Genomic DNA, 576716 nt, shown 5'->3' on the forward strand with positions numbered 1-576716 from the left:
TGCCTGTCTGAGTGGACTGATCCATTGTGGAGGCCTGTCCGAGTGGACTGATCCATTGTGAAGGTCGTGGGGATGGCACAGTCCATCACTCTAAGACATTGTATATGGTTAGAACAATGGTGCAAAACTAATAAAAAATAATATTATTTCATATAAATGCACTTTCTCCCTCGTTGGATAGCAGTCGCTGTCCACGGTTCTGAAACAGTCTTCAGTGCGACGTTGAACAGGCGCCTTTCCCTAGACCATGTTGCATGTGCATAATAGGGCATCCAATGGTGGAAAACCAACGTTTTGGAAATACATAACGCCATCTAACCAAAATATCATAGAACGTTATCTATATGCAGCTATCTTAGCCAGCCAGCTAACGTTAGCTATTTAGCCAACTAGCTATGGTCTATATCAAATCATGTTATCTATATGCAGTTATCTTAGCCAGCCAGCTAACATTAGCAATTTAGCCAACTAGCTATGGTCTATATCAAATCATGTTATCTATATGCAGTTATCTTAGCCAGCCAGCTAACGTTAGCTATTTAGCCAACTAGCTATGGTCTATATCAAATCATGTTATCTATATGCAGTTATCTTAGCCAGCCAGCTAACGTTAGCTATTTAGCCAACTAGTTATGTTATCTATATGCAGTTATCTTAGCCAGCCAGCTAACTTTAGCTATTTAGCCAACTAGCTATGTTATCTATATGCAGTTATCTTAGCCAGCCAGCTAACGTTAGCTATTTAGCCAACTAGCTATGGTCTATATCAAATCATGTTATCTATATGCAGTTATCTTAGCCAGCCAGCTAACGTTAGCTATTTAGCCAACTAGCTATGGTCTATATCAAATCATGTTATCTATATGCAGTTATCTTAGCCAGCCAGCTAACGTTAGCTATTTAGCCAACTAGCTATGGTCTATATCAAATCATGTTATCTATATGCAGTTATCTTAGCCAGCCAGCTAACGTTAGCTATTTAGCCAACTAGCTATGGTCTATATCAAATCATGTTATCTATATGCAGTTATCTTAGCCAGCCAGCTAACGTTAGCTATTTAGCCAACTAGCTATGGTCTACGAGCTGGAGCCCAACTTCCGGAGACCCAGTTAGAACCCAACTAACAAAACCCAACTGAAACATAACTGCAGATCAAAAGAGCAGAGACATACAGAATGATGGCAGGGGAAAATCCCCAACATCCAAAATAGATAGATTCCAGGGCCCGTATCCTTAAAGATTCTGAGAATCCTCTCAGAGAGCTCCTAACTTAACCTAAAAATTCCTTGCCAGGAGTTTTAGCTTAGAAGTGATTCCAGAACATTTTCAGTGAACTCTGAGCCAGGAATGGATGAAAAATCCTATCTTAGTGAGGAGGTGTGGTTGACCCCGTTGCTAGGTATGAGTCATCATTTCAAAAGCCGTGATTGGTTGATCCTACAAGTTTGATGAAAATGAACTTTTGGTGATAATGAGCAAAGGATGTACCCTCAAATCAATAAACATAATTATACACTCTAATCTTATGCAGACTATAATTGTAAATAATATTTCACATTCAAGAAAATATCTGGAAAATGAATAGTAAGCTGTAGGGGTTATAGCCTAACATTAGAATCTAAAATATGTGAAAACTTAAGCTCATTACACCCTGTTCAAATAATGATTTGTGTCTCATTTGCTCATATTAATATCCTAGCTGGCATATTTTGTACTTTCACTTCCGGAGGAGTACTACCGCCTTAAAATTGAACACCTAAAAAATAAACCATTTAGAGATTGTGTTCTGTGTCTTGCATTTAACTGTTGCAGGTGATGTGCAGTAAAACTGTGGTAGTTCTTAATACCATCACAAGTTCTCAAATGACATGGGGCTACAGCTTGCCTGAAATGTAAATTTGTGAAGTTTGCCCTGTAAGGCAGTCCACTCTGGGCTAGGTTCCCCTGTGGAATGTGAATATCTTCTTCACCACCATCCTCATCGTTGTCTCCATCCTCATCCTCATCGCCATCCTCCAGAGGTTCTGCAATCTGTCTAACCTTGCAAATATTGTGTAATATTGCACAGGCTATGATGAGTTTGCTGACTTTTTCAGGCCTCAGCCGCACCTCTCCGTGGAGAACATGAAAGCGCCTCTTAAGCTGGCCTATGCCACGCTCCACCACCGCTCTTGTTGTCTTGTGGGCCCTACAATAGAATACAGACCTTTAATTATTTGATGGAAATATTGCACTACTTGGATGCTCTAACATATTGCTTGCATTTCATTTCCATGATTTTTGTATTGTTTGGCTTACCTGTTATAGTTTAGTTGGGGCCCTTGGCGTGGCTGGAGGTAAGGTGTAAGGAGCCATGGTTTGCATGGGTAGCCACTGTCCCCTAACAAGTGGCAATTAGCTGGCACATAGCGTCTCTCAAAAAGCTGTCTGATGCCACTCTCGGAGAGCATTCTCGCATCATGTGTGGAGCCTGGCCATTTAGCCACAATGTCCAAAATCTTCCAGGCCGCATTGAACACTATTTGCACATTGATGCTGTGGAAATTCTTCCTGTTAACAAAGACAGCCTCGTCCTCTGATGGCGCAATTATTCTCACGTGTTCCATCAATTACACCCACAACGCCAGGGAATCCTGCAATGTCCATAAATGCCCTTTTATGTGTGTGTAAAGTGCGGGCATCCAGCGGGAATGAAACAAATTGTGTCACAATATTAGGTTGTGACAAAGCTGTCAGTGTTTGGGTGATGACTCTGCTGACGGAGGATTGGGACAGACCCAAGTCATCACTGCTGCATTGTTGCATTTTCCCTGTTGCCAAATACCTCAGGGTTGTGATTACTTTCTTCTCCGGTGTAATAGCGTTGTGGCGTCGAGTTGGTGAAGTAATTGCATCTCTAAGGAGATCCACCACAAACATGATTCCTGCACGATCCAATCTGTAGCGTCTCAATAATTCCCTGTCATCCAGTGTTTGCAGGACATCTCTCCTGCCTCCTCTGTTGGCCATTTTGTGCAGCTGCTTAGGGTAACTCCTAAGCCACTAAAAGTCCTCTTCCCTGCTCTTAGCAGATCTCGCCTTAGGAGCCCTTTTAAGCGCTAGGACTCTTGAGGAATAGCTTTTATATTAACTGGGATTTTCGTGTCACTTTTAGGGGAAATTCTAAGAAAACGTCATGCCTCTGAGAATTTTCTTAGAATTTGGCCGCTAGGAGCCACTTTTTGCACAAAAATTCTTTAGAGATACGGGCCCAGATGTCAGTCAGCTAGCGCGCTAGCAGTAAAGCCAAAAGTGGGAAAAAGTTACAAAAACTCCCGTAGTCTACTTCCCAGAGAACATGCTGAGAAGTAGTGATGAGGGGGAAACGAAGCTTCCTGTAGCATCGACGCTTTCCAGCCAAATGGGTCAAAAATAGGTTCATTATTCAAGGCTTTGAGCAACACAGAATTTAGAACAGCCAGATTTTTATAGACGACATCCCACACGCCCTACTGACTGTGCAGCGTAGCCTTTATGTCTTCTACTAAACCACTGGCCGTGTTGGAGAGCATCAAATCCATGCTGCATTGTGGGTAAATGTTGACTGATTTATAAATAATATAATGAGTAGTTATTTATGATGCAAGGTGATTTGTAGATCAGTCAATCGGCAGTCGCCTGCATTTTGTCGGCTGCATTGTCGAACAAGCCTATTACTAAACCAATCAGGTGGTTGTTTGACGAAATGAAGCTTCAGACGTCATTGATCACGTGCTGCTGATAAAGTGATACAGCAATCGGCACACTGCTTTGAAGTATACTGCTTAGGGATTTCAACGCATTCCTTGTAGCTCCGGTATCAAACCTAACATCCCTACTGAAAAGTTAACAAAACAAAAAGGAACAAGCAGGTCTGATTTTCTATTTTCTTTTGAGCCCACCGCAAGAAGGTACCAGAGCCGAACCGTGTTAACGGGTTCCCACTAGATAACACAACCACACAGTGCATGAAAAACATGAGGCGTGGCTAACGTTAGCCAGCTTGAGCTAGCTTCCGAGCTAGCATACAAACTCGGTAGCACAGAGTAGATCCCCCATATGACGTTGAGAAATAGTGCATTGTGGGTAGTTTAGAAGATATCCCGAAATAAGTTAATAAATATGTAATAACGTAAAAACATAACTGTTTGTACTTAATAGGTAACCAGACCGTGACTACAACTAAGTTCCTAAGTCTTTAACCACACTGTGTTGTTACATTGGTGAGTAAAAACTCATGCTTCCTACCCTTTAACCTTTTGTCTGAAAATTAAATCTACATTTCCCTCAACTTCGTTACCCACTCCAGTCAGCAGATGGCGATGTGGGACTTTAAGGCTATGCTGCTAGTGTGACGTATAATCTAGTGGACTGGACGCTTCTTTCAACAGCAACAACAGTTAGTCAGACACTTCTGTAGCTTGCTACATTTACATTTTTACATTTTAGTCATTTAGCAGACGCTCTTATCCAGAGCGACTTACAGGAGCAATTGGGGTTAAGTGCCTTGCTCAAGGGCACATTAACGTCATTTAGCAGACGCTCTTAGCCAGAGCGACTCACAAATTGGTGCGTTTACCCTATAGCCAGTGGGATAACCACTTTACAATTTGGGGGGGGTTAGAAGGATTACTTTATCCTATCCCAGGTATTCCTTAAAGAGGTGGGTTTTCAAATGTCTCCGGAAGGTGGTGAGTGACTCCGCTGTGGGGTGGGGGGGGGGGTAGAAGGATTACTTTATCCTATCCCAGGTATTCCTTAAAGAGGTGGGGTTTCAAATGTCTCCGGAAGGTGGTGAGTGACTCCGCTGTGGGGTGGGGGGGGGGGGTAGAAGGATTACTTTATCCTATCCCAGGTATTCCTTAAAGAGGTGGGGTTTCAGATGTCTCCGGAAGGTGGTGAGCGACTCCGCTGTGTGTGTGGGGGGGGGTGGGGGGGGGGTAGAAGGATTACTTTATCCTATCCCAGGTATTCCTTAAAGAGGTGGGGTTTCAAATGTCTCCGGAAGGGGGTGAGCGACTCTGCTGTGTGTGTGTGTGTGGGGGGGGTGGGGTAGAAGGATTGCTTTATCCTATCCCAGGTATTCCTTAAAGAGGTGGGGTTTCAGATGTCTCCGGAAGGTGGTGAGTGACTCCGCTGTCCTGGCGTTGTGAGGGAGCTTGTTCCACCATTGGGGTGCCAGAGCAGCGAACAGTTTTGCCTGGGCTGAGCGGGAACTATGCTTCCGCAGAGGAAGGGGAGCCAGCAGGCCAGAGGTGGATGAACGCAATGCCCTCGTTTGGGTGTAGGGACTGATCAGAGCCTGAAGGTACAGAGGTGCCGTTCCCCTCACTGCTCCATAGGCAAGCACCATGGTCTTGTAGCGGATGCGAGCTTCAACTGGAAGCCAGTGGAGTGTGCGGAGGAGGGGGGTGACGTGAGAGAACTTGGGAAGGTTGAACACCAGACGGGCTGCGGCATTCTGGATGAGTTGTAGGGGTTTAATGGCACAGGCAGGGAGGCCAGCCAACAGCGAGTTGCAATAGTCCAGACGGGAGATGACAAGTGCCTGGATTAGGACCTGTGCCGCTTCCTGTGTAAGGCAGGGTCGTACTCTCCGAATGTTGTAGAGCATGAACCTGCAGGATCGGGTCACCGCCTTGATGTTGGCGGAGAACGACAGGGTGTTGTCCAGGGTCACGCCTAGGCTCTTCGCACTCTGGGAGGAGGACACAGCGGAGTTGTCAACCGTGATGGCGAGATCATGGAACGGGCAGTCCTTCCCCGGGAAGACAAAATAGCTAGACAAAATAGACAAAATAGCCCAACCAATAAAGCTCTTTAGACGCTTTCGTGTATATTAGCCACTGTGTTTTCAACCCACTTCTGTCGTGTAGTTAGTTATCCCATTTAATTTCATATTTACGGTGTTGTTGTTATTGGTCAGCTAGCTGGCTGGTTAAGTTAGCACTAGCCTAGCTAGCTAACATCCCCGACCATGAGCTCACTAAGCTACTCTCCTCCTGCTAAAGAAGAGGAGGTCTGCTGGACGGAGAAAGAAGCTCTAGTGAAAGAGGAGGAGGAAGAGGAGGATGTTACAATGCAAAAACAAGTAGAGGGTGATGCTGTTACCGTGAAAGAAGAAGAGAAAGACGTTACAGTGAAAGAAGAGGAAGACGCGTTCAGAGTGAAAGAGGAGGAGGATGTTACAGTGAAAGAAGAGAAAGACGCGTTCAGAGTGAAAGAGGAGGAGGAGGAGATGACTGTCACATCGAAAAAGGAGGAGGAAGAAGAGGAGGAAACTGGATATCTGGTTCCGGTTTCCCAAAGGCATCTTAAGGCATCCAATGATTCTAATGATGAACTTAGCAGTAAGATGGTTTTGAGAAACCGGGCCCTGATTAACACTAGTAAGTACTGTCTTAAAAACAGAGGCACAACCTCTGCAGTTGTTGAACTGATGTGTGGTGTTAAAGGGGGAATCTGCAGTTGCTACATCCATATTTGGACTTTTATATTATTTATATATATCCATTGATTCTTGAAGAATATAACACATGCCTCATGAGGTTAGTTCAATTGTCGTACCCCATCAGATCCCAAATAAGCTTTTTCTACTCCAATGTTTAGAAACAATGTAAATGTAAACCAACACTGTATCGCCTCAACATGGTTAAAACTATAATATTGATATCATGGATGGTCAGTCCTTGCATCCATAGGTCTGTGTATGATTTTGAGAGTAGTTACATTTCTCTAGTCCCATCCTCATCTTATTACCAAAACAGTGGTGGAATGACAGCTTTGTTATTGTTTGAACTGCAGATTGGTTGATTGATTGATGTGTGGCTTTTTTAAAAGGGGAAACCCAGCAATAAAATGGCTGCCTTGAGACTTTGTTTGGTAAACAGCTGAGGGATCGGGGCTGGAGAAATGTAACCACTCTCAAATTCATAGGGAAAGCTATTGTAGCAACCTTAACCCAAAACCTAGCGACCTCATCAAGAAGTTCAGACATCTTGGTATAACAGTTATAAGGTGTTGGCTTGACAGTCTCTGGACCCAGGTTTGAGTCCAGCTCAGGGCTACCCCTGGAATTCACTACACTATGAATACAAGGACTGGCCGTCCATAAGGTCAAAATCATAGTTTTACCCTGGTTTTGAAGATATACAGTGTTTGTTTACAACCAGTGGCGTTATAAAAGCTTATGTTTTGGTTTTTGATGGGGAAATACATTTGAGGCATTTATAAGTTATATTCTTCAAGAATCAATGGCTATACAGTATATGGGTCTTTCTATAACTGCCAGTGAGGATTTCCTTGCATTTATGGCAGTGTAGTTCCATTAAGGGTCAGTCAACTTTGGTAAAACATACTATGGTGAGTCGTGACTTTGGTTGAAGCATCTAAAATCACACCTGACAAGGCCAAGGCCAATGAAATCCACGCCTCGCTGGAAGCCCCGCCTTCCACAGGTGATGAGCGTTAGGCTCGGATTAATTCCTTCAATTATTCCGCTCTTTACCTCGTTGTGAACAGGAACGATTCATGCTACAGGTGTAGACCTTACTTACAAGCTACCTGCCCGAATACATAGTGCCAACTGTAAAGTTTGGTGGAGGAGGAATAATGGTCTCGGGCTGTTTTCATGGTTCATGCTCCTTAGTTCCTCCTTAGTTTACAGTGGGTCTATGTTGTTGTTAGGTGAAGTTATGGGTCCTACAGTAGGTCTATGTTGTTAGGTGAAGTTATGGGTCCTACAGTAGGTCTATGTTGTTAAGTGAAGTTATGGGTCCTACAGTAGGTCTATGTTGTTAGGTGAAGTTATGGGTCCTACAGTAGGTCTATGTTGTTAGGTGAAGTTATGGGTCCTACAGTAGGTCTATGTTGTTAGTTGAAGTTATGGGTCCTACAGTAGGTCTATGTTGTTAAGTGAAGTTATGGGTCCTACAGTAGGTCTATGTTGTTAGGTGAAGTTATGGGTCCTACAGTAGGTCTATGTTGTTAGTTGAAGTTATGGGTCCTACAGTAGGTCTATGTTGTTAGGTGAAGTTATGGGTCCTACATTAGGTATATGTTGTTAGGTTAAGTTATGGGTCCTACACTAGGTCTATGTTGTTAGGTGAAGTTATGGGTCCTACAGTCGGTCTATGTTGTTGTTTGGTGAAGTTATAGGTCCTACAGTGGGTCTATGTTGTTAGGTGAAGTTATGGGTCCTACAGTAGGTCTATGTTGTTGTTAGGTGAAGTTATGGGTCCTACAGTAGGTCTTTGTTATTGTTAGGTGAGGTTATGGGTCCTACAGTAGATCTATGTTGTTAGGTGAAGTTATGGGTCCTACAGTAGGTCTGTGTTATTGTTAGGTGAAGTAATGGGTCCTACAGTAGGTCTATGTTGTTAGGTGAAGTTATGGGTCCTACAGTAGGTCTATGTTGTTGTTAGGTGAAGTAATGGGTCCTACAGTAGGTCTGTGTTGTTAGGTGAAGTTATGGGTCCTACAGTAGGTCTATGTTGTTAGGTAAAGTTATGGGTCCTACAGTAGGTCTATATTGTTAGGTGAAGTTATGGGTCCTACAGTAGGTCTATGTTGTTGGGTGAAGTTATGGGTCCTACAGTAGGTCTGTGTTGTTGTTAGGTGAAGTTATGGGTCCTACAGTAGGTCTATGTTGTTAGGTAAAGTTATGGGTCCTACAGTAGGTCTATGTTGTTAGGTGAAGTTATGGGTCCTACAGTAGGTCTATGTTGTTGTTAGGTGAAGTTATGGGTCCTACAGTAGGTCTATGTTGTTAGGTGAAGTTATAGGTCCTACAGTAGGTCTATGTTGTTAGGTGAAGTTATGGGTCCTACAGTTGGTCTATGTTGTTAGGTGAAGTTATGGGTCCTACAGTAGGTCTATGTTGTTAGGTGAAGTTATGGGTCCTACAGTAGGTCTGTGTTATTGTTAGGTGAAGTTATGGGTCCTACAGCAGGTCTATGTTGTTAGGTGAAGTTATGGGTCCTACAGTAGGTCTATGTTGTTAGGTGTTGTTAGGTGAAGTTATGGGTCCTACAGTAGGTCTATGTTGTTAGGTGAAGTTATGGGTCCTACAGTAGGTCTATGTTGTTGTTAGGTGAAGTTATGGGTCCTACAGTAGGTCTATGTTATTGTTAGGTGAAGTTATGGGTCCTACAGTAGGTCTGTATTATTGTTAGGTGAAGTTATGGGTCCTACAGTAGGTCTATGTTGTTAGGTGAAGTTATGGGTCCTACAGTAGGTGTATGTTGTTAGGTAAAGTTATGGGTCCTACAGTAGGTCTATGTTATTGTTAGGTGAAGTTATGGGTCCTACAGTAGGTCTATGTTGTTAGGTGAAGTTATGGGTCCTACAGTAGGTCTATGTTGTTAGGTGTTGTTAGGTGAAGTTATGGGTCCTACAGTAGGTATATGTTGTTAGGTGAAGTTATGGGTCCTACAGTACTGGATAGGCCACTCCAGGACCTTGAGATGCTTCTTACGGAGCCACTCCTTAGTTGCCCTGGCTGTGTGTTTCGGGTCGTTGTCATGCTGGAAGACCCAGCCACGACCCATCTTCAATGCTCTTACTGAGGGAAGGAGGTTGTTGGCCAAGATCTCGCGATACATGGCCCAATCCATCCTCCCCTCAATACGGTGCAGTCGTCCTGTCCCCTTTTCAGAAAAGCATCTCCAAAGAATGATGTTTCCACCTCCATGCTTCACAGTTGGGATGGTGTTCTTGGGGTTGTACTCATCCTTCTTCTTCCTCCAAACACGGTGACCAAAAAGCTATATTTTTGTCTCATCAGACCACATGACCTTCTCCCATTCCTCCTCTGGATCATCCAGATGGTCATTGGCAAACTTCAGACGGGCCTGGACATGCGCTGGCTTGAGCAGGGGGACCTTGCGTGCGCTGCAGGATTTTAATTCATGACGGCGTAGTGTGTTACTAATGGCTTTGAGACTGTGGTCCCAGCTCTCTTCAGGTCATTGACCAGGTCCTGTCGTGTAGTTCTGGGCTGATCTCTCACCTTCCTCATGATCATTGATGCCCCACGAGGTGAGATCTTGCATGGAGCCCCAGACCGAGGGTGATTGACCGTCATCTTGAACTTCTTCCATTTTCTAATAATTGTGCCAACAGTTGTTGCCTTCTCACCAAGCTGCTTGCCTATTGTCCTGTAGCCCATCCCAGCCTTGTGCAGGTCTACAATTGTATCCCTGATGTCCTTACACAGCTCTCTGGTCTTGGCCATTGTGGAGAGGTTGGATTTTGTTTGATTGAGTGTGTGGCCAGGTGTCTTTTATACAGGTAACGAGTTCAAACAGGTGCAGTTAATACAGGTAATGAGTGGAGAACAGGAGGGCCTCTTAAAGAAAAACTAACAGGTCTGTGAGAGCCGGAATTCTTACTGGTTGGTAGGTGATCAAATACTTATGGCATGCAATAAAATGCAAATTAATTACTTAAAAATCATACAATGTGATTTTTGTTTTAGATTCCGTCTCACAGTTGAAGTGTACCTATGATAAAAATGACAGACCTCTACATGCTTTGTAAGTAGGAAAACCTGCAAAATCGGCAGTGTATCAAATACTTGTTCTCCCCACTGTATATATATATATATTTTACATTTACATTTGAGTCATTTAGCAGACGCTCTTATCCAGAGCAACTTACAGTTAGTGTACACTATGTACACTACCAGTCAAAAGTTTGGACACACCTACTCATTCAAGGGTTTTTCTTTATTTTTTACTATTTTCTACATTGTAGAATAATAGTGAAGACATCAAAACTATGAAATAACACATATGGAATCATGTAGTAACAAAAAAAGTGTTAAACAAAGAGATTCTGTAAAGTAGCCACCCTTTGCCTTGATGGCAGCTTTGCACTCTTGGCATTCTCTCAACCAGCACCTGGAATGCATTTCAATTAACAGGTGTGCCTTAAGTTAATTTGTGGAATTTATTTCCTTCTTAATGCATTTGAGCCAATCAGTTGTGTTGTGACAAGGTAGGGTTGGTATACAGAAGATAGCCCTATTTGGTGAAAGACCAAGTCCATATTATGGCAAGAACAGCTCAAATAAGCAAAGAGAAACGACAGTCCATCATTACTTTAAGACATGAAGGTCAGACAATACGGAACATTTCAAGAACTTTGAATGTTTCTTCAAGTGCAGTCGCAAAAACCATCAAGTGCTATGATGAAACTGGCTCTCATGAGGACCGCCACAGGAATGGAAGACCCAGAGTTAGCTCTGCTGCAGAGGATAAGTTCATTAGAGTTACCAGCCTCAGAAATTGCAGCCCAAATAAAGACTTCACAGATTTCAAGTCACAGACGTATCTCAACATCAACTGTTCAGAGGGGACTGGGTAAATCAGGCCTTCATGGTTGAATTGCTACAAAGAAACCACTACTGAAGGACACCAATAAGAAGAAGAGATCTGCTAGGGCCAAGAAACACAAGCAATGGACATTAGACCGGTGGAAATTGAGATATTTGGTTCCAACCGCCGTGTCTTTATGCGACGCGATGTGGGTGAACGGATGATCTCTGCGTGTGTAGTTCCCACCGTGAAGCATGGAGGAGGAGGTGTGGTGATGTGGGGGTGCTTTGATGGTGACACTGTCTGTGATTCATTTAGAATTCAAGGCACACTTAACCAGCATGGCTACCACAGTATTCTGCAGTGATACGCCATCCCATCTGGTTTGGGCTTAGTGGGACTATCATTTTGCTTTTCAACAGGACAATGACCCAACACACCTCCAGGCTGTGTAAGGGCTATTTTACCAAGAAGGAGAGTGATGGAGTGCTGCATCAGATGACCTGGCCTCCACAATCCCCCGACCTCAACCCAATTGAGATGGTTTGGGATGAGTTGAACCGCAGAGTGAAAGAAAAGCAGCCAACAAGTGCTCAGTATATGTGGGAACTCCTTCAAGACTGTTGGAAAAGCATTCCAGATGAAGCTGCTTGAGAGAATGCCAAGAGTGCAAAGTTGTCTTCAAGGCAAACGGTGGCTACTTTGAAGAATCTAAAATCTAAAATATTTTGATTAGTTTAACACTATTTTGGTTACTACATGATTCCATATGTGTTATTTCATAGTTTTCATGTCTTCACTATTGTTCTACAATGTAGAAAATAGTAAAAATAAAGAACAACCCTTGAATGAGTAGTTGTGTCCAAACTTTTGACTGGTACTGTATGTTATTGTTAGATTAAGTTATGGGCCAATTTGGCATACACTTAGTGTGCAAAGGTAGCCAAAGAGCATTTTACTGAATTAGTGGTGAATTAGTGAATAGCGACACAGAGCTTAATGTGAGTTTCCTTGAGTAGCACTCCCGATCTTGCTCTGATAATGTGTGGTAATATTCAGAATACATTGTGAAATCTTCGCTCACCATTGTTCCTCCATGCAGATATACTACATCCATAACTAGAGGTTATTAGCATGGAGGAGTTCAGATATACTACATCCATAACTAGAGGTTATTAGCATGGAGGAGTTCAGATATACTACATCCATAACTAGAGGTTATTAGCATGGAGGAGTTCAGATATACTACATCCATAACTAGAGGTTATTAGCATGGAGGAGTTCAGATATACTACATCCATAACTAGAGGTTATTAGCATGGAGGAGTTCAGATATACTACATCCATGACTAGAGGTTATTAGCATGGAGGAGTTCAGATATACTACATCCATAACTAGAGGTTATTAGCATGGAGGAGTTCAGATATACTACATCCATAACTAGAGGTTATTAGCATGGAGGAGTTCAGATATACTACATCCATAACTAGAGGTTATTAGCATGGAGGAGTTCAGATATACTACATCCATGACTAGAGGTTATTAGCATGGAGGAGTTCAGATATACTACATCCATAACTAGAGGTTATTAGCATGGAGGAGTTCAGATATACTACATCCATAACTAGAGGTTATTAGCATGGAGGAGTTCAGATATACTACATCCATAACTAGAGGTTATTAGCATGGAGGAGTTCAGATATACTACATCCATAACTAGAGGTTATTAGCATGGAGGAGTTCAGATATACTACATCCATAACTAGAGGTTATTAGCATGGAGGAGTTCAGATATACTACATCCATAAATAGAGGTTATTAGCATGGAGGAGTTTCTGCAGCCAAATTGTGTTGCATAGCAACAAACAGCAAACACAGAAAGGGTCCTATATTGGAGAGTAAAAGTCGTCTGGCACTCTGCTTAGGATTTCAACAACTTTAAACTTTAACTTATTTCTAGCCTACAGTCATCGATGTTACTACTAATGTGAAAACAAGACAAAATATGACTATTGTTGCTCACTTGACTGTATAAAAGACAATTGTCAAATAATTTAAGGCATCAATTGTTGTACAATTTAATGGGTACGCTCTGGGTATCACCTTTTACCTCAAATAAACAGTGTATTTCTGCTGTTGTGGTTCTTTAACCATCTGTCTGACTGTCGTTCACACAGGAGAGAGACATGGCTATCGTGGATCCTCTGGGGAGCCTCAACAACATGATGCTGACGAGGCAGAAAGGTCTCTCTCCAGATCAGAACACCTTAAGAAAAACCATCTGATACCCACTGGGAAGAAATCTCACTGCTGCTCTGACTGTGGGAAACGTTGCAAGTGTTCATCAGAACTTAAAATACACCAGCGAGTACACACAGGAGAGAAATCTTATAGCTGTGATCAATGTGGGAGGAGTTTTACTCGGTCAAGCTCCCTGATATTGCACCAGAGAACACACACAGGAGAGAAACCTTACAACTGCTCTGACTGCGGAAAGACTTTTGTTAGTTTAAGAGATTTAAAATCACACCAGAGAACACACACAGGAGAGAAATCACCATATAGCTGTACTCAATGTGGGAAGAGTTTTACTCGGTCAAGCTCCCTGATAGTGCACCAGAGAACACACACAGGAGAGAAACTTTATAGCTGTGATCAATGTGGGAAGAGTTTTACTCAGTCAAGCTCCCTGATAGTGCACCAGAGAACACACACAGGAGAAAAATCGTACAGCTGTACTCAATGTGGGAAGAGTTTTGTTAGATCTAGCCATCTGACGAGACACCAGAGAACACACACAGGAGAGAAACCTTACAGCTGTACTCAATGTGGGAAGAGTTTTGTTAGATCTAGCCATCTGACGAGACACCAGAGAACACACACAGGAGAGAAACTCTATAGCAGGAGATAAATAATAAAGCTGTGATCATGTGACAAGAGATACTTTGATAAAAGATCTCTGATCAAACATCAGAAAATACATACATGAGTTGTTTCATGATATCAATGAAATGTCACAATGTAGAATGTTTTAACATTGTAGGAGTACTTTAATTAATAATGTCACAATGTAGAACCCTAAACATTTCCCCCTGTTCAATTTATTTCAGCGTGATATGGATATTAGCCTTTGGGAAAAATCCAGGCTCTGAATTGAAAGAGTATTTATGTGATTTAACAAAAAGTTTTAAAAAAAAGTTGTGTTACACGTTAATCAAAATGTAGCTAGCTGTTTTCTACAAATTGTCCTCTGACCAGAGATGTACACATTATTCCCAGATTCCATGTGGTGTTTGAGCTATTCGTTTTAACAGGACGTGCAACCTCATCTCCCCCCTCTTGCGCAATTGATTTCAACATGATATCGATGAAATAAGTGTTGCGTTCCTTTGTTTAGCGACCCATGTAAATACATCACTCCAAAATGTAGCTGACTGTCTTCTGCAGGTTGTCCTCTAACCAGTGAGGTAAAAGATATCTCCCATTTCCATGTGTTTTTTTAGTTGTGTTAGTTTCAACAGCAGGTACAACCTGATCTCCCCCATAATCGATATCAGTGACTTATTGTTGGTGCTTGTGCAGTTTATAAGGTGCTTGTTTTAATATGATTATTGTGGCACATTTGTGTAGATAGTACAGCTTAGGTTTCGGTTTTCAATATATCACAAACTGTTTTTGCATATTGGTTATTGATTTGGACATGTTAAAACTGTGTTTTGACATTGAGGTTTCCCACGTAGCAAAATGTCATTGAAAAGTCATTGAAAAGAAGACTATGCCTGATGTCCAATATAAACTCAGCAAAAAAAGAAAACATCCATTTTTCAGGACCCTGTCTTTCAAAGATAATTTGTAAAAATCCAAAATCAATAACCCATGCCATCAAGTTTCCCATGCTTGTTCAATGAACCATAAATAATTAATGAACATGCACCTGTGGAACGGTCGTTAAGACTTACAGATGGTAGGCAATTAAGGTCACAGTTATGAAAACTTAGGACACAAAAGAGGCCTTTCTATTGACTCTGGAAAACACCAAAAGAAATATGCCCAGGGTCCCTGCTCATCTGCGTAAACGTGCCTTATGCATGCTGCAAGGAGGCATCCTCCCTCATGTGGTACCCTTCCTGCAGGCTCATCCTGACATGACAATGCCACCAGCCATACTGCTCATTCTGTGCGTGATTTCCTGCAAGACAGGAATGTCAGTGTTCTGTCATGGCCAGTGAAGAACCCGGATCTCAATCCCATTGAGCACGTCTGGGACCTGTTGGATCGGAGGGTGAGGGCTAGGGCAATTCCCCCCAGAAATGTCTGGGAACTTGTATGTGCCTTGGTGGAAGAGTGGGGTAACATCTCACAGCAAGAACTGGCAATTCTGGTGCAGTCCATGAGGAGGAGATGCACTGCAGTACTTAATGCAGCTGGTGGCCACACCAGATACTGACTGTTACTTTTGATTTTGACCACCCCCCCCCAGGGACACATTATTTGTGTGTGGAACTTGTTCAGTTTATGTCTCAGTTGTTGAATCTTGTTATGTTCATACAAACATTCTTTGTCATTTATCTTCGTTTCATTGTGTAGTTTCTTCTTCTTTTTATTCAGTTTAGTCACTTGATTTCTCAGTTTGCAGTACGTTTGCCAATCGGTTGTGCAGCCAGACCTATTTGCCATCTCTTTGCCTCATCCCTCTCAAACATACAATTGTTCAATTCCTCATCAATCCACAGGGATTGAACCGTTTTTACAGTAATTTTCTTATTGAGTGCATGCTTATTAGTAACTGGGGTAAGCAATTTCATAAATGTGTCAAGTGCAGCGTCTGGTTGCTCGTCATTACACACCAGGGACCAACAAATATTCTTCACATCAACAACAGGAATCACTACAAAACGTATTGTATGACCTCTTATACACTATATTAGGCCCAGTCTTTTGAACTTTGGTTTTCATAGATATGGCTACTATATTGTGATCACTACATCCGATAGAGTTGGATACTGCTTTAAAACATATTTTCTGCAGCATTAGTAAAGATCTGATCAATAAATGTTGATTATTTAATTCCTGTACTGTTTGCAACTACCCTGGTAGGTTGATTTGATAACCTGAACCAGGTTGCAGGCACTAGTTACAGTTTGAAGCTTTCTCTTGAGTGGGCAGCCTGATGAAAGCCAGTCAATATTTAAATCACCCAGTAAGTATACATCTCTATTGATATCACATACATTATCAAGCATTTCACATATGTTATCCAGATATTGACTGTTAGCACTTGGTGGTCTATAGCAGCTTCCCACCAGAATGAGCTTTAGGTGAGGCAGATTAACCTATTTTTAACACTTTTCTGGGATGCTTGATAATTGTCTTTGCTTTACTGGGAAGCTTAGCAGAGGTAGACATGCTCATGTTATTTATGTTAGTGCAGGGTGATCTGAACACAGTGGACTTCCTACTAGGGCACACCACCTCAGTGCTAACAGTGTAACTCTGGTTCATGGGCATATGATTACTGCATACAATAGCTGTAGGATCATCAGAGGTATTCAGGGCAGTAAGAGGGACATACATTAGGTTATTTACATTGTGTCTTCCAACGCCCCTAAGATAATGTACATTTGCTGAAGCATTGTGACAACTCAGCAACACAATGGTAGGGATTAAATGAGCTGGACTTGGGTCATTGATAAGTAATTGTCTCAACGCAGCCTCATAATTGTCAGTAGAACCGATGTGGATGTGGTGGAGGAGTCAGGCGCAGGACACAGAGGCTTCGTCCAACAGACTTTACTAGTCAAAAGTGCTACATTACAATACACGGCCTCGAAAACAAACAGAGGCGAGTGAATACGTAAACCATGCGTAAACACTAAACAAACAAACAGAGCGTCAAAACGCAGCTCCGAAAATACAGGCAGACAACAACACACAATCTAACCAATACCAAACAGGGAACTTATAGGACACGTAATCAGAACACAAACAGACACAGGTGTACAAGACAGACCAAAGCAATCACACCACGAAGCATTCAACGGTGGCAGCTAGTACTCCGTGGACGGCGAACGCCGAAGCCTTCCCGAACCAGGAGGAGGAGCAGTCTCGGCCGAAACCGTGACAATAATGCTGTGAAAGGATCCAGGAACCCAAATGATTTGGGTGGATCCTATCCTCCTTATAATACGAGCTTTGTTTCCAGAAGGTATCAAAATTGTCAATAAATGTTACACCCACAGAGCTTCAATAATCTCGTAGCCAGTGGGCTGAAAGTCTGCTGAACCGTTCAATGGCACGATTTAGGAAGGGCAGAGGGACAGATATTATGGGATGTTTGGAAAGGGCAGAGGGACAGATATTATGGGATGTTTGGGAAGGGCAGAGGGACAGATATTATGGGATGTTTGGAAAGGGCAGAGGGACAGATATTATGGGATGTTTGGGAAGGGCAGAGGGACAGATATTATGGGATATTTGGAAAGGGCAGAGGGACATATATTATGGGATGTTTGGGAAGGGCAGAGGGACAGATATTATGGGATATTTGGAAAGGGCAGAGGGACATATATTATGGGATGTTTGGGTTTGGGAAGGGCAGAGGGACAGATATTATGGGATATTTGGAAAGGGCAGAGGGACATATATTATGGGATGTTTGGGAAGGGCAGAGGGACAGATATTATGGGATGTTTGGGAAGGGCAGAGGGACAGATATTATGGGATGTTTGGAAAGGGCAGAGGGACAGATATTATGGGATGTTAGTTAGTGTCATGTAGGGACCCAATCAGTTCCTTAAAATGACTATCAGCCAAACAATGTTTTCATTTTTATTTATTTATTTTCTCAGTCAGCTACCCAGGAAAGGGCTTTCCAACTTTTGTTATTGACCAAATACTTATTTTCCACCATCATTTGCAAATAAATTCATTAAAAATCCTACAATGTGATTTTCTGGATTTTTTCTCCTCAATTTGTCTGTCATAGTTGACGTGTACCTATGATGAAAATTACAGGCCTCTCTCATCTTTTTAAGTGGGAGAACTTGCACAATTGGTGGCTGACTAAATACTTTTTTCCCCCACTGTATATAGAAAGAAGTGTGTGTGTCATGTCTGCTAGAATGGAGGTTTAGAAACGACAGCAGGATATTAACCAGTACATATGGCATAGCCTACACATATAGTATACCTTGCAGTACAATCTACTCTAAAAACAGTTGTACAATGTGCTGTGCAATAAGATACCCAGAGTTTGATTTCTAAACCAGATGAGTTCTCAAATAGCAGCTGACCAATACCATGGTGGGCATCATGTTGGATGCATTGGAATATAAGGTATGGAAACTGATAAAGAGCCTGTAGGATTATAGACAAAACTGTTGGGAAATTAATGTTTGACTTTCAAATACTAAATGTTTAGTGAATGGGAGTATATTTACGTGGTTTACATGATTAACTGTCCTACTAACCTTCTAGAAGTTGACGGTGCCAAAATCTTACCAATGCATTCATTATTCTACTAACTATGACTGAGTGTGAGACATGTTTTCCAGAATGTACGTTTCATGCATATACATACGAACACCATCACAAATAGTGTTTCACCATTTATTGAGTACGGAGAGAAACAGCAAAGGTGTCTCAGGCAGTATGTGAAGTATCTAAATACAGTGAAACCTACCAATCAATGTGTTTCAAGTGCCATGGAGGGCACAATCTTACAATGTTGAAAAGAGACATTTACCCTCTATGCCAAAGTCTGGGCATCTGATGGAGGCTGTAGAACTGTCAAACACATGCTTCAGTATTCCCCCTTCTCTCTAGGAGCATTTGTGTGCCCAGTCCCCAAAGTTGTATGGAAAAGATGCCACCCTGGTCACCAATGTAGCTGACCGATGTAGAGAGACAAGTGCCTTAGCAGAATGCAATCTAAAGCTTGTGTGGTCCAGAGATGAGAACATTACCATCTATGATAAAAACCTGGGCTACTGACGGGGACAATATAATTCTCCCCACTGCATGTCGTTACACATGTCAGTTACACTAGCTGATAGCTCAGCACTGGGAATAAACACTACTTTAGTTTTTTTCTGTTAGTTAAACAGCAGTTACCTTGCCAGCTACATCAATCGACTAAAGAGTAGCCAGTTTCTGCTCTGCTTGCTTTTACAACTCGGAAAAAGCGTGGAACACACTGACAGCAGCTCCCTCTGTTCAACTCTCCCTGCTGGTCCAGCCAGCCTTCCAGAAGCACTGTTGTGCCGCTTGTTGTATCACATTGCAATGACAAAACTGCAATTTCAGATGTGGGAGGGACATGACCCCCTGCAAATAGCACTTTTCAGTACTGCTCAAATAAATCATGCCTTTCCGAGAGCAACATTTCCTTTTCAACTGGAAGCAATGTGCCCAATAAGTCCTTGATGACAACAAAATCATAAACAACAGAGTAGGTTAATAAGTCCTTAGTTTATGAGTTATGCTCAGGTAAAACTATTTGGCTAATCTATACTTCCATAATTCCAAATCCTATTCTTGAAGACTGGAAATCCGACAGACAGTTTTTTCTGTAGGCCTAAAGATATAACCTAATCATATTATTATCTGTAGTAGAAAGCAATGGGTTAGAAGAAGCCTACATAACAAACTCATAAAGTTAAATGCAACATCCATTTATGGCCAGCTACAGTTGAAGTCAAAAGTTGACATACAGGTTGGAGTCATTAAAACCATTCCACAAATTTCTTGTTAACAAACTATAGTTTTGGCAAGTCGGTTAGGACATCTACTTTGCGCATGACACAAGTCATTTTTCCAACAATTGTTTACAGACAGATTATTTCACTTATAATTCACTGTATCACAATTCCAGTGGGTCAGAAGTTTACATACACTAAGTTGACTGTGCCTTTAAACAGCTTGGCAAATTCCAGAAAATGATGTCATGGCTTTAGAAGCTTCTGATAGGCTAATTGACATAATTTGAGTCAATTGGAGGTGTACCTGTGGATGTATTTCAAGGCCTACCTTCAAACTCAGTGCCTCTTTGCTTGACATCATGGGAAAATCTAAAGAAATCAGCCAAGACCTCAGAAAAAAAATTGTAGACCTCCACAAGTCTGGTTCATTCTTGGAGCAATTTCCAAATGCCTGAAGGTACCACGTTCATCTGTACAAACAATAGTACGCAAGTATAAACACCATGGGACCACGCAGCCGTCATACCGCTCAGGAAGGAGACACGTTCTGTCTCCTAGAGATGAATGTACTTTTGTTCGAAAAGTGCAAATCAATCCCAGAACAACAGCAAAGGACCTTGTGAAGATGCTGGAGGAAACATGTACAAAAGTATCTATGTACACAGTAAAACGCATCTTGAGGAAGGAAAATTATGTGTATATATTGAAGCAACATCTCAAGACATCAGTCAGGAAGTTAAAGCTTGGTCGCAAATGGGTCTTCCAAATGGACAATGACCCCAAACATACTTCCAAAGTTGTGGCAAAATGGCTTAAGGACAACAAAGTCAAGATATTGGAATGGCCATCACAAAGCCCTGACCTCAATCCTATAGGACATTTGTGGGCAGAACTGAAAAAGCGTGTGTGAGCAAGGAGGCCTACAAACCTGACTCAGTTACACCAGCTCTGTCAGGAGGAATTGGCCAAAATTCACCCAACTTATTGTGGGAAGCTTGTGGAAGGCTACCCGAAACGTTTCACCCAAATTAAACAATTTAAAAGCAAAGCTACCAAATACTAATTCAGTGTATGTAAACTTCTGACCCACTGGGAATGTGATGAAAGAAATAAAAGCTGAAATAAATCATTTTCTCTACTATTATTCTGACATTTCACATTCTTAAAATAACGTGGTGATCCTAACTGACCTAAGACAGGGAATTTTTTACTAGGATTAAATGTCAGGAATTGTGAAAAACTGAGTTTAAATGTATTTGGCTAAGGTGTATGTAAACTTCCGACTTCAACTGTATGTAAACTCTAACATTGATTTATCCTGATGTTCAATTGGTCATATTATTTTTTGTCTTCTTCTAATGCCTCTTAAGCAGGTTGACAAGCAGGGTTATTTCAGGTTAGCAGTGTGGTTAAGGTTAGGGTTAGGCATTAGGGTTAGCAGTGTGGTTAAGGTTAGGGTTAGGCATTAGGGTTAGCAGTGTGGTTAAGGTTAGGGTTAGGCATTAGGGTTAGCAGTGTGGTTAAGGTTAGGGTTATTTAAGGTTAGGGTTATTTCAGGTTAGCAGTGTGGTTAAGGTTAGGGTTAGGCATTAGGGTTAGCAGTGTGGTTAAGGTTAGGGTTATTTAAGGTAAGGGTTAGGCATTAGGGTTAGCAGTGTGGTTAAGGTTAGGGTTATTTAAGGTAAGAGTTAGGCATTAGGGTTAGCAGTGTGGTTAAGGTTAGGGTTATTTAAGGTTAGGGTTAGGCATTAGGGTTAGCAGTGTGGTTAAGGTTAGGGTTAGGCATTAGGGTTAGCAGTGTGGTTAAGGTTAGGGTTATTTAAGGTTAGGGTTAGGCATTAGGGTTAGCAGTGTGGTTAAGGTTAGGGTTAGGCATTAGGGTTAGCAGTGTGGTTAAGGTTAGGGTTATTTAAGGTTAGGGTTAGGCATTAGGGTTAGCAGTGTGGTTAAGGTTAGGGTTAGGCATTAGGGTTAGCAGTGTGGTTAAGGTTAGGGTTATTTAAGGTTAGGGTTAGGCATTAGGGTTAGCGGTGTGGTTAAGGTTAGGGTTAGGTATTAGGGTTAGCGGTGTGGTTAAGGTTAGGGTTAGATATTAGGGTTAGCGGTGTGGTTAAGGTTAGGGTTAGGCATTAGGGTTAGCAGTGTGGTTAAGGTTAGGGTTATTTAAGGTAAGAGTTAGGCATTAGGGTTAGCAGTGTGGTTAAGGTTAGGGTTAGGCATTAGGGTTAGCAGTGTGGTTAAGGTTAGGGTTATTTAAGGTTAGGGTTAGGCATTAGGGTTAGCAGTGTGGTTAAGGTTAGGGTTAGGCATTAGGGTTAGCAGTGTGGTTAAGGTTAGGGTTATTTAAGGTTAGGGTTAGGCATTAGGGTTAGCAGTGTGGTTAAGGTTAGGGTTAGGCATTAGGGTTAGCAGTGTGGTTAAGGTTAGGGTTATTTAAGGTTAGGGTTAGGCATTAGGGTTAGCGGTGTGGTTAAGGTTAGGGTTAGGTATTAGGGTTAGCGGTGTGGTTAAGGTTAGGGTTAGATATTAGGGTTAGCGTGTGGTTAAGGTTAGGGTTAGGTATTAGGGTTAGCAGTGTGGTTAAGGTTAGGGTTATTTAAGGTTAGGGTTAGGTATTAGGGTTAGCAGTGTGGTTAAGGTTAGGGTTAGGTATTAGGGTTAGCGGTGTGGTTAAGGTTAGGGTTAGGTATTAGGGTTAGCAGTGTGGTTAAGGTTAGATTTAAAGTCAGATTTTATGACTGTGGTACTAACCTGTGCTCTTAAGGGGAAAGTAATCTAAAAGCAATCAGATTACGTTACTGAGTTAGGGTAATCCAACATGTATGTTACTGATGACAATGTTGAACAGGTAACTAGTAACTAATGGATTACATTTACAAAGTATCCCTATCCAACCCTTGATCCAGTATATACAGTGGAAAGTATACCTATCCAACCCTGGATACAGTATATACAGTGGAAAGTATCCCTATCCAACCCTGGATACAGTATATACAGTGGAAAGTATCCCTATCCAACCCTGGATCCAGTATATACAGTGGAAAGTATACCTATCCAACCCTGGATACAGTATATACAGTGCATTTGGAAAGTATACCTATCCAACCCTGGATACAGTATATACAGTGGAAAGTATCCCTATCCAACCCTGGATACAGTATATACAGTGGAAAGTATACCTATCCAACCCTGGATACAGTATATACAGTGGAAAGTATACCTATCCAACCCTGGATACAGTATATACAGTGGAAAGTATCCCTATCCAACCCTTGATCCAGTATATACAGTGGAAAGTATCCCTATCCAACCCTTGATCCAGTATATACAGTGGAAAGTATCCCTATCCAACCCTTGATCCAGTATATACAGTGGAAAGTATCCCTATCCAACCCTTGATCCAGTATATACAGTGGAAAGTATCCCTATCCAACCCTTGATCCAGTATATACAGTGGAAAATATACCTATCCAACCCTGGATACAGTATATACAGTGGAAAGTATCCCTATCCAACCCTGGATACAGTATATACAGTGGAAAGTATACCTATCCAACCCTGGATCCAGTATATACAGTGGAAAGTATACCTATCCAACCCTGGATACAGTATATACAGTGGAAAGTATACCTATCCAACCCTGGATACAGTATATACAGTGGAAAGTATACCTATCCAACCCTGGATACAGTATATACAGTGGAAAGTATCCCTATCCAACCCTGGATCCAGTATATACAGTGGAAAGTATACCTATCCAACCCTGGATACAGTATATACAGTGGAAAGTATACCTATCCAACCATGGATACAGTATATACAGTGGAAAGTATCCCTATCCAACCCTGGATCCAGTATATACAGTGGAAAGTATACCTATCCAACCCTGGATACAGTATATACAGTGGAAAGTATACCTATCCAACCCTGGATCCAGTATATACAGTGGAAAGTATACCTATCCAACCCTGGATACAGTATATACAGTGGAAAGTATACCTATCCAACCCTGGATACAGTATATACAGTGGAAAGTATACCTATCCAACCCTGGATACAGTATATACAGTGGAAAGTATACCTATCCAACCCTGGATCCAGTATATACTGTGGAAAGTATACCTATCCAACCCTGGATACAGTATATACAGTGGAAAGTATCCCTATCCAACCCTGGATCCAGTATATACAGTGGAAAGTATACCTATCCAACCCTGGATACAGTATACAGTGGAAAGTATCCCTATCCAACCCTGGATACAGTATATACAGTGGAAAGTATCCCTATCCAACCCTGGATACAGTATATACAGTGGAAAGTATCCCTATCCAACCCTGGATCCAGTATATACAGTGGAAAGTATCCCTATCCAACCCTGGATACAGTATATACAGTGGAAAGTATCCCTATCCAACCCTGGATACAGTATATACAGTGGAAAGTATACCTATCCAACCCTTGATCCAGTATATACAGTGGAAAGTATACCTATCCAACCCTGGATCCAGTATATACAGTGGAAAGTATCCCTATCCAACCCTGGATACAGTATATACAGTGGAAAGTATACCTATCCAACCCTTGATCCAGTATATACAGTGGAAAGTATACCTATCCAACCCTTGATCCAGTATATACAGTGGAAAGTATACCTATCCAACCCTGGATACAGTATATACAGTGGAAAGTATCCCTATCCAACCCTGGATACAGTATATACAGTGGAAAGTATACCTATTCAACCCTTGATCCAGTATATACAGTGGAAAGTATACCTATCCAACCCTTGATCCAGTATATACAGTGGAAAGTATACCTATCCAACCCTGGATACAGTATATACAGTGGAAAGTATCCCTATCCAACCCTGGATACAGTATATACAGTGGAAAGTATACCTATCCAACCCTGGATACAGTATATACAGTGGAAAGTATCCCTATCCAACCCTGGATACAGTATATACAGTGGAAAGTATCCCTATCCAACCCTGGATACAGTATATACAGTGGAAAGTATACCTATCCAACCCTGGATACAGTATATACAGTGCATTTGGAAAGTATCCCTATCCAACCCTGGATACAGTATATACAGTGGAAAGTATACCTATCCAACCCTGGATACAGTATATACAGTGGAAAGTATACCTATCCAACCCTGGATACAGTATATACAGTGGATAGTATCCCTATCCAACCCTTGATCCAGTATATACAGTGGAAAGTATACCTATCCAACCCTGGATCCAGTATATACAGTGGAAAGTATCCCTATCCAACCCTTGATCCAGTATATACAGTGGAAAGTATACCTATCCAACCCTGGATACAGTATATACAGTGGAAAGTATACCTATCCAACCCTGGATACAGTATATACAGTGGAAAGTATACCTATCCAACCCTGGATACAGTATATCCAGTGGAAAGTATACCTATCCAACCCTGGATACAGTATATACAGTGGAAAGTATCCCTATCCAACCCTGGATACAGTATATACAGTGGAAAGTATACCTATCCAACCCTGGATACAGTATATACAGTGGAAAGTATACCTATCCAACCCTGGATACAGTATATACAGTGGAAAGTATACCTATCCAACCCTGGATACAGTATATACAGTGGAAAGTATCCCTATCCAACCCTGGATACAGTATATACAGTGGAAAGTATACCTATCCAACCCTGGATACAGTATATACAGTGGAAAGTATACCTATCCAACCCTGGATACAGTATATACAGTGGAAAGTATACCTATCCAACCCTGGATACAGTATATACAGTGGAAAGTATACCTATCCAACCCTGGATCCAGTATATACAGTGGAAAGTATACCTATCCAACCCTGGATCCAGTATATACAGTGGAAAGTATACCTATCCAACCCTGGATCCAGTATATACAGTGGAAAGTATACCTATCCAACCATGGATACAGTATATACAGTGCATTTGGAAAGTATTCAGACCCCATGACTGTTACGTTACAGCCTTATTCTAAAATTGATTGAATTGTTTATTTCCTCATCAATCTACACACAATACCCCATAATGAGACAGCAAAATGCGTTTAATCATTTTAGCAAATGTATAAAAGTTAAAAAAATGGAAAGATTACATTTACATAAGTATTCAGACCCTTTACTCAGTACTTTGTTCAAGCACCTTTGGCAGCGATTACAGCCTTGAGTCTTCTTGGGTATGACGCTACAAGCTTGGCACACCTGTATTTGGGGAGTTTCTCCCATTCTTCTCTGCATATCCTCTCAAGCTCTGTCAGGTTGGATGGGGAGCGTCGCTGCACAGCTATTTTCAGCTCTCTCCAGAGATGTTAGATCGGGTTCAAGTCCGGGCTTGGGACTTGTCCCGAGGCCACTCCTGCGTTGTGTGCTTAGTGTCATTGTCCTATTGGCAGGTTTTCATCAAGGATGATTGGACGACCGGCATAGTCTTCTTTTAAAAAACATTTTGTTAGGTGGGATAGCACAATGTCAAAACAGTTTTAATGTGTCCAAATCAATAACCAATATGAAAAAACAGTTTGTGATCTATTGAAAACATAAACATAACATGTACTATCGACACAAACACAATAGTAATCATAATACTTGTGTTGTTTTGACAAGTGGAAATAAATCACTGATATCGATTAGGGGGGAAATCAGGTTGTATGTGATGTTGAAACTAACACAACAAAAAAAACACATGGAAATGGGAGATAACTTTTACCTCACTGGTTAGAGGACAACCTGCAGAAGACAGTCAGCTATATTTTGGAGTGATTCATACATTGTGACATTATTCATTAAAATACTCCTTCTACTTAAATGTTAAAATCATTCTGAATCGTGACATTAATTAAAATAGTCCTACTATAATGTTAAAAACATTCTACACTGTGACATTATTTTATTGATATCATGAAACAACTCATGTATGTATTTTCTGATGTTTAATCAGAGAATGTGAATGGGAGTATTTCTTTCCACATTGATCACAGCTGTAAGGTTTCTCTCCTGTGTGTGTTCTCTGGTGTATAGTCAGAGAGCTAGATCTAACAAAACTCTTCACACATTGATCACAGCTGTAAGGTTTCTCTCCTGTGTGTGTTCTCTGGTGACTAGTCAGATGGCTAGATGTAACAAAACTCTTCCCACATTGATCACAGCTATAAGGTTTCTCTCCTGTGTGTGTTCTCTGGTGTATTATCATCATGTTTGAATAAGCATAACTCTTCCCACATTGATCACAGCTATAAGGTTTCTCTCCTGTGTGTGTTCTCTTGTGTATAGTCAGAGCTCCAGATTCAACAAAACTCTTCCCACAATGATCACAGCTATAAGGTTTCTCTCCTGTGTGTGTTCTCTGGTGTCTTGTCAGGATGGTTGACTGAGAAAAACTCTTCCCACATTGATCACAGCTGTAAGGTTTCTCTCCTGTGTGAGTTCTCTGGTGTGTTATCAGGATGTTTGACTGAGAAAAACTCATCCCACATTGATCACAGCTGTAAGGTTTCTCTCCTGTGTGTGTTCTCTTGTGTATAGTCAGAGCTCCAGATTCAACAAAACTCTTCCCACATTGATCACAGCTGTAAGGTTTCTCTCCTGTGTGAGTTCTCTGGTGTGTTATCAGGATGTTTGACTGAGAAAAACTCATCCCACATTCATCACAGCTGTAAGGTTTCTCTCCAGTGTGTATTCTCTGATGTACCCTCAGGTTGCTTGAGTGTGGAAAACTCTTCCCACATTGATCACAGCTATAAGATTTCTCTCCTGTGTGTGTTCTCTTATGTCTGTTAAGTACTGCTTTTAAGGTGAATCTCTTCCCACAGTCAGAGCAATGGTGAGATTTCTCCCCTGTGGGTTTCCGCTGGTGTTTCTTGAGGTGTTCTGATCTGGAGAGACTCTTCTCTGCCTCGTCAGCTTCATGATGTTGTTGAGGTTCCCCAGAGGATCCACAATAGTCACGTCTCTCTCCTGTGTGAACAACAAAGTCAGACAGATGGTTAAAGACCCACAACAGCAGAAATCCACTGTTTATTTTAGCTAAAAGGTGATGTCCATGATAATGAAACGCTTTTACAAACTTTTTTGACAATTGTCTTAATAAGACAGTCAAGTGAACAACAACAGCCATATTTAGTCTTAATTTTCCACAGTAGTATAGTGGATGATTGTAGGCTAGAAATACATTATTAAAGTTGCTGAAACCCTAAGCAGTGTTGCCAGATGACTTTTTACCTATTTGTTTGTATAGCTACAGTGCTGCTCTTTGTTCACGCCCATTTAGCATCGTTCTCTCCAGCCGTAGACCAACCCCATCTCTTAAATAATTAAAGAATTCACATTGGAACATGGGAATGTGGCCGTGTGCTAAAGCAGTGAGGTAGTAGTGCTGAAATAACAAAGAAAAGATTTCAACAAAATACTTTATTAACTTCAAGTACTAAAGGGAGTAGATTACAATTAGGGAAAACCTAAAACACTTAAAGACAAAAACAATATCTAGGCCTATACAGTGGGGAAAAAAAGTATTTAGTCAGCCACCAATTGTGCAAGTTCTCCCACTTAAAAAGATGAGAGAGGCCTGTAATTTTCATCATAGGTACACGTCAACTATGACAGACAAATTGAGAAAAGAAAATCCAGAAAATCTCATTGTAGGATTGTTAATGAATTTATTTGCAAATTATGGTGCAAAATAAGTATTTGGTCACCTACAAACAAGCAAGATTTCTGGCTCTCACAGACCTGTAACTTCTTCTTTAAGAGGCTCCTCTGTCCTCCACTCGTTACCTGTGTTAATGGCACCTGTTTGAACTTGTTATCAGTATAAAAGACACCTGTCCACAACCTCAAACAGTCACACTCCAAAAATCCACAATGGCCAAGACCAAAGAGCTGTCAAAGGACACCAAAAACAAAATTGTAAACCTGCACCAGGCTGGGAAGACTGAATCTGCAATAGGTAAGCAGCTTGGTTTGAAGAAATCAACTGTGGGAGCAATTATTAGGAAATGGAAGACATACAAGACCACTGATAATCTCCCTCGATCTGGGGCTCCACGCAAGATCTCACCCTGTGGGGTCAAAATGATCACAAGAACGGTGAGCAAAAATCCCAGAACCACACGGGGGGACCTAGTGAATGACCTGCGACAGCCCCAAAACATCACTGCTCTAGAGGAGATCTGCATGGAGGAATGGGCCAAAATACCAGCAACAGTGTGTGAAAACCTTGTGAAGACTTACAGAAAACGTTTGACCTGTGTCATTGCCAACAAAGGGTATATAACAAAGTATTGAGAAACTTTTGTTATTTACCAAATACTTATTTTCCACCATAATTTGCCAATAAATTCATAAAAAATCCTACAATGTGATTTTCTGGATTTTTTTTCCTCATTTTGTCTGTCATAGTTGACGTGTACCTATGATGAAAATTACAGGCCTCTCTCATCTTTTTAAGTGGGAGAACTTGCACAATTGGTGGCTGACTAAATACTTTTTTTCCCCACTGTATCATCAGGTCCTTTGAGGAACTTTGGTTGAACAAATTAAAATCTAGCCTGAGAGCATATTTCTGTCCTGACCTTAGTAGGGACTGTAAACAATGGCTTGTTGCTATAGGGACTTAGAAGATTTCTGTAAACAATGGCTTGTTGCTATAGGGACTTAGAAGACTTCTGTAAACAATGGCTTGTTGCTATAGGTACTTAGAAGACTTCTGTAAACAATGGCTTGTTGCTATAGGGACTTAGAAGACTTCTGTAAACAATGGCAAGCTATAACAGTAGCTATTTCCCTCATTAAAATGCAAATCAATTCATAACATTTTTGACATGGATTTTTCTGTTGTTATTCTGTCTCTCACTGTTCAAATAAACCTACCATTTAAATTATAGACTGATCATTTCTTTGTCAGTGGGCAAACGTACAAAATCAGTAGGGGATCAAACACTTTTTTCCCCTCACTGTAACTAGTGTATTTAAACACCAATAAACCCATCTGTTTAAAAATGAATTTAGTATATGTCAATCTAGCAAACTAGGCAATTAAAAGCAACTTTCTAAACAATGTTTTGGTTAGTTTCTAGCTTGTTAGCTAGCTAGCTAACGTTAAGTTAGCTGGCTAGCCAGTTCAAATAATAACCATATCATATAGCTGACGTCGTCTTTACTTTAGCTAATTTGTATTAATTATTACATGAAAATAAACTCACAACAAGATCATTATTTACAAGTTAATGGTGAGCTAATTACAGAAAATAGCTTACGGTTGGAATGTGACTAAATAAAAGCAGGGCATTCTACATTCGTTATATCCTAACCTAACCCTAACGTTATATCCTAACCTAACCTAACGTTATATCCTAACCTAACCTAACCTAACGTTATATCCTAACCTAACCCTAACGTTATATCCTAACCTAACCTAACCTTATATTCTAACCTAACCTAACGTTATATCCTAACCTAACCCTAACGTTATATCCTAACCTAACCCTAACGTTATATCCTAACCTAACCCTAACGTTATATCCTAACCTAACCCTAACGTTATATCCTAACCTAACCCTAACGTTATATCATTTTACATTTACATTTTAGTCATTTAGCAGACGCTCTTATCCAGAGCGACTTACAGGAGCAATTAGGGTTAAGTGCCTTGCTTAAGGGCACAGCGACAGATTTTTCACCTAGTCGGCTCGGGGATTAGAACCAGCGACCTTCGGTTACTGGCACAACGCTCTTACCCACTAATCTACCTGCCATATCATAACCTAACGTTATATCCTAACCTAAACGTTATAACCTAACCTAACATTATATCCTAACCTAACCCTAACGTTATATCCTAACCTAACCTAACCCTAACGTTATATCTTAACCTAACCTAACCCTAACGTTATATCCTAACCTAACCTAACCCTAACGTTATATCCTAACCTAACCCAAACGTTATATCCTAACCTAACGTTATATCCTAACCTAACCTAAACGTTATAACCTAACCTATCATTATATCCTAACCTAACCCTAACGTTATATCCTAACCTAACCTAACGTTATAACCTAACCTAACATTATATCCTAACCTAACCCTAACGTTATATCCTAACCTAACCTAACGTTATATCCTAACCTAACGTTATATCCTAACCTAACGTTATATCCTAACCTAACCTAAACGTTATAACCTAACCTAACATTATATCCTAACCTAACCCTAACGTTATATCCTAACCTAACCTAACGTTATAACCTAACCTAACATTATATCCTAACCTAACCCTAACGTTATATCCTAACCTAACCTAACGTTATAACCTAACCTAACGTTATATCCTAACCTAACGTTATATCCTAACCTAACGTTATATCCGAATTTGACTTTGGTGCAGGTAACGTTCTTCACATTACCGTCGCTGGTAAACACACACTATATCAAATAAAATCAAAGTGTATTTGTCACATGCACAGGATACAGAAGGTGTAAACGGGTACAGTGAAATGGTTACTTGCATAGTGGAGTCTTTTGTTTAGACATGTAGCTAGCTAGCTAAACAATTAACCATAATCCCAACTCATTACGTTACTACCCTGCATGAATCTGCAGGTAGCTAAAAGCTAACCAACTAGGTTCAATGTTAGCTAGCTAGCTAAACAATTAACCATAATCCCAACTCATTACGTTACTACCCTGCATGAATCTGCAGGTAGCTAAAAGCTAACCAACTAGGTTCAATGTTAGCTAGCTAGCTACCATTAGGCTATTTTGCAGGTTTTCCTACTTACAAAGCATGTAGAGGTCTGTACATTTTATCATAGGTACACTTCAACTGTGAGAGACAGAATCTAAAACAAAAATCCAGAAAATCACATTGTATGATTTTAAAGTAATTCATTTGCATTTTATTGCATGACATAAGTATTTGATCACCTACCAACCAGTAAAATTCCGGCTCTCACAGACCTGTTAGTTTTTCTTTATGAAGCCCTCCTGTTCTCCACTCATTACCCTGTGTGAGAATTTGGAATTAGCCCTGAGCTGGACTCAAACCTGGGTCCAGAGACTGTCAAGCCAACACCTTCTAACTGTTATACCAAGATGTCTGAACTGTTGATGAGGTCGCTAGGTTTTGGTTTAAGGTTGCTTCAATAGCTTTCTCTATGAATTTGAGAGTGGTTACATTTCTCCAGCCCCCATCCCTCAGCTGTTTACCAAACCAAGTCTCTGTGCAGCCATTTTGCTGCTGTTTAAATCCTAGGTTGTCCCTTTAAAAAATCCACACATCAATCAAACAATCTGCAGTTCAAACAATAACAAAGCTGTCATTCCACCACTGTTTTGGTAATAAGATGAGGATGGGGCTGGAGAAATGTAACTACTCTCAAAATCATAGACAGACCTATGGATGCAAGGACTGACCATCCATGATATCACCATTATAGTTTTAACCATGTTGAGGCTATACAGTGTTGGTTTACATTTACATTGTTTCTAAACATTGGAGTAAAAAAAGCTTATTTTGGGATCTGATGGGGTACGACAGTTGAACTAAGCTCATGAGGCATGTGTTATATTCTTCAAGAATATAAATAATTTAAAAGTCCAAATATGGATGTAGCAACTGCAGATTTCACCTTTAACACCACACATCAGTTCAACAACTGCAGAGTTTGTGCCTCTGTTTTTAAGACAGTACTTACTAGTGTTAATCAGGGCTCGGTTTCTCAAAACCATCTTACTGCTAAGTTCATCATTAGAACCATTGGATGCCTTAAGATGCCTTTGGGAAACCGGAACCAGATATCCAGTTTCCTCCTCTTCTTCCTCCTCCTTTTTCGATGTGACAGTCATCTCCCCCTCCTCCTCTTTCACTCCAAAAACGGGAGCCACCTCTTCTTTCACTGTAACATCCTCTTCCTCTTTCACTCTGAACGCGTCTTCCTCTTCTTTCACTGTAACATCCTCCTCCTCTTTCACTCTGAACGCGTCTTCCTCTTCTTTCACTGTAACATCCTCCTCCTCTTTCACTCTGAACGCGTCTTCCTCTTCTTTCACTGTAACGTCTTCCTCTTCTTCTTTCACGGTAACAGCTTCACCCTCTACTTGTTTTTGTATTGTAACATCCTCCTCTTCCTCCTCCTCTTTCACTAGAGCTTCTTTCTCCGTCCAGCAGACCTCCTCTTCTTTAGCAGGAGGAGAGTAGCTTAGTGAGCTCATGGTCGGGGATGTTAGCTAGCTAGGCTAGTGCTAACTTAACCAGCCAGCTAGCTGACCAATAACAACAACACCGTAAATATGAAATTAAATGGGATAACTAACTAGACGACAGAAGTGGGTTTAAAACACAGTGGCTAATATACACGAAAGCGTCTAAAGAGCTTTATTGGTTGGGCTATTTTGTCTAGCAAGCTACCGAGGTGTTTGACTAACTGTTGCTGCTGTTGAAAGAAGCGTCCCGTCCACTAGATTATACGTATTCTTCTTCTATGGTATAACGGCGTTCGCAACAATTAAATGTGCATTCCGCCACCTACTGTGCGGGTGGATAATAGAGATGCCAAAAAGGGAAAACATTTGGGTAACAATAAAAATATCATCCAAACTACCCCAAAATAAATTAACTAAACTAAATCAACCTGATTTTCTGTTAAAAAAAACTCATTCTAATCAGGTCCCAACACAGGCTCAGAAGCCTCCTGTGACGGCGGGACATTTCCTAGCGACAAATGTCCTTGTAGTGCTTCTGCCGTGAAGTCTTGGAGCCCCAAAAAAACGTATCGGATGCAGATAATGATATTCAGCTTCTTTGACACTTGTGCTGTACAATTAATCACTGTGGCTATAAATGCCACAAAATCCATCTTCTTCCAATCCATGCAATCTGGTTTCCCGAGCTGGTCGTGGGTGCCACGAAGCCGATTCTAGATTTAACTTTGGATTGGAGATGCTTAATGTGTGTCTGGAAGGAGAGTTTACGGACTAACCAGACACCTAGGTATTTGTAGTTGTCCATATATTCTAAATCAGACCCGCCGAGAGTAGTGATTCTAGTCGGGGCGGGCGGGTGCAAGCAGCGTTCGATTGAAGAGCATGCATTTAGTTTTACTAGTGTTTAAGAGCAGTTGGAGGCCACGGAAGGAGTGTTGTATGGCATTGAAGCTTGTTTGAAGGTTTGTTAACACAGTGTCCAATGAAGGGCCAGATGTATACAAAATGGTGTCGTCTGCGTAGAGGTGGATCTGAGAGTCACCAGCAGCAAGAGCGACATCATTGATATACACAGAGAATAGAGTCGGCCCGAGAATTAAACCCTGTGGCACCCCCATAGAGACAGCCAGAGGTCCAGACAACAGGTCCTTTACTTCGGCGATGTCATTTACAAAATAGCCTCCAACACCCTAATCAGCAAATTGGATGTAGTCTATCACAGTGCCATCCGTTTTGTCACCAAAGCCCCATATACTACCCACCATTGTGACCTGTACGCTCTCGTTGGCTGGCCCTCACTACATATTCTACAAAAAAAAAAAAATATATATATATATATATATATTCGTCACCAAACCCACTGGCTCCAGGTCATCTATAAATCACTGCTAGGCAAATCCCCGTCTTACCTTAGCTCACTGGTCACCATAGCAACACCCACCCGTAGTATGTGCTCCAGCAGGTATATCTCACTGGTCATCCCCAAAGCCAACACCTCCTTTGGCCGCCATTCCTTCCAGTTCTCTGCTGCCAATGACTGGAACGAACTGCAAAAATCTCTGAAGCTGGAGACACTTATCTCCCTTACTAACTTTAAGCATCAGTTGTCAGAGCACCTTACCGATCACTGCACCTGTACACAGCCCATCTGAAATTAGCCCACCCAACTACCTCATCCCCATATTGTTATTTATTTTGCTCATTTGTACCCCAGTATCTCTATTTATATCTCTTTTACACATCTATCACTCCAGTGTTAATACTAAATTGTAATTATTTATTGCCTTACCTCCATAACTTACTACATTTGCACACACTGTATATATATTTTCTATTGCATTTTTGACTGTACGTTTTGTTTACCCCATATGTAACTCTGTGTTGTTGTTTTTATCGCACTGCTTTGCTTTATCTTGGCCAGGTCGCAGTTGTAAATGAGAACTTGTTCTCAACTTGTTCTCTACCTGGTTAAATAAAGGTGAAATTATTATTTATTTTTTTATTCACAATGAGTGTATCCAGATCACCCGATTGATTTAAAACACTAGCAACCGGTTGCAGTGCATCCACCGTCATATCTACACTGTTGCCTCTTTCCCCTTCGACTCTCTTCACCGCCTCCACATAGGAGATCCGCTGCGCGGCCCTGATCCTTCACACCTCGACCTCCTCCACCCTAACAGGGCACTCTGGGAAGTCCCGGAGTATGATCCTCACCACACTTGCAACATTTTCCATTCACGGATTCTTCAATATCATACTTCTCCCGTCTGCAAACATTTGACACGTGACCATACCCTTTACAATTTCCACACTGTAATGGTTTGGACACAAATGCTCTCACCGCATACCTCACATATCCAAGCTTCACATATTCAGGCAGACTCTCCTCAAACAATAATAATAATATCGACAGGCTTTTCTCCTTCCTCCCATGTACCAAACGGGTCAGGCGACGTGCACTGACCACCCCTGGGGATTTTCTGACTACGGTAATAATATAATATGCCATTTAGCAGACGCTTTTATCCAAAGCGACTTACAGTCATGCGTGCATACATTATTAATTTTTTTGTGTATGGGTGGTCCCGGGGATCGAACCCACTACCTTGGCGTTACAAGCGCCGTGCTCTACCAGCTGAGCTACAGAGGACCATGGTACTCGTCATCGTTATCCAATGAGACTCCAGCTATAACTCCTTTGGCAGGCGCCCTGCTCCGAAGATCATTACACGTTACTTCTGACGTGGACAATTTAGCCAGATCCAGTGCACGCTTCTTCTGTTCTTCATCGACAAGATTAACCAAAAACAAGGCCGCTTCTGGTCACCTTGATTGAATCCACCTTTCCCCCACTGCATTCTTCACAGTCCTCGATATTACAAATGGATTTCCCAAATGAATCTCCTTGTCCCAATTAGAAACGCAGTCCAATAAGAAATGCATTATGGGACCCGATCCTTGTCTTCTACTACAACTTTTGCTCATTTTTGTTCCGTTCATTATCACACACTTCACTTGCCGCTCTTTCGGGTTCAAGCCCAGTCGCCATTTCCTCCGGAGAGAGGAGCTGCTGTAGGAAAGCATGTCGTTTTTTTTTCTCACTTCAATGTAACAACACAGTGTCGTTTTAAAGACGTAGTAACTTTGTTGTAGTCACGATCTGGTTACCTATAAGCACAAGCATAGTTATGTTAATTACATATTTATTAACTAATTTCCGGATATCTTCTAAACTACCCACAATGCACTTTTTCTCAACGTCATATGGATGTAGTCTGTGCTCCTGAGTTCGTATGCTAGCTCGGTAGCTTGCTCAAACTGGCTAACCTCAGCCACACCTCATGCTCTTCACGGACTGTGGCCGAAGATTTTATATAACTAACCCAAGATAGACCAGAGCCTGTCGTTTCCAATGGGAGCAAATTAATAATAGTGGGCAGAACAAAGAAAGGAAGTGGGCAGAGCCAAGCACGAGCTAGCGAGATCCTATTGGCTCGTTCTAGCATTTATTTGCATATTCCCATTAGGGAACGCCTACTCTGTGAAGTGTGCTTGGGCAATAACTCAATTCGCCCTTTTTTTTTTTTACAGTGGCAAAGGGTAACGTCTACAAAACCTAGACCACTGTGTTTATTATAGATTCAAGTTTTGGAAACATAAAAACTGTATTGAGATGAAATGTTTCATCGAGGAGAAAATGTGCAGAATGTCTCACTCGATCTCCATCTTCTCCCGCCACTGGGCTTCCTCTCATCACCATATTTGGTAGTGAGTGGAAACGTCAACCGGATGCTTAACATTTACACATCAGGTGAAATATCTGGCTCATTGTTCTATCTGTGGTGTGGTTGTGTTATTAGGTGGTGGGCAGAAGCTGAAAAGAGTGAAGTTAATCGAGGAGGAGCAGATTTGTTTGTATATGACAGCAAAATATTCTTATGATGACTATAACATTTGTTGGCACCTTCAATTCTTGCACATTTTCTCATAAAAAGTATACTGAACAAAAATATAAACGCAACATGCAATAATTTCAAAGATTTTACTAAGTTACAGTTAATATAAGGAAATCAGTCAATTGAAATAAATTCATCAGGCCCTAATCTATGGATTTCACATGACTGGGCAGGGGCGCAGCCATGGGTAGGCCTGGGAGGGCATAGGTCCACCCACTGGGGAGTCAGAGCCAGCCAATGAGAATGAGTTTTTTCCACACAAAAGGACTTTATTACAGACAGAAATACTCCTCAGTTTCATCAGCTGTTCGGGTGGCTGGTCTCAGACTATCCCGCAAGTGAACAAGCCGGATGTGGATGTCCTGGGCTGGTGTGGTTAACGTGGTCTGTGGGATCGGCTTATGGTAGAGAAATTGACATTCAATTCTTCCTCTTCTTTCGCTGTAACTTCCTCCTCTTCCTTCACTGTAACTTCCTCCTCTTCCTTCACTGTAACTTCCTCCTCTTCCTTCACTGTAACTTCCTCCTCTTCCCTCACTGTAACTTCCTCCTCTTCCTTCACTGTAACTTCCTCCTCTTCCTTCACTGTAACTTCCTCCTCTTCCTTCACTGTAACTTCCTCCTCTTCTTTCACTGTAACTTCCATATTTTCTTCTTTCACGGTAACAGCTTCACCCACTACTTGTTTTTGTATTGTAACATCCTCCTCTTCCTCCTCCTCTTTCACTAGAGCTTCTTTCTCCGTCCAGCAGATCTCCTCTTCTTTAGAAGGAGGAGAGTAGCTTAGTGACCTCATGGTCGGAGATGTTAGCTAGCTAGTTAGCATTAGCCTAGTGTTACTTAGCCAGATAGGAGGATGTTCGCTAGCTTGTTAGCATTAGCCTAGTGTTACTTAGCCAGATAGGAGGATGTTAGCTAGCTTGTTAGCATTAGCCTAGTGTTCCTTAGCCAGATAGGAGGATGTTAGCTAGCTTGTTAGCATTAGCCTAGTGTTACTTAGCCAGATAGGAGGATGTTAGCTAGCTAGTTAGCATTAGCCTAGTGTTACTTAGCCAGATAGGAGGATGTTAGCTAGCTTGTTAGCATTAGCCTAGTGTTACTTAGCCAGATAGGAGGATGTTAGCTAGCTAGTTAGCATTAGCCTAGTGTTACTTAGCCAGATAGGAGGATGTTCGCTAGCTTGTTAGCATTAGCCTAGTGTTACTTAGCCAGATAGGAGGATGTTAGCTAGCTTGTTAGCATTAGCCTAGTGTTACTTAGCCAGATAGGACGATGTTAGCTAGCTTGTTAGCATTAGCCTAGTGTTACTTAGCCAGATAGGAGGATGTTAGCTAGCTTGTTAGCATTAGCCTAGTGTTACTTAGCCAGATAGGAGGATGTTAGCTAGCTTGTTAGCATTAGCCTAGTGTTACTTAGCCAGATAGGAGGATGTTAGCTAGCTTGTTAGCATTAGCCTAGTGTTAGGCTATTCTAGCTATTCAGCCAGCTGATTAGTAACTTACATATGAAATAAATGGGGTAACTATCTATACAACATATATTTTCTTAAACACAGTGACACCGAAATAATCTCAAGAGCTATAACGTTTCGGCTATGTTGTCTAGCAAGCTGCCAAAGTGGCTGACTAGCTGTTGTTGTTGTTGACGAAACTAGCTAGCATTTTTTATCAAAAACACAAGTCAGAACACAGCCTCTCTATTCTCTCATGGGATTTCAGGTCCTCTGACTGGGAAAATGTCTTTCCACAATGAGAGCAGTGGTATGTCTTCTCCTCCTGTCTTTTAGTATGTTGGTAGGGCTTTTCTCCTGTGTGTGTTCTCTCATGCTTTTTCAGGCCCCATGATCGGGTAAAACTCTTTTCACACTGGGAACATTGGTAGGGCTTTTCTCCTGTGTGTATTCTTTCATGCACTTTCAGGCTCCCTTGATGGGTAAAACTCTTTTCACACTGGGAACATTGGTAGGGCTTTTCTCCTGTGTGTGTCCTCTCATGCTCATTCAGGCTCCCATACCACATAAAACTCTTTCCACAGTGGGAACAGTGATAAGGCTTCTCTCCTGTGTGTGTTCTCTCATGCCCAACCAGGGCCCCTAACTGAGTAAAACTCTTTCCACAGTGGGAGCAGTGGTAAGGCTTTTCTCCTGTATGTATTCTCTTGTGCATTTTTAGACTCCATAAATGAGTAAAACTCTTTTCACAGTGGGAGCACTGATGTCGTCTCTCTGGTTTGGCCGTCTCTGGGTCTGGTTCCCCTGAAGGACTCTTCCCGCTGTCAGAGTGAGAGTCTGGTCTCTCTCCTGCCAAAGACAAACATATTATTTAGTTAAACAGCGACCTGAATGAAACCTCCACATGCTAAAACCGTCTTCCTATGAGGTTTAATCCAGACTATATCCCACAATAGCCTGAGGTCAGTCTTCACAACATAATACAAAATAAACTTGAGATGTAGAGCTTCAAATCTAATCTTGCTCTTATGGAATGTCATGTTTATAGGCTGATCAGTGCTCTATAATAATAGATAATGTCATGTTTATAGGCTGAGCAGAGCTCTATAATAATAGATAATGTCATGTTTATAGGCTGATCAGAGCTCTATAATAATAGATAATGTCATGTTTATAGGCTGAGCAGAGCTCTATAATAATAGATAATGTCATGTTTATAGGCTGATCAGAGCTCTATAATAATAGATAATGTCATGTTTATAGGCTGATCAGAGCTCTATAATAATAGATAATGTCATGTTTTTAGGCTGAGCAGAGCTCTATAATAATAGATAATGTCATGTTTTAGGCTGATCAGAGCTCTATAATAACAGATAATGTCATGTTTTAGGCTGAGCAGAGCTTTATAATAATAGATAATGTCATGTTTATAGGCTGATCAGAGCTCTATAATAATAGATCATGTCATGTTTATAGGCTGATCAGAGCTCTATAATAATAGATAATGTCATGTTTATAGGCTGAGCAGAGCTCTATAATAATAGATAATGTCATGTTTATAGGCTGAGCAGAGCTCTATAGATAATGTAATGTTTATAGGCTGAGCAGAGCTCTATAATAATAGATAATGTCATGTTTATAGGCTGATCAGAGCTCTATAATAATAGATAATGTCATGTTTATAGGTTGATCAGAGCTCTATAATAATAGATAATGTCATGTTTTAGGCTGATCAGAGCTTTATAATAATAGATAATGTCATGTTTATAGGTTGATCAGAGCTCTATAATAATAGATAATGTCATGTTATAGGCTGATCAGAGCTCTATAATAATATATATTACTAACTATTTACATTTACGTCATTTAGCAGACGCTGTTATCCAGAGAGACTTACAAATAGGTGCATTCCCCTTATAGCCAGTGGGATAACCACTTTACAATGTTTTTTATTTTTATTATTTTTATTATTATTTTATTTTTTGGGGGGGGGTGGGTTGGAGTAAAGGGGGGGGGGGGTAGAAGGGTTACTTTATCCTATCCCAGGTATTCCTTAAAGAGGTGGGGTTTCAAATGTCTCCGGAAGGTGGTGAGTGACTCCGCTGTCCTGGCGTCGTGAGGGAGCTTGTTCCACCATTGGGGTGCCAGAGCAGCGAACAGTTTTGACTGGGCTGAGCGGGAACTATGCTTCCGCAGAGGTAGGGGAGCCAGCAGGCCAGAGGTGGATGAACGCAGTGCCCTCGTTTGGGTGTAGGGACTGATCAGAGCCTGAAGGTACGGAGGTGCCGTTCCCCTCACAGCTCCGTAGGCAAGCACCATGGTCTTGTAGCAGATGCGAGCTTCAACTGGAAGCCAGTGGAGTGTGCGTAGGAGCGGAGTGACGTGAGAGAACTTGGGAAGGTTGAATACCAGACGGGCTGCGGCATTCTGGATGAGTTGTAGGGGTTTAATGGCACAGGCAGGGAGCCCAGCCAACAGCGAGTTGCGAGTATCACTTTGTGTCATCCTCGATAATTTTTTATTCATTGTGTCCTCGTGTGTGGCTGTTTTGTTTTTAAATTGGCAAAATAATCCAAATAATCAAATCAAATTGAAATCACAAAAGAATGTAGGCTAATATGCTACCTAGACCGCGTGCAAGTTGAATTTGTCCCCACACCAGAGGCGATCAGGACACACAGGTTGAAATATCAAAATAAACTCTGAACCAATTATATTTATGTATGCACACATGACTGTAAGTCGCTTTGGATAAAAGCATCTGCTAAATGGCATATTATTATTTATTATTATTATTTATTTGGGGACAGGTCGAAAAGCATTAAACATTTATGGCAATTTAGCTTGCTGTTGCTAGCTAATTTGTCCTGGGATATAAACATTGGGTTGTTATTTTACCCTGAAATGCACAAGGTCCTCTACTCCGACAATTAATCAACAGATAAAACAGTAAAAGTTTGTTTTTTAGTAATCTCTCCTCCTTCAGGCTTCTTCTTCTTCTTTGGACTTTATATGGCTGATGGCAACCAACTTTATGGTGCATTACCACAACCAACTGGACTGGAGCGTAGACCTCAGTTTATATTTCAATCACACACGTGGGTAGATGCTCTTATAAACCAATGAGGAGATGGGAGAGGCGGGACTTGCAGCGCGTTGAGCGTCACAAATAGAACCGGCCCACGCAGACGCTCGTTGACGCGAGCGAGCAGTTTAGGTGCAACGATTGAATAACATGCATGTATACATTTATTTTGCAACGCTCGCGCACGCGACGCATGCGGTGTGGTCTGCATGTTAGATTTATAGATCACAACAAAACAGCTTGCAGCCTCTGGCCGGCTGTGGTTAGCTGGAAGGTGGCAGGCCGAATTTGAGATTAGAGACCTTCCTGGCTATTGTCTTTCAAATTAACTCATGGCTAGATGGCATGCCTTGGGCGTATAGCTGTCCTCTAAGTGGAGGCTAAACGCAAGAGATGCAACAGCGGCCTGCCGAGGGATTATAGCGGTCCTCTAAGTGGAGGCTAAACGCCAGAGATGCAACAGCGGCCTGCCGAGGGATTATAGCGGTCCTCTGAATGAGGGTTACCCGCCAGAGATGCAAATCATGTCATGAGCGGCAAACTGCACTTGCCCGCTGGCGGTAGTTAATTTATAGCATTGGGTATAGGGACAGCTGGGAAAAGTTTCACTATCTGGATTGTAGTCCTAAAAACCGGAAATGAGTTCCCTCTGGTTTGTTCAGCCATTCCCATGGGGAAAATGAATGGGGAAAGAAAAGGGTCCTGGGATGAAAGCCTAAAATAAGGGAGGAGGTTAACACAGGCTTGGGAGATCTTAATACGTTTTGTTCTTGCTGTAGATTCGTGATTTTAATAAAAGCCTCTAACACGATGCAGTATGGCGAACTCTTTGTTGACAGCGATAATTGCCACCATTCATCATAGACGACATAATGGCGCCCAACGTGGGGCGGGTTTTGCGTCTCTTCCTTGTTTCAGTCAACCGCCGGCCTAACTCTCTCTGAAGCATGGGAAAAAAAGGGTGAGTTCTTACCGCTTCGGAGTTTGTTAGATTGGATATGACTTGTGTACATTGAGGAGATGTTCCATTATGACCCGGCCTCGGTGGCGTTGTTGCTGGTCAACTAGAGTCGGCTAAAATGTATCCCAGGGGAAACGGCAGATAATTGGGAGTTTTTAGAGCATGAAACGGTAGGATTTAAGTATTGAACGTGTATAATTCATTGGTAACGGGTGACAATGGGTTAGTAGAGAATAAAGGTTGGAAGACGTCTGCATAATTAGGGCACCGGGAATACGGAAAAGACCTCGAAACGAGGCGACTCGTAATAATTATTATTATTATTATTGAGTGGGCTACAAATCCTGGGCTTAGTTAGTATTGGGTCAGGTTGATTTCTTAAGCGGGAATTATGAAGTGAATTGGTGTATTTATGTTATACTCCTCCTCTGGCCGACGGGAAATTGGTTTGGGGATAACCGCTTGATATGAGATTCATCTTTCAAGGCAACAAAAAGTTAGAAGGAGATATTATTGATGATCATGGATAATGATTGGGCCACGGTGCGGGGTGTTCATTTGTATAGCTAGTAGGCTGCAGTTAGCTGGAGGTTGGTGTTAATGCTGGATTGTTTCAGGCCACGTGGTGCCTCGTGGCTAAGGCTTGATTGTATGGTTCGGGTTCCGTGGTACATCGTGGCGAAATGCTAAATGCTTGAGGCTAAAGGCTAATTTTTGTAAGGCTAAAGTGTGAATCATGCTACATCATGGTGGCTGAGGTGGATGCTAGTGCTAATTGGGTTTTGTGTCACGGTGTACCTTAGGCTAAGCTAAAGGCTAATTGTGTTGCGTGCTACATGCTAACGGATATCCTTAGAGATTCCATTGCGATGGGTTAAAGTCTCTTAAACTTGTCACTGTCTGTAAGTCAGGTTGTATGTTTTGTGAGCGCTGTTAAATGTTGTTTGACTATAAGGGGGAAATGGGAAGTTACAGCTGGCTGTTATTCTTTCTGTTTGGGGAGAGAAGGTAGAGAATCATTCTTTCATGGTGAAATTGTATTGAGGAATGGGTATGCGCATGCGTTTAATTTTGCGACACTACACTACAGAAAGGGGGAGTTTATGACACGAGATTAGGACACGTTTTGGTTTACGGCACTAAATCTACGACATGCGGTCGACGAAACAAAATGGTGGCGTTAGTAAATGTATGGGGATGCGTTTAATTTTAAAATGATATTTGCGCATGCATGGGATTCTGCAAAACAACACATTGGTTAAACTGCAGGGAGAGGAACACAGACGACGGAACAAATACGCATAAAGAGATTTTAACACGATGATACTAGTTTAAACTGCGATTGGTTAAAGATAACTTGTTTTGTAGCCTATTGAATTTATACATTAAATATAGGATAACGGATTATAATAGATTGAATTAAATAATTAAATAACGGATTAAAATAAAAAAAAGGTTTTTGAGCGATTTATTTAATTCTGAGTTTAGTCTTAGAGTGAATAATGTAGAACGAATGAATATTGAACGGTTGGAAATACTCAGTGATGGCATGAACTACTAAAAGCTGTTCTTGTGTCTTTATCCCTTGTCATGAGAGACAGGAGAGAGAGGGGGAGCGAGGAGATACAGGAAGTGATCACGTCACGTGGCAGAGGATCAAGTCAAAAAAGGTTTTGGTACTGATTATGGTTACAAAATCTTTCCCTAACAGGATATGTGATGTTATGACGATTTTACAAGGGGCTTGGCAAATTCTATTTCAATAAAAGTTACATTTTGGAGGCTATGTGCATCACTGGGCTGGATTGCAGTTCGATTGGAAATCAGGTACTGACATTATTCTTTAAATTTATGATAATTAGGGGTTATAGAGCAAGGGGTTAAAGGCTTTGTTTAGGGGTATTTTAGTCTGAAGAAGACTAACTTGCATTTACTGGCAGTTGATGGGTTGTGGTAATATACTCAACACTAATGGATAAGGTGGTGACATAGGATATAGGAATAAAAATTGGTTTTAATTATTCATGATTTTTAATTGACTTATTTGGATTTATTTGGAGTTGTTAGGTTATATTAAGAATTACAGGGGGAAGCCTATATAACTTAAATAGTCTAAAATAGGATAGTTCACAATAAAGGAATATAAAGGGCTTGATATAGGGGAAAATTGATTAAAATAGTCATTTTTTGATCAAAGTAGGGTTAGAGTAGTGTTAGGAGAGACTAATGGCAGAAGTTAGTACACCTTTCTCACATACGGATTCAGCAGAAAGACATCATCCAGCAGGGTGATTATGGCATCAGAGATGAAGACGAATATGAGCAGAAACAACGATGAAGATGAATCCAGAAGAAGGAAGGAAAATCGGGATGTCTGGGAACTTAAGGAGAAGAGGATGATGATGATGATGAGAGGTCATGGGTGGAGGTGACTCTGTGATCAGAAGGAAGTGGCAAGAGAGGAAAGAAGGATACTGGAGATTTAATCTCTGATTAAAGTTGAACGAAGAAGGGGACAAGAGATTCGAGTTCTGATGAAGAAAGTGAGAAGAATAATACAGTGAGGCCAAAGGAAAGGCCACTGGTAAGAAGATGATATTTCAAGGACAGAACGTAGAAGATAACCTTTTAAAGAATACTGATAGGTCCACAACGAGAAGAACCGGACGAAGAAAACTCTATCAAATACAACTTATAACTGGTGGTGGAGAAGAAGAAAATAAGTGTTGGTTATGAAGAATCAGAGTGAATCAAATCAACAATCACTGTTACAGCTTTAACTGAACAATATCAAAGGCAATTGTACCAACCAAGGGGGGACCAGATGTTCCATATCGACTGTCAGTTTCTGGACAGACACAGAATTGGAGAAGAAGAAACAGAGGAAGATCAATGAGCAAGTGAAGATCACCGGTGCTTCAGGTGAACACTAAATATTCTAGAGTGCCGAGAATATCCGGAAGGGGGGTGCATTGCTGAGAGCATCGATTAGAGGAGAAGAGAAATAGCTAACAGTTGAAACCACCGGCCATTAGAAGTGATAGTGAATAGGGGTAAACTTATCTGTGTTCAGCCTAAAGAGGTTAAACATCTCACTAATTGATAACTAATTAGGATAGGGATTTGAGGTAGTACTTACTCTTAAGGTACTAATATTAGAAGAAACTGTTATGGCAGTGTTGGGAAGAGATGCATTGTTTAAATTGAATTGTACAATAAGATGCACACTAGACGACTGACTGTCTGGTAGAATATTTTATGAAGTAGGGTTTTTTGGGAATCATTGGCTTAAAAGATAAATATCATAGGAAGGATGATAATGTATTAGATTGCCTGTTAGACAATCTGTCTGGGAAAAAACTTAATACGGGTGACTGTTATTTTGGGTTACATTCTTACACTAAGAGATTTGAGGTTAGGCTAAAAGGTGTTTAGTCGGTTTTGCCAAGTCTGTGTGTAATGAGTCAGAAGCAGGTGGGGAACTTTCCCAATCACATATTCTGAAATTTGGTGGTAAGAGATGTTGTCAATAAGTCAGGGGAAAAGGTTTTAAATGTTATGAGAGAAAAGATTAGATTAAAATAAGTTAGGGGTAGGTTAGGTTGAAGGGACTCTGAGACAGTAAGCTAAGTTTCAAAGTTAGTAGTAAGACAGAGAGAGAACAGTGAGGAAGGACATTTTAAAGTTTAGTGGGAAGATATGGTAGGAGTTTAAATCGGTTAGGAGCAGATGCATTGAGAAAGTATGTGTTGCTGAATGATTTGAGGGTGATTGAGTATCTATATTTACAGTTTCCAGCAGGGAAATCAATGTCATTATAGGTGTATTTTGTGTAATCAAAAGTTTAAAGTTTAGAGGTAGAACTGAAGGGGGAAAAAGTGACACTAGTGGGGATGGATGGAAGTACAAGGAAGGAGTTCAAAGTCTTGGGGGAAAACTAGGAGTAAATAAGGACATTAACACTTCAGTCTATTAGAACAACAGGGAGAAGCAATTTAACTCTTTCAACATTGATAGGTATTAAAGTCATAAACATATTGCATTTGATTAAGGGTCCAGCATCAATTATAGGGGGAAAAAACTGTTAGGAGGGGTAGGAGAATAATAATTATAATATGCCATTTAGGATGATGACGTTTCTTTCACAGAGAGAGAGAGAGAGAGATAATTAGGGAGGATAAGTATTGTTAGCAGGATCAGAAGTAGGAGCTGTTGCACCTACTCAAATAAGGGATTATTTTGCGTAATATTATAGAGAAAGGTTAGGGAGAATATATGTGTACTTATCTAGTGCAAGCATTAGAATTTGTTCCGGTTAGGAATTATTGGTTAAAGGGCTATGTAATTCATAAAGTAACGCTTATAATGGAAGATTTGAAGTCTGTAGAAGTTTTCAGTCATTGAGGGAGTTCAGGAGGAGTAGAACTGAATGGACAGTAGTCACTCCAACAGTAGATAATACACAGAGGATAATGGGAAATTTTGCACTAGAAGTAATTAGGGTTGATACAGCAGCTAAATCAAATACTTTAAGGGTAACTTTGGAAGGGATTAATGATACGATGGTAATAGCAAATGTAGGAAGGATGACAACTTTTCTGAAATTAAAGGAGGCAGCAAGAGAGACTCAGGGGTTTAGGTTACTACGAATAGGGTTAAAAAGTAGAGTAGATAGTAGTAGAGAGCAATATAGATTAATCTGAAATGGAGAAGAGAGATTCGTCATGGAAGCTACAGGATGAGGTCTTTTGATTTCGATGACAGAGGGGGGGGGCATCTGATCAGTGCTGCTCGTTCCTCTGTTGTGGAAATTAGAGATAGATTAACTCATTCTGTGAGGTCAGTGAGGAATCTTGAGGGTCCATGTCTGTTGAGAATTCCATCCCGAGCCTGTTAGACGGTTGCGCAGCCTCTGTCAGGTGTGGATCAGTCTTGAGCTTTGTCGTGACTGTGGAATTGGCAACAGTCATTGACAGATAAAATAATGTCGTTGTCAGACCAGTAGGGTTTAAGTGTTCTTGGGTGAAGGGATTACCCTATGGGAATTGTTAGATGGAAAGGAAAATCAGATAACAACGGAACCCTGAAGTATTCAGGTGAAATATTGAGGGCTAAAAGTTGTGTTTGTTCTAATAAAACATATGAGGTAAGGGGTATGTTTATGGAAAGATCAGATTGGGATGTTAGATGATAACTTTGGATAAGTATGACCTTAAGGGTAGTAATGACAAATAATAGGTTACTTTTTATATATCAGGTAGTAAGAAGAGCAGGACTTTGATGGTTAAAAGATTAGCTTTTGACTGACAATGTGACTATGGGAATTTTAGAGGATAAGGGGAAATTATGATAGAGTATATTCTTACCCTATGGGGGATAGGATGTTGTTACAAGTCAACGTTGAAGCTTCCATATGAGGTTTTACCATTATAAGAGGGATAGCATTGGACACAGCTAACTCTAGGGTTAAAAGGGTGACATTACATTTACATTTTAGTCATTTAGCAGACACATGGCGACATGTCATAGTCTTCAAGCCTATCATTGAAGGGTAAGTCTAAGGGAGAAGGGGGGACTTCATTCATGGTATGGTGTAACATTTGGGAAGATAAATTGATAAATATTAGTTATCCTGTGAGTCCAGATAGTTCAGATAATATCACTGGGGTTATAGATGCATTATAAGGGATGCATTTGAAAGGATTGGGTTGCAAGATCAATTAGGCCAGTAGGGGCAGTGATGGGTCAGATTCTAGTTTAAGCTTTGATAACACTGTGTGATGTTTGTACTGACTTTTGAGAAAGTTATGAGATTGAGATAGGTTGGAGAAGTGGTGCCTGGAGACAACACTCAGATGCCGGTGTGGACTGTTCCTGATCTGGATAAAGATGGACAAGTGGAACTGAGGGATAAATATCATTTTGGATTATTTTATGATTTTTCAAATTGGTTTTTCAATATTAGTATGATTTTTAGTATGATTTATGAATCAAAGGGGGGAATGGATAATGTGATTCATGCATCATTTATATATCAGTTTTATAGTCTTAGTGGATAGTGATGTTTAATTTGAAAATGTTGTTTTGCAAAAGATACTGTTTGGTTGTTTATTTTCTTGTCATTACAGAAGCATTTGGGAGAATATGTGGAGATTGGAATACTCAAACAAAGACAATATGAAGGGACAATATGACTGGAGGAGATGAAACAAGGAGGGTGTGGCTGATTCCATCATCAACAAGTCCATTGGAAGAGGACACTACAGGGAGAGGAAGTGTAGTGGACTACATTCCAGTGTCTGCAATGAAATATAGACATGTGTAATACATAATTGTGTCATATTTTTAGGTATTGATTTTAGTAGAATGATGTTTGATGTTATTGAATGCAGATGAGGATCTTAGATGCTTTTGTTTATTTCGATGGGGTTAGGGACAGAAGGTCTAGGAAGGGAGAGATTCATTGTACGATTCGATGGGTTGACCAGTTGTACAATGGATATTTATGGATAGGATTTTGTTTACATGTGTATTTAATGGCATCATAGTTTCAAATGCATTTACATGAGTTATGAGGTTATCTGGAGTACCGACGGTGGTTGCCTGGGGCAGAGGGACCGTGAGATAATTTTACTGTCTTGATTGATATGGATGGATGGCTGCTGGACAGTTTTTCGCTCTCACACTCCATAGAGATTTATTCATAATTCATAGTAATGTGTTCATACTTCATAAACAGTTGTTCATATGTCATAGTAATGTATTTACACTCCATAGAGATTTCTTCATGGGTCATAGTAATGTATTCACACTTCATAAACAGGTATTTCATAGAAAGGTATTTACACTCTAGAGGACAATGTTTTTGGGTTTAAGGTTAAGAATATTCAATGAGATAAATGGTTAATAGTCATAATCTTATTCTGTTTGTTTTCGAGACGTTTATTTCGTCTCGAAAGGGGGGAATATCGTATCTGAAGATTATGCCTTTGTTAAATGTTTTTCATGACGAAATGGAATGTTGGTTATGTTAGTATAATGTAACATATAATAGACAGGAAGTGTATTGTAAACTGGCCAGAAGAGGGAGCCCATCTTGTTGTATTGGTTATAAATAGGGGTACACGAAGAAGATAGGTCAGAGCAGACATTAGAATTGGACGACACTACTGCTCTCCGGACAACGCGTGTCTGTAAACTCATGCTGAAGCTTGTGATCTGAATAAACCTTATGATCAATGTTCAGTATGAGCAGACTTCTTTTGTTGACAGCATAATGATCACCATTCATCATATACGACACTATCAACTGGCCAGCTGTATCTATCATTCATCCTACTTTACTATCAACTGGCTAGCTGTATCTATCATTCATCCTACTTTACTATCAACTGGCTAGCTGTATCTATCAATTATCCTACTTTATTATTAACTGGCTAGCTGCATAATTCATCATACTTTACTATCAACTGGCTAGCTGTATCTATCATTCATTCTACTTTACTATCACTTTACTATCAACTGGCCAGCTGCATCATTCATCCTACTTTACTATGAACTGGCCAGCTGTATCTATAATTCATCCTACTTTACTATCAACTGGCCAGCTGTATCATTCAACCTACTTTACTATCAACTGGCCAGCTGCATCATTCATCCTACTTTACTATCAACTGGCCAGCTGTATCTATCATTCATCCTACTTTACTATCAACTGGCTAGCTGTATCTATCATTCATCCTACTTTACTATCAACTGGCAAGCTTCATCATTTATCCTACTTTACTATCAACTGGCTAGCTGTATCTATCAATTATCCTACTTTACTATCAACTGGCCAGCTGTATCTATCATTCATTCTACTTTACTATCAACTGGCCAGCTGTATCTATCATTCATCCTACTTTACTATCAACTGGCCAGCTGCATCATTCATCCTACTTTACTATCAACTGGCCAGCTGCATCTATCATTCATCCTACTTTACTATCAACTGGCCAGCTGCATCATTCATTCTACTTTACTATCAACTGGCCAGCTGCATCATTCATTCTACTTTACTATCAACTGGCCAGCTGTATCTATCATTCATTCTACTTTACTATCAACTGGCCAGCTGCATCATTAATTCTACTTTACTATCAACTGGCCAGCTGCATCATTCATCCTACTTTACTATCAACTGGCCAGCTGCATCATTCATCCTACTTTACTATCAACTGGCCAGCTGCATCATTCATTCTACTTTACTATCAACTGGCCAGCTGCATCATTCATCCTACTTTACTATCAACTGGCCAGCTGCATCATTCATCATACTTTACTATCAACTGGCCAGCTGCATCAAGGGTCTTTAGATGCCAGGGGAAAAAAATATCTAATATCAGAGAGCTCTTACCCAACTCTGTCGAAACCCAAGGGGCCTCCAGAGTTATCCAAGCCTGAGACTGGGTTTGGTCATTTGTAAGTCTAAATGGAATTAATGATGATAGACACATTGCAGTTTCTGAATGACATCAACAGAGCCAAGCTCAAATTCAAGGTACAGTACAGAAGCTTACACAAGGATATGGGTGCATCTCAATAGTCTGAACACAAGGTTATGGGTGCATCTCAATAGTCTGAACCCAAGGTTATGGATGCATCTCAATAGTCTGAACCCAAGGATATGGATGCATCTCAATAGTCTGAACCCAAGGTTATGGATGCATCTCAATAGTCTGAACCCAAGGTTATGGGTGCATCTCAATAGTCTGAACCCAAGGATATGGATGCATCTCAATAGTCTGAACACAAGGATATGGATGCATCTCAATAGTCTGAACCCAAGGTTATGGATGCATCTCAATAGTCTGAACCCAAGGTTATGGGTGCATCTCAATAGTCTGAAGTGACTCACTGTCACTGTTTTCTGTTCTCTGCTCATACTGATCTGAAAGAACCGGACGGGTGAAAACAGAAACCATAACGCTTTCACCTGTCTGGTGTTGAGATCAATGACAATGAAAGAAAGGGAGATAGAGGAAGCCACTGTAGACTATTGAGATGCCCCCCTACAGTAGACTAACTTGTTATGAGTCCTGTGTAGGACACAGGGAAGGGTGTGTTCAGTGATACTCTCCCTCAGGATGAGGAGACCAAGGAGCTGCTGTCACTGATGACTCCACTGTCTGGTGAAGAAACAGAGCCGCTTGTTGACAGATTGGATCTTCCTCAAGAGGTCAAAGGGCAGGCTGCACCATCCCAGGCTGCTTCAGTGACCCAGAAATCAGGAGTTGACCTCTTGGATAGGTAAGAGATAGCAGGAACATAATCAAACCAGACTCAGAGCTGGATAGGTAAGAGATAGCAGTATCAGACTCAAACCAGACTCAGAGCTGGATAAGTAAGAGATAGCAGGAACATAATCAAACCAGACTCAGAGCTGGATAGGTAAGAGATAGCAGGAACATAATCAAACCAGACTCAGAGCTGGATAGGTAAGAGATAGCAGGAACATAATCAAACCAGACTCAGAGCTGGATAGGTAAGAGATAGCAGGAACATAATCAAACCAGACTCAGCGCTGGATAGGTAAGAGATAGCAGGAACATAATCAAACCAGACTCAGAGCTGGATAGGTAAGAGATAGCAGGAACATAATCAAACCAGACTCAGAGCTGGATAGGTAAGAGATAGCAGGAACATAATCAAACCAGACTCAGAGCTGGATAGGTAAGAGATAGCAGGAACATAATCAAACCAGAGTCAGAGCTGGATAGGTAAGAGATAGCAGGAACATAATCAAACCAGACTCAGAGCTGGATAGGTAAGAGATAGCAGGAACATAATCAAACCAGACTCAGCGCTGGATAGGTAAGAGATAGCAGGAACATAATCAAACCAGACTCAGCGCTGGATAGGTAAGAGATAGCAGGAACATAATCAAACCAGACTCAGAGCTGGATAGGTAAGAGATAGCAGGAACATAATCAAACCAGACTCAGAGCTGGATAGGTAAGAGATAGAAGGAACATAATCAAACCAGACTCAGAGCTGGATAGGTAAGAGATAGCAGGAACATAATCAAACCAGACTCAGAGCTGGATAGGTAAGAGATAGCAGGAACATAATCAAACCAGACTCAGAGCTGGATAGGTAAGAGATAGCAGGAACATAATCAAACCAGACTCAGAGCTAGATAAGTAAGAGATAGCAGGAACATAATCAAACCAGACTCAGAGCTGGATAGGTAAGAGATAGCAGGAACATAATCAAACCAGACTCTGAGCTGGATAGGTAATAATAAAAAAATTATATTTTGTCAGGCTGGATGTTTGAGATATGAGTAGGTGATTTGAGTCATGCTTCTTCAGCAGTGGAATAAAGACAATTAATACTTGAATGTTGTAAAGAAATACTGGAGTGATGTAAGATTGTTAATAAAACAGTTCATAGATGCATTTGTTATCCTGCGTCAATGTTTATAGGCTGCAAGTACATTGAAATGAAGTTGTTTTCAAGTCGTTGAAACAACGACCTAAAAAATACATATTTTTAACTTTAACTTTCAACCAAAACCAAACGTAGATTGGACCTCGAGCATAGTCTTCTTTTCAACGTCTTTTCAACAACATTTTGCAAGGTGGGATACTGCCCAATGTCAAAACACAGTTTTAACGTGTCCAAATCAATAACCAATATGCAGAAATAGTTTGTGATAAATGGAAAACCTAAACATAACATGTACTATCGACACAAACATGTTCCACAATAGTAATCATAATACTTGTATTTATTTAAACAACCACCTTATTAACTGCACAAGCACCAAAAACACTGTTGTTTTGACAAGTGGCAATAAATCACTAATATCGATTAGGGGGGAAAATCAGGTTGTACATGCTGTTGAAACTAACACAACAAAAAAATACACATGGAAACGGGCGATATCTTTTACTTCACTGGTTAGAGGACAACCTGCAGAAGACAGTCAGCTACATTTTGGAGTGATGCATTTAAGTTTAGCGGTCCCCAAAACGAAGAGAAACGCAACACTTATTTGTCATCACTCATATTGATATCACGTTGAAATCAATTGCAGGAGAGGGGGGAGATGAGGTTGCACGTCCTGTTAAAACTAACAGCTCAAAAACCACACGGAATCTGGGAATAATGTGTACATCACTGGTCAGAGGACAATTTGTAGAAAACAGCTAGATACATTTAGAAGTGTTGCATTTTGATTCAAGTGGGTCGCCAATGTGGTAAGTGTAACACAACTCATTTCAGAGCCTGGATTTTCCCCCTGATGAGGCTAATATCCATATCACGCTGAAATCAATAGAACAGGGGGAAAACGGTTGGGGCGGCGCACAATTGGCCCAGCGTCGTCCAGGGTAGGGGAGGGAATGGCCAGCAGGGATGTAGCTCAGTTGGTAGAGCATGGCGTTTGCAACGCCAGGGTTGTGGGTTCGATTCCCACGGGGGGCCAGTATGAAAAAGAAAAAAATAATGTATGCACTCACTAACTGTAAGTTGCTCTGGATAAGAGCGTCTGCTAAATGACTAAAAATGTAAAATGTAAATGGTTCTACATTGTGAAATTCATTAAAATACATTGTGACATTATTTAATTGATATCATGAAACAACTCCTTCATGTATGTACTTTCTGATGTTTAATCAGAGTTCTTTTACCAGCGTATCTCTTGCCACATTGAATACAGCTATAAGGTTTCTCTCCAGTGTGTGTTCTCAAATGTACCATCAGGTTGCTTGAATCACTAAAACTCTTCCCACATTGATCACAGCTATAAGGTTTCTCTCTAGTGTGTGTTCTCAAATGTGCCATCAGGTTGCTTGATCGACTAAAACTCTTCCCACATTGATCACAGCTATAAGGTTTCTCTCCTGTGTGTGTTCTCTGGTGTATAGTCAGATGGCTAGATGTAGTAAAACTCTTCCCACATTGATCACAGCTATAAGGTTTCTCTCTAGTGTGCGTTCTCAAATGTGCCATCAGGTTGCTTGATCGACTAAAACTCTTCCCACATTGATCACAGCTATAAGGTTTCTCTCCTGTGTGTGTTCTCTGATGTATAGTCAGACTGGTAGATGTAGTAAAACTCTCCCCACATTGATCGCAGCTATACGGTTTCTCTCCTGTGTGTGTTCTCAAATGTACCTTCAGGCAGCTTGCGTAAGTAAAACTCTTCCCACATTGATTACAGCTATACGGTTTCTCTCCTGTATGGATTCTAATATGTCTTTTAAGGGCTGTTGAAGAGTTGAATATCTTCCCACAGTCAGAGCAGCAGTGAGATTTCTTCCCTGTGGGTTTCCGCTGGTGTTTCTTGAGATAATCTGATCTGGAGGGACCCTTCTCTGCCTCCTCAGCTTCATGATGTTGTTGAGGCTCCCCAGAGGATCCACGATAGTCACGTCTCTCTTCTGTGTGAACGACAAAGTCAGACAGATGGTTAAAGGCCCACAACAGCAGAAATACTGTTTATTTGAGGTAAAAGGTGATGCCCAGAGCGTACCCATGAAGCTGTACAACAATTGACATCTGTTAAATTATTTGACAATTGTCTTAAGACAGTCAAGTGAGCAATAATAGTAATATCTTGTCTTGTTTTCACATTAGTAGTAACATCGATGATTGTAGGCCAGAAATATGAATACACACAAAACATATGAACAAAATCATCCACTGTGAAAGTTGATACTTGCAGGCCCTTCATATGTAGGCTATGAGCAGCACTTCGTTAAATTGATCAAATCAGTTATTGTTTTCTTGATCAAACCGTGAGCATCACCTGTCAAACTCATTTCTCTCAAAACACAGGGATGTCGATACCCACGGGACTAGTATTACCAGAGGACCTTGGAGTTCGCCAAAAAACAGTAGGTTATTCTGGCTTGAATTGTTACTCTCCTGCCATGTAAAAATGACTGCCATGGCAGATTCAGACGGGACTAACATTACAGATGTGGTGTTTTGTGCTTGTGCATATAATTACATTCAGAACCGCGGACAGCGACAGTATCCAAAGCGGGAGAAAGTACATTTGTTATAAAATAATATTAGATTTATTAGTGTTGCATCATTTTTTTGTACATAATATATCCATATACAATTTATGTATCACATGTCTTAGAGCGATGGACTGTGCCATCTCCGTGGCCTCCACAAAGTCTTGTGCACCAGCTGTTCCGGACGACTGTATGATCACTCTCTCCTTAGCCGATGTGAGTATGACCTTTAACCCCTGTAAATCTAAGCCGTTGGGGGAGGGGGGCTAAACTGACATATGAAATTGTTTTAAGATGGTCGTACTATGGATTACTTAAATTACTTAGATTGAAGCAAATTTGCGTCAATTGACTCCAAGGGGTTAAACAGGTTCATCTTCACAGACAGATTACCAGGACGCGTACTCAGAGCATGCACTGACCAGCTGGCAAGAGTCTTCACTGACATTTTAAAACGTCTCCCTGACCGCGTCTGTAATACCTACATGTTTCAAGCAGAGGCATTAATATGGAGTTGGTCCCCCCTTTTCTGCTATAACAGCCTCCACTCTTCTGGGAAGGCTTTCCACTAGATGTTGGAACATTGCTGCGGGGACTTGCTTCCATTCAGCCACAAGAGCTTTAGTGAGGTCGGGCACTGACGTTGGGCGATTAGGCCTGACTCGCAGTCGGCCTTCCAATTCATCCCAAAGGTGTTCGATGGTGTTCAGGTCAGGGCTCTGTGCAGGCAAGTCAAGTTCTTCCACACCGATCTCGACAAGCCATTTCTGTTTGGACTTTGCTTTACGCACAGGGGCATTGTCATGCTGAAACAGGAAAGGGCTTTCCCCAAACTGTTGCCACAAAGTTGGAAGCACAGAATCATCCAGAATGTCACTGTATGCTGTAGCGTTAAGATTTCCCTTCACTGGAACTAAGGGGACCGAACCATGAATAACAGCCCCAGGCCATTATTCCTCCTCCACCAAACATTACAGTTGGCACTATGCATTGGGGCAAGTAGTGTTCTCCGGGCGTCCGCTAAACCCAGATTCGTCCGTCAGATTGTTCACTCCAGAGAACGCCTTTCTACTGCTCCAGAGTCAAATGGCAGCGAGCTTTACACCACTCCAGCCGACACTTGGCATTGCGCTTGGTGATCTGGGGCTTGTGTGCGGCTGCTCGGCCATGGAAACCCATTTCATGAAGCTCCCGACTAACAGTTATTCTGCTGACGTTGCTTCCAGAGGCAGTTTGGAACGCGCTTCAGCACTCGGCGGGCCCGTTCTGTGAGCTTGTGTGGCCTACCACTTCGCAGTTCAGCCGTTGTTGCTCCTAGACATTTCCACTTCACAATAACAGCACTTACAGTTGACCGGGGCAGCTCTGGCAGGGCAGAAATTTGACGAACTGACTTGTTGGAAAGGTGGCATCCTATGACGGTGCTACGTTTAAAGTCACTGAGTGCTTCAGTAAGGCCATTCTACTGCCAATGTTTGTCTATGGAAATTGCATGGCTGTGTGCTCGATTTTATACACCTGTCAGCAACGGTTGTGGCTGAAACAGCTGAATCGACTAATTTGAAGGGGTGTCCACATACTTTTGTATATATAGTGTATTTGCGACTGCTCGACTAAAAAAATCTCAGTCTAAAAAAATCTCTGTCGACAAAAGAGCCTATCGACCAAACAATCGACCAGTCGACTAGGGTCAGCCCTAAAAAAAATGAAAATACATTTGCAGAATATTATACAATGATTTATCAACAGCTCCAACAATTTGACCCCCACAGGAAAGCCTCAATGGCAGATATAGAAAGACCCATAAACTGGATAGCCATTGATTCCTGAAGAATATAACTTTTAAATGCCTCAAATGTTTCAACTGTCTTACCCCATCAGAAACCAAAACATAAGCTCATATAACGCCACTGTTTGTAAACAAGCACTGTTTATTCTCAATTTGGTTAAAACTGTGATTTTGACCTTATGGACGGCCAGTCCTTGTATTCATAGTGTAGTGAATTCCAGGGGTAGCCCTGAGCTGGACTCAAACCTGGGTCCAGAGACTGTCAAGCCAACACCTTATAACTGTTATACCAAGATGTCTGAACTTCTTGATGAGGTCGCTAGGTTTTGGGTTAAGGTTGCTACAATAGCTTCCTCTATGAATTTGAGAGTGGTTACATTTCTCCAGCCCCCATCCCTCAGCTGTTTACCAAACCAAGTCTAAGGGCAGCCATTATGTTTATGTTTAAATCCAAGGTTGTCCCTTTAAAAAAGCCACACATCAATCAATCCACCAATCTGCAGTTCAAACAATAACAAAGCTGTCATTCTGCCACTGTTTTCGTAATAAGATGATGGATGGGACTGGAGAAATGTAACTACTCTCAAAATCATAGACAGACCTATGGATGCAAGGACTGACCATCCATGGTATCAACATTATAGTTTTAACCATGTTGAGGCGATACAGTGTTGGTTCATATTTACACTGTTTCTAAACATTGGAGTAAAAAAAGCTTATTTTGGGATCTGATGGGGTACGACAGTTGAACTAAGCTTATGAGGCATGTGTTATATTCTTCAAGAATCAATGGATATATATAAATAATTTAAAGGTCCAAATATGGATGTAGCAACTGCAGATTTCCCCTTTAACACCACACATCAGTTCAACAACTGCAGAGTTTGTGCCTCTGTTTTTAAGACAGTACTTACTAGTGTTAATCAGGGCCCGGTTCCTCAAAACCATCTTACTGCTATGTTCATCATTAGAACCATTGGATGCCTTAAGGTGCCTTTGGGAAACCGGAACCAGATATCCAGTTCCCTCCTCTTCTTCCTCCTCCTTTTTCGATGCGACAGTCATCTCCCCCTCCTCCTCTTCTTTCACTGTAACATCCTCCTCCTCTTTCACTCTGAACGCGTCTTCCTCTTCTTTCACTGTAACATCCTCCTCCTCTTTCACTCTGAACGCGTCTTCCTCTTCTTTCACTGTAACGTCTTTCTCTTCTTCTTTCACGGTAACAGCTTCACCCTCTACTTGTTTTTGTATTGTAACATCCTCCTCTTCCTCCTCCTCTTTCACTAGAGCTTCTTTCTCCGTCCAGCAGACCTCCTCTTCTTTAGCAGGAGGAGAGTAGCTTAGTGACCTCATGGTCGGGGATGTTAGCTAGCTAGGCTAGTGCTAACTTAACCAGCCAGCTAGCTGACCAATAACAACAACACCGTAAATATGAAATTAAATGGGATAACTAACTAGACGACAGAAGTGGGTTTAAAACACAGTGGCTAATATACACGAAAGCGTCTAAAGAGCTTTATTGGTTGGGCTATTTTGGCTAGCAAGCTACCGAGGTGTCTGACTAACTGTTGCTGCTGTTGAAAGAAGCGTCCCGTCCACTAGATTATACGTCACACTAGCAGCATAGCCTTAAAGTCCCACATCGCCATCTGCTGACTGGAGTGGGTAACGAAGTTGAGTAAAATGTAGATTTTATTTTCAGACAAAAAGTTAAAGGGTAGGAAGCATGTGTTTTTACTCACCAATGTAACAACACAGTGGCGTTTTAAAGACTTAGTAACTTAGTTGTAGTCACGATCTGGTTACCTATAAGTACAAACAGTTATGTTTTTACATGTTTATTAACTTATTTCTGGATATCTTCTAAACTACCCACAATGCACAATTTTACAACGTCAAATTGATCTACTCTGTGCTGCCGAGTTCGTATGCTAGCTCGGTAGCTAGCTCAAGCTGGCTAATGTTAGCCACACCTCATGCTCTCCACGGACTGTGTGTCCAAAGATTTTTTATAACTAACCCAAGATAGACCAGAGCCTGTCGTTTCCAATGGGAGCAAATTAATCATAGTGGGCAGAACAAGCAAGGAGGTGGGCAGAGCCAAGCAGGAGCAAGAGAGCTCCTATTGGCCCGTTCTAGCATGTCTTTGCATATTTCCTTTAGGGAACGCCTACTTTGTGAAGATTGCCCATGTGCAATAACTCAATTCTCCCTTGCACTCCTTCTAAACAACGCAATTTTTAGAAACTTTGGCAAAGGGTAAAGTCTATTAAACGTAGTCCACTCTGTTTGTTACAGATTCTAGTTATGGAAACAGAAAACTGAGAAAATTAGCAGAACGTCTTCAAAATCCGTCTGTCTACTTGTTCTCCCACTGGGTTTCCTCTCAACACCATATTTGGTAGTGAGTGGAAACAACAGGATGCTTCACATTTATACATCAGGTGAAATATCTGGCTCATTGTTCTCATGACTATAACATTTGTTGGCCCCTTCAACCTTCAATTCTTGCACATTCTCACATAAAAAGTATATTTCAACACTGTCAGCTCAGGCAACATTGCCGCACTCCTAAACATGGAACCAATCAGAGGTCCCGTACATACCCCTCGTGATCAAGGCAGCCAATGGCCTGCATCTATCTACGATGTAACTACAGCCTCTTGTGAAAACTGCTGTTTGATGAAGAGAAACAGATATATCTAGCTCCCGAAGACTGAAATAAGATAAATATAATGTTTTCGAGTGCACTTGAAATATTCAGCATGCAATACATATTGTCTTGATAGTATGAAGAAGTAACTCCATGGACATTTTATCCAATTTATTGAAAGCTAGCCAATGTTACAGTTTGAATAGCCTAGCCAGCTACTGTAAATGTCAATTTGTGTTTCATTATCTAGCTATCTCTGTGTCAATGAATTACATTTTGAATCATGTTTTGTCATGATTATATATCTCATTTCAAGTAACTAGCTGCAGCCTTAAAGAAACATTCAAATCATATACTTTGCACAGAAACCCAAATAAAAGTATGTGAATATGTTCTAAAACTTTTGACCGGTACATACATACATACATACATATATACAATCTAGCTTGGGCGTGAACGTTATTTACAGTACCAGTCAAACGTTTGGACACACCTACTCATTCAAGGGATTTTCTTTATTTTTTACTATTTTCCACCATAATTTGCAAATAAATTCATAAAAAATCCTACAATGTGATTTTCTGGAATTTTTTTCTCAATTTGTCTGTCATAGTTGACGTGTACCTATGATGAAAATTACAGGCCTCTCTCATCTTTTTAAGTGGGAGAACTTGCACAATTGGTGGCTGACTAAATACTTTTTTCCCCCACTGTATATGTCCGAACTTAAGAACCAAATAGACTTCCCAAAAATAATATGGTATTTATTTTATTTTATTTCACCTTTTATTTAATCAGAGTCAATTTAGAACCAATGACAATCTGAATGAAGAAATACTAATTATATTCATCTATTTAATAATTAAAATTTTTGAAATATCCAAATTATATAGTGAAATTATTTAGGGGTTTACACTTGCATACAATCAATCTTAAGTTCATAATCAAAACATAATATATATATTTTTAACTTGTTGAATCTGATTTTAGACATGATCTTGTCTAGAGCTGGAAAAAAATGTTGACCTATTTTTCAGTATGATTTCATTCATACAATTAGATTTCATGTAGCATGAACAAAAACACAATTTCTCAATCAAAAACATAAGTCAGAACACAGCCTCTATTCTCTCATGTGATTTCAGGTCCTCTGACTGGGAAAATGTCTTTTTACAATGAGAGCAGTGGTATGTCTTCTCCTCCTGTGTATTAGTATGTTGGAAAGCCTTTTCTCCTGTATGTATTCTCTCATGCTTTTTCAGGCTCCCTAACCGGGTAAAGCTCTTTTCACATCGGGAACATTGTTAAGGCTTTTCTCCTGTGTGTATTCTCTCATGCGCTTTCAGGCTCCCTCGATGGGTAAACCTTGTTTCACAATGGGAACATTGGTAAGGCTTTTCTCCTGTGTGTATTCTCTCATGCGCTTTCAGGCTCCCTCGATGGGTAAACCTCTTTTCACAATGGGAACAGTGGTAAGCCTTTTCTCCTGTATGTATTCTCTCATGCTTTTTCAGGCTCCCTAAACGGGTAAAGCTCTTTTCACATCGGGAACATTGGTAAGGCTTTTCTCCTGTGTGTATTCTCTCATGCGCTTTCAGGCTCCCTCGATGGGTAAACCTCGTTTCACAATGGGAACAGTGGTAAGGCTTTTCTCCTGTGTGTCCCCTCTCATGTGTTTTCAGGCTCCCTAACTGAGTAAAACTCTTTCCACAGTGGGAACAGTGGTAAGGCTTCTCTCCAGAGTGTATTCTTGTATGTTTTTTCAGGTTTCCTAACCCAGTAAATATCTTATCACACTGAGAGCAGTGGTATGTCTTCCTATCTTCTGTGTGTATTTCTTCATGTTGTTTCAGGTACCGTAACTGGGTGAACTTCTTTCCACACAGGGAACATTGGAAAGGCTTTTCTCCTGAGTGTGTCCTCTCATGCTCTTTTAGGTTCCCTAACTTGGTAAAACTCTTTCCACAGTGAGAGCAATCGTAAGGGTTTTCTCCTGTGTGCGTTCTCTCATGTACTTTCAACTTCCTTAAACACTTAAAACTCTTTCCACAGTGGGAGCAGTGGTGTTGTCTCGCTGGTTTGGACGTCTCTGGGTCTGGTTCCCCTGAAGGACTCTTCCCGCTGTCAGAGTGAGAGTCTGGTCCCTCTCCTGCCAAAGACAAACAGAGTATTTAGTTAAATACTAAACAGAGAACTGAATTAAACCTCCATAAAATAAAACTGTCTTCCTGTGAGGCTAGATTCCTCAATAACCTGAAGTCAGTTTTCAGAACATTCAATAAAAACTTGGTGGCCGCCATAATAACAATAATAATAATGATAATGATCACAATGATAATAATGTAGAACATAAAATCTAATCTTGCTTTCACGTTTATAGACTGGGGGACACCTAGTCAGTTCTGAATGCATTCAACTGAAATGTGTTTTCTGCATTTAACCCAACCCCTCTGAATCAGAGAGGTGCGGGGGGCTGCCTTAATCGGTATCCATGTCATCGGCGCCCGGGGAACAGTGGGTTAACTGCCTTGCTCAGGGGAACAGTGGGTTAACTGCCTTGCTCAGGGGAACAGTGGGTTAACTGCCTTGCTCAGGGGAACAGTGGGTTAACTGCCTTGCTCAGGGGAACAGTGGGTTAACTGCCTTGCTCAGGGGAACAGTGGGTTAACTGCCTTGCTCAGGGGAACAGTGGGTTAACTGCCTTGCTCAGGGGAACAGTGGGTTAACTGCCTTGCTCAGGGGAACAGAGGGTTAACTGCCTTGCTCAGGGGAACAGTGGGTTAACTGCCTTGCTCAGGGGAACAGTGGGTTAACTGCCTCGCTCAGGGGAACAGAGGGTTAACTGCCTTGCTCAGGGGAACAGTGGGTTAACTGCCTTGCTCAGGGGAACAGTGGGTTAACTGCCTTGCTCAGGGGAACAGTGGGTTAACTGCCTTGCTCAGGGGAACAGTGGGTTAACTGCCTTGCTCAGGGGAACAGTGGGTTAACTGCCTTGCTCAGGGGAACAGTGGGTTAACTGCCTTGCTCAGGGGAACAGTGGGTTAACTGCCTTGCTCAGGGGAACAGTGGGTTAACTGCCTTGCTCAGGGGAACAGTGGGTTAACTGCCTTGCTCAGGGGAACAGTGGGTTAACTGCCTTGCTCAGGGGAACAGCGGGTTAACTGCCTTGCTCAGGGGAACAGTGGGTTAACTGCCTTGCTCAGGGGAACAGTGGGTTAACTGCCTTGCTCAGGGGAACAGTGGGTTAACTGCCTTGCTCAGGGGAACAGTGGGTTAACTGCCTTGCTCAGGGGAACAGTGGATTAACTGCCTTGCTCAGGGGAACAGTGGGTTAACTGCCTTGCTCAGGGGAACAGTGGGTTAACTGCCTTGCTCAGGGGAACAGTGGATTAACTGCCTTGCTCAGGGGAACAGTGGATTAACTGCCTTGCTCAGGGTAACAGTGGGTTAACTGCCTTGCTCAGGGGCAGAACGACAGATTTTTACCTTGTAAGCTTGGGGATTCGATACAGCAACCTTTCGGTTACTGGCACAACACTCTACCCGCCAGGCTAGATAATGTCATATTTATAGGCTGAGCACTCTATAATCATAGATAATGTCATGTTTATAGGCTGAGCAGAGCTCTATAATAATAGATCATGTTTATAGGCTGAACAGAGCTCTAAATAATAGATAATGTCATGTTTATAGGCTGAGCAGAGCTCTATAATAATAGATCATGTTTATAGGCTGAACATAGCTCTAAATAATAGATAATGTCATGTTTATAGGCTGATCAGAGCTCTATAATAATAGATAATGTCATGTTTATAGGCTGATCAGAGCTCTATAATAATAGATAATGTCATGTTTATAGGCTGAACAGAGCTCTATTATAATAGATCATGTCATGTTATAGGCTGATCAGAGCTCTATAATAATAATAGATAATGTCATGTTTATAGGCTGAGCAGAGCTCTATAATAATAGATAATGTCATGTTTATAGGCTGAGCAGAGCTCTATAATAATAGATAATGTCATGTTTATAGGCTGATCAGAGCTCTATAATAATAGATAATGTCATGTTTTAGGCTGAGCAGAGCTCTATAATAATAGATAATGTCATGTTTATAGGCTGAGCAGAGCTCTATAATAATAGATAATGTCATGTTTATAGGCTGATCAGAGCTCTATAATAATAGATAATGTCATGTTTTAGGCTGATCAGAGCTCTATAATAATAGATAATGTCATGTTTATAGGCTGATCAGAGCTCTATAATAATAGAATCATCTAATGACCATCTGACGGTTCATACAGTACTTGTATTCTATCAATCCAAATTATTAATAAAAATAGTAAATTGATTTTAGACATTCTTGAGAGGAAACTAAAACAAAAGTAAAAGGCTATTTTTCATATAAACATGATTTCATTACTAAAAATAAAGATAAAAAACACAAGTCAGAACACAGTAGTTTCCATCCATCTTTAGCTTGAAAACTAGAACACAGATGAAGTCAACGAAACACAATAACTAACTTAAAGAGGTTTCAAGGTTAAAATCAAGAAATACACATTGGATTCATCAATTTAATCATTTACATGTTTTAAATATCCAAATCATATAATGAACATCTGAGGGTTCATTCAGTACTTGCATTCCATCAATCCAAATTAAACTTTTTAAAATTGTAATTTGATTTTAGACGTGATCATGTCTCGAGAGGAAAAAATCCAAACAAAAGTAAGCCTATTTCTGAGTAAGATTTCAAATGTTTTACATTTTAGTCATTTTAGCAGATGCTCTTATCCAGAGCCTTACAGTTAGTGAGTCAATACATTTTCATACTGGCCCCCCCGTGGGAAAATAACCCACAACCCTGGCGTTGCAAGCGCCATGCTCTACCAACTGAGCTACAGGGGACAATATCATAAACAATGTGATTTCATTTAAAAATAAATAAATAAGTCAGAACACAGCCTCTCTATTCTGTCATGTGATTTAAGGTCCTCTGTCCAGGAAAGTATGTTAAGATTTCTCTCCAGAGTGGATTCTCTTCTTATGTTTGTTCAGGCTTCCTAACTGGGTAAAACTCTTTTCACAATGGGAGCAGTGGTGCGGTTTCTCCCCCGTGTGCGTCCTCTCATGTGATTTTAGGTAATGTGATCGTGAAAATCTCTTTCCACACTGGGAACATTGGAAAGGCTTTTCTTCTGTGTGTATTATTTTATGGTTGTTCAGGCTCCCTAACTGGGTAAAACGCTTTCCACACTGGGCGCAGTGGTAAGGCTTTTCTCCAGAGTGTATTCTCTTATGTTTGTTCAGGCACCCTAACTGGGTAAAACCCTTTCCACAATGGGAGCAATGGTGTGGTTTATCCCCCGTGTGTGTCCTCTCATGTGATTTTAGTTCCTGTGATCGTGAAAATCTTTTTCCACACTGGGAACATTGGAAAGGCTTTTCTCCTGTGTGTATTCCTTTATGCTTTTTCAGGTTCCCTAACAGGGTAAATCTCTTTCCACACTGGGAGCAGGGGTGTGGTTTCTCCCCAGTGTGTGTGCTACCATGTGATTTTAGGTGCTCTGATCGTGAAAATCTCTTTCCACACTGGGAACATTGGAAAGGCTTTTCTCCTGTGTGTATTCCTTTATGCTTTTTCAGGTTCCCTAACAGGGTAAATCTCTTTCCACACTGGGAGCAGGGGTGTGGTTTCTCCCATGTGTGTGTCCCCTCATGCTGTATAAGCTTCCATAACCACTTAAAACTCAAACTACACTGGGAGCAGTGGTGTCGTCTCACTGGTTTGGCCGTCTCTGGGTCTGGTTCCCCCGAAGAACTCTTCTTGCGTCTGTCAGAATGAGAGTCTGGTCGCTCTCCTGCCAAAGACAGAGTATTTAGTTAAACAGAGAGATATCTAAATGAAATCTCCTGCTCTTCTTCCTATGAGGTTTAATCCAGACTAGACCCCTCATTATAAAACCGTAAATGTGGATCTTGGATGCTGATTGGTTGATAGTCATGATTCATGGGTAATCCCTGTAAGATGGGTCTAGAATGGTAAATAAGGGGTTAAGTTAAGATGGGGCTAGAATGGTACATAAGGGGGTTAATTTAAGATGGGTCTAGAATGGTACATAAGGGGTTAAGTTAAGATGGGGCTAGAATGGTACATAAGGGTTAAGTTAAGATGGGTCTAGAATGGTACATAAGGGGTTAAGTTAAGGTGGGGCTAGAATGGTACATAAGGGGTTAATTTAAGATGGGGCTAGAATGGCACATAAGGGGTTAATTTAAGATGGGTCTAGAATGGTACATAAGGGGTTAATTTAAGATGGGTCTAGAATGGTACATAATGGGTTAAGTTAAGATGGGTCTAGAATGGTACATAAGGGGTTAAGTTAAGATGGGGCTAGAATGGTACATAAGGGGTTAATTTAAGATGGGTCTAGATTGGTACATAATGGGTTAAGTTAAGATGGGTCTAGAATGGTACATAATGGGTTAAGTTAAGATGGGTCTAGAATGGTACATAAGGGGTTAAGTTAAGATGGGGCTAGAATGGTACATAAGGGGTTAAGTTAAGATGGGTCTAGAATGGTACATAAGGGGTTAAGATAAGATGGGGCTAGAATGGTACATAAGGGGTTAAGTTAAGATGGGTCTAGAATGGTACATAAGGGGTTAAGTTAAGATGGGGCTAGAATGGTACATAAGGGGTTAAGATAAGATGGGGCTAGAATGGTACATAAGGGGTTAAGTTAAGATGGGGCTAGAATGGTACATAAGGGGTTAAGTTAAGATGGGGCTAGAATGGTACATAAGGGGTTAAGTTAAGATGGGTCTAGAATGGTACATAAGGGGTTAAGTTAAGATGGGGCTAGAATGGTACATAAGGGGTTAAGTTAAGATGGGTATAGAATGGTACATAAGGGGTTAAGTTAAGATGGGGCTAGAATGGTACATAAGGGGTTAAGTTAAGATGGGTCTAGAATGGTACATAAGGGGTTAAGTTAAGATGGGGCTAGAATGGTACATAAGGGGTTAAGTTAAGATGGGGCTAGAATGGTACATAAGGGGTTAAGTTAAGATGGGTCTAGAATGGTACATAAGGGGTTAAGTTAAGATGGGGCTAGAATGGTACATAAGGGGTTAAGATAAGATGGGGCTAGAATGGTACATAAGGGGTTAAGTTAAGATGGGGCTAGAATGGTACATAAGGGGTTAAGTTAAGATGGGGCTAGAATGGTACATAAGGGGTTAAGTTAAGATGGGTCTTCAGTTGAACAGTGATTAGAACAGGTGATAGATCCAGTGATGTATTTGATCATGTGATCCAGCACCAGCCAAGCGAGCCTCCCTGTTTAGCGTGAATGAAGTGAGTTGGGAACAACAATGTAAATTGTCTTAGAAGTCAATTTCACATAAAAACGTTATTTACATTGTAGTCACTGGCCCCCCGTGGGAATCGAACCCACAACCCTGGCGTTGCAAACGCCATGCTCTACCAACTGAGCTATGTCTGAACTCAGAATAAAATATGCTTCACAAAAATAACATGCTCGCTGTGGTAGAGGTTTTATTTTGAAAAGGCAATTTTCTGCATTTATCAGAATCAGCCATCAGTCCGTAAACAGGACTACTAGAAACATTTTATATAAATGCTTATTGTGTATAACGTTGGACGGAAACTGTTTATTTGTATACGGAATGTCCCTTTATTTGTCATGACTGATTTCAAGATTTTTATAATTTTCATAATATTTGTACCTTTATACCATCAATATCAATGGCGGAGACGCATAGAGATGGCAGCCCTCTGCACTTACCACTAATTCCTTTTTTTGCTAAGTTGGCCGTATTGTACATTCCTCCACGTTACTCCTTTTTTAGTGTCGTCATTAACTATTTTAGCTTCAAGACGCCCCAAAAATAAAGAAGTAAAAAAAGATTATTGTGCTGATTTATTGGCACATTGAATTGTAGTTTACAAACTCAGTGGAAAAAAACAATGACGTCATATCTGAATTCTGCCATCTTTATGTTTGCCATTGGAATCTGTCAATGCTTACCTGGATAAATGCTTGCTTTACCATTAAACAGTTAAGGAACTGTGTGACAAACCCTTGACATTTTTAGTATAATAAATTGAAATGTTTGTTTTTTTGGAGACTTCAGAAATAAGTTGAAACAGTCCACGTGTTGAATTTCATTTGATATAATTCCCCAGAATCTAAATAGTTCCAGAATCTGTATAGTTCCAGAATCTAAATAGTTCCAGAATCTGAATAGTTCCAGAATCTGAATAGTTCCAGAATCTGTATAGGTCCAGAATCTGTATAGATCCAGAATCTGAATAGTTCCAGAATCTGTATAGTTCCAGAAACTAAATAGTTCCATAATCTGAATAGTTCCAGAATCTGAATAGTTCCAGAATCTGAATAGATCCAGAATCTGAATAGTTCCAGAATCTGTATAGTTCCAGAATCTGTATAGTTCCAGAATCTGTATAGTTCCAGAATCTGAATAGTTCCAGAATCTGTATAGATCCAGAATCTGTATAGTTCCAGAATCTGTATAGTTCCAGAATCTGTATAGATCCAGAATCTGAATAGTTCCAGAATCTGTATAGTTCCAGAAACTAAATAGTTCCATAATCTGAATAGTTCCAGAATCTGAATAGTTCCAGAATCTGAATAGATCCAGAATCTGAATAGTTCCAGAATCTGTATAGTTCCAGAATCTGTATAGTTCCAGAATCTAAATAGTTCCAGAATCTAAATAGTTCCAGAATCTAAATAGTTCCAGAATCTGTATAGTTCCAGAATCTGTATAGTTCCAGAATCTAAATAGTTCCAGAATCTAAATAGTTCCAGAATCTAAATAGTTCCAGAATCTGTATAGTTCCAGAATCTGTATAGTTCCAGAATCTAAATAGTTCCAGAATCTAAATAGTTCCAGAATCTGTATAGTTCCAGAATCTGTATAGTTCCAGAATCTGTATATTTCCAGAATATGAATAGTTCCAGAATCGGAATAGTTCCAGAATATGTATAGTTCCAGAATCTGAATAGTTCCAGAATTGGAATAGTTCAAGAATATTAATAGTTCCAGAATCGGAATAGTTCCAGAATCGTAATAGTTCCAGAATCGTAATAGTTCCAGAATCTAAATAGTTCCAGAATCAGAATAGTTCCAGAATCGGAATAGTTCCAGAATCGGAATAGTTCCAGAATCTAAATAGTTCCAGAATCTAAATAGTTCCAGAATCGGAATAGTTCCAGAATATGAATAGTTCCAGAATCGGAATAGTTCCAGAATCTAAATAGTTCCAGAATCGGAATAGTTCCAGAATATGAATAGTTCCAGAATCTAAATAATTCCAGAATCTAAATAGTTCCAGAATCTAAATAGTTCCAGAATCTAAATAGTTCCAGAATCTGAATAGTTCCAGAATCTGAATAGTTCCATTCCTGATATTACTGCCAGTGTTTTATAATGGTTTCCCACCATGATATTGTGATATGTATTCATTTCAGTCATAAACCAGTTCTTTATGATGCAAAAAGGGTTTTGATTCATTTTGTTGAACATTTTTCGTTGGCTAAATTAAGTTCGAACTGTCTTTTTAATTTTGTGCTATATTTAGTTAGAGATAGGTAAAAAACATGCCTGTTGTAAAATAAATAGCAGTAGCCTATTGCTGTCATTTGTTGGGTACGGTAGGCACTAACCTTTGTTGGTAATTTTCACAATATAAGCCTGTTCAAAACTTGTGTGAAGGTTTAAACCAGTTCTTTAAATAGGCTATGCAACAAGTGTTTTGTTTTATTCTGTTGAGCCATTTTCTTTGGCCTTATTACGTTACTGTTGTGTTTGAATTGAATAATTCAATTTAATATAATTAACTAATTAACTGTTGTGTTTGAATTTAATAATTCAATTTAATAGAATGAACTAATTAACTGTTGTGTTTGAATTTAATAATTCAATTTAATAGAATGAACTAATTAACTGTTGTGTTTGAATGTAATAATTAAATTTAATAGAATTACCAGTAGGCCTATGGGGTTACTCACACGTAAACCACGGAAACAGAAAAAGGCAGAGATGCTAAACTTAATTGAATGCCGCAATATAAAATAACCTGGTCATATTTTCCCCATAAACAATGGCTTGACTTAGGCCTTCGTTTGATTTCACCCAAATAAAGTAAATAAACTTTTGTTAAGGTTTGGCTATTATTATTATTATTATATATTAGTATATTATTATTATTTATTGGGCTTAGCGTTCCAACTGACTCCGACAGTTGAACTTGAGGTGAGGAAGAGTGTTTCAGGCCTACCAGAGTTACTCCTTTAATATAACAATATAATGCTTTTAAAAAATATATATATTCTTGATCGAAAATGTACGAATAAGCCTCCTTCTATACGCCTATATCGGTATAGCAGTAGTAGCCTATCTGAACTGTGCTAATTAGCCTCCTTCTATAGGCCTATATCTGTATAGCAGTAGTAGCCTATCTGAACTGGGCTAATTAGCCTCCTTCTATACACCTATATCTGTATAGCAGTAGTAGCCTATCTGAACTGGGCTAATTAGCCTCCTTCTATAGGCCTATATCTGTTTAGCAGTAGTAGCCTATCTGAACTGGGCTAATTAGCCTCCTTCTATAGGCCTATATCTGTATAGCAGTAGTAGCCTATCTGAACTGGGCTAATTAGCCTCCTTCTATACGCCTATATCTGTAGAGCAGTAGTAGCCTATCTGAACTGGGCTAATTAGCCTCCTTCTATACGCCTATATCTGTAGAGCAGTAGTAGCCTATCTGAACTGGGCTAATTAGCCTCCTTCTATACGCCTATATCTGTATAGCAGTAGTAGCCTATCTGAACTGGGCTAATTAGCCTCCTTCTATAGGCCTATATCTGTATAGCAGTAGTAGCCTATCTGAACTGTGCTAATTAGCCTCCTTCTATAGGCCTATATCTGTTTAGCAGTAGTAGCCCATCTGAACTGTGCTAATTAGCCTCCTTCTATAGGCCTATATCTGTTTAGCAGTAGTAGCCTATCTGAACTGGGCTAATTAGCCTCCTTCTATAGGCCTATATCTGTATAGCAGTAGTAGCCTATCTGAACTGGGCTAATTAGCCTCCTTCTATACGCCTATATCTGTAGAGCAGTAGTAGCCTATCTGAACTGGGCTAATTAGCCTCCTTCTATACGCCTATATCTGTAGAGCAGTAGTAGCCCATCTGAACTGGGCTAATTAGCCTCCTTCTATAGGCCTATATCTGTTTAGCAGTAGTAGCCCATCTGAACTGTGCTAATTAGCCTCCTTCTATAGGCCTATATCTGTATAGCGGTAGTAGCCTATCTGAACTGGGCTAATTAGCCTCCTTCTATAGGCCTATATCTGTATAGCGGTAGTAGCCTATCTGAACTGGGCTAATTAGCCTCCTTCTATACGCCTATATCTGTATAGCAGTAGTAGCCTATCTGAACTGGGCTAATTAGCCTCCTTCTATACGCCTATATCTGTATAGCGGTAGTAGCCTATCTGAACTGGGCTAATTAGCCTCCTTCTATACGCCTATATCTGTATAGCAGTAGTAGCCTATCTGAACTGGGCTAATTAGCCTCCTTCTATAGGCCTATATCTGTATAGCGGTAGTAGCCTATCTGAACTGGGCTAATTAGCCTCCTTCTATACGCCTATATCTGTAGAGCAGTAGTAGCCTATCTGAACTGGGCTAATTAGCCTCCTTCTATACGCCTATATATATATAGCAGTAGTAGCCTATCTGAACTGGGCTAATTAGCCTCCTTCTATACGCCTATACAGTGGGGAAAAAAAGTATTTAGTCAGCCACCAATTGTGAAAGTTCTCCCACTTAAAAAGATGAGAGAGGCCTGTAATTTTCATCATAGGTACACGTCAACTATGACAGACAAAATGAGGAAAAAAAATCCAGAAAATCACATTGTAGGATTTTTTATGAATTTATTTGCAAATTATGGTGGAAAATAAGTATTTGGTCAATAACAAAAGTTTCTCAATACTTTGTTATATACCCTTTGTTGGCAATGACACAGGTCAAACGTTTTCTGTAAGTCTTCACAAGGTTTTCACACAAGGTATTTTGGCCCTTTCTCCATGCAGATCTCCTCTAGAGCGTGATGTTTTGGGGCTGTCGCTGGGCAACACGGACTTTCAACTCCCTCCAAAGATTTTCTATGGGGTTGAGATCTGGAGACTGGCTAGGCCATTCCAGGACCTTGAAATGCTTCTTACGAAGCCACTCCTTCGTTGCCCGGGCGGTGTGTTTGGGATCATTGTCATACTGAAAGACCCAGCCACGTTTCATCTTCAATGCCCTTGCTGATGGAAGGAGGTTTTCACTCAAAATCTCATGATACATGGCCCCATTCATTCTTTCCTTTACACGGATCAGTCGTCCTGGTCCCTTTGCAGAAAAACAGCCCCAAAGCATGATGTTTCCACCCCCATGCTTCACAGTAGGTATGGTGTTCTTTGGATGCAACTCAGCATTCTTTGTCCTCGAAACACGACGAGTTGAGTTTTGACCAAAAAGTTATATTTTGGTTTCATCTGACCATATGACATTCTCCCAATCCTCTTCTGGATCATCCAAATGCACTCTAGCACGGGCCTGGACATGTACTGGCTTAAGCAGGGGGACACGTCTGGCACTGCAGGATTTAAGTCCCTGGCGGCGTAGTGTGTTACTGATGGTAGGCTTTGTTACTTTGGTCCCAGCTCTCTGCAGGTCATTCACTAGGTCCCCCCGTGTGGTTCTGGGATTTTTGCTCACCGGTCTTGTGATCATTTTGACCCCACGGGGTGAGATCTTGCGTGGAGCCCCAGATCGAGGGAGATTATCAGTGGTCTTGTATGCCTTCCATTTCCTAATAATTGCTCCCACAGTTGATTTCTTCAAACCAAGCTGCTTACCTATTGCAGATTCAGTCTTCCCAGCCTGGTGCAGGTCTACAATTTTGTTTCTGGTGTCCTTTGACAGCTCTTTGGTCTTGGCCATAGTGGAGTTTGGAGTGTGACTGTTTGAGGTTGTGGACAGGTGTCTTTTATACTGATAACAAGTTCAAACAGGTGCCATTAATACAGGTAACGAGTGGAGGACATAGGAGCCTCTTAAAGAAGAAGTTACAGGTCTGTGAGAGCCAGAAATCTTGCTTGTTTGTAGGTGACCAAATACTTATTTTCCACCATAATTTGCAAATAAATTCCTTAAAAATCCTACAATGTGATTTTCTGGAATTTTTTTCCACAATTTGTCTCTCATATTTGACGTGTACCTATGATGAAAATTACAGGCCTCTCTCATCTTTTTAAGTGGGAGAACTTGCACAATTGGTGGCTGACTAAATACTTTTTTTCCCCACTGTATCTGTAGAGCGGTAGTAGTCTATATGAACTGGGCTAATTAGCCTCCTTCTATACGCCTATATCTGTATAGCAGTAGTAGCCTATCTGAACTGTGAGGTGGACAATTGTTATTTTAGGAAAGTAAAAAAACGAATAAAACAATAGACTGTAAAGCTTTGAATATGCTACACATCGAAACAACAAATATATATGTTTTTCTAATTTGTTATAGGCTGTTTTTAAAAACACGTACAGTGGGGAGAACAAGCCGATTTTGCAGGTTTTCCTACTTACAAAGCATGTAGAAGTCTGTCATTTTTATCATAGGTACACTTCAACTGTGAGAGACGGAATCTAAAACAAAAATCCATAAAATCACATTGTATGATTTTTAAGTAATTCGTTTGCATTTTATTGCATGACATAAGTATTTGATCACCTACCAACCAGTAAGAATTCCGGCTCTCACAGACCTGTTCGTTTTTCTTTAAGAAGCCCTCCTGTTCTCCACTCATTACCTGTATTAACTGCACCTGTTTGAACTCGTTACCTGTATAACAGACACCTGTCCACACACTCAATCAAACAGACTCCAACCTCTCTACAATGGCCAAGACCAGAGAGCTGTGTAAGGACATCAGGGATAAAATTGTAGACCTGCACAAGGCTGGGATGGGCTACAGGACAATAGGCAAGCAGCTTGGTGAGAAGGCAACAACTGTTGGCGCAATTATTAGAAAATGGAAGAAGTTCAAGATGACGGTCAATCACCCTCGGTCTGGGGCTCCATGCAAGATCTCACCTCGTGGGGCATCAATGATCATGAGGAAGGAGAGGGATCAGCCCAGAACTACTCGGCAGGACCTGGTCAATGACCTGAAGAGAGCTGGGACCACAGTCTCAAAGAAATCCATTAGTAACACACTACGCCGTCATGGATTAAAATCCTGCAGCGCACGCAAGATCCCCCTGCTCAAGCCAGCGCATGTCCAGGCCCGTCTGAAGTTTGCCAATGACCATCTGGATGATCTATTAAGTTCTGCTTTTATGATGTATCAAATACTTATGTCATGCAATAAAATGCAAATTAATTACTTAAAAATCATACAATGTGATTTTCTGGATTTTTGTTTTAGATTCCGTCTCTCACAGTTGAAGTGTACCTATGATAAAAATTACAGACCTCTACATGCTTTGTAAGTAGGAAAACCTGCAAAATCCCCTCTTTCTACTCTCTGATCTGAATGGGTCTCTCGGTTCCGAACCACCACGGGTCTGTTTGGGTCTGTTTCTCACGTGCGTTTTACTGTCCTCGGGTCCATTCAGAACGGGTCTCTGTTTTTTAAAAATGGTATTTATGCATATCGGGTCGGAAAGCCACGGATCCATTTCGGAACGGGTCCTACGTTTTGGACCCGTGAATCTCTCTACTTGGGATATTTTTTTAAATATATACTTTATGTTTTGGAAATATTTTATTGTCTTTTTCTGACTACAACGACTTACTTAGACAAAGACAATAGACAACTTAACATTTACTACATTATTTCTACAAACATTAATGACATCACCTGCTCAGACCCACATGTTCCCACCATATCCACCCATCCTGTCTGGCTCTCAATCTGATTTTCTCTCCTTCCTCATCCTTTGAATATCTCCAGTGCTTGTAATATTTTATGCCATATGGCTTCAAATTGAACTATTTTGTTTCTCTCTGTGTAGCCCACATTTTGTTCAATATTTAGATAATAATGCATTTGATTCATCCACTGTCTTAACGATGGAGGGTCATTTGATTCATCCACTGTCTTAACGATGTAGGGTCATTTGAATCATCCACTGTCTTAACGATGGAGGGTCATTTGATTCATCCACTGTCTTAACGATGGAGGGTCATTTGATTCATCCACTGTCTTAACGATGGAGGGTCATTTGATTCATCCACTGTCTTAACGATGGAGGGTCATTTGACTCATCCACTGTCTTAACGATGGAGGGTCATTTGATTCATCCACTGTCTTAACGATGGAGGGTCATTTGACTCATCCACTGTCTTAACGATGGAGGGTCATTTGATTCATCCACTGTCTTAACGATGGAGGGTCATTTGATTCATCCACTGTCTTAACGATGGAGGGTCATTTGATTCATCCACTGTCTTAACAATGGAGGGTCATTTGATTCATCCACTGTCTTAACGATGGAGGGTCATTTGAATTCCAGTTAAGCAAAAGTTATTTCCAAACGATTGACGAGAAAATTACGGTCTAGCTCATTGGGTGTCTCACCGCACCCCTGTATGCCATGTCTTGAAATATGAAGACAGACGGATAAAAAGTTAATTTATATTGTAAAACTTCTGACAGACAACTATCTAACTCCGCCCATAACTTTTGGACTTTATAGCGCTCCCAGAAGGCATGAATCATGGAGTCACTGTTCGTCTTTCACTTAAGATATGACTCTGTTGTGCTGTAAAATGTGATCCTTGCGACATGGGGCCGTGCATAATCATGCTGAAACATGAGGTGATGGCGGCAGATGAATGGCACGACAATGGGCCTCAGGATCTTGTCACGGTATCGCTGTGCATTCAAATTGCCATTGATAAAATGCAATTCCATGACATCAGCAAACCGCTCGCCCAAACGACACCATACACGCTACACTGTCTGCCATCTTCCCGGTACAGTTGAAACCTGGAATTTATCCGTGAACAGCACACTTCTCCAGCGTGCCAGTGGCCAGTGAAGATGAGCTTTTGCCCACTGAAGTAGGTTACGACGCTGAACTGCAGTCAGGTCAAGACCCTGGTGAGGATGACGAGCACGCAGATGAGCTTCCCTGAGACGGTTTCTGACAGTTTGTGCAGAAATTTTTGGGTTGTGCAATCCCACGGTTTCATCAGCTGTCCGGGTGGCTGGTCTCAGACGATCCCACAGGTAAAGAAGCTGGATGTGGAGGTCCTGGGCTGGCGTGGTTACGGTTGTATGCGGTTGTGAGGCCGGTTGGATGTACTGCCAAATTCTCTAAAACGACGTTGGAGGTGGTTTATCGTAGAGAAATGAGCATTCAATTTTCTGGCCAAAAAAAGAAATACTACCGATTTCGTAGTAGTTCCATTCTGAAGAAAACAATTTTTTTGTTCATTCCGTTCTACTGAACTGACCAGCAAAATAAAGTTCTGAACCGGTTCGAACCCCCCAAAAATGTGTATATATTTTCTTTCGGTTACTTTTCAAACCTCTAAAATATACATATTTTTATACATTTAGCTCGACATAAAATGTATTCACCAATCAGTGTGGATAGAGCAGCTTGCTATGGAGCAGGTAAGCTATTTCATCTGTATGGGAAAGTCGTTAAGAGCATAGTTTAGAGCATGGTTTAACCCCAATGAAAGACACACAATGTGCTGCCAGTCACTATGGACAGACCAGTGTAGGCCGCGAGATGCGACTGAAACTTTGCAGGTGGGGAGAGAGCGAGAGAGGATGGAGGAAGCTTGGCTTGAAGCGCTGGGCACCTTGTTATTACATGTATTATCTGAATTAGGCCCACAGAATTATACCTACAGAGGAGCGGCTTCTATGGAGGAACTTTGAAAGTCTTTGGTGGCTTGACGTTGGACCAGAGCTAACGTTAGCTAGCTAGCTAACACGCTTGTGTGTGCAGAGCAGCACTAGAATTAAAAACACGTCTTAGCTTTTAGTAGATAATAAATCCACTGTGAAACGTTAAACTTTTTCTGTTAAGCATACATTCTAGGTGAAACATCTGAGTCTCAGCGCAATTCCGTTACGGTGGAAGTGCCCTCATCTAATCAAGGTATATAAGTGTTTAGTTTTTCATTAAATCACAACAACAACAACAAAAGAGTTTCCACTTTGACAGAGTATTTTGTGTAGATCGTTGACAAAAAAATACAATTAGATCCAATTTAACCCCATTTTGTAACACAAAATGTGATTAAATCCAAGAGGGGGGGTAGACTGTATGTGCCCTGAACAAATATAGACTTGGTCCATTAACGTTTTGTTGGCCGCCCCCCACTCTTTGTAGATTTAACAATTCCTACAGAACAACCGATTAAAGTGTAGACCTTAATTAGAATGGCCCTTTAAAACCACACATCGGTTCAACAACTGCAGAATTTGTGCCCCTGTTTTTAAGATATTACTCACTGTTGTTTATCAGATCTCCAGTCTCTTCTTCTTCTTCTTCTTCCAATGTGACAGTAATCTCCCCCTCCTCCTTCACTCCAAAAACTGCATCCTCCACTTTCGTGTCTTCCTCCTCTTTCACTGTAACATCCTCCTCCTCTTTCACTCTAAAAGCTTCTTCATCTTCGGTCAATTTAACGTCTTTCTCTTCTTCTTTCACGGTAACAGCTTCACCCTCTACTTGTTTTTGTATTGTAACATCCTCCTCCTCTTTCACTAGAGCTTCTTTCTCCGTCCAGCAGACCTCCTCTTCTTTAGCAGGAGGAGAGTAGCTTAGTGAGCTCATGGTCGGGGATGTTAGCTAGATAGCCAGTTAGCATTAGTGACTAGGCTACTGCTAATTTACCCAGCCAGCTAGCTGACTAACAACAACGTAAATATTAAATAGGGTAACTAGCAAGTAGATACGACAAGTGTGTTTAAAACACAGTGGCTAATATACACCGAAAGAGTTTAAAGAGCTTCAATGTTTTTTTGGCTATGAAGCGACGGAGGTGATTGACTAGCTGTTGTTGTTGAAGAAGCGTCCCGTCCACTAGATTATACGTCACACTGGCAGCATAGCCTGAAACAGGCACATCGCCATCTGCTGGGTGGGAAGGGTAACACAGTCAAGGGAAATGTTCATTTTATTTTGAGACAAAAAAGTAGATTTTTTCATTTATTTCATTAAATAATATTATATTGAGACGTACAAAGAGAAGCATGTGTTGATTAATGAATATCTTTAATGAGTGAGAATTTAAAACAACCAACCATACTAAGGCAGCTAGGTCCAAACTGCTCCTACATGGTGTACCAGTACTGAGTAGGTCCAACCTGCTCCTACATGGTGTACCAGTACTGAGTAGGTCCAAACTGCTCCTACATGGTGTACCAGTACTGAGTAGGTCCAAACTGCTCCTACATGGTGTACCAGTACTGAGTAGGTCCAAACTGCTCCTACATGGTGTACCAGTACTGAGTAGGTCCAAACTGCTCCTACATGGTGTAACAGTACTGAGTAGGTCCAAACTGCTCCTACATGGTGTACCAGTACTGAGTAGGTCCAAACTGCTCCTACATGGTGTATCGGTACTGAGTAGGTCCAAACTGCTCCTACATGGTGTACCGGTACTGAGTAGGTCCAAACTGCTCCTACATGGTGTACCAGTACTGAGTAGGTCCAAACTGCTCCTACATGGTGTACCAGTACTGAGTAGGTCCAACCTGCTCCTACATGGTGTACCAGTACTGAGTAGGTCCAAACTGCTCCTACATGGTGTACCGGTACTGAGTAGGTCCAAACTGCTCCTACACGGTGTACCGGTACTGAGTAGGTCCAAACTGCGCCTACACGGTGTACCAGTACTGAGTAGGTCCAAACTGCTCCTACATGGTGTACCAGTACTGAGTAGGTCCAAACTGCTCCTACACGGTGTACCAGTACTGAGTAGGTCCAAACTGCTCCTACACGGTGTACCAGTACTGAGTAGGTCCAAACTGCTCCTACACGGTGTACCAGTACTGAGTAGGTCCAACCTGCTCCTACATGGTGTACCAGTACTGAGTAGGTCCAAACTGCTCCTACATGGTGTAACAGTACTGAGTAGGTCTAAACTGTTTAGGACAAGTCTCTGAATGTCTTTGAATGGCCCAGCCAGAGCCCAGAAATGAACCCGATCTAACATCTCTGGAGAGACCTGAAAATAGCTGTGCAGCGACTCTCCCCATTCAACCTGACAGAGCTTGAGAGGATCTGCAGAGAAGAATGTGAGAAACTCCAAATACAGGTGTTCCAAGCTTGTAGCGTCATACCCAAGAAGACTCGAGGCTGTAATCGCTGCCAAAGGTGCTTCAACAAAGATCTCTCCAGAGATGTTCGATCAGGTTCAAGTCCGGGCTCTGGCTGGGCCACTCAAGGACATTCTGCCAAGGACAGCTGCCAAGCTCAACACTGACCCAGACACTAACTAATTTGCATGAGTATCAATGAGAGTGATCCCGGACGAGCCCCCACTTTATGTTACGAACCCCGTGGCTTTAAACGTCTAGGGTGGATGGACATGAGACCCGTAACATAATTCATGCAAATTATAAGCGTGACATGGAACAGTGAGAAATAAAACTACACGACAACCATAAACTACCGTCAAACATAAAAGGTTTATTGTTGAACACACGGTAAAGGTTTGGGAAAAAGGGCTGAGCAGGACCCAAGAAATGAAACAATAGTGTAAAACACCTCTAAACTGATCTTGCCTGCCTCAAGAACCGCTAAGCTACTGCTACTCATACAAAAATACAGTGGGTGGTCCGCTCAGGTCTAACTAGTGTTTTTAGACAGTTTTCTTCCTACGGGTAATGTATGCCCAAGGGCAACTTGCCTAAATTCCCCTTTTCCCAGAAACACACAAAGTTACCAAACAGAGTAACCAGCAAATGAGTGAGTAAACAAAACACAGGACACCACAGTATCCATATTTTTTTTTTTTTTTTTTTTTTCTCACATACGGAAATACTCACATACGGAAATAGTCTCTAACAAAAAAACAACTGACCGGCTTTTAAACAATGGGATGTGTGATGGAAAAACCAGCTACAGGTGGTGCAATGCAGAGAAATGTTCACTGATTGGTCCACCTTAGCAATCAGCAAACACCTCAACGACCACCAATCAGGAACATACAGGACACCTGTGATTAGGTCAGAAGGAGAGGAAAAACACAAAAAGACACAGGATACCTGTATCCGTAACAACTAACAAGGGAAAACACATGAACTAATAGTACAGGTAGATAGCAATAAAACACGATGCTACAGAGACACAGAATAGGTTAGAGGAAAAACAAAAAAGAACTGGAGGAACTTATTCCGGAACTATCTGATGTTATCTATTAGACAGAGATAAAGCAAACTGGACGGAATATGGAGAAAAATGCACCAAACTCTTCCTGAATCTCCAACACAGAAAAAACGCTACCAAAAAGAATGAGCAGAAACTCGTTACTAAAGAATCTACGATTCTCCGAATGATATTTTAAGAGGTAACTAAATATTTTATTTTAAATATCTTTTATATTTTAAGCAGATGTTTTATTTTCCGTCTCATCTTCTGAACGATGATTACAGTAAAGGAATTTCTTTCCAAATAATTAAAAAAGGAAGATTAACAAATGCATAAAATGATCAGTGCGAAAGCCAAATGAGGAAGAATAACGTTTAAAGGCTATTAAATCCTATCAGTCTGGGAAAACCCCAGGGCACCAGGGCTTGATGGCACCAGGGCTTGATGGCACCAGGGCTTGATGGCACCAGGGCTAGATGGCACCAGGGCTTGATGGCACCAGGGCTTGATGGCACCAGGGCTAGATGGCACCAGGGCTTGATGGCACCAGGGCTTGATGGCACCAGGGCTTGATGGCACCAGGGCTTGATGGCATACCGGTAGAGGTATATCAAGCCTTTTTATATACTCAAAGCTCCTTTATTAGCTTGTTTTAACTCCTATAGAAATGGTAGTCTGACAGGTACTCAGCAGGAAGGTCTGATTTCACTATTAATAAAACAAGATCCAGATGGCAAAAATAAAGATCCAGTCCACCAAAAAAAAACTGGAGGCCAAAAATACTAGCGAAATGCACATAGCACTCAGAATTAAAAAGGTTTTTACCCAGGTATTGTTCATCCCGATCAGACAGGTTTTTTACATGGACGATACATTGGAGATAATATACGACAACTACTAGAAATAATAGAACATCATGAAACATCTAAGAAGCCAGGCCTGGTATTCATAGCGGATTCTGAAAAGGCCTTTGATAAAGTAAAAACTGGATTTTATATATAAATGCCTGGATTTTTTTTTTCAATTTCAGTGAGCATCTTTTAAAATGGGTAAAAGTAATGTATAGGAACCCCAGGTGTAAAATAGTAAATAGTGGCTACTTCGTTTTGTACTGTCAAGAGGAGTTAAACAAGGGTGTCCGCTGTCACCATATCTTAAAGCGTACCTATTTATATAATGAAAAAAAAAAAATTAAAATAGTGTATGCACTCACTAACTGTAAGTCACTCTGGATAAGAGCGTCTGCTAAATGACTAAAATGTCAAATGTAAAATCTATTCATCGAAATGCTAGCTATTAAAATCGTTCCACAAGGTTCGATTTTGGGTCCGGTACTGTTCAGTTTATATATGTTACCCCTTGGCAGCATTATCAGAAAGCACAGCATTGGTTTTCACTGCTACTCAGACGATACACAACTTTACATTTCTGTGTCTCCAGAGTATTTTAGCTCCACAGATAAATTATTAGACTGTATGACTGATTTAAATACTTGGATGGTTCACAACTTCCTCCAGCTAAATCAAGACAAGACTGAGGTAATTATTGTTGGAGCCAAAGCACAGAGAATCTAACCACATGTTAATTCACAGGCATAAAAACACCAGGTTATTTTAGTTTCTGAACTCAATTTTGAATCACACATTAGGAATGTGACCAAAATAGATTTTTACCACCTGAGGAACATTGCCAAGGTGCGGCCGTTTCTCTCTCAGGCTGATACAGAGAGACTCATCCATGCTTTTATTACAAGCAGGCTTGACTACTGTAATGCTCTCCTGTCTGGTCTACCCAAGAAAGCCATTGGTCAACTGCAAAACATACAGAATGCTGCAGCACGGGTACTGACCAAGACCAGACGGAGAGCACACATTACACCGGTTTTAAGGTCTCTGCACTGGCTGCCTGTGAGTTTTAGAATTAATTTAAAGATGATTCTATTGGTTTTTAAATCAATCCACGATTGTGCACCCCAATACACGTCAGAAATGCTTTTGAGTTATGTACCCAGTAGGTCCCACAGGTCCTCTGGCACTGGCCTTTTTAACTATCCCAAAGCCCAGGACCAAGAGGCATGGAGAGGCAGCCTTTAGTTACTATGCCTCCCAGCCTCTGGAATAGCCAGAGAACCTGAGGGGGAACGAAACTGTGGACATATTTAAAAGAGATTTTAAGACACACCATTTTAGCTTTGCTTTTCCTCAGAGAGCTTTTTAGTCGTTCATTTTCTTTTGTTATTCTTTAGTTTTTTATCTTATGTTTGTTGTGTAAATATTTCATTTTCATTTTTTTTGTTCATTTTTTTCTTCTTCTGTAAAGCACATTGATTGAAATGTGCTGTATAAATACATATTGATTTGATGTGAATTTAGGTAATGTGATCCTGAAAATATATTTCCACAATGGCAACAGGTTCTCTAACTGGGTAAAATTATTTCCACACTGGGAGCAATTGTGTGGTTTTTCCCCTGTGTGTGTAATTGTGTGGATTTTTCCTCATGTGTGGGTCCTTTTATGTGATTTTAGGTCATATGATCGTGCATATCTCTTTCCACACAGGGTGCAATGGTAACGTTTCTCCCCTGTGTGCGTCCTCTCATGTGCCTTCATGTTATCTAACAACCTAAAGAATTTTCCACAATGGGAACATGGGTAAGGCTTCTCTCCAGAGTGTATTTTCTTATGTTTGTTAAGGTTCCCTAACTGCAAAAAACACTTTCCACACTGGGAGCAACTGTGTGGTTTTTCCCCTGTGTGTGTCCTCTCATGTGATTTTAGGTCATGTGATCGTGAGAATCTCTTTCCACACTGGGAGCATTGGAAGGGCTTTTCTCCTGTGTGTTTCCTTTCATGCTCTTTTAGCTTCCATAACCACTTAAAACCCATATTACACTGGGAGCAGTGGTGTGGCATCGCTGGATTAGGCGTCTCTGGGTCTGGTTCCCCTGAAGGACTCTTTCTGCTGTCAGAGTGAGAGTCTGGTCTCTCTCCTGCCAAAGACAAAACAGAGTATTTAGTTAAACAGAGTATTTAGTTAAACAGAGTATTTAGTTAAACAGAGTATTTAGTTAAACAGAGTATTTAGTTAAACAGAGAGACCTGAATGAAACCTCCATGATAAAACTGTCTTCCTATGAGGTTGAATCCAGACTAGATCCCTCATTATTTAACAAAATGTGGATCCTGGATGCTGATAGGTTGATAGCTGTTAGTTATTCACGTTAATCCCGGGTAATGCCTGTTAACAGTTCCATTTGAATTATTCCTACACATCCACTGTCCCACAGCCCTGCCAGGCAATTCATAAACTAATCTCCACTAGAATCATCAAGACATTATCACCCCATGCTTCCAGCCTAGCATTTGGTTTGTATGTAAAATAAAATATGTATAGAATTTATTTTTGTTATTTACTACTAAATATAAATATATGGAACATGTTTATATATTTATATGGAATCGCTTTAATTACTATAATGACACCTAGTGGCCAATTTTTGGTTTGCGACTAGAATGGTACATAAGGGGTTAAGTTAAGATGGGTCTAGAATGGTACATAAGGGGTTAAGTTAAGGTGGGGCTAGAATGGTACATAAGGGGTTAAGTTAAGATGGGGCTAGAATGGTACATAAGGGGTTAAGTTAAGATGGGGCTAGAATGGTACATAAGGGTTAAGTTAAGATGGGTCTAGAATGGTACATAAGGGGTTAAGTTAAGATGGGGCTAGAATGGTACATAAGGGGTTAAGTTAAGATGGGGCTAGAATGGTACATAAGGGGTTAAGTTAAGATGGGTCTAGAATGATTTATACCTTTTCACTTCATGATTTATACCTTTGGATTTACCGTTTATTTCACCCTGATCATTTTAGTGCCCTTTATGAGTTAGTTTTACCATCGATATCAACTGGGACCTGTTTTACCATCATTATCAATTGATCAACCAGTGTGTTTGGCTAGAAACTATACCAACAGAATGAACAACCAGTGTGTTTGGCTAGAAACTATACCAACAGAATGAACAACCAGTGTGTTTGGCTAGAAACTATACCAACAGAATGAACAACCAGTGTGCTTGGTTAGAAACTAAACCAATAGCGACTTACAGGAGCAATTAGGGTTAAGTGCCTTGCTCAAGGGCACGTCGGCAGATTTTTCACCGGCTCGGCTCTGGGATTAGAACCAGCGACTACAATGTGCGAACCCCCCGCCCAATCACACATTATGTTTTTTTGTTTGTATTGTGCATGAAGAAATATGGAAAGTAAATCGTTCACCAAGAAACAAGCGTTAGACGAGACTTTGGGGCGGCAGGTAGCTTAGTGGTTAAGAGCGTTGTGCCAGTAACCGAAAGGTTAGAAGGTTATGACACATAATCACTCATATTCTGTAAATGTCTCCAAAGTGTGTTGTGACATTCTACTGCTTTTAGCTGAGTGTCCTGAACCCATAAAGCACTGGATTATCCTATACAGCTGAACCCATAACCATAAAGCACTGGATTATCCTATACAGCTGAACCCATAACCATAAAGCACTGGATTATCCTATACAGCTGAACCCATAACCATAAAGCACTGGATTATCCTATACAGCTGAACCCATAACCATAAAGCACTGGATTATCCTATACAGCTGAACCCATAACCATAAAGCACTGGATTATCCTATACAGCTGAACCCATAACCATAAAGCACTGGATTATCCTATACAGCTGAACCCATAACCATAAAGCACTGGATTATCCTATACAGCTGAACCCATAACCATAAAGCACTGGATTATCCTATACAGCTGAACCCATAACCATAAAGCACTGGATTATCCTATACAGCTGAACCCAAAACCATAAAGCACTGGATTATCCTATACAGCTGAACCCATAACCATAAAGCACTGGATTATCCTATACAGCTGAACCCATAACCATAAAGCACTGGATTATCCTATACAGCTGAACCCATAACCATAAAGCACTGGATTATCCTATACAGCTGAACCCAAAACCATAAAGCACTGGATTATCCTATACAGCTGAACCCATAACCATAAAGCACTGGATTATCCTATACAGCTGAACCCATAACCATAAAGCACTGGATTATCCTATACAGCTGAACCCATAACCATAAAGCACTGGATTATCCTATACAGCTGAACCCATAACCATAAAGCACTGGATTATCCTATACAGCTGAACCCATAACCATAAAGCACTGGATTATCCTATACAGCTGAACCCATAACCATAAAGCACTGGATTATCCTATACAGCTGAACCCATAACCATAAAGCACTGGATTATCCTATACAGCTGAACCCATAACCATAAAGCACTGGATTATCCTATACAGCTGAACCCATAACCATAAAGCACTGGATTATCCTATACAGCTGAACCCATAACCATAAAGCACTGGATTATCCTATACAGCTGAACCCATAACCATAAAGCACTGGATTATCCTATACAGCTGAACCCATAACCATAAAGCACTGGATTATCCTATACAGCTGAACCGTAACCATAAAGCACTGAATTATCCTATACAGCTGAACCCATAACCATAAAGCACTGGATTATCCTATACAGCTGAACCCATAACCATAAAGCACTGGATTATCCTATACAGCTGAACCCATAACCATAAAGCACTGGATTATCCTATACAGCTGAACCCATAACCATAAAGCACTGGATTATCCTATACAGCTGAACCCATAACCATAAAGCACTGGATTATCCTATACAGCTGAACCATAACCATAAAGCACTGGATTATCCTATACAGCTGAACCCATAACCATAAAGCACTGGATTATCCTATACAGCTGAACCCATAACCATAAAGCACTGGATTATCCTATACAGCTGAACCCATAACCATAAAGGAGGACCGCTGTAGAAGACAAAAATGTCAAGGTAGTGAAAAAACGGCCCAGAATGCCTTAGCCTCTAGCCACACCCACCAACTGGAGCAAACCAAAACGTACCTCATAGTCTGTTCAAGAACCTACAGTCATTTTTTGGGGGATAATAGCGTTGTTCAGCACAAACTCTTCCGCAACGTAGCAAACGTTCAATCAAATTGAACACACCACCACTTTTCAAGACCCAGAAACACCCTTCATTTTACGGACAAGCGCTCCCCTGATTGGTTGCCACACACCCCCATCAAACCTAAATCAACAGCAATAACCCTCACCTGTGAAGAGGCAGGTCTAAGTCCATGAAATGGACTGCTCTCAACAGCTTCTTTCCACATGCTACCAACCCAACAGATGTGTGAACCAGTGGAGGCTCTTCAGAGGAGGAAGGGGAGGACCATCCTCCTCAGTGTATTTCAGAAAAAAAAGTGGATAAATCATTTTTTTCAGCCTTTTTAGATAAAACTATACTAAATATAATCACGTCACCAAATAATTGATTGAAACACACTGTTTTGCAATGAAGGTCTACAGTAGCCTCAACAGCACTCTGTAGGGTAGCACCATGGTGTAGCCGGAGGACAGCTAGCTTCCGTCCTCCTCTGGGTACATTGACTTCAATACAAAACCTAGGAGGCTCTTTGTTCTCACCCCCCTTCCATAGACTTACACTGTAATTATGACAATTTAGCTAGCAAATTCACCTAGCTAGTTTAGCCTACGCAAACACCTAGCTCAAACAGACAGGGATGCTATGTTAGCTAGCTGGCTATGGCTATCCAACACTGGAACTCTTCCAAGTCAAGGTAAGCGTTTGGTTTTACTAATGTATTGCCACCGGGGCCCGCCGGTGTAACTGCTAAACTGCTTACTGACGATACACTGTAATGTTACTGCATGATTGTAGTGGGTTTACTAATGCGTTAGTTCTATTAGCTATGTTGACTATAACATTACTTTAGCTAATATGGTGACAACAATGTAGGCTGTGTAGCGGTTTGGCTTGGAAAGGTTTTTCCGCCTGGTCACATACAAGCTGATGTGTTGTGCATTGAAGTCCACACGGTAAGGGAAGAGGTGAGAGGAGGAGAGCGCGTAGATGTGAGAAGGAATTATACCATGAGCAAAGTGATCATGCTGTTTGTATGTGGCTGCTATGAAAGGGAACTGTGTGTGCGGGTGATCAGGGGGTGTGTTCATTCCGATGATTCTGTTGAAAGATTCTCGTCTGCAACTGATGGACTAATGATTACACCCTGGATCAGCTAGATATAGACAAGTGTGTGCAAGGCGGTATTGAATGGTGTCACTGTCACCTTAAATTAAAATTAGCAAAACTTCTAAAAACCATGTACAAATAATTTAATTTATTTTGAATACAGGTTGTAACAACCAAATTGTGGAATAAGTCAAGGGGTATGAATACCATCTGAAGGCACTAGAAAATTGACTAAAGAAGCAAACTAATTAAAATATAAAAGGTCAAAGGCTCTCAAAACCCTGTCATTGTGTTCTGACTGACACTTTGTGTTATCTACCTTCCAGCCATCCACTCACCCAATCAGAAGACCTCTCCTGATGTTCTGACCGACACGTTGTGTTATCTACCTTCCAGCCATCCATTCACCCAATCAGAAGACCTCTCCTTGTGTTCTGACTGACACTTTGTGTTATCAACCTTCCAGCCATCCATTCACCCAATCAGAAGACCTCTCCTGATGTTCTGACTGACACGTTGTGTTATCAACCTTCCAGCCATCCACTCACCCAATCAGAAGAGCTCATTTCTGTAAGTCCATAGATGTATATAATGAATGTCCATTAGTGGCTAACACGGTTTAAAAAATACTCATTTTATTTTTATTCAGATAAAAATGTTGCATTAAATCAAATGTGTTTTACAAATCAGCACCGGTGTTGTCTCCGACATGGTGGAATAATACTGATGGGAACATTCATGAGGTAGTGGATGTTTTTCATGTTAACAACTTATCAGATCATCATCACATGGGCATTACACCTTTAGCTTGGAGACTAGTACACACATTAACTCAATGAAACCAAACAAACTACATTTCATGAGGTTTCAAGGTTAGAATCAAGAAATACACACAATATTCATCCAATTAACAATTTACATTTTAAAAATATCCAAATCACATAATAAAACATCTAAAAAAGGTTCATACTTGTATCCAATATATCAAAGTGTAGAATCAAAACAAAATACATATTTTAATACATATTTTAAAATTGTAATCTGATTTTAGACATAATATGTCTCCAGAGGAAATAACTAAAATAGCCTATTCTATTCTTGAGTAAGATTTCATCTAAACAATATGATTTAATGTGGCATAAAATAAGAGTCAACCATCAGTCAGAACACAGCCTCTCTATTCTGTCATGTGAATTCAGGTCCTCTGTCTGGGAAAATGTCTTTCCACAATTAGGTTCCCTGACTAAAACTCTTTCCAAACTGTGAGCTTTATCCTCCCCTGTGTGTGTGTGTGTATGTCCACGTGCCTTTTCAGGTTTCCTAACTGGGTTTAAACTCTTTCCACACTGGGAGCGATTGCATGATTTGGCCCCTGTGTGTCCTCGCATGATCTTATAGGTTCCCTAAATTGGTCAACTCCTTTACCACGGGACCGTGGTAAGATGTGTGTGTCATCTCATGCTCCTTAAGGTTATTTAACAACCTGAAATTCATTAGGCAATGGGAACATGGGTAAGGCTTCACTCCAGAGTGTATTCTATTCGTATGTTTGTTCAGGCTCCCTAAATGGGTAAAATCCTTTCCACACATGGGGCAATGGTAAGGTTTCTCCCCTGTGTGTGTCCTCTCATGTGATTTTAGGTCCTGTGAGCGTGAAAATCTCTTTCCACAATGGGAACAGGGGTAAGGCTTTTCTCCAGAGTGTATTCTCTTATGTTTGTTCAGGCTCCCTAAATGGGTAAAATCCTTTCCACACATGGAGCTTTCTCCCCTGTGTGTGTCCTCTCATGTGATTTTAGTTCCTGTGATTGTGAAAATCTCTTTCCACACTGGGAACATTGGAAAAGCTTTTCTGCAGTGTGTTTCTTTTCATGCTCTTTTAGGTTAGCCAACTGGGTAAAACTCTTTCCACACGTGGAGCAATGGTAAGGTTTCTCCCCCGTGAGTGTCCTCTCGTGTTCCTTCAGCTTATCTAACAACCTAAAATTCTTTCCACAGTGGGAACAGTGGTAAGGCTTTTCTCCTGTGTGTATTCTATTATGTTTGTTCAGGCTCCATAACTGGGTAAAACACTTTCCACACTGGGAGCAGAGAAAAGGTTTCTCCCCTGTATGTGTCCTCTGATGTATTTTTAGGTTCTGTGATCTCGAAGATGTCTTTTCACACTGGGAGCATTGGAAAGGCTTTTCTCCTGTGTGTTTCCTCTCATGCTCTTTTAGGTTCCATGACAACTTAAAACCCATATTACACTGGGAGCAGTGGTGGCGTCTCACTGGTTTGGGAGTCTCTGGGTCTGGTTCCCCTGAAGGACTCTTACTGCTGTCAGAGTGAGAGTCTGGTCTCTCTCCTGCCAAAGACAGAGTATTTAGTTAAACAGAGACTTGAATGAAACCTCCACATGATAAAACTGTCTTCCTATTAGGTGTAATCTAGACTAGATCCCTCATTATAAAACCCTACATTTGGATCCTGGATGGCGATTGGTTAATAGCTGTTAGTTATTCACAATACTACCCGGGTAATGGATGTTAACAGTTCCATTTGAATTATCCCACAGCCCTGCCAGGCAAGTCATCAACTAACCTCCACTGGAAAACAGTTCCATTTGAATTATCCCACAGCCCTGCCAGGCAAGTCATCAACTAACCTCCACTGGAAAAAAGCATCTCAAAATGATTACCCCACGCTCCTAGTCTAGCATTTGATTTGTATAGAACTTATTCTGGTGATTTATTATTCAATAGAAATGTATAGAAAATATGTACAGTGGGGAGAACAAGTACTTGATACAGTGCCAATTTTGCAGGTTTTCCTACTTACAAAGCATGTAGAGGTCTGTAATTTGTATCATAGGTACACTTCTACTGTGAGAGACGGAATCTAAAACAAAAATCCAGAAAATCACATTGTATGATTTTTAAGCAATTAATTTGCATTTTATTGCATGACATAAGTATTTGATACATCAGAAAAGCAGAACTTAATATTTGGTACAGAAACCTTTGTTTGCAATTACAGAGATCATACGTTTCCTGTAGGTCTTGACCAGGTTTGCACACACTGCAGCAGTGATTTTGGCCCACTCCTCCATACAGACCTTCTCCAGATCCTTCAGGATTCGGGGCTGTCGCTGGGCAATACAGACTTTCAGCTCCCTCCAAAGATTTTCTATTGGGTTCAGGTCTGGAGACTGACTAGGCCACTCCAGGACCTTGAGATGCTTCCTACGGAGCCACTCCTTAGTTGCCCTGGCTGTGTGTTTCGGGTCGTTGTCATGCTGGAAGACCCAGCCACGACCCATCTTCAATGCTCTTACTGAGGGAAGGAGGTTGTTGGCCAAGATCTCGCGATACATGGCCCCATCCATCCTCCCCTCAATACGGTGCAGTCGTCCTGTCCCCTTTGCAGAAAAGCATCCCCAAAGAATGATGTTTCCACCTCCATGCTTCACGGTTGGGATGTTGTTCTTGGGGTTGTACTCATCCTTCTTCTGCCTCCAAACACGGCGAGTGGAGTTTAGACCAAAAAGCTCTATTTTTGTCTCATCAGACCACATGACTTTCTCCCATTCCTCCTCTGGATCATCCAGATGGTCATTGGCAAACTTCAGACGGGCCTGGACATGCGCTGGCTTGAGCAGGGGGACCTTGTGTGCGCTGCAGGATTTTAATCCATGATGGCGTAGTGTGTTACTAATGGTTTTCTTTGAGACTGTGGTCCCAGCTCTCTTCAGGTCATTGACCAGGTCCTGCCATGTAGTTCTGGGCTGATCCCTCACCTTCCTCATGATCATTGATGCCCCACGAGGTGAGATCTTGCATGGAGCCCCAGACCGAGGGTGATTGACCGTCATCTTGAACTTCTTCCATTTTCATGTGTAATTGAGCTGCCAGCACCAGCCGAGCCTCCCTCTTCAGGGCGAGTGAAGTGAGTTAGAAACAACTAAATGTTTGCGTCTTAGAAGTTGTTTTCACATAACGTTATATCTGAACTCACAAAAAAAAACATGGTCGCTGTGGCAGAAGTTTTATTTTGAAAAGGCAATTTTCTGCATTTATCAGTGCCTTCAGGTAGACTGACTTCTGATGTGAACAGGATTATTAGAGCCATTTAGATACCAACTAACCGACCCTCATTAAGCGGTCAACAAACGGTTACATATATTTTCCAAACAGTACAATGCCATGACCAACAGAAAATACTATCAGAGATCTGCTTTGGCAATGACATGGAGTGGCAAGGAGTGGAATGTTAGCTAAAAAGACTGAAAAAAGGCAGCAGCAGTCGGGAGAGGTCGTGTTTTTCTCTAGCTCTCTAGCTGGAGGTAAGCAAACTTCTCATTTGGTGTTGAGTAAAGCTTAACCATGTATTAGATCGTAGGTTGGTAGTTAGTTGTAGTTAGGTATTGTATTTATTATAGGTTAGTATTGTTGTTATTGTAGGTTTCCGTAGGTTATTGTAGGCTAGTATTGAAGCACGAGGCTAGCTAGCTAGCGGGTAGCTACTGGTAACGATTAGCAACGATTAGCAACGGTGGAGAGCTTCCCATATGGTGTTGAGTAAAGCTTAACCATGTTTTAGATCGTAGGTTGGTAGTTAGTTGTAGTTAGGCATTGTATTTATCATAGGCTAGTTTTGTTGTTATTGTAGGTTTCCGTAGGTAATTGTAGGTTAGTATCGAAGCACGAGGCTAGCTAGCTAGCGGGTAGCTACTGGTAACGATTAGCTGTTTCCACTGTTAAATGTGCTGCTAGCCAACGTAAAATTTTTGCTGCGTTCTGCGTTATGTAAGGAACTAGACACGGACATGAATTATCTGTTTAGTGTGCTAACACACTCTTGGCAGTTTGTTGTAACCAAGTATTGGTGCTAAATTGTGTGTTAATGGATGCTAGCTTGCTAGTTAGCTACGGCGTCATAGCTAGGTATCGTGGGTAGCTACTGTGTCTTGGCAGTGTCTTCCGCCGTGCCGGCTGTAGCACGAAGCGAGCTAATTAGCCGTTTTTTCGAACAGAGTCAGAGTCAACACAGTAGCCATTGTGTGCCGGGTGTAGCACGAAGCTAGCTAGCTAGCCGTTCTTCAAACAAAGCCAACACAGTGGCCATTGCTAGCTACCCAACACGACCAGCGAACTGTACGGTAGTAGCTAATTACAATATACTTGTCCTAGCTAGCCAACGTTGAATCATTGCTGCGTCATGAAAGGAACTTGACACAGACACGAATGATCTGTTTAGTGTGTTATCACACTATTGGTGGTTTGCTGTGACCAAGTGTTTGTGCTAAACTGTGTGTTACTGGATGCTAGCATGCTAGTTAGCTAGTTAACACACTATTGGTGGTTTGTTGTGACCAAGTATTGGTGCTTAACTGTGTGTTAAACTGTGTGTTATTGGATGCTAGCATGCTAGTCAGCTATGGTGTCATAGTTGGCTAGCTGAATAAAGTGGGTTGAGTCTATTCCTTTAAACATTGAACAACTGTGGTTCACAACAATTCTGATTTCTAAAGGTGGAAGTTGGGAGAGTTTTTGTTCGGGTGGTTCAGTGAAACAATTTTAGTTTCTGAGGTAGAAGTTTTTGGTGAGGGAGGCCCCCCTCTCTCCTCTCCCAGATGCTTAGCTCATTTCATTCCGATCTCCTCTGCATCTTTGTAGCCATTTGCTACAGCCTGTCAACTATGCCTCTGCCTATCCCTGTTCTCTCCTCTCTGCACAGGCTACACAAACAACGCACCACACCGCGCGGCTGCTGCCTCTCTAACCTGGTGGTCCCTGCACGCACCCCTCACCTGGAGTTCCAGGTCGCAGGCAGCCTCTGGAACTGCCGTTCTGCTGCCAACAAAGCTGACTTCATCCCAGCCTATGCCAACCTCCAGTCCCTCGACTTCCTGGCGCTGACGGAAACATGGATCACCACTGAAAACACGGCTACTCCTACTGCTCTCTCCTCGTCTGACCATGTGTTCTCGCATACCCCGAGAGCATCTGGTCAGAGGGGTGGTGGTACAGGAATCCTCATCTCTCCCAAGTGGACATTCTCAATTTTTCCCCTAACCCATCTGTCTATCTCCTCATTTGAATTCCATGCTGTCACAGTCACTAGCCCATTTAAGCTTAATATCCTTGTCATCTATCGCCCTCCAGGTTCCCTTGGAGAGTTCATCAACGAGCTTGACGCCTTGATAAGTTCCTTTCCTGAGGATGGCTCACCCCTCACAGTTTTGGGGGATTTCAACCTCCCTATGTCCACGTTTGACTCATTTCTCTCTGCCTCCTTCTTTCCACTCCTCTCCTCTTTTGACCTCACCCTCTCACCGTCCCCCCCTACTCACAAGGCAGGCAATACGCTTGACCTCATCTTCACTAGATGCTGCTCCTCTACTAATCTCACTGCAACTCCCCTCCAAGTCTCCGACCACTACTTTGTTTCCTTTTCTCTCTCGCTCTCCTCCCACACTACTCACTCTGCCCCTACACAGATGGTAATGCGCCGCCGCAACCTTCGCTCTCTCTCTCCCACTACTCTCTCCTCTTCCATCCTATCATCTCTTCCCTCTGCTCAATCCTTCTCCCTCCAATCTCCTGATTCTGCCTCCTCAACCCTCCTCTCCTCCCTTTCTGCATCCTTTGACTCTCTGTGTCCCCTATCCTCCCGGCCGGCTCGGTCCTCCCCCCCAGCTCCGTGGCTTGATGACTCACTGCGAGCTCACAGAACAGAGCTCCGGGCAGTGGAGAGGAAATGGAAGAAAACTAAACTCCCTACCGACCTGGCATCTTTTCACTCCCTCCTCTCTACATTTTCTTCATCTGTTTCTGCTGCTAAGGCCACCTTCTACCACTCTAAATTCCAAGCATCTGCCTCTAACCCTAGGAAGCTCTTTGCCACATTTTCCTCCCTCCTGAATCCTCCTCCCCCCCCCCCCCCCCTCCTCTCTCTCTGTGGATGACTTCGTCAACCACTTTGAAAAGAAGGTTGACGACATCCGATCCTCGTTTGTTAAGTCTAATAACACTGCTGGTCCTGCTCACACTGCCCTACCCTATGCTTTGACTTCTTTCTCCCCTCTCTCTCCAGATAAAATCCTGCGACTTGTGACTGCAGGCCGCCCAACAACCTGCCCGCTTGACCCCATCCCCTCCTCCCTTCTCCAGACCATCTCCGGTGACCTTCTCCCCTACCTCACCTCGCTGATCAACTCATCCTTGACCGCTGGCCATGTCCCTTCCGTCTTCAAGAGAGCGAGAGTTGCTCCCCTCCTCAAAAAACCAACACTCGACCCCACTGATGTCAACAACTACAGACCAGTATCCCTTCTTTCTTTTCTTTCCAAAACTATTGAGCGTGCCGTCTTTAGCCAACTCTCTTGCTATCTCTCTCAGAATGACCTTCTTGATCCAAACCAATCAGGTTTCAGGACTGGTCATTCAACTGAGACTGCTCTTCTCTGTGTCACGGAGACTCTCCGCACTGCTAAAGCTAACTCTCTCTCCTCTGCTCTTGTCCTTCTAGACCTGTCTGCTGCCTTTGATACTGTGAACCATCAGATCCTCCTCTCCACCCTCTCCGAGATGGGCATCTCCGGCGAGGCTCACTCCTGGATTGCGTCCTACCTGACCGGTCGCTCCTACCAAGTGGCGTGGCGGGAAGCTGTCTCCGCACCACGTGCTCTCACCACTGGTGTCCCCCAGGGATCGGTTCTGGGCCCTCTCCTTTTCTCCCTATACACCAAGTCACTTGGCTCTGTCATATCCTCACATGGTCTCTCCTATCATTGCTACGCTGACGATACACAACTAATCTTCTCCTTTCCCCCTTCTGATAACCAGGTGGCGAATCGCATCTCTGCATGTCTGGCAGACATATCAGTATGGATGACGGATCACCACCTCAAGCTGAACCCTGGCAAGACGGAGCTGCTCTTCCTCCCGGGGAAGGACTGCCCGTTCCATGATCTCGCCATCACGGTTGACAACTCCGCTGTGTCCTCCTCCCAGAGTGCGAAGAGCCTAGGCGTGACCCTGGACAACACCCTGTCGTTCTCCGCCAACATCAAGGCGGTGACCCGCTCCTGCAGGTTCATGCTCTACAACATTCGGAGAGTGCGACCCTGCCTTACACAGGAAGCGGCGCAGGTCCTGGTCCAGGCACTTGTCATCTCCCGTCTGGACTACTGCAACTCGCTGTTGGCTGGGCTCCCTGCCTGTGCCATTAAACCCCTACAACTCATCCAGAATGCCGCAGCCCGTCTGGTGTTCAACCTTCCCAAGTTCTCTCACGTCACCCCCCTCCTCCGCACACTCCACTGGCTTCCAGTTGAAGCTCGCATCCGCTACAAGACCATGGTGCTTGCCTATGGAGCAGTGAGGGGAACGGCACCTCTGTACCTTCAGGCTCTGATCAGTCCCTACACCCAAACGAGGACATTGCGTTCATCCACCTCTGGCCTGCTGGCTCCCCTTCCTCTGCGGAAGCACAGCTCCCGCTCAGCCCAGTCAAAACTGTTCGCTGCTCTGGCACCCCAATGGTGGAACAAGCTCCCTCACGACGCCAGGACAGCGGAGTCACTCACCACCTTCCGGAGACATTTGAAACCCCACCTCTTTAAGGAATACCTGGGATAGGATAAAGTATTCCTTCTAACCCCCCCCCCCCCCCCCCCCCCCCCAAATTGTAAAGTGGTTATCCCACTGGCTATAGGGTGAACGCACCAATTTGTGAGTCGCTCTGGCTAAGAGCGTCTGCTAAATGACGTTAATGTGCCCTTGAGCAAGGCACTTAACCCTAATTGCTCCTGTAAGTCGCTCTGGTTAAGAGCGTCTGCTAAATGACTAAAATGTAAATGTAAATGTGCTAGGCACAATAAAAGGCCACTTTAAAATATGCAGTTTTATCATACAATGCAATGCCACAGATGACTAGAGTTTTGAAGAAGCATGTAATTGGCGTGCTGACTGCAGGAATGCCCACCAGAGTTGTTGCCAGAGAATTGAATGTTAATTTCTCTACCATAAGCCGCCTCCAACGTTGTTTTAGAGAATTTGGCCGTACGTCCAACCGGCCTCACAACTGCAGAGCACGTGTATGGCATCGTGTGGGTGAGCGGTTTGCTGATGTCAACAGAATGCCCCATGGTGGGGTTATGGTATGGGCAGGCTTAAGCTACGGACACAAATGCATTTTACCGATGGAAATTTAAATGCCAAAGATACCGTGACGAGATCCTGATCCTTTTTTTTGCGCCGCCTCATGGGTCTCACAGTCACGGCAGGCTGTGACACCGCCTGGGATCGTACCCGGGTCTGTAGTGACGCCTCATGGGTCTCACAGTCACGGCAGGCTGTGACACCGCCTGGGATCGAACCCGGGTCTGTAGTGACGCCTCAAGCACTGCGACACAGTGCCTTAGACCGCTACACCACTTGGGAGGCCTGGGTAGGCTACTTTCTAAATCTACAGTCCAGAATTCTCATCAGTAACTAACTTTTGGATTACTGACACACTGCTAACCCTAATGCCTAACCCTAACATGAAATAACCCTAACCTTAACCACACTGCTAACCCTAATGCCTAACCCTAACATTAAATAACCCTAACCTTAACCACACTGCTAACCCTAATGCCTAACCCTAACATTAAATAACCCTAACCTTACATTTGTGTTTTCATGAAAATTGACAGTATAGCCAATGTTGACTGCAGCTGGCCCATCTAGCAGAAATCCCTCAGTTCTGCCTCCAGGACAAGACTCATCACAATAAACGTCAACCTGCTTAAGAGGCATTAGAAGAAGACACATGTAATATTACCAATTGAACATCTATTGTAGGATAAATCAATGTTAGAGTTTACATAGCTGGCCATATTAGATGTTGCATTTAACTTTATGAGTTTGTTATGTAGGCTTCTTCTAACCCATTGCTTTCTACTACAGATAATAATATGATTAGGTTATATCTTTAGGCCTACAGAAAAAACTGTCTGTCAGATTTCCAGTCTTCAAGAATAGGATTTGAATTATGGAAGTATAGATTAGCCAAATTGTTTTACCTGAGCATAACTCATAAACTAAGGACTTATCAAGTAATATTTTACTGTGATATTTTACCCACTCCAGTCAGCAGATGGCGATGTGGGACTTTAAGGCTATGCTGCTAGTGTGACGTATAATCTAGTGGACGGGACGCTTCTTTCAACAGCAGCAACAGTTAGTCAGACACCTCGGTAGCTTGCTAGACAAAATAGCCCAACCAATAAAGCTCTTTAGACGCTTTCGTGTATATTAGCCACTGTGTTTTAAACCCACTTCTGTCGTCTAGTTAGTTATCCCATTTAATTTCATATTTACGGTGTTGTTGTTATTGGTCAGCTAGGTGGCTGGTTAAGTTAGCACTAGCCTAGCTAGCTAACATCCCCGACCATGAGCTCACTAAGCTACTCTCCTCCTGCTAAAGAAGAGGAGGTCTGCTGGACGGAGAAAGAAGCTCTAGTGAAAGAGGAGGAGGAAGAGGAGGATGTTACAATACAAAAACAAGTAGAGGGTGAAGCTGTTACCGTGAAAGAAGAAGAGAAAGACGTTACAGTGAAAGAAGAGGAAGACGCGTTCAGAGTGAAAGAGGAGGAGGATGTTACAGTGAAAGAAGAGGAAGACGCGTTCAGAGTGAAAGAGGAGGATGATGTTACAGTGAAAGAAGAGGAAGACGCGTTCAGAGTGAAAGAGGAGGAGGATGTTACAGTGAAAGAAGAGGAGGAAGAGATAGAGGAGGATGCAGTTTTTGGAGTGAAGAAGGAGGGAGAGATTACTGTCACGTTGAAAGATGAAGATGAGGAGATAGGAGATCTGATTAACACCAGTAAGTACCGCCTTAAATGTGTTTTTCACTTTGGATATTTGGAGTTCGCTCGTCAATTCAATGGAGAGAGATGCTACTAGCATCATGTTATGAATTTCCAAAGCCATCTCCTATAGTGTTTTTTCTCAAAGTTGTCGGTATGTCACGTGTCCTACTTATCAGTACACTCAGAACAACTTAAGCATTACGAAACTTCTATTTGATCAAGTAAACATCACGTAGCACGTAAGCCATTCATTTTGTTGACCAACTTGGACCAGCTCATTGACCTCCATACAAAAACTCCACCTGCTGGAAGGAGAGATATTCCCGTGAGTTGGTTCTCTCTCTTCCTCTAGGGCTACACTAGCTTGTGCTAGCTAGCTAGTAATCTCCTTCCCAGACACTTCCACGCAGTGTGGGGACGAGGTTAGCCAGCTAGCTACATTCCCTCGGCGTAAAGCAGTGCTCGGCAGGCCGGGGCTAAGGACACAGTGAAACACAGACTTGCCGTGCAGGCTGTTGTGCTGCTTACAACTTGGAGGAAAACATTTGGCCACGTTAACTACCGCCGGCGACACCGTGATACAGCTGCCCAGTGGGAAGCACCTCAGGCCGGCATGCACCTCGAACACCGGTGATTTGGTATTTTATTAGGTGTAATGGTCGTTCGCACTGCTCGTCTTCCTGCTCCTGAAATCAGTAACGTGTTGGTGCTTTCAAGAGAACTCGGAACCTCATAGTTAAAGTGTATGGAAGTTTGTTGTGTAGAGCTTCCTGTTTGTCGATTCCGATATTTTCCAAGTGGGAAACCAAGGAAATGTTTCTATGGAAATGTTTCAAGTCGGAAATGTCAGAATGACCGATTCCCCAGTTGTCTTGAAAGCGGAAGGAACTAATTGGTAAGTCACTGTGACATCCAGTTGGTGACCAACTCTCGCTCGACCATCAAAATAAACACAACTCTTGAGTCACGGGATGTTGGGAAGCAAGGTGGTTGTCTGAAATGAGCCTCCCGATAAAACCCTCCCAGTTTCCTCAAAGTTCGATAGAATAGTCAATTTAGTATCATTGTTTTTTGAGGGATTTTGTTGTTTTGTTTTATCTAAATTTTTCAACAATGTCTGCGTTGAATTCAGCTTCAACACACGTAGCACAATCGCTAGCGCAGCGGCTAACCGTCTACCTCTTGTTGCACTTATAATAATAATAATATGCCATTTAGCAGACGCTTTTATCCAAAGCGACTTACAGTCGTGCGTGCATACATTTTTTTGTTGTTGTGTATGGGTTGTCCCGGGGATCGAACCCACTACCTTGGCGTTACAATCGCCGTGCGCTACCAGCTGAGCTACAGAGGACCACACTTCAGCCAGTATGACTTTGAAAGGGCAGAACATAGAACCCAGCTTGTTGTCGGCCTTGGAATCATCCCTGCAGAAGGCCATGGAAGAAATGGGTAGAGTCAAGCACCATTCTTGAATCTCTTGAGTCTGATGTTTTCTCAGGTCAAGCGATCTCAGATGAATATGCAAGAAGATGTATCGGTCCTATTACAGAGGCAATATGAGGCAGAGGGTCAGAGATCAACGCTGGAGGACGACAACGACCGACTGATTTAAGGAAGTCGAGAAGAACGCCAAACCGTGTGAGGATCTCCACAGAAGCGTTCAAGATTCAGCTAACCGAGACAGGCTCCTCAATTTAAGACTTTTAGGGGTCTGGAGGATAGCAGGCCGCGGGAATGCGTGAGACGAATTATCTGGGAAGCTCTTGGGAGGGATCTGGACAAATCCGAGCTTCAACGGAGTCCACCGTTCCCTAGCAACAATACCACGGGAGAATCAGCCGCCTTAGACCGATCATCATCCGCTTTCTCAGGGATCTGGAGAGAGAGTACTGGCGGCTGCAGAAGGGAACGTATCGGGAGAAGAGAGAGGTGACTTGGAAGGACTAAAGCTTATGTTAGGGGCACAATAATAGCACACACCAGCAGAAAGAAAATGGAGAAAGAGTTGGAAAAAAACTAAAGTCTCAAATTTAAAGAGTTGGCGAAAAATAGTTATCCGAGGAAAAATCCCTATTGAAACAAGTCTGTGATCTGAAGTTTCAATGACGTGAGATCTGTAACAAAAAAGGCTGAATATGTTTCTGCTTTGAAGAAAGTGGTGAAAGAACAGGTCCATTATTGGCTGGACAATTGAAACAAAAAAGATGCCAGTTTTGTAATACCAGCTATCAAAAGTGGAAGTGTGGAGGTACTGACTGGTACAAAAGATATTAACAATGTGTTTTATGACTTTTATTGGACTCTTTATATAAGTCTGAATGTAACTTAGACCCAGTTAAATTGAATGCCTTTTTTTCCCCAGGGGGTGTCCCCAGATCAAATAAAGGATTTGGATGCTCCTATACTAGAATCTGATATGAGAACAGCCATCACCTCAATGAAGTCTGGAAAGTCACCAGGAGTAATCAAATCAAATTTTATTTGCCACATGCGCCCGAATACAACAGGTGTGGACATTTCCGTGAAATGCTTATATGCAGCCCTTAACCAACAACGCATTTATTTTTAAATAAAAAAGTAAACTAAAACAACAACAACAAAAAAGGTGTTGAGGGGGAAAAAAAGAGCAGAAGTAAAATAAAATAACAGTAGGGAGGCTATATACAGGGGGGTGTTAGACTGCTTCCTGGTTGAGTGTTTATAAGAGGAATATTGGCGTTATTATAATAATATAATATGCCATTTAGCAGACGCTTTTATCCAAAGCGACTTACACTCATGTGTGCATACATTTTTACGTATGGGTGGTCCCGGGGATCGAACCCACTACCCTGGCGTTACAAACGCCGTGCTCTACCAATTGAGCTACAGAGGACCACCAATGTCATGCAATAAAATGCAAATTAATTACTTAAAAATCATACAATGTGATTTTCTGGATTTTTGTTTTAGATTCCGCCTCTCACAGTTGAAGTGTACCTATGATAAAATTTACAGACCTCTACATGCTTTGTAAGTAGGAAAACCTGAAAAATCGGCAGTGTATCAAATACTTGTTCTCAAACATATACTCATTAAAATACAAAAACACAGTCATGGGAAAATATATTGAGACCTAGGTGTCTTTTACACATGTATATACAGTGGGGAGAACAAGTATTTGATACACTGCCGATTTTGCAGGTTTTCCTACTTACAAAGCATGTAGAGGTCTGTAATTTTTATCATAGGTACACTTCAACTGTGAGAGACGGAATCTAAAACAAAAATTCATAAAATCACATTGTATGATTTTTAAGTAATTAATTTGCATTTTATTGCATGACATAAGTATTTGATACATCGGAAAAGCAGAACTTAATATTTGGTACAGAAACCTTTGTTTGCAATTACAGAGATCATACGTTTCCTGGTTGACCAGGTTTGCACACACTGCAGCAGGGATTTTGGCCCACTCCTCCATACAGACCTTCTCCAGATCCTTCAGGTTTTGGGGCTGTCGCTGGGCAATACGGACTTTCAGCTCCATCCAAAGATTTTCTATTAGGTTCACGTCTGGAGACTGGCTAGGCCACTCCAGGACCTTGAGATGCTTCTTACGGAGCCACTCCTTAGTTGCCCTGGCTGTGTGTTTCGGGTCGTTGTCATGCTGGAAGACCCAGCCACGACCCATCTTCAATGCTTTTACTGAGGGAAGGAGGTTGTTGGCCAAGATCTTGCGATACATGGCCCCATCCATCCTCCCCTCAATACGGTGCAGTCGTCCTGTCCCCTTTGCAGAAAAGCATCCCCAAAGAATGATGTTTCCACCTCCATGCTTCACGGTTGGGATGGTGTTCTTGGGGTTGTACTCATCCTTCTTCTTCCTCCAAACACGGCGAGTGGAGTTTAGACCAAAAAGCTCTATTTTTGTCTCATCAGACCACATGACCTTCTCCCATTCCTCCTCTGGATCATCCAGATGGTCATTGGCAAACTTGAGACGGGCCTGGACATGCGCTGGCTTGAGCAGGGGGACCTTGCGTGCGCTGCAGGATTTTTATCCATGACGGCGTAGTGTGTTACTAATGGTTTTCTTTGAGACTGTGGTCCCAGCTCTCTTCAGGTCATTGACCAGGTCCAGCCGTGTAGTTCTGGGCTGATCCCTCACCTTCCTCATGATCATTGATGCCCCACGAGGTGAGATCTTGCATGAAGCCCCAGACCGAGGGTGATTGACCGTCATCTTGAACTTCTTCCATTTTCTAATAATTGCGTCAACATTTACATTTTTTAAAACATTTTAGTCATTTAGCAGACGCTCTTATCCAGAGCGACTTACAGTTAGTGAGTGCATAATTTTTTTTTTTATACTGGCCCCCCGTGGGAAACGAACCCACAACCCTGGCGTTGCAAGCGCCATGCTCTACCAACTGAGCTACAGGGGACTACAGTTGTTGCCTTCTCACCAAGCTGCTTGCCTATTGTCCTGTAGCCCATCCCAGCCTTGTGCAGGTCTACAATTTTATCCCTGATGTCCTTACACAGCTCTCTGGTCTTGGCCATTGTGGAGAGGTTGGAGTCTGTTTGATTGAGTGTGTGGACAGGTGTCTTTTATACAGGTAACGAGTTCAAACAGGTGCAGTTAATACAGGTAATGAGTGGAGAACAGGAGGGCTTCTTAAAGAAAAACTAACAGGTCTGTGAGAGCCGGAATTCTTACTGGTTGGTAGGTGATCAAATACTTGAAAATCATACAATGTGATTTTCTGGATTTTTGTTTTAGATTCTGTCTCTCACAGTTGAAGTGTACCTATGATAAAAATTACAGACCTCTACATGCTTTGTAAGTAGGAAAACCTGCAAAATCGGCAGTGTATCAAATACTTGTTCTCCCCACTGTATATATACAGTACCAGTCAAATATTTGGACACCTACCCATTCCAGGGTTTTTCTTAATTTTTTACTATTTTCTACATTGTATAATAATAGTGAAGACATCAAAACTATGAAATAACACGTATGGAATCATGTAGTAACCAAAAAAGTGTTAAACAAATCAAAATATATTTTATATTTGAGATTCTTCAAAGTAGCCACCCTTTGCCTTGACGACAGCTTTGCACAATCTTGGCATTCTCTCAACCAGCTTCATGAGGTAGTCACCTGGAATGCATTTCAATTAACAGGTGTGCCTTGTTAAAAGTTAATTTGTGGAATTTCTTTCCTTGACTTCTTCCACATTTTTGTTACGTTACAGCCTTATTCTAAAATTGATGATATAAAAATGTTCCTCGTCAATCTACACACAATACCCCATAATGCCAAAGCAAAAACAGGTTTTTAGATTTATTTGCTAATAATCCCCAGGAATAATTCTCAGAGTAATAATGTTACTATATAATGTTATAATGTATAATATAATATAATAATATGATGTAATATAATATAAAGATACTTGGAAAAAGAAGCTGAATAGAATGACAACATTAGAACTAAACAATTCAACCTCCTTCCAGTTAGAACTAGCTAGAACATCCTTCAGCAGCCCGGAAACAAAATCTGTTTGCGCGAGGCATTTCCGCTGACTCTGGGACCGATACCAGTCTCAGGTTATTGGGGCAAGAAAATCCCTCTAAGCTCACACAGCTCTCCTGCACCTTTTTCAGATCAGCCAGCCAGGCGTTTCACGTCAGCCTCCAGAGAGGTAGTCAGCTCTCCCAGCCAGGCGTTTCACGTCAGCCTCCAGAGAGGTTTTCAGGTCTCCCAGCCAGGCGTTTCACGTCAGCCTCCAGAGAGGTAGTCAGGTCTCCCAGCCAGGCGTTTCACGTCAGCCTCCAGAGAGGTAGTCAGGTCTCCCAGCCAGGCGTTTCACGTCAGCCTCCAGAGAGGTAGTCAGGTCTCCTAGCCAGGCGTTTCACGCCAGCCTCTAGAGAGGTAGTCAGCTCTCCTGCACCTTTTTCAGATCTGCCAGCCAGGCATTTCACGTCAGCCTCCAGAGAGGTAGTCAGGTCTCCCAGCCAGGTGTTTCACGTCAGCCTCCAGAGAGGTAGTCAGCTCTCCCAGCCAGGCGTTTCACGTCAGCCTCCAGAGAGGTAGTCAGCTCTCCCAGCCAGGCGTTTCACGTCAGCCTCCAGAGAGGTAGTCAGGTCTCCTGCACCTTTTTCAGATCAGCCAGCCAGGCCTTTCACGTCAGCCTCCAGAGAGGTAGTCAGGTCTCCCAGCCAGGCATTTCACGTCAGCCTCCAGAGAGGTAGTCAGGTCTCCCAGCCAGGCGTTTCACGTCAGCCTCCAGAGAGGTTTTCAGGTCTCCCAGCCAGGCGTTTCACGTCAGCCTCCAGAGAGGTAGTCAGGTCTCCCAGCCAGGCGTTTCATGTCAGCCTCCAGAGAGGTAGTCAGCTCTCCTAGCCAGGCGTTTCACGTCAGCCTCCAGAGAGGTAGTCAGGTCTCCCAGCCAGGCGTTTCATGTCAGCCTCCAGAGAGGTAGTCAGCTCTTCTAGCCAGGCGTTTCACGTCAGCCTCCAGAGAGGTAGTCAGCTCTCCCAGCCAGGCGTTTCACGTCAGCCTCCAGAGAGGTAGTCAGGTCTCCCAGCCAGGCGTTTCACGTCAGCCTCCAGAGAGGTAGTCAGGTCTCCTAGCCAGGCGTTTCACGTCAGCCTCCAGAGAGGTAGTCAGCTCTCCCAGCCAGGCGTTTCACGTCAGCCTCCAGAGAGGTAGTCAGGTCTCCCAGCCAGGCGTTTCACGTCAGCCTCCAGAGAGGTAGTCAGGTCTCCCAGCCAGGCGTTTCACGTCAGCCTCCAGAGAGGTAGTCAGGTCTCCTAGCCAGGCGTTTCATGTCAGCCTCCAGAGAGGTAGTCAGGTCTCCCAGCCAGGCGTTTCACGTCAGCCTCCAGAGAGGTTTTCAGGTCTCCCAGCCAGGCGTTTCACGTCAGCCTCCAGAGAGGTAGTCAGGTCTCCCAGCCAGGCGTTTCATGTCAGCCTCCAGAGAGGTAGTCAGCTCTCCTAGCCAGGCGTTTCACGTCAGCCTCCAGAGAGGTAGTCAGGTCTCCCAGCCAGGCGTCTCACGTCAGCCTCCAGAGAGGTAGTCAGGTCTCCTAGCCAGGCGTTTCATGTCAGCCTACAGAGAGGTAGTCAGGTCTCCCAGCCAGGCGTTTCACGTCAGCCTCCAGAGAGGTAGTCAGCTCTCCTAGCCAGGCGTTTCACGTCAGCCTCCAGAGAGGTAGTCAGGTCTCCCAGCCAGGCGTTTCACGTCAGCCTCCAGAGAGGTAGTCAGGTCTCCTAGCCAGGCGTTTCACGTCAGCCTACAGAGAGGTAGTCAGGTCTCCCAGCCAGGCGTTTCACGTCAGCCTCCAGAGAGGTAGTCAGGTCGGAGTCAGGTGTAAAGGGCTGTAATCATCATGGTGTAGAACTCTGTTGTTGTTTTGAGTGAAGCAATAACAGGCAGTCTCGTTTCGCAGATTAGTTGAATCTGCTTTGAAAAGTACCAGAAACCTCTTGCCCACAGTGGTCTAAAGTAGTGCACTGTATAGGGAATATGATGCTTGTATTCAACTACATACATTTTCATCTTAACTTTCTCAGAGCGTAGAAGAAGAAGCATAGAAGAAGCTTGATGGCCTCGAATTTTCATTTTAGCGCCCCCAGACAAAACCACACCTCTGGGCAAAGTGCGAGTCTCTGGGCTTTCAGGCTCAGGAGAGGACAGTGATGAAACTGGGTCTTGTAGGCCGGGTTTTTCCTCAGTCCTGTTTTTGTCTTTATGTTTCGTGACATTTTGAAAGCAAAGTAGTCTTGCGTACTCCAGAAAGGGATCACCAAAATAATATTTGAAAAGAAATACGGTTTTACTGCTAAATTCACATTAACTTTAAGAATACTGCGGGAGCAAACGGAAAACACACTGCGACCGAAATGTTTGATGATTGTCTAGGTTGCCTTGGTGACCACTGTTCTTCACACTGGCTATTACTTTCATGAACTCCACCCCCAAACAAGACCAAATCTGAACCAATCATAGACGTCTGTTTCACAAGTTTGGACACACAGTAACTGGATACTCTGTTTGTCTTTGGCAGGAGAGAGACCAGACTCTTCCTCTGACAGCGGGAAGAGTCCTTCAGGGGACCCAGACCAGGGTCCTTCAGGGCAATCAGACCAATCAGAGGCTCCCAAACCAGCAGGACAACATCACTGCTCCCACTGTGGAAGGAATTTTACTAAATTAGGGAGCCTGAAGAAACATGAGAGGACACACACAGGGAAAAATACTTTCCAGTGTTCCGAGTGTGGGAAAGGTTTTCTTTGGTTATATCACCTTAAAAGGCATGAGAGGACACACACAGGAGAAAAACCTTTCCGGTGTTCAGAGTGTGGAAAGAGATTTAACGAATTAGGGTACCTGTTAATACACAAGAGAATACACTCGGGAGAGAAGCCTTACCACTGCTCCAAATGTGGAATGACTTTCACCTGGTTAGGGAGCCTGAAAACGCACGAGAGAATACACACTGGAGAAAATCCTTTCCAATGTTCCCACTGTGGAAAGAGTTTTAGCCAGTTAGGGAACCTGAATAGGCACAAGGGGACACACACAGGAGAGAAGCCTTACCAATGCTCTCAGTGTGGAAAGAGTTTTAGGGGTTTAGTGAGCCTGAAACAGCATAAGAGAATACACACAGGAGAGAAGCCTTACCACTGTCCCCAGTGTGGAAAGAGTTTTAGATGGTTAGGCACCTTGAAAATGCACGAGAGGACACATACAGGAGAAAAGCCTTACCAATGCACCATGTGTGGAAAGAGGTTTACCCAGTTAAAGTCCATGAAATTACACGGGAGGATACATACAGGAGAGAAGCCTTACCACTGCTCCCACTGTGGAATGACTTTTACCTGGTTAATAAACATGAAAACTCATGAGAGAATACACACAGGAGAGAAGCCTTATCAATGTTCCGAGTGTGGAAAGACTTTCAGGGGTTTAGTAAACCTGAAACAGCATGAGAGGACACACCCACAAGAAAAGCCTTACCAATGCTCCCTGTGTGGAAAGAGTTTTACCAAGTTAGGGGGCCTGACTAGGCATGAGAGGACACACACAGGAGGGGATAAGACCTACCACTGCTCCCTGTGTGGAAAGACATTTAACCGGTTAAGACATCTGAATAAGCATGAAAGAATACATACACAGGAGGAGAAGACATACCACTGCTCTCATTGTGGAAAGACATTTTCCCAGTCAGAGGACCTGAAATCACATGAGAGAATAGAGAGACTGTGTTCTGACTTATGTTTTTGACTGAGAATTTGTGTTGTTGTTGATGCCACATAAAATCATGTTGTTTAATGAAATCATTTAAAAAATCGGTTGACTTAAAAAAGAAATAAATTGTATCATGTATAAATGAGATGTAAAAAATTAGGTGTATGACAGGTGTATGAAAAGTATTCCGACCCCTTGACTTTTTCCACATTTTGTTTCGTTGCAGCCTTATTCTAAAATTGATTAAATTACACACAGTACCCCATAATGATAAAGCGAAAACAGGTTTTTAGAATTATTTTCACATTTATTAAAAATAAAAACAGAAATACCTTTATTTACCTTAGTATTCAGACCCTTTATGAGACTGGAAATTGAGCTCAGGTGCATCCTGTTTCCATTGACCATCCTTGAGATGTTTCTACAACTTGATTGGAGTCCACCTGTGGTAAATTCAATTGATTGGACATGATTTGGAAAGGCACACACCTGTCTATATAAGGTCCCACAGTTGACAGTGCATGTCAGAGCAAAAACCAAGCCATGAGGATGAAGGAATTGTCCATAGAGCTCTGAGACAGGATTGTGTAGAGACACAGATCTGGGGAAGGGTACCAAAACATTTCTACAACACAGTGGCCTCCATCATTCTTAAATGGAAGAGGTTTGGAACCACCAAGACTCTTCCTAGAGCTGGCCGCCCGGCCAAACTGAGCAATCGGGGGAGAAGGGCCTTGGTCAGGGAGGTGACCAAGAACCCGATGGTGACTCTGACAGAGCTCCAGAGTTCCTCTGTGGTGTTGGGAGAACCTTCCAGAAAGACAACCATCTCTGCAGCACTCCACCTTCCAATAGGACAACGACCCTAAGCACACATCCAAAACAACACAGGAGTGGCTTCAGGACAAGTCTCTGAATAACCTTGAGTGGCCCAGCCAGAGCCCGGACTTGAACCCGATCTAACATCTCTGGAGAGACCTGAAAATAGCTGTGCAGCGACGCTCCCCATCCAACCTGACAGAGCTTGAGAGGATCTGCAGAGAAGAATAGGAGAAACTCCCCAAATACAGGTGTGCCAAGCTTGTAGCATCATACCCAAGAAGACTCGATGCTGTAATCGCTGCCAAAGGTGCTTCAACAAAGTACTGAGTAAAGGGTCTGAATACGTATGTAAATGTGATATTTCCGTAAAAAACAACAACAGCTTTTGCTTTGTCATTATTGGGTATTGTGTGTAGATTGATGAGGAATAATCTTTTAAAATCAAATTTAGAATAAGGCTGTAACGTAACAAAATGTGGAAAAAGTCAAGGGGTCTGAATACTTTCCGAAGGCACTGTATTAGAGGGAAATCGTTGCTGTTTGGGGAGGAGAGGCCAACCAGCTTGTCTAAGGAGGAAACCATTCCTGTTTGGGGAGGAGAGGCCAACCAGCTTGTCTACGGAGGAAACCATTCCTGTTTGGGGAGGAGAGGCCAACCAGCTTTGACAGTGATGAGGGGTGGTCGTTTGACCGCGGACCCGTTACGGACGCAGGCAATAAGGCAGTGATCGCTGAGATCCTGGTTGAAGACAGCGGAGGTGTATTTAGAGGGTAAGTTAGTCAGGATGATATCTATGAGGGTACCCATGTTTACGGATTTAGGGTTGTACCTGGTAGGTTCGTTGATAATTTGTGTGAGATTGAGGGCATCTAGTTTAGATTGTAGGATGGCCGGGGTGTTAAGCATATCCCAATTTAGGTCACCAAGCAGTACGAACTCTGAGGATAGATGGGGGGCAATCAATTCACATATGGTGTCCAGGGCACAGCTGGGGGCTGAGGACGGTCTGTAGCAAGCGGCAACAGTGAGAGACTTATTTCTGGAAAGGTGGATTTTTAGAAGTAGAAGCTCAAACTGTTTGGGCACAGACCTGGATAGTATGATAGAGCTCTGCAGGCTATCTCTACAGTAGATTGCAACTCCACCCCCTTTGGCAGTTCTATCTAGACGGAAAATGTTATAGTTGGGGATGGAAATTTCAGAATTTTTGGTGGCCTTCCTAAGCCAGGATTCAGACACTGCTAGAACATCAGGGTTGGCGGAGTGTGCTAACGCAGTGAAAAACTCCAACTTAGGAAGGAGGCTTCTGATATTTACGTGCAGAAAACCAAGGCTTTTACGGTTACAGAAGTCAACAAATGATAGCTCCTGGGGAGTAGGAGTGATACTGGGGGCTGCAGGGCCTGGGTTAGCCTCTACATCACCAGAGGAACAGAGGAGGAGTAGAATAAGGATATGACTAAAGGCTTTAAGAACTGGTCTTCTAGTGCGTTGGGTACAGAGAATAAAGGGGGCAGATTTCCAGGCGTTGTAGAATAGATTCAGGGCATTATGTACAGAAAAGGATATGGAAGGATATGAGTACAGTTGAGGTAAACCTAAGCGTTGGGTAACAATGAAAGAGATAGCATCACTGGAGGCACCGATTGAGCCGGTCTCGGCGTGTATGGGGGGTGGAACAAAGGAACTATTTGAGGCAGTTTGAGAGGGACTTGGGGTTCTACAGTGAAATTGTATAATAAGAACTAACCCAAACAGCAATAGGCAATGCATATTGACATGGGAGAGAGGCATAAAGCAATCACAGGTGTTATTAGAGAGAGCTAAGACAACAACTGGTAATAGCGATAAAGTTTGGGCTGAGGCTAAACAGAATAAACAGGACAGGGTACCGTGTAAAGGAACAGTCCAGCAGGCATCAGCTGTGCAGCTGAGTGATCATAAGGTCCAGTGAACAGCAATATGTGAGTCCGAGAGCAGTTCAAATTGGTGCTTCTGCACAGCTAGCAGGAAGCACAGTTGTAGTTTGCGTGTGCTAGCGGGCCGGGGCTAGCAGATGGATCTTCGTGGTCGTCGCAACGGGAAGCCTGTTGAAATCACATCAGACGATTTCGTCGGCAAACCAGTCGTGTTGGATCGGCGGAGCTCAGTGTCAACACTAGGAGGTCCCGTCCGGTTGACAGAGAGGTATATAGCCGTGAGATGGGCCTGAGGCTAGCTCAAGGCTAACTGGTGCTTGCTATGGGGCAATGGTAATTAGCCAACAACAGGTTGCAGCTAGCTGGTTGCGATGATCCGGCGCTAGGGTCCAGTGATTCCGGCAGAAAGTCCGATATGCTCTGGGTCGATAGCACGCTGTGCAGACTGGCCGACGAATTGTCCAGGCTAGAGCTGGCTGGTGGATAGTGCAGGCCACGGACAATGGTAAAGACGCTAACGGTGGCTAATAGCAAGTAGCCATTCAGTGGCAGCTTGACTAGTTTCAGCTTAAGGTTCTTGATGAAAGTTATAAAGAAATAATAGAATCCTTTCCACGTTGGGTGAGGCGGGTTGCAGGAAAGTATATTTAGTTAAAGAATGAAAAGTAAAATTGAGAAATATATATACAAAATAGACACAAAAAAAAAGAAACTGGAAATTTACACTAGGACAATGAATAAAACCACGACCGCACTGCTACGCCATCTTGGAACAAATTAGCTGGGATTGGGGCAAAAGTGACACCAATCAGGCCTTTATTAAAACACTTTTTTTTCAAGAAATAATCAAATAGTTTGACCACCCTGTTTGGAAGCTTTTAAATGATCTCAAACTCAACCGTTAATATTTTCCAGTGATGAAGACAATGGATGATTCATTGCATGGTGGGGTTTGCAAAAAGAGTCAACTTCGAGCACCTTTATCTCATGAATGTTTTGGCTTTCAGTTACAAAAAGTCACTTTCTTACCACTTCTTCCAAAGGCAAACATGCTTTCTTCTTTATCAAAAGGGATGCTGTCAAAAATGTATTGAATTCAAATGGATTTACCCAGTCTACAAAGCAGTACAGCCACTCTGTGATGACAAGCTCTGCTCTTTTACAGTGGGGGAAAAAAGTATTTAGTCAGCCACCAATTGTGCAAGTTCTCCCACTTAAAAAGATGAGAGAGGCCTGTAATTTTCATCATAGGTACACGTCAACTATGACAAACAAAATGAGAAAAAAAAAATCAAGAAAATCACATTGTAGGATTTTTAATGAATTTATTTGCAAATTATGGTGGAAAATAAGTATTTGGTCAATAACAAAAGTTTCTCAATACTTTGTTATATACCCTTTGTTGGCAATGACACAGGTCAAATGTTTTCTGTAAGTCTTCACAAGGTTTTCACACACTGTTGCTGGTATTTTGGCCCATTCCTCCATGCAGATCTCCTCTAGAGCAGTGATGTTTTGGGGCTGTCGCTGGGCAACACGGACTTTCAACTCCCTCCAAAGATTTTCTATGGGGTTGAGATCTGGAGACTGGCTAGGCCACTCCAGGACCTTGAAATGCTTCTTACGAAGCCACTCCTTCGTTGCCCGGGCGGTGTGTTTGGGATCATTGTCATGCTGAAAGACCCAGCCACATTTCATATTCAATGCCCTTGCTGATGGAAGGAGGTTTTCACTCAAAATCTCACGATACATGGCCCCATTCATTCTTTCCTTTACACGGATCAGTCGTCCTGGTCCCTTTGCAGAAAAACAGCCCCAAAGCATGATGTTTCCGCCCCCATGCTTCACAGTAGGTATGGTGTTCTTTGGATGCAACTCAGCATTCTTTGTCTTCCAAACACGACTAGTTGAGTTTTTACCAAAAAGTTCTATTTTGGTTTCATCTGACCATATGACATTCTCCCAATCCTCTTCTGGATCATCCAAATGCACTCTAGCAAACTTCAGACGGGCCTGGGCATGTACTGGCTTAAGCAGGGGGACACGTCTGGCACTGCAGGATTTGAGTCCCTGGCGGCGTAGTGTGTTACTGATGGTAGGCTTTGTTACTTTGGTCCCAGCTCTCTGCAGGTCATTCACTAGGTCCCCCCGTGTGGTTCTGGGATTTTTGCTCACCGTTCTTGTGATCATTTTGACCCCACGGGGTGAGATCTTGCGTGGAGCCCCAGATCGAGGGAGATTATCAGTGGTCTTGTATGTCTTCCATTTCCTAATAATTGCTCCCACAGTTGATTTCTTCAAACCAAGCTGCTTACCTATTGCAGATTCAGTCTTCCCAGCCTGGTGCAGGTCTACAATTTTGTTTCTGGTGTCCTTTGACAGCTCTTTGGTCTTGGCCATGGTGGAGTTTGGAGTGTGACTGTTTGAGGTTGTGGACAGGTGTCTTTTATACTGATTACAAGTTCAAACAGGTGCCATTAATACAGGTAACGAGTGGAGGACAGAGGAGCCTCTTAAAGAAGTTGTTACAGGTCTGTGAGAGCCAGAAATCTTGCTTGTTTGTAGGTGACCAAATACTTATTTTCCACCATAATTTGCAAATAAATTCATAAAAAATCCTACAATGTGATTTTCTGGAATTCTTTTTCTCAATTTGTCTGTCATAGTTGACGTGTACCTATGATGAAAATTACAGGCCTCTCTCATCTTTTTAAGTGGGAGAACTTGCACAATTGGTGGCTGACTAAAAACTTTTTTTCCCCACTGTATTTAGGGATCTAGTCTAGATTAAACCTCATAGGAAGACAGTTTTATCATGTGGAGGTTTCATTCAAGTCTCTGTTTAACTAAATACTCTGTTTGTCTTTGGCAGGAGAGAGACCTGACTCTCACTCTGACAGCGGGAAGAGTCCTTCAGCGGAACCAGACCCAGAGACGCCCAAACCAGCGAGACAACACCACTGCTTCCAATGTGAAAAGAGATTTTCCCAATCAGGGGACCTCAAAGCTCATGAGAGGACACACACAGGAGAAAAGCCTTTCCAATGTTCCCAGTGTGGAAAGAGTTTTAGCATGTTAAATAGCCTGAAAAGGCATGAGAGAATACACACAGGAGAAAAGCCATTCCAATGTTCCCATTGTGGAAACAGTTTTACCGTGTTAAATAACCTGAAAAGGCATGAAAGAATACACACAGGAGAAAAGCCTTTCCAATGTTCCCAGTGTGGAAAGAGTTTTATCGTGTTAACTAACCTGAAAAGTCATGAGCGAATACACACAGGAGAAAAGCCATTCCAATGTTCCCAGTGTGGAAACAGTTTTACTCAGAGAGGGCATCTAAAAGAGCATGAGAGAAAACACACAGGAGAAAAGCCTTACCACTGCTCCCAGTGTAAAAAGAGATTTTCACGATCAGGTGACCTAAAAGCTCATGAGAGGACACACACAGAAGAAGAGCCTTTCCAATGTTCCCAGTGTGGAAAGATTTTTACCGTGTTAGCTAACCTGAAAAGGCATGAAAGAATACACACAGGAGAAAAGCCTTTCCAATGTTCCCAGTGTAGAAAGAGTTTTACCGTGTTAGCTACCCTGAAAAGGCATGAGAGAATACACACAGGAGAAAAGCCTTTCCAATGTTCCCGGTGTAGAAAGAGTTTTTCCATGTTAACTAACCTGAAAAGTCATGAGAGAATACACACAGGAGAAAAGCCATTCCAATGTTCCCAGTGTGGAAAGAGTTTTACCTGGTTAAGGAGTCTGAAGGAGCATAAGAGAACACACACGAAAAAAGCCCCACCACTGCTCTCTCTCTGTGTGGAAGGACAATTTCCCAGTCAAAGAACCTGAAATCACACGAGAGAATAGAGAGGCTGTGTTCTGACTTATTTTTTAAACTGACAATTTGTGTTTTTGTTTATGCCACATGAAAACATTTTGTTTATATGAATTCTTACTCAAAAATAGGCATATTTTTGTTTTTTCACCTCGAGGCCTGATCATATCTAAAATCAGATTAAATACTATAAAATGTGTATTTTGTTTTGGTTATGAACTTTAATGCATTGGTTACAGGTATACACCCTCAGTTGTTCATTATATAATTTGGATATTGCTAAATGTAAATTATTATATAGATGAATGGAACTTTGCATTTCTTGATTCTAACCTTGAAACCTATAGACTTTGATTTGATATATAAGATTTTGCTAAATTAATTTGATTGAAATTGATTGGATATATGATTTGGATATTGCAAAATGAATTTGATTACATGATTTGGATATTGCTAAATGTAAATGATGAACTAGATTCATAGCATGTGCATTTCTTGATTCTAACATTGAAACCTTTTGAATTTACTTGTTTCATTTAGTTAATTTGTGTAGTAATCATCAAGCTAAAGGTGTATGAAAATGTGATGTTCTGATAACATTGATAAGTTGTTGACATGAAGAACATTCACTACCTCATGACTGTTCCCATCAGTATTATTCCACCATGTCAGAGAGAACTGGTGCTGATTGTAAAAAGGATTTTATTAATGCAGTGTAATTTTATCTGAATAGAAATAAAATCACATGAGAGAATAGTGAGGCTGTGTTCTGACTTATGTTTTTGACTGAGAATTAATGTTTTTGTTCATGCCACATGAAATCATATTGTTTACGATTATACCTGTCTGTATAAGGTCCCACAGTTGACAATGCATGTCAGAGCAAAAACCAAGCCATGAGGTCGAAGGAATTGTCCGTAGCGCTCCGAGACAGGATTGTGTCTGGGGAAGGGTACCAAAAAATGTCTGCAATATTGAAGGTTCCCAAGAACACCGTGGCCTCCATCATTCTTAAATGGAAGAAGTTTGGAACCACCTAGACTCTTCCTAGAGCTGGCCGCCCAGCCAAACTGAGCAATCGGGGGAGAAGGGCCTTGGTCAGGGAGGTGACCAAGAACCTGATGGTCACTCTGACAGAGTTCCAGAGTTCCTCTGTTGGGATGGGAGATCCTTCCAGAAGGACAACAAACTCTGTAGCACTCTACGAATCAGGCCTTTACGGTAGAGTGGCCAGACGGAAGCCACTGCTCAGTAAAAGGCACATGACAGCCTGCTTGGAGTTTGCCAAAAGGTACCTAAAGGACTCTCAGACCATGAGAAACAAGATTCTCTGGTCTGATGAAACCAAGATTGAACTCTTTGGCCTGAATGCCAAGCGTCACGGGTGGCTTAAACCTGGCATCCTCCCTACGGTGAAGCATGGTGGTGGCAGCATCATGCTGTGGGGATGTTATTCAGCGGTAGGGACTTGTCAGGATCGAGGGAAAGATGAACGGAGAAAAGTACAGATGAAAACCTTCTCAGGACCTCAGACTGGGTTGAAGGTTCACCTTCCAATAGGACAACGTCCCTAAGCACACAGCCAAGACAACGCAGGTGTGGCTTCGGGACAAGTCTCTGAATAACCTTGAGTGGACCAGCCAGTGCCCAGACTTGAACCCGGTCGAACATCTCTGGAGAGACCTGAAAATAGCTGTGTAGCGACGCTCCCCATCCAACCTGATAGAGCTTGAGAGGATCTGCAGAGAAGAATGGGAGAAACTCCCCAAATACAGGTGTGCCAAGCTTGTAGCATCACACCCAAGAAGACTCGATGCTGTAATCGCTGCCAAAGGTGCTTCAACAAAGTACGTAGTAAAGGGTCTGAATACATACAGTGAGGGAAAAAAGTATTTGATCCCCTGTTGATTTTGTACGTTTGCCCACTGACAAAGAAATGATCAGTCTATAATTTTAATGGTAGGTTTATTTGAACAGTGAGACACAGAATAACAACAAAAAAGTCCAGAAAAACGCATGTAAAAAATGTTATAAATTGATTTGCATTTTAATGAGGGAAATAAGTATTTGACCCCCTCTCAATCACAAGTGTTGTGGTCAGATGAGACCAAAATCGAGCTCTTTGGCATCAACTCAACTCGCCGTGTTTGGAGGAGGAGGAATGCTGCCTATGACCCCAAGAACACCATCCCCACCGTCAAACATGGAGGTGGAAACATTATGCTTTGGGGGTGTGTTTCTGCTAAGGGGACAGGACAACTTCACTGCATCAAAGGGACGATGGACGGGGCCATGTACGCCCCCATTCTCATCGACGGGGCTGTAGTGGAACAGGTTGAGAGCTTCAAGTTCCTTGGTGTCCACATCACCAACGAACTATCATGGTCCAAACACTCCAAGACAGTCGTGAAGAAGGCACGACAAAGCCTATTCCCCCTCAGGAGACTGAAAAGATTTGGCATGGGTCCTCAGATCCTCAAAAAATTATACAGCTGCACCATCGAGAGCATCCTGACTGGTTGCATCACTGCCTGGAATGGCAACTGCTTGGCCTCCGACCGCAAGGCACTACAGAGGGTAGTGCGTACGGCCCAGTACATCACTGGGGCCAAGCTTCCTGCCATCCAGGACCTCTATACCAGGCGGTGTCAGAGGAAAGCCCTCAAAATTGTCAAAGACTCCAGCCACCCTAGTCATAGACTGTTCTCTCTGCTACCGCATGGCAAGCGGGACTGGAGTGCCAAGTCTAGGTCCAAAATACTTCTCAACAGCTTCTACCCCCAACCCATAAGACTCCTGAACAGCTAATCATGGCTACCCAGACTATTTGCACTGCCCCCCCACCCCATCCTTTTACGCTGCTGCTACTCTGTTAATTATTTATGCATGGTCACTTTAACTCTGCCCACATGTACATATTATTTCAACTACCTCAACTAGCCGGTGCCCCCGCACATTGACTCTGCACCGGTACCCCCCTGTATATATAGCCTCCCTACTGTTATTTTATTTTACTTCTGCTCTTTTTTTTCTCAACATTTTTTTTGTTGTTGTTTAATTTTTTAATTTTTTGTTAAAAATAAATGCACTGTTGGTTAAGGGCTGTAAGTAAGCATTTCACTGTAATGTCTGCACCTGTTGTATTCGGCGCATGTGGCCAATAACATTTGATTTGATTTGATTTGATCTGAAATCTTGGGTGAGAACCTCCTTCCCTCAGCCAGGGCATTGAAAATGGGTCGTGGAAGGGTATTCCAGCATGACAATGACCCAAAACACACGGCCAAGGCAACAAAGGAGTGGCTCAAGAAGAAGCACATTAAGGTCCTGGAGTGGCCTAGCCAGTCTCCAGACCTTAATCCCATAGAAAATATGTGGAGGGAGCTGAAGGTTCGAGTTGCCAAACATCAGCCTCAAAACCTTAATGACTTGGAGAAGCTCTGCAAAGAGGAGTGGAACAAAATCCCTCCTGAGATGTGTGCAAACCTGGTGGCCAACTACAAGAAACGTCTGACCTCTGTGATTGCCAACAAGGGTTTTGCCACCAAGTACTAAGTAATGTTTTGCAGAGGGGTCAAATACTTATTTCCCTCATTAAAAATGCAAATCAATTTATAACATTTTTGACATGTGTTTTTCTGGATTTTTGTTGTTGTTATTCTGTCTCTCACTGTTCAAATAAACCTACCATTAAAATTATAGACTGATCATGTCTTTGTCAGCGGGCAAACGTACAAAATCAGCAGGGGATCAAATACTTTTTTCCCTCACTGTATGTAAATTATATATTAAAGTTTTTATTAATGTATTAATTAATTAATGTTAATATTAATATTTATGTAAATGTGATACTTCATTATTTCTTTATTTATATAAATTAGCAACAAAAACGTGTTTTGGCTTCGTCATTATGTGTATATTGATGAGGATTTTTATTTTATTTTAGTCTATTTTAGAATAAGGCTGTAACGTAACAAAATGTGGGAAAAGCCAATGGGTCCGAACACTTTCCGAATGCACTGTATTGTTACACCATGTAGGAGCAGTATAGAGCTAGTCTGTTCATTATATACATCTATATGATGTATTGTTACACCATGGAGGAGCAGTATAGACCTAGTCTGTTCATTATATACATCTACATGATGTATTGTTACACCATGTAGGAGCAGTATAGACCTAGTCTGTTCATTATATACATCTATATGATGTATTGTTACACCACGTAGGATCAGTATAGATCTAGTCTGTTCTTTATATACATCTATATGATGTATTGTTACACCATGTAGGAGCAGTATAGACCTAGTCTGTTCATTATATACATCTATATGATGTATTGTTACACCATGTAGGAGCAGTATAGATCTAGTCTGTTCATTATATACATCTATATGATGTATTGTTACACCATGTAGGAGCAGTATAGACCTAGTCTGTTCATTATATACATCTATATGATGTATTGTTACACCATGTAGGAGCAGTATAGACCTAGTCTGTTCATTATATACATCTATATGATGTATTGTTACACCATGTAGGAGCAGTATAGATCTAGTCTGTTCATTATATACATCTATATGATGTATTGTTACACCATGTAGGAGCAGTATAGATCTAGTCTGTTCATTATATACATCTACATGATGTATTGTTACACCATGTAGGAGCAGTATAGATCTAGTCTGTTCATTATATACATCTATATGATGTATTGTTACACCATGTAGGAGCAGTATAGATCTAGTCTGTTCTTTATATACATCTATATGATGTATTGTTACACCATGTAGGAGCAGTATAGACCTAGTCTGTTCATTATATACATCTATATGATGTATTGTTACACCATGTAGGAGCAGTATAGATCTAGTCTGTTCATTATATACATCTATATGATGTATTGTTACACCATGTAGGAGCAGTATAGACCTAGTCTGTTCATTATATACATCTATATGATGTATTGTTACACCATGTAGGAGCAGTATAGACCTAGTCTGTTCATTATATACATCTATATGATGTATTGTTACACCATGTAGGAGCAGTATAGATCTAGTCTGTTCATTATATACATCTACATGATGTATTGTTACACCATGTAGGAGCAGTATAGACCTAGTCTGTTCATTATATACATCTATATGATGTATTGTTACACCATGTAGGAGCAGTATAGACCTAGGCTGTTCATTATATACATCTATATGATGTATTGTTACACCAAGTAGGAGCAGTATAGACCTAGTCTGTTCATTATATACATCTACTTTATGTATTGTTACACCATGTAGGAGCAGCATGTTAGATAGTTACTTATTTAGATTTTGTTTGACTTAATGAAACTGCCTTAAATGCGGATGTGCTGTAGTATAATTTTTTTAATTTGAACTCGTTAAAAATCTGCACTAATCAATCAACACATCCCTGTCTTTGTACGTCTCAATATAATAGTATTATTTCATTATATACATTTAAAATAAACGTTGAAAATAAAATATTTTCCTCAACTGCGATACCCACTCCAGTCAGCAGATGGCGATGTGTGTCTTTCAGGCGATGCTGAAAGCGTGACGTATAATCTAGTGGACGGGAGGCAACAGTCAACCACCTCCGTAGCTGGTTAGCCAACAGCCGAAAGATTCAAGCTCTAGACGCTTTCGGTGTATATTAGCTACTGTGTTTTAAACAAACTTCGGTCGTATCTACTTGTTAACCTATTTAATTTAATATTAAGTTGTTATTAGTCAGCTACAGTAGCTGGCTGGTTAAGTTAGCACTAGCCTAGCTAGCTAACATCCCCGACCATGAGCTCACTAAGCTACTCTCCTCCTGCTAAAGAAGAGGAGGTCTGCTGGACGGAGAAAGAAGCTCTAGTGAAAGAGGAGGAGGAAGAGGAGGATGTTACAATACAAAAACAAGTAGAGGGTGAAGCTGTTACCGTGAAAGAAGAAGAGAAAGACGTTACAGTGAAAGAAGAGGAAGACGCGTTCAGAGTGAAAGAGGAGGAGGATGTTACAGTGAAAGAAGAGGAAGACGCGTTCAGAGTGAAAGAGGAGGAGGATGTTACAGTGAAAGAAGAGGAAGACGCGTTCAGAGTGAAAGAGGAGGAGGATGTTACAGTGAAAGAAGAGGAAGACGCGTTCAGAGTGAAAGAGGAGGAGGATGTTACAGTGAAAGAAGAGGAGGAAGCAGTCTTTGGAGTGAAAGAGGAGGAGGAGGAGATGACTGTCACATCGAAAAAGGAGGAGGAAGAAGAGGAGGAAACTGGATATCTGGTTCCGGTTTCCCAAAGGCACCTTAAGGCATCCAATGGTTCTAATGATGAACTTAGCAGTAAGATGGTTTTGAGAAACCGGGCCCTGATTAACACTAGTAAGTACTGTCTTAAAAACAGAGGCACAACCTCTGCAGTTGTTGAACTGATGTGTGGTGTTAAAGGGGGAATCTGCAGTTGCTACATCCATATTTGGACTTTTATATTATTTATATATATCCATTGATTCTTGAAGAATATAACACATGCCTCATGAGCTTAGTTCAACTGTCGTACCCCATCAGATCCCAAAATAAGCTTTTTCTACTCCAATGTTTAGAAACAATGTAAATGTGAACCAACACTGTATCGCCTCAACATGGTTAAAACTATAATGTTGATGTCATGGATGGTCAGTCCTTGCATCCATAGGTCTGTCTATGATTTTGAGAGTAGTTACATTTCTCCAGTCCGATCCTCATCTTATTACCAAAACAGTGGTGGAATGACAGCTTTGTTATTGTTTGAACTGCAGATTGGTTGATTGATTGATGTGTGGCTTTTTTAAAGGGACAACCTAGGTTTTAAACAGCAACAAAATGGCTGCCCAGAGACTTGGTTTGGTAAACAGCTGAGGGATGGGGGCTGGAGAAATGTAACCACTCTCAAATTCATAGAGAAAGCTATTGTAGCAACCTTAACCCAAAACCTAGCGACCTCATCAAGAAGTTCAGACATCTTGGTATAACAGTTATAAGGTGTTGGCTTGACAGTCTCTGGACCCAGGTTTGAGTCCAGCTCAGGGCTACCCCTGGAATTCACTACACTATGAATACAAGGACTGGCCATCCATAAGGTCAAAATCATAGTTTTAACCTGGTTTTGAAGATATACAGTGTTTGTTTACAAACAGTGGCGTTATACAAGCTTATATTTTGGTTTGTGATGGAGTAGTACAGTTGAAACATATGAGGCATTTATAAGTTTGATTCTTCAAGAATCAATGGCTGTTAGGGCTGACCCCATTTAGTCGACTGGTCGATTGTTTGGTCGATAGGCTGTTGTTAGACCAATATATTTTTGTTGAGCAGTCACAAATATATAGGTATGTACGTACTGGGGCGAGGACGTCGTCGATTGCACTTATTGATGAAGCCGTTGACTGATGAGGTAAACTCCTCAATATCATCAGATGAATCCCTGAACATATTCCAGTCTGTTGCTAGAGAAACAGTCCTGTAGCTTAGCATCCGCTTTATCGGACCTCTTCCGTATTGAGCTGGTACTTAAAATATTTAGGACTAACTTATTTCTTGCCACCCATTCTGAAACTAACTGCAGCTCTTGGTTGTGTGTATTGAGCTGGTACTTTCCTGTTTGTGTTTTTACTTGTAAGCAGGAGTCAGGAGGAAAGAGTTATGGTCAGATTTGCCAAATGGAGGGTGAGGGAGAGCTTTGTATGTGTCTCTGTGTGTGGAGTAAAGGTGGTCTATAGCTTTGTATGTGTCTCTGTGTGGAGTAAAGGTGGTCTAGAGCTTTGTATGTGTCTCTGTGTGGAGTAAAGGTGGTCTAGAGCTTTGTATGTGTCTCTGTGTGGAGTAAAGGTGGTCTAGAGCTTTGTATGTGTCTCTGTATGGAGTAAAGGTGGTCTAGAGCTTTGTATGTGTCTCTGTGTGTGGAGTAAAGGTGGTCTAGAGCTTTGTATGTGTCTCTGTGTGGAGTAAAGGTGGTCTAGAGCTTTGTATGTGTCTCTGTGTGTGGAGTAAAGGTGGTCTAGAGCTTTGTATGTGTCTCTGTGTGGAGTAAAGGTGGTCTAGAGCTTTGTATGTGTCTCTGTGTGGAGTAAAGGTGGTCTAGAGCTTTGTATGTGTCTCTGTGTGTGGAGTAAAGGTGGTCTAGAGCTTTGTATGTGTCTCTGTGTGGAGTAAAGGTGGTCTAGAGCTTTGTATGTGTCTCTGTGTGGAGTAAAGGTGGTCTAGAGCTTTGTATGTGTCTCTGTGTGTGGAGTAAAGGTGGTCTAGAGCTTTGTATGTGTCTCTGTGTGGAGTAAAGGTGGTCTAGAGCTTTGTATGTGTCTCTGTGTGTGGAGTAAAGGTGGTCTAGAGCTTTGTATGTGTCTCTGTGTGGAGTAAAGGTGGTCTAGAGCTTTGTATGTGTCTCTGTGTGGAGTAAAGGTGGTCTAGAGCTTTGTATGTGTCTCTGTGTGTGGAGTAAAGGTGGTCTAGAGCTTTGTATGCGTCTCTGTGTGGAGTAAAGGTCATCTAGAGTTTTATTCCCCTCTAGTTGCACATGTAGAAATGAATTCAAATTGATTCCAGTTTTCCTGCGTTAACATCACCACTAGTAGCGCCGCCTCTGGATGAGCATTTGTTTGTTTGCTTACGGCCCTATACAGCTGGTTGAGGGCGGTTTTAGTGCCAGAATGAGTTAGTGTTGGTAAATGGACAGCTACGAATAATACAGACAAACTCTCTTGGTAAATAGTCTACACTTAAAATTAGGTATTCAACTCAGGCGAGCAGAACCTCGAGACATCCTTAATATTAGAGATGGCTGCTGTTGTTGACAAAGACAACCCCCCCCCCCCCCCCCCCCCAATCTTACCAGACTTTGCCGTTCTGTCCTGCCGATGCATAGAAAAACCAGCTAGACGTATATTATCCTTGTCCCTGTTCAGCCATGACTCCCAGAAGCAGTATATTACATTTCTTAATGTCCCGTTTATAGAATGGTCTCAAACGGACCTCGTCCGGTTTATTCTCCAGTGATTCGCCAATAGAACAGAGGGTAGAGGTGATTTATTCACTCTAGTCTCATCATGGTGCCCCCACGCCGGCCTCTATATCAATATGTGTTTCGCAAGTCTCTTGGGGTATGCCTCTATAAGCTTGGCACATCTAGCCACTGGGATTTTTGCCCATTCTTCAAGGCAAAACTGCTCCAGCTCCTTCAAGTTGGATGGGTTCCGCTGGTGTACAGCAATCTTTAAGTCATACCACAGATTCTCAATTGGATTGAGGTCTGGGCTTTGACTAGGCCATTCCAAGACATTTAAATGTTTCCCCTTAAACCACTCGAGTGTTGCTTTAGCAGTATGCTTAGGGTCATTGTCCTGCTGGAAGGTGAACCTTTGTCCCAGTCTCAAATCTCTGGAAGACTGAAACAGGTTTCCCTCAAGAATTTACCAGTATTTAGTGCCATCCATCATTCCTTCAATTCTAACCAGTTTCCCAGTCCCTGCCGATGGAAAAACATCCCCACAGCATGATGCTGCCACCACCATGCTTCACTGTGGGGATGGTGTTCTCGGGGTGATGAGAGGTGTTGGGTTTGCGCCAGACATAGCGTTTTCCTTGATGGCCAAAAATCTCAATTTTTGTCTCATCTGACCAGAGTACCTTCTTCCATATGTTTGGGGAGTCTCCCACATGCCTTTTGGCGAACACCAAACGTGTTTGCTTATTTTTTTCTTTAAGCAATGTATTTTTTCTGGACACTCTTCCGAAAGCCCAGCTCTGTGGAGTGTACGGCTTAAAGTGGTCCTATGGACAGATACTACAATCTCCGCTGTGGAGCTTTACAGCTCCTTCAGGGTTATCTTTGGTCTCTTTGTTGCCTCTCTGATTAATTCCCTCCTTTCCTGGTCCGTGAGTTTTGGTGGGCGGCCATCTCTTGGCAGCTTTGTTGTGCTGCCATATTCTTTTCCATTTTTTAATAATGGATTTAATGGTGCTCCGTGGGATGTTCAAAGTTTCTGATATTTTTTTATAACCAAACCCTGATCTGACCTGTTTGGAGAGCTCCTTGGTCTTCATGGTGCCGCTTGCTTGGTGGTGCCCCTTGCTTAGTGGTGTTGCAGACTCTGGGGCCTTTCAGAACAGGGGTATATATACTGAGATCATGTGACAGATCATGTGACACTTAGATTGCACACAGGTGGACTTTAACTAATTATGTGACTTCTGAAGGTAATTGGTTACACCAGATCTTATTTAGGGGCTTCATAGCAAAGGGGGTGAATACATGTGCACACGCCACTTTTCTGTGATTTATTTTTTAGAATTGTTTTAAACAAGTTATTTTTTTCCTTTCACTTCACCAATTTGGACTATTTTGTGTATGTCCATTACATGAAATCCAAATAAAAATCAATTTAAATTACAGGTTGTAATGCAACAAAATAGGAAAAACGCCAAGGGGGTTGAATACTTTTGCAAGGCACTGTACCAGACTGAATGCTGTATCATATCACTAATGGTATCTACCAGACTGAAAGCTGGATCATATCACTAATGGTATCTACCAGACTGAAAGCTGGATCATATCACTAATGGTATCTACCAGACTGAAAGCTGTATCCTATCACTAATGGTATCTACCAGACTGAAAGCTGTATCATATCACTAATGGTATCTACCAGACTGAAAGCTGTATCATATCACTAATGGTATCTACCAGACTGAAAGCTGTATCATATCACTAATGGTATCTACCAGACTGAAAGCTGTATCCTATCACTAATGGTATCTACCAGACTGAAAGCTGTATCATATCACTAATGGTATCTACCAGACTGAAAGCTGTATCATATCACTAATGGTATCTACCAGACTGAAAGCTGTATCATATCACTAATGGTATCTACCAGACTGAAAGCTGGATCATATCACTAATGGTATCTACCAGACTGAAAGCTGTATCATATCACTAATGGTATCTACCAGACTGAAAGCTGTATCATATCACTAATGGTATCTACCAGACTGAAAGCTGGATCATATCACGAATGGTATCTACCAGACTGAAAGTTTAAACATGTCAACTTTTTTCCCCCACTGTATTTTATATATTATATATATATTTACCAGGTTATATATACAGTGGGGGAAAAAAGTATTTAGTCAGCCACCAATTGTGCAAGTTCTCCCACTTAAAAAGATGAGAGAGGCCTGTAATTTTCATCATAGGTACACGTCAAATATGACAGACAAAATGAGAAAAAAAATCCAGAAAATTACATTGTAGGATTTTTAATGAATTTATTTGCAAATTATGGTGGAAAATAAGTATTTGGTCAATAACAAAAGTTTCTCAATACTTTGTTATATACCCTTTGTTGGCAATGACACAGGTCAAACTTGTTCTGTAAGTCTTCACAAGGTTTTCACACACTGTTGCTGGTATTTTGGCCCATTCCTCCATGCAGATCTCCTCTAGAGCAGTGATGTTTTGGGGCTATCGCTGGGCAACACGGACTTTCAACTCCCTCCAAAGATTTTCTATGGGGTTGAGATCTGGAGACTGGCTAGGCCACTCCAGGACCTTGAAATGCTTCTTATGAAGCCACTCCTTTGTTGCCAGGGCGGTGTGTTTGGGATCATTGTCATGCTGAAAGACCCAGCCATGTTTCATCTTCAATGCCCTTGCTGATGGAAGGAGGTTTTCACTCAAAATCTCACGATACATGGCCCCATTCATTCTTTCCTTTACACGGATCAGTCGTCCTGGTCCCTTTGCAGAAAAACAGCCCCAAAGCATGATGTTTCCACCTCCATGCTTCACAGTAGGTATGGTGTTCTTTGGATGCAACTCAGCATTCTTTGTCCTCCAAACACGACGAGTTTAGTTTTTACCAAAAAGTTATATTTTGGTTTCATCTGACCATATGACATTCTCCCAATACTCATCTGGATCATCCAAATGCACTCTAGCAAACTTCAGACGGGCCTGGACATGTACTGGCTTAAGCAGGGGGACACGTCTGACACTGCAGGATTTGAGTCCCTGGCGGCGTAGTGTGTTACTGATGGTAGGCTTTGTTACTTTGGTCCCAGCTCTCTGCAGGTCATTCACTACGTCCCCCCGTGTGGTTCTGGGATTTTTGCTCACCGTTCTTGTGATAATTTTGACCCCACGGGGTGAGATCTTGCGTGGAGCCCCAGATCGAGGGAGATTATCAGTGGTCTTGTATGTCTTCCATTTCCTAATAATTGCTCCCACAATTGATTTCTTCAAACCAAGCTGCTTACCTATTGCAGATTCAGTCTTCCCAGCCTGGGGCAGGTCTACAATTTTGTTTCTGGTGTCCTTTGACAGCTCTTTGGTCTTGGCCATAGTGGAGTTTGGAGTGTGACTGTTTGAGGTTGTGGACAGGTGTCTTTTATACTGATAACAAGTTCAAACAGGTGCCATTAATACAATTAACGAGTGGAGGACAGAGGAGCCTCTAAAAGAAGAAGTTACAGGTCTGTGAGAGACAGAAATCTTGCTTGTTTGTAGGTGACCAAATACTTATTTTCCACCATAATTTGTAAATAAATTCATTAAAAATCCTACAATGTGATTTTCTGGATTTTTTTCCTCAATTTGTCTGTCATAGTTGACCTGTACCTATGATTAAAATTACAGGCCTCTCTCATCTTTTTAAGTGGGAGAACTTGCACAATTGGTGGCTGACTAAATACTTTTTTCCCCCACTGTGTATATATATATATATATATATATTTTTTTTTTACATATTAAATATATATATTTACCAGGTTATATATATTAAATATATATATATTTACCAGGTTATATGTATTTTACATATTACATATATATATATATATATATATATATATATATATATATATATATATATATATATATATATATATATATACCAGGTTATATATATTTTACATATTAAATGTATATATATTTACCAGGTTATATATATGAAATATATATATATATATATATATATATTTACCAGGTTATATATATTTTACATATTAAATATATATATATTTACCACGTTATATGTATTTTACATATTAAATATATATATATATATTTACCAGGTTATATATATTTTACATATTAAATATATATATTTACTAGGTTATATATATTAAATATATATATATTTACCAGGTTATATATATTTGACATATTAAATATATATATATTTACCAGGTTATATATATTTTACATATTAATTATATATATTTACCAGGTTATATATATTTTACATATTAAATATATATATATATATATATATACAGTGGGGAGAACAAGTATTTGATACACTGCCGATTTTACAGGTTTTCCTACTTACAAAGCATGTAGAGGTCTGTAATTTTTATCATAGGTACACTTCAACAGTGAGAGACGGAATCTAAAACAAAAATTCAGAAAATCACATTGTATGATTTTTTAGTAATTAATTTGCATTTTATTGCATGACATAAGTATTTGATCACCTACCAACCAGTAAGAATTCCGGCTCTCACAGACCTGTTACTTTTTCTTTAAGAAGCCCTCCTGTTCTCCACTCATTACCTGTATTAACTGCACCTGTTTGAACTCGTTACCTGTATAAAAGACACCTGTCCACACACTCAATCAAACAGACTCCAACCTCTCCACAATGGCCAAGACCAGAGAGCTGTGTAAGGACATCAGGGATAAAATTGTAGACCTGCGCAAGGCTGGGATGGACTACAGGACAATAGGCAAGCAGCTTGGTGAGAAGGCAACAACTGTTGGCACAATTATTAGAAAATGGAAGAAGTTCAAGATGATGGTCAATCACCCTCAGTCTGGGGCTCCATGCAATATCTCACCTCAATGATCATGAGGAAGGTGAGGGATCAGCCCAGAACTACACGGCAGGACCTGGTCAATGACCTGAAGAGAGCTGGGACCACAGTCTCAAAGAAAACCATTAGTAACACAATACGCCGTCATGGATAAAAATCCTGCAGCGCACGCAAGGTCCCCCTGCTCAAGCCAGCGCATGTCCAGGCCCGTCTGAAGTTTGCCAATGACCATCTGGATGATCCAGAGGAGGAATGGGAGAAGGTCATGTGGTCTGATGAGACAAAAATATAGCTTTTTGGTCTAAACGCCACTTGCCGTGTTTGGAGGAAGAAGAAGGATGAGTACAACCCCAAGAACACCATCCCAACCGTCAAAGCATGGAGGTGGAAACATCATTCTTTGGGGATGCTTTTCTGCAAAGGGGACAGGACGACTCCACTGTATTGAGGGGAGGATGGATGGGGCCATGTATCGCGAGATCTTGGCCAACAACCTCCTTCCCTCAGTAAGAACATTGAAGATGGGTCGTGGCTGGGTCTTCCAGCATGACAACGACCCGAAACACACAGCCAGGGCAACTAAGGAGTGGCTCCGTAAGAAGCATCTCAAGGTCCTGGAGTGGCCTAGCCAGTCTCCAGACCTGAACCCAATAGAAAATCTTTGGAGGGAGCTGAAAGTCCGTATTGCCCAGCGACAGCCCCGAAACCTGAAGGATCTGGAGAAGGTCTGTATGGAGGAGTGGGCCAAAATCCCTGCTGCAGTGTGTGCAAACCTGGTCAAGACCTACAGGAACCGTATGATCTCTATAATTGCAAACAAAGGTTTCTGTACCAAATATTACGTTCTGCTTTTCTGATGTATCAAATACTTATGTCATGCAATAAAATGCAAATTAATTACTTAAAAATCATACAATGTGATTTTTTGGATTTTTGTTTTAGATTCCGTCTCTCACAGTTGAAGTGTACCTATGATAAAGATTACAGACCTCTACATGCTTTGTAAGTAGGAAAACCTGCAAAATCGGCAGTGTATCAAATACTTGTTCTCCCCACTGTATATATTTACCAGGTTATATATATTTGACATATTAAATATACAGTGGGGAGAACAAGTCTTTGATACACTGCCAATTTTGCAGGTTTTCCTACTTACAAAGCATGTAGAGGTCTGTAATTTTTATCATAGGTACACTTCAACTGTGAGAGACGGAATCTAAAACAAAAATCCAGAAAATCACATTGTATGATTTTTAAGTAATTAATTTGCATTGCATAATTGGTGACCAAAAGTGGTCTGGTGCATTGCCCAAGGTTCCTTCAACTTTAATAACTTATTTCTAGCCTAGAATCATCAATTTTACTACTAATGTGAAAAAAAATACGATTAAATATGACTGTTGTTGATCACTGACTGTCATAAATAAATTATTGTACAACATCATGGGCATCACCTTTTAGCTCAAATAAACAGTGGATTTCTGCTGTTGTGGGACATTAACCATCTGTCTGACTTTGTTGTTCACACAGGAGAGAGACGTGACTATTGTGGATCCTCTGGGGAGCCTCAACAACATCATGAAGCTGACGAGGCAGAGAAGAGTCCCTCCAGATCAGAACACCTCAAGAAACACCAGCGGAAACCCACATGGAAGAAATCTCACCTCTGCTCTGACTGTGGGAAGAGTTACTCAAGATTAGATTCACTAAAAGTACACCAGAGAATTCACACAGGCGATACAGCTCACTGCTCTGACTGTGGGAAGAGATTCACCTCTTCAGCAGACCTCAAAAGACATGAGAGAATCCACACAGGAGAGAAACCTTATAGCTGTAACCAATGTGGGAAGAGTTTTACTCACTCAAGCTGCCTGAAGGTTCATCAGAGAACACACACAGGGGAGAAACCTTTTAGCTGTGATCAATGTGGGAAGAGATTTGTTACATCTAGCCGTCTGACTATACACCAGAGAACACACACAGGAGAGAAACCTTATAGCTGTGATCAATGTGGGAAATGTTTTAATGTTCCAAGCAGCCTGAAAGCGCACCAGAGAACACACACAGGGGAGAAACCTTTTAGCTGCTCTCACTGTGAGAAGACCTTTTCAAAATTATATACATTACAATTACACCAGAAAATTCACACTGGAGAGAAAATGTATAGCTGTTATCAATGTAGGAAGAGTTTTAATCACTCAAGCTTGCTGAAGGTACATCAGAAAACACACACTGGAGATACATCTTTTATAGCTGTGATCAATGTGGAAAGAGATACGCTGGGAAAATATCTCTGATTAAAGATCAGAAAATACATACATGAATAATAATAATAATAATATTCCATTTAGCAGACGCTTTTATCCAAAGCCACTTACAGTCATGTGTGCATAATTTTTTTAAACGTATGGGTGGTCCCGGGGATCGAACCCACTAACCTGGCGTTACCAGCGCCGTGCTCTAACAGCTGAGCTACAGAGGAACGTTCTATCCTACAGATATAGCTACAATAAAATAATGTAGAATGTTTTTAATATTGTAATAGGAGTATTTTAATTATTGTCACGGTTTAGAATGTTTTTAACATTGTAGAAGGAATACTTTAATTAATAATGTCACAATGTAGAACCCTAAACATTTCCCCCTGTTCTATTTATTTCAGCGTGATATGGATATTAGCCTCTGGGAAAAACCCAGGCTATGAATTGAAAGAGTATTTGTGATTTAACAAAAAGTGATGTACACATTATTCTAAGTAAAATATATCTCCCATTTTTTTGTTGTCAAAACCTCATCTCCCCCCTCTCCTGCAATTGATTTCAACTTGATATCGATATGAGTAATGACAAAATAAATGTTGCGTTTCTCTTCGTTTTGGGGACCCCTAAATTTAGATGCATCACTCCAAAATGTAGCTGACTGTCTTCTGCAGGTTGTCCTCTAACCAGTGAAGTAAAAGATATCGCCCGTTTTCATGTGTATTTTGTTGCGTTAGTTTCAACAGCAGGTACAACCTGATTTCCCCCCTAATCGATATCAGTGATTTATTGCCACTTGTCAAAACAACAGTGTTTTTGGTGCTTGTGCAGTTAATAAGGTGCTTGTTAAAAGAAAATACAAGCAATATGATTACTATTGTGGAACATGTTTGTGTTGATAGTACATTTTAGGTTTCGGTTTTCAATATATCACAAACCGTTTCTTCATATTGGTTATTGATTTGGACACGTTAAAACGGTGTTTTGACATTGGGCAGTATCGCACCGAGCAAAATGTTTTTGAAAAGAAGACTATGCCCGAAGTCCAATCTACCTTCGTTTTATTTTTATAAGTTGAAAATACTTATTTATTTCTACGTTATTATTATTATTATTATAATTATTTGTAATTATTCCATGTGAATTATTGCCAATACAATAATGGGTTGGAAAATAAACAGTGTAGTAAAACCAGCTTATATTTTGGGCTGGATATTACATCATATTCTTACTGTTTTAACCAATGTTATTTCCTTAGATGCTCTTTAGTCTTTCAGCTTTTATTGATATTCTTTAGTTTTTTATCCACTGTTTGTTGTCTAGTAAATATTTCCATTTTTATTTTCATAGTGTTTATTAGTTTTTTCCTGTGAAGCGCATTGTGTTGCATCCATGTCTGAAATGTGCTATATAAATAAAGCTTGATTTGATTTGAACATATTGCAAAACAAATGAACCCAATGACGGACCAATCAACAGACTCTTGCAAAACCAATGAACAAATGCAGTACCATTCAAAAGTTTGGACACACCTGCTCATTCAAGCGTTTTTCTTTATTTTTTTTACTATTTTCTACATTGTAGAATAATAGTGAAGACATGAAAACTATGAAATAACACATGGAATCATGTAGTAACCAAAAAAGTGTTAAACAAATATATTTTATATTTGAGAATCTTCAAAGTAGCCACCCTTTGCCTTGATGACAGCGTTGCACACTTGGCATTCTCTCAACCAGCTTCATGAAGTAGTCACCTGGAATGCATTTCAATTAACAGGTGTGCCTTGTTAATTTGTGGAATTTCTTTCCTTAATGCATTTGAGCCAATGAGTTGTGTTGTGACAAGGTAGGGGTGGTATACAGAAGATGGCCCTATTTGGTAAAAGACCAAGTCCATATTATGGCAAGAACAGCTCAAATAAGCAAAGAGAAACGACAGTCCATCATTACTTTAAGACATGAAGGTCAGACAATACGGAACATTTCAGGAACTTTGAACGTTTCTTCAAGTGCAGTTGCAAACAAGCGCTATGATGAAACTGGCTCTCATGAGGAACGTCACAGGAAAGGCAGACCCAGAGTTAACTCTGCTGCAGAGGATAAGTTAATTAGAGTTACCAGCCTCAGAAATTGCAGCCCAAATAAATGCTTCACAGAGTTCAAATAACATACACATGTCAACATCAACTGTTCAGAGGAGACTGTGTGAATCAGGCCTTCATGGTCGAATTGCTGCAAAGAAACCACTACTAAAAGGACACCAATAAGAAGAAGGGACTTGCTTGGACCAAGAAACACGAGCAATGGACATCAGACCGGTGGAAATGTGTCCTTTGGTCTGATTAGTCTGATGCAGATGTTCCAAAGGTCAGCATCAGTGGCTTGTAGTCTGTGTGTGGAAGCCAGGAGATGCTAAATGTGTTTATGTTAATTAATGGTCAATTACCGTGAGACCGACAGTTATTTGCTTGACAATCACCGGCTGACGAAATTTAGTGAACGCCACAGCCCTAGTTCAATTCTTACACATTTTCTCAAGAAAAATATATTTCAGGCAAATTTGACGAACTCCTAACTCCTAAACTTGGAACCAATCGGAAGTCCCATACATACCCTTCGTGATGGAGGCAGCCAATGGACTGCTTTTTATCTACGATGTAACTACAGCAACGAAAACGTGAGCTGATGAAGAGAAACATATATATCTAAAAGATCCCAAAGACTGAAATAAGATAAATATATGTTTTTTGACTGCAATACTAAGATAACTGTGCTATCAAAGCTCTCCCTTGCCTCCATTTGGCAAATCTGACCATAATTCTATCCTCCTGATTCCTGCTTACACCCAAAAACTAAAGCAGGAAGTACCAGTGACTCGCTCAATACGGAAGTGGTCAGATGACACGGCTGCTACGCTACAGGACTGTTTTGCTAGCACAGACTGGAATATGTTCCGGGATTCATCCAATGGCATTGAGGAGTATACCACCTCAGTCACCGGCTTCATCAATAAGTGCATCAACGAAGTCGTCCCCACAGTGACCGTACGTACATATCCCAACCAGAAGCCATGGATTACAGGCAACGTCGGCACCGAGCTAAAGGATAGAGCTGCCGCTTTTCAAGGAGTGGGACACTAATCCGGACGCTTATAAGAAATCCCGCTATGCCCTCAGATGAACCATCAAACAGGCAAAGCGTCAATACAGGACTAAGATTGAATCCTACTACACCAGCTCTGACGCTCGTCGGATGTGGCAGTGCTTGCAAACTATTACGGACTACAAAGGGAAACCCAGCCGCGAGCTGCCCAGTGACACGAGCCTACTAGACGAGCTAAATGCCTTTTATGCTCGCTTCGAGGCAAGCAACACTGAAGCATGCATGAGAGCACCAGCTGTTCCGGATGACTGTGTGATCACGCTTTCCATATCCGATATGAGCAAGACTTTTAAACAGGTCAACATTCACAAATCCGCAGGGCCAGACCGATTACCAGGACTTGTACTCAAAGCATGACCCACTCCAATTCGCATACCGCCCCAACAGATCCATAGATGACACAATCTCAATCGCTTTTCACACTGCCCTTTCCCACCTGGACAAAATGAAGACCTATGTAAGAATGCTGTTCATTGACTACAGCTCAGCATTCAACATCATAGTGTCCACAAAGCTCACCACTAATCAAATCAAATCAAATGTTATTTGTCACATACACGTGTTTAGCAGATGTTATTGCGGGTGTAGCGAAATGCTTGTCACTAAGCTAAGGACCCTGGGACTAAACACCTCCCTCTGCAACTGGATCCTGGACTTCCTGACGGGCCGCCCCCAGGTGGTAAGGGTAGGCAACAACACATCTGCCACGCTGATCCTCAACACTGTGGCCCCTCAGGAGTGCGTGCTTAGTCCCCTCCTGTACTCCCTGTTCACCCCACGACTGCGTGGCCAGGCACGACTCCAACACCATCATTAAGTTTGCTGATGACATAACAGTGGAATGCCTGATCACCGACAACGATGAGACAGCCTATAGGGAGGAGGTCAGAGACCTGGCCGTGTGGTGCCAGGATAACAGCCCCTCCCTCAACGATGAGACAGCCTATAGGGAGGAGGTCAGAGACCTGGCAGTGTGGTGCCAGGATAACAGCCCCTCCCTCAACGTGAGCAAGACAAAGGAGCTGATCGAGGACTACAGGAAAAGGAGGGCCGAACAAGCCCCCATCAACATCGACGGTGTTGTAGTGGAGCGGGTTGAGAGTTTCAAGTTCCTTGGTGTCCACATCACCAACGAACTATCATGGTCCAAACACACCAAGACAGTCGTGAAGAGGGCACGACAACACCTTTTCCCCCTCAGGAGAAAGATTTGGCATTGGTCCCCAGATCCTCAAAACGTTATACAGCTGCACCATCGAGAGCATTCTGACCAGTTGCATCACTGCCTGGTATGGCAACTGCTCGGCATCCGACCGCAAGGCGCTACAGAGGGTAGTGCGTATGGCCCAGTACATCACTGGGGCCAAGCTTCCTTCCATCTAGGACCTATATACTAGGCAGTGTCAGAAGAAGGCCCAAAAAATTGTCAAAGACTCCAGTCACCCAAGTCATAGACTGTTCTCTCTGCTACCGCACGGCAAGCGGTACCGGAGCGCCAAGTCTAGAACCAAAAGGCTCCTTAACAGCTTCTACCCCCAAGCCATAAGACGGCTGAACAATTAATCCCCCCCCTCCTTTGTTTTTACACTGCTGCTACTCGCTGTTTATTATCTATGCATAGTCACTTTACCCCTACATGTACAAATTACCTGGACTAACCCAGCACATTGACTCGGTACCGGTACCCCCTGTATATAGCCTCGTTATTGTTACCTTTAATTATTGTTATTTTATTGTGTTACTTTTTATTTTATTTTATGTTTTACTTTAGTTTATTTCATAAATATTTTCTTAACTCTATTTCTTGAACTGAATTGTTGGTTAAGGGCTTGTAAGTAAGCATTTCACGGTAAGGTTGTATTCGGCGTGTGTGACAAATAACATTTGATTTGATTTGATTTTAAATATTCACCATGCAATAAGAATTGTCTTGATAGAATGAAGAGGTAACTCCATGGACCATTTATCAAATGTATTGAAAGCTAGTCAATGTTACAGTTTGAATAGCCTAGCCAGCTACTGGAAATGGCAATGTGTGTTTCATTATCTAGTGCTCTCTGTCAGTTAATTGCATTTCTGAATGATGTTTTGGTATGATTATATGTCTCATTTCAAGTAACTAGCTGCAGGCTTAAAGAAACATTCCAATCATATACTTTGCACAGAAACCCAAATAAAAGCATGTATATAGAAAGAAGTGTGTGTGTCATGTCTGCTAGAATGGAGGTTTAAAAACGACAGCTACATATTAGCCAATACACATGGCATAGCCTACACATATCCTGAGAGACTTACAGTAGTGAGTCATTTAGCAGACGCTCTCATCCAGAGAGACTTACAGAAGTGAGTCATTTAGCAGACGCTCTTATCCAGAGCCCAATACCATGGTGGCCATAATGTTGGATGCATTGGAATATAAGGTCTGGAAACTGATAAAGAGCCTGTAGGATTATAGACAAAACTGTTGGGAAATGAATGTTTGACTTTCAAATACTAAATGTTCAGTGAATGTGAGTATATATTTACGTGGTTTACATGATTCACTGTCCTACTAACCTTCTAGAAGTTGACGGTGCCAAAATCTTACCAATGCATTCATTATTCTACTAACTATGACTGAGTGTGAGACATGTTTTCCAGAATGTACGTTTCATGCATATACATACGAACACTATCACAAAAAGTGTTTCACCATTTATTGAGTACAGAGACAAATACCAAAGGTGTCTCAGGCAGTATGTGAAGTATCTAAATATAGTTTAACCTACCAATCAATGTATATCAAGTGCCATGGAGGGCACATTCTTACAATGTTGCAGTCCAGAAAATAGACATTTACCCTCTATGCCAAAGTCTGGGCATCTGATGGAGCCTGTAGAACTGTCAAACACATGCTTCAGTATTCCCCCCTTCTCTCTAGGAGCATTTGTGTGCCCAGTCCCCAAAGGTGTATGGAAAAGATGCCACCCTGGTCACCAATGTAGCTGACCGATGTAGAGAGACAAGTGCCTTAGCAGAATGCAATCTAAAGCTTGTGTGGTCCAGAGATGAGAACATTACCATCCATGGTAAAAGCCTGGGCTACTGACGGGGACAATAGAATTCTCCCCATTGCATGTCGTTACACTAGCTAATAGCTCAGCACCGGGAATAAACACTACTTTAGTTTTTTTCTGTTAAGTTAAACAGCAGTTACCTTGCCAGCTACATCAATCAACTAAAGAGTAGCCAGTTTCTGCTCTGCTTGCTTTTACAACTCGGAAAAAGAGCAACACACAGACTCGTCTGTTCAGCTCTCCCGCCTGCTATGTGGTGTCTAGCCAGCCTTCCAGAAGTTTTCCTTTCACACAGCCTACCCGACCGCTCTGTGCCGTCCGCAAGGTCCTAAAGCACACACAGTTGCCACTTTTTGTATCATATTGCAATGATAAAACTGGGGGGGACAAAAGTGCAATTTCTGAATGTGGGTGGGACGTGACCCCCCCTGTCTCCAGTGAAAGTTGCGGCCCTGCAAATATCCCTTTTCAGTAGTGCTCAAAGCATGCCTTTCCCGAGAGCAACATTTCTTTTTCAACTAGAAGCAATGAGCCGAATCAGTCCTCCATGACAACAAAATCATAAACAACAGAGTAGGTTAATAAGTCCTTAGTTTATGAGTTACAGTGCATTCGGAAAAGTATTCAGACCCCTTTCCTTTTCCACATTTTGTTACGTTTCAGCCTTATTCTAAAATGGATTAAATAAAAGGAGTACATTGTTTTCACCCCTCATCAATACCCCATAATGACAAAGCAAAAACAGGTTTTTAGAAATGTTAGAACATTTATAGAATAAAATAAACAGAAATACACCAAGCCATGAGGTTGAAGGAATTGTCCGTAGAGCTCCGACACAGAATTGTGTCGGAGGCACAGATCTGGGGAAGGGTACCAAAAAATGTCTGCAGCATTGAAGGTCCCCAAGAACACGGTGGCCTCCATCATTCTTAAATGGAAGAAGTTTGGAACCACCAAGACGCTTCCTAGAGATGGCCGCCCGGCCAAACTGAGCAATCGGGGGAGAAGGGCCTTGGTCAGGGAGGTGACCAAGACTCTATGGCCTGAATGCCAAGGCTGCAAGAAAAATACATATGTTCAACTTTCACTTTCAACCAAATGCAGATAAGATGTCGGGTATAGTCTTCTTTTCAACATCTTTTCAACAACATTTTGCTAGGTGGGGTAGCCCAATTTCAAAACACAGTTTAATTGTGTTCAATAATCATATTACTTGTATTTTTTTAAACAAGCATCTTAAAACAACAATGTTGTTTTGTGGCAATAAATCACTGATATCGATTAAATTACGTTGTACGTGCAGTTGAAACTAACTAAAAAGTCACATGGAAATGGGAGATATCTTTTACCTCACTGGTTGGAGGACAACCTGCAGAATACAGTCAGCTACATTTTAAGTGATGCATTTAAATTCAGGGGTCCCCAAAACAAAGACAAATTCAATACTTATTTGTCATCACTCATCGATATCACGTTGAAATCAATTGGGGAGGGGGGAGATGAGGTTGCTGGTCCTGTTAAAACGAACAGCTCAAAAACCACACGGAATCTGGGAATAATGTGTAGAGGAACATTTGTAGAAAACATCTAGCTACATTTTGAAGTGTTGCATACATTCTAAATCGTGACATTAATCATTAAAATACTCCTTCTACATTGTTAAAACATTCTACATTGTGACATTATTTCATTGATATCATGGAACACCTCCTTCATGTATGAATTGTCTGATGTTTGATCAGAGATCTTTTATCAGAGTATCTCTTGTCACATTGATCACAGCTATGAGGTTTCTCTCCTGTGTGTGTTCTCTGGTGTGATTTTAAACTCCCTGACGAAACAAAACTTTTTCCACAGTCAAAGCAGTGGAAAGGTTTCTCTCCGGTGTGTGTTCTCTGGTGTATAGTACAACAGCTAGATGCAGCAAAACTCTTCCCACATTGATTACAGCTAAAAGGTTTCTCTCCTGTGTGTGTTCTCTGGTGTATAGTCAGCTTGTTAGATGCAACAAAACGCTTCCCACATTGATTACAGCTAAAAGGTTTCTCTCCTGTGTGTGTTCTCTGGTGTCTAGTCAGCTGGCTAGATGCAACAAAACGCTTCCCACATTGATTACAGCTAAAAGGTTTCTCTCCTGTGTGTGTTCTCTGGTGTCTAGTCAGCTGGCTAGATGCAACAAAACACTTCTCACATTGATCACAGCTATGGGGTTTCTCTCCTGTATGGATCCTCTGATGTTCTATCAGGCTGCTTGAGTGACTAAAACTCTTCTCACAATGATCACAGCTATAAGGCTTCGCTCCTGTATGGATCCTCTGATGTACTATCAGGCTGCTTGAGTGACTAAAACTCTTCTCACATTGATAACAGCTGTAAAATGTCTCTCCTGTGTGTGTTATGTGGTGTGATTTTAACTGTCCTGATGAACAAAAACTCTTCCCACAGTCAGAGCAGTGGTAAGGTTTCTCTCCTGTGTGTGTTCTCTGGTGTATAGTCAGCTGGTTAGATGTAGTAAAACTCTTCCCACATTGATCACAGCTATAAGGTTTCTCTCCAGTGTGAATTCTCGTGTGTACTTTTAGTGAATCTGAGCTTGAGTAACTCTTCCCACAGTCAGAGCAGTGGTGAGATTTCTTCCCCGTGGGTTTCCGCTGGTGTTTCTTGAGATGTTCTGATGTGGAAAGACTCTTCTCTGCCTTGTCAGCTTCATGATGTTGTTGAGGCTCCCCAGAGGATCCACGATAGTCATGTCTCTCTCCTGTGTGAACAACAAAGTCAGACAGATGGTTAAAGTCCCACAACAGCAGAAATCCACTGTTTATTTGAGCTAAAAAGGTGATGTCCATGATGTTGTACAACAATTTACGTCTGTAATTCATGTTTATTTGACAATTGTCTTAATAAGACATCAAGTGAGCAACAACAGCCATATTCTGTCTTATTTTTGCACTGGTATAGTGAATGATTCTAGGCTAGAAATGAGTTATTAAAGTTTCTGAAACCCTAAGCACTTTGCCAGATGACTTTTGATCACCAATATCGGCCCATTTCTGTGATTGCAAGAACTGCAGCATTAAGATCTGTGTCGGTATTCCCAATTTCACCACCGTGGGGTCAACTCAAGGAGTTCTCAGAGGCTGCCAGCAAAAATAGCCTCCATTTACAGACTGCATTTCACACTACTTTTGGATTATAATTGTAAGGCTCGTTTGAATGTCCTGCTTAATATAATGTTTGTGCCATCGTCTCAAATCAACTGCTTTATACCTTAAAAAACATTTAAACTTCAACCAATAAAATGCTCTTTGGCTAGCTTTGCTACCAGCCTGTTAATGAGCGTTAGCATTCAAGCTAACAAGTGCTGCATCCAAAATACATATTTTGCAACTATCACAACCAAATATGTGACCCACCGTCCCTTTTCAGTCTCATGTAGTTACATATATTTAGAAAAGGAATACTTTCACCAAATTGCGAAAATTGATTCTCTGAACATTATCTCACCAGGTTACCTGATTAGGCAAACCATTAACATTATTACATTGTCTACTGTTGCTATTCAATATTTTATTAACTTCAAGTACTAAAGGTAGTAGATTACAATTAGGGAAAACCTAAAACCCAAAGACAAAAACAATATCTAGACCTAGGGCCTATATCATCAGATCCTCTGAGGAACTTTGGTTGAACAAATTAATCCCTTTGGGGCTGGACATTTCATGTCCACAGCCTTTTTCATTTCAAAAGTCCTGATCTCCTAAAATATATTTTTGCCCGGGTTGCTTTCACCTCTCTGGGAGGAAGGACGTCAACATTGCACAGCAGCTGAAACCTGGTTCCGAGTGTCCACAACAACAACAAAGCTCCAGATAAATAAACCTTTTCATTGCAGAAGTCCTGATCTTCTCAAAAAATTGATTTCTATTTGCCATATATTTTTTACAGCACTGTTTCACAAAAGCTCTGAACCGATATACATTTTACAGGCACACCATCCCCACCGTCAAACATGGAGGTGGAAACATTATGCTTTGGGGGTGTTTTTCTACTAAGGGGACAGGACAACTTCACTGCATCAAAGGGACGATGGACGGGGCCATGTACCGTCAAATCTTGGGTGAGATCCTCCTTCCCTCAGCCAGGGCATTGAAAATGGGTCGTGGATGGGTATTCCAGCATGACAATGACCCAAAACACACGGCCAAGGCAACAAAGGAGTGGCTCAAGAAGAAGCACATTAAGGTCCTGGAGTGGCCTAGCCAGTCTCCAGACCTTAATCCCATAGAAAATCTGTGGAGGGAGCTGAAGGTTTTTGTTGCCAAACGTCAGCCTCGAAACCTTAATGACTTGGAGAAGATCTGCAAAGAGGAGTGGAACAAAATCACTCCTGAGATGTGTGCAAACCTGGTGTCCAACTACAAGAAACGTCTGACCTCTGTGATTGCCAACAAGGGTTTTGCCACCAAGTACTAAGTAATGTTTTGCAGAGGGGTCAAATACTTATTTCCCTCATTAAAATGCAAATCAATCTATAACATTTTTGACATGCGTTCTTCTGGATTTTTGTTGTTGTTATTCTGTCTCTCACTGTTCAAATAAACCTACCATTAAAATTATAGACTGATCATGTCTTTGTCAGTGGGCAAACGTACAAAATCAGCAGGGGATCAAATACTTTTTTCACTCACTGTAACTCCACCAGTCCTATTTATGATGTCATTTACAAAGATTATACCTTTTTTTAGTTTTTATCGAAAAATACAGTTTTTTTAATCAATTAGTATATTTGAGTTTTACCACAATATTTGTTGTATTATTTGTTCAGTCCTTTCTGGTAGATTAAACTGAAAATGCAACCAACTTTCTATGGCTTGTTTTAAAAATAACTATATTTTGGAGATTATTTTGTTTTTCAAATAATGGCCTTTTTCTGAATAAAGGGGAAAAGGCCATTCTTGAACATAGGGTGAGACTTTCTTACTAATCTGCTAGAGAACCAGTTCGGATTTAAGAATAACTTTTGTATGACTGACGCCTTTAGTGAGAGGTCTAATGCTTTAATATTTAATAATTTCTGCCCTCTGAATTCAAATTCATTATATAAATAGGCCCTTTATAATTTTGTCTGTCTTGCCATTCCAAATAAAATTGAATATTTTTTGCTCATATAATTTTTTGCCATTTTATTGGTAAACTACAAGGTAATGTAAAAGTTGTATTTTTTTGTGATCCAATACGTAATATAGTCACTTATCATAATTTGGTTAGAAAAAATGTCTAGATCCTCTATGAGGCTGTGGATTGATCCGAATTTGTGGATTTTAAAGAAAACATTAAAATCATCAGCGTACAATGACACCTTTGTTTTTAAGCCCTGGATTTCTAATCCCTTAATATTATTGTTGGATCTGATTTTAACAGCTAACATTTCAATGGGCATAATAAATAGATATGCCGATAATGGACAACCTTGTTTTACTCCTCTTGACAGTTTAATACTTTCTGAGAAGTAACCATTATTGACTATTTTACACCTAGGGTTACTATACATAACTTTAACCCATTTTATAAGAGATTCTCCAAAATTGAAATATTCCGGGCATTTATATATAAACTCCAGTCGTACTTTATCAAAGGCCTTTTCAAAGTCAGCTATGAATACCAGGGCTGGTTTCCCAGATTTTTCATAGTGTTCTATTGTTTCCAGTACTTGTCTTATATTATCTCCAATGTATCGTCCATGTAAAAAACCTGTCTGATTAGGATGAATAATAGCCGACGATACCTTTTTAATTCTATGCGCTAAGCATTTTGCTAGAATTTTTTGCATCACAACACTGAAGTGTAAAAGGCCTCCAATTTATTGGCTTATAAAGTGTAAAAGGCCTCCAAAGTATTATATACTTTATATTTACTACTTGTGTCCTGTTTCAGTAATAATGAAATCAGACCTTCTTGTTGAGTGTCCGATAATCTACCATTTATATAGGAGTGGTTAAAACATGCTAATAACGGTCCTCTGAGTATATCAAAAAAGGTTTGGTATACCTCCACTGGTATGCCATCCAGCCCAGGAGTTTTCCCGGACTTAAAGGCTTTAATTGCATCCAGAAGTTCCTCCTCTGTAATATGGCCTTCACATGAGTCTTTCTGAACAGCTGTTTATTTTACATTATTAATAGAAAATAAATCCATACAATTAGCTTTGGTTAGTGGAGATGGAGGAGACTGAAACGAAAACATATGCTTAAAGTACTTTGCTTCCTCTTTCAAAATATAGTTTGGTGAATCATGGGTGACTCCATCATTTGTAACAAGTTTCAGTAAATCCTTTTTGGTAGCATTTCTATGTTGACGATGGCAAAATAATTTGATGCATTTTCCCCCATATTCCATCCAGTTCATTTTATTTTAATAATATATTACACTGGATCTTTCTTGAGTAAGTTCCTCCATTTCTTTTTGTTTTTCCTCTAACTTATCCTGAGCCTCTTTGGTACAGTTTTTATTGCTATCTATCTGTACTGTTAGTCCTTCCATTTCCTTTGTTAATATGGAGTCTTTTGACCTAAATTGCTTTAGTTTTAGAGATGAGTACTGAATTGCATGGCCTCTAAAGGCACATTTAAAAGTGTCCCACACAATTAAGGGGATCTGCTGTACCGATATGTAATGTCTGAAAAATTAAGTTATAAATTCCTCTGTCCTAGTTAAAAACAAATTATCATCCAATAGGCTTTGATTAAATTCCAATACCCTTGCCCACGTGGAAATTCAGTAAGGGTAATGTATATGCCAATTATATGATGGTCCGACCGCATTCTGTCCCCATCAACACTTTTTAAACTTTTGGTGCCAGCGAGAATAACATAAGAAAGTAGTGAAGACGACCAGCTTGATTGAGCCGATCTCACTGGGTCAGGATATTTAACCTTGATTTAACTAGGCAAGTCAGTTAAGAACAAAACAAATTCTTATTTACAATGACGGCCTACCCCGGCCAAACCCTCCCCTAACCGGGACGACGCTGGGCCAATTGTGCGCCACCCTATGGGACTCCCGATCACGGCCGGTTGTGATACAGCCCGGGAACAAACCCGGGTCTGTAGTGACACCTCTAGCACTGCGATGCAGCGCCTTAGACTGCGAGAATAACATAAGAAAGTAGTGAAGACGACTAGCTTGATTGAGTCTCACTAGATCAGGATATTTAAGCCTCCATATATCCCTAGCAACAGTTGTGGGATACACACACACACACACACACACACACTCATTAACACTCAACCCCTTTCCCCCACAAACAACCATAAACTCAGATGCTCAACAGATGTTCACATCCCAGAGCCCAACTCAAGAAAGGACTTGATTTACAAATGCATATACAGTTGCAGCTGTAGGAGAAGGCAATGCAAAATTGAGTAAAAAATGGCAGAAACGGGGAGATTTGATTAACCATTGTCAAGTCCTAGGTGATGGAGATCAGATCCACCCCCTTCCCCTGAAACACACACCCACTAGTCCCCCGTTGTGACCATTTCCCCCAGCATCTCTGTCCAGTCAGATCCACCCCCTTCCCCTGAAACACCCACCCACTAGTCCCCCGTTGGGACCATTTCCCCCAGCATCTCTGTCCAGTCAGACCTTTGACGTGCCTTGAGCATCTTATGCCGGGTGGACACTACACGACTTTCAAAATCCTAACATCGCTGAGCCTCTCACATTAAACAACCGTCTTTCCTCTAGTTTTAAGTCTTGCCAGTGTAGTGGTGAGCGCACTAAACGATCTGGCACAGACGGGGTGTCACATACTACAATATTCTCCACTTGGTCATGAGGATTCTCCATACCACCACGCTGTCTGGTGAAAACAATGATGTGATGATGTGATTAGATTGTTAACATAGCTAGAACAAGCTGTTGTTCGAAGCAGCCTCATAAACGTTTTCAAATCAGACATTCATCCTTGCCCTACAGAGTGGAAATATCTACCAAACATTTTGAATTGAACAACATTGCTTGTGAACTTCAAAGCTGTAACGATTTCACACTGGCTTTGGTTAAAGGCAAGTACAAACGTATACTAGGAGTCAAGACAACACCTCATAACCGTTACGCAAAGATGTCTGAACTTCTTGACGAGGTCGCTAGGTTTTGGGTTACGGTTGCTACAATAGCTTTCTCTATGAATTTGAGAGTGATTACATTTCTCCAGCCCCCATCCCTCAGCTGTTTACCAAACCAAGTCTCTGGGCAGCCATTTTGTTGCTGTTTAAGGTTGTCCCTTAAAAAAAAGCCACATGAATCAACCAACCAATCTGCAGTTCAAACAATAACAAAGCTGTCATTCCACCACTGTTTTGGTAATAAGATGATGGATGGGACTGGAGAAATGTAACTATTCTCAAAATCATAGACACACCTAGGGTAGGTAAGGGTAAGGGTAGGTAACAACACATCTGCCACACTGATCCTCAACACGGGGGCCCCTCAGGGGTGCGTGCTCAGTCCCCTCCTGTACTCCCTGTTCACCCATGACTGCATGGCCAGGCACGACTCCAACACCATCATTAAGTTTGCCGACGACACAACAGTGGTAGGCCTGATCACCGACAACGATGAGACAGCCTATATGGAGGAGGTCAGAGACCTGGCCGTGTGGTGCCAGGATAACAACCTCTCCCTCAACGTGACCAAGACAAAGGAGATGATTGTGGACTACAGGAAAGAAAAAGAGGACTGAGCACGCCCCCATTCTCATCGAAAGGGCTGTAGTGGAACAGGTTGAGAGCTTAAAGTTCCTTGGTGTCCACATCACCAATGAACTATCATGGTCCAAACACACCAAGACAGCCATGAAGAGGGCACGACAAAGTCTATTCCCCCTCAGGAGACTGAAAAGATTTGGCATGGGTCCTCAGATCCTCAAAAAATTATACAGCTGCACCATCGAGAGCATCCTGACTGGTTGCATCACCGCCTGGTATGGCAACTGCTCGGCCTCCGACCGCAAGGCACTACAGAGGGTAGTGCGTACGGCCCAGTACATCACTGGGGCCAGGCTTCCTGCCATCCAGGACCTCTATACCAGGCAGTGTCAGAGGAAGGCCCTCAAAATTGTCAAAGACTCCAGCCACCCTAGTCATAGACTTTTCTCTCTGCTACCGCACGGCAAGCGGTCCCGGAGTGCCAAGTCTAGGTCCAAAAGACTTCTCAACAGCTTCTACCCCCAAGCCATAAGACTCCTGAACAGCTAATCATGGCTACCCAGACTATTTGCACCGGTACCCCCCTGTATATATAGCCTCCCTACTGTTATTTTATTTGACTTCTGCTCTTTTTTTCTCAACACTTTTTTTGTTGTTGTTTTATTTTACTTTTTTATAAAAAATAAATGCACTGTTGGTTAAGGGCTGTAAGTAAGCATTTCACTGTAATGTCTGCACCTGTTGTATTCGGCGCATGTGGCCAATAAAATTTGATTTGATTTGATTTGAAAACTATGGATGCAAGGACTGACCGTCCATGACATCACCATTATAGTTTTAACCATGTTGAGGCGATACAGTGTTGATTTACATTGTTTCTAAACATTGGAGTAAAAAAAGCTTATTTTGGGATCTGATGGAGTACGACAGTTGAACTAAGCTCATGAGGCATGTGTTATATTCTTCAAGAATCAATGGATATATATAAATAATTTAAAAGTCCAAATATGGATGTAGCAACTACAGATTTCACCTTTAACACCACACATCAGTTCAACAACTGCAGAGTTTGTGCCTCTGTTTTTAAGACAGTACTTACTAGTGTTAATCAGGGCCCGGTTTCTCAAAACCATCTTACTGCTAAGTTCATCATTAGAACCATTGGATGCCTTAAGATGCCTTTGGGAAACCGGATCCAGATATCCAGTTTCCTCCTCTTCTTCCACCTCCTTTTTCGATGTGACAGTCATCTCCTCCTCCTCCTCTTTCACTCCAAACACGGGAGCCCCCTCTTCTTTCACTGTAACAACCTCCTCCTCTTTCACTCTGAACGCGTCTTCCTCTTCTTTCACTGTAACATCCTCCTCCTCTTTCACTCTGAACGCGTCTTCCTCTTCTTTCACTGTAACGTCTTTCTCTTCTTCTTTCACGGTAACAGCCTCACCCTCTACTTGTTTTTGTATTGTAACATCCTCTTCCTCTTTCACTCTAAACGCGTCTTCCTCTTCTTTCACTGTAACGTCTTTCTCTTCTTCTTTCACGGTAACAGCCTCACCCTCTACTTGTTTTTGTATTGTAACATCCTCCTCTTCCTCCTCCTCTTTCACTAGAGCTTCTTTCTCCGTCCAGCAGACCTCCTCTTCTTTAGCAGGAGGAGAGTAGCTTAGTGACCTCATGGTCGGGGATGTTAGCTAGCTAGGCTAGTGCTAACTTAACCAGCCAGCTAGCTGACCAATAACAACAACACCGTAAATATGAAATTAAATGGGATAACTAACTAGACGACAGAAGTGGGTTTAAAACACAGTGGCTAATATACACGAAAGCGTCTAAAGAGCTTTATTGGTTGGGCTATTTTGTCTAGCAAGCTACCGAGGTGTCTGACTAACTGTTGCTGCTGTTGAAAGAAGCGTCCCGTCCACTAGATTATACGTCACACTAGCAGCATAGCCTTAAAGTCCCACATCGCCATCTGCTGACTGGAGTGGGTAACGAAGTTGAGTAAAATGTAGATTTTATTTTCAGACAAAAAGTTAAAGGGTAGGAAGCATGAGTTTTTACTCACCAATGTAACAACACAGTGACGTTTTAAAGACGTAATAACGTAGTTGTAGTCATAATCTGGTTACCTATAAGTACAAACATTATTATGTTTTTGGGGTTATTACATTTTTAAATAACGATTCTAAGCTAATAGCTCTGGATTTGGATGCCATTATAGATGAGTCCCGGTCAAAAATGGGGCAAAAGGGACTGCTAGGGGGGGGGGAGAAGGAAAAAGAGGGGGGGGGAGGGGGGGAAAGAGAAAAAACGGAAAGAGAAAAGGAGAAAAACAAACAATTTGTCATGTTTTTTTCTCCACTCACAACGCCTTTAAAGTTATTTTCACACGCATGTGCGCTTATTTTTATCACTTTTATCGACAACATTGACACTTTGTCTCCTGCAGGATTCGATCCGACGACGCTGTGCACCGTGGCAGCATGCACCAATACCATGCATTAACATAATTTTTCTTTCGTATAACGTGTATATTGCTTGTATTAAGTGAGTTGTGTGAATATTGCATGTATTGTTTAAAAGCAGCCAGAACCAAAATCATTGTGTGTGTGTTAACATACTTGGCCAATAAATCTGATTTTGATGTAATTAAAGTGCTATGTGTCATTCATCCTGATTAGGGGGTTAGTTGTCCCAGATATATATATATATATTTAGCAACTGTCCCAGACTGCGGGGGACCAGAAGTGGGTGAACAACCTGAACTTGTTCTTCAACAGGTTTGATCAGCCCCTACCCCGGCTGCTGCACACCTCAGGTGCACCCCCAGAACACTGCCCTACCCCCATCTCCACAGCACTCAGGTCACAGACCCCCACCGCTTTGGCTTCTCCTGCCCCATCCCTTTCATCTCACCTCTTACCCTCAGCTCCACCCCCTCTCAACACCCCCTACAACATCAAACACTGGTGAGAAAAGAGGTCAGGAAGATCAAAGCAAGAAAGTATGTATTTTCATTGGCAGAGGGCTTTCCAGGAGTGCTGATATTTAATAACAGCACTGGTAGCCTACTTAGTTACTTTGCAAGAGTTCTAGGAATAAAGTATAGGAGGTATAGGAGAAAAACAATCCAGAAGTCAAAATTTGAGAAACTTTGGTCAGTTTATTAAACCTGAAAGTATATATTTAGCAAATATATACATCTTTATTTTTTTGTTGTTTTTCTTTTTTAGAACACCATGCAATGCACAAACACAGAAATGAAAAACATAACTATATACAATACTTTACTATCTACACATTATTATACAATTTGACAAACTTTGGTCACTTTATTAAACCTGAAAGTATATATTTAACAAATATATACATCTATTTTTTTTTTATTGAATTTTTTAGAACACAGAAATGAAAAACTTAACTATATACAATACTTAACTATTTACACATAACTATTATATACAGTATTTATTTATTCATACATTTTCCTTTATTTCCCACTGGTCAACTGGTCCTTCCACTCTGCCAGGGTGAGTCCTGAGGCTGGACAGTACCACCGCCCCTTCAGCTGGGTGTGACCCCTACTTTTGTTTTTCCCCTGCCCACACTGCTTGCAAATGTACTGGTAGGTATCCCTGAACTTCTTGCGTGGAGGTTCACCCCTAGCCATCAGCTCCTCGTTCTCCTGGGCAGCTTTTTTCTGTCTCCACGTACGTTGCCTTGGCTGAACAGAGGTGCCAGGTGGTGGAGGGGCCAGGTACAGTGGATGGTCAGCAGGTGGCTGGAAGGGGGGAGGTGGCTGGAAGGGGGGAGGTGGCTGGAAGGGGAGAGGTGGCTGGAAGGGGGGAGGTGGCTGGTACGAAGGCCAGGCAGGAGATGGTGGTGGTGGCAGGTAATCCTGCTGGTACGAAGGCCAGGCAGGAGATGGTGGTGGTGGCAGGTAATCCTGCTGGTACGAGGGCCAGGCAGGAGATGGTGGTGGTGGCATGTAATCCTGCTGGTACGAGTCCCAGGCAGGAGATGGTGGTGGTGGCAGGTGACCCTGCTGGTACGAGGCCCAGGCAGGAGATGGGGGTGGTGGTGGTGGCAGGTGACCCTGCTGGTACGAGGCCCAGGCAGGAGATGGGGGTGGTGGCAGGTTACCATGCTCATACGAGGCTGAGCCAGCAGAACCAGGCCATACGTATGACCCAGGCTGGTAGTGCTGTGCCAAGGCAGAACGAACACTGTGCCGAGGGCGTATCACTGCCTCACCCTCCCGGTTCTCTGGCTCCTCAAACACCATAGCCTCATGCCCATGCTGCACAGGAGCAGCCGGAAGAGTCTGGGCTTCAGGGAGTGAGTCCTTGGCCAGTTCAAACCGTTTGGGGAGTATGGTGCCCTGCAGCAGCATGTCCCTGTCCTTCCTCTTATCCCTCCTAAGCAGCCTAAAAGACAAAAATGCATACAGTAGCTTCAGTTAGTTCTTTTATACATAGTAGCCTATCCTCCTATGTTTAGTATTTTCTAACAAGCAAGCAGTTGAAGGTTTTTCTTGCAGTTTAATAATATAATAATATAATGTCATTGTATAGGAAAGGTGCACACGTAAAAAACAAGACTCACCAAGAAGAGATTGTTGTGTTGTTTACTGGTATCAGAACCACGTTGGTCTTCTCCAGAACAACCCTGCTGTCCTCCAGCAGCTGTTTAAGATGGCTGTAGGCCACCACAATGGACTGTGGGATGGGCAGAGTTCTACTCCTTGTGTCCTTGGGCCTGTTTGGTGCTTGCTGAAACTCTTTTAAAAGTCTCAGGCAAACACATTCGCTGACCCTGTGGACTTCGGGGTCCTGGGCTGCCTGCCCGTGAGTCATGAACAGTCTGTGGGAAAGAAGGATGATATGGTCCGGACTTTAAACAAGGCTGTAAACAAAAAATAATAATAATAGCAACAACCTGTCACCTGTGAACAGCCCAATTTACCCCCCACAAACTAATATAATCACAAAATATTTTTTTCAATCCTGGTTTGACGCAGTACAGCCTTCTGATTCAATGATTTGTAATGAACCAAAATGATTAAGAATTGTGTCAAATCACCTCTCTGCCGCCTGCTGTCCAGGAGCAGAGCCACTCGGCTTCCTGGGCGCTCTCCAAGGTCCTGCCACGGTCTTCTTCCTCGCTTTCTGGCCGAACCTCAAAGGTTCCTTGTCCATAGCAGGGAGAGCCATGTAAAGATGGACTATGTCAGCCTCCTCTTTTGATGACAAGGCAGTGATGGTTCGGTTCAGGCCAACCAGGTAGGCTGCCAGGTCATCAACCGCATCCCAGCCCAAGACACCTCTGGAATCACATCGGCTATTCTGAAAAGTGAAAATCATGAAAAAAACACATGTAAATAAATGTGTAAATTTCTTTGAACTATTTGAGCAATGTTGACCTTTTTTCTCTCTCCATAAAACGTAATACTTGACGTTTTACTTGACAAACGTATGATACTTGTGGCATATCATTAGCGAACTTGTTACATATCTTGTTTTTGAGAAAGGTGTTACATTACCTGGTCTGATGTGCTGTCTTGTGTGTCGTCTTCCTCCACAATGATGTCCTCATCCAGGGATCTGGGTCCACTGTCACCCTCCAGTGTCACCTGGGCCTCCACGGCACATATTGGAGGATCAGGATCACCTACCCTAAGGTCAGCTACCTGGCACACCGTGACGTCAGGTTCACCCCCGTCGTCCTCGAGCTCCTCTGTGGGGATCTCTGGCAGCTGCTGTGGAACCAGCAGGTCGCCTCTATTGGACTGGGCCAACAGGTACTCCACAGCAATGCGCTCGCCTGTAACACATAGTGTTTAAACACATAGTTAAAGAAGAGGAAAGGACACAAACACAGACACAGACACATCTCCTACATGTAGAGCCCGATCTTCACTCCCACGTCCTCTGAGGAGGGGTGGAGGTGGCAGAGAAAAGAAAAGTGGGAGAGGAAGTAATACTCAAATGCTCAGTGCTGATCTGAGAGCTATCTCACCAGTAGGTTTTCCAGGTGGGGTGAATTCTGGAACCAGAGAACAACCAAGGACCCGCTGGCTCATGCTGTTTAGGTGAGACATCAAGCGAACATCAAATGTCCTCAGGGTTGATGCCCCCACCACAGCTACAGCTTCCTTTGCCCGGTTCATGTTCCACCTCGATACCCCCTCCAGCATGTACATTTGTGTGTGCAATGCATTGCATCGAAAGCCTAAGAAACAAAATACTCAGGTTAGGTCAACCATTATTATGAAGTCAATACATATTAACACCTATTAAATACAAAGTGACAATTACATTGTTATTTGAATAATTCAAGTGCATACTATGTCATAACACAGACTTTTTTTTAAGATCAGCATACGGCAAGTTAACATTTTGAATTTACCTGGAACAAAAGCACACTGGTGGCGGTGAAAACTCTCGAGGGAGGAGGACCCCCTCCCACACCTGAGGACGTCAAGGACTTTGCCACCCTTCTGCAGTGTCCCTGTCTTTGTGTACAACTCCACCCCTGCAGGGTCCTGGATGCACTCCAGGTGCTTCTGCTGCACCTCCCACACATGGTGCATGCTGTCAGGGTTCACTAGACGCAGCCCCGTGGTGTCAGTCAGCTCCCACATCGATTCGAGCAGCCCCGAAATCATGACCCGGATTTCCTCCACTGCACGGGTCCTCCGCCTGCAGTGCTTTGCCATTTCACCAGTGCTGATACTGGCCAAGAGCAGTGCCTCAGTGGGAGCATTTCCGCCATGGCTGCTCTTCCACTCCCCTTTCTTGGCCTCCTTAAGCCGTTGCACATCCTCCTGATCCCACTCAAAGATACAGGCGGAAAGTTTGGAGCAAAAGGTACCGTAGAGAGGGTGGTGCTCAGTAGTGAGGCCGCAGTTAAACCTTCGCATGAAGTGGAAGACGTCTAAACGGACGACAAACTTCCATGGTCGAAAGAGTCTCAGCACTGACGACACACCTGTGAAAGACAAACATTGATTATTACAGACGTGATCATCTATTTTTTGGGCAATTACATTACATTGTTAGTTTATAGATTACTATCACCATTTTTCTCTTTTTTTAACATCATAATTAACTTTAGTTAATTACATACTGTAATCTGCAATGTATATTTCATAAAGTAACAATTTCAGCATCCCACCTGACTGGCTGCAGCAGTCCCGGTCAACATAGATAGCCTCAGGCTCAGCTTGTCCAGCATTCTCATAACGTGTGACGATGCCCTGGCACAACTCTTCCAGCCCTGCACCTTCACCTGTCGTCAGAACACTGTTCAGAACCTGGCCAAGCTCGTTGCCGATGTTGGACATCCATGCAGCGGTGTCCCCTATACTGCCAGCCAGCTTCTTGGTGATCTGAAAAACAAACAAAAACAGAACGTTCTAAAAAAAACTGTACAAACTTACTAAAATTAATACTATTTCATCATTAGGATGATAAAGTAAACTATTTATATCCATTCCAATTGGTTAACATCAGAGTAAATAAAATTAATGCTAAAACCCTCACCTTCTTTGTAGAGTCCATCTTCAGAATTCTACCATAGGTAGAGGTGATCACCCCCTTCATCTCTTCCAGGTGGCTGAGGATGTCGTTGGAGTGGACCGTCTCAAACCACTGGGCAAGTGGAAGGGGCCTGAAGGGTGGAGGAGGAAGATGGACAGCTGCAGAAGAGACGAAGGTAGCCATCTTCAAATGAAGCTCACAGTCAGACAGGTAGCGGATGGTCTGACGTGCCCACTCCTCGCTGTGTGCTTCCTCTACTGCAGACTGGAGGTAGGAGGAACTGTTCCCACTGGTCCTTGGCTTCAGGAAAGTCATACACTTCCTATCCAGGGCTAGCTGTGTAGTGAGGACAGCGGGAAACAGGCTCCTATGTGCCACATCCAGTTGAGCAAGGATTTCCTGGCTCCATGGGCAGACCGGCAGCATACACTTGCTGCAACGTGGATAGTCCCCTCCCACAAGGTAGTAGCGGGTATCCACATCTATCACCTCCCTCACCTTCGGGTAGATCCCTGAGTGGTGCATTTTCCGGTCACACCGCGTGCATTTCAGAGGAATCCCCCACATCCTCATTGGTGCCCAGAGGAACATCCTCTGCCGGAAGTGCCACCCGGGCTCGGGAGGAGACGGTTTGTGCTGCAGTGGTGGATGAAACCAGCACGCCTCCATTTTCTGCCTCAGCTGACCTGTAGGCTCATAGAGGACCTTGGCAATCCACACCCGATCTGCTGGCTGTATAACCTTTTTGAATTGATTGGGGAGAAAAGCTTCCCAATCAATGGAAGCTGGCCTAAGTGGAGTTTGAGGAGTGTGGCGTGGCGTGCTGGAGCAACCTGTTGGAGGAGGGAGCAGAGATGTAGTTGTCGGCGGAGATGGTGTGGGCTGTAGAGATGGTGTGGCCGTTAGCCGTGGAGATGGTGTGGGCCGCGGAGATGGTGTGGGCCCTGGAGATGGTGTGGGCCGCGGAGTTGGTGTGGGCCGCGGAGATGGTGTGGCCGTTAGCCGCGGAGATGGTGTTGGCCGTGGGGATGGTGTGGTGGAGCTACCTGTTGAAGTTGGCGATGGAGGTTGAGCCAACCAGGATAAATAATGGAACTGTTCTATATGCTCCAACAGGCCAACAGAACCTTGGACCTTGGCCCCACAGGTGTCACATGTCTCCTCTACATGGCGGTCAGAAAGGTGCATGGAGAATTTTTCTGCCTTCACAACCTGATTGCACTGACAGCACTTTACTGTTCTGTCTGCACTGGTGCCTCCGCCTGCCTGCCTTGAGCCTCCACCTGCCTCATAGGAGCCTCCGCCTGCCTGCCTTGAGCCTCCACCTGCCTCATAGGAGCCTTCTCTTGCCTGCCTGGAGCCTCCACCTGCCTCATAGGAGCCTCCACCTGCCTCATAGGAGCCTCCACCTGCCTCTGATGCATCTGACTGAAGGGGGGAGGCAGGATTTCAAGTACAAAAGAGGCTCATGCTACTTGTAATAAATAATTTCACCAATGATCCTACACTGTTAGTTTTCTCCAAATTTGTGCACATAGGGTATGATCCATCAAATAATCGACTTCATGCTACAGCAACTTATCATCACTTAAATGAAATAAATCATCATATAACCTACCTTATGGAACCCACAAGAGCATTTTAGGTGTCTCCCGAACAGATCCACCTTACTCTTGCTCTGCAGCGGGCAAGCATCTATACACTCCAGGGCTCTTTTCCATTTCTTACCACCGGGCCTTTTGCCTGTGGAAAACTGGTAGCTGCCCTGGGCATACTTTTGGCAGATGTCTCTCCAGTATGAGTCTGGCTTCCCCGTCTTGGTCATATCTGCAAACATGAGCTAAGTTAGACTAAACGACCAAGTTCTCTGTTGTGATTACATTCTCAATCAATTTAGCATAGATGTACAGTCGTGATAGTTTGCTCTGGCTATGGTACAGTAATACCAGGTCCATACCATTTTATAAAATTAATACTTCCATAGAATAATATGCTTGTACTCCAACACGTCAACTTAATTTTGTTATCTTAACAACCTGGTCAAAGTATCATCAATGTAGTCATATTTTGTACTTCTGAGGTCAAATTAAAGTCAGCGGAAAAGTTGCATCTCACAGAGGGGACTGTACTATGGGGGGCAGCGAGTCTACATCGACAATTTAAATACCAGGACCGACATAAAAACATGTACATTCAAATCGTACGTCCATGGAATAATTTGCCTGTACATATCGATATTATTTTTTTTGTTACGCTGACAAAGACCAAGTAACTACTCAATTTAGCATTGATGTATCTACTGTCTACTGTACGCGTACTGTACCACTACGTTCAGCGGATAAGTTACAGACAATAAGAATACGTTTATCGAGACAGTTAGTCTACATCGGTCAATCAACATAATTCAGAAATACATGTCGCTTATACATATAATTTGCATTTACATACCTATTTTTCTGTTGTTCTTTTCTTTTGTACGTCTTAAAAAAAGTTCTGTGCAGTACTGGCTCTTTCACTCAGCGCGCTGATTTGTAGTCTTCTGCAGTTTTACGTCACGTCAAAATGGGGCAAAAGGGTCACGTGACCCCTAGACCCACCTCTGTTCAGAATGGTTCGAAATGTGTTCGGAATTGTTCAGAATGGTTCGAAATGTGTTCGGAATTGTTCAGAATGGTTCGAAATGTGTTCGGAATTGTTCAGAATGGTTCGAAATGTGTTCGGAATTGTTCAGAATGGTTCGAAATGTGTTCGGAATTAGCAGTTGTTCAGAATATTTTCCTAATGTGGTTCGGATATTGTTAGGATGTATTTGCAGTCCAATTCTTGGCGGGTACGGCCAAAAATGGGGCAAAAGGGACTGCTAGGGGGGGGGGAGAAGGAAAAAGAGGGGGGGGGAGGGGGGGAAAGAGAAAAAACGGAAAGAGAAAAGGAGAAAAACAAACAATTTGTCATGTTTTTTTCTCCACTCACAACGCCTTTAAAGTTATTTTCACACGCATGTGCGCTTATTTTTATCACTTTTATCGACAACATTGACACTTTGTCTCCTGCAGGATTCGATCCGACGACGCTGTGCACCGTGGCAGCATGCACCAATACCATGCATTAACATAATTTTTCTTTCGTATAACGTGTATATTGCTTGTATTAAGTGAGTTGTGTGAATATTGCATGTATTGTTTAAAAGCAGCCAGAACCAAAATCATTGTGTGTGTGTTAACATACTTGGCCAATAAATCTGATTTTGATGTAATTAAAGTGCTATGTGTCATTCATCCTGATTAGGGGGTTAGTTGTCCCAGATATATATATATATATTTAGCAACTGTCCCAGACTGCGGGGGACCAGAAGTGGGTGAACAACCTGAACTTGTTCTTCAACAGGTTTGATCAGCCCCTACCCCGGCTGCTGCACACCTCAGGTGCACCCCCAGAACACTGCCCTACCCCCATCTCCACAGCACTCAGGTCACAGACCCCCACCGCTTTGGCTTCTCCTGCCCCATCCCTTTCATCTCACCTCTTACCCTCAGCTCCACCCCCTCTCAACACCCCCTACAACATCAAACACTGGTGAGAAAAGAGGTCAGGAAGATCAAAGCAAGAAAGTATGTATTTTCATTGGCAGAGGGCTTTCCAGGAGTGCTGATATTTAATAACAGCACTGGTAGCCTACTTAGTTACTTTGCAAGAGTTCTAGGAATAAAGTATAGGAGGTATAGGAGAAAAACAATCCAGAAGTCAAAATTTGAGAAACTTTGGTCAGTTTATTAAACCTGAAAGTATATATTTAGCAAATATATACATCTTTATTTTTTTGTTGTTTTTCTTTTTTAGAACACCATGCAATGCACAAACACAGAAATGAAAAACATAACTATATACAATACTTTACTATCTACACATTATTATACAATTTGACAAACTTTGGTCACTTTATTAAACCTGAAAGTATATATTTAACAAATATATACATCTATTTTTTTTTTATTGAATTTTTTAGAACACAGAAATGAAAAACTTAACTATATACAATACTTAACTATTTACACATAACTATTATATACAGTATTTATTTATTCATACATTTTCCTTTATTTCCCACTGGTCAACTGGTCCTTCCACTCTGCCAGGGTGAGTCCTGAGGCTGGACAGTACCACCGCCCCTTCAGCTGGGTGTGACCCCTACTTTTGTTTTTCCCCTGCCCACACTGCTTGCAAATGTACTGGTAGGTATCCCTGAACTTCTTGCGTGGAGGTTCACCCCTAGCCATCAGCTCCTCGTTCTCCTGGGCAGCTTTTTTCTGTCTCCACGTACGTTGCCTTGGCTGAACAGAGGTGCCAGGTGGTGGAGGGGCCAGGTACAGTGGATGGTCAGCAGGTGGCTGGAAGGGGGGAGGTGGCTGGAAGGGGGGAGGTGGCTGGAAGGGGAGAGGTGGCTGGAAGGGGGGAGGTGGCTGGTACGAAGGCCAGGCAGGAGATGGTGGTGGTGGCAGGTAATCCTGCTGGTACGAAGGCCAGGCAGGAGATGGTGGTGGTGGCAGGTAATCCTGCTGGTACGAGGGCCAGGCAGGAGATGGTGGTGGTGGCATGTAATCCTGCTGGTACGAGTCCCAGGCAGGAGATGGTGGTGGTGGCAGGTGACCCTGCTGGTACGAGGCCCAGGCAGGAGATGGGGGTGGTGGTGGTGGCAGGTGACCCTGCTGGTACGAGGCCCAGGCAGGAGATGGGGGTGGTGGCAGGTTACCATGCTCATACGAGGCTGAGCCAGCAGAACCAGGCCATACGTATGACCCAGGCTGGTAGTGCTGTGCCAAGGCAGAACGAACACTGTGCCGAGGGCGTATCACTGCCTCACCCTCCCGGTTCTCTGGCTCCTCAAACACCATAGCCTCATGCCCATGCTGCACAGGAGCAGCCGGAAGAGTCTGGGCTTCAGGGAGTGAGTCCTTGGCCAGTTCAAACCGTTTGGGGAGTATGGTGCCCTGCAGCAGCATGTCCCTGTCCTTCCTCTTATCCCTCCTAAGCAGCCTAAAAGACAAAAATGCATACAGTAGCTTCAGTTAGTTCTTTTATACATAGTAGCCTATCCTCCTATGTTTAGTATTTTCTAACAAGCAAGCAGTTGAAGGTTTTTCTTGCAGTTTAATAATATAATAATATAATGTCATTGTATAGGAAAGGTGCACACGTAAAAAACAAGACTCACCAAGAAGAGATTGTTGTGTTGTTTACTGGTATCAGAACCACGTTGGTCTTCTCCAGAACAACCCTGCTGTCCTCCAGCAGCTGTTTAAGATGGCTGTAGGCCACCACAATGGACTGTGGGATGGGCAGAGTTCTACTCCTTGTGTCCTTGGGCCTGTTTGGTGCTTGCTGAAACTCTTTTAAAAGTCTCAGGCAAACACATTCGCTGACCCTGTGGACTTCGGGGTCCTGGGCTGCCTGCCCGTGAGTCATGAACAGTCTGTGGGAAAGAAGGATGATATGGTCCGGACTTTAAACAAGGCTGTAAACAAAAAATAATAATAATAGCAACAACCTGTCACCTGTGAACAGCCCAATTTACCCCCCACAAACTAATATAATCACAAAATATTTTTTTCAATCCTGGTTTGACGCAGTACAGCCTTCTGATTCAATGATTTGTAATGAACCAAAATGATTAAGAATTGTGTCAAATCACCTCTCTGCCGCCTGCTGTCCAGGAGCAGAGCCACTCGGCTTCCTGGGCGCTCTCCAAGGTCCTGCCACGGTCTTCTTCCTCGCTTTCTGGCCGAACCTCAAAGGTTCCTTGTCCATAGCAGGGAGAGCCATGTAAAGATGGACTATGTCAGCCTCCTCTTTTGATGACAAGGCAGTGATGGTTCGGTTCAGGCCAACCAGGTAGGCTGCCAGGTCATCAACCGCATCCCAGCCCAAGACACCTCTGGAATCACATCGGCTATTCTGAAAAGTGAAAATCATGAAAAAAACACATGTAAATAAATGTGTAAATTTCTTTGAACTATTTGAGCAATGTTGACCTTTTTTCTCTCTCCATAAAACGTAATACTTGACGTTTTACTTGACAAACGTATGATACTTGTGGCATATCATTAGCGAACTTGTTACATATCTTGTTTTTGAGAAAGGTGTTACATTACCTGGTCTGATGTGCTGTCTTGTGTGTCGTCTTCCTCCACAATGATGTCCTCATCCAGGGATCTGGGTCCACTGTCACCCTCCAGTGTCACCTGGGCCTCCACGGCACATATTGGAGGATCAGGATCACCTACCCTAAGGTCAGCTACCTGGCACACCGTGACGTCAGGTTCACCCCCGTCGTCCTCGAGCTCCTCTGTGGGGATCTCTGGCAGCTGCTGTGGAACCAGCAGGTCGCCTCTATTGGACTGGGCCAACAGGTACTCCACAGCAATGCGCTCGCCTGTAACACATAGTGTTTAAACACATAGTTAAAGAAGAGGAAAGGACACAAACACAGACACAGACACATCTCCTACATGTAGAGCCCGATCTTCACTCCCACGTCCTCTGAGGAGGGGTGGAGGTGGCAGAGAAAAGAAAAGTGGGAGAGGAAGTAATACTCAAATGCTCAGTGCTGATCTGAGAGCTATCTCACCAGTAGGTTTTCCAGGTGGGGTGAATTCTGGAACCAGAGAACAACCAAGGACCCGCTGGCTCATGCTGTTTAGGTGAGACATCAAGCGAACATCAAATGTCCTCAGGGTTGATGCCCCCACCACAGCTACAGCTTCCTTTGCCCGGTTCATGTTCCACCTCGATACCCCCTCCAGCATGTACATTTGTGTGTGCAATGCATTGCATCGAAAGCCTAAGAAACAAAATACTCAGGTTAGGTCAACCATTATTATGAAGTCAATACATATTAACACCTATTAAATACAAAGTGACAATTACATTGTTATTTGAATAATTCAAGTGCATACTATGTCATAACACAGACTTTTTTTTAAGATCAGCATACGGCAAGTTAACATTTTGAATTTACCTGGAACAAAAGCACACTGGTGGCGGTGAAAACTCTCGAGGGAGGAGGACCCCCTCCCACACCTGAGGACGTCAAGGACTTTGCCACCCTTCTGCAGTGTCCCTGTCTTTGTGTACAACTCCACCCCTGCAGGGTCCTGGATGCACTCCAGGTGCTTCTGCTGCACCTCCCACACATGGTGCATGCTGTCAGGGTTCACTAGACGCAGCCCCGTGGTGTCAGTCAGCTCCCACATCGATTCGAGCAGCCCCGAAATCATGACCCGGATTTCCTCCACTGCACGGGTCCTCCGCCTGCAGTGCTTTGCCATTTCACCAGTGCTGATACTGGCCAAGAGCAGTGCCTCAGTGGGAGCATTTCCGCCATGGCTGCTCTTCCACTCCCCTTTCTTGGCCTCCTTAAGCCGTTGCACATCCTCCTGATCCCACTCAAAGATACAGGCGGAAAGTTTGGAGCAAAAGGTACCGTAGAGAGGGTGGTGCTCAGTAGTGAGGCCGCAGTTAAACCTTCGCATGAAGTGGAAGACGTCTAAACGGACGACAAACTTCCATGGTCGAAAGAGTCTCAGCACTGACGACACACCTGTGAAAGACAAACATTGATTATTACAGACGTGATCATCTATTTTTTGGGCAATTACATTACATTGTTAGTTTATAGATTACTATCACCATTTTTCTCTTTTTTTAACATCATAATTAACTTTAGTTAATTACATACTGTAATCTGCAATGTATATTTCATAAAGTAACAATTTCAGCATCCCACCTGACTGGCTGCAGCAGTCCCGGTCAACATAGATAGCCTCAGGCTCAGCTTGTCCAGCATTCTCATAACGTGTGACGATGCCCTGGCACAACTCTTCCAGCCCTGCACCTTCACCTGTCGTCAGAACACTGTTCAGAACCTGGCCAAGCTCGTTGCCGATGTTGGACATCCATGCAGCGGTGTCCCCTATACTGCCAGCCAGCTTCTTGGTGATCTGAAAAACAAACAAAAACAGAACGTTCTAAAAAAAACTGTACAAACTTACTAAAATTAATACTATTTCATCATTAGGATGATAAAGTAAACTATTTATATCCATTCCAATTGGTTAACATCAGAGTAAATAAAATTAATGCTAAAACCCTCACCTTCTTTGTAGAGTCCATCTTCAGAATTCTACCATAGGTAGAGGTGATCACCCCCTTCATCTCTTCCAGGTGGCTGAGGATGTCGTTGGAGTGGACCGTCTCAAACCACTGGGCAAGTGGAAGGGGCCTGAAGGGTGGAGGAGGAAGATGGACAGCTGCAGAAGAGACGAAGGTAGCCATCTTCAAATGAAGCTCACAGTCAGACAGGTAGCGGATGGTCTGACGTGCCCACTCCTCGCTGTGTGCTTCCTCTACTGCAGACTGGAGGTAGGAGGAACTGTTCCCACTGGTCCTTGGCTTCAGGAAAGTCATACACTTCCTATCCAGGGCTAGCTGTGTAGTGAGGACAGCGGGAAACAGGCTCCTATGTGCCACATCCAGTTGAGCAAGGATTTCCTGGCTCCATGGGCAGACCGGCAGCATACACTTGCTGCAACGTGGATAGTCCCCTCCCACAAGGTAGTAGCGGGTATCCACATCTATCACCTCCCTCACCTTCGGGTAGATCCCTGAGTGGTGCATTTTCCGGTCACACCGCGTGCATTTCAGAGGAATCCCCCACATCCTCATTGGTGCCCAGAGGAACATCCTCTGCCGGAAGTGCCACCCGGGCTCGGGAGGAGACGGTTTGTGCTGCAGTGGTGGATGAAACCAGCACGCCTCCATTTTCTGCCTCAGCTGACCTGTAGGCTCATAGAGGACCTTGGCAATCCACACCCGATCTGCTGGCTGTATAACCTTTTTGAATTGATTGGGGAGAAAAGCTTCCCAATCAATGGAAGCTGGCCTAAGTGGAGTTTGAGGAGTGTGGCGTGGCGTGCTGGAGCAACCTGTTGGAGGAGGGAGCAGAGATGTAGTTGTCGGCGGAGATGGTGTGGGCTGTAGAGATGGTGTGGCCGTTAGCCGTGGAGATGGTGTGGGCCGCGGAGATGGTGTGGGCCCTGGAGATGGTGTGGGCCGCGGAGTTGGTGTGGGCCGCGGAGATGGTGTGGCCGTTAGCCGCGGAGATGGTGTTGGCCGTGGGGATGGTGTGGTGGAGCTACCTGTTGAAGTTGGCGATGGAGGTTGAGCCAACCAGGATAAATAATGGAACTGTTCTATATGCTCCAACAGGCCAACAGAACCTTGGACCTTGGCCCCACAGGTGTCACATGTCTCCTCTACATGGCGGTCAGAAAGGTGCATGGAGAATTTTTCTGCCTTCACAACCTGATTGCACTGACAGCACTTTACTGTTCTGTCTGCACTGGTGCCTCCGCCTGCCTGCCTTGAGCCTCCACCTGCCTCATAGGAGCCTCCGCCTGCCTGCCTTGAGCCTCCACCTGCCTCATAGGAGCCTTCTCTTGCCTGCCTGGAGCCTCCACCTGCCTCATAGGAGCCTCCACCTGCCTCATAGGAGCCTCCACCTGCCTCTGATGCATCTGACTGAAGGGGGGAGGCAGGATTTCAAGTACAAAAGAGGCTCATGCTACTTGTAATAAATAATTTCACCAATGATCCTACACTGTTAGTTTTCTCCAAATTTGTGCACATAGGGTATGATCCATCAAATAATCGACTTCATGCTACAGCAACTTATCATCACTTAAATGAAATAAATCATCATATAACCTACCTTATGGAACCCACAAGAGCATTTTAGGTGTCTCCCGAACAGATCCACCTTACTCTTGCTCTGCAGCGGGCAAGCATCTATACACTCCAGGGCTCTTTTCCATTTCTTACCACCGGGCCTTTTGCCTGTGGAAAACTGGTAGCTGCCCTGGGCATACTTTTGGCAGATGTCTCTCCAGTATGAGTCTGGCTTCCCCGTCTTGGTCATATCTGCAAACATGAGCTAAGTTAGACTAAACGACCAAGTTCTCTGTTGTGATTACATTCTCAATCAATTTAGCATAGATGTACAGTCGTGATAGTTTGCTCTGGCTATGGTACAGTAATACCAGGTCCATACCATTTTATAAAATTAATACTTCCATAGAATAATATGCTTGTACTCCAACACGTCAACTTAATTTTGTTATCTTAACAACCTGGTCAAAGTATCATCAATGTAGTCATATTTTGTACTTCTGAGGTCAAATTAAAGTCAGCGGAAAAGTTGCATCTCACAGAGGGGACTGTACTATGGGGGGCAGCGAGTCTACATCGACAATTTAAATACCAGGACCGACATAAAAACATGTACATTCAAATCGTACGTCCATGGAATAATTTGCCTGTACATATCGATATTATTTTTTTTGTTACGCTGACAAAGACCAAGTAACTACTCAATTTAGCATTGATGTATCTACTGTCTACTGTACGCGTACTGTACCACTACGTTCAGCGGATAAGTTACAGACAATAAGAATACGTTTATCGAGACAGTTAGTCTACATCGGTCAATCAACATAATTCAGAAATACATGTCGCTTATACATATAATTTGCATTTACATACCTATTTTTCTGTTGTTCTTTTCTTTTGTACGTCTTAAAAAAAGTTCTGTGCAGTACTGGCTCTTTCACTCAGCGCGCTGATTTGTAGTCTTCTGCAGTTTTACGTCACGTCAAAATGGGGCAAAAGGGTCACGTGACCCCTAGACCCACCTCTGTTCAGAATGGTTCGAAATGTGTTCGGAATTGTTCAGAATGGTTCGAAATGTGTTCGGAATTGTTCAGAATGGTTCGAAATGTGTTCGGAATTGTTCAGAATGGTTCGAAATGTGTTCGGAATTGTTCAGAATGGTTCGAAATGTGTTCGGAATTAGCAGTTGTTCAGAATATTTTCCTAATGTGGTTCGGATATTGTTAGGATGTATTTGCAGTCCAATTCTTGGCGGGTACGGCCAAAAATGGGGCAAAAGGGACTGCTAGGGGGGGGGGAGAAGGAAAAAGAGGGGGGGGGAGGGGGGGAAAGAGAAAAAACGGAAAGAGAAAAGGAGAAAAACAAACAATTTGTCATGTTTTTTTCTCCACTCACAACGCCTTTAAAGTTATTTTCACACGCATGTGCGCTTATTTTTATCACTTTTATCGACAACATTGACACTTTGTCTCCTGCAGGATTCGATCCGACGACGCTGTGCACCGTGGCAGCATGCACCAATACCATGCATTAACATAATTTTTCTTTCGTATAACGTGTATATTGCTTGTATTAAGTGAGTTGTGTGAATATTGCATGTATTGTTTAAAAGCAGCCAGAACCAAAATCATTGTGTGTGTGTTAACATACTTGGCCAATAAATCTGATTTTGATGTAATTAAAGTGCTATGTGTCATTCATCCTGATTAGGGGGTTAGTTGTCCCAGATATATATATATATATTTAGCAACTGTCCCAGACTGCGGGGGACCAGAAGTGGGTGAACAACCTGAACTTGTTCTTCAACAGGTTTGATCAGCCCCTACCCCGGCTGCTGCACACCTCAGGTGCACCCCCAGAACACTGCCCTACCCCCATCTCCACAGCACTCAGGTCACAGACCCCCACCGCTTTGGCTTCTCCTGCCCCATCCCTTTCATCTCACCTCTTACCCTCAGCTCCACCCCCTCTCAACACCCCCTACAACATCAAACACTGGTGAGAAAAGAGGTCAGGAAGATCAAAGCAAGAAAGTATGTATTTTCATTGGCAGAGGGCTTTCCAGGAGTGCTGATATTTAATAACAGCACTGGTAGCCTACTTAGTTACTTTGCAAGAGTTCTAGGAATAAAGTATAGGAGGTATAGGAGAAAAACAATCCAGAAGTCAAAATTTGAGAAACTTTGGTCAGTTTATTAAACCTGAAAGTATATATTTAGCAAATATATACATCTTTATTTTTTTGTTGTTTTTCTTTTTTAGAACACCATGCAATGCACAAACACAGAAATGAAAAACATAACTATATACAATACTTTACTATCTACACATTATTATACAATTTGACAAACTTTGGTCACTTTATTAAACCTGAAAGTATATATTTAACAAATATATACATCTATTTTTTTTTTATTGAATTTTTTAGAACACAGAAATGAAAAACTTAACTATATACAATACTTAACTATTTACACATAACTATTATATACAGTATTTATTTATTCATACATTTTCCTTTATTTCCCACTGGTCAACTGGTCCTTCCACTCTGCCAGGGTGAGTCCTGAGGCTGGACAGTACCACCGCCCCTTCAGCTGGGTGTGACCCCTACTTTTGTTTTTCCCCTGCCCACACTGCTTGCAAATGTACTGGTAGGTATCCCTGAACTTCTTGCGTGGAGGTTCACCCCTAGCCATCAGCTCCTCGTTCTCCTGGGCAGCTTTTTTCTGTCTCCACGTACGTTGCCTTGGCTGAACAGAGGTGCCAGGTGGTGGAGGGGCCAGGTACAGTGGATGGTCAGCAGGTGGCTGGAAGGGGGGAGGTGGCTGGAAGGGGGGAGGTGGCTGGAAGGGGAGAGGTGGCTGGAAGGGGGGAGGTGGCTGGTACGAAGGCCAGGCAGGAGATGGTGGTGGTGGCAGGTAATCCTGCTGGTACGAAGGCCAGGCAGGAGATGGTGGTGGTGGCAGGTAATCCTGCTGGTACGAGGGCCAGGCAGGAGATGGTGGTGGTGGCATGTAATCCTGCTGGTACGAGTCCCAGGCAGGAGATGGTGGTGGTGGCAGGTGACCCTGCTGGTACGAGGCCCAGGCAGGAGATGGGGGTGGTGGTGGTGGCAGGTGACCCTGCTGGTACGAGGCCCAGGCAGGAGATGGGGGTGGTGGCAGGTTACCATGCTCATACGAGGCTGAGCCAGCAGAACCAGGCCATACGTATGACCCAGGCTGGTAGTGCTGTGCCAAGGCAGAACGAACACTGTGCCGAGGGCGTATCACTGCCTCACCCTCCCGGTTCTCTGGCTCCTCAAACACCATAGCCTCATGCCCATGCTGCACAGGAGCAGCCGGAAGAGTCTGGGCTTCAGGGAGTGAGTCCTTGGCCAGTTCAAACCGTTTGGGGAGTATGGTGCCCTGCAGCAGCATGTCCCTGTCCTTCCTCTTATCCCTCCTAAGCAGCCTAAAAGACAAAAATGCATACAGTAGCTTCAGTTAGTTCTTTTATACATAGTAGCCTATCCTCCTATGTTTAGTATTTTCTAACAAGCAAGCAGTTGAAGGTTTTTCTTGCAGTTTAATAATATAATAATATAATGTCATTGTATAGGAAAGGTGCACACGTAAAAAACAAGACTCACCAAGAAGAGATTGTTGTGTTGTTTACTGGTATCAGAACCACGTTGGTCTTCTCCAGAACAACCCTGCTGTCCTCCAGCAGCTGTTTAAGATGGCTGTAGGCCACCACAATGGACTGTGGGATGGGCAGAGTTCTACTCCTTGTGTCCTTGGGCCTGTTTGGTGCTTGCTGAAACTCTTTTAAAAGTCTCAGGCAAACACATTCGCTGACCCTGTGGACTTCGGGGTCCTGGGCTGCCTGCCCGTGAGTCATGAACAGTCTGTGGGAAAGAAGGATGATATGGTCCGGACTTTAAACAAGGCTGTAAACAAAAAATAATAATAATAGCAACAACCTGTCACCTGTGAACAGCCCAATTTACCCCCCACAAACTAATATAATCACAAAATATTTTTTTCAATCCTGGTTTGACGCAGTACAGCCTTCTGATTCAATGATTTGTAATGAACCAAAATGATTAAGAATTGTGTCAAATCACCTCTCTGCCGCCTGCTGTCCAGGAGCAGAGCCACTCGGCTTCCTGGGCGCTCTCCAAGGTCCTGCCACGGTCTTCTTCCTCGCTTTCTGGCCGAACCTCAAAGGTTCCTTGTCCATAGCAGGGAGAGCCATGTAAAGATGGACTATGTCAGCCTCCTCTTTTGATGACAAGGCAGTGATGGTTCGGTTCAGGCCAACCAGGTAGGCTGCCAGGTCATCAACCGCATCCCAGCCCAAGACACCTCTGGAATCACATCGGCTATTCTGAAAAGTGAAAATCATGAAAAAAACACATGTAAATAAATGTGTAAATTTCTTTGAACTATTTGAGCAATGTTGACCTTTTTTCTCTCTCCATAAAACGTAATACTTGACGTTTTACTTGACAAACGTATGATACTTGTGGCATATCATTAGCGAACTTGTTACATATCTTGTTTTTGAGAAAGGTGTTACATTACCTGGTCTGATGTGCTGTCTTGTGTGTCGTCTTCCTCCACAATGATGTCCTCATCCAGGGATCTGGGTCCACTGTCACCCTCCAGTGTCACCTGGGCCTCCACGGCACATATTGGAGGATCAGGATCACCTACCCTAAGGTCAGCTACCTGGCACACCGTGACGTCAGGTTCACCCCCGTCGTCCTCGAGCTCCTCTGTGGGGATCTCTGGCAGCTGCTGTGGAACCAGCAGGTCGCCTCTATTGGACTGGGCCAACAGGTACTCCACAGCAATGCGCTCGCCTGTAACACATAGTGTTTAAACACATAGTTAAAGAAGAGGAAAGGACACAAACACAGACACAGACACATCTCCTACATGTAGAGCCCGATCTTCACTCCCACGTCCTCTGAGGAGGGGTGGAGGTGGCAGAGAAAAGAAAAGTGGGAGAGGAAGTAATACTCAAATGCTCAGTGCTGATCTGAGAGCTATCTCACCAGTAGGTTTTCCAGGTGGGGTGAATTCTGGAACCAGAGAACAACCAAGGACCCGCTGGCTCATGCTGTTTAGGTGAGACATCAAGCGAACATCAAATGTCCTCAGGGTTGATGCCCCCACCACAGCTACAGCTTCCTTTGCCCGGTTCATGTTCCACCTCGATACCCCCTCCAGCATGTACATTTGTGTGTGCAATGCATTGCATCGAAAGCCTAAGAAACAAAATACTCAGGTTAGGTCAACCATTATTATGAAGTCAATACATATTAACACCTATTAAATACAAAGTGACAATTACATTGTTATTTGAATAATTCAAGTGCATACTATGTCATAACACAGACTTTTTTTTAAGATCAGCATACGGCAAGTTAACATTTTGAATTTACCTGGAACAAAAGCACACTGGTGGCGGTGAAAACTCTCGAGGGAGGAGGACCCCCTCCCACACCTGAGGACGTCAAGGACTTTGCCACCCTTCTGCAGTGTCCCTGTCTTTGTGTACAACTCCACCCCTGCAGGGTCCTGGATGCACTCCAGGTGCTTCTGCTGCACCTCCCACACATGGTGCATGCTGTCAGGGTTCACTAGACGCAGCCCCGTGGTGTCAGTCAGCTCCCACATCGATTCGAGCAGCCCCGAAATCATGACCCGGATTTCCTCCACTGCACGGGTCCTCCGCCTGCAGTGCTTTGCCATTTCACCAGTGCTGATACTGGCCAAGAGCAGTGCCTCAGTGGGAGCATTTCCGCCATGGCTGCTCTTCCACTCCCCTTTCTTGGCCTCCTTAAGCCGTTGCACATCCTCCTGATCCCACTCAAAGATACAGGCGGAAAGTTTGGAGCAAAAGGTACCGTAGAGAGGGTGGTGCTCAGTAGTGAGGCCGCAGTTAAACCTTCGCATGAAGTGGAAGACGTCTAAACGGACGACAAACTTCCATGGTCGAAAGAGTCTCAGCACTGACGACACACCTGTGAAAGACAAACATTGATTATTACAGACGTGATCATCTATTTTTTGGGCAATTACATTACATTGTTAGTTTATAGATTACTATCACCATTTTTCTCTTTTTTTAACATCATAATTAACTTTAGTTAATTACATACTGTAATCTGCAATGTATATTTCATAAAGTAACAATTTCAGCATCCCACCTGACTGGCTGCAGCAGTCCCGGTCAACATAGATAGCCTCAGGCTCAGCTTGTCCAGCATTCTCATAACGTGTGACGATGCCCTGGCACAACTCTTCCAGCCCTGCACCTTCACCTGTCGTCAGAACACTGTTCAGAACCTGGCCAAGCTCGTTGCCGATGTTGGACATCCATGCAGCGGTGTCCCCTATACTGCCAGCCAGCTTCTTGGTGATCTGAAAAACAAACAAAAACAGAACGTTCTAAAAAAAACTGTACAAACTTACTAAAATTAATACTATTTCATCATTAGGATGATAAAGTAAACTATTTATATCCATTCCAATTGGTTAACATCAGAGTAAATAAAATTAATGCTAAAACCCTCACCTTCTTTGTAGAGTCCATCTTCAGAATTCTACCATAGGTAGAGGTGATCACCCCCTTCATCTCTTCCAGGTGGCTGAGGATGTCGTTGGAGTGGACCGTCTCAAACCACTGGGCAAGTGGAAGGGGCCTGAAGGGTGGAGGAGGAAGATGGACAGCTGCAGAAGAGACGAAGGTAGCCATCTTCAAATGAAGCTCACAGTCAGACAGGTAGCGGATGGTCTGACGTGCCCACTCCTCGCTGTGTGCTTCCTCTACTGCAGACTGGAGGTAGGAGGAACTGTTCCCACTGGTCCTTGGCTTCAGGAAAGTCATACACTTCCTATCCAGGGCTAGCTGTGTAGTGAGGACAGCGGGAAACAGGCTCCTATGTGCCACATCCAGTTGAGCAAGGATTTCCTGGCTCCATGGGCAGACCGGCAGCATACACTTGCTGCAACGTGGATAGTCCCCTCCCACAAGGTAGTAGCGGGTATCCACATCTATCACCTCCCTCACCTTCGGGTAGATCCCTGAGTGGTGCATTTTCCGGTCACACCGCGTGCATTTCAGAGGAATCCCCCACATCCTCATTGGTGCCCAGAGGAACATCCTCTGCCGGAAGTGCCACCCGGGCTCGGGAGGAGACGGTTTGTGCTGCAGTGGTGGATGAAACCAGCACGCCTCCATTTTCTGCCTCAGCTGACCTGTAGGCTCATAGAGGACCTTGGCAATCCACACCCGATCTGCTGGCTGTATAACCTTTTTGAATTGATTGGGGAGAAAAGCTTCCCAATCAATGGAAGCTGGCCTAAGTGGAGTTTGAGGAGTGTGGCGTGGCGTGCTGGAGCAACCTGTTGGAGGAGGGAGCAGAGATGTAGTTGTCGGCGGAGATGGTGTGGGCTGTAGAGATGGTGTGGCCGTTAGCCGTGGAGATGGTGTGGGCCGCGGAGATGGTGTGGGCCCTGGAGATGGTGTGGGCCGCGGAGTTGGTGTGGGCCGCGGAGATGGTGTGGCCGTTAGCCGCGGAGATGGTGTTGGCCGTGGGGATGGTGTGGTGGAGCTACCTGTTGAAGTTGGCGATGGAGGTTGAGCCAACCAGGATAAATAATGGAACTGTTCTATATGCTCCAACAGGCCAACAGAACCTTGGACCTTGGCCCCACAGGTGTCACATGTCTCCTCTACATGGCGGTCAGAAAGGTGCATGGAGAATTTTTCTGCCTTCACAACCTGATTGCACTGACAGCACTTTACTGTTCTGTCTGCACTGGTGCCTCCGCCTGCCTGCCTTGAGCCTCCACCTGCCTCATAGGAGCCTCCGCCTGCCTGCCTTGAGCCTCCACCTGCCTCATAGGAGCCTTCTCTTGCCTGCCTGGAGCCTCCACCTGCCTCATAGGAGCCTCCACCTGCCTCATAGGAGCCTCCACCTGCCTCTGATGCATCTGACTGAAGGGGGGAGGCAGGATTTCAAGTACAAAAGAGGCTCATGCTACTTGTAATAAATAATTTCACCAATGATCCTACACTGTTAGTTTTCTCCAAATTTGTGCACATAGGGTATGATCCATCAAATAATCGACTTCATGCTACAGCAACTTATCATCACTTAAATGAAATAAATCATCATATAACCTACCTTATGGAACCCACAAGAGCATTTTAGGTGTCTCCCGAACAGATCCACCTTACTCTTGCTCTGCAGCGGGCAAGCATCTATACACTCCAGGGCTCTTTTCCATTTCTTACCACCGGGCCTTTTGCCTGTGGAAAACTGGTAGCTGCCCTGGGCATACTTTTGGCAGATGTCTCTCCAGTATGAGTCTGGCTTCCCCGTCTTGGTCATATCTGCAAACATGAGCTAAGTTAGACTAAACGACCAAGTTCTCTGTTGTGATTACATTCTCAATCAATTTAGCATAGATGTACAGTCGTGATAGTTTGCTCTGGCTATGGTACAGTAATACCAGGTCCATACCATTTTATAAAATTAATACTTCCATAGAATAATATGCTTGTACTCCAACACGTCAACTTAATTTTGTTATCTTAACAACCTGGTCAAAGTATCATCAATGTAGTCATATTTTGTACTTCTGAGGTCAAATTAAAGTCAGCGGAAAAGTTGCATCTCACAGAGGGGACTGTACTATGGGGGGCAGCGAGTCTACATCGACAATTTAAATACCAGGACCGACATAAAAACATGTACATTCAAATCGTACGTCCATGGAATAATTTGCCTGTACATATCGATATTATTTTTTTTGTTACGCTGACAAAGACCAAGTAACTACTCAATTTAGCATTGATGTATCTACTGTCTACTGTACGCGTACTGTACCACTACGTTCAGCGGATAAGTTACAGACAATAAGAATACGTTTATCGAGACAGTTAGTCTACATCGGTCAATCAACATAATTCAGAAATACATGTCGCTTATACATATAATTTGCATTTACATACCTATTTTTCTGTTGTTCTTTTCTTTTGTACGTCTTAAAAAAAGTTCTGTGCAGTACTGGCTCTTTCACTCAGCGCGCTGATTTGTAGTCTTCTGCAGTTTTACGTCACGTCAAAATGGGGCAAAAGGGTCACGTGACCCCTAGACCCACCTCTGTTCAGAATGGTTCGAAATGTGTTCGGAATTGTTCAGAATGGTTCGAAATGTGTTCGGAATTGTTCAGAATGGTTCGAAATGTGTTCGGAATTGTTCAGAATGGTTCGAAATGTGTTCGGAATTGTTCAGAATGGTTCGAAATGTGTTCGGAATTAGCAGTTGTTCAGAATATTTTCCTAATGTGGTTCGGATATTGTTAGGATGTATTTGCAGTCCAATTCTTGGCGGGTACGGCCACAAAGCTACCTGCCGGTATCATTTTTTATTATGGAAGATTGAATCAATTCTGTTTCAAACGGTTTGTTTGGAATGATTTGTAGCTATCGTCTCGACTTTTTCTGTGAATTAGAGTCCATCCAACTCAATTTCCCTACCGGAAAAACGCAATTTCTGTAAAGTGTATTCACGCACGCAAATTCAGGAAGAAACTGAAGAGCAGATGGCTTGACCGCGTTTTGCGAGTGTCGCATCACTTGACCGCAGTCAATATTGGACTAGGAATCCCCCTCCAGAGTAGTACAATGGGATTGCAGTATTGATGAGGGCAAGTCTATGAGACATTTAAGTTGTGCAAATAACGTTTTGTTGTTGGCCAGCTTGTTAATGGTATACACATCTTACAGAGTAGCTTTATCAATTCCTACATTAAAAAAACGACATATTTAAGCTCAGAACATCATTTAAAAAAAAACACGCATCCGTTCAACAACTGCTCCTTCCAAGACAGTAACGTTACTTACTGTTGTTAATCAGATCTTCCGTCTCCTCCCCCTCCTCCTCTTCTTCCCCCTCCTCCTCCTCTTCCTCTTCTTCCCCCTCCTCCTCCTCTTCTTCTTCCTCCTCCTCCTTCAACGTGACAGTTACCTCTCCCTCCTTCACTCCAAAAAAAGCCTTGTCTTTATTCTCTTCATCTTTCACTGTAACAGTCTCACCACCCTCCTCTTCTTTTGTTACTGTGACAACCTCCTCTTCCTCCCCCTCTTTCACTCTGAACGCGTCTTCCTCATCTTTCACTGTAACATCCTCCTCCTCTTTCACTCTGAACGCGTCTTCCTCTTCTTTCACTGTAACATCCTCCTCCTCTTTCACTCTGAACGCGTCTTCCTCTTCTTTCACTGTAACGTCTTTCTCTTCTTCTTTCACGGTAACAGCTTCACCCTCTACTTGTTTTTGTATTGTAACATCCTCCTCTTCCTCCTCCTCTTTCACTAGAGCTTCTTTCTCCGTCCAGCAGACCTCCTCTTCTTTAGCAGGAGGAGAGTAGCTTAGTGAGCTCATGGTCGACGATGTTAGCTAGCTAGCAAGTTAGCGACTAGACTAGTGATAGGCTAATTTATGAAGCCAGTTACCGTTACCTGACTAAACGTAAATATGACATTAAATGCGGAAACTAGTTATAAGACATTAGTATGTTTAAAATTCAGAGGCAAATTTACACTGAAACAGTCTGATCAGCTTGAACGTTTCGACCATGTTGGCTAGCAAACTCTCGAGGTGGCTGACTCGTCGTTGTTGAAGAAACGTCCCGTCCACTAGATTATACGTCACACTAGAAGCATCGCCTGAAAGACGCACATCGCCATCTGCTGACTGGAGTGGGTAACGCAGTTGAGAGAAACGTTTATTTTATTTCCAGACAAAAAGTGATATTTTTTCATTAAATAATAATAGTATTTTCAAACTAGTGCAGATTCGTAATAAGTATGAATGTAAAACCTACTTCTTTCCACATCTTACCAACCCAACAGATGTGTCCACTACAGTCAATACTAACCAATGTGGTGGGTCTTTCCACATCCTACCAACCCAACAGATGGATGGGCACCACAAACTCTGGATCCAGGGCGGTGACCCCAGGGATGAAGTCACCAGAAAACTCTGGATCCAGGGCGGTGACCCCAGGGATGAAGGCACCACAAACTCTGGATCCAGGGCGGTGATCCCAGGGATGAAGGTACCAGAAAACTCTGGATCCAGGGCGGTGACCCCAGGGATTAAGGTACCAGAAACTCTGGATCCAGGGCGGTGAGGCTGTTTGAAGCCTGTGTCAGGTCCGGGCTTCCCATCGCCAAGGACAGTAGGGAGGCTATATATACAGGGGGGTACCGGTGCAGTAATGTTATTGGTAACAACATGTGTTTAGCAGATGTTATAGCGGGTGATAACAGTAGGGAGGCTATATATATACAGGGGGGTACCGGTACAGTAATGTTATTGGTAACAACATGTGTTTAGCAGATGTTATAGCGTGTGATAACAGTAGGGAGGCTATATATACAGGGGGGGTACCGGTGCAGTAATGTTATTGTGGGTGTAGTGAAATGCTTGTGCTTCTAGCTCCGACAGTGCAGTAATAGCTAACAAGTCATATCTAACCATTCCACAACATATACCCAATACACACAAAACTAGTAAGCAATGAATTAAGAATATATAAATACATATATGGACGAGCAATGACAGAGCGGCATGGACTAAGGTACAGTAGAATAGTATAGAATACAGTATATATGTCACGGTTTCGGCCGAGGCGGCTCCTCCTCCTTGTTCGGGCAGGTTTCGCCGGTCGTCGTCTCCGGAGTTCTAGCTGCCACCGCTCTATGTTTCGTGTTTGATTGGTTTTGTCTGTTAGTCACACCTGTTTTGTGTTATGTCTCATTTAGCACCCTATTTAGTTTCCTTGTTGTTAGTTTAGTGTTGTGTGTAATTGTTCGTGTCGTGTTGTTGCGCTACCCGTGTCGGTATGCTATTTTCATAGCTTCCTCCTTGTGTTTAGGAGAGTATTTACGCACCTGTGTGTGCGCTCGCTATTTACGCCTGTGTGCGTCCTTTTGCCTCCGGGCTGTTTGGATTTATTTTTTGTGTGCTCTAGTAAAGTCTTGTTGGACTTATCCTCTGCTTCCTGCGCCTGATTCTACACCACACCAATCCACAGCAACGTGACAGAATTACACACCTCGACATGGAATCAGCAGGAGCACCCGTGGACATCATGGAGGAGCGTCTCCTTGGTCAAGAGCACCGAATCAACCGGATCGGGCACGCCTTGGAGGGCGTCATGGACACCCTTCGTCGATGGGAAACCAGCGGGGTTCCCACAGCCCCACCTATCGCACCATCACCACCGGACAGCCAGCCCGTCCATCGACCGGAACCCAGTGGGATTCAGCTCTCGCTCCCGAGGGCGTACGACGGCACCGCTGCCGGGTGTCAGGGGTTCCTCTTACAAGTGGAGCTCTACCTTGCCACCATACACCCGGCGCCCTCGGGATACGAGAGCGTTTCCGCCCTCATCTCCTGTCTCACCGGCAAGGCGTTGGAGTGGGCCAATGCCGAATGGAGGGGAATAGACGCCGCCACAGTCACCTATGCGGAGTTCTCCCGCCGCTTCCGTGCTGTCTTCGACCATCCACCAGAGGGGAAAGCGGCGGGGGAACGTCTATTCCACCTCCGACAGGGGATGAGGAGCGCTCAAGTGTTTGCGCTGGAGTTCCGGACTCTAGCGGCTGATGCTGGGTGGAATGAGAGGGCCCTCATAGACCACTTTAGGTGTAGCCTTCGGGAGGACGTCCGCAGGGAGTTAGCATGCAGGGACACTACACTAACATTTGACCAGCTGGTGGACATGGCCATTCGACTGGACACCCTGCTTGCGACCTGCGGACGTCCCAGGTGGGGGCCTCCCATTCCACCCTCCAGCGCCTCCGAGCAGAGTCCGATGGAGCTTGGAGGTGCTGGCGCTAGAGGGAGAAGAGGTAGGAGCCCGAGGGGGGCAGTCTCCTGCACCAGGTGTGGCCGCGGAGGGCACACCGCGGCTAGGTGCTGGGGAGGGTCCCCTGGTAAGGGAGATGGCAGGTCATACAGTGGGGAGTCCTCCCAGGTGAGTAGGCGCCCTACTTACCCAGAGCTTTCTGTCGTACACATTACATTACCTGTTTGTTTCCCACAGGTTGCACCTCGTTCCCAGCATAAGGCGCTAGTCGATTCAGGCGCAGCTGGGAATTTTGTAGATCGGAAATTCTGTGTTAAGTTAGGGATTCCCCTCCTTCCAGTCGAAAAACCCTTTCCTGTACATGCCTTAGATAGTCGTCCGTTAGGATCTGGGTTGATTGGGGAGGTCACAGCGCCACTTAGGATGATGACGCAGGGGGGTCATGAGGAGACGATTCAACTCTATCTGATCGACTCTCCTGCGTATCCGGTGGTACTGGGGCTTCCCTGGTTGATGACCCATGATCCTACTATTTCGTGGCGAGAGAAGGCTCTTAAAGGGTGGTCTGCTCAGTGTGAGGGGTTATGTCTGGGTGTTTCCGTAGGGGCGACCTCGGTGGAGAGTCCGAACCAGATGCCAGCACTGCACATTCCTCCTGAGTATGAGGATTTGGCACTCGTGTTTAGTAAGACCAGAGCGGCACGGTTGCCACCTCATAGACAAGGGGATTGTGCGATAGACCTCCAGACAGGAGCCGCGCTTCCGCGGAGCCATGTGTATCCTTTGTCACAGGAGGAGAAAAGGGCAATGGAAACTTACGTTGCCGAGTCTATGAGACAGGGATACATACGGTCCTCCACTTCTCCCGCGTCCTCGAGCTTCTTTTTTGTGAAGAAAAAGGATGGAGGTTTGCGTCCGTGTATTGATTACCGCGGTCTCAATCAGGTGACTGTGAAATATAGTTATCCACTCCCGCTGATTGGGACCATGACGGAGTCATTACACGGGGCACGGTTCTTCACAAAATTGGACCTCAGGAGCGCATATAACTTGGTGCGCATTAGGGAGGGCGATGAGTGGAAGACAGCATTTAGTACTACCTCCGGCCATTACAAGTATCTCGTCATGCCATATGGGTTAATGAATGCTCCATCAGTCTTCCAATCGTTTGTAGATGAAATTTTCCGGGACATGCAGGCGCAGGGAGTAGTGGTGTACATAGATGATATTCTTGTGTACAGTTCTACTCGGGCCGAGCATGTAGCCCTGGTGCGCAGGGTATTGAGGAGACTGTTGGAGCATGACCTGTATGTCAAAGCTGAGAAATGTCTGTTCTTTCAGGAGTCAGTTTCCTTTTTGGGTTACCAGTTGTCTGCGTCAGGGGTGAGAATGGAGGTGGACCGAGTGTCCGCCGTGCGTAATTGGCAAACCCCAACTACGGTTAAAGAGGTGCAGCGGTTCTTGGGTTTTGCGAATTACTACCGGAGGTTTATCCGGGGTTTTGGACAGGTGGCAGCTCCCATAACGTCTCTTCTGAAGTGGGGTCCGGTGCGCTTGCAGTGGTCGGCTGAGGCGGACAGGGCCTTTGGGAGACTGAAGGACCTGTTTACCTCGGCTCCGGTGTTGGCGCACCCGGATCCCACTTTACCCTTCCAAGTTGAGGTGGACGCGTCTGAGGCCGGTAACGGGGCAGTTCTTTCTCAACGATCCGGTACACCACCTAAGCTCCGCCCCTGTGCCTTTTATTCTAAGAAGCTCAGTCCGGCGGAGCGGAATTATGACGTAGGGGACAGGGAGCTGTTAGCCGTAGTACAGGCCCTAAAGGTGTGGAGGCATTGGCTTGAGGGGGCTCAGCACCCTTTCCTCATTCTGACCGACCATCGTAACCTGGAATACATTCGGGCAGCTAGGAGACTGAATCCTCGCCAGGCTCGATGGACTATGTTTCTCGCCAGGTTTGTGTTCAAGATCACTTACATCCCTGGGTCCCAGAACGGGAAGGCAGATGCTCTGTCCCGTCGGTATGACACGGAGGAGAGGTGCGTGGAGTCCATTCCCATACTACCGGAGTCTTGTCTGGTGGCACCGGTGGTGTGGGAGGTTGATGCGGAGATCGAGCGGGCGTTACGCACCGACCCTAGTCCTCCACAGTGTCCGGTGGGTCGGGCGTACGTCCCGCTCGAGGTCCGGGATCGGCTGATTTATTGGGCTCACACGTCCCCCTCCTCTGGACATCCAGGTATTGGCCGGACAGTGCACTGCCTTAGTACGAAGTACTGGTGGCCAACGTTAGCCAGGGATGTGAGGGTTTATGTCTCCTCCTGCTCAGTGTGTGCCCAGTGTAAGGCGCCCAGACACTTGCCCAGGGGTAAATTACAGCCCCTGCCCGTTCCACAACGACCCTGGTCTCACCTCTCGGTGGATTTTGTTACCGATCTTCCCTCCTCACAGGGGAATACCACCATCCTGGTCGTTGTGGATCGGTTCTCGAAGGCCTGTCGTCTCCTTCCCATGCCGGGTCTTCCTACTGCCCTACAGACCGCTGAGGCTCTATTTACTCACGTCTTCCGGCATTACGGGGTGCCCGAGGATATAGTGTCCGATCGAGGCCCCCAGTTTACCTCCAGAGTCTGGAGAGCATTTATGGAACGTTTGGGGGTCTCGGTGAGCCTTACCTCGGGTTACCACCCGGAGAGTAATGGGCAGGTCGAAAGAGTCAACCAGGATGTGGGTAGGTTTCTGAGGTCATATTGTCAGGGCCGGCCGGAGGAGTGGGCGAGATATGTGCCCTGTGCCGAGATGGCACAGAACTCTCTCCGCCACTCCTCCACGAGACTAACCCCTTTCCAGTGTGTGTTAGGGTACCAGCCGGTTCTGGCACCGTGGCATGAGAGCCAGATCGAGGCCCCCGCTGTGGATGAGTGGGTGCGGCACTCGGAGGAGACGTGGAACGCTGCACACGTCCATCTGCAGCGTGCCATACGTCGACAGAAGACGAGCGCCGACCTACACCGCAGTGAGGGGCCAGTGTACGCACCTGGAGATCGAGTCTGGCTCTCAACCAGAAACCTGCCCCTCCGCCTGCCCTGCCGGAAGCTGGGTCGGCGGTTTGTGGGGCCTTTTAAAGTCCTGAGGAGATTGAACGAGGTGTGTTACAGGTTAGAACTACCTATTGATTACAAGAATATTAACCCCTCGTTCCATGTGTCTCTCCTCAGGCCGGTGGTAGCTGGTCCACTCCAGGACTTTGAGATTGAGGAGACTCCTCCGCCCCCGTTGGACATCGAGGGGGCTCCGGCGTACACTGTTCGGACCATCCTGGATTCGAGACGCTGGATGGGGGGGTCTCCAATATCTCGTGGAGTGGGAGGGGTACGGTCCGGAGGAGCGGTGCTGGGTGCCGAGGAGGGACATTCTGGATCCGTCCCTGATGACCGAATTCCATCGTGGTCATCCTACGCGCCCTGCTCCGCGTCCTCCTGGTCGTCCCCGAGGCCGGAGGCGGCGCGCGGCTGGATCCGCGCGTCAAGGGGGGGGTACTGTCACGGTTTCGGCCGAGGCGGCTCCTCCTCCTTGTTCGGGCAGGTTTCGCCGGTCGTCGTCTCCGGAGTTCTAGCTGCCACCGCTCTATGTTTCGTGTTTGATTGGTTTTGTCTGTTAGTCACACCTGTTTTGTGTTATGTCTCATTTAGCACCCTATTTAGTTTCCTTGTTGTTAGTTTAGTGTTGTGTGTAATTGTTCGTGTCGTGTTGTTGCGCTACCCGTGTCGGTACGCTATTTTCATAGCTTCCTCCTTGTGTTTAGGAGAGTATTTACGCACCTGTGTGTGCGCTCGCTATTTACGCCTGTGTGCGTCCTTTTGCCTCCGGGCTGTTTGGATTTATTTTTTGTGTGCTCTAGTAAAGTCTTGTTGGACTTATCCTCTGCTTCCTGTGCCTGATTCTACACCACACCAATCCCCAGCAACGTGACAATATACATATGAGATGAGTAATGCAAGATATGTAAACATTATTAAAGTGACTAAGATACCGTAGAATAGTATAGAATACAGTATATACATATGAGATGAGTAATGCAAGATATGTAAACATTATTAAAGTGACTAAGATACTGTAGAATAGTATAGAATACAGTATATACATATGAGATGAGTAATGCAAGATATGTAAACATTATTAAAGTGACTAAGATACCGTAGAATGGTATAGAATACAGTATATACATATGAGATGAGTAATGCAAGATATGTAGAAACCAAGATGGCGTAGTAGTGCAGTTGTGTTTTTATCGTCTGTCTGTAAATAGCCTGTAAATACCCTATTTTTTTCGTACATATTTCCCTATCAGACTTTTCATCCTTCTACAAGATATACTTTCCTGCAACCCACCTCACTCAATGTGGAACGGATTCTATTATTGACTTACCTTGACTTACCTTTATCTAGAATCTAGAATCTCCAGTTGAAACTAGCTAGCCAGCTAACTAGCTACTTGCTATTTGCTATTAGCCACAGCTAGCGGTGTTTCACCCAGGACATTGGATTTTTTTCTGCGGGATTAATTTTAATCACTGGACATTGATCACCGGATATTCGGCCAGTCTGCACAGCGCGTTATCGACCCAGAACATATCAGTTTTTCCGCCGGAATCACTGAATCACTGGACCTTTAACTCTGGATTCATCGCTACCAGCTAGCTACCACCAGCCAGCTACAACAAAACGGACGCTGTGGTCTGGCTAATCATCTGTCAACCGGACGGGACCACCTAGTGTTGACACGGAGCCCCGCCGATCCTACACGACTGGTCTGCCGACGAAATCGTCTGATGTGGTTACGACGTTAACCACGAAGATTCCATCCATCTGATAGCCCTGGCCCGCTAGCACACGCTAGCCGTGGCCTCTTACTAGTGCTTCACCACCGGACCTTATGATAACTCAGCTATACAGCTGATATCTGCTGGACTGTTCCTTTTTACGGTACTACATCCTGTTTATGTTTAGCCTCAGCCCAAACATGGTTAGTTTATTGTTGTTTCGGTTATTTCTAATTGTACTATATCACTGTAGACCCCCCAGCCTAGCTAAACCTGCCTTAGATAGCTCATTTGCACCTCCCCCTATACACGCGGAGACCGACTCAATTGATGACTCTAGCGATGCTATCTCTTTCATTGTTACCCAACGCTTAGGGTTACCTCCACTTTACTCATATCCTTCCATATCCTTGTCTGTACATAATGCCCTGAATCTTTTCTATAACACCCGGAAATCTGCCCCCTTTATTCTATGTACCCAACGCACTAGAAGACCAGTTCTTAAAGCCTTTAACCGTATCCTTATTCTAGTCCTCCTCTGTTCCTCTGGTGATGTAGAGGCTAACCCAGGCCCTGCAGCCCTCAGTATCACTCCTACTCCCCAGGCGCTATCATTTGATGACTTCTGTAATCGCAAAAGTCTTGGTTTCTTGCACATAAATATCAGAAGTCTACTTCCTAAGTTTGAGTTATTCACTGCGTTAGCACACTCTGCCAACCCTGATGTTCTAGCAGTGTCTGAATCCTGGCTCAGGAAGGCCACCAAAAATTCTGAAATTTCCATCCCCAACTATAACATTTTCCGTCTAGATAGAACTGCCAAAGGGGGTGGAGTTGCAATCTACTGTAGAGATAGCCTGCAGAGCTCTATCATACTATCCAGGTCTGTGCCCAAACAGTTTGAGCTTCTACTTCTAAAAATCCACCTTTCCAGAAATAAGTCTCTCACTGTTGCCGCTTGCTACAGACCCCCCTCAGCCCCCAGCTGTGCCCTGGACACCATATGTGAATTGATTGCCCCCCATTTATCCTCAGAGTTTGTACTGCTTGGTGACCTAAATTGGGATATGCTTAATACCCCAGCCATCCTACAATCCAAGCTAGATGCCCTCAACCTCACGCAAATTATCAACGAACCTACCAGGTACAACCCTAAATCCGTAAACATGGGTACCCTCATAGATATCATCCTGACTAACATACCCTCTAAATACACCTCAGCTGTCTTCAACCAGGATCTCAGTGATCACTGCCTTATTGCCTGCGTCCGTAACGGGTCCGCGGTCAAACGACCACCCCTCATCACTGTCAAACGCTCCCTAAAACACTTTAGCGAGGAGGCCTTCCTAATTGACCTGGCCCAGGTATCCTGGATGGATATAGATCTCATTCCGTCAATAGAGGATGCCTGGTTGTTCCTTAAAAGTAATTTCCTCTCAATCTTAAATAAACATGCCCCATTCAAAAAATACAGAACTAAGAACCGATATAGCCCCTGGTTCTCCTCAGACTTGACTGCCCTTGACCAGCACAAAAACATCCGGTGGCGTACAGCATTAGCATCAAATAGCCCCCGCGATATGCAACTTTTCAGGGAAGTTAGGAACCAATATACACAAGCAGTCAGGAAAGCAAAGGCTAACTTTTTCAAACAGAAATTTGCATCCTGTAGCACTAACTCCAAAAAGTTTTGGGACACTGTAAAGTCCATGGAGAATAAGAGCACTTCCTCCCAGCTGCCCACTGCACTGAGGCTAGGAAACACTATCACCACCGATAAATCTACAATAATCGAGAATTTCAACAAGCATTTTGCTACAGCTGGCCATGCTTTCCATCTGGCTACCACTAACCCGGCCACCAACTCTGCACCCTCTGCTGCAACTTGCCCATGCCCCCCCCCGCTTCTCCTTCACACAAATTCAGACAGCTGATGTTTTGAAAGCGCTGCAAAATCTGGACCCCTACAAATCAGCTGGGCTAGACAATCTGGACCCTTTCTTTCTAAAACTAGCCGCCGAAATTGTCGCTACCCCTATTACTAGTCTGTTCAACCTCTCTTTCATAACGTCTGAGATCCCCAGAGATTGGAAAGCTGCCGCGGTCATCCCCCTCTTCAAAGGGGGTGACACTCTAGATCCAAATTGCTACAGACCTATATCCATCCTGCCCTGCCTTTCGAAAGTATTCGAAAGCCAAGTTAACAAACAGATAATCGACCATTTCGAATACCACTGTACCTTCTCCGCTATGCAATCCGGTTTCCGAGCTGGTCACGGGTGCACTTCAGCCACGCTCAAGGTCCTAAACGATATTATAACCGCGATTGATAATAGACAGTACTGTGCAGCCGTCTTCATCGACCTGGCCAAGGCTTTCGACTCTGTCAACCACCGCATTCTTATTGGCAGACTAAATAGCCTTGGTTTCTCAAATGACTGCCTCGCCTGGTTCACCAACTACTTCTCAGATAGAGTTCAGTGTGTCAAATCGGAGGGCCTGTTGTCTGGACCTATGGCAGTCTCTATGGGGGTGCCACAGGGTTCAATTATTGGGCCGACACTTTTCTCCGTGTATATCAATGATGTCGCTCTTGCTGCTGGTGACTCTCAGATCCACCTCTACGCAGACGACACCATTTTGTATACATCTGGCCCTTCATTGGACACTGTGTTAACAAACCTCCAAACGAGCTTCAATGCCATACAACAATCCTTCAGTAGCCTCCAACTGCTCTTAAACACTAGTAAAACTAAATGCATGCTTTTCAATCGAACGCTGCTGGCACCCGCCCACCCGACTAGAATCACCACTCTCGACGGGTCTGACCTAGAGTATGTGGACAACTACAAATACCTAGGTGTCTGGTTAGACTGTAAACTCAACTTCCAGACTCACATAAAAAATCTCCAATCCAAAGTTAAATCTAGAATCGGCTTCCTATTTCGCAACAAAGCCTCCTTCACTCATGCTGCCAAACATGCCCTCGTAAAACTGACTATCCTACCGATCCTTGACTTCGGCGATGTCATTTACAAAATAGCCTCCAACACTCTACTCAGCAAATTGGATGTAGTCTATCACAGTGCCATCCGTTTTGTCTCCAAAGCCCCATACACTACCCACCACTGTGACCTGTACGCTCTTGTTGGCTGGTCCTCACTACATGTTCGTCGTCAAACCCACTGGCTCCAGGCCATCTATAAATCACTGCTAGCAGTGGCGGCTCCTGAAAAAATTCTCAGGAGGGGCAATTTTTCTGATGATTTAGGTGACCTACACACATTTAAAAAAAGATATGTCCAGCAACAACATGAAGACAGGGGCAGCATATAAGTCAATACCAGAAGCATTTATTGACTGATCTGGGGAGATGGATTCCAGTTTCTGTGACAGATTATAAATAATCTCTGATGCCTTTGTTATGTTAGCTTTTGGTTGAATGTACTGTCGTAGTAAATATATAATGTTATAGCTTGGTCTGACTAAAATCTTGTGCATGACCCATTTTGTGTTGGGCGTTTGTTTTCAATCAATGCTGTTCCTATCCTATAACAATGGACAAAAGAGTCCTATCTTGTCAGCCTTGTCAGCAGGTGGCCAAGGACAACTGGTCCTCTGTAGCTCAGCTGGTAGAGCACGGCGCTTGTAACGCCAAGGTAGTGGGTTCGATCCCCGGGACCACCCATACACAAAAAAAATAATGTATGCACGCATGACTGTAAGTCGCTTTGGATAAAAGCGTCTGCTAAATGGCATATTATTATTATTACAACACCCACGCCATAGGTCTCTCAGTTCTTCCAACTCACGAGTTCTTGCTCTGAGGACACACACACACACACACATCATCACTGATAACACACACACACACACACACACATCATCACTGTTAAACACACACACACACACACACACACACAAATCCCCTCTCTTTAGGCTGAACATTTGAAGACAGAGAACCCGACTCAGAGCCAATGCAACAGTGGAGTGGACCTCGCCCAACTCATCAGGACCAATCAGAAGATCAGAACTACTAGATTCAACCTACATCATTTATTGTATAAAATGTCTGCACACAATGTTTTCGGGGCTCTCTTCTCCCTAAGAGTTTGACGAATGAGTCCGTGCACGCGATTCCAGATATCTTTACCTCTGAATAAACTGCCTTTATTATACCATATCCACCCTGTCCAAAGTCTCTACTTGGTCTCAGTTCTCCAGTAAACTTGTGATTATCAACAGTACACAACGGTAACAAACAATTGGGGGATCTCACGGGGCAGATAGTAAGGTCGCAGTGACACAGAAAGCAGTTCAATGTCGGGGTACAGAGTCGCTCTCTTACCAGGATCGCGGTCCGCTCTGACCAGGGTGAAGGTGGCCGGCTCCACTTCTCTGTCCGGGACTCTGTCATCCAGCCAAGTCTCCCAGCTGTATTGGGATTCAGCTGCCAGCAGCGTTTTCATTATTTAGTCCGTTCATAGCGGGTATGTACACGATCAACAAGATCAGTCCAAAACCAACCACTGGATATCCATGGTTGGCAGAATGTTTGTAAACTAAGTCTACAAATTAAAAACATAAAATAACACCACAGTGCAGGTCGCAACAGAGACGCTGCTAGCCGCCATTTTCTTAGCTACGTTCATGGTTACGTCACGTATGACGAAAGCGCGTAAGTGTAAGCCCACAGACACTCATAGAGATTGTATTGAAAGCTTTGAAATTTGAAAAAAATAGATTTTACATGACAGGCTATGAGAGACTTCTGGGCGATTTTCAACTTGACTGAAATCGCCCCAAAAACGGGCGGGGCCATTTGAACCATGACTTTAGCCTGATTGGACATTTAGTGGCTGGCAGATCAGACGTGAACACTGATAACTACTGTTGCCGTGATATAATTGATTAGAAAAAAAATCCCTTCCTTTTCCCGTTTGGCAGTGCGTCGCCCATATCGCCCTATTGAACATGCCGCCCATGACTGCTAGGCAAATCCCCGCCTTATCTTAGCTCATTGGTCACCATAGCAGCACCCACCCGTAGTCTGCGCTCCAGCAGGTATATCTCACTGGTCATTCCCAAAGCCAACACCTCCTTTGGCTGCCATTCCTTCCAGTTCTCTGCTGCCAATGACTGGAACGAATTGCAAAAATCTCTGAAGCTGGAGAATCTTATCTCCCTCACTAACTTTAAGCATCAGTTGTCAGAGCACCTTACCGATCACTGCACCTGTACACAGCCCATCTGAAATTAGCCCACCCAACTACCTCATCCCTATATTGTTATTTATTTTGCTCTTTTGCACCCCAGTATCTCTATTTGCACATAATCTCTTGCACATCTAGCATTCCAGTGTTAATACTATTGTAATTATTTTGCACTATAGCCTATTTATTGCCTTACCTCCATAACTTGCTACATTTGCACAAACTGTATATAGATTTTCTGTTGTATTTTTGACTTTATGTTTTGTTTTACTCCATATGTAACTCTGTGTTGTTGTTTTTATCGCACTGCTTTGCTTTGTCTTGGCCAGGTCGCAGTTGTAAATGAGAACTTGTTCTCAACTGGCTTACCTGGTTAAATAAAGGTGGGAAAAAAAAAAATAAGGTATTATCTTGACTTCCTGTCTCAACCCTTTAACATTTACATTTACATTACATTTTAGTCATTTAGCAGACGCTCTTATCCAGAGCGACTTACAGGAGCAATTAGGGTTAAGTGCCTTGCTCAAGGGCACATTTACGTCATTTAGCAGACGCTCTTATCCAGAGCGACTCACCAATTGGTGCGTTCACCCTATAGCCAGTGGGATAACCACTTTACAATTTTGGGGGGGGGGGGGGGGGGGGGGGGGTAGAAGGATTACTTTATCCTATCCCAGGTATTCCTTAAAGAGGTGGGGTTTCAAATGCCTCCAGAAGGTGGTGAGTGACTCCGCTGTCCTGGCGTCGTGAGGGAGCTTGTTCCACCATTGGGGTGCCAGAGCAGCGAACAGTTTTGACTGGGCTGAGCGGGAACTATGCTTCCGCAGAGGAAGGGGAGCCAGCAGGCCAGAGGTGGATGAACGCAATGCCCTCGTTTGGGTGTAGGGACTGATCAGAGCCCGAAGGTACAGAGGTGCCGTTCCCCTCACTGCTCCATAGGCAAGCACCATGGTCTTGTAGCGGATGCGAGCTTCAACTGGAAGCCAGTGGAGTGTGCGGAGGAGGGGGGTGATGTGAGAGAACTTGGGAAGGTTGAACACCAGACGGGCTGCGGCATTCTGGATGAGTTGTAGGGGTTTAATGGCACAGGCAGGGAGGCCAGCCAACAGCGAGTTGCAGTAGTCCAGACGGGAGATGACAAGTGCCTGGATTAGGACCTGTGCCGCTTCCTGTGTAAGGCAGGGTCGTACTCTCCGAATGTTGTAGAGCATGAACCTGCAGGAGCGGGTCACCGCCTTGATGTTGGCGGAGAATGACAGGGTGTTGTCCAGGGTCACGCCTAGGCTCTTCGCACTCTGGGAGGAGGACACAGCGGAGTTGTCAACCGTGATGGCGAGATCATGGAACGGGCAGTCCTTCCCCGGGAGGAAGAGCAGCGCCGTCTTGCCAGGGTTCAGCTTGAGGTGGTGATCCCTCATCCATACTGATATGTCTGCCAGACATGCAGAGATGCGATTCGCCACCTGGTTATCAGAAGGGGGAAAGGAGAAGATTAGTTGTGTATCGTCAGCGTAGCAATGATAGGAGAGGCCATGTGAGGATATGACAGAGCCAAGTGACTTGGTGTATAGGGAGAAAAGGAGAGGGCCTAGAACTGAGCCCTGGGGGACACCAGTGGTGAGAGCACGTGGTGCGGAGACAGCTTCTCGCCATGCCACTTGGTAGGAGCGACCGGTCAGGTAGGACGCAATCCAGGAGTGAGCCGCGCCGGAGATGCCCAGCTCGGAGAGGGTGGAGAGGAGGATCTGATGGTTCACAGTATCAAAGGCAGCAGACAGGTCTAGAAGGACAAGAGCAGAGGAGAGAGAGTTAGCTTTAGCAGTGCGGAGAGCCTCTGTGACACATAGAAGAGCAGTCTCAGTTGAATGACCAGTCCTGAAACCTGACTGGTTTGGATCAAGAAGGTCATTCTGAGAGAGATAGCAAGAGAGTTGGCTAAAGACGGCACGCTCAATAGTTTTGGAAAGAAAAGAAAGAAGGGATACTGGTCTGTAGTTGTTGACATCAGTGGGATCGAGTGTTGGTTTCTTGAGAAGGGGAGCAACTCTCGCTCTCTTGAAGACGGAAGGGACATGGCCAGCGGTCAAGGATGAGTTGATCAGCGAGGTGAGGTAGGGGAGAAGGTCACCGGAGATGGTCTGGAGAAGAGAGGAGGGGATGGGGTCAAGCGGGCAGGTTGTTGGGCGGCCTGCAGTCACAAGTCGCAGGATTTTATCTGGAGAGAGAGGGGAGAAAGAAGTCAAAGCATAGAGTAGGGCAGTGTGAGTAGGACCAGCAGTGTCATTAGACTTAACAAACGAGGATCGAATGTCGTCAACCTTCTTTTCAAAGTGGTTGACGAAGTCATCCACAGAGAGAGAGGAGGGGGGGGCGGGGGATTCAGGAGGGAGGAAAATGTGGCAAAGAGCTTCCTAGGGTTAGAGGCAGATGCTTGGAATTTAGAGTGGTAGAAAGTGGCCTTAGCAGCGGAAACAGATGAAGAAAATGTAGAGAGGAGGGAGTGAAAAGATGCCAGGTCGGCAGGGAGTTTAGTTTTCTTCCATTTCCGCTCCGCTGCCCGGAGCTCTGTTCTGTGAGCTCGCAATGAGTCATCAAGCCACGGAGCTGGAGGGGAGGACCGAGCCGGCCGGGAGGATAGGGGACACAGAGAGTCAAAGGATGCAGAAAGGGAGGAGAGGAGGGTTGAGGAGGCAGAATCAGGAGATTGGAGGGAGAAGGATTGAGCAGAGGGAAGAGATGATAGGATGGAAGAGGAGAGAGTAGTGGGAGAGAGAGAGCGAAGGTTGCGGCGGCGCATTACCATCTGTGTAGTGTGGGAGGAGAGCGAGAGAGAAAAGGAAACAAAGTAGTGGTCGGAGACATGGAGGGGAGTTGCAGTGAGATTAGTAGAAGAGCAGCATCTAGTAAAGATGAGGTCAAGCGTATTGCCTGCCTTGTGAGTAGGGGGGGACGGTGAGAGGGTGAGGTCAAAAGAGGAGAGAAGTGGAAAGAAGGAGGCAGAGAGAAATGAGTCAAATGTGGACATAGGGAGGTTGAAATCCCCCAAAACTGTGAGGGGTGAGCCATCCTCAGGAAAGGAACTTATCAAGGCGTCAAGCTCATTGATGAACTCTCCAAGGGAACCTGGAGGGCGATAGATGACAAGGATATTAAGCTTAAATGGGCTAGTGACTGTGACAGCATGGAATTCAAATGAGGAGATAGACAGATGGGTTAGGGGAAAAATTGAGAATGTCCACTTGGGAGAGATGAGGATTCCTGTGCCACCACCCCTCTGACCAGATGCTCTCGGGGTATGCGAGAACACATGGTCAGATGAGGAGAGAGCAGTAGGAGTAGCAGTGTTTTCAGTGGTAATCCATGTTTCCGTCAGCGCCAGGAAGTCGAGGGACTGGAGATTAGCATAGGCTGGGATGAAGTCAGCTTTGTTGGCAGCAGAACGGCAGTTCCAGAGGCTGCCTGAGACCTGGAACTCCAGGTGTGTGGTGCGTGTAGGGACCACCAGGTTAGAGAGGCAGCAGCCACGCGGTGTAGGGCGTTTGTGTAGCCTGTGCGGAGAGGAGAGAACAGGGATAGGCAGAGGCATAGTTGACAGGCTGCAACAGATGGCTACAATAATGCAGAGGAGATCGGGATGAAATGCACTGAACATCAGGGAAAGGAGAGTGCAGGCCTCCCTCACCAAAAAATAAATAAATATATAACTCACCCAACTTCCACCTCAGAAACTATGATTGTTTCACTGAACCACCCGAATAAAACTCTCCCAACTTCCACTCTAGAAATTAGAATTGTTGTAAGCTACAGCAGACTGTTATCAGTAGCTGTAATTAAGTACAGCAGCTACCAACCACCTAACGTTAATGCCTCGGATGAGGTTAGAAAAACAGCTGAATGGTAGCAGCTAGCTGGCTCAATTACAGGTACTCTTAAGCATGAAATAACATTGGAAACAGCTAACCACAGTTGCTAAAAGTTACCGATAGCTACCCTCTAGCTAGCTAGCTTTGTTGGTCCAGGTAGTGGGTAAGGTAGCCTCGTGCTTCGCCTGGGCTCCGCCGAATAAAATCCTTACCTACAATAATTACCTACAATAATAACCTACAATAATAACCTACAATAACTACTGGAGTAAGCTGCCTATAATACCAGACTACAATACCTACCTACAAACTAAATACATGGTTTAAGCTTAACTCAACACCATATAAGAAGCCAAGCTTACCTTTCATAACGCAGCAAAGATTAAACGTTGGGTAGCTAGCACAAAGATATTGTATTTAGCTACCACAGCCTGCTGGTAGTGTTGGCTAGCTATTAATGGCTACTGTGTTGACTTTGTTTGAAAAACGGCGTCGCTGTGAGCGAATGTAGCTGGCTAAAAGGATATTGTTTTTAGTTGCTACCGTTGCTAATAGCAACTCGCCAGCTAATCCAGGAGGTGAGTTAGCTAGCTAGCTTCGTGCTACATCCGGCACCGCCGAATACAAAAGTAACCTACAATAACTACACAACAGCTACCCGCAACAGCCCACGATGCCTACCTATACTACTTAATAATATACAGCCCACGATGCCTACCTATAGTACTTAACAACAATCTAAATACATAGTTTAAGCCTTACTCGACAAAGCCCAAGCTATGTATAAAGCCAAACTGGCAGACTGCAATCAGTAGCCGAAATTAGGTACAGCAGCTACCGACCACCTAACGTTAATGATAATGAGGTTAGAAAAACAGCTGAAGGTGGCAGCTAGCTGGCTCAATTACAGGTACTCTTAAGCGTGAAATAACATTGGAAACAGCTAACCACAGTTGCTAAAAGTTACCGATAGCTACCCTCTAGCTAGCTAGCTTTGTTGGTCCAGGTAGTGGGTAAGCTAGCCTCGTGCTTCGCCTGGGCTCCGCCGAATAAAATCCTTACCTACAATAATTACCTACAATAATAACCTACAATAATAACCTACAATAACTACCGGAGTAAGCTGCCTATAATACCAGACTACAATACCTACCTACAAACTAAATACATGGTTTAAGCTTAACTCAACACCATAAACGAAGCCAAGCTTACCTCTCCTGCTAGAGAATATTCCTCCTGGGGAGGTATTATCTTGACTTCCTGTCTCAATCCTTTAAGCTTGATCATTGCCTCAGAGAATATTCCTCCTGGGGAGGTATTATCTTGACTTCCTGTCTCAACCCTTTAAGCTTGATCATTGCCTCAGAGAATATTCCTCATGGGGAGGTATTATCTTGACTTCCTGTCTCAATCCTTTAAGCTTGATCATTGCCTCAGAGAATATTCCTCCTGGGGCAGTATTATTAGGACTAAAAGTTCAGCCCTCGCTTCCGAACATAACACAGACTCCGCCTTTTTCTGCTAGGAGACAATCCAGAGCCTGTCTATTCTGCCAGGTCATCCTACTTGTTGCCTGTACTTGTTCTCCCAGCATTGACAATGCTGATGTAACTGGTGTGAAATGGCTAGTTAGTTAACGGTGCGCACTAGTAGCGTTTCAATCGGTGACGTCACTCGCTCTGAGACCTTGAAGTAGTTGTTTCCCTGCAAGGGCCGCGGCCTTTTGTGGAGCGACGGGTAACAGTGTATCAAGGGTCCCTGGTTCGAGCCCAGGTAGGGGCGAGGAGAGGGACGGAAGCAACACTGTTACACTGAGTCAGTATAATTTATGAACCTCTGTTGATTGTAATGTATTTAATTGTTCCATTCCACATTTTTATTAAGAGTTATCCAAATAAATATTGATTCAAATCCTGATTTATTCTCACTCCTAGCTTTAAATTCATTGGGAATTCCTCTAGGTTGGCCTTTAGCACCTATCTGTACGTTGGGTTCAGCTTCATATGCCCTTTCTGATCTATTTAATTTAGTATCTTGTATATCAACGTTTAAGGCCTTCCAGTCAACTATTTAAAACATTTTGTATCAGCTGTACTCTGGCACAGATCCCTTTCCATCCTTTTGGCCATAATGTCCTTAGTTGGCCCCTGACAGACCCAGAAGAAATTCGCAATGGCCCCCCGACTGATCCTCATAAGGAACGATCAGTGGTGATGCCAGTGTCTGATTTCCGAATCCTTCCGGGATAACTATTACCCCAGTACTTGACCCTGCTGCCTGATCCATTTTTATTTGAGGGGTGTCTGCATTCCAAAAGCTATCTGTATCTAGGTGTCATGTTGTTTCACATTCTCCCTTGAATTCTCCCAAATTATATAACCCGATTGTTTTGTTGTAACACTCATATTTCCGCTCATAGTCTGTTTGATATTTCTCTGGTGCTTCCCTTTTCCTGGTTCCTATTCTAACGTCTAATCGCTTACACTTCTCTCCCCATCCTGGTTGATTATAAAATTGTTCATATTTAGGATTTCCTAAAATATGACAAACATTCTGCTGGGCAATACAGTCTTTCCGAGTCCCTTAGACGACAGAAGTTGTGATTTAAACGTAGCCCAGTTCTGGTAGCTGTGGGGATTTGGTACTACTGTTAATTATTTTAAAAAGGGAGACGAAGTGCAGATTAGACAGTTTTCTTTCATTGTAATGTAGTATATTGTGCCCGTCTATACCAGTCATTGTAATGTAGTATATTGTCCCCGTCTATACCAGTCATTGTAATGTAGTATATTGTCCCCGTCTATACCAGTCATTGTAATGTAGTATATTGTCCCCGTCTATACCAGTCATTGTAATGTAGTATATTGTCCCCGTCTATACCAGTCATTGTAATGTAGTATATTGTCCCCGTCTATACCAGTCATTGTAGTGTAGTATATTGTGCCCGTCTATACCAGTCATTGTAATGTAGTATATTGTCCCCGTCTATACCAGTCATTGTAATGTAGTATATTGTCCCCGTCTATACCAGTCATTGTAATGTAGTATATTGTCCCCGTCTATACCAGTCATTGTAATGTAGTATATTGTGACCATCTATACCAGTCATTGTAATGTAGTATATTGTCCCCATCTATACCAGTCATTGTAATGTAGTATATTGTCCCCGTCTATACCAGTCATTGTAATGTAGTATATTGTGCCCGTCTATACCAGTCATTGTAATGTAGTATATTGTCCCCGTCTATACCAGTCATTGTAATGTAGTATGTTGTGCCCGTCTATACCAGTCATTGTAATGTAGTATATTGTGCCCGTCTATACCAGTCATTGTAATGTAGTATATTGTCCCCGTCTATACCAGTCATTGTAATGTAGTATATTGTCCCCGTCTATACCAGTCATTGTAATGTAGTATATTGTGGCCGTCTATACCAGTCATTGTAATGTAGTATATTGTGCCCATCTATACCAGTCATTGTAATGTAGTATATTGTGCCCGTCTATACCAGTCATTGTAATGTAGTATATTGTGGCCGTCTATACCAGTCATTGTAATGTAGTATATTGTGCCCGTCTATACCAGTCATTGTAATGTAGTATATTGTGCCCTTCTATACCAGTCATTGTAATGTAGTATATTGTCCCCGTCTATACCAGTCATTGTAATGTAGTATATTGTGCCCGTCTATACCAGTCATTGTAATGTAGTATATTGGGCCCGTCTATACCAGTCATTGTAATGTAGTATATTGTCCCCGTCTATACCAGTCATTGTAATGTAGTATATTGTGCCCGTCTATACCAGTCATTGTAATGTAGTATATTGTGCCCGTCTATACCAGTCATTGTAATGTAGTATATTGTCCCCATCTATACCAGTCATTGTAATGTAGTATATTGTGCCCGTCTATACCAGTCATTGTAATGTAGTATATTGTCCCCGTCTATACCAGTCATTGTAATGTAGTATATTGTCCCCGTCTATACCAGTCATTGTAATGTAGTATATTGTGGCCGTCTATACCAGTCATTGTAATGTAGTATATTGTGCCCGTCTATACCAGTCATTGTAATGTAGTATATTGTGGCCATCTATACCAGTCATTGTAATGTAGTATATTGTCCCCGTCTATACCAGTCATTGTAATGTAGTATATTGTGCCCGTCTATACCAGTCATTGTAATGTAGTATATTGTGCCCGTCTATACCAGTCATTGTAATGTAGTATATTGTGCCCATCTATACCAGTCATTGTAATGTAGTATATTGTCCCCGTCTATACCAGTCATTGTAATGTAGTATATTGTGCCCGTCTATACCAGTCATTGTAATGTAGTATATTGTGGCCATCTATACCAGTCATTGTAATGTAGTATATTGTCCCCGTCTATACCAGTCATTGTAATGTAGTATATTGTGCCCGTCTATACCAGTCATTGTAATGTAGTATATTGTGCCCGTCTATACCAGTCATTGTTTAGCTCCTCCTTCCATTCTCTTCCTTCTGCTTCTGCTGGGGCTCTAACATGTAAGGGGTTTAGTGAACTTTCCCAAGGAATAACTACTTCGGCAACACTGCCCCCTGGAAACGTAGTACTTGTAAGTACTACATCAAATTGTTTATCTAAGTCTTGGGCTGTTATTCTTATGTCTATGGTCCACCTGTCGTTCCTTTTATTATCCTGAGGTCACAGTTACCCATGATCCACCTGTCGTTCCTTTTATTATCCTGAGGTCACAGTTACCCATGATCCACCTGTCGTTCCTTTTATTATCCTGAGGTCACAGTTACCCATGATCCACCTGTCGTTCCTTTTATTATCCTGAGGTCACAGTTACCCATGATCCACCTGTCGTTCCTTTTATTATCCTGAGGTCACAGTTACCCATGATCCACCTGTCGTTCCTTTTATTATCCTGAGGTCACAGTTACCCATGATCCACCTGTCGTTCCTTTTATTATCCTGATGTCACAGTTACCCATGATCCACCTGTCGTTCCTTTTATTATCCTGAGGTCACAGTTACCCATGATCCACCTGTCGTTCCTTTTACTATCCTGAGGTCACAGTTACCCAACGCAATTTCCCCATAATCCTTGTGCTGGTTCCTCCTACACCAATAATCATTTGACCCTCGTACTTTAATAGCGATCCCTTTCTGTACTTCAGTTGTGGTTCCTGCTTGTGCGGGAATATACATTCCAATCCTGTCTGTTTCTCTTCTCTTTCTTTTTCTTGTGCTCTTTACTATTGTCAGTATGCCATTTTCCTTACTCAACTGTTCTGGTTTCCAATTTCTGTTAGGGGGACTAGTCAAGGGTAGAGAAATCAATGGTGGGGAAATCTGGTGAGTCTTGGTGGTCTTGTAGGATCTTGGAGGTCTTGTAGGATCTTGGTGGTCTTGTAGGATCTTGGAGGCCTTGTAGGATATTGGAGGCCTTGTAGGATATTGGAGGTCTTGTAGGATCTTGGAGGTCTTGTAGGATCTTGAAGGCCTGTCCCTCCTCCGAGGGAATCAGCCAGAGAACGTAGCTTATCAGTAGCATTCCCATCGCCATCCTCACCCATCTCCTGACTTTGGCCAGCTCCAGTATTTCCGCATCCTCAGGTCATCTCTAGGTCCTCAATTTTCTTGTGGTCCTCTGGTGCAGTGGTTTAGGTGATACCAGGTCGAGCTCCCCTCTATCCGTACAGCCATCGGTGCAGCCTGGGTGACGATGTATGGTCTCTTTGGCTCGGGACCTTCTTCCGTCACTAGGGGTCTCCGGATCAGGCAGAGTCCCTCTCAATCCATCGACATCGGTCTGCGGAGGGTGTCCTTCTGGCAGCGCACCAATAGGGAAGCTGGAAGTCACTACTGCAAAGACACACAGACAAAGACAGACACAAAAGAAAACAATGCTACACAATGGCGGGGCCATCTTCCTCTTCTGGGGTTGGAACTCTCCTACAGTGGGACACATGGATCCAGGTATCTGTCGCTGCTACTTTCACCGTCATCGAGGTAGCCAGCAACACCTGGTTCGGGCCCCTCCACCTAGGGTCTTTCCAGCTCTTTCTTCTGTAGTCTTTTACCGCGACAAAGTCTCCAGGGCGCAGACAATGCTCAGATCCTCCTGCTCGGTTGGGCAGAGAAGCCTTCACCCGTGAGAAGAGAGTCTTAAGAACATTGTTAAGTGAGACACAGTATGCTACTGTACCATGTCTTCTCATCAGTCAGGAGAAGCCTTGAGATTAGGAAGTCCACATTCTTGCAGCAGTTCACTAGTTTCAGAGACAGGTCCCCTTTGTACTTTGTCTCCGGCCACAAATACATTTGCACATAAAACATTCCATCTAACTCATAACACATTAATTACTACTGCTCATATTCTTAATACAATTTGCATATTTACCAAAGGCCCAGGGGACCGGTAATTCCCCCTTTGGACACATGACTCACATCGTGATTCACCATGCACCCAAAAAACAAAACAACAACATTGCCTGTGAAACCAAAATAACCAATGAAATTAGAATGACAACCCTTGATAACGTCTTAACTTAATTGCATACCATAAGGTAATTCAAGGAAATAGTCAAATTGACTAGCGACAAAATGTGCTGTCCTTAATGAAATAGGCTAAAGAAAACTTAAGTTATTAATTTAGCAGGACCCTCTTGAATTCATCCGTATATCACTACATTCTAGAGCAGTGAGTGAACGCCCTATAATGTTGTTAGCTAGCATCTAATGTTAGCAAGCTAGCTAGGTAAGTAACTCAGCTAGCAAGAAAATAATCAGATAGTAAGCTATCCAACTTAATAAGATGATGAAACCGTTAGGCTAGCAAAACCACACAAGCTACTAGCTAGCAAGCTAACATTAGCAAGCTAACATTAGCAACCAGCTGAGTTAGCGTGTAATTCATCGTTGAGTTTACTTCACTAGCTTAACGCGTTAACGTTACTGTTTGTGCAAATATTTAAATATTACAGACAATCATAAGTTGTAAAAGTTTGCATTCGCTATGACAATAGTCTGATATGATGTAACAAGATGGAAAGCCGTAACTTTACTTGAACAAACAAGCTGAGTCGCAGTAAAAACAAGAATCATGGGTGGGGGGGGGGGGGGGGGTTTGCTCAAGGACCAATGGAATTGCCCAAATTGACTTCAGTTGCAAAACGAATATAACTAGGTCATACTAATATATTTGTGGAAAAGATACTCTATTGGGGAAAATAACAAATGTAACATACTTTGCATTCCAATCTGGTGCATGAACAGATGAGTAAAACTAAAAACTAGAAAACATTTCAAATGCATTGGTTTAATTTTTTAAAATAAAATTAGGTCCATCTCCAGCAGATTTTTACATCGACAACATGAATCGCTCTCCATGATTCAAAATCCAGGCCAGCGAATTGGTGCTCCATCTATCTCTTTTGACGTATTTCAAAAACGTTCAGTGATAAATACAAAACAATTAAACAGTTATTTAGTTCCAAAAGCCTACCGTCGCCATTTTTCTATCGCTAGTACCACATTCGAGGGAGGATGGTTACTAACTTCCTGTTGATGACATTGTGCTTTCCGGGTTCTTCTGTGAGGATTTAAGAGTTGCCGCCATATTTACATTGCAAGTTGCAACATTGACTGTGGCTTTGATTTGAACATAGTTTGAAGCAATAAACAAGTAATGGAATTAAATGTACATTGTAATGGCCTCAATAGGATAGACTAGAATTGGCTTCATGACCACAGACAATTTCACCCTTAATGACAGTGATGAACACTGTGTGAAGCGGTTTAGGGAGCGGCATCTCTTTAACAAAGAAATCTGAACAGTTGGATTTGCCTTGAAAATATAGCCTAGTATATAAAACGAATGAAAAATGTAGGCTATTAATGGCTATAAACTGTACATTATTAGGTGTATCATTTTTACATTTACATTTACGTCATTTAGCAGACGCTCTTATCCAGAGCGACTTACAAATTGGTGCATTCACCTTATAGCCAGTGAGACACCCACTTTACAATATGTATATATATATTTTTTGGGTGGGGTGGGGTAAAGGGGGTAGAATGATTACTTTATCCTATCCCAGGTATTCCTTAAAGCGGTGGGGTTCAATGTAAATATTACATTAAATTGGGTAATTAGTAGATACGACAGAAGTGTGTTCAAAACACAGTGGCAAATATACACCGAAATTGGTCTGAAGGCCTTAAATGTTTCGGCGGTGTTGGATAGCACGCTAACGAGGTGGCGTTGTTGTTCTCGAAGAAGCTTCCCGTCCACTAGATTATACGTCACACTGGCAGCATCGACTGGGCTACGTTCAGTACATACAAACGTAATACAACGTTAAATTGAACCAAAAACGGCACTGTACACGAACGACTAGTTGAAAAACGGGGAGGGGTTGGGTTGTGTGTTAAAAATGCACAGCTCCCTTTAAATATGTCACTCATTGATTACAGCCACACCCTGGCACACCCACCGAACGGAGCAAACGTATCTCAAAGTCTGTGTCGTTTAGCACAAACCGTTCCACAACGTAGCAAACGTTCAGGCGACCTGAATGCACCGCTGAAAGACGCCAATAGAGAGAAATAGTCATGGCGTCTTTTTGTAGGCACTAACTCCGCCATGGGGGTAAAGCCTATGGGGAAATGAATTGGGTTTTTTTTTGTAGGGTTTTTGGATAAACACCGAAAATAAGGTCTGTGGTAAACACAGGCTTAGGAGTTCTTATGTGCTGTGTTCTATGAGACTCTATAACGTCACTTTTTGTGAGTTTTGAAGCATTTATTTAATGAAAACAAGCACATAAATCAAATGAAATTGTATTTGTCATGTACACATATTTTGCATATGTTATCGCAGGTGCAGCGAAATGCTTATGTTTCTAGCTCCAAAAGTCAGTGCAGTAATACCTAATAATTCAAAACAATACACACAAATCCAAAAAAGAAAGAACTAAAAAATATAAAATCACATTTTATTGGTCACATACACGTGTTCAGCAGATGTTATTGCGGGTGTAGCGAAATGCTTGTGCTTCTAGCTCCGACAGTGCAGTAATATCTAACAAGTCATATCTAACAATTCCACAACATATACCCAATACACACAAAACTAGTAAGGAATGAATTAAGAATATATACATATATGGACAAGCAATGACAGAGCGGCATGGACTAAGATACAGTAGAATATTATAGAATAGAATGCAGTATATACATATGAGATGAGTAATGCAAGATATGTAAACATTATTAAAGTGACTAAGATACCGTAGAATAGTATAGAATACAGTATATACATATGAGATGAGTAATGCAAGATATGTAAACATTATTAAAGTGACTAAGATACCGTAGAATAGTATAGAATACAGTATATACATATGAGATGAGTAATGCAAGATATGTAAACATTATTAAAGTGGCTAGTGTTCCATTTCTTAAAGTGGCCAGTGATTTATAGTCTCTGTCTATAGGCAGCAGCCTCTAATGTGCTAGTGATGGCTGTTTAACAGTCTGATGGCCTTGAGATAGAAGCTGTTTTTCAGTCTCTCGGTCCAAGCTTTCATGCACCTGTACTGACCTGGCCTTCTGGATGATAGCAGGGTGAACAGGCAGTGGCTCGGGTGGTTGATGTCCTTGGTTATCTGACCTGGCCTTCTGGATGATAGCAGGGTGAACAGGCAGTGGCTCGGGTGGTTGATGTCCTTGGTTATCTGACCTGGCCTTCTGGATGATAGCAGGGTGAACAGGCAGTGGCTCGGGTGGTTGATGTCCTTGGTTATCTGACCTGGCCTTCTGGATGATAGCAGGGTGAACAGGCAGTGGCTCGGGTGGTTGATGTCCTTGGTTATCTGACCTGGCCTTCTGGATGATAGCAGGGTGAACAGGCAGTGGCTCGGCTGGTTGATGTCCTTGGTTATCTGACCTGGCCTTCTGGATGATAGCAGGGTGAACAGGCAGTGGCTCGGCTGGTTGATGTCCTTGGTGATCTGACCTGGCCTTCTGGATGATAGCGGGGTGAACAGGCAGTGGCTCGGGTGGTTGATGTCCTTGGTTATCTGACCTGGCCTTCTGGATGATAGCAGGGTGAACAGGCAGTGGCTCGGGTGGTTGATGTCCTTGGTTATCTGACCTGGCCTTCTGGATGATAGCAGGGTGAACAGGCAGTGGCTCGGGTGGTTGATGTCCTTGGTTATCTGACCTGGCCTTCTGGATGATAGCAGGGTGAACAGGCAGTGGCTCGGGTGGTTGATGTCCTTGGTTATCTGACCTGGCCTTCTGGATGATAGCAGGGTGAACAGGCAGTGGCTCGGGTGGTTGATGTCCTTGGTTATCTGACCTGGCCTTCTGGATGATAGCAGGGTGAACAGGCAGTGGCTCGGCTGGTTGATGTCCTTGATTATCTTTTAGGCCTTCCTAAAGGCCAAGCCAAATTTATTTCACCTCCTGAGGTTGGAGAGGCTCTGTTGCGCCTTCTTCACCACACTGTCTCTGTGGGTCGTCCATTTCAGTTTGTCAGTGATGTGTACACCAAGGAACTTGAATGTTTCCACCTTCTCCACTGCGGTCCAGTCGATGTGGACAGGGGGGTGCACCCTCTGCTGTTTCCTGAAGTCCACGATCATCTCCTTTGTTTTGTTGACGTTGAGTGAGAGGTTATTTTCCTGGCACCATACTCCTAGAGCCCTCACCTCCTCCCTGTAGGCTGTCTTGTCATTGTTGGTAATCAAGCCTACTAATGTTGTGTCTACTGTTGAGTTTCTCCCATTCTTCTATGAAGATCCTCTCAAGCTCTGTCAGGTTGGATGGGGAGCGTCGCTGCACAGCTATTTTCAAGTCTCTCCAGAGATGTTCGATCGGGTTCAAGTCCGGGCTCTGGCTGGGCCACTCAAGGTTATTCAGAGACTTGTCCTGAAGCCACTCCTGCGTTGTCTTGGCTGTGTGCTTAGGGTCGTTGTCCTGTTGGAAGGTGAACCTTCGACCGAGTCTGAGGTCCTGAGCACCCTGGAGCAGGTTTCATCAAGGATCTCTCTGTACTTTGCTCTGTTAATCTTTCCCTCGATCCTGACTAGTCTCCCAGTCCCTGCCGCTGAAAAACATCCACACAGCATGATGCTGCCACCACCATGCTTCACCGTAGGGATGGTGCCCGGTTTCCTCCAGACGTGAGGCTTGGCATTCATGGTCTGAGAGTCCTTTAGGTGCCTTTTGGCAAACTCCAAGCGGGCTGAGGAGTGGCTTTTACTGAGGAGTGGCTTCCGTCTGGCCACTCTACCATAAAGGCCTGATTGGTGGAGTGCTGCAGAGATGGGAGAACCTTCCAGAAGGACAACCAACTCCACAGAGTTTGGCCTGGAAGAGTCTCTAAGAAGAGTCTTGGTGGTTCCAAACACTCTCTATAACTCTATACAGTGTCTTCAGAAAGTATTCATACCCATTGACTTATTCCACATTTTGCTGTGTCACAGCCTGAATTCAAAATGGATTGAAAAAAATAATAATATTCACCCATCTACACACAAGGAAAGCCAAGTTAACAAACAGATCACCGACCATTTCGAATCCCACCGTACCTTCTCCGCTATGCAATCCGGTTTCCGAGCTGGTCATGGGTGCACTTCAGCCACGCTCAAGGTCCTAAACGATATTATAACCGCGATCGATAATAGACAGTACTGTGCAGCCGTCTTCATCGACCTGGCCAAGGCTTTCGACTCTGTCAACCACCGTATTCTTATTGGCAGACTAAATAGCCTTGGTTTCTCAAATGACTGCCTCGCCTGGTTCACCAACTACTTCTCAGATAGAGTTCAATGTGTCAAATCGGAGGGCCTGTTGTCTGGACCTCTGGCCGTCTCTATGGGGGTGCCACAGGGTTCAATTCTTGGGCCAACTCTTTTCTCAGTGTATATCAATGATGTCGCTCTTGCTGCTGGTGACTCTCAGATCCACCTCTACGCAGACGACACCATTTTGTATACATCTGGCCCTTCATTGGACACTGTGTTAACAAACCTCCAAACGAGCTTCAATGCCATACAACACTCCTTCCGTAGCCTCCAACTGCTCTTAAACACTAGTAAAACTAAATGCATGCTCTTCAACCAAACGCTGCTTGCACCCACCCTTCCAACTAGAATCACTACTCTCGACGGGTCTGACCTAGAGTATGTGGACAACTACAAATACCTAGGTGTCTGGTTAGACTGTAAACTCTCCTTCCAGACTCACATTAAGAATCTCCAATCCAAAGTTAAATCTAGAATCGGTTTCCTATTTCGCAAAAAAGCCTCCTTCACTCATGCTGCCAAACATGCCCTCGTAAAACTGACTATCCTACCGATCCTTGACTTCGGCGATGTCATTTACAAAATAGCCTCCAACACTCTACTCAGCAAATTGGATGTAGTCTATCACAGTGCCATCCGTTTTGTCACCAAAGCCCCATATACTACCCACCACTGTGACCTGTACGCTCTTGTTGGCTGGTCCTCACTACATATTCGTCGCCAAACCCACTGGCTCCAGGCCATCTATAAATCACTGCTAGGCAAATCTCCGCCTTATCTTAGCTCATTGGTCACCATAGCAACACCCACGTAGTATGCGCTCCAGCAGGTATATCTCTCTGGTCATCCCCAAAGCCAACACCTCATTTGGCCGCCATTCCTTCCAGTTCTCTGCTGCCAATGACTGGAATGAAATGCAAAAATCTCTGAAGCTGGAGACTCTTATCTCCCTCACTAACTTTAAGCATCAGTTGTCAGAGCACCTTACCGATCACTGCACCTGTACACAGCCCATCTGAAATTAGCCCGCCCAACTACCTCATCCCTATGTTGTTATTTATTTTGCTCATTTGTACCCCAGTATCTCTATTTGCACATCTTCTCTTGCACATCTATCATTCCAGTGTTAATACTAATTGTAATTATTTTGCACTATAGCCTATTTATTGCCTTACCTCCATAACTTGCTACATTTGCACACACTGTATGTATATTTTCTGTTGTATTTTTGACTTTATGTTTTGTTTTACCCCATATGTAACTCTGTGTTGTTGTTTTTATCGCACTGCTTTGCTTTATCTTGGCCAGGTCGCAGTTGTAAATGAGAACTTGTTCTCAACTGGCTTACCTGGTTAAATGAAGGTGAAATAAATAAATAAAAAATAAAATAAAAAAAGGACAAAGTGAAAACATGTTTTTAGACATTTTTGAAATATCTCATTTACAAATTTTAAGTATATATTAATATACTTAAATTAAATATTTACTTAGTATATTAGTTAATAATTTTTATTTAAGTATTCACACCACGCTGAGTCAATATATGGTAGAATCACCTTTGGCAGAGATTACAGCTGTGAGTCTCTCTGGGTAAGTCTCTAAAAGCTTTGCACACTTGGATTGTGCAACATTTACCCATTATTATTTTCAGAATTCTTCAAGTTCTATCAAATTGGATGTTGATCGTTGCTAGACAACCATTTTCAAGTCTTGCCATAGATTTCCAAGCAGATTTAAGTCCAAACTGTAACTCTGCCACTCAGGAACATTCCCTGTCTTGTTGCTAAGCAACTCCAGTGGAGATTTGTACGTGTGTGTTTTAGATTATTGTCCTGCTGAAAGGTGAATTCAAATCAAATCAAATTGTATTGGTCACGTACACATTTTTAGCAGATGCTATTGCGGGTGTAGCGAAACGCTTGTGTTCCTAGCTCCAACAGTGCAGTAGTATCTAACAATTCACAACAATACACACCTAATCTAAAAGTAAAAGAATGGAATTAAGAAAGATATAAATATTAGGATGAGCAATGTGTAGGAGTGGCATTGACTAAAATACAGTAGAGGTGAAAAATCTGTTGATGTGCCCTTGAGCAAGACACTTAACCCTAATTGCTCCTGTAAGTCGCTCTGGATAAGAGCGTCTGCTAAATAACAATATATATACAGTGGGGAGAAATAACATAGCTAGTTGGCTAAATTGCTAAAGTTTGCTGGCTGGCTAAGATAACTGCATATACAGTGGGGAGAACAAGTATTTGATACTATTTGGCTGGAGTAATGGAGAGGACAGTGTTTCGCTATCACAGGTGGTAATCTATCACAGGTGGTAATCTATCACAGGTGGTAATCTATCACAGGTGGTAATCTATCACAGGTGGTAATCTATCACAGGTGGTAATCTATCACAGGTGGTGATCTATCACAGGTGGTAATCTATCACAGGTGGTAATCTATCACAGGTGGTCATCTATCACAGGTGGTAATCTATCACAGGTGGTAATCTATCACAGGTGGTAATCTATCACAGGTGGTAATCTATCACAGGTGGTAATCTATCACAGGTGGTAATCTATCACAGGTGGTAATTTATCACAGGTGGTAATCTATCACAGGTGGTAATCTATCACAGGTGGTAATCTATCACAGGTGGTAATCTATCACAGGTGGTAATTTATCACAGGTGGTAATCTATCACAGGTGGTAATCTATCACAGGTGGTAATCTATCACAGGTGGTAATCTATCACAGGTGGTGATCTATCACAGGTGGTAATCTATCACAGGTGGTAATCTATCACAGGTGGTCATCTATCACAGGTGGTAATCTATCACAGGTGGTAATCTATCACAGGTGGTAATCTATCACAGGTGGTCATCTATCACAGGTGGTAATCTATCACAGGTGGTAATCTATCACAGGTGGTAATCTATCACAGGTGGTAATTTATCACAGGTGGTAATCTTTCAACTTCACCGCATCAAAGGGACGATGGACGGGGCCATGTACCGTCAAATCTTGGGTGACAACCTCCTTCCCTCAGCCAGGGCATTGAAAATGGGTCGTGGATGGGTATTCCAGCATGACAATGACCCAAAACACACGGCCAAGGCAACAAAGGAGTGGCTCAAGAAGAAGCACATTAAGGTCCTGGAGTGGCCTAGCCAGTCTCCAGACCTTAATCCCATAGAAAATCTGTGGTGGGAGCTGAAGGTTCGAGTTGCCAAACGTCAGCCTCGAAACCTTTAATGACTTGGAGAAGATCTGCAAAGAGGAGTGGGACAAAATCCCTCCTGAGATGTGTGCAAACCTGGTGGCCAACTACAAGAAACGTCTGACCTCTGTGATTGCCAACAAGGGTTTTGCCACCAAGTACTAAGTAATGTTTTGCAAAGGGGTCAAATACTTATTTCCCTCATTAAAAATGCAAATCAATTTACAACATTTTTCTCATTTTTCATCTCTGGATAAGAGCGTCTGCTAAATAACAATATATATGTCTCAATATAATAGTATTATATAATTATATACATTTAAAATAAACTTTGAAAATAAAATATTTTCCTCAACTGCGATACCCACTCCAGTCAGCAGATGGCGATGTGCGTCTTTCAGGCAATGCTTAAAGCGTGACGTATAATCTAGTGGACGGGAGGCAACAGTCAACCACCTCCGTAGCTGGTTAGCCAACAGCCGAAAGATTCAAGCTCTAGACGCTTTCGGTGTATATTAGCTACTGTGTTTTAAACACACTTCGGACGTATCTACTTGTTAACCTATTTAATTTAATATTAAGTTGTTATTAGTCAGCTAGCTGGCTTGTTAAGTTAGCACTAGCCTAGCTAGCTAACATCCCCGACCATGAGCTCACTAAGCTACTCTCCTCCTGCTAAAGAAGAGGAGGTCTGCTGGACGGAGAAAGAAGCTCTAGTGAAAGAGGAGGAGGAAGAGGAGGATGTTACAATACAAAAACAAGTAGAGGGTGAAGCTGTTACCGTGAAAGAAGAAGAGAAAGACGTTACAGTGAAAGAAGAGGAAGACGCGTTCAGAGTGAAAGAGGAGGAGGATGTTACAGTGAAAGAAGAGGAAGACGCGTTCAGAGTGAAAGAGGAGGAGGATGTTACAGTGAAAGAAGAGGAGGAAGAGATAGAGGAGGATGCAGTTTTTGGAGTGAAGAAGGAGGGAGAGATTACTGTCACGTTGAAAGATGAAGAGGAGGAGATAGGAGATCTGATTAACACCAGTAAGTACCGCCTTAAATGTGTTTTTCACTTTGGATATTTGGAGTTCGCTTGTCAATTCAATGGAGAGAGATGCTATGCTACTAGCATCATGTTATGAATTTGCAAAGCCATCTCCTATAGTGTATAGGAGAGATATTCCCGTGAGTTGGTTCTCTCTCTTCCTCTCTGGCTACACTAGCTTGTGCTAGCTAGCTAGTAATCTCGTTCCCAGACACTTCCACGCAGTGTGGGACGAGGTTAGCCAGCTAGCTACATTCCCTCGGCGTAAAGCAGTGCTCGGCAGGCCGGGGCTAAGGACACAGTGTACCGATGCAAAATCGGCAGTGTATCAAATACTTGTTCTCAAACATATACTCATTAAAATACAAAAACACAGTCATGGGAAGATATATTGAGACCTAGGTGTCTTTTACACATGTATATACAGTGGGGAGAACAAGTATTTGCTACACTGCCGATTTTGCAGGTTTTTAATTACTTAAAAATCATACAATGTGATTTGCTGGATTTTTGTTTTAGATTCCGTCTCTCACAGTTGAAGTGTACCTATGATAAAAATTACAGACCTCTACATGCTTTGTAAGTAGGAAAACCTGCAAAATCTGCAGTATATCAAATACTTGTTCTCCCCACTGTATATATATATATATATATATATTTTACATTTACATTTGAGTCATTTAGCAGACGCTCTTATCCAGAGCAACTTACAGTTAGTGTACACTATGTACACTACCAGTCAAAAGTTTGGACACACCTACTCATTCAAGGGTTTTTCTTTATTTTTAACTATTTTCTACATTGTAGAATAATAGTGAAGACATCAAAACTATGAAATAACACATATGGAATCATGTAGTAACAAAAAAAGTGTTAAACAAAGAGATTCTGTAAAGTAGCCACCCTTTGCCTTGATGGCAGCTTTGCACTCTTGGCATTCTCTCAACCAGCTTCATGAGGTAGTCACCTGGAATGCATTTCAATTAACAGGTGTGCCTTAAGTTAATTTGTGGAATTTATTTCCTTCTTAATGCATTTGAGCCAATCAGTTGTGTTGTGACAAGGTAGGGTTGGTATACAGAAGATAGCCCTATTTGGTGAAAGACCAAGTCCATATTATGGCAAGAACAGCTCAAATAAGCAAAGAGAAACGACAGTCCATCATTACTTTAAGACATGAAGGTCAGACAATACGGAACATTTCAAGAACTTTGAAAGTTTCTTCAAGTGCAGTCGCAAAAACCATCAAGTGCTATGATGAAACTGGCTCTCATGAGGACCGCCACAGGAATGGAAGACCCAGAGTTAGCTCTGCTGCAGAGGATAAGTTCATTAGAGTTACCAGCCTCAGAAATTGCAGCCCAAATAAAGACTTCACAGATTTCAAGTCACAGACGTATCTCAACATCAACTGTTCAGAGGGGACTGGGTAAATCAGGCCTTCATGGTTGAATTGCTACAAAGAAACCACTACTGAAGGACACCAATAAGAAGAAGAGATCTGCTAGGGCCAAGAAACACGAGCAATGGACATTAGACCGGTGGAAATTGAGATATTTGGTTCCAACCGCCGTGTCTTTATGCGACGCGATGTGGGTGAACGGATGATCTCCGCGTGTGTAGTTCCCACCGTGAAGCATGGAGGAGGAGGTGTGGTGATGTGGGGGTGCTTTGATGGTGACACTGTCTGTGATTCATTTAGAATTCAAGGCACACTTAACCAGCATGGCTACCACAGCATTCTGCAGTGATACGCCATCCCATCTGGTTTGGGCTTAGTGGGACTATCATTTTGCTTTTCAACAGGACAATGACCCAACACACCTCCAGGCTGTGTAAGGGCTATTTTACCAAGAAGGAGAGTGATGGAGTGCTGCATCAGATGACCTGGCCTCCACAATCCCCCGACCTCAACCCAATTGAGATGGTTTGGGATGAGTTGAACCGCAGAGTGAAGGAAAAGCAGCCAACAAGTGCTCAGCATATGTGGGAACTCCTTCAAGACTGTTGGAAAAGCATTCCAGATGAAGCTGCTTGAGAGAATGCCAAGAGTGCAAAGTTGTCTTCAAGGCAAACGGTGGCTACTTTGAAGAATCTAAAATCTAAAATATTTTGATTAGTTTAACACTATTTTGGTTACTACATGATTCCATATGTGTTATTTCATAGTTTTCATGTCTTTACTATTGTTCTACAATGTAGAAACTAGTAAAAATAAAGAACAACCCTTGAATGAGTAGTTGTGTCCAAACTTTTGACTGGTACTGTATGTTATTGTTAGATGAAGTTATGGGCCAATTTGGCATACACTTAGTGTGCAAAGGTAGCCAAAGAGCATTTTACGACACAGAGCTTAATGTGAGTTTCCTTGAGTAGCACTCCCGATCTTGCTCTGATAATGTGTGGTAATATTCAGAATACATTGTGAAATCTTCGCTCACCATTGTTCCTCCATGCAGATATACTACATCCATAACTAGAGGTTATTAGCATGGAGGAGTTCAGATACACTACATCCATAACTAGAGGTTATTAGCATGGAGGAGTTCAGATATACTACATCCATAACTAGAGGTTATTAGCATGGAGGAGTTCAGATGTACTACATCCATAACTAGAGGTTATTAGCATGGAGGAGTTCAGATATACTACATCCATAACTAGAGGTTATTAGCATGGAGGAGTTCAGATATACTACATCCATAACTAGAGGTTATTAGCATGGAGGAGTTCAGATATACTACATCCATAACTAGAGGTTATTAGCATTGAGGAGTTCAGATATACTACATCCATAACTAGAGGTTATTAGCATGGAGGAGTTCAGATATACTACATCCATAACTAGAGGTTATTAGCATGGAGGAGTTCAGATATACTACATCCATAACTAGTGGTTATTAGCATGGAGGAGTTCAGATATACTACATCCATAACTAGAGGTTATTAGCATGGAGGAGTTCAGATATACTACATCCATAACTAGAGGTTATTAGCATGGAGGAGTTCAGATATACTACATCCATAACTAGAGGTTTTTAGCATGGAGGAGTTTCTGCAGCCAAATTGTGTTGCATAGCAACAAACAGCAAACACAGAAAGGGTCCTATATTGGAGAGTAAAAGTCGTCTGGCACTCTGCTTAGGATTTCAACAACTTTAAACTTTAACTTATTTCTAGCCTACAGTCATCGATGTTACTACTAATGTGAAAACAAGACAAAATATGACTATTGTTGCTCACTTGACTGTATAAAAGACAATTGTCAAATAATTTAAGGCATCAATTGTTGTACAATTTAATGGGTACGCTCTGGGTATCACCTTTTACCTCAAATAAACAGTGTATTTCTGCTGTTGTGGTTCTTTAACCATCTGTCTGACTTTGTCGTTCACACAGGAGAGAGACGTGGCTATCGTGGATCCTCTGGGGAGCCTCAACAACATGATGCTGACGAGGCAGAAAGGTCTCTCTCCAGATCAGAACACCTTAAGAAAAACCATCTGAGACCCACTGGGAAGAAATCTCACTGCTGCTCTGACTGTGGGAAACGTTGCAGGTGTTCATCAGAACTTAAAATACACCAGCGAGTACACACAGGAGAGAAACCTTATAGCTGTGATCAATGTGGGAGGAGTTTTACTCGGTCAAGCTACCTGATAGTACATCTGAGAATACACACAGGAGAGAAACCTTATAGCTGTGATCAATGTGGGAGGAGTTTTACTCGGTCAAGCTCCCTGATAGTGCACCAGAGAACACACACAGGAGAGAAACCTTATAGCTGTACTCAATGTGGGAAGAGTTTTGTTGCATCTTGCGATCTGAAGATACACCAGAGAACACACACAGGAGAGAAATCACCATATAGGTGTTCTCAATGTGGGAAGAGTTTTACTCATTCAAGCTCCCTGATAGTGCACCAGAGAACACACACAGGAGAGAAACCTTATAGCTGTACTCAATGTGGGAAGAGTTTTGTTGCATCTTGCGATCTGAAGATACACCAGAGAACACACACAGGCGAGAAATCTTATAGCTGTACTCAATGTGGGAAGAGTTTTACTCTGTCAAGCTCCCTGATAGTGCACCAGAGAACACACACAGGAGAGAAACCTTACGACTGCTCTGACTGCGGAAAGACTTTTGTTATTTTAAAAGATTTAAAATCACACCAGAGAACACACACAGGAGAGAAATCACCATATAGCTGTACTCAATGTGGGAAGAGTTTTACTCAGTCAAGCGCGCTGATAGTACATCTGAGAACACACACAGGAGAGAAACCTTACGACTACTCTGACTGTGGAAAGACTTTTGTTAGGTTAAGAGATTTAAAATCACACCAGAGAACACACACAACACAGGAGAGAAACTTTATAGCAGGAGATAAATGATATAGCTGTACTCAATGTGGGAAGAGTTTTATGCAGTCAAGTGGCCTTATAGTACATCTGAGAACTCACACAGGAGAGAAGACGTATAGCTGTGATCATGTGACAAGAGATACTCTGATAAAATATCTCTGATCAAACATCAGAAAATACATACATGAAGGAGTTGTTTCATGATATCAATGAAATAATGTCACAGTGTAGAATATTTAAACATTGTAGTAGGCATATTTTAATTAATATCACAATGTAGAACCCTAAACGTTTCCCCCTGTTCAATTTATTTCAGCATGATATGGATATTAGCCTCTGGGAAAAATCCAGGCTCTGAATTGAAAGAGTATACATGTGATTTAACAAAAAGTGAAAGAAAAAAAAAGTTGTGTTACACTTACCTTGTTGGCAACCCACTTGAATCAAAATGCAACACTTCAAAATGTAGCTAGCTGTTTTCTACAAATTGTCCTTCAACCAGTGATGTACACATTATTCCCAGATTCCATGTGGTGTTTGAGCTATTCGTTTTAACAGGACGTGCAACCTCATCTCCCCCCTCTTGCGCAATTGATTTCAACATGATATCGATGAAATAAGTGTTGCGTTCCTTTGTTTAGCGACCCATAAATGTAAATGCATCACTCCAAAATGTAGCTGACTGTCTTCTGCAGGTAGTCCTCTAACCAGTGAGGTAAAAGTTATCTCCCATTTCCATGTGTTGTTTTAGTTGTGTTAGTTTCAACAGCAGGTACAACCTGATCTCCCCCATAATCGATATCAGTGATTTATTGTTGGTGCTTGTGCAGTTTATAAAGTGCTTGTTTTAATATGATTATTGTGGCACATTTGTGTAGATAGTACAGTTTCGGTTTCGGTTTTCAATATATCACAAACTGTTTTTGCATATTGGTTATTGATTTGGACATGTTAAAACTGTGTTTTGACATTGAGGTTTCCCACGTAGCAAAATGTCATTGAAAAGACATTGAAAATAAGACTATGCCTGATGTCCAATATAAACTCAGCAAAAAAAAAAGAAACGTCCCTTTTTCAGGACCCTGTCTTTCAAAGATAATTTGTAAAAATCCAAAATAACTTCACAGATCTTCATTGTAAAGGGTTTAGACACTGTTTCCCATGCTTGTTCAATGAACCATAAATAATTAATGAACATGCACCTGTGGAACGGTCGTTAAGACTTACAGATGGTAGGCAATTAAGGTCACAGTTATGAAAACTTAGGACACAAAAGAGGCCTTTCTATTGACTCTGGAAAACACCAAAAGAAATATGCCCAGGATCCCTGCTCATCTGCGTGAACGTGCCTTATGCATGCTGCAAGGAGGCATCCTCCCTCATGTGGTACCCTTCCTGCAGGCTCATCCTGACATGACAATGCCACCAGCCATACTGCTCATTCTGTGCGTGATTTCCTGCAAGACAGGAATGTCAGTGTTCTGTCATGGCCAGTGAAGAACCCGGATCTCAATCCCATTGAGCACGTCTGGGACCTGTTGGATCGGAGGGTGAGGGCTAGGGCAATTCCCCCCAGAAATGTCCGGGAACTTGTATGTGCCTTGGTGGAAGAGTGGGGTAACATCTCACAGCAAGAACTGGCAAATCTGGTGCAGTCCATGAGGAGGAGATGCACTGCAGTACTTAATGCAGCTGGTGGCCACACCAGATACTGACTGTTACTTTTGATTTTGATAATGTGTCCCCCCAGGGACACATTATTTGTGTGTGGAACTTGTTCAGTTTATGTCTCAGTTGTTGAATCTTGTTATGTTCATACAAATATTTACACATGTTAAGTTTGCTGAAAATAAACGCAGTTGACAGTGAGAGGACTTTTTTTTATTGCTGAGTTTACATTCGGTTTTAGTTGAAAATATGTATTTTCAGGTCGTTTTTTCAACGACTTGACAACAACTTAATTTCAACGTACTTGCAGCCTATAAACATGGACGCAGTATAATAAATTGGTCTATAATCAGTTTTATTAACAATCTTACATCACTCCAGTATTTCTTTACAACATTCAAGTGCTACTTGTCTTTATTCCACTACTGAAGAAGCATGACTCAAATAACCTACTCATATTTCAAACATCCAGCCTGACAAAATATACATTTTTAATTATTCAATGCCTCACCATTAAGTGAATTATTGCCAATACATATTAACAAAGGGGTGATCATTTGGTTTTGATATTTTATATTTACAATTCATGCAACATTTAGTAATCATAAATGATGCAACCAACTGACCATTTTGGGGTACAATTATATTGACATTTTTGCACTGCTTGTAGAATATCAGGGTTCATTCTCAGATGTGCCAACCCAAATGTACTAGAGTATGACATTGGGGACTCGGCCCCGATCCAACAACATGCCTATCGAGTGAACCCTGAAAAGAGAGAGAAGCTCCGCAGTGAGGTGGAAAGTTACTACGGATATTGCAGGAGTTTCCTCTTGAAATCAGACATGTCCGTGGTAAGGACAACTTGGTTGCTGATTGTCTCAAGGGTGGGCAGTCAAAAGGATTTGTGTTTTGCATTTAGCCAGTGCGTTGTCATGGATCACAATTTATTTTGACTGCACGTTTTTCTGTATTGGAGATGAGTTTTGTTTGGGCTCGTTCCAAGGGGACGAGAGTTCTAGAAGCTAATGAGTTTTAGGAAGACGAGAGTTCTAGAAGCTAGTGAGTTTTAGCAAGACGAGAGTTCTAGAAGCCAGTGAGTTCTAGAAGCTAGTGAGTTTTAGGAAGACCAGAGTTCTAGAAGCTAGTGAGTTTTAGGAAGACCAGAGTTCTAGAAGCTAGTGAGTTTTAGGACGACCAGAGTTCTAGAAGCTAGTGAGTTTTAGGAAGACCATAGTTCTAGAAGCTAGTGAGTTTTAGGAAGACCAGAGTTCTAGAAGCTAGTGAGTTTTAGGAAGACCAGAGTTCTAGAAGCTAGTGGGTTTTAGGAAGACCAGAGTTCTAGAAGCTAATGAGTTTTAGGAAGACCAGAGTTCTAGAAGCTTGTGAGTTTTAGGAAGACCAGAGTTCTAGAAGCTAGTGAGTTTTAGGAAGACCAGAGTTCTAGAAGCTAGTGAGTTTTAGGAAGACCAGAGTTCTAGAAGCTAGTGAGTTTTAGGAAGACCAGAGTTCTAGAAGCTAGTGAGTTTTAGGAAGACCAGAGTTCTAGAAGCTAGTGGGTTTTAGGAAGACCAGAGTTCTAGAAGCTAGTGAGTTTTAGGAAGACCAGAGTTCTAGAAGCTAGCGAGTTTTAGGAAGACCAGAGTTCTAGAAGCTAGCGAGTTTTAGGAAGACCAGAGTTCTAGAAGCTAGCGAGTTTTAGGAAGACCAGAGTTCTAGAAGCTAGTGAGTTTTAGGAAGACCAGAGTTCTAGAAGCTAGTGAGTTTTAGGAAGACCAGAGTTCTAGAAGCTAGTGAGTTTTAGGAAGACCAGAGTTCTAGAAGCTAGTGAGTTTTAGGAAGACCAGAGTTCTAGAAGCTAGTGAGTTTTAGGAAGACCAGAGTTCTAGAAGCTAGTGAGTTTTAGGAAGACCAGAGTTCTAGAAGCTAGTGAGTTTTAGGAAGACCAGAGTTCTAGAAGCTAGTGAGTTTTAGGAAGACCAGAGTTCTAGAAGCTAGTGAGTTTTAGGAAGACCAGAGTTCTAGAAGCTAGTGAGTTTTAGGAAGACCAGAGTTCTAGAAGCTAGTGAGTTTTAGCAAGACGAGAGTTATAGAAACTAGTGAGTTTTAGGTCAGTAACTTATAACCACGGAACCACTCCAGACCTTTCATGCATGACTTAAAGCACCTGAGTATTAGATTTACTGCCAGGGTCTAGTATGTCACTGCCAGGTCTGATTTTCTCTTTGGTTTTGAGCCCACGGCAAGAAGGCACCAGAGCCTATTGTGGTAACAGGTTCACACTAGATAACACAACCACACAGTATATGAAAAACATGAGGTGTGGCTAACGTTTGCAAGCTTGAGCTAGCTACCGAGCTAGCATACAAACTCGGTAGCACAGAGTAGATCCCCCATATGACGTTGAGAAATAGTGCATTGTGGGTAGGTTAGAAGATGGGGCGGCAGGTAGCTTAGTGGTTAAGAGCGTAGTGCCAGTAACCGAAAGGTCGCTGGTTCTAATCCCCGAGCCGACTAGGTGAAAAATCTGTTGAAGTGCCCTTGAGCAAGGCACTTAACCCTAATTGCTCCTGTAAGTCGCTCTGGATAAGAGCGTCTGCTAAATGACTAAAATGTAAAATGTAAATGGGGTAGAAGGATTACTTTATCCTATCCCAGGTATTCCTTAAAGAGGTGGGGTTTCAAATGTCTCCGGAAGGTGGTGAGTGACTCCGCTGTGGGGTGGGGGGGGGGTAGAAGGATTACTTTATCCTATCCCAGGTATTCCTTAAAGAGGTGGGGTTTCAAATGTCTCCGGAAGGTGGTGAGCGACTCCGCTGTGTGTGTGGGGGGGGTAGAAGGATTACTTTATCCTATCCCAGGTATTCCTTAAAGAGGTGGGGTTTCAAATGTCTCCGGAAGGTGGTGAGTGACTCCGCTGTGGGGTGGGGGGGTGGGTAGAAGGATTACTTTATCCTATCCCAGGTATTCCTTAAAGAGGTGGGGTTTCAGATGTCTCCGGAAGGTGGTGAGCGACTCCGCTGTGTGTGTGTGGGGGGGGGGTGGGGGGGGGTAGAAGGATTACTTTATCCTATCCCAGGTATTCCTTAAAGAGGTGGGGTTTCAAATGTCTCCGGAAGGGGGTGAGCGACTCCGCTGTGTGTGTTTTGAAGGATTAATTTATCCTATCCCAGGTATTCCTTAAAGAGGTGGGGTTTCAGATGTCTCCGGAAGGTGGTGAGTGACTCCGCTGTCCTGGCGTCGTGAGGGAGCTTGCTCCACCATTGGGGTGCCAGAGCAGCGAACAGTTTTGCCTGGGCTGAGCGGGAACTATGCTTCCGCAGAGGAAGGGGAGCCAGCAGGCCAGAGGTGGATGAACGCATTGCCCTCGTTTGTGTGTAGGGACTGATCAGAGCCTGAAGGTACAGAGGTGCCGTTCCCCTCACTGCTCCATAGGCAAGCACCATGGTCTTGTAGTGGATGCGAGCTTCAACTGGAAGCCAGTGGAGTGTGCGGAGGAGGGGGGTGACGTGAGAGAACTTGGGAAGGTTGAACACCAGACGGGCTGCGGCATTCTGGATGAGTTGTAGGGGTTTAATGGCACAGGCAGGGAGGCCAGCCAACAGCGAGTTGCAATAGTCCAGACGGGAGATGACAAGTGCCTGGATTAGGACCTGTGCCGCTTCCTGTGTAAGGCAGGGTCGTACTCTCCGAATGTTGTAGAGCATGAACCTGCAGGATCGGGTCACCGCCTTGATGTTGGCGGAGAACGACAGGGTGTTGTCCAGGGTCATGCCTAGGCTCTTCGCACTCTGGGAGGAGGACACAGCGGAGTTGTCAACCGTGATGGCGAGATCATGGAACGGGCAGTCCTTCCCCGGGAGGAAGAGCAGCTCCGTCTTGCCAGGGTTCAGCTTGAGGTGGTGATCCGTCATCCATACTGATATGTCTGCCAGACATGCAGAGATGCGATTCGCCACCTGGTTATCAGAAGGGGGAAAGGAGAAGATTAGTTGTGTATCGTCAGCGTAGCAATGATATGAAAGGCCATGTGAGGATATGACAGAGCCAAGTGACTTGGTGTAAAGGGAGAAAAGGAGAGGGCCTAGAACTGAGCCCTGGGGGACACCAGTGGTGAGAGCACGTGGTGCGGAGACAACTTCTCGCCACGCCACTTGGTAGGAGCGACCGGTCAGGTAGGACGCAATAAATATGTAATAACGCAAAAACATAACTGTTTGTTCTTATAGCTAACCAGATCGTGACTACAACTAAGTGACTAAGTCTTTAACCACACTGTGTTGTTACATTGGTGGGTAAAAACTCATGCTTCCTACCCTTTAACTTTGTGTCTGAAAATAAAATCTACATTTTACTCAACTTCGTTTCCCACTCCAGTCAGCAGATGGCGATGTGGGACTTTAAGGCTATGCTGCTAGTGTGACGTATAATCTAGTGGACGGGACGCTTCTTTCAACAGCAGCAACAGTTAGTCAGACACCTCGGTAGCTTGCTAGACAAAATAGCCCAACCAATAAAGCTCTTTAGACGCTTTCGTGTATATTAGCCACTGTGTTTTAAACCCACTTCTGTCGTCTAGTTAGTTATCCCATTTAATTTCATATTTATGGTGTTGTTGTTATTGGTCAGCTAGCTGGCTGGTTAAGTTAGCACTAGCCTAGCTAGCTAACATCCCCGACCATGAGGTCACTAAGCTACTCTCCTCCTGCTAAAGAAGAGGAGGTCTGCTGGACGGAGAAAGAAGCTCTAGTGAAAGAGGAGGAGGAAGAGGAGGATGTTACAATACAAAAACAAGTAGAGGGTGAAGCTGTTACAGTGAAAGAAGAGGAAGACGCGTTTAGAGTGAAAGAGGAAGAGGATGTTACAGTGAAAGAAGAGGAAGACGCGTTCAGAGTGAAAGAAGAGGAGGAGGAGATGACTGTCACATCGAAAAAGGAGGAGGAAGAAGAGGAGGAAACTGGATATCTGGTTCCGGTTTCCCAAAGGCATCTTAAGGCATCCAATGGTTCTAATGATGAACTTAGCAGTAAGATGCTTTTGAGAAACCGAGCCCTGATTAACACTAGTAAGTACTGTCTTAAAAACAGAGGCACAAACTCTGCAGTTGTTGAATTGATGTGTGGTGTTAAAGGGGGAATCTGCAGTTGCTACATCCATATTTGCACTTTTAAATTATTTATATATAGCCATTGATTCTTGAAGAATATAACACATGCCTCATGAGCTTAGTTCAACTGTCGTACCCCATCAGATCCCAAAATAAGCTTTTTCTACTCCAATGTTTAGAAACAATGTAAATGTAAACCAACACTGTATAGCCTCAACATGGTTAAAACTATAATATTGATGTCATGGATGGTCCGACCTTGCATCCATAGGTCTGTCTATGATTTTGAGAGTAGTTACATTTCTCCAGCCCCATCATCATCTTATTACCAAAACAGTGGTGGAATGACAGCTTTGTTATTGTTTGAACTGCAGATTGGTTGATTGATTGATGTGTGGCTTTTTTAAAGGGACAACCTAGGATTTAAACAGAAACAAAATGGCTGCTCTTAGACTTGGTTTGGTAAACAGCTGAGGGATGGGGGCTGGAGAAATGTAACCACTCTCAAATGTATAGAGAAAGCTATTGTAGCAACCTTAACCTAAAACCTAGCGACCTCATCAAGAAGTTCAGACATCTTGGTATAACAGTTATAAGGTGTTGGCTTGACAGTCTCTGGACCCAGGTTTGAGTCCAGCTCAGGGCTACCCCCTGGAATACACTACACTATGAATACAAGGACTGGCCGTCCATAAGGTCAAAATCACAGTTTTAACCAAATTGAGACTATACAGTGTTTGTTTACAAACAGTGGCGTTATACAAGCTTATATTTTGGTTTCTGATGGGGTAAGACAGTTGAAACATTTGAGGCATTTAAAAGTTATATTCTTCAGGAATCAATGACTATCCAGTTTATGGGTCTTTCTATAACTGCCAGTGAGGATTTCCTGTGGGGGTCAAATTGTTAGAGCTGTTGATAAGTAATTGTATAATATTCTGCAAATGTATTTTAATTTTTTTTTAGAGCTGACCCTAGTCGACTGGTCGATTGTTTGGTCGATAGGCTGTTTTTGTCGACCAAGATTTTTTTAGTTGAGCATTCGCAAATACACAATATATACAAAAGTATGTGGACACCCCATCAAATTAGTGGATTCAGCTATTTCAGCCACAACCGTTGCTGACAGGTGTATGAAATCGAGCACACCGCCATGCAGTCTCCATAGACAAACATTGGCAGTAGAATGGTCTTACTGAAGAGTGCTGAAGAGCTCCAAACTGCCTCTGGAAGCAACGTCAGCACAAGAAGTGTTCGTCGGGAGCTTCATGAAATGGGTTTCCTTGGCCGAGCAGTCGCACACAAGCCTAAGATCACCATGCTCAATGCCAAGCGTCGGCTGGAGTGGTGTAAAGCTCGCCGCCATTGGACTCTGGAGCAGTGGAAACGCGTTCTCTGGAGGGATGAATCACGCTTCACCATCTGGCAGTCCGAAGGACGAATCTGGGTTTAGCGGATGCCATGAGAACACTATCTGCCCGAATGCGTAGTGCCAACTGTAATGTTTGGTGGAGGAGGAATAATGATCTGGGTCTGTTTTTTATGGTTGGGGCTAGGCCCCTTAGTTCCAGTGAAGGGAAATCTTAACGCTACAGCATACAATGACGTTCTAGACGATTCTGTGCTTCCAACTTTGTGGCAACAGTTTGGGGAAGGCCTTTTCCTGTTTCAGCATGACAAACCGAAGTCCAAACAGAAATGGTTTCTTGAGATCGGTGTGGAAGAACTTGACTTGCCTGCACAGAGCCCTGACCTCAACCCCATCGAACACCTTTGGGATGAATTGGAACACCGACTGCGAGCCAGGCCTAATCGCCCAACGTCAGTGCCCGACCTCACTAATGCTCTTGTGGCTGAATGGAAGCAAGTCCCCGCAGCAATGTTCCAACATCTAGTGGAAAGCCTTCCCAGAAGAGTGGAGGCTGTTATAGCAGCAAAGGGGGGACCAACTCCATATTAATGCCTCTGCTTGAAACATGTAGGTATTACAGACGCGGTTAGGGAGACGTTTTAAAATGTCAGTGAAGACTCTTGCCAGCTTGTCATTGCATGCTCTTGAGTACGCGTCCTGGTAATCTGTCTGTGAAGATTAACCTGTTTAACCCCTTCGAGTCAATTGAGGCAAATTTGCTTCAATCTAAGTAATTGAAGTAATCCATAGTACGACCATCTTAAAACAATTCCATATGTCAGTTTAGACCCCCTCCCCCAACGGCTTAGATTTACAGGGGTTAAAGGTCATACTCACATCGGCTAAGGAGAGAGTGATCATACAGTCGTCCGGAACAGCTGGTGCACAAGACTTTGTGGAGGCCACGGAGATGGCACAGTCCATCGCTCTAAGACATGTGATACATAAATTGTATATGGTTATATTATGTAAAAAAAAATAATGATGCAACACTAATAAATCTAATATTATTTTATAACAAATGTACTTTCTCCCGCTTTGGATACTGTCGCTGTCCGCGGTTCTGAATGTAATTATATGCAGAAGCACAAAACACCACATCTGCAATTTTAGTCCCGTCTGAATCTGCCATGGCAGTCATTTTTACATGGCAGGAGAGTAACAATTCAAGCCAGAATAACCTACTGTTTTTTGGCGAACTCCAAGGTCCTCTGGTAATACTAGTCCCGTGGGAATCGACATCCCTGTGTTTTGAGAGAAATGAGTTTGACAGGTGTTGCTCACGGTTTGATCAAGGAAAACAATAACTGATTTGATCAATTTAACGAAGTGCTGCTCATAGCCTACATATGAAGGGCCTGCAAGTATCAACTTTCACAGTGGATGATTTTGTTCATATGTTTTGTGCGTATTAATATTTCTAGCCTACAATCATCGATGTTACTGCTAATGTGAAAACAAAACAAGATATTACTATTATTGCTCACTTGACTGTCTTAAGACAATTGTCAAATAATTTAACAGATGTCAATTGTTGTACAGCTTCATGGGTACGCTCTGGGCATCACCTTTTACCTCAAATAAACAGTATTTCTGCTGTTGTGGGCCTTTTAACCATCTGTCTGACTTTGTCGTTCACACAGAAGAGAGACGTGACTATCGTGGATCCTCTGGGGAGCCTCAACAACATCATGAAGCTGAGGAGGCAGAGAAGAGTCCCTCCAGATCAGAACACCTCAAGAAACACCAGCGGAAACCCACAGGGAAGAAATCTCACTGCTGCTTTGACTGTGGGAATATATTCAACTCTTCTACAGACCTTAAAAGACATATGAGAATCCATACAGGAGAGAAACCGTATAGCTGTAATCAATGTGGGAAGAGTTTTACTCGCTCAAGCAACCTGAGGGTACATTTGAGAACGCACACTGGAGAGAAACCTTATAGCTGCGATCAATGTGGGAAGAGTTATACTGCATCTAGCCAGCTGACTAGTCACAAGAGAACACACACAGGAGAGAAACCTTATAGCTGTGATCAATGCGGGAAGCGTTTTGTTACATCTAGCCAGCTGACTAGTCACAAGAGAACACACACAGGAGAGAAACCTTATAGCTGTGATCAATGCGGGAAGAGTTTTACTCAATCAAGCTGCCTGATAGTACATCAGAGAACACACACAGGAGAGAAGCCTTATAGCTGTGATCAATGTGGGAAGAGTTTTAGTCGATCAAGCAACCTGATGGTACATTTGAGAACGCACACTGGAGAGAAACCTTGTAGCTGTGATCAATGTGGGAAGAGTTTTAGTGATTCAAGCAACCTGATAGCACATTTGAGAACACACACTGGAGAGAAACCTTATAGCTGTGATCAATGCGGGAAGAGTTTTACTACATCTAGCCAGCTGACTATACACCAGAGAAAACACACAGGAGAGAAACCTTATAGCTGTGATCAATGAGTTATTCTTTGTCATTTAGCAGATGTTTCAACATTGTTGTATGAGTATTTTAATGAATTTCACAATGTAGAACCATTTACATTTTACATTTTTTGTCATTTAGCAGACGCTCTTATCCAGAGCAACTTACAGTTAGTGAGTGCATACATAATTTTTAAATTTTTCATACTTGCCCCCCGTGGGAATCGAACCCACAACCCTGGCGTTGCAAACGCCATGCTCTACCAACTGAGCTACATCCCTGCTGGCCATTCCCTCCCCTACCCTGGACGACGCTGGGCCAATTGTGCGCCGCCCCAACCGTTTTCCCCCTGTTCTATTGATTTCAGCGTGATATGGATATTAGCCTCATCAGGGGGAAAATCCAGGCTCTGAAATGAGTTGTGTTACACTTACCACGTTGGCGACCCACTTGAATCAAAATGCAACACTTCTAAATGTAGCTAGCTGTTTTCTACAAATTGTCCTCTGACCAGTGATGTACACATTATTCCCAGATTCCGTGTGGTGTTTGAGCTATTAGTTTTAACAGGACGTGCAACCTCATCTCCCCCCTCGCGCAATTGATTTCAACGTGATATCAATATGAGTGATGACAAATAAGTGTTGCGTTTCTCTTGGTTTTGGGGACCGCTAAATTTAAATGCATCACTCCAAAATGTAGCTGACTGTCTTCTGCAGGTTGTCCTCTAACCAGTGAAGTAAAAGATATCTCCCGTTTCCATGTGTATTTTTTTGTTGTGTTAATTTCAACAGCACGTACAACCTGATTTTCCCCCCTAATCGATATTAGTGATTTATTGCCACTTGTCAAAACAACAGTGTTTTTGGTGCTTGTGCAGTTAATAAGGTGGTTGTTTAAATAAATACAAGTATTATGATTACTATTGTGGAACATGTTTGTGTCGATAGTACATTTTATGTTTAGGTTTTCCATTTATCACAAACTGTTTCTGCATATTGGTTATTGATTTGGACACGTTAAAACTGTGTTTTGACATTGGGCAGTATCCCACCTTGCAAAATATAGTTGAAAAGACGTTGAAAAGAAGACTATGCTCGAGGTCCAATCTATGTTTGGTTTTGGTTTAAAGTTAAAGTTAAACATATGTATTTTTTAGGTCGTTGTTTCAACGACTTGAAAACAACTTCATTTCAACGTACTTGCAGCCTATAAACATGGACGCAGGATAACACATGCGTCTATGAACTGTTTTATTAACAATCTTACATCACTCCAGTATTTCTTTACAACATTCAAGTGCTAATTGTCTTTATTCCGCTACTGAAGAAGCATGACTCAAATCACCTACTCATATCTCAAACATCCAGCCTGACAAAATAAACATTTTTAATTATTCCATGCCTCCCTATTGGAAATGAATTATTGCCAATGCATATTGACAAAGGGGGTGTACATTCGGTTTTGATATTTCGTAATATTTCCATTTCATGTAACATTTAGTAATCATAATAATTTATGTGATTAACAGATTTTTTTTTGCACAATTATATTGTTTATAAACAGTGTAGTAAAACCAGCTTATATTTTGGGCTGGATATTACATCATATTCTTACTGTTTTAACCAATGTTATTTCCTTAGATGCTCTTTAGTCTTTCAGCTTTTATTGATATTCTTTAGTTTTTTATCCACTGTTTGTTGTCTAGTAAATATTTCCGTTTTTATTTTCATAGCTTTTATTCATTTTTTCCTGTGAATTGCGTTGCATTTCATGTCTGAAATGTGCTATATAAATAAACTATACTGAACAAAAATATAAACGCAACAACGTAAAGTGTTGGTCCCATGTTTCATGAGCTGAAATAAAAGATCCCAGAAATGTTCCATACTCACAAAAAGCTTCTTTCTCTCAAATGTTGTTCACATCCCTGTTAGTGAGCATTTCTCCTCCTTTGCCATAATAATCCATCCACTTCACAGCTGTGGCATATCAAGAAGTTGATTAAACAGCATGATCATTACACAGGTGCACCTTGTGCTAGGCACAATAAAAGGCCACTTTAAAATATGCAGTTTTATCACACAATGCAATGCCACAGATGACTAGAGTTTTGAAGAAGCGTTCAATTGGCGTGCTGACTGCAGGAATGTCCACCAGAGTTGTTGCCAGAGAATTGAATGTTAATTTCTCTACCATAAGCCGCCTCCAACGTTGTTTTAGAGAATTTGGCCGTACGTCCAACCGGCCTCACAACTGCAGAGCACGTGTATGGCGTCGTGTGGGTGAGCGGTTTGCTGATGTCAACAGAATGCCCCATGGTGGGGTTACGGTATGGGCAGGCATAAGCTACGGACACAATTGCATTTTACCGATGGCAATTGAAATGCCAAAGATACCGTGACGAGATACCGTGACGAGATCCTGTCGCCAATTTTGAGGCCCATTTTTTTTGCGCCGCCTCATGGGTCTCACAGTCACGGCAGGCTGTGACACCGCCTGGGATCAAACCCGGGTCTGTAGTGACGCCTCATGGGTCTCACAGTCATAACTCTTAATAAAAATGTGAAATGGAACAATTAAATACATTACAATCAACAGATGTTCATAAATTATACTGACTTTTTATTAAGAGTTATCCAAAGAAATATTGATTCAAATCCTGACACTGAGTCAGTATAATTTATGAACCTCTGTTGATTGTAATGTATTTAATTGTTCAATTTCCAGTGTTGCTTCCGTCCCTCTCCTCGCCCCTACCTGGGCCTGAACCAGGGATCCTCTGCAAACATCGACAACAGTCACCCTCGAAACACCGTTACCCTTCGCTCCACAAAAGGCCGCGGCCCTTGCAGAGTGACGTCACCGATTGAAACGCTACTAGTGCGCACCGCTAACTAGCTAGCCATTTCACACCGGTTACATCAGCATTGTCAACGCTGGGAGAACAAGTACAGGGAACAAGTAGGATGACCTGGCAGAATAGACAGGTTCTGGATTGGCTCCTAGCAGAAAAAGGCAGAGTCTGTGTTATGTTCGGAAGCGAGGGCTGAACTTTTAGTCCTAATAATACTTCCCCCAGGAGGAATATTCTCTGAGGCAATGATCAAGCTTAAAGGATTGAGACAGGAAGTCAAGATAATACTGCCCCAGGAGGAATATTCTCTGAGGCAATGATCAAGCTTAAAGGATTGAGACAGGAAGTCAAGATAATACTGCCCCCAGGAGGAATATTCTCTGAGGCAATGATCAAGCTTAAAGGATTGAGACAGGAAGTCAAGATAATACCTCCCCAGGAGGAATATTCTCTGAGGCAATGATCAAGCTTAAAGGATTGAGACAGGAAGTCAAGATAATACCTCCCCATGAGGAATATTCTCTGAGGCAATGATCAAGTTTAAAGGATTGAGACAGGAAGTCAAGATAATACCTCCCCAGGAGGAATATTCTCTGAGGCAATGATCAAGCTTAAAGGATTGAGACAGGAAGTCAAGATAATACTGCCCCAGGAGGAATATTCTCTGAGGCAATGATCAAGCTTAAAGGATTGAGACAGGAAGTCAAGATAATACCTCCCCAGGAGGAATATTCTCTGAGGCAATGATCAAGCTTAAAGGATTGAGACAGGAAGTCAAGATAATACCTCCCCAGGAGGAATATTCTCTAGCAGGAGAGGTAAGCTTGGCTTCTTATATGGTGTTGAGTTAAGCTTAAACCATGTATTTAGTTTGTAGGTAGGTATTGTAGTCTGGTATTATAGGCAGCTTACTCCGGTAGTTATTGTAGGTTATTATTGTAGGTTATTATTGTAGGTAATTATTGTAGGTAAGGATTTTATTCGGCGGAGGCCAGGCGAAGCACGAGGCTAGCTTACCCACTACCTGGACCAACAAAGCTAGCTAGCTAGAGGGTAGCTACCGGTAACTTTTAGCAACTGTGGTTAGCTGTTTCCAATGTTATTTCATGCTTGAGAGTACCTGTGATTGAGCCAGCTAGCTGCTACCATTCAGCTGTTTTTCTAACCTCATCCGAGGCATTAACGTTAGGTGGTTGGTAGCTGCTGTACTTAATTACAGCTACTGATAACAGTCTGCTGTAGCTTACAACAATTCTAATTTCTAGAGTGGAAGTTGGGAGAGTTTTATTCGGGTGGTTCAGTGAAACAATCATAGTTTCTGAGGTGGAAGTTGGGTGAGTTATATATTTATTTATTTTTTGGTGAGGGAGGCCTGCACTCTCCTTTCCCTGATGTTCAGTGCATTTCATCCCGATCTCCTCTGCATTATTGTAGCCATCTGTTGCAGCCTGTCAACTATGCCTCTGCCTATCCCTGTTCTCTCCTCTCCGCACAGGCTACACAAACGCCCCACACCGCGTGGCTGCTGCCTCTCTAACCTGGTGGTCCCTACACGCACCACACACCTGGAGTTCCAGGTCTCAGGCAGCCTCTGGAACTGCCGTTCTGCTGCCAACAAAGCTGACTTCATCCCAGCCTATGCTAATCTCCAGTCCCTCGACTTCCTGGCGCTGACGGAAACATGGATTACCACTGAAAACACTGCTACTCCTACTGCTCTCTCCTCATCTGACCATGTGTTCTCGCATACCCCGAGAGCATCTGGTCAGAGGGGTGGTGGCACAGGAATCCTCATCTCTCCCAAGTGGACATTCTCAATTTTTCCCCTAACCCATCTGTCTATCTCCTCATTTGAATTCCATGCTGTCACAGTCACTAGCCCATTTAAGCTTAATATCCTTGTCATCTATCGCCCTCCAGGTTCCCTTGGAGAGTTCATCAATGAGCTTGACGCCTTGATAAGTTCCTTTCCTGAGGATGGCTCACCCCTCACAGTTTTGGGGGATTTCAACCTCCCTATGTCCACATTTGACTAATTTCTCTCTGCCTCCTTCTTTCCACTTCTCTCCTCTTTTGACCTCACCCTCTCACCGTCCCCCCCTACTCACAAGGCAGGCAATACGCTTGACCTCATCTTTACTAGATGCTGCTCTTCTACTAATCTCACTGCAACTCCCCTCCATGTCTCCGACCACTACTTTGTTTCCTTTTCTCTCTCGCTCTCCTCCCACACTACTCACTCTGCCCCTACACAGATGGTAATGCGCCGCCGCAACCTTCGCGCTCTCTCTCTCCCACTACTCTCTCCTCTTCCATCCTATCATCTCTTCCCTCTGCTCAATCCTTCTCCCTCCAATCTCCTGATTCTGCCTCCTCAACCCTCCTCTCCTCCCTTTCTGCATCCTTTGACTCTCTGTGTCCCCTATCCTCCCGGCCGGCTCGGTCCTCCCCTCCAGCTCCGTGGCTTGATGACTCATTGCGAGCTCACAGAACAGAGCTCCGGGCAGCGGAGCGGAAATGGAAGAAAACTAAACTCCCTGCCGACCTGGCATCTTTTCACTCCCTCCTCTCTACATTTTCTTCATCTGTTTCCGCTGCTAAGGCCACTTTCTACCACTCTAAATTCCAAGCATCTGCCTCTAACCCTAGGAAGCTCTTTGCCACATTTTCCTCCCTCCTGAATCCCCCCCCCCCCCCCCCCCCCGCCCCCCCCTCCTCTCTCTCTGTGGATGACTTCGTCAACCACTTTGAAAAGAGGGTTGACGACATTCGATCCTCGTTTGTTAAGTCTAATGACACTGCTGGTCCTACTCACACTGCCCTACCCTATGCTTTGACTTCTTTCTCCCCTCTCTCTCCAGATAAAATCCTGCGACTTGTGACTGCAGGCCGCCCAACAACCTGCCCGCTTGACCCCATCCCCTCCTCTCTTCTCCAGACCATCTCCGGTGACCTTCTCCCCTACCTCACCTCGCTGATCAACTCATCCTTGACCGCTGGCCATGTCCCTTCCGTCTTCAAGAGAGCGAGAGTTGCTCCCCTTCTCAAGAAACCAACACTCGATCCCACTGATGTCAACAACTACAGACCAGTATCCCTTCTTTCTTTTCTTTCCAAAACTATTGAGCGTGCCGTCTTTAGCCAACTCTCTTGCTATCTCTCTCAGAATGACCTTCTTGATCCAAACCAGTCAGGTTTCAGGACTGGTCATTCAACTGAGACTGCTCTTCTATGTGTCACAGAGGCTCTCCGCACTGCTAAAGCTAACTCTCTCTCCTCTGCTCTTGTCCTTCTAGACCTGTCTGCTGCCTTTGATACTGTGAACCATCAGATCCTCCTCTCCACCCTCTCCGAGCTGGGCATCTCCGGCGCGGCTCACTCCTGGATTGCGTCCTACCTGACCGGTCGCTCCTACCAAGTGGCATGGCGAGAAGCTGTCTCCGCACCACGTGCTCTCACCACTGGTGTCCCCCAGGGCTCAGTTCTAGGCCCTCTCCTTTTCTCCCTATACACCAAGTCACTTGGCTCTGTCATATCCTCACATGGCCTCTCCTATCATTGCTACGCTGACGATACACAACTAATCTTCTCCTTTCCCCCTTCTGATAACCAGGTGGCGAATCGCATCTCTGCATGTCTGGCAGACATATCAGTATGGATGAGGGATCACCACCTCAAGCTGAACCCTGGCAAGACGGAGCTGCTCTTCCTCCCGGGGAAGGACTGCCCGTTCCATGATCTCGCCATCACGGTTGACAACTCCGCTGTGTCCTCCTCCCAGAGTGCGAAGAGCCTAGGCGTGACCCTGGACAACACCCTGTCGTTCTCCGCCAACATCAAGGCGGTGACCCGCTCCTGCAGGTTCATGCTCTACAACATTCGGAGAGTACGACCCTGCCTTACACAGGAAGCGGCACAGGTCCTAATCCAGGCACTTGTCATCTCCCGTCTGGACTACTGCAACTCGCTGTTGGCTGGCCTCCCTGCCTGTGCCATTAAACCCCTACCAACTCATCCAGAATGCCGCAGCCCGTCTGGTGTTCAACCTTCCCAAGTTCTCTCACGTCACCCCCCTCCTCCGCACACTCCACTGGCTTCCAGTTGAAGCTTGCATCCGCTACAAGACCATGGTGCTTGCCTATGGAGCAGTGAGGGGAACGGCACCTCTGTACCTTCGGGCTCTGATCAGTCCCTACACCCAAACGAGGGCATTGCGTTCATCCACCTCTGGCCTGCTGGCTCCCCTTCCTCTGCGGAAGCATAGTTCCCGCTCAGCCCAGTCAAAACTGTTCGCTGCTCTGGCACCCCAATGGTGGAACAAGCTCCCTCACGACGCCAGGACAGCGGAGTCACTCACCACCTTCCGGAGGCATTTGAAACCCCACCTCTTTAAGGAATACGATAGGTATTCCTTAAAGAGGTGGGGTTTCAAATGCCTCCGGAAGGTGGAAAATGGCGGCTAGCAGCGTCTCTGTTGCGATAAAATTGTAAAGTGGTTATCCCACTGGCTATAGGGTGAACGCACCAATTGGTGAGTCGCTCTGGATAAGAGCGTCTGCTAAATGACGTAAATGTGCCCTTGAGCAAGGCACTTAACCCTAATTGCTCCTGTAAGTCGCTCTGGATAAGAGCGTCTGCTAAATGACTAAAATGTAATGTAAATGTAAATGTTAAAGGGTTGAGACAGGAAGTCAAGATAATACCTTTTTTTTTTTTTTTCCACCTTTATTTAACCAGGTAAGCCAGTTGAGAACAAGTTCTCATTTACAACTGCGACCTGGCCAAGACAAAGCAAAGCAGTGCGATAAAAACAACAACACAGAGTTACATATGGAGTAAAACAAAACATAAAGTCAAAAATACAACAGAAAATCTATATACAGTTTGTGCAAATGTAGCAAGTTATGGAGGTAAGGCAATAAATAGGCTATAGTGCAAAATAATTACAATAGTATTAACACTGGAATGCTAGATGTGCAAGAGATGATGTGCAAATAGAGATACTGGGGTGCAAAAGAGCAAAATAAATAACAATATAGGGATGAGGTAGTTGGGTGGGCTAATTTCAGATGGGCTGTGTACAGGTGCAGTGATCGGTAAGGTGCTCTGACAACTGATGCTTAAAGTTAGTGAGGGAGATAAGAGTCTCCAGCTTCAGAGATTTTTGCAATTCGTTCCAGTCATTGGCAGCAGAGAACTGGAAGGAATGGCAGCCAAAGGAGGTGTTGGCTTTGGGAATGACCAGTGAGATATACCTGCTGGAGCGCAGACTACGGGTGGGTGCTGCTATGGTGACCAATGAGCTAAGATAAGGCGGGGATTTGCCTAGCAGTCATGGGCGGCCTGTTCAATAGGGCGATATGGGCGACGCACTGCCAAACGGGAAAAGGAAGGGATTTTTTTTCTAATCAATTATATCACGGCAACAGTAGTTATCAGTGTTCACGTCTGATCTGCCAGCCACTAAATGTCAAATCAGGCTAAAGTCGTGCTTCAAATGGCCCCGCCCGTTTTTGGGGCGATTTCAGTCAAGTTGAAAATCGCCCAGAAGTCTCTCATAGCCTGTCATGTAAAATCTATTTTTTTCAAATTTCAAAGCTTTCAATACAATCTCTATGGGTGTCTGTGGGCTTACACTTACGCGCTTTCGTCATACGTGACGTAACCATGAACGTAGCTAAGAAAATGGCGGCTAGCAGCGTCTCTGTTGCGACCTGCACTTGTTCCAATGGTGGAACAAGCTCCCTCACGACGCCAGGACAGCGGAGTCACTCACCACCTTCCGGAGGCATTTGAAACCCCACCTCTTTAAGGAATACCTATCCCAGGTATTCCTTAAAGAGGTGGGGTTTCAAATGCCTCCGGAAGGTGGAAAATGGCGGCTAGCAGCGTCTCTGTTGCGATAAAATTGTAAAGTGGTTATCCCACTGGCTATAGGGTGAACGCACCAATTGGTGAGTCGCTCTGGATAAGAGCGTCTGCTAAATGACGTAAATGTGCCCTTGAGCAAGGCACTTAACCCTAATTGCTCCTGTAAGTCGCTCTGGATAAGAGCGTCCGCTAAATGACTAAAATGTAATGTAAATGTAAATGTTAAAGGGTTGAGACAGGAAGTCAAGATAATACCTTTTTTTTTTTTTTTTCACCTTTATTTAACCAGGTAAGCCAGTTGAGAACAAGTTCTCATTTACAACTGCAACCTGGCCAAGACAAAGCAAAGCAGTGCGATAAAAACAACAACACAGAGTTACATATGGAGTAAAACAAAACATAAAGTCAAAAATACAACAGAAAATCTATATACAGTTTGTGCAAATGTAGCAAGTTATGGAGGTAAGGCAATAAATAGGCTATAGTGCAAAATAATTACAATAGTATTAACACTGGAATGCTAGATGTGCAAGAGATGATGTGCAAATAGAGATACTGGGGTGCAAAAGAGCAAAATAAATAACAATATAGGGATGAGGTAGTTGGGTGGGCTAATTTCAGATGGGCTGTGTACAGGTGCAGTGATCGGTAAGGTGCTCTGACAACTGATGCTTAAAGTTAGTGAGGGAGATAAGAGTCTCCAGCTTCAGAGATTTTTGCAATTCGTTCCAGTCATTGGCAGCAGAGAACTGGAAGGAATGGCAGCCAAAGGAGGTGTTGGCTTTGGGAATGACCAGTGAGATATACCTGCTGGAGCGCAGACTACGGGTGGGTGCTGCTATGGTGACCAATGAGCTAAGATAAGGCGGGGATTTGCCTAGCAGTCATGGGCGGCCTGTTCAATAGGGTGATATGGGCGACGCACTGCCAAACGGGAAAAGGAAGGGATTTTTTTTCTAATCAATTATATCACGGCAACAGTAGTTATCAGTGTTCACGTCTGATCTGCCAGCCACTAAATGTCAAATCAGGCTAAAGTCGTGCTTCAAATGGCCCCGCCCGTTTTTGGGGCGATTTCAGTCAAGTTGAAAATCGCCCAGAAGTCTCTCATAGCCTGTCATGTAAAATCTATTTTTTTCAAATTTCAAAGCTTTCAATACAATCTCTATGGGTGTCTGTGGGCTTACACTTATGCGCTTTCGTCATACGTGACGTAACCATGAACGTAGCTAAGAAAATGGCGGCTAGCAGCGTCTCTGTTGCGACCTGCACTGTGGCGTTATTTTATGTTTTTAATTTGTAGACTTAGTTTACAAACATTCTGCCAACCATGGATTTCCAGTGGTTGGTTTTGGACTGATCTTGTTGATCGTGTACATACCCGCTATGAACGGACTAAATAATGAAAACGCTGCTGGCAGCTGAATCCCAATACAGCTGGGAGACTTGGCTGGATGACAGAGTCCCGGACAGAGAAGTGGAGCCGGCCACCTTCACCCTGGTCAGAGCGGACCGCGATCCTGGTAAGAGAGCGACTCTGTACCCCGACATTGAACTGCTTTCTGTGTCACTGCGACCTTACTATCTGCCCCGTGAGATCCCCCAATTGTTTGTTACCGTTGTGTACTGTTGATAATCACAAGTTTACTGGAGAACTGAGACCAAGTAGAGACTTTGGACAGGGTGGATAATGGTATAATAAAGGCAGTTTATTCAGAGGTAAAGATATCTGGAATCGCGTGCACGGACTCGTTCGTCAAACTCTTAGGGAGAAGAGAGCCCCGAAAACATTGTGTGCAGACATTTTATACAATAAATGATGTAGGTTGAATCTAGTACTTCTGATCTTCTGATTGGTCCTGATGAGTTGGGCGAGGTCCACTCCACTGTTGCATTGGCTCTGAGTCGGGTTCTCTGTCTTCAAATGTTCAGCCTAAAGAGAGGGGATTTTTGTGTGTGTGTGTGTGTGTGTGTTTAACAGTGATGATGTGTGTGTGTGTGTGTGTGTGTTATCAGTGATGATGTGTGTGTGTGTGTGTGTGTGTGTGTGTGTGTGTCCTCAGAGCAAGAACTCGTGAGTTGGAAGAACTGAGAGACCTATGGCGTGGGTGTTGTAATAATAATAATATGCCATTTAGCAGACGCTTTTATCCAAAGCAACTTACAGTCATGCGTGCATACATTTTTTTTTTTGTGTATGGGTGGTCCCGGGGATCGAACCCACTACCTTGGCGTTACAAGCGCCGTGCTCTACCAGCTGAGCTACAGAGGACCAGTTGTCCTTGGCCACCTGCTGACAAGGCTGACAAGATAGGACTCTTTTGTCCATTGTTATAGGATAGGAACAGCATTGATTGAAAACAAACGCCCAACACAAAATGGGTCATGCACAAGATTTTAGTCAGACCAAGCTATAACATTATATATTTACTACGACAGTACATTCAACCAAAAGCTAACATAACAAAGGCATCAGAGATTATTTATAATCTGTCACAGAAACTGGAATCCATCTCCCCAGATCAGTCAATAAATGCTTCTGGTATTGACTTATATGCTGCCCCTGTCTTCATGTTGTTGCTGGACATATCTTTTTTTAAATGTGTGTAGGTCACCTAAATCATCAGAAAAATTGCCCCTCCTGAGAATTTTTTCAGGAGCCGCCACTGCTAGCAGTGATTTATAGATGGCCTGGAGCCAGTGGGTTTGACGACGAACATGTAGTGAGGACCAGCCAACAAGAGCGTACAGGTCACAGTGGTGGGTAGTGTATGGGGCTTTGGAGACAAAACGGATGGCACTGTGATAGACTACATCCAATTTGCTGAGTAGAGTGTTGGAGGCTATTTTGTAAATGACATCGCCGAAGTCAAGGATCGGTAGGATAGTCAGTTTTACGAGGGCATGTTTGGCAGCATGAGTGAAGGAGGCTTTGTTGCGAAATAGGAAGCCGATTCTAGATTTAACTTTGGATTGGAGATTTTTTATGTGAGTCTGGAAGTTGAGTTTACAGTCTAACCAGACACCTAGGTATTTGTAGTTGTCCACATACTCTAGGTCAGACCCGTCGAGAGTGGTGATTCTAGTCGGGTGGGCGGGTGCCAGCAGCGTTCGATTGAAAAGCATGCATTTAGTTTTACTAGTGTTTAAGAGCAGTTGGAGGCTACTGAAGGATTGTTGTATGGCATTGAAGCTCGTTTGGAGGTTTGTTAACACAGTGTCCAATGAAGGGCCAGATGTATACAAAATGGTGTCGTCTGCGTAGAGGTGGATCTGAGAGTCACCAGCAGCAAGAGCGACATCATTGATATACACGGAGAAAAGTGTCGGCCCAATAATTGAACCCTGTGGCACCCCCATAGAGACTGCCATAGGTCCAGACAACAGGCCCTCCGATTTGACACACTGAACTCTATCTGAGAAGTAGTTGGTGAACCAGGCGAGGCAGTCATTTGAGAAACCAAGGCTATTTAGTCTGCCAATAAGAATGCGGTGGTTGACAGAGTCGAAAGCCTTGGCCAGGTCGATAAAGACGGCTGCACAGTACTGTCTATTATCAATCGCGGTTATAATATCGTTTAGGACCTTGAGCGTGGCTGAAGTGCACCCGTGACCAGCTCGGAAACCGGATTGCATAGCGGAGAAGGTACGGTGGTATTCGAAATGGTCGATTATCTGTTTGTTAACTTGGCTTTCGAATACTTTCGAAAGGCAGGGCAGGATGGATATAGGTCTGTAGCAATTTGGATCTAGAGTGTCACCCCCTTTGAAGAGGGGGATGACCGCGGCAGCTTTCCAATCTCTGGGGATCTCAGACGTTATGAAAGAGAGGTTGAACAGACTAGTAATAGGGGTAGCGACAATTTCGGCGGCTAGTTTTAGAAAGAAAGGGTCCAGATTGTCTAGCCCAGCTGATTTGTAGGGGTCCAGATTTTGCAGCGCTTTCAAAACATCAGCTGTCTGAATTTGTGTGAAGGAGAAGCGGGGGGGGCATGGGCAAGTTGCAGCAGAGGGTGCAGAGTTGGTGGCCGGGTTAGTGGTAGCCAGATGGAAAGCATGGCCAGCTGTAGCAAAATGCTTGTTGAAATTCTCGATTATTGTAGATTTATCGGTGGTGATAGTGTTTCCTAGCCTCAGTGCAGTGGGCAGCTGGGAGGAAGTGCTCTTATTCTCCATGGACTTTACAGTGTCCCAAAACTTTTTGGAGTTAGTGCTACAGGATGCAAATTTCTGTTTGAAAAAGTTAGCCTTTGCTTTCCTGACTGCTTGTGTATATTGGTTCCTAACTTCCCTGAAAAGTTGCATATCGCGGGGACTATTTGATGCTAATGCTGTACGCCACCGGATGTTTTTGTGCTGGTCAAGGGCAGTCAAGTCTGAGGAGAACCAGGGGCTATATCGGTTCTTAGTTCTGTATTTTTTTAATGGGGCATGTTTATTTAAGATTGAGAGGAAATTACTTTTAAGGAACAACCAGGCATCCTCTATTGACGGAATGAGATCTATATCCATCCAGGATACCTGGGCCAGGTCAATTAGGAAGGCCTCCTCGCTAAAGTGTTTTAGGGAGCGTTTGACAGTGATGAGGGGTGGTCGTTTGACCGCGGACCCGTTACGGACGCAGGCAATAAGGCAGTGATCGCTGAGATCCTGGTTGAAGACAGCTGAGGTGTATTTAGAGGGTATGTTAGTCAGGATGATATCTATGAGGGTACCCATGTTTACGGATTTAGGGTTGTACCTGGTAGGTTCGTTGATAATTTGCGTGAGGTTGAGGGCATCTAGCTTGGATTGTAGGATGGCTGGGGTATTAAGCATATCCCAATTTAGGTCACCAAGCAGTACAAACTCTGAGGATAAATGGGGGGCAATCAATTCACATATGGTGTCCAGGGCACAGCTGGGGGCTGAGGGGGGTCTGTAGCAAGCGGCAACAGTGAGAGACTTATTTCTGGAAAGGTGGATTTTTAGAAGTAGAAGCTCAAACTGTTTGGGCACAGACCTGGATAGTATGATAGAGCTCTGCAGGCTATCTCTACAGTAGATTGCAACTCCACCCCCTTTGGCAGTTCTATCTAGACGGAAAATGTTATAGTTGGGGATGGAAATTTCAGAATTTTTGGTGGCCTTCCTGAGCCAGGATTCAGACACTGCTAGAACATCAGGGTTGGCAGAGTGTGCTAACGCAGTGAATAACTCAAACTTAGGAAGTAGACTTCTGATATTTATGTGCAAGAAACCAAGACTTTTGCGATTACAGAAGTCATCAAATGATAGCGCCTGGGGAGTAGGAGTGATACTGAGGGCTGCAGGGCCTGGGTTAGCCTCTACATCACCAGAGGAACAGAGGAGGACTAGAATAAGGATACGGCTAAAGGCTTTAAGAACTGGTCTTCTAGTGCGTTGGGTACATAGAATAAAGGGGGCAGATTTCCGGGTGTTATAGAAAAGATTCAGGGCATTATGTACAGACAAGGATATGGAAGGATATGAGTAAAGTGGAGGTAACCCTAAGCGTTGGGTAACAATGAAAGAGATAGCATCGCTAGAGTCATCAATTGAGTCGGTCTCCGCGTGTATAGGGGGAGGTGCAAATGAGCTATCTAAGGCAGGTTTAGCTAGGCTGGGGGGTCTACAGTGATATAGTACAATTAGAAATAACCGAAACAACAATAAACTAACCATGTTTGGGCTGAGGCTAAACATAAACAGGATGTAGTACCGTAAAAATGAACAGTCCAGCAGATATCAGCTGTATAGCTGAGTTATCATAAGGTCCGGTGGTGAAGCACTAGTAAGAGGCCACGGCTAGCGTGTGCTAGCGGGCCAGGGCTAGCAGATGGATGGAATCTTCGTGGTTAACGTCGTAACCACATCAGACGATTTCGTCGGCAGACCAGTCGTGTAGGATCGGCGGGGCTCCGTGTCAACACTAGGTGGTCCCGTCCGGTTGACAGATGATTAGCCAGACCACAGCGTCCGTTTTGTTGTAGCTGGCTGGTGGTAGCTAGCTGGTAGCGATGAATCCAGAGTTAAAGGTCCAGTGATTCAGTGATTCCGGCGGAAAAACTGATATGTTCTGGGTCGATAACGCGCTGTGCAGACTGGCCGAATATCCGGTGATCAATGTCCAGTGATTAAAATTAATCCCGCAGAAAAAAATCCAATGTCCTGGGTGAAACACCGCTAGCTGTGGCTAATAGCAAATAGCAAGTAGCTAGTTAGCTGGCTAGCTAGTTTCAACTGGAGATTCTAGATTCTAGATAAAGGTAAGTCAAGGTAAGTCAATAATAGAATCCGTTCCACATTGAGTGAGGTGGGTTGCAGGAAAGTATATCTTGTAGAAGGATGAAAAGTCTGATAGGGAAATATGTACGAAAAAAATAGGGTATTTACAGGCTATTTACAGACAGACGATAAAAACACAACTGCACTACTACGCCATCTTGGTTTCTACATATCTTGCATTACTCATCTCATATGTATATACTGTATTCTATACCATTCTACGGTATCTTAGTCACTTTAATAATGTTTACATATCTTGCATTACTCATCTCATATGTATATACTGTATTCTATACTATTCTACAGTATCTTAGTCACTTTAATAATGTTTACATATCTTGCATTACTCATCTCATATGTATATACTGTATTCTATACTATTCTACGGTATCTTAGTCACTTTAATAATGTTTACATATCTTGCATTACTCATCTCATATGTATATTGTCACGTTGCTGTGGATTGGTGTGGTGTAGAATCAGGCGCAGGAAGCAGAGGATAAGTCCAACAAGACTTTACTAGAGCACACAAAAAATAAATCCAAACAGCCCGGAGGCAAAAGGACGCACACAGGCGTAAATAGCGAGCGCACACACAGGTGCGTAAATACTCTCCTAAACACAAGGAGGAAGCTATGAAAATAGCGTACCGACACGGGTAGCGCAACAACACGACACGAACAATTACACACAACACTAAACTAACAACAAGGAAACTAAATAGGGTGCTAAATGAGACATAACACAAAACAGGTGTGACTAACAGACAAAACCAATCAAACACGAAACATAGAGCGGTGGCAGCTAGAACTCCGGAGACGACGACCGGCGAAACCTGCCCGAACAAGGAGGAGGAGCCGCCTCGGCCGAAACCGTGACAGTACCCCCCCCTTGACGCGCGGCTCCAGCCGCGCGCCGCCTCCGGCCTCGGGGACGACCAGGAGGACGCGGAGCAGGGCGCGTAGGATGACCACGATGGAATTCGGTCATCAGGGACGGATCCAGAATGTCCCTCCTCGGCACCCAGCACCGCTCCTCCGGACCGTACCCCTCCCACTCCACGAGATATTGGAGACCCCCCCATCCGGCGTCTCGAATCCAGGATGGTCCGAACAGTGTACGCCGGAGCCCCCTCGATGTCCAACGGGGGCGGAGGAGTCTCCTCAATCTCAAAGTCCTGGAGTGGACCAGCTACCACCGGCCTGAGGAGAGACACATGGAACGAGGGGTTAATATTCTTGTAATCAATAGGTAGTTCTAACCTGTAACACACCTCGTTCAATCTCCTCAGGACTTTAAAAGGCCCCACAAACCACCGACCCAGCTTCCGGCAGGGCAGGCGGAGGGGCAGGTTTCTGGTTGAGAGCCAGACTCGATCTCCAGGTGCGTACACTGGCCCCTCACTGCGGTGTAGGTCGGCGCTCGTCTTCTGTCGACGTATGGCACGCTGCAGATGGACGTGTGCAGCGTTCCACGTCTCCTCCGAGTGCCGCACCCACTCATCCACAGCGGGGGCCTCTATCTGGCTCTCATGCCACGGTGCCAGAACCGGCTGGTACCCTAACACACACTGGAAAGGGGTTAGTCTCGTGGAGGAGTGGCGGAGAGAGTTCTGTGCCATCTCGGCCCAGGGCACATATCTCGCCCACTCCTCCGGCCGGCCCTGACAATATGACCTCAGAAACCTACCCACATCCTGGTTGACTCTTTCGACCTGCCCATTACTCTCCGGGTGGTAACCCGAGGTAAGGCTCACCGAGACCCCCAAACGTTCCATAAATGCTCTCCAGACTCTGGAGGTAAACTGGGGGCCTCGATCGGACACTATATCCTCGGGCACCCCGTAATGCCGGAAGACGTGAGTAAATAGAGCCTCAGCGGTCTGTAGGGCAGTAGGAAGACCCGGCATGGGAAGGAGACGACAGGCCTTCGAGAACCGATCCACAACGACCAGGATGGTGGTATTCCCCTGTGAGGAGGGAAGATCGGTAACAAAATCCACCGAGAGGTGAGACCAGGGTCGTTGTGGAACGGGCAGGGGCTGTAATTTACCCCTGGGCAAGTGTCTGGGCGCCTTACACTGGGCACACACTGAGCAGGAGGAGACATAAACCCTCACATCCCTGGCTAACGTTGGCCACCAGTACTGGATGTCCAGAGGAGGGGGACGTGTGAGCCCAATAAATCAGCCGATCCCGGACCTCGAGCGGGACGTACGCCCGACCCACCGGACACTGTGGAGGACTAGGGTCGGTGCGTAACGCCCGCTCGATCTCCGCATCAACCTCCCACACCACCGGTGCCACCAGACAAGACTCCGGTAGTATGGGAATGGACTCCACGCACCTCTCCTCCGTGTCATACCGACGGGACAGAGCATCTGCCTTCCCGTTCTGGGACCCAGGGATGTAAGTGATCTTGAACACAAACCTGGCGAGAAACATAGTCCATCGAGCCTGGCGAGGATTCAGTCTCCTAGCTGCCCGAATGTATTCCAGGTTACGATGGTCGGTCAGAATGAGGAAAGGGTGCTGAGCCCCCTCAAGCCAATGCCTCCACACCTTTAGGGCATGTACTACGGCTAACAGCTCCCTGTCCCCTACGTCATAATTCCGCTCCGCCGGACTGAGCTTCTTAGAATAAAAGGCACAGGGGCGGAGCTTAGGTGGTGTACCGGATCGTTGAGAAAGAACTGCCCCGATATCGGCCTCAGACGCGTCCACCTCAACTTGGAAGGGTAAAGTGGGATCCGGGTGCGCCAACACCGGAGCCGAGGTAAACAGGTCCTTCAGTCTCCCAAAGGCCCTGTCCGCCTCAGCCGACCACTGCAAGCGCACCGGACCCCACTTCAGAAGAGACGTTATGGGAGCTGCCACCTGTCCAAAACCCCGGATAAACCTCCGGTAGTAATTCGCAAAACCCAAGAACCGCTGCACCTCTTTAACCGTAGTTGGGGTTTGCCAATTACGCACGGCGGACACTCGGTCCACCTCCATTCTCACCCCTGACGCAGACAACTGGTAACCCAAAAAGGAAACTGACTCCTGAAAGAACAGACATTTCTCAGCTTTGACATACAGGTCATGCTCCAACAGTCTCCTCAATACCCTGCGCACCAGGGCTACATGCTCGGCCCGAGTAGCACTGTACACAAGAATATAATCTATGTACACCACTACTCCCTGCGCCTGCATGTCCCGGAAAATGTCATCTATAAACGATTGGAAGACTGATGGAGCATTCATTAACCCATATGGCATGACGAGATACTCGTAATGGCCGGAGGTAGTACTAAATGCTGTCTTCCACTCATCGCCCTCCCTAATGCGCACCAAGTTATATGCGCTCCTGGGGTCCAATTTTATGAAGAACCGTGCCCCGTGTAATGACTCCGTCATGGTCCCAATCAGCGGGAGTGGATAACTATATTTCACAGTCACCTGATTGAGACCGCGGTAATCAATACACGGACGCAAACCTCCATCCTTTTTCTTCACAAAAAAGAAGCTCGAGGACGCGGGAGTAGTGGAGGACCGTATGTATCCCTGTCTCAGAGACTCGGCAACGTAAGTTTCCATTGCCCTTTTCTCCTCCTGTGACAAAGGATACACATGGCTCCGCGGAAGCGCGGCTCCTGTCTGGAGGTCTATCGCACAATCCCCTTGTCTATGAGGTGGCAACCGTGCCGCTCTGGTCTTACTAAACACGAGTGCCAAATCCTCATACTCAGGAGGAATGTGCAGTGCTGGCATCTGGTTCGGACTCTCCACCGAGGTCGCCCCTACGGAAACACCCAGACATAACCCCTCACACTGAGCAGACCACCCTTTAAGAGCCTTCTCTCGCCACGAAATAGTAGGATCATGGGTCATCAACCAGGGAAGCCCCAGTACCACCGGATACGCAGGAGAGTCGATCAGATAGAGTTGAATCGTCTCCTCATGACCCCCCTGCGTCATCATCCTAAGTGGCGCTGTGACCTCCCCAATCAACCCAGATCCTAACGGACGACTATCTAAGGCATGTACAGGAAAGGGTTTTTCGACTGGAAGGAGGGGAATCCCTAACGTAACACAGAATTTCCGATCTACAAAATTCCCAGCTGCGCCTGAATCGACTAGCGCCTTATGCTGGGAACGAGGTGCAACCTGTGGGAAACAAACAGGTAATGTAATGTGTACGACAGAAAGCTCTGGGTAAGTAGGGCGCCTACTCACCTGGGAGGACTCCCCACTGTATGACCTGCCATCTCCCTTACCAGGGGACCCTCCCCAGCACCTAGCCGCGGTGTGCCCTCCGCGGCCACACCTGGTGCAGGAGACTGCCCCCCTCGGGCTCCTACCTCTTCTCCCTCTAGCGCCAGCACCTCCGAGCTCCATCGGACTCTGCTCGGAGGCGCTGGAGGGTGGAATGGGAGGCCCCCACCTGGGACGTCCGCGGGTCGCGAGCAGGTTGTCCAGTCGAATGGCCATGTCCACCAGCTGGTCAAATGTTAGTGTAGTGTCCCTGCATGCTAACTCCCTGCGGACGTCCTCCCGAAGGCTACATCTAAAGTGGTCTATGAGGGCCCTCTCATTCCACCCTGCATCGGCCGCTAGAGTCCGGAACTCCAGCGCAAACTCTTGAGCGCTCCTCATCCCCTGTCGGAGGTGGAATAGACGTTCCCCCGCCGCTTTCCCCTCTGGTGGATGGTCGAAGACAGCACAGAAGCGGCGGGAGAACTCCGCATAGGTGACTGTGGCGGCGTCTATTCCCCTCCATTCGGCGTTGGCCCACTCCAACGCCTTGCCGGTGAGACAGGAGATGAGGGCGGAAACGCTCTCGTATCCCGAGGGCGCCGGGTGTATGGTGGCAATGTAGAGCTCCACTTGTAAGAGGAACCCCTGACACCCGGCAGCGGTGCCGTCGTACGCCCTCGGGAGCGAGAGCCGAATCCCACTGGGTTCCGGTCGATGGACGGGCTGGCTGTCCGGTGGTGATGGTGCGATAGGTGGGGCTGTGGGAACCCCGCTGGTTTCCCATCGACGAAGGGTGTCCATGACGCCCTCCAAGGCGTGCCCGATCCGGTTGATTCGGTGCTCTTGACCAAGGAGACGCTCCTCCATGATGTCGACGGGTGCTCCTGCTGATTCCATGTCGAGGTGTGTAATTCTGTCACGTTGCTGTGGATTGGTGTGGTGTAGAATCAGGCGCAGGAAGCAGAGGATAAGTCCAACAAGACTTTACTAGAGCATGTAGTGTCTAAAAGACACACCTTTGCTGGTCCATGCTGTAATGATAAGGAATCCGCCGACACTGTACTCTGTTTATAAAGGTTTATTATAACAAAAGTTCCAGCATCGGAATTTGACAGATACTGCAGATATCTGGGGACAGCAACAGCCAAAATCTGTAATTCGCTATTCCAACTCCTATTGTTCAAGACATGGTTTTATATAATTTATGACGTAATATGGTGTGATTCTAAAAACCAATCCCTGGTCTTTTTCACCTCTCTCCCCATATCATCTTTCCATGAGTAATGATTTCCAGATGTTTTCAACAGAGTAGAATAGAGTTACACCATTTTGCCACATCAGCAAAATCTTAGGGCCAAGTTTCCTCTAACACACTTTCTGCAACGGTCAGCATATTCTAGACTCTAAGACACTACATATTTCCCCCCTTCGAGACTAATTAAGTCTCGAAAACAAAAAGAATAGGATTATGACAAATAACAATTCTTGTTCTTGAGTAACTTTAACAATAAACCAAAATTTATGGAGATTAAACACATGTTTATATAGACACATTTTTGTATGTAGTGTAAATACATTATTATGGAGTGTAAATAAATTGTTATGGAGTGTAAATAAATTGTCATGGAGTGTAAATAAATTGTAATGGAGTGTAAATAAATTGTCATGGAGTGTAAATGAATTGTCATGGAGTGTAAGAGCGAAAAACCTGTCTGGCAGCTTTCATTCCAAATATCCATCAGTCAGTCAAGACAGGAAAATTCTCTCACGGCCCCTCTGCCCTAGGCGACCACCTAAGTACTCCAGATCAATTCATACATCTTCATGAATACATTTTAAGCTATGATGCAATTGAATACATATGAAAACCCCAGCAAACAAAATACAATCAAAATGTCCACATTCAGGCTGGTCGACCCATCGGACCCTCCTGTGGATTCTCTCTTTCCTTGCCTAGACCCCATATCCCTAAACTTCAACGAAATAAACAAAAACATCTGAGGTCCCCACATGTACCCAACAACAGAAAACATAATTGTTCAAAAATTAATACAGAAAGAATATAACACTGGAATGTAGTCCACTACACTTCATCTCCTCCACAGTGTCGACTTTCAATGCGACGTCGATGATGGAATCGGAACATTTCCACTCCTTCCTTGTTCCACTTCCTCCAGTCCATTCATATTGTCCATGTTTGAGTATTTGAGTCCCTCTACATATTCCCCCATATGCTTCTGGAAGAAAAGAAAATACCAAACAGTATCTTTTGCAAAACAACACATGCAAATTAAAACATCAATGTCAACTAAAAATGATATATAAAATTAGATATAAAATGAATGACATTCCATTTCCCCCCTTTGATTCATCACAATAATATAATCGTCCCACAATCAGATATTCCAAATTTCCTAGAGTTATTTCAACCCTAGTTTTCATAACATTTTAGTCTGACTTTTTCCAATTTTATCTTTCTCTAATTTTTTCAAAAACCCATTTCACAGATTTATTCACAAAACTCTTTCCCATTTTCTGAGGATATTAAATCGGGAAATTCCCACCTGCTTATGACTTCTTTACACAACAACTTTGCAACCGACTGAGCATCTTTTAGCTTAGTTGAACATCTTATGCACCTCTTGGTATATGAATGTAACCAAGAATAACAGTCACACATTATTTTTCAGACAGATTATGCACCTACCTATGACATAGTCAATCTATTCAAGAAAATATGGTTCCCAAAAACTCTACTCCTTTGTGATTATTCTAATCTCCCCTTTACAACATAAGCTAACCCATAGCTTACTAAATCATCATGGTTTCTCCAAAACAATAATTGATTGCTACTCTAACGATTTTTCTATTTTCTTCAAAACACTTGCTTTCGAAAGTCCTTCAATTTCTGGTTCAATCCCTTGGATTGCTTCATCTTTCAATGGATACTGATTCTTCAAAGGAGGTCTGCCTCCTCAACTTTCATCTCAATTGAGCTGATTTCACAAATCCAATATCAGTCCTACTTTGATATCTCAAACATTCTTGAACTTTTTTCAACATCTCTTCTTCCATAGATTCTCAATTCATCTTCACACTTCAAATATATTCATTTGTCTTCCGTACAGCTTATGACTCTCCTTGTCCTTGAGCCAAAATCATCATTTTCAGAAATCGCTGATCTTCACTCCTGGTTCTTCTCATAATTAATTGATTTGACATCGTGAGATGTGTAACCTCTTCAGGCTGAACACAGATAAAAACCTTTCTGCTATCCATCATCACTTCCCATAGTCCATTGTTTATTTTCACTTCAATTGTTGGATCTTTTTCCGGTCCTGATGCTACCAGCTGAAAACTCCTTTCGGATCTTCTAGGCACCTCTAGAGTCCTTGCTCCTTATAGGGTTCACCTGAAGGACAGGTGATCTTCACTTGCTCCTGTATCTTCCTCTGAAATTCTTTCTTTCCAGAAACTATCTATGGGTATGAAACAATTTATACCACTTGTTGTGGCTGGTATAATTGCATTTGACCTTGTTCAGTTGAAGCTGTAGCAGTGATTGTTATTTGGTTTACCCTGATTCTGCATAACCAATGCTTCTCTTCTCCTTCTTCTCCACCAGTTGTATTTGATTGAGTTTTCTGAGAGTTTCTTGGTCCTGTTCTTTCTGGTTGTGTTCCTTTTTCCGGTACAGATCCACTTGATGGGCTATATGATCTGTATAGACACCTTTTGTCATGCTCCCAAGTCCAACCACTTCTGCCAGTTTGCTCCTTACCGGTAAGGGCAGTCCCATCTGTAGTTTAGCTCTCAAGATTGACTGCTCAATTTGACTCACATCTGGATCATTTCCGGTAATATTTCTCCACACTTGATGAACTCTTGACACGTAGGCTCTCGGATTTTCTTGTTGTCCTAGTGGGTCAATCAGAATGTTGTCAGGATGCACATTTGTTGGAAACGTATCTTTCAGTGCTCTCCACAGCCGATTCCTGCTTGCAGCCAACAATTCAGGATCATTCACAGCAGTTCCCACATATCTATGAAGTCCAGCTCTCTGAAAAATTTCTTCCATGCCTGGAATCCCAAGGAGATTAGCCAAAAGTCTCTTAATGTCTCCTATGGCAGACTGTGTTCCCACCGTAATTTCTTCCAACTTTGAAATCCAAGGATATGCTCCATCTTGAAGAGTAGGCAGCTTCTCAAGTATATCTGACATATCGGTATTCTGCAAAGGCTTATATTCTAGGTTTTGTCCTCGAATGATCACCGGCATAATTTTCTTACTAGTGCCATCTTTCCTTGGCCTCAATGTATATTTCTTCTCAGATTCTTGGGATTCCTTTCTCAGCAGCTTCTTTTCCTTCGTCTTCAGCTTCTTGAGTCGTTCTTCCAGTTCTTTTACTTCTTCTAAGTTATTGGCCTTATACAGGTATGATACACATCGGTCTATATCTCTTTCTATTTCTTCTGTGTTAGTCATTGGAGGATAAAATCCTCTTGAATATGAAGCACCTTTAGTCTCCAAATCTTCATCGCTGTCTCCATCTTCATTTTCACCAGCACTCGAATCACTTGTATTCTTCTTCTTCCAACTTCCATCACCCCTTCTTTCCGCTCTGGCCAACCTCTGTCTGATGACAGGGTCATATCCACCCATGATCTCTTCTGAATCACTCTGATCATCATCATCATCATCATCGTCATCATCAAGTTCCATCCTCCTTGACCTCACTCTACCCTTAGTCTCCAGACATCTCGTTTTGTTCCTGCTTTTGGAGTTTGGATTCATCTTTATGGTCGTTTCTGCTTGTCCTCTATTATTTGTTCATCTTCATCTCTGATGCAATAGTCACCCTCCTGAATGATCACTGGAAGCTGAGGATAAACGTCCTTAAAGTTGGCTTCTTTCTCATAAGGTGGGGGTGTTTTTGCTGAATCCATATATGAGAAAGGTGTATTGACTTCTGCCATTAGCTTTTCTGTCACCTTCACCTCCTTTGCCATTTTCTCTGTACCTCTGTCTCTCTTATCTTTTGTATCTTTTATCAGTTTTTGTCCTTCATTTTCAAAAAGCTTAAGAACACCCAGCTCTCTTTGTCTTTTTTCTTTACGAAGTTTTCCTTTCTTCCCCTTCTTTTGATCTGCCTTATACGTGGATACAAGCACTTGCATTATCTTGATGACGTCTGGGTTAAGAGTGCCTTCCACTGGCCATGGTTGTTCAATGTCAGGCCAACGTTTATTCCATTTTTCAGATAATTTTGCTATACCATTAACTAGAGGATTACTATTCTGTACTACATGAAGAGGAGTAATTGCTTTTGTAGTTTTTATGTCCTTTTTCCCCATTGTAATGACTATGTTATGTGTTTCCCTCTTTATTTTATTTTTTTATTTTTTTATAAAAAAATAATTAATCAATTAATCCAATCAATCAATTAACCAATTAAATCAACGAATCAATCAACTAATCCAATCAATCAATTAATCAACTAATCCAATCAATCAATTAATCAATCAAGTCAATCAATCAATCACTAATCAAATCAATCAATCAACTAATCCAATCAATCAACTAATCAATCAAATCAATCAACCAATCAACTAATCCAATCAATCAACTAATCAATCAAATCAATCAACCAATCAACTAATCCAATCAATCAACTAATCAATCAAATCAATCAACCAATTACTAATCAAATCAATCAATCAATTAATCCAATCAATCAACTAATCAATCAAAGCAATCAACCAATTACTAATCAAATCAATCAATCAATTAATCCAATCAATCAACTAATCAATCAAGTCAATCAATCAATCACTAATCAAATCAATCAACTAATCAATCAAATCAATCAATCAACTAATCCAATCAATCAACTAATCAATCAAATCAATCAACCAATCAACTAATCCAATCAATCAACTAATCAATCGATCAACTAATCAATCAAATCAATCAACCAATCAACTAATCAAATAAATCAACTAATCAATCAAATAAATCAACCAATCACTAATCAATCAATTACTAATTATTCTGTGAATTTTATTTTACCAAATTATTGATTAGTGGCAATCTTACCACATCCGATGAGGAAGAGTAAAGGAAAGTAGTCAACTCCAGAGCAATTCAAGAATAAAATACCTGTACCAGCAGCACTACCCAATTGCTTAATAAGCAATTAATTACCTTAATTTTACAGAATAATTTCAATGCTGGATTTCCAACACAACTCTAATCAAAACAAGTCATTGACAAAAACTCTAATGTGCAATTATCAATTACATCAAGTCATCAGTCTGTTGCCAAGTTCCTGCGAAATGGTCACAACATGAAAAATTCTATGTAGACACAATGTATCAATTAAATCCTGTAAGGGAAAGTAGGTTTTGTGGATAAGTACAGTACTGGCCTTAATTTGGCTGGGTGGTTGTCATCGATGCCAGTTGATGTTAGCACCTCCTCTCTCTCTCTCTCTGTCTCCTCCTTCTCGTCTCTCGTATGACAGAAGGACAAAACAACAAGCAAGAATTTAGTTCATCATTATTTATATATATAATTTTTTATTTTTTTTTCACATTCACGCTAAGAAATAAGCAAACAGCTTAACTCAGGAATATTATAAATAGCTCAATAACATTTTATTTTATTCATTTATTTTATTATTATTATTTTTAATCCGTCAATATATCTCTCATTCACCAACTCAACCGATTATCAACCAAACAGTTTTACAGTCAAGCAATAGTTAATTCAAGAGAACATTTCACTTGTGTGCAAAATTCCCCCTCCTGTTTTCTTTTTGTCTGCACTGAAACTGACTCTCCCAAACAGTTCAGTGCAGGGGAGTGGCTAAACTCATAAAATCCTACGCATGCGCAGTTCAGTCACCAATGTGATTTCAGAGTGAAAGGAGCTATAGACAGACCCGCTGTTGCTCCGTTCTCTCCTCCCATAGACAATAACAAGACTCTACAGAACACACAAACAAACACGAAACACACAGAACACAAATCCCACTTCCAAGTTATGTTATCTTTCACTTATCCTAGTTTGCAGATTGATAGTTATGCTGTTATCAATTACAAAACATCTCTATACACTCTTAAAAAGTCCTCCCTGTAGGGTCATGCTATTCTAATAGTTAATGAACATTCTCTTTTTATAGAGACTCATAAGGTTTTGACCTCAACTACCATATTTCCTTACAAAAGAGTAAACCCCTGTTGTCAGAGCCTTAGTCGACACACAGCTGGAAGTAATCAGAGACGCAGCCCCCCCTTTTTCTCTGTTTCACACACACACAGACAGAGAGACATTGGCTGTCCTTCTCTCACACACACACATTTTAAGAGGAATGCATCCGTTTATACAAAGCATGCTTACCGCCGTTCCTAATTTTCTTTATATACCTTTGCTACATTTCTGCTACCTTCAGGTTTTAGACATTCAAAAGAGAGGATTACGTCAGACAAACATTTCGTCAAACAGATTTCTGATCGGTAAACTTACAATTGAATATATTGCCTTAAACCAGCAGTTCCCAGAACTGACTTGAGAGTTAATCTAATAACTATCAAGATTTATGGCCATCATATTGATGCCTTGTTTTCAAGGGCTTCCTTAAATTTAACGGCGTCCTAAAGTATACTGTTTTCTATTCCTTCATGCCTTTCCTGGACACTCTCTCACACTTTTTCCAAGGCAAAATATGTGTCCTATTGGTGTGCCCTATAGACACTCCCCACTTTTTGCGTTGTTCTCAACGCAAACTAATTTAGAAAATTTAGAACGGAATTCCTATCACACAGCAAAAAAAAAACCCAGCAAAACGCACGCACAGATTCTTTGACGGTACATCTTGAACACACACACTCTCTGGACTCACAAAACGGCCAGCGCCCAATATTAGTGAAAAAAGCTCACCTTTTTTTTGCCGGCTTCTTGAGCGGGAGTCACTTTGTAGCCCAGGAATGGAATGTTGAGAAAAGACGTAGCACGACCCAAAAAGAATAAAAATAAAACTACCTCGTCGCCATTAAATGTAGTGTCTAAAAGACACACCTTTGCTGGTCCATGCTTCTGATGATAAGGAATCCGCCGACACTGTACTCTGTTTATAAAGGTTTATTATAACAAAGGGTATTCAGCATCAATTTACAGACACCTGCAGATATCTGGGGACAGCAACAGCCAAATTCTGTAATTCCCACTCCTATTGTTCAAGACATGGTTTTATATAATTTATGACGTAATATGGTGTGATTCTAAAAACCAATCCCTGGCCTTTTCTACCTCTCTCCCCATATCATCTTTCCATTAACTTTAGTAATGATTTCCAGATGTTTTCAGCAGAGTAGAATACAGTTAATCTGTTACACCATTTTGCCACATCAGCAAAATCTTAGAGCCAAGTTTCCTCTAACACACTTTTTGCAACGGTCAGCATATCCTAGACTCTAAGACACTACACTACATTTAGAAGTGTTGCATTTTGATTCAAGTGGGTCGCCAACGTCGTAAGTGTAACACAACTCATTTCAGAGCCTGGATTTTCCCACTGATGAGGCTAATATCCATATCACGCTGAAATCAATAGAACAGGGGGAAAACGGTTGGGGCGGCGCACAATTGGCCCAGCGTCGTCCAGGGTAGGGGAGGGAATGGCCAGCAGGGATGTAGCTCAGTTGGTAGAGCATGGCATTTGCAACACCAGGGTTGTGGGTTCGATTCCCACGGGGCGCCAGTATGAAAAATTAAAAAATAATGTATGCACTTACTAACTGTAAGTTGCTCTGGATAAGAGCGTCTGCTAAATGACAAAACATGTAAAATGTAAATGGTTCTACATTGTGAAATTCATTAAAATACTCATACAACAATGTTAAAACATTGTGACATTATTTAATTGATATCATGAAACAACTCCTTCATGTATGTACTTTCTGATGTTTAATCAGAGTTATTTTACCAGCGTATCTCTTGCCACATTGATCACAGCTATAAGGTTTCTCTCCAGTGTGCGTTCTCAAATGTACCATCAGGATGCTTGATCGACTAAAACTCTTCCCACATTGATCACAGCTATAAGGTTTCTCTCTAGTGTGTGTTCTCAAGTGTACCATCAGGTTGCTTGATGCACTAAAACTCTTCCCACATTGATCACAGCTATAAGGTTTCTCTCCAGTGTGTGTTCTCAAATGTGCCATCAGGTTGCTTGAATCACTAAAACTCTTCCCACATTGATCACAGCTATAAGGTTTCTCTCCAGTGTGCGTTCTCAAATGTGCCATCAGGTTGCTTGAATCACTAAAACTCTTCCCACATTGATCACAGCTATAAGGTTTCTCTCTAGTGTGTGTTCTCAAATGTACCATCAGGTTGCTTGATCGACTAAAACTCTTCCCACATTGATCACAGCTATAAGATTTCTCTCCTGTGTGTGTTCTCTGATGTACTATCAGGCAGCCTGATTGAGTAAAACTCTTCCCGCATTGATCACAGCTATAAGGTTTCTCTCCTGTGTGTGTTCTCTGATGTACTATCAGGCAGCTTGATGTAGTAAAACTCTTCCCGCATTGATTACAGCTATAAGGTTTCTCTCCTGTATGGATTCTCATATGTCTTTTAAGGTCTGCTGAAGAGTTGAATATCTTCCCACAGTCAGAGCAGCAGTGAGATTTCTTCCCTGTGGGTTTCCGCTGGTGTTTCTTGAGATGTTCTGATCTGGAGGGACTCTTCTCTGACTCCTCAGCTTCATGATGTTGTTGAGGCTCCCCAGAGGATCCACGATAGTCACGTCTCTCTTCTGTGTGAACGACAAAGTCAGACAGATGGTTAAAGGCCCACAACAGCAGAAATACTGTTTATTTGAGGTAAAAGGTGATGCCCAGAGCGTACCCATGAAGCTGTACAACAATTGACATCTGTTAAATTATTTGACAATTGTCTTAAGACAGTCAAGTGAGCAATAATAGTAATATCTTGTCTTGTTTTCACATTAGTAGTAACATCGATGATTGTAGGCTAGAAATATTAATACCCACAAAACATATGAACAAAATCATCCACTGTGAAAGTTGATACTTGCAGGCCCTTCATATGTAGGCTATGAGCAGCACTTCGTTAAATTGATCAAATCAGTTATTGTTTCCTTGATCAAACCGTGAGCAACACCTGTCAAACTCATTTCTCTCAAAACACAGGGATGTCGATTCACACGGGACTAGTATTACCAGAGGACCTTGGAGTTCGCCAAAAAACAGTAGGTTTTTCTGGCTTGAATTGTTACTCTCCTGCCATGTAAAAATGACTGCCATGGCATATTCAGACGGGACTAAAATTACAGATGTGGTGTTTTGTGCTTGTGCATATAATTACATTCAAAACCGCGGACAGCGACAGTATCCAAAGCGGGAGAAAGTACATTTGTTATAAAATAATATTAGATTTATTAGTGTTGCATCATTATTTGTACATAATATAACCATATACAATTTATGTATCACATGTCTTAGAGCGATGGACTGTGCCATCTCCGTGGCCTCCACAAAGTCTTGTGCACCAGCTGTTCCGGACGACTGTATGATCACTCTCTCCTTAGCCGATGTGAGTAAGACCTTTAACCCCTGTAAATCTAAGCCGTTGGGGGAGGGGGGCTAAACTGACATATGGAATTGTTTTAAGATGGTCGTACTATGGATTACTTAAATTACTTAGATTGAAGCAAATTTGCGTCAATTGACTCCAAGGGGTTAAACAGGTTAATCTTCACAGACAGATTACCAGGACGCGTACTCAATAGCATGCACTGACAAGCTGGCAAGAGTCTTCACTGACATTTTAAAACGTCTCCCTGACCGCGTCTGTAATACCTACATGTTTCAAGCAGAGGCATTAATATGGAGTTGGTCCCCCCTTTGCTGCTATAACAGCCTCCACTCTTCTAGGAAGGCTTTCCACTAGATGTTGGAACATTGCTGCGGGGACTTGCTTCCATTCAGCCACAAGAGCTTTAGTGAGGTCGGGCACTGACGTTGGGCGATTAGGCCTGGCTCGCAGTCGGCCTTCCAATTCATCCCAAAGGTGTTCGATGGGGTTGAGGTCAGGGCTCTGCGCAGGCAAGTCAAGTTCTTCCACACCGATCTCGACAAACCATTTCTGTTTGGACTTCGCTTTACGCACAGGGGCATTGTCATGCTGAAACAGGAAAGGGCCTTCCCCAAACTGTTGCCACAAAGTTGGAAGCACAGAATCATCTAGAATGTCACTGTATGCTGTAGCGTTAAGATTTCCCTTCACTGGAACTAAGGGGACCGAACCATGAATAACAGCCCCAGGCCATTATTCCTCCTCCACCAAACATTACAGTTGGCACTATGCATTGGGGCAAGTAGTGTTCTCCGGGCGTCCGCTAAACCCAGATTAGTCCGTCGGAATGATCACTCCAGAGAACGCCTTTCTACTGCTCCAGAGTCCAATGGCAGCGAGCTTTACACCACTCCAGCCGACACTTGGCATTAAGCATGGTGATCTGGGCCTTGTGTGCGGCTGCTCGGCCATGGAAACCCATTTCATGAAGCTCCCGACTAACAGTTATTCTGCTGACGTTGCTTCCAGAGGCAGTTTGGAACGCGCTTCAGCACTCGGCGGGCCCGTTCTGTGAGCTTGTGTGGCCTACCACTTCGCGGTTCAGCCGTTGTTGCTCCTAGACGTTTCCACTTCCCAATAACAGCACTTACAGTTGACCGGGGCAGCTCTGGCAGGGCAGAAATTTGACGAACTGACTTGTTGGAAAGGTGGCATCCTATGACGGTGCTACGTTTAAAGTCACTGAGCGCTTCAGTAAGGCCATTCTACTGCCAATGTTTGTCTATGGAAATTGCATGGCTGTGTGCTCGATTTTATACACCTGTCAAATACATTTGCAGAATATTATCCAATGACTTATCAACAGCTCCAACAATTTGACCCCCACAGGAAAGCCTCACTGGCAGATATAGAAAGACCCATAAACTGTATAGTCATTGATTCCTGAAGAATATAACTTTTAAATGCCTCAAATGTTTCAACTGTCTTACCCCATCAGAAACCAAAACATGAGCTCATATAACGCCACTGTTTGTAAACAAACACTGTATAGTCTCAATTTGGTTAAAACTGTGATTTTGACCTTATGGACGGCCAGTCCTTGTATTCATAGTGTAGTGAATTCCAGGGGGTAGCCCTGAGCTGGACTCAAACCTGGGTCCAGAGACTGTCAAGCAAACACCTTATAACTGTTATACCAAGATGTCTGAACTTCTTGATGAGGTCGCTAGGTTTTGGGTTAAGGTTGCTACAATAGCTTTCTCTATGAATTTGAGAGTGGTTACATTTCTCCAGCCCCCATCCCTCAGCTTTTTACCAAACCAAGTCTCTCTGGGCAGCCATTTTGTTGCTGTTTAAATCCTAGGTTGTTCCTTTAAAAAAGCCACATCAATCAATCAACAAATCTGCAGTTCAAACAATAACAAAGCGGTCATTCTGCCACTGTTTTGGTAATAAGATGATGATTGGGCTGGAGAAATGTAACTACTCTCACATTCATAGACAGACCTATGGATGCAAGGACTGACCATTCATGACATCAACATTATAGTTTTAACCATGTTGAGGCGATACAGTGTTGGTTTACATTTACATTGTTTCTAAACATTGGAGTAAAAAAAGCTTATTTTGGGATCTGATGGGGTAAGACAGTTGAACTAAGCTCATGAGGCATGTGTTATATTCTTCAAGAATATAAATCATTTAAAAGTCCAAATATGGATGTAGCAACTGCAGATTTCACCTTTAACACCACACATCAGTTCAACAACTGCAGAGTTTGTGCCTCTGTTTTTAAGACAGTACTTACTAGTGTTAATCAGGGCCCGGTTTCTCAAAACCATCTTACTGCTAAGTTCATCATTAGAACCATTGGATGCCTTAAGGTGCCTTTGGGAAACCAGATATCCAGTTTCCTCCTCTTCTTCCTCCTCCTTTTTCGATGTGACAGTCATCTCCTCCTCCTCCTCTTTCACTCCAAACACGGGAGCCTCCTCTTCTTTCACTGTAACATCCTCCTCCTCTTTCACTCTGAACGCGTCTTCCTCTTCTTTCACTGCAACATCCTCCTCCTCTTTCACTCTGAACGCGTCTTCCTCTTCTTTCACTGTAACATCCTCCTCCTCTTTTACTCTGAACGCGTCTTCCTCTTCTTTCACTGTAACGTCTTTCTCTTCTTCTTTCACGGTAACAGCCTCACCCTCTACTTGTTTTTGTATTGTAACATCCTCCTCTTCCTCCTCCTCTTTCACTAGAGCTTCTTTCTCTGCCCAGCAGACCTCCTCTTCTTTAGCAGGAGGAGAGTAGCTTAGTGAACTCATGGTCGGGGATGTTAGCTAGCTAGGCTAGTGCTAACTTAACCAGCCAGCTAGCTGACCAATAACAACAACACCGTAAATATGAAATTAAATGGGATAACTAACTAGACGACAGAAGTAGGTTTAAAACACAGTGGCTAATATACACTAAAGCGTCTAAAGAGCTTTATTGGTTCGGCTATTTTGTCTAGCAAGCTACCGAGGTGTCTGACTAACTGTTGCTGCTGTTGAAAGAAGCGTCCCGTCCACTAGATTATACGTCACACTAGCAGCATAGCCTTAAAGTCCCACATCGCCATCTGCTGACTGGAGTGGGTAACGAAGTTGAGTAAAATGTAGATTTTATTTTCAGACAAAAAGTTAAAGGGTAGGAAGCATGAGTTTTTACTCACCAATGTAACAACACAGTGACGTTTTAAAGACGTAATAACGTAGTTGTAGTCATAATCTGGTTAACTATAAGTACAAACATTATTATGTTTTTGGGGGTTTTACATATTTATTAACTTATTTCCAATATCTTCTAAACTACCCACAATGCACTATTTCTCAACATCATATTGATCTAGTCTGTGCTACAGTTTGTATGCTAGCCCCTCTAACGAAAGGTTTAATTACTCTAACCTAAAAAAATACTTGTTACTCATTGATAATTGGCGTCCATTTTGTCTTTTAAATAACGATTCTAAGCTAATAGCTCTGGTTTTGGATGCCATTATAGATGAGTCCCGGTCAGGGTTGATGAGAAATAGACAAATCTCGAATAATGTCACACTGGTATTAAATATCATAGATTACTCAGATTTGGTCTCTGATGAGAGTTTTATTCTCTTTTGGGATTTTATAAAGCCTTCGATACACTTTTTAGTCATTTTAGCAGACGCTCTTATCCAGAGCGACTTACAGTTAGTGAGTGATCACATTTTCATACTGCCCCCCCCCGTGGGAAACGAACCCACAACCCTGGCGTTGCAAGCGCCATGCTCTGCCAACTGAGCTACAGGGATAAAGTAGAACATTACTATTTTTCATGCCCTTAAAACATTGGTCTTTGGAGATTTATTTTGTAAATCTATTAATACTCTGTAAATGCAACATTTAAAGTTTTGATTTCATGAGCCTGAAATAATAAATTTTTCATACGCACAATATTTTTGTTTATATCCCTGTCAGTGAGCATTTCTCCTTTGCCAAGATAATCCATCCACTTGACAGGTGTGGCAAATCAAGAAGCCGATTAAACAGTATGATCATTACACAGGTGTACCTGTGCTGGGGACAATAAAAGGCCACTTTAAAATGTGCAGTTTTGTCACATAACACAATGCCACCGATGTCTCAAGTTTTGAAGGAGCGTGCAATTGGCATGCTGACTGCAGGAATGTCCACCAGAGCTGTTACCAGAGAATCATCTTCAATTTAATGCTCTGAACTCCCCAATCTCCTGCTTGTCCCTCTGAACTCCCCAATCTCCTGCATGTCCCTCTGAACTCCCCAATCTCCTGCATGTCCCTCTGAACTCCCCAATCTCCTGCATGTCCCTCTGAACTCCCCAATCTCCTCTATGTCCCTCTGAACTCCCCAATCTCCTGCATGTCCCTCTGAACTCCCCAATCTCCTGCATGTCCCTCTGAACTCCCCAATCTCCTGCATGTTCCTCTGAACTCCCCAATCTCCTGCATGTCCCTCTGAACTCCCCAATCTCCTGCATGTCCCTCTGAACTCCCCAATCTCCTGCATGTCCCTCTGAACTCCCCAATCTCCTGCATGTCCCTCTGAACTCCCCAATCTCCTGCATGTCCCTCTGAACTCCCCAATCTCCTGCATGTCCCTCTGAACTCCCCAATCTCCTGCATGTCCCTCTGATCTCCCCTCACTATTCTCCTCCTTTTAGTCCAGTAACTTGACTTGGTTAACGCACCTTTCACTTAAAGCACAAAGGTGAGGCTAGTCTGTCAAGGTGTCTGTCGGATAAACTATTTTTTAAAACAAAACCAGCATTGTAAAACGGCAGCAAATTTAACAATGCTCAGAAGTGGATTCAGTTGCATGGCAAGGTAGTTTTTCATGGTGTATTTGAGTCTTTCCATTTAATTAAACCACCATAGAAAACGTAGATTGACCGGGGTTAGAGGAAGCAACAGATCTGGAGATGAAAATGACGAGGGTTTCAAGTTGATTTTGATTGGGTCCGAGGCGGCCGGAAACAAAAATGGTAGCACCCTCCCGACCCAACGCTGAAATATGGAAGAGATACAACCAGGAGGGGCGTGGCCTAAACTAGTAAGGGTCACAGCAAACTAACGCTCTTATTTAAATCAACACTGTTAAGGACAAGCATATTAATAATAATAATAATAATATGCCATTTAGCAGACGCTTTTATCCAAAGCGACTTACAGTCATGCGTGCATACATTTTTATGTATGGGTGGTCCCGGGGATCAAACCATGCTCTACCAATTGAGCTACAGAGGACCATTAAGTTTAGAATATTGCAGAGAACAATCTAATTATTAATGTTGTAGAAAATTGTCTTTGTCCTCAGTCAAACACAAAGTACTTTCAGAGTTTTTTGTAGAATTAATCCCTCCCTCTTTGGTTCCTCCACCACTGTCTCCAGTTTTCACCTCTTGACCGCTCCGCCCACTTCCTTAATGGCGTTATCTGACTTCCCTCCCTTCTAGTTCCGTGTCTGGAAACAAAAGTGGTGGGACCAAGCCCTGTCATGCAAAAATAACAGAGCCAATTCCTGGCTCCGTTCTGACCCCCTAATTGATTCCCAAACCTATCAATCGATACTTAAAACATGGCAGGTCCATAATCAATTTTCTCAAACATACACAAGCCTCCTCCCTCTGTACCACCCAGTCCAAACGCCCCCCGTCATGCTGTGATTAACCAGGTTTAGTCTGAACTCTGTTCAACCCTGGCTCTGTTCCAGGACTATGCCTAAGGAGAGAGGCGAAGGGCAGCAGTCTGGTTTCAGTCACTGATAAGGCAGGACAGCCGTGGATTAGAGAGGAGCGAGGAATTAGACCCGAAGACAGGTCAGATGAAAAGAGAAGTCGGAAGTTTACAGACACTTACAGGTTGAAGTCATTAAAACTCGTTTTTCAACCACTCCACAAATGTCTTGTTAACAAACTATAGTTTTGGCATGTCGGTTAGGACATCTACTTTGTGCATGACACAAGCAATTTTTCCAACAATTGTTTACAGACAGATTATTTGACATATAATTCACTGTATCACAATTCCAGTGGGTCAGAAGTTTATATACACTAAGTTGACTGTGCTTTTAAAATGCTTGGAAAATTCCAGAAAATGATGTCATGGCTTTAGAAGCTTCTGATGGGCTATTTGACATAATTTGAGTCAATTGGAGGTGTACCTGTGGATGTATTTCAAGGCCTACCTTCAAACTCAGTGCCTCTTTGCTTGACATCGTGGGAAAATCAAAAGAAATCTGCCAAGACCTCAGAAAAAAATTGTAGGCCTCCACAAGTCTGGTTCATCATTGGGAGCAATTTCCAAACGCCTGAAGGTACCACGTTCATCTGTACAAACAATAGTACGCAAGTATAAACACCATGGGACCGCACAGCCGTCAAACCGCTCAGGAAGGAGACGCGTTCTGTCTCTTAGAGATGAACGTACTTTGGTGCGAAAAGTGCAAATCAATCCCAGAACAACAGCAAAGGACCTTGTGAAGATGCTGGAGGAAACAGGTACAAAAGTATCTATATCCACAGTAAAATGAGTCCTATATCGACATAACCTGAAAGGCCGCTCAGCAAGGAAGAAGCCACTGCTCCAAAACCGCCATAAAAAAGCCAGACTACGGTTTGCAACTGCACATGGGGACAAAGATCTTACTTTTTGGAGAAATGTCCTCTGGTCTGATGAAACAAAAATAGAACTGTTTGGCCATAATAACTATCGTTATGTTTGGAGGAAAAAGGGGGTCTTGCAAGCCGAAGAACACCATCCCAACCGTGATGCACGGGGGTGGCAGCATCATGCTGTGGGGGTGCTTTGCTGCAGGAGGGACGGGTGCACTTCACAAAATAGATGGCATCATGAGGAAGGAAAAGTATGTGGATATATTGAAGCAACATCTCAAGACAGTAGTCAGGAAGTTAAAGCTTGGTCGCAAATGGGTCTTCCAAATGGACAATGACCCCAAGCATACTTCCAAAGTTGTGGCAAAATGGTTTAAGGACAACAAAGTCAAGGTATTGGAGTGGCCATCACAAAGCCCTGACCTCAATCCTATAGAACATTTGTGGGCAGAACTGAAAAAGTGTGTGCGAGCAAGGAGGCCTACAAACCTGACTCCGTTACACCAGCTCTGTCAGGAGGAATGGGCCAAAATTCAACCAACTTATTGTGGGAAGCTTGTGGAAGGCTACCCGAAACGTTTGACCCAAGTTAAACAATTTAAAGGCAATGCTACCCAATACTAATTGAGTGTATGTAAACTTCTGACCCACTGTGAATGTGATGAAAGAAATAAAAGCTGAAATAAATAATTCTCTCTACTTTTATTCTGACATTTCACAATCTTAAAATAAAGTGGTGATCCTAACTGACCTAAGACAGGGAATTTTTACTAGGATTAAATGTCAGGAATTGTGAAACTGAGTTTAAATGTATTTGGCTAAGGTGTATGTAAACTTCCGACTTCAACTGTATACCAGGCAGGGCAGTAACTACACCAGTGACCGGAACCAATTAAGTTCTTGCCTAGCAACAGAGATGTACCCATGTTTAACTCTGGCTCCGTGTTCGTCATGTTGTGATTAACATTTACATTTTCGTCATTTAGCAGACGCTCTTATCCAGAGCGACTTACAAATTGATGCATTCACCTTATTGGGACAACCACTTTACAATATATACAAATTTAAAAAAGAACATCTCTTTTTTTAGCTCCGTGTTGGTCACGGAATGAGCAGTGATGCCATGAATAGGTGTTGAGCTTCGTCGGGAGAGGTTGTGTTTTCTCTAGCAGGAGGTAAGCTTGGCTTCTCATATGGTGTTGAGTAAAGCTTAAACCATGTATTTAGATCGTAGGTAGGTAGTTGTAGTTAGGTAGTTAGGTAGTTTATTTAGGTAGTTATTGTAGGTTTCCGTAGGTAATTATTGTAGGTAAGTATTGTTTTCTCTAGCAGGAGCCCGGCGAAGCACGAGGCTAGCTAGCTAGCGGGTAGCTACTGGTAACGTTTATTGGTAATTATCTGTTTAGTGCAACGGTGGAGAGTTGTTTCCAATGTTAATGTGCTAGCTAGCCAACGTTTAATTTTTGCCGCGTTATGAAAGGAACTAGACACGGACATGAATTATCTGTTTAGTGTGTTAACACACTCTTGGTACGGTAGCTAGCTAGCGGGTAGCTACTGGTAACGTTTATTGGTAATTATCTGTTTAGTGCAACGGTGGAGAGTTGTTTCCAGTGTTAATGTGCTAGCTAGCCAACGTTTAATTTTTGCTGCGTTATGAAAGGAACTAGACACGGACATGAATTATCTGTTTAGTGTGTTAACACACTCTTGGTAGTTTGTTGTAACCAAGTATTGGTGCTAAACTGTGTGTTATTGGATGCTAGCATGCTAGTTAACTATGGCGTCATAGCTAGGCATCGTGGGCTGTTGTGGGTAGTTACTGTGGGTTGGCTAGCTAGCACATTAACATTGTTTTTCGGCGGTGCCGGGGGTAGCACGAAGCTAGCTAGCTAGCCGTTCTTCAGACAAAGTCAACACAGTGGCCATTGCTAGCTAGCCAACACGACCAGCTAACTGTATTGTAGTAGCTAAATACAATATATTTGTGCTACATAGCCAACGTTTAATTATTGCTGCGTTATGAAAGGAACTAGACACGGACACGAATTATCTGCTTAGTGTGTTAACTCACTATTGGTGGTTTGTTGTGACCAAGTGTTGGTGCTAAACTGTGTGTTATTGGATGCTAGCATGCTAGTTAGCTATGGTGTCATAGTTAGCTAGCTGAATAAAGTGGGTTGAGTCTATTTCTTTAAACATTGAACCGCTGTGGTTCACAACAATTCTGATTTCTAAAGGTGGAAGTTGGTAGAGTTTTTGTTCGGGTGGTTCAGTGAAACAATTATAGTTTCTGAGGTAGAAGTTTTTGGTGAGGGAGGCCCTGCTCTCTACTCCCAGATGTTTAGTTCATTTCATTCCGATCTCCTCTGCATTATTGTAGCCATTTGCTACAGCCTGTCAACTATGCCTCTGCCTATCCCTGTTCTCTCCTCTCTGCACAGGCTACACAAACGCCCCACACCGCGTGGCTGCTGCCTCTCTAACCTGGTGGTCCCTGCACGCACCCCACACCTGGAGTTCCAGGTCTCAGGCAGCCTCTGGAACTGCCGTTCTGCTGCCAACAAAGCTGACTTCATCCCAGCCTATGCTAACCTCCAGTCCCTCGACTTCCTGGCGCTGACGGAAACATGGATTACCACTGAAAACACTGCTACTCCTACTGCTCTCTCCTCGTCTGACCATGTGTTCTCGCATACCCCGAGAGCATCTGGTCAGAGGGGTGGTGGCACAGGAATCCTCATCTCTCCCAAGTGGACATTCTCAATTTTTCCCCTAACCCATCTGTCTATCTCCTCATTTGAATTCCATGCTGTCACAGTCACTAGCCCATTTAAGCTTAATATCCTTGTCATCTATCGCCCTCCAGGTTCCCTTGGAGAGTTCATCAATGAGCTTGACGCCTTGATAAGTTCCTTTCCTGAGGATGGCTCACCCCTCACAGTTTTGGGGGATTTCAACCTCCCTATGTCCACATTTGACTCATTTCTCTCTGCCTCCTTCTTTCCACTCCTCTCCTCTTTTGACCTCACCCTCTCACCGTCCCCCCCTACTCACAAGGCAGGCAATACGCTTGACCTCATCTTTACTAGATGCTGCTCTTCTACTAATCTCACTGCAACTCCCCTCCATGTCTCCGACCACTACTTTGTTTCCTTTTCTCTCTCGCTCTCCTCCCACACTACTCACTCTGCCCCTACACAGATGGTAATGCGCCGCCGCAACCTTCGCTCTCTCTCTCCCACTACTCTCTCCTCTTCCATCCTATCATCTCTTCCCTCTGCTCAATCCTTCTCCCTCCAATCTCCTGATTCTGCCTCCTCAACCCTCCTCTCCTCCCTTTCTGCATCCTTTGACTCTCTGTGTCCCCTATCCTCCCGGCCGGCTCGGTCCTCCCCTCCAGCTCCGTGGCTTGATGACTCATTGCGAGCTCACAGAACAGAGCTCCGGGCAGCGGAGCGGAAATGGAAGAAAACTAAACTCCCCGCCGACCTGGCATCTTTTCACTCCCTCCTCTCTACATTTTCTTCATCTGTTTCTGCTGCGAAGGCCACTTTCTACCACTCTAAATTCCAAGCATCTGCCTCTAACCCTAGGAAGCTCTTGGCCACTTTTTCCTCCCTGCTGAATCCCCCCCCCCCCCCTCCTCTCTCTCTGTGGATGACTTCGTCAACCACTTTGAAAAGAAGGTTGACGACATCCGATCCTCGTTTGTTAAGTCTAATGACACTGCTGGTCCTACTCACACTGCCCTACCCTATGCTTTGACTTCTTTCTCCCCTCTCTCTCCAGATAAAATCCTGCGACTTGTGACTGCAGGCCGCCCAACAACCTGCCCGCTTGACCCCATCCCCTCCTCTCTTCTCCAGACCATCTCCGGTGACCTTCTCCCCTACCTCACCTCGCTGATCAACTCATCCTTGACCGCTGGCCATGTCCCTTCCGTCTTCAAGAGAGCGAGAGTTGCTCCCCTTCTCAAAAAACCAACACTCGATCCCACTGATGTCAACAACTACAGACCAGTATCCCTTCTTTCTTTTCTTTCCAAAACTATTGAGCGTGCCGTCTTTAGCCAACTCTCTTGCTATCTCTCTCAGAATGACCTTCTTGATCCAAACCAGTCAGGTTTCAGGACTGGTCATTCAACTGAGACTGCTCTTCTCTGTGTCACGGAGGCTCTCCGCACTGCTAAAGCTAACTCTCTCTCCTCTGCTCTTGTCCTTCTAGACCTGTCTGCTGCCTTTGATACTGTGAACCATCAGATCCTCCTCTCCACCCTCTCCGAACTGGGCATCTCCGGCGCGGCTCACTCCTGGATTGCGTCCTACCTGACCGGTCGCTCCTACCAAGTGGCGTGGCGAGAAGCTGTCTCCGCACCACGTGCTCTCACCACTGGTGTCCCCCAGGGCTAAGTTCTAGGCCCTCTCCTTTTCTCCCTATACACCAAGTCACTTGGCTCTGTCATATCCTCACATGGCCTCTCCTGTCATTGCTACGCTGACGATACACAACTAATCTTCTCCTTTCACCCTTCTGATAACCAGGTGGCGAATCGCATCTCTGCATGTCTGGCAGACATATCAGTATGGATGACGGATCACCACCTCAAGCTGAACCCTGGCAAGACGGAGCTGCTCTTCCTCCTGGGGAAGGACTGCCCGTTCCATGATCTCGCCATCACGGTTGACAACTCCGTTGTGTCCTCCTCCCAGAGTGCGAAGAGCCTTGGCGTGACCCTGGACAACACCCTGTCGTTCATGCTCTACAACATTCGGAGAGTACGACCCTGCCTTACACAGGAAGCGGCACAGGTCCTAATCCAGGCACTTGTCATCTCCCGTCTGGACTACTGCAACTCGCTGTTGGCTGGCCTCCCTGCCTGTGCTATTAAACCCCTACAACTCATCCAGAATGCCGCAGCCTGTCTGTTGTTCAACCTTCCCAAGTTCTCTCACGTCACCCCCCTCCTCCGCACACTCCACTGGCTTCCAGTTGAAGCTCGCATCCGTTACAAGACCATGGTGCTTGCCTATGGAGCAGTGAGGGGAACGGCACCTCTGTACCTTCGGGCTCTGATCAGTCCCTACACCCAAACGAGGGCATTGCGTTCATCCACCTCTGGCCTGCTGGCTCCCCTTCCTCTGCGGAAGCATAGTTCCCGCTCAACCCAGTCAAAACTGTTCGCTGCTCTGGCACCCCAATGGTGGAACAAGCTCCCTCACGACGCCAGGACAGCGGAGTCACTCACCACCTTCCGGAGACATTTGAAACCCCACCTCTTTAAGGAATACCTGGGATAGGATAAAGTAATCCTTCTACCCCCCCCCCCCCCCCCCCCAAAAAAAAAATTTGTAAAGTGGTTATCCCACTGGCTATAGGGTGAATGCACCAATTTGTGAGTCGCTCTGGATAAGAGCGTTTGCTAAATGACGTAAATGTGCCCTTGAGCAAGGCACTTAACCCTAATTGCTCCTGTAAGTCGCTCTGGATAAGAGCGTCTGCTAAATGACTAAAATGTAAAAAAAAATGTTGTGATTAACTATGTTTATCTGTAGTCTGAGTCTGAAGAGATGTAACTACTGTATGGTCCACTGAATAATTCCCATCTTATCCCCCCTCTGGGACTTTATTGGTCCCACATCTTTACAAATGGATATAGTGACTAATATATGAATACAGGGATATGTAGTGACTAACATAAGAACAACCATGTTTACGATATAAAGCACTAAGGTTATACTTTCAAACATTACCAATTCCAAAGGTAACAACATAAAGGTTTCTACTCAAAATAAAATATAAGTGTCAGTATCCAAACACATAAAAAATACACAACAATAATGCAGCTCTGTTTCAAACATAATGTCTATTTAAGACAGTTATCTTGCAATTGAATAAGCAATACATGAAGTAGTGTATTATTTCTAATATTATTTCTCATAATATAATTTATTAATGTTTACAAGGTCTAGTAATGCTTGCTCTCCATTTCGGACACTTCCCTAACAACAGACTTCTGAATCTAAGCAGAACCTTGTTTAGGGGATTAAGAGACTTGTCCGTGGACACTCGTAACCGGAAAACCCTTTGTTACATACATCTACTACATAGGTAAGACATGAGAGAGGCGTAGTCTATCTTTTTTAGGGTTCCTGGTTTTCCTCAGGCGTCCCCCATATGGGACTCCCAGTTCCAACACCAAAATCCATTTCAAATGTTACCTCACCTACTTTCCTTAACTAATGCTTCATCTATGTTTGCTTATTATCCCATTTCTGACGTCATTCTAGAGTCATTATCACCACAAAAGTAATATGGAACAGGATATAAGTCTGGGAGGATGAATATCTCCAAGTCCAGGTTTCTCCAGCTGTTGCTGGTCCTTGTAGTCATGACAAGCCCCTCCTCCTCCTCCTGCCACCACCCTATCAAAGACATTCTGGGTTTCCTTAAGGGCAGTCAATTCTGGTCCTCCTTTGACGTTGCTTCCCATTAGAATTCGTATAATGTCCTGGTTTCCCTGGTAACTGGGAACACCTCTGTCAAGTCCATGTCCCATTCGGGTTCCGGTCCTTATGGTCGTTCTCCTCACAGTCATTTGTTTCACCGTGGTTCTGATCAACTGGGTTTTCAGCAATGGCAACAAACAGCAAAAAGACTATTCCCGTTACTACCAGTGCTATGCTTATTATCATTGCCATTTTTAGTGAACATTGCTCCCCGTTTTCCAAATGTCAAATTCAGCCAATCCCAGGCACATGTGTCCTGCCCAGCTTTATTATTGACTTCCTGTCTCAATCCTTTAAGCTTGATCATTGCTTCAGAGAATATTCCTCCTGGGGCAGTATTATCTTGACTTCCTGTCTCAATCCTTTAAGCTTGATCATTGCCTCAGAGAATATTCCTCCTGGGGCAGTATTATCTTGACTTCCTGTCTCAATCCTTTGAGCTTGATCATTGCCTCAGAGAATATTCCTCCTGGGGCAGTATTATCTTGACTTCCTGTCTCAATCCTTTAAGCTTGATCATTGCTTCAGAGAATATTCCTCCTGGGGCAGTATTATCTTGACTTCCTGTCTCAATCCTTTGAGCTTGATCATTGCCTCAGAGAATATTCCTCCTGGGGGAAGTATTATTAGGACTAAAAGTGCAGCCCTCGCTTCCGAACATAACACAGACTCTGCCTTTTTCTGCTAGGAGCCAATCCAGAGCCTGTCTATTCTGCCAGGTCATCCTAATTGTTCCCTGTACTTGTTCTCCCAGCGTTGACAATGCTGATGTAACCAGTGTGAAATGGCTAGCTAGTTAGCGGTGCGCTCTAGTAGCGTTTCAATCGGTGACGTCACTCTGCAAGGGCCGCGGCCTTTTGTGGAGCGACGGGTAACGGTGTTTCGAGGGTGACTGTTGTCGATGTTTGCAGAGGATCCCTGGTTCAAGCCCAGGTAGGGGCGAGGAGAGGGACGGAAGCAACACTGGAAATGGAACAATTAAATACATTACAATCAACAGAGGTTCATAAATTATACTGACTCAGTGTCAGGATTTGAATCAATATTTCTTTGGATAACTCTTAATAAAAAGTCAGTATAATTTATGAACCTCTGTTGATTGTAATGTATTTAATTGTTCCAATTCACATTTTTATTAAGAGTTATGACTGTGAGACCCATGAGGCGTCACTACAGACCCGGGTTCGATCCCAGGCGGTGTCACAGCCTGCCGTGACTGTGAGACCCATGAGGCGTCACTACAGACCCGGGTTCGATCCCAGGCGGTGTCACAGCCTGCCGTGACTGTGAGACCCATGAGGCGTCACTACAGACCCGGGTTCGATCCCAGGCGGTGTCACAGCCTGCCGTGACTGTGAGACCCATGAGGCGTCACTACAGACCCGGGTTCGATCCCAGGCGGTGTCACAGCCTGCCGTGACTGTGAGACCCATGAGGCGTCACTACAGACCCGGGTTCGATCCCAGGCGGTGTCACAGCCTGCCGTGACTGTGAGACCCATGAGGCGTCAGTACAGACCCGAGTTCGATCCCAGGCGGTGTCACAGCCTGCCGTGACTGTGAGACCCATGAGGCGTCACTACAGACCCGGGTTCGATCCCAGGCAGTGTCACAGCCTGCCGTGACTGTGAGACCCATGAGGCGTCACTACAGACCCGGGTTCGATCCCAGGCGGTGTCACAGCCTGCCGTGACTGTGAGACCCATGAGGCGTCACTACAGACCCGGGTTCGATCCCAGGCGGTGTCACAGCCTGCCGTGACTGTGAGACCCATGAGGCGTCACTACAGACCCGGGTTCGATCCCAGGCGGTGTCACAGCCTGCCGTGACTGTGAGACCCATGAGGCGTCACTACAGACCCGGGTTCGATCCCAGGCGGTGTCACAGCCTGCCGTGACTGTGAGACCCATGAGGCGGCGCAAAAAAAATGGGCCTCAAAATTGGCGTCAGGATCTCGTCACGGTATCTTTGGCATTTAAATTGCCATCGGTAAAATGCAATTGTGTCCGTAGCTTATGCCTGCCCATACCATAACCCCACCATGGGGCATTCTGTTCACATCAGCAAACCGCTCACCCACACGACGCCATACACGTGCTCTGCAGTTGTGAGGCCGGTTAGACGTACGGCCAAATTCTCTAAAACAACGTTGGAGGCGGCTTATGGTAGAGAAATTAACATTCAATTATCTGGCAACAACTCTGGTAGACATTCCTGCAGTCAGCACGCCAATTGCACACTTCTTCAAAACTCTAGTCATCTGTGGCATTGCATTGTGTGATAAAACTGCATATTTTAAAGTGGCCTTTTATTGTGCCTAGCACAAGGTGCACCTGTGTAATGATCATGCTGTTTAATCAGCTTCTTGATATGCCACAGCTGTGAAGTGGATGGATTATTATGGCAAAGGAGGAGAAATGCTCACTAACAGGGATGTGAACAACATTTGAGAGAAAGAAGCTTTTTGTGAGTATGGAAAATGTCTGGGATCTTTTATTTCAGCTCATGAAACATGGGACCAACACTTTACGTTGTTGCGTTTATATTTTTGTTCAGTATAGTTTATTTATATACCACATTTCAGACATGAAATGCAACGCAATTCACAGGAAAAAATTAATAAAAACTATGAAAATAAAAACGGAAATATTTACTAGACAACAAACAGTGGATAAAAAACTAAAGAATATCAATAAAAGCTGAAAGACTAAAGAGCATCTAAGGAAATAACATTGGTTAAAACAGTAAGAATATGATGTAATATCCAGCCCAAAATATAAGCTGGTTTTACTACACTGTTTGTAAACAATATAATTGTGCAACAAAAAAAAAATCAGTTAATCACATAAATTATTATGATTACTAAATGTTACATGAAATGGAAATATTATGAAATATCAAAACTGAATGTACACCCCTTTGTTAATATGTATTGGCAATAATTCATTTCCAATAGGGAGGCATGGAATAATTAAAAATGTATATTTTGTCAGGCTGGATGTTTGAAATATGAGTAGGTGATTTGAGTCATGCTTCTTCAGTAGTGGAATAAAGACAATTAGCACTTGAATGTTGTAAAGAAATACTGGAGTGATGTAAGATTGTTAATAAAACAGTTCATAGACGCATTTGTTATCCTGCGTCCATGTTTATAGGCTGCAAGTACGTTGAAATGAAGTTGTTTTCAAGTCGTTGAAACAACGACCTAAAAAATACATATTTTTAACTTTAACTTTCAACCAAAACCAAACGTAGATTGGACCTCGAGCATAGTCTTCTTTTCAACGTCTTTTCAACTATATTTTGCAAGGTGGGATACTGCCCAATGTCAAAACACCGTTTTAACGTGTCAAAATCAATAACCAATTTGCAGAAACAGTTTGTGATAAATGGAAAACCTAAACATAAAATGTACTATCGACACAAACATGTTCCACAATAGTAATCATAATACTTGTATTTATTTAAACAACCACCTTATTAACTGCACAAGCACCAAAAACACTGTTGTTTTGACAAGTGGCAATAAATCACTAATATCGATTAGGGGGGAAAATCAGGTTGTACGTGCTGTTGAAACTAACACAAAAAAAAAATACACATGGAAACGGGCGATATCTTTTACTTAACTGGTTAGAGGACAAACTGCAGAAGACAGTCAGCTACATTTTGGAGTGATGCATTTAAGTTTAGCGGTCCCCAAAACGAAGAGAAACGCAACACGTATTTGTCATCACTCATATCGATATCACGTTGAAATCAATTGCGCGAGGGGGGAGATGAGGTTGCACGTCCTGTTAAAACTAATAGCTCAAAAACCACACGGAATCTGGGAATAATGTGTACATCACTGGTCAGAGGACAATTTGTAGAAAACAGCTAGCTACATTTAGAAGTGTTGCATTTTGATTCAAGTGGGTCGCCAACGTGGTAAGTGTAACACAACTCATTTCAGAGCCTGGATTTTCCCCCTGATGAGGCTAATATCCATATCACGCTGAAATCAATAGAACAGGGGGAAAACGGTTGGGGCGGCGCACAATTGGCCCAGCGTCGTCCAGGGTAGGGGAGGGAATGGCCAGCAGGGATGTAGCTCAGTTGGTAGAGCATGGCGTTTGCAACTCCAGGGTTGTGGGTTCGATTCCCACGGGGGGCCAGTATGAAAAATAAAAAAATTATGTATGCACTCACTAACTGTAAGTCGCTCTGGATAAGAGTGTCTGCTAAATGACTAAAAATGTCAAATGTAAATGGTTCTACATTGTGAAATTCATTAAAATACTCATACAACAATGTTAAAACATTGTGACATTATTTAATTGATATCATGAAACAACTCCTTCATGTATGTACTTTCTGATGTTTATTCAGAGTTATTTTACCAGCGTATCTCTTGCCACATTGATCACAGCTATAAGATTTCTCTCCTGTGTGTGTTCTCTGATGTGACATCAGGATGTTTGGCTGAGTAAACCTCTTCCCACATTGATCACAGCTATAAGGTTTCTCTCCTGTGTGTGTTCTCTGGTGTATAGTCAGCTGGCTAGATGAAGTAAAACTCTTCCCACATTGATCGCAGCTATAAGGTTTCTCTCCTGTGTGTGTTCTCTGGTGTATAGTCAGCTGGCTAGATGTAGTATAACTCTTCCCACATTTATCACAGCTATAAGATTTCTCTCTAGTGTGTGTTCTCAAATGTGCCCTCAGGTTGCTTGAATCACTAAAACTCTTCCCACATTGATCACAGCTATAAGGTTTCTCTCTAGTGTGTGTTCTCAAATGTACCATCAGGTAGCTTGATCGAATAAAACTCTTCCCACATTGATCGCAGCTATAAGGTTTCTCTCCTGTGTGTGTTCTCTTGTGTATAGTCAGCTGGCTAGATGTAGTAAAACTCTTCCCACATTGATCACAGCTATAAGGTTTCTCTCCTGTGTGCGTTCTCAAATGTACCATCAGGTCGCTTGATCGACTAAAACTCTTCCCACATTGATCACAGCTATAAGGCTTCTCTCCTGTGTGTGTTCTCTGATGTACTATCAGGCAGCTTGAATGAGAAAAACTCTTCCCGCATTGAGCACAGCTATAAGGTTTCTCTCCTGTGTGTGTTCTCTGGTGTATTGTCAGATGGCTAGATGTAGTAAAACTCTTCCCACATTGATCACAGCTATAAGGTTTCTCTCCTGTATGGATTCTCATATGTCTTTTAAGGTCTGCTGAAGAGTTGAATATCTTCCCACAGTCAGAGCAGCAGTGAGATTTCTTCCCTGTGGGTTTCCGCTGGTGTTTCTTGAGGTGTTCAGATCTGGAGGGACTCTTCTGTGACTTCTCAGCTTCATGATGTTGTTGAGGCTCCCCAGAGGATCCACGATAGTCACGTCTCTCTTCTGTGTGAACGACAAAGTCAGACAGATGGTTAAAAGGCCCACAACAGCAGAAATACTGTTTATTTGAGGTAAAATGTGATGCCCAGAGCGTACCCATGAAGCTGTACAACAATTGACATCTGTTAAATTATTTGACAATTGTCTTAAGACAGTCAAGTGAGCAATAATAGTAATATTTTGTCTTGTTTTCACATTAGTAGTAACATCGATGATTGTAGGCTAGAAATATTAATACACACAAAATTTGCGTCAATTGACTCCAAGGGGTTAAACAGGTTAATCTTCACAGACAGATTACCAGGACGCGTACTCAGAGCATGCACTGACCAGCTGGCAAGAGTCTTCACTGACATTTTAAAACGTCTCCCTGACCGCGTCTGTAATACCTACATGTTTCAAGCAGAGGCATTAATATGGAGTTGGTCCCCCCTTTACTGCTATAACAGCCTCCACTCTTCTGGGAAGGCTTTCCACTAGATGTTGGAACATTGCTGCGGGGACTTGCTTCCATTCAGCCACAAGAGCTTTAGTGAGGTCGGGCACTGACGTTGGGAGATTAGGCCTGGCTCGCAGTCGGCCTTCCAATTCATCCCAAAGGTGTTCGATGGGGTTGAGGTCAGGGCTCTGTGTGGATGGCGAGTCCTTGTATTCATAGTGTAGTGAATTCCAGGGGTAGCCCTGAGCTGGACTCAAACCTGGGTCCAGAGACTGTCAAGCCAACACCTTATAACTGTTATACCAAGATGTCTGAACTTCTTGATGAGGTCGCTAGGTTTTGGGTCAAGGTTGCTACAATAGCTTTCTCTATGAATTTGAGAGTGGTTACATTTCTCCAGCCCCCATCCCTCAGCTGTTTACCAAACTAAGTCTAAGGGCAGCCATTTTGTTGCTGTTTAAATCCTAGGTTGTCCTTTTAAAAAAGACACATCAATCAATCAACCAATCTGCAGTTCAAACAATAACAAAGCTGTCATTCTGCCACTGTTTTGGTAATAAGATGATGATGGGGCTGGAAAAATGTAACTACTCTCACATTCATAGACAGACCTATGGATCCAAGGACTGACCATCCATGATATCAACATTATAGTTTTAACCATGTTGAGGCTATACAGTGTTGGTTTACATTTACATTGTTTCTAAACATTGGAGTAGAAAAAGCTTATTTTGGGATCTGATGGGGTACGACAGTTGAACTAAGCTCATGAGGCATGTGTTATATTCTTCAAGAATCATCCAAATATGGATGTAGCAACTGCAGATCCCCCCTTTAACACCACACATCAGTTCAACAACTGCAGAGTTTGTGCCTCTGTTTTTAAGACAGTACTTACTAGTGTTAATCAGGGCCCGGTTTCTCAAAACCCTCTTACTGCTAAGTTCATCATTAGAAACATTGGATGCCTTAAGATGCCTTTGGGAAACCGGAACCAGATATCCAGTTTCCTCCTCTTCTTCCTCCTCCTTTTTCGATGTGACAGTCATCTCCCCCTCCTCTTCTTTCACTCCAAAAACTGCATCCTCCTCCTCTTTCACTCTGAACGCGTCTTCCTCTTCTTTCACGGTAACAGCCTCACCCTCTACTTGTTTTTGTATTGTAACATCCTCCTCTTCCTCCTCCTCTTCCACTAGAGCTTCTTTCTCTGCCCAGCAGACCTCCTCTTCTTTAGCAGGAGGAGAGTAGCTTAGTGAGCTCATGGTCGGGGATGTTAGCTAGCTAGGCTAGTGCTAACTTAACCAGCCAGCTAGCTGACTAATAACAACAACACCGTAAATATGAAATTAAATGGGATAACTAACTAGACGACAGAAGTGGGTTTAAAACACAGTGGCTCATATACACGAAAGCGTCTAAAGAGCTTTATTGGTTGGGCTATTTTGTCTAGCAAGCTACCGAGGTGTCTGACTAACTGTTGCTGCTGTTGAAAGAAGCGTCCCGTCCACTAGATTATACGTCACACTAGCAGCATAGCCTTAAAGTCCCACATCGCCATCTGCTGACTGGAGTGGGTAACGAAGTTGAGTAAAATGTAGATTTTATTTTCAGACAAAAAGTTAAAGGGTAGGAAGCATGAGTTTATTTGCATATGTCCTTCAGGGAACGCCCACTGTGTGATGCGCATGTGTGCAATAACTCAATTCGAATTTATCACAGTAAAATATTTTTATGATGACTATAACATTTGTTGGCACCTTCAATTCTTATACATTTTCTCATAAAAAGTATATTTCAACACTGTCAGCTCTGGCAACATTGCCGCACTCCTAAACTCGGAACCAATCAGAGGTCCCGTACATACCCCCTTGTGATGGAGGCAGCCAATGGCCTGCATCTATCTACGATGTAACTACAGCCTCTTGTGAAAACTGATGTTTGATGAAGAGAAACAGATATATCTAGCTCCCGAAGACTGAAATAAGATAAATATATGTTTTTGAGTGTACTTGAAATATTCAGCATGCAATACGAATTGTCTTGATAGTATGAAGAGGTAACTCCACGGACATTTATTACATTTATTGAAAGCTAGTCAATGTTACAGTTTGAATAGCCTAGCCAGCTACTGGAAATGTCAATGTGTGTTTCATTATCTAGCTATCTCTCTGTCAGTTAATTGACATTTTGAATCATGTTTTGGCATGATTATATGTCTCATTTCAAGTAACTAGCTGCAGGCTTAAAGAAACATTCCAATCATATACTTTGCACAGAAACCCAAATAAAAGCATGTATATAGATAGAAGTGTGTGTGTCATATCTGCTAGAATGGAGGTTTAAAAATGACAGCTACATATTAGCCTGACCCTGCCAGCCGTTCTGTACCTTGTCACACCACCCTGGATTATTGACCTCTGCCTGCCCTGAGACTGCCTGCCGTTCTGTACTTTTTGGACTCTGATCTGGATTATTGACCTCTGCCTGCCCTGAGGCTGCCTGCCGTTCTGTACTTTTTGGACTCTGATCTGGATTACTGATCTCTGCCTGCCCTTGACCTGTTGTTTACCTGCCCCCTGATTTTGTAATAACCTTTTGTTACTTCGACAATGTCAACATCTGGGTCTTCTCCTGAAACGTGATACAGTGAATGGGAGTATATTTAGGTGGTTTAAATTATTAACTTTCCTGCTAACCTTCTAAAAGTTGACGGTGCCAAAATCTTGCCAATGCATTCATTATTCTACTAACTATGACTGAGTGTGAGAATTTTTTTCCAGAATGTACGTTTCATGCATATACATACGAATACTATCACAAATAGTGTTTCACCACTTTTATTGAGTATGGAGACAAACAGCAAAGGTGTCTCAGGCAGTATGTGAAGTATCTAAATATAGTGTAACCTACCAATCAATGTATATATCAAGTGCCATGGAGGGCACAATCTTACAATGTTGCAGTCCAGAAATGAGAGCTTTACCCTCTATGCCAAAGTCTGGGCCTCTGATGGAGATTGTAGAACTGTCATCAACATGCTTCAGTATTCTCCCTTCTCTCTAGGAGCATTTGTGTGCCCAGTCCCCAAAGGTGTATGGAAAAGATGCCACCCTGGTCACCAATGTAGCTGACCGATGTAGAGAGACAAGTGCCTTAGCAGAATCAAATCTAATGCTTGTGTGGTCCAGAGATGAGAACTCTACTACCTATGGCAACAGCCTGGGCTACTGACGGGGACAATAGAATTCTCCCCATTGGCAAGAGCCTGGGCTCCTGACGGGGACAATAGAATTCTCCCCATTGGCAAGAGCCTGGGCTCCTGACGGGGACAATAGAATTCTCCCCATTGGCAAGAGCCTGGGCTCCTGACGGGGACAATAGAATTCTCCCCATTGGCAAGAGCCTGGGCTCCTGACGGGGACAATAGAATTCTCCCCATTGGCAAGAGCCTGGGCTCCTGACGGGGACAATAGAATTCTCCCCATTGGCAAGAGCCTGGGCTCCTGACGGGGACAATAGAATTCTCCCCATTGGCAAGAGCCTGGGCTCCTGACGGGGACAATAGAATTCTCCCCATTGGCAAGAGCCTGGGCTCCTGACGGGGACAATAGAATTCTCCCCATTGGCAAGAGCCTGGGCTCCTGACGGGGACAATAGAATTCTCCCCATTGGCAAGAGCCTGGGCTCCTGACGGGGACAACAGAATTCTCCCCATTGGCAAGAGCCTGGGCTCCTGACGGGGACAATAGAATTCTTCCCATTGGCAAGAGCCTGGGCTCCTGACGGGGACAATAGAATTCTCCCCATTGCATGTCGTTACATGTCAGCTACACACAATACCCCATAATGACAAAGCAAAAAAAGGTTTTTAGAAATGTTAGAACATTTATCAAATAAAATAAACAGAAATACACCAAGCCATGAGGTCGAAGGAATTGTCCGTAGAGCTCCGACACAGAATTGTGTCGAGGCACAGATCTGGGGAAGGGTACCAAAAAATTTCTGCAGCATTGAAGGTCCCCAAGAACACAGTGGCCTCCATCATTCTTAAATGGAAGAAGTTTGGAACCACCAAGACGCTTCCTAGAGATGGCCGCCCGGCCAAACTGAGCAATCGGGGGAGAAGGGCCTTGGTCAGGGAGGTGACCAAGACTCTATGGCCTGAATGCCAAGGCTGCAAGAAAAATACATATGTTCAACTTTCACTTTCAACCAAATGCAGATTGGATGTCGGGTATAGTCTTCTTTTCAACATCTTTTCAAGAACATTTTGCTAGGTGGGGTAGCCCAATTTCAAAAAACAGTTTTATTGTGTTCAATAATCATATTACTTGTGTTTTTTTAAACGAGCATCTTAAAACAACAATGTTGTTTTGTGGCAATAAATCACTGATATCGATTAAATTACGTTGTACGTGCTGTTGAAACTAACTAAAAAGTCACATGGAAATGGGAGATATCTTTTACCTCACTGGTTGGAGGACAACCTGCAGAATACAGTCAGCTACATTTTAAGTGATGCATTTAAATTCAGGGATCCCCAAAACAAAGACAAATTCAATACTTATTTGTCATCACTCATATCGATATCACGTTGAAATCAATTGGGGAGGGGGGAGATGAGGTTGCTGGTCCTGTTAAAACTAACAGCTCAAAAACCACACGGAATCTGGGAATAATGTGTAGAGGAACATTTGTAGAAAACATCTAGCTACATTCTAAATCGTGACATTATTCATTAAAATACTCCTTCTACATTGTTAAAACATTCTACATTGTGACATTATTTCATTGATATCATGGAACACCTCCTTCATGTATGAATTGTCTGATGTTTGATCAGAGATCTTTTATCAGAGTATCTCTTGTCACATTGATCACAGCTATGAGGTTTCTCTCCTGTGTGTGTTCTCTGGTGTGATTTTAAACGCCCTGATGAAACAAAACTCTTTCCACAGTCAGAGCAGTGGAAAGGTTTCTCTCCTGTGTGTGTTCTCTGGTGTATAGTACAACAGGTAGCTACAACAAAACGCTTCCCACATTGATCACAGCTATAAGGTTTCTCTCCTGTGTGTGTTCTCTGGTGTGTTTTCAGGGTTCCAGATGTAACAAAACTTTTCCCACATTGATTACAGCTAAAAGGTTTCTCTCCTGTGTGTGTTCTCTGGTGTATAGTCAGCTGGCTAGATGCAACAAAACGCTTCCCACATTGATTACAGCTATAAGGTTTCTCTCCTGTATGGATCCTCTGATGTACTATCAGGCTGCTTGAGTGACTAAAACTCTTCTCACATTGATAACAGCTGTAAAATGTCTCTCCTGTGTGTGTTATGTGGTGTGATTTTAACTGTCCTGATGAACAAAAACTCTTCCCACAGTCAGAGCAGTGGTAAGGTTTCTCTCCTGTGTGTGTTCTCTGGTGTATAGTCAGCTGGTTAGATGTAGTAAAACTCTTCCCACATTGATCACAGCTATAAGGTTTCTCTCCAGTGTGAATTCTCGTGTGTACTTTTAGTGAATCTGATTTCTTCCCCGTGGGTTTCCGCTGGTGTTTCTTGAGGTGTTCTGATCTGGAGAGACTCTTCTCTGCCTCGTCAGCTTCATGATGTTGTTGAAGCTCCCCAGAGGATCCACGATAGTCACGTCTCTCTCCTGTGTGAACAACAAAGTCAGACAGATGGTTAATGTCCCACAACAGCAGAAATCCACTGTTTATTTGAGCTAAAAGGTGATGTCCATGATGTTGTACATCAATTTACGTCTGTAATTCATGTTTAAATGCTTTTACAAACTTATTTGACAATTGTCTTAATAAGACATCAAGTGAGCAACAACAGCCATATTCTGTCTTATTTTTTCACTAGTATAGTGAATGATTCTAGGCTAGAAATGAGTTATTAAAGTTTCTGAAACCCTAAGCACTTTGCCAGATGACTTTTGATCACCAATATCGGCCCATTTCTGTGATTGCAAGAATAGCAGCATTAAGATCTGTGTCGGTATTCCCAATTTCACCACCGTGGGGTCAACTCAAGGAGTTCTCAGAGGCTGCCAGCAAAAATAGCCTCCATTTACAGACTGCATTTCACACTACTTTTGGATTATAATTGTAAGGCTCGTTTGAACATCCTGCTTAATATAATGTTTGTGCCATCGTCTCAAATCAACTGCTTTATACTTTAAAAAACACTTCAACATCAACCAGTAAAATGCTCTTTGGCTAGCTTTGCTACCAGCCTGTTAATGAGCGTTAGCATTCAAGCTAACAAGTGCTGCATCCAAAATACATATTTTGCAACTATCACAACCAAATATGTGACCCACCGTCCCTTTTCAGTCTCATGTAGTTACATATATTTAGAAAAGGACTACTTTCACCAAATTGCCAAAATGGATTCTCTGAACATTATCTCACCAGGTTACCTGATTAGGCAAACCATTAACATTATTACATTGTCTACTGTTGTATAGCTACAGTACTGCTCTTTGTTAGGGTTAGATCATCAGATCCTTCTACTGTTGTATAGCTACAGTACTGCTCTTTGTTAGGGTTAGATCATCAGATCCTTCTACTGTTGTATAGCTACAGTACTGCTCTTTGTTAGGGTTAGATCATCAGATCCTTCTACTGTTGTATAGCTACAGTACTGCTCTTTGTTAGGGTTAGATCATCAGATCCTTCTACTGTTGTATAGCTACAGTACTGCTCTTTGTTAGGGTTAGATCATCAGATCCTTCTACTGTTGTATAGCTACAGTACTGCTCTTTGTTAGGGTTAGATCATCAGATCCTTCTACTGTTGTATAGCTACAGTACTGCTCTTTGTTAGGGTTAGATCATCAGATCATTCTACTGTTGTATAGCTAGAGTACTGCTCTTTGTTAGGGTTAGATCATCAGATCCTTCTACTGTTGTATAGCTACAGTACTGCTCTTTGTTAGGGTTAGATCATCAGATCCTTCTACTGTTGTATAGCTACAGTACTGCTCTTTGTTAGGGTTAGATCATCAGATCCTTCTACTGTTGTATAGCTACAGTACTGCTCTTTGTTAGGGTTAGATCATCAGATCCTTCTACTGATGTATAGCTACAGTACTGCTCTTTGTTAGGGTTAGTGTAACCCTAAGCCAGGACATGTAATGTCCACGGTCTTTTCATTGCAAAAGTCCTGCTCTTCTCAGAAATATATGTTTGCTGGGTTGTGTCTAGTCCGGGGGATGCTTTCACGGCAGAATGCAACTGGCCAGCTCAGCTATCTGTCTTAACGTTGCTTCATCCCGCAACGAGACATCTGTAAACAATGGCTTGTTGCTATAGGAACTTAGAAGACTTCTGTAAACAATGGCTTGTTGCTATAGGGACTTAGAATACTTCTGTAAACAATGGCTTGTTGCTATAGGGACTTAGAAGACTTCTATAAACAATGGCAAGCTATAACGGTACCTGTATGCAACTGTCTAGCTAGCTATATAGCTAATATGAAAATGACTTTTTGATACAGTTGAGACAATAACGTATGTACATGTAGCTATTTTAGCATTTTACCTGTAGACTCTTACCGGTGTATGGATTATGATAATTCATGGCAGACAAACACTTTCTAAATAATCCTTCCCACTCAGCTTCAACCAGTTCAGACTGCTTTAGCCACAGTAGACAGAACTGTGTCGATACCAGCGGCTGTATTCAGGACAACACTGGTATTGAAAGCTGTAGATACACTTTGCATGTAGTCCATGATGAAAATATTAGTAAATCCAATGGATCTTTGAAATATCCACGGTAGCAGAGAGCAGGACGTGCCATTTGACGGAGAAGCCTTGAGTCACAGAATAGACTCTCTTTCACCTGAATGTCCCACACCCTCATTATCTCAACCAATCATGGCTAGGCAAGATTCTGTAATTTCTCCATGTCTAAACAGCTTAGAGAGTTGACATTTTATTTATATTTCCAGATTACATAAGAGTTTGTTATTAAGGCACATGAAAGTTCTAGTTTTTCTGAAGAAAAAAAAAGGCTTTTTGATGTTGATGTTTTTTTTTTAAATGTTCAAATGCCTCTCCTGTGAAGTAGTGATGCGCGACACCCAGCTTTCGGATCACATATCTTAGCGACTGTTCAAGCAATAATCAAGACAACAATTGTAAGTCTACGAGAACGCAAAAAAAGTGTCTATTGTTTAGAAGTAATAACCTGGTAAATCTAGGATGTTGAATGGTCCCAGATGGTGAACAGCAGTTTATTTAGAAGTAATAACCTGGTAAATCTAGGATGTTGAATGGTCCCAGATGATGAACAGCAGTTTATTTAGAAGTAATAACCTGGTAAATCTAGGATGTTGAATGGTCCCAGATGGTGAACAGCAGTTTATTTAGAAGTAATAACCTGGTAAATCTAGGATGTTGAATGGTCCCAGATGATGAACAGCAGTTTATTTAGAAGTAATAACCTGGTAAATCTAGGATGTTGAATGGTCCCAGATGATGAACAGCAGTTTATTTAGAAGTAATAACCTGGTAAATCTAGGATGTTGAATGGTCCCAGATGATGAACAGCAGTTTATTTAGAAGTAATAACCTGGTAAATCTAGGATGTTGAATGGTCCCAGATGATGAACAGCAGTTTATTTAGAAGTAATAACCTGGTAAATCTAGGATGTTGAATGGTCCCAGATGATGAACAGCAGTTTATTTAGAAGTAATAACCTGGTAAATCTAGGATGTTGAATGGTCCCAGATGGTGAACAGCAGTTTATTTAGAAGTAATAACCTGGTAAATCTAGGATGTTGAATGGTCCCAGATGATGAACAGCAGTTTATTTAGAAGTAATAACCTGGTAAATCTAGGATGTTGAATGGTCCCAGATGATGAACAGCAGTTTATTTAGAAGTAATAACCTGGTAAATCTAGGATGTTGAATGGTCCCAGATGATGAACAGCAGTTTATTTAGAAGTAATAACATGGTAAATATAGACTGTTGAATGGTCCCAGATGGTGAACAGCAGTTTATTTAGAAGTAATAACCTGGTAAATCTAGGATGTTGAATGGTCCCAGATGATGAACAGCAGTTTATTTAGAAGTAATAACCTGGTAAATCTAGGATGTTGAATGGTCCCAGATGATGAACAGCAGTTTATTTAGAAGTAATAACATGGTAAATCTAGGATGTTGAATGGTCCCAGATGATGAACAGCAGTTTATTTAGAAGTAATAACCTGGTAAATCTAGGATGTTGAATGGTCCCAGATGATGAACAGCAGTTTATTTAGAAGTAATAACCTGGTAAATCTAGGATGTTGAATGGTCCCAGATGGTGAACAGCAGTTTATTTAGAAGTAATAACCTGGTAAATCTAGGATGTTGAATGGTCCCAGATGATGAACAGCAGTTTGTTTAGAAGTAATAACCTGGTAAATCTAGGATGTTGAATGGTCCCAGATGATGAACGGCAGTTTATTTAGAAGTAATAACCTGGTAAATCTAGGATGTTGAATGGTCCCAGATGATGAACAGCAGTTTATTTAGAAGTAATAACCTGGTAAATCTAGGATGTTGAATGGTCCCAGATGATGAACAGCAGTTTATTTAGAAGTAATAACCTGGTAAATCTAGGATGTTGAATGGTCCCAGATGATGAACAGCAGTTTATTTAGAAGTAATAACCTGGTAAATCTAGGATGTTGAATGGTCCCAGATGGTGAACAGCAGTTTATTTAGAAGTAATAACCTGGTAAATCTGTATGGTTGAGAGGCATGACGCAAAAGGAATGGCATATAAGTCTGGCTGCATAACCAATTAGCAAACGTACTGAAAAAAAAAAAAGTGTATGCACTCTGGATAAGAGCGTCTGCTAAATGACTAAAATGTAAATGTAAAAAAATGTACTGCAAATTGAGAAATCCTGTGTCTAAACTGAATAAAAATAAGAAACTACCCAATGAAACAAAGATAAATTACAAAGAATGATAGTATAAAGCTTTGGAACAGCTTAAATGACATTTTGGACAAAAATACAAACTCGGCTCCATCATTCATTGAATCAGTTGGCTCATTCATCACAAAACCCACTGATATTGCCAATTACTTTAATGATTTTTTCATTGGCAAGATTAGCAAATTTAGGCATGACATGCCAGCAACAAACGCTGACACTACACATCCAAGTACAACTGATCAAATTATGAAAGACAAGCATTGTAATTTTGAATTCCGTAAAGTGAGTGTGGAAGAGGTGAAAAAGTATTGTTGTCTATCAACAATGACAAGCCACCGGGGTCTGACAACTTGGATGGAAAACTACTGAGGATAACAGCGGACGATATTGCCATTCCTATTTGCCATATCTTCAATCTACGCCTACTAGAAAGTGTGTGCCCTCAGGCCTGGAGGGAAGCTAAAGTCATTCCGCTACCTAAGAATAGTAAAGCCTCCTTTACTGCCTCAAATAGCCGACCAATCAGCCTGTTACCAAAACTTAGTACACTTTTGGAGAAAAAAATGGTTTGACCAGATACAATGCTATTTTACATTAACAGGTAGAATCAGGAAATTCCCCAGGGCAGCTGTCTAGGCCCCTTACTTTTTCAATCTTTACTAACGACATGCCACTGGCTTTGAGAAAAGACAGTGTGTATGTATGCGGATGAAATCACTGCAACACTTAACAAACAAAGATCTGCAGATAGTTTCAGAATTAGTGTCGAGAAATAAGTTAGTCCTAAATATTACAACAACTAAAAGCATTGTATTTGGGACAAATCATTCACTAAACCCTAAACCTCTAATTCTTGTAATGAATAATGTGGAAATTGAGCAAGTTGAGGTGACTAAACTGCTTGGAGTAACCCTGGATTGTAAACTGTCATGGTCAAAACATGTTGATAGGATGGGGAGAAGTCTGTCCATAATAAAGCGCTACTCTGCCTTCTTAACAGCACTATCAACAAGGCAGGTCCTACAGGCCCTGGTTACAAATACATGGGACCAACACTTTACATGTTGCGCTTATATATTTGTTCAGTGTAGTTCAATGTCGAGGCCTAATTTAACTGTTAAATGCTTAATACATCATATGACAAGCGTAACGGTATGACTATAACTACTGTTCCCTGAAGGAGGGAAACTAGGTACAACATATTATTAAACCCAAGTCAAAATATGGATGTAGCAACTACAGATTTCACCTTTAACACCACACATCAGTTCAACAACTGCAGAGTTTGTGCCTCTGTTTTTAAGACAGTACTTACTAGTGTTAATCAGGGCCTGGTTTCCCAAAACCATCTTACTGCTAAGTTCATCATTAGAACCATTGGATGCCATAAGATGCCTTTGGGAAACCGGAACCAGATATCCAGTTTCCTCCTCCTCCATTTTCCATGTGACGGTCATCCCCCCCTCCTCCTCTTTCACTCTGAACGCATCTTTCTCTTCTCTCACTGTAACATCCTCCTCCTCTTTCACTCTGAACGCGTCTTCCTCTTCTTTCACTGTAACATCCTCCTCCTCTTTCACTCTGAACGCGTCTTCCTCTTCTTTCACTGTAACATCCTCCTCCTCTTTCACTCTGAACGCGTCTTCCTCTTCTTTCACTGTAACATCCTCCTCCTCTTTCACTCTGAACGCGTCTTCCTCTTCTTTCACTGTAACATCCTCCTCCTCTTTCACTCTGAACGCGTCTTCCTCTTCTTTCACTGTAACGTCTTTCTCTTCTTCTTTCACGGTAACAGCTTCACCCTCTACTTGTTTTTGTATTGTAACATCCTCCTCTTCCTCCTCCTCTTTCACTAGAGCTTCTTTCTCCGTCCAGCAGACCTCCTCTTCTTTAGCAGGAGGAGAGTAGCTTAGTGAGCTCATGGTCGGGGATGTTAGCTAGCTAGGCTAGTGCTAACTTAACCAGCCAGCTAGCTGACTAATAACAACAACACCGTAAATATGAAATTAAATTAGATAACTAACTAGACGACAGAAGTGGGTTTAAAACACAGTGGCTAATATACACGAAAGCGTCTAAAGAGCTTTATTGGTTGGGCTATTTTGTCTAGCAAGCTACCGAGGTGTCTGACTAACTGTTGCTGCTGTTGAAAGAAGCGTCCCGTCCACTAGATTATACGTCACACTAGCAGCATAGCCTTAAAGTCCCACATCGCCATCTGCTGACTGGAGTGGGTAACGAAGTTGAGTAAAATGTAGATTTTATTTTCAGACAAAAAGTTAAAGGGTAGGAGCATGAGTTTTTACTCACCAATGTAACAACACAGTGGCGTTTTAAAGACTTAATAACGTAGTTGTAGTCATACTCTGGTTACCTATAAGTACAAACATTGTTATGTTTTTGGGGTTATTACATATTTATTAACTTATTTCCAATATCTTCTAAACTACCCACAATGCACTATTTCTCAACATCATATTGATCTAGTCTGTGCTACAGTTTGTATGCTAGCCCCTCTAACGCAAGGTTTAATTACTCTAACCTACAAAAATACTTGTTACTCATTGATAATTGGCGTCCATTTTGTCTTTTAAATAACGATTCTAAGCTAATAGCTCTGGTTTTGGATGCCGTTATAGATGAGTCCCGGTCAGGGTTGATGAGAAATAGACAAATCTCGAATAATGTCACACTGGTATTAAATATCATAGATTACTCAGATTTGGTCTCTGATGAGAGTTTTATTCTCTTTTGGGATTTTATAAAGCCTTCGATACACTTTTTAGTCATTTTAGCAGACGCTCTTATCCAGAGCGACTTACAGTTAGTGAGTGATCACATTTTCATACTGCCCCCCCCCCGTGGGAAACGAACCCACAACCCTGGCGTTGCAAGCGCCATGCTCTACCAACTGAGCTACAGGGATAAAGTAGAACATTACTATTTTTCATGCCCTTAAAACATTTGTCTTTGGAGATGTATTTCGTAAATCTATTAATACTCTGTAAATGCAACATTTAAAGTTTTGATTTCATGAGCCTGAAATAATAAATTTTTCATACGCACAATATTTTTGTTTATATCCCTGTCAGTGAGCATTTCTCCTTTGCCAAGATAATCCATCCACTTGACAGGTGTGGCAAATCAAGAAGCCGATTAAACAGTATGATCATTACACAGGTGTACCTGTGCTGGGGACAATAAAAGGCCACTTTAAAATGTGCAGTTTTGTCACATAACACAATGCCACCGATGTCTCAAGTTTTGAAGGAGCGTGCAATTGGCATGCTGGCTGCAGGAATGTCCACCAGAGCTGTTACCAGAGAATCATCTTCAATGTAATGCTCTGAACTCCCCAATCTCCTGCTTGTCCCTCTGAACTCCCCAATCTCCTGCATGTCCCTCTGAACTCCCCAATCTCCTGCTTGTCCCTCTGAACTCCCCAATCTCCTCCATGTCCCTCTGAACTCCCCAATCTCCTGCATGTCCCTCTGAACTCCCCAATCTCCTGCATGTTCCTCTGAACTCCCCAATCTCCTGCATGTCCCTCTGAACTCCCCAATCTCCTGCATGTCCCTCTGAACTCCCCAATCTCCTGCATGTCCCTCTGAACTCCCCAATCTCCTGCATGTCCCTCTGAACTCCCCAATCTCCTGCATGTCCCTCTGAACTCCCCAATCTCCTGCATGTCCTTCTGAACTCCCCAATCTCCTGCATGTCCCTCTGAACTCCCCAATCTCCTGCATGTCCCTCTGAACTCCCCAATCTCCTGCATGTCCCTCTGAACTCCCCAATCTCCTGCATGTCCCTCTGATCTCCCCTCACTATTCTCCTCCTTTTAGTCCAGTAACTTGACTTGGTTAACGCACCTTTCACTTAAAGCACAAAGGTAAGGCTAGTCTGTCAAGGTGTCTGTCGGATAAACTATTTTTTAAAACAAAACCAGCATTGTAAAACGGCAGCAAATTTAACAATGCTCAGAAGTGGATTCAGTTGCATGGCAAGGTAGTTTTCCATGGTGTATTTGAGTCTTTCCATGTAATTTAACCGCCATAGAAAACGTAGATTGACCGGGGTTAGAGGAAGCAACAGATCTGGAGATGAAAATGACGAGGGTTTCAAGTTGATTTTGATTGGGTCCGAGGCGGCCGGAAACAAAAATGGTAGCACCCTCCCGACCCAACGCTGAAATATGGAAGAGATACAACCAGGAGGGGCGTGGCCTAAACTAGTAACGGTCACAGCAAACTAACGCTCTTATTTAAATCAACACTGTTAAGGACAAGCATATTAATAATAATAATAATAATAATATGCCATTTAGCAGACGCTTTTATCCAAAGCGACTTACAGTCATGCGTGCATAAATTTTTACGTATGGGTGGTCCCGGGGATCAAACCATGCTCTACCAATTGAGCTACAGAGGACCATTAAGGTTAGAATATTGCAAGAGAACAATCGAATTATTAATGTTGTAAAAAATTGTCTTTGTCCTCAGTCAAACACAAAGTACTTTCAGAGTTTTTTGTAGAATTCAGATAGACTTTATTACAATCAATATAGCCGAGGTGGTCTGCAGAGCATCTAACTTTCCACCTCTCAGCTCTCAGTTTACACAGTCAATTAATTACATTTTAGCTTAATCCCTCCCTCTTTGGTTCCTCCACCACTGTCTCCAGTTTTCACATCTTGACCGCTCCGCCCACTTCCTTAATGGCGGTATCTGACTTCCCTCCCTTCTAGTTCCGTGTCTGGAAACAATAGTGGTGGGACGAAGCCCTGTCATGCAAAAATAACAGAGCCATTTCCTGGCTCCGTTCTGACCCCCTAATTGATTCCCAAACCTATCAATCAATACTTAAAAAACATGGCAGGTCCATAATCAATTTTCTCAAACATACACAAGCCTCCTCCCTCTGTAACCACCCAGTCCAAAACGCCCCCCGTCATGCTGTGATTAACCAAGTTTAGTCTGAACTCTGTTCAACCCCTGGCTCTGTTCCAGGACTATGCCTAAGGAGAGAGGCGAAGGGCAGCAGTCTGGTTTCAGTCACTGATAAGGCAGGACAGCCGTGGATTAGAGAGGAGCGAGGAATTAGACCCGAAGACAGGTCAGATGAAAAGAGAAGTCGGAAGTTTACAGACACTTACAGGTGGGAGTCATTAAAACTCGTTGAGGTATGAAGAGAGATGTCTATGTTATACTGGGTATATTTACTACTGTATGAGTTCTGTTGGTGTACTCTACCTGTATGTACTGGTATCCCAAACGGCATCCTATCCCCATAGAGCTCTGGTCAAAAGTAGTGCACTATATAGGGAACAGGGAGCCATTTGAGACACACTTGATGTGTGTGTGTGTGTGTGTGTGTATATGTACAGTTGAAGTCGGAAGTTTACATACACTTAGGTTGGAGTCATTAAAACTTGTTTTTCAACCACTCCACAAATGTATTGTTAACAAACTATAGTTTTGGCATGTCGGTTAGGACATCTACTTTGTGCATGTCACAAGTAATTTTTCCAACAATTGTTTACAGACTTATAATTCACTGTATCACAATTCCAGTGGGTCAGAAGTTTACATACACTAAGTTGACTGTGCCTTTAAACAGCTTGGAAAATTCCAGAAAATGATGTAATGGCTTTATAAGCTTCTGATAGGCTATTTGACATAATTTGAGTCAATTGGAGGTGTACCTGTGGATGTATTTCAAGGCCTACCTTCAAACTCAGTGTCTCTTTGCTTGACATCATGGGAAAATCAAAATAAATCAGCCAAGACCTCAGAAAAAAAATTGTAGACCTCCACAAGTCTGGTTCATCCTTGGGAGCAATTTCCAAACGCCTGAAGGTACCACGTTCATCTGTACAAACAATAGTACGCAAGTATAAACACCATGGGACCACGCAGCCGTCATACCACTCAGGAAGGAGACGCGTTCTGTCTCTTAGAGATGAACATACTTTGGTGCGAAAAGTGCAAATCAATCCCAGAACAACAGCAAAGGACCTTGTGAAGATGCTGGAGGAAACAGGTACAAAAGTATCTATATCCACAGTAAAATGAGTCCTATATCGACATAACCTGAAAGGCCGCTCAGCAAGGAAGAAGCCACTGCTCCAAAACCGCCATAAAAAAGCCAGACTACGGTTTGCAACTGCACATGGGGACAAAGATCGTACTTTTTGGAGAAATGTCCTCTGGTCTGATGAAACAAAAATTGAACTTTTTGGCCATAATAATTATCGTTATGTTTGGAGGAAAAAGGGGGTCTTGCAAGCCGAAGAACACCATCCCAACCGCGAAGCACGGGGGTGGCAGCATCATGCTGTGGGGGTGCTTTGCTGCAGGAGGGACTGGTGCACTTCACAAAATAGATGGCATCATGAGGAAGGAAAAGTATGTGGATATATTGAAGCAACATCTCAAGACAGCAGTCAGGAAGTTAAAGCTTGGTCGCAAATGGGTCTTCCAAATGGACAATGACCCCAAGCATACTTCCAAAGTTGTGGCAAAATGGTTTAAGGACAACAAAGTCAAGGTATTGGAGTGGCCATCACAAAGCCCTGACCTCAATCCTATAGAACATTTGTGGGCAGAACTGAAAAAGTGTGTGCGAGCAAGGAGGCCTACAAACCTGACTCCATTACACCAGCTCTGTCAGGAGGAATGGGCCAAAATTCAACCAACTTATTGTGGGAAGCTTGTGGAAGGCTACCCGAAACGTTTGACCCAAGTCAAACAATTTAAAGGCAATGCTACCAAATACTAATTGAGGGTATGTAAACTTCTGACCCACTGTGAATGTGATGAAAGAAATAAAAGCTTAAAGAAATCATTCTCTCTACTTTTATTCTGACATTTCACATTCTTAAAATAAAGTGGTGATCCTAACTGACCTAAGACAGGGAATTTTTACTAGGATTAAATGTCAGGAATTGTGAAACTGAGTTTAAATGTCTTTGGCTAAGGTGTATGTAAACTTCCGACTTCAACTGTATACCAGGCAGGGCAGTAACTACACCAGTGAGAGGAACCAATTAAGTTCTTGCCTAGCAACAGAGATGTACCCATGTTTAACTCTGTCTCTGTGTTCGTCATGTTGTGATTAACATTTACATTTTCGTCATTTAGCAGACGCTCTTATCCAGAGCGACTTACAAATTGGTGCATTCACCTTATGATAGCCAGTGGGATAACCACTTTACAATATATACAATTTTAAAAAATAACATCTCTTTTTTTTAGCTCCGTGTTGGTCATGTTGTGATTAACTATGTTTATCTGTAGTCTGAGTCTGAAGAGATGTAACTACTGTATGGTCCACTGAATAATTCCCATCTTATCCCCACTCTGGGACTTTATTGGTCCCACATCTTTACAAATGGATACAGTGACTAATATATGAAAACAGGGATATGTAGTGACTAACATAAGAAGAACCATGTTTACAATATAAGGTTTCTACTTGAAATAAAATAAGTGTTTCTACTCAAAATAAAATATAAGTGTCAGTATCCAAACACATGAAAAATACACAACAATAATGCAGCTCTGTTTCAACCATAATATCTATTTAAGACAGTTATCTTGCAATTGTATAAGCAATACATGAACTAGTGGATTATTTCTAATATTATTTCTCATAATATAATTTATTAATGTTTACAAGGTCTAGTAATGCTTGCTCTCCATTTCGGACACTTCCCTAACAACAGACGTCTGAATCTAAGCAGAACCTGTTTACTTCCCTAACAACCGACTTCTGAATCTAAGCAGAACCTGTTTACTTCCCTAACAACCGACTTCTGAATCTAAGCAGAACCTGTTCACTTCCCTAACAACCGACTTCTGAATCTAAGCAGAACCTGTTCACCTCCCTAAAAACAGACTTCTGAATCTAAGCAGAACCTGTTCACTTCCCTAACAACCGACTTCTGAATCTAAGCAGAACCTGTTCACTTCCCTAACAACCGACTTCTGAATCTAAGCAGAACCTGTTCACTTCCCTAACAACCGACTTCTGAATCTAAGCAGAACCTGTTCACCTCCCTAACAACCGACTTCTGAATCTAAGCAGAACCTTGTTTAGGGGATTAAGAGACTTGTCCGTGGACACTCGTAACCGGAAAACCCTTTGTAACATACATCTACTACATAGGTAAGACATGAGAGAGGCGTAGTCTATCTTTTTTAGGATTCCTGGTTTTCCTCAGGCGTCCCCCATATGGGACTCCCAGTTCCAACACCAAAATCCATTTCAAATGTTACCTCACCTACTTTCCTTAACTAATGCTTCGTCTATGTTTGCTTATTATCCCATTTCTGACGTCATTCTAGAGTCATTATCACCACAAAAGTAATATGGAACAGGATATATAAGTCTGGGAGGATGAATATCTCCAAGTCCAGGTTTCTCCAGCTGTTGCTGGTCCTTGTAGTCATGACAAGCCCCTCCTCTTCCTCCTGCCACCACCCTATAAAAGACATTCTGGGTTTCCTTAAGGGCAGTCAATTCTGGTCCTCCTTTGACGTTGCTTCCCATTAGAATTCGTATAATGTCCTGGTTTCCCTGGTAACTGGGATCACCTCTGTCAAGTTCATGTCCCATTCGGGTTCCGGCCCTTATGGTCGTTCTCCTCACAGTCATTTGTTTCACCGTGGTTCTGATCAACTGGGTTTTCAGCAATGGCAACAAACAGCAAAAAGACTATTCCCGTTACTACCAGTGCTATGCTTATTATCATTGCCATTTTTAGTGAACATTGCTCCCCGTTTTCCAAATGTCAAATTCAGCCAATCCCAGGCACATGTGTCCTGCCCAGCTTTATTATTGACTTCCTGTCTCAATCCTTTAAGCTTGATCATTGCTTCAGAGAATATTCCTCCTGGGGCAGTATTATCTTGACTTCCTGTCTCAATCCTTTAAACTTGATCATTGCCTCAGAGAATATTCCTCCTGGGGCAGTATTATCTTGACTTCCTGTCTCAATCCTTTGAGCTTGATCATTGCCTCAGAGAATATTCCTCCTGGGGCAGTATTATCTTGACTTCCTGTCTCAATCCTTTAAGCTTGATCATTGCTTCAGAGAATATTCCTCCTGGGGCAGTATTATCTTGACTTCCTGTCTCAATCCTTTGAGCTTGATCATTGCCTCAGAGGATATTCCTCCTGGGGCAGTATTATTAGGACTAAAAGTGCAGCCCTTGCTTCCGAACATAACACAGACTCTGCCTTTTTCTGCTAGGAGCCAATCCAGAGCCTGTCTATTCTGCCAGGTCATCCTAATTGTTCCCTGTACTTGTTCTCCCAGCGTTGACAATGCTGATGTAACCGGTGTGAAATGGCTAGCTAGTTAGCGGTGCGCTCTAGTAGCGTTTCAATCGGTGACGTCACTCTGCAAGGGCCGCGGTCTTTTGTGGAGCGACGGGTAACGGTGTTTCGAGGGTGACTGTTGTCGATGTTTGCAGAGGATCCCTGGTTCAAGCCCAGGTAGGGGCGAGGAGAGGGACGGAAGCAACACTGGAAATGGAACAATTAAATACATTACAATCAACAGAGGTTCATAAATTATACTGACTCAGTGTCAGGATTTGAATCAATATTTCTTTGGATAACTCTTAATAAAAAGTCAGTATAATTTATGAACCTCTGTTGATTGTAATGTATTTAATTGTTCCAATTCACATTTTTATTAAGAGTTATGACTGTGAGACCCATGAGGCGTCACTACAGACCCGGGTTCGATCCCAGGCGGTGTCACAGCCTGCCGTGACTGTGAGACCCATGAGGCGTCACTACAGACCCGGGTTCGATCCCAGGCGGTGTCACAGCCTGCCGTGACTGTGAGACCCATGAGGCGTCACTACAGACCCGGGTTCGATCCCAGGCGGTGTCACAGCCTGCCGTGACTGTGAGACCCATGAGGCGGCGCAAAAAAAATGGGCCTCAAAATTGGCGTCAGGATCTCGTCACGGTATCTTTGGCATTTAAATTGCCATCGGTAAAATGCAATTGTGTCCGTAGCTTATGCCTGCCCATACCATAACCCCACCATGGGGCATTCTGTTCACATCAGCAAACCGCTCACCCACACGACGCCATACACGTGCTCTGCAGTTGTGAGGCCGGTTAGACGTACGGCCAAATTCTCTAAAACAACGTTGGAGGCGGCTTATGGTAGAGAAATTAACATTCAATTCTCTGGCAACAACTCTGGTGGACATTCCTGCAGTCAGCACGCCAATTGCACACTTCTTCAAAACTCTAGTCATCTGTGGCATTGCATTGTGTGATAAAACTGCATATTTTAAAGTGGCCTTTTATTGTGCCTAGCACAAGGTGCACCTGTGTAATGATCATGCTGTTTAATCAGCTTCTTGATATGCCACAGCTGTGAAGTGGATGGATTATTATGGCAAAGGAGGAGAAATGCTCACTAACAGGGATGTGAACAACATTTGAGAGAAAGAAGCTTTTTGTGAGTATGGAAAATGTCTGGGATCTTTTATTTCAGCTCATGAAACATGGGACCAACACTTTACGTTGTTGCGTTTATATTTTTGTTCAGTATAGTTTATTTATATACCACATTTCAGACATGAAATGCAACGCAATTCACAGGAAAAAATTAATAAAAACTATGAAAATAAAAACGGAAATATTTACTAGACAACAAACAGTGGATAAAAAACTAAAGAATATCAATAAAAGCTGAAAGACTAAAGAGCATCTAAGGAAATAACATTGGTTAAAACAGTAAGAATATGATGTAATATCCAGCCCAAAATATAAGCTGGTTTTACTACACTGTTTGTAAACGATATAATTGTGCAACAAAAAAAAAATCAGTTAATCACATAAATTATTATGATTACTAAATGTTACATGAAATGGAAATATTATGAAATATCAAAACTGAATGTACACCCCTTTGTTAATATGTATTGGCAATAATTCATTTCCAATAGGGAGGCATGGAATAATTAAAAATGTATATTTTGTCAGGCTGGATGTTTGAAATATGAGTAGGTGATTTGAGTCATGCTTCTTCAGTAGTGGAATAAAGACAATTAGCACTTGAATGTTGTAAAGAAATACTGGAGTGATGTAAGATTGTTAACAGTTCATAGACGCATTTGTTATCCTGCGTCCATGTTTATAGGCTGCAAGTACGTTGAAATGAAGTTGTTTTCAAGTCGTTGAAACAACGACCTAAAAAATACATATTTTTAACTTTAACTTTCAACCAAAACCAAACGTAGATTGGACCTCGAGCATAGTCTTCTTTTCAACGTCTTTTCAACTATATTTTGCAAGGTGGGATACTGCCCAATGTCAAAACACCGTTTTAACGTGTCAAAATCAATAACCAATTTGCAGAAACAGTTTGTGATAAATGGAAAACCTAAACATAAAATGTACTATCGACACAAACATGTTCCACAATAGTAATCATAATACTTGTATTTATTTAAACAACCACCTTATTAACTGCACAAGCACCAAAAACACTGTTGTTTTGACAAGTGGCAATAAATCACTAATATCGATTAGGGGGGAAAATCTGGTTGTACGTGCTGTTGAAACTAACACAACAAAAAAATACACATGGAAACGGGCGATATCTTTTACTTCACTGGTTAGAGGACAACCTGCAGAAGACAGTCAGCTACATTTTGGAGTGATGCATTTAAGTTTAGCGGTCCCCAAAACGAAGAGAAACGCAACACGTATTTGTCATCACTCATTTCGATATCACGTTGAAATCAATTGCGCGAGGGGGGAGATGAGGTTGCACGTCCTGTTAAAACTAATAGCTCAAAAACCACACGGAATCTGGGAATAATGTGTACATCACTGGTCAGAGGACAATTTGTAGAAAACAGCTAGCTACATTTAGAAGTGTTGCATTTTGATTCAAGTGGGTCGCCAACGTGGTAAGTGTAACACAACTCATTTCAGAGCCTGGATTTTCCCCCTGATGAGGCTAATATCCATATCACGCTGAAATCAATAGAACAGGGGGAAAACGGTTGGGGCGGCGCACAATTGGCCCAGCGTCGTCCAGGGTAGGGGAGGGAATGGCCAGCAGGGATGTAGCTCAGTTGGTAGAGCATGGCGTTTGCAACTCCAGGGTTGTGGGTTCGATTCCCACGGGGGGCCAGTATGAAAAATAAAAAAATTATGTATGCACTCACTAACTGTAAGTCGCTCTGGATAAGTGTCTGCTAAATGACTAAAAATGTCAAATGTAAATGGTTCTACATTGTGAAATTCATTAAAATACTCATACAACAATGTTAAAACATTGTGACATTATTTAATTGATATCATGAAACAACTCCTTCATGTATGTACTTTCTGATGTTTATTCAGAGTTATTTTACCAGCGTATCTCTTGCCACATTGATCACAGCTATAAGATTTCTCTCCTGTGTGTGTTCTCTGATGTGACATCAGGATGTTTGGCTGAGTAAACCTCTTCCCACATTGATCACAGCTATAAGGTTTCTCTCCTGTGTGTGTTCTCTGGTGTATAGTCAGCTGGCTAGATGAAGTAAAACTCTTCCCACATTGATCGCAGCTATAAGGTTTCTCTCTAGTGTGTGTTCTCAAATGTACCATCAGGTAGCTTGATCGAATAAAACTCTTCCCACATTGATCGCAGCTATAAGGTTTCTCTCCTGTGTGTGTTCTCTTGTGTATCGTCAGCTGGCTAGATGTAGTAAAACTCTTCCCACATTGATCACAGCTATAAGGTTTCTCTCCTGTGTGCGTTCTCAAATGTACCATCAGGTCGCTTGATCGACTAAAACTCTTCCCACATTGATCACAGCTATAAGGCTTCTCTCCTGTGTGTGTTCTCTGATGTATTATCAGGCAGCTTGAATGAGAAAAACTCTTCCCGCATTGATCACAGCTATAAGCTTTCTCTCCTGTGTGTGTTCTCTGGTGTATTGTCAGATGGCTAGATGTAGTAAAACTCTTCCCACATTGATCACAGCTATAAGGTTTCTCTCCTGTATGGATTCTCATATGTCTTTTAAGGTCTGCTGAAGAGTTGAATATCTTCCCACAGTCAGAGCAGCAGTGAGATTTCTTCCCTGTGGGTTTCCGCTGGTGTTTCTTGAGGTGTTCAGATCTGGAGGGACTCTTCTGTGACTTCTCAGCTTCATGATGTTGTTGAGGCTCCCCAGAGGATCCACGATAGTCACATCTCTCTTCTGTGTGAACGACAAAGTCAGACAGATGGTTAAAAGGCCCACAACAGCAGAAATACTGTTTATTTGAGGTAAAATGTGATGCCCAGAGCGTACCCATGAAGCTGTACAACAATTGACATCTGTTAAATTATTTGACAATTGTCTTAAGACAGTCAAGTGAGCAATAATAGTAATATTTTGTCTTGTTTTCACATTAGTAGTAACATCGATGATTGTAGGCTAGAAATATTAATACACACAAAATTTGCGTCAATTGACTCCAAGGGGTTAAACAGGTTAATCTTCACAGACAGATTACCAGGACGCGTACTCAGAGCATGCACTGACCAGCTGGCAAGAGTCTTCACTGACATTTTAAAACGTCTCCCTGACCGTGTCTGTAATACCTACATGTTTCAAGCAGAGGCATTAATATGGAGTTGGTCCCCCCTTTGCTGCTATAACAGCCTCCACTCTTCTAGGAAGGCTTTCCACTAGATGTTGGAACATTGCTGCGGGGACTTGCTTCCATTCAGCCACAAGAGCTTTAGTGAGGTCGGGCACTGACGTTGGGAGATTAGGCCTGGCTCGCAGTCGGCCTTCCAATTCATCCCAAAGGTGTTCGATGGGGTTGAGGTCAGGGCTCTGTGTGGATGGCGAGTCCTTGTATTCATAGTGTAGTGAATTCCAGGGGTAGCCCTGAGCTGGACTCAAACCTGGGTCCAGAGACTGTCAAGCCAACACCTTATAACTGTTATACCAAGATGTCTGAACTTCTTGATGAGGTCGCTAGGTTTTGGGTCAAGGTTGCTACAATAGCTTTCTCTATGAATTTGAGAGTGGTTACATTTCTCCAGCCCCCATCCCTCAGCTGTTTACCAAACTAAGTCTAAGGGCAGCCATTTTGTTGCTGTTTAAATCCTAGGTTGTCCTTTTAAAAAAGCCACATCAATCAATCAACCAATCTGCAGTTCAAACAATAACAAAGCTGTCATTCCACCACTGTTTTGGTAATAAGATGATGATGGGGCTGGAAAAATGTAACTACTCTCACATTCATAGACAGACCTATGGATCCAAGGACTGACCATCCATGATATCAACATTATAGTTTTATCCATGTTGAGGCTATACAGTGTTGGTTTACATTTACATTGTTTCTAAACATTGGAGTAGAAAAAGCTTATTTTGGGATCTGATGGGGTACGACAGTTGAACTAAGCTCATGAGGCATGTGTTATATTCTTCAAGAATCATCCAAATATGGATGTAGCAACTGCAGATCCCCCCTTTAACACCACACATCAATTCAACAACTGCAGAGTTTGTGCCTCTGTTTTTAAGACAGTACTTACTAGTGTTAACCAGGGCTCGGTTTCTCAAAAGCATCTTACTGCTAAGTTCATCATTAGAAACATTGGATGCCTTAAGATGCCTTTGGGAAACCGGAACCAGATATCCAGTTTCCTCCTCTTCTTCCTCCTCCTTTTTCGATGTGACAGTCATCTCCTCCTCCTCCTCTTTCACTCCAAACACGGGAGCCTCCTCTTCTTTCACTGTAACATCCTCCTCCTCTTTCACTCTGAACGCGTCTTCCTCTTCTTTCACTGTAACATCCTCCTCCTCTTTCACTCTGAACGCGTCTTCCTCTTCTTTCACTGTAACATCCTCCTCCTCTTTCACTCTGAACGCGTCTTCCTCTTCTTTCACTGTAACATCCTCCTCCTCTTTCATTCTGAACGCGTCTTCCTCTTCTTTCACTGTAACATCCTCCTCCTCTTTCACTCTGAACGCGTCTTCCTCTTCTTTCACTGTAACGTCTTTCTCTTCTTCTTTCACGGTAACAGCCTCACCCTCTACTTGTTTTTGTATTGTAACATCCTCCTCTTCCTCCTCCTCTTTCACTAGAGCTTCTTTCTCCGTCCAGCAGACCTCCTCTTCTTTAGCAGGAGGAGAGTAGCTTAGTGAGCTCATGGTCGGGGATGTTAGCTAGCTAGGCTAGTGCTAACTTAACCAGCCAGCTAGCTGACCAATAACAACAACACCGTAAATATGAAATTAAATGGGATAACTAACGACAGGAGTGGGTTTAAAACACAGTGGCTAATATACACGAAAGCGTCTAAAGAGCTTTATTGGTTGGGCTATTTTGTCTAGCAAGCTACCGAGGTGTCTGACTAACTGTTGCTGCTGTTGAAAGAAGCGTCCCGTCCACTAGATTATACGTCACACTAGCAGCATAGCCTTAAAGTCCCACATCGCCATCTGCTGACTGGAGTGGGTAACGAAGTTGAGTAAAATGTAGATTTTATTTTCAGACAAAAGGTTAAAGGGTAGCAATGAGTTTTTATCCAGCAATGTAACAACACAGTGTGGTTAAAGACTTAGGAACTTAGTTGTAGTCACGATCTGGTTACCTATTAAGTTCAAACAGTTATGTTTTTGCGTTATTACATATTTATTAACTTATTTCCAGATATCTTCTAAACTACCCACAATGCACTATTTCTCAACGTCATATGGAGGATCTACTCTGTGCTACCGAGTTTGTATGCTAGCTCGGTAGCTAGCTCAAGCTTGCAAACGTTAGCCACACCTCATGTTTTTCATATACTGTGTGGTTGTGTTATCTAGTGTGAACCTGTTACCACAATAGGCTCTGGTGCCTTCTTGCCGTGGGCTCAAAACCAAAGAGAAAATCAGACCTGGCAGTGACATACTAGACCCTGGAAGTAAATCTAATACTCAGGTGCTTTAAGTCATGCATGAAAGGTCTGGGGTGGTTCCGTGGTTATAAGTTACTGACCTAAAACTCACTAGTTTCTATAACTCTCGTCTTGCTAAAACTCACTAGCTTCTAGAACTCTGGTCTTCCTAAAACTCACTAGCTTCTAGAACTCTGGTCTTCCTAAAACTCACTAGCTTCTAGAACTCTGGTCTTCCTAAAACTCATTAGCTTCTAGAACTCTCGTCCCCTTGGAACGAGCCCAAACAAAACTCATCTCCAATACAGAAAAACGTGCAGTCAAAATAAATTGTGATCCATGACAACGCACTGGCTAAATGCAAAACACAAATCCTTTTGACTGCCCACCCTTGAGACAATCAGCAACCAAGTTGTCCTTACCACGGACATGTCTGATTTCAAGAGGAAACTCCTGCAATATCCGTAGTAACTTTCCACCTCACTGCGGAGCTTCTCTCTCTTTTCAGGGTTCACTCGATAGGCATGTTGTTGGATCGGGGCCGAGTCCCCAATGTCATACTCTAGTACATTTGGGTTGGCACATCTGAGAATGAACCCTGATATTCTACAAGCAGTGCAACAATGTCAATATAATTGTACCCCAAAATGGTCAGTTCGTTGCATAAATTATGATTACTAAATGTTGCATGAATTGTAAATATGAAATATCAAAACAGAATGATCACCCCTTTGTTAATATGTATTGGCAATAATTCACTTAATGGTGAGGCATTGAATAATTAAAAATGTATATTTTGTCAGGCTGGATGTTTGAAATATGAGTAGGTTATTTGAGTCATGCTTCTTCAGTAGTGGAATAAAGACAAGTAGCACTTGAATGTTGTAAAGAAATACTGGAGTGATGTAAGATTGTTAATAAAACTGATTATAGACCAATTTATTATACTGCGTCCATGTTTATAGGCGGCAAGTACGTTGAAATTAAGTTGTTGTCAAGTCGTTGAAAAAACGACCTGAAAATACATATTTTCAACTAAAACCGAATGTAAACTCAGCAACATAAAAAAGTCCTCTCACTGTCAACTGCGTTTATTTCCAGCAAACTTAACATGTGTAAATATTTGTATGAACATAACAAGATTCAACAACTGAGACATAAACTGAACAAGGGGGGTCAAAATCAAAAGTAACAGTCAGTATCTGGTGTGGCCACCAGCTGCATTAAGTACTGCAGTGCATCTCCTCCTCATGGACTGCACCAGATTTGCCAGTTCTTGCTGTGAGATGTTACCCCACTCTTCCACCAAGGCACATACAAGTTCCCGGACATTTCTGGGGGGAATTGCCCTAGCCCTCACCCTCCGATCCAACAGGTCCCAGACGTGCTCAATGGGATTGAGATCCGGGTTCTTCACTGGCCATGACAGAACACTGACATTCCTGTCTTGCAGGAAATCACGCACAGAATGAGCAGTATGGCTGGTGGCATTGTCATGTCAGGATGAGCCTGCAGGAAGGGTACCACATGAGGGAGGATGCCTCCTTGCAGCATGCATAAGGCACGTTCACGCAGATGAGCAGGGATCCTGGGCATATTTCTTTTGGTGTTTTCCAGAGTCAATAGAAAGGCCTCTTTTGTGTCCTAAGTTTTCATAACTGTGACCTTAATTGCCTACCATCTGTAAGTCTTAACGACCGTTCCACAGGTGCATGTTCATTAATTATTTATGGTTCATTGAACAAGCATGGGAAACAGTGTTTAAACCCTTTACAATGAAGATCTGTGAAGTTATTTTGGATTTTTACAAATTATCTTTGAAAGACCGGGTCCTGAAAAAGGGACGTTTCTTTTTTTGCTGAGTTTATATTGGACATCAGGCATAGTCTTCTTTTCAATGTCTTTTCAATGACATTTTGCTACGTGGGAAACCTCAATGTCAAAACACAGTTTTAACATGTCCAAATCAATAACCAATATGCAAAAACAGTTTGTGATATATTGAAAACCGAAACCTAAACTGTACTATCTACACAAATGTGCCACAATAATCATATTAAAACAAGCACCTTATAAACTGCACAAGCACCAACAATAAGTCACTGATATCGATTATGGGGGAGATCAGGTTGTACCTGCTGTTGAAACTAACACAACTAAAAAAACACATGGAAATGGGAGATAACTTTTACCTCACTGGTTAGAGGACAACCTGCAGAAGACAGTCAGCTACATTTTGGAGGGATGCATTTACATTTATGGGTCGCTAAACAAAAGAACGCAACACTTATTTCATCGATATCATGTTGAAATCAATTGCGCAAGAGGGGGGAGATGAGGTTGCACATCCTGTTAAAACGAATAGCTCAAACACCACATGGAATCTGGGAATAATGTGTACATCTCTGGTCAGAGGACAATTTGTAGAAAACAGCTAGCTACGTTTTGATTAACGTGTAACACAACTTTTTTAATTTTTAATTTTACTTTTTGTTAAATCACATAAATACTCTTTCAATTCATAGCCTGGGTTTTTCCCAGAGGCTAATATCCATATCACGCTGAAATAAATTGAACAGGGGTAAATGTTTAGGGTTCTACATTGGGACATTATTAATTAAAGTACTCCTTCTACAAAGTCCTCCTTCTACACCCCAATGGTGGAACAAGCTCCCTCATGACGCCAGGACAGCGGAGTCACTCACCACCTTCCGGAGACATTTGAAACCCCACCTCTTTAAGGAATACCTGGGATAGGATAAAGTAATCCTTCTACCCCCCCCCCCCCCCACAAAAAAAATAATTGTAAAGTGGTTATCCCACTGGCTATAGGGTGAACGCACCAATTTGTGAGTCGCTCTGGATAAGAGCGTCTGCTAAATGACGTAAATGTGCCCTTGAGCAAGGCACTTAACCCTAATTGCTCCTGTAAGTCGCTCTGGATAAGAGCGTCTGCTAAATGACTAAAATGTAAATGTAAATGTACAATGTTGAAACATTCTACATTGTGACATTATTTCATTGATATCATGAAACAACTCATGTATGTATTTTCTGATGTTTGATCAGATATCTTTTATCAAAGTATCTCTTGTCACATGATCACAGCTATATCATTTATCTCCAGCTATATCATTTATCTCCTGCTAAATTGTTTCTCTCCTGTGTGTGTTCTCTGGTGTGATTTTAAATCTCTTAACCTAACAAAATTCTTTCTGCAGTCAGAGCAGTGATAAGGTTTCTCTCCTGTGTGTGTTCTCTGGTGTACTACCAGGCTGATTGACTGAGTAAAACTCTTCCCACATTGAGTACAGCTATATGGTTTCTCTCCTGTGTGTGTTCTCTGGTGTACTACCAGGCCGCTTGACTGAGTAAAACTCTTCCCACATTGATTACAGCCATAAGGTTTCTCTCCTGTGTGTGTTCTCTGGTGTACTACCAGGCCGCTTGACTGAGTAAAACTCTTCCCACATTGATTACAGCCATAAGGTTTCGCTCCTGTGTGTGTTCTCTGGTGTGATTTTAAATCTTTTAAAATAACAAAAGTATTTCCGCAGTCAGAGCAGTCGTAAGGTTTCTCTCCTGTGTGTGTTCTCTGGTGCACTATCAGGGAGCTTGAATGAGTAAAACTCTTCCAACATTGAGAACACCTATATGGTGATTTCTCTCCTGTGTGTGTTCTCTGGTGTACTACCAGGCCGCTTGACTGAGTAAAACTCTTCCCACATTGATCACAGCTATAAGGTTTCTCTCCTGTGTGTATTCTCAGATGTACTATCAGGTAGCTTGACCGAGTAAAACTCCTCCCACATTGATCACAGCTATAAGGTTTCTCTCCTGTGTGTACTCGCTGGTGTATTTTAAGTTCTGATGAAGACTTGCAACGTATCCCACAGTCAGAGCAGCAGTGAGATTTCTTCCCAGTGGGTCTCAGATGGTTTTTCTTAAGGTGTTCTGATCTGGAGAGAGACCTTTCTGCCTCGTCAGCATCATGTTGTTGAGGCTCCCCAGAGGATCCACGATAGCCACGTCTCTCTCCTGTGTGAACGACAAAGTCAGACAGATGGTTAAAGAAACACAACAGCAGAAATACACTGTTTATTTGAGGTAAAAGGTGATACCCAGAGCGTACCCATGAAATTGTACAACAATTGATGCCTTAAATTATTTGTCAATTGTCTTTTATACAGTCAAGTGAGCAACAATAGTCATATTTTGTCTTGTTTTCACATTAGTAGTAACATCGATGATTCTAGGCTCGAAATAAGTTATTAAAGTTGTTGAAATCCTAAGCAGAGTGCCAGACGACTTTTACTCTCCAATATAGGACCCTTTCTGTGTTTGCTGTTTGTTGCTATGCAACACAATTTGGCTGCAGAAACTCCTCCATGCTAATAACCGCTAGATATGGATGTAGTATATCTGAACTCCTCCATGCTAATAACCTCTAGTTATGGATGTAGTATATCTGAACTCCTCCATGCTAATAACCTCTAGTTATGGATGTAGTATATCTGAACTCCTCCATGCTAATAACCGCTAGTTATGGATGTAGTATATCTGAACTCCTCCATGCTAATAACCTCGAGTTATGGATGTAGTATATCTGAACTCCTCCATGCTAATAACCTCTAGTTATGGATGTAGTATATCTGAACTCCTCCATGCTAATAACCGCTAGTTATGGATGTAGTATATCTGAACTCCTCCATGCTAATAACCGCTAGTTATGGATGTAGTATATCTGAACTCCTCCATGCTAATAACCTCGAGTTATGGATGTAGTATATCTGAACTCCTCCATGCTAATAACCTCTAGTTATGGATGTAGTATTTCTGAACTCCTCCATGCTAATAACCACTAGATATGGATGTAGTATATCTGAACTCCTCCATGCTAATAACCTCTAGTTATGGATGTAGTATATCTGAACTCCTCCATGCTAATAACCACTAGATATGGATGTAGTATATCTGAACTCCTCCATGCTAATAACCTCTAGTTATGGATGTAGTATATCTGCATGGAGCAACAATGGTGAGCGAAGATTGTAGTTTTTCACAACGTATTCTGAATATTACAGCGCACAAATCAGCGGAAGATCAGGAGTGCTACTCAAGGAAACTCACATTAAGCTCTGTGTCGCTATTCACTAATTCACCACCGTGGGGGAAAACTCAGGGGAGTTCTCAGAGGCTGCCAGCAAAAATAGCCTCCATTTACAGGTTGCTTATGACTGCATTTCCCACTACTTTAGGATTATAATTGTAAGACTCGTTTTGTTTGAATGTCCTGCTTAATATAATGTTTGTGGCATCGTCTCAAACAACTGATTTATACTTAAAAAACATTTCAACTTCAACCAGTAAAATGCTCTTTGGCTAGCTTTGCTACCAGCCTGTTAATGAGCGTTAGCATTCAAGCTAACAAGAGCTGCATCCAAAATAGGTATTTATATAACATAGACCTACTGTAGGACCCATAACTTCACCTAATAACATAGACCTACTGTAGGACCCATAACTTCACCTAACAACATAGACCTACTGTAGGACCCATAACTTCACCTAACAACATAGACCTACTGTAGGACCCATAACTTCACCTAACAATAACACAGACCTACTGTAGGACCCATAACTTCACCTAACAATAACATAGACCTACTGTAGGACCCATAACTTCACCTAACAACATAGACCTACTGTAGGACCCATAACTTCACCTAACAACATAGACCTACTGTAGGACCCATAACTACACCTAACAACATAGACCTACTGTAGGACCCATAACTTCACCTAACAACATAGACCTACTGTAGGACCCATAACTTCACCAAACAACAACATAGACCTACTGTAGAACCCATAACTTCACCTAACAACATAGACCTACTGTAGGACCCATAACTTCACCTAACAACATAAACCTACTGTAGGACCCATAACTTCACCTAACAATAACACAGACCTACTGTAGGACCCATAACTTCACCTAACAATAACATAGACCTACTGTAGGACCCATAACTTCACCTAACAACATAGACCTACTGTAGGACCCATAACTTCACCTAACAATAACACAGACCTACTGTAGGACCCATAACTTCACCTAACAACATAGACCTACTGTAGGACCCATAATTTCACCTAACAATAACACAGACCTACTGTAGGAGCCATAACTTCACCTAACAACATAGACCTACTGTAGGACCCATAACTTCACCTAATAACATAGACCTACTGTAGGACCCATAACTTCACCTAACAACATAGACCTACTGTAGGACCCATAACTTCACCTAACAACAACATAGACCTACTGTAGGACCCATAACTTCACCAAACAACAACATAGACCTACTGTAGGACCCATAACTTCACCTAACAACATAGACCTACTGTAGGACCCATAACTTCACCTAACAACATACACCTACTGTAGGACCCATAACTTCACCTAACAACATACACCTACTGTAGGACCCATAACTTCACCAAACAACAACATAGACCTACTGTAGGACCCATAACCTCACCTAACAACATAGACCTACTGTAGGACCCATAAATTCACCTAACAACATAGACCTACTGTAGGACCCATAACTTCACCTAACAACATAGACCTACTGTAGGACCCATAACTTCACCAAACAACATATACCTACTGTAGGACCCATAACTTCACCTAACAACATAGACCTACTGTAGGACCCATAACTTCACCTAACAACATAGACCTACTGTAGGACCCATAACTTCACCTAACAACATAGACCTACTGTAGGACCCATAACTTCACCTAACAATATAGACCTACTGTAGGACCCATAACTTCACCTAACAACAACATAGACCTACTGTAGGACCCATAACTTCACCTAACAACATAGACCTACTGTAGGACCCATAACTTCACCTAACAACATAGACCTACTGTAGGACCCATAACTTCACCAAACAACAACATAGACCTACTGTAGGACCCATAACTTCACCTAACAACATACACCTACTGTAGGACCCATAACTACACCTACCAAAATAGACCTACTGTAGGACCCATAACTTCACCTAACAACAACATAGACCTACTGTAGGACCCATAACTTCACCTAACAACATATACCTACTGTAGGACCCATAACTTTACCTAACAACATAGACCTACTGTAGGACCCATAACTTCACCTAACAACATAGACCTACTGTAGGACCCATAACTTCAACTAATAACATAGACCTACTGTAGGACCCATAACTTCACCTAACAACATAGACCTACTGTAGGACCCATAACTTCACCTAACAACAACATAGACCCACTGTAAGACCCATAACTTCACCAAACAACAACATAGACCTACTGTAGGACCCATAACTTCACCTAACAACATACACCTACTGTAGGACCCATAACTACACCTACCAAAATAGACCTACTGTAGGACCCATAACTTCACCTAACAACAACATAGACCTACTGTAGGACCCATAACTTCACCTAACAACATATACCTACTGTAGGACCCATAACTTTACCTAACAACATAGACCTACTGTAGGACCCATAACTTCACCTAACAACATAGACCTACTGTAGGACCCATAACTTCAACTAATAACATAGACCTACTGTAGGACCCATAACTTCACCTAACAACATAGACCTACTGTAGGACCCATAACTTCACCAAACAACAACATAGACCTACTGTAGAACCCATAACTTCACCTAACAACATAGACCTACTGTAGGACCCATAACTTCACCTAACAACATAAACCTACTGTAGGACCCATAACTTCACCTAACAATAACACAGACCTACTGTAGGACCCATAACTTCACCTAACAATAACATAGACCTACTGTAGGACCCATAACTTCACCTAACAACATAGACCTACTGTAGGACCCATAACTTCACCTAACAATAACACAGACCTACTGTAGGACCCATAATTTCACCTAACAACATAGACCTACTGTAGGACCCATAATTTCACCTAACAATAACACAGACCTACTGTAGGAGCCATAACTTCACCTAACAACATAGACCTACTGTAGGACCCATAACTTCACCTAATAACATAGACCTACTGTAGGACCCATAACTTCACCTAACAACATAGACCTACTGTAGGACCCATAACTTCACCTAACAACAACATAGACCTACTGTAGGACCCATAACTTCACCTAACAACAACATAGACCTACTGTAGGACCCATAACTACACCTAACAACATAGACCTACTGTAGGACCCATAACTTCACTTAACAACATAGACCTACTGTAGGACCCATAACTTCACCTAACAACATAGACCTACTGTAGGACCCATAACTTCACCTAACAACATAGACCTACTGTAGGACCCATAACTTCACCTAACAACATAGACCTACCGTAGGACCCATAACTTCACCTAATAACATAGACCTACTGTAGGACCCATAACTTCACCTAACAACATAGACCTACTGTAGGACCCATAACTTCACCTAACAACATAGACCTACTGTAGAACCCATAACTTCACCTAACAACATAGACCTACCGTAGGACCCATAACTTCACCTAATTACATAGACCTACTGTAGGACCCATAACTTCACCTAACAACATAGACCTACTGTAGGACCCATAACTTCACCTAACAACACAAACCTACTGTAGGACCCATAACTTCACCTAACAATAACATAGACCTACTGTAGGACCCATAACTTCAACTAACAATAACATAGACCTACTGTAGGACCCATAACTTCAACTAACAACAACATAGACCCACTATAAGATCCATAACTTCACCTAACAACAACATAGACCTACTGTAGGACCCATAACTTCACCTAACAACATATACCTACTGTAGGACCCATAACGTCACCTAACAACATAGACCTACTGTAGGACCCATAACTTCACCTAACAATAACATAGACCTACTGTAGGACCCATAACTTCACCTAACAACATAGACCTACTGTAGGACTTATAACTTCACCTAACAACATATACCTACTGTAGGACTTATAACTTCACCTCACAACAACATAGACCTACTGTAGGACCCATAACTTCACCTAACAACAACATAGACCTACTGTAGAACCCATAACTTCACCTAACAACATAGACCTACTGTAGGACCCATAACTTCACCTAACAACATAGACCTACTGTAGGACCCATAACTTCACCTAACAACAACACAGACCTACTGTAGGACCCATAACTTCACCTAACACAATATACCTACTGTAGGACCCATAACTTCACCTAACAACAATATAGACCTACTGTAGGACCCATAACTTCACCTAACAACAACATAGACCTACTGTAGGACCCATAACTTCACCTAACAACAACACAGACCTACTGTAGGACCCATAACTTCACCTAACAACATAGACCTACTGTAGGACCTATAACTTCACCTAACAATACCATAGACCTACTGTAGGACCCATAACTTCACCTAACTACATAGACCTACTGTAGGACCTATAACTTCACCTAACAATACCATAGACCTACTGTAGGATCCATAACTTCACCTAACAACAACATAGACCTACTGTAGGACCCATAACTTCACCTAACAACATAGACCTACCGTAGGACCCATAACTTCACCTAATAACATAGACCTACTGTAGGACCCATAACTTCACCTAACAACATAGACCTACTGTAGGACCCATAACTTCACCTAACAACATAGACCTACTGTAGAACCCATAACTTCACCTAACAACATAGACCTACCGTAGGACCCATAACTTCACCTAATTACATAGACCTACTGTAGGACCCATAACTTCACCTAACAACATAGACCTACTGTAGGACCCATAACTTCACCTAACAACACAAACCTACTGTAGGACCCATAACTTCACCTAACAATAACATAGACCTACTGTAGGACCCATAACTTCAACTAACAATAACATAGACCTACTCTAGGACCCATAACTTCAACTAACAACAACATAGACCCACTATAAGATCCATAACTTCACCTAACAACAACATAGACCTACTGTAGGACCCATAACTTCACCTAACAACATATACCTACTGTAGGACCCATAACGTCACCTAACAACATAGACCTACTGTAGGACCCATAACTTCACCTAACAATAACATAGACCTACTGTAGGACCCATAACTTCACCTAACAACATAGACCTACTGTAGGACTTATAACTTCACCTAACAACATATACCTACTGTAGGACTTATAACTTCACCTCACAACAACAAAGACCTACTGTAGGACCCATAACTTCACCTAACAACAACATAGACCTACTGTAGAACCCATAACTTCAACTAACAACATAGACCTACTGTAGGACCCATAACTTCACCTAACAACATAGACCTACTGTAGGACCCATAACTTCACCTAACAACAACACAGACCTACTGTAGGACCCATAACTTCACCTAACACAATATACCTACTGTAGGACCCATAACTTCACCTAGCAACAATATAGACCTACTGTAGGACCCATAACTTCACCTAACAACAACATAGACCTACTGTAGGACCCATAACTTCACCTAACAACAACACAGACCTACTGTAGGACCCATAACTTCACCTAACAACATAGACCTACTGTAGGACCTATAACTTCACCTAACAATACCATAGACCTACTGTAGGACCCATAACTTCACCTAACAACATAGACCTACTGTAGGACCTATAACTTCACCTAACAATACCATAGACCTACTGTAGGACCCATAACTTCACCTAACAACAACATAGACCTACTGTAGGACCCATAACTTCACCTAACACAATATACCTACTGTAGGACCCATAACTTCACCTAACAACAACATAGACCTACTGTAGGACCCATAACTTCACCTAACACAATATACCTACTGTAGGACCCATAACTTCACCTAACAACAACATAGACCTACTGTAGGACCCATAACTTCACCTAACAACATAGACCTACTGTAGGACCCATAACTTCACCTAACAACATAGACCTACAGTAGGACCCATAACTTCACCTAACAACATAGACCTACTGTAGGACCTATAACTTCACCTAACAATACCATAGACCTACTGTAGGACCCATGACTTCACCTAACAACATAGACCTACTGTAGGACCCATAACTTCACCTAACAACATAGACCTACTGTAGAACCCATAACTTCACCTAACAACATAGACCTACCGTAGGACCCATAACTTCACCTAATAACATAGACCTACTGTAGGACCCATAACTTCACCTAACAACATAGACCTACTGTAGGACCCATAACTTCACCTAACAACATATACCTACTGTAGAACCCATAACTTCACCTAACAACATAGACCTACCGTAGGACCCATAACTTCGCCTAATAACATAGACCTACTGTAGGACCCATAACTTCACCTAACAACATAGACCTACTGTAGGACCCATAACTTCACCTAACAACACAGACCTACTGTAGGACCCATAACTTCACCTAACAACATAGACCTACTGTAGGACCCATAACTTCACCTAACAACATAGACCTACTGTAGGACCCATAACTTCACCTAACAACATAGACCTACTGTAGGACCCATAACTTCACCTAACAACATATATCTACTGTAGGACCCATAACTTCACCTAACAACATAGACCTACTGTAGGACCCATAACTTCACCTAACAACATAGACCTACTGTAGGACCCATAACTTCACCTAACAACATAGACCTACTGTAGGACCCATAACTTCACCTAACAACATAGACCTACTGTAGGACCCATAACTTCACCTAACAACATAGACCTACTGTAGGACCCATAACTTCACCTCACAACAACATAGACCTACTGTAGGACCCATAACTTCACCTAACAACAACATAGACCTACTGTAGGACCCATAACTTCACCTAACAACATAGACCCACTGTAGGACCCATAACTTCACCTAACAATAACATAGACCTACTGTAGGACCCATAACTTCACCTCACAACAACATAGACCTACTGTAGGACCCATAACTTCACCTCACAATAACATAGACCTACTGTAGGACCCATAACTTCACCTAACAACATAGACCCACTGTAGGACCCATAACTTCACCTAACAATAACATAGACCTACTGTAGGACCCATAACTTCACCTAACAACCACATAGACCTACTGTAGGACCCATACAGTGGGGAGAACAAGTATTTGATACACTGCCGATTTTGCAGGTTTTCCTACTTACAAAGCATGTAGAGGTCTGTAATTTTGATCATAGGTACACTTCAACTGTGAGAAATGGAATCTAAAACAAAAATCCAGAAAATCACAATGTATGATTTTTAACTAATTAATTTGCATTTTATTGCATGACATAATTATTTGATCACCTACCAACCAGTAAGAATTCCGGCTCTCACAGACCTGTTAGTTTTTCTTTAAGAAGCCCTCCTGTTCTCCACTCATTACCTGTATTAACTGCACCTGTTTGAACTCGTTACCTGTATAAAAGACACCTGTCCACACACTCAATCAAACAGACTCCAACCTCTCCACAATGGCCAAGACCAGAGAGCTGTGTAAGGACATCAGGGATAAAATTGTAGACCTGCACTGGGCTACAGGACAATAGGCAAGGCTGGGATGGGCTACAGGACAATAGGCAAGCAGCTTGGTGAGAAGGCAACAACTGTTGGCGCAATTATAAGAAAATGGAAGAAGTTCAGGATGACGGTCAATCACCCTCGGTCTGGGGCTCCATGCAAGATCTCACCTCGTGGGGCATCAATGATCATGAGGAAGGTGAGGGATCAGCCCAGAACTACACGGCAGGACCTGGTCAATGACCTGAAGAGAGCTGGGACCACAGTCTCAAAGAAAACCATTAGTAACACACTACGCCGTCATGGATTAAAATCCTGCAGCGCACGCAAGGTCCCCCTGCTCAAGCCAGCGCATGTCCAGGCCCGTCTGAAGTTTGCCAATGACCATCTGGATGATTCAGAGGAGGAATGGGAGAAGGTCATGTGGTCTGATGAGACAAAAAATAGAGCTTTTTGGTCTAAACTCCACTTGCCGTGTTTGGAGGAAGAAGAAGGATGAGTACAACCCCAAGAACACCATCCCAACCGTGAAGCATGGAGGTGAAAACATCATTCTTTGGGGATGCTTTTCTGCAAAGGGGACAGGACGACTGCACCGTATTGAGGGGAGGATGGATGGGGCCATGTATCGCAAGATCTTGGTCAACAACCTCCTTCCCTCAGTAAGAGCATTGAAGATGGGTCGTGGCTGGGTCTTCCAGCATGACAACGACCCAAAACACACAGCCAGGGCAACTAAGGAGTGGCTCCGTAAGAAGCATCTCAAGGTCCTGGAGTGGCCTAGCCAGTCTCCAGACCTGAACCCAATAGAACATCTTTGGAGGGAGCTGGAAGTCCGTATTGCCCAGCGACAGCCCCGAAACCTGAAGGATCTGGAGAAGGTCTGTATGGAGGAGTGGGCCAAAATCCCTGCTGCAGTGTGTGCAAACCTGGTCAAGACCTACAGGAAACGTATGATCTCTGTAATTGCAAACAAAGGTTTCTGAACCAAATATTAAGTTCTGCTTTTCTGATGTATCAAATACTTAAAAATCATACAATGTGATTTTCTGTATTTTTGTTTTAGATTCCGTCTCTCACAGTTGAAGTGTACCTATGATAAAAATTACAGACCTCTACATGGTTTGTAAGTAGGAAAACCTGCAACATCGGCAGTGTATCAAATACTTGTTCTCCCCACTGTATCTTCACCTAACAACAATAACATAGACCTACTGTAGGACCCATAACTTCACCTAACAATAACATAGACCTACTGTAGCACCCATAACTTCACCTAACAACATAGACCTACTGTAGGACCCATAACTTCACCTAACAACATAGACCTACTGTAGGACCCATAACTTCACCTAACAACATAGACCTACTGTAAGACCCATAACTTCACCTAACAACATAGACCTACTGTAGGACCCATAACTTCACCTAACAATAACATAGACCTACTGTAAGACCCATAACTTCACCTAACAACATAGACCTACTGTAGGACCCATAACTTCACCTAACAATAACATAGACCTACTGTAGGACCCATAACTTCACCTAACAATACCACAGACCTACTGTAGGACCCATAACTTCACCTAACAACAACATAGACCTACTGTAGGACCCATAACTTCACCTAACAATATCACATACCTACTGTAGGACCCATAACTTCACCTAACAACATAGACCTACTGTAGGACCCATAACTTCACCTAACAACAACATAGACCTACTGTAGGACCCATAACTTCACCTAACAACATATACCTACTGTAGGACCCATAACTTCACCTAACAACAACATAGACCTACTGTAGGACCCATAACTTCACCTAACAATAACATAGACCTACTGTAAGACCCATAACTTCACCTAACAACATAGACCTACTGTAGGACCCATAACTTCACCTAACAATAACATAGACCTACTGTAGGACCCATAACTTCACCTAACAATACCACAGACCTACTGTAGGACCCATAACTTCACCTAACAATAACATAGACCTACTGTAGGACCCATAACTTCACCTAACAATAACATAGACCTACTGTAGGACCCATAACTTCACCTAACAACATAGACCTACTGTAGGACCCATAACTTCACCTAACAATAACATAGACCTACTGTAGGACCCATAATTTCACCTAACAACATAGACCTACTGTAGGACCCATAACTTCACCTAACAACATAGACCTACTGTAGGACCCATAACTTCACCTAACAACAACAACATAGACCTACTGTAGGACCCATAACTTCACCTAACAACAACACAGACCTACTGTAGGACCCATAACTTCACCTAACAACATAGACCTACTGTAGGACCCATAACCTCACCTAACAATACCATATACAGTGAGGGAAAAAAGTATTTGATCCCCTGCTGATTTTGTACATTTGCCAACTGACAAAGAAATGATCAGTCTATAATTTTAACGGTAGGTTTATTTGAACAGTGAGAGACAGAATAACAACAACAAAATCCAGAAAAACGCTTGTCAAAAATGTTATAAACTGATTTGCATTTTAATTAGGGAAATAAGTATTTGACCCCTCTGCAAAACATGACTTAGTACTTGGTGGCAAAACCCTTGTTGGCAATCACAGAGGTCAGACGTTTCTTGTAGTTGGCCACCAGGTTTGCACACATCTCAGGAGGGATTTCGTCCCACTCCTCTTTGCAGATCTTCTCCAAGTCATTAAAGGTTTCGAGGCTGACGTTTGGCAACTCGAACCTTCAGCTCCCACCACAGATTTTCTATGGGATTAAGGTCTGGAGACTGGCTAGGCCACTCCAGGACCTTAATGTGCTTCTTCTTGAGCCACTCCTTTGTTGCCTTGGCCGTGTGTTTTGGGTCATTGTCATGCTGGAATACCCATCCACGACCCATTTTCAATGCCCTGGCTGAGGGAAGGAGGTTCTCACCCAAGATTTGACGGTACATGGCCCCGTCCATCGTCCCTTTGATGCGGTGAAGTTGAAAGATCAACCACCTGTGATAGCGAAACACTGTCCTCTCCATTACTCCAGCCTTCTTTAACTTTGGGCGCCATGATGGTAGCAACGTAGGCTAACGCTGGTACGCCATTCCAGTCAGCACAGCTAGCAGGACCGATGGAAACCGCAACAACCAGCAGGGATTTAAACAGCCAGAAGCCCGGGACTATCCACGGCTAACTGAGGCTAACGGCGTCGCGAGATCCAAATTCAATAGGTAGGCTAGTAAACAAAACACTTTTTAAAGGAAAAACTTTTCCAGACAATGTCAAAAAAACGTATAACGGCCATCCAAGAGACTGTCGACCAATCATGTTCACGTTGTCATGCAGCGTCACGCGGTTGCTAAGCTAATTGGCACGTAATCCCTTTTAAAAATCAGGGTATGAGTTGAGAAACCTGCCTATTGTCAGCTTTAATATAGCAGATAGATTGCAGCTTCCATCATTTCCAATCCCCCATATATTATTTTGTAAATATGTATATATATATATATACACAATACAGGTCAAAGGTTTGGACACACCTACTCATTCAAGGGTTTTTCTTTATTTGTACTATTTTCTACATTGTAGAATAACAGTGACGACATCAAAACTGTGAAATAACACATATGGAATCATGTAGTAACCAAAGAAGTGTTAAACAAATCAATAAATATGTTATATTTGAGATTCTTCAAATATAAAATATATAAAATGTTATTGTGTTACTTTTTATAATTTTTTACTTTAGTTTATTTAGTAAATATTTTATTGACTTTATTTAACTGCACTGTTGGTTAAGGGCTTGTAAGTAAGCATTTCACGGTAAGGTCTATTTGGTGCATGTGACAAATACAATTAGATTTGAATTTGTATGCTGTAGCATTAAGATTTCCCTTCACTGGAACTAAGGAGCATGAACCATGAAAACAGCCCCAGACCATTATTCCTCCTCCACCAAACTTTACAGTTGGCACTATGTATTCGGGCAGGTAGCTTGTAAGTAAGGTCTACACCTGTAGCATGAATCGTTCCTGTTCACAACGAGGTAAAGAGCAGAATAATTGAAGGAATGAATCCGAGCCTAACGCTCATCACCTGTGGAAGGCGGGGCTTCCAGCGAGGCGCGGATTTCATTGGCCTTGGCCTTGTCAACCAAAGTCACGAATCACCATAGTATGTTTTACCAAAGTTGACTGACCCTTAAGGGAACTACACTGCCATAAATGCAAGGAAATCCTCACTGGCAGTTATAGAAAGACCCATATACTGTATAACCATTGATTCTTGAAGAATATAACTTATAAATGCCTCAAATGTATTTCCCCATCAAAAACCAAAACATAAGCTTGTATAATGCCACTGGTTGTAAACAAACACTGTATATCTTCAAAACCAGGTTAAAACTATGATTTTGACCTCATGGATGGCCAGTCCTTGTTTTCATAGTGTAGTGAATTCCAGGGGGTAGCCCTGAGCTGGACTCAAACCTGGGTCCAGAGACTGTCAAGCCAACACCTTATAACTGTTATACCAAGATGTCTGAACTTCTTGATGAGGTCGCTAGGTTTTGGGTTAAGGTTGCTACAATAGCTTTCTCTATGAATTTGAGAGTGGTTACATTTCTCCAGCCCCCATCCCTCAGCTGTTTACCAAACAAAGTCTCAAGGCAGCCATTTTATTGCTGGGTTTCCCCTTTTAAAAAAGCCACACATCAATCAATCAACCAATCTGCAGTTCAAACAATAACAAAGCTGTCATTCCACCACTGTTTTGGTAATAAGATGAGGATGGGACTGGAGAAATGTAACTACTCTCAAAATCATAGACAGACCTATGGATGCAAGGACTGACCATCCATGATATCACCATTATAGTTTTAACCATGTTGAGGCGATACAGTGTTGATTTACATTTACATTGTTTCTAAACATTGGAGTAAAAAAAGCTTATTTTGGGATCTGATGGGGTACGACAGTTGAACTAAGCTCATGAGGCATGTGTTATATTCTTCAAGAATCAATGGCTATATATAAATAATTTAAAAGTCCAAATATGGATGTAGCAACTGCAGATTCCCCCTTTAAAACCACACATCAGTTCAACAACTGCAGAGTTTGTGCCTCTGTTTTTAAGACAGTACTTACTAGTGTTAATCAGGGCCCGGTTTCTCAAAACCATCTTACTGCTAAGTTCATCATTAGAACCATTGGATGCCTTAAGATGCCTTTGGGAAACCGGAACCAGATATCCAGCTTCCTCCTCTTCTTCCTCCTCCTTTTTCGATGTGACAGTCATCTCCTCTTCCTCCTCTTTCACTCCAAAAACTGCATCCTCCTCTTCTTTCACTGTAACATCCTCCTCCTCTTTCACTCTGAACGCGTCTTCCTCTTCTTTCACTGTAACATCCTCCTCCTCTTTTACTCTGAACGCGTCTTCCTCTTCTTTCACTGTAACATCCTCCTCCTCTTTCACTCTGAACGCGTCTTCCTCTTCTTTCACTGTAACATCCTCCTCCTCTTTCACTCTGAACGCGTCTTCCTCTTCTTTCACTGTAACATCCTCTTCCTCTTTCACTCTGAACGCGTCTTCCTCTTCTTTCACTGTAACATCCTCTTCCTCTTTCACTCTGAACGCGTCTTCCTCTTCTTTCACTGTAACATCCTCCTCCTCTTTCACTCTGAACGCGTCTTCCTCTTCTTTCACTGTAACGTCTTTCTCTTCTTCTTTCACGGTAACAGCCTCACCCTCTACTTGTTTTTGTATTGTAACATCCTCCTCTTCCTCCTCCTCTTTCACTAGAGCTTCTTTCTCCGTCCAGCAGACCTCCTCTTCTTTAGCAGGAGGAGAGTAGCTTAGTGAGCTCATGGTCGGGGATGTTGACTAATAACAACTTAATATTAAATGAAATAGGTTAACAAGTAGATACGACGGAAGTGTGTTTAAAACACAGTAGCTAATATACACCGAAAGCGTCTAGAGCTTGAATCTTTCGGCTGTTGGCTAACCAGCTACGGAGGTGGTTGACTGTTGCCTCCCGTCCACTAGATTATACGTCACGCTTTAAGCATCGCCTGAAAGACACACATCGCCATCTGCTGACTGGAGTGGGTATCGCGGTTGAGGTTTATTTTAAATGTATATAATTAAATAATACTATTATATTGAGACATACAAAGACAGTGATGTGTTTATTGATTAGTGCAGATTTTTAACGAGTTCAAATTAAAAAAATTATACTACAGCACATCTGCATTTAAGGCAGTTTCATTAAGTCAAACAAAATCTAAATAAGTAACTATCTAACATGCTGCTCCAACATGGTGTAACAATACATCATATAGATGTATATAATGAACAGACTAGGTCTATACTGCTCCTACATGGTGTAACAATACATCATATAGATGTATATAATGAACAGACTAGATCTATACTGCTCCTACATGGTGTAACAATACATCATATAGATGTATATAATGAACAGACTAGGTCTATACTGCTCCTCCATGGTGTAACAATACATCATATAGATGTATATAATGAACAGACTAGGTCTATACTGCTCCTACATGGTGTAACAATACATCATATAGATGTATATAATGAACAGACTAGGTCTATACTGCTCCTACATGGTGTAACAATACATCATATAGATGTATATAATGAACAGACTAGATCTATACTGCTCCTACATGGTGTAACAATACATCATATAGATGTATATAATGAACAGACTAGATCTATACTGCTCCTCCATGGTGTAACAATACATCATATAGATGTATATAATGAACAGACTAGGTCTATACTGCTCCTACATGGTGTAACAATACATCATATAGATGTATATAATGAACAGACATAAATGTAGAATAATGAACTAGTTTTCCACATTTTATTTATATTCAGATAAAATTACGCTGCATTAATAAAATCATTTTTACAATCAGCACCAGTTTTATCTGATATGGTGGAATAATCCTGATGGAAACAGTCATGAGGTAGTGAATGTTTTTCATGTCAACAACTTATCAATGTTATCAGAACAACGTCACCACATTTTCATATTCCTTTAGCTTGAGGACTAGTACACAAATTAACTAAATTAAACAAGTAAATTCAAAAGGTTTCAATGTTAGAATCAAGAAATGCACATGCTATGAATCTAGTTAATCATTTACATTTTGCAATATCCAAATCATGTAATCAATCAAATTCATTTTGCAATATCCAAATCATATATCCAATCAATTTCAATCAAATTCATTTAGCAAAAGCCTAATCTTATATATAAAATCAAAGTCTATAGGTTTCAAGGTTAGAATCAAGAAATGCAAAGTTCCATTCATCTATATAATAATTTACATTTAGCAATATCCAAATAATATAATGAACAACTGAGGGTTTATACCTGTAACCAATGCATTAAAGTTCATAACCAAAACAAAATACACATTTTATAGTATTTAATCTGATTTTAGATATGATCAGGCCTCGAGGTGAAAAAACAAAAATATGCCTATTTTTGAGTAAGAATTCATATAAACAAAATGATTTCATGTGGCATAAACAAAAACACAAATTGTCAGTTAAAAGCATAAGTCAGAACACAGCCTCTATATTCTCTCATGTGATTTCAGGTTCTCTGACTGGGAAAATGTCCTTCCACACAGAGAGAGAGCAGTGGTGGGGCTTTTTTCGTGTGTGTTCTCTTATGCTCCTTCAGTCTCTTTAACCAGGTAAAACTCTTCCCACACTGGGAGCAGTGGTAAGGCTTTTCTCCTGTGTGTATTCTCTCATGCACTTTTAGATACCCTCTCTGAGTAAAACTCTTTCCACAATGGGAACATTGGAATGGCTTTTCTCCTGTGTGTATTCTCTTATGCTGCTTCAGGGTAGCTAACTGAATAAAACTAATTCCACATTGGGAACATTGATAAGGCTTTTCTCCTGTGTGTATTGTTTCATGCCTTTTCAGGTTAGCTAACACAGTAAAACGCTTTTTACACTGTGAACATTGGAAAGGCTCTTCTCCTGTGTGTGTCCACTCATGAGCTTTTAGGTCATCTGATCGGGAAAATCTCTTTTCACACTGGGAGCAGTGGTAAGGCTTTTCTCCTGTGTGTATTCTCTCATGCTGTTTTAGGTGCCCTATCTGAGTAAAACTCTTTCCACATTGGGAACATTGATAAGGCTTTTCTCCTGTGTGTATTCTCTCATGCCTTTTCAGGCTATTTAACATGGTAAAACTCTTTCCACACTGGGAACATTGGAAAGGCTTTTCTCCTGTGTGTGTCCTCTCATGAGCTTTGAGGTCCCCTGATCGGGAAAATCTCTTTTCACATTGGAAGCAGTGGTGTTGTCTCGCTGGTTTGGGAGTCTCTGGGTCTGGTTCCGCTGTAGGACTCTTCCCGCTGTCAGAGTGAGAGTCTGGTCTCTCTCCTGCCAAAGACAAACAGAGTATTTAGTTAAACAGAGACTTGAATGAATCCTCCACATGATAAAACTGTCTTCCTATGATGTTTAACCTAGACTAGATCCCTAAATAAAAGAGCAGAGCTTGTCATCACAGAGTGGCTGTAGTGCTTCGTACACTGGGTAAATCCATTTGAATTCAATACATTTTTGACAGCATCCCTTTTGATTTAAAAAAAGCTTTCCTTACATGTTTGCCTTTGGAAGAAGTGGTAAGAAAGTGACTTTTTGTAACTGAAAGCCAAAACATTCATGAGATGAAGGTGCTCGAAGTTGACTCTTTTTGCAAACCCCACCATGCAATGAATCATCCATCGTCTTCATCACTGGAAAATATTAACGGTTGAGTTTGAGATCATTTAAAAGCTTCCAAACAGGGTGGTCAAACTATTTGATTATTTCTTGAAAAAAAAGTGTTTTAATAAAGGCCTGATTGATGTCACTTTTGCCCCAATCCCAGCTAATAAACCTGACCCCAATAATCAACTAATCATGATGTTCAGTTTAGAATGCATTTAGTTTAATCAGCTGTGTTTGCTAGGGATGGGGGGAAAGTGTGACACCACTCCGTCCCCGAGGACTGGAGCTGCCCGTCCCGGATTCAAAACAACACATATTTTCAAGTCAACATTCTCTGTGGACCTCCAACAATCTTTGTGGTTCCATTTGAAAGGTGAATAACATTTACATTTCAACTTTTAGTAAATGTTTCAGCCACGACACCACCCTGTAAAATAGGATCTAAGCCTTAACTTACTGTATGGGTCTACATACTGTATGGGTCTAAGATACAGCATACTGTATGGGTCTAACAACATACTGTATGGGTCTAAGATACAACATACTGTATGGGTCTAAGATACAACATACTGTATGGCTCTAAGATACAACATACTGTATGGGTCTAAGATACAACATACTGTATGGGTCTAAGACACAACATACTGTATGGGTCTAACAACATACTGTATGGGTCTAAGATACAACATACTGTATGGGTCTAACAACATACTGTATGGGTCTAAGACACAACATACTGTATGGGTCTAACAACATACTGTATGGGTCTAAGATACAACATACTGTATGGGTCTAACAACATACTGTATGGGTCTAACAACATACTGTATGGGTCTAAGATACAACATACTGTATGGGTCTAAGATACAACATACTGTATGGGTCTAACAACATACTGTATGGGTCTAAGATACAACATACTGTATGGGTCTAAGATACAACATACTGTATGGGTCTAACAACATACTGTATGGGTCTAACAACATACTGTATGGGTCTAAGATACAACATACTGTATGGGTCTAACAACATACTGTATGGGTCTAAGATACAACATACTGTATGGGTCTAAGATACAACATACTGTATGGGTCTAACAACATACTGTATGGGTCTAAGATACAACATACTGTATGGGTCTAAGATACAACATACTGTATGGCTCTAAGATACAACATACTGTATGGGTCTAACAACATACTGTATGGGTCTAACAACATACTGTATGGGTCTAAGATACAACATACTGTATGGGTCTAAGATACAACATACTGTATGGGTCTAAGATACAACATACTGTATGGGTCTAAGACACAACATACTGTATGGGTCTAACAACATACTGTATGGGTCTAAGATACAACATACTGTATGGGTCTAACAACATACTGTATGGGTTTAAGATACAACATACTGTATGGGTCTAACAACATACTGTATGGGTCTAAGATACAACATACTGTATGGGTCTAACAACATACTGTATGGGTCTAAGATACAACATACTGTATGGGTCTAAGATAAAACACACTGTATGGGTCTAGGATACAACATACTGTATGGGTCTAAGATACAACATACTGTATGGGTCAAAGATACAACATACTGTATGTGTCTAAGATACAACATACTGTATGGGTCTAAGATACAACATACTGTATAGGTCTAACAACATACTGTATGGGTCTAAGATACAACATACTGTATGGCTCTAAGATACAACATACTGTATGGGTCTAACAACATACTGTATGGGTCTAACAACATACTGTATGGGTCTAAGATACAACATACTGTATGGGTCTAAGACACAACATACTGTATGGGTCTAAGATACAACATACTGTATGGGTCTAAGATATAACCTACTGTATGGGTCTAACAAACAACATACTGTATGGGTCTAAGATACAACATACTGTATGGGTCTAAGATACAACATACTGTATGGGTCTAACAACATACTGTATGGGTCTAAGATACAACATACTGTATGGGTCTAAGATACAACATACTGTATGGGTCTAAGATACAACATACTGTATGAGTCTAAGATACAACATACTGTATGGGTCTAAGATACAACATACTGTATGGGTCTAACAACATACTGTATGGGTCTAAGATACAACATACTGTATGGGTCTAAGATACAACATACTGTATGGGTCTAAGATACAACATACTGTATGGGTCTAAGAGACAACATACTGTATGGGTCTAACAACATACTGTATGGGTCTAACAACATACTGTATGGGTCTTAGATACAACATACTGTATGGGTCTAAGATACAACATACTGTATGGGTCTAAGATACAACATACTGTATGAGTCTAAGCTACAACATACAGTATGGGTCTAAGCTACAACATACTGTATGGGTCTAAGCTACAACATACTGTATGGGTCTAAGATACAACATACTGTATGGGTCTAAGATACAACATACTGTATGGTCTAAGATACAACATACTGTATGGGTCTAAGATACAACATACTGTATGGGTCTAAGATACAACATACTGTATGGGTCTAAGATACAACATACTGTATGGGTCTAAGATACAACATAATGTATGGGTCTAAGATACAACATACTGTATGGGTCTAAGATACAACATACTGTATGTGTCTAACAACATACTGTATGGGTCTAGGATACAACATACTGTATGGGTCTAAGCTACAACATACTGTATGGGTCTAAGATACAACATACTGTATGGGTTTAAGCCACAACTGATGGAGGGATTGTGCGTTCCTGGTGTAACTCGTTTAGTTGTTGTTGCCATCCTGTACCTGTCCCGCAGGTGTGATGTTCGGATGTACTGATCCTGTGCAGGTGTTGTTACACGTGGTCTGTCACTGCGAGGACGATCAGCTGTCCGTCCTGTCTCCCTGTAGCGCTGTCTTAGGCGTCTCACAGTACGGACATTGCAATTTATTGTCCTGGCCACATCTGCAGTCCTCATGCCTCCTTGCAGCATGCCTAAGGCACGTTCACGCAGATGAGCAGGGACCCTGGGCATCTTTCTTTTGGTGTTTTTCAGAGTCAGTAGAAAGGCCTCTTTAGTGTCCTAAGTTTTCATAACTGTGACCTTAATTCCCTACTGTCTGTAAGCTGTTAGTGTCTTAACGACCGTTCCACAGGTGCATGTTCATTAATTGTTTATGGTTCATTGAACAAGCATGGGAAACAGTGTTTAAACCCTTTACAATGAAGATCTGTGAAGTTATTTTGATTTTTACGAATTATCTTTGAAAGACAGGGTCCTGAAAAGGGGACGTTTCTTTTTTTGTTGAGTTTAGATAAGCTGGTTAAGAAGCTAAGATTTAAAGTTGGCTTTTTCTACAGAAACAAATCGTGCCTTTCTCTAAGCAGTAGGAAGCAGATTATTCAGTCAACCTTTTTATCTGTTCTTGATTATGGTGATGTTATTTATCAAAGTCCAGCTGCTACTACTCCTAAACCTTTGGATGCCGTCTACCACAGTGCCCTTCGTTTTGTTACAGGTGACAGGTTTGATACTCATCACTGCATCCTGTATCAAAATGTTGTCTGGACTTCGCTAAAGACCCGTAGATTTCTACATTATCCCCTTTTTGTTTACAAGGCCCTATTTCATAACCTTCTGTCTTATCTAACTTTGCTGTTGAAGTATAGACACCTGAGTTGTTTTACCCGTTCACAGGATTGGTTAACTCTTGAGGTTCCTAGGGTCTCCACCGAGCTAAAAGGTGAATCTGCTTTTAGTTTTAATGCACCGTATTACTGGAACAAAGTTCTAAAATAAATTGTTTCTTGATGTTCTGGTGCCGTTCGGGTAATTTAAAGTATTGATTGGGAATGTATTTGTGGCGGAATGTAACTGTTTTTCTGCGTGATTCGTGATGTTTGCTTTTTGTTTGTATTTTAAAGAGTATATGTTTGGGTATTATGTGTATATTGATGTTGTATATACATGCATAAAAGACACCTAGGTCTCAATATATTTTCCCATGACTGTGTTTTTGTATTTTAATGAGTATATGTTTGGGTATAATGTGTATATTGATGTTGTATATTCATGTGGAAAAGAGATCTAGGTCTGAATATATTTTCCCACGACTGTGTTTTTGTATTTTAATGAGTATATGTTTGGGTATAATGTGTATATTGATGTTGTTTATACATGTGGAAAAGAGATCTAGGTCTCAATATATTTTCCCATGACTGTGTTTTTGTATTTTAATGAGTATATGTTTGGGTATAATGTTTATATTGATGTTGTATATTCATGTGGAAAAGAGACCTCAATATATTTTCCCATGACTGTGTTTTTGTATTTTAATGAGTATATGTTTGGGTATAATGTGTATATTGATGTTGTATATTCATGTGGAAAAGAGATCTAGGTCTCAATATATTTTCCCATGACTGTGTTTTTGTATTTTAATGAGTATATGTTTGGGTATAATGTGTATATTGATGTTGTATATACATGTGGAAAAGAGACCTAGGTCTCAATATATTTTCCCATGACTGTGTTTTTGTATTTTAATGAGTATATGTTTGGGTATAATGTGTATATTGATGTTGTATATACATGTGGAAAAGAGACCTAGGTCTCAATATATTTTCCCATGACTGTGTTTTTGTATTTTAATGAGTATATGTTTGGGTATAATGTGTATATTGATGTTGTATATACATGTGGAAAAGAGACCTCAATATATTTTCCCATGACTGTGTTTTTGTATTTTAATGAGTATATGTTTGGGTATAATGTTTATATTGATGTTGTATATTCATGTGGAAAAGAGACCTCAATATATTTTCCCATGACTGTGTTTTTGTATTTTAATGAGTATATGTTTGGGTATAATGTGTATATTGATGTTGTATATTCATGTGGAAAAGAGACCTCAATATATTTTCCCATGACTGTGTTTTTGTATTTTAATGAGTATATGTTTGGGTATAATGTGTATATTGATGTTGTATATACATGTGGAAAAGAGACCTCAATATATTTTCCCATGACTGTGTTTTTGTATTTTAATGAGTATATGTTTGGGTATAATGTGTATATTGATGTTGTATATACATGTGGAAAAGAGATCTCAATATATTTTCCCATGACTGTGTTTTTGTATTTTACTGAGTATATGTTTGGGTATAATGTGTATATTGATGTTGTATATTCATGTGGAAAAGAGATCTCAATATATTTTCCCATGACTGTGTTTTTGTATTTTAATGAGTATATGTTTGGGTATAATGTGTATATTGATGTTGTATATACATGTGGAAAAGAGATCTCAATATATTTTCCCATGACTGTGTTTTTGTATTTTACTGAGTATATGTTTGGGTATAATGTGTATATTGATGTTGTATATACATGTGGAAAAGAGATCTCAATATATTTTCCCATGACTGTGTTTTTGTATTTTACTGAGTATATGTTTGGGTATAATGTGTATATTGATGTTGTATATACATGTGGAAAAGAGATCTCAATATATTTTCCCATGACTGTGTTTTTGTATTTTACTGAGTATATGTTTGGGTATAATGTGTATATTGATGTTGTATATACATGTGGAAAAGAGATCTCAATATATTTTCCCATGACTGTGTTTTTGTATTTTACTGAGTATATGTTTGGGTATAATGTGTATATTGATGTTGTATATACATGTGGAAAAGAGATCTCAATATATTTTCCCATGACTGTGTTTTTGTATTTTACTGAGTATATGTTTGGGTATAATGTTTATATTGATGTTGTATATTCATGTGGAAAAGAGACCTAGGTCTCAATATATTTTCCCATGACTGTGTTTTTGTATTTTAATGAGTATATCTTTGGGTATAATGTGTATATTGATATTGTATATACATGTGGAAAAGAGATCTCAATATATTTTCCCATGACTGTGTTTTTGTATTTTACTGAGTATATGTTTGGGTATAATGTGTATACTGATGTTGTATATTCATGTGGAAAAGAGACCTAGGTCTCAATATATTTTCCCATGACTGTGTTTTTGTATTTTAATGAGTATATGTTTGGGTATAATGTGTATACTGATGTTGTATATTCATGTGGAAAAGAGACCTAGGTCTCAATATATTTTCCCATGACTGTGTTTTTGTATTTTAATGAGTATATGTTTGGGTATAATGTGTATATTGATGTTGTATATTCATGTGGAAAAGAGACCTAGGTCTCAATATATTTTCCCATGACTGTGTTTTTGTATTTTAATGAGTATATGTTTGGGTATAATGTGTATACTGATGTTGTATATTCATGTGGAAAAGAGATCTCAATATATTTTCCCATGACTGTGTTTTTGTATTTTAATGAGTATATGTTTGGGTATAATGTGTATATTGATGTTGTATATTCATGTGGAAAAGAGACCTAGGTCTCAAGTAAAGGTTCCATAAAAAGGGCCTCTCCTCTCCAAACAGCAATGGTTTCCTCCTTAGACAAGCTGGTTGGCCTCTCCTCCCCAAACAGGAATGGTTTCCTCCTTAGACAAGCTGGTTGGCCTCTCCTCTCCAAACAGGAATGGTTTCCTCCTTAGACAAGCTGGTTGGCCTCTCCTCTCCAAACAGGAACGGTTTCCTCCTTAGACAAGCTGGTTGGCCTCTCCTCTCCAAACAGGAATGGTTTCCTCCTTAGACAAGCTGGTTGGCCTCTCCTCCCCAAACAGGAACGGTTTCCTCCTTAGACAAGCTGGTTGGCCTCTCCTCCCCAAACAGGAATGGTTTCCTCCTTAGACAAGCTGGTTGGCCTCTCCTCCCCAAACAGGAATGGTTTCCTCCTTAGACAAGCTGGTTGGCCTCTCCTCCCCAAACAGGAATGGTTTCCTCCTTAGACAAGCTGGTTGGCCTCTCCTCTCCAAACAGGAATGGTTTCCTCCTTAGACAAGCTGGTTGGCCTCTCCTCCCCAAACAGGAATGGTTTCCTCCTTAGACAAGCTGGTTGGCCTCTCCTCTCCAAACAGGAATGGTTTCCTCCTTAAACAAGCTGGTTGGCCTCTCCTCCCCAAACAGGAACGGTTTCCTCCTTAGACAAGCTGGTTGGCCTCTCCTCCCCAAACAGGAACGGTTTCCTCCTTAGACAAGCTGGTTGGCCTCTCCTCCCCAAACAGGAATGGTTTCCTCCTTAGACAAGCTGGTTGGCCTCTCCTCCCCAAACAGGAATGGTTTCCTCCTTAGACAAGCTGGTTGGCCTCTCCTCTCCAAACAGGAATGGTTTCCTCCTTAGACAAGCTGGTTGGCCTCTCCTCTCCAAACAGGAACGGTTTCCTCCTTAGACAAGCTGGTTGGCCTCTCCTCTCCAAACAGGAATGGTTTCCTCCTTAGACAAGCTGGTTGGCCTCTCCTCTCCAAACAGGAACGGTTTCCTCCTTAGACAAGCTGGTTGGCCTCTCCTCCCCAAACAGGAACGGTTTCCTCCTTAGACAAGCTGGTTGGCCTCTCCTCCCCAAACAGGAATGGTTTCCTCCTTAGACAAGCTGGTTGGCCTCTCCTCTCCAAACAGGAATGGTTTCCTCCTTAGACAAGCTGGTTGGCCTCTCCTCTCCAAACAGGAATGGTTTCCTCCTTAGACAAGCTGGTTGGCCTCTCCTCCCCAAACAGCAATGGTTTCCTCCTCAGACATGCTGGTTGGCCTCTCCTCCCCAAACAGGAATGGTTTCCTCCTCAGACAAGCTGGTTGGCCTCTCCTCCCCAAACAGGAATGGTTTCCTCCTCAGACAAGCTGGTTGGCCTCTCCTCCCCAAACAGGAATGGTTTCCTCCTCAGACAAGCTGGTTGGCCTCTCCTCCCCAAACAGGAATGGTTTCCTCCTTAGACAAGCTGGTTGGCCTCTCCTCCCCAAACAGGAATGGTTTCCTCCTTAGACAAGCTGGTTGGCCTCTCCTCCCCAAACAGGAACGGTTTCCTCCTTAGACAAGCTGGTTGGCCTCTCCTCCCCAAACAGGAATGGTTTCCTCCTTAGACAAGCTGGTTGGCCTCTCCTCCCCAAACAGGAATGGTTTCCTCCTTAGACAAGCTGGTTGGCCTCTCCTCCCCAAACAGGAACGGTTTCCTCCTTAGACAAGCTGGTTGGCCTCTCCTCCCCAAACAGGAATGGTTTCCTCCTTAGACAAGCTGGTTGGCCTCTCCTCCCCAAACAGGAACGGTTTCCTCCTTAGACAAGCTGGTTGGCCTCTCCTCCCCAAACAGGAACGGTTTCCTCCTTAGACAAGCTGGTTGGCCTCTCCTCTCCAAACAGGAATGGTTTCCTCCTTAGACAAGCTGGTTGGCCTCTCCTCCCCAAACAGGAATGGTTTCCTCCTTAGACAAGCTGGTTGGCCTCTCCTCCCCAAACAGGAATGGTTTCCTCCTCAGACAAGCTGGTTGGCCTCTCCTCCCCAAACAGGAATGGTTTCCTCCTTAGACAAGCTGGTTGGCCTCTCCTCCCCAAACAGGAATGGTTTCCTCCTTAGACAAGCTGGTTGGCCTCTCCTCCCCAAACAGGAACGGTTTCCTCCTTAGACAAGCTGGTTGGCCTCTCCTCGCCAAACAGGAATGGTTTCCTCCTTAGACAAGCTGGTTGGCCTCTCCTCCCTAAACAGGAACGGTTTCCTCCTTAGACAAGCTGGTTGGCCTCTCCTCGCCAAACAGGAATGGTTTCCTCCTTAGCTGGTTGGCCTCTCCTCCCCAAACAGGAATGGTTTCCTCCTCAGACAAGCTGGTTGGCCTCTCCTCCCCAAACAGGAACGGTTTCCTCCTTAGACAAGCTGGTTGGCCTCTCCTCCCCAAACAGGAATGGTTTCCTCCTCAGACAAGCTGGTTGGCCTCTCCTCCCCAAACAGGAACGGTTTCCTCCTTAGACAAGCTGGTTGGCCTCTCCTCTCCAAACAGGAATGGTTTCCTCCTCATACAAGCTGGTTGGCCTCTCCTCCCCAAACAGGAATGGTTTCCTCCTCATACAAGCTGGTTGGCCTCTCCTCCCCAAACAGCAACGATTTCCCTCTAATACAGTGCCTTCGGAAAGTATTCAGACCCCTTGACTTTTTCCACATTTTGTTACGTTACAGCCTTATTCTAAATTTGATTTTAAAAGATTATTCCTCATCAATCTACACACAATACCCAATAATGACAAAGCAAAAGCTGTTGTTGTTTTTTACGGAAATATCACATTTACATACGTATTCAGACCCTTTACTCAGTACTTTGTTGAAGCACCTTTGGCAGCGATTACAGCATCGAGTCTTCTTGGGTATGATGCTACAAGCTTGGCACACCTGTATTTGGGGAGTTTCTCCTATTCTTCTCTGCAGATCGTCTCAAGCTCTGTCAGGTTGGATGGGGAGCGTCGCTGCACAGCTATTTTCAGGTCTCTCCAGAGATGTTCGATCGGGTTCAAGTCCGGGCTCTGGCTGGGCCACTAAAGGACAGTCAGAGACTTGTCCTGAAGCCACTCCTGTGTTGTTTTGGATGTGTGCTTAGGGTCGTTGTCCTGTTGGAAGGTGAACCTTCGCCCCAGTCTGAGGTCCTGAGCACTCTGGAGCAGGTTTTCATCAAGGACCTCTATGTACTTTGCTCCGTTAATCTTTCCCTCGATCCTGACTAGTTTCCCAGTCCCTGACGCTAAAAAACATCCCCACAGCATGATGCTGCCACCACCATGCTTCACCGTAAGGATGGTGCCAGGTTTCCTCCAAACGTGACGCTTGGCATTCAGGTCAAAGAGTCTTGGTTTCATCAGACCAGAGAATCTTGTTTCTCATGGTCTGAGAGTCCTTTAGGTGCCTTTTGGCAAACTCCAAGCGGGCTGTCATGTGCCTTTTACTGAGGAGTGGCTTCCGTCTGGCCACTCTACCATAAAGGCCGGATTGGTGGAGTGCTGCAGAGATGGTTGTCTTTCTGGAAGGTTCTCCCAACACCACAGAGGAACTCTGGAGCTCTGTCAGAGTCACCATCGGGTTCTTGGTCACCTCCCTGACCAAGGCCCTTCTCCCCCGATTGCTCAGTTTGGCCGGGCGGCCAGCTCTAGGAAGAGTCTTGGTGGTTCAAAACCTCTTCCATTTAAGAATGATGGAGGCCACTGTGTTGTTGGGGACATCAATGCTGTAGAAATGTTTTGGTACCCTTCCCCAGATCTGTGTCTCTACACAATCCTGTCTCAGAGCTCTATGGACAATTCCTTCATCCTCATGGCTTGGTTTTTGCTCTGACATGCACTGTCAACTGTGGGACCTTATATAGACAGGTGTGTGCCTTTCCAAATCATGTCCAATCAATTGAATTTACAACAGGTGGACTCCAATCAAGTTGTAGAAACATCTCAAGGATGGTCAATGGAAACAGGATGCACCTGAGCTCAACTTCGATTCTCATAAAGGGTCTGAATACTTAGGTAAATAAAGGTATTTCTGTTTTTATTTTTAATAAATGTGAAAATAATTCTAAAAACCTGTTTTCGCTTTGTCATTATGGGGTACTGTGTGTAATTTAATCCATTTTAGAATAAGGCTGTAACGAAACAAAATGTGGAAAAAGTCAAGGGGTCGAAACTACTTTCCGAATGCACTTGATATGGAAACTGCTTAGTGATAAAAAAAATTGTTTTTATATCTCTCAGATATAGGACAGACATTTAAGAACAATAGTCCTTTAGATTTTTTTGGGGGGGGACTATCTGTTGTTCCATGTAGTGAATATGTTATTCAATGTGTTTGTATGGGCTAAAAGCAGTATCGGCAAATAATCTTTCGACATGAAATAACTTTTGATTATTTTTTTTGTTGATACTTCAAGGGGTCTTACAATTCAAAATCAAATAGCAAAATGATCCTTGGTATAACCTTCCTAAAACCATTCCATATAGCTCAGTAGACCCCCCCCAAAATGATCCTTGGTATAACCTTCCTAAAACCATTCCATATAGCTCAGTAGACCCCCCCTCTCCTATCCTTAGACAGGGCTTAGACTGTAAAGGGATTAAACTATCATTTCCATCTTATGGATGGTCAGTCCTTGCATTCATAGCTTTGTCTCAAATAAAAACCAAATCAAAGTTTGTCATGTGCACAGGACACAGCAGGTGTAAACAGTACAGTGAAAACGTAAAGGTACGTCCGTTGGGGGAAACAGAGACCCATTTTCACTCCAGAGAACACGTTTCCACTGTCCAATGGCAGCGAGCTTTACACCACTCCAGCCGATACTTGGCATTGCTCATGGTGATCTTAGGCTTGTGTGCGGCTGCTCGGCCAAGGAAACCCATTTCATGAAACTCCCGACAAACAGTTATTGTGCTGATGTTGCTTCCAGAGGCAGTTTGGAACTCGGTAGTGAGTGTTGCAACCGAGGACAGACGATTTTCATGTGCTTCAGCATTCGGCGGTCCCGTTCTGTGAACTTGTGTGGTCTACCATTTTGCGGCTAAGCCGTTGTTGCTTCTAGACGTTTCCACTTCACAATAACAGCACTTACAGTTGACCAGGGCAGCACAAGCAGGGCAGAAATTTGACTTGTTGGAAAGATGGCATCCTATGACGGTGCCACATTGAAAGTCACTGAGCTCTTCAGTAAGGCCATTCTACTGCCAATGTTTTTCTATGAAGATTGCTCGATTTCATACACCTGTCATACACCTAATTTTTTACATCTCATTTATACATGATACCATTTATTATTATTTTTAAGTAAACCGATTTTTTAAATGATTTCATTAAACAACATGATTTTATGTGGCATCAACAACAACACAAATTCTCAGTCAAAAACGTAAGTCAGAACACAGTCTCTCTATTCTCTCATGTGATTTCAGGTCCTCTGACTGGGAAAATGTCTTTCCACAGTGAGAGCAGTGGTATGTCTTCTCCTCCTGTGTATGTATTCTTTCATGCTTATTCAGATGTCTTAACCGGTTAAATGTCTTTCCACACAGGGAGCAGTGGTAGGTCTTATCCCCTCCTGTGTGTGTCCTCTCATGCCTAGTCAGGCCCCCTAACTTGGTAAAACTCTTTCCACACAGGGAGCATTGGTAGGGCTTTTCTTGTGGGTGTGACCTCTCATGCTGTTTCAGGTTTACTAAACCCCTGAAAGTCTTTCCACACTCGGAACATTGATAAGGCTTCTCTCCTGTGTGTATTCTCTCATGAGTTTTCATGTTTATTAACCAGGTAAAAGTCATTCCACAGTGGGAGCAGTGGTAAGGCTTCTCTCCTGTATGTATCCTCCCGTGTAATTTCATGGACTTTAACTGGGTAAACCTCTTTCCACACATTGTGCATTGGTAAGGCTTTTCTCCTGTATGTGTCCTCTCGTGCATTTTCAAGGTGCCTAACCATCTAAAACTCTTTTCACACTGGGGACAGTGGTAAGGCTTCTCTCCTGTGTATATTCTCTTATGCTGTTTCAGGCTCACTAAACCCCTAAAACTCTTTCCACACTGAGAGCATTGGTAAGGCTTCTCTCCTGTGTGTGTCCCCTTGTGCCTATTCAGGTTCCCTAACTGGCTAAAACTCTTTCCACAGTGGGAACATTGGAAAGGATTTTCTCCAGTGTGTATTCTCTCATGCGTTTTCAGGCTCCCTAACCAGGTGAAAGTCATTCCACATTTGGAGCAGTGGTAAGGCTTCTCTCCCGAGTGTATTCTCTTGTGTATTAACAGGTACCCTAATTCGTTAAAACTCTTTCCACACTCTGAACACCGGAAAGGTTTTTCTCCTGTGTGTGTCCTCTCATGCCTTTTAAGGTGATATAACCAAAGAAAACCTTTCCCACACTCGGAACATTGGAAAGTATTTTTCCCTGTGTGTGTCCTCTCATGTTTCTTCAGGCTCCCTAACTTAGTAAAATTCCTTCCACAGTGGGAGCAGTGATGTTGTCCTGCTGGTTTGGGAGCCTCTGATTGGTCTGATTGCCCTGAAGGACCCTGGTCTGGGTCCCCTGAAGGACTCTTCCCGCTGTCAGAGGGAGAGTCTGGTCTCTCTCCTGCCAAAGACAAACAGAGTATCCAGTTACTGTGTGTCCAAACTTGTGAAACAGACGTCTATGATTGGTTCAGATTTGGTCTTGGTTGGGGGTGGAGTTCATGAAAGTAATAGCCAGTGTGAAGAACAGTGGTCACCAAGGCAACCTAGACAATCATCAAACATTTCGGTCGCAGTGTGTTTTCCGTTTGCTCCCGCAGTATTCTTAAAGTTAATGTGAATTTAGCAGTAAAACCGTATTTCTTTTCAAATATTATTTTGGTGATCCCTTTCTGGAGTACGCAAGAAGACTACTTTGCTTTCAAAATGTCACGAAACATAAAGACAAAAACAGGACTGAGGAAAAACCCGGCCTACAAGACCCAGTTTCATCACTGTCCTCTCCTGAGCCTGAAAGCCCAGAGACTCGCACTTTGCCCAGAGGTGTGGTTTTGTCTGGGGGCGCTAAAATGAAAATTCGAGGCCATCAAGCTTCTTCTACGCTTCTTCTTCTACGCTCTGAGAAAGTTAAGATGAAAATGTATGTAGTTGAATCCAAGCATCATATTCCCTATATAGTGCACTACTTTAGACCACTGTGGGCAAGAGGTTTCTGGTACTTTTCAAAGCAGATTCAACTAATCCGCGAAACGAGACTTCCTGTTATTGCATCACTCAAAACAACAACAGAGTTCCACACCATGATGATTACAGCCCTTTACACCTGACTCCGACCTGACTACCTGAAAAAGGTACAGGAGAGCTGACTACCTCTCTGGAGGCTGACGTGAAACGCCTGGCTGGGAGAGCTGACTACCTCTCTGGAGGCTGACGTGAAACGCCTGGCTGGGAGACCTGACTACCTCTCTGGAGGCTGACGTGAAACGCCTGGCTGGCGGATCTGAAAAAGGTGCAGGAGAGCTGACTACCTCTCTGGAGGCTGACGTGAAACGCCTGGCTGGGAGACCTGACTACCTCTCTGGAGGCTGACGTGAAACGCCTGGCTGGGAGACCTGACTACCTCTCTGGAGGCTGACGTGAAACGCCTGGCTGGGAGACCTGACTAGCTCTCTGGAGGCTGATGTGAAACGCCTGGCTGGGAGACCTGACTACCTCTCTGGAGGCTGGTGTGAAACGCCTGGCTGGGAGACCTGACTACCTCTCTGGAGGCTGACGTGAAACGCCTGGCTGGGAGACCTGACTACCTCTCTGGAGGCTGACGTGAAACGCCTGGCTAGGAGACCTGACTACCTCTCTGGAGGCTGATGTGAAACGCCTGGCTGGGAGACCTGACTAGCTCTCTGGAGGCTGACGTGAAACGCCTGGCTGGCGGATCTGAAAAAGGTGCAGGAGAGCTGACTACCTCTCTGGAGGCTGACGTGAAACGCCTGGCTGGGAGACCTGACTACCTCTCTGGAGGCTGACGTGAAACGCCTGGCTGGGAGACCTGACTACCTCTCTGGAGGCTGACGTGAAACGCCTGGCTGGGAGAGCTGACTACCTCTCTGGAGGCTGACATGAAACGCCTGGCTGGGAGACCTGACTACCTCTCTGGAGGCTGACGTGAAATGCCTGGCTGGGAGACCTGACTACCTCTCTGGAGGCTGACGTGAAACGCCTGGCTGGGAGACCTGACTACCTCTCTGGAGGCTGACGTGAAACGCCTGGCTGGGAGACCTGACTACCTCTCTGGAGGCTGACGTGAAACACCTGGCTAGCTATCTTTATATTATATTACATCATATTATTATATTATATTATACATTATAACATTATATAGTAACATTATTACTCTGAGAATTATTCCTTGGGATTATTAGCAAATACATCTAAAAACCTGTTTTTGCTTTGGCATTATGGGGTATTGTGTGTAGATTGACAAGGAACATTTTTATATAATCAATTTTAGAATAAGGCTGTAACGTAACAAAAATGTGGAAGAAGTCAAGGAAAGAAATTCCACAAATTAACTTTTAACAAGGCACACCTGTTAATTGAAATGCATTCCAGGTGACTACCTCATGAAGCTGGTTGAGAGAATGCCAAGCGTGTGCAAAGCTGTCGTCAAGGCAAAGGGTGGCTACTTTGAAGAATCTCAAATATAAAATATATTTTGATTTGTTTAACACTTTTTTGGTTGCTACATGATTCCATGTGTTATTTCATAGTTTTGATGTCTTCACTATTATTCTACAATGTAGAAAATAGTAAAAAATTAAGAAAAACCCTTGAATGAGTAGGTGTCCAAATTTTTGACTGGTACTGTATATATACAGTGGGGAGAACAAGTATTTGATACACTGCCGATTTTGCAGGTTTTCCTACTTACAAAGCATGTAGAGGTCTGTCATTTTTATCATAGGTACACTTCAACTGTGAGAGACGGAATCTAAAACAAAAATCCAGAAAATCACATTGTATGATTTTTAAGTAATTAATTTGCATTTTATTGCATGACATTGGTGGTCCTCTGAAGCTCAATTGGTAGAGCACGGCGCTTGTAACGCCAGGGTAGTGGGTTCGATCCCCGGGACCACCCATACGTAAAAACGTATGCACACATGAGTGTAAGTCGCTTTGGATAAAAGCGTCTGCTAAATGTCATATTATATTATTATAATAACGCCAATATTTCTCTTATAAACACTCAACCAGGAAGCTGTCTAACACCCCCCTGTATATAGCCTCCCTACTGTTATTTTATTTTACTTCTGCTCTTTTTTCAACACTTTTTTTGTTGTTTTATTTTACTTTTTTTATTTAAAAATAAATGCATTGTTGGTTAAGGGCTGTATGTAAGCATTTCACAGAAATGTCTACACCTGTTGTATTCGGCGCATGTGGCAAATAAAATTTGATTTGATTACTCCTGGTGACTTTCCAGACTTCATTGAGGTGATGGCTGTTCTTATATCAGATTCTAGTATAGGAGCATCCAAATCCTTTATTTGATCTGGGGACACCCTTGGAAAAAGGCATTCAATTTAGCTGGGTCTAAGTTACATTCAGACTTATATAAAGAGTCCAATAAAAGTCATAAAACACATTGTTAATATCTTTTGTACCAGTCAGTACCTCCACACTTCCACTTTTGATACATGGTATTACAAAACTGGCATCTTTTTTGTTTCAATTGTCCAGCCAATAATGGACCTGTTCTTTCACCACTTTCATCAAAGCAGAAACATATTCAGCCTAATTTGTCTCACGCATTCCCGCGGCCTGCTATCCTCCAGACCCTCCTTTATCCCTAAAAGTCTACAGAGCTAGAACGTTAGCCGCTGCGCTAGCGATTGTGCTACGTGTGTTGAAGCTGAATTCAACGCAGACATTGTTGAAAAATTTAGATAAAACAAAACAACAAAATCCCTCAAAAAACAATGATACTAAATTGACTATTCTATCGAACTTTGAGGAAACTGGGAGGGTTTTATCGGGAGGCTCATTTCAGACAACCACCTTGCTTCCCAACATCCCGTGACTCAAGAGTTGTGTTTATTTTGATGGTCGAGCAAGAGTTGGTCACCATCTGGATGTCACAGTGACTTACCAATTAGTTCCTTCCGCTTTCAAGACAACTGGGGAATCGGTCATTCTGACATTTCCGACTTGAACACTCATAGAAACATTTCCTTGGTTTCCCACTTGGAAAATATCGGAATCGACCAACAGGAAGCTCTACACAACAAACTTCCATACACTTTAACTATGAGGTTCCGAAGTTCTCTTGAAAGCACCAACACGTTACTGATTTCAGGAGCATGAAGACGAGCCACTGCGAACGACCATTACACCTAATAAAATACCAAATCACCGGTGTTCGAGGTGCATGCCGGCCCTGAGGTGCTTCCCACTGGGCAGCTGTATCACGGTGTCGCCGGCGGTAGTTAACGTGGCCAAATGTTTTCCTCCAAGTTGTAAGCAGCACAACAGCCTGCACGGCAAGTCTATGTTTCACTGTGTCCTTAGCCCCGGCCTGCCGAGCACTGCTTTACGCCGAGGGAATGTAGCTAGCTGGCTAACCTCGTCCCACACTGCGTGGAAGTGTCTGGGAAGGAGATTACTAGCTAGCTAGCACAAGCTAGTGTAGCCCTAGAGGAAGAGAGAGAACCAACTCACGGGAATATCTCTCCTTCCAGCAGGTGGAGTTTTTGTATGGAGGTCTGTGAGCTGGTCCAAGTTGGTCAACTAAATGAATGGCTTACGTGCTACGTGATGTTTACTTGATCGAATAGAAGTTTCGTGATGCTTAAGTTGTTCTGAGTGTACTGATAAGTAGGACACGTGACATACCGACAACTTTGAGAAAAAACACTATAGGAGATGGCTTTGCAAAATCATAACATGATGCTAGTAGCATAGCATCTCTCTCCATTGAATTGACAAGCGAACTCCAAATATCCAAAGTGAAAAACACATTTAAGGCGGTACTTACTGGTGTTAATCAGATCTCCTATCTCCTCCTCTTCATCTTTCAACGTGACAGTAATCTCTCCCTCCTTCTTCACTCCAAAATCTGCATCCTCCTCTATCTCTTCTTCCTCTTCTTTCACTGTAACATCCTCCTCCTCTTTCACTCTGAACGCGTCTTCCTCTTCTTTCACTGTAACGTCTTTCTCTTCTTCTTTCACGGTAACAGCTTCACCCTCTACTTGTTTTTGTATTGTAACATCCTCCTCTTCCTCCTCCTCTTTCACTAGAGCTTCTTTCTCCGTCCAGCAGACCTCCTCTTCTTTAGCAGGAGGAGAGTAGCTTAGTGAGCTCATGGTCGGGGATGTTAGCTAGCTAGGCTAGTGCTAACTTAACAAGCCTGTAGCTGACTAATAACAATTTAATATTAAATTAAATAGGTTAACAAGTAGATACGACCGAAGTGTGTTTAAAACACAGTAGCTAATATACACCGAAAGCGTCTAGAGCTTGAATCTTTCGGCTGTTGGCTAACCAGCTACGGAGGTGGTTGACTGTTGCCTCCCGTCCACTAGATTATACGTCACGCTTTCACCATCGCCTGAAAGACGCACAGCGCCATCTGCCGACTGGAGTGGGTATCGCGGTTGAGGAAAATATTTTATTTTCAAAGTTTATTTTAAATGTATATAATTAAATAATACTATTATATTGAGTCGTACAAAGACAGGGATGTGCTGATTGATTAGTGCAGATTTTTAATGAGTAAGAATAAAAACAATTATACTACAGCACATCTGCATTTAAGGCAGTTTCATTAAGTCAAACAAAATCTAAATAAGTAACTATCTAACATGCTGCTCCAACATGGTGTAACAATACATAAAGTAGATGTATATAATGAACAGACTAGGTCTATACTGCTCCTACATGGTGTAACAATACATCATATAGATGTATATAATGAACAGACTAGGTCTATACTGCTCCTACATGGTGTAGCAATACATCATGTAGATGTATATAATGAACAGACTAGGTCTATACTGCTCCTACATGGTGTAACAATACATCATGTAGATGTATATAATGAACAGACTAGGTCTATACTGCTCCTACATGGTGTAACAATACATCATATAGATGTATATAATGAACAGACTAGGTCTATACTGCTCCTACATGGTGTAACAATACATCATATAGATGTATATAATGAACAGACTAGGTCTATACTGCTCCTACATGGTGTAACAATACATCATATAGATGTATATAATGAACAGACTAGGTCTATACTGCTCCTACATGGTGTAACAATACATCATATAGATGTCTATAATGAACAGACTAGGTCTATACTGCTCCTACATGGTGTAACAATACATCATATAGATGTATATAATGAACAGACTAGGTCTATACTGCTCCTACATGGTGTAACAATACATCATATAGATGTATATAATGAACAGACTAGGTCTATACTGCTCCTACATGGTGTAACAATACATCATATAGATGTATATAATGAACAGACTAGGTCTATACTGCTCCTACATGGTGTAACAATACATCATATAGATGTATATAATGAACAGACTAGGTCTATACTGCTCCTACATGGTGTAACAATACATCATATAGATGTATATAATGAACAGACTAGGTCTATACTGCTCCTACATGGTGTAACAATACATCATATAGATGTTTATAATGAACAGACTAGGTCTATACTGCTCCTACATGGTGTAACAATACATCATATAGATGTATATAGTGAACAGACTAGGTCTATACTGCTCCTACATGGTGTAACAATACATCATATAGATGTATATAATGAACAGACTAGGTCTATACTGCTCCTACATGGTGTAACAATACATCATATAGATGTATATAATGAACAGACTAGGTCTATACTGCTCCTACATGGTGTAACAATACATCATATAGATGTATATAATGAACAGACTAGGTCTATACTGCTCCTACATGGTGTAACAATACAGTGCATTCGGAAAGTGTTCGGACCCATTGGCTTTTCCCACATTTTGTTACGTTACAGCCTTATTCTAAAATAGACTAAAATAAAATAAAAATCCTCATCAATATACACATAATGACGAAGCTAAAACACGTTTTTGTTGCTAATTTATATAAATAAAGAAATAATGAAGTTTCACATTTACATAAATATTAATATTAAAATTAATTAATTAATACATTAATAAAAACTTTAACATATCATTTACATACAGTGAGGGAAAAAAGTATTTGATCCCCTGCTGATTTTGTACGTTTGCCCGCTGACAAAGACATGATCAGTCTATAATTTTTATGGTAGGTTTATTTGAACAGTGAGAGACAGAATAACAACAAAAAAATCCAGAAAAACGCATGCCAAAAATGTTATAAATTGATTTGCATTTTTAATGAGGGAAATAATATTTTACCCCTTTGCAAAACATGACTTAGTACTTGGTGGCAAAACCCTTGTTGGCAATCACAGAGGTCAGACGTTTCTTGTAGTTGGCCACCAGGTTTGCACACATCTCAGGAGGGATTTTGTTCCACTCCTCTTTGCAGATCTTCTCCAAGTCATTAAGGTTTTGAGGCTGACGTTTGGCAACTCGAACCTTCAGCTCCCTCCACAGATTTTCTATGGGATTAAGGTTTGGAGACTGGCTAGGCCACTCCAGGACCTTAATGTGCTTCTTCTTGAGCCACTCCTTTGTTGCCTTGGCCGTTTGTTTTGGGTCATTGTCATACTGGAATACCCATCCACGACCCATTTTCAATGCCCTGGCTGAGGGAAGGAGGTTCTCACCCAAGATTTGACGGTACATGGCCCCGTCCATCGTCCCTTTGATGCAGTGAAGTTGTCCTGTCCCCTTAGCATAAACACACCCCCAAAGCATAATGTTTCCACCTCCATGTTTGACGGTGGGGATGGTGTTCTTGGGGTCATAGGCAGCATTCCTCCTCCTCCAAACACGGCGAGTTGAGTTGATGCCAAAGAGCTCGATTTTGGTCTCATCTGACCACAACACTTTCACCCAGTTCTCCTCTGAATCATTCAGGTGTTCATTGGCAAACTTCAGACGGCCCTGTATATGTGCTTTCTTGAGCAGGGGGACCTTGCGGGCGCTGCAGGATTTCAGTCCTTCACGGCATAGTGTGTTACCAATTGTTTTCTTGGTGACTATGGTCCCAGCTGCCTTGAGATCATTGACAAGATCCTCCCGTGTAGTTCTGGGCTGATTCCTCACCGTTCTCATGATCATTGCAACTCCACAAGGTGAGATCTTGAATGGAGCCCCAGGCCGAGGGAGATTGACAGTTATTTTGTGTTTCTTCCATTTGCGAATAATCGCACCAACTGTTGTCACCTTCTCACCAAGCTGCTTGGTGATGGTCTTGTAGCCCATTCCATCCTTGTGTAGGTCTACAATCTTGTCCCTGACATCCTTGGAGAGCTCTTTGGTCTTGGCCATGGTGGAGAGTTTGGAATCTGATTGATTGATTGCTTCTGTGGACATGTTTCTTTTATACAGGTAACAAGCTGAGATTAGGAGCACTCCCTTTAAGAGTGCACTCCTAATCTCAGCTCGTTACCTGTATAAAAGACACCTGGGAGCCAGACATCTTTGTGATTGAGAGGGGGTCAAATACTTATTTCCCTCATTAAAATGCAAATCAATTTATAACATTTTTTACATGCGTTTTTCTGGACTTTTTTGTTGTTATTCTGTGTCTCACTGTTGAAATAAACCTACCATTAAAATTATAGACTGATCATTTCTTTGTCAGTGGGCAAACGTACAAAATCAACAGGGGATCAAATACTTTTTTCCCTCACTGTATGTATTCAGACCCTTTACTACGTACTTTGTTGAACCACCTTTGGCAGCGATTACAGCATAGAGTCTTCTTGGGTGTGATGCTACAAGCTTGGCACACCTGTATTTGGGGAGTTTCTCCCATTCTTCTCTGCAGATCCTCTCAAGCTCTATCAGGTTGGATGGGGAGCGTCGCTACACAGCTATTTTCAGGTCTCTCCAGAGATGTTCGACCGGGTTCAAGTCTGGGCACTGGCTGGTCCACTCAAGGTTATTCAGAGACTTGTCCCGAAGCCACACCTGCGTTGTCTTGGCTGTGTGCTTAGGGACGTTGTCCTATTGGAAGGTGAACCTTCAACCCAGTCTGAGGTCCTGAGAAGGTTTTCATCTGTACTTTTCTCCATTCATCTTTCCCTCGATCCTGACAAGTCCCTACCGCTGAAAAACATCCCCACAGCATGATGCTGCCACCACCATGCTTCACCGTAGGGAGGATGCCAGGTTTACGCCACCCGTGACGCTTGGCGTTCAGGCCAAAGAGTTCAATCTTGGTTTCATCAGACCAGAGAATCTTGTTTCTCATGGTCTGAGAGTCCTTTAGGTGCCTTTTGGCAAACTCCAAGCAGGCTGTCATGTGCCTTTTACTGAGCAGTGGCTTCAGTCTGGCCACTCTACCGTAAAGGCCTGATTTGTAGAGTGCTAGAGAGATTGTTGTCCTTCTGGAAGGATCTCCCATCCCAACAGAGGAACTCTGGAACTCTGTCAGAGTGACCATCAGGTTCTTGGTCACCTCCCTGACCAAGGCCCTTCTCCCCCGATTGCTCAGTTTGGCCGGGCGGCCAGCTCTAGGAAGAGTCTAGGTGGTTCCAAACTTCTTCCATTTAAGAATGATGGAGGCTACTGTGTTCTTGGGAACTGTGGGACCTTATATAGACAGGTATAATCGTAAACAATATGATTTCATGTGCCATGAACAAAAACATGAATTCTCAGTCAAAAACATAAGTCAGAACACAGCCTCACTATTCTCTCATGTGATTTTATTTCTATTCAGATAAAATTACGCTGCATTAATCAAATCCTTTTTACAATCAGCACCAGTTCTCTCTGACATGGTGGAATAATACTGATGGGAACAGTCATGAGGTAGTGAATGTTTTTCATGTCAACAACTTATCAATGTTACCAGAACATCACATTTTCATATTTCCTTTAGCTTGATGATTACTACACAAATTAACTAAATGAAACAAGTAAATTCAAAAGGTTTCAATGTTAGAATCAAGAAATGCACATGCTACATTTTGCAATATCCAAATCATGTAATCAAATTCATTTTGCAATATCCAAATCATATATCCAATCAATTTCAATCAAATTAATTTAGCAAAAGCCTAATCTTATATATCAAATCAAAGTCTATAGGTTAAGGTTAGAATCAAGAAATGCAAAGTTCCATTCATCTATATAATAATTTACATTTAGCAATATCCAAATAATATAATGAACAACTGAGGGGTTATACCTGTAACCAATGCATTAAAGTTCATAACCAAAACAAAATACACATTTTATAGTATTTAATCTGATTTTAGATATGATCAGGCCTCAAGGTGAAAAAACAAAAATATGCCTATTTCTGAGTAAGAATTCATATAAACAAAATGATTTCATGTGGCATAAACAAAAACACAAATTGTCAATTAAAAACACAAGTCAGAACACAGCCTCTCTATTCTCTCATGTGATTTCAGGTTCTCTGACTGGGAAATTGTCCTTCCACACAGAGAGAGAGCAGTGGTGGGGCTTTTTTCGTGTGTGTTCTCTTATGCTCCTTCAGGCTCCTTAACCAGGTAAAACTCTTTCCACACTGGGAACATTGGAATGGCTTTTCTCCTGTGTGTATTCTCTCATGCCTTTTCAGGGTAGCTAACACGGTAAAACTCTTTCCACACTGGGAACATTGGAAAGGCTTTTCCCCTGTGTGTGTCCTCTCATGAGCTTTTAGGTCCCCTACTCGGGAAAATCTATTTTTACACTGGGAGCAGTGGTAAGGCTTTTCTCCTGTGTGTATTCTCTCATGCTCTTTTAGATGCCCTCTCTGAGTAAAACTGTTTCCACACTGGGAACATTGGAATGGCTTTTCTCCTGTGTGTATTCGCTCATGCCTTTTCAGGTTAGTTAACACGATAAAACTCTTTCCACACTGGGAACATTGGAAAGGCTTTTCTCCTGTGTGTGTCCACTCATGCTCCTTCAGGCTCCCTAACTGAATAAAACTCATTCCACATTGGGAACATTGATAAGGCTTTTCTCCTGTGTGTATTCTCTCATGCCTTTTCAGGTTAGCTAACACGGTAAAACGCTTTTTACACTGGGAGCATTGGAAAGGCTCTTCTCCTGTGTGTGTCCACTCATGAGCTTTTAGGTCACCTAATCGGGAAAATCGCTTTTCACATTGGAAGCAGTGGTAAGGTTTTTCTCCTGTGTGTATTCTCTCATGCCTTTTCAGGTTAGCTAACAGGGTAAAAATCTTTCCACACTGGGAACATTGGAAAGGCTTTTCTCCTGTGTGTGTCCTCTCATGAGCTTTTAGGTCCCCTACTCGGGAAAATCTATTTTTACACTGGGAGCAGTGGTAAGGCTTTTCTCTTGTGTGTTTTCGCTCATGCTCTTTTAGGTGCCCTATCTGAGTAAAACTCTTTCCACAATGGGAACATTGGAATGGCTTTTCTCCTGTGTGTATTCTCTCATGCCTTTTCAGGTTATTTAACATGGTAAAACTCTTTCCACACTGGGAACATTGGAAAGGCTTTTCTCCTGTGTGTGTCCTCTCATGAGCTTTGAGGTCCCCTGATCTGGAAAATCTCTTTTCACATTGGAAGCAGTGGTGTTGTCTCGCTGGTTTGGGCGTCTCTGGGTCTGGTTCCGCTGAAGGACTCTTCCCGCTGTCAGAGTGAGAGTCTGGTCTCTCTCCTGCCAAAGACAAAGAGTATTTAGTTAAACAGAGACTTGAATGAAACCTCCACATGATAAACCTGTCTTCCTATGATGTTTAACCTAGACTAGATCCCTAAATAAAAGAGCAGAGCTTGTCATCACAGAGTGGCTGTAGTGCTTTGTAGACTGGGTAAATCCATTTGAATTCAATACATTTTTGACAGCATCCCTTTTGATTTAAAAAAAGCTTTCCTTACATGTTTCCCTTTGGAAGAAGTGGTAAGAAAGTGACTTTTTGTAACTGAAAGCCAAAACATTCATGAGATAAAGGTGCTCGAAGTTGACTCTTTTTGCAAACCCCACCATGCAATGAATCATCCATCGTCTTCATCACTGGAAAATATTAACGGTTGAGTTTGAGATCATTTAAAAGCTTCCAAACAGGGTGGTCAAACTATTTGATTATTTCTTGAAAAAAAAGTGTTTTAATAAAGGCCTGATTGATGTCACTTTGCCCCAATCCCAGCTAATAAACCTGACCCCAATAATCAACTAATCGTGATGTTCAGTTTAGAATGCATTTAGTTTAATCAGCTGTGTTTGCTAGGGATGGGGGAAAAGTGTGACACCACTCCGTCCCCGAGGACTGGAGCTGCCCGTCCTGGATTCAAAACAACACATATTTTCAAGTCAATATTCTATGTGGACCTCCAACAATCTTTGTGGTTCCATTTGAAAGGTGAAGAACATTTACATTTAAACTTTTAGTAAATGTTTCAGCCACGACACCACCCTGTAAAATAGGATCTAAGCCTTAACGTACTGTATGGGTCTAAGATACAGCATACTGTATGGGTCTAAGATACAACATACTGTATGGGTCTAACAACATACTGTATGGGTCTAAGATACAACATACTGTATGGGTCTAAGATACAACATACTGTATGGGTCTAAGCTACAACATACTGTATGGGTCTAAGATACAACATACTGTATGGGTCTAAGATACAACATACTGTATGGGTCTAACAACATACTGTATGGGTCTAAGATACAACATACTGTATGGGTCTAAGATACAACATACTGTATGGGTCTAAGATACAACATACTGTATGGGTCTAAGATACAACATACTGTATGGGTCTAAGATACAACATACTGTATGGGTCTAAGATACAACATACTGTATGGGTCTAAGATGCAACATACTGTATGGGTCTAAGATACAACATACTGTATGGGTCTAAGATACAACATACTGTATGGGTGTAAGATACAACATACTGTATGGGTCTAAGATACAACATACTGTATGGGTCTAAGATACAACATACTGTATGGGTCTAAGATACAACATACTGTATGGTTCTAAGATACAACATACTGTATGGGTCTAACAACATACTGTATGGGTCTAAGATACAACATACTGTATGGGTCTAACAACATACTGTATGGGTCTAAGATACAACATACGGTATGGGTCTAAGATACAACATACGGTATGGGTCTAAGATACAACATACGGTATGGGTCTAAGATACAACATACTTTATGGGTCTAAGATACAACATACTGTATGGGTCTAACAACATACTGTATGGGTCTAAGATACAACATACTGTATGGGTCTAACAACATACTGTATGGGTCTAAGATACAACATACTGTATGGGTCTAAGATACAACATACTGTATGGGTCTAAGCTACAACATACTGTATGGGTCTAAGCTACAACATACTGTATGGGTCTAAGCTACAACATACTGTATGGGTCTAAGCTACAACATACTGTATGGGTCTAAGCTACAACATACTGTATGGGTCTAAGCTACAACATACTGTATGGGTCTAAGCTACAACATACTGTATGGGTCTAAGCTACAACATACTGTATGGGTCTAAGATACAACATACTGTATGGGTCTAAGATACAACATACTGTATGGGTCTAAGATACAACATACTGTATGGGTCTAAGATACAACATACTGTATGGGTCTAAGCTACAACATACTGTATGGGTCTAAGCTACAACATACTGTATGGGTCTAAGCTACAACATACTGTATGGGTCTAAGATACAACATACTGTATGGGTCTAAGAAACAACATACTGTATGGGTCTAAGAAACAACATACTGTATGGGTGTAAGATACAACATACTGTATGGGTCTAAGGTACAACATACTGTATGGGTCTAAGATACAACATACTGTATGGGTCTAAGATACAACATACTGTATGGGTCTAAGATACAACATACTGTATGGGTCTAAGATACAACATACTGTATGGGTCTAAGATACAACATACTGTATGGGTCTAAGATACAACATACTGTATGGGTCTAAGATACAACATACTGTATGGGTCTAAGATACAACATACTGTATGGGTCTAAGATACAACATACTGTATGGGTCTAAGATACAACATACTGTATGGGTCTAACAACGTACTGTATGGGTCTAAGATACAACATACTGTATGGGTCTAACAACATACTGTATGGGTCTAAGATACAACATACTGTATGGGTCTAAGATACAACATACTGTATGGGTCTAAGCTACAACATACTGTATGGGTCTAAGATACAACATACTGTATGGGTCTAAGATACAACATACTGTATGGGTCTAAGATACAACATACTGTATGGGTCTAACAACATACTGTATGGGTCTAAGATACAACATACTGTATGGGTCTAAGATATAACATACTGTATGGGTCTAAGATACAAAGTACTATATGGGTCTAAGATACAACATACTGTATGGGTCTAAGATACAACATACTGTATGGGTCTAAGATACAACATACTGTATGGGTCTAAGATACAACATACTGTATGGGTCTATGATACAACATACTGTATGGGTCTAAGATACAACATACTGTATGGGTCTAACAACATACTGTATGGTCTAAGATACAACATACTGTATGGGTCTAACAACATACAGTATGGGTCTAAGAAACAACATACTGTATGGGTCTAAGATACAACATACTGTATGGGTCTATGATACAACATACTGTATGGGTCTAACAACATACTGTATGGGTCTAAGATACAGCATACTGTATGGGTATAAGATACAACATACTGTATGGGTCTAACAACATACTGTATGGGTCTAACAACATACTGTATGGGTCTAAGATACAACATACTGTATGGGTCTAACAACATACTGTATGGGTCTAAGATACAACATACTGTATGGGTCTAAGATACAACATACTGTATGGGTCTAAGAAACAACATACTGTATGGGTCTAAGAAACAACATACTGTATGGGTCTAAGATACAACATACTGTATGGGTCTAAGATACAACATACTGTATGGGTCTAAGATACAACATACTGTATGGGTCTAAGATACAACATACTGTATGGGTCTAAGATACAACATACTGTATGGGTCTAACAACATACTGTATGGGTCTGAGATACAACATACTGTATGGGTCTAAGATACAACATACTGTATGGGTCTAACAACTTACTGTATGGGTCTAAGATACAACATAATGTATGGGTCTAAGATACAACATACTGTATGGGTCTAAGATACAACATACTGTATGGGTCTAAGATACAACATACTGTATGGGTCTAAGATACAACATACTGTATGGGTCTAAGATACAACATACTGTATGGGTCTAAGATACAACATACTGTATGGGTCTAAGATACAACATACTGTATGGGTCTAAGATACAACATACTGTATGGGTCTAAGATACAACATACTGTATGGGTCTAAGATACAACATACTGTATGGGTCTAACAACAACATACTGTATGGGTCTAAGATACAACATACTGTATGGGTCTAAGATACAACATACTGTATGGGTCTAAGATACAACATACTGTATGGGTCTAAGATACAACATACTGTATGGGTCTAAGATACAACATACTGTATGGGTCTAAGATACAACATACTGTATGGGTCTAAGATACAACATACTGTATGGGTCTAAGATACAACATACTGTATGGGTCTAAGATACAACATACTGTATGGGTCTAAGATACAACATACTGTATGGGTCTAAGATACAACATACTGTATGGGTCTAAGATACAACATACTGTATGGGTCTAAGATACAACATACTGTATGGGTCTAAGATACAACATACTGTATGGGTCTAAGATACAACATACTGTATGGGTCTAACAACATACTGTATGGGTCTAAGATACAACATACTGTATGGGTCTAAGATACAACATACTGTATGGGTCTAAGATACAACATACTGTATGGGTCTAAGATACAACATACTGTATGGGTCTAAGATACAACATACTGTATGGGTCTAAGATACAACATACTGTATGGGTCTAAGATACAACATACTGTATGGGTCTAAGATACAACATACTGTATGGGTCTAAGATACAACATACTGTATGGGTCTAAGATACAACATACTGTATGGGTCTAAGATACAACATACTGTATGGGTCTAAGATACAACATACTGTATGGGTCTAAGATACAACATACTGTATGGGTCTAAGATACAACATACTGTATGGGTCTAAGATACAACATACTGTATGGCTCTAAGATACAACATACTGTATGGCTCTAAGCTACAACATACTGTATAAGTCTAAGATACAACATACTGTATAAGTCTAAGATACAACATACTGTATGGGTCTAACAACGTACTGTATGGGTCTAAGATACAACATACTGTATGGGTCTAACAACATACTGTATGGGTCTAAGATACAACATACTGTATGGGTCTAAGATACAACATACTGTATGGGTCTAAGCTACAACATACTGTATGGGTCTAAGATACAACATACTGTATGGGTCTAAGATACAACATACTGTATGGGTCTAACAACATACTGTATGGGTCTAAGATACAACATACTGTATGGGTCTAAGATACAACATACTGTATGGGTCTAAGATACAAAGTACTCTATGGGTCTAAGATACAACATACTGTATGGGTCTAAGATACAACATACTGTATGGGTCTAAGATACAACATACTGTATGGGTCTATGATACAACATACTGTATGGGTCTAAGATACAACATACTGTATGGGTCTAACAACATACTGTATGGTCTAAGATACAACATACTGTATGGGTCTAACAACATACTGTATGGGTCTAAGAAACAACATACTGTATGGGTCTAAGATACAACATACTGTATGGGTCTATGATACAACATACTGTATGGGTCTAACAACATACTGTATGGGTCTAAGATACAGCATACTGTATGGGTATAAGATACAACATACTGTATGGGTCTAACAACATACTGTATGGGTCTAACAACATACTGTATGGGTCTAAGATACAACATACTGTATGGGTCTAACAACATACTGTATGGGTCTGAGATACAACATACTGTATGGGTCTAAGATACAACATACTGTATGGGTCTAACAACTTACTGTATGGGTCTAAGATACAACATACTGTATGGGTCTAAGATACAACATAATGTATGGGTCTAAGATACAACATACTGTATGGGTCTAAGATACAACATACTGTATGGGTCTAAGATACAACATACTGTATGGGTCTAAGATACAACATACTGTATGGGTCTAAGATACAACATACTGTATGGGTCTAAGATACAACATACTGTATGGGTCTAGGATACAACATACTGTATGGGTCTAACAACATACTGTATGGGTCTAAGATACAACATACTGTATGGGTCTAAGATACAACATACTGTATGGGTCTAAGATACAACATACTGTATGGGTCTAAGATACAACATACTGTATGGGTCTAAGATACAACATACTGTATGGGTCTAAGATACAACATACTGTATGGGTCTAAGATACAACATACTGTATGGGTCTAAGATACAACGTACTGTATGGGTCTAAGATACAACATACTGTATGGGTCTAAGATACAACATACTGTATGGGTCTAAGATACAACATACTGTATGGGTCTAAGATACAACATACTGTATGGGTCTAAGATACAACATACTGTATGGGTCTAAGCTACAACATACTGTATGGGTCTAAGCTACAACATACTGTATGGGTCTAAGCTACAACATACTGTATGGGTCTAAGCTACAACATACTGTATGGGTCTAAGAAACAACATACTGTATGGGTCTAAGAAACAACATACTGTATGGGTGTAAGATACAACATACTGTATGGGTCTAAGGTACAACATACTGTATGGGTGTAAGATACAACATACTGTATGGGTCTAAGATACAACATACTGTATGGGTCTAAGATACAACATACTGTATGGGTCTAAGATACAACATACTGTATGGGTCTAACAACATATTGTATGGGTCTAAGATACAACATACTGTATGGGTCTAAGATACAACATACTGTATGGGTCTAAGATACAACATACTGTATGGGTCTAAGATACAACATACTGTATGGGTCTAAGATACAATATACTGTATGGGTCTAAGATACAACATACTGTATGGGTCTAACAACGTACTGTATGGGTCTAAGATACAACATACTGTATGGGTCTAACAACATACTGTATGGGTCTAAGATACAACATACTGTATGGGTCTAACAACGTACTGTATGGGTCTAAGATACAACATACTGTATGGGTCTAACAACATACTGTATGGGTCTAAGAAACAACATACTGTATGGGTCTAAGAAACAACATACTGTATGGGTCTAAGAAACAACATACTGTATGGGTCTATGATACAACATACTGTATGGGTCTAACAACATACTGTATGGGTCTAAGATACAGCATACTGTATGGGTATAAGATACAACATACTGTATGGGTCTAACAACATACTGTATGGGTCTAACAACATACTGTATGGGTCTAAGATACAACATACTGTATGGGTCTAACAACATACTGTATGGGTCTAAGATACAACATACTGTATGGGTCTAAGATACAACATACTGTATGGGTCTAAGAAACAACATACTGTATGGGTCTAAGAAACAACATACTGTATGGGTCTAAGATACAACATACTGTATGGGTCTAAGATACAACATACTGTATGGGTCTAAGATACAACATACTGTATGGGTCTAAGATACAACATACTGTATGGGTCTAAGATACAACATACTGTATGGGTCTAAGATACAACATACTGTATGGGTCTAAGATACAACATACTGTATGGGTCTAAGATACAACATACTGTATGGGTCTAAGATACAACATACTGTATGGGTCTAAGATACAACATACTGTATGGGTCTAAGATACAACATACTGTATGGGTCTAAGATACAACATACTGTATGGGTCTAAGATACAACATACTGTATGGGTCTAAGATACAACATACTGTATGGGTCTAACAACATATTGTATGGGTCTAAGATACAACATACTGTATGGGTCTAAGATACAACATACTGTATGGGTCTAAGATACAACATACTGTATGGGTCTAAGATACAACATACTGTATGGGTCTAAGATACAATATACTGTATGGGTCTAAGATACAACATACTGTATGGGTCTAACAACGTACTGTATGGGTCTAAGATACAACATACTGTATGGGTCTAACAACATACTGTATGGGTCTAAGATACAACATACTGTATGGGTCTAACAACGTACTGTATGGGTCTAAGATACAACATACTGTATGGGTCTAACAACATACTGTATGGGTCTAAGAAACAACATACTGTATGGGTCTAAGAAACAACATACTGTATGGGTCTAAGAAACAACATACTGTATGGGTCTATGATACAACATACTGTATGGGTCTAACAACATACTGTATGGGTCTAAGATACAGCATACTGTATGGGTATAAGATACAACATACTGTATGGGTCTAACAACATACTGTATGGGTCTAACAACATACTGTATGGGTCTAAGATACAACATACTGTATGGGTCTAACAACATACTGTATGGGTCTAAGATACAACATACTGTATGGGTCTAAGATACAACATACTGTATGGGTCTAAGAAACAACATACTGTATGGGTCTAAGAAACAACATACTGTATGGGTCTAAGATACAACATACTGTATGGGTCTAAGATACAACATACTGTATGGGTCTAAGATACAACATACTGTATGGGTCTAAGATACAACATACTGTATGGGTCTAAGATACAACATACTGTATGGGTCTAAGATACAACATACTGTATGGGTCTAAGATACAACATACTGTATGGGTCTAAGATACAACATACTGTATGGGTCTAAGATACAACATACTGTATGGGTCTAAGATACAACATACTGTATGGGTCTAAGATACAACATACTGTATGGGTCTAAGATACAACATACTGTATGGGTCTAAGATACAACATACTGTATGGGTCTAAGATACAACATACTGTATGGGTCTAAGATACAACATACTGTATGGGTCTAAGATACAACATACTGTATGGGTCTAACAACATACTGTATGGGTCTAACAACATACTGTATGGGTCTAAGATACAACATACTGTATGGGTCTAAGATACAACATACTGTATGGGTCTAAGATACAACATACTGTATGGGTCTAAGATACAACATACTGTATGGGTCTAAGATACAACATACTGTATGGGTCTAAGATACAACATACTGTATGGGTCTAAGATACAACATACTGTATGGGTCTAAGATACAACATACTGTATGGGTCTTAGATACAACATACTGTATGGGTCTTAGATACAACATACTGTATGGGTCTAAGATACAACATACTGTATGGGTCTAAGATACAACATACTGTATGGGTCTAAGATACAACATACTGTATGGGTCTAAGATACAACATACTGTATGGGTCTAAGATACAACATACTGTATGGTCTAAGATACAACATACTGTATGGGTCTAACAACATACTGTATGGGTCTAAGATACAACATACTGTATGGGTCTAAGATACAACATACTGTATGGGTCTAAGATACAACATACTGTATGGGTCTAAGATACAACATACTGTATGGGTCTAAGATACAACATACTGTATGGGTCTAAGATACAACATACTGTATGGCTCTAAGATACAACATACTGTATGGCTCTAAGATACAACATACTGTATGGCTCTAAGATACAACATACTGTATGGGTCTAAGATACAACATACGGTATGGGTCTAAGATACAACATACTGTATGGGTCTAAGATTCAACATACTGTATGGGTCTAAGATACAACATACTGTATGGGTCTAAGATACAACATACTGTATGGGTCTAAGATACAACATACTGTATGGATCTAAGATACAACATACTGTATGGGTCTAAGATACAACATACTGTATGGGTCTAAGATACAACATACTGTATGGGTCTAAGATACAACATACTGTATGGGTCTAAGATACAACATACTGTATGGGTCTAAGATACAACATACTGTATGGGTCTAACAACATACTGTATGGGTCTAAGATACAACATACTGTATGGGTCTAAGATACAACATACTGTATGGGTCTAAGATACAACATACTGTATGGGTCTAAGATACAACATACTGTATGGCTCTAAGATACAACATACTGTATGGCTCTAAGATACAACATACTGTATGGCTCTAAGATACAACATACTGTATGGCTCTAAGATACAACACACTGTATGGGTCTAAGATATAACATACTGTATGGGTCTATGATACAACATACTGTATGGGTCTATGATACAACATACTGTATGGGTCTAACAACATACTGTATGGGTCTAACAACATACTGTATGGGTCTAAGATACAACATACTGTATGGGTCTAACAACATACTGTATGGATCTAAGATACAACATACTGTATGGGTCTAAGATACAACATACTGTATGGGTCTAAGATACAACATACTGTATGGGTCTAAGATACAACATACTGTATGGGTCTAAGATACAACATACTGTATGGGTCTAAGATACAACATACTGTATGGGTCTAAGATACAACATACTGTATGGGTCTAAGATACAACATACTGTATGGGTCTAAGATACAACATACTGTATGGGTCTAAGATACAACATACTGTATGGGTCTAAGATACAACATACTGTATGGGTCTAAGATACAACATACTGTATGGGTCTAAGATACAACATACTGTATGGGTCTAAGATACAACATACTGTATGGGTCTAAGATACAACATACTGTATGGGTCTAAGATACAACATACTGTATGGGTCTAAGATACAACATACTGTATGGGTCTAACAACATACTGTATGGGTCTAAGATACAACATACTGTATGGGTCTAAGATACAACATACTGTATGGGTCTAAGATACAACATACTGTATGGGTCTAAGATACAACATACTGTATGGGTCTAAGATACAACATACTGTATGGGTCTAAGATACAACATACTGTATGGGTCTAAGATACAACATACTGTATGGGTCTAAGATACAACATACTGTATGGGTCTGAGATACAACATACTGTATGGGTCTGAGATACAACATACTGTATGGGTCTAAGATACAACATACTGTATGGGTCTAACAACATGCCGTATGGGTCTAACAACATGCCGTATGGGTCTAACAACATACTGTATGGGTCTAAGATACAACATACTGTATGGGTCTAAGATACAACATACTGTATGGGTCTAAGATACAACATACTGTATGGGTCTAACAACATACTGTATGGGTCTAAGATACAACATACTGTATGGGTCTAACAACATACTGTATGGGTCTAACAACATACTGTATGGGTCTAAGATACAACATACTGTATGGGTCTAAGATACAACATACTGTATGGCTCTAAGATACAACATACTGTATGGCTCTAAGATACAACATACTGTATGGGTCTAAGATATAACATACTGTATGGGTCTAACAACATACTGTATGGGTCTATGATACAACATACTGTATGGGTCTAACAACATACTGTATGGGTCTAACAACATACTGTATGGGTCTAAGATACAACATACTGTATGGGTCTAACAACATACTGTATGGGTCTAAGATACAACATACTGTATGGGTCTAAGATACAACATACTGTATGGGTCTAAGATACAACATACTGTATGGGTCTAAGATACAACATACTGTATGGGTCTAAGATACAACATACTGTATGGGTCTAAGATACAACATACTGTATGGGTCTAAGATACAACATACTGTATGGGTCTAAGATACAACATACTGTATGGGTCTAAGATACAACATACTGTATGGGTCTAAGATACAACATACTGTATGGGTCTAAAATACAACATACTGTATGGGTCTAAGATACAACATACTGTATGGGTCTAACAACATACTGTATGGGTCTAACAACATACTGTATGGGTCTAACAACATACTGTATGGGTCTATGATACAACATACTGTATGGGTCTAAGATACAACATACTGTATGGGTCTAACAACATACTGTATGGGTCTAAGATACAACATACTGTATGGGTCTAAGATACAACATACTGTATGGGTCTAACAACATACTGTATGGGTCTAACAACATACTGTATGGGTCTAAGATACAACATACTGTATGGGTCTAAGATACAACATACTGTATGGGTCTAAGATACAACATACTGTATGGGTCTAAGATACAACATACTGTATGGGTCTAACAACATACTGTATGGATCTAAGATACAACATACTGTATGGGTCTAAGATACAACATACTGTATGGGTCTAAGATACAACATACTGTATGGGTCTAAGATACAACATACTGTATGGGTCTAAGATACAACATACTGTATGGGTCTAACAACATACTGTATGGTCTAAGATACAACATACTGTATGGGTCTAAGATACAACGTACTGTATGGGTCTAAGATACAACATACTGTACGGGTCTAAGATACAACATACTGTATGGGTCTAAGATACAACATACTGTATGGGTCTAAGATACAACATACTGTATGGGTCTAAGATACAACATACTGTATGGGTCTAAGATACAACATACTGTATGGGTCTAAGATACAACATACTGTATGGGTCTAAGATACAACATACTGTATGGGTCTAAGATACAACGTACTGTATGGGTCTAACAACATACTGTATGGGTCTAAGCTACAACATACTGTATGGGTCTAAGATACAACATACTGTATGGGTCTAAGATACAACATACTGTATGGGTCTAAGATACAACATACTGTATGGGTCTAAGATACAACATACTGTATGGGTCTAAGATACAACATACTGTATGGGTCTAAGATACAACATACTGTATGGGTCTAACAACATACTGTATGGGTCTAACAACATACTGTATGGGTCTAAGCTACAACATACTGTATGGGTCTAAGATACAACATACTGTATGGGTCTAAGATACAACATACTGTATGGGTCTAAGATACAACATACTGTATGGGTCTAAGATACAACATACTGTATGGGTCTAAGATACAACATACTGTATGGGTCTAAGATACAACATACTGTATGGGTCTAAGATACAACATACTGTATGGGTCTAAGATACAACATACTGTATGGGTCTAACAACTTACTGTATGGGTCTAAGATACAACATACTGTATGGGTCTAAGATACAACATACTGTATGGGTCTAAGATACAACATACTGTATGGGTCTAAGATACAACATACTGTATGGGTCTAAGATTCAACATACTGTATGGGTCTAAGATACAACATACTGTATGGGTCTAAGATACAACATACTGTATGGGTCTAAGATACAACATACTGTATGGGTCTAAGATACAACATACTGTATTGGTCTAACAACATAGTGTATGGGTCTAAGATACAACATACTGTATGGGTCTAAGATACAACATACTGTATGGGTCTAAGATACAACATACTGTATGGGTCTAAGATACAACATACTGTATGGGTCTAAGATACAACATACTGTACGGGTCTAAGATACAACATACTGTATGGGTCTAACAACATACTGTATGGGTCTAACAACATACTGTATGGGTCTAAGATACAACATACTGTATGGGTCTAAGATACAACATACTGTATGGGTCTAACAACATACTGTATGGATCTAAGATACAACATACTGTATGGGTCTAAGATACAACATACTGTATGGGTCTAAGATACAACATACTGTATGGGTCTAACAACATACTGTATGGTCTAAGATACAACATACTGTATGGGTCTAAGATACAACATACTGTATGGGTCTAAGATACAACATACTGTATGGGTCTAACAACATACTGTATGGGTCTAAGATACAACATACTGTATGGGTCTAAGATACAACATACTGTATGGCTCTAAGATACAACATACTGTATGGCTCTAAGATACAACATACTGTATGGCTCTAAGATACAACATACTGTATGGGTCTAAGATATAACATACTGTATGGGTATAACAACATACTGTATGGGTCTATGATACAACATACTGTATGGGTCTAACAACATACTGTATGGGTCTAACAACATACTGTATGGGTCTAAGATACAACATACTGTATGGGTCTAACAACATACTGTATGGGTCTAAGATACAACATACTGTATGGGTCTAAGATACAACATACTGTATGGGTCTAAGATACAACATACTGTATGGGTCTAAGATACAACATACTGTATGGGTCTAAGATACAACATACTGTATGGGTCTAAAATACAACATATTGTATGGGTCTAAGATACAACATACTGTATGGGTCTAACAACATACTGTATGGGTCTAACAACATACTGTATGGGTCTAACAACATACTGTATGGGTCTATGATACAACATACTGTATGGGTCTAAGATACAACATACTGTATGGGTCTAACAACATACTGTATGGGTCTAAGATACAACATACTGTATGGGTCTAAGATACAACATACTGTATGGGTCTAAGATACAACACACTGTATGGGTCTAACAACATACTGTATGGGTCTAAGATAGGAGGAAACTGGGAGGGTTTTATCGGGAGGCTCATTTCAAACAACCACCTTGCTTCCCAACATCCCGTGACTCAAGAGTTGTGTTTATTTTGATGGTCGAGCGAGAGTTGGTCACCAACTGGATGTCACAGTGACTTACCAATTAGTTCCTTCCGCTTTCAAGACAACTGGGGAATCGGTCATTCTGACATTTCCGACTTGAACACTCATAGAAACATTTCCTTGGTTTCCCCACTTGGAAAATATTGGAATCGACCAACAGGAAGCTCTACACAACATTTACATTTACGTCATTTAGCAGACGCTCTTATCCAGAGCGACTTACAGTTAGTGAATATATATATATATATATCGATTCCCACGGGGGGCCAGTATAAAAGATACAACATACTGTATAAAAATATATATATATATATTTTATTTTATATACTGGCCCCCCGTGGGAATCGAACCCACAACCCTGGCGTTGCAAACGCCATGCTCTATCAACTGAGCTACATCCCTGCCGGCCATTCCCTCCCCTACCCTGGACGACGCTGGGCCAATTGTGCGCCGCCCCATGGGTCTCCCGGTCGCGGCCGGCTGCGACAGAGCCTGGATTCGAACCAGGATCTCTAGTGGCACAGCTAGCTGCCTTAGACCACTGCGCCACAACAAACTTCCATACACTTTAACTATGAGGTTCCGAGTTCTCTTGAAAGCACCAACACGTTACTGATTTCAGGAGCATGAAGACGAGCCGTGCGAACGACCATTACACCTAATAAAATACCAAATCACCGGTGTTCGAGGTGCATGCCGGCCCTGAGGTGCTTCCCACTGGGCAGCTGTATCACGGTGTCGCCGGCGGTAGTTAACGTGGCCAAATGTTTTCCTCCAAGTTGTAAGCAGCACAACAGCCTGCACGGCAAGTCTGTGTTTCACTGTGTCCTTAGCCCCGGCCTGCCGAGCACTGCTTTACGCCGAGGGAATGTAGCTAGCTGGCTAACCTCGTCCCACACTGCGTGGAAGTGTCTGGGAAGGAGATTACTAGCTAGCTAGCACAAGCTAGTGTAGCCCTAGAGGAAGAGAGAGAACCAACTCACGGGAATATCTCTCCTTCCAGCAGGTGGAGTTTTTGTATGGAGGTCTGTGAGCTGGTCCAAGTTGGTCAACTAAATGAATGGCTTACGTGCTACGTGATGTTTACTTTGATCGAATAGAAGTTTCGTAATGCTTAAGTTGTTCTGAGTGTACTGATAAGTAGGACACGTGACATACCGACAACTTAGAGAAAAAACACTATAGGAGATGGCTTTGCAAATTCATAACATGATGCTAGTAGCATAGCATCTCTCTCCATTGAATTGACAAGCGAACTCCAAATATCCAAAGTGAAAAACACATTTAAGGCGGTACTTACTGGTGTTAATCAGATCTCCTATCTCCTCCTCTTCATCTTCATCTTTCAACGTGACAGTAATCTCTCCCTCCTTCTTCACTCCAAAAACGGCATCCTCCTCTATCTCTTCCTCCTCTTCTTTCACTCTGAACGTGTCCTCCTCTTCTTTCACTGTAACATCCTCCTCCTCTTTCACTCTGAACGCGTCTTCCTCTTCTTTCACTGTAACATCCTCCTCCTCTTTCACTCTGAACGCGTCTTCCTCTTCTTTCACTGTAACGTCTTTCTCTTCTTCTTTCACGGTAACAGCTTCACCCTCTACTTGTTTTTGTATTGTAACATCCTCCTCTTCCTCCTCCTCTTTCACTAGAGCTTCTTTCTCCGTCCAGCAGACCTCCTCTTCTTTAGCAGGAGGAGAGTAGCTTAGTGAGCTCATGGTCGGGGATGTTAGCTAGCTAGGCTAGTGCTAACTTAACAAGCCAGCTAGCTGACTAATAACAACTTAATATTAAATTAAATAGGTTAACAAGTAGATACGTCCGAAGTGTGTTTAAAACACAGTAGCTAATATACACCGAAAGCGTCTAGAGCTTGAATCTTTCGGCTGTTGGCTAACCAGCTACGGAGGTGGTTGACTGTTGCTTTCCGTCCACTAGATTACACGTCACGCTTTAAGCATCGCCTGAAAGACACACAGCGCCATCTGCTGACTGGAGTGGGTATCGCAGTTGAGGAAAATATTTTATTTTCAAAGTTTATTTTAAATGTATATAATTATATAATACTATTATATTGAGACATATATATTGTTATTTAGCAGACGCTCTTATCCAGAGATGAAAAATGAGAAAAATGTTGTAAATTGATTTGCATTTTTAATGAGGGAAATAAGTATTTGACCCCTTTGCAAAACATTACTTAGTACTTGGTGGCAAAACCCTTGTTGGCAATCACAGAGGTCAGACGTTTCTTGTAGTTGGCCACCAGGTTTGCACACATCTCAGGAGGGATTTTGTCCCACTCCTCTTTGCAGATCTTCTCCAAGTCATTAAAGGTTTCGAGGCTGACGTTTGGCAACTCGAACCTTCAGCTCCCACCACAGATTTTCTATGGGATTAAGGTCTGGAGACTGGCTAGGCCACTCCAGGACCTTAATGTGCTTCTTCTTGAGCCACTCCTTTGTTGCCTTGGCCGTGTGTTTTGGGTCATTGTCATGCTGGAATACCCATCCACGACCCATTTTCAATGCCCTGGCTGAGGGAAGGAGGTTCTCACCCAAGATTTGACGGTACATGGCCCCGTCCATCGTCCCTTTGATGCGGTGAAGTTGAAAGATTACCACCTGTGATAAATTACCACCTGTGATAGATTACCACCTGTGATAGATTACCACCTGTGATAGATGACCACCTGTGATAGATTACCACCTGTGATAGATTACCACCTGTGATAGATTACCACCTGTGAAAGATGACCACCTGTGAAAGATTACCACCTGTGAAAGATTACCACCTGTCCTAGCGAAACACTGTCCTCTCCATTACTCCAGCCAAATAGTATCAAATACTTGTTCTCCCCACTGTATATGCAGTTATCTTAGCCAGCCAGCTAACTGTAGCTATTTAGCCAACTAGCTATATTATTTCTCCCCACTGTATATATATTGTTATTTAGCAGATGCTCTTATCCAGAGCCACTTACAGGAGCAATTAGGGTTAAGTGTCTTGCTCAAGAGCACATCGACAGATTTTTCACCTCTACTGTATTTTAGTCAATGCCACTCCTACATATTGATCATCCTAATATTTATATCTTTCTTAATTCCATTCTTTTACTTTTAGATTAGTGTGTATTGTTGTGAATTGTTAGATACTACTGCACTGTTGGAGCTAGGAACGCAAGCGTTTCGCTACACCCGCAATAACATCTGCTAAATATGTGTACGTGACCAATACAATTTGATTTGATTTGAATTCACCTTTCAGCAGGACAATAATCTAAAACACACACGGACAAATCTCCAATGGAGTTGCTTATCAACAAGACAGGGAATGTTCCTGAGTGGCAGAGTTACAGTTAGGACTTAAATCAGCTTGGAAATCTATGGCAAGACTTGAAAATGGTTGTCTAGCAACGATCAACATCCAATTTGATAGAACTTGAAGAATTCTGAAAATAATAATGGGTAAATGTTGCACAATCCAAGTGTGCAAAGCTTTTAGAGACTCACCCAAAGAGACTCACAGCTGTAATCTCTGCCAAAGGTGATTCTACCATATATTGACTCAGCGTGGTGTGAATACTTAAATAAAAATTATTAACTAATATACTAAGTAAATATTTAATTTAAGTACATTAATATATACTTAAAATTTATAAATGAGATATTTCAAAAATGTCTAAAAACATGTTTTCACTTTGTCCTTTTTTTATTTTATTTTTTATTTATTTATTTCACCTTCATTTAACCAGGTAAGCCAGTTGAGAACAAGTTCTCATTTACAACTGCGACCTGGCCAAGATAAAGCAAAGCAGTGCGATAAAAACAACAACACAGAGTTACATATGGGGTAAAACAAAACATAAAGTCAAAAATACAACAGAAAATATATATACAGTGTGTGCAAATGTAGCAAGTTATGGAGGTAAGGCAATAAATAGGCTATAGTGCAAAATAATTACAATTAGTATTAACACTGGAATGATAGATGTGCAAGAGATGATGTGCAAATAGAGATACTGGGGTACAAATGAGCAAAATAAATAACAACATAGGGATGAGGTAGTTGGGCGGGCTAATTTCAGATGGGCTGTGTACAGGTGCAGTGATCGGTAAGGTGCTCTGACAACTGATGCTTTAAGTTAGTGAGGGAGATAAGAGTCTCCAGCTTCAGAGATTTTTGCATTTCATTCCAGTCATTGGCAGCAGAGAACTGGAAGGAATGGCGGCCAAAGGAGGTGTTGGCTTTGGGGATGACCAGAGAGATATACCTGCTGGAGCGCATACTACGGGTGGGTGTTGCTATGGTGACCAATGAGCTAAGATAAGGCGGAGATTTGCCTAGCAGTGATTTATAGATGGCCTGGAGCCAGTGGGTTTGGCGACGAATATGTAGTGAGGACCAGCCAACAAGAGCGTACAGGTCACAGTGGTGGGTAGTATATGGGGCTTTGGAGACAAAACGGATGGCACTGTGATAGACTACATCCAATTTGCTGAGTAGAGTGTTGGAGGCTATTTTGTAAATGACATCGCCGAAGTCAAGGATCGGTAGGATAGTCAGTTTTACGAGGGCATGTTTGGCAGCATGAGTGAAGGAGGCTTTTTTGCGAAATAGGAAACCGATTCTAGATTTAACTTTGGATTGGAGATTCTTAATGTGAGTCTGGAAGGAGAGTTTACAGTCTAACCAGACACCTAGGTATTTGTAGTTGTCCACATACTCTAGGTCAGACCCGTCGAGAGTAGTGATTCTAGTCGGGTGGGTGGGTGCAAGCAGCATTCGGTTGAAGAGCATGCATTTAGTTTTACTAGTGTTTAAGAGCAGTTGGAGGCTACGGAAGGAGTGTTGTATGGCATTGAAGCTCGTTTGGAGGTTTGTTAACACAGTGTCCAATGAAGGGCCAGATGTATACAAAATGGTGTCGTCTGCGTAGAGGTGGATCTGAGAGTCACCAGCAGCAAGAGCGACATCATTGATATACACGGAGAAAAGTGTCGGCCCAAGAATTGAACCCTGTGGCACCCCCATAGAGACTGCCATAGGTCCAGACAACAGGCCCTCCGATTTGACACATTGAACTCTATCTGAGAAGTAGTTATGGAAGCTGCCTGTTTATATTTTAGACGTCAGAGATGTATAGAGAATGCGGTGGTTGACAGAGTCGAAAGCCTTGGCCAGGTCGATGAAGACGGCTGCACAGTACTGTCTATTATCGATCGCAGTTATAATATCGTTTAGGACCTTGAGCGTGGCTGAAGTGCACCCATGACCAGCTCGGAAACCGGATTGCATAGCGGAGAAGGTACGGTGGGATTCGAAATGGTCGGTGATCTGTTTGTTAACTTGGCTTTCCTTGTGTGTAGATGGGTGAATATTATTATTTTTTTCAATCCATTTTGAATTCAGGCTGTGACACAGCAAAATGTGGAATAAGTCAATGGGTATGAATACTTTCTGAAGACACTGTATAGAGTTATAGAGAGTGTTTGGAACCACCAAGACTCTTCTTAGAGACTCTTCCAGGCCAAACTCTGTGGAGTTGGTTGTCCTTCTGGAAGGTTCTCCCATCTCTGCAGCACTCCACCAATCAGGCCTTTATGGTAGAGTGGCCAGACGGAAGCCACTCCTCAGTAAAAGCCACTCCTCAGCCCGCTTGGAGTTTGCCAAAAGGCACCTAAAGGACTCTCAGACCATGAATGCCAAGCCTCACGTCTGGAGGAAACCGGGCACCATCCCTACGGTGAAGCATGGTGGTGGCAGCATCATGCTGTGTGGATGTTTTTCAGCGGCAGGGACTGGGAGACTAGTCAGGATCGAGGGAAAGATTAACAGAGCAAAGTACAGAGAGATCCTTGATGAAACCTGCTCCAGGGTGCTCAGGACCTCAGACTCGGTCGAAGGTTCACCTTCCAACAGGACAACGACCCTAAGCACACAGCCAAGACAACGCAGGAGTGGCTTTGGGACAAGTCTCTGAATAACCTTGAGTGGCCCAGCCAGAGCCCGGACTTTAACCCGATCGAACATCTCTGGAGAGACTTGAAAATAGCTGTGCAGCGACGCTCCCCATCCAACCTGACAGAGCTTGAGAGGATCTTCATAGAAGAATGGGAGAAACTCAACAGTAGACACAACATTAGTAGGCTTGATTACCAACAATGACAAGACAGCCTACAGGGAGGAGGTGAGGGCTCTAGGAGTGTGGTGCCAGGAAAATAACCTCTCACTCAACGTCAACAAAACAAAGGAGATGTATACGACAGATTTTTCACCTCTACTGTATTTTAGTCAATGCCACTCCTACATATTGCTCATCCTAATATTTATATATTTCTTAATTCCATTCTTTTACTTTTAGATTTGTGTGTATTGTTGTGAATTGTTAGATACTACTGCACTGTTGGAGCTAGGAACACAAGCGTTTCGCTACACCCGCAATAACATCTGCTAAAAATGTGTACGTGACCAATACAATTTGATATCAATGAGTGACATATTTAAAGGGAGCTGTGCATTTTTAACACACAACCCAACCCCTCCCCGTTTTTCAACTAGTCGTTCGTGTACAGTGCCGTTTTTGGTTCAATTTAACGTTGTATTACGTTTGTATGTACTGAACGTAGCCCAGTCGATGCTGCCAGTTTGACGTATAATCTAGTGGACGGGAAGCTTCTTCGAGAACAACAACACCACCTCGTTAGCATGCGATTCAACACCGCCGAAACATTTAAGCCCTTCAGACCAATTTCGGTGTCAGTAAAGAAAGAAGTAGAGGGTGAAGCTGTTACAGTGAAAGAAGAAGAGAAAGACGTTACAGTGAAAGAAGAGGAAGACGCGTTCAGAGTGAAAGAGGAGGAGGATGTTACGGTGAAGGAACATATAGAGGAGGATGCAGGTTTTGGAGTGGAAGAGGATGAGGAGGAAGAAGAGGAGGAGGAGGAAGAAGAAGAAGAGGAGGAGGAGGAGGAAGAAGAGGAGGAGACTGAAGATAGGATTAACGCCAGTAAGTACAGTCTTAAACAGGGGAACCGACAATAACATTGACAGTAATACAGTGGGGTCTGAAATGATTGGGGGGGGGGGGGGGGGCTCTTGGCATCAGGGACAACCTTTTCCTGTTTTAAAGCTAGTTTACTACAATTCTACACATTTTGACATGGCTTATGTCATGCTATCTGAGTGACTCAAACATAACAAAATGGCATTAGATTCTCCCTGACGGTCTAGTTTTTATTTTGGGGATTGTTAGTTCTCATGGATTATCTTATAATAAATAACAATAATAAATATATAAATACCTCAATTATTTCCTCTATGTCCTTTATATCTGGTTTTAGTCGTTTTAAGTTTACACTGCAACGATTCTGAATGAATATAAGGGAAACACTGGAGTAATGTTTTCCTCTCAATTAGGTAGGGGTGAAAAGTATTGACACCCCTGTTTTCAAAACCCTTTCAATACCTCACCTTGGGAGGATAACGGCACTGAGCCTTTTTCTAAGATGTTTAATGATTTGGAGAACACATTGGGAGGGATCTTAGACGATTCCCCCATACAGTGTCCTTCCAGATCCTTGATATCCCTCATCTGCACTTATGGACTGCCCCTCTTCAATTCAAACCACAGGTTTTCAATGGGGTTAAAGTCTGGAGACTGAGATGGCCATGCATTCTCATTTTGACACCAAACCACAGGTTTTCAATGGGGTTAAAGTCTGGAGACTGAGATGGCCATGCCATCTTAAGAGAGTCATAGTTACTGGCAACGCTTCATTGAATTTCTTCACTGTGATGTGAGGAGCACCGGCGAAGCGGGGCTTGTCTCCTTTGAATATCATTCATTTAACATTCGATTGATCCGCGTGGCGGTAGTTGACCCTTTTACGGCTTACAGATTGTCCGTCAGTCCTGTCAGTCATCCATGTGCTACACACTACTTACCTGGATTGAGATCGCCAAAGGACTAGCGCTACTGTATCTGGGGTCCTACTGCTAGGGTGGGCCATCCATTTCCTACTGCTAGGGTGGGCCATCCGTTTCCTACTGCTAGGGTGGGCCATCCGTTTCCTACTGCTAGGGGTGGGCCATCCATTTCCTACTGCTAGGGTGGGCCATCCGTTTCCTACTGCTAGGGTGGGCCATCCGTTTCCTACTGCTAGGGTGGGCCATCCGTTTCCTACTGCTAGGGGTGGGCCATCCATTTCCTACTGCTAGGGTGGGCCATCCGTTTCCTACTGCTAGGGTGGGCCATCCATTTCCTACTGCTAGGGTGGGCCATCCGTTTCCTACTGCTAGGGTGGGCCATCCGTTTCCTACTGCTAGGGGTGGGCCATCCATTTCCTACTGCTAGGGTGGGCCATCCGTTTCCTACTGCTAGGGTGGGCCATCCGTTTCCTACTGCTAGGGTGGGCTATCCGTTTCCTACTGCTAGGGTGGGCCATCCGTTTCCTACTGCTAGGGGTGGGCCATCCGTTTCCTACTGCTAGGGTGGGCCATCCGTTTCCTACTGCTAGGGTGGGCCATCCGTTACCTACTGCTAGGGTGGGCCATCCGTTACCTACTGCTAGGGTGGGCCATCCGTTTCCTACTGCTAGGGTTGGCCATCCGTTTCCTACTGCTAGGGTGGGCCATCCGTTTCCTACTGCTAGGGTGGGCCATCCGTTTCCTACTGCTAGGGTGGGCCATCCGTTTCCTACTGCTAGGGTGGGCCATCCGTTTCATTTACATTACATTTTAGTCATTTAGCAGACGCTCTTATCCAGAGCGACTTACAGTTAGTGAATACATATTTTTTTATACTGGTCCCCCGTGGGAATCGAACCCACAACCCTGGCGTTGCAAACGCCATGCTCTATCAACTGAGCTACATCCCTGCCGGCCATTCCCTCCCCTACCCTGGACGACGCTGGGCCAATTGTGCGCCGCCCATGAGTCTCCCGGTCGCGGCCGGCTGCGACAGAGCCGTTTCCTACTGGAAGGGGTGGGCCATCCGTTTCCTACTGCTAGGGGTGGGCCATCCGTTTCCTACTGCTAGGGTGGGCCATCCGTTTCCTACTGCTAGGGTGGGCCATCCGTTTCCTACTGCTTGTCTCCGTCTGGCACTCCCGAGAAACCTGAGGGCAATATAACAAGAGGGATTATTCGGCCGGTATTCGGAGGTAGCGCCCTCGGCTATTATATGCAAATGTACGATTATTTGTTAGCTTATGCTTGTGTGATACCATTCCTGCCCCTCGCACCTCACTGCGTGCGTGTCAGTATTGATGGCTGTGTGTTGTGATTGGGGGGCACTTTGATTACCGTGCACTCTCTGGTTTGCTCCCTCGGCCTGCACCGTCGTCAGCGTGCACCCTGTTCTGACGACCGCCCAAGTGGTCTCCCAATTTTATTGGGGTTTTCGTTGTTAGGAGTACCAAGGAATATCAGATCCACTTGACCTGATGCGGCCCCGGGTGATTTAAACACCCTCCTCACTCGGGGCCTCTTCCTCCAGCCGGTCGGCACGGAAACATTCTCTCAGCAGATCGATGGAGTAGAGCAGGACTCTCCGGCTCACCAGCTGTCCCATACCCTTCACCGAGCTGCTCGACAGCACCAAGTCATCGGCAAACGCTAAAGTGGTGGTCTGGCTGCCTTCCGACCCGACCCCCCGAGCCGTGGTCGTTCGAGTGTCTGGATCAACGGATCCAGAGCCAGATTGAACAGCAGAGGTGACATTGGGTCACCTTGCTTAACACCGACCGACATGTCAATCTTTGTGGATTTTACTCCGTCAATGATAATGGAAGTTGTGCTTTTTCTCATAGGTGCTCCGGATCAGCTCCATGATGTGCTGTTCGAGGCCCCTTTGCCCTAGAACACCCTGAAGGTGTCACGAACCGTTCACTTCGCCGTCTAAGATTAGGGCCGTCAGTTTGGACTGGTCTTTCTCGAACAACATCTGTTGTTGACGGTAGACCGTACTCTTAACTTTCCCTCTTTTGTTACCGCTCATAGGCCTGTTTTCCCTTGTATTGTTTCGTGGACACGACCCAATCGCTTGATATGTGAGACCATGGCGGGAAGACCCGGTTCACCGGCAACCCCCAATCCCTGCCCCATGTGACCGTGTCTAGCGGGGAGAGGGGGGGATGAAGCCGGTCGGGCACATCCCTGGCAATCCGGTGGTGCGCTAAAGTATTCCTGCTTGTCTCTGTCTTGTCTCTGTCTTGTCTCTGGAGCCCCGTGCCGTCTGTTCTTTACTCTCTTTTACTTGTTATTGCTGTTTTTCCATTAGTGTCTTTCCAGCTGTATGTGTGTTCCCTTTCTAGGGGTGTTTGATGTTTTCTCTTTTGTTCTATTCGAACTGCGACGCTGGGTTTGGAGCGGGCCCCTCCCTCGTAGCGGGCCCCTTGATGGGCGTGCAGGCCTTAATCAACAACCTAGCCTTGGCAGTGGAGGTGGCTATTGGTTTGTGTATGTGGTTCCATCTTTCAATTTCTTGTATTGCCGCTTTTCCACTCATTCTGGGCTAGATCAGCCCCGCTTCGCACCCCAGCCCGACCGACCCAGCCCTTAGAGCCAATCACCGACCCAGCCCTTAGAGCCAATCACCGACCCAGCCCTTAGAGCCAATCACCGACCCAGCCCTTAGAGCCAATCACTGACCCAGCCCTTAGAGCCAATCCTTATCCCGAAGTTACGGATCTGACTTGCCGACTTCCCTTAACCTACGTTGTTCTAACATGCCAGAGGCTGTTCACCTTGGAGACCTGCTGCGGATATGGGTACGGCCCGGCGCGAGATTTACACCCTCTCCCCCGGATTTTCAAGGGCCAGTGAGAGCTCACCGGACGCCGCCGGAACCGCAACGCTTTTCCAGGGCTTGGGCCCCTCTCTCGGGGTGAAACCCATTCCAGGGCGCCCTGCCCTTCACAAAGAAAAGAGAACTCTCCCCGGGGCTCCTGCCAGCTTCTCCGGGATCTGTCGCGTCACCGCACTGGACGCCTCGCAGCGCCCGTCTCCGCCACTCCGGATTCGGGGATCTGAACCCGACTCCCTTTCGATCGGCCGGAGGCGACTGAGGCCATCGCCCCTCCCTTCCGAACGGCGTTCGCCCATCTCTTAGGACCGACTGACCCATGTTCAACTGCTGTTCACATGGAACCCTTCTCCACTTCGGCCTTCAAAGTTATCGTTTGAATATTTGCTACTACCACCATGGCACTTGTTAAGGTCAACGGCATCATGAACACATTACCAAAACCTGGTTGCTTCTGCCAGGAGGCTGAAACGTAGCCGCAAGTGCATCTTCTAGCAAGACAATAACCCCAAGCACACATCAAAATCCACAAAGGACAATGGCCATCTCAGTTTCTGGACTTGTCACCCATTCAAAACCTGTGATGATTTGGAATTGAAGAGGGCAGGCCGTAAGCACAGATGAATGATGTGAAGGATTCTGTATGGAGGAGTGGTCTAAGATCCCTCCCAATGTGTTCTCCAATCTCATAAAACATTGTAGAAAGAGGCTCAGTGCCGTTATCCTCGCAAGGTGAGGTATTGAAAACGGAGGTGTCAATATTTTGTTATTATTTGTTAAACAAAATCTCTTTGTCTAATAAATTGTATTAGTATAACTTATAATTTCCCCTTTTTTTTGCGTATAGCTCAGTATTTAAATTATTTATTTTATACAGTAATTTTGGCTCATCTTTATCAAGGGTGTCATTATCTATTATTATAGAGCTCTGATCAGCCTATAAACATTACATTATCTATTATTATAGAGCTCTGTTCAGCCTATAAACATGACATTATCTATTATTATAGAGCTCTGATCAGCCTATAAACATGACATTATCTATTATTATAGAGCTCTGTTAAGCCTATAAACATTACATTATCTATTATTATAGAGCTCTGATCAGCCTATAACCTGACATTATCTATTATTGTAGAGCTCTGATCAGCCTATAAACATGACATGATCTATTATTATAGAGCTCTGATCAGCCTATAAACATGACATTATCTATTATTATAGAGCTCTGATCAGCCTATAAACATGACATTATCTATTATTATAGAGCTCTGATCAGCCTAAAACATGACATTATCTATTATTATAGAGCTCTGATCAGCCTATAACATGACATTATCTATTATTATAGAGCTCTGATCAGCCTATAAACATGACATTATCTATTATTATAGAGCTCTGATCAGCCTATAAACATGACATTATCTATTATTATAGAGCTCTGATCAGCCTAAAACATGACATTATCTATTATTATAGAGCTCTGATCAGCCTATAACATGACATTATCTATTATTATAGAGCTCTGATCAGCCTATAAACATGATTTATTATTATAGAGCTCTGCTCAGCCTATAAATATGACATTATCTAGTCTGGCGGGTAGAGTGTTGTGCCAGTAACCGAAAGGTTGCTGTATCGAATCCCCTCGAGCTGACAAGGTAAAAATCTGTCGTTCTGCCCCTGAGCAAGGCAGTTAACCCGCTGTTCCCCTGAGCAAGGCAGTTAACCCGCTGTTCCCCTGAGCAAGGCAGTTAACCCACTGTTCCCCTGAGCAAGGCAGTTAACCCGCTGTTCCCCTGAGCAAGGCAGTTAACCCGCTGTTCCCCTGAGCAAGGCAGTTAACCCGCTGTTCCCCTGAGCAAGGCAGTTAACCCACTGTTCCCCTGAGCAAGGCAGTTAACCCACTGTTCCCCTGAGCAAGGCAGTTAACCCACTGTTCCCCTGAGCAAGGCAGTTAACCCGCTGTTCCCCTGAGCAAGGCAGTTAACCCACTGTTCCCCTGAGCAAGGCAGTTAACCCACTGTTCCCCTGAGCAAGGCAGTTAACCCACTGTTCCCCTGAGCAAGGCAGTTAACCCACTGTTCCCCTGAGCAAGGCAGTTAACCCACTGTTCCCCTGAGCAAGGCAGTTAACCCACTGTTCCCCTGAGCAAGGCAGTTAACCCACTGTTCCCCTGAGCAAGGCAGTTAACCCACTGTTCCCCTGAGCAAGGCAGTTAACCCACTGTTCCCCGGGCGCCGATGACATGGATGCCGATTAAGGCAGCCCCCCCGCACCTCTCTGATTCAGAGGGGTTGGGTTAAATGCAGAAGACACATTTCAGTTGAATGCATTCAGAACTGACTAGGTGTCCCCCAGTCTATAAACATGAAAGCAAGATCAGATTTTATGTTCTACATTATTATCATTGTGATCATTATAATAATAATAATAATTATTTTTATTGTTATTATTATTGTTATTATTGCGGCCACCAAGTTTTTATTGAATGTTCTGAAAACTGACTTCAGGTTATTGAGGAATCTAGCCTCACAGGAAGACAGTTTTATTTTATGGAGGTTTAATTCAGTTCTCTGTTTAGTATTGAACTAAATACTCTGTCTTTGGCAGGAGAGGGACCAGACTCTCACTCTGACAGTGGGAAGAGTCCTTCAGGGGAACCAGACCCAGAGACGTCCAAACCAGCGAGACAACACCACTGCTCCCACTGTGGAAAGAGTTTTAAGTGTTTAAGGAAGTTGAAAGTACATGAGAGAACGCACACAGGAGAAAACCCTTACGATTGCTCTCACTGTGGAAAGAGTTTTACCAAGTTAGGGAACCTAAAAGAGCATGAGAGGACACACTCAGGAGAAAAGCCTTTCCAATGTTCCCTGTGTGGAAAGAAGTTCACCCAGTTACGGTACCTGAAACAACATGAAGAAATACACACAGAAGATAGGAAGACATACCACTGCTCTCAGTGTGATAAGATATTTACTGGGTTAGGAAACCTGAAAAAACATACAAGAATACACTCTGGAGAGAAGCCTTACCACTGTTCCCACTGTGGAAAGAGTTTTACTCAGTTAGGGAGCCTGAAAACACATGAGAGGGGACACACAGGAGAAAAGCCTTACCACTGTTCCCATTGTGAAACGAGGTTTACCCATCGAGGGAGCCTGAAAGCGCATGAGAGAATACACACAGGAGAAAAGCCTTACCAATGTTCCCGATGTGAAAAGAGCTTTACCCGTTTAGGGAGCCTGAAAAAGCATGAGAGAATACACACAGGAGAAAAGGCTTACCACTGTTCCCATTGTGAAAAGAGGTTTACCCATAGAGGGAGCCTGAAAGCGCATGAGAGAATACACACAGGAGAAAAGCCTTACCAATGTTCCCATTGTGAAACAAGGTTTACCCATCGAGGGAGCCTGAAAGCGCATGAGAGAATACACACAGGAGAAAAGCCTTAACAATGTTCCCGATGTGAAAAGAGCTTTACCCGGTTAGGGAGCCTGAAAAAGCATGAGAGAATACATACAGGAGAAAAGGCTTTCCAACATACTAATACACAGGAGGAGAAGACATACCACTGCTCTCATTGTAAAAAGACATTTTCCCAGTCAGAGGACCTGAAATCACATGAGAGAATAGAGAGGCTGTGTTCTGATTTATGTTTTTGATTGAGAAATTGTGTTTTTGTTCATGCTACATGAAATCTAATTGTATGAATGAAATCATACTGAAAAATAGGTCAACATTTTTTTCCAGCTCTAGACAAGATCATGTCTAAAATCAGATTCAACAAGTTAAAAATATATATATTATGTTTTGATTATGAACTTAAGATTGATTGTATGCAAGTGTAAACCCCTAAATGTTGTTCACTATATAATTTGGATATTTCAAAATTTTTAATTATTAAATAGATGAATATAATTAGTATTTCTTCATTCAGATTGTCATTGGTTCTAAATTGACTCTGATTAAATAAAAGGTGAAATAAAATAAAATAAATACCATATTATTTTTGGGAAGTCTATTTGGTTCTTAAGTTCAGACATATACAGTGGGGAAAAAAAGTATTTAGTCAGCCACCAATTGTGCAAGTTCTCCCACTTAAAAAGATGAGAGAGGCCTGTAATTTTCATCATAGGTACACGTCAACTATGACAGACAAATTGAGAAAAAAAATCCAGAAAATCAAATTGTAGGATTTTTTATGAATTTATTTGCAAATTATGGTGGAAAATAAGTATTTGGTCACCTACAAACAAGCAAGATTTCTGGCTCTCACAGACCTGTAACTTCTTCTTTAAGAGGCTCCTCTGTCCTCCACTCGTTACCTGTATTAATGGCACCTGTTTGAACTTGTTATCAGTATAAAAGACACCTGTCCACAACCTCAAACAGTCACACTCCAAACTCCACTATGGCCAAGACCAAAGAGCTGTGAAAGGACACCAGAAACAAAATTGTAGACCTGCACCAGGCTGGGAAGACTGAATCTGCAATAGGTAAGCAGCTTGGTTTGAAGAAATCAACTGTGGGAGCAATTATTAGGAAATGGAAGACATACAAGACCACTGATAATCTCCCTCGATCTGGGGCTCCACGCAAGATCTCACCCCGTGGGGATAAAATGATCACAAGAACGGTGAGCAAAAATCGCAGAACCACACGGGGGGACCTAGTGAATAACCTGCAGAGAGCTGGGACCAAAGTAACAAAGCCTACCATCAGTAACACACTACGCCGCCAGGGACTCAAATCCTGCAGTGCCAGACGTGTCCCCCTGCTTAAGCCAGTACATGTCCAGGCCCGTCTGAAGTTTGCTAGAGTGCATTTGGATGATCCAGAAGAGGATTGGGAGAATGTCATATGGTCAGATGAAACCAAAATATAACTTTTTGGTAAAAACTCAACTCGTCGTGTTTGGAGGACAAAGAATGCTGAGTTGCATCCAAAGAACACCATACCTACTGTGAAGCATGGGGGTGGAAACATCATGCTTTGGGGCTGTTTTTCCCCTTTCTTCAAAGGGACCAGGACGACTGATCCGTGTAAAGGAAAGAATGAATGGGGCCATGTATCGTGAGATTTTGAGTGAAAACCTCCTTCCATCAGCAAGGGCATTGAAGATGAAACGTGGCTGGGTCTTTCAGCATGACAATGATCCCAAACACACTGCCCGGGCAACGAAGGAGTGGCTTCGTAAGAAGCATTTCAAGGTCCTGGATTGGCCTAGCCAGTCTCCAGATCTCAACCCCATAGAAAATCTTTGGAGGGAGTTGAAAGTCTGTGTTGCCCAGCGACAGCCCCAAAACATCACTGCTCTAGAGAAGATCTGCATCGAGGAATGGACCAAAATACCAGCAACAGTGTGTGAAAACCTTGTGAAGACTTACAGAAAACGTTTGACCTGTGCCAACAAAGGGTATATAACAAAGTATTGAGAAACTTTTGTTATTGACCAAATACTTTTTTCCACCATAATTTGCAAATAAATTCATAAAAAATCCTACAATGTGATTTTCTGGAAAAATGTTTCTCATTTTGTCTGTCATAGTTGACGTGTACCTATGATGAAAATTACAGGCCTCTCTCATCTTTTTAAGTGGGAGAACTTGCACAATTGGTGGCTGACTAAATACTTTTTTCCCCCACTGTATATGGGGCTTTGGTGACAAAATGGATGGCACTGTGATAGACTACATCCAATTTGCTGAGTAGAGTGTTGGAGGCTATTTTGTAAATGACATCGCCGAAGTCAAGGATCGGTAGGATAGTCCGTTTTACGAGGGCATGTTTGGCAGCATGAGTGAAGGAGGCTTTGTTGCGAAATAGGAAGCCGATTCTACATTTAACTTTGGATTGGAGATGCTTAATGTGAGTCTGGAAGGAGAGTTTACAGTCTAACCAGACACCTAGGTATTTGTAGTCCACATACTCTAGGTCAGACCCGTAGAGAATAGTGATTTTAGTCGGGTTGGCGGGTGCCAGCAGCGTTCGATTGAAGAGCATGCATTTAGTTTTAATTGTGTTTAAGAGCAGTTGGAGGCTACGGAAGGAGTGTTGAATGGCACTGAAGCTCGTTTGGAGGTTTGTTAACACAGTGTCCAATGAAGGGCCAGATGTATGTGTGTTTTTCCGCGATATTTGTAATTTATTTTGTACATAATGTTTCTGCCATCGTCTCTTATAACCAAAAAGAGCTTCTGGATATCAGGACAGCGATTACTCACCTCGCATTGAACTAAGATTTTTTCTTCAACGAGGCGGTCGCGAAGGATATCCTACAGACACCCGACAAGGCCCAGATCCCCGTCATTCGCGTGAGGAAGAGACGGAGATATCGCGGACGCAGATCCGGGTGCCTTGTAAGGATCCGACGGCGAGCGAGTAAACTGCCTCTCCCATCAATCCTATTAGCCAACGTTCAATCTTTTGAGAATAAAATGGACGATTTAAGATTACGGTTATCCTACCAACGGGACATTAAAAACTGTAATATCTTATGTTTCACGGAGTCGTGGCTGAACGACAACAATGATAACATTCAGCTAGCAGGCTATACGCTACATCAGCAGGACAGAACGTCTGACTCTGGTAAGACAAGGGGTGGCGGTCTCTGTATATTTGTAAACAACAGCTGGTGCACAAAATCAAATACTAAGGAAGTCTCGAGGTTTTGCTCGCCTGAGGTAGAGTATCTTATGATAAGCTGTAGACCACACTATTTACCAAGAGAGTTTTCATCTATATTTTTCATAGCTGTCTATTTACCACCACAAACCAATGCTGGCATTAAGATTGCACTGAATGAGTTGTACAAGGCCATTAATCAACAGGAAAACGCTCATCCAGATGCAGCGCTCCTAGTGGCCGGGGACTTTAATGCAGGGAAACTTAAATCCGTTCTACCTAATTTCTACCAGCATGTTAAATGTGCAACCAGAGGGAAAAAAACTCTAGACCACCTTTACTCCACACACAGAGACGCATACAAAGCTCTCCCTCGCCCTCCATTTGGCAAATCTGACCATAACTCTATCCTCCTGATTCCTGCTTATAAGCAAAAACTGAAGCAGGAAGCACCAGTGATTCGGTTAATAAAAAAGTGGTCAGATGACGCAGATGCTAAGCTACAGGACTGTTTTGCTAGCACAGACTGGAACATGTTCCGGGATTCTTCAGACAGCATTGAGGAGTACACCACATCAGTCACTGGCTTCATCAATAAGTGCATCGATGATGTCGTCCCCACAGTGACCGTACGTACATACCCCAAACAGAAGCCATGGATTACAGGAAACATCCTCACTGAGCTAAAGGGTAGAGCTGCCGCTTTCAAGGAACGGGACTCTAACCCGGACGCTTATAAGAAATCCCGCTATGACCTCCGACGAACCATCAAACAGGCAAAGAGTCAATACAGGTCTAAGATGGAATCATACTACACTGGCTCTGACGCTCGTCGGATGTGGCAGGGCTTGAAAACTATTACAGACTACAAAGGGAAGCACAGCCGCGAGCTGCCCAGTGACACAAGCCTACCAGACGAGCTAAACCACTTCTATGCTCACTTCGAGGCAAGCAACACTGAAGCATGCATGAGAGCACCAGCTGTTCCGGATGACTATGTGATCACGCTCTCCGTAGCCGATGTGAGTAAGACTTTTAAGCAGGTCAACATTCACAAGGCCGCAGGGCCAGACGGATTACCAGGACGTGTACTCCGAGCATGTGCTGACCAACTGGCAAGTGTCTTCACTGACATTTTCAACATGTCCCTGACTGAGTCTGTAATACCAACATGTTTCAAGCAGACCACCATAGTCCCCGTGCCCAAGAACTCTAAGATAACCTGCCTAAATGACTACCGACCCGTAGCACTGACGTCTGTAGCCATGAAGTGCTTTGAAAGACTGGTCATGGCTCACATCAACAGCATAATCCCAGAAACCCTAGACCCACTCCAATTTGCATACCGCCCCAACAGATCCACAGATGATGCAATCTCTATCGCACTCCACACTGCCCTTTCCCACCTGGACAAGAGGAACACCTACGTGAGAATGCTATTCATTGACTACAGCTCAGCATTCAACACCATAGTGCCCTCTAAGCTCATCACTAAGCTAAGGATCCTGGGACTAAACACCTCCCTCTGCAACTGGATCCTGGACTTCCTGACGGGCCGCCCCCAGGTGGTAAGGGTAGGTAACAACACATCTGCCACACTGATCCTCAACATGGGGGCCCCTCAGGGGTGCGTGCTCAGTCCCCTCCTGTACTCTCTGTTCACCCATGACTGCATGGCCAGGCACGACTCCAACACCATCATTAAGTTTGCCGACGACACAACAGTGGTAGGCCTGATCACCGACAACGATGAGACAGCCTATAGGGAGGAGGTCAGAGATCTAGCCGTGTGGTGCCAGGACAACAACCTCTCCCTCAACGTGACCAAGACAAAGGAGATGATTGTGGACTACAGGGAAAAAAAAGAGGACTGAGCACGCCCCCATTCTCATCGACGGGGCTGTAGTGGAACAGGTTGAGAGCTTCAAGTTCCTTGGTGTCCACATCACCAACGAACTATCATGGTACAAACACACCAAGACAGTCGTGAAGAGGGCACGACAAAGCCTATTCCCCCTCAGGAGACTAAAAAGATTTGGCATGGGTCCTCAGATCCTCAAAAAATTCTACAGCTGCACCATCGAGAGCATCCTGACTGGTTGCATCACCGCCTGGTATGGCAACTGCTTGGACTCTGACCGCAAGGCACTACAGAGGGTAGTGCGTACGGCCCAGTACATCACTGGGGCAAAGCTCCCTGCCATCCAGGACCTCTATACCAGGCGGTGTCAGAGGAAGGCCCTCAAAATTGTCAAAGACTCCAGCCACCCTAGCCATAGACTGTTCTCTCTGCTACCGCACGGCAAGCGGTACCGGAGTGCCAAGTCTAGGTCCAAAAGACTTCTCAACAGCTTCTACCCCCAAGCCATAAGACTCCTGAACAGCTAATCATGGCTACCCGGACTATTTGCACTGCCCCCCCCACCCCATCCTTTTTACGCTGCTGCTACTCTGTTAAGTATTTATGCATAGTCACTTTAACTCTACCCACATGTACATATTACCTCAACTACCTCAACTAGCCGGTGCCCCCGCACATTGACTCTGCAACGGTACCCCCCTGTATATATAGCCTCCCTACTGTCACTTTATTTTACTGTATATATAGCCTCCCTACTGTCACTTTATTTTACTTCTGCTCTTTTTTTCTCAACACTTTTTTTGTTGTTGTTTTATTCTGACTTTTTTTGTTTAAAATAAATGCACTGTTGGTTAAGGGCTGTAAGTAAGCATTTCACTGTAATGTCTGCACCTGTTGTATTCGGCGCATGTGACCAATACAATTTGATTTGATTTGATTTGATTTGTATACAAAATGGTGTCGTCTGCGCAGAGGTGGATCTGAAAATCACCAGCAGCAAGAGCGACATCATTGATATACACAGAGATAAGAGTCGGCCCAATAATTGAACCCTGTGGCACCCCCATAGAGACTGCCATAGATCCAGACAACAGGCCCTCCGATTTGACACATTGAACTCTATCTGAGAAGTAGTTGGTGAACCAGGCGAGGCAGTCATTTGAGAAACCAAGGCTATTTAGTCTGCCAATAAGAATGCGGTGGTTGACAGAGTCGAAAGCCTTGGCCAGGTCGATGAAGACGGCTGCGCAGTACTGTCTATTATCGATCGCAGTTATAATATCGTTTAGGACCTTGAGCGTGGCTGAGGTGCACCCATGACCAGCTCGGAAACCGGATTGCATAGCGGATAAGGTACGGTGTGATTTGAAATGGTCGGTGATCTGTTTGTTAACTTGGCTTTCAAAAACGTTCGAAAGGCAGGGCAGGATGGATATAGGTCTGTAACAGTTTGGATCTAGAGTGTCACCCCCTTTGAATAGGGGGATGACCGCAGCAGCTTTCCAGTCTCTGGGGATCTCAGACGATATGAAAGAGAGGTTGAACATGCTGGTGATAGGGGTTGCGACAATTTCGGCGGCTAATTTTAGAAAGAAAGGGTCCAGATTGTCTAGCCCAGCTGATTTGTAGGGGTCCAGATTTTGCAGCTCTTTCAGAACATCAGCTGTCTGAATTTGTGTGACGGAGAAGCGGGGTGGGGGGGGGGGGGGGGGGGCATGGGCAAGTTGCAGCGGAGGGTGCAGAGCTGGTGGCCGGGGTAGTGGTAGCCAGGTGGAAAGCATGGCCAGCCGTAGCAAAATGCTTGTTGAAATGTTCGATTATCGTAGATTTATCGGTAGTGATAGTGTTTCCTAGCCTCAGTGCAGTGGGAAGCTGGGAGGAGGTGCTCTTATTCTCAATGGACTTTACAGTGTCCCAAAACTTTTTGGAGTTAGTGCTACAGGATGCAAATTTCTGTTTGAAAAAGTTAGCCTTTGCTTTCCTAACTGATTGTGTATATTGGTTCCTGACTTCCCTGAAAAGTTGCATATCGTGGGGGCTGTTCGATGCTAATGCAGTACGCCACAGGATGTTTTTGTGCTGGTCAAGGGCAGTCAAGTCTGAGGAGAACCAGGGGCTATATCTGTTCTTAGTTCTGAATTTTTTGAATGGGGCATGTTCATTTAAGATGGAGAGGAAAGCACTTTTAAAGAACAACCAGGCATCCTCTACTGACGGAATGAGGTCAATATCCATCCAGGATACCCGGGCCAGGTCAATTAGAAAGGCCTGCTCGCTAAAGTGTTTTAGGGAGCGTTTGACAGTGATGAGGGGTGGTCGTTTGACCGCGGACCCATTACGGACACAGGCAATAAGGCAGTGATCGCTGAGATCCTGGTTGAAGACAGCGGAGGTATATTTAGAGGGTAAATTTGTCAGGATGATATCTATGAGGGTAGCCATGTTTACAGATTTAGGGTTGTACCTGGTAGGTTCGTTGATCATTTGTGTGAGATTGAGGGCATCTAGTTTAGATTGTAGGTTGGCCAGGGTGTTAAGCATATCCCAGTTTAGGTCACCAAGCAGTCCGAACTCTGAGGATAGATGGGGGGGCAATCAGTTCACAAATGGTGTCCAGGGCACAGCTCGTGGCTGAGGGGGGTCTGTAGCAAGCGGCAACAGTGAGAGACTTATTTCTGGAAAGGTGGATTTTTAGAAGTAGAAGCTCGAACTTTTTGGGCACAGACCTGGATTGTACAATAGAGCTCTGCAGGCTATCTCTACAGTAGATTGCAACCCCAACCCCTTTGGCAGTTCTATCGAGAGGGAAAATGTTGTAGTTGTGGATGGAAATTTCTGAATTTTTGGTGGCCTTCCTAAGCCAGGATTCAGACACTGCTAGAACATCAGGGTTGGTGGAGTGTGCTAACGCAGTGAATAACTCAAACTTAGGGGGGAGGCTTCGGATGTTAACGTGCAAGAAAACCAAGGCTTTTACGGTTACAGAAGTCAACAAATGATAGCTCCTGGGGAGTAGGAGTGATACTGGGGGCTACAGGGCCTGGGTTAACCTCTACATCACCAGAGGAACAGAGGAGGAGTAGAATAAGGATACGGCTAAAGGCTTTAAGTACTGGTCTTCTAGTGCGTTGGGTACAGAGAATAAACGGGGCAGATTTCCAGGCGTTGTAGAATAGATTCAGGGCATTATGTACAGACAAGGATATGGAAGGATATGAGTACAGTGGAGGTAAACCTAAGCTTTGGGTAACGATGAAAGAGAGAGCATCACTGGAGGCACTGATTGAGTCGGTCTCAGCGTGTATGGGGGGTTGGACAAAGGAGCTATCTAAGACAGGTTGAGCTGGGCTGGGGGATCTACAGTGAAATAGTACAATAAGAAATAACCGAAACAGCAATAAGCAAGGCATATTGACATGGGAGAGAGGCATAAAGCAATCACAGGTGTTATTCGAGAGAGCTAAGACAACAGCTGGTAATGGCGACAAAGTTTGGGCTGAGGCTAAACATAAACAGGATGCGGTACCGTATAAAGGAACAGTCCAGCAGGCATCAGCTCTAGCTGAGTTATCATAAGGTCCGGGGAACAGCAATAGGAGAGTTCGGAGGTAGTTCGGGGGCTGCTACAGCACTGGCTAGCAAGAGGCCACGGCTTGCGCGTGCTAGTGGACCGGGGCTAGCAGATGGATCTTTGTGGTCGACATCGTAACAGGAAGCCTGTTGAAACCACATCAGACGATTTCGTCGGCAGACCAGTCATGTTGGATCGGCGGGGCTCCGTGTCAACACTAGGAGGTCCCGTCCGGTTGACAGAGAGGAAGATAGCCGGGAGATGGGCCTGGCTCGAGGCTAGCTCAAGGCTGATTAGCCAACAACAACATCCATTTGGTTGCAGCTAGCTAGTTGCGATGATCCGGTGTTAAAGGTCCAGTGATTCAGTGATTCCGGCAGAAAAAACGATATGTTCTGGGTCGATAACGCGCTGTGCAGACAGTGCAGACTGGCCGATAATAGTCGAGGCTAGAGCTGTCTGGTAGGTAGTGCAGGCCACGGACAATGGTGAAAAACCGCTAACGGTGGCTAATAGTAAGTAGCTAGTTAACTGGCTACTCCCGTCCGGTAGACAGAGAGGTAGATAGCCGGGATATGGGCCTGGCTCAAGGCTAGCTCAAGGCTAACTGGTGCTTGCTTCGGGGGCAGTGGTGATTAGCCAACAGCAACATACATTCGGTTGCGGCTAGCTAGTTGCGATCCGGTGTTAATGTCCAGTGATTCAGTTATTCCGGCAGAAAATCTGATGTTCTGGGTGAAAACCGCTAACGGTGGCTAATAGCAAGTAGCTAGTTAGCTGGCTAGCTAGTTTCAACTGGAGATTCTAGATAAAAGGTAAGTCAATAATAGAATCCGTTCCACATTGAGTGAGGCAGGTTGCAGGGAAGTATATTTTGTAGAAGGATGAAAAGTGTGATAGGGAAATATGTACGAAAAATACAAAAAAACTGGCTATTTACACGGACACACAACAAAGAACACGACCGCACTGCTCCGCCATCTTGGAATGCCAAGAGTGTGAAAAGCTGTCATTAAGGCAAAGAGTGGCTACTTTAAAGAATATAAAATATAAATTATATTTTGATTTGTTTTAACACTTTTTTGGTTACTACATGATTCCATATGTGTTATTTCATAGTTTTGATATCTTCACTATTATTCTATAATGTAGAAAATAGTAAAAAATAAAGAAAATCCCTTGAATGAGTAGGTGTGTCCAAACCTTTGACTGGTACTCTAAATAATGTTCACGCCCAAGCTAGATTGTATATATGTATGTATGTACCGGTCAAACGTTTTTGAACATATTCACATACTTTTATTTGGGTTTCTGTGCAAAGTATATGATTTGAATGTTTCTTTAAGCCTGCAGCTAGTTACATAAAAAATGCAATTCACTTGACAGAGAGAGCACTAGATAATGAAACACACATTGACATTTACAGTAGCTGGCTAGGCTACAGGGGCGGCCTGTTCAATAGGGCGATATGGGCGACGCACTGCCAAACGGGAAAAGGAAGGGATTTTTTTTCTAATCAATTATATCACGGCAACAGTAGTTATCAGTGTTGTAATCTATACGTCTGATCTGCCACAGTGCCACACTGCCACTAAATGTCGAATCAGGCTAAAGTCGTGCTTCAAATGGCCCCCCCCCCCTTTGGGGCGATTTCAGTCAGGTTGAAAATCGCCCAGAAGTCTGTAATAGACTCCCATGTAAAATCTATTTTTTTCAAATTTCAGAGCCTTCAATACAATCTCAATGGGTGTCTGTGGGCTTGCACTTACGCGCTTTCGTCATACGTTACGTAACCATGAACGTAACTGAGAAAAGAGTGGATTGTTTGAAAGAAGTTCCTTTTTGTCGGCGACGGCGAACAAATGAAGATAAATTGGCAACGAAACAATTAGGACCTCCCAGACCAAATTTAATAATTCAACAGGTTTCTACTAAAGGCGGAAAGTCCTACACCCGAGGATTTTCCAAAAATTGGTACGAACGAAAAAAGACATTGCCACTCACTCAACTGGATGACGAGGGATACAGGCTAGCTGTCCGCCGCCACAACGATGAGGTTAGTGTTGATAATCACAAGTTTACTGGATGTGGATATGGTGTAATAAAGGCAGTTTATTCAGAGGTAAATATATCTGGAATCGCGTTCACGGACCCGTTCGTCAAACTCTTAGGGAGCTATAAATTAAGCCCCATTACTTACCATATCAGATAAGAGAAATTGCTGCAGCTACATATATTTTACATCCTGGCCCTACATAGTTCACTATTTGCATCACTTACCAAAATATTACATGTGGTCATATATGCTTGGAAAGTGGAGATGCCATAGAACGTCAAAAAAGTAAACATTGCTGGAGACACATTGCCGTTTTGGAGAAGACATCGCGTTTGCTAGCGAAGAGATTTGTTGTGGCAAATGAACTTGGGCTGGGAATTGCCAGGAACCTCACGATAAGATATATGCATCAGCATTGCGAGTCTCATGATTCTATACGTATTGCGATTCGATACTGTGATTTTATTGCGCACCATATGTCTGTTGCAGAGGGATCAGAAAGCCATGAGAACGAGTTTTGATCAGTCATGGAAATAAAAGTGCTGAAAACAAAATTTGCTCCCAATGTGAAAAGATTGAGAACAAGCTATGAAGGAACAATAATGGTGTTTTGGTGCAGGTACAGCCAACTAGCGCTAAAATATTGCGATATTGTCAATACAGTATATCGTAAAGTATCACTATGTAACTCGATTTCTTTCACCCCAATCCCTCAAATTAACGGTAAATAACTGAATTGTTTGCCCCACATTTAGCTAAGATGATTAGCTAGCCAGCTAAAATGTTTTATTTAGTTAGCAGTCGCATCTACAATAGTTTACTGTCAATAACATGTCTCCAAAAATGACGTGGTGTCTCCAATTGTGTTGACATTTTACAATTGCAATGCGCATCCATGAGTATCCACTTTCTGTAGCTCAGCTGGTAGAGCATGGTGCTTGTAACGCCAAGGTAGTGGGTTCGATCCCCGGGACCACCCATACACAAAAATGTATGCACGCATGACTGTAAGTCGCTTTGGATAAAAGCGTCTGCTAAATGGCATATTATTATTATTATTATTATCTGAAGAGAGCCCCGAAACATTGTGTGCAGACATTTTATGCAATAAATGAAGTAGGTTCAATCTAGTAGTTCTGATCTTCTGATTGGTCCTGATGAGTTGGGCGAGGTCCCCTGCAGGCTACTGTCACTGTTGCATTGGCTCTGAGTCGGGTTCTCTGTCTTCAAATGTTCAGCCTAAGAGAGGGGATTTTTGTGTGTGTGTGTGTGTGTGTGTGTGTTTAACAGTGATGATGTGTGTGTGTGTGTGTGTGTTTAACAGTGATGATGTGTGTGTGTGTGTGTTTGTGTGTGTGTGTGTCCTCAGAGCAAGAACTCGTGAGTTGGAAGAACTGAGAGGCCTATGGCGTGGGTGTTGTCCTTGGCCACCTGCTGACAAGGCTGACAAGATAGGACCCTTTTGTCCATTGTTATTGGATAGGAACAGAACTTATAACCAGCTCCTGACCTAAATAGATCTTAGCACAACATTTTACTCAACATATCATATTCCATATTCACTATAACAAATATATTTACTACGACATTAGCAAGAACTGCCACATCCTCAGCCGGCTAATCCAGTGTGTGAAGTTTTGCGGAGTGTTTGAGTTAGCTTTGCGAGGCAAAGATGAAACTGAGGGCTCCACCAACCCTGGTAAGCCAACACTTTTGAGATCAGTCAATAAATGCTTCTGGTATTGACTTATATGCTGCCCCTGTCTTCATGTTGTTGCTGGACATATCTTTTTTTAAATGTGTGTAGGTCACCTAAATCATCAGAAAAATTGCCCCTCCTGAGAATTTTTTCAGGAGCCGCCACTGCTAGGCTATTCAAACTGTAACATTGACTAGCTTTCAATACATTTGATAAATGGTCCATGGAGTTACCTCTTCATACTATCAAGACAATTCGTATTGCATGCTGAATATTTCAAGTACACTCGAAAACATATGTATCTTTATATTTATCTGATTTCAGTCTTCGGGAGCTAGATATATCTGTTTCTCTCCATCAGACAGCAGTTTTCACAAGAGGCTGTAGTTACATCGTAGATAGATGCAGGCCATTGGCTGCCTTGATCACGAGGGGTATGTACGGGACCTCTGATTGGTTCCATGTTTAGGAGTGGGGCAATGTTGACTGAGCAGACAGTGTTGAAATATACTTTTTATGTGAGAATGTGCAAGAATTGAAGGTTGAAGGGGCCAACAAATGTTATAGTCATGAGAACAATGAGCCAGATATTTCACCTGATGTATAATGTGAAGCATCCTGTTGTTTCCACTCACTACCAAATATGGTGTTGAGAGGAAACCCAGTGGGAGAACAAGTAGACAGATAGATTTTGAAGACGTTCTGCTAATTTTCTCAGTTTTCTGTTTCCATAACTAGAATCTGTAACAAACAGAATGGACTAAGTTTAATAGACTTTACCCTTTGCCAAAGTTTCAAAAAAGTGCGTTGTTTAGAAGGAGTGCAAGGGCGAATTGAGTTATCGCACATGGGCAATCTTCACAAAGTAGGCGTTCCCTAAAGGAAATATGCAAATAGAATCTAGAACGCGCCAATAGGAGCTCTCTTGCTCCTGCTTGGCTCTGCCCACCTCCTTGCTTGTTCTGCCCACTATGATTAATTTGCTCCCATTGGAAACGACAGGCTCTGGTCTATCTTGGGTTAGTTATAAAACATCTTTGGCCACACAGTCTGAGAAAAGCATGAGGTGTGGCTGAGATTAGTCCGTTTGAGCTAGCATATGAACTCGGTAGCACAGAGTAGATCAATTTGACATTGTAAAATTGTGCATTGTGGGTAGTTTAGAAGATATCCAGAAATAAGTTAATAAACATGTAAAAACATAACTGTTTGTACATAATAGGTAACCAGATCGTGACTACAACTAAGTTCCTAAGTCTTTAACCACACTGTGTTGTTACATTGGTGAGTAAAAACTCATGCTTCCTACCCTTTAACTTTTTGTCTGAAAATAAAATCTACATTTTACTCAACTTCGTTACCCACTCCAGTCAGCAGATGGCGATGTGGGGCTTTAAGGCTATGCTGCTAGTGTGACGTATAATCTAGTGGACGGGACGCTTCTTTCAACAGCAGCAACAGTTAGTCAGACACCTCGGTAGCTTGCTAGACAAAATAGCCCAACCAATAAAGCTCTTTAGACGCTTTCGTGTATATTAGCCACTGTGTTTTAAACCCACTTCTGTCGTCTAGTTAGTTATTCCATTTAATTTCATATTTACGGTGTTGTTGTTATTGGTCAGCTAGCTGGCTGGTTAAGTTAGCACTAGCCTAGCTAGCTAACATCCCCGACCATGAGCTCACTAAGCTACTCTCCTCCTGCTAAAGAAGAGGAGGTCTGCTGGACGGAGAAAGAAGCTCTAGTGAAAGAGGAGGAGGAAGAGGAGGATGTTACAATACAAAAACAAGTCGAGGGTGAAGCTGTTACCGTGAAAGAAGAAGAGAAAGACGTTACAGTGAAAGAAGAGGAAGACGCGTTCAGAGTGAAAGAGGAGGAGGATGTTACAGTGAAAGAAGAGGAGGATGCAGTTTTTGGAGTGAAAGAGGAGGAGGGGGGGATGACTGTCGCATCGAAAAAGGAGGAGGAAGAAGAGGAGGGAACTGGATATCTGGTTCCGGTTTCCCAAAGGCATCTTAAGGCATCCAATGGTTCTAATGATGAACTTAGCAGTAAGATGCTTTTGAGAAACCGGGCCCCGATTAACACTAGTAAGTACTGTCTTAAAAACAGAGGCACAAACTCTGCAGTTGTTGAACTGATGTGTGGTGTTAAATGGGAAATCTGCAGTTGCTACATCCATATTTGGACTTTTAAATTATTTATATTCTTGAAGAATATAACACATGCCTCATGAGCTTAGTTCAACTGTCTTACCCCATCAGATCCCAAAATAAGCTTTTTCTACTCCAATGTTTAGAAACAATGTAAATGTAAACCAACACTGTATCGCCTCAACATGGTTAAAACTATAATGTTGATACCATGGATGGTCAGTCCTTGCATCCATAGGTCTGTCTATGATTTTGAGAGTAGTTACATTTCTCCAGTCCCATCCATCATCTTATTACCAAAACAGTGGCAGAATGACAGCTTTGTTATTGTTTGAACTGCAGATTGGTGGATTGATTGATGTGTGGCTTTTTTAAAGGGACAACCTTGGATTTAAACATAAACATAATGGCTGCCCTTAGACTTGGTTTGGTAAACAGCTGAGGGATGGGGGCTGGAGAAATGTAACCACTCTCAAATTCATAGAGGAAGCTATTGTAGCAACCTTAACCCAAAACCTAGCGACCTCATCAAGAAGTTCAGACATCTTGGTATAACAGTTATAAGGTGTTGGCTTGACAGTCTCTGGACCCAGGTTTGAGTCCAGCTCAGGGCTACCCCTGGAATTCACTACACTATGAATACAAGGACTGGCCGTCCATAAGGTCAAAATCACAGTTTTAACCAAATTGAGACTAAACAGTGTTTGTTTACAAACAGTGGCGTTATATGAGCTTATGTTTTGGTTTCTGATGGGGTAAGACAGTTGAAACATTTGAGGCATTTAAAAGTTATATTCTTCAGGAATCAATGGCTATCCAGTTTATGGGTCTTTCTATATCTGCCATTGAGGCTTTCCTGTGGGGGTCAAATTGTTGGAGCTGTTGATAAATCATTGTATAATATTCTGCAAATGTATTTTCATTTTTTTTAGGGCTGATCCTAGTCGACTGGTCGATTGTTTGGTCGATAGGCTCTTTTGTCGACAGAGATTTTTTTAGACTGAGATTTTTTTAGTCAAGCAGTTGCAAATACACTATATATACAAAAGTATGTGGACACCCCTTCAAATTAGTCGATTCAGCTGTTTCAGCCACAACCGTTGCTGACAGGTGTATAAAATCGAGCACACAGCCATGCAATTTCCATAGACAAACGTTGGCACTAGAATGGCCTTACTGAAGCACTCTGTGACTTTATACGTAGCACCGTCATAGGATGCCACCTTTCCAACAAGTCAGTTCGTCAAATTTCTGCCCTGCCAGAGCTGCCCCGGTCAACTGTAAGTGCTGTTATTGTGAAGTGGAAATGTCTAGGAGCAACAACGGCTGAACCGCGAAGTAGTAGGCCACACAAGCTCACAGAACTGGCTCGCCGAGTGCTGAAGCGCATTCCAAACTGCCTCTGGAAGCAACGTCAGCAGAATAACTGTTAGTCGGGAGCTTCATGAAATGGGTTTCCATGGCTGAGCAGCCGCACACAAGGCCCAGATCACCATGCTTAATGCCAAGTGTCGGCTGGAGTGGCGTAAAGCTCGCTGCCATTGGACTCTGGAGCAGTAGAAAGGCGTTCTCTGGAGTGATCAATCCGACGGACGAATCTGGGTTTAGCGGACGCCCGGAGAACACTACTTGCCCCAATGCATAGTGCCAACTGTAATGTTTGGTGGAGGAGGAATAATGGCCTGGGGCTGTTATTCATGGTTCGGTCCCCTTAGTTCCAGTGAAGGGAAATCTTAACGCTACAGCATACAGTGACATTCTGGATGATTCTGTGCTTCCAACTTTGTGGCAACAGTTTGGGGAAGGCCCTTTCCTGTTTCAGCATGACAATGCCCCTGTGCGTAAAGAGAAGTCCAAACAGAAATGGTTTGTCGAGATCGGTGTGGAAGAACTTGACTTGCCTGCACAGAGCCCTGACCTCAACCCCATCGAACACCTTTGGGATGAATTGGAAGGCCGACTGCGAGCCAGGCCTAATCGCCCAACGTCAGTGCCCGACTTCACTAAAGCTCTTGTGGCTGAATGGAAGCAAGTCCCCGCAGCAATGTTCCAACATCTAGTGGAAAGCCTTCCCAGAAGAGTGGAGGCTGTTATAGCAGCAAAGGGGGGACCAACTCCATATTAATGCCTCTGCTTGAAACATGTAGGTATTACAGACGCGGTTAGGGAGACGTTTTAAAATGTCAGTGAAGACTTGCCAGCTTGTCATTGCATGCTCTTGAGTACGCGTCCTGGTAATCTGTCTGTGAAGATTAACCTGTTTAACCCCTTCGAGTCAATTGAGGCAAATTTGCTTCAATCTAAGTAATTGAAGTAATCCATAGTACGAACATCTTAAAACAATTCCATATGTCAGTTTAGACCCCCTCCCCCAACGGCTTAGATTTACAGGGGTTAAAGGTCATACTCACATCGGCTAAGGAGAGAGTGATCATACAGTCGTCCGGAACAGCTGGTGCACAAGACTTTGTGGGTGCCACGGAGATGGCACAGTCCATCGCTCTAAGACATGTGATACATAAATTGTATATGGTTATATTATGTAAAAAAAAAATAATGCAACACTAATAAATCTAATATTATTTTATAACAAATGTACTTTCTCCCGCTTTGGATACTGTAGCTGTCCGCGGTTCTGAATGTAATTATATGCAGAAGCACAAAACACCACATCTGTAATTTTAGTCCCGTCTGAATCTGCCATGTCAGTCATTTTTACATGGCAGGAGAGTAACAATTCAAGCCAGAATAACCTACTGTTTTTTGGCGAACTCCAAGGTCCTCTGGTAATACTAGTCCCGTGTGAATCGACATCCCTGTGTTTTGAGAGAAATGAGTTTGACAGGTGTTGCTCACGGTTTGATCAAGAAAACAATAACTGATTTGATCAATTTAACGAAGTGCTGCTCATAGCCTACATATGAAGGGCCTGCAAGTATCAACTTTCACAGTGGATGATTTTGTTAATATGTTTTGTGCGTATTAATATTTCTAGCCTACAATCATCGATGTTACTACTAATGTGAAAACAAGACAAAATATTACTATTATTGCTCCCTTGACTGTCTTAAGACAATTGTCAAATAATTTAACAGATGTCAATTGTTGTACAGCTTCATGGGTACGCTCTGGGCATCACCTTTTACCTCAAATAAACAGTATTTCTGCTGTTGTGGGCCTTTTAACCATCTGTCTGACTTTGTTGTTCACACAGGAGCGAGACGTGACTATCGTGGATCCTCTGGGGAGCCTCAACAACATCATGACGCTAAGGAGGCAGAGAAGAGTCCCTCCAGATCAGAACACCTCAAGAAACACCAGCGGAAACCCACAGGGAAGAAATCTCACTGCTGCTCTGACTGTGGGAAGAGTTATTCAAGATCAGATTCACTACAACTACACCTAAGAATACACACAGGAGAGAAATCTCACTGCTGCTCTGACTGTGGGAAGAGATTAACCTCTTCAGCAGACCTTAAAAAACATCTGAGAATCCATACAGGAGAGAAACCTTATAGCTGTGATCAATGTGGGAAGAGTTTTACTCACTCAAGCTGCCTAAAAGAACATTTGAAAACGCACACTGGAGAGAAACCTTATAGCTGTGATCAATGTGGGAAGAGTTTTAGTGCATCAAGCAACCTGATGGCACATTTGAGAACGCACACTGGAGAGAAACCTTATAGCTGTGATCAATGTGGGAAGAATTTTAGTCGATCAAGCATCCTGGTGGTACATTTGAGAACGCACACTGGAGAGAAACCTTATAGCTGTGATCAATGTGGGAAGAGTTTTAGTGATTCAAGCAGCCTGAAGGTACATCAGAGAAGACACACCGGAGAGAAACCTTTCCACTGCTCTGACTGTGGAAAGAGTTTTGTTTCATCAGGGTGTTTAAAATCACACCAGAGAACACACACAGTAGAGAAATCTCACTGCTGCTCTGACTGTGGGAAGAGTTTAAGTGATTCAAGGAACCTGATGGAACATTTGAGAACGCACACTGGAGAGAAACCTTATAGCTGTGATCAATGTGGGAAGAAATACGCTGGTAAAAGAACTCTGATTAAACATCAGAAAGTACATACATGAAGGAGTTGTTTCATGATATAAATTAAATAATGTCACAATGTTTTAACATTGTTGTATGAGTATTTTAATGAATTTCACAATGTAGAACCATTTACATTTTACATTTTTAGTCATTTAGCAGACGCTCTTATCCAGAGGATGAATGATAGATATCAAGCTAGCCAGTTGATAGTAAAGTAGGATGAATGATGCAGATAGCTAGTTGATAGTAAAGTAGGATGAATGATGCAGCTGGCCAGTTGATAGTAAAGTAGGATGAATGATACAGCTGGCCAGTTGATATTAAAGTAGGATGAATGATTCAGCTGGCCAGTTGATAGTAAAGTAGGATGAATGATAGATACAGCTGGCCAGTTGATAGTAAAGTAGGATGAATGATGCAGCTGGCCAGTTGATAGTAAAGTAAGATGAATGATAGATACAGCTAGCCAGTTGATAGTAAAGTAGGATGAATGATAGATACAGCTTGCCAGTTGATAGTAAAGTAGGATGAATGATGCAGCTAGCCAGTTGATAGTAAAGTTGGATGAATGATGCAGCTGGCCAGTTGATCGTAAAGTAGCATGAATGATAGATGCAGCTAGCCGGTTGATAGTAAAGTAGGATGAATGATGCAGCTGGCCAGTTGATAGTAAAGTAGGATGAATGATACAGCTGGCCAGTTGATAGTAAAGTAGGATGAATGATGCAGCTGGCCAGTTGATAGCGAAGTAGGATGAATGATAGATGCAGCTAGCCAGTTGATACAGCTAGCCAGTTGATAGTAAAGTAGGATGAATGATAGATACAGCTAGCCAGTTGATAATAAAGTAGGATGAATGTTAGATAAAGCTAGCCAGTTGATAGTAAAGTAGTATGAATGATAGATTCAGCTGGCCAGTTGATAGTAAAGTAGGATGAATGATGCAGCTAGCCAGTTGATAGTAAAGTCGGATGAATGATGCAGCTGGCCAGTTGATAGTAAAGTAGGATGAATGATATATACATGCTGGCCAGTTGATAGTAAAGTAGTATGAATGATGCAGCTAGCCAGTTGATAGTTAAGTAGGATGAATGATTCAGCTGGCCAGTTGATAGTAAAGTAGGATGAATGATATATACATGCTGGCCAGTTGATAGTAAAGTAGGATGAATGATGCAGCTAGCCATTTGATAGTAAAGTAGGATTAATGATGCAGCTGGCCAGTTGATAGTAAAGTAGGATGAATGATACAGCTGGCCAGTTGATAGTAAAGTAGGATGAATGATGCAGCTGGCCAGTTGATAGCGAAGTAGGATGAATGATGCAGCTGGCCAGTTGATAGTAAAGTAAGATAATGATAGATACAGCTAGCCAGTTGATTTTAAAGTAGGTTGAATGATACAGCTAGCCAGTTGATAGTAAAGTAGGATGAATGATACAGCTAGCTAGCGGCAATAGCTAGCCAGGAGTTCATCTGAACATGTAGACTGAAATATAGACTAACCGGTGAACAGGATGAATGATACAGCTAGCCAGTTGATAATAAAGTAGGATGAATGATAGATACAGCTAGCCAGTTGATAGTAAAGTAGTATGAATGATGCAGCTGGCCAGTGATAGTAAAGTAGGATGAATGATACAGCTAGCCAGTTGATAGTAAAGTAGGATCAATGATGCAGCTGACCAGTTGATAGCGAAGTAGGATGAATGATGCAGCTGGCCAGTTGATAGTAAAGTAGGATGAATGATATATACATGCTGGCCAGTTGATAGTAAAGTAGGATGAATGATGCAGCTAGCCAGTTGATAGTAAAGTAGAATGAATGATGCAGCTGGCCAGTTGATAGTAAAGTAGGATGAATGATACAGCTGGCCAGTGTATAGTAAAGTAGGATGAATGATAGATACAGCTGGCCAGTTGATAGTAATGTAGGATGAATGATGCAGCTAGCCAGTTGATAGTAAAGTATGATGAAATGCAGCTGGCCAGTTGATAGTAAAGTAGGATGAATGATACAGCTGGCCAGTTGATAGTAAAGTAGGATGAATGCTGCATGAATGATGCAGCTGGCCAGATGATAGTAAAGTAGGATGAATGATACAGCTGGCCAGTTGATAGTAAAGTAAGATAAATGATAGATACAGCTAGCCAGTTGATTTTAAAGTAGGTTGAATGATACAGCTAGCCAGTTGATAGTAAAGTAAGATAAATGATAGATACAGCTAGCCAGTTGATAGTAAAGTAGGATGAATGATACAGCTAGCCAGTTGATAGCGAAGTAGGATGAATGATGCAGCTGGCCAGTTGATAGTAAAGTAGGATGAATGATGCAGCTGGCCAGTTGATAGTAAAGTAGGATAAATGATAGATGCAGCTGGCCAGTTGATAGTGAAGTAGGATGAATGATAGATGCAGCTAGCCAGTTGATAGCGAAGTAGGATGAATGATACAGCTAGCTAGCGGCAATAGCTAGCCAGGAGTTCATCTGAACATGTAGACTGAAATATAGACTAACCGGTGAACAACAGTGTGCACTTCGTCCAATGCCAGTCCAATCAACCGCTCGCTGAAAAAGTTTGCTTGAATAACTTTTCTACATACATCGCTTCATATATACGGTCCAGAGGAGCCTATGGGTTCTGGGAGAGGTACGGTACAGAGGAGCCTATGGGTTCTGGGAGAGGTACGGTCCAGAGGAGCCTATGGGTTCTGGGAGAGGTATGGTCCAGAGGAGCCTATGGGGTTCTGGGAGAGGTATGGTCCAGAGGAGCCTATGGGTTCTGGGAGAGGTATGGTCCAGAGGAGCCTATGGGTTCTGGGAGAGGTACGGTCCAGAGGAGCCTATGGGTTCTGGGAGAGGTACGGTCCAGAGGATCCTATGGGTTCTGGGAGGGTTTACGGTCCAGAGGAGCCTATGGGTTCTGGGAGAGGTACGGTCCAGAGGAGCCTATGGGTTCTGGGAGAGGTACGGTCCAGAGGAGCCTATGGGGATCTTGGCACCCAAATGCTCCTAGAGAGAAGGGAGAATACTGAAGCATGTTGATGACAGTTCTACAGCCTCCACCAGAGGCCCAGGCTTTTGGCAGAGATGGTAAAGCTCTCTTTTCTGGACTGCAACATTGTAATATTGTGCCCTCCATGGCACTTCATATACAGTGCAGTCGGAAAGTATTCAGACCCCTTCACTTTTCCACATTGTTACATTACAGCCTTGTTCTAAAATGGATTAAATTGTTTTTTTTTATCCCTCATCAATATACACACACACACACAATACCCCATAACGACAAAGCAAAAACGGGTTTTTAGAATTTTTGGCAAATGTATAACAAATACAAACTGAAATATGAAATGTACATAAGCATTCAGACCCTTTACTCAGTACTTTGTTGAAGCACCTTTGGCAGCGATTACAGCCTCAAGTCTTCTTGGGTATGACGCTACATGCTTGGCACACCTGTATTTGGGGAGTTTCTCCCATTCTTCTCTGCAGATCCACTCAAGCTCTGTCAGGTTGGATGGGGAGCGTCACTGCACAGCTATTTTCAGGTCTCTCAAGAGATGTTCGATCGGGTTCAAGTCCGGACTCTGGCTGGGCTACTCAAGGACATAAAGAGACTTGTCCCGAAGCCGCTCCTGCGTTGTCTTGGCTGTGTGCTTAGGGTCGTTGTCCGGTTGGAAGGTTAACCTTCGCCCCCCAGTCTGAGGTCCTGAGTGCTCTGGAGCAGGTTTTCATCAAGGATCTCTCTGTACTTTGCTCCGTTCATCTTTCCTTCGATCCTGACTAGTCTTCCAGTCCCTGTCGCTGAAAAATATCCCCACAGCATGATGCTGCCACCACTATGCATCACTGTAGGTATGATGCCTGGTTTCCCCCAGACGTGACATTTCGCATTCAGGCCAAAGAGTTCAATCTTGGTTTCATCAGACCAGATAATCTTGTTTCTGATGGTCTGAGAGTCCTTTAGGTGCCATTTGGCAAACTCCAAGTGGGCTGTCATGTGCATTTTACTGAGGATTGGCTTCCGTCTGGCCACTCTACCATAAAGGCCTGATTGGTGGAGTACTGCAGAGATGGTTGTCCTTCTGGAAGGTTCTCCCATCTCCACAGAGAAACTCTGGAGCTCTGTCAGAGTGACCATTGTTTTCTTGGTCACCTCCCTGACCAAGGCCCTTCTCCCCCGACTTCGTTTAACACTTTTTTGGTTACTACATGATTCCATATGTGTTATTTCATAGTTTTGACATCTTCACTATAATTCTACAATGTAAATAAAATAGTAAAAATAAAGGAAAACCCTTGAATGAATAGGTGTCCAAACTTTTGACTGGTACTGTACATTATGGAAAACATGTCTCACACTCAGTCATAGTTAGTAGAATAATGAATGCATTGGCAAGATTTTGGCACCGTAAACCTTTAGAAGGTTAGCAGGAAAGTTAATAATTTAAACCACCTAAATATACTCACATTCACTGTATCACGTTTCAGGAGAAGACCCAGATGTTGACATTGTCGAAGTAACAAAAGGTTATTACAAAATCAGGGGGCAGGTAAACAACAGGTCAAGGGCAGGCAGAGATCAGTAATCCAGATCAGAGTCCAAAAAGTACAGAACGGCAGGCTGTCTCAGGGCAGGCAGAGGTCAATAATCCAGATCAGAGTCCAAAAAGTACAGAACGGCAGGCAGTGTTAGGGCAGGCAGAGGTCAATAATCCAGATCAGAGTCCAAAAAGTACAGAACGGCAGGCAATTCGCCCTTTTTTTTTTTTTACAGTGGCAAAGGGTAAAGTCTACAAAACCTAGACCACTGTGTTTATTATAGATTCAAGTTTTGGAAACATAAAACTGTATTGAGATTAAATGTTTAATCGAGGAGAAAATGTGCAGAATGTCTCACTCGATCTCCATCTTCTCCCGCCACTGGGCTTCCTCTCATCACCATATTTGGTAGTGAGTGGAAACGTCAACCTGATGCTTCACATTTATACATCAGGTGAAATATCTGGCTCATTGTTCTATCTGTGGTGTGGTTGTGTTGTTAAATGGTGGGCAGAAGCTGAAAAGAGTGAAGTTAATCGAGGAGGAGCAGATTTGTTTGTATTATGACAGCAAAATACTCTTATGATGACTATAACATTTGTTGGCACCTTCAATTCTTGCACATTTTCTCATAAAAAGTACACTGAACAAAAATATAAATGCAACAATTTCAAAGATTTTACTGAGTTACAGTTCATATATATATAAGGAAATCAGTCAATGTAAATAAATGAATAAGGCCCTAATCTATGGATTTCACATGACTGGGGAGGGGTGCAGCTATGGGTGGGCCTGGGAGGGCATAGGTCCACCCACTGGGGAGGGGTGCAGCTATGGGTGGGCCTGGGAGGGCATAGGTCCACCCACTGGGGAGGGGTGCAGCTATGGGTGGGCCTGGGAGGGCATAGGTCCACCCACTGGGGAGGGGTGCAGCTATGGGTGGGCCTGGGAGGGCATAGGTCCACCCACTGGGGAGGGGTGCAGCTATGGGTGGGCCTGGGAGGGCATAGGTCCACCCACTGGGGAGGGGTGCAGCTATGGGTGGGCCTGGGAGGGCATAGGTCCACCCACTGGGGAGGGGTGCAGCTATGGGTGGGCCTGGGAGGGCATAGGTCCACCCACTGGGGAGGGGTGCAGCTATGGGTGGGCCTGGGAGGGCATAGGTCCACCCACTGGGGAGCCAGGTCCAGCCAATCAGAATGAGTTTTTTCCACACAAAAGGACTTTATTACAGACAGAAATACTCCTCAGTTTCATCAGCTGTTCGGGCGGCTGATCTCAGACGATCCCGCAAGTGAACAAGCCGAATGTGGATGTCCTGGGCTGGTGTGGTTACACGTGGTCTGTGGGATCGGCTTATGGTAGAGAAATTGACATTAAATTCTCTGGCAACAGCTCTGGTGGACATTCCTGCAGTCAGCATGCCAATTGCACACTCCCTCAAGTAAGTACTGTTTCCTTCTCCTCTTCCAACATGACAGTTATCTCTCCCTCCTCCTTCACTCCAAGAACGGCATCCTCCTCTCTCTCTTCTTCTTCTCCTTTCACTGTAACTTCCTCATCTTCTTTCTTTACTGTGACATCCTCCTCTTCCTTCTCCTCTTTAACAACAATGTTCAGCCACAGACCCTCTTTCTCCATCCAGCAGACCTCCTCTTCTTTAGCAGGAGGGGAGTAGCTTAGTGAGCTCATGGTCGGGGATGTTAGCTAGCTAGTTAGCATTAGCCTAGTGTTACTTAGCCAGATAGGAGGATGTTCGCTAGCTAGTTAGCATTAGCCTAGTGTTACTTAGCCAGATAGGAGGATGTTCGCTAGCTAGTTAGCATTAGCCTAGTGTTACTTAGCCAGATAGGAGGATGTTAGCTAGCTTGTTAGCATTAGCCTAGTGTTACTTAGCCAGATAGGAGGATGTTAGCTAGCTTGTTAGCATTAGCCTAGTGTTACTTAGCCAGATAGGAGGATGTTAGCTAGCTTGTTAGCATTAGCCTAGTGTTACTTAGCCAGATAGGAGGATGTTAGCTAGCTTGTTAGCATTAGCCTAGTGTTACTTAGCCAGATAGGAGGATGTTAGCTAGCTTGTTAGCATTAGCCTAGTGTTACTTAGCCAGATAGGAGGATGTTAGCTAGCTTGTTAGCATTAGCCTAGTGTTACTTAGCCAGATAGGAGGATGTTAGCTAGCTTGTTAGCATTAGCCTAGTGTTACTTAGCCAGATAGGAGGATGTTAGCTAGCTTGTTAGCATTAGCCTAGTGTTACTTAGCCAGATAGGAGGATGTTAGCTAGCTAGTTAGCATTAGCCTAGTGTTACTTAGCCAGATAGGAGGATGTTAGCTAGCTAGTTAGCATTAGCCTAGTGTTACTTAGCCAGATAGGAGGATGTTCGCTAGCTTGTTAGCATTAGCCTAGTGTTACTTAGCCAGATAGGAGGATGTTAGCTAGCTTGTTAGCATTAGCCTAGTGTTCCTTAGCCAGATAGGAGGATGTTAGCTAGCTTGTTAGCATTAGCCTAGTGTTACTTAGCCAGATAGGAGGATGTTAGCTAGCTTGTTAGCATTAGCCTAGTGTTACTTAGCCAGATAGGAGGATGTTAGCTAGCTTGTTAGCATTAGCCTAGTGTTACTTAGCCAGATAGGAGGATGTTAGCTAGCTTGTTAGCATTAGCCTAGTGTTACTTAGCCAGATAGGAGGATGTTAGCTAGCTTGTTAGCATTAGCCTAGTGTTACTTAGCCAGATAGGAGGATGTTAGCTAGCTTGTTAGCATTAGCCTAGTGTTACTTAGCCAGATAGGAGGATGTTAGCTAGCTTGTTAGCATTAGCCTAGTGTTCCTTAGCCAGATAGGAGGATGTTAGCTAGCTAGTTAGCATTAGCCTAGTGTTACTTAGCCAGATAGGAGGATGTTCGCTAGCTTGTTAGCATTAGCCTAGTGTTACTTAGCCAGATAGGAGGATGTTAGCTAGCTTGTTAGCATTAGCCTAGTGTTCCTTAGCCAGATAGGAGGATGTTAGCTAGCTTGTTAGCATTAGCCTAGTGTTACTTAGCCAGATAGGAGGATGTTAGCTAGCTTGTTAGCATTAGCCTAGTGTTCCTTAGCCAGATAGGAGGATGTTAGCTAGCTTGTTAGCATTAGCCTAGTGTTACTTAGCCAGATAGGAGGATGTTAGCTAGCTAGTTAGCATTAGCCTAGTGTTACTTAGCCAGATAGGAGGATGTTAGCTAGCTTGTTAGCATTAGCCTAGTGTTACTTAGCCAGATAGGAGGATGTTAGCTAGCTTGTTAGCATTAGCCTAGTGTTACTTAGCCAGATAGGAGGATGTTAGCTAGCTTGTTAGCATTAGCCTAGTGTTACTTAGCCAGATAGGAGGATGTTAGCTAGCTTGTTAGCATTAGCCTAGTGTTACTTAGCCAGATAGGAGGATGTTAGCTAGCTTGTTAGCATTAGCCTAGTGTTACTTAGCCAGATAGGAGGATGTTAGCTAGCTTGTTAGCATTAGCCTAGTGTTACTTAGCCAGATAGGAGGATGTTAGCTAGCTTGTTAGCATTAGCCTAGTGTTACTTAGCCAGATAGGAGGATGTTAGCTAGCTTGTTAGCATTAGCCTAGTGTTCCTTAGCCAGATAGGAGGATGTTAGCTAGTTAAGATGAGCTACTAGCCTAGTGGTAGCTATTCTAGCTATTCAGCCAGCTGATTAGTAACTTACATATGAAATAAATGGGGTAGCTATCTATACAACATATATTTTCTTAAACACAGTGACTAATATACACCGAAATAATCTCAAGAGCTATAATGTTTTGGCTATGTTGTCTAGCAAGCTACCAAAGTCAAAAACATAAATCAGAACACAGCCTCTCTCTTCTCTCATGGGATTTCAGGTCCTCTGACTGGGAAAATGTCTTTCCACAATGAGAGCAGTGGTCCTCCTGTGTTTTAGTACGTTGGTAAGGCTTTTCTCCTGTGTGTGTTCTCTCATGCTTTTTCAGGCCCCATGATCTGGTAAAACTCTTTTCACACTGGGAACATTGGTAGGGCTTTTCTCCTGTGTGTATTCTTTCATGCATTTTCAGGCTCCCTCGATGGGTAAAACTCTTTTCACACTGGGAACATTGGTAGGGCTTTTCTCCTGTTTGTGTCCTCTCATGCTCATTCAGGCTCCCATACCACCTAAAACTCTTTCCACAGTGGGAACAGTGGTAAGGCTTCTCTCCTGTGTGTGTTCTCTCATGCCCAACCAGGGCCCCTAACTGAGTAAAACTCTTTCCACAGTGGGAGCAGTGGTAAGGCCTTTCTCCTGTATGTATTCTCTCGTGCATTTTCACACTCCCTAAATGAGTAAAACTCTTTTCACAGTGGGAGCACTGATGTCGTCTCTCTGGTTTGGGCATCTCTGGGTCTGGTTCCCCTGTAGGACTCTTCCCGCTGTCAGAGTGAGAGTCTGGTCTCTCTCCTGCCAAAGACAGACATATAATTTAGCTAAACAGCGACCTGAATGAAACCTCCACATTATAAAACTGTCTTCCTATGAGGTTTAATCCAGACTATATCCCACAATAGCCTGAGGTCAGTCTTCACAACACAATAAAAAATAAACTTGAGATGTAGAGCTTCAAATCTAATCTTGCTCTCATGGAATGTCATGTTTATAGGCTGATCAGAGCTCTATAATAATAGATAATGTCATGTTTATAGGCTGAGCAGAGCTCTATAATAATAGATAATGTCATGTTATAGGCTGATCAGAGCTCTATAATAATAGATAATGTCATGTTTATAGGCTGATCAGAGCTCTATAATAATAGATAATGTCATGTTTATAGGCTGATCAGAGCTCTATAATAATAGATCCTGTTTATAGGCTGATCAGAGCTCTATAATAATAGATAATGTCATGTTATAGGCTGAGCAGAGCTCTATAATAATAGATAATGTCATGTTTATAGGCTGATCAGAGCTCTATAATAATAGATAATGTCATGTTTATAGGCTGAGCAGAGCTCTATAATAATAGATAATGTCATGTTTATAGGCTGATCAGAGCTCTATAATAATAGATAATGTCATGTTTATAGGCTGAGCAGAGCTCTATAATAATAGATAATGTCATGTTTATAGGCTGATCAGAGCTCTATAATAATAGATAATGTCATGTTTATAGGCTGATCAGAGCTCTATAATAATAGATAATGTCATGTTTATAGGCTGAGCAGAGCTCTATAATAATAGATAATGTCATGTTATAGGCTGATCAGAGCTCTATAATAATAGATAATGTCATGTTTATAGGCTGATCATAGCTCTATAATAATAGATAATGTCATGTTTATAGGCTGATCAGAGCTCTATAATAATAGATAATGTCATGTTTATAGGCTGATCAGAGCTCTATAATAATAGATCCTGTTTATAGGCTGATCAGAGCTCTATAATAATAGATAATTGCATGTTATAGGCTGAGCAGAGCTCTATAATAATAGATAATGTCATGTTTATAGGCTGATCAGAGCTCTATAATAATAGATAATGTCATGTTTATAGGCTGAGCAGAGCTCTATAATAATAGATAATGTCATGTTTATAGGCTGATCAGAGCTCTATAATAATAGATGATGTCATGTTTATAGGCTGAGCAGAGCTCTATAATAATAGATAATGTCATGTTTATAGGCTGATCAGAGCTCTATAATAATAGATCATGTTTATAGGCTGATCAGAGCTCTATAATAATAGATAATGTCATGTTATAGGCTGATAATAATACAGTGCATTCTGAAAGTATTCAGACCCCTTGACTTTTTCCACATTTTGTTACAGCATTATTCTAAAATGCATTTTTTGATTTGTTTATTCTGATAAATCTAAACCCAATATCCCATAATGACAAAGCAAAAACAGGTTGTTAGAAGGTTTTGCAAATTTATAAAAAAAAAAAAAAAACAGAGATACCTTATTTACATAAGTATTCAGACCTTTTCTATGAGACTCGAAATTGAGCTCAGGTGCATCCTGCTTCCATTGATCATCCTTGAGATGTTTCTACAACTTGATTGGAGTCCACCTGTGGTAAATTCCATTGATTTGACATGATTTGGAAAGGCACACATCCTGTCTATATAAGATCCCACAGTTGACAGTGCATGTCAGAGAGAAAACCAAGCCATGAGGTCGAAGGAATTGTCCGTAGAGCTCCGAGACAGGATTGTGTCAAGGCACAGATCTGGGGAAGGTTACCAAAAAAGGTCTGCAGTATTGAAGGTCCCCAAGAACAGAGTGGCCTCTATCATTCTTAAATGGAAGAAGTTTGGAACCACCAAGATTCTTCCTAGAGCTGGCCGCCCGGCCAAACTGAGCAATCGGTGAAGAAGGGCCTTGGTAAGGGAGGTGACCAAGAACCCGATGGTCACTCTGACTGAGCTCCTCTGTGGAGATGGGAGATCCTTCCAGAAGGACAACCATCTCTGCAGCATTCCACCAATCAGGCCTTTGCGGTAGAGTGGCCAGACAGAAGCCACTCCTCAGTAAAAGGCACATGACAGCCCGCTTGGAGTTTGCCAAAAGGCACCTTAAGGACTCTCAGACCATGAGAAACAAGATTGAACTCTTTGGCCTGAATGCCAAGCGTCATGTCTGGAGGAAACCTGGCACCATTCCTACGGCGAAACTTGGTGGTGGCAGTATCATGCTGTGGGGATGTTTTTCAGCGGCAGGGACTGGGAGACTATCAGGATGGAGGGAAAGATGAACAGAGCAAAGTACAGAGAGATCCTTGATGAAAACCTTCTCTAGAGCGCTCAGGACCTCAGACTGGGGCAAAGGTTCACCTTCCAGCAGGACAACGACCCTAAGCACACAGCCAAGACAACGCAGGAGTGGCTTTGGGACAAGTCTCTGAATGTCCTTGAGTGGCCCAGCCAGAGCCCGGACTTGAACCCGATCTAATATCTCTGGAGAGACCTGAAAATAGCTGTGCAGCGACACTCCCCATCCAACCTGACAGAGCTTGAGAGGATCTGCAGAGAAGAATGGAGAAACTCCCCAAATACAGGTGTGCCAAGCTTGTAGCGTCATACCCAAGAAGACTTGAGGCTGTAATCGCTACCAAAGGTGCTTCAACAAAGTACTGAGTAAAGGGTCCACCAGGCTTTCACCTCATCAGCCTGGAAGCAGAGGCTACATACAGGGAAGATCTCAATTGGATCCTCCTGGGTGCAGAAGAGGTGGATTTGGGGCTCAAAAACAACACTTATTTCCAGACAAGGTATTTAAGGTATTATTTTGGTTGCTTATGTAACCGGTGTGAAATGGCTAGCTAGTTAGCGGTGCGCGCTCGAAGCGTTTCAATCGGTGACGTCACTCGCTCTGAGACCTTGAAGTAGTTGTTTTCCCTGCAAGGGCCGCGGCCTTTTGTGGAGCGACGGGTGACGGTGTTTCGAGGGTGACTGTTGTCGATGTGTGCAGAGGGTCCCTGGTTCGAGCCCAGGTAGGGGCGAGGAAAGGGACGGAAGCAACACTGTTACACTTGTAACTTTTTATTTAAACCTTTTTTGGGAGTACATACCGGTGGGACAGCAGTACTGATCATAGTTGCTCAGCGAAACTCCATTCTTTGCTTAGTCCAGAACGTATTTTGACATTATTAAGCTTGAAAAGGAGGATCTCCATATTGAACGTCTCCTGTAAGCCCAGATTCTGGTTCAAACGGCTCCTTCAGTCCATTATTAGGCTACTTAATATAGTTTTTACAATTTCTACATTAAAAAAGAACATAATCACATGTATCACTTCAGTTGAATGCCGTTTTAAAACCACGTCTCAGTTCAACAACAGTTAGTGATACTATTTTTAAGACAGCACTTACTGGTGTTAATTAGACCTTCAGTCTCTTCCTCCTCCTCCTTCAATGTGACAGTTATCTCTCCCTCCCTCTTCGCTCCAAAAACGGCATCCTCTTCTTTCACGGTAATATTCTCTTCTCTTTTCACTCTTAACGCTTCTTCCTCTTCTTTCACTGTAACTTCTTTCACTTCTTCTTTCACGGTAACTGCCTCACCCTCTACTTCTTGTTTTACTGTGACATCTTCCTCATCCTCCTCCTCTTTCACGACAATGTTCAGCCAAAGACCCTCTTTCTCCGTCCAGCAGACCTCCTCTTGTTTAGCAGGAGGATAGTAGCTTAGTGAGCTCATGGTCGGAGATGTTAGCATTAGCTAGCTATAGCAACATAAATATTACATTCAAGGGGTAACTAGCTAGCTATACGACATAAGGTGACAGGAGTGCTTTTAAAACACACTGGATAATATACCCGAAAGCGTCTAAGAGCTTGAAGCTAACAAGCTACCGAGTTGGCTAACTAGCTGTTGTTGAAGAAGCGTTCCGTCCACTAGATTATACGTCATACTCTGACAGCATCGCCTGAAAGACGCACATCGCCATCTGCTGACAGGAGTGGGTAACGCAGTTGAGTTTATTTATTATTGTTTATGTCCAATACTTATAAATATATTATTCTCTCCTTTTGGAACCAAAGGATGAATGAAGCTACTGACCCGGAAGTTGATGGAAAAGTTATTAATTTCCGGTGCAGCGTTGTAAGGCACTGCATCGCAGTGCTTGAGGCGTCACTACAGACCCGGGTTCGATCCCGGGCTGTGTCGCAGCCGGCCGCGACCGGGAGACCCATGGCGCGGCGCACAATTGGCCCAGCGTCGTCCGGATTAGGCCGGCCGGGATGTCCTTGTCCCATCGCGCTCTAGCGACTCCTGTGGCGGGCCGGGCGCATGCATGCTGACATGGTCGCCAGTTGTATGGCGTTTCCTCTGAAACATTGGTGCGGCTGGCTTCCGGGTTAAGCGAGCAGTGTGTCAAGAAGCAGTGCGGCTTGGTGGGGGTCGTGTTTCAGAGGACGCATGGCTCTCGACCTTCGCCTCTCCCGAGTCCGTATGGGAGTTGCAGCGATGGGACAATACTGTTTTGTTTTTTTGGCGTTTCAACTCAATACCAAATATGGTGTTGAGAGGAAGCCCAGTGGCCGGCAGTGGGAGAAGATGGAGCGAGATGGATTTTGGCCGATATTCTGCTATTTTTTTTAAATCTATGAAACATTTGATCTCAACACAGTTTTCTGTTTCCATCACTAGAATCTGTAACAAACAGAGTGGACTACGTTTTGTAGACTTTACCCTTTGCCAAAGTTGTAAAAAATTGCGTTGTTTAGAAGGAGTGCAAGGGCGAATTGAGTTATTGCACATTGGCAATCTTCACAAAGTAGGAGTTCCCTAAAGGAAATATGCAAATAGCTTCTAGAACGGGCCAATAGGACCTCTCTTGCTCCTGCTTGGCTCTGCCCACCTCCTTGCTTGTTCTGCCCACTATGATTAATTTGCTCCCATTGGAAACGACAGGCTCTGGTCTATCTTGGGTTAGTTATAAAAGTCTTTGGCCACACAGTCTGAGAAGAGCATGAGGTGTGGCTGAGATTAGTCCGTTTGAGCTAGCATATGAACTCGGTAGCACAGAGTAGATCCCCCATATGACGTTGAGAAATAGTGCACTATGGGTAGTTTAGAAGATATCCGGAAATAAGTTACTAAATACGTAATAACGCAAAAACATAACTGTTTGTTCTTATAGCTAACCAGATCGTGACTACAACTAATTTACTAAGTCTTTAACCACACTGTGTTGTTACATTGGTGGGTAAAAAAAAACTCATGCTTCCTACGCTTTAACTTTTTGTCTGAAAATAAAATCTACATTTTACTCAACTTCGTTACCCACTCCAGTCAGCAGATGGCGATGTGGGACTTTAAGGCTATGCTGCTAGTGTGACGTATAATCTAGTGGACGGGACGCTTCTTTCAACAGCAGCAACAGTTAGTCAGACACCTCGGTAGCTTGCTAGACAAAATAGCCCAACCAATAAAGCTCTTTAGACGCTTTCGTGTATATTAGCCACTGTGTTTTAAACCCACTTCTGTCGTCTAGTTAGTTATCCCATTTAATTTCATATTTACGGTGTTGTTGTTATTGGTCAGCTAGCTGGCTGGTTAAGTTAGCACTAGCCTAGCTAGCTAACATCCCCGACCATGAGCTCACTAAGCTACTCTCCTCCTGCTAAAGAAGAGGAGGTCTGCTGGACGGAGAAAGAAGCTCTAGTGAAAGAGGAGGAGGAAGAGGAGGATGTTACAATACAAAAACAAGTAGAGGGTGAAGCTGTTACCGTGAAAGAAGAAGAGAAAGACGTTACAGTGAAAGAAGAGGAAGACGCGTTCAGAGTGAAAGAGGAGGAGGATGTTACAGTGAAAGAAGAGGAAGACGCGTTCAGAGTGAAAGAGGAGGAGGATGTTACCGTGAAAGAAGAAGAGGAAGACGCGTTCAGAGTGAAAGAGGAGGAGGATGTTGCAGTGAAAGAAGAGGAAGACGCGTTCAGAGTGAAAGAGGAGGAGGATGCCGTTTTTGGAGTGAAGAAGGAGGGAGAGATTACTGTCACGTTGAAAGATGAAGAGGAGGAGATGGGAGATCTGATTAACACCAGTAAGTACCGCCTTAATGTGTTTTTCACTTTGGATATTTGGAGTTCGCTTGTCAATTCAATGGAGAGAGATGCTATGCTACTAGCATCATGTTATGAATTTGCAAAGCCATCTCCTATAGTGTTTTTTCTCAAAGTTGTCGGTATGTCACGTGTCCTACTTATCAGTACACTCAGAACAACTTAAGCATTACGAAACTTCTATTCGATCAAGTAAACATCACGTAGCACGTAAGCCATTCATTTAGTTGACCAACCTGGACCAGCTCATTGACCTCCATACAAAAACTCCACCTGCTGGAAGGAGAGATATTCCCTTGAGTTGGTTCTCTCTCTTCCTCTAGGGCTACACTAGCTTGTGCTAGCTAGCTAGTAATCTCCTTCCCAGACACTTCCACGCAGTGTGGGGACGAGGTTAGCCAGCTAGCTACATTCCCTCGGCGTAAAGCAGTGCTCGGCAGGCCGGGGCTAAGGACACAGTGTACCGATGCAAAATCGCCAGTGTATCAAATACTTGTTCTCAAACATATACTCATTAAAATACAAAAACACAGTCATGGGAAGATATATTGAGACCTAGGTGTCTTTTACACATGTATATACAGTGGGGAGAACAAGTATTTGCTACACTGCCGATTTTGCAGGTTTTCCTACTTACAAAGCATGTAGAGGTCTGTAATTTTTATCATAGGTACACTTCAACTGTGAGAGACGGAATCTAAAACAAAAATCCAGAAAATCACATTGTATGATTTTTAAGTAATTCATTTGCATTTTATTGCATGACATAGGTATTTGATACATCAGAAAAGCAGAACTTAATATTTGGTACAGAAACCTTTGTTTGCAATTACAGAGATCATACGTTTCCTGTAGGTCTTGACCAGGTTTGCACACACTGCAGCAGGGATTTTGGCCCATTCCTCCATACAGACCTTCTCCAGATCCTTCAGGTTTCGGGGCTGTCGCTGAGCAATACGGACTTTCAGCTCCCTCCAAAGATTTTCTATTGGGTTCAGGTCTGGAGACTGGCTAGGCCACTCCAGGACCTTGAGATGCTTCTTACGGAGCCACTCCTTAGTTGCCCTGGCTGTGTGTTTCGGGTCTTTGGACTGATCCATTGTGGAGGCCTGTCTGAGTGGACTGATCCATTGTGGAGGCCTGTCCGAGTGGACTGATCCATTGAGGAGGCCTGTCCGAGTGGACTGATCCATTGTGGAGGCCTGTCTGAGTGGACTGATCCATTGTGGAGGCCTGTCCGAGTGGACTGATCCATTGTGGAGGCCTGTCTGAGTGGACTGATCCATTGTGGAGGCCTGTCCGAGTGGACTGATCCATTGTGGAGGCCTGTCTGAGTGGACTGATCCATTGTGGAGGTCTGTCTGAGTGGACTGATCCATTGTGGAGGCCTGTCTGAGTGGACTGATCCATTGTGGAGGTCGTGGGGATGGCACAGTCCATCACTCTAAGACATTGTATATGGTTAGAACAATGGTGCAAAACTAATAAAAATTATATTATTTCATAACAAATGCACTTTCTCCCTCGTTGGATAGCAGTCGCTGTCCACGGTTCTGAAACAGTCTTCAGTGCGACGTTGAACAGGCGCCTTTCCCTAGACCATGTTGCATGTGCATAATAGGGCATCCAATGGTGGAAAACCAACGTTTTGGAAATACATAACGCCATCTAACCAAAATATCATAGAACGTTATCTATATGCAGTTATCTTAGCCAGCCAGCTAACTTTAGCTATTTAGCCAACTAGCTATGTTATCTATATGCAGTTATCTTAGCCAGCCAGCTAACGTTAGCTATTTAGCCAACTAGCTATGTTATCTATATGCAGTTATCTTAGCCAGCCAGCTAACGTTAGCTATTTAGCCAACTAGCTATGTTATCTATATGCAGTTATCTTAGCCAGCCAGCTAACGTTAGCTATTTAGCCAACTAGCTATGGTCTATATCAAATCATGTTATCTATATGCAGTTATCTTAGCCAGCCAGCTAACGTTAGCTATTTAGCCAACTAGCTATGGTCCATATCAAATCATGTTATCTATATGCAGTTATCTTAGCCAGCCAGCTAACGTTAGCTATTTAGCCAACTAGCCATGTTATCTATATGCAGTTATCTTAGCCAGCCAGCTAACGTTAGCTATTTAGCCAACTAGCTATGTTATCTATATGCAGTTATCTTAGCCAGCCAGCTAACGTTAGCTATTTAGCCAACTAGCTATGGTCTACGAGCTGGAGCCCAACTTCCGGAGACCCAGTTAGAACCCAACTAACAAAACCCAACTGAAACATAACTGCAGATCAAAAGAGCAGAGACATACAGAATGATGGCAGGGGAAAATCCCCAACATCCAAAATAGATAGATTCCAGATGTCAGTCAGCTAGCGCAATAGCAGTAAAGCCAAAAGTGGAAAAAGTTAAAAAAAACTCCCGTAGTCTACTTCCCAGAGAACATGCTGAGAAGTAGTGATGAGGGGGAAACGAAGCTTCCTGTAGCATCGACGCTTTCCAGCCAAATGTGTCAAAAATAGGTTCATTACTCAAGGCTTTGAGCAACACAGAATTTAGAACAGCCACATTTTTATAGACAACATCCCACACGCCCTACTGACTGTGCAGCGTCGCCTTTATGTCTTCTACTAAACGACTGGCCGTGTTGGAGAGCATCAAATCCATGCTGCATTGTGGGTTAGGGTTAGGGTTAGGGCTAGAGCAGTGATGTTTTGGGGCTGTCGCTGGGCAACACAGACTTTCAACTCCCTCTAAAGATTTTCTATGGGATTGAGATCTGGAGACTGGCTAGGCCACTCCAGGACCTTGAAATGCTTCTTACGAAGCCACGCCTTCGTTGCCCGGGCGGTGTGTTTGGGATCATTGTCATGCTGAAAGACCCAGCCACGTTTCATCTTCAATGCCCTTGCTGATGGAAGGAGGTTTTCACTCAAAATCTCACGATACATGGCCCCATTCATTCTTTCCTTTACACGGATCAGTCGTCCTGGTCCCTTTGCAGACAAACAGCCCCAAAGCATGATGTTTCCAACCCCATGCTTCACAGTAGGTATGGTGTTCTTTGGATGCAACTCAGCATTCTTTGTCCTCCAAAAACGACGAGTTGAGTTTTTACCAAAAAGTTATATTTTGGTTTCATCTGACCATATGACATTCTCCCAATCCTCTTCTGGATCATCCAAATGCAATCTAGCAAACTTCAGACGGGCCTGGACATGTACTGGCTTAAGCAGGGGGACACATCTGGCACTGCAGGATTTGAGTCCCTGGCGGCGTAGTGTGTTACTGATGGTAGGCTTTGTTACTTTGGTCCCAGCACTCTGCAGGTCATTCACTAGGTCCCCCCGTGTGGTTCTGGGATTTTTGCTCACCGTTCTTGTGATCATTTTCACCCCACGGGGTGAGATCTTGCGTGGAGCCCCAGATCGAGGGAGATTATCAGTGGTCTTGTATGTCTTCCAATTCCTAATAATTGCTCCCACAGTTGATTTCTTCAAACCAAGCTGCTTACCTATTGCAGATTCAGTCTTCCCAGCCTGGTGCAGGTCTACAATTCTGTTTCTGGTGTCCTTTGACAGCTCTTTGGTCTTGGCCATAGTGGAGTTTGGAGTGTGACTGTTTGAGGTTGTGGACAGGTGTCTTTTATACTGATAACAAGTTCAAACAGGTGCCATTAATACAGGTAACGAGTGGAGGACAGAGGAGCCTCTTAAAGAAGAAGTTACAGGTCTGTGAGAGCCAGAAATCTTGCTTGTTTGTAGGTGACCAAATACTTAATTTGCAAATAAATTCATTAAAAATCCTACAATGTGATTTTCTGTAATTTTTTTCCTCAATTAGTCTGTCATAGTTGACGTGTACCTATGATGAAAAGTACAGGCCTTTCTCATCTTTTTAAGTGGGAGAACTTGCACAATTGGTGGCTGACTAAATACTTTTTTCCCCCACTGTACAAGCTTATGTTTTGGTTTTTGATGGGGAAATACATTTGAGGCATTTATAAGTTATATTCTTCAAGAATCAATGGCTATACAGTATATGGGTCTTTCTATAACTGCCAGTGAGGATTTCCTTGCATTTATGGCAGTGTGGTTCCCTTAAGGGTCAGTCAACTTTGGTACAACATACTATGGGGAGTCACACTCTCGCGACTTCGAGGCTATATACAGGTGGTACCGAGGTAATGGGCTGGGGGCTATATACAGGGGGTACCGGTACCGAGGTAATGTGCCGGGGTACAGGTTAGTCCAGATAATAATGAGGCTATACACAGGGGGTACCGGTACCGAGGTAATGTGCCGGGGTACAGGTTAGTCCAGGTAATAATGAGGCTATATACAGGGGGTACCGGTACCGAGGTAATGTGCTGGGGTAATGTGCTGGGGTACAGGTTAGTCCAGGTAATAATGAGGCTATATACAGGGGGTACCGGTACCGAGTCAATGGGCTGGGGTACAGGTTAGTCCAGGTAATAATGAGGCTATATACAGGGGGTACCGGTACCGAGGTAATGTGCCGGGGTACAGGTTAGTCCAGGTAATAATGAGGCTATATACAGGGGGTACCGGTACCGAGGTAATGTGCTGGGGTACAGGTTAGTCCAGGTAATAATGAGGCTATATACAGGGGGTACCGGTACCGAGGTAATGTGCTGGGGTACAGGTTAGTCAATGTAATAATGAGGCTATATACAGGGGGTACCGGTACCGAGGTAATGGGCTGGGGTACAGGTTAGTCCAGGTAATAATGAGGCTATATACAGGGGGTACCGGTACCGAGGTAATGGGCTGGGGTACAGGTTAGTCCAGGTAATAATGAGGCTATATACAGGGGGTACCGGTACCGAGGTAATGTGCTGGGGTACAGGTTAGTCCAGGTAATAATGAGGCTATATACAGGGGGTACCGGTACCGAGGTAATGGGCTGGGGTACAGGTTAGTTCAGGTAATTTGTACATGTCGGTAGGGGTAAAGTGACTGTGCTTAGATGATAAACAGCGAGTAGCAGCAGTGTAAAAACAAAGGAGGGAGGGGATTAATTGTTCAGCAGTCTTATGGCTTGGGGGTAGAAGCTGTTAAGGAGCCTTTTGGTCCTAGACTTGGCGCTCCGGTACCGCTTGCTGTGCGGTAGCAGAGAGAACAGTCTATGACTTGGGTGACTGGAGTCTTTGACGATTTTCCTCTGACATGCCTAGTATCTAGGTCCTGGATGGCAGGAAGCTTGACCCCAGTGATGTAAAAAACAAACAAAATATAACTATTGTAAAATAGATTGTGTCCGTAAAATGTTGGAAATAGAAGCCTAAGTGTTGTTGTTCATTAGTTTGCTGCAATTAGGGGAGAGGTGGTAGGGTTAGTGGAAAATAATACATTTACATTTAAGTCATTTAGCAGACGCTCTTATCCAGAGCGACTTACTTGAGCAATTAGGGTTAAGTTAGGGTTAAGTTAAGTGCCTTGCTTAAGGGCACATCGACAGATTTTTCACCTAGTCGGCTCGGGGATTAGAACCAGCGACCTTTCGGTTACTGGCACACCGCTCTTAACCACTAAGCTACCTGCCGCCATAATAAAGGAAAAAATATTTTTAAAAGATATATATATATATGTCTGTGTATATTTATATGTGTATATTTACATTTGAGTCATGTACACTACCAGTCAAATGTTTGGACACACCTACTCATTCAAGGGTTTTTCTTTATTTTTTACTATTTTCTACATTGTAGAATAATAGTGAAGACATCAAAACGATGAAATAACACATATGGAATCATGTAGTAACCAAAAAAGTGTTAAACAAATCAAAATATATTTTTTATTTGAGATTCTGTAAAGTAGCCACCCTTTGCCTTGATGGCAGCTTTGCACTCTTGGCATTCTCTCAACCAGCTTCATGAGGTAGTCACCTGGAATTGTCAAGGGGTGCTGAAGGTGGGTTTGGTGCAGGAATCAAGCGCAGGACGCAGAAGCTAAGTCCAAAAGACTTTAGTGAGTTATTCACGTAGTACACGAGAACAATAAGCCCGGAGGCGAAATAACGGCACACACAGGCGTCAAACAAACGGCGCACTAACATGTGCGAAAACCTCTCCAAACACGGAGGGAAGAATACGTAGCTCAGAACACCAAACAGAGGAGCAATCACACACAACACCATACACACACAACGAGAACTAAATAGGACACTAATGAGGACTAACTAGACACAGGTGTACAACATCAAGACAAAACCAAACGAACATGAAACATAGATCGTGGCAGCTAGTACTCCGGGGACGACGACCGCCGAAACCTGCCCGAACAAGGAGGAGGAGCAGCCTCGGCCGAAACCGTGACAGTACCCCCCCCCCTTGACGCGCGGCTCCAGCCGTGCGCCGACCCCGGCCTCGGGGACGACCAGGAGGACGCGGAGCAGGGCGCGCGGGATGGTCCCGGTGGAACTCCGACAGGAGAGATGGGTCTAGGATGTCCCTCCGCGGCACCCAGCACCGCTCCTCCGGGCCGTACCCCTCCCACTCCACGAGATACTGGAGACCCCCCATCCGGCGTCTCGAGTCCAAGATGGACCGAACGGTGTACGCCGGATCCCCCTCGATGTCCAGTGGGGGCGGAGGAGTCTCTCCTATCTCACCTTCCTGGAGTGGACCAGCTACCACCGGCCTGAGAAGAGACACATGGAACGAGGGGTTAATATTCTTGTATTCAACAGGCAGATGTAACCTATAACACACCTCGTTCAATCTTCTCAGGACTTTAAAAGGCCCCACAAACCGCCGACCCAGCTTCCGGCAGGGCAGGCGGAAGGGTAGGTTTCTGGTAGAGAGCCAGACTCGATCTCCGGGTGCGTACACCGGCCCCTCACTGCGGTGGAGATCGGCGCTCGCCTTGTGACAACGGATGGCCCGCTGCAGGTGGACGTGTGCAGCGTTCCACATCTCCTCCAAGCGCCTTATCCAATCATCCACCGCAGGGGCCTCGATCTGGCTCTGCTGCCAAGGTGCCAGAACCGGCTGGTAACCTAATACACATTGGAAGTGGGTTAGGTTGGTAGAGGAGTGGCGGAGAGAGTTCTGGGCCATCTCGGCCCAGGGAATGTACCGAGCCCACTCCTCAGGCCGGTCCTGGCAATACGACCTCAGAAACCTACCCACATCCTGGTTGACTCGTTCTACCTGCCCATTACTCTCCGGGTGGTACCCTGAGGTAAGGCTCACCGAGACCCCCAAACGCTCCATGAACGCTCTCCATACTCGGGAGGTAAACTGGGGGCCTCGATCAGACACTATATCCTCGGGTACCCCGTAATGCCGGAAGACGTGGGTAAATAGGGCCTCTGCGGTTTGTAGGGCAGTAGGAAGACCCGACATAGGGAGAAGACGACAGGCCTTAGAGAACCGGTCCACAACGACCAGGATGGTGGTATTCCCCTGAGAGAGGGGAAGGTCTGTCACAAAATCCACCGAGAGGTGGGACCATGGTCGTTGTGGAACGGGCAGGGGTTGTAACTTACCCCTGGGCAGGTGTCTGGGCGCCTTACACTGGGCGCACACCGAGCAGGAGGAGACATAAACCCTCACATCCCTGGCTAACGTGGGCCACCAGTATTTAGTGCTAAGACAATGCACTGTCCGGCCAATACCCGGATGTCCAGAGGAGGGTGACGTGTGAGCCCAGTAAATGAGTCGATCCCAAATCTCGAGCGGAACGTACTTCCGACAACCGATAACCCAAAAAGGAGACCGACTCCTGGAAAAACAGACATTTCTCTGCCTTGAAATATAGGTCGTGCTCCAACAGCCTCCTCAATACACGACGCACCAGGGCTATATGCTCGGCTCGGGTAGACGAGTACACTAGAATGTCATCAATGTACACGACCACCCCTTGCCCCTGCATATCCCGGAAAATGTCATCTACGAAGGATTGGAAGACTGATGGAGCATTCATCAACCCATATGGCATGACGAGATACTCGAAATGACCTGACGTGGTACTAAACGCTGTTTTCCATTCGTCGCCCTCCCTAATACGCACCAAGTTATACGCGCTCCTGAGATCCAGTTTTGTGAAAAACCACGCTCCATGCAATGACTCCGTCATGGTCGCAATCAGAGGGAGTGGATAACTGTATTTCACAGTAATCTGATTGAGACCACGGTAATCGATGCACGGGCACAACCCTCCATCTTTTTTCTTCACAAAAAAGAAGCTCGAGGAGGCGGGAGAAGTGGAGGGCCGTATGTATCCCTGTCTCAAGGATTCGGCTATGTATGTTTCCATAGCTTTTCTCTCCTCTTGAGACAAAGGATACACGTGGCTCCGTGGGAGCGCTGCTCCTGCCTGGAGATCAATCGCACAATCCCCCTGTCTATGAGGAGGCAACTGCGTCGCCCTAGCTTTACTAAACACGAGAGCTAAATCCCCATATTCAGGCGGAATGTGCAGTGCGGGCACTTGGTTTGGACTTTCCACCGAAGTCGCCCCTACGGAAACACCCAGCCAACGCCCCTCACACTGAGCAGACCACCCATTGAGAGCCCTCTGTTGCCACGAAATAGCAGGGTTATGGGTGCTTAACCAGGGAATTCCCAGCACCACCGGGTACGCAGGAGAGTCGATCAGATACAACTGTATAGTCTCTTCATGACCCCCCTGCGCACACATCCTAAGTGGCGCTGTGACTTCCCTAATCAACCCCGACCCCAACAGGTAGGAGAGGGATCCCTAAATCTAAACAAAACTTCCGATCAACAAAATTCCCAGCTGCGCCTGAATCTACTAGCGCCTTATGCTGGGAATGAGGTGCAACCTGTGGAAGAAAAAAAAACAGGTATACAAAAGTGCGCAACAGAGAGCTCTGGGTAAGTGGGGCGTCTACTCACCTGGGAGGGCTCCCCAGTGCGTGGCCTGTTGTCTCCTCCCTCGGGGAACCCTCCCCAGCACCTGGCCGCAGTGTGCCCTCCACGACCGCACTTGGTGCAGGGGACAGGCCCCCTCGGCCTTCTCCTCCTCCTCTCTCTAGCGCCAGCACCCCCGAGCTCCATAGGGCTCGGCTCGGAGGTGCCGGAGGGTGGAATGGACGGACCCCACTCGGGACGTCCACGGGTGGCCAGCAGGGTGTCCAGACGGATGGACATATCGACCAACTGGTCGAAAGTGAAATTGGTATCCCTGCAGGCCAACTCACGTTGAACGTCCTCCCGTAGGCTACATCGAAAATGGTCGATGAGGGCCCGTTCATTCCACCCTGCGTCTGCCGCTAGAGTCCGGAACTCCAGCGCGAACGCCTGTGCGCTCCTCCTCCCCTGTCTCAGGTGGACTAGACGCTCCCCCGCCGCTTTGCCCTCTGGTGGATGGTCGAACACGGCCTTGAAGCGACGGGAGAACTCGGCGTAGGAGATGGTGGTGGCGTCCATCCTCCTCCACTCGGCGTTGGCCCATTCCAACGCCTTGCCCGTGAGACAGGAGATGAGGGCGGAAACGCTCTCGTGTCCCGAGGGCACCGGGTGTACAGTGGCCAGGTAGAGCTCCACCTGCAGGAGGAACCCCTGACACCCGGCAGCTGTTCCGTCATACGCCCTCGGGAGCGAGAGCCGAATCCCACTGGGTTCCGGACCTGGGACTGGTGGACCGGCCGATGGGGGTGGCAGGGTAGGTGGAGGTGTGGGTACCCCTCTGGACTCCCATCGGTGCAGGGTGTTGATGACGTCCTGTAGAGCGGTCCCCAGTTGTCGTATCTGGTCATCCTGGCCGTGGACATGCTCCTCCAACGACTCAGGCGTGATTGTTGCTCCTGCTGATTCCATTATAAATGGTGTGTGATTCTGTCAAGGGGTGCTGAAGGTGGGTGTGGTGCAGGAATCAAGCGCAGGACGCAGAAGCTAAGTCCAAAAGACTTTAGTGAGTTATTCACGTAGTACACGAGAACAATAAGCCCGAAGGCGAAATCACGGCGCACACAGGCGTCAAACAAACGGCGCACTAACATGTGCGAAAACCTCTCCAAACACGGAGGGAAGAATACGTAGCTCAGAACACCAAACAGAGGAGCAATCACACACAACACCAAAACACACAACGAGAACTAAATAGAACACTAATGAGGACTAACTAGACACAGGTGTACAACATCAAGACAAAACCAAACGAACATGAAACATAGATCGGTGGCAGCTAGTACTCCGGGGACGACGACCACCGAAACCTGCCCGAACAAGGAGGAGGAGCAGCCTCGGCCGAAACCGTGACAGGAATGCATTTCAATTAACAGGTGTGCCTTAAGTTAATTTGTGGAATTAATTTCCTTCTTAATACATTTGAGCCAATCAGTTGTGTTGTGACAAGGTAGGGTTGGTATACAGAAGATAGCCCTATTTGGTGAAAGACCAAGTCCATATTATGGCAAGAACAGCTCAAATAAGCAAAGAGAAACGACAGTCCATCATTACTTTAAGACATGAAGGTCAGACAATACGGAACATTTCAAGAACATTGAAAGTTTCTTCAAGTGCAGTCGCAAAAACCATCAAGCGCCATGATGAAACTGGCTCTCATGAGGACCGCCACAGGAATGGAAGACCCAGAGTTAGCTCTGCTGCAGAGGATAAGTTCATTAGAGTTACCAGCCTCAGAAATTGCTGCCCAAATAAAGACTTCACAGATTTCAAGTCACAGACGTATCTCAACATCAACTGTTCAGAGGGGACTGGGTAAATCAGGCCTTCATGGTTGAATTGCTGCAAAGAAACAACTACTAAAGGACACCAATAATAAGAAGAGATCTGCTTGGGCCAAGAAACACGAGCAATGGACATTAGACCGGTGGAAATTGAGATTTTTGGTTCCAACCGCCATGTCTTTGTGCGACGCGATGTGGGTGAACGGATGATCTCCGCGTGTGTAGTTCCTACCGTGAAGCATGGAGGAGGAGGTGTGGTGATGGTGACACTGTCTGTGATTTATTTAGAATTCAAGGCACACTTATCCAGCATGGCTACCACAGCATTCTGCAGTGATACGCCATCCCATCTGGTTTGGGCTTAGTGGGACTATCATTTTGCTTTTCAACAGGACAATGACCCAACACTCCTCCAGGCTGTGTAAGGGCTATTTTACCAAGAAAGAGAGTGATGGAGTGCTGCATCAGATGACCTGGCCTCCACAATCCCTCGACCTCACCCCAATTGAGATAGTTTGGGATGAGTTGAACCGCAGAGTGAAGGAAAAGCAGCCAACAAGTGCTCAGCATATGTGGGAACTCCTTCAAGACTGTTGGAAAAGCATTCCAGATGAAGCTGCTTGAGAGAATGCCAAGTGTGCAAAGTTGTCATCAAGGCAAACGGTGGCTACTTTGAAGAATCTAAAATCTAAAATATTTTGATTAGTTTAACACTATTTTGGTTACTACATGATTCCATATGTGTTATTTCATAGTTTTGATGTCTTCACTATTGTTCTACAATGTAGAAAATAGTAAAAATAAAGAACAACCCTTGAATGAGTAGTTGTGTCCAAACTTTTGACTGGTACTGTATGTTATTGTTAGATGAAGTTATGGGCCAATTTGGCATACACTTAGTGTGTAAAGGTAGCCAAAGAGCATTTTACTGAATTAGTGGTGAATTAGTGAATAGCGACACAGAGCTTAATGTGAGTTTCCTTGAGTAGCACTCCCGATCTTGCTCTGATAATGTGTGGTAATGTTCAGAATACATTGTGAAATCTTCGCTCACCATTGTTCCTCCATGCAGATATACTACATCCATAACTAGAGGTTATTAGCATGGAGGAGTTCAGATATACTACATCCATAACTAGAGGTTATTAGCATGGAGGAGTTCAGATATACTACATCCATAACTAGAGGTTATTAGCATGGAGGAGTTCAGATATACTACATCCATAACTAGAGGTTATTAGCATGGAGGAGTTCAGATATACTACATCCATAACTAGAGGTTATTAGCATGGAGGAGTTCAGATATACTACATCCATAACTAGAGGTTATTAGCATGGAGGAGTTCAGATATACTACATCCATAACTAGAGGTTATTAGCATGGAGGAGTTCAGATATACTACATCCATATCTAGAGGTTATTAGCATGGAGGTGTTTCTGCAGCCAAATTGTGTTGCATAGCAACAAACAGCAAACACAGAAAGGGTCCTATATTGGAGAGTAAAAGTCATCTGGCACTCTGCTTAGGATTTCAACAACTAATAACTTATTTCTAGCCTAGAATCATCGATGTTACTACTAATGTGAAAAAATGACAAAATATGACTTGTTGCTCACTTGACCTTCTTAAGACGATTGTCAAATCATGGGCATTACCTTTTAGCTTAAATAAACAATGGATTTCTGCGGTTGTGGTTCTTTAACAATCTGTCTGACTTTGTTGTTCACACAGGAGAGAGACGTGACTATCGTGGATCTTCTGGGGAGCCTCAACATCATGATGCTGACGAGGCAGAGAAGAGTCTCTCCAGATCAGAACACCTCAAGAAACACCAGCAGAGACCCACAGGGAAGAAATCTCACTGCTGCTCTGACTGTGGGAAGAGTTGCAAATCTTCATCAAAACTTAAAATACACCAGCGAGTACACACAGCAGAGAAACCTAATCAATGTTTTGACTGTGGAAAGAGTTACTCAAGATCAGATTCACTAAAAGTACACCTGAGAACACACACTGGAGAGAAACCTCACTGCTGTGTCGACTGTGGGAAGCGATTCACCTGTTCAGCAGACTTTAAAATACATAGAAGAATTCACACTGGAGAGAAACCTTTCAGCTGCTCTGACTGTGGGAAGAAGTTTACAAAATCATATACATTACAATCACACCAGAGAATTCACACTGGAGAGAAATCTTATGGGTGTGATCAATGTGGGAAGAGTTTTACTCAGCCAAGCAGCCTGAAATCACACCAGAGAATACACACAGGAGAGAAACCTTATAGCTGTACTCAATGTGGGAAGAGTTTTACTCATTCAAGCAGCCTGACTATACACCAGAGAACACACACAGGAGAGAAACCTTATAGCTGTGATCAATGTGGGAAGAGTTTTGTTGAATCTGGAGCTCTGACTATACACCAGAGAACACACACAGGAGAGAAACCTTACCACTGCTCTGACTGTGGAAATAGTTTTGGTAGTTCAAGACATTTAAAATCACACCGGAAAACACACACAGGCGAGAAACCTTATAGCTGTAATCAATGTGACAAGAGTTTTACTCAGTCAAGCAACCTGATAGTACATCAGAGAACACACACAGGAGTGAAACCTTATAGCTGTAATCAATGTGACAAGAGTTTTACTAATTCAAGGTGCCTGATAGTACATCAGAGAACACACACAGGAGTGAAACCTTATAGCTGTGATCAATGTGGGAAGAGTTTTACTACATCTAGCAGTCTGACTATACACCAGAGAACACACACAGGAGAGAAACCTTACCACTGCTCTGACTGTGGAAATAGTTTTGGTAGTTCAAGACATTTAAAATCACACCGGAAAACACACACAGGCGAGAAACCTTATAGCTGTAATCAATGTGACAAGAGTTTTACTCAGTCAAGCAACCTGATAGTACATCAGAGAACACACACAGGAGTGAAACCTTATAGCTGTAATCAATGTGACAAGAGTTTTACTAATTCAAGGTGCCTGATAGTACATCAGAGAACACACACAGGAGTGAAACCTTATAGCTGTGATCAATGTGGGAAGAGTTTTACTACATCTAGCAGTCTGACTATACACCAGAGAACACACACAGGAGAGAAACCTTACCACTGCTCTGACTGTGGAAAGAGTTTTGGTAGTTCAAGACATTTAAAATCACACCGGAAAACACACACAGGCGAGAAACCTTATAGCTGTAATCAATGTGACAAGAGTTTTACTCAGTCAAGCAACCTGATAGTACATCAGAGAACACACACAGGAGTGAAACCTTATAGCTGTAATCAATGTGACAAGAGTTTTACTCATTCAAAGAGCCTGACTATACACCAGAGAACACACACAGGAGTGAAACCTTATAGCTGTGATCAATGTGGGAAGAGTTTTACTACATCTAGCAGTCTGACTATACACCAGAGAACACACACAGGAGAGAAACCTTATAGCTGTGATCAATGTGGGAAGAGTTTTGGTAGTTCAATACATTTAAAATCACACCGGAAAACACACACAGGCGAGAAACCTTATAGCTGTGAACAATGTGACAAGAGATATACTGATAAAAGATATCTGATCAAACATCAGAAAATACATACATGAAGGAGTTGTTTCATGATATCAATGAAATAATGTCACAATGTAGAATGTTTTAACATTGTAGTAGGAGTATTTTAATTAATAATGTCACAATGTAGAACTCTAGTCGTTTGCCCCCTGTTCTATTGATTTCTGCGTGATATGGATATCAGGGGGAAAATATCTGTACTTTGCTACGTTCATCTTTCCCTCGATCCTGACTGGTCTGCCAGTCCCTGCCACTGAAAACATCCCCAAAGCATGATGCTGTTGCCACCACCATGCTTCACCGTAGGGATGGTGCCAGGTTTCCTCCAGAGGTGACGCTTGGCATTCAGGCCAAAGAGTTCAATCTTGTTTCTCATTGTCTGAGATTCCTTTAGGTGCCTTTTGGCAAACTCCAAGCGGGCTGTCATGTGCCTTTTACTGAGGAGTGGCTTCCGTCTGGCCACTCTACCATAAAGGCCTGATTGGTGGAGTGCTGCGGAGATGGTTGACCTTCTAGAAGGTTCTCCCATCTCCACAGGGGAACTCTGGCGCTCTGTCAGAGTGACCATCGGGTTCTTGGTCACCTCCCTGACCAAGGCCCTTCTCCCCCGATTGCTCAGTTTGGCCAGGCAGCCAACTCTATGAAGAGTCTTGGTGGTTCCAAACTTCTTCCATTTAAGAATGTTGGATGCCACTGTGTTCTTGGGTATCTTCAATGCTGGAGAAATGTTTTGCTACCCTTCCCCAGATCTGTGCCTCGACACAATCCTGTCTCGGAGCTCTACGGACAATTCCTTCGACCTCATGGCTTGATTTTTGCTCTGACATGCACTGTCAACTGTGGGACCTTACATAGGCAGGTGTGTGCCTTTCCAAATCATGTCCAATCAATTGAATTTACCACTGGTGGACTCCAATCAAGTTTTAGAAACATCTCAAATATGATCAATGGAAACAGGATGCACCTGAGCTCAATTTTGAGTCTCATAGCAAAGGGTCTGAATACTCATTTAAATAAGGTATTTCTGTTTTACATTTTTAATGAATTTGCAAAACAAATCTAAAAACCTTATTTTGCTTTGTCATAATGGGTTATTGTGTGTAGATTGATGAGGAAAACAATTTATTTAATCAATTTGAGAATAAGGCTGTAACGTAACAAAATGTGGAAAAAGTCAAGGGGTCTGAATACTTTCTGAATGCTCTGTATATGCTATTGGTTTACTGTTAGAATTGGTTGTAGGACTACAACAATACTGTTAAAGCAACAATGTATAGACCTAGAACATGCATGGCCAACCTTGCTGCTGTAGGACTACAACAATACTGTTAAAGCAACAATGTACAGACCTAGAACATGCATGGCCAACCTTACTGCTAGAGATCTAGATACTGGGTGGGCAGGTTTCTGTTCCAGCCCTGATTATTTGGATTAGACACTATTCATTCAACTATTCAATCTCTTCTTTTGGAGTTAGATGAATGTCTTAACCCGCCAAACCATTTACAAAGGCGTTCTTTGTATTATATGAAATAAAGTGTTGATTCTTTGAATGAGGTATAGTGTCTTTTTTTGGTCCTTGAACATTCCCTGTTTGTCTGTTTTATTTGGTTGTTACTCGCTCTAATTTTGTCTGATGATATTGATGTTCAGCTGCAGATGATGTCTGATCATTGGTGTAACAATCCCTGTATGGCTGACCCAGGATGAAACCCCTTTCCACAACAGCACTTCATACCCAAAAAGCAGCAGCCATTATCCTACCAAAACCCTGATCTTGGTTGGGCAGGATAACAGTAGTGTAGGTCTCAGGGTGGGTGACATCACCACAAGATGGCTACTAGGGCTTTCTCATGTTGTCTACAATCAGGTTATTTAATATACTAAATACCCAATACTAAACCAATCAGGTGATTTAATATACTAAATACACAATACTAAACCAATCAGGTGATTTAATATGCTAAATACCCAATACTAAACCAATCAGGTGATTTAATATACTAAATACCCAATACTAAACCAATCAGGTGATTTAATATACTAAATACCCAATACTAAACCAATCAGGTGATTTAATATACTAAATACCCAATGCGGAGTAGCAGTGCGGTCGTGGTTTTATTCTGTGTCCTAGTGTAAATATCCAGTTTCCTGTTTTTTTGTGTCTATTTTGTATATATTTCTCAATTTTACTTTTCATTCTTTAACTAAATATACTTTCCTGCAACCCGCCTCACCCAACGTGGAAAGGATTCTATTATTTCTTTATAACTTTCATCAAGAACCTTAAGCTGAAACTAGTGTAGCTGCAACTGAATGGCTACTTGCTATTAGCCACCGTTAGCATCTTTACCATTGTCCATGGCCCGCACTATCCACCAGCCAGCTCTAGCTCTAGCCTGGACAATTCGTCGGCCAGTCTGCACAGCGTGCTATCGACCCAGAGCATATCGGACTTTCTGCCGGAATCACTGGATCCTAGCGGCGGATCATCGCAACCAGCTAGCTGCAACCTGTTGTTGGCTAATTACCATTGCCCCATAGCAAGCACCAGATAGCCTTGAGCTAGCCTCGAGCCAGGCCTATCTCCCGGCTATCTACCTCTCTGTCAACCGGACGGGACCTCCTAGTGTTGACACTGAGTCCCGCCGATCCAACACGACTGGTTCGCCGACGAAATCATCTGATGTGGTTTCAACAGGCTTCCCGTTGCGACGACCACGAAGATCCATCTGCTAGCCCCGGCCCGCTAGCACACGCAAACTACAACTGTGCTTCCTGCTAGCTGTGCTGAAGCACCAATTTGAACTGTTCTCGGACTCACATATTGCTGTTCACTGGACCTTATGATCACTCAGCTGCACAGCTGATGCCTGCTGGACTGTTCCTTTACACGGTACCCTGTCCTGTTTATTCTGTTTAGCCTCAGCCCAAACTTTATCGCTATTACCAGTTGTTGTCTTAGCTTACATTTACATTTTAGTCATTTAGCAGACGCTCTTATCCAGAGCGGCTTACAGTTAGTGAATACATATTTTATTTTATTTTATACTGGCCCCCCATGGGAATTGAACCCACAACCCTGGCATTGCAAACGCCATGCTCTATCAACTGAGCTACATCCCTGCCGGCCATTCCCTCCCCTACCCTGGACGACGCTGGGCCAATTGTGCGCCGCCCATGAGTCTCCCGGTCGCGGCCGGCTGCGACAGAGCCTGGATTCGAACCAAGATCTCTAGTGGCACAGTTAGCACTGCGATGCAGCTCTCTCTAATAACACCTGTGATTGCTTTATGCCTCTCTCCCATGTCAATATGCATTGCCTATTGCTGTTTGGTTTAGTTCTTATTATACAATTTCACTGTAGAACCCCAAGTCTCTCTCAAACTGCCTCAAATAGTTCCTTTGTTTCACCCCCCATACACGCCGAGACCGGCTCAATCGGTGCCTCCAGTGATGCTATCTCTTTCATTGTTACCCAACGCTTAGGTTTACCTCAACTGTACTCATATCCTTCCATATCCTTTTCTGTACATAATGCCCTGAATCTTTTCTACAACGCCCGGAAATCTGCCCCCTTTATTCTCTGTACCCAACGCACTAGAAGACCAGTTCTTAAAGCCTTTAGTCATATCCTTATTCTACTCCTCCTCTGTTCCTCTGGTGATGTAGAGGTTAACCCAGGCCCTGCAGCCCCCAGTATCACTCCTACTTCCCAGGAGCTATCATTTGTTGACTTCTGTAACCGTAAAAGCCTTGGTTTTCTGAAAATAAATATCAGAAGCCTCCTTCCTAAGTTTGAGTTATTCACTGCGTTAGCACACTCCGCCAACCCTGATGTTCTAGCAGTGTCTGAATCCTGGCTTAGGAAGGCCACCAAAAATTCTGAAATGTCCATCCCCAACTATAACATTTTCCGTCTAGATAGAACTGCCAAAGGGGGTGGAGTTGCAATCTACTGTAGAGAGCCTGCAGAGCTCTATCATACTATCCAGGTCCGTGCCCAAACAGTTTGAGCTTCTACTTCTAAAAATCCACCTTTCCAGAAATAAATCTCTCACTGTTGCCGCTTGCTACAGACCCCCCTCAGCCCCCAGCTGTGCCCTGGACACCATATGTGAATTGATTGACCCCCATCTATCCTCAGAGTTCGTACTGCTTGGTGACCTAAATTGGGATATGCTTAACACCCCGGCCATCCTACAATCTAAACTAGATGCCCTCAATCTCACACAAATTATCAACGAACCTACCAGGTACAACCCTAAATCCGTAAACATGGGTACCCTCATAGATATCATCCTGACTAACTTACCCTCTAAATACACCTCCGCTGTCTTCAACCAGGATCTCAGCGATCACTGCCTTATTGCCTGCGTCCGTAACGGGTCCGCGGTCAAACGACCACCCCTCATCACTGTCAAACGCTCCCTAAAACACTTTAGCGAGCAGGCCTTCCTAATTGACCTGGCCCAGGTACAGTGGGGGAAAAAAGTATTTAGTCAGCCACCAATTGTGCAAGTTCTCCCACTTAAAAAGATGAGAGAGGCCTGTAATTTTCATCATAGGTACACGTCAACTATGACAGACAAATTGAGGAAAAAAAATCCAGAAAATTACATTGTAGGATTTTTTATGAATTTATTTGCAAATTATGGTGGAAAATAAGTATTTGGTCACCTACAAACAAGCAAGATTTCTGGCTCTCACAGACCTGTAACTTCTTCTTTAAGAGGCTCCTCTGTCCTCCACTCGTTATCTGTATCAATGGCACCTGTTTGAACTTGTTATCAGTATAAAAGACACCTGTCCACAACCTCAAACAGTCAAACTCCAAACTCCACTATGGCCAAGACCAAAGATGTTATGTGGGCAGCTTGTCTCTCCCTTTTCTGTTTCCCTTCCTCCTTGTTTTGTCCCCTCTTTTTCTGTTGTATGTGTGTTTGTCCCCTTTATGTGGTTGTGTCTGGAGTGGATCAGGGGGCGTGCTCAGGATCTGCCTCTCCTGTGCAGCTGCGGGTTGTTTCCAGTGATTCCTGCCTACGCAGCTGCATCCTATTCTCTCATCAACCTGCACTACTTATTCCTGGGCATGGCTCTCCACCGGCGCCAGATCGTTGTTCTTACCAGAGCGTTTCGGACATACCTCCCAACCTGCCTGCCTTCCTGCCTGTCGGTCTGCCTGCCTGCCTGCCTGCCTGCCTGCCTGCCTGCCTGCCTCAGCCTCTCCTTCCTCCGGAGCCGACTAGCCCACTCTGTTCCTTTACTTCAGTTGTTTTTTTGGACTAAGACAATTTTAACTTTTATTAAATATTTTTGTTTCTTCCACTCCCTTTGTCGTGTTGTTTCTCTGAGTGCTGGGTTGAACCATAGCCTAACAGAACGATCTGGCCATGGACCCAACAGAGAAACAGCACGGGGCAAACAAAGACAGCTTCCAACAAGCTATCCAGGCTCAAGGAACGTTGCTAGGACAGCATGACCAGTTGATTCGGACTCTTGTGGAAGATAATCATCAACTGCTGAACCAGGTGACTCAGTTAACTACACACGTCTCTAAATTGTCTGTTATCAGTTCTCCATCTCTCTCTGACCCCCAGTTTGATGCACCCCAAGTTGTTTCCTCGGACACTAGGCAGGCTTCGTTCCGTCGGGAACCCCCTGTCACGTCGCCTGAACCGTTCAATGGAGAATTGGACAAGTGCCGGGGATTTTTGCTTCAGTGTGACTTGATTTTTCGGCAGAGACCACTGTCGTTTTCTACTGATTCATCTAAGGTACATTATGTTCTGGGGCTGTTAAGAGGGAAAGCTCTGGTTTGGGCTGAGGCTGTGTGCTCAGATCAAACTTTGACTGGATTGACTTTTGCTGATTTCTCTGCTAAATTGAAGACTGTTTTTGACCATCCTGACCATGTGGGTAATTCCTCCAAGATACTTTTTAATTTGAGGCAGGGTTCTAACAGTGTGGCAGAGTACTCTATTGAGTTCTGGACGTTGGCAGCGGACTCCAAGTGGAACAATGTGGCACTTCAAGGAGCATTTCTAAACGGTTTGAATGAAGCCATTAAGGATGAACTGGCTGCTCGTGATGAGCCACATGATTTACATTCTCTCGTTTCCCTGTCCATCAAGCTAGACAATCGGTTGCGGGAGAGGCGTCGGGAGAGAGGCGATCGGCCACATCTAGGAGGACGAGTTCCCCAGCCTTCAACCACTCGAGTCTCGCCTCTCCGGAGTCGGCAGCTTCTTGTTCCTGATTCCATCCCGAGCACAGAGGAGGAACCTATGCAAGTGGGTCGAGCTCGACTACCTCCAGCAGAGCGGCAACGGCGCCTCCAGGCGGGTGAGTGCCTGTACTGTGGAGACGCCACACACATTCTGGCTACATGCCCTAAGCGGCCAAAAGACAAGGCTCGCTCGTAACGGTGGGTCTACTTGCGAGCCCAGAGTTAGATCCTGAACCCATCATTCCCCGATTACAAGTACCTGTAACCTTACGTTTCCAGAGTCATTCCCTGCCACTCTCAGCTCTCATAGACTCAGGTGCAGAAGATAACTTTATTAGCCACCAGTTCGTTACACAAGCTCGTATCCCCATGGAGCCACTACCTACCCCCATTCGGGTCACAGCCCTTGATGGGCGCCTCCTCGCGGAGATAACTCATCAAACCACCCCCGTTTCCCTAGTGATTTCTGGCAATCATTGTGAAAGCATTCAGCTAAGAGTTATGTCTGGCTCAGCTACCTCCCTAATCCTTGGCTTCCCCTGGTTGGCTCTTCACAACCCACAAATTGATTGGACACGTCACACCATTCTCAGTTGGAGCACTAACTGCCATTCCGAGTGCCTGAGGTCAGCGGTTCCCCCCACTAAGTGTAACCCAACTCCTCCCTCAGCTCCTCTTGATCTGTCATCTGTCCCCAAAGAATACCATGACTTAGCGGAGGTTTTCAGTAAGGACAAGGCTCTGTCTCTACCACCACATAGGCCTTATGATTGCCCTATTGAACTGCTTCCTGGTGCTCCCTTGCCCTCTAGTCGGTTATACAATCTGTCCCGACCGGAAAGAGAGGCAATGGAGCAGTACATTGGTGATTCTCTGGTCTCGGGCATAATCCGTCCCTCGTCGTCTCCTTTGGGTGCAGGTTTCTTTTTCGTGGAAAAGAAGGACAAGTCGTTACGCCCCTGTATCGATTTCAGGGGTTTAAACAACATAACTGTTAAAAACAAGTATCCCCTTCCACTCATCAACTCAGCTTTTGAACCTCTGCATGGCGCCACAGTGTTTTCCAAGCTCGACCTCAGGAATGCTTATCACCTTGTCCGAATCCGAAAGGGAGATGAGTGGAAAACCGCTTTCAACACTCCACTGGGACATTTTGAGTATTTGGTCATGCCCTTTGGGCTTTCAAATGCCCCTGCGGTTTTCCAAGCCATGGTGAACGATGTTCTTAGGGATTTTTTGAACCGTTTTGTCTTTGTATACCTGGATGATATTCTTGTTTTTTCCAAGTCACCCGAGGAGCATGAGTCACACGTCCGTCAAGTCCTTCAACGGCTCTTGGAGAACAAGCTGTACGTCAAAGCAGAGAAGTGTGAGTTCCACAAACAGTCTACATCGTTCCTTGGATTCATAATTGAGAGCGGGCAGGTGAAGGCGGACCCCGAGAAGATCCGGGCAGTGACGGAATGGCCCACACCCACAACCCGTAAGCAACTTCAACGATTTTTGGGCTTTGCTAACTTCTACCGTAGATTCATTAAGGGTTTTAGTAGAGTGGTGGCACCCCTTACAAGACTCACATCTCCTAAAGTCCCTTTTCGGTGGTCCCCTGAGGCGGAGCAGGCGGTAGGGGTTTTGAAGGAACTGTTTTCCACCTCCCCCGTGTTGATACACCCCAATACCTCTCTGCAGTTTGTTGTGGAGGTGGACGCGTCGGACTCAGGTGTGGGAGCAGTCCTCTCCCAGCGCTCCCCCACTGACCAAAAGCTTCACCCCTGTGCTTTTTTCTCCAAGAAATTGTCACCCACAGAACGGAATTACGACGTTGGAAACCGGGAACTGCTGGCGGTCAAGCTTGCACTGGAAGAATGGCGGCACTGGCTGGATGGAGCTGAACTGCCGTTTGTGGTCTGGACTGACCACAAAAACTTGGCTTACATCCAAGCCACTAAGAGACTCAACTCACGCCAAGCCAGATGGGCCCTGTTTTTTAGTAGGTTTAACTTTATTCTTACATACAGACCGGGGTCAAGAAATGTTAAACCAGATGCTTTGTCCCGCCAGTTTGCTGACCCTTCGGAGACCAGCGAGCCTGAGGCAGTCCTGCCTTCCTCATGCGTCGTGGCGGCTGTTCAGTGGGAGATCGAGTCTCTTGTGAAGACTGCACTTGCCACGGACCCGGGACCGGGTGATGGACCTCCCAACCTACTCTTTGTTCCCGAGACGGTCCGGTCTCAGGTGTTGCAGTGGATTCACACCTCCCGTTTTGCTGGTCACCCTGGGATGAGACGCACGTTGACGCTGCTTAGGAGACATTTTTGGTGGCCTTCAATGGAAACTGACGTTCGGGCTTTTGTGGCAGCCTGTTCAACCTGTGCTCGGGGCAAAGCCTCCCATCAGTCCCCTTCGGGGCTGCTGCTACCCCTCCCAGTTCCCAGCCGTCCCTGGTCCCACATTGCCATGGATTTTGTCACCGGCCTACCCAAGTCTGAAGGTAATGATACTATACTTACCATTGTGGACAGATTCTATAAATCTGTCCACTATATAGCATTACCAAAATTACCGTCTGCCAGTGAGACAGCGGACCTCCTAGTCCAACATGTATTCCGTCCCCATGGAATACCTGTGGACATCGTATCTGATAGAGGCCCACAGTTTACTTCCCATGTTTGGAAGGTTTTCTGTTCTGCTTTGGGTGCTTCCGTTAGTCTGTCCTCAGGGTTTCATCCCCAGACCAACGGTCAAACAGAAAGAGCCAATCAAAACCTCGAAGCAACCCTTCGTTGTGTGGCTGCTCAACATCCATCATCCTGGGCCAAACATCTGCCCTGGATAGAGTACGCCCACAACTCCCTCACCGCATATGCCACCGGTCTTTCACCCTTCGAGGTTACCATGGGTTATCAACCCCCTCTGTTTCCTGCTCAGGAGAAGGAATTGGCTGTTCCTTCGGTTCAGGAGAACCTCCGCCGCTGCCAGAGAGTGTGGAGCGACGCTCGGGAAGCATTGCTTCGGACCACCGACAGGAACAAGACAACAGCGGATAGGAGCAGGACTCCCGCACCTGTGTTTCATCCTGGTCAAGAGGTTTGGCTGTCATCTAAGAACGTACCTCTTCGTACCAAATCACGCAAGCTGTCTCCTCGGTACCTGGGTCCGTTTGTGGTGGAGTCCATCATTAACCCCGCTGCGGTTCGTTTGAAGTTGCCTTCAGCCATGAAGATACACCCTACTTTCCACGTCTCCCAACTGAAACCTGTGTCCTCCAGCCTTTTGTGTCCGCCGGCTGATCCACCTCCACCTGTTCGCCTCATTGACGACCATCCGGCCTACACCGTCAGTAGGCTCCTGGACTCTCGGAGGCGGGGTAGGGGTCTCCAATACCTAGTCGATTGGGAAGGTTATGGACCAGAGGAGAGGTCTTGGGTCCCTAAGCGTTTTGTGTTGGATCCTCAGCTGATCACGGACTTCCATCACGACAACCCTGACAGGCCTGGTGGGTCGCCAGGTGGCGACCATTGAGGGGGGGGTACTGTTATGTGGGCAGCTTGTCTCTCCCTTTTCTGTTTCCCTTCCTCCTTGTTTTGTCCCCTCTTTTTCTGTTGTATGTGTGTTTGTCCCCTTTATGTGGTTGTGTCTGGAGTGGATCAGGGGGCGTGCTCAGGATCTGCCTCTCCTGTGCAGCTGCGGGTTGTTTCCAGTGATTCCTGCCTACGCAGCTGCATCCTATTCTCTCATCAACCTGCACTACTTATTCCTGGGCATGGCTCTCCACCGGCGCCAGATCGTTGTTCTTACCAGAGCGTTTCGGACATACCTCCCAACCTGCCTGCCTTCCTGCCTGTCGGTCTGCCTGCCTGCCTGCCTGCCTGCATGCCTGCCTCAGCCTCTCCTTCCTCCGGAGCCGACTAGCCCACTCTGTTCCTTTACTTCAGTTGTTTTTTTGGACTAAGACAATTTTAACTTTTATTAAATATTTTTGTTTCTTCCACTCCCTTTGTCGTGTTGTTTCTCTGAGTGCTGGGTTGAACCATAGCCTAACAAAAGAGCTGTCAAAGGACACCAGAAACAAAATTGTAGACCTGCACCAGGCTGGGAAGACTGAATCTGCAATAGGTAAGCAGCTTGGTTTGAAGAAATCAACTGTGGGAGCAATTATTAGGAAATGGAAGACATACAAGACCACTGATAATCTCCTTCGATCTGGGGCTCCACGCAAGATCTCACCCCGTGGGGTCAAAATGATCACAAGAACAGTGAGCAAAAATCCCAGAACCACACGGGGGGACCTAGTGAATGACCTGCAGAGAGCTGGGACCAAAGTAACAAAGCCTACCATCAGTAACACACTATGCCGCCTGGGACTCAAATCCTGCAGTGCCAGACGTGTCCCCCTACTTAAGCCAGTACATGTCCAGGTCCGTCTGAAGTTTGCTAGAGTGCATTTGGATGATCCAGAAGAGGATTGGGAGAATGTCATATGCTCAGATGAAACCAAAATAGAACTTTTTGGTAAAAACTCAACTCGTCGTGTTTGGAGGACAAAGAATGCTGAGTTGCATCCAAAGAACACCATACCTACTGTGAAGCATGGGGGTGGAAACATCATGCTTTGGGGCTGTTTTTCTGCAAAGGGACCAGGACAACTGATCCGTGTTAAGGAAAGAATGAATGGGGCCATGTATCGTGAGATTTTGAGTGAAAACCTCCTTCCATCAGCAAGGGCATTGAAGATGAAACGTGGCTGGGTCTTTCAGCATGACAATGATCCCAAACACACCGCCTGGGCAATGAAGGAGTGGCTTCGTAAGAAGCATTTCAAGGTCCTGGAGTGGCCTAGCCAGTCTCCAGATCTCAACCCCATAGAAAATCTTTGGAGGGAGTTGAAAGTCCGTGTTGCCCAGCGACAGCCCCAAAACATCACTGCTCTAGAGGAGATCTGCATGGAGGAATGGGCAAAAATACCAGCAACAGTGTGTGAAAACCTTGTGAAGACTTACAGAAAACGTTTGACCTGTGTCATTGCCAACAAAGGGTATATAACAAAGTATTGAGAAACTTTTGTTATTGACCAAATACTTATTTTCCACCATAATTTGCAAATAAATTCATTAAAAATCCTACAATGTGATTTTCTGAATTTTTTTTTCTCATTTTGTCTGTCATAGTTGACGTGTACCTATGATGAAAATTACAGGCCTCTCTCATCTTTTTAAGTGGGAGAACTTGCACAATTGGTGGCTGACTAAATACTTTTTTCCCCCACTGTATCCTGGATGGATATAGATCTCATTCCATCAGTAGAGGATGCCTGGTTGTTCTTTAAAAGTAATGTCCTCTCAATCTTAAATAAACATGCCCCATTCAAAAAATACAGAACTAAGAACAGATATAGCCCCTGGTTCTCCTCAGACTTGACTGCCCTTGACCAGCACAAAAACATCCTGTGGCGTACTGCATTAGCATCAAATAGCCCCCGCGATATACAACTTTTCAGGGAAGTTAGGAACCAATATACACAAGCAGTTAGGAAAGCAAAGGCTAACTTTTTCAAACAGAAATTTGCATCCTGTAGCACTAACTCCAAAAAGTTTTGGGACACTGTAAAGTCCATGGAGAATAAGAGCACTTCCTCCCAGCTGCCCACTGCACTGACGCTAGGAAACACTATCACCACCGATAAATCTACAATAATCGAGAATTTCAACAAGCATTTTGCTACGGCTGGCCATGCTTTCCACCTGGCTACCACTACCCCGGCCACCAGCTCTGCACCCTCCGCTGCAACTTGCCCATGCCCCCCCCCCCCCCCCCCCCCGCTTCTCCTTCACACAAATCCAGACAGCTGATGTTCTGAAAGAGCTGCAAAATCTGGACCCCTACAAATCATCTGGGCTAGACAATCTGGACCCTTTCTTTCTAAAACTAGCTGCCAAAATTGTCGCAACCCCTATTACTAGCCTGTTCAACCTCTCTTTCGTAACATCTGAGATCCCCAGAGATTGGAAAGCTGCCGCGGTCATCCCCCTCTTCAAAGGGGGTGACACTCTAGATCCAAACTGTTACAGACCAAGTTAACAAACAGATCACCGACCATTTCGAATCCCACCGTACCTTGTCAAAAATGTTATAAATTGATTTGCATTTTAATGAGGGAAATAAGTATTTGACCCCTCTGCAAAACATGACTCAGTACTTGGTGGCAAAACCCTTGTTGGCAATCACAGAGGTCAGACGTTTCTTGTAGTTGGCCACCAGGTTTGCACACATCTCAGGAGGGATTTTGTCCCACTCCTCTTTGCAGATCTTCTCCAAGTCATTAAGGTTTCGAGGCTGAGGTTTGGCAACTCGAACATTCAGCTCCCTCCACAGAGGGAATAAGGTCTGGAGACTGGCTAGGCCACTCCAGGTCCTTAATGTGCTTCTTCTTGAGCCACTCCTTTGTTGCCTTGGCCGTGTGTTCTGGGTCATTGTCATGCTGGAATACCCATCCACGACCCATTTTCAATGCCCTGGCTGAGGGAAGGAGGTTCTCACCCAAGATTTGACAGTACATGACCCCGTCCATCGTCCCTTTGATGCGGTGAAGTTGTCCTGTCCCCTTAGCAGAAAAACACCCCCAAAGCATAATGTTTCCACCTCCATGTTTGACGGTGGGGATGGTGTTCTTGGGGTCATAGGTAGCATTCCTCCTCCTCCAAACACGGCGAGTTGAGTTGATCCCAATGAGCTCCATTTTCGTCTCATCTGACCACAACACTTTCACCCAGTTCTCCTCTGAATCATTCAGATGTTAATTGGCAAACTTCAGACGGGCCTGTATATGTGCTTTCTTGAGCAGGGGGACCTTGCGGGCGCTGCAGGATTTCAGTCCTTGTTTTATTGGTGACTATGGTCCCAGCTGCCTTGAGATCATTGACAAGATCCTCCTGTGTAGTTCTGGGCTGATTCCTCACCGTTCTCATAATCATTGCAACTCCACGAGGTGAGATCTTGCATGGAGCCCCAGGCCGAGGGAGATTGACAGTTCTTTTGTGTTTCTTCCATTTGCGAATAATCGCACCAACTGTTGTCACCTTCTCACCAAGCTGCTTGGCGATGGTCTTGTAGCCCATTCCAGCCTTGTGTAGGTCTACAATCTTGTCCCTGACATCCTTGGAGAGCTCTTTGGCCTTGGCCATGGTGGAGAGTTTGGAATCTGATTGATTGATTGCTTATGTGGACAGGTGTCTTTTATACAGGTAACAAACTGAGATTAGGAGCACTCCCTTTAAGAGTGTGCTCCTAATCTCAGCTCGTTACCTGTATAAAAAGACACCTGGGAGCCAGAAATCTTTCTGATTGAGAGAGGGTCCAATACTTATTTCCCTCATTAAAATGCAAATCAATTTATAAAAATGTTGACATGCGTTTTTCTGGATTTTTTTTGTTGTTATTCTGTCTCTCACTGTTCAAATAAACCTACTATTAAAATTATAGACTGATCATTTCTTTGTCAGTGGGCAAACATACAAAATCAGCAGGGGATCAAATACTTTTTTCCCTCACTGTATATTTTGTTGTATTTTTGACTTTATGTTTTGTTTTACCCCATATGTAACTCTGTGTTGTTGTTTTTATCGCACTGCTTTGCTTTATCTTGGCCAGGTCGCAGTTGTAAATGAGAACTTGTTCTCAACTGGCTTACCAGGTTAAATAAAGGTGAAATATAAAATAATAATAATAATATTAAACATATACTAAATACCCAATACTAAACCAATCAGGTGATTTAATATACTAAATACCCAATACTGAACCAATCAGGTGATTTAAGATACTATAATAATAATAAATAACATGCCATTTAGCAGACGCTTTTATCCAAAGCGACTTACAGTCATGCGTGCATAAATGTTTGTGTATGGGTGGTCCTGGGGATCGAACCCACTACCGTGGCGTTACAAGCGCCATGCTCTACCAGCTGAGCTACAGAGGACCACATACTAAATACCCAATACTAAACCAATCAGGTGATTTAATATACTAAATACCCAATACTAAACCAATCAGGTGATTTAATGTACTAAATACCCAATACTAAACCAATCAGGTGATTTGTAGATCAACCAGATCGTGACTACATTTACATTTTAGTCATTTAGCAGACGCTCTTATCCAGAGCAACTTACAGGAGCAATTAGGGTTAAGTGCCTTGTTTAAGGGCACATCGACAGATTTTCCACCTAGTCGGCTCGGGGATTTGAACCAGTGACCTTTCGGTTACTGGCACAACGCTCTTACCCACTAAGCTAGTAGAGGGTGAGGCTGTTACCGTGAAAGAAGAAGAGAAAGACGTTACAGTAAAAGAAGAGGAAGACGCGGTCAGAGTGAAAGAGGAGGAGGATGTTACAGTGAAAGAAGAGGAAGACGTGTTCAGAGTGAAAGAGGAGGAGGATGTTACAGTGAAAGAAGAGGAAGACGCGTTCAGAGTGAAAGAGGATGAGGATGTTACAGTGAAAGAAGAGGAGGCTCCCGTGTTTGGAGTGAAAGAGGAGGAGGAGGAGATGACTGTCACATCGAAAAAGGAGGAGGAAGAAGAGGAGGAAACTGGATATCTGGTTCCGGTTTCCCAAAGGCATCACAATTTATTTTGACTGCACGTTGTTCTGTATTGGAGATGAGTTTTGTTTGGGCTCGTTCCAAGGGGACGAGAGTTCTAGAAGCTAATGAGTTTTAGGAAGACCAGAGTTCTAGAAGCTAATGAGTTTTAGGAAGACCAGAGTTCTAGAAGCTAGTGAGTTTTAGGAAGACCAGAGTTCTAGAAGCTAGTGAGTTTTAGGAAGACGAGAGTTCTAGAAGCTAGTGAGTTTTAGGAAGACCAGAGTTCTAGAAGCTAGTGAGTTTTAGGAAGACCAGAGTTCTAGAAGCTAGTGAGTTTTAGGAAGACGAGAGTTATAGAAACTAGTGAGTTTTAGGTCAGTTACTTATAACCACGGAACCACCCCAGACCTTTCATGCATGACTTAAAGCACCTGAGTATTATATTTACTGCCAGGGTCTAGTATGTCACTGCCAGGTCTGATTTTCTCTTTGGTTTTGAGCCCACAGCAAGAAGGCACCAGAGCCTATTGTGGTAACAGGTTCACACTAGATAACACAACCACACAGTGCATGAAAAACATGAGGTGTGGCCCACGGCAAGAAGGCACCAGAGCCTATTGTGTTAACAGGTTCACACTAGATAACACAACCACACAGTGCATGAAAAACATGAGGTGTGGCTAACGTTTGCAAGCTTGAGCTAGCTACCGAGCTAGCATACAAACTCGGTAGCACAGAGTAGATCCTCCATATGACGTTGAGAAATAGTGCATTGTGGGTAGTTTAGAAGATATCTGGAAATAAGTTAATAAATATGTAATAACGCAAAAACATAACTGTTTGAACTTAATAGGTAACCAGATCGTGACTACAACTAAGTTCCTAAGTCTTTAACCACTCTGTGTTGTTACATTGGTGAGTAAAAACTCATGCTTCCTACCCTTTAACCTTTTGTCTGAAAATTAAATCTACATTTTACTCAACTTCGTTACCCACTCCAGTCAGCAGATGGCGATGTGGGACTTTAAGGCTATGCTGCTAGTGTGACGTATAATCTAGTGGACGGGACGCTTCTTTCAACAGCAGCAACAGTTAGTCAGACACCTCGGTAGCTTGCTAGACAAAATAGCCCAACCAATAAAGCTCTTTAGACGCTTTCGTGTATATTAGCCACTGTGTTTTATACCTACTTCTGTCGTCTAGTTAGTTATCCCATTTAATTTCATATTTACGGTGTTGTTGTTATTGGTCAGCTAGCTGGCTGGTTAAGTTAGCACTAGCCTAGCTAGCTAACATCCCCGACCATGAGCTCACTAAGCTACTCTCCTCCTGCTAAAGAAGAGGAGGTCTGCTGGACGGAGAAAGAAGCTCTAGTGAAAGAGGAGGAGGAAGAGGAGGATGTTACAGTGAAAGAAGAGGAAGACGCGTTCAGAGTGAAAGAGGAGGAGGATGTTACAGTGAAAGAAGATGAAGACGCGTTCAGAGTGAAAGAGGAGGAGGATGTTACAGTGAAAGAAGAGGAGGAAGCAGTCTTTGGAGTGAAAGAGGAGGAGGAGGAGATGACTGTCACATCGAAAAAGGAGGAGGAAGAAGAGGAGGAAACTGGATATCTGGTTCCGGTTTCCCAAAGGCATCTTAAGGCATCCAATGATTCTAATGATGAACTTAGCAGTAAGATGCTTTTGAGAAACCGGGCCCTGATTAACACTACTAAGTACTGTCTTAAAAACAGAGGCACAAACTCTGCAGTTGTTGAACTGATGTGTGGTGTTAAAGGGGGAATCTGCAGTTGCTACATCCATATTTGGACTTTTATATTATTTATATATATCCATTGATTCATGAAGAATATAACACATGCCTCATGAGCTTAGTTCAACTGTCGTACCCCATCAGATCCCAAAATAAGCTTTTTCTACTCCAATGTTTAGAAACAATGTAAATGTAAACCAACACTGTATAGCCTCAACATGGTTAAAGCTATAATATTGATGTCATGGATGGTCCGACCTTGCATCCATAGGTCTGTCTATGATTTTGAGAGTAGTTACATTTCTCCAGTCCCATCCATCATCTTATTACCAAAACAGTGGCAGAATGACAGCTTTGTTATTGTTTGAACTGCAGATTGGTTGATTGATTGATGTGTGGCTTTTTTTAAAGGGGCAACCTAGGTTTTAAACAGCAGCAACATTGGGGGCTGGAGAAATGTAACCACTCTCAAATTCATAGAGAATGCTATTGTAGCAACCTTAACCCAAAACCTAGCGACCTCATCAAGAAGTTGAGACATCTTGGTATAACAGTTATAAGGTGTTGGCTTGACAGTCTCTGGACCCAGGTTTGAGTCCAGCTCAGGGCTACCCCCTGGAATTCACTACACTATGAAAACAAGGACTGGCCATCCATGAGGTCAAAATCACAGTTTTAACCTGGTTTTGAAGATATACAGTGTTTGTTTACAACCAGTGGCATTATACAAGCTTATGTTTTGGTTTTTGATGGGGAAATACATCTGAGGCATTTATAAGTTATATTCTTCAAGAATCAATGGTTATACAGTATATGGGTCTTTCTATAACTGCCAGTGAGGATTTCTTTGCATTTATGGCAGTGTAGTTCCCTTAAGGGTCAGTCAACTTTGGTAAAACATACTATGGGGAGTCGTGACTTTGGTTGAAGGATCTAAAATCACACCTGCCAAGGCCAATGAAATCCGCGCCTCGCTGGAAGCCCCGCCTTCCACAGGTGATGAGCGTTAGGCTCGGATTCATTCCTTCAATTATTCCGCTCTTTACCTCGTTGTGAACAGGAACGATTCATGCTACAGGTGTAGACCTTACTTACAAGCTACCTGCCCGAATACATAGTGCCAACTGTAAAGTTTGGTGGAGGAGGAATAATGGTCTGGGGCTGTTTTCATGGTTCATGCTCCTTAGTTCCAGTGAAGGGAAATCTTAATGCTACAGCATACAAATTCAAATCTAATTTTATTTGTCACGTGCGCCAAATAGACCTTACCGTGAAATGCTTACTTACAAGCCCTTAACCAACAGTGCAGTTAAATAAAGTCAAGAAAATATTTACTAAATAAACTAAAGTAAAAAGTAACACAATAAAATAACAATAACGAGGCTATATACAGGGGGTACCGGTACCGAGGTAATGTGCCGGGGTACAGGTTAGTCCAGGTAATAATGAGGCTATATACAGGGGGTACCAGTACCGAGGTAATGGGCTGGGATACAGGTTAGTCCAGGTAATAATGAGGCTATATACAGGGGGTACCGGTACCGAGGTAATGGGCTGGGGTACAGGTTAGTCCAGGTTATAATGAGGCTATATACAGGGGGTACCGGTACCGAGGTAATGGGCTGGGGTACAGGTTAGTCCAGGTAATAATGAGGCTATATACAGGGGGTACCGGTACCGAGGTAATGGGCTGGGATACAGGTTAGTTGAGGTAATTTGTACATGTACAGTACCAGTCAAAAGTTTGGACACACCTACTCATTCCAGGGTTTTTCTTAATTTTTTACTATTTTCTACATTGTAGAATAATAGTGAAGACATCAAAACTATGAAATAACACATATGGAGTCATGTAGTAACCAAAAAAGTGTTAAACAAATCAAAATATACAGTGGTGTGAAAAAGTGTTTGCCCCCTTCCTGATTTCTTATTTGTTTGCATGTTTGTCACACCTAAATGTTTCAGATCATCAAACAAATTTAAATATTAGTCAAAGATAACACAAGTAAACACAAAATGCAGTTTTGAAATGAAGGTTGTTATTATTAAGGGAAAACTAAATCCAAACCTACATGGCCCTGTGTGAAAAAGTGTTTGCCCCCCCTCCCTGTTATAACACAACTCAACTGTGGTTTATCACACCTGAGTTCAATTCCTCTAGCCACACCCAGGCCTGATTACTGCCACACCTGTTCTCAATCAAGGAATCACTTAAATAGGACCTGCCTGACAACGTGAAGTAGACCAAAAGATCCATCAGTCTGGAAAAGGTTATAAAGCCATTTCTAAAGCTTTGGGACTCCAGCGAACCACAGTGAGAGCCATTATCCACAAATGGCGAAAACATGGAACAGTGGTGAACCTTCCCAGGAGTGGCCGGCCGACCAAAATTACCCCAAGAGCGCAGCGACGACTCATCCAAGAGGTCACAAAAGACCTCACAACAACATCCAAAGAGCTGCAGGCCTCACTTGCCTCAGTTAAGGTCAGTGTTCATGACTCCACCACAAGAAAGAGACTGGGCAAAAATGGCCTGCATGGCAGAGTTCCAAGACGAAAACCACTGCTGAGCAAAAATAACATTAAGGCTCGTCTCATTTTTGCCAGAAAACATCTTGATGATCCCCCAAGACCTTTGGGAAAATACTCTGTGGACTGACGAGACAAAAGTTGAACTTTTTGGAAGGTGTGTGTCCTATTACATCTGGCGTAAAAGTAACACTGCATTTCAGATATGACAATATAGAAGCAAACCGGATGGACATCATGAAAATGATCGGAGAGGTTGAGAGTAGAAGAAGTTCAGGAGCAAAAACAAAAAAAAATTATAATATATATAATAGAATTATTGTAAAATTGACTGTGTCCATAAGGGGTAGATCGTAAGTATAGGCTGGAAGTAGAGGCCTGGGCATTGTTGTTCACTAATTTACCCCAAGTAGGGAAATGATGGTGGGGTTGAAAAGTAATAAAGGGGAGTATATATATAAAAATTAAAAATAAACATGGGGGATTGGAAGTGATGCAGACAATTACATTGATAGAAGATACAATCTATCTCCAACCCCCCCCCCCCCCCCCTCTGCATTTCAGAAAAATAACATCATACCAACAATAAAATATGGTGGTGGTAGTGTGATGGTCCGGGCCTGTTTTTCTGCTTCAGGACCTGGAAGACTTGCTGTGATAAATGGAACCGTGAATTCTGCTGTCTACCAAAAAATCCTGTCCGTCCATGTGTTCGTGACCTCAAGGTGAAGCGAACTTGGGTTCTGCAGCAGGACAATGATCCAAAACACACCAGCAAGTCCACCTCTGAATGGCTGAAGAAAAACAAAATGAAGACTTTGGAGTGGCCTAGTCAATGTCCTGACCTGAATCCTATTGAGATGCTGTGGCATGACCTTTAAGAAGGCAGTTCATGCTCGAAAACCCTCCAATGTGGCTGAATTACAACAATTCTGCAAAGATGAGTGAGCCAAAATTCCTCCACAGCGCTGTAAAAGACTCATTGCAAGTTATCGCAAACGCTTGATTGCAGTTGTTGCTGCTAAGGGTGGCCCAACCAGTTATTAGGTTGTAGGGGGCAAACCCTTTTTCCCACAGGGCCATGTGGATTTGGATTTAGTTTTCCCTTAATAATAACAACCTTCATTTCAAAACTGCATTTTGTGTTTACTTGTGTTATCTTTGACTAATATTTAAATTCGTTTGATCTTAAACATTTAAGTGTGACAAACATGCAAACAAATAAGAAATCAGGAAGAGGGCAAACACTTTTTTCACACCACTGTATTTTATATTTGAGATTCTTCAAAGTAGCCACCCTTTGCCTTGATGACAGCTTTGCACACTCTTGGCATTCTCTCAACCAGCTTCATGAGGTAGTCACCTGGAATGCATTTTCAATTAACAGGTGTGCCTTCTTAAGTTAATATGTGGCATTTTTTTCCTTCTTAATGCGTTTGAGCCAATCAGTTGTGTTGTGACATGGTAGGGTTGGTATACAGAAGATAGCCCTATTTGGTAAAAGACCAAGTCCATGTTATGGCAAGAACAGCTCAAATAAGCAAAGAGAAACGACAGTCCATCATAACTTTAAGACATGAAGGTCAGTCAATCCGGAAAATTTCAAGAACTTTGAAAGTTTCTTTAAGTGCAGTCACAAAAACCATCAAGCGCTATGATGAAACTGGCTCTCATGAGGACCGCCACAGGAATGGAAGACCCAGAGCTACCTCTGCTGCAGAGGATAAGTTCATTAGAGTTACCAGTCTCAGAAATTGCAGCCCAAATAAAGACTTCACAGATTTCAAGTCACAGACGTATCTCAACATCAACTGTTCAGAGGGGACTGGGTAAATCACACCAATAAGAAGAAGAGATCTGCTTGGGCCAAGAAACACGAGCAATGGACATTAGACCGGTGGAAATTGAGATTTTTGGTTCCAACCGCCGTGTCTTTGTGCGACGCGATGTGGGTGAACGGATGATCTCCGTGTGTGTAGTTCCCACCGTGAAGCATGGAGGAGGAGGTGTGGTGATGTGGGGGTGCTGTGATGGTGACACTGTATGTGATTTATTTAGAATTCAAGGCACACTTAACCAGCATGGCTACCACAGCATTCTGCAGTGATACGCCATCCCATCTGGTTTGGGCTTAGTGGGACTATCATTTGTTTTTCAACAGGACAATGACCCAACACACCTCCAGGCTGTGTAAGGGCTATTTTACCAAGGATGGAGTGCTGCATCAGATGACCTGGCCTCCACAATCCCCCGACCTCAACCCAATTGAGATGGTTTGGGATGAGTTGAACCGCAGAGTGAAGGAAAAGCAGCCAACAAGTGCTCAGCATATGTGGGAACTCCTTCAAGACTGTTGGAAAAGCATTCCAGATGAAGCTGCTTGAGAGAATGCCAAGAGTGTGCAAAGCTGTCATCAAGGCAAAGGGTGGCTATTTGAAGAATCTCAAATATAAAATATATTTTGATTAGTTTAACACTATTTTATTATTATTATTATTATTATTATTATTATTTTGGTCACTACATGATTCCATGTGTGTTATTTCATAGTTTGGATGTCTTCACTATTGTTCTACAATGTAGAAAATAGTAAAAATAAAGAACAACCCTTGAATGAGTAGTTGTGTCCAAACTTTTGACTGGTACTGTATGTTATTGTTAGGTGAAGTTATGGGCCAATTTGGCATACACTTAGTGTGCAAAGGTAGCCAAAGAGCATTTTACGACACAGAGCTTAATGTGAGTTTCCTTGAGTAGCACTCCCGATCTTGCTCTGATAATGTGTGGTAATATTCAGAATACATTGTGAAAAACTAAAATCTTTGCTCACCATTTTTGCTCCATGCAGATGTACTACATCCATAACTAGCGATTTCTGCATTAGCATGGAGGAGTTTCTGCAGCCGAATTGTGTTGCATAGCAACAAACGGCAAACACAGAAAGGGTCCTATATTGGAGAGTAAAAGTCTTCTGGCACTCTGCTTAGGATTTTACCAACTTTAATAACTTATTTCGAGCCTAGAATCATCGATGTTACTACTAATCTGAAAACAAGACAAAAGATGACTATTGTTGGTCACTTGACTGTCTTAAGACAATTGTCAAATAATTAAAGATGTCAGTTGTTGTACAATTTCATGGGTATGCTCTGGGTATCACCTTTTACCTCAAATAAACAGTGTATTTCTGCTGTTGTGGTTCTTTAACCATCTGTCTGACTTTGTCGTTCACACAGGAGACAGACGTGGCTATCGTGGATCCTCTGGGGAGCCTCAACAACATGATGCTGACGAGGCAGAAAGGTCTCTCTCCAGATCAGAACACCTTAAGAAAAACCATCTGAGACCCACTGGGAAGAAATCTCACTGCTGCTCTGACTGTGGGAAACGTTGCAAGTCTTCATCAGAACTTAAAATACACCAGAGAACACACACAGGAGAGAAATCTTATAGCTGTGATCAATGTGGGAGGAGTTTTATTCGGTCAAGCTCCCTGATAGTACATCTGAGAACACACACAGGAGAGAAACCTTATAGCTGTGATCAATGTGGGAGGAGTTTTACTCAGTCAAGCTCCCTGATAGTACATCTGAGAATACACACAGGAGAGAAACCTTATAGCTGTGATCAATGTGGGAGGAGTTTTACTAAGTCAAGCTCCCTGATAGTACATCTGAGAACACACACAGGAGAGAAACCTTATAGCTGTGATCAATGTGGGAGGAGTTTTATTCGGTCTAGCTCCCTGATAGTACATCTGAGAACACACACAGGAGAGAAACCTTATAGCTGTGATCAATGTGGGAGGAGTTTTACTCAGTCAAGCTCCCTGATAGTGCACCAGAGAACACACACAGGAGAGAAACCTTATAGCTGTACTCAATGTGGGAAGAGTTTTGTTGCATCTTGTGATCTGACGAAACACCAGAGAACACACACAGGAGAGAAACCTTTTAGCTGTACTCAATGTGGGACGAGTTTTACTCAGTCAAGCGCGCTGATAGTACATCTGAGAACACACACAGGAGAGAAACCTTATGACTGCTCTGACTGTGGAAAGACTTTTGTTAGGTTAAGAGCTTTAAAATCACATCAGAGAACACACACACAACACAGGAGAGAAACTATATAGCAGGAGATAAATGATATAGCTGTACTCAATGTGGGAAGAGTTTTATGCAGTCAAGTGGCCTTATAGTACATCTGAGAACTCACACAGGAGAGAAGACATATAGCTGTGATCATGTGACAAGAGATACTCTGATAAAATATCTCTGATCAAACATCAGAAAATACATACATGAAGGAGTTGTTTCATGATATCAATGAAATAATGTCACAGTGTAGAATATTTAAACATTGTAGTAGGCGTATTTTAATTAATATCACAATGTAGAACCCTAAACGTTTCCCCCTGTTCAATTTATTTCAGCATGATATGGATATTAGCCTCTGGGAAAAATCCAGGCTCTGAATTGAAAGAGTATACATGTGATTTAACAAAAAGTGAAAGAAGAAAAAAGTTGTGTTACACTTACCTTGTTGGCAACCCACTTGAATCAAAATGCAACACTTCAAAATGTATCTAGCTGTTTTCTACAAATTGTCCTCTGACCAGAGATGTACACATTATTCCCAGATTCCATGTGGTGTTTGAGCTATTCGTTTTAACAGGACGTGCAACCTCATCTCCCCCCCTCTTGCGCAATTGATTTCAACATGATATCGATGAAATAAGTGTTGCGTTCCTTTGTTTAGCGACCCATAAATGTAAATGCATCCCTCCAAAATGTAGCTGACTGTCTTCTGCAGGTTGTCCTCTAACCAGTGAGGTAAAAGATATCTCCCATTTCCATGTGTTTTTTTAGTTGTGTTAGTTTCAACAGCAGGTACAACCTGATTTCTCCCTAAACGATATCAGTGATTTATTGTTGGTGCTTGTGCAGTTTATAAAGTGTTTGTTTTAATATGATTATTGTGGCACATTTGTGTAGATAGTACAGTTTAGGTTTCGGTTTTCAATATATCACAAACTGTTTTTGCATATTGGTTATTGATTTGGACATGTTAAAACTGTGTTTTGACATTGAGGTTTCCCACGTAGCAAAATGTCATTGAAAAGACATTGAAAAGAAGACTATGCCTGATGTCCAATATAAACTCAGCAAAAAAAGAAACGTCCCTTTTTCAGGACCCGGTCTTTCAAAGATAATTTGTAAAAATCCAAAATAACTTCACAGATCTTCATTGTAATGGGTTTAAACACTGTTTCCCATGCTTGTTCAATGAACCATAAATAATTAATGAACATGCACCTGTGGAACGGTCGTTAAGACTTACAGATGGTAGGCAATTAAGGTCACAGTTATGAAAACTTAGGACACAAAAGAGGCCTTTCTATTGACTCTGGAAAACACCAAAAGAAATATGCCCAGGATCCCTGCTCATCTGCGTGAACGTGCCTTATGCATGCTGCAAGGAGGCATCCTCCCTCATGTGGTACCCTTCCTGCAGGCTCATCCTGACATGACAATGCCACCAGCAATACAGCTCATTCTGTGCGTGATTTCCTGCAAGACAGGAATGTCAGTGTTCTGTCATGGCCAGTGAAGAACCCGGATCTCAATCCCATTGAGCACGTCTGGGACCTGTTGGATCGGAGGGTGAGGGCTAGGGCAATTCCCCCCAGAAATGTCCGGGAACTTGTATGTGCCTTGGTGGAAGAGTGGGGTAACATCTCACAGCAAGAACTGGCAAATCTGGTGCAGTCCATGAGGAGGAGATGCACTGCAGTACTTAATGCAGCTGGTGGCCACACCAGATACTGACTGTTACTTTTGATTTTGACCCCCCTTGTTCAGTTTATGTCTCAGTTGTTGAATCTTGTTATGTTCATACAAATATTTACACATGTTAAGTTTGCTGGAAATAAACGCAGTTGACAGTGAGAGGACTTTTTTATGTTGCTGAGTTTACATTCGGTTTTAGTTGAAAATATGTATTTTCAGGTCGTTTTTTCAACGACTTGACAACAACTTAATTTCAACGTACTTGCCGCCTATAAACATGGACGCAGTATAATAAATTGGTCTATAATCAGTTTTATTAACAATCTTACATCACTCCAGTATTTCTTTACAACATTCAAGTGCTACTTGTCTTTATTCCACTACTGAAGAAGCATGACTCAAATAACCTACTCATATTTCAAACATCCAGCCTGACAAAATATACATTTTTAATTATTCAATGCCTCACCATTAAGTGAATTATTGCCAATATATATTAACAATGGGGTGATCATTCTGTTTTGATATTTCATATTTACAATTGATGCAACATTTAGTAATCATAATTTATGCAACGAACTGACCATTTTGGGGTACAATTATATTGACATTGTTGCCTTGCTTGTAGAATATCAGGGTTCATTCTCAGATGTGCCAACCCAAATGTACTAGAGTATGACATTGGGGACTCGGCCCCGATCCAACAACATGCCTATCGAGTGAACCCTGAAAAGAGAGAGAAGCTCCGCAGTGAGGTGGAAAGTTACTACGGATATTGCAGGAGTTTCCTCTTGAAATCAGACATGTCTGTGGTAAGGACAACAAGGGACGAGAGTTCTAGAAGCTAGTGAGTTTTAGGAAGACCAGAGTTCTAGAAGCTAGTGAGTTTTAGGAAGACCAGAGTTCTAGAAGCTAGTGAGTTTTAAGACGACCAGAGTTCTAGAAGCTAGTGAGTTTTAGGAAGACCAGAGTTCTAGAAGCTAGTGAGTTTTAGGAAGACCAGAGTTCTAGAAGCTAGTGAGTTTTAGGAAGACCAGAGTTTTAGAAGCTAGTGAGTTTTAGGAGGACCAGAGTTCTAGAAGCCAGTGAGTTTTAGGAAGACCAGAGTTCTAGAAGCTAGTGAGTTTTAGGAAGACCAGAGTTCTAGAAGCTAGTGAGTTTTAAGACGACCAGAGTTCTAGAAGCTAGTGAGTTTTAGGAAGACCAGAGTTCTAGAAGCTAGTGAGTTTTAGGAAGACCAGAGTTCTAGAAGCTAGTGAGTTTTAGGAAGACCAGAGTTCTAGAAGCTAATGAGTTTTAGGAAGACCAGAGTTCTAGAAGCTAATGAGTTTTAGCAAGACGAGAGTTATAGAAACTAGTGAGTTTTAGGTCAGTAACTTATAACCACGGAACCACCCCAGACCTTTAATGCATGACTTAAAGCACCTGAGTATTAGATTTACTGCCAGGGTCTAGTATGTCACTGCCAGGTCTGATTTTCTCTTTGGTTTTGAGCCCACGGCAAGAAGGCACCAGAGCCTATTGTGGTAACAGGTTCACACTAGATAACACAACCACACAGTGCATGAAAAACATGAGGTGTGGCTAACGTTTGCAAGCTTGAGCTAGCTACCGAGCTAGCATACAAACTCGGTAGCACAGAGTAGATCCTCCATATGACGTTGAGAAATAGTGCATTGTGGGTAGTTTAGAAGATATCTGGAAATAAGTTAATAAATATGTAATAACGCAAAAACATAACTGTTTGAACTTAATAGGTAACCAGATCGTGACTACAACTAAGTTCCTAAGTCTTTAACCACACTGTGTTGTTACATTGGTGAGTAAAAACTCATGCTTCCTACCCTTTAACTTTTTGTCTGAAAATAAAATCTACATTTTACTCAACTTCGTTACCCACTCCAGTCAGCAGATGGCGATGTGGGACTTTAAGGCTATGCTGCTAGTGTGACGTATAATCTAGTGGACGGGACGCTTCTTTCAACAGCAGCAACAGTTAGTCAGACACCTCGGTAGCTTGCTAGACAAAATAGCCCAACCAATAAAGCTCTTTAGACGCTTTCGTGTATATTAGCCACTGTGTTTTAAACCCACTTCTGTCGTCTAGTTAGTTATTCCATTTAATTTCATATTTACGGTGTTGTTGTTATTGGTCAGCTAGCTGGCTGGTTAAGTTAGCATTAGCCTAGCTAGCTAACATTCCCGACCATGAGCTCACTAAGCTACTCTCCTCCTGCTAAAGAAGAGGAGGTCTGCTGGACGGAGAAAGAAGCTCTAGTGAAAGAGGAGGAGGAAGAGGAGGATGTTACAATACAAAAACAAGTAGAGGGTGAAGCTGTTACCGTTAAAGAAGAAGAGAAAGAAGTTACAGTGAAAGAAGAGGAAGACGCGTTCAGAGTAAAAGAGGAGGAGGATGTTACAGTGAAAGAAGAGGAAGACGCGTTCAGAGTGAAAGAGGAGGAGGATGTTACAGTGAAAGAAGAGGAGGATGCAGTTTTTGGAGTGAAAGAAGAGGGGGATGTTACAGTGAAAGAAGAGGAGGCTCCCGTGTTTGGAGTGAAAGAGGAGGAGGAGGAGATGACTGTCGCATCGAAAAAGGAGGAGGAAGAAGAGGAGGGAACTGGATATCTGGTTCCGGTTTCCCAAAGGCACCTTAAGGCATCCAATGGTTCTAATGATGAACTTAGCAGTAAGATGCGTCTTAAAAACAGAGGCACAAACTCTGCAGTTGTTGAACTGATGTGTGGTGTTAAAGGGGAAATCTGCAGTTGCTACATCCATATTTGGACTTTTAAATTATTTATATTCTTGAAGAATATAACACATGCCTCATGAGCTTAGTTCAACTGTCTTACCCCATCAGATCCCAAAATAAGCTTTTTCTACTCCAATGTTTAGAAACAGTGTAAATGTGAACCAACACTGTATAGCCTCAACATGGTTAAAACTATAATATTGATGTCATGGATGGTCAGTCCTTGCATCCATAGGTCTGTCTATGATTTTGAGAGTAGTTACATTTCTCCAGTCCCATCCATCATCTTATTACCAAAACAGTGGCAGAATGACAGCTTTGTTATTGTTTGAACTGCAGATTGGTGGATTGATTGATGTGTGGCTTTTTTAAAGGGACAACCTTGGATTTAAACATAAACATAATGGCTGCCCTTAGACTTGGTTTGGTAAACAGCTGAGGGATGGGGGCTGGAGAAATGTAACCACTCTCAAATTCATAGAGGAAGCTATTGTAGCAACCTTAACCCAAAACCTAGCGACCTCATCAAGAAGTTCAGACATCTTGGTATAACAGTTATAAGGTGTTGGCTTGACAGTCTCTGGACCCAGGTTTGAGTCCAGCTCAGGGCTACCCCTGGAATTCACTACACTATGAATACAAGGACTGGCCGTCCATAAGGTCAAAATCACAGTTTTAACCAAATTGAGACTAAACAGTGTTTGTTTACAAACAGTGGCGTTATATGAGCTTATGTTTTGGTTTCTGATGGGGTAAGACAGTTGAAACATTTGAGGCATTTAAAAGTTATATTCTTCAGGAATCAATGGCTATCCAGTTTATGGGTCTTTCTATATCTGCCATTGAGGCTTTCCTGTGGGGGTCAAATTGTTGGAGCTGTTGATAAATCATTGTATAATATTCTGCAAATGTATTTTCATTTTTTTTAGGGCTGACCCTAGTCGACTGGTCGATTGTTTGGTCGATAGGCTCTTTTGTCGACAGAGATTTTTTTAGACTGAGATTTTTTTAGTCAAGCAGTTGCAAATACACTATATATACAAAAGTATGTGGACACCCCTTCAAATTAGTCGATTCAGCTGTTTCAGCCACAACCGTTGCTGACAGGTGTATAAAATCGAGCACACAGCCATGCAATTTCCATAGACAAACGTAGGCAGTAGAATGGCCTTACTGAAGCACTCGGTGACTTTAAACGTAGCACCGTCATAGGATGCCACCTTTCCAACAAGTCAGTTCGTCAAATTTCTGCCCTGCCAGAGCTGCCCCGGTCAACTGTAAGTGCTGTTATTGTGAAGTGGAAATGTCTAGGAGCAACAACGGCTGAACCGCGAAGTAGTAGGCCACACAAGCTCACAGAACTGGCTCGCCGAGTGCTGAAGCGCATTCCAAACTGCCTCTGGAAGCAACGTCAGCAGAATAACTGTTAGTCGGGAGCTTCATGAAATGGGTTTCCATGGCTGAGCAGCCGCACACAAGGCCCAGATCACCATGCTTAATGCCAAGTGTCGGCTGGAGTGGCGTAAAGCTCGCTGCCATTGGACTCTGGAGCAGTAGAAAGGCGTTCTCTGGAGTGATCAATCCGACGGACGAATCTGGGTTTAGCGGACGCCCGGAGAACACTACTTGCCCCAATGCATAGTGCCAACTGTAATGTTTGGTGGAGGAGGAATAATGGCCTGGGGCTGTTATTCATGGTTCGGTCCCCTTAGTTCCAGTGAAGGGAAATCTTAACGCTACAGCATACAGTGACATTCTGGATGATTCTGTGCTTCCAACTTTGTGGCAACAGTTTGGGGAAGGCCCTTTCCTGTTTCAGCATGACAATGCCCCTGTGCGTAAAGAGAAGTCCAAACAGAAATGGTTTGTCGAGATCGGTGTGGAAGAACTTGACTTGCCTGCACAGAGCCCTGACCTCAACCCCATCGAACACCTTTGGGATGAATTGGAAGGCCGACTGCGAGCCAGGCCTAATCGCCCAACGTCAGTGCCCGACTTCACTAAAGCTCTTGTGGCTGAATGGAAGCAAGTCCCCGCAGCAATGTTCCAACATCTAGTGGAAAGCCTTCCCAGAAGAGTGGAGGCTGTTATAGCAGCAAAGGGGGGACCAACTCCATATTAATGCCTCTGCTTGAAACATGTAGGTATTACAGACGCGGTCAGGGAGACGTTTTGAAATGTCAGTGAAGACTCTTGCCAGCTTGTCATTGCATGCTCTTGAGTACGCGTCCTGGTAATCTGTCTGTGAAGATTAACCTGTTTAACCCCTTCGAGTCAATTGAGGCAAATTTGCTTCAATCTAAGTAATTGAAGTAATCCATAGTACGAACATCTTAAAACAATTCCATATGTCAGTTTAGACCCCCTCCCCCAACGGCTTAGATTTACAGGGGTTAAAGGTCATACTTACATCGGCTAAGGAGAGAGTGATCATACAGTCGTCCGGAACAGCTGGTGCACAATACTTTGTGGGTGCCACGGAGATGGCACAGTCCATCGCTCTAAGACATGTGATACATAAATTGTATATGGTTATATTATGTACAAATAATGATGCAACACTAATAAATCTAATATTATTTTATAACAAATGTACTTTCTCCCGCTTTGGATACTGTCGCTGTCCGCGGTTCTGAATGTAATTATATGCAGAAGCACAAAACACCACATCTGTAATTTTAGTCCCGTCTGAATCTGCCATGTCAGTCATTTTTACATGGCAGGAGAGTAACAATTCAAGCCAGAATAACCTACTGTTTTTTGGCGAACTCCAAGGTCCTCTGGTAATACTAGTCCCGTGGGAATCGACATCCCTGTGTTTTGAGAGAAATGAGTTTGACAGGTGTTGCTCACGGTTTGATCAAGGAAAACAGTAACTGATTTGATCAATTTAACGAAGTGCTGCTCATAGCCTACATATGAAGGGCCTGCAAGTATCAACTTTCACAGTGGATGATTTTGTTCATATGTTTTGTGCGTATTAATATTTCTAGCCTACAATCATCGATGTTACTACTAATGTGAAAACAAGACAAGATATTACTATTATTGCTCACTTGACTGTCTTAAGACAATTGTCAAATAATTTAACAGATGTCAATTGTTGTACAGCTTCATGGGTACGGCATCACCTTTTACCTCAAATAAACAGTATTTCTGCTGTTGTGGGCCTTTAACCATCTGTCTGACTTTGTCGTTCACACAGGAGAGAGACGTGACTATCGTGGATCCTCTGGGGAGCCTCAACAACATCATGAAGCTGAGGAGGCAGAGAAGAGTCCCTCCAGATCAGAACACCTCAAGAAACACCAGCGGAAACCCACAGGGAAGAAATCTCACTGCTGCTCTGACTGTGGGAATATATTCAACTCTTCTACAGACCTTAAAAGACATATGAGAATCCATACTGGAGAGAAACCGTATAGCTGTAATCAATGTGGGAAGAGTTTTACTCGCTCAAGCAACCTGAGGGTACATTTGAGAACGCACACTGGAGAGAAACCTTATAGCTGTGATCAATGTGGGAAGAGTTTTACTACATCTAGCCAGCTGACTATACACCAGAGAACACACACTAGAGAGAAACCTTATAGCTGTGATCAATGTGGGAAGAGTTTTACTCGCTCAAGCCACCTGAGGGTACATTTGAGACCGCACACTGGAGAGAAACCTTATAGCTGCGATCAATGTGGGAAGAGTTATACTACATCTAGCCAGCTGACTATACACCAGAGAACACACACAGGAGAGAAACCTTATAGCTGTGATCAATGTGGCAAGAGATACGCTCATAAAAGAACTCTGATTAAACATCAGAAAGTACATACATGAAGGAGTTGTTTCATGATATCAATTAAATAATGTCACAATGTTTTAACATTGTTGTATGAGTATTTTAATGAATTTCACAATGTAGAACCATTTACATTTTACATTTTTTGTCATTTAGCAGACGCTCTTATCCAGAGCGACTTACAGTTAGTGAGTGCATACATAATTTTTTTATTTTTCATACTGGCCCCCCGTGGGAATCGAACCCACAACCCTGGCATTGAAAACGCCATGCTCTACCAACTGAGCTACATCCCTGCTGGCCATTCCCTCCCCTACCCTGGACGACGCTGGGCCAATTGTGCGCCGCCCCAACCGTTTTCCCCCTGTTCTATTGATTTCAGCGTGATATGGATATTAGCCTCACCAGGGGGAAAATCCAGGCTCTGAAATGAGTTGTGTTACACTTACCACGTTGGCGACCCACTTGAATCAAAATGCAACACTTCTAAATGTAGCTAGCTGTTTTCTACAAATTGTCCTCTGACCAGTGATGTACACATTATTCCCAGATTCCGTGTGGTGTTTGAGCTATTAGTTTTAACAGGACGTGCAACCTCATCTCCCCCCTCGCGCAATTGATTTCAACGTGATATCAATATGAGTGATGACAAATAAGTGTTGCGTTTCTCTTCGTTTTGGGGACCGCTAAATTTAAATGCATCACTCCAAAATGTAGCTGACTGTCTTCTGCAGGTTGTCCTCTAACCAGTGAAGTAAAAGATATCTCCCGTTTCCATGTGTATTTTTTTGTTGTGTTAGTTTCAACAGCACGTACAACCTGATTTTCCCCCCTAATCGATATTAGTGATTTATTGCCACTTGTCAAAACAACAGTGTTTTTGGTGCTTGTGCAGTTAATAAGGTGGTTGTTTAAATAAATACAAGTATTATGATTACTATTGTGGAACATGTTTGTGTCGATAGTACATTTTATGTTTAGGTTTTCCATTTATCACAAACTGTTTCTGCATATTGGTTATTGATTTGGACACGTTAAAACTGTGTTTTGACATTGGGCAGTATCCCACCTTGCAAAATATAGTTGAAAAGACGTTGAAAAGAAGACTATGCTCGAGGTCCAATCTATGTTTGGTTTTGGTTTAAAGTTAAAGTTAAACATATGTATTTTTTAGGTCGTTGTTTCAACGACTTGAAAACAACTTCATTTCAACGTACTTGCAGCCTATAAACATGGAAGCAGGATAACACATGCGTCTATGAACTGTTTTATTAACAATCTTACATCACTCCAGTATTTCTTTACAACATTCAAGTGCTAATTGTCTTTATTCCGCTACTGAAGAAGCATGACTCAAATCACCTACTCATATCTCAAACATCCAGCCTGACAAAATATACATTTTTAATTATTCCATGCCTCCCTATTGGAAATGAATTATTGCCAATGCATATTGACAAAGGGGGTGTACATTCGGTTTTGATATTTCGTAATATTTCCATTTCATGTAACATTTAGTAATCATAATAATTTATGTGATTAACAGATTTTTTTTGCACAATTATATTGTTTATAAACAGTGTAGTAAAACCAGCTTATATTTTGGGCTGGATATTACATCATATTCTTACTGTTTTAACCAATGTTATTTCCTTAGATGCTCTTTAGTCTTTCAGCTTTTATTGATATTCTTTAGTTTTTTATCCACTGTTTGTTGTCTAGTAAATATTTCCGTTTTTATTTTCATAGCTTTTATTCATTTTTTCCTGTGAATTGCGTTGCATTTCATGTCTGAAATGTGCTATATAAATAAACTATACTGAACAAAAATATAAACGCAACAACGTAAAGTGTTGGTCCCATGTTTCATGAGCTGAAATAAAAGATCCCAGAAATGTTCCATACTCACAAAAAGCTTATTTCTCTCAAATGTTGTTCACATGTTAGTGAGCATTTCTCCTCCTTTGCCATAATAATCCATCCACTTCACAGCTGTGGCATATTAAGAAGTTGATTAAACAGCATGATCATTACACAGGTGCACCTTGTGCTAGGCACAATAAAAGGCCACTTTAAAATATGCAGTTTTATCACACAATGCAATGCCACAGATGACTAGAGTTTTGAAGAAGCGTTCAATTGGCGTGCTGACTGCAGGAATGTCCACCAGAGTTGTTGCCAGAGAATTGAATGTTAATTTCTCTACCATAAGCCGCCTCCAACGTTGTTTTAGAGAATTTGGCCGTACGTCCAACCGGCCTCACAACTGCAGAGCACGTGTATGGCGTCGTGTGGGTGAGCGGTTTGCTGATGTCAACAGAATGCCCCATGGTGGGGTTACGGTATGGGCAGGCATAAGCTACGGACACAATTGCATTTTACCGATGGCAATTGAAATGCCAAAGATACCGTGACGAGATCCTGTCGCCAATTTTGAGGCCCATTTTTTTTGCGCCGCCTCATGGGTCTCACAGTCACGGCAGGCTGTGACACCGCCTGGGATCAAACCCGGGTCTGTAGTGATGCCTCATGGGTCTCACAGTCATAACTCTTAATAAAAATGTGAAATGGAACAATTAAATACATTACAATCAACAGATGTTCATAAATTATACTGACTTTTTATTAAGAGTTATCCAAAGAAATATTGATTCAAATCCTGACACTGAGTCAGTATAATTTATGAACCTCTGTTGATTGTAATGTATTTAATTGTTCAATTTCCAGTGTTGCTTCCGTCCCTCTCCTCGCCACTACCTGGGCCTGAACCAGGGATCCTCTGCAAACATCGACAACAGTCACCCTCGAAACACCGTTACCCGTCGCTCCACAAAAGGCCGCGGCCCTTGCAGAGTGACGTCACCGATTGAAACGCTACTAGTGCGCACCGCTAACTAGCTAGCCATTTCACACCAGTTACATCAGCATTGTCAACGCTGGGAGAACAAGTACAGGTAACAAGTAGGATTATCTGGCAGAATTGACAGGCTCTAGATTGGCTCCTAACAGAAAAAGGCGGAGTCTGTGTTATGTTCGGAAACAAGGTCTGAACTTTTAGTCCTAATAATACTGCCCCCAGGAGGAATATTCTCTGAGGCAATGATCAAGCTTAAAGGATTGAGACAGGAAGTCAAGATAATACTGCCCCAGGAGGAATATTCTCTGAGGCAATGATCAAGCTTAAAGGATTGAAACAAGAAGTCCAGAACAATGCTGGGCAGGACACGTGTGCCTGGGATTGGCTGGTTCTTGACATTTGGAAAACGGGGAGCAATGTTCACTAAAAATGGCAGTGTAACGAACCCTGCATCCTGAGTCGGTTCCTGTTGGTGTTGTCAGTTTTTCTGTTCGGGATCTCCTGTTTCCCGAGGGTTCTGGAACGCTCCCTGCCTGGTTGCCGGGCGACATTGCTAGGCGGGAGCTCTCATGATTTACCACACCTGCATCCCATCAGCAATCTGCACACCTGGTCCTGATCATCACCCTTTTTAGGCGCTGACCTGACATCCATTCCCTGCCGGATCGTTAGCCATGAACAGTAGGTTTATCAGTGTATCAGTCTTAGAGCTTATAGCGTTAGTTTTGTTGTTTTGCACCTTGTTGGTTTGTTGTTTACTTACCTCCGTTTTGTTCCATCTGCAGTCACTCGTCCGGAACCTTCATCCAACCTCTGCCTGGTGGTCGGCGGCTGCCGAGCCATGATTGGACCAACCACTGCACCCCCAACAACTCATCAACGTCGCCCGCTCTGTTCCCTGGATTATTCAGCATCACTCTTGAATTTGTAAATAAACACTCACCTTCGTTTCAACTTACCTTGTCCTGGTCTGCTTCTGGGTTCTGGCTTAGTAAACCGTGACAGAACGATCCGGCCAGTAATGAACCCAGCGGACCTGGACTCTGTTCGCCATGCCATTACCCATCAGGAGAAGATGTTGGGACATCATAGCATGGTACTACAGGAGATAGCGTTGTCAGTTCGGAACCTTTCTACCAGTCTGACGGAGGTCCAGAACCAGCGCAAGTTTCCGGTGGAGAATCCACTACCGGATTCACCCATCTCGTCTGCCGCTTCTGGAGCTGTGTCATTCCGTGAGCCCAAGGTTCCGACGCCGGATAAATATGAGGGGGAGCTGGGAAGATGCCGTTCTTTCCTTATGCAGTGTGGTTTAGTGTTCGATCTACAGCCCTACTCTTATGCCACAGACAAGGCTAGGATAGCCTTTGTTATTGAGTTGCTGCGTGGTCGAGCGCTGGAGTGGGCTTCAGCCGTTTGGGAACGACAGGACACCTGCATGGCTTCATACCAGGGGTTCACAGCCGAGATGAGGAAGCTATTCGACCATTCCGTCCGAGGTATGGACGCAGCTAGGCGCCTGTTTTCACTTCGCCAAGGAACTCGCAGCGTTGCCGACTTCGTGATCGAGTTCAGGACGTTGGCAGTGGAGAGTGGGTGGAATGAGGAGTCTCTGCAAGCGGCCTTTTACCAGGGCCTGTCGGAGCAGCTCAAGGATGAGTTGATCTCCTATCCGGAGCCTAGTGACCTGGACAGCTTGGTAGCCTTGTCTATTCGGGTGGATAACCGAGTTCGAGAGCGAAGGAGGGAGAAGCAATGGGGCCCGTCCAATCGATCAGCTTCTCAGTTCCCAGTCGGATCGGGTGGTGAACTAGAACACGTCGATCATTATCCACCACACAGGATTAGTGGAGAGGTCCTGTCTCCCGATTCTGAACCCATGCAAGTGGGGCGGCACGGGTTAACCAAGGAGGAGCGCCAACATAGACGTAAGACCAACTGCTGCCTCTACTGTGGTAGTTCGGGACATTACATCTCCACTTGTTCCCAGCGGTCGTCAAACTGCTCGGCTCGCTAAAGTTGGGAGGACTTTTAGCGAGCCAGTTTCAACCTCTCAATACCTCTGTCAGACCCCGTTTCCCGGCTACCCTCATGAACAGGAATCAGAGCTTAGAGATTAACGCTTTTGTCGATTCAGGTGCCGATGGTAGTTTTATGGATGCCGGAGTGGTGGAACAGCTGGGGCTTTCCAAGGAGCAATTACCGGAAGCCATTGAAGCTACCACTCTGAACGGCAGTAGTCTGGCACGTATCACGATGAGGACTGAACCGGTCAAGATGCTGTTGTCGGGGAATCATTCTGAGGTGATCTCATTCTTCATTCTGCCGTCTTCCCATGTTCCTCTGGTCCTTGGATATCCCTGGCTGAAGGAACACAATCCCACGTTCGATTGGGTGACGGGCAAGGTAACGAGTTGGAGCCTGGATTGTCATGCTAACTGTCTCAAGACTGCCTGTTCCCATTCGATTCCCAGTCAGGAGATTGAGGCTAAACCCCCAGATTTATCACTGGTTCCCGAGACATATCACGATTTGGGGGAAGTGTTCAGTAAGCAGAGGGCTCTGTCACTTCCTCCCCACCGACCATATGATTGTGCCATCAACCTGCTTCCTGGAGCTGTCTATCCCAAGGGACGGTTATACAGTATCTCCCGACCTGAACGTGAGGCTTTGGAGACCTACATCAAGGAGTCCCTAGCTGCTGACCTCATTCGTCCCTCGTCATCACCCCTGGGGGCAGGATTCTTCTTTGTGGGTAAGAAGGATGGCTCTCTTCGACCGTGTATTGATTATCGGGGGTTGAATGATATCACGGTCAAGAACAAGTATCCCCTGCCCTTGATGAGCTCTGCCTTCGACTCCTTACAGGGTGCTACGGTGTTTACCAAGCTAGACCTTCGCAATGCGTATCACCTGGTCCGGATCAGAGAGGGGGACGAGTGGTTGACGGGTTTCAATACACCGATGGGACACTTCGAGTATCAGGTGATGCCGTTTGGACTGACCAATGCTCCAGCGGTATTCCAGAGTATGGTGAATGACGTCCTGAGAGATATGATCGGTCTCTTTGTGTTTGTTTACCTGGATGACATTCTGATCTTCTCGAAGGAACCGTCCGACCACGTCCAGCATGTCCGGCAGGTTCTGCAGCGTTTGTTGGAGAATCGCCTGTTCGTGAAGGCCGAGAAGTGCGAGTTTCACGTCCACACGACATCCTTCCTCGGGTACATCATCTCCAGGGGAGAGATTAGGATGGACCAGGAGAAGGTTAGAGCGGTTCTGGAATGGGCCCAGCCCGGTACGAGATTGCAGCTCCAGAGGTTTTTGGGGTTTGCGAATTTCTACCGCAGATTCATCCGGGATTACAGCCGTGTGGCCGCTCCGTTAACTGCCTTGACTTCCAGTACCAGGACCTTCAATTGGAATCCGGAGGCGGATCGAGCGTTTCTGGATTTGAAGAGGCGATTCACCAACGCACCGATTCTCTCTCAACCTGACACGGGCCGTCAGTTCGTCGTTGAAGTGGATGCGTCTGATGTAGGGGTTGGCGCCATCCTGTCCCAGCGATGCGCTACTGACGGTAAACTCCATCCCTGCGCCTACTACTCTCGTCGTCTTTCGCCTGCGGAGAGAAACTACGATGTGGGTAACCGGGAGCTTCTCGCGGTGAAGCTTGCCTTGGAGGAGTGGCGTCACTGGTTGGAGGGGGCGGAGCAACCGTTTATTGTCTGGACTGACCACAAGAATCTTGCTTACGTACAATCGGCTAGACGTCTCAACTCCCGTCAGGCCAGGTGGGCGTTGTTTTTCGGACGATTCAATTTTTCCCTGACGTTCCGACCTGGATCTAAGAACGGCAAGGCGGACGCCTTGTCCCGGATGTTCTCCAAGACGGAGGAGAGTGGAGCCAAGACCGAGACGATTCTTCCCCGGAACTGTGTCGTGGGAGCAGTTATGTGGAAGATTGAGGAGGAGGTTATGGCGGCCCTTCGGACGCAACCCGGTCCCGGTAACGGTCCACCCGGTCGGTTGTTTGTGCCTGAGTCTGTTCGTTCTGCTGTCCTCCAATGGGCCCACGCCAGCAAGATGGCTTGTCACCCTGGCGTGGCTCGGACAATGGCGCTTCTTCGCAGATGATTTTGGTGGCCTGCCATGGGAGAGGATACTCAGGGTTTTGTTGCTGCCTGTCCAGTGTGTGCACAGAATAAGAGTACCAATCGGCCCAGCTCTGGACTACTTCACCCCCTTCCTATTCCCCGGCGACCATGGTCGCATCTGGCCCTGGACTTTGTCACTGGGTTGCCCGCTTCTGAGGGGAACACGGTCGTTCTGACTATCGTGGACAGATTCAGCAAGTTCGCCCATTTTGTGCCTATTGCCAAGCTTCCCTCTGCCTCGGAGACGTCCGAGATCCTGGTTAGGGAGGTTTTCAGGGTCCACGGTTTACCCAGTGATATCGTTTCCGACCGTGGTCCTCAGTTTTCCTCTGCTGTCTGGAAGTCCTTCTGTTTGGCCATTGGAGCTACAGTCAGTCTCACGTCTGGATTTCACCCCCAATCTAATGGTCAGGCGGAGAGAGCCAACCAGAAGATGGAATCCATGCTACGCTGCTTTGTCTCCTCCAACCCCACCTCCTGGGTCTCTCAGTTGCCTTGGGTGGAGTATGCCCACAATACTCTCCCTACATCTGCCACTGGGATGTCTCCCTTCCAGTGCCTGTATGGCTACCAACCTCCCTTGTTCCCTTCTCAGGAGAAGGAGCTCTCAGTGCCCTCTGTTCAGGCCCATATTCGTCGTTGCCACCGGACCTGGCATCGGGCCAGAAAGGCACTCCTTAGAGTTGCGGACCGGTATCAGCTCCAGGCGAATCGTCGCCGGATTCCCGCTCCCACCTATACCATCGGAGATAGGGTCTGGTTGGCCACACGGGATCTTCCTTTACGGACTGAGTCTAGGAAGTTGTCACCGAAGTTCATTGGTCCGTTTGTGGTGGAGAAGGTGATCAATCCGGTTGCAGTTCGACTCAAACTACCGAGAACGCTCAGAGTCCATCCCACCTTTCATGTCTCCTGCCTCAAGCCTGTTCTCCTCAGTCCTCTGTTGCCTCCTCCGCCTCCTCCTCCTCCTCCTCGGATGATCGGAGGTGGTCCTGCCTACACGGTGCGACGCATCATGGATTCCAGACGGCGGGGCCGGGGTTTCCAGTATCTCGTGGACTGGGAGGGGTATGGTCCTGAAGAGAGGAGTTGGATTCCGCGGCGACAGATCCTGGATGCTGACCTCCTTCGGGACTTCTACCGCCTCCATCCTGGCGCTCCGGGGAGTCCGCCCGGTGGCGTTCGTCGGAGGGGGGGTACTGTAACGAACCCTGCATCCTGAGTCGGTTCCTGTTGGTGTTGTCAGTTTTTCTGTTCGGGATCTCCTGTTTCCCGAGGGTTCTGGAACGCTCCCTGCCTGGTTGCCGGGCGACATTGCTAGGCGGGAGCTCTCATGATTTACCACACCTGCATCCCATCAGCAATCTGCACACCTGGTCCTGATCATCACCCTTTTTAGGCGCTGACCTGACATCCATTCCCTGCCGGATCGTTAGCCATGAACAGTAGGTTTATCAGTGTATCAGTCTTAGAGCTTATAGCGTTAGTTTTGTTGTTTTGCACCTTGTTGGTTTGTTGTTTACTTACCTCCGTTTTGTTCCATCTGCAGTCACTCGTCCGGAACCTTCATCCAACCTCTGCCTGGTGGTCGGCGGCTGCCGAGCCATGATTGGACCAACCACTGCACCCCCAACAACTCATCAACGTCGCCCGCTCTGTTCCCTGGATTATTCAGCATCACTCTTGAATTTGTAAATAAACACTCACCTTCGTTTCAACTTACCTTGTCCTGGTCTGCTTCTGGGTTCTGGCTTAGTAAACCGTGACAGGCAGTGATAATAAGCATAGCACTGGTAGTAATGGGAATAGTATTTTTGCTGTTTATTGCCATTGCTGAAAACCCAGTTGATCAGAACCACGGTGAAACAAATGACTGTGAGGAGAACGACCATAAGGACCGGAACCCGAATGGGACATGAACATGACAGAGGGGATCCCAGTTACCAGGGAAACCAGGACATTATACGAATTCTAATGGGAAGCAACGTCAAAGGAGGACCACTTGACTGCCCTTACGGAAACCCAGAATGTCTTTTATAGGGTGGTGGCAGGAGGAGGAGGAGGAGGAGGAGGAGGAGGGGCTTGTCATGACTACAAGGACCAGCAACAGCTGGAGAAACCTGGACTTGGATATATTCATCCTCCAAGACTTATATATCCTGTTCCATATTACTTTTGTGGTGATAATGACTCTAGAAGGAGGTCAGAAATGGGATAAAAAGCAAACATAGACAAAGCATTAGTTAAGGGAACTAGGTGAGGTAACATTTGAAATGGATTTTGGTGTTGGAACTGGGAGTCCCATATGGGGGACGCCTGAGGAAAACCAGGAATCCTAAAAAAGATAGACTACGCCTCTCTCATGTCTTAACCTATGTAGTAGATGTATGTTACAAAGGGGTTTTTCCGGTTACGAGTGTCCACGGACATGTCTCTTAATCCCCTAAACAGGTTCTGCTTAGATTCAGAAGTCGGTTGTTAGGGAAGTAAACAGGTTCTGCTTAGATTCAGAAGTCGGTTGTTAGGGAAGTGAACAGGTTCTGCTTAGATTCAGAAGTCGGTTGTTAGGGAAGTAAACAGGTTCTGCTTAGATTCAGAAGTCGGTTGTTAGGGAAGTGAACAGGTTCTGCTTAGATTCAAAAGTCGGTTGTTAGGGAAGTAAACAGGTTCTGCTTAGATTCAGAAGTCTGTTGTTAGGGAAGTGTCCAAAATGGAGAGCAAGCATTACTAGACCTTGTAAACATTAATAAATTATATTATGAGAAATAATATTAGAAATAATCCACTAGTTCATGTATTGCTTATACAATTGCAAGATAACTGTCTTAAATAGATTGTCACGGTTTCGGCCGAGACTGCGCCTCCTCCTGGTTCGGGCAGGCTTCGGCGTTCGCCGTCCCCGGAGTACTAGCTGCCACCGCTCTATGTTTCGTGTTTTGATTGCTTTTGTCTGTCTGTTACACCTGTGTCCATTTGTGTGTTGATTACGTGTCTTATAAGTTCCTTGTTTGGCACTAGTATGATTGTGTGTTGTTTTCACTGTCATGCTATTCGGAGCTACGTGTTTGCACTCTGTTTGTTTTGTGTTTAGTGTTTACGCGTGTATGCGTAATTCTCCCTCGCCTCTTGTTTTGTCGAGGTCGTGTTACTTTTGGACATTTTGATTTTGGTTTATTAAAGTCTGTTGGACTTAACCTCTGTGTCCTGCGCCTGACTCCTCCACCACATCCACATCGGTTCCCTGCTGACAGAACAACACACCAACATGGAGTCAGCAGGAACAGCGGCGGCACCCGAATCCCTGGAAGACCGGATCAACTACCAGGACACCATGATCCGGCAACTCGGGGCCACCATGGAGGATGTGTCCAACACTCTGCGCCGATTGGTGAATCGAGAGGTGCCCACGCACTCTTACAACATCCCATCACCAACGGCCAGTCCTCCTCTCTCAGCAGCGGAACCCAGTGGCATTCGGCTCTCGCTCCCGAGGGCATATGACGGTTCTGCAGCCGGGTGTCAGGGATTTCTCCTGCAGGTGGAACTTTACCTGGCCACCATACACCCGGCGCCCTCGGGATACGAGAGCGTCTCCGCCCTCATCTCCTGTCTATCCGGCAAGGCGTTGGAGTGGGCCAACGCCGAATGGAGGGGAATAGACGCCGCAACCATCACCTACGCGGAGTTCTCCCGCCGCTTCAGGGCTGTCTTCGATCATCCACCTGAGGGGAAAGCGGCGGGAGAGCGTCTGTTCCACCTCCGACAGGAGAAGAGGAGCGCACAGGAGTTCGCACTGGAGTTCCGGACACTAGCAGCGGATGCGGGGTGGAATGAGAGGGCCCTCATCGACCACTACCGGTGTAGCCTACGAGAGGACGTTCGTCGTGAGCTGGCCTGCAGGGACACCAACCTGTCGTTCGACCAGTTGGTGGACATTTCCATCCGTCTAGACACCCTGCTGGCTACCCGCGGACGTCCCGAGTGGGGGTCGTCCATTCCACCCTCCAGCACCTCCGAGCCGATTCCTATGGAGCTCGGGGGTGCTGGCGCTAGAGAGAGGAGGAGAGGTAACCCGAGGGGGGCCATCCCCTGCACCACCTGTGGTCGTGGAGGACACACCGCGGCCAGGTGCTGGGGAAGGTCTCCTGGGAGAGGTGACAACAGGCCACGCACTGGGGAGTCATTTCAGGTGAGCAGGCGCCCCACTTACCCAGAGCTTTCTGTTGGTCACATGAGTATTCCTGTGAGATTTCCACAGGTGGCACCTCATTCCCAGCATAAGGCGCTAGTAGATTCAGGCGCAGCTGGGAACTTTATTGATCGGGCATTTTGTTGTAGGTTAGGAATTCCCCTTCGGCCGGTAGAAGCTCCATTTCCTGTCCACGCATTAGACAGCCGGCCGTTGGGGTCGGGCCTGATCAGGGAGGTCACAGCACCACTGACGATGACAACGCAGGGGGGTCATGAGGAGATCATTCAGTTTTATCTGATTGACTCTCCTGTGTACCCCGTGGTGTTGGATCTTCCCTGGTTAAGCATCCATGATCCTACCATAGCGTGGCAACAGAGAGCTCTTATGGAGTGGTCTGCCCAGTGTGTAGGGAGATGTTTAGGTGTTTCTGTAGGGGCGACCTCGGTAGAGAGTCCGAACCAAGTGCCCGCACTGCGCATTCCCCCTGAGTATGAGGATTTAGCACTTGTGTTTAGCAAATCGAGGGCAACACGGCTACCTCCTCATAGACAGGGGGACTGTGCGATAAATCTCCAAACAGGAGCGGCTCTGCCACGGAGTCGTGTGTATCCCCTGTCTCAAGAGGAGACAGCGGCTATGGAGACTTACATAGCCGAGTCCTTGGCACAGGGATACATACGGTCCTCCACTTCCCCGGTCTCCTTGAGTTTCTTCTTTGTGAAGAAGAAGGACGGGGGATTGCGCCCGTGTATTGATTACCGTAGTCTTAATCAGATCACAGTTAAATACAGTTACCCACTTCCACTGATTGCGACGATGACGGAATCGTTACGCGGAGCGCGGTTCTTCACAAAGTTGGATCTCAGGAGCGCGTATAATCTGGTGCGCATTAGGGAGGGGGATGAATGGAAAACAGCATTTAGCACCACCTCGGGTCATTACGAGTATCTCGTCATGCCATACGGGTTAATGAATGCTCCTTCAGTCTTCCAATCCTTTGTTGACGAGATTTTCCGGGACATGCATGGGCAGGGTGTAGTAGTTTACATTGACGACATCCTAGTGTATTCTTCTACACGAGCCGAGCATGTAGCCCAGGTGCGCCGAATGTTGAGAAGACTGTTGGAGCATGACTTGTATGTCAAGGCAGAGAAATGCCTGTTCTTCCAGGAGTCCGTCTCCTTTTTGGGTTATCGGTTGTCCGCGTCTGGTGTGGAGATAGAGGTAGACCGGGTATCGGCCGTGCGTAATTGGCAAACTCCAACAACTGTAAAAGAGGTGCAGCAGTTCTTGGGTTTTGCTAATTACTACCGGAGGTTTATTCGGGGTTTTGGACAGGTTGCAGCTCCCATTACGTCCCTGCTAAAGGGGGGTCCGGTTCGTTTGCAGTGGTCGGCTGAGGCGGACAGGGCATTTGTCAAACTAAAGAACCTGTTCACCTCGGCTCCTGTGCTGGCGCATCCGGATCCCTCTTTGCCATTCCAAGTAGAGGTAGACGCGTCCGAGACCGGTATTGGGGCAGTTCTGTCACAACGGTCCGGCACACCACCTAAACTCCGCCCCTGTGCGTTCTACTCCAAGAAGCTCAGCTCGGCGGAGCGCAACTATGATGTTGGGGACAGGGAGCTGTTAGCCGTAGTCCAGGCCCTAAAGGTGTGGAGGCATTGGCTTGAGGGGGCTCAACACCCTTTCCTCATTCTGACTGATCACCGTAACCTGGAGTACATCCGGGCAGCTAGGAGATTGAACCCTCGTCAGGCTAGGTGGAACATGTTCCTAACCCGGTTTGTTTTTAAGATCACATACATCCCTGGGTCCCAGAATGGTAAGGCAGACGCCCTGTCCCGGCGGTATGACACAGAGGAGAGGTCCAACGAGCCTACTTCCATATTGCCGGAGTCTTGTTTGGTGGCTCCGGTGGTATGGGAGGTCGATGCGGAAATCGAGCGGGCACTGCGTACCGACCCTACTCCCCCCGAGTGTCCTGTGGGGCGGACGTACGTGCCGCTCGAGATTCGTGATCGTCTTATTTATTGGGCTCATACATCACCCTCCTCTGGACATCCAGGTATTGGCCGGACCGTGCACTGTCTTAGCATGAAATACTGGTGGCCAACGTTAGCTAGGGATGTGAGGGTTTATGTCTCCTCCTGCTCGGTGTGTGCCCAGTGTAAGGCGCCTAGACATTTGCCCAGGGTAAGCTACATCCCCTGCCCGTTCCACAACGACCATGGTCCCACCTATCGGTGGATTTCGTAACCGACCTACCCCCCTCCCAGGGGAATACCACCATTTTGGTCGTTGTGGATCGGTTTTCCAAGGCCTGTAGTCTCCTTCCCATGCCGGGTCTCCCTACTGCCCTACAAACCGCTGAGGCCCTATTTACCCATGTGTTCCGGCACTATGGGGTCCCCGAGGATATAGTGTCCGACCGAGGTCCCCAGTTCACCTCCCGAGTTTGGGGGGCGTTCATGGAACGGTTGGGGGTCTCGGTAAGCCTTACCTCGGGGTATCACCCAGAGAGCAATGGGCAGGTGGAACGTGTCAACCAGGATGTGGGTAGGTTTTTGAGGTCCTATTGCCGGGACCGGCCGGAGGAGTGGTCTAGGTTCATCCCCTGGGCAGAGATGGCCCAGAACTCTCTCCGCCACTCCTCCACAAATTTAACACCTTTCCAGTGTGTTTTAGGTTATCAGCCGGTCCTGGCACCATGGCACGAGAGCCAGATCGAGGCCCCTGCGGTGGACGAGTGGATTCGGCGCTCGGAGGAGACGTGGGACGCTGCCCATGTCCATCTGCAGTGTGCCATCCGTCAACAAAAGGCGAGCGCCGATCGCCACCGCAGTGAGGGACCGGTGTACGCACCGGGAGATCGAGTCTGGCTCTCGACTCGAAACCTGCCCCTCCGCCTGCCCTGCCGGAAGCTGGGTCGGCGGTTTGTGGGGCCCTTCAAAGTCCTGAGAAGATTGAACGAGGTGTGTTACAGGTTACAACTGCCTATAGAGTATAAAAATATTAACCCCTCGTTCCATGTGTCTCTTCTCAGGCCGGTGGTAGCTGGCCCACTCCAAGAAGATGAGATAGGAGAGACCCCTCTGCCCCCTTTGGACATCGAGGGGGTCCCGGCGTACAGAGTCCGGACCATCTTGGACTCGAGGCGCCGGATGAGTGGTCTCCAGTATCTCGTGGAGTGGGAGGGGTACGGTCCGGAGGAACGGTGCTGGGTGCCCAGGAGGGACATACTCGATCCATCCCTCCTGACTGAGTTTCACCGTGGGCATCCCACGCGCCCGGGTCCGCGTCCTCCTGGCCGTCCCCGAGGCCGGGGTCGGCGCACGGCTGGAGCCGCGCGTCAAGGGGGGGGTACTGTCACGGTTTCGGCCGAGACTGCGCCTCCTCCTGGTTCGGGCAGGCTTCGGCGTTCGCCGTCCCCGGAGTACTAGCTGCCACCGCTCTATGTTTCGTGTTTTGATTGCTTTTGTCTGTCTGTTACACCTGTGTCCATTTGTGTGTTGATTACGTGTCTTATAAGTTCCTTGTTTGGCACTAGTATGATTGTGTGTTGTTTTCACTGTCATGCTGTTCGGAGCTACGTGTTTGCACTCTGTTTGTTTTGTGTTTAGTGTTTACGCGTGTATGCGTAATTCTCCCTCGCCTCTTGTTTTGTCGAGGTCGTGTTACTTTTGGACATTTTGACTTTGGTTTATTAAAGTCTGTTGGACTTAACCTCTGTGTCCTGCGCCTGACTCCTCCACCACATCCACATCGGTTCCCTGCTGACATAGATATTATGGTTGAAACAGAGCTGCATTATTGTTGTGTATTTTTTATGTGTTTGGATACTGACACTTATATTTTATTTTGAGTAGAAACATTTATGTTGTTACCTTTGGAATTGGTAATGTTTGAAAGTATAACCTTAGTGCTTTATATCGTAAACATGGTTGTTCTTATGTTAGTCACTACATATCCCTGTATTCATATATTAGTCACTATATCCATTTGTAAAGATGTGGGACCAATAAAGTCCCAGAGTGGGGCTAAGATGGGAATTATTCAGTGGACCATACAGTAGTTACATCTCTTCAGACTCAGACTACAGATAAACATAGTTAATCACAACATGACCAACACGGAGCTAAAAAAAAGAGATGTTATATTTTTTTAAATTGTATATATTGTAAAGTGGTTGTCCCACTGGCTATCATAAGGTAAATGCACCAATTTGTAAGTCGCTCTGGATAAGAGCGTCTGCTAAATGACGAAAATGTAAATGTTAATCACAACATGACGAACACGGAGCCAGAGTTAAACATGGGTACATCTCTGTTGCTAGGCAAGAACTTAATTGGTTCCTCTCACTGGTGTAGTTACTGCCCTGCCTGGTATACAGTTAAAGTCGGAAGTTTACATACACCTTAGCCAAAGACATTTAAACTCAGTTTCACAATTCCTGACATTTAATCCTAGTAAAAATTCCCTGTCTTAGGTCAGTTAGGATCACCACTTTATTTTAAGAATGTGAAATGTCAGAATAAAAGTAGAGAGAATGATTTATTTCAGCTTTTATTTCTTTCATCACATTCACAGTGGGTCAGAAGTTTACATACACTCAATTAGTATTTGGTAGCATTGCCTTTAAATTGTTTAACTTGGGTCAAACGTTTCGGGTAGCCTTCCACAAGCTTCCCACAATAAGTTGGTTGAATTTTGGCCCATTCCTCCTGACAGAGCTGGTGTAACGGAGTCAGGTTTGTAGGCCTCCTTGCTCGCACACACTTTTTCAGTTCTGCCCACAAATGTTCTATAGGATTGAGGTCAGGGCTTTGTGATGGCCACTCCAATACCTTGACTTTGTTGTCCTTAAACCATTTTGCCACAAATTTGGAAGTATGCTTGGGGTCATTGTCCATTTGGAAGACCCATTTGCGACCAAGCTTTAACTTCCTGACTACTGTCTTGAGATGTTGCTTCAATATATCCACATACTTTTCCTTCCTCATGATGCCATCTATTTTGTGAAGTGCACCAGTCCCTCCTGCAGCAAAGCACCCCCACAGCATGATGCTGCCACCCCCGTGCATCACGGTTGGGATGGTGTTCTTCAGCTTGCAAGACCCCCTTTTTCCTCCAAACATAACGATAGTTATTATGGCCAAACAGTTCTATTTTTGTTTCATCAGACCAGAGGACATTTCTCCAAAAAGTACGATCTTTGTCCCCATGTGCAGTTGCAAACCGTAGTCTGGCTTTTTTATGGCGGTTTTGGAGCAGTGGCTTCTTCCTTGCTGAGCGGCCTTTCAGGTTATGTCGATATAGGACTCATTTTACTGTGGATATAGATACTTTTGTACCTGTTTCCTCCAGCATCTTCACAAGGTCCTTTGCTGTTGTTCTGGGATTTATTTGCACTTTTCGCACCAAAGTATGTTCATCTGTAAGAGACAGAACGCGTCTCCTTCCTGAGTGGTATGACAGCTGCGTGGTCCCATGGTGTTTATACTTGCGTACTATTGTTTGTACAGATGAACGTGGTACCTTCAGGCGTTTGGAAATTGCTCCCAAGGATGAACCAGACTTGTGGAGGTCTACAATTTTTTTTCTGAGGTCTTGGCTGATTTCTTTTGATTTTCCCATGATGTCAAGCAAAGAGGCACTGAGTTTGAAGGTAGGCCTTGAAATACATCCACAGGTACACCTCCAATTGACTCAAATTATGTCAAATAGCCTATCAGAAGCTTCTAAAGCCATGACATCATTTTCTGGAATTTTCCAAGCTGTTTAAAGGCACAGTCAACTTAGTGTATGTAAACTTCTGACCCACTGGAATTGTGATACAGTGAATTATAAGTCTGTAAACAATTGTTGGAAAAATGACTTGTGTCATGCACAAAGTAGATGTCCTAACCGACATGCCAAAACTATAGTTTGTTAACAAGAAATTTGTGGAGTGGTTGAAAAACAAGTTTTAATGACTCCAACCTAAGTGTATGTAAACTTCCGACTTCAACTGTACATATACACACACACACACCCACACACATAAAGTGTGTCTCAAATGGCTACCTGTTCCCTATATAGTTCACTACTTTTGACCAGAGCTCTATGGGGATAGGATGCCGTTTGGGATACCAGTACATACAGGTAGAGTACAGTAGTAAATATACCCAGTATAATATAGACATCTCTCTTCATACCTCAACGAGTTTTAATGACTCCCACCTGTAAGTGTCTGTAAACTTCCGACTTCTCTTTTCATCTGACCTGTCTTCGGGTCTAATTCCTCGCTCCTCTCTAATCCACGGCTGTCCTGCCTTATCAGTGACTGAAACCAGACTGCTGCCTCTCTCCTTAGGCATAGTCCTGGAACAGAGCCAGGGTTGAACAGAGTTCAGACTAAACCTGGTTAATCACAGCATGACTGGGGGCTTTTGGACTGGGTGGTACAGAGGGAGGAGGCTTGTGTATGTTTGAGAAAATTGATTATGGACCTGCCATGTTTTAAGTATCGATTGATAGGTTTGGGAATCAATTAGGGGGTCAGAACGGAGCCAGGAAATTGCTCTGTTATTTTTGCATGACAGGGCTTGGTCCCACCACTATTGTTTCCAGACACGGAACTAGAAGGGAGGGAAGTCAGATACCGCCATTAAGGAAGTGGGCGGAGCGGTCAAGAGGTGAAAACTGGAGACAGTGGTGGAGGAACCAAAGAGGGAGGGATTAAGCTAAAATGTATGTAAATTGACTGTATAAACTGAGAGCTGAGAGGTGGAAAGTTAGATGCTCTGCAGACCACCTCGGCTATAATGATTGTAATAAAGTCTATCTTAATTCTACAAAAAACTCTGAAAGTACTTTGTGTTTGACGGAGGACAAAGACAAATTTCTACAACATTAATAATTAGATTGTTCTCTTGCAATATTCTAACCTTAATGGTCCTCTGTAGCTCAATTGGTAGAGCAATGTTTGATCCCCGGGACCACCCATACGTAAAAATGTATGCACGCATGACTGTAAGTCGCTTTGGATAAAAGCGTCTGCTAAATGGCATATTATTATTATTATTATTATTAATGTGCTTGTCCTTAACATTGTTGATTTAAATAAGACCGTTAGTTTGCTGTGACCGTTACTAGTTTAGGCCACGCCCCTCCTGGTTGTATCTCTTCCATATTTCAGCGTTGGGTCGGGAGGGTGCTACCATTTTTGTTTCCGGCGCCTCGGACCAATCAAAATCAACTTGAAACCCTCGTCATTTTCATCTCCAGATCTGTTGCTTCCTCTAACCCCGGTCAATCTACGTTTTCTATGGCGGTTTAATTAAATGGAAAGACTCAAATAGACCATGGAAAACTACCTTGCCATGCAACTGAATCCACTTCTGAGCATTGTTAAATTTGCTGCCGTTTTACAATGCTGGTTTTGTTTTAAAAAATAGTTTATCCGACAGACACCTTGACAGACTAGCCTTACCTTTGTGCTTTAAGTGAAAGGTGTGTTAACCAAGTCAAGTTACTGGACTAAAAGGAGGAGAATAGTGAGGGGAGATCAGAGGGACATGCAGGAGATTGGGGAGTTCAGAGGGACATGCAGGAGATTGGGGAGTTCAGAGGGACATGCAGGAGATTGGGGAGTTCAGAGGGACATGCAGGAGATTGGGGAGTTCAGAGGGACATGCAGGAGATTGGGGAGTTCAGAGGGACATGCAGGAGATTGGGGAGTTCAGAGGGACATGCAGGAGATTGGGGAGTTCAGAAGAACATGCAGGAGAATGGGGAGTTCAGAGGGACATGCAGGAGATTGGGGAGTTCAGAGGGACATGCAGGAGATTGGGGAGTTCAGAGGGACATGCAGGAGATTGGGGAGTTCAGAGGGACATGCAGGAGATTGGGGAGTTCAGAGGGACATGCAGGAGATTGGGGAGTTCAGAGGGACATGCAGGAGATTGGGGAGTTCAGAGGGACATGCAGGAGATTGGGGAGTTCAGAGGGACATGCAGGAGATTGGGGAGTTCAGAAGAACATGCAGGAGATTGGGGAGTTCAGAGGGACATGCAGGAGATTGGGGAGTTCAGAGGGACATGCAGGAGATTGGGGAGTTCAGAGGGACATGCAGGAGATTGGGGAGTTCAGAGGGACATGCAGGAGATTGGGGAGTTCAGAGGGACATGCAGGAGATTGGGGAGTTCAGAGGTCATGCAGGAGATTGGGGAGTTCAGAGGGACATGCAGGAGATTGGGGAGTTCAGAGCATTAAATTGAAGATGATTCTCTGGTAACAGCTCTGGTGGACATTCCTGCAGTCAGCATGCCAATTGCACCCTCCTTCAAAACTTGAGACATCTGTGGCATTGTGTTATGTGACAAAACTGCACATTTTAAAGTGGCCTTTTATTGTCCCCAGCACAAGGTGCACCTGTGTAATGATCATACTGTTTAATCGGCTTCTTGATTTGCGACACCTGTCAAGTGGATGGATTATCTTGGCAAAGGAGAAATGCTCACTGACAGGGATATAAACAAAAATGTTGTGCGTATGAAAAATGTATTATTTCAGGCTTGTGAAATCAAAACTTTAAATGTTGCATTTACAGAGTATTAATAGATTTACAAAATACATCTCCAAAGACAAATGTTTTAAGGGCATGAAAAATAGTAATGTTCTACTTTATCCCTGTAGCTCAGTTGGTAGAGCATGGCGCTTGCAACGCCAGGGTTGTGGGTTCGTTTCTCACGGGGGGGACAGTATGAAAATGTATGCACTCACTAACTGTAAGTCGCTCTGGATAAGAGCGTCTGCTAAAATGACTAAAATGTAAAATGTATCGAAGGCTTTATAAAATCCCAAAAGAGAATAAAACTCTCATCAGAGACCAAATCTGAGTAATCTATGATATTTAATACCAGTGTGACATTATTCGAGATTTGTCTATTTCTCATCAACCCTGACCGGGACTCATCTATAACGGCATCCAAAACCAGAGCTATTAGCTTAGAATCGTTATTTAAAAGACAAAGTGGACGCCAATTATCAATGAGTAACAAGTATTTTTTTTAGGTTAGAGTAATTAAACCTTTCGTTAGAGGGGCTAGCATACAAACTGTAGCACAGACTAGTTCAATATGATGTTGAGAAATAGTGCATTGTGGGTAGATTAGAAGATATTGGTAATAAGTTAATAAATATGTAATAACCCCAAAAACATAATAATGTTTGTACTTATAGGTAACCAGATTATGACTACAACTACGTTATTACGTCTTTAAAACGCCACTGTGGGCGGCAGGTAGCTTAGTGGGTAAGAGCGTTGTGCCAGTAACCGAAAGGTCGCTGGTTCTAATCCCCGAGCCGACTAGGTGAAAAATCTGTCGATGTGCCCTTGAGCAAGGCACTTAACCATAATTGCTCCTGTAAGTCGCTCTGGATAAGAGCGTCTGCTAAATGACCAATTATTTATTTTATTTACTGTGTTGTTACATTGGTGAGTAAAAACTCATGCTTCCTACCCTTTAACTTTTTGTCTGAAAATAAAATCTAAATTTTACTCAACTTCGTTACCCATTCCAGTCAGCAGATGGCGATGTGGGACTTTAAGGCTATGCTGCTAGTGTGACGTATAATCTAGTGGACGGGACGCTTCTTTCAACAGCAGCAACAGTTAGTCAGACACCTCGGTAGCTTGCTAGACAAAATAGCCCAACCAATAAAGCTCTTTAGACGCTTTCGTGTATATTAGCCACTGTGTTTTAAACCCACTTCTGTCGTCTAGTTAGTTATCCCATTTAATTTCATATTTACGGTGTTGTTGTTATTGGTCAGCTAGCTGGCTGGTTAAGTTAGCACTAGCCTAGCTAGCTAACATCCCCGACCATGAGCTCACTAAGCTACTCTCCTCCTGCTAAAGAAGAGGAGGTCTGCTGGACGGAGAAAGAAGCTCTAGTGAAAGAGGAGGAGGAAGAGGAGGATGTTAAAATACAAAAACAAGTAGAGGGTGAGGCTGTTACCGTGAAAGAAGAAGAGAAAGACGCGTTCAGAGTGAAAGAGGAGGAGGATGCAGTTTTTGGAGTGAAAGAAGAGGAGGGGGAGATGACTGGCGCATCGAAAAAGGAGGAGGAAGAAGAGGAGGGAACTGGATATCTGGTTCCGGTTTCCCAAAGGCACCTTAAGGCATCCAATGGTTCTAATGATGAACTAAGCAGTAAGATGCATCTTAAAAACAGAGGCACAAACTCTGCAGTTGTTGAACTGATGTTTTTATTTTTTTTTATTTTTTATTTCACCTTTATTTAACCAGGTAAGCCAGTTGAGAACAGGTTCTCATTTACAACTGCGACCTGGCCAAGACAAAGCAAAGTAGTGCAACAAAAACAACACAGAGTTACATATGGGGTAAAAAAAAAACATAAAGTCAGAGATACAACAGAAAATATATATACAGTGTGTGCAAATGTAGCAAGTTATGGAGGTAAGGCAATAAATAGGCTATAGTGCAGAATAATTACAATAGTATTAACACTGGAATGCTAGATGTGCAAGAGATTATGTGCAAATAGAGATACTGGGGTGCAAAAGAGCAAATTAAATTAAATAACAATATAGGGATGAGGTAGTTGGGTGGGCTAATTTCAGATGGGCTGTGTACAGGTGCAGTGATCGGTAAGGTGCTCTGACAACTGATGCTTAAAGTTATTGAGGGAGATAAGAGTCTCCAGCTTCAGAGATTTTTGCAATTCGTTCCAGTCATTGGCAGCAGAGAACTGGAAGGAATGGCGGCCAAAGGAGGTGTTGGCTTTGGGAATGACCAGTGAGAGATGTGTGGTGTTAAAGGGGAAATCTGCAGTTGCTACATCCATATTTGGACTTTTAATTATTTACATTCTTGAAGAATATAACACATTCCTCATAAGCTTAGTTCAACTGTCGTACCCCATCAGATCCCAAAATAAGCTTTTTCTACTCCAATGTTTAGAAACAATGTAAATGTAAACCAACACTGTATCGCCTCAACATGGTTAAAACTATAATGGTGATATCATGGATGGTCAGTCCTTGCATCCATAGGTCTGTCTATGAATGTGAGAGTAGTTACATTTCTCCAGTCCCATCCATCATCTTATTACCAAAACAGTGGCAGAATGACAGCTTTGTTATTGTTTGAACTGCAGATTGGTGGATTGATTGATGTGTGGCTTTTTTAAAGGGACAACCTTGGATTTAAACATAAACAAAATGGCTGCCCTTAGACTTGGTTTGGTAAACAGCTGAGGGATGGGGGCTGGAGAAATGTAACCACTCTCAAATTCATAGAGGAAGCTATTGTAGCAACCTTAACCCAAAACCTAGCGACCTCATCAAGAAGTTCAGACATCTTGGTATAACAGTTATAAGGTGTTGGCTTGACAGTCTCTGGACCCAGGTTTGAGTCCAGCTCAGGGCTACCCCTGGAATTCACTACACTATGAATACAAGGACTGGCCGTCCATAAGGTCAAAATCACAGTTTTAACCAAATTGAGACTAAACAGTGTTTGTTTACAAACAGTGGCGTTATATGAGCTTATGTTTTGGTTTCTGATGGGGTAAGACAGTTGAAACATTTGAGGCATTTAAAAGTTATATTCTTCAGGAATCAATGGCTATCCAGTTTATGGGTCTTTCTATATCTGCCATTGAGGCTTTCCTGTGGGGGTCAAATTGTTGGAGCTGTTGATAAATCATTGTATAATATTCTGCAAATTTATTTTCATTTTTTTTAGGGCTGACCCTAGTCGACTGGTCGATTGTTTGGTCGATAGGCTCTTTTGTCGACAGAGATTTTTTTAGACTGAGATTTTTTTAGTCAAGCAGTTGCAAATACACTATATATACAAAAGTATGTGGACACCCCTTCAAATTAGTCGATTCAGCTGTTTCAGCCACAACCGTTGCTGACAGGTGTATAAAATCGAGCACACAGCCATGCAATTTCCATAGACAAACGTTGGCAGTAGAATGGCCTTACTGAAGCACTCGGTGACTTTAAACGTAGCACCGTCATAGGATGCCACCTTTCCAACAAGTCAGTTCGTCAAATTTCTGCCCTGCCAGAGCTGCCCCGGTCAACTGTAAGTGCTGTTATTGTGAAGTGGAAATGTCTAGGAGCAACAACGGCTGAACCGCAAAGTAGTAGGCCACACAAGCTCACAGAACTGGCTCGCCGAGTGCTGAAGCGCATTCCAAACTGCCTCTGGAAGCAACGTCAGCAGAATAACTGTTAGTCGGGAGCTTCATGAAATGGGTTTCCATGGCTGAGCAGCCGCACACAAGCCCCAGATCACTTCCTCTCCAGTGTCGGCTGGAGTGGCGTAAAGCTCGCTGCCATTGGACTCTGGAGCAGTAGAAAGGCGTTCTCTGGAGTGATCAATCCGACGGACGAATCTGGGTTTAGCGGACGCCCGGAGAACACTACTTGCCCCAATGCATAGTGCCAACTGTAATGTTTGGTGGAGGAGGAATAATGGCCTGGGGCTGTTATTCATGGTTCGGTCCCCTTAGTTCCAGTGAAGGGAAATCTTAACGCTACAGCATACAGTGACATTCTGGATGATTCTGTGCTTCCAACTTTGTGGCAACAGTTTGGGGAAGGCCCTTTCCTGTTTCAGCATGACAATGCCCCTGTGCGTAAAGAGAAGTCCAAACAGAAATGGTTTGTCGAGATCGGTGTGGAAGAACTTGACTTGCCTGCACAGAGCCCTGACCTCAACCCCATCGAACACCTTTGGGATGAATTGGAAGGCCGACTGCGAGCCAGGCCTAATCGCCCAACGTCAGTGCCCGACTTCACTAAAGCTCTTGTGGCTGAATGGAAGCAAGTCCTCGCAGCAATGTTCCAACATCTAGTGGAAAGCCTTCCTAGAAGAGTGGAGGCTGTTATAGCAGCAAAGGGGGGACCAACTCCATATTAATGCCTCTGCTTGAAACATGTAGGTATTACAGACGCGGTTAGGGAGACGTTTTAAAATGTCAGTGAAGACTCTTGCCAGCTTGTCATTGCATGCTCTTGAGTACGCGTCCTGGTAATCTGTCTGTGAAGATTAACCTGTTTAACCCCTTCGAGTCAATTGAGGCAAATTTGCTTCAATCTAAGTAATTGAAGTAATCCATAGTACGACCATCTTAAAACAATTCCATATGTCAGTTTAGACCCCCTCCCCCAACGGCTTAGATTTACAGGGGTTAAAGGTCATACTCACATCGGCTAAGGAGAGAGTGATCATACAGTCGTCCGGAACAGCTGGTGCACAAGACTTTGTGGAGGCCACGGAGATGGCACAGTCCATCGCTCTAAGACATGTGATACATAAATTGTATATGGTTATATTATGTAAAAAAAATAATGATGCAACACTAATAAATCTAATATTATTTTATAACAAATGTACTTTCTCCCGCTTTGGATACTGTCGCTGTCCGCGGTTCTGAATGTAATTATATGCACAAGCACAAAACACCACATCTGTAATTTTAGTCCCGTCTGAATCTGCCATGTCAGTCATTTTTACATGGCAGGAGAGGAACAATTCAAGCCAGAATAACCTACTGTTTTTTGGCGAACTCCAAGGTCCTCTGGTAATACTAGTCCCGTGGGAATCGACATCCCTGTGTTTTGAGAGAAATGAGTTTGACAGGTGTTGCTCACGGTTTGATCAAGAAAACAATAACTGATTTGATCAATTTAACGAAGTGCTGCTCATAGCCTACATATGAAGGGCCTGCAAGTATCAACTTTCACAGTGGATGATTTTGTTCATATGTTTTGTGCGTATTAATATTTCTAGCCTACAATCATCGATGTTACTACTAATGTGAAAACAAGACAAGATATTACTATTATTGCTCACTTGACTGTCTTAAGACAATTGTCAAATAATTTAACAGATGTCAATTGTTGTACAGCTTCATGGGTACGCTCTGGGCATCACCTTTTACCTCAAATAAACAGTATTTCTGCTGTTGTGGGCCTTTTAACCATCTGTCTGACTTTGTCGTTCACACAGAAGAGAGACGTGACTATCGTGGATCCTCTGGGGAGCCTCAACAACATCATGAAGCTGAGGAGGCAGAGAAGAGTCTCTCCAGATCAGAACACCTCGAGAAACAGCAGCGGAAACCCACAGGGAAGAAATCTCACTGCTGCTTTGACTGTGGGAATATATTCAACTCTTATACAGACCTTAAAAGACATATGAGAATCCATACAGGAGTGAAACCGTATAGCTGTAATCAATGTGGGAAGAGTTTTACTCGCTCAAGCAACCTGAGGGTACATTTGAGAACGCACACTGGAGAGAAACCTTATAGCTGTGATCAATGTGGGAAGAGTTTTACTTCATCTAGCCAGCTGACTAGTCACAAGAGAACACACACAGGAGAGAAACCTTATAGCTGTGATCAATGCGGGAAGCGTTTTGTTACATCTAGCCAGCTGACTAGTCACAAGAGAACACACACAGGAGAGAAACCTTATAGCTGTGATCAATGCGGGAAGAGTTTTACTCAATCAAGCTGCCTGATAGTACATCAGAGAACACACACAGGAGAGAAGCCTTATAGCTGTGATCAATGTGGGAAGAGTTTTAGTCGATCAAGCAACCTGATGGTACATTTGAGAACGCACACTGGAGAGAAACCTTGTAGCTGTGATCAATGTGGGAAGAGTTTTAGTGATTCAAGCAACCTGATGGCACATTTGAGAACACACACTAGAGAGAAACCTTATAGCTGTGATCAATGCGGGAAGAGTTTTACTACATCTAGCCAGCTGACTATACACCAGAGAAAACACACAGGAGAGAAACCTTATAGCTGTAATCAATGTGGGAAGAGTTTTAGTCAATCAAGCAACCTGATGGTACATTTGAGAACGCACACTGGAGAGAAACCTTGTAGCTGTGATCAATGTGGGAAGAGTTTTAGTGATTCAAGCAACCTGATGGCACATTTGAGAACACACACTAGAGAGAAACCTTATAGCTGTGATCAATGCGGGAAGAGTTTTACTACATCTAGCCAGCTGACTATACACCAGAGAAAACACACAGGAGAGAAACCTTATAGCTTATAGTTATTCTTTGTCATTTAGCAGATGTTTCAACATTGTTGTATGAGTATTTTAATGAATTTCACAATGTAGAACCATTTACATTTTACATTTTTTGTCATTTAGCAGACGCTCTTATCCAGAGCAACTTACAGTTAGTGAGTGCATACATAATTTTTAAATTTTTCATACTTGCCCCCCGTGGGAATCGAACCCACAACCCTGGCGTTGCAAACGCCATGCTCTACCAACTGAGCTACATCCCTGCTGGCCATTCCCTCCCCTACCCTGGACGACGCTGGGCCAATTGTGCGCCGCCCCAACCGTTTTCCCCCTGTTCTATTGATTTCAGCGTGATATGGATATTAGCCTCATCAGGGGGAAATCCAGGCTCTGAAATGAGTTGTGTTACACTTACCACGTTGGCGACCCACTTTAATCAAAATGCAACACTTCTAAATGTAGCTAGCTGTTTTCTACAAATTGTCCTCTGACCAGTGATGTACACATTATTCACAGATTCCGTGTGGTTTTTGACCTGTTAGTTTTAACAGGACGTGCAACCTCATCTCCCCCCTCCCCAATTGATTTCAACGTGATATCGATATGAGTGATGACAAATAAGTGTTGCGTTTCTCTTCGTTTTGGGGACCCATAAATTTAAATGCATCACTCCAAAATGTAGCTGACTGTCTTCTGCAGGTTGTCCTCTAACCAGTGAAGTAAAAGATATCGCCCGTTTCCATGTGTATTTTTTTGTTGTGTTAGTTTCAACAGCACGTACAACCTGATTTTCCCCCCTAATCGATATTAGTGATTTATTGCCACTTGTCAAAACAACAGTGTTTTTGGTGCTTGTGCAGTTAATAAGTTGGTTGTTTAAATAAATACAAGTATTATGATTACTATTTTGGAACATGTTTGTGTCGATAGTACATTTTATGTTTATGTTTTCCATTTATCACAAACTATTTCTTTATATTGGTTATTGATTTGGACACGTTAAAACGGTGTTTTGACATTGGGCAGTATCCCACCTTGCAAAATGTTGTTGAAAAGACGTTGAAAAGAAGACTATGCTCGAGGTCCAATCTACGTTTGGTTTTGGTTGAAAGTTAAAGTTAAAAATATGTATTTTTTAGGTCGTTGTTTCAACGACTTGAAAACAACTTCATTTCAATGTACTTGCAGCCTATAAACATTGACGCAGGATAACAAATGCGTCTATGAACTGTTTTATTAACAATCTTACATCACTCCAGTATTTCTTTACAACATTCAAGTGCTAATTGTCTTTATTCCACTGCTGAAGAAGCATGACTCAAATCACCTACTCATATCTCAAACATCCAGCCTGACAAAATATACATTTTTAATTATTACCTATCCAGCTCTGAGTCTGGTTTGATTATGTTCCTGCTATCTCTTACCTATCCAGCTCTGAGTCTGGTTTGATTATGTTCCTGCTATCTCTTACCTATCCAGCTCTGAGTCTGGTTTGATTATGTTCCTGCTATCTCTTACTTATCTAGCTCTGAGTCTGGTTTGATTATGTTCCTGCTATCTCTTACCTATCCAGCTCTGAGTCTGGTTTGATTATGTTCCTGCAATCTCTTACCTATCCAGCTCTGAGTCTGGTTTGATTATGTTCCTGCAATCTCTTACCTATCCAGCTCTGAGTCTGGTTTGATCATGTTCCTGCTATCTCTTACTTATCTAGCTCTGAGTCTGGTTTGATTATGTTCCTTTTATCTCTTACCTATCCAGCTCTGAGTCTGGTTTGATTATGTTCCTGCTATCTCTTACCTATCCAGCTCTGAGTCTGGTTTGATTATGTTCCTGCTATCTCTTACCTATCCAGCGCTGAGTCTGGTTTGATTATGTTCCTGCTATCTCTTACCTATCCAGCGCTGAGTCTGGTTTGATTATGTTCCTGCTATCTCTTACCTATCCAGCTCTGAGTCTGGTTTGATTATGTTCCTGCTATCTCTTACCTATCCAGCTCTGAGTCTGGTTTGATTATGTTCCTACTATCTCTTACCTATCCAGCTCTGAGTCTGGTTTGATTATGTTCCTGCTATCTCTTACCTATCCAGCTCTGAGTCTGGTTTGATTATGTTCCTGCTATCTCTTACCTATCCAGCGCTGAGTCTGGTTTGATTATGTTCCTGCTATCTCTTACCTATCCAGCGCTGAGTCTGGTTTGATTATGTTCCTGCTATCTCTTACCTATCCAGCTCTGAGTCTGGTTTGATTATGTTCCTGCTATCTCTTACCTATCCAGCTCTGAGTCTGGTTTGATTATGTTCCTGCTATCTCTTACCTATCCAGCTCTGAGTCTGGTTTGATTATGTTCCTGCTATCTCTTACCTATCCAGCTCTGAGTCTGGTTTGATTATGTTCCTGCTATCTCTTACCTATCCAGCTCTGAGTCTGGTTTGATTATGTTCCTGCTATCTCTTACCTATCCAGCGCTGAGTCTGGTTTGATTATGTTCCTGCTATCTCTTACCTATCCAGCTCTGAGTCTGGTTTGATTATGTTCCTGCTATCTCTTACCTATCCAGCTCTGAGTCTGGTTTGATTATGTTCCTGCTATCTCTTACCTATCCAGCTCTGAGTCTGGTTTGATTATGTTCCTGCTATCTCTTACCTATCCAGCGCTGAGTCTGGTTTGATTATGTTCCTGCTATCTCTTACCTATCCAGCTCTGAGTCTGGTTTGATTATGTTCCTGCTATCTCTTACCTATCCAGCTCTGAGTCTGGTTTGAGTCTGATACTGCTATCTCTTACCTATCTAGCGCTGAGTCTGGTTTGATTATGTTCCTGCTATCTCTTACCTATCCAGCGCCGAGTCTGGTTTGATTATGTTCCTGCTATCTCTTACCTATCCAGCTCTGAGTCTGGTTTGATTATGTTCCTGCTATCTCTTACCTATCCAGCGCTGAGTCTGGTTTGATTATGTTCCTGTTATCTCTTACCTATCCAGCTCTGAGTCTGGTTTGATTATGTTCCTGCTATCTCTTACCTATCCAGCTCTGAGTCTGGTTTGATTATGTTCCTACTATCTCTTACCTATCCAGCTCTGAGTCTGGTTTGATTATGTTCCTGCTATCTCTTACCTATCCAGCTCTGAGTCTGGTTTGATTATGTTCCTGCTATCTCTTACCTATCCAGCGCTGAGTCTGGTTTGATTATGTTCCTGCTATCTCTTACCTATCCAGCGCTGAGTCTGGTTTGATTATGTTCCTGCTATCTCTTACCTAACCAGCTCTGAGTCTGGTTTGATTATGTTCCTGCTATCTCTTACCTATCCAGCTCTGACTCTGGTTTGATTATGTTCCTGCTATCTCTTACCTATCCAGCTCTGAGTCTGGTTTGATTATGTTCCTGCTATCTCTTACCTATCCAGCTCTGAGTCTGGTTTGATTATGTTCCTGCTATCTCTTACCTATCCAGCTCAGAGTCTGGTTTGATTATGTTCCTGCTATCTCTTACCTATCCAGCGCTGAGTCTGGTTTGATTATGTTCCTGCTATCTCTTACCTATCCAGCTCTGAGTCTGGTTTGATTATGTTCCTGCTATCTCTTACCTATCCAGCTCTGAGTCTGGTTTGATTATGTTCCTGCTATCTCTTACCTATCCAGCTCTGAGTCTGGTTTGATTATGTTCCTGCTATCTCTTACCTATCCAGCTCTGAGTCTGGTTTGATTATGTTCCTGCTATCTCTTACCTATCCAGCGCTGAGTCTGGTTTGATTATGTTCCTGCTATCTCTTACCTATCCAGCTCTGAGTCTGGTTTGATTATGTTTCTGCTATCTCTTACCTATCCAGCTCTGAGTTTGGTTTGAGTCTGATACTGCTATCTCTTACCTATCTAGCGCTGAGTCTGGTTTGATTATGTTCCTGCTATCTCTTACCTATCTAGCTCTGAGTCTGGTTTGAGTCTGATACTGCTATCTCTTACCTATCCAGCGCCGAGTCTGGTTTGATTATGTTCCTGCTATCTCTTACCTATCCAGCTCTGAGTCTGGTTTGATTATGTTCCTGCTATCTCTTACCTATCCAGCGCTGAGTCTGGTTTGATTATGTTCCTGTTATCTCTTACCTATCCAGCTCTGAGTCTGGTTTGATTATGTTCCTGCTATCTCTTACCTATCCAGCTCTGAGTCTGGTTTGATTATGTTCCTGCTATCTCTTACCTATCCAGCGCTGAGTCTGGTTTGATTATGTTCCTGCTATCTCTTACCTATCCAGCTCTGAGTCTGGTTTGATTATGTTCCTGCTATCTCTCTCTATCCAAGAGGTCAACTCCTGATTTCTGGGTCACTGAAGCAGCCTGGGATGGTGCAGTCTGCCCTTTGACCTCTTGAGGAAGATCCAATCTGTCACCAAGCGGCTCTGTTTTTTCACCAGACAGTGGAGTCATCAGTGACAGCAGTTCCTTGGTCTCCTCATCCTGAAGGAGAGTAACACTGAACACACCCTTCCCTGTGTCCTACACAGGACTCATAGCAAGTTAGTCTACTGTAGGGGGGCATCTCAATAGTCTACAGTGGCTTCCTCTATCTCCCTTTCTTTCATTGTCATTGATCTCAACAGCAGACAGGTGAAAGCGTTATGGTTTCTGTTTTCACCCGTCCGGTTCTTTCAGATCAGTATGAGCAGAGAACAGACAACGGTGACAGTGAGTCACTTCAGACTATTGAGATGCACCCATAACCTTGGGTTCAGACTATTGAGATGCATCCACAACCTTGGGTTCAGACTATTGAGATGCACCCATAACCTTGGGTTCAGACTATTGAGATGCACCCACAACCTTGGGTTCAGACTATTGAGATGCACCCATAACCTTGGGTTCAGACTATTGAGATGCACCCATAACCTTGGGTTCAGACTATTGAGATGCACCCATAACCTTGGGTTCAGACTATTGAGATGCACCCATAACCTTGGGTTCAGACTATTGAGATGCACCCACAACCTTGGGTTCAGACTATTGAGATGCACCCATAACCTTGGGTTCAGACTATTGAGATGCACCCATACCCTTGGGTTCAGACTATTGAGATGCATCCACAACCTTGGGTTTAGACTATTGAGATGCACCCATAACCTTGTGTTACCCCACCATGCAATTTATACGAAATACGCTGCTGTCCAGGTGGCTCTGCATCCCTCCCAGCATGCACTGCAGTAGCCCTGACAGCGGGAAGGACCTGTCGTGATCATTAGGCACCAAACAGAGGAAAACGGACTTCAACAAGGTGGGACTACATGGACACCTCCCATAACAAAAGTCTCTGATGGTCTGACATAACACTGTGTTGTAGTGTTGGGGGTGTTACCTGAGACTAGTTTCCTGTATCTCTGATGGTCTGACATAACACTGTGTTGTAGTGTTGGGGGTGTTACCTGAGACTAGTTTCCTGTATCTCTGATGGTCTGACATAACACTGTGTTGTAGTGTTGGGGGTGTTACCTGAGACTAGTTTCCTGTATCTCTGATGGTTGACCCAGGCCTGGTACAGCGACCACAGCACCTGGACACACAGTCACCACATAGTAAACAACATTGGCATACAGTGCTTTTGGAAAGTACTCAGACCCCTTCACTTTTCCACATTCTGTTACGTTACAGCATTGTTCTAAAATGGATTCAATTGTTTCCCCCCCTCAATATACACAATACCCCATAATGACAAAGCAAAAACTGTTTTTTATAAAAACAGAAACATCACATTTACATAAGTATTCAGACCCTTTACTCAGTACTTTGTTGAAGCAACTTTGGCAGCGATTACAGCCTCAAGTATTCTTGGGTATGACGCTACAGGCTTGGCACACCTGTATTTGGGGAGTTTCTCTCATTCTTCTCTGCAGATCCTCTCAAGCTCGGTCAGGTTGGATGGGGAGAGTCGCTGCACAGCTATTTTCAGGTCTCTCCAGAGATGTTTGATAGGGTTCAAGTCCGGGCTCTGGCTGGGCCACTCAAGGACATTCAGAGACTTGTCCCGAAGCCGCTCATGCGTTGTCTTGGCTGTGTGCTTAGGGTCGTTGCCCTGTTGAAAGGCGAACCTTCGCCCCAGTCTGAGGTCATGAACGCTCTGAAGCAGGTTTTCATCAAGGATCTCTCTGTACTTTGCTCCGTTAATCTTTTCCTCGATCCTGACTAGTCTCCCAGTCCCTGTCGCTGAAAATCATCCACACAGCATGATGCTGCCACCACCATACTTCACCGTAGGGAAGGTGCCAGGTTTCCTCCAGACGTGATGCTTGGCATTAAGGCAAAAGAGTTCAAACTTGGTTTCATCAGACCAGAGAATCTTGTCCTTTAGGTGCCTTTTGGCAAATTCTAGGCGGGCTGTCATGTGCCTTTTACTGAGGAGGGGCTACCGTCTGGACACTCTACCATAAAGCCCTGATTGGTGGAGTGCTGCAGAGATGGTTGTCCTTCTGGAAGGTTCTCCCATCTCCACAGAAGAACTCTGGAGTTCTGTCAGGGTGACCATCGTTTTCTTGGTCACCTCCCTGACCAAGGCCCTTCTCCTCCGACTTCGTTTAACACTTTTTTGGCTACTACATGATTCCATATGTGTTATTGCTCAGTTTGACGGGCGGCCAGTTCTAGGAAAAGTCTTGGTGGTTCCAAACTTTTTCCATTTAACAATGATGGAGGCCACTGCTTTCTTGGGGACCTTTTTCCATTTAACAATGATGGAGGCCACTGTGTTCTTGGGGACCTTCAATGCTGCAGAAATGTGTTGGAACCCTTCCCCAGATCTGTGCCTCGACACAATCCTGTCTCGGAGCTCTACGGACAATTCCTTCAATCTCACGGCTTGGTTTTTGCTCTGACATGCACTGTCAACTGTGGGACCTTATATAGACAGGTGTGTGCCTTTCCAAATCATGTCCAAACAATTGAATTTACCACAGGTGGACTCCAATCAAGTTGTAGAAACATCTCAAGGATGATCAATGGAAACAGGATGCACTGGAGCTGAATTTCGAGTCTAATAGCAAAGGGTCTGAATACTTACAGTGCTGCTTGAAAGTATGTGAACAGGACTGGTCATTATTTTTGCCAAACCAAAACACAAATCTTCTTTCTCCTGAGCCATTCTTTGGTAGATTTGCTTGAATGCTTTGGGTCGTTGTCTTGATTAAATGAGAATAGTCCTGGTAGCCATGATTAGCTGTTCAGGAGTCTTATGGCTTGGGGCTAAAAGCTGTTAAGAAGAATTTTGGACCTAGACTTGGCGCTCCGATACCGCTTGCCGTGCGGTAGCAGAGAGAAAAGTCTATGACTATGGTGGCTGGACTCTTTGATAATTTAGGGTCCTGGATGGCAGGAAGCTTGGCCCAAGTGATGTACTGGGCCGTACGCACTACCCTCTGTAGTGCCTTGCGGTCGGAGGCCGAGCAGTTGCCATACCAGGCGGTGATGCAACCAGTCAGGATGCTCTCGATGGTGCAGCTGTATAATTTTTTGAGGATCTGAGGACCCATGCCAAATCTTTTCAGTCTCCTGAGGGGGAATAGGCTTTGTCGTGCGCTCTTCATGACTGTCTTAGTGTGTTTGGACCATGATAGTTCGTTGGTGATGTGGACACCAAGGAACTTGAAGCTCTCAACCTGTTCCACTACAGCCCCGTCGATGAGAATGGGGGCGTGCTCAGTCCTCTTTTCTTTTTCCTGTAGTCCACAATCATCACCAGGTTTCTTATCTCTATTTATCAGAGTCCCACCCAAACTCTTTCCTAACAATCTCTCCTTTGATTGGTTCATTTGGTAGGTAATTATTTACCCACTTGATTCTACTTACCTACTTGATTTAACCAATGCAACTTGGGGTTCACTTATTTTTGCACCTGCACTAATTCCTTTTTAATGTTGTTTTTCTACTACACGCATGATTTCCTAAACACCAACATAGGGTATTGGTAAATATAAACCTGTTATGTCAGATCAAAAACACTGGTTCTGATTAAATGAAAATGTAATGGTTAAAACTGAACAAATCTGTAATTGCACAAGGGGTTCACATGCTTTCAAGCAGCACTGTATGCAAATAAGGTCTTTCCGTTTTTGTTTTTTAAATAAATGTGCAAACATTTCTATAAAACTGTTTTTGCTTTGTCATTATGGGGTATTGTGTGTAGATTGATGAGGGAAAAAAAACATATTTAATCAATTTTATAATAAGGCTGTAATGTAACAAAATGTGGAAAAAGGGAAGGGGTCTGAATACTTTCTGAATGCACTGTACATTTGAACAAAGAACACCATCACAAATAGTGTTTCACCATTTATTGAGTACGGAGACAAATAGCAAAGGTGTCTCAGATCTATTTAGGTATCTAAATATAGTGTATTCTACCAATCAATGGCTATACACAGATACCCACAATGCAGCACTCCAGACCAAGGGCACAACGGCCACTGGCTGCAAAAGGCATGGATTTTTTTAGGGTGCATTACAGCCACACAAAGGGGATGCCACTGTTAAATTCGAGGCATTATCAAATGCTTTTCAAAATGAGAGACTGATGAAGTGTGTACATGCGTGTGTACATGCCTTTCAAGCAACCTTTTTCCAATCATAATTAGAGTCGCATCATGCAGCCTTACAATGTATTAAAAATCAAAACATATAGCCCAATGTTTGCAGAACAACTAAAGTTACATTAATAACTCTAAATTAAGCATATAGGAATACCTATTTTTTTGTTCACCGCTCAACACAGAATAGCCGCATGTGCGCACTCCCTCAAATCGTTTGGAGAAAATATCCTTTCTATTTTATTCAGCTTTGTTCAATTGTTTTCTTCATACTATAAAATAATGCTACAGAATTCTAAGCTAATCCTGTCTGCTAAATGAACTAGTGTAGCCGACAGCCATTTGGCATAGCCAGATCAGGACCGAACATAAGGACATCTCAGAGTATGCTGACGCGGCCCGCTCCCAGGGACTGTGGGCTCTCGTTCTCCATGGCTGACGTGAGTAAGACGTTGAAGCGTGTTAACCCTCGCAAGGCTGCCGGCCCAGACGGCCTCCCTAACCGGGTCCTCAGAGCAGCTGCCTGGAGTGTTTACCGATATATTCAAATCAAATCACATTTTATCTGTCACATACAGGTGTTTAGCAGATGTTATTGCGGGTGTAGCGAAATGCTTGTGCTTCTAGCTCCGACAGTGCAGTAATATCTAACAAGTAATATCTAACAATTCCACAACATATACCCAATACACACAAATCTAGTAAAGAAAGGAATTTAAGAATATATACATATATGGACAAGCAATGTTAGAGCGGCATGGCATAAGATACAGTAGAATATTATAGAATATAAATCTGTATATACATATGAGATGAGTAATGCAAGATATGTAAACATTATTAAAGTGACTAGTGTTCCATTTCTTAAAGTGGCCAGTGATTTCAATAGGCAGCAGCAGCCTCTAATGTGCTAGTGATGGCTATTTAACAGTCTGATGGCCTTGAGATAGAAGCTGTTTTTCAGTCTCTCGGTCCCAGCTTTGATGCACCTGGCGGAGTGGCGCCAGGAAAATAACCTCTCCCTCAACGTCAACAAAACGAAGGAGCTGTTCGTGGACTTCAGGAAAAAGCAGAGGGAGCACCCCCCTATCCACATTGAGGGGACCGCAGTGGAGAAGGTGAAAAGCTTCAAGTTCCTCGGCATATATATATCACTGACAATCTGAAATGGTCCACCACACAGACAGTGTGGTGAAGAAGGCGCAACAGCACCTCTTTAACCTCAGGAGGCTGAAGAAATTTGGCTTGGCCCCTAAGACCCTCACAAACTTTTACAGATGCACAATTGAGAGCATCCTGTTGGGCTGTTATCACCGCCTGGTACAGCAACTGCACCGCCCGCAACCACAGGGCTCTCCAGAGGGTGGTGCAGTCTGCCCAACGCATCACCGGGGGCAAACTACCCGCCCTCCAAGACACCTACAGCACACGATGTCACAGGAAGGCCAAAAAGATCATCAAGGACATCAACCACCCGAGCCACTGCCTGTTCACCCCGCTATCATCCAGAAGGCGAGGTCAGTACAGGTGCATCAGAGCTGGGACCGAGAGAATGAAAAACATTAGAGGCTGCTGCCCTATGTACATAGATATGGAATCACTGGTCACTTTAATAATGGAACACTAGTCGTCACTTTAATAATGTTTACATACTGCTTTACTCATTCTCATATGTATATACTACATTCTATTCTACTGTATTTTAGTCAATGCCACTCCGACAATGCTCCTCCTAATATTTATATATTTCTTAATTCCATTCTTTTACTTTTAGATTAGTGTGTATTGTTGTGAATTGTTAGATACTACTGCACTGTTGGAGCTAGGAACACAAGCGTACCCGCAATAGCATCTGCTAAATATGTGTATGTGACCAATAACATTTGATTTGATTTGATCAGGCCCTATGGTAAGGACAACTCAGTCTGCTATTCTGTTCTTCTGAAATAGACTACATTTTCTTCATATCATGCTTCTTTAGACCTGTGTAAAATAAATAATGGATTTATTTATAAATGTGAAGCATCCTGTTGGCGTTTCCACTCATGTAAAAACTATTGATTAACTATACTATTTTTTTTAGTTATTGCACATGTGCACTTCACACAGTAGGCGTTCCCTAACGAAAATATGCAAATAAATGCTAGAAAGGGCCAATAGGAGCTCTCTTGCTCCTGCTTGGCTCTGCCCACCTCCTTGCTTGTTCTGCCCACTATGATTAATTTGCTCCCATTGGAAACGACAGGCTCTGGTCTATCTTGGGTTAGTTATAAAAAATATTGGGCCACACAGTCTGAGAACAGCATGAGGTGTGGCTGAGATTAGTCCGTTTGAGCTAGCATATGAAATAGTGCACTATGGGTAGTTTAGAAGATATCCGGAAATAAGTTAATAAATACGTAATAACGCAAAAACATAACTGTTTGTTCTTATAGCTAACCAGATCGTGACTACAACTAATTTACTTAAGTCTTTAACCACACTGTGTTGTTACATTGGTGGGTAAAAAAAACTCATAAAAACTCATAACTTTTTGTCTGAAAATAAAATCTACATTTTACACAACTTCGTTACCCACTCCAGTCAGCAGATGGCGATGTGGGACTTTAAGGCTATGCTGCTAGTGTGACGTATAATCTAGTGGACGGGACGCTTCTTTCAACAGCAGCAACAGTTAGTCAGACACCTCGGTAGCTTGCTAGACAAAATAGCCCAACCAATAAAGCTCTTTAGACGCTTTCGTGTATATTAGCCACTGTGTTTTAAACCCACTTCTGTCGTCTAGTTAGTTATCCCATTTAATTTCATATTTACGGTGTTGTTGTTATTGGTCAGCTAGCTGGCTGGTTAAGTTAGCACTAGCCTAGCTAGCTAACATCCCCGACCATGAGCTCACTAAGCTACTCTCCTCCTGCTAAAGAAGAGGAGGTCTGCTGGACGGAGAAAGAAGCTCTAGTGAAAGAGGAGGAGGAAGAGGAGGATGTTACAATACAAAAACAAGTAGAGGGTGAAGCTGTTACCGTGAAAGAAGAAGAGAAAGACGTTACAGTGAAAGAAGAGGAAGACGCGTTCAGAGTGAAAGAGGAAGAGGATGTTACAGTGAAAGAAGAGGAAGACGCGTTCAGAGTGAAAGAAGAGGAGGCTCCCGTTTTTGGAGTGAAAGAGGAGGAGGGGGAGATGACTGTCACATCGAAAAAGGAGGAGGAAGAAGAGGAGGAAACTGGATATCTGGTTCCGGTTTCCCAAAGGCACCTTAAGGCATCCAATGGTTCTAATGATGAACTTAGCAGTAAGATGCTTTTGAGAAACCGGGCCCTGATTAACACTAGTAAGTACTGTCTTAAAAACAGAGGCACAAACTCTGCAGTTGTTGAGCTGATGTGTGGTGTTAAAGGGGGAATCTGCAGTTGCTACATCCATATTTGGACTTTTAAATTATTTATATTGTTGAAGAATATAACACATGCCTCATGAGCTTAGTTCAACTGTCTTACCCCATCAGATCCCAAAATAAGCTTTTTCTACTCCAATGTTTAGAAACAATGTAAATGTAAACCAACACTGTATCGCCTCAACATGGTTAAAACTATAATGTTGATACCATGGATGGTCAGTCCTTGCATCCATAGGTCTGTCTATGATTTTGAGAGTAGTTACATTTCTCCAGTCCCATCCATCATCTTATTACCAAAACAGTGGCAGAATGACAGCTTTGTTATTGTTTGAACTGCAGATTGGTGGATTGATTGATGTGTGGCTTTTTTAAAGGGACAACCTTGGATTTAAACATAAACATAATGGCTGCCCTTAGACTTGGTTTGGTAAACAGCTGAGGGATGGGGGCTGGAGAAATGTAACCACTCTCAAATTCATAGAGGAAGCTATTGTAGCAACCTTAACCCAAAACCTAGCGACCTCATCAAGAAGTTCAGACATCTTGGTATAACAGTTATAAGGTGTTGGCTTGACAGTCTCTGGACCCAGGTTTGAGTCCAGCTCAGGGCTACCCCTGGAATTCACTACACTATGAATACAAGGACTGGCCGTCCATAAGGTCAAAATCACAGTTTTAACCAAATTGAGACTAAACAGTGTTTGTTTACAAACAGTGGCGTTATATGAGCTTATGTTTTGGTTTCTGATGGGGTAAGACAGTTGAAACATTTGAGTCATTTAAAAGTTATATTCTTCAGGAATCAATGGCTATCCAGTTTATGGGTCTTTCTATATCTGCCATTGAGGCTTTCCTGTGGGGGTCAAATTGTTGGAGCTGTTGATAAATCATTGTATAATATTCTGCAAATGTATTTTCATTTTTTTTAGGGCTGACCCTAGTCGACTGGTCGATTGTTTGGTCGATAGGCTCTTTTGTCGACAGAGATTTTTTTAGACTGAGATTTTTTTAGTCAAGCAGTTGCAAATACACTATATATACAAAAGTATGTGGACACCCCTTCAAATTAGTCGATTCAGCTGTTTCAGCCACAACCGTTGCTGACAGGTGTATAAAATCGAGCACACAGCCATGCAATTTCCATAGACAAACGTTGGCAGTAGAATGGCCTTACTGAAGCACTCGGTGACTTTAAACGTAGCACCGTCATAGGATGCCACCTTTCCAACAAGTCAGTTCGTCAAATTTCTGCCCTGCCAGAGCTGCCCCGGTCAACTGTAAGTGCTGTTATTGTGAAGTGGAAATGTCTAGGAGCAACAACGGCTGAACCGCGAAGTAGTAGGCCACACAAGCTCACAGAACTGGCTCGCAGAGTGCTGAAGCGCATTCCAAACTGCCTCTGGAAGCAACGTCAGCAGAATAACTGTTAGTCGGGAGCTTCATGAAATGGGTTTCCATGGCTGAGCAGCCGCACACAAGGCCCAGATCACCATGCTTAATGCCAAGTGTCGGCTGGAGTGGCGTAAAGCTCGCTGCCATTGGACTCTGGAGCAGTAGAAAGGCGTTCTCTGGAGTGATCAATCCGACGGACGAATCTGGGTTTAGCGGACGCCCGGAGAACACTACTTGCCCCAATGCATAGTGCCAACTGTAATGTTTGGTGGAGGAGGAATAATGGCCTGGGGCTGTTATTCATGGTTCGGTCCCCTTAGTTCCAGTGAAGGGAAATCTTAACGCTACAGCATACAGTGACATTCTGGATGATTCTGTGCTTCCAACTTTGTGGCAACAGTTTGGGGAAGGCCCTTTCCTGTTTCAGCATGACAATGCCCCTGTGCGTAAAGAGAAGTCCAAACAGAAATGGTTTGTCGAGATCGGTGTGGAAGAACTTGACTTGCCTGCACAGAGCCCTGACCTCAACCCCATCGAACACCTTTGGGATGAATTGGAAGGCCGACTGCGAGCCAGGCCTAATCGCCCAACGTCAGTGCCCGACTTCACTAAAGCTCTTGTGGCTGAATGGAAGCAAGTCCCCGCAGCAATGTTCCAACATCTAGTGGAAAGCCTTCCCAGAAGAGTGGAGGCTGTTATAGCAGCAAAGGGGGGACCAACTCCATATTAATGCCTCTGCTTGAAACATGTAGGTATTACAGACGCGGTTAGGGAGACGTTTTAAAATGTCAGTGAAGACTCTTGCCAGCTTGTCATTGCATGCTCTTGAGTACGCGTCCTGGTAATCTGTCTGTGAAGATTAACCTGTTTAACCCCTTCGAGTCAATTGAGGCAAATTTGCTTCAATCTAAGTAATTGAAGTAATCCATAGTACGAACATCTTAAAACAATTCCATATGTCAGTTTAGACCACCTCCCCCAACGGCTTAGATTTACAGGGGTTAAAGGTCATACTCACATCGGCTAAGGAGAGAGTGATCATACAGTCGTCCGGAACAGCTGGTGCACAAGACTTTGTGGGTGCCACGGAGATGGCACAGTCCATCGCTCTAAGACATGTGATACATAAATTGTATATGGTTATATTATGTAAAAAAATAAATAATGCAACACTAATAAATCTAATATTATTTTATAACAAATGTACTTTCTCCCGCTTTGGATACTGTCGCTGTCCGCGGTTCTGAATGTAATTATATGCAGAAGCACAAAACACCACATCTGTAATTTTAGTCCCGTCTGAATCTGCCATGTCAGTCATTTTTACATGGCAGGAGAGTAACAATTCAAGCCAGAATAACCTACTGTTTTTTGGCGAACTCCAAGGTCCTCTGGTAATAGTAGTCCCGTGTGAATCGACATCCCTGTGTTTTGAGAGAAATGAGTTTGACAGGTGTTGCTCACGGTTTGATCAAGAAAACAATAACTGATTTGATCAATTTAACGAAGTGCTGCTCATAGCCTACATATGAAGGGCCTGCAAGTATCAACTTTCACAGTGGATGATTTTGTTAATATGTTTTGTGCGTATTAATATTTCTAGCCTACAATCATCGATGTTACTACTAATGTGAAAACAAGACAAAATATTACTATTATTGCTCCCTTGACTGTCTTAAGACAATTGTCAAATAATTTAACAGATGTCAATTGTTGTACAGCTTCATGGGTACGCTCTGGGCATAACCTTTTATCTCAAATAAACAGTATTTCTGCTGTTGTGGGCCTTTAACCATCTGTCTGACTTTGTCGTTCACACAGAAGAGAGACGTGACTATCGTGGATCCTCTGGGGAGCCTCAACAACATCATGACGCTAAGGAGGCAGAGAAGAGTCCCTCCAGATCAGAACACCTCAAGAAACACCAGCGGAAACCCACAGGGAAGAAATCTCACTGCTGCTCTGACTGTGGGAAGAGTTATTCAAGATCAGATTCACTACAACTACACCTAAGAATACACACAGGAGAGAAATCTCACTGCTGCTCTGACTGTGGGAAGAGATTCACCTCTTCAGCAGACCTTAAAAAACATCTGAGAATCCATACAGGAGAGAAACCTTATAGCTGTGATCAATGTGGGAAGAGTTTTACTCACTCAAGCTGCCTAAAAGAACATTTGAAAACGCACACTGGAGAGAAACCTTATAGCTGTGATCAATGTGGGAAGAGTTTTAGTGCATCAAGCAACCTGATGGCACATTTGAGAACGCACACTGGAGAGAAACCTTATAGCTGTGATCAATGTGGGAAGAATTTTAGTCGATCAAGCATCCTGGTGGTACATTTGAGAACGCACACTGGAGAGAAACCTTATAGCTGTGATCAATGTGGGAAGAGTTTTAGTGATTCAAGCAGCCTGAAGGTACATCAGAGAAGACACACCGGAGAGAAACCTTTCCACTGCTCTGACTGTGGAAAGAGTTTTGTTTCATCAGGGTGTTTAAAATCACACCAGAGAACACACACAGTAGAGAAATCTCACTGCTGCTCTGACTGTGGGAAGAGTTTAAGTGATTCAAGGAACCTGATGGAACATTTGAGAACGCACACTGGAGAGAAACCTTATAGCTGTGATCAATGTGGGAAGAAATACGCTGGTAAAAGAACTCTGATTAAACATCAGAAAGTACATACATGAAGGAGTTGTTTCATGATATAAATTAAATAATGTCACAATGTTTTAACATTGTTGTATGAGTATTTTAATGAATTTCACAATGTAGAACCATTTACATTTTACATTTTTAGTCATTTAGCAGACGCTCTTATCCAGAGGATGAATGATAGATATCAAGCTAGCCAGTTGATAGTAAAGTAGGATGAATGATGCAGATAGCTAGTTGATAGTAAAGTAGGATGAATGATGCAGCTGGCCAGTTGATAGTAAAGTAGGATGAATGATGCAGCTGGCCAGTTGATAGTAAAGTAGGATGAATGATACAGCTGGCCAGTTGATATTAAAGTAGGATGAATGATTCAGCTGGCCAGTTGATAGTAAAGTAGGATGAATGATAGATACAGCTGGCCAGTTGATAGTAAAGTAGGATGAATGATGCAGCTGGCCAGTTGATAGTAAAGTAGGATGAATGATAGATACAGCTAGCCAGTTGATAGTAAAGTAGGATGAATGATAGATACAGCTTGCCAGTTGATAGTAAAGTAGGATGAATGATGCAGCTAGCCAGTTGATAGTAAAGTTGGATGAATGATGCAGCTGGCCAGTTGATCGTAAAGTAGCATGAATGATAGATGCAGCTAGCCGGTTGATAGTAAAGTAGGATGAATGATGCAGCTGGCCAGTTGATAGTAAAGTAGGATGAATGATACAGCTGGTCAGTTGATAGTAAAGTAGGATGAATGATGCAGCTGGCCAGTTGATAGCGAAGTAGGATGAATGATAGATGCAGCTAGCCAGTTGATACAGCTAGCCAGTTGATAGTAAAGTAGGATGAATGATAGATACAGCTAGCCAGTTGATAATAAAGTAGGATGAATGATAGATAAAGCTAGCCAGTTGATAGTAAAGTAGTATGAATGATAGATTCAGCTGGCCAGTTGATAGTAAAGTAGGATGAATGATGCAGCTAGCCAGTTGATAGTAAAGTCGGATGAATGATGCAGCTGGCCAGTTGATAGTAAAGTAGGATGAATGATATATACATGCTGGCCAGTTGATAGTAAAGTAGTATGAATGATGCAGCTAGCCAGTTGATAGTTAAGTAGGATGAATGATTCAGCTGGCCAGTTGATAGTAAAGTAGGATGAATGATATATACATGCTGGCCAGTTGATAGTAAAGTAGGATGAATGATGCAGCTAGCCATTTGATAGTAAAGTAGGATTAATGATGCAGCTGGCCAGTTGATAGTAAAGTAGGATGAATGATACAGCTGGCCAGTTGATAGTAAAGTAGGATGAATGATGCAGCTGGCCAGTTGATAGCGAAGTAGGATGAATGATGCAGCTGGCCAGTTGATAGTAAAGTAAGATAATGATAGATACAGCTAGCCAGTTGATTTTAAAGTAGGTTGAATGATACAGCTAGCCAGTTGATAGTAAAGTAGGATTAACTATGCAGCTGGCCAGTTGATAGCGAAGTAGGATGAATGATACAGCTAGCCAGTTGATAATAAAGTAGGATGAATGATAGATACAGCTAGCCAGTTGATAGTAAAGTAGTATGAATGATGCAGCTGGCCAGTGATAGTAAAGTAGGATGAATGATACAGCTAGCCAGTTGATAGTAAAGTAGGATCAATGATGCAGCTGACCAGTTGATAGCGAAGTAGGATGAATGATGCAGCTGGCCAGTTGATAGTAAAGTAGGATGAATGATATATACATGCTGGCCAGTTGATAGTAAAGTAGGATGAATGATGCAGCTAGCCAGTTGATAGTAAAGTAGAATGAATGATGCAGCTGGCCAGTTGATAGTAAAGTAGGATGAATGATACAGCTGGCCAGTGTATAGTAAAGTAGGATGAATGATAGATACAGCTGGCCAGTTGATAGTAAAGTAGGATGAATGATGCAGCTAGCCAGTTGATAGTAAAGTATGATGAAATGCAGCTGGCCAGTTGATAGTAAAGTAGGATGAATGATACAGCTGGCCAGTTGATAGTAAAGTAGGATGAATGCTGCATGAATGATGCAGCTGGCCAGATGATAGTAAAGTAGGATGAATGATACAGCTGGCCAGTTGATAGTAAAGTAAGATAAATGATAGATACAGCTAGCCAGTTGATTTTAAAGTAGGTTGAATGATACAGCTAGCCAGTTGATAGTAAAGTAAGATAAATGATAGATACAGCTAGCCAGTTGATAGTAAAGTAGGATGAATGATACAGCTAGCCAGTTGATAGCGAAGTAGGATGAATGATGCAGCTGGCCAGTTGATAGTAAAGTAGGATGAATGATGCAGCTGGCCAGTTGATAGTAAAGTAGGATGAATGATAGATGCAGCTGGCCAGTTGATAGTGAAGTAGGATGAATGATAGATGCAGCTAGCCAGTTGATAGCGAAGTAGGATGAATGATACAGCTAGCTAGCGGCAATAGCTAGCCAGGAGTTCATCTGAACATGTAGACTGAAATATAGACTAACCGGTGAACAACAGTGTGCACTTCGTCCACTGCCAGTCCAATCAACCGCTCGCTGAAAAAGGTTGCTTGAATAACTTTTCTACATACATCGCTTCATATATACGGTCCAGAGGAGCCTATGGGTTCTGGGAGAGGTACGGTCCAGAGGAGCCTATGGGTTCTGGGAGAGGTACGGTCCAGAGGAGCCTATGGGGTTCTGGGAGAGGTACGGTCCAGAGGAGCCTATGGGTTCTGGGAGAGGTACGGTCCAGAGGAGCCTATGAGTTCTGGGAGGGGTACGGTCCAGAGGAGGCTATGGGTTCTGGGAGAGGTACGGTCCAGAGGAGCCTATGGGTTCTGGGAGAGGTACGGTCCAGAGGAGCCTATGGGTTCTGGGAGAGGTACGGTCCAGAGGAGCCTATGGGTTCTGGTACGGTCCAGAGGAGCCTATGTGGATCTTGGCACCCAAATGCTCCTAGAGAGAAGGGAGAATACTGAAGCATGTTGATGACAGTTCTACAGCCTCCATCAGAGGCCCAGGCTTTTGGCAGAGATGGTAAAGCTCTCTTTTCTGGACTGCAACATTGTAATATTGTGCCCTCCACGGCACTTCATATACAGTGCAGTCGGAAAGTATTCAGACCCCTTCACTTTTCCACATTGTTACGTTACAGCCTTGTTCTAAAATGGATTAAATTGTTTTTTATCCCTCATCAATATACACACACACACACACACACAATACCCCATAACGACAAAGCAAAAACTGGTTTTTAGAATTGTTGGCAAATGTATAAAGAATAAAAACTGAAATATGAAATGTACATAAGCATTCAGACCCTTTACTCAGTACTTTGTTGAAGCACCTTTGGCAGCGATTACAGCCTCAAGTCTTCTTGGGTATGACGCTACATGCTTGGCACACCTGCATTTGGGGAGTTTCTCCCATTCTTCTCTGCAGATCCTCTCAAGCTCTGTTAGGTTGGATGGGGAGCGTCGCTGCACAGCTATTTTCAGGTCTCTCCAGAGATGTTTGATTGGATTCCAGTCCGGACTCTGGCTGGTTTACTCAAGGACATTCAGAGACTTGTCCTGAAGCCGCTCCTGCGTTGTCTTGGCTGTGTGCTTAGGGTTGTTGTCCTGTTGGAAGGTGAACCTTCGCCCCAGTCTGAGGTCCTGAGTGCTCTGGAGCAGGTTTTCATCAAGGATCTCTCTGTACTTTGCTCCGTTCTTTCCTTCGATCCTGACTAGTCTCCCGGTCCCTGTCGCTGAAAAACATCCCCACAGCATGATGCTGCCACCACCATGCATCACTGTAGGGATGGTGCCTGGTTTCCCCCAGACGTGACATTTCGCATTCAGGCCAAAGAGTTCAATCTTGGTTTCATCAGACCAGATAATCTTGTTTCTCATGGTCTGAGAGTCCTTTAGGTGCCATTTGGCAAACTCCAAGTGGGCTGTCATGTGCCTTTTACTGAGGATTGGCTTCCGTCTGGCCACTCTACCATAAAGGCCTGATTGGTGGAGTGCTGCAGAGTAGATTGTCCTTCTGGAAGGTTCTCCCATCTCCACAGAGGAACTCTGGAACTCTGTCAGAGTGACCATTGTTTTCTTGGTCACCTCCCTGACCAAGGCCCTTCTCCCCCGACTTCGTTTAACACTTTTTTGGTTACTACATGATTCCATATGTGTTATTTCATAGTTTTGACATCTTCACTATTATTCTACAATGTAAATAAAATAGTAAAAATAAAGGAAAACCCTTGAATGAATAGGTGTCCAAACTTTAGACTGGTACTGTACATTATGGAAAACATGTCTCACACTCAGTCATAGTTAGTAGAATAATGAATGCATTGGCAAGATTTTGGCACCGTCAACTTTTAGAAGGTTAGCAGGAAAGTTAATGATTTAAACCACCTAAATATACTCACATTCACTGTATCACGTTTCAGGAGAAGACCCAGATGTTGACATTGTCGAAGTAACAAAAGGTTATTACAAAATCAGGGGGCAGGTAAACAACAGGTCAAGGGCAGGCAGAGATCAGTAATCCAGATCAGAGTCCAAAAAGTACAGAACGGCAGGCAGTCTCAGGGCAGGCAGAGGTCAATAATCCAGATCAGAGTCCAAAAAGTACAGAACGGCAGGCAGTGTTAGGGCAGGCAGAGGTCAATAATCCAGATCAGAGTCCAAATGTACAGAATGGCAGGCAGCCTCAGGGCAGGCAGAGATCAGTAATCCAGATCAGAGTCCAAAAAGTACAGAACGGCAGGCAGTGTTAGGGCAGCCAGAGATCAATAATCCAGATCAGATTATTGATCTCTGGGGACTCTTTAATGTTGAGCCAGGGTGTTAGTTTCTATGTTTTGTGTTTCTATGTTGGCCGGGGTGGTTCTCAATCAGAGGCAACGTGAATCAGCTGTTGCTTGTTGTCTCTGATTGGGTACCATACTTAGGTAGTTGTTTGGCATTTGTGTGGTGTGGTATCTTGTTCTGTGTATGGTTTGTGTTTTGTTACCAAGGACTTCACGTATCGTTTTTGTTGTTTTGTTCGTGTGTTGTACATCTAATAAATCATGTACGCTTATCACGCTGCGCCTTGGCCCGTTTCATCTAATGACGATCGTGACAGAAGATACCACCTTGACTGGGTCAAGCAGCGTAAAGAGGAGAGAGATTGGACTTGGGAGCAGAGGATGGAGAGGCTGGCGAGAGCCATGGAGGCCATATCCACGGGGGAGAGACAAGCCCAATACATTTTTAGGGGGGGGCTCACACCGTGGACGACGGGGCTGCTGGAGGCAGAAAAGGGGCGAGTTTGTGGACAAGGAGAGAAGGCCACCGGGTTACGGGAGCCATTGGTGATTAGAGGGAGGGAAAGTGTAGAGGCACGGCGAGAGGTACTGAAGTGTGTTGCCAGCCCGGCCCGGCCTGTTCCTGCCCCTCGCACCAAGTTAATGGTGCGCGTCGCCAGCCCGGCCCGGCCTGTTCCTGCTCCCCGCACCAAGCCTATGGTGCGCGTCGTCAGCCCGGTTTGGCCTGTCCCTGCTCCCCGCACCAAGCCAATGGTGCGCGTCGCCAGTCCGGTCCGGCCTGTTCCTGCTCCCCGCACCAAGTCAATGGTGCGCGTCGCCAGCCCGGCCCGGCCTGTTCCTGCTCCCCGCACCAAGCCTATGGTGCGTGTCGTCAGCCCGGTCCAGCCCGTCCCTGCTCCCCACACCAAGCCTGTGGTGCGTGTCGTCAGTCCGGCACAGCCCGTCCCTGCTCCCCACACCAAGCCTGTGGTGCGTGTCGTAAGTCCGGCACAGCCCGTCCCTGCTTCCCACACCAAGCCAGTGGTGCGCGTCGTCAGCCCGTTTCACAGGTACCGGTCAGCTGCTCCACACCGGAGCCTAAGCAATCCGCTCCACCGATGTCCAGTCCAGCTCCAGCCAGCGGGACCAGACCAGGGGCACTACGGGGGCATTGTTAGAGGGTGGGGGTCACGCCCGGAGGTGCCCACCCGGTCCCTCCCCTGTGGTGTTTGGTTGGCGCGGTCGCAGTCCGCACCTTTGGGGGGGTGGGGGGGGGGTACTGTCACGCCCTGGCTCTGGGGACTCTTTAATGTTGAGCCAGGGTGTTAGTTTCTATGTTTTGTGTTTCTATGTTGGCCGGGGTGGTTCTCAATCAGAGGCAACGTGAATCAGCTGTTGCTTGTTGTCTCTGATTGGGAACCATACTTAGGTAGTCGTTTGGCATTTGTGTGGTGTGGTATCTTGTTCCGTGTATGGTTTGTGTTTTGTTACCAAGGACTTCACGTATCGTTTTTGTTGTTTTGTTTGTGTGTTGTACATCTAATAAATCATGTACGCTTATCACGCTGCGCCTTGGCCCGTTTCATCTAATGACGATCGTGACAGGTACAGAACGGCTGGCAGGGTCAGGCTAATATGTAGCTGTCATTTTTAAACCTCCATTCTAGCAGATATGACACACACACTTCTTTCTATATACATGCTTTTATTTGGGTTTCTATGCAAAGTATATGATTGGAATGTTTCTTTAAGCCTGCAGCTAGTTACTTGAAATGAGACATATAATCATGACAAAACATGATTCAAATTCAATTCACTGACAGAGAGATAGCTAGCTAATGAAACACAAATTGACATTGACAGTAGCTGGCTAAATTGACATTTCCAGTAGCTGGCTAGGCTATTCAAACTTTAACATTGACTAGCTTTCAATACATTTGATAAAAGGTCCATGGAGTTACCTCTTCATACTATCAAGACAATTCTTATTGCATGCTGGATATTTCAAGTGCACTCAAAAACACATATTTGTCTTATTTCAGTCTTCGGGAGCTAGATATATCTGTTTCTCTTCATCACACAGCAGTTTTCACAAGAGGCTGTAGTTACATCGTAGATAGAAGCAGGCCATTGGCTGCCTTCATTACGAGGGATATGTACGGGACCTCTGATTGGTTCCAAGTTCAGGAGTTCATCAATGTTGCCTGAGCAGACCCGTTTCATCTAATGAGTGTTGAAATATACTTTTTATGCAAAAATGTGCAAGAATTTAAGGTGCCAACAAATGTTATAGTCATCATAACAATATTTTACTGTCATATACAAAAAAATCAGGTCCTCTCTCGACTGGCATCGATTAACTTCACTCATTTCAGCTTCTGCCCACCACCTAATAACACAACCACACCACAGAGAGAACAATGAGCCAGATATTTCACCTGATGTAGAAATGTGAAACATCCGGTTGGCTTTTCAACTCAATACCAAATATGGTGTTGAGAGGAAGCCCAGTGGCCGGCAGTGGGAGAAGATGGAGCGAGATGGATTTTGGCCGATATTCTGCTATTTATTTATTTTATCTATGAAACATTTGATCTCAATACAGTTTTCTGTTTCCATCACTAGAATATGTAACAAACAGAGTGGACTACGTTTTGTAGACTTTACCCTTTGCCAAAGTTGTAAAAAATTGCGTTGTTTAGAAGGAGTGCAAGGGCGAATTGAGTTATTGCACATGGGGCAATCTTCACAAAGTAGGCGTTCCCTAAAGGAAATATGCAAATAGATTCTAGAACGGGCCAAAAGGAGCTCTCTTGCTCCTGCTTGGCTCTGCCCACCTCCTTGCTTGTTCTGCCCACTATGATTAATTTGCTCCCATTGGAAACGACAGGCTCTGGTCTATCTTGGGTTAGTTATAAAAGTCTTTGGCCACACAGTCTGAGAAGAGCATGAGGTGTGGCTGAGATTAGTCAGTTTGAGCTAGCATATGAACTCGGTAGCACAGAGTAGATCCCCCATATGACGTTGAGAAATAGTGCACTATGGGTAGTTTAGAAGATTTCCGGAAATAAGTTAATAAATACGTAATAACGCAAAAACATAACTGTTTGTTCTTATAGGTAACCAGATCGTGACTACAACTAATTTACTAAGTCTTTAACCACACTGTGTTGTTACATTGGCGGGCAAAAAAAACTCATGCTTCCTACCCTTTAACTTTTTGTCTGAAAATAAAATCTACATTTTACTCAACTTCGTTACCCACTCCAGTCAGCAGATGGCGATGTGGGACTTTAAGGCTATGCTGCTAGTGTGACGTATAATCTAGTGGACGGGACGCTTCTTTCAACAGCAGCAACAGTTAGTCAGACACCTCGGTAGCTTGCTAGACAAAATAGCCCAACCAATAAAGCTCTTTAGACGCTTTCGTGTATATTAGCCACTGTGTTTTAAACCCACTCCTGTCGTCTAGTTAGTTATCCCATTTAATTTCATATTTACGGTGTTGTTGTTATTGGTCAGCTAGCTGGCTGGTTAAGTTAGCACTAGCCTAGCTAGCTAACATCCCCGACCATGAGCTCACTAAGCTACTCTCCTCCTGCTAAAGAAGAGGAGGTCTGCTGGACGGAGAAAGAAGCTCTAGTGAAAGAGGAGGAGGAAGAGGAGGATGTTACAATACAAAAACAAGTAGAGGGTGAAGCTGTTACCGTGAAAGAAGAAGAGAAAGACGTTACAGTGAAAGAGGAGGAAGACGCGTTCAGAGTGAAAGAGGAGGAGGATGTTACAGTGAAAGAAGAGGAAGAAGAGGATGCCGTTTTTGGAGTGAAGAAGGAGGGAGAGATTACTGTCACGTTGAAAGATGAAGAGGAGATAGGAGATCTGATTAACACCAGTAAGTACCGCCTTAAATGTGTTTTTCACTTTGGATATTTGGAGTTCGCTTGTCAATTCAATGGAGAGAGATGCTATGCTACTAGCATCATGTTATGAATTTGCAAAGCCATCTCCTATAGTGTTTTTTCTCAAAGTTGTCGGTATGTCACCTGTCCTACTTATCAGTACACTCAGAACAACTTAAGCATCACGAAACTTCTATTCGATCAAAGTAAACATCACGTAGCACGTAAGCCATTCATTTTGTTGACCAACTTGGACCAGCTCATTGACCTCCATACAAAAACTCCACCTGCTGGAAGGAGAGATATTCCCGTGAGTTGGTTCTCTCTCTTCCTCTCTGGCTACACTAGCTTGTGCTAGCTAGCTAGTAATCTCCTTCCCAGACACTTCCACGCAGTGTGGGACGAGGTTAGCCAGCTAGCTACATTCCCTCGGCGTAAAGCAGTGCTCGGCAGGCCGGGGCCAAGGACCAGTTGCGGCTCCTGAAAAAATTCTCAGGAGGGGCAATTTTTCTGATGATTTAGGTGACCTACACACATTTGTTGGCTTGTTCCACCATTGGGGTGCCAGAGCAGCGAATAGTTTTGACTGGGCTGAGCGGGAACTGTGCTTCAGCAGAGGAAGGGGAGCCAGCAGGCCAGAGGTGGATGAACGCAATTCCCTCGTTTGGGTGTAGGGACTGATCAGAGCCTGAAGGTACAGAGGTGCCGTTCCCCTCACAGCTCCGTAGGCAAGCACCATGGTCTTGTAGCGGATGCGAGCTTCAACTGGAAGCCAGTGGAGTGTGCGGAGGAGGGGGGTGACGTGAGAGAACTTGGGAAGGTTGAACACCAGACGGGCTGCGGCATTCTGGATGAGTTGTAGGGGCTTAATGGCACAGGCAGGGAGCCCAGCCAACAGCGAGTTGCAGTAATCCAGACGGGAGATGACAAGTGCCTGGATTAGGACCTGTGCCGCTTCCTGTGTAAGGCAGGGTCGTACTCTCCGAATGTTGTAGAGCATGAACCTACAGGATCGGGTCACCGCCTTGATGTTAGCGGAGAACGACAGGGTGTTGTCCAGGGTGTTGTCCAGTTCTCGCCATGGATGAGAAGCCCCTGATTGATCGTGCCCACCGGTCACTGCGCCCAAGGCCACAGGACAGTGAGAGGCCCCCGTGACATCATGCAGCACTTTTTCCATGAGAAGATGTCGATTCTCTGAGCCCGCAATACCACTCTGAGCTTTCAAGGACAGAGCTTCTCTATCTACCAGGACTACTCCCCCCACTGTGTCCAGGCAGCGCTCAGCTTTCGGGCAGGCCAAACGACAGCTACGCGACCATCCAGGTGTGAAGTACGGACTGCGATTCCCGGCCCACCTGTGGCTTTCTCATGATGCAAAAGACTACACTTTTGACTCTCCACAGGGGAGGCTATGGCTCACATCAAGAAGTCTTGAACTCATAGATCAGAAACAGTGGCTTGTTAATAGTAACAGTAAGAAGCCGTAGCAGAACTATGTTTAGTTCTAAGCGTTCAGTCCCTTTTATTGAATGTTATTAGGGTTTACGTAATTCCTTTGTTTATGTGTTTATTTACCAAGTTTGGTTATTTGTTTACAGCATCCGTTGTCTCGACTCAGTAAACAGTAAATGTGCCGAAGCTACACGTTTTGATTTTATTGAAACGTTTTGGGTTTGGGGGGGGGGGGGGGGGGGGGTGTTCATCACTTCAATGTTGTAGCTTTTTAATGTAATTTTTACCCAGTAAACTTTCAACGTTGCACAGACGTAGTTTTGTGGTCTTGGCGGTACGTTGTCACATCGTCCAACTAGATTTATAGTTTTGTCGTTTTACTACGAGTTGCTTACTTTAAAATGAGAGGTTTTGGGCTAAGAGCCTTGATACATGGTATTTATTTTCTCTCCCTGTTATAAGACTTGGGATACCATTTTATACATCTATAAGTGGTGCTTTTCTAATTTCGTTTGGTCTTGGGATTCACTTTGAATTCTTTCTCTTTTTTTTTGCTGCCTGATTCACGAACACAGAACGCTACTTTAAAAAGAACTGGGTTTGGGTTTAAGACCAAACTCTCTGACTGACTGGGAGAGAAAACGTGTTCTATTTAGGCTTGTACCTCATTTGGGGAGGTATTGTCTGGGGTGGGGTGGGGTGGGGTGGGGGGGGGGGGGGGGTGGAGGAAGGAGGTTGAATTGTTTAGTTCTAATGTTGTCATTCTGTCATTCTATTCAGCTTCTTTCTCCAAGTATCTTTATATTATATTACATCATATTATTATATTATATTATACATTATAACATTATATAGTAACATTATTACTCTGAGAATTATTCCTGGGGATTATTAGCAAATAAATCTAAAAACATGTTTTTGCTTTGGCATTATGGGGTATTGTGTGTAGATTGACGAGGAACATTTTTATATCATCAATTTTAGAATAAGGCTGTAACGTAACAGAAATGTGGAAGATAATGTAATCCCTTACCCCCCCCCCCCCCCCCCCCAAAAAAAAATAAAGTAATAATAATAATAATTGTAAAGTGGTTAACCCACTGGCTATAAGGTGAATGCACCAATTTGTAAGTCGCTCTGGATAAGAGCGTCTGCTAAATGACGTAAATGTAACGTAAATGAGAACATCCTTCAGCAGCCCGGAAACAAAATCTGTTTGCGCGAGGCATTTCCACTGACTCTGGGACCGATACCAGTCTCAGGTTATTGGGGCAAGAAAATCCCTCTAAGCTCACACAGCTCTCCTGCACCTTTTTCAGATCAGCCAGCCAGGCGTTTTATGTCAGCCTCCAGAGAGGTAGTCATGTCTCCCAGCCAGGCGTTTCACGTCAGCCTCCAGAGAGGTAGTCAGGTCTCCCAGCCAGGCGTTTCACGTCAGCCTCCAGAGAGGTAGTCAGGTCTCCCAGCCAGGCGTTTCACGTCAGCCTCCAGAGAGGTAGTCAGCTCTCCCAGCCAGGCGTTTCACGTCAGCCTCCAGAGAGGTAGTCAGCGCTCCCAGCCAGGCGTTTCACGTCAGCCTCCAGAGAGGTAGTCAGCTCTCCTGCACCTTTTTCAGATCCGCCAGCCAGGCGTTTCACGTCAGCCTCCAGAGAGGTAGTCAGCTCTCCCAGCCAGGCCTTTCATGTCAGCCTCCAGAGAGGTAGTCAGGTCTCCTGTACCTTTTTCAGGTAGTCAGGTCGGAGTCAGGTGTAAAGGGCTGTAATCATCATGGTGTGGAACTCTGTTGTTGTTTTGAGTGATGCAATAACAGGAAGTCTCGTTTCGCGGATTAGTTGAATCTGCTTTGAAAAGTACCAGAAACCTCTTGCCCACAGTGGTCTAAAGTAGTGCACTATATAGGGAATATGATGCTTGGATTCAACTACATACAGTTTCATCTTAACTTTCTCAGAGCGTAGAAGAAGAAGCGTAGAAGAAGCTTGATGGCCTCGAATTTTCATTTTAGCGCCCCCAGACAAAACCACACCTCTGGGCAAAGTGCGAGTCTCTGGGCTTTCAGGCTCAGGAGAGGACAGTGATGAAACTGGGTCTTGTAGGCCGGGTTTTTCCTCAGTCCTGTTTTTGTCTTTATGTTTCGTGACATTTTGAAAGCAAAGTAGTCTTCTTGCGTACTCCAGAAAGGGATCACCAAAATAATATTTGAAAAGAAATACGGTTTTACTGCTAAATTCACATTAACTTTAAGAATACTGCGGGAGCAAACGGAAAACACACTGCGACCGAAATGTTTGATGATTGTCTAGGTTGCCTTGGTGACCACTGTTCTTCACACTGGCTATTACTTTAATGAACTCCACCCCCAAACAAGACCAAATCTGAACCAATCATAGACGTCTGTTTCACAAGTTTGGACACACAGTAACTGGATACTCTGTTTGTCTTTGGCAGGAGAGAGACCAGACTCTCCCTCTGACAGCGGGAAGAGTCCTTCAGGGGACCCAGACCAGGGTCCTTCAGGGCAATCAGACCAATCAGAGGCTCCCAAACCAGCAGGACAACATCACTGCTCCCACTGTGGAAGGAATTTTACTAAGTTAGGGAGCCTGAAGAAACATGAGAGGACACACACATGGAAAAATACTTTCCAATGTTCCCACTGTGGAAAGAGTTTTAGCCAGTTAGGGAACCTGAATAGGCACAATGGGACACACACAGGAGAGAAGCCTTACCAATGCTCTCAGTGTGGAAAGAGTTTTAGGGGTTTAGTGAGCCTGAAACAGCATAAGAGAATACACACAGAAGAGAAGCCTTACCACTGTCCCCAGTGTGGAAAGAGTTTTAGATGGTTAGGCACCTTGAAAATGCACGAGAGGACACATGCAGGAGAAAAGCCTTACCAATGCACCATGTGTGGAAAGAGGTTTACCCAGTTAAAGTCCATGAAATTACACGGGAGGATACATACAGGAGAGAAGCCTTACCACTGCTCCCACTGTGGAATGACTTTTACCTGGTTAATAAACATGAAAACTCATGAGAGAATACACACAGGAGAGAAGGCTTATCAATGTTCCGAGTGTGGAAAGACTTTCAGGGGTTTAGTAAACCTGAAACAGCATGAGAGAACACACCCACAAGAAAAGCCCTACCAATGCTCCCTGTGTGGAAAGAGTTTTACCAAGTTAGGGGGCCTGACTAGGCATGAGAGGACACACACAGGAGGGGATAAGACCTACCACTGCTCCCTGTGTGGAAAGACATTCAACCGGTTAAGACATCTGAATAAGCATGAAAGAATACATACACAGGAGGAGAAGACATACCACTGCTCTCACTGTGGAAAGACATTTTCCCAGTCAGAGGACCTGAAATCACATGAGAGAATAGAGAGACTGTGTTCTGACTTATGTTTTTGACTGAGAATTTGTGTTGTTGTTGATGCCACATAAAATCATGTTGTTTAATGAAATCATTTAAAAAATCGGTTTACTTAAAAATAAAAATAAATGTATCATGTATAAATGAGATGTAAAAAATTTGGTGTATGACAGGTGTATGAAATCGAGCAATCTTCATAGAAAAACATTGGCAGTAGAATGGCCTTACTGAAGAGCTCAGTGACTTTCAATGTGGCACCGTCATAGGATGCCACCTTTCCAACAAGTCAAATTTCTGCCCTGCTGGTGCTGCCCCGGTCAACTGTAAGTGCTGTTATTGTGAAGTGGAAACGTCTAGAAGCAACAACGGCTTAGCCGCAAAATGGTAGACCACACAAGCTCACAGAACGGGACCGCCGAATGCTGAAGCGCGTGAAAATCGTCTGTCCTCGGTTGCAACACTCACTACCGAGTTCCAAACTGCCTCTGGAAGCAACATCAGCACAATAACTGTTCGTCGGGAGCTTCATGAAATGGGTTTCCTTGGCCGAGCAGCCGCACACAAGCCTAAGATCACCATGAGCAATGCCAAGTATCGGCTGAAGTGGTGTAAAGCTCGCTGCCATTGGACAGTGGAAACGTGTTCTCTGGAGTGAAAATGGGTCTCTGTTTCCCCCAACGGACGTACCTTTACGTTTTCACTGTACTGTTTACACCTGCTGTGTCCTGTGCACATGACAAACTTTGATTTGGTTTTTATTTGAGACAAAGCTATGAATGCAAGGACTGACCATCCATAAGATCGAAATGATAGTTTAAACCCTTTACAGTCTAAGCCCTGTCTAAGGATAGGAGAGGGGGGGTCTACTGAGCTATATGGAATGGTTTTAGGAAGGTTATACCAAGGATCATTTTGGGGGGGTCTACTGAGCTATATGGAATGGTTTTAGGAAGGTTATACCAAGGATCATTTTGGGGGGGGGTCTACTGAGCTATATGGAATGGTTTTAGGAAGGTTATACCAAGGATCATTTTGGGGGGGGGTCTACTGAGCTATATGGAATGGTTTTAGGAAGGTTATACCAAGGATCATTTTGGGGGGGGGTCTACTGAGCTATATGGAATGGTTTTAGGAAGGTTATACCAAGGATCATTTTGGGGGGGGGGTCTACTGAGCTATATGGAATGGTTTTAGGAAGGTTATACCAAGGATCATTTTGGGGGGGTCTACTGAGCTATATGGAATGGTTTTAGGAAGGTTATACCAAGGATCATTTTGGGGGGGTCTACTGAGCTATATGGAATGGTTTTAGGAAGGTTATACCAAGGATCATTTTGGGGGGGGTCTATTGAGCTATATGGAATGGTTTTAGGAAGGTTATACCAAGGATCATTTTGGGGGGGTCTACTGAGCTATATGGAATGGTTTTAGGAAGGTTATACCAAGGATCATTTTGCTATTTGATTTTGAATTGTAAGACCCCTTGAAGTATCAACAAAAAAATAATCTAAAGTTATTTCATGTCGAAAGATTATTTGCCGATACTGCTATTAGCCCATACAAACACATTGAATAACATATTCACTACATGGAACAACAGATAGTCCCCCCCAAAAAAATCTAAAGGACTATTGTTCTTAAATGTCTGTCCTATATCTGAGAGATATAAAAACCATTTTTTTTGTCACTAAGCAGTTTCCATATCAAGTGCATTCGGAAAGTAGTTTCGACCCCTTGACTTTTTCCACATTTTGTTTCGTTACAGCCTTATTCTAAAATGGATTAAATTACACACAGTACCCCATAATGACAAAGCGAAAACAGGTTTTTAGAATTATTTTCACATTTATTAAAAATAAAAACAGAAATACCTTTATTTACCTAAGTATTCAGACCCTTTATGAGAATCGAAGTTGAGCTCAGGTGCATCCTGTTTCCATTGACCATCCTTGAGATGTTTCTACAACTTGATTGGAGTCCACCTGTTGTAAATTCAATTGATTGGACATGATTTGGAAAGGCACACACCTGTCTATATAAGGTCCCACAGTTGACAGTGCATGTCAGAGCAAAAACCAAGCCATGAGGATGAAGGAATTGTCCATAGAGCTCTGAGACAGGATTGTGTAGAGACACAGATCTGGGGAAGGGTACCAAAACATTTCTACAGCATTGATGTCCCCAACAACACAGTGGCCTCCATCATTCTTAAATGGAAGAGGTTTTGAACCACCAAGACTCTTCCTAGAGCTGGCCGCCCGGCCAAACTGAGCAATCGGGGGAGAAGGGCCTTGGTCAGGGAGGTGACCAAGAACCCGATGGTGACTCTGACAGAGCTCCAGAGTTCCTCTGTGGTGTTGGGAGAACCTTCCAGAAAGACAACCATCTCTGCAGCACTCCACCAATCCGGCCTTTATGGTAGTGGCCAGACGGAAGCCACTCCTCAGTAAAAGGCACATGACAGCCCGCTTGGAGTTTGCCAAAAGGCACCTAAAGGACTCTCAGACCATGAGAAACAAGATTCTCTGGTCTGATGAAACCAAGACTCTTTGACCTGAATGCCAAGCGTCACGTTTGGAGGAAACCTGGCACCATCCTTACGGTGAAGCATGGTGGTGGCAGCATCATGCTGTGGGGATGTTTTTTAGCGTCAGGGACTGGGAAACTAGTCAGGATCGAGGGAAAGATTAACGGAGCAAAGTACATAGAGGTCCTTGATGAAAACCTGCTCCAGAGTGCACAGGACCTCAGACTGGGGCGAAGGTTCACCTTCCAACAGGACAACGACCCTAAGCACACATCCAAAACAACACAGGAGTGGCTTCAGGACAAGTCTCTGACTGTCCTTTAGTGACCCAGCCAGAGCCCGGACTTGAACCCGATCTAACATCTCTGGAGAGACCTGAAAATAGCTGTGCAGCGACGCTCCCCATCCAACCTGACAGAGCTTGAGACGATCTGCAGAGAAGAATAGGAGAAACTCCCCAAATACAGGTGTGCCAAGCTTGTAGCATCATACCCAAGAAGACTCGATGCTGTAATCGCTGCCAAAGGTGCTTCAACAAAGTACTGAGTAAAGGGTCTGAATACGTATGTAAATGTGATATTTCCGTAAAAAACAACAACAGCTTTTGCTTTGTCATTATTGGGTATTGTGTGTAGACTGATGAGGAATAATATTTTTAAATCAATTTTAGAATAAGGCTGTAACGTAACAAAATGTGGAAAAAGTCAAGGGGTCTGAATACTTTCCGAAGGCTCTGTATTAGAGGGAAACCGTTCCTGTTTGGGGAGGAGAGGCCAACCAGCTAAGGAGGAAACCATTCCTGTTTGGGGAGGAGAGGCCAACCAGCTTGTCTAAGGAGGAAACCATTGCTGTTTGGGGAGGAGAGGCCAACCAGCTTGTCTAAGGAGGAAACCATTCCTGTTTGGGGAGGAGAGGCCAACCAGCTTGTCTAAGGAGGAAACCATTCCTGTTTGGGGAGGAGAGGCCAACCAGCTTGTCTAAGGAGGAAACCGTTCCTGTTTGGGGAGGAGAGGCCAACCAGCTTGTCTAAGGAGGAAACCGTTCCTGTTTGGAGAGGAGAGGCCAACCAGCTTGTCTAAGGAGGAAACCATTCCTAATTGGGGAGGAGAGGCCAACCAGCTTGTCTAAGGAGGAAACCATTCCTAATTGGGGAGGAGAGGCCAACCAGCATGTCTAAGGAGGAAACCATTCCTGTTTGGGGAGGAGAGGCCAACCAGCTTGTATAAGGAGGAAACCATTCCTTTCCCAATAGCAGCATCCCTCAGTTTGTAGTCCATCACTTTTAGATGCCGCATCAATAGTCTTTGAGGAAAAACAGTTTAAATTGATTTGAGCTGCAAATAATAAATGCCCTTTTTATGGAACCTTCACTTTAACAGGGAAAATATATTGAGATCTCTTTTCCACATGTATATACAACATCAATATACACATTATACCCAAACATATACTCATTAAAATACAAAAACACAGTCATGTGAAAATATATTGAGACCTAGATCTCTTTTCCACATGAATATACAACATCAATATACACATTATACCCAAACATATACTCATTAAAATACAAAAACACAGTCATGGGAAAATATATTGAGACCTAGATCTCTTTTCCACATGTATAAACAACATCAATATACACATTATACCCAAAGATATACTCATTAAAATACAAAAACACAGTCATGGGAAAATATATTGAGACCTAGATCTCTTTTCCACATGAATATACAACATCAATATACACATTATACCCAAACATATACTCATTAAAATACAAAAACACAGTCATGGGAAAATATATTGAGACCTAGGTGTCTTTTACACATGTATATACAACATCAATATGCACATTATAACCAAGCATATACTCAAACTAAAATCAAACATAATGAATCACCCAGAAAAATAGTTACATTCCGCCACAAATAAATTCCCAATCAATACTTTAAATTTAAAAAAGCCAACTTTAAATCTTAGCTTCTTAACCAGCTTATCTAAACTCAGCTAAAAAAGATAATCAAAGATAATTCGTAAAAATCAAAATAACTTCACAGATCTTCATTGTAAAGGGTTTAAACACTGTTTCCCATGCTGGTTCAATGAACCATAAACAATTAATGAACATGCACCTGTGGAACGGTCGTTAAGACACTAACAGTTTACAGACGGTAGGGAATTAAGGTCACAGTTATGAAAACTTAGGACACTAAAGTCCTTTCTACTGACTCTGAAAAACACCAAAAGAAAGATGCCCAGGGTCCCTGCTCATCTGTGTGAACATGCCTTAGGCATGCTGCAAGGAGGCATGAGGACTGCAGATGTGGCCAGGGCAATAAATTGCAATGTCCGTACTGTGAGACGCCTAAGACAGCGCTACAGGTAGACAGGACGGACAGCTGACCACGTGTAACAACACCTGCACAGGATCAGTACATCCGAACATCACACCTGCGGGACAGGTACAGGATGGCAACAACAACTGCCCGAGTTACACCAGGAACGCACAATCCCTCCATCAGTTGTGGCTTAAACCCATACAGTATGTTGTATCTTAGACCCATACAGTATGTTGTTAGACCCATACAGTATGTTGTATCTTAGACCCATACAGTATGTTGTATCTTAGACCCATACAGTATGTTGTATCTTAGACCCATACAGTATGTTGTATCTTAGACCCATACAGTATGTTGTTAGACCCATACAGTATGTTGTTAGACCCATACAGTATGTTGTATCTTAGACCCATACAGTATGTTGTGTCTTAGACCCATACAGTATGTTGTATCTTAGACCCATACAGTATGTTGTATCTTAGACCCATACAGTATGTTGTTAGACCCATACAGTATGTTGTTAGACCCATACAGTATGTTGTATCTTAGACCCATACAGTATGTTGTATCTTAGACCCATACAGTATGTTGTATCTTAGACCCATACAGTATGTTGTTAGACCCATACAGTATGTTGTATCTTAGACCCATACAGTATGTTGTTAGACCCATACAGTATGTTGTATCTTAGACCCATACAGTATGTTGTATCTTAGACCCATACAGTATGTTGTATCTTAGACCCATACAGTATGTTGTATCTTAGACCCATACAGTATGTTGTTAGACCCATACAGTATGTTGTATCTTAGACCCATACAGTATGTTGTATCTTAGACCCATACAGTATGTTGTATCTTAGACCCATACAGTATGTTGTATCTTAGACCCATACAGTATGTTGTATCTTAGACCCATACAGTATGTTGTTAGACCCATACAGTATGTTGTTAGACCCATACAGTATGTTGTAGCTTAGACCCATACAGTATGTTGTATCTTAGACCCATACAGTATGTTGTTAGACCCATACAGTATGATGTATCTTAGACCCATACAGTATGTTGTTAGACCCATACAGTATGTTGTTAGACCCATACAGTATGTTGTATCTTAGACCCATACAGTATGTTGTATCTTAGACCCATACAGTATGTTGTAGCTTAGACCCATACAGTATGTTGTATCTTAGACCCATACAGTATGTTGTATCTTAGACCCATACAGTATGTTGTAGCTTAGACCCATACAGTATGTTGTAGCTTAGACCCATACAGTATGTTGTATCTTAGACCCATACAGTATGTTGTATCTTAGACCCATACAGTATGTTGTATCTTAGACCCATACAGTATGTTGTAGCTTAGACCCATACAGTATGTTGTTAGACCCATACAGTATGTTGTATCTTAGACCCATACAGTATGTTGTATCTTAGACCCATACAGTATGTTGTTAGACCCATACAGTACGTTGTATCTTAGACCCATACAGTATGTTGTTAGACCCATACAGTATGTTGTATCTTAGACCCATACAGTATGTTGTTAGACCCATACAGTATATTGTATCTTAGACCCATACAGTTTGTTGTTAGACCCATACATTATATTGTATCTTAGACCCATACAGTATGTTGTTAGACCCATACAGTATGATGTATCTTAGACCCATACAGTATGTTGTTAGACCCATACAGTATGTTGTTAGACCCATACAGTATGTTGTATCTTAGACCCATACAGTATGTTGTATCTTAGACCCATACAGTATGTTGTATCTTAGACCCATACAGTATGTTGTATCTTAGACCCATACAGTATGTTGTTAGACCCATACAGTACTTTGTATCTTAGACCCATACAGTATGTTGTTAGACCCATACAGTATGTTGTATCTTAGACCCATACAGTATGTTGTATCTTAGACCCATACAGTAAGTTAAGGCTTAGATCCTATTTTACAGGGTGGTGTCGTGGCTGAAACATTTACTAAAAGTTGAAATGTAAATGTTATTCACCTTTCAAATGGAACCACAAAGATTGTTGGAGGTCCACAGAGAATGTTGACTTGAAAATATATGTTGTTTTAAATCCGGGACGGGCAGCTCCAGTCCTCGGGGACGGAGTGGTGTCACACTTTCCCCCCATCCCTAGCAAACACAGCTGATTAAACTAAATGCATTCTAAACTGAACATCACGATTAGTTGATTATTGGGGTCAGGTTTATTAGCTGGGATTGGGGCAAAAGTGACACCAATCAGGCCTTTATTAAAACACTTTTTTTTCAAGAAATAATCAAATAGTTTGACCACCCTGTTTGGAAGCTTTTAAATGATCTCAAACTCAACCGTTAATATTTTCCAGTGATGAAGACGATGGATGATTCATTGCATGGTGGGGTTTGGAAAAAGAGTCAACTTCGAGCACCTTTATCTCATGAATGTTTTGGCTTTCAGTTTCAAAAAGTCACTTTCTTACCACTTCTTCCAAAGGCAAACATGTAAGGAAAGCTTTTTTTAAATCAAAAGGGATGCTGTCAAAAATGTATTCAATTCAAATGGATTTACCCAGTGTACAAAGCACTACAGCCACTCTGTGATGACAAGCTCTGGTCTTTTATTGAGGGATCTAGTCTAGGTTAAACCTCATAGGAAGACAGTTTTATCATGTGGAGGTTTCATTCAAGTCTCTGTTTAACTAAATACTCTGTCTTTGGCAGGAGAGAGACCAGACTCTCACTCTGACAGCGGGAAGAGTCCTACAGCGGAACCAGACCCAGAGATGCCCAAACCAGCGAGACAACACCACTGCTTCCAATGTGAAAAGAGATTTTCCCGATCAGGGGACCTCAAAGCTCATGAGAGGACACACACAGGAGAAAAGCCTTTCCAATGTTCCCAGTGTGGAAAGAGTTTTACCATGTTAAATAACCTGAAAAGGCATGAGAGAATACACACAGGAGAAAAGCCATTCCAATGTTCCCATTGTGGAAAGAGTTTTACTCAGATAGGGCACCTAAAAGAGCATGAGCGAAAACACACAATAGAAAAAAGCCTTACCACTGCTCCCAATGTAAAAAGAGATTTTCCCGATCAGGGGACCTAAAAGCTCATGAGAGGACACACACAGGAGAAGAGCCTTTCCAATGTTCCCAGTGTGGAAAGATGTTTACCCTGTTAGCTAACCTGAAAAGGCATGAGAGAATACACACAGGAGAAAAACCTTACCACTGCTTCCAATGTGAAAAGCGATTTTCCCGATCAGGTGACCTAAAAGCTCATGAGTGGACACACACAGGAGAAGAGCCTTTCCAATGTTCCCAGTGTAGAAAGCGTTTTACCGTGTTAGCTAACCTGAAAAGGCATGAGCGAATACACACAGGAGAAAAGCCTTATCAATGTTCCCAATGTGGAATGAGTTTTATTCAGTTAGGGAGCCTGAAGGAGCATGAGTGGACACACACAGGAGAAAAGCCTTTCCAATGTTCCCAGTGTGGAAAGAGTTTTATCGTGTTAACTAACCTGAAAAGGCATGAGCGAATACACACAGGAGAAAAGCCATTCCAATGTTCCCATTGTGGAAACGGTTTTACTCAGAGAGGGCATCTAAAAGAGCATGAGAGAATACACACAGGAGAAAAGCCTTACCACTGCTCCCAGTGTAAAAAGAGATTTTCCCGAGTAGGGGACCTAAAAGCTCATGAGAAGACACACACAGGGGAAAAGCCTTTCCAATGTTCCCAGTGTAGAAAGAGTTTTACCGTGTTAGCTACCCTGAAAAGGCATGAGAGAATACACACAGGAGAAAAGCCTTACCACTGCTCCCAGTGTGGAAAGAGTTTTACCTGGTTAAGGAGCCTGAAGGAGCATAAGAGAACACACACGAAAAAAGCCCCACCACTGCTCTCTCTCTGTGTGGAAGGACAATTTCCCAGTCAGAGAACCTGAAATCACACGAGAGAATTGAGTGACTGTGTTCTGACTTATTTTTTAAACTGACAATTTGTGTTTTTGTTTATGCCACATGAAATCATTTTGTTTATATGAATTCTTACTCAAAAATAGGCATATTTTTGTTTTTTCACCTCGAGGCCTGATCATATCTAAAATCAGATTAAATACTATAAAATGTGTATTTTGTTTTGGTTATGAACTTTAATGCATTGGTTACAGGTATAAACCCTCAGTTGTTCATTATATTATTTGGATATTGCTAAATGTAAATTATTATATAGATGAATGGAACTTTTTATTTCTTGATTCTAAACTTGAAACCTATAGACTTTGATTTGATATATAAGATTAGGCTTTTGCTAAATGAATTTGATTGAAATTGATTGGATATATGATTTGGATATTGCAAAATGAATTTGATTACATGATTTGGATATTGCTAAATGTAAATGATGAACTAGATTCATAGCATGTGCATTTCTTGATTCTAACATTGAAACCTTTTGAATTTACTTGTGTTTCATTTAGTTAATTTGTATAGTAAAGTCCTCAAGCTAAAGGTGTATGAAAATGTGATGTTCTGGTAACATTGATAAGTTGTTGACATGAAAAACATTCACTACCTCATGACTGTTCCCATCAGTATTATTCCACCATATCAGAGAGAACTGGTGCTGATTGTAAAAAGGATTTTATTAATGCAGCGTAATTTTATCTGAATAGAAATAAAATCACATGAGAGAATAGTGAGGCTGTGTTCTGACATTTGTTTTTGACTGAGAATGTAGTGTTTTTGTTCATGGCACATTACATCATATTGTTTATGATTATACCTGTCTATATAAGGTCCCACAGTTGACAATGCATGTCAGAGCAAAAACCAAGCCATGAGGTCGAAGGAGTTGTCCGTAGCGCTCTGAGACAGGATTGTGTCTGGGGAAGGGTACCAAAAAATTTCTGCAATATTGAAGGGTCCCAAGAACACAGTGGCCTCCATCATTCTGAAATGGAAGAAGTTTGGAACCACCAAGACTCTTCCTAGAGTTGGCCGCCCGGCCAAACTGAGCAATCGGGGGAGAAGGGCCTTGGTCAGGGGGGTGACCAAGAACCCGATGGCCACTGACACAGTTCCAGAGTTCCTCAGTTGGGATGGGAGAACCTTCCAGAAGGACAACAATCTCTGTAGCACTCTACAAATCAGGCCTTTACGGTAGAGTGGCCAGACGGAAACCACTCCTCAGTAAAAGGCACATGACAGCCTGCTTGGAGTTTGCCAAAAGGTACCTAAAGGACTCTCAGACCATGAGAAAGAAGATTCTCTGGTCTGATGAAACCAAGATTGAACTCTTTGGCCTGAACGCCAAGCGTCACGGGTGGCGTAAACCTGGCATCCTCCCTACGGTGAAGCATGGTGGTGGCAGCATCATGCTGTGGGGATGTTTTTCAGCGGTAGGGACTTGTCAGGATCGAGGGAAAGATGAACGGAGCAAAGTACAGATGAAAACCTTCTCAGGACCTCAGACTGGGTTGAAGGTTCACCTTCCAATAGGACAACGACCCTAAGCACACAACCAAGACAACGCAGGAGTGGCTTCGGGACAAGTCTCTGAATAACCTTGAGTGGACCAGCCAGAGCCCGACTTGAACCCGATCTAACATCTCTGTAGAGACCTGAAAATAGCTGTGAAGCGACGCTCCCCCTCCAACCTGACAGAGCTTGAGAGGATCTGCAGAGAAGCTTGTCTCCTGAGTGGCGCAGTGGTCTAAGGCACTGTATTGCAGTGCTAACTGTGCCACTATAGATCCTGGTTCGAATCCAGGCTCTGTCGCAGCCGGCCGCGACCGGGAGACTCATGGGCGGCGCACAATTGGCCCAGCGTCGTCCAGGGTAGGGGAGGGAATGGCCGGCAGGGATGTAGCTCAGTTGATAGAGCATGGCGTTTGCAACGCCAGGGTTGTTGGTTCGATTCCCACGGGGGGCCGGTATAAAAATATATACATATGTTTTCACTAACTGTAAGTCGCTCTGGATAAGAGCATCTGCTAAATGACTAAAATGTAAATGTAAATGTAAGAATGGGAGAAACTACCCAAATACAGGTGTGCCAAGCTTGTAGCATCACACCCAAGAAGACTCGATGCTGTAATCGCTGCCAAAGGTGCTTCAACAAAGTACGTAGTAAAGGGTCTGAATACATATGTAAATGATATATTAACGTTTTTATTAATTAATTAATTAATGTTAATATTAATATTTATGTAAATGTGACACTTCATTATTTCTTTATTTATATAAATTAGCAACAAAAACAAAAACATGTTTTTGCTTCGTCATTATGTAATTATGTATTGATGTTGATTTTTATTTTATTTTAGTCGATTTTAGAATGAGGCTGTAACGTAACAAAATGTGGGAAAAGCCAATGGGTCTGAACGCTTTCCGAATGCACTGTATTGTAACACCATGTAGGAGCTGTATAGACCTAGTCTGTTCATTATATACATCTATATGATGTATTGTTACACCATGTAGGAGCAGTATAGACCTAGTCTTTTCATTATATACATCTACATGATGTATTGTTACACCATGTTGGAGCAGTATAGACCTAGTCTGTTCATTATATACATCTATATGATGTATTGTTACACCATGTAGGAGCAGTATAGATCTAGTCTGTTCATTATATACATCTATATGATGTATTGTTACACCATGTAGGAGCAGTATAGACCTAGTGTGTTCATTATATACATCTATATGATGTATTGTTACACCATGTAGGAGCAGTATAAATCTAGTCTGTTCATTATATACATCTACATGATGTATTGTTACACCATGTAGGAGCAGTATAGATCTAGTCTGTTCATTATATACATCTACATGATGTATTGTTACACCATGTAGGAGCAGTATAGATCTAGTCTGTTCATTATATACATCTATATGATGTATTGTTACACCATGTAGGAGCAGTATAGATCTAGTCTGTTCATTATATACATCTATATGATGTATTGTTACACCATGTAGGAGCAGTATAGACCTAGTCTGTTCATTATATACATCTATATGATGTATTGTTACACCATGTTGGAGCAGCATGTTAGATAGTTACTTATTTAGATTTTGTTTGACTTAATGAAACTGCCTTAAATGCAGATGTGCTGTAGTATAATTTTTTTTATTTGAACTCGTTAAAAATCTGCACTAATCAATCAGCACATCCCTGTCTTTGTACGTCTCAATATAATAGTATTATTTAATTATATACATTTAAAATAAACTTTGAAAATAAAATATTTTCCTCAAGCGCGATACCCACTCCAGTCAGCAGATGGCGATGTGTGTCTTTCAGGCGATGCTGAAAGCGTGACGTATAATCTAGTGGACGGGAGGCAACAGTCAACCACCTCCGTAGCTGGTTAGCCAACAGCCGAAAGATTCAAGCACTAGACGCTTTCGGTGTATATTAGCTACTGTGTTTTAAACACACTTCCGTCGTATCTACTTGTTAACCTATTTAATTTAATATTAAGTTGTTATTAGTCAGCTAGCTGGCTTGTTAAGTTAGCACTAGCCTAGATAGCTAACATCCCCGACCATGAGCTCACTAAGCTACTCTCCTCCTGCTAAAGAAGAGGAGGTCTGCTGGACGGAGAAAGAAGCTCTAGTGAAAGAGGAGGAGGAAGAGGAGGATGTTACAATACAAAAACAAGTAGAGGGTGAAGCTGTTACCGTGAAAGAAGAAGAGAAAGACGTTACAGTGAAAGAAGAGGAAGACTCGTTCAGAGTGAAAGAGGAGGAGGATGTTACAGTGAAAGAAGAGGAAGACGCGTTCAGAATGAAAGAGGAGGAGGATGTTACAGTGAAAGAAGAGGAAGACGCGTTCAGAGTGAAAGAGGAGGAGGATGTTACAGTGAAAGAAGAGGAAGACGCGTTCAGAGTGAAAGAGGAGGAGGATGTTACAGTGAAAGAAGAGGAAGACGCGTTCAGAATGAAAGAGGAGGAGGATGTTACAGTGAAAGAAGAGATAGAGGAGGATGCAGGTTTTGGAGTGAAGAAGGAGGGAGAGATTACTGTCACGTTGAAAGATGAAGAGGAGGAGATAGGAGATCTGATTAACACCAGTAAGTACCGCCTTAAATGTGTTTTTCACTTTGGATATTTGGAGTTCGCTCGTCAATTCAATGGAGAGAGATGCTATGCTACTAGCCTCATGTTATGAATTTGCAAAGCCATCTCCTATAGTGTTTTTTCTCAAAGTTGTCGGTATGTCACGTGTACTACTGTAACCTACTGGTCACCATAGCAACATCCACCCTACTGACCCGGATTTTAAATGAATATTTTCCAGTAATAATAATAAGTTGTGTCTTCCTATCCACACGTTCTAGAGATCTACAGACCACTACTGTGGGTTCCCTCTCCAATAACAGACAACTACTGTGGGTTCCCTCTCCAATAACAGACCACTACTGTGGGTTCCCTCTCCAATAACAGACAACTACTGTGGGTTCCCTCTCCAATAACAGACAACTACTGTGGGTTCCCTCTCCAATAACTACTGTGGGTTCCCTCTCCAATAACAGACAACTACTGTGGGTTCCCTCTCCAATAACTACTGTGGGTTCCCTCTCCAATAACAGACAACTACTGTGGGTTCCCTCTCCAATAACTACTGTGGGTTCCCTCTCCAATAACAGACAACTACTGTGGGTTCCCTCTCCAATAACAGACAACTACTGTGGGTTCCCTCTCCAATAACAGACAACTACTGTGGGTTCCCTCTCCAATAACAGACCACTACTGTGGGTTCCCTATCCAATAACAGACAACTACTGTGGGTTCCCTCTCCAATAACAGACCACTACTGTCGGTTCCCTCTCCAATAACAGACAACTACTGTGGGTTCCCTCTCCAATAACTACTGTGGGTTCCCTCTCCAATAACAGACCACTACTGTGGGTTCCCTCTCCAATAACAGACAACTACTGTGGGTTCCCTCTCCAATAACAGACCACTACTGTGGGTTCCCTCTCCAATAACAGACCACTACTGTGGGTTCCCTCTCCAATAACAGACAACTACTGTGGGTTCCCTCTCCAATAACAGACAACTACTGTGGGTTCCCTCTCCAATAACAGACCACTACTGTGGGTTCCCTCTCCAATAACATACAACTACTGTGGGTTCCCTCTCCAATAACTACTGTGGGTTCCCTCTCCAATAACAGACCACTACTGTGGGTTCCCTCTCCAATAACAGACCACTACTGTGGGTTCCCTCTCCAATAACAGACCACTACTGTGGGTTCCCTCTCCAATAACAGACAACTACTGTGGGTTCCCTCTCCAATAACAGACAACTACTGTGGGTTCCCTCTCCAATAACAGACAACTACTGTGGGTTCCCTCTCCTTTGTCATCCACTCTACACATATTCCTCTCCTTTGATTTCTTTAAAATATTCAGTTGAGATACTTATATGTTTTATTTCCTACATTTAAAAAAAGCTTCCTATCCACATCACATTGAGATCTACAACCAGTTTGGGTGATGGCACTGATCTCGCTCAGTAATGCTACACCCATTATAATGTAGAATATAATATATACACATTACATGCTAACAATGCTAAATGCTAAATAATGCTACCAGGGTTTCTGTTAGGAAGATGTGGCGTCGGACAAAGTGACCGGGAAGATTTTAATTTACCGGCCATTTGAGAACTTTACCGGACCCACCGTATGTATTGGGTGCATAACCCATTAGGCTCGTCGACCCACGGTGATCGACCCACGGTGCTCAACCCACGGTGCTCAGAATGACAGAAATCACATTTAGATTATGGTAATGAATCTTAACAGGACATGCAACTCATGTAATGAAGCAGCCAATAAAACATACACCACCGTTCAAAGGTTTGGGGGTCACTTAGAAATGTCCTTGTTTTCGAAAGAAAATCTTTTTTTTTGTCCATTTTAAAATAACATCAAATTGATCAGAAATTGAGTGTAGACATTGTTAATGTTGTGAATGGCTATTGTAGCTGGAAACGGCTGATTTTTTTTATGGAATATCTACATAGGCGTACAGAGGCCCATTATCAGCAACCATCAGTCCTGTGTTCCAATGGCACGTTGTGTTTGCTAATCCAAGTTTATCATTTTTAAAACCCTTTTGCAATTATGTTAGCATAGCTGAAAACTGTTGTGCTGATTAAAGAAGCAATACAACTGACCTTCTTGAGACTAGTTGAGGATCTGGAGCATCAGCAATTGTGGGTTCGATTACAGGCTCAAAACGGCCAGAAACAAAGAACTTTCTTCTGAAACTCGTCAGTCTATTCTTGTTCTGAGAAATGAAGGCTATTCCATGCGAGAAATTGCCAAGAAACTGAAGATCTCGTACAACGCTGTGTACTACTCCCTTCACAGAACAGTGCAAACTGGCTCTAACCAGAATAGAAAGAGGAGTGGGAGGCCCCGGTGCACAACTGAGCAAGAGGACAAATACATTAGTGTCTAGTTTGAGAAACAGGCGCCTCACAGGTCCTCAACTGGCAGCTTCATTAAATAGTACCCGCAAAACACCAGTCTTAATGTCAACAGTGAAGACGCGACTCCGGGATGCTGACCTTCTAGGCAGAGTTGCAAAGAAAAAGACATCTCAGACTGGCCAATAAAAAGAAAAGATTAAGATGGGCAAAATAACACAGACACTGGACAGAGGAAGATTGGAAAAAAGTATTATGGACAGACGAATCAAAGTTTGAGGTGTTCGGATCACAAAGAAGAACATTTGTGAGACGCAGACCAAATGAAAAGATGCTGGAGGAGAGCTTGATGCCATCTGTCAAGCATGGTGGAGGCAATGTGATGGTCTGGGGGTGCTTTGGTGGTGGTAAAGTGGGAGATGTGTACAGGGTAAAAGGGATCTTGAAGAAGGAAGGCTATCACTCCATTTTGCAACGCCATGCCATACCCTGTGGACGGCGCTTGATTGGAGCCAATTTCCTCCTACAACAGGACAATGACCCAAAGCACAGCTCCAAACTACAGTGGGGAAAAAAAGTATTTAGTCAGCCACCAATTGTGCAAGTTCTCCCACTTAAAAAGATGAGAGATGCCTGTAATTTTCATCATAGGTACAAAATGACAAAAAAAAATCCAGAAAATCACATTGTAGGATTTTTAATGAATTTATTTGCAAATTATGGTGGAAAATAACTATTTGGTCAATAACAAAAGTTTCTCAATACTTTGTTATATACCCTTTGTTGGCAATGACACAGGTCAAACGTTTTCTGTAAGTCTTCACAAGGTTTTCACACACTGTTGCTGGTATTTTGGCCCATTCCTCCATGCAGATCTCCTCTAGAGCAGTGATGTTTTGGGGCTGTCGCTGGGCAACACGGACTTTCAACTCCCTCCAAAGATTTTCTATGGGGTTGAGATCTGGAGACTGGCTAGGCCACTCCAGGACCTTGAAATGCTTCTTACGAAGCCACTCCTTCATTGCCCGGGCGGTGTGTTTGGGATCATTGTCATGCTGAAAGACCCAGCCACGTTTCATCTTCAATGCCCTTGCTGATGGAAGGAGGTTTTCACTCAAAATCTCACGATACATGGCCCCATTCATTCTTTCCTTTACACGGATCAGTCGTCCTGGTCCCTTTGCAGAAAAACAGCCCCAAAGCATGATGTTTCCACCCCCATGCTTCACAGTAGGTATGGTGTTCTTTGGATGCAACTCAGCATTCTTTGTCCTCCAAACACGACGAGTTGAGTTTTTACCAAAAAGTTCTATTTTGGTTTCATCTGACCATATGACATTCTCCCAATCCTCTTCTGGATCATCCAAATGCACTCTAGCAAACTTCAGACGGGCCTGGACATGTACTGGTTTAAGCAGGGGGACACGTCTGGCACTGCAGGATTTGAGTCCCTGGCGGCGTAGTGTGTTACTGATGGTAGGCTTTGTTACTTTGGTCCCAGCTCTCTGCAGGTCATTCACTAGGTCCCCCCGTGTGGTTCTGGGATTTTTGCTCACCGTTCTTGTGATCATTTTGACCCCACGGGGTGAGATCTTGCGTGGAGCCCCAGATCGAGGGAGATTATCAGTGGTCTTGTATGTCTTCCATTTCCTAATAATTGCTCCCACAGTTGATTTCTTCAAACCAAGCTGCTTACCTATTGCAGATTCAGTCTTCCCAGCCTGGTGCAGGTCTACAATTTTGTTTCTGGTGTCCTTTGACAGCTCTTTGGTCTTGGCCATAGTGGAGTTTGGAGTGTGACTGTTTGAGGTTGTGGACAGGTGTCTTTTATACTGATAACAAGTTCAAACAGGTGCCATTAATACAGGTAACGAGTGGAGGACAGAGGAGCCTCTTAAAGAAGAAGTTACAGGTCTGTGAGAGCCAGAAATCTTGCTTGTTTGTAGGTGACCAAATACTTATTTTCCACCATAATTTGCAAATAAATTCATTAAAAATCCTACAATGGGATTTTCTGGATTTTTTTTTCTCAATTTGTCTGTCATAGTTGACGTGTACCTATGATGAAAATTACAGGCCTCTCTCATCTTTTTAAGTGGGAGAACTTGCACAATTGGTGGCTGACTAAATACTTTTTCCCCCCACTGTAATAGTGGTTCCAAATGTGACAGAGATAAAAATCTCTGTTAGAAACTTAGAAAGAGGGGGAATCTAATGATGCAACAACTAGGATGGGATGCTAATATGACTAGGATGGGATGCTAATATGACTAGGATGGGATGCTAATATGACTAGGATGGGATGCTAATATGACTAGGATTGTGCCTTTGGCTTCTGGACAACGAAAGAAAGGTGATATGAGAACCAATAGAACAGGAGAGAAATGACATAGCGCTGGGTCCAATAGGAAAGTTAATGGAACAGGAGAGAAATGGCATAGCGCTGGGTCCAATAGGAAAGTTAATGGAACAGAAGAGAAATGACATAGCGCTGGGTCCAATAGGAAAGTTAATGGAAATAAATTTGCCAAAACTATATATTTACTCCTGTCTATACAGAAATAAATAAAAAATACTTCACCAGAAAGCATGACTTGGCCACAGAGGAATCAGGGATCATTAGCGTCTTTAATAAAAAAATAGCTGTGGATAGTTTCAGATCACAGCCTGTTTGGGAAGCCAGCAGTTTGGGCATTGCCGTGGCGATAGGTCTATCTGATTGCTGAGTGGTGACTGTCAGTGAAAAGCATCTAGAATATGTGGGAAGATAATGCCTCTTCAGTATCATTTAATATGTTGAGACGAGAAGAAGAAGGGAAGGGTTATGTGGGAAGATAATGCCTCTTCAGTATAATTTAATATGTTGAGACGAGAAGAAGAAGGGGAGGGTTATGTGGAGAAGAAGATATAGGCCAGTCTCTCTTCAGAATGTCCTCCGCTGGCTTCCACCAATTTTTGAATTGCCCTTTGATTTAACAAAAAATCTATTCCCCATTACATATGTCACCAGTAGTAAATCTACCGTTAATCCCTGTCATTTGGTTAGATTAATTTCTGTGAATGCATATATTAATTACAGGCCTCACTCCAATGACAACGGAACCAGAAATAAGACCAGACTAGAGTTCCACATTGTAGAAAGGAACTGCCAATGCAACGCATCTCCACGCCTTGTACTAACTAACACACTGTAACCAGTTGCTGAAGCATCTCCACGCCTTGTACTAACACACTGGAACCAGTTGCTGAAGCATCTCCACGCCTTGTACTAACACACTGTAACCAGTTGCTGAAGCATCTCCACGCCTTGTACTAACACACTGGAACCAGTTGCTGACGTGGCAAAAAACACCCTCCAAAAAGGAATGAACGGCTTCCCCAGTATCTCCCAGTATCTTCACCGGCTGCTTAACAGCATCACCACTCTGCAGTGACCCAGAACCTGTCTGAAACAAACGGTTCGTACACATCTGATCCAACATCTGGTTTAGGAGATACCCCAATCCCAACCAGAGACTTAATGAGAGTCCCAACCAGAGACTTAATGAGAGTCCCAACCAGAGACTTAATGAGAGTCCCAACCAGAGACTTAATGAGAGTCCCAACCAGAGACTTAATGAGAGTCCCAACCAGAGACTTAATGAGAGTCCCAACCAGAGACTTAATGAGAGTCCCAACCAGAGACTTAATGAGAGTCCCAACCAGAGACTTAATGAGAGTCCCAACCAGAGACTTAATGAGAGTCCCAACCAGAGACTTAATGAGAGTCCCAACCAGAGACTTAATGAGAGTCCCAACCAGAGACTTAATGAGAGACCCCAGTCCCAACCAGAGACTTCATGAGAGACCCCAGTCCCAACCAGAGACTTAATGAGAGTCCCAACCAGAGACTTAATGAGAGTCCCAACCAGAGACTTAATGAGAGTCCCAACCAGAGACTTAATGAGAGACCCCAGTCCCAACCAGAGACTTAATGAGAGTCCCAACCAGAGACTTAATGAGAGTCCCAACCAGAGACTTAATGAGAGTCCCAACCAGAGACTTAATGAGAGTCCCAACCAGAGACTTAATGAGAGTCCCAACCAGAGACTTAATGAGAGTCCCAACCAGAGACTTCATGACAGACCCCAGTCCCAACCAGAGACTTAATGGGCTGGAGTGCTCCCACAAGAAGAAACATATTTTTCTGTTTCAACTTAGGACACTGAGAAACAATGTGTCCTTTCTCATGGCAGTAATTACAAACGGGTGGATACGATAAACCAGTTTTCTGCCAATCTTTATCTTTTGGCACTGTAGAAAAGGACTAAAATCTCGCAGTAGGAGGTGACTTCTCTGGATTGATTTTTGCATAGAGATACAGTGGGGGAAAAAAGTATTTAGTCAGCCACCAATTGTGCAAGTTCTCCCACGTAATGTAGAATGATGAAACAAGATTGGTTGCCTTCTAGAGTGTCTGAGGATTGCACAGAAACCGAACTTGACTGGGTGAAACAAGGTTTAGCGTTTAGATTTCATCGATTGTTTTGTTGCAAGTTGAGAGAGTCGGAATTCATGCGAAACACTGTATACAACATGGTTCGTGTTAGGATATAAAAATGGATTTTTATCAAACAAAAATACGCTACATTTTATCTCTGGGACCCTCAGGATGTCAAATCAGAGCAAGATTACTGAATGTAAGTACATTATTTACCTTCAGAGGTGAATGTATCAAACCAGTTGCCGTGATAACTTTTTTGTTGTTGTGCACTCTCCTCAAACAATAGCATGGTATTTTTTCACTGTAATAGCTACTGTAAATTGGACAGTGCAGTTAGATTATCGAGAATGTAAGCTTTTCTGCCCATATAAGACATGTCTATGTCCCGGAAGGTTGGCTGTTGTTTACAACGTCATTCTAGTCACATTATCGCATATCGAGCAACAACCGTCCCGATTTCGGGACACTGATCCAGTAGAGGCCCTTAACCAACAATGCAGTTTTAATAACAAAAATACAAAATAAGTGTTCAAGTATTTACTAAATAAACTGAAGTAAACAATTAAATAAATAAAATAATAAACTGTTCATTACTATTGTGTCTAAGTTTAATGGTTTTAACACACAGTGGTTAAAAAAACTCGGGTCACAAAAATGTAATGACATTGAGCAATAGACCACATTACTTGTTACTACTAATATATTTCTGGTTTTAGAAACAAAGCATGGTCATTCATTACTTGTTACTACTAATATATTTCTGGTTTTAGAAACAAAGCATGGTCATTCATTACTTGTTACTACTAATATATTTCTGGTTTTAGAAACAAAGCATGGTCATTCATTACTTGTTACTACTAATATATTTCTGGTTTTAGAAACAAAGCATGGTCATTCATTACTTGTTACTACTAATATATTTCTGGTTTTAGAAACAAAGCATGGTCATTCATTACTTGTTACTACTAATATATTTCTGGTTTTAGAAACAAAGCATGGTCATTCATTACTTGTTACTACTAATATATTTCTGGTTTTAGAAACAAAGCATGGTCATTCATTTTTGTGATTTTTGGTGTAATCATGGCAAAAACAATATTTTGGCTGGTAACAAAAAACTGAATGGCTGGTATATTCTTTAATCTGCCTGCCACAGTGGCTGGTATATTCTTTAATCTGCCTGCCACAGTGGCTGGTATATTCTTTAATCTGCCTGCTACAGTGGCTGGTATATTCTTTAATCTTTCTGCCACAGTGGCTGGTGGACCAAAAACGAACCAAAACAAGACTTAGAAGACAATTGTCAAAGTTTGTGAAAGACATTTTTAAAATTCACTAGATTAGCTAGGTTTCCTTCCAATTTGTGACAGATTTTCATGTGAATATTCAAAATATATTCATACAAATATATGCACGTTTCCATCCAACCTGTTTTCAGATAAAGGTCAGTGCGTGATGACGTAGTATCAGAATAACTCCTGCGGTTAAATTCCCATCTACCGAATAAAGAAACAACCAGTTCAATGGGATTCGGCAGCCAAGCATCGATCATCATGTCACCAGACTAAGACCGTCGATACTTATTGGAATTGGAGCGTCAAGCTCATCACCGTGGCACTTTCACCAACCCTGTGAAGTTCATCGTAACTTATTTAATCTGTAGCCTAATAAACATAAAAGCGTTTCCGCTGCCATTTCTCGAATAATAAATTTTACTGACAGAAAAAGTTCCCACCATGTTGAATGAACAAATGTCTGTCGGCATTTATAAAATTGTACCTGCATTTCCTGTTTCCATCAGCCCAGTCGTGACCTTTTTCATGTGTTCATCTGAATGAAATGGTTGGATGGAAACCTGGTTAGTGACTGTGTGACTTTGTCGTTCACACAGGAGAGAGACGTGACTGTTGTGGATCCTCTGGGGAGCCTCAACAACATCATGATGCTGACGAGGCAGAGAAGAGTCTCTCCAGATCAGAACACCTCAAGAAACACCAGCGGAGACCCACAGGGAAGAAACCTCACTGTGGGAAACGTTGCAAATCTTCATCAAAACATGAAATACACCAGCGAGTACACACAGGAGAGAAATCTTATAGCTGTGATCAATGTGGGAAGTGTTTTGCTCATTCAAGAAATATGAAAACACATCAGCGGATACACACAGGAGAGAAGCTTCACCACTGTTCAGATTGTGGGAAAAGCTTTTCAACATCACAGACTTTGATGCTGCACCAGAGAACCCACACAGGAGAGAAGCCTTATAGCTGTGATCGGTGTGGGAAAAGTTTTTCTCGTATAGAACACCTTAAAGAACACCAGAGAACCCACACAGGAGAGAAGCCTTATAGCTGTGATCAATGTGGGAAGAGATTCACTCAGTCAGCACACCTGACTGTACACCAGAGAATCCACACGGGAGTGAATCCTTATAGCTGTGATCGGTGTGGGAAATTTTTTTCTCGTATAGAACACCTTAAAGAACACCAGAGAACACACACAGGAGAGAAACCTTATAGCTGTGATCAGTGTGGGAAAAGCTTTGGTAGAGCTTATTATCTGACTGAACATAAGCAAACACACACTGGAGGCAAACCTTACCACTGCTCTGACTGTGGGAAGAGCTTTGCTTCCCTAAGAAACATGACACAACACCAGAGAACACACACAGGAGAGAAACCCTATAGCTGTGATCAATGTGACAAGAGATACTCTCATTCAAGTTCTCTGATTAAACATCAGAAAATACATGCGGGAGATCCACAGAGTGTGGAATGATCTCCAACACCAGACCTGGGTAGTAGAACACAGAGTGTGGAATGATCTCCAACACCAGACCTGGGTAGTAGAACACAGAGTGTGGAATGATCTCCAACACCAGACCTGGGTAGTAGAACACAGAGTGTGGAATGATCTCCAATACCAGACCTGGGTAGTAGAACACAGAATGTGGAATGATCTCCAATACCAGACCTGGGTAGCAGAACAATCATCATTGCATATCGTTTTTATATAGCACATGCGCAGAGCGTTATATGTCAGACATTTAGAAAATGCAAAAAAGTGTGTTTGTGTTGGAGGTGTTTTTATTCACACTCATGGGTTATTAAATCACTTTTTATCTTTAGTTTTTACCGCATGGAATGGGCTTTAAAATTATATGCTCCCTAGTGAAAATTATTGTTATCAATCAATAATGACAAACCTCCTGGCATTGACAACTTAGATGAAAAGCTACTGAGGATGGTAGCTGCCTCTATAGCCACTCCTATCGGTCATATCTTTAATCTGAGCCTAGAGGAAAGTCTTTGTCCTCAGGCCTGGAGGGAAGCCGAAGTCATTCCGCTACCCAAGAGTGGTAAAGCATCTTTACTGGTTCCACCAGCCGACCTATCAGCTTGCTGCCAGCTCTTAGTAAACTGTTTGACCAAATACATTTTCTCTGTAAACAACAGACTTTTCAGCATGCTTATAGAGAAAGGCACTCAACATGTACTGCACTGACGCAAATTACTGATGATTGGTTGAAAGAAATTGATCATTAGAAGATTGTGGGAGCTATACTGTTAGATTTCAGTGCAGCCTTTGATATGATTGACCATAACCTGTTGTTGAAAAAAAATGTGTTATGGCTTTTCAACCTCCGCCATATCGTGGATTCAGAGCTATCTATGTAAAAGAACACAGAGGGTTTTCTTTAATGGAAGCTTCTCTAATGTTTAACATGTAAAGTGTGGTGTACCGCAGGGCAGCTATCTAGGCCCTCAACTCTTTTCTATTTTTACCAATGACAACGTAATGGATCCATATAAAATAAAATAAAATAAAATAAATACTCAATTCTGTTCTTTGTATTTTATGCTACCCTTGTAAAAGAGACAGTCTCAATGTAACTCAGAACTAAAATATTTTCTAAATTTGGTCAGATGCTCTATTTAATTCTGGGGGCATACATGTTAGAAATTGAGATTTTTCCACCCTCACCAATGGAAACTCTCAGCAAAAGGCTGATGTTTACATGCACACCATGTGAAGCAGTGAAGGAACATGGAAGTGTTCAGACTACATTTTACATTCGGAAAGTATCCAGTGAGCTCGGGACAGACACAGCTGTAGGCGATTTTGCGCCAAGGGATAAGAAGCGGTGGTTGACTAGCTGAGTACCAGCACCTCAGATGTTCTACTGCTTGAGCTCCTGTTCCTTCCTTTTATAGAATTATTAGCTCAAAAGAATTGTGGAGCTCCTGCACCTAAATATAAACAGTACCAGCACCCAAAATGAGTACCGGAACCTATTTCAGTCCAAGTCAAGCACTGATAAGAAGGAATCGGCTAGGCCTGTTTTATGATGTTTCCACTGGATCAGAGCATGACATTTTTCGCTTTCACGCTGAGTGGTTATCGAAAGGGAGAGAGCTGGAAAGATTTTTTTCAGGCCAGGTAGCCTATAGTCCTACTTCTATGCGTAATCAGGTGAGTGTCCATTACTCAACATTGACAGGAGCGCTCCAAACAAAAGACAAAACTCGTAAATGTTAATTTAGGTTAATCAAAATTCTATCTAAATCTAAATGAAGATTATACAAATCTAAAAGTAACTTCTATTGCCATGGTCAACTATTTAAAAATAGCCAACATAAAGCTAACCAAAAAAAATCTTTGCAGCCTGCAGGTAGAAAATCTCCTGATCAAAATAAATATCCTATAAATCACATTGACTACGAATGGCCTGTCTGCAACGAACTTGAAACATGGTATCAACTGGGTCCGGCCTGAAGCTCATGCTGGCAAACTTGCAACATTGTATAAAATATTCTGGGCCCTCAGACTTTTCGATGCCAGTGAGCTCCGAACAGACACAGCTGTAAGCTATTTGCGGGATAAGAAGTAATCAGGTAAGGCCCTATTTTATGATGTTTCCACTGGATCAGAGCAAGACCATTTCTTTCCTTTCACGGTGAGTGATTATCGAAAGGGAGAGAGCTGGAAAGATTTGAGGAACTATTGTAATTCTCAATTAATGTAAAAACAGACTTTGTTTACTTGCTGTTTGAGGTGAAGAAAAAAAATAATTTGAGAAGCTCTACAACTCATTAGTGGTGGTGCGTTAAGCCAATCAGAAATACTATCAGATCCCCAAATGGGGACAATTAATAAATTGACAAAACTCATAAATGCAATGAAATAAACCATAACTTGTTTCTCACAAGTGTAGCAGGTTGTTGTGGTCCTCAAACAACGTGTCCACTCTGACAATGAGAATGTTTAAAATGCTGTAATAATAATATATTGAATGCATTAACAGAAGTTACCGTAACAAACATTGTAGATTAGAAATTATAGAAATTACGGTAAATGTACTTCTGGTGATGTATGTAATGGGGAATTGATAGACACTGACAATCAAACACAAACAATTCACACAATGAAGTATTGAAACAATGAATGTGCACAAATTGGTGGGAGAGAGTGCATTCTGGAGAGAGAAGTGCATTGTGCATCTGAGTGCATGGTCAATCCCAACGTCTCCATTGGCCATGCAGTATTTACGGTGATACGGCCTCAGCAGAAGTTAGGGCATTCACACTTCTTGCTCTTCACGGAGCAGTTCATTGTTACAAACATTTTGGGAGGCGCACGGCGATGCGGTACAGTGCGTCGATTTGGCCTCTGGAGGCTGTGCAATTGCGTCTTAATATGGAGCCTCTGACCACATATGGAGCCTCTGACCACATTTTTGGATCAAGCATTAATTGTATTTTAGTCTAGGACTCCGCATTGGATTAGAACACAGAGATGGGCGCAAGTTTAAATTGATTTGAGCTGCAAATATACAGCCTTTTTTTTATTGAACCTTTACTTTAGCAGGGAAATTATATTTTACACATGTACAAACACAGTCATGGGAAAATATATTTTACTCATGTACAAACACAGTCATGGGAAAATATATTGAGTCCTAGGTCTCTTTTACACATGTACATACAACATCAATATACACATTATACCCAAACATATACTAATTAAAATACAAAAACACAGTCATGGGAAGCAAAAATAAAACATCGCAAAATCTCCCAGAAAAACAGTTACATTCCTCCACAAATAATTCCCCAATCAATACTTTAAATTGCCTGAACAGCGCCAGAACATCAAGATAAAATGTATTTAGAATTTTATTCCAGCAACACGGTGTGTGATGGACATTTTATTTTATATTTAGCACAATGCTGCTTTTCTAATATCCAACTTGCGAGTGACTGACTGATTGTACATCGAGGAATCCCTTCTATCACTGATAAGCATTGGCAGTACGCCCAGAACATTGCTCTGGGAACTATAAGGAGTATCACAGTTTCAAGGTAAGAAGCCTGGTGTGGTATATCAGTCAGTCTCATGCAGGAACCAACCATGGTTATAATGACTTGTTTGTGTAGCAGTATAAAGGGACTGAAAAGGGAACGTCCCTTTTCAGAGTTTCATCGGGCTTGTATTGAGTTTGTGAACCTCTCCGTGATAATAAAGATTGCTTCATTTACTTTGAATTTGAGTCCTTAGTGGTGAATTTAAACTAAAAGCAGATTTACCCAGCTCGGTGGAGAACCTAGGAAACTCAAGAGTTAACCAATCCTGTGAACGAGTTAAACAACTCAGGTGCCTATACTTCAACAGTAAAGTTAGATAAGACAGAAGGTTATGAAGTAGGGCCTTGGAAACAGAAAGGGGGTAATGTAGAAATCTACGGGTCTTTAGCGAAGTCCAGCCAACCTTTTGAAACAGGATGCAGTGATGAGTATTAAAACTGTCGCCTGTAACAAAACGAAGGGCACTGTGGTAGACGGCATCCAAAGGTTTAGGAGTCGTAGCAGCTGGACTTTGATAAATAATATCACTATAATCAAGAACAGTTAAAAAGGTTGACTGAATAATCTGCTTCCTACTGCTTAGAGAAAGGCACCATCTGTTTCTGTAGAAAAAAACAACTTTAAATCTTAGCTTCTTAACCAGCTCATCTATATGTATTTTAAACATAAAATCCATGTCAATCCAAATGATTAAGTATTTATATGCGGGGCACACGTTCGATTGGAGAACCATCTAATGAGTGAACATGTAGTTCATCTGAAACATTCTTACGAGAGTTTGAAAACAACATGTATTTAGTTTTACTTGTATTAAGCACACGTTTTAAATCAGCAAGGGATTCCCGCATAGCTCTAAATTCTGACTAGTTTTGACACAGCCAGATCATTACCCATCATACCATGAGACATCCATGTCTTCATCACTGGAAAAGATAAAACGGTTCAGATCGATATCATTTAAAACAAACAGGGTTATCAAACTATTTCATCATTTCTGGGAAAAAATCAAATAAAATCTGTAATATTTGCACCTTTAAAGTCAATTATCTTAAACTTGTAAACTCTGATTTTTTTTTCATATTCGCATTCAGTATGTTGTAGCTTAGACCCTATTTTACATGAGAGGTTCCTGTGTTGTGCCGTCTGTTGAGAATAAAAGGTGGTGTCATGTTTTGGCTGATACATTTTACTAAAATGGGAATAACATTTCAACTTTCAAATGGAACCACAAAGATCGTTGGAGGTCCACAGAGAATGTTGACTTGAAAATATGTGTTAAATCCGGGACGGGCAGCTCCAGTCCTCGGGGACGGAGTGGTGTCACACTTTCCCCCCATCCCTAGAAAACACAGCTGATTAAACTAAATGCATTCTAAACTGAAGACCATGATTAGTTGATTATTGGGGTCAGGTTTATTAGCTGGGATTGGGGCAAAAGTGACACCAATCAGGCCTTTATTAAAACACTTTTTTCTAAAGAAATAATCAAATAGTTTGACCACCCTGTTTGGAAGCTTTTAAATGATCTCAAACTCAACCGTTAATATTTTCCAGTGATGAAGACGATGGATGATTCATTGCATGGTGGGGTTTGCAAAAAGAGTCAACTTTGAGCACCTTTTATGTCATGAATGTTTTGGCTTTCAGTTCCAAAAAGTCACTGTCTTGCCACTTCTTCCAAAGGCAAATATGTAAGGAAAGCTTTTTTTAAATCAAAAGGGATGCTGTCAAAAATGTATTGAATTCAAATGGATTTACCCAGTCTACAAAGCAGTACAGCCACTCTGTGATGACAAGCTCTGCTCTTTTATTGAGGGATCTAGTCTGGATTAAACCTCATAGGAAGACAGTTTTATCATGTGGAGGTTTCATTCAAGTCTCTAAATAATCTGTTTGTCTTTGGCAGGAGAGAGACCAGACAGCGGGAAGAGTCCTACAGGGGAACCAGAACCAGAGACGTCCAAACCAGAGACACACCACCACTGCTCCCACTGTGGAAAGAGTTTTAGCTGCTTAGGGAACCTAAAACGGCATGAGTGGACACACACAGGAGAAAAGCCTTTCCAATGTTCCCACTGTGGAAATAGTTTTACCATGTTAAATAATCTGAAAAGGCATGAGCGAATACACACAGGAGAAAAGCCTTTCCAATGTTCCCAGTGTGGAAAGAGTTTTACTCAGATAGGGCACCTAAAAGAGCATGAGAGAAAACACACAGGAGAAAAGCCTTACCACTGCTCCCAATGTAAAAATAGATTTTCCCGAGTAGGGTACCTAAAAGCTCATGAGAGGACACACGCAGGAGAAAAGCCTTACCAATGCTCCCAGTGTGGAAAGAGTTTTACCGTGTTAGCTACCCTGAAAAGGCATGAGAGGACACACACAGGAGAAAAGCCATTCCAATGTTCCCAGTGTGGAAAGAGTTTTACCTGGTTAAGGAACCTGAAGGAGCATAAGAGAATACACACGCAAAAAGCCCCACCACTGCTCTCTCTCTGTGTGGAAGGACAATTTCCCAGTCAGAGAACCTGAAATCACATGAGAGAATAGAGAGGCTGTGTTCTGTCTTATGGTTTTGACTGACAATTTGTGTTTTTGTTTATGCCACATGAAATCCAGACACAAAAAAAAAAATGTATGCACGCACGACTGTAAGTCGCTTTGGATAAAAGCGTCTGCTAAATGGCATATTATTTATTATTATTATCATTTTGTTTATATGAATTCTTACTCAGAAATAGGCATATTTTAGTTTTTTCACCTCGAGGCCTGATCATATCTAAAATCAGATTAAATACTATAAAATGTGTATTTTGTTTTGGATATGAACTGTAATGCGTTGGTTACAGGTATACACCCTCAGTTGTTCATTATATAATTTGGATATTGCTAAATGTAAATTATTATATAGATGAATGGAACTTTGCATTTCTTGATTCTAACCTTGAAACCTATAGACTTTGATTTTATATATAAGATTAGGCTTTTGCTTAATGAATTTGATTGAAATTGATTGGATATATGATTTGGATATTGCAAAATGAATTTGATTGATTACATGATTTGGATATTGCTAAATGTAAATGATGAACTAGATTCATAGCTTGTGCATTTCTTGATTCTAAAATTGAAACCTTTTGAATTTACTTGTTGTGTTTCATTGAGTTAGTTTGTGTTTCTAGTCATCAAGGTAAAGGAATATGAAAATGTGATGATGTTGTTCTGAGAACATTGATAAGTTGTTGACCTGAAAAACATTCACTACCTCATGGATGTTCCAAACAGTATTATTCCACCATGTCAGAGAGCTGGTGCTGATTGTAAAAATGATTGAATTAATGCAGCGTCATTTTATCTGAATAGAAATAAAATGTGGAACACTAGTTCATTATTCTACATTTATGTCTGTTCATTATATACATCTACATGATGTATTGTTACACCATGTAGGAGCAGTATAGACCTAGTCTGTTCATTATATACATCTACATGATGTATTGTTACACCATGTAGGAGCAGTATAGACCTAGTCTGTTCATTATATACATCTATATGATGTATTGTTACACCATGTAGGAGCAGTATAGACCTAGTCTGTTCATTATATACATCTATATGATGTATTGTTACACCATGTAGGAGCAGTATAGATCTAGTCTGTTCATTATATACATCTATATGATGTATTGTTACACCATGTAGGAGCAGTATAGATCTAGTCTGTTCATTATATACATCTATATGATGTATTGTTACACCATGTAGGAGCAGTATAGATCTAGTCTGTTCATTATATACATCTATATGATGTATTGTTACACCATGTAGGAGCAGTATAGACCTAGTCTGTTCATTATATACATCTATATGATGTATTGTTACACCATGTAGTAGCAGTATAGACCTAGTCTGTTCATTATATACATCTACATGATGTATTGTTACACCATGTAGGAGCAGTATAGACCTAGTCTGTTCATTATATACATCTAAATGATGTATTGTTACACCATGTAGGAGCAGTATAGATCTAGTCTGTTCATTATATACATCTATATGATGTATTGTTACACCATGTAGGAGCAGTATAGACCTAGTCTGTTCATTATATACATCTAAATTATGTATTGTTACACCATGTAGGAGCAGTATAGACCTAGTCTGTTCATTATATACATCTACATGATGTATTGTTACACCATGGAGGAGCAGTATAGACCTAGTCTGTTCATTATATACATCTATATGATGTATTGTTACACCATGTAGGAGCAGTATAGATCTAGTCTGTTCATTATATACATCTATATGATGTATTGTTACACCATGTAGGAGCAGTATAGACCTAGTCAGTTCATTATATATATTATATACATCTACATGATGTATTGTTACACCATGTAGGAGCAGTATAGATCTAGTCTGTTCATTATATACATCTATATGATGTATTGTTACACCATGTAGGAGCAGTATAGACCTAGTCTGTTCATTATATACATCTACATGATGTATTGTTACACCATGTAGGAGCAGTATAGACCTAGTCTGTTCATTATATACATCTATATGATGTATTGTTACACCATGTAGGAGCAGTATAGACCTAGTCTGTTCATTATATACATCTACATGATGTATTGTTACACCATGTAGGAGCAGTATAGACCTAGTCTGTTCATTATATACATCTATATGATGTATTGTTACACCATGTAGGAGCAGTATAGACCTAGTCGGTTCATTATATACATCTACATGATGTATTGTTACACCATGTAGGAGCAGTATAGATCTAGTCTGTTCATTATATACATCTACATGATGTATTGTTACACCATGAAGGAGCAGTATAGACCTAGTCTGTTCATTATATACATCTATATGATGTATTGTTACACCATGTAGGAGCAGTATAGACCTAGTCGGTTCATTATATACATCTACATGATGTATTGTTACACCATGTAGGAGCAGTATAGACCTAGTCTGTTCATTATATACATCTACTTTATGTATTGTTACACCATGTAGGAGCAGTATAGATCTAGTCTGTTCATTATATACATCTATATGATGTATTGTTACACCATGTAGGAGCAGTATAGACCTAGTCTGTTCATTATATACATCTATATGATGTATTGTTACACCATGTAGGAGCAGTATAGACCTAGTCTGTTCATTACATACATCTATATGATGTATTATTACACCATGTAGGAGCAGTATAGATCTAGTCTGTTCATTATATACATCTATATGATGTATTGTTACACCATGTAGGAGCAGTATAGACCTAGTCTGTTCATTATATACATCTACTTTATGTATTGTTACACCATGTTGGAGCAGCATGTTAGATAGTTACTTATTTAGATTTTGTTTGACTTAATGAAACTGCCTTAAATGCAGATGTGCTGTAGTATAATTGTTTTTATTCTTACTCATTAAAAATCCGCACTAATCAATCAGCACATCCCTGTCTTTGTACGACTCAATATAATAGTATTATTTAATTATATACATTTAAAATAAACTTTGAAAATAAAATATTTTCCTCAACCGCGATACCCACTCCAGTCAGCAGATGGCGATGTGCGTCTTTCAGGCGATGCTGAAAGCGTGACGTATAATCTAGTGGACGGGAGGCAACAGTCAACCACCTCCGTAGCTGGTTAGCCAACAGCCGAAAGATTCAAGCTCTAGACGCTTTCGTGTATATTAGCCACTGTGTTTTAAACCCACTTCTGTCGTCTAGTTAGTTATCCCATTTAATTTCATATTTACGGTGTTGTTGTTATTGGTCAGCTAGCTGGCTGGTTAAGTTAGCACTAGCCTAGCTAGCTAACATCCCCGACCATGAGCTCACTAAGCTACTCTCCTCCTGCTAAAGAAGAGGAGGTCTGCTGGACGGAGAAAGAAGCTCTAGTGAAAGAGGAGGAGGAAGAGGAGGATGTTACAATACAAAAACAAGTAGAGGGTGAAGCTGTTACCGTGAAAGAAGAAGAGAAAGACATTACAGTGAAAGAAGAGGAAGACGCGTTCAGAGTGAAAGAGGAGGAGGATGTTACAGTGAAAGAAGAGGAAGAGGAGGATGCCGTTTTTGGAGTGAAGAAGGAGGGAGAGATTACTGTCACGTTGAAAGATGAAGAGGAGGAGATAGGAGATCTGATTAACACCAGTAAGTACCGCCTTAAATTTGTTTTTCACTTTGGATATTTGGAGTTCGCTTGTCAATTCAATGGAGAGAGATGCTATGCTACTAGCATCATGTTATGAATTTGCAAAGCAATCTCCTATAGTGTTTTTTCTCAAAGTTGTCGGTATGTCACGTGTCCTACTTCAAATCAAATCAAATCAAATTTTATTGGTCACATGCGCCGAATACAACAGGTGCAGACATTACAGTGAAATGCTTACTTACAGCCCTTAACCAACAGTGCATTTATTTTAAACAAAAAAGTAAGAATAAAACAACAACAAAAAAAGTGTTGAGAAAAAAAGAGCAGAGGTAAAATAAAATAACAGTAGGGAGGCTATATATACAGGGGGGTACCGTTGCAGAGTCAATGTGCGGGGGCACCGGCTAGTTGAGGTAGTTGAGGTAATATGTACATGTGGGTAGAGTTAAAGTGACTATGCATAAATACTTAACAGAGTAGCAGCAGCGTAAAAAGGATGGGGTGGGGGGGCAGTGCAAATAGTCCGGGTAGCCATGATTAGCTGTTCAGGAGTCTTATGGCTTGGGGGTAGAAGCTGTTGAGAAGTCTTTTGGACCTAGACTTGGCACTCCGGTACCGCTTGCCGTGCGGTAGCAGAGAGAACAGTCTATGACTAGGGTGACTGGAGTCTTTGACAATTTTGAGGGCCTTCCTCTGACACCGCCTGGTATAGAGGTCCTGGATGGCAGGGAGCTTTGCCCCAGTGATGTACTGGGCCGTACGCACTACCCTCTGTAGTGCCTTGCGGTCAGAGGCCAAGCAGTTGCCATACCAGGCGGTGATGCAACCAGTCAGGATGCTCTCGATGGTGCAGCTGTAGAATTTTTTGAGGATCTGAGGACCCATGCCAAATCTTTTTAGTCTCCTGAGGGGGAATAGGCTTTGTCGTGCCCTCTTCACGACTGTCTTGGTGTGTTTGGACCATGATAGTTCGTTGGTGATGTGGACACCAAGGAACTTGAAGCTCTCAACCTGTTCCACTACAGCCCCGTCGATGAGAATGGGGGCGTGCTCAGTCCTCTTTTTTTCCTGTAGTCCACAATCATCTCCTTTGTCTTGGTCACGTTGAGGGAGAGGTTGTTGTCCTGGCACCACACGGCCAGATCTCTGACCTCCTCCCTATAGGCTGTCTCATCGTTGTCGGTGATCAGGCCTACCACTGTTGTGTCGTCGGCAAACTTAATGATGGTGTTGGAGTCGTGCCTGGCCATGCAGTCATGGGTGAACAGAGAGTACAGGAGGGGACTGAGCACGCACCCCTGAGGGGCCCCCGTGTTGAGGATCAGTGTGGCAGATGTGTTGTTACCTACCCTTACCACCTGGGGGCGGCCCGTCAGGAAGTCCAGGATCCAGTTGCAGAGGGAGGTGTTTAGTCCCAGGATCCTTAGCTTAGTGATGAGCTTTGAGGGCACTATGGTGTTGAATGCTGAGCTGTAGTCAATGAATAGCATTCTCACGTAGGTGTTCCTCTTGTCCAGGTGGGAAAGGGCAGTGTGGAGTGCGATAGAGATTGCATCATCTGTGGATCTGTTGGGGCGGTATGCAAATTGGAGTGGGTCTAGGGTTTCTGGGATTATGCTGTTGATGTGAGCCATGACCAGTCTTTCAAAGCACTTCATGGCTACAGACGTCAGTGCTACGGGTCGGTAGTCATTTAGGCAGGTTATCTTAGAGTTCTTGGGCACGGGGACTATGGTGGTCTGCTTGAAACATGTTGGTATTACAGACTCAGTCAGGGACATGTTGAAAATGTCAGTGAAGACACTTGCCAGTTGGTCAGCACATGCTCGGAGTACACGTCCTGGTAATCCGTCTGGCCCTGCGGCCTTGTGAATGTTGACCTTCTTAAAAGTCTTACTCACATCGGCTACGGAGAGCGTAATCACATAGTCGTCCGGAACAGCTGGTGCTCTCATGCATGCTTCAGTGTTGCTTGCCTCGAAGCGAGCATAGAAGTGGTTTAGCTCGTCTGGTAGGCTTGTGTCACTGGGCAGCTCGCGGCTGTGCTTCCCTTTGTAGTCTGTAATAGTTTTAAAGCCCTGCCACATCCGACGAGCGTCAGAGCCAGTGTAGTATGATTCAATCTTAGACCTGTATTGACTCTTTGCCTGTTTGATGGTTCGTCGGAGGTCATAGCGGGATTTCTTATAAGCGTCCGGGTTAGAGTCCCGTTCCTTGAAAGCGGCAGCTCTACCCTTTAGCTCAGTGCGGATGTTTCCTGTAATCCATGGCTTCTGGTTGGGGTATGTACGTACGGTCACTGTGGGGACGACATCATCGATGCACTTATTGATGAAGCCAGTGACTGATGTGGTGCAATCAGTGAACTCATTCAGTGCAATCTTAATGCCAGCATTGGTTTGTGGTGGTAAATAGACAGCTATGAAAAATATAGATGAAAACTCTCTTGGTAAATAGTCACGTGTCCTACTTATCAGTACACTCAGAACAACTTAAGCATTACGAAACTTCTATTCGATCAAGTAAACATCACGTAGCACGTAAGCCATTCATTTTGTTGACCAACTTGGACCAGCTCATTGACCTCCATACAAAAACTCCACCTGCTGGAAGGAGAGATATTCCCGTGAGTTGGTTCTCTCTCTTCCTCTAGGGCTACACTAGCTTGTGCTAGCTAGCTAGTAATCTCCTTCCCAGACACTTCCACGCAGTGTGGGGACGAGGTTAGCCAGCTAGCTACATTCCCTCGGCGTAAAGCAGTGCTCGGCAGGCCGGGGCTAAGGACACAGTGTACCGATGCAAAATCGGCAGTGTATAAAATACTTGTTCTCAAACATATACTCATTAAAATACAAACAGTCATGGGAAGATATATTGAGACCTAGGTGTCTTTTACACATGTATATACAGTGGGGAGAACAAGTATTTGCTACACTGCCGATTTTGCAGGTTTTCCTACTTACAAAGCATGTAGAGGTCTGTAATTTTTATCATAGGTACACTTCAACTGTGAGAGACGGAATCTAAAACAAAAATCCAGAAAATTACATTGTATGATTTTTAAGTAATTCATTTGCATTTTATTGCATGACATAGGTATTTGATACATCAGAAAAGCAGAACTTAATATTTGGTACAGAAACCTTTGTTTGCAATTACAGAGATCATACGTTTCCTGTAGGTCTTGACCAGGTTTGCACACACTGCATTAGGGATTTTGGCCCATTCCTCCATACAGACCTTCTCCAGATCCTTCAGGTTTCGGGGTTGTCGCTGAGCAATACGGACTTTCAGCTCCCTCCAAAGATTTTCTATTGGGTTCAGGTCTGGAGACTGGCTAGGCCACTCCAGGACCTTGAGATGCTTCTTACGGAGCCACTCCTTAGTTGCCCTGGCTGTGTGTTTCGGGTCGTTGTCATGCTGGAAGACCCAGCCACGACCCATCTTCAATGCTCTTACTGAGGGAAGGAGGTTGTTGGCCAAGATCTCGCGATACATGGCCCCATCCATCCTCCCCTCAATACGGTGCAGTCGTCCTGTCCCCTTTTCAGAAAAGCATCTCCAAAGAATGATGTTTCCACCTCCATGCTTCACAGTTGGGATGGTGTTCTTGGGGTTGTACTCATCCTTCTTCTTCCTCCAAACACGGCGAGTGGAGTTTAGACCAAAAAGCTATATTTTTGTCTCATCAGACCACATTACCTTCTCCCATTCCTCCTCTGGATCATCCAGATGGTCATTGGCAAACTTCAGACGGGCCTGGACATGCGCTGGCTTGAGCAGGGGGACCTTGCGTGCGCTGCAGGATTTTAATTCATGACGGCGTAGTGTGTTACTAATGGTTTTCTTTGAGACTGTGGTCCCAGCTCTCTTCAGGTCATTGACCAGGTCCTGTCGTGTAGTTCTGGGCTGATCCCTCACCTTCCTCATGATCATTGATGCCCCACGAGGTGAGATCTTGCATGGAGCCCCAGACCGAGGGTGATTGACCGTCATCTTGAACTTCTTCCATTTTCTAATAATTGTGCCAACAGTTGTTGCCTTCTCACCAAGCTGCTTGCCTATTGTCCTGTAGCCCATCCCAGCCTTGTGCAGGTCTACAATTTTATCCCTGATGTCCTTACACAGCTCTCTGGTCTTGGCCATTGTGGAGAGGTTGGAGTCTGTTTGATTGAGTGTGTGGACAGGTGTCTTTTTATATAGGTAACGAGTTCAAACAGGTGCAGGTAATACAGGTAATGAGTGGAGAACAGGAGGGCCTCTTAAAGAAAAACTAACAGGTCTGTGAGAGCCGGAATTCTTACTGGTTGGTAGGTGATCAAATACTTATGGCATGCAATAAAATGCAAATTAATTACTTAAAAATCATACAATGTGATTTGCTGGATTTTTGTTTTAGATTCCGTCTCTCACAGTTGAAGTGTACCTATGATAAAAATTACAGACCTCTACATGCTTTGTAAGTAGGAAAACCTGCAAAATCGGCAGTATATCAAATACTTGTTCTCCCCACTGTATATATATATATATATATATTTTACATTTACATTTGAGTCATTTAGCAGACGCTCTTATCCAGAGCAACTTACAGTTAGTGTACACTATGTACACTACCAGTCAAAAGTTTGGACACACCTACTCATTCAAGGGTTTTTCTTTATTTTTTACTATTTTCTACATTGTAGAATAATAGTGAAGACATCAAAACTATGAAATAACACATATGGAATCATGTAGTAACAAAAAAAGTGTTAAACAAAGAGATTCTGTAAAGTAGCCACCCTTTGCCTTGATGGCAGCTTTGCACTCTTGGCATTCTCTCAACCAGCTTCATGAGGTAGTCACCTGGAATGCATTTCAATTAACAGGTGTGCCTTAAGTTAATTTGTGGAATTTATTTCCTTCTTAATGCATTTGAGCCAATCAGTTGTGTTGTGACAAGGTAGGGTTGGTATACAGAAGATAGCCCTATTTGGTGAAAGACCAAGTCCATATTATGGCAAGAACAGCTCAAATAAGCAAAGAGAAACGACAGTCCATCATTACTTTAAGACATGAAGGTCAGACAATATGGAACATTTCAAGAACTTTGAAAGTTTCTTCAAGTGCAGTCGCAAAAACCATCAAGTGCTATGATGAAACTGGCTCTCATGAGGACCGCCACAGGAATGGAAGACCCAGAGTTAGCTCTGCTGCAGAGGATAAGTTCATTAGAGTTACCAGCCTCAGAAATTGCAGCCCAAATAAAGACTTCACAGATTTCAAGTCACAGACGTATCTCAACATCAACTGTTCAGAGGGGACTGGGTAAATCAGGCCTTCATGGTTGAATTGCTACAAAGAAACCATTACTGAAGGACACCAATAAGAAGAAGAGATCTGCTAGGGCCAAGAAACACGAGCAATGGACATTAGACCGGTGGAAATTGAGATATTTGGTTCCAACCGCCGTGTCTTTATGCGACGCGATGTGGGTGAACGGATGATCTCCGCGTGTGTAGTTCCCACCGTGAAGCATGGAGGAGGAGGTGTGGTGATGTGGGGGTGCTTTGATGGTGACACTGTCTGTGATTCATTTAGAATTCAAGGCACACTTAACCAGCATGGCTACCACAGCATTCTGCAGTGATACGCCATCCCATCTGGTTTGGGCTTAGTGGGACTATCATTTTGCTTTTCAACAGGACAATGACCCAACACACCTCCAGGCTGTGTAAGGGCTATTTTACCAAGAAGGAGAGTGATGGAGTGCTGCATCAGATGACCTGGCCTCCACAATCCCCCGACCTCAACCCAATTGAGATGGTTTGGGATGAGTTGAACCGCAGAGTGAAGGAAAAGCAGCCAACAAGTGCTCAGCATATGTGGGAACTCCTTCAAGACTGTTGGAAAAGCATTCCAGATGAAGCTGCTTGAGAGAATGCCAAGAGTGCAAAGTTGTCTTCAAGGCAAACGGTGGCTACTTTGAAGAATCTAAAATCTAAAATATTTTGATTAGTTTAACACTATTTTGGTTACTACATGATTCCATATGTGTTATTTCATAGTTTTCATGTCTTCACTATTGTTCTACAATGTAGAAACTAGTAAAAATAAAGAACAACCCTTGAATGAGTAGTTGTGTCCAAACTTTTGACTGGTACTGTATGTTATTGTTAGATGAAGTTATGGGCCAATTTGGCATACACTTAGTGTGTAAAGGTAGCCAAAGAGCATTTTACTGAATTAGTGGTGAATTAGTGAATAGCGACACAGAGCTTAATGTGAGTTTCCTTGATTAGCACTCCCGATCTTGCTCTGATAATGTGTGGTAATATTCAGAATACATTGTGAAATCTTCGCTCACCATTGTTCCTCCATGCAGATATACTACATCCATAACTAGAGGTTATTAGCATGGAGGAGTTCAGATGTACTACATCCATAACTAGAGGTTATTAGCATGGAGGAGTTCAGATATACTACATCCATAACTAGAGGTTATTAGCATGGAGGAGTTCAGATATACTACATCCATAACTAGAGGTTATTAGCATGGAGGAGTTCAGATATACTACATCCATAACTAGAGGTTATTAGCATGGAGGAGTTCAGATATACTACATCCATAACTAGAGGTTATTAGCATGGAGGAGTTCAGATATACTACATCCATAACTAGAGGTTATTAGCATGGAGGAGTTCAGATATAATACATCCATAACTAGAGGTTATTAGCATGGAGGAGTTCAGATATACTACATCCATAACTAGAGGTTATTAGCATGGAGGTGTTCAGATATACTACATCCATAACTAGAGGTTATTAGCATGGAGGAGTTCAGATATACTACATCCATAACTAGAGGTTATTAGCATGGAGGAGTTCAGATATACTACATCCATATCTATCGGTTATTAGCATGGAGGAGTTTCTGCAGCCAAATTGTGTTGCATAGCAACAAACAGCAAACACAGAAAGGGTCCTATATTGGAGAGTAAAAGTCGTCTGGCACTCTGCTTAGGATTTCAACAACTTTAAACTTTAACTTATTTCTAGCCTACAGTCATCGATGTTACTACTAATGTGAAAACAAGACAAAATATGACTATTGTTGCTCACTTGACTGTATAAAAGACAATTGTCAAATAATTTAAGGCATCAATTGTTGTACAATTTAATGGGTACGCTCTGGGTATCACCTTTTACCTCAAATAAACAGTGTATTTCTGCTGTTGTGGTTCTTTAACCATCTGTCTGACTGTCGTTCACACAGGAGAGAGACATGGCTATCGTGGATCCTCTGGGGAGCCTCAACAACATGATGCTGACGAGGCAGAAAGGTCTCTCTCCAGATCAGAACACCTTAAGAAAAACCATCTGATACCCACTGGGAAGAAATCTCACTGCTTCTCTGACTGTGGGAAACGTTGCAAGTTTTCATCAGAACTTAAAATACACCAGCGAGTACACACAGGAGAGAAACCTTATAGCTGTGATCAATGTGGGAAGAGTTTTACTCGGTCAAGCTCCCTGATATTGCACCAGAGAACACACACAGGAGAGAAATCACCATATAGCTGTACTCAATGTGGGAGGAGTTTTACTCGGTCAAGCTCCCTGATATTGCACCAGAGAACACACACAGGAGAGAAACTTTATAGCTGTGATCAATGTGGGAAGAGTTTTACTCAGTCAAGCTCCCTGATAGTGCACCAGAGAACACACACAGGAGAAAAACCTTATAGCGGTACTCAATGTGGGAAGAGTTTTGTTGCATCTTGCGATCTGACGATACACCAGAGAACACACACAGGAGAAAAACTTTATTGCTGTGATCAATGTGGGAAGATTTTTACTCGGTCAAGCACCCTGATAGTGCACCAGAGAACACACACAGGAGAAAAACCTTATAGCTGTACTCAATGTGGGAAGAGTTTTGTTGCATCTTGCTATCTGATGATACACCAGAGAACACACACAGGAGAGAAACCTTATAGCTGTGATCAATGTGGGAAGAGTTTTACTCAGTCAAACTCCCTGGTAGTGCACCAGAGAACACACACAGGAGAGAAACCTTATAGCTGTACTCAATGTGGGAAGAGTTTTGTTGCATCTTGCTATCTGAGGATACACAAGAGAACACACACAGGAGAGAAACTTTATAGCTGTGATCAATGTGGGAAGAGTTTTCCTCAGTCAAGCTCCCTGGTAGTGCACCAGAGAACACACACAGGAGAGAAACCTTATAGCTGTACTCAATGTGGGAAGAGTTTTGTTGCATCTTGCCTTCTGACGAGACACCAGAGAACACACACAGGAGAGAAACCTTACAGCTGTACTCAATGTGGGAAGAGATTTGTTAGATCTAGCCATCTGACGAGACACCAGAGAACACACACAGGAGAGAAACTCTATATTAGGAGATAAATAATAAAGCTGTGATCATGTGACAAGAGATACTTTGATAAAAGATCTCTGATCAAACATCAGAAAATACATACATTAGTTGTTTCATGATATCAATGAAATAATGTCACAATGTAGAATGTTTTAACATTGTAGGAGTACTTTAATTAATAATGTCACAATGTAGAACCCTAAACATTTCCCCCTGTTCAATTTATTTCAGCGTGATATGGATATTAGCCTCTGGGAAAAATCCAGGCTCTGAATTGAAAGAATGCTATTTATGTGATTTAACAAAAAGTAAAAAAAAAAAAAAAAAAAATTGTGTTACACGTTAATCAAAATGTATCTAGCTGTTTTCTACCAATTGTCCTCTGACCAGTGATGTCCACATTATTCCCAGATTCCATGTGGTGTTTGAGCTATTCGTTTTAACAGGACGTGCAACCTCATCTCCCCCCTCTTGCGCAATTGATTTCAACATGATATCGATGAAATAAGTGTTGCGTTCCTTTGTTTAGCGACCCATGTAAATGCATCATTCCAAAATGTAGCTGACTGTCTTCTGCAGGTTTTCCTCTAACCAGTGAGGTAAAAGATATCTCCCATTTCCATGTGTTTTTTTAGTTGTGTTAGTTTCAACAGCAGGTACAACCTGATCTCCCCCATAATCGATATCAGTGACTTATTGTTGATGCTTGTGCAGTTTATATGGTGCTTGTTTTAATATGATTATTGTGGCACATTTGTGTAGATAGTACAGTTTCGGTTTCGGTTTTCAATATATCACAAACTGTTTTTGCATATTGGTTATTGATTTGGACATGTTAAAACTGTGTTTTGACATTGAGGTTTCCCATGTAGCAAAATGTCATTGAAAAGCAATTGAAAAGAAGACTATGCCTGATGTCCAATATAAACTCAGCAAAAAAAGAAACATCCATTTTTCAGGACCCGGTCTTTCAAAGATAATTTGTAAAAATCCAAAATAACTTCACAGATCTTCATTGTAAAGGGTTTAAACACTGTTTCCCATGCTTGTTCAATGAACCATAAATAATTAATGAACATGCACCTGTGGAACGGTCGTTAAGACTTACAGATGGTAGGCAATTAAGGTCACAGTCATGAAAACTTAGGACACAAAAGAGGCCTTTCTATTGACTCTGGAAAACACCAAAAGAAATATGCCCAGGGTCCCTGCTCATCTGCGTAAACGTGCCTTATGCATGCTGCAAGGAGGCATCCTCCCTCATTTGGTACCCTTCCTGCAGGCTCATCCTGACATGACAATGCCACCAGCCATACTGCTCATTCTGTGCGTGATTTCCTGCAAGACAGGAATGTCAGTGTTCTGTCATGGCCAGTGAAGAACCCGGATCTCAATCCCATTGAGCACGTCTGGGACCTGTTGGATCGGAGGGTGAGGGCTAGGGCAATTCCCCCCAGAAATGTCCGGGAACTTGTATGTGCCTTGGTGGAAGAGTGGGGTAACATCTCACAGCAAGAACTGGCAAATCTGGTGCAGTCCATGAGGAGAAGATGCACTGCAGTACTTAATGCAGCTGGTGGCCACACCAGATACTGACTGTTACTTTTGATTTTGACCCCCCCCCCCCCAGGGACACATTATTTGTGTGTGGAACTTGTTCAGTTTATGTCTCAGTTGTTGAATCTTGTTATGTTCATACAAATATTTACACATGTTAAGTTTGCTGAAAATAAACGCAGTTGACAGTGAGAGGACTTTTTTTTGTTGCTGAGTTTACATTCGGTTTTAGTTGAAAATATGTATTTTCAGGTCGTTTTTTCAACGACTTGAAAACAACTTAATTTCAACGTACTTGCAGCTTACACATGGACGCAGTATAATAAATTGGTCTATAATCAGTTTTATTAACAATCTTACATCACTCCAGTATTTCTTTACAACGTTCAAGTGCTACTTGTCTTTATTCCACTACTGAAGAAGCATGACTCAAATAACCTACTCATATTTCAAACATCCAGCCTGACAAAATATACATTTTTAATTATTCAATGCCTCACCTTTAAGTGAATTATTGCCAATACATATTAACAAAGGGGTGATCATTTGGTTTTGATATTTTATATTTACAATTCATGCAACATTTAGTAATCATAATTTATGCAACGAACTGACCATTTTGGGGTACAATTATATTGACATTGTTGCACTGCTTGTAGAATATCAGGGTTCATTCTCAGATGTGCCAACCCAAATGTACTAGAGTATGACATTGGGGACTCGGCCCCGATCCAACAACATGCCTATCGAGTGAACCCTGAAAAGAGAGAGAAGCTCCGCAGTGAGGTGGAAAGTTACTGAGGATATTGCAGGAGTTTCCTCTTGAAATCAGACATGTCCGTGGTAAGGACAACTTGGTTGCTGATTGTCTCAAGGGTGGGCAGTCAAAAGGATTTGTGTTTTGCATTTAGCCAGTGCGTTGTCATGGATCACAATTTATTTTGACTGCACGTTTTTCTGTATTGGAGATGAGTTTTGTTTGGGCTCGTTCCAAGGAGACGAGAGTTCTAGAAGCTAATGAGTTTTAGGAAGCCGAGAGTTCTAGAAGCTAATGAGTTTTAGGATGACCAGAGTTCTAGAAGCTAGTGAGTTTTAGGAAGACCAGAGTTCTAGAAGCTAGTGAGTTTTAGGAAGACCAGAGTTCTAGAAGCTAGTGAGTTTTAGGAAGACCAGAGTTCTAGAAGCCAGTGAGATTTAGAAGCTAGTGAGTTTTAGGAAGACCAGAGTTCTAGAAGCTAGTGAGTTTTAGGAAGATCAGAGTTCTAGAAGCTAGTGAGTTTTAGGAAGACCAGAGTTCTAGAAGCTAGTGAGTTTTAGGAAGACAAGAGTTCTAGAAGCTAGTGAGTTTTAGGAAGACCAGAGTTCTAGAAGCTAGTGAGTTTTAGGAAGACCAGAGTTCTAGAAGCTAGTGAGTTTTAGGAAGACCAGAGTTCTAGAATCTAGTGAGTTTTAGGAAGACCAGAGTTCTAGAAGCTAGTGAGTTTTAGGAAGACCAGAGTTCTAGAAGCTAGTGAGTTTTAGGAAGACCAGAGTTCTAGAAGCTAGTGAGTTTTAGGAAGACCAGAGTTCTAGAAGCTAGTGAGTGTTAGCAAGACGAGAGTTATAGAAACTAGTGAGTTTTAGGTCAGTAACTTATAACCACGGAACCACCCCAGACCTTTCATGCATGACTTAAAGCACCTAAGTATTAGATTTACAGCCAGGGTCTAAAATGTCACTGCCAGGTCTGATTTTCTCTTTGGTTTTGAGCCCACGGCAAGAAGGCACCAGAGCCTATTGTGGTAACAGGTTCACACTAGATAACACAACCACACAGTATATGAAAAACATGAGGTGTGGCTAACGTTTGCAAGCTTGAGCTAGCTACCGAGCTAGCATACAAACTCGGTAGCACAGAGTAGATCCTCCATATGACGTTGAGAAATAGTGCATTGTGGGTAGTTTAGAAGATATCCGGAAATAAGTTAATAAATATGAAATAACGCAAAAACATAACTGTTTGAATTTAAAAGGTAACCAGATCGTGACTACAGCTAAGTTCCTAAGTCTTTAACCACACTGTGTTGTTACATTGGTGAGTAAAAACTCATGCTTCCTACCCTTTAACTTTTTGTCTGAAAATAAAATCTACATTTTACTCAACTGCGTTACCCACTCCAGTCAGCAGATGGCGATGTGGGACTTTAAGGCTATGCTGCTAGTGTGAAGTATAATCGTATAAATCGTATAAACGTATAAAGAAGAGGAGGAGGAGATGACTGTCACATCGGAAAAAGGAGTAGGAAGAAGAGGAGGAAACTGGATATCTGGTTCCGGTTTCCCAAAGGCATCTTAAGGCATCCAATGGTTCTAATGATGAACTTAGCAGTAAGAGGGTTTTGAGAAACCGGGCCCTGATTAACACTAGTAAGTACTGTCTTAAAAACAGAGGCACAACCTCTGCAGTTGTTGAACTGATGTGTGGTGTTAAAGGGGAAATCTGCAGTTGCTACATCCATATTTGGACTTTTATATTATTTATATATATCCATTGATTCTTGAAGAATATAACACATGCCTCATGAGCTTAGTTCAACTGTCGTACCCCATCAGATCCCAAAATAAGCTTTTTCTACTCCAATGTTTAGAAACAATGTAAATGTAAACCAACACTGTATCGCCTCAACATGGTTAAAACTATAATATTGATGTCATGGATGGTCAGTCCTTGCATCCATAGGTCTGTCTATGATTTTGAGAGTAGTTACATTTCTCCAGTCCCATCCATCATCTTATTACCAAAACAGTGGTGGAATGACAGCTTTGTTATTGTTTGAACTGCAGATTGGTTGATTGATTGATGTGTGGCTTTTTTTAAAGGGGCAACCTAGGTTTTAAACAGCAGCAAAATTGGGGGCTGGAGTAATGTAACCACTCTCAAATTCATAGAGAAAGTTATTGTAGCAACCTTAACCCAAAACCTAGCGACCTCATCAAGAAGTTCAGACATCTTGGTATAACAGTTATAAGGTGTTGGCTTGACAGTCTCTGGACCCAGGTTTGAGTCCAGCTCAGGGCTACCCCTGGAATTCACTACACTATGGATACAAGGACTGGCCATCCATGAGGTCAAAATCATAGTTTTAACCTGTTTTTGAAGATATACAGTGTTTGTTTACAACCAGTGGCATAGGGCTGGCATAGGGCGGCGGGTAGCTTAGTGGGTAAGAGCGATGTGCCAGTAACCGAAAGGTCGCTGGTTCTAATCCCCGAGCCGACTATGTGAAAAATCTGTCGATGTGCCCTTGAGCAAGGCACTTAACCCTAATTGCTCCTGTAAGTCGCTGTCGTATCGGATGAATGGTGGCAATTATTGCTGATGAACAAAAGGAGTCTGCTCATACTGCACGTTGATCATAAGGTTTATTCAGATCACAAGCTTCAGCATGGGTGACAGACTCGCGAGGTCTGGAGAGCAGTGTCCTCCCATTCTAGGGGCTGCTCTGACGCCTTCCTCCCCTAACCCCCTTATTTATAAACAATGAAACTCCCTCCTCTGGCCAATCACCAGTCTCCCCTTTATATAGCCTTCCAAGAGTTGAATGGCTCCCTCTACTGTTCGATCCCCGTATCTCACAACCCACTTCCTGTCTGTCATATGTGACGTCACGCTAAAACCTTCCCTCTCGATAGCAATAATCAACCTTCCATTTCTTCATGAAAAACATTTAACAAAGACATAATCTTAATACACTACATCGCTCTGGATAAGAGCGTCTGCTAAATGACCAAAAATAAATAATAAAATAATACAGTGGGGAAAAAGTATTTAGTCAGCCACCAATTGTGCAAGTTCTCCCACTTAAAAAGATGAGAGAGGCCTGTAATTTTCATCATAGGTACACGTCAACTATGACAGACAAAATGAGAGAGAAAAAATCCAGAAAATTACATTGTAGGATTTTTTATGAATTTATTTGCAAATTATGGTGGAAAATAAGTATTTGGTCAATAACAAAAGTTTCTCAATACTTTGTTATATACCCTTTGTTGGAATGACACAGATCAAACGTTTTCTGTAAGTCTTCACAAGGTTTTCACACACTGTTGCTGGTATTTTGGCCCATTCCTCCATGCAGATCTCCTCTAGAGCAGTGATGTTTTGGGGCTGTCGCTGGGCAACACAGACTTTCAACTCCCTCCAAAGATTTTCTATGGGATTGAGATCTGGAGACTGGCTAGGCCACTCCAGGACCTTGAAATGCTTCTTAAATCTCACGATACATGGCCCCATTCATTCTTTCCTTTACACGGATCAGTCGTCCTGGTCCCTTTGCAGACAAACAGCCCCAAAGCATGATGTTCCCACCCCCATGCTTCACAGTAGGTATGGTGTTCTTTGGATGCAACTCAGCATTCTTTGTCCTCCAAAAACGACGAGTTGAGTTTTTACCAAAAAGTTATATTTTGGTTTCATCTGACCATATGACATTCTCCCAATCCTCTTCTGGATCATCCAAATGCACTCTAGCAAACTTCAGACGGGCCTGGACATGTACTGGCTTAAGCAGGGGGACACATCTGGCACTGCAGGATTTGAGTCCCTGGCGGCGTAGTGTGTTACTGATGTTAGGCTTTGTTACTTTGGTCCCAGCTCTCTGCAGGTCATTCACTAGGTCCCCCCGTGTGGTTCTGGGATTTTTGCTCACCATTCTTGTGATCATTTTGACCCCACGGGGTGAGATCTTGCGTGGAGCCCCAGATCGAGGGAGATTGTGGTGTGCGTCGTGGTGTGCGTCGTCAGTCCGGCACGGCCCGTGCCTGTTCCCCGCACCAGGTCAGGGGTGCGCTTCGACGGCCCGGCTCGGCCCGCTCCTGCCTCCCGCACCAAGCCAATGGTGCGCGTCGCCAGCCCAGCCCGGCCTGTCCCTGCTCTACGCACCAAGCCAAAGGGGTGCGTCGCCAGCCCAGCCCGGCCGGTTCCAGCTCCACGCATCAAGACTACGGTGTGCGTCGCCGGCCCAACCCGGACTGTTCCTGCCACTCGCACTAGGCTAAGGGTGCGAGTCGTCAACCTGGGTCAGCTCGTTCCGGCTACTCGCACCAAACCAAGGGGGCGAGTCGTCAACCTGGTTCAGCTTATTCCTGCTACGCGCACTAAGCCAGGGAGGCGAGTCGTCAGCCTGAGGAGGTCCGTTCCGGCTCCACGCACCAAGCAGAGGATGCGTATCGTCAGCCAGGTCCGGTCCGTCCCTGCCTCACGTGCCAAGCTAGGGGTGCGCGTCATCAGTCCGGATCCAGCCAGCTGGGTGGGATCGGACCGGGGTCATTACGGGGGGATGGATGTAGGATGGTGGTCAAGCCCGGAGCCAGAGCCGGAGCCGCCTCCGAGGAGCAACACCCACCCAGCCCTCCCCTATTTGGGTTTTTTGAGGCGCGGTCGCAGTCCGCGCCTTTAGGGGGGGGTACTGTCACGCTCTGGCTCCGGGACTTTGTATTTTGAGCCAGGGTGTGTTCGTTTTGGTTGTGTTTGGTTTGGTTGGGTTGTTATTGGTTGTGTTTTCCTTGTTTGTTCATGTGACTCCCAATCGGAGGTAACGAGTGTCAGCTGTCGGCTCGTTATCTCTGATTGGGAGCCATATTTAAACTGTCATTGTTCACCTTGGGGTTGTGGGTTTTTGTTCTATGTTCAGTCGTTGTCACTGAGGACTTCATGATCGTGTTTTGTTTTGTATTCTCGTTTATTACATTAAAGTCAATATGTTCGCTACCAACGCTGCGCTTTGGTCCTACTTCATAGACGGTCGTGACAGAGTTGAACCGCAGAGTGAAGGAAAAGCAGCCAACAAGTGCTCAGCATATGTGGGAACTCCTTCAAGACTGTTGGAAAAGCATTCCAGATGAAGCTGCTTGAGAGAATGCCACACCTGTTAATTGAAATGCATTCCAGGTGACTACCTCATGAAGCTGGTTGAGAGAATGCCAAGAGTGCAAAGCTGCCATCAAGGCAAAGGGTGGCTACTTTACAGAATCTCTTTGTTTAACACTTTTTTTGTTACTACATGATTCCATATGTGTTATTTCATAGTTTTCATGTCTTCACTATTGTTCTACAATGTAGAAAATAGTAAAAATAAAGAACAACCCTTGAATGAGTAGTTGTGTCAAAACTTTTGACTGGTACTGTATGTTATTGTTAGATGAAGTTATGGGCCAATTTGGCATACACTTAGTGTGTAAAGGTAGCCAACGAGCATTTTACTGAATTAGTGGTGAATTAGTGAATAGCGACACAGAGCTTAATGTGAGTTTCCTTGAGTAGCTCCCGATCTTGCTCTGATAATGTGTGGTAATATTCAGAATACATTGTGAAAAACTAAAATCTTCGCTCACCATTTTTGCTCCATGCAGATGTACTACATCCATAACTAGAGGTTATTAGCATGGAGGAGTTCAGATATACTACATCCATAACTAGAGGTTATTAGCATGGAGGAGTTCAGATATACTACATCCATAACTAGAGGTTATTAGCATGGAGGAGTTCAGATATACTACATCCATAACTAGAGGTTATTAGCATGGAGGAGTTCAGATATACTACATCCATAACTAGAGGTTATTAGCATGGAGGAGTTCAGATATACTACATCCATAACTAGAGGTTATTAGCATGGAGGAGTTCAGATATACTACATCCATAACTAGAGGTTATTAGCATGGAGGAGTTCACATATACTACATCCATATCTAGCGGTTATTAGCATGGAGGAGTTCAGATATACTACATCCATAACTAGAGGTTATTAGCATGGAGGAGTTCAGATATACTACATCCATAACTAGAGGTTATTAGCATGGAGGAGTTCAGATATACTACATCCATAACTAGAGGTTATTAGCATGGAGGAGTTCAGATATACTACATCCATAACTAGAGGTTATTAGCATGGAGGAGTTTCTGCAGCCAAATTGTGTTGCATAGCAACAAGCAGCAAACACAGAAAGGGTCCTATATTGGAGAGTAAAAGTCGTCTGGCACTCTGCTTAGGATTTCAACAACTAAACTTATTTCTAGCCTAGAATCATCGATGTTACTACTAATGTGGAAAAATGACAAAATATGACTTGTTGCTCACTTGATGTCAAATAATTTAAGATGTCAATTGTTGTACAATTTCATGGGTATGCTCTGGGTATCACCTTTTACCTCAAATAAACAGTGTATTTCTGCTGTTGTGGTTCTTTAACCATCTGTCTGACTTTGTTGTTCACACAGGAGAGAGACGTGGCTATCGTGGATCCTCTGGGGAGCCTCAACAACATGATGCTGACGAGGCAGAAAGGTCTCTCTCCAGATCAGAACACCTTAAGAAAAACCATCTGAGACCCACTGGGAAGAAATCTCACTGCTGCTCTGACTGTGGGAAACGTTGCAGGTCTTCATCAGAACTTAAAATACACCAGCGAGTACACACAGGAGAGAAACCTTATAGCTGTGATCAATGTGGGAAGAGTTTTACTCGGTCAAGCTACCTGATAGTGCACCAGAGAACACACACACGAGAGAAACCTTACGACTGCTCTGACTGCGGAAAGACTTTTGTTAGTTTAAGAGATTTAAAATCACACCAGAGAACACACACAGGAGAGAAACCTTATAGCTGTGATCAATGTGGGAGGAGTTTTACTCGGTCAAGCTCCCTGATAGTGCACCAGAGAACACACACAGGAGAGAAACCTTATAGCTGTGATCAATGTGGGAAGAGTTTTACTCGGTCAAGCTACCTGATAGTACATCTGAGAAGACACACAGGAAAGAAACCTTTTAGCTGTGATCAATGTGGGAAGAGTTTTGGTACATCTAGCCGTCTGACGATACACCAGAGAACACACACAGGAGAGAAACCTTACAGCTGTGATCAATGTGGGAAGAGTTTTACTCAGTCAAGCAGCCTTGTATCACACCAGAGAACACACACAGGAGAGAAACCTTATAGCTGTACTCAATGTGGGAAGAGTTTTACTCAGTCAAGCGCGCTGATAGTACATCTGAGAACACACACAGGAGAGAAACCTTACAACTGCTCTGACTGTGGAAAGACTTTTGTTAGGTTAAGAGATTTAAAATCACACCAGAGAACACACAAAACACAGGAGAGAAACTATATAGCAGGAGATAAATGATATAGCTGTACTCAATGTGGGAAGAGTTTTATCCAGTCAAGTGGCCTTATAGTACATCTGAGAACTCACACAGGAGAGAAGACGTATAGCTGTGATCATGTGACAAGAGATACTCTGATAAAATATCTCTGATCAAACATCAGAAAATACATACATGAAGGAGTTGTTTCATGATATCAATGAAATAATGTCACAGTGTAGAATATTTAAACATTGTAGTAGGCGTATTTTAATTAATATCACAATGTAGAACCCTAAACATTTCCCCCTGTTCAATTTATTTCAGCATGATATGGATATTAGCCTCTGGGAAAAATCCAGGCTCTGAATTGAAAGAGTATTCATGTGATTTAACAAAAAGTGAAAGAAAAAAAAAGTTGTGTTACACTTACCTTGTTGGCAACCCGATGAAATAAGTGTTGCGTTCCTTTGTTTAGCGACCCATAAATGGAAATACATCACTCCAAAATGTAGCTGACTGTCTTCTGCAGGTTGTCCTCTAACCAGTGAGGTAAAAGATATCTCCCATTTCCATGTGTTTTTTTAGTTGTGTTAGTTTCAACAGCAGGTACAACCTGATCTCCCCCATAATCGATATCAGTGACTTATTGTTGGTGCTTGTGCAGTTTATAAGGTGCTTGTTTTAATATGATTATTGTGGCACATTTGTGTAGATAGTACAGTTTAGGTTTAGGTTTTCAATATATCACAAACTGTTTTTGCATATTGGTTATTGATTTGGACATGTTAAAACTGTGTTTTGACATTGAGGTTTCCCACGTAGCAAAATGTCATTGAAAAGACATTGAAAAGAAGACTATGCCTGATGTCCAATATAAACTCAGCAAAAAAAGAAACGTCCCTTTTTCAGGACCCTGTCTTTCAAAGATAATTTGTAAAAATCCAAAATAACTTCACAGATCTTCATTGTAAAGGGTTTAAACACTGTTTCCCATGCTTGTTCAATGAACCATAAATAATTAATGAACATGCACCTGTGGAACGGTCGTTAAGACTTACAGATGGTAGGCAATTAAGGTCACAGTTATGAAAACTTAGGACACAAAAGAGGCCTTTCTATTGACTCTGGAAAACACCAAAAGAAATATGCCCAGGGTCCCTGCTCATCTGCGTGAACGTGCCTTATGCATGCTGCAAGGAGGCATCCTCCCTCATGTGGTACCCTTCCTGCAGGCTCATCCTGACATGACAATGCCACCAGCCATACTGCTCATTCTGTGCGTGATTTCCTGCAAGACAGGAATGTCAGTGTTCTGTCATGGCCAGTGAAGAACCCGGATCTCAATCCCATTGAGCACGTCTGGGACCTGTTGGATCGGAGGGTGAGGGCTAGGGCAATTCCCCCCAGAAATGTCCGGGAACTTGTATGTGCCTTGGTGGAAGAGTGGGGTAACATCTCACAGCAAGAACTGGCAAATCTGGTGCAGTCCATGAGGAGGAGATGCACTGCAGTACTTAATGCAGCTGGTGGCCACACCAGATACTGACTGTTACTTTTGATTTTGACCCCCCCCCCCCAGGGACACATTATTTGTGTGTGGAACTTGTTCAGTTTATGTCTCAGTTGTTGAATCTTGTTATGTTCATACAAATATTTACACATGTTAAGTTTTGCTGAAAATAAACGCAGTTGACAGTGAGAGGACTTTTTTTGTTGCTGAGTTTACATTCGGTTTTAGTTGAAAATATGTATTTTCAGGTCGTTTTTTCAACGACTTGACAACAACTTAATGTCAACGTACTTGCAGCCTATAAACATGGACGCAGTATAATAAATTGGTCTATAATCAGTTTTATTAACAATCTTACATCACTCCAGTATTTCTTTACAACATTCAAGTGCTACTTGTCTTTATTCCACTACTGAAGAAGCATGACTCAAATAACCTACTCATATTTCAAACATCCAGCCTGACAAAATATACATTTTTAATTATTCAATGCCTCACCATTAAGTGAATTATTGCCAATACATATTAACAAAGGGGTGTACATTCTGTTTTGATATTCCATAATATTTACATTTCATGTAACATTTAGTAATTATAATTTATGCAACCAACTGACAATTTTTTGCTACTATTATATTGACATTGTTGCCCTGCTTGTAGAATAGCAGGGTTCATTCTCAGATGTGCCAACCCAAATGTACTAGAGTATGACATTGGGGACTCGGCCCCGATCCAACAACATGCCTATCGAGTGAACCCTGAAAAGAGAGAGAAGCTCCGCAGTGAGGTGGAAAGTTACTACGGATATTGCAGGAGTTTCCTCTTGAAATCAGACATGTCCGTGGTAAGGACAACTTGGTTGCTGATTGTCTCAAGGGTGGGCAGTCAAAAGGATTTGTGTTTTGCAGTTAGCCAGTGCGTTGTCATGGATCACAATTTATTTTGACTGCACGTTTTTCTGTATTGGAGATGAGTTTTGTTTGGGCTCGTTCCAAGGGGACGAGAGTTCTAGAAGCTAATGAGTTTTAGGAAGACCAGAGTTCTAGAAGCTAATAAGTTTTAGGAAGACCAGAGTTCTAGAAGCTAGTGAGTTTTAGAAGCTAGTGAGTTTTAGGAAGACCAGAGTTCTAGAAGCTAGTGAGTTTTAGGAAGACCAGAGTTCTAGAAGCTAGTGAGTTTTAGGAAGACCAGAGTTCTAGAAGCTAGTGAGTTTTAGGAAGACCAGAGTTCTAGAAGCTAGTGAGTTTTAGGAAGACCAGAGTTCTAGAAGCTAGTGAGTTTTAGGAAGACCAGAGTTCTAGAAGCTAGTGAGTTTTAGGAAGACCAGAGTTCTAGAAGCTAGTGAGTTTTAGGACGACCAGAGTTCTAGAAGCTAGTGAGTTTTAGGAAGACCAGAGTTCTAGAAGCTAGTGAGTTTTAGGAAGACCAGAGTTCTAGAAGCTGGTGAGTTTTAGCAAGACGAGAGTTATAGAAACTAGTGAGTTTTAGGTCAGTAACTTATAACCACGGAACCACCCCAGACCTTTCATGCATGACTTAAAGCACCTAAGTATTAGATTTACTGCCAGGGTCTAGTATGTCACTGCCAGGTCTGATTTTCTCTTTGGTTTTGAGCCCACGGCAAGAAGGCACCAGAGCCTATTGTGGTAACAGGTTCACACTAGATAACACAACCACACAGTGCATGAAAAACATGAGGTGTGGCTAACGTTTGCAAGCTTGAGCTAGCTACCGAGCTAGCATACAAACTCGGTAGCACAGAGTAGATCCTCCATATGACGTTGAGAAATAGTGCATTGTGGGTAGTTTAGAAGATATCCGGAAATAAGTTAATAAATATGAAATAACGCAAAAACATAACTGTTTGAACTTAATAGGTAACCAGATCGTGACTACAACTATGTTCCTAAATCTTTAACCACACTGTGTTGTTACATTGGTGAGTAAAAACACATGCTTCCTACCCTTTAACTTTTTGTCTGAAAATAAAATCTACATTTTACTCAACTTCGTTACCCACTCCAGTCAGCAGATGGCGATGTGGGACTTTAAGGCTATGCTGCTAGTGTGACGTATAATCTAGTGGACGGGACGCTTCTTTCAACAGCAGCAACAGTTAGTCAGACACCTCGGTAGCTTGCTAGACAAAATAGCCCAACCAATAAAGCTCTTTAGACGCTTTCGTGTATATTAGCCACTGTGTTTTAAACCCACTCCTGTCGTCTAGTTAGTTATCCCATTTAATTTCATATTTACGGTGTTGTTGTTATTGGTCAGCTAGCTGGCTGGTTAAGTTAGCACTAGCCTAGCTAGCTAACATCCCCGACCATGAGCTCACTAAGCTACTCTCCTCCTGCTAAAGAAGAGGAGGTCTGCTGGACGGAGAAAGAAGCTCTAGTGAAAGAGGAGGAGGAAGAGGAGGATGTTACAATACAAAAACAAGTAGAGGGTGAAGCTGTTACCGTGAAAGAAGAAGAGGAAGACGCGTTCAGAGTGAAAGAGGAGGAGGATGTTACAGTGAAAGAAGAGGAAGACGCGTTCAGAGTGAAAGAGGAGGAGGATGTTACAGTGAAAGAAGAGGAAGACGCGTTCAGAGTGAAAGAGGAAGAGGATGTTACAGTGAAAGAAGAGGAGGCTCCCGTTTTTGGAGTGAAAGAGGAGGAGGAGGAGATGACTGTCACATCGAAAAAGGAGGAGGAAGAAGAGGAGGAAACTGGATATCTGGTTCCGGTTTCCCAAAGGCACCTTAAGGCATCCAATGGTTCTAATGATGAACTTAGCAGTAAGATGGTTTTGAGAAACCGGGCCCCGATTAACACTAGTAAGTACTGTCTTAAGAACAGAGGCACAAACTCTGCAGTTGTTGATCTGATGTGTGGTGTTAAAGTGGAAATCTGCAGTTGCTACATCCATATTTGGACTTTTAAATTATTTATATATAGCCATTGATTCTTGAAGAATATAACACATGCCTCATGAGCTTTGTTCAACTGTCGTACCCCATCAGATCCCAAAATAAGCTTTTTTTACTCCAATGTAAATGTAAACCAACACTGTATAGCCTCAACATGGTTAAAACTGTAATGGTGATGTCATTGATGGTCAGTCCTTGCATCCATTGATCCAAGATGGCATAGCAGTGTGGTCGTGTTTTCTGTAGTCCTCATGTAAATAGCTTGTCTTTTAGTTTTTTTGTCTTTTTCGTATATATTTCTCAATCTCACTTTCCATCCTTTAACTAAATATACCTTCCTGCAACCCGCCTCACCCAATGTGGAACGGATTCTATTATTTCTTCATACATTTTTATCCAGAACCTCTGGCTGAAACTAGCCAACTAGCCAGCTAACTAGCTACTTGCTATTAGCCACTAAGGAGCGGTCTTCACCATTGTCCGTTGCCGTGGCCTGCACTACCTACCAACCAGCTCTAGCCTGGACAGTAATCGGATTTTCTGCCAGAATCACTGAATCACTGGACCTTAACACCGGATCATCGCAACTAGCTAGCTGCAACCAAATGGCTGTTGTCATGGTTGGCTAATCACCTCTGTCCTGAAGCTAACCCCAGTTAGCCTTGAGCTAGCCTCGAGCACAGGCCCATCTCCCGGCTATCTACCTCTCTGTCAACCGGACGGGACTTCCTAGTGTTGACACGGAGCCCCGCCGATCCATCACGACTGGTCTGCCGACGTAATTGTCTGATGTGGTTTCAACAGGCTTCCCGTTGTTACCTCCATCCATCTGCTAGCCCCGGGCCCGCTAGCACGCGCAATCAACAGCCGTGCCTCCAACGCGCCTGTTTCGTAGCACCAATTGACCACTGAACTGCTCCCGGACTTACAGTGGGGAGAACAAGTATTTGATACACTGCCGATTTTGCAGGTTTTCCTACTTACAAAGCATGTAGAGGTCTGTATTTTTTTATCATAGGTACACATCAACTGTGAGAGACGGAATCTAAAACAAAAATCCAGAAAATCACATTGTATGATTTTAAAGTAATTAATTTGCATTTTATTGCATGACATAAGTATTTGATCACCTACCAACCAGTAAGAATTCCGGCTCTCACAGACCTGTTAGTTTTTCTTTAAGAAGCCCTCCTGTTCTCCACTCATTACCTGTATTAACTGCACCTGTTTGAACTCGTTACCTGTATAAAAGACACCTGTCCACACACTCAATCAAACAGACTCCAACCTCTCCACAATGGCCAAGACCAGAGAGCTGTGTAAGGACATCAGGGATAAAATTGTAGACCTGCACAAGGCTGGGATGGGCTACAGGACAATAGGCAAGCAGCTTGGTGAGAAGGCAACAACTGTTGGCGCAATTATTAGAAAATGGAAGAAGTTCAAGATGACGGTCAATCACCCTCGGTCTGGGGCTCCATGCAAGATCTCACCTCGTGAGGCATCAATGATCCTGAGGAAGGTGAGGGATCAGCCCAGAACTACACGGCAGGACCTGGTCAATGACCTGAAGAGAGCTGGGACCACAGTCTCAAAGAAAACCATTAGTAACACACTACGCCGTCATGGATTAAAATCCTGCAGCGCACGCAAGGTCCCCCTGCTCAAGCCAGCGCATGTCCAGGCCCATCTGAAGTTTGCCAATGACCATCTGGATGATCCAGAGGAGGAATGGGAGAAGGTCATGTGGTCTGATGAGACAAAAATATAGCTTTTTGGTCTAAACTCCACTCGCCTTGTTTGGAGGAAGAAGAAGGATGAGTACAACCCCAAGAACACCATCCCAACCGTGAAGCATGGAGGTGGAAACATCATTCTTTGGGGATGCTTTTCTGCAAAGGGGACAGAACGACTGCACCGTATTGAGGGGAGGATGGATGGGGCCATGTATTGCGAGATCTTGGCCAACAACCTCCTTCCCTCAGTAAGAGCATTGAAGATGGGTCGTGGTTGGGTCTTCCAGCATGACAACGACCCGAAACACACAGCCAGGGCAACTAAGGAGTGGCTCCGTAAGAAGCATCTCAAGGTCCTGGAGTGGCCTAGCCAGTCTCCAGACCTGAATCCAATAGAACATCTTTGGAGGGAGCTGAAAGTCCGTATTGCCCAGCGACAGCCCCGAAACCTGAAGGATCTGGAGAAGGTCTGTATGGAGGATTGGGCCAAAATCCCTGCTGCAGTGTGTGCAATTCTGGTCAAGACCTACAGGAAACGTATGATCTCTGTAATTGTAAACAAAGGTTTCTGTACCAAATATTAAGTTCCGCTTTTCTGATGTATCAAATACTTATGTCATGCAATAAAATGCAAATTAATTACTTAAAAATCATACAATGTGATTTTCTGGGTTTTTGTTTTAGATTCCGTCTCTCACAGTTGAAGTGTACCTATGATAAAAATTACAGACCTCTACATTCTTTGTAAGTAGGACAACGTGCAGAATCGGCAGTGTATCAAATAGTTGTTCTCCCCACTGTATATATATGTATGTATATATATATATATATATATACAGTGGGGGAAAAAAGTATTTAGTCTGCCACCAATTGTGCAAGTTCTCCCACTTAAAAAGATGAGAGAGGCCTGTAATTTTCATCATAGGTAGACGTCAACTATGACAGACAAATTGAGGAAAAAAAATCCAGAAAATCACATTGTAGGATTTTTTATGAATTTATTTGCAAATTATGGTGGAAAATAAGTATTTGGTCACCTACAAACAAGCAAGATTTCTGGCTCTCACAGACCTGTAACTTCTTCTTTAAGAGGCTCCTCTGTCTTCCACTTGTTACCTGTATTAATGGCACCTGTTTGAACTTGTTATCAGTATAAAAGACACCTGTCCACAACCTCAAACAGTCACACTCCAAACTCCACTATGGCCAAGACCAAAGAGCTGTCAAAGGACACCAGAAACAAAATTGTAGACCTGCACCAGGCTGGGAAGACTGAATCTGCAATAGGTAAGCAGCTTTGTTTGAAGAAATCAACTGTGGGAGCAATTATTAGGAAATGGAAGACATACAAGACCACTGATAATCTCCCTAGATCTGGGGCTCCACGCAAGATCTCACCCCGTGGGGTCAAAATGATCACAAGAACGGTGAGCAAAAATCCCAGAACCACACGGGGGGACCTAGTGAATGACCTGCAGAGAGCTGGGACCAAAGTAACAAAGCTTACCATCAGTAACACACTACGCCGCCAGGGACTCAAATCCTGCAGTGCCAGACATGTCCCCCTGCTTAAGCCAGTACCTGTCCTGGCCCGTCTGAAGTTTGCTAGAGTGCATTTGGATGATCCAGAAGAGGATTGGGAGAATGTCAGATAAAACCAAAATATGACTTTTTGGTAAAAACTCAACTCGTCGTGTTTGGAGGACAAATAATGCTGAGTTGCATCCAAAGAACACCATACCTACTGTGAAGCATGGGGGTGGAAACATCATGCTTTGGGGCTGTTTTTCTGAAAAGGGACCAGGACGACTGATCCGTGTAAAGGAAAGAATGAATGGGGCGATGTATCGTGAGATTTTGAGTGAAAACCTCCTTCCATCAGCAAGGGCATTGAAGATGAAACGTGGCTGGGTCTTTCAGCATGACAATGATCCCAAACACACCGCCCGGGCAACGAAGGAGTGGCTTCGTAAGAAGCATTTCAAGGTCCTGTAGTGGCCTAGCCAGTCTCCAGATCTCAACCGTGTTGCCCAGCGACAGCCCCAAAACATCACTGCTCTAGAGGAGATCTGCATGGAGGAATGGGCCAAAATACCAGCAACAACAGTGTGTGAAAACCTTGTGAAGACTTACAGAAAACGTTTGACCTGTGCCATTGCCAACAAAGGGTATATAACAAAGTATTGAGAAACTTTTGTTATTGATCAAATACTTATTTTCCACTGCTTTGCTTTATCTTGGCCAGGTCGCAGTTGTAAATGAGAACTTGTTCTCAACTGGCTTACCTGGTTAAATAAAGGTGAGAAAAAAAAAGTGATCAATAGCCTTTATAATTTCCTCTAAGGAGATGGGATTATCACATAACTATGAAGGTGATCAATAGCCTCTATGTCCTCTAAGGAGATGGGATTATCCCATAACTCTGAAGGTGATCAATAGCCTTTATAATTTCCTCTAAGGAGATGGAATTATCACATAACTCTGAAGGTGATCAATAGCCTCTATGTCCTCTAAGGAGATGGGATTATCACATAACTCTGAAGGTGATCAATAGTCTCTATAATTTCCTCTAAGGAGATGGGATTATCACATAACTCTGAAGGTGATCAATAGCCTCTATGTCCTCTAAGGAGATGGGTTTATCACATAACTCTGAAGGTGATCAATAGCCTTTATAGTTTCGTCTAAGGAGATGGGATTATCCCATAACTCTGAAGGTGATCAATAGCCTTTATAATTTCCTCTAAGGAGATGGAATTATCACATAACTCTGAAGGTGATCAATAGCCTCTATGTCCTCTAAGGAGATGGGATTATCACATAACTCTGAAGGTGATCAATAGTCTCTATAATTTCCTCTAAGGAGATGGGATTATCAGAAGAATCAATAGAGATCCTATTTCCAAGAGACTCAAAGAACAGAGCTGCAGACTCCTCACAGTAACTAGAGGTACAGTGGCTTGTGAAAGTATTCACCCCCCTTGGCATTTTTCCTATTTTGTTGCCTTACAACCTGGAATTAAAATGGATTTTGGGGGGGGTTTGTATCATTTGATTTACACAACATGCCTACCACTTTGAAGATGCAAAATATATATTTTTGTGAAACAAACAAGAAATAAGACAAAAAAACAGAACTTGAGCGTGCATAACTATTCACCCCCCCAAAGTCAATACTTTGTAGAGCCACCTTTTGCAGCAATTACAGCTGCAAGTCTCTTGGGGTATGTCTCTATAAGCTTGGCACATCTAGCCACTGGGATTTTTGCCCATTCTTCAAGGCAAAACTGCTCCAGCTCCTTCAAGTTGGATGGGTTCCACTGGTGTACAGCAATCTTTAAGTCATACCACAGATTCTCAATTGGATTGAGGTCTGGGCTTTGACTAGGCCATTCCAAGACATTTAAATGTTTCCCCTTAAACCACTCAAGTGTTGCTTTAGCAGTATGCTTAGGGTCATTGTCCTGCTGGAAGGTGAACCTCCGTCCCAGTCTCAAATCTCTGGAAGACTGAAAAAGGTTTCCTTCAATAATTTCCCTGTATTTAGCGCCATCCATCATTACTTCAATGCTGACCAGTTTCCCAGTCCCTGCCGAGGAAAAACATCCCCACAGCATGATGCTGCCACCACCATGCTTCACTGTGGGGATAGCGTTTTCCTTGATGGCCAAAAAGCTCAATTTTAGTCTCATCTGACCAGAGTACCTTCTTCCATATGTTTGGGGAGTCTCCCACATGCCTTTTGACGAACACCAAACGTGTTTGCTGATTTTTTTCTTTAAGCAATGGCTTTTTTCTGGCCACTCTTCCGTAAAGCCCAGCTCTGTGGAGTGTACGGCTTAAAGTGGTCCTATGGACAGATACTCCAATCTCCGCTGTGGAGCTTTGCAGCTCCTTCAGGATTCTTTGGTCTCTTTGTTGCCTCTCTGATTAATGCCCTTCTTGCCTGGTCCGTGAGTTTTGGTGGGCGGCCATCGCTTGGCAGGTTTGTTGTGGTGCCATATTCTTTCCATTTTTTAATAATGGATTTAATGGTGCTCTGTGGGATGTTCAAAGTTTCTGATCTTTTTTTATAACCCAACCCTGATCTGTACTTCTCCACAACTTTGTCCCTGACCTGTTTGGAGAGCTCCTTGGTCTTCATGGTGCCGCTTGCTTGGTGGTGCCCCTTGCTTAGTGGTGTTGCAGACTCTGGGGCCTTTCAGAACAGGTGTGTGTGTATATATACTGAGATCATGTGACACTTAGATTGCACACAGGTGGACTTTATTTAAATAACTATGTGACTTCTGAAGGTAATTGGTTGCACCAGATCTTATTTAGGGGCTTCATAGCAATGATTATATTTCCCCATTAGTATGTTGTACCGAAGTTGACCGACTGAAAGGGAGCGTAACTTTGACTATAACTACTGTTCCCTGAAGGAGGGGGAAATGCAGTACAACACCTGTTTGGCCCCGCCCCTTCCTGGGTCGGTGAAGAGCGGTATTAAATTGAAGGAATGAATCCGAGCCTCACGCTCATCACCTGTGGAAGGCGGGGCTTCCAGCGAGGCGTGGATTTAATAGTATGTTGCACCTAGTTTCCCTCCTTCAGGGAACAGTAGTTATAGTCATAACGTTACGCTTGTCATATGATGAACTTCAATTTTAAATACTGGATCTTGCTGTCGGACAGTTTTTTGTTTTCAAATCTCTGAAATGCGCTCTAGCTACGTAACATTTAGTGTCTCCTTATGTTACGCTGGGAAAACAGTTTTCATGGGCCACAGAAATCCTAAATCATTTCAGAGTTTACAAACTCCAATGGTTCTAACTGAGTGTCGCCTTAAGTTGATTCACAAACACCAAAGTCTACCTTAAGTTGATTCACAAACACCAAAGTCTATACTGTCATTAACGCGGTTCTTCAATAATTACACATAATACTGTCTCCTGAGTGGCGCAGTGGTCTAAGGCACTGCATGGCAGTGCTAACTGTGCCACTAGATCCTGGTTCGAATCCAGGCTCTGTCGCAGCCGGCCGCGACCGGGAGACTCATGGGGCGGCGCACAATTGGCCCAGCGTCGTCCAGGGTAGGGGAGGGAATGGCCGGCAGGGATGTTGCTCAGTTGATAGAGCATGGCGTTTGCAACGCCAGGGTTGTGGGTTTGATTCCCACAGGGGGCCAGTATAAAAAAATATGTATTCACTAACTGTAAGTCGCTCTGGATAAGAGCGTCTGCTAAGTGACTAAAATGTAAATGTAAATAATACCTAATACTGTAGCTGATTAGTTACAGTCACATGTTCAACTATCATCAACTGATCCAGAAAGTCAAACTCCCCCTGAGTTTTCCCCCACGGGGGTTGAATTAGTGAATAGCGACACAGAGCTTAATGTGAGTTTCCTTGAGTAGCACTCCTGATCTTCCACTGATCGTGCGCTGTAATATTCAGAATACGTTGTGAAAAACTAAAATCTTTGCTCACCATTTTTCCTCCTTGCAGATATACTACATCCATAACTAGCGGTTTCTGTATTAGCAGAGAGGAGTTTCTGCAACCAAATTGCGTGTGCATCGCCCTCGTGCGGCAATTTTCCGAACACAGAAAGGGCCTATATTGGTGACCAAAAGTGGTCTGGTGCATTGCCTAAGGTTTCTTCAACTTTAATAACTTATTTCTAGCCTAAAATCATCGATGTTACTACTAATGTGAAAACAAGACAAAATATGACTATTGTTGCTCACTTGACTATATAAAAGACAATTGTCAAATAATTTAACAGACGTCAATTGTTGCACAACTACATGGGTACGCTCTGGGCATCACCTTTTATCTCAAATAAACAGTGTATTTCTGCTGTTGTGGGCCTTTAACCATCTCTGACTTTGTCGTTCACACAGGAGAGAGACGTGACTTTCGTGGATCCTCTGGGGAGCCTCAACAACATCATGACGCTGACGAGGCAGAGAAGAGTCTCTACAGATCAGATCACCTCAAGAAACACCAGCAGAGACCCACAGGGAAGAAATCTAATTCCTGCTCTGACAGTCAGAAACGTTGCAAATCTTCATCAGAACTTAAAATACACAAGCGAGTACACACAGGAGAGAAACCTCACCACTGTTTTGAGTGTGGGAAGAGTTACTCACGGTCAGACTCACTTAAAGTACACTTGAGAATTCACACTGGAGAGAAACCTTATGGCTGTGCTCAATGTGGGAAGAGTTTTACTCAGTCTAGCTGCCTGAAATCACACCAGAGAATACACACAGGAGAGAAACCTTATAGCTGTGATCAATGTGGGAAGAGTTTTACTCATTCAAGCTGCCTAATAGTACATCTGAGAGGGCACACAGGAGAGAAACCTTACCACTGCCCTGACTGCGGAAAGAGTTTTGTTAGTTCAACAGATTTAAAATCACACCAGAAAATACACACAGTAGAGAAACCTTGTAAATGTACTCAATGTGGGAAGAGTTTTACTCACTCAAGCTGGCTGATAGTACATCTGAGAGCGCACACAGGAGTGAAACCTTATAGCTGTGATCAATGTGGGAAGAGTTTTGTTACATCTAGCCATCTGACAATACACAAGAGAGCACACACAGGAGAGAATCCTTATAGCTGTGATCAATGTGGGAAGAGTTTTACTCAGTCAAGCAGCCTTGTATCACACCAGAGAACACACACAGGAGAGAAACCTTTTATCTGTAATCAATGTGGGAAGAGTTTTACTCAGTCAAGCAGCCTGGTATCACACCAGAGAACACACACAGGAGAGAAACCATATAGCTGTAATCAATGTGGGAAGAATTTTACTCAGTCAAGCAGCCTGGTATCACACCAGAGAAGACACACAGGAGAGAAATATAGCTGTGATCAATGTGACAAGAGATACTCTGATAAAAGATCTCTGATCAAACATCAGAAAATACATACATGAAGGAGTTGTTTTATGATATCAATGAAATAATGCCACAATGTAGAATGTTTTAACATTGTAGTAGGAGTATTTTTATGAATAATGTCACAATGTAGAATGTTTTAACATTGTAGTAGGAGTATTTTAATTAATAATGTCACAATGTAGAACTCTAGTCGTTTGCCCCCTGTTCTGTTGATTTCAGCATGATATGAGCCTCATCAGAGGAAGAATCTTTGTACTTTGCTCCGTTCATCTTTCCCTCGATCCTGACTGGTCTGCCAGTCCCTGCCACTGAAAAACATCCCCACAGCATGATGCTGCCACCACCATGCTTCACCGTAGGGATGGTGCCTGGTTTCCTGCAGACGTGACGCTTGGCATTCAATCTTGGTTTCATCAGATCAGAGAATCTTCTTTCTCATGGTCTGAGAGTCTTTAGGTGCCTTTTGGCAAACTCGAAGCGGGCTGTCATGTGCCTTTTACTGAGGAGTGGCTTCAGTCTGGCCACTCTACCATAAAGGCCTGATTGGTGGAGTGCTGCAGAGATGGTTGTCCTTCTGGAAGGTTCTCTTATCTCCATAGAGGAACTCTGGAGCTCTGTCAGAGTGACCATCAGGTTCTTGGTCACCTCCCTGACCAAGGCCCTTCTCCCCCGATTGCTCAGTTTGGCCGGGCGGCCAGCTCTAGGAAGAGTCTTGGTGGTTCCAAACATCTTCCATTTAAGAATGATGGAGGCCACTGTGTTCTTTTGGACCTTCAATACTGCAGAAAGTTTTTGGTACCCTTCCCCAGATCTGTGCCTCAACACAATCCTGTCTCAGAGCTCTACGGACAATTCCTTCGACCTCATGGCTTGATTTTTGCTCTGATATGCACTGTCAACTGTGGGACTTTACATGGACAGGTGTGTGCCCAAATCATGTCCAATCAGTTGAATTTACAGCAGGTGGACTCCAATAAAGTTGTAGAAACATCTCAAGGATGATCAATGGAAACAGGATGCACTTGAGCTCAATTTCGAGTCTCATAGCAAAGGGTCTGAGTACTTATGTAAATAAGGTGTCAAAGGGTCTGAATACTTATGTAAATAAGGTGTCAAAGGGTCTGCATTCTTATGTAAATAAGGTATCAAAGGGTCTGAATACTTCTGTAAATAAGGTATCAAAGGGTCTGAATACTTCTGTAAATAAGGTATCAAAGGGTCTGAATACTTCTGTAAATAAGGTATCAAAGGGTCTGAATACTTCTGTAAATAAGGTATCAAAGGGTCTGAATACTTCTGTAAATAAGTTATCAAAGGGTCTGAATACTTCTGTAAATAAGGTGTCAAAGGGTCTGAATACTTATGTAAATAAGGCGTCAAAGGGTCTGAATTCTTATGTAAATAAGGCGTCAAAGGGTCTGAATACTTATGTAAATAAGGTGTCAAAGGGTCTGAATTCTTATGTAAATAATGCATCAAAGGGTCTGAATACTTATGTAAATAATGTATCAAAGGGTCTGAATACTTATGTAAATAAGGTGTCAAAGGGTCTGAATTCTTATGTAAATAAGGCGTCAAAGGGTCTGAATACTTATGTAAATAAGGTGTCAAAGGGTCTGAATTCTTATGTAAATAAGGTATCAAAGGGTCTGAATACTTCTGTAAATAAGGTATCAAAGGGTCTGAATACTTCTGTAAATAAGGTATCAAAGGGTCTGAATACTTCTGTAAATAAGGTATCAAAGGGTATGAATACTTATGTAAATAAGGTGTCAAAGGGTCTGAATTCTTATGTAAATAAGGCGTCAAAGGGTCTGAATATTTATGTAAATAATGCATCAAAGGGTCTGAATACTTCTGTAAATAAGGTATCAAAGGGTCTGAATACTTCTGTAAATAATGCATCAAAGGGTCTGAATACTTCTGTAAATAAGGTATCAAAGGGTCTGAATACTTCTGTAAATAATCAAATCAAATCAAATCAAATCAAATCAAATTTTATTGGTCACATGCGCCGAATACAACAGGTGCAGACATTACAGTGAAATGCTTACTTACAGCCCTTAACCAACAGTGCATTTATTTTAAACAAAAAAGTAAGAATAAAACAACAACAAAAAAGTGTTGAGAAAAAAAAAAAGAGCAGAAGTAAAAAATAAAGTGACAGTAGGGAGGCTATATATACAATAGAATAAAGTGACAGTAGGGAGGCTATATATACAGGGGGGTACCGTTGCATAGTCAATGTGCGGGGGCACCGGCTAGTTGAGGTAATATGTACATGTGGGTAGAGTTAAAGTGACTATGCATAAATACTTAACAGAGTAGCAGCAGCGTAAAAAGGATGGGGTGGGGGGGCAGTGCAAATAGTCCGGGTAGCCATGATTAGCTGTTCAGGAGTCTTATGGCTTGGGGGTAGAAGCTGTTGAGAAGTCTTTTGGACCTAGACTTGGCACTCCGGTACCGCTTGCCGTGCGGTAGCAGAGAGAACAGTCTATGACTAGGGTGACTGGAGTCTTTGACAATTTTGAGGGCCTTCCTCTGACACCGCCTGGTATAGAGGTCCTGGATGGCAGGGAGCTTTGCCCCAGTGATGTACTGGGCCGTACGCACTACCCTCTGTAGTGCCTTGCGGTCAGAGGCCAAGCAGTTGCCATACCAGGCGGTGATGCAACCAGTCAGGATGCTCTCGATGGTGCAGCTGTAGAATTTTTTGAGGATCTGAGGACCCATGCCAAATCTTTTTAGTCTCCTGAGGGGGAATAGGCTTTGTCGTGCCCTCTTCATGACTGTCTTGGTGTGTTTGGACCATGATAGTTCGTTGGTGATGTGGACACCAAGGAACTTGAAGCTCTCAACCTGTTCCACTACAGCCCCGTCGATGAGAATGGGGGCGTGCTCAGTCCTCTTTTTTTTCCTGTAGTCCACAATCATCTCCTTTGTCTTGGTCACGTTGAGGGAGAGGTTGTTGTCCTGGCACCACACGGCCAGATCTCTGACCTCCTCCCTATAGGCTGTCTCATCGTTGTCGGTGATCAGGCCTACCACTGTTGTGTCGTCGGCAAACTTAATGATGGTGTTGGAGTCGTGCCTGGCCATGCAGTCATGGGTGAACAGAGAGTACAGGAGGGGACTGAGCACGCACCCCTGAGGGGCCCCCGTGTTGAGGATCAGTGTGGCAGATGTGTTGTTACCTACCTATCAAAGGGTCTGAATACTTATGTAAATAAGGTATCAAAGGGTCTGAATACTTATGTAAATACGGTATCAAAGGGTCTGAATACTTATGTAAATAAGGTATATCTGTTTTTTTTTTTTTTTATACATTTGCAAAAAATTAGACAAACCTGTTTTCGCTTCGTAATTGTCATTATGTGGTATTGTGTGTAGATTGATGAGGAAAGCAATATTATTTAACCAATTTTAGAATAAGGCTGTAACGTAACAAAATGTGGAAAAAGTCAAGGGGTCTGAATACTTTCTGAATGCTCTGTATATGCTATTGTTTTACTGTTAGAATTGGTTGTAGGACTACAACAATACTGTTAAAGCAACAATGTACAGACCTAGAACATGCATGGCCAACCTTACTGCTAGAGATCTAGCTACTGGGTGGGCAGGTTTCTGTTCCAGCCCCTGATTATTTGGATTAGACACTATTCATTCAACTATTCATTCTCTTCTTTTGGAGTTAGATGAATGTCTTAACCCGCCAAACCATTTACATAGGCGTTCTTTGTATGATATGAAATAAAGTGTTGATTCTTTGAATGAGGTATAGTGTCTTTTTTCGGTCCTTGAACATTCCCTGTTTGTCTGTTTTATTTGGTTGTTACTCGCTCTAATTTTGTCTGATGATATTGATGTTCAGCTGCAGATGATGTCAGATCATTGGTGTAACAATCCCTGTATGGCTGACCTAGGATGAAACCCCTTTCCACAACAGCACTTCATACCCAAAAAGCAGCAGCCATTATCCTACCAAAACCCTGATCTTGGTTGGGCAGGATAACAGTAGTGTAGGTCTCAGGGTGGGTGACATCACCACAAGATGGCTGCTAGGGCTTTCTCGCGTTGTCTTTCCTTGATTCGCATCCTGTCTCCTCACCTGTATTGGATCAACTGTATTGGAGGAGAAGGTACAAGGTCCCTCCCCTCTGAACTTCTTCTCCAATGGGTTTTAGAAGGAATCGAGGAGAGGAATCGAGGAAGAATGATTTGAGAAAGAGCCTAGAACTCACCTGTCAACTAGCTTTCCACAATGAGAAACTAGCTCTTCTCCTCCTGTGTGAGAGCAGTGGTATGTCTTCTCCTCCTGTGTGAGAGCAGTGGTATGTCTTCTCCTCCTGTGTGAGAGCAGTGGTATGTCTTCTCCTCCTGTGTGAGAGCAGTGGTATGTCTTCTCCTCCTGTGTGAGAGCAGTGGTATGTCTTCTCCTCCTGTGTATTAGTATGTTGGTAGGGATTGTCTTGTGTGTGTGTCCTCTCATGCTCTTTCAGGTTCCCTGACTGGGTACATCGTGTAGTGTAGCCTTTATGTCTACTAAACCACTGGCCGTGTTGGAGAGCATCAAATCCATGCTGCATTGTGGGTAAATGGTGACTGGCTGACTGATTTATGAATAATAATGAGTAGTTATTTATGATGCCAGGTGGTTTAATATACTAAATACCCAACACTAAACCAATCAGGTGATTTAATATACTAAATACCCAATACTAAACCAATCAGGTGATTTAATATACTAAATACCCAATACTAAACCAACCAGGTGATTTAATGTACTAAATACCCAATACTAAACCAATCAGGTGATTTAATATACTAAATACCCAATACTAAACCAGGTGATTTAATATACTAAATACCCAATACTAAACCAACCAGGTGATTTAATGTACTAAATACCCAATACTAAACCAATCAGGTGATTTAAGATACTAAATACCCAATACTAAACCAATCAGGTGATTTAAGATACTAAATACCCAATACTAAACCAATCAGGTGATTTAAGATACTAAATACCCAATACTAAACCAATCAGGTGATTTAATATACTAAATACCCAATACTAAACCAATCAGGTGTTTTAATATACTAAATACCCAATACTAAACCAATCAGGTGATTTAATATACTAAATACCCAATACTAAACCAATCAGGTGATTTAATATACTAAATACCCAATACTAAACCAATCAGGTGATTTAATATACTAAATACCCAATACTAAACCAATCAGGTGATTTAATATACTAAATACCCAATACTAAACCAAACAGGTGATTTAAGATACTAAATACCCAATACTAAACCAATCAGGTGATTTAAGATAATAAATACCCAATACTTAACCAATCAGGTGATTTAATATACTAAATACCCAATACTAAACCAATCAGGTGATTTAATATACTAAATACCCAATACTAAACCAATCAGGTGATTTAATATACTAAATACCCAATACTAAACCAATCAGTTGATTTAATATACTAAATACCCAATACTAAACCAATCAGGTGTTTTAATATACTAAATACCCAATACTAAACCAATCAGGTGATTTAATATACTAAATACCCAATACTAAACCAATCAGGTGATTTAATATACTAAATACCCAATACTAAACCAATCAGGTGATTTAATATACTAAATACCCAATACTAAACCAATCAGGTGATTTAATATACTAAATACCCAATACTAAACCAATCAGGTGATTTAAGATACTAAATACCCAATACTAAACCAATCAGGTGATTTAAGATACTAAATACCCAATACTTAACCAATCAGGTGATTTAATATACTAAATACCCAATACTAAACCAATCAGGTGATTTAATATACTAAATACCCAATACTAAACCAATCAGGTGATTTAAGATACTAAATACCCAATACTAAACCAATCAGGTGATTTAATATACTAAATACCCAATACTATACTAAACCAATCAGGTGATTTGTAGATCGGCTCGGGGATTAGAACCAGCGACCTTTCAGTTACTGGCACAACGCTCTTACCCACTAAGCTACCTGCCGCCCCAGACCAAAGCAATTGGAACTTAAACTGTTACAGTGAATGCATGGAAGGATGTGGGTTTGAGAGTGAAAAGAAACACAGATTTGTTACCTCTGCTACAGGCAGCGCCTCCTCTGACTGCTCAACCACCACCTCTATGGCAGCCTGCTCAGCCTCTGGCTCATTCTTCACTACAGCTAAGTTACTAAGTCTTTAAAACGACACTGTGTTGTTACATTGGTGAGTAAAAACTAATGCTTCCTAACCCTTTAACTTTTTGTCTGAAAATAAAATCAATATTTCCCTCAACTGCGTTACCCACTCCAGTCAGCAGATGGCGATGTGGGACTTTAAGGCTATGCTGCTAGTGTGACGTATAATCTAGTGGACGGGACGCTTCTTTCAACAGCAGCAACAGTTAGTCAGACACCTCGGTAGCTTGCTAGACAAAATAGCCCAACCAATAAAGCTCTTTAGACGCTTTCGTGTATATTAGCCACTGTGTTTTAAACCCACTTCTGTCGTCTAGTTAGTTATCCCATTTAATTTCATATTTACGGTGTTGTTGTTATTGGTCAGCTAGCTGGCTGGTTAAGTTAGCACTAGCCTAGCTAGCTAACATCCCCGACCATGAGCTCACTAAGCTACTCTCCTCCTGCTAAAGAAGAGGAGGTCTGCTGGACGGAGAAAGAAGCTCTAGTGAAAGAGGAGGAGGAAGAGGAGGATGTTACAATACAAAAACAAGTAGAGGGTGAAGCTGTTACCGTGAAAGAAGAAGAGAAAGACGTTACAGTGAAAGAAGAGGAAGACGCGTTCAGAGTGAAAGAGGAGGAGGATGTTACAGTGAAAGAAGAGGAAGACGCGTTCAGAGTGAAAGAGGAAGAGGATGTTACAGTGAAAGAAGAGGAAGACGCGTTCAGAGTGAAAGAGGAGGATGCAGTTTTTGGAGTGAAAGAAGAGGGGGAGATGACTGTCACATCGAAAAAGGAGGAGGAAGAAGAGGAGGGAACTGGATATCTGGTTCCGGTTTCCCAAAGCCACCTTAAGGCATCCAATGATTCTAATGATGAACTTAGAAGTAAGATGGTTTTGAGAAACCGGGCCCTGATTAACACTAGTAAGTACTGTCTTAAAAACAGAGGCACAAACTCTGCAGTTGTTGAACTGATGTGTGGTGTTAATGGGGAAATCTGCAGTTGCTACATCCATATTTGGACTTTTAAATTATTTACATTCTTGAAGAATATAACACATGCCTCATAAGCTTAGTTCAACTGTCGTACCCCATCAGAACCCCAAATAAGCTTTTTTTACTCCAAGGTTTAGAAACAATGTGAACCAACACTGTATCGCCTCAAAGTTAAAACTATAATGTTGATATCATGGATGGTCAGTCCTTGCATCCATAGGTCTGTCTATGAATTTGAGAGTAGTTACATTTCTCCAGCCCCATCATCATCTTATTACCAAAACAGTGGCGGAATGACAGCTTTGTTATTGTTTGAACTGCAGATTGGTTGATTGATTGATGTGTGGCTTTTTTAAAGGAACAACCTAGGATTTAAACAGCAACAAAATGGCTGCCCAGAGAGACTTGGTTTGGTAAACAGCTGAGGGATGGGGGCTGGAGAAATGTAACCACTCTCAAATTCATAGAGAAAGCTATTGTAGCAACCTTAACCCAAAACCTAGCGACCTCATCAAGAAGTTCAGACATCTTGGTATAACAGTTATAAGGTGTTGGCTTGACAGTCTCTGGACCCAGGTTTGAGTCCAGCTCAGGGATACCCCCTGGAATTCACTACACTATGAATACAAGGACTGGCCGTCCATAAGGTCAAAATCACAGTTTTAACCAAATTGAGGCTATACAGTGTTTGTTTACAAACAGTGGCGTTATATGAGCTTATGCTTTGGTTTCTGATGGCGTAAGACAGTTGAAACATTTGAGGCATTTAAAAGTTATATTCTTAAAGAATCAATGGCTATACAGTTTATGGGTCTTTCTATATCTGCCAGTGAGGCTTTCCTGTGGGGGTCAAATAGTTGGAGCTGTTGATAAGTCATTGTATAATATTCTGCAAATGTATTTTCATTTTTATTAGGGCTGACCCTAGTCGACTGGTCGATTGTTTGGTCGATAGGCTGTTTTGTCGACAGAGATTTTTTTAGTCGAGCAGTCGCAAAAACACTATATATACAAAAGTATGTGGACACCCCTTCAAATTAGTCGATTCAGCTGTTTCAGCCACAACCGTTGCTGACAGGTGTATAAAATCGAGCACACAGCCATGCAATTTTATAGACAAACATTGGCAGTAGAATGGCCTTACTGAAGCGCTCAGTGACTTTAAACGTAGCACCGTCATAGGATGCCACCTTTCCATGGCCGAGCAGCCGCACACAAGCCCCAGATCACCATGCGCAATGCCAAGTGTCGGCTGGAGTGGTGTAAAGCTCGCTGCCATTGGACTCTGGAGCAGTAGAAAGGCGTTCACTGGAGTGATCAATCCGACGGACGAATCTGGGTTTAGCGGACGCCCGGAGAACACTACTTGCCCCAATGCATAGTGCCAACTGTAATGTTTGGTGGAGGAGGAATAATGGCCTGGGGCTGTTATTCATGGTTCGGTCCCCTTAGTTCCAGTGAAGGGAAATCTTAACGCTACATCATACAGTGACATTCTAGACGATTCTGTGCTTCCAACTTTGTGGCAACAGCTTGGGGAAGGCCCTTTCCTGTTTCAGCATGACAATGCCCCTGTGCGTAAAGCAAAGTCCA

The 576716-nt window shown here is 43.0% G+C and overlaps 10 protein-coding genes across 10 annotated transcripts; 2 read left to right on the forward strand and 8 right to left on the reverse strand.

The window, feature by feature from the left end:
• Positions 1–38708: 38708 nt before the first annotated feature.
• On the reverse strand, positions 38709–41184 carry LOC311124274 (uncharacterized protein; the record flags this gene model as incomplete). Its single annotated transcript, XM_084198443.1, has 2 exons — positions 38709–39528; positions 41175–41184. The coding sequence occupies 2 exons, from the start codon at positions 41182–41184 to the stop codon at positions 38897–38899; spliced, it is 642 nt and encodes a 213-aa protein (XP_084054569.1). The 3' UTR covers positions 38709–38896.
• Positions 41185–61097: 19913 nt separating this feature from the next.
• LOC311124275 (uncharacterized protein) lies at positions 61098–400749 on the reverse strand (the record flags this gene model as incomplete). Its single annotated transcript, XM_084198444.1, has 3 exons — positions 61098–62332; positions 400209–400445; positions 400692–400749. The coding sequence occupies 3 exons, from the start codon at positions 400747–400749 to the stop codon at positions 61488–61490; spliced, it is 1140 nt and encodes a 379-aa protein (XP_084054570.1). The 3' UTR covers positions 61098–61487.
• On the reverse strand, positions 64671–78342 carry LOC311124294 (uncharacterized protein). Its single transcript, XM_084198462.1, has 2 exons — positions 77770–78342; positions 64671–66047 (listed from the first exon to the last, which is right to left on the reverse strand). The coding sequence occupies exons 1-2, from the start codon at positions 78092–78094 to the stop codon at positions 65200–65202; spliced, it is 1173 nt and encodes a 390-aa protein (XP_084054588.1). The 5' UTR covers positions 78095–78342; the 3' UTR covers positions 64671–65199.
• On the forward strand, positions 98204–111540 carry LOC311124269 (uncharacterized protein; the record flags this gene model as incomplete). Its single annotated transcript, XM_084198438.1, has 4 exons — positions 98204–98636; positions 106681–106879; positions 107021–107161; positions 111522–111540. The coding sequence occupies 4 exons, from the start codon at positions 98204–98206 to the stop codon at positions 111538–111540; spliced, it is 792 nt and encodes a 263-aa protein (XP_084054564.1).
• LOC311124293 (uncharacterized protein) lies at positions 137340–147198 on the reverse strand. The gene is made up of 2 exons (XM_084198461.1): positions 146572–147198; positions 137340–139522 (listed from the first exon to the last, which is right to left on the reverse strand). Exons 1-2 carry the CDS (start codon positions 147146–147148, stop codon positions 138477–138479), a joined length of 1623 nt encoding a protein of 540 aa, XP_084054587.1. The 5' UTR covers positions 147149–147198; the 3' UTR covers positions 137340–138476.
• LOC311124290 (uncharacterized protein) lies at positions 148697–154185 on the reverse strand. The gene is made up of 8 exons (XM_084198458.1): positions 153017–154185; positions 152649–152862; positions 151881–152462; positions 151491–151703; positions 151015–151295; positions 150555–150817; positions 150078–150335; positions 148697–149899 (listed from the first exon to the last, which is right to left on the reverse strand). Exons 1-8 carry the CDS (start codon positions 153680–153682, stop codon positions 148963–148965), a joined length of 3414 nt encoding a protein of 1137 aa, XP_084054584.1. The 5' UTR covers positions 153683–154185; the 3' UTR covers positions 148697–148962.
• Positions 156842–162330, reverse strand: LOC311124291 (uncharacterized protein). The gene is made up of 8 exons (XM_084198459.1): positions 161162–162330; positions 160794–161007; positions 160026–160607; positions 159636–159848; positions 159160–159440; positions 158700–158962; positions 158223–158480; positions 156842–158044 (listed from the first exon to the last, which is right to left on the reverse strand). The coding sequence occupies exons 1-8, from the start codon at positions 161825–161827 to the stop codon at positions 157108–157110; spliced, it is 3414 nt and encodes a 1137-aa protein (XP_084054585.1). The 5' UTR covers positions 161828–162330; the 3' UTR covers positions 156842–157107.
• Positions 164987–170475, reverse strand: LOC311124292 (uncharacterized protein). Its single transcript, XM_084198460.1, has 8 exons — positions 169307–170475; positions 168939–169152; positions 168171–168752; positions 167781–167993; positions 167305–167585; positions 166845–167107; positions 166368–166625; positions 164987–166189 (listed from the first exon to the last, which is right to left on the reverse strand). Exons 1-8 carry the CDS (start codon positions 169970–169972, stop codon positions 165253–165255), a joined length of 3414 nt encoding a protein of 1137 aa, XP_084054586.1. The 5' UTR covers positions 169973–170475; the 3' UTR covers positions 164987–165252.
• On the reverse strand, positions 314957–356897 carry LOC311124270 (uncharacterized protein; the record flags this gene model as incomplete). Its single annotated transcript, XM_084198439.1, has 5 exons — positions 356284–356897; positions 340430–340901; positions 316067–316147; positions 315672–315829; positions 314957–315000 (listed from the first exon to the last, which is right to left on the reverse strand). Exons 1-5 carry the CDS (start codon positions 356696–356698, stop codon positions 314957–314959), a joined length of 1170 nt encoding a protein of 389 aa, XP_084054565.1. The 5' UTR covers positions 356699–356897.
• A 116233-nt stretch (positions 400750–516982) lies between the features above and the next one.
• LOC311124276 (uncharacterized protein) lies at positions 516983–532584 on the forward strand (the record flags this gene model as incomplete). Its single annotated transcript, XM_084198445.1, has 2 exons — positions 516983–517375; positions 532498–532584. Coding segments are annotated over exons 1-2 (373 nt in total), but the record flags the coding sequence as incomplete, so codon positions are not given.
• Between the last annotated feature and the right edge of the window lie 44132 nt (positions 532585–576716).

This window comes from Coregonus lavaretus (assembly GCF_964263955.1).
Source record: "Coregonus lavaretus genome assembly, contig: HAP1_SCAFFOLD_69, whole genome shotgun sequence".
Classification (NCBI taxonomy): Eukaryota; Metazoa; Chordata; class Actinopteri; order Salmoniformes; family Salmonidae; genus Coregonus; species Coregonus lavaretus.

Coding starts and splice junctions, on each gene's coding strand:
- LOC311124292 (XM_084198460.1), bottom strand. CDS start 169,972: ATGGAGGCGTGCTGGTTTCATCCACCACTGCAGCACAAACCGTCTCCT. Junction 169,153..169,306: donor AGATGGACTCTACAAAGAAG/GTGAGGGTTTTA, acceptor TTTGTTTTTCAG/ATCACCAAGAAGCTGGCTGG. Junction 167,108..167,304: donor AAGACAGCACATCAGACCAG/GTAATGTAACAC, acceptor TTCACTTTTCAG/AATAGCCGATGTGATTCCAG.
- LOC311124294 (XM_084198462.1), bottom strand. CDS start 78,094: ATGAGCTCACTAAGCTACTCTCCTCCTGCTAAAGAAGAGGAGGTCTGC. Junction 66,048..77,769: donor TGGAGATCTGATAAACAACA/GTGAGTAATATC, acceptor TGTCTTTGGCAG/GAGAGCGACCAGACTCTCAT.
- LOC311124291 (XM_084198459.1), bottom strand. CDS start 161,827: ATGGAGGCGTGCTGGTTTCATCCACCACTGCAGCACAAACCGTCTCCT. Junction 159,849..160,025: donor CCAGTGTGCTTTTGTTCCAG/GTAAATTCAAAA, acceptor TTTGTTTCTTAG/GCTTTCGATGCAATGCATTG. Junction 158,481..158,699: donor GGACAGCAGGCGGCAGAGAG/GTGATTTGACAC, acceptor TCTTTCCCACAG/ACTGTTCATGACTCACGGGC.
- LOC311124293 (XM_084198461.1), bottom strand. CDS start 147,148: ATGAGGTCACTAAGCTACTCTCCTCCTGCTAAAGAAGAGGAGGTCTGC. Junction 139,523..146,571: donor CCGGGCCCTGATTAACACTA/GTAAGTACTGTC, acceptor TTGTTCACACAG/GAGAGAGACATGACTATCGT.
- LOC311124290 (XM_084198458.1), bottom strand. CDS start 153,682: ATGGAGGCGTGCTGGTTTCATCCACCACTGCAGCACAAACCGTCTCCT. Junction 152,863..153,016: donor AGATGGACTCTACAAAGAAG/GTGAGGGTTTTA, acceptor TTTGTTTTTCAG/ATCACCAAGAAGCTGGCTGG. Junction 149,900..150,077: donor AACACAACAATCTCTTCTTG/GTGAGTCTTGTT, acceptor TTTGTCTTTTAG/GCTGCTTAGGAGGGATAAGA.